The sequence below is a fragment of the Furipterus horrens genome, unplaced genomic scaffold (assembly GCF_987537825.1).
Source record: "Furipterus horrens unplaced genomic scaffold, mFurHor1.1.pri manual_scaffold_2, whole genome shotgun sequence".
NCBI classification, from domain to species: domain Eukaryota; kingdom Metazoa; phylum Chordata; class Mammalia; order Chiroptera; family Furipteridae; genus Furipterus; species Furipterus horrens.
Genome location: NW_028327172.1, coordinates 12,147,260 through 12,723,975, shown reverse-complemented (window position 1 = coordinate 12,723,975; position 576,716 = coordinate 12,147,260). Strand labels below are relative to the sequence as shown.

At 44.9% G+C, this 576,716-nt stretch overlaps 9 protein-coding genes, 1 long non-coding RNA gene and 3 pseudogenes across 38 annotated transcripts in view; 7 read left to right on the top strand and 6 right to left on the bottom strand.

Moving 5' to 3' along the window:
- Positions 1-1,244, bottom strand: part of FREY1 (Frey regulator of sperm-oocyte fusion 1) — a 3,703-nt gene extending 2,459 nt beyond the window's left edge. The window contains exons 1-3 of the mRNA XM_090262162.1: positions 517-1,244; positions 320-393; positions 1-152 (exon numbers count right to left, since the gene is read on the bottom strand). The exon at positions 1-152 is cut by the window's left edge and continues 2,459 nt beyond it. Of these exons, the coding sequence (XP_090118288.1) occupies positions 31-152; positions 320-393; positions 517-692 (372 nt within the window). The 5' untranslated portion in view covers positions 693-1,244 and the 3' untranslated portion in view covers positions 1-30. The remainder of the gene's footprint in view (positions 153-319; positions 394-516) is intronic.
- Positions 1,245-3,506: 2,262 nt separating this feature from the next.
- Positions 3,507-9,297, bottom strand: PEX16 (peroxisomal biogenesis factor 16). 2 transcript variants are annotated; one of them, XM_090262231.1, is made up of 11 exons: positions 8,984-9,297; positions 8,744-8,779; positions 8,024-8,100; positions 7,542-7,675; positions 7,305-7,427; positions 6,456-6,592; positions 6,175-6,321; positions 6,002-6,074; positions 5,757-5,876; positions 4,259-4,323; positions 3,507-3,662 (listed from the first exon to the last, which is right to left on the bottom strand). In XM_090262231.1, the coding sequence occupies exons 1-11, from the start codon at positions 9,093-9,095 to the stop codon at positions 3,604-3,606; spliced, it is 1,083 nt and encodes a 360-aa protein (XP_090118357.1). In that variant the 5' UTR covers positions 9,096-9,297; the 3' UTR covers positions 3,507-3,603. The 2 variants fall into 2 exon arrangements, with proteins under 2 accessions (XP_090118357.1, XP_090118364.1); XM_090262238.1 differs by having other exon boundaries at positions 6,456-6,536; positions 7,305-7,405; positions 8,984-9,283.
- A 4,250-nt stretch (positions 9,298-13,547) lies between these two features.
- LARGE2 (LARGE xylosyl- and glucuronyltransferase 2) lies at positions 13,548-18,810 on the top strand. Of its 4 annotated transcripts, none has more exons than XM_090262199.1 (13): positions 13,548-14,107; positions 14,451-14,533; positions 14,696-14,789; positions 15,064-15,235; positions 15,363-15,467; positions 15,886-15,998; positions 16,065-16,190; positions 16,282-16,437; positions 16,563-16,723; positions 17,104-17,382; positions 17,680-17,829; positions 17,932-18,127; positions 18,358-18,621. In XM_090262199.1, exons 1-13 carry the CDS (start codon positions 13,835-13,837, stop codon positions 18,553-18,555), a joined length of 2,106 nt encoding a protein of 701 aa, XP_090118325.1. In that variant the 5' UTR covers positions 13,548-13,834; the 3' UTR covers positions 18,556-18,621. The 4 variants fall into 4 exon arrangements, with proteins under 4 accessions (XP_090118325.1, XP_090118333.1, XP_090118312.1 ...); XM_090262207.1 differs by having other exon boundaries at positions 14,696-14,819; XM_090262186.1 differs by having other exon boundaries at positions 15,886-16,190.
- Positions 18,811-23,046: 4,236 nt separating this feature from the next.
- Positions 23,047-187,606, bottom strand: PHF21A (PHD finger protein 21A). Of its 10 annotated transcripts, none has more exons than XM_090262101.1 (19): positions 187,357-187,606; positions 161,162-161,202; positions 159,640-159,751; positions 153,741-153,884; positions 148,673-148,705; positions 146,436-146,501; positions 61,047-61,250; positions 54,270-54,521; positions 52,955-53,044; positions 49,362-49,655; positions 40,934-41,032; positions 37,981-38,032; positions 37,155-37,234; positions 36,628-36,688; positions 33,988-34,151; positions 27,655-27,810; positions 25,654-25,729; positions 25,169-25,272; positions 23,047-23,854 (listed from the first exon to the last, which is right to left on the bottom strand). In XM_090262101.1, exons 4-19 carry the CDS (start codon positions 153,792-153,794, stop codon positions 23,597-23,599), a joined length of 2,043 nt encoding a protein of 680 aa, XP_090118227.1. In that variant the 5' UTR covers positions 153,795-153,884; positions 159,640-159,751; positions 161,162-161,202; positions 187,357-187,606; the 3' UTR covers positions 23,047-23,596. The 10 variants fall into 10 exon arrangements, with proteins under 10 accessions (XP_090118227.1, XP_090118234.1, XP_090118258.1 ...); XM_090262108.1 differs by lacking the exon at positions 187,357-187,606 and adding an exon at positions 184,317-184,697; XM_090262153.1 differs by lacking the exon at positions 159,640-159,751 and adding an exon at positions 24,661-24,702 and having other exon boundaries at positions 23,793-23,854.
- On the top strand, positions 44,203-44,789 carry LOC150017909 (ATP synthase peripheral stalk subunit F6, mitochondrial pseudogene; annotated as a pseudogene).
- Positions 187,607-305,349: 117,743 nt separating the features above from the next.
- On the top strand, positions 305,350-340,591 carry CREB3L1 (cAMP responsive element binding protein 3 like 1). 2 transcript variants are annotated; one of them, XM_090262063.1, is made up of 13 exons: positions 305,350-305,928; positions 326,155-326,383; positions 328,416-328,499; positions 329,242-329,426; positions 331,825-331,903; positions 332,846-333,003; positions 333,699-333,848; positions 334,001-334,059; positions 334,245-334,313; positions 336,215-336,314; positions 337,242-337,368; positions 339,426-339,693; positions 339,845-340,591. In XM_090262063.1, the coding sequence occupies exons 1-13, from the start codon at positions 305,827-305,829 to the stop codon at positions 339,879-339,881; spliced, it is 1,647 nt and encodes a 548-aa protein (XP_090118189.1). In that variant the 5' UTR covers positions 305,350-305,826; the 3' UTR covers positions 339,882-340,591. The 2 variants fall into 2 exon arrangements, with proteins under 2 accessions (XP_090118189.1, XP_090118196.1); XM_090262070.1 differs by lacking the exon at positions 328,416-328,499.
- On the bottom strand, positions 316,213-319,824 carry LOC150017907 (uncharacterized). 2 transcript variants are annotated; one of them, XR_016509177.1, is made up of 3 exons: positions 319,681-319,824; positions 317,245-317,339; positions 316,213-316,888 (listed from the first exon to the last, which is right to left on the bottom strand). It is a non-coding gene; the product is annotated as an uncharacterized LOC150017907 (long non-coding RNA). The 2 variants fall into 2 exon arrangements; XR_016509176.1 differs by lacking the exon at positions 317,245-317,339.
- Positions 323,664-324,454, top strand: LOC150017906 (ADP-ribosylation factor-like protein 2 pseudogene; annotated as a pseudogene).
- A 7,333-nt stretch (positions 340,592-347,924) lies between the features above and the next one.
- On the top strand, positions 347,925-390,497 carry DGKZ (diacylglycerol kinase zeta). 8 transcript variants are annotated; one of them, XM_090261994.1, is made up of 32 exons: positions 347,925-348,484; positions 357,244-357,558; positions 378,123-378,231; positions 378,540-378,635; positions 378,944-379,021; positions 380,147-380,203; positions 380,608-380,676; positions 381,488-381,559; positions 381,662-381,778; positions 381,880-381,951; positions 382,254-382,349; positions 382,627-382,709; positions 382,810-382,870; positions 382,953-383,066; positions 383,163-383,303; positions 384,173-384,251; positions 384,444-384,499; positions 384,643-384,705; positions 384,809-384,882; positions 384,968-385,079; positions 385,405-385,604; positions 385,760-385,860; positions 385,944-386,023; positions 386,109-386,178; positions 386,324-386,364; positions 386,872-387,011; positions 387,745-387,776; positions 388,003-388,046; positions 388,531-388,651; positions 388,745-388,778; positions 389,018-389,117; positions 389,750-390,497. In XM_090261994.1, the coding sequence occupies exons 1-32, from the start codon at positions 348,273-348,275 to the stop codon at positions 389,864-389,866; spliced, it is 3,156 nt and encodes a 1,051-aa protein (XP_090118120.1). In that variant the 5' UTR covers positions 347,925-348,272; the 3' UTR covers positions 389,867-390,497. The 8 variants fall into 8 exon arrangements, with proteins under 8 accessions (XP_090118120.1, XP_090118132.1, XP_090118128.1 ...); XM_090261979.1 differs by lacking the exons at positions 347,925-348,484; positions 357,244-357,558 and adding exons at positions 372,478-372,601; positions 377,008-377,780; XM_090261972.1 differs by lacking the exons at positions 347,925-348,484; positions 357,244-357,558 and adding exons at positions 376,568-376,818; positions 377,008-377,780.
- Positions 390,498-391,621: 1,124 nt separating this feature from the next.
- On the top strand, positions 391,622-393,719 carry MDK (midkine). 2 transcript variants are annotated; one of them, XM_090262047.1, is made up of 5 exons: positions 391,622-391,728; positions 392,015-392,091; positions 392,254-392,421; positions 392,539-392,700; positions 393,384-393,719. In XM_090262047.1, the coding sequence occupies exons 2-5, from the start codon at positions 392,016-392,018 to the stop codon at positions 393,407-393,409; spliced, it is 432 nt and encodes a 143-aa protein (XP_090118173.1). In that variant the 5' UTR covers positions 391,622-391,728; position 392,015; the 3' UTR covers positions 393,410-393,719. The 2 variants fall into 2 exon arrangements, with proteins under 2 accessions (XP_090118173.1, XP_090118181.1); XM_090262055.1 differs by having other exon boundaries at positions 391,622-391,732.
- Positions 393,501-401,406, bottom strand: CHRM4 (cholinergic receptor muscarinic 4). The gene is made up of 2 exons (XM_090262035.1): positions 401,347-401,406; positions 393,501-396,433 (listed from the first exon to the last, which is right to left on the bottom strand). The coding sequence occupies exon 2, from the start codon at positions 396,402-396,404 to the stop codon at positions 394,968-394,970; it is 1,437 nt and encodes a 478-aa protein (XP_090118161.1). The 5' UTR covers positions 396,405-396,433; positions 401,347-401,406; the 3' UTR covers positions 393,501-394,967.
- Positions 401,407-405,021: 3,615 nt separating this feature from the next.
- AMBRA1 (autophagy and beclin 1 regulator 1) lies at positions 405,022-575,509 on the bottom strand. Of its 6 annotated transcripts, XM_090261929.1 has the most exons (19): positions 575,289-575,504; positions 543,157-543,410; positions 542,482-542,540; positions 541,784-541,967; positions 540,997-541,169; positions 539,969-540,035; positions 539,269-539,415; positions 537,962-538,998; positions 503,681-503,767; positions 499,380-499,559; positions 488,360-488,440; positions 487,819-487,919; positions 446,825-446,935; positions 432,811-432,999; positions 431,605-431,759; positions 419,161-419,300; positions 412,731-412,823; positions 411,527-411,720; positions 405,022-406,535 (listed from the first exon to the last, which is right to left on the bottom strand). In XM_090261929.1, exons 2-19 carry the CDS (start codon positions 543,289-543,291, stop codon positions 406,039-406,041), a joined length of 3,630 nt encoding a protein of 1,209 aa, XP_090118055.1. In that variant the 5' UTR covers positions 543,292-543,410; positions 575,289-575,504; the 3' UTR covers positions 405,022-406,038. The 6 variants fall into 6 exon arrangements, with proteins under 6 accessions (XP_090118055.1, XP_090118040.1, XP_090118065.1 ...); XM_090261914.1 differs by having other exon boundaries at positions 537,962-539,415; positions 575,289-575,505; XM_090261939.1 differs by lacking the exon at positions 503,681-503,767.
- On the top strand, positions 503,954-520,716 carry LOC150017901 (N-acylneuraminate-9-phosphatase pseudogene; annotated as a pseudogene).
- Positions 575,510-576,716: the final 1,207 nt, after the last annotated feature.

Sequence of the window (576,716 nt, the reverse complement as noted above, 5' to 3'; positions counted from 1 at the left end):
TGCACAGAATAGCTTTATAAGGGGTTCCCATCACAGGAGTGCGTCGTAGTAATACTCAGCCATGTTTGGGCCATCCCGCTTGCGCTGCTGGGCCCGGGAGAGGAGGGGTCGAGGCCCTCGCCGCCAGGGGTGCTTGGGTCGAACCCCATAGTCTAAAGAGAGGAGGGTACAGATGGGAGAACCTGGTTTTCAATCTGCTGAAGTCACCCTTGAACAGCTGCTGTGCAGGATAAGACCCTGAGGCTGAACTTGGGGGCCCCCCCTAGGCATGTCACCCCGGTTGGTCAGGGGAGGCAAGGGAAGGGGAGGGAGATATTACCGTCCACCAGGCCGGACAGTGGCTGGGAGAGTTCCAGTGGGGCTGAAAATTCCTCTGAAGCAGATCGCTGAGGCCTGTGGGAGACAGGATGCTCAGCGCTGGCCCCAAAGACCAGTCACCTCCCTTGGAGGCACAGGGTAATGGTCTCTTCTCCAGGGAGGGAGCAGCGTGGCCCAGCCCGTGCTCCTGGGAGCTACCTCAGCGGCCCTTCGTGGAGGAGTGCAGCTGCCAGGATGAGGCAGAGGAGGCTCAGCAAGGCCCTAGGGTGCAGGGCCATCTCCTCCTCAGGTCCCAGATCCCGCTTCTGCTGGCCCCTCCCCTGGCAGAGGATGGAACTCCCAGCCAACTCCCAGGGCCACCTCACAAAGGACATTAGTTCCAGGGCTCAGCGTCAGCACCAGTTCCTGATTAGGCCGGAAACCTCCACATTGAGGTTTGTTTTCTATGTGATTTCACTGCTGCTGTAGGTCAGCTGGTGCCAAACCACATCTTATTCTGGTGCCACTGCCCAGGGGTTAAGGGCACAGACCGTTGAGGCCAGTGCTGTTCACGTCCCGACCTTGCTTCTTACTCGGTACACATGTTAATCTCTGTGGGCCTCAGTTTTCTCGTGTGAGGTAAAGTACATACATACAACATGTCTCCAAGGTCTGGTGCACAGCAGGCCCTTGGGAGAGGTCACTGTCACTGGATCCTTATCACCAGAGTCCCACCTATTCCTACTCGGCCTCCTGCTACCACCACCACCATCACTGTCCCTCCAACAGCTCAGTAATCCCGGAGAGTCCTGCCAGCTGAAGAGCCCAGAGCGGGCACTCAGCCTTGACCAGCTCCGAGTTCCCCCTGGTGGGAGGGGTTGTGGGGACCACTCTGAGGGACTTCCCACTCAGCCCCCCGCAGTTTGGAACAGCCTGGCACGGCCTCCACAGACCCCGCCACCACCCCAGAGGCTGGACAGAGGGATTTCAAGTTTAGAGGCAAAGCCTGGGACCTGATCCCTGACCGTTGAGAGCGTAGGCTCCTGGAGGGCGGGAACTGCAGGTTCCCCAGCACGTGACCCCTGGTGGGCTCTCAATAAATACTTGAATGAATAAATGCAATGTAACAGCGTACTGGAGTCTCTTCACAGGCCTGAGGCAAAGTTGTGGGGCCCATTCTTCATCTGGTTCCTGCCCAGTCCCTTAATGCGGGGCTGACCTGGCTCACTGCAGAAGCCCTGAACCTGAACCCACGGCTTTAGTAACAAACCCCGGGCCCTGGCCAGAACTGTGGGGTCAGAGCCTGAGGGCCGAGCTGCGGAGTTGCACTTAGGAAACCCAGTTCCTGCTAAGACAGCTCATCTGTCAGCAGGTCCACCCTCCTCCTTCACCTGCTGAGGTGCCCCAGAGCCCAGAGGCATGTCCCTTGTTTCCAACCCTGGCTCCTGGTCCAGAGTAGTCCCCTGAGGCTGACCAGCTTCAAGTCTCCTTTAGTATACCAGCTTCCAGGCCTCGGAGCTCAGAGCCCACACACTTCTCACTAACCACCTGCCTCCCCTCTGTGTCCTGAACACGTCTCCTGCCTCTGTATTGGGTCCGCACCAAAGTTCATCCCTGCTGGGAACCATGAGTTCCAGATGCTCTAACTCCAAACTCCTTGTCCTGCACCCTCTGTCCCCCGCCCCCACCTCCAAGATGCCACCTCCTCCTCTATCCCCAGCCAGTTGAAGGCCTGCCTGGGTTACTCCTAAACCTCACTACCCCCTGCCATGGCCTTCATTCTGCCTCATCCATTGTTCTAGGTCCCCACCAGCAACGTCACCACCCCCATCCTCCATCTCTGCCCGCCAGTCAGTCCAACCTGCACCAGGCTGCTGCCCCACTGCCTCCCACAGGCAGACCTGTTTCCCACCTGGCATGGGATCACCTGCTGGATTTGGCCCTGACCTTCCCCTCCAGCCTCATCGCCTGTTCCCTCCCTCTACTCCCTTCTGCCCCAGCACTGGCTTCACACACCTGACACTATGCTATTCTCTGCACACGGGGCCTCTTCTCCCAGTCTGCCCATCAAAGAACAGACATCTGACCAGTTTAAAAGCCTGCTTGAACGGAGGCTTCCTGGACCAGTGAGCCTTCCCCAGTGTCAGCCTGAGGTGGACGCACCACTCATCCACCCTCCCCCCTACTCTCCCCCCAACCCCCCCACCCCCTGTCTATACATCGTTTTCCAGGCACGCATGCACACGCCTGTCTCCTGCACCTGACTGCTGGGGCAAGGACCGTGCCTGACTCATTCCTGAACGCACAACACGGGGCACCAAGCCCACTGCAGAGCAAGCGCCAGCAGTACTTGTTACACTCGGCACAAGGTTCAGTGCCTTCTTCCCCAGCCCAGGGCCTGGGGTTGGTGGCTTCTCAGACACCTATGGAAAGCATTAGCGAAAGGCTGGCCCCTCTGGGGGGCCCTCCACCCGGGGGTCTGGGAAGTGAAGTTCAGCAGATGGAAATGCAGACGAAGTTCTCTCAGAACCTAAGGGGCCACCGTCGGCCTAGAAACCCCAGCAGCGGTGTGCTCCGCTCACTGGGGAAAGGTTAGGAAAGGGAAAGACCAGGCAGAACCTGCACCCAGCTTTCTCCCCACGCGGCTCAGGCTGCCATTCCTTTCAGCCCAGCACTGACACCAGTGCTGGTGGGTGCCTGACTTTCTTTTCCCAAAAGAGAAAAATCTTTTTCTCTCAATTAGGAGGTCAAAGCTCGAGGTTAGACTACCCTGCCCTGAGCTGGGCCCACCATTCACCAGGACCCCCACAGAGGCTGGCAAGCAACAGGGTTCTGCGGGGGGAAGGAGCAGACAGAGGCTCTGACCCGAAGTCACACAAACAACTGTCATCAAGGCCTGAGTTCTGCCTTATTGTCAACAGGGGTGGCGAGAGAGAGGCATTTTACTCCCGCAGCTGCCTGGATAAGCAGCTTCCGGGGCTTGAGGTTAAATCCCAGCTTTCTGTGGCTGAGGCACTGGGTCCCAGTCCGAGCAGAGGCTTCTTGGTCCAGTGATGAGGTACAGCTGCAGTGGCTCCATCACCAGAGGGTGCAAAGTCAAGAGGGTGTTAGAAGGGCCCCGCTGGCACCCAGGGCTGTGTGCAGAGCCTGGCCAGGGCGGGAGTGCCAAGCGCCCTAGGCTGTGGGCACGGAGAGGCCACAGGCTTGGATTCCGCCAGAGTCAGTTTTATTTGGGCAGAGGGGCCCAGAGGACTGAAAGGCTGTGGCACCCCCTGCCCCTCCCTGTGCCCCACTTCCGGATGTCTGTCAGCCCCAACTGTAGAAATAAATCTTCTGCCAGGTGGGCAAGTAATCCATGAGTGGCCCTGCAATAAGCGCATGAGAGAGAGAGAGAGAGAGAGAGAGAGAAACACAGGTTCAGGACCGAGGGTCAGACTCCTGGCTCTGCCTACCCTGGGCCCCTGCCAGCCACTGCTGCTAAGATACAGCTGCTCACAGCTGCACAGCCAGGAGCCCGACTCTCCCCCCTCTTCACCCCTAGGGAGGCAGTATCAGCAGTGATCTTTGTCTCCACGCACATACAAGGATTCTCAAGCTCAGAGAAGCCACGTGGCTTTCCGGATGCAACTACAGACTCGACAGCCCAGCCCTGAGGCTCTGCTAAGGCAGAATCTCCAAACAGCCCCGTGGGCTTCCTCCCTGCCACAGAGTTGGTCTCCACCCACAGGGTCTCATATGACTCCAGGACACCTAGGCCTGATAAGGTCTAACCCTCCTCCTCCTCTCACCATGTGCCAGCCTAGCCCTCATCCCTGCCCCCCTGCCCCCCAGCCTGGCCTCTGGCTCCCTCTCCAGCTCTGCCAAGAATCAAATGACAAGGACACGAAGAGAAAAAAAGTCAGGGGCCCGCCATGCATGAGACCCACGACACGGTAATAATCACACTGAGCCCCATGCTTACTTGCGACCAGGCCAATGCCCGGGACGTGGTCTGCCAGCAACTGGAGCAGGAAGAGGATCCTGGCCCTGCGAGGAGCAAATAAAGAGGGAGCAGGCTGAGCAGGGGGGTCTGGGCCCCTGGAAATGAGGGAGCTAAACTGCCTTCACCAACCACCTGACGGCAGGCAGTGCGTCGCAAGACAGGAAGTGACTATAGATCAAAGACAGACCCAGGCACACAGCACGGGATCTCTGGGCACGGCGCTGGTCCTGCCCCCACTCCGCCACGGGCAGGCCTGGGATGCTCACGGCTGGAAGGCAGCCCAGCTCCCGAGAAGATATTGTCTCCACCAGAGTAAGAAAAAGGGAAGCAAGACTGCCTTCCCAGACTGCACCCTGCTCCTGTCCTCTAGGGAAACGAGGAATTTCTCTGACTGGTTCCTAGACCCTTCCAGTCTGGGTCACTGCTCTGAGGGTGCCAGGCTGGCCAGGTCAGCGGAGAGCGAGCCAAGCTGGAAGCCTGCAGCTTGGGAAGTCGCCTCTGCAACAACCATCTCAAAATTCCGCAGTTCAGTGAGATCCTGGGGCTGCGATGTCCCCTCTGGAAAGTGCAAGCAGTTTGCGGCGGATGTCAGGGGATTCGTGTGAGCCTCTAGAGTATGGAATAGAATTTGGCTTCTGTACCTTGTGAGCTTTCAAATTTATCTGAAAGCAGGAACTGCCAGATAAAGTTAGTTTTGCTGAGGTGGTATTAAACACGCCGTAAGCTTGTTTTCTATGGTCTCAGGCAAAAACAGAGAGGGCGTGGCCACAACATGAAGTATAATGCCCGTTAACATTCCAGTCTCTGAGCAGTGTACTTTTAAAAACCTACACAGGCAGTCCTGGGAGCCTCCAGTCTGTCTCACGGCCTCAGTTGCTATATGGGGACCCCTTCTCAGATCTCGATCTGACCTCAGGCGGTCATCCTGACATGCCCTTGGGAGACTTGGCCCAGAGCCACCTCCACATGCCCCCCGCTCCCAGCAGGCTGCTCTGTGTCTGGCTGGAGCCAGGAGATCTGGACCCTTACAGGAGACAGGATGGGGGCTGCGCAAGGCAAGGGACAGGCCAGGAGAGAACATGGATGTGGGGTCTGGCTCTGCCACTGGTTAGCGGGGTGGCTTTGTTTATGCTGCCTAACCTCTTTGAACCTCAAATACCTCCCGTAAGAAGTGCGGACAATCCAAACTACTTGACAGGAAAGTGTAGATTAGCTAGAGCGTGTGGAAAGCCCAAGCCCCCACCATCCCTGTAGCATGGCCCTGAGTGTGTCTCCTGCCAACAACTGCGTACGCTCCTGCACGCATGCACTGGTGGCCCCAAGAGCTGGGAGGGCAGGTCTAGGCTGGATCCAATAAACGGGTGAGTGACCACAGCCCAGGACGGCACATAGCAGGTGCTCAGTGACCCCAGGATAGGGGAAGGCGGGAGGAAGGAGGGGCTGGGACACCCCCCGCCCCTTGCTGTAGGGCCCTTACTCGGAGAAGCGGTCATAGAACGGGGAGCGCAGCAGGTAGTAGAGCAGCAGGATGGTCCGACGCCGCAGCTCCTGACGCTCCCTCCGGCTCAGGCCCTTCCTGTCGCTCAGGAGGCTCAGACTGCGGAGAGGAGGGAACACAGGTAGGGCCAGCAACAGAAAGGGCACCTGCCTGACAGGCAAGGCCAGGCCTGCAGCGCAAAGCTCAGCAGAGACAGGGAAGCCCCCAGACAGGCCCAGGCTCACCTGGTCACATCCACGACCCCAGAAAGGAACCAGGGTGTCCACGACCGCTGACCCCATATGCCCAGGCTGAGCACTGATGGCCGAGGTGTTAAGGATGTCTCTGGCACAGGGCTCGCCCTGCCCACTCCCGTCATCGCTGCCCCCAAGTGCCGGCAGCCCCACGCTAAGGATACAATGCAACAGGGGCCGGGCTATATACAAGGACTCTGCAATGGTCTCCTGCAGTCCCAGCGGAGTCGGGGGGACGCTCAGCTCCTCCTGCTGCTGCTGTCTTTCCTGCTGCTGGGGGGCTCCCCAGTGCCTCGAGTGCAGGGACGGAGCTAGAACACAAAGGCAGATAAGCATCAGGCCCAGACTGGGGTGGGGGGCGGGCAGGCGGTGAAGGGAACCAGGCCCTCAGGCCCACAACGACCTCAGAACTGAGATGCCCAGTTCAGCTACGTCCTACACTTACTGTTCTGGAGGGTTCGCACCACTCGGTTTGACCGCTTGCCCACATATGACTGCTCTTGGCTGCCACAGCTGTGTTCACCATCTAGCAGGGACAGAGAGGCCATCCATACTGTCAAAGGGACATGTTTCCAGCAGAGCCTGCACAGAGTGTGTAGTGAATGAATGCTCATGGGCCAAGGGGAGAATAGATGAGCTTGTACTCAGGCAACAGCTGAGCCGAGGACACTGCATCAGGGACTGTGGCTCCACCTGGTACATGCCTTGGTGGGCAGTGTTCTGTCACCCTCTCTGGCCTAAAAAGAGGTCAGCATTACCTGTGGCACATGAGCCAGCCAAGAACCCAGGCTTCCAAGGGACTGGAACAGGCACATAGACAGAAACGCAGCACCAGAGGGGCTGAATCTTCAGTCCTTGGCTTTCAACATGATCCTGATGAACTGCCCCCACTGAAGTGAGGACTGTGAGGTTCAGACCCCAACAGGTGATAGGCCCAGTGCTCTAAAGGGGTAGATTTGTTGGGTGTCCCGCCTCATGAACCTGGCATTCTTAATATGGAGCCAGGTCCAGAGATAAAGTTGTCATGAACTCTGTCTCCTGCTGATACTCTGTCCCCAATTTATGGAGCCCACAAAAAAGGATGAGACTCTGATGTCAGAAGTCCTGAGTTCAAATTCTGATTCTGCCCCAACCTAACCTTTTTTTTTCTTCTCTGTAAAATACAGAGTGATGAAAACAGATGAGTTGATGGGGACTGATGTGCGCCATAAAAAGGACAATATTCATTTGGTCAGCTCTAAATCCACAATTAGCCCCATGCTCAGTTTCACTCCAGAGCGGGGAAGCAGCTTACCCGAGGGCTGTGCCTGGGCCTCCCTGTCCAGCGGCATGATGGGGGGTGAGGTCTGGAGGCCAGCCTTGAACCAGACGAGCAGGAGCATTCGCAGTACCGCCCTGGATTGGGAGAATGGCAGGGCTGGGGGGAAGATGACTTGCCGGCATGTGTTCAGGGGTGTTCTGCTGAACCCCATTTGTACAACCGGCCTTGGTTACCCCCACCCAGGGCCTGCCCTCCACAGTCCCAACGTACTTGGCCAGCTGGATGAGGGCAATGACGAGCCAACGGCCCACTTCACCCCACACCTTGGCGGCCCCCATCTCCATGAACACCTCCACACATTCCAGCACGCTCAGCCATGTCAACAGCTTCTGCTGGGACAGCGACTGCAAGAACCCCAGGCCAAGAGGTCAAAGGGCACCCTCTCATCCCAGGCCCTCCCCCAGGGGACTTCTCTGACAAGAGAGTCGATTTTCCCCTTTCCAAATGTGTAGGTCTGAGTTCTCCACCTGGGACAGGCTACTCCATGATTCTGAAACTCAGTCTCGTCATTTGAGATAGAGACATTGACACCTTGACCCTTCATCTAATGAGATGACTTGTGGCTCAAATGGATATAGGCACGTCTCATATTCTGTGAGACCGTGACATGTGCTACACACACAGGCTGGTTGTTACCGTTTCCTTCCCGAGTCCCTATGCTTCCTGCCCTCAGTTCCTGGCAGAGTTCTCACCACAGGCAGCTTTTTCCGAAGCTCCTTCCGCAGGATCCCATCATTGAGCAACACAAGCAGGTTAGAGGCGGAGTACACTGAGGGGCAGAGTGAGGTCTTAAGAGGCTGGCTCTGCAGCCTCCACCCCTTGCCTGCTTCCCAGAGCTGCAGGGATCAGCCACCCACAGATTATGTGGAAACCAACCTGGCTCCCTGTCCACTTCTTCAGAGCTCCCCACTCCCCACTGTGAACTCATGGGGGTGAGTAGAACAAGATAGGATGGTTTGATCTCAGTGACAAGCCAGCCCAGAACTGCCCACTGTGCTTCAAATAGCCAGTGTGTGGCTTCACCTCACTGGGCAAACACTACTGAGCCAGTTACAGTCAGGGATCCTGGAATCTGGGAGATCTGGATTTGAATCTTGATTCTGGGATCATCAGTGGCTGTTCCCTTAACTGGACACTGAGGACAACAGCACCCACCTTATATGACTGTAGGGAGGATTAACTGGGCAAAGGTAGGGAAAGAACTTGGCCCAGCCCTCTGAACAGTCAAGGCCCGCAGACTTATTTCTCAACTATGGGCAAATAAGAGGGCCCAGGAGAGCGGACGCCAGACCTTTGTCCATTCCGTCACAGCACAGTGTAATCTAACGGGAAGCCTAAGACTGCGACCTGGAGTGCTCTGGGAAGTCCTCCTGAGCCCTCCCGCCCCCCACCCACCCCTGAGACCGGCTCACCCAGCTCTGACAGCTCGTGCGAATCGGCGAAACGACCTAGAGAGAAGGCACAGAAGGAGGCGTCTGTGAGTGTTCTCACCGTGCGTCTTTGGGTCCCTGGATGTCCCCTCCCTACACCCTACGGGAACCTGTAAGGAACTTCTCAAGTACAGCGATCACTCCCCTGACTCTGGAGGGAAGGGAACCGGTGGGGTCAGAGATCAGAGCCCCGAAGGGATGGGTCAAAGGTCGGAGTGGCACCTGCCAGCAGGTAACTGAGGCCCCGCACTGCCGTCTCCAGCTGGGCCGTGGCGGCCGGGTGACGGCTCACATACTCCTGGTAGCGCAGGCCCAGGAGCCGCAGCTTCTCCATCCTGCCTTAGGGACGGACAGACCCACTGACCGACTGTACGAGTGGTTGCAGCGCCCTCCTTCCTGCTTCCGGTGCTAGGCCCGCCTCTCCATTGCTTAACTTCCGCGGTCCCGAAGGACGGTGACGTGAAGGGCTATTGAACTCCCCCATCACCCCATTTCTTACACCGCCTCCCACCAGGGTAGCGCCTAGCAACTGCGGAGCTAATCCTGCCTTCCCTACTCCTTCAGATCATTGGTTAACACACTCTCCGCCTCCGACGCTCAAAGCTGTTGGGACCCGGCTTTTCCGCCTTCCGGGTTGGCTGCCCTTGCGCCTGCGCGGTTGCAGCTCCAGGAACGCTCCGGGGTTTTTGGAGCCTACGTTCGAGGGAAGGGTCCGGGAACCTAGAGTCTCCAATAGAACGCCGAGAGGTTCCAACGGGAGGACCGTAATTTAGAGGGTTGGGAGGTAGCGCGGGGAAAGGAGCCTTCATCAGATTTGAGGAGGAGCCCAGGGAGTCTAAAAACAGCCGGAGTGTCTCTCGGCAGGCACACGTGTGGCCAATTTCGTCGTCTCCCGTCCCTTACCAGTAGTGCTGGGGAAACTGAGGCAGCGAGGGGTCCAGCATCCCACGCAGGCTCGATCCCCCTGCCAGCACCGTTAGTGTCCCGGCTTCGGCCCCAGCTCCCGCAAGGACTTTGCCCTCCAAGAGCATGCACCTGCACTCGCACCCCCGTGGAGAAACCTCGCCCGGACGCCTGCTCTCGGCTTGGGAGTTTCCCTCCTCTGGGCCTTGGGTTTCCCCATCTGTAAAATGGTTTGAGAGCAGACTTGGTCCTTGAACTTGGGGTCAATCTCAAAGCGCTTTTCGGCTCTCGGATGCACCTCCCGGTCCTCAGCTGCCCCCAAAGAATGGGGGCAAGTCCTGGGGAATCCTTTCCCAAACAGGGAAGCCTCCTTGGAAGAGGCAGCAATGGGAGAAGAGAGGCCAGAGGCGGACGGAACAGAGACGCTCCTGTGGGCAGCCATTAGCGGTGGAGAAAGCGACGGGGCATGCGCCAGGCGGTGCAGATCCCGCCAGTGCTCGAGGAAAGGATCCATTTGATTTGAATTAAGTCAAGATTTGAATCCTGGCCTAGTCTGACCACAGAATCTAGGTGTTTTAAGCAACACACCTCACCAGGAAGCCCCAGTCCTGCCTTGCACTCCCTTCCCCGAGGCTTCTCCGTGGTCTAGTTTTCTTCTCTGTTCCGTGGGGAATCACAGCTGCACTACCTATTCAGGCCAAGGAATGAAGACCGAGGGAGATGTGTCCGGGGGCCCTCTGGAGAGGCAAAGATCCTGGAGATACAGGAGGGGGGCGTACACATCCCCAGCACCATTTCCCACCACCTCCTGGGTGCCAGCCTCACCTACCCTCTTCTTAGCAACCTCGCCATGTTGCTAGGAACTCCTTTCCACAGATGGAGAGTAGAAGGCCCAAGGAGGGGAAAGGACTTGTCCCTGGTCACCCGGTATGGCATTGACAAAAGGACCGCAATGCTGGTCTCTTGCGGCAGTGCTCTCTCTCCTACTGCCCACAGCCCAGTAAGAGCAGTGACATGTTGAGGCCATTTGGTCATGTGTCAAGTTGGCAACTCGGATTAAATTAAGACCAGGGCTCAGGGAATTCTGTGTGCGGGGCTCTTTCTCCCTTCCTCCCTGCACCTCACCATCTTAATGAACTTGTTCCCCAAACCTCACCAGTGGGTACTACTCTACCCCTCCGAGGCTGTGGAAACTCAGGAGGGAGAGTGTGCAGTGTCTTTGGCACGCCCAGGGCTGGTGGTCTTGTGCTGGGAAGGCAAGAGACATGGAGAATAGAGGAGCAGATTCCCTCAGATAGAATATGAGGGGTTGGTTCCTGGGCTTGAGCCTGTTTCTCTTGCCTCCTTCCAGGACTGGGAGAGGATTATGGGCCCAGCCAGGTTGACTACAGGAAGATGGCCGGTTCCTCTCCAGATTCTGGGCCTGATAAGGTCCCAGAGACAAAGAAAGGCCCTGTGCAGGAGGCGCCTAGGGCAGCTCCTCCCTGCTTGGTCCCTGCCTGGATTTGGTCACCTGGCTGGGCTGGAAGGGCCTCAGGACAGGTTGGGCCAGATGTCCCCTCCTTAACTCTGCCCTGAGCCACAGGGGAAGAGAGCTAGACCCGTCCAATAGGTACGGATGAAGGCACTGAAGCCCAGAGAGGGGGCCTGACTGGTTCAGGGTCACATAGCCAAGTCTTGGGCAGAGCTGAGCCAAGCCAGGTGTCAGAATATAGAGGTAGCCAGTACACAAACCTGGTCTGGACAACAAAAGGTTATGTTAATCAACCTGGTCAGAACACAAGATGCAAATGATCTACTGAATATGCTAATATGACCAACTCACCGTTGATGAAATGTGCGGTTGGCAAGTTTAAAAAGCACGCCTGCAGAAGTCCAGGTAGAACTCCTACGGGCCCTTGAGTCAGTCTGGGAGTTGCCTCTCCCCTCCACCCTCTCCCCCTTTGTTCCCTCAATAAACCCATTGCCTGATCCCACAGCAATCTCTGGGTGATTTCTCAGAGCAAGGCTGCTCTGACACCAGGTCTCAGGCCTAGAAGACCAGCACTGCTTATAGGCTCATATAAAGGTGAGTCTCCCTTTGCCCTCCCTACCCCAGGAGAACCTCCTGGAGGCCCAGCAGGCATCTTAACACCTTAATTTCCTCTGAATGGTAAGGTTGAGTAAGGGATGGGGACAGCACTGTGAGTGACCACAATCCCTCTGCAGACCCAGATGCTGACCCAGCTTCCCCCCACAAACTCCCTTCCAGGCCCTGGCTGTGTGCCCTACCTGCTCCCTCACATCTAACCCCCACAAACTGTCTCTGTTGAGGGTCTTGCAGAAGGATTAACCCACCCCCACCCCAGCTCCAGGCTAGAGATGAGGGTCAGGGGGACTGGAGGCTCAAAGCTCCAGATGCTTGGGTGGCCCTTGCATCCCCTCATCTCCTGTCAATTCCCAGATATACAAGGAGCTGCTATCAGTCTCCATGACAACCATTGCCCCTGGCTTCCAAAGGCCCAAAGCTCAACCTTGCAGACCTCCATCCGTCTCCCTGAGAAAGGCATCCTGAAGTCTCAGGAGGAGACTTGAGGGTCTCAGGCTGGGGTGCTTTGCCACAGATTTTTGGCAGCTTGGGGACCTCTCTGGCCTCACTTTTTATAGCTGGATGCTAGGCTAAGAGACCGAGCCTGAGCCCCTTTCCAGGACAGGGTGAGGCCCAGTGGGTTCCATCCACTTTCAGCACAAACTTACTGAGCACTTGGTAGGTGCCAGGCCCTGACTGGGTGCTGCGGACCCAGTCCCATGGGCGGCTACCTGCTAGGGGGGAGACAGGTTATCAACAAGGTCGAATTTCAAGAGAGCTAGGAAGAAAATAAACCTAGGGATGAGGAAGGAGGTGCAGGCCTTGTGAGAAGCTGGCAGAATCCAGGCAGAAGGAACACCAAGGGCAAGTCCTGGGGGAGGAAACCCTTAGGCAGGAGCGGCAGGAAATACCTTCAGGGTAGAGCCGGGGGAGGAAGCTCCAGAGGGTCCTAACAGGTCACCTCTACTCCCCCGGGGGAAGATAATGCCTGTGTCACAGGACTGATGAGAGGGTTAACTGCGATGAAGTTTGTGGAACCACACAGCACAGGGCCTGGCACGAGTAAATACGCTCAATCAACCGTGGCTGTCCTTCATGGTCCACAGCGCCCACCACCCTCTCCCGGGCGGAGGCCAGGCTGGTGCCTGCAGTGGGCTGCGGGGGCAGGGGCGCGGAGGAAGAGATCCAGGCTGGCGCCGGGAACAATCTACAGCGTCTATGCAAGGGTCGGGGATCCCAGGCCCTACGCAGGCGGCCCAGGTCACCCGCGTCCCTGAAGTCTTTCGCCAGTTCCTAAGCAAGAGGCAACCCTCACAAGGCCGTTTAGTCCTAGCCCTGCCGGGCCAGGCTGGACCTCCTGGACTGAGCAGGAGAGGCAGGTGTGGGGAGTGGGGGATGCAGTAGTTAGGAGCGCAAGGAGGAAAGCAGGGCTCAGGTGCTCCGAGACACCAGGGCAGGCCTCGGCCAACCCCGCCTCCCGTCCCCAGAGCAGGTGTCCCGCCTCCCGTCCTCAGGGCAGGTGTCCCTGACCCCTGGGGCTGGCATTCCAGCCCCCTTACTTCGGCAGTCCCTTTCATCCGGGACCGGGGAGTTAAGGGGAGGAGATGGGGCCCCAGAGCAACCTAGGGGGGATGAGCTCAGAGCAGGTAGCGGGAACTGGGCCTTTCCTGTGGGCGGCCCCGCGGCCTCCAGCCATCCCGGGGGTTTCTTGGGTTCCGCCCCCGCTGAGGAGGGACGTAGGATACCCGGGCAGGGGCGGAGCCAGGGCCCCGGGGGTCTCTCCGCCCCTTCGGGTTCAGTCTAGTGGAGGTGAAACCTGAACCCAGGTTGGGGGCGGGGCTGGCTCCTGCTCAGACAGGACTGGCCTACGCCTCCTTCCCTCTTTCCCCCTGCACCCTGGCTGGCTTCGGGAAGAGTAAGGTCCGAGTCCCCAAGCAGCTGGTGTAGGTGAGGTGGCGACTCAGCGCGGGAGCGGACCGGGTGGCCGTCGGGCCCCGCCGCCCCAAGGCTGACTCTCCTCTCTCCCTCCCGGGTCCATAGGGCCCGCGATGGAGTCCGCAGCCGGGGGGCGCGCCCCACCCTGAGAGCCCGCGCAGGTTGCCATGCTGCCCCGAGGGCGCCCCCGGGCGCTGGGGGCCGCCGCGCTGCTGCTGTTGCTGCTGCTTTTTGGATTCTTCCTGTTCCGCGGGGACCTGGAGTGTGAGCGCCGCGAGCGGGGAGCCCCGGGAGCCTTCCCCTGTGCGCTAACGCCACGTATTCCCGCAGACGGGCAGGCACGGGGGACTGCTGCCCTCGACGGAGACCCGCAGGTGGACCACCGGGGCCCCAACCGCTCGGATTGCGTCCCGCCACAGCCGCTGCCTCCCAAGTGCGAGGTAGGTGTCCACGGCCTCCGGTGACGGGAATCCTGGGGCGCCGCGCCTCCCAGCCCGGCCACCTGGGCACCTGTGGGAATCCTAACAGCTGGCGTTGGCTCTGGCGCTGACCAGCCAGCTAGGGGCGCCTCGGGTTCGCATCTTCCCTTACCGGTCTGTTTCCCCACTTGTGAAATGATGGAGGTGCACTACCGCTCCTCACCGCCCCTCCCGAGCTCTAATGCCTGGCGGGGGCGCTACACTGCCCCAGGCCAGGCCGGCCCAGCCCAGCCCAGCCCAGCCATGCGTCCTCACCATCTAGTGCAGACGGGTGCTGCTGCCAACCTCAGGGTCTCTCCCCCAGCTCTTGCACGTGGCAGTTGTGTGTGCAGGACATAAGAGCAGCCGTGATGTAGTCACCCTGGTGAAGTCCATGCTCTTCTACAGGTACAGCCAGGTGTGGGGGGTTGGGGGTCAGGAGTGGGGAACCAACGGCTTTGAGCAGGACCACAAAGTTGTTGTTTCCATTTGTGAGCCTCTTGGGGTGGGGCTTGTTCCATGTTGTTCCTTCCGGGTTCTACCAGCTTTCCTTCCCTGCCCCTCCCAAAGGAAAAACCCACTTCACCTCCACCTGGTGACTGATGCTGTGGCCAGGAACATTTTGGAGACACTCTTTCACACGTGGATGGTGCCTGCTGTCTGGGTCAGCTTCTATGATGCCGAGGAGCTCAAGGCAGGAGCCCTGGCCCTTGTGCACGCCTCCCCAGCCCACCCAGCCCTCTCCTTCCTCCCATGGCCAGGGGGCCCGGGAGGAGAGGTTAGAGTTGCCTGGAACCCCCAGTTCATCACACTGCTGAAGCTCAAATCCCTCACCCCTCCTGGCGCTCACTCGTATTTCCCCTGGGTCACCCTGACTGTGGTCTGGTGCTCACAGGCTCTTCTCTGCCAGGCTCATGCCCTGCCCTTCCCACCCACAGCCCCAGGTTTCCTGGATCCCCAACAAGCACTACTCTGGCCTCTACGGGCTAATGAAGCTAGTGCTGCCCGGTGCCCTGCCTCCTGACCTGGCCCGTGTTATTGTCCTAGACACTGATGTCACCTTTGCCTCCGACATTGCAGAGCTCTGGGCACTCTTTGCTCACTTTTCTGGTGAGAGGCCTGGGACCCAGTCCCAGCCAAGCCCCCTCCCTGGCCCGTCCATGCCCCCTTGTGGCCTAGCCCTAAGCTGAGGCCCTGTGGCAGCCTCAGGCAGCTCCCTCATGCCCTCCCCTCCCAGACAAGCAGGTGATCGGTCTCGTGGAGAACCAGAGCGACTGGTACCTGGGCAACCTCTGGAGGAACCACAAGCCCTGGCCTGCCTTGGGCCGGGGGTTTAACACAGGTGGGGACAGTGGTGGGGACGTGTTTCCAGGGACTGGGCCGGGAATGCTAGGAAGCCCCCGAGGAAGAATAGTGCTGTGGAAAGAACACTGGAGAAGAGCCAGGAAACAGTTCCATCCAAGCTTGGCTGTACATGCAGGACAACTTGGGCCAAGTCACTTGGTCTCTCTGTGCCTCAGTTTTCTCATCCATTAAATGGGGATTTTCCCAGCCCCAGGATTCCCGAGGGTGAGAAGATGGCTGTGGCCCTGCTCTGTAGGCTGAGGCTTGAGTGTTGACAGAGGTTGTCCATGCTCATGTCTGACAGAAAATGCCAATAAGTGAAAAAAAAAAGCAAACATTCAAAGACACCTTCACGACCCCTGGCCCTAGGAGCCGGGTTGTCCCCGGTGGGGATGACAACTTCTCCCCTTGGGCAGGCGTGATCCTCCTGCGGCTGGACCGGCTTCGGCAGGGCGGCTGGGAGCAGATGTGGAAGCAGACGGCTACCCAGGAGCTCCTCACCCTGCCCGCCACCTCGCTGGCTGACCAGGTCTGGGGGAGCCTTTCAGGGGGGTGTGGCAGGCTCAGGGCCAAGGTGACATGGCTGTCTGCCCAGGACATCTTCAATGCTGTAATCAAGGGGCACCCGGGGCTGGTGCAGCCCCTGCCCTGCGTCTGGAATGTGCAGCTGTCGGACCACACGCTGGCTGAGCGCTGCTACTTGGCGGCGGCTGACATCAAGGTGAGTGGGGGTGGGGAGCCGAGTGGTGGCTGTGGGTTAAGGATGGGGACTCCTGCTCCCATCCCCCCACTGACACCCTCTTGGGTCCCAGGTGATCCACTGGAACTCGCCAAAGAAGCTGCGCGTGGAGAACAAGCATGTGGAGTTCTTCCGCAACCTCTACCTGACCTTCCTGGGTTACGACGGGAACCTGCTGCGGAGAGAACTGTTTGGGTGCCCCAGCCCGCCCTCGCCGGAGGCCCAGCAGGTGAGGGGGAGCCGCCTCCCCTTGCGTTGAGCAGACTCTGTCCCTCTCTGCTCTGGTGGGACCCAGCCTGGCACGGGGACTGGTCCCCCTGCCCCAGCCCTGGTCCCTCTGCCCGCCACCCCCAGTTGCAGCAGGCCCTGGCACAACTCAGCGAGGAAGACGCCTGCTTTGAGTTCCGGCAGCAGCAGCTCACTGTGCACCGGGTGCACATCACTTTCCTGCCCCACGAGCCCCCGCCCCCGCGGCCCCACGACGTCACCCTCGTGGCCCAGCTCTCCATGGACCGGTGAGGGTGCTGAAGGCAGCCCCGGAGAGCGGGGCAGGGGCTGAGACAGGGCATTTTGAGGGACAGGTTCCATTTGGGAGAAGGAAGAACTGTCAGCGCCTAATGCTTGAGGAATTCCAGAAGCCGGAGTGGAGAAGAGCATAGGCTTTGGGGATCAGTCAGATGCCTGGACATTCCCCTCTGTAGCTCTGGGGCCGTGGGCAAGTCTTCATATCTCTGGCCCTCAGTTTTCTCAACTGTCGCACGAGAACGTACCCACCTTGTGGGGTAGTTGTGAAGATTAAATAAGACCAGCTCAGAAAGTGCTTGAGGGGGTGTCCACAGCAGCTAAGCAGGGAGGCATGCCAGCCCCCCTGGGCTGACCGCCGCCCTCACCCCAGGCTGCAGATGCTGGAAGCCCTGTGCCGGCACTGGCCGGGCCCCATGAGCCTGGCCTTGTATCTGACAGACGCAGAGGCCCAGCAGCTCCTGCGTTTCGTCGAGGCCTCCGCGGTGCTCTCTGCCCGGAAGGACGTGGCCTACCACGTGGTGTACCGGGAGGGGCTCCTCTACCCCATCAACCAGATTCGCAACGTGGCCTTGGCCCAGGCCCTCACGCCGTACGTCTTCCTCAGTGACATCGACTTCCTGCCTGCCTACTCCCTCTATGACTACCTCAGGTGGGCAAGATGGAGAGGGTGCTCAGGGTTGGGGCTGCCTGTAGGACCCCAGGCGAGTATGTCCTTGCTCCTTTCTGGGCCACAGTGTCCTCTGTAAAATGGGGCAAGGGGGCCACCCCCTAGGCTGCTGCAGGAGGCGGGGAGCTGCTCCCCACAGCAGCTCCCCACATGTCTGTCTGCTGCTGGGCATGCGGGTGAGCTAGCTTTGAAAGTCGGGGCCTATGGCTAACGAAAGCTAGAGAATCGCTGGGCCCAGTGCCCCCCTCCTCCCGTTCACAGTGCGCTGTCCCTCTGCAGGGCCTCCATTGAGCAGCTGCAGCTGGGCAGCGGGCGGAAGGCCGCTCTGGTGGTGCCCGCGTTCGAGACCCTGCGCTACCACTTCAGCTTCCCCCGCTCCAAGGCTGAACTGCTGGCCTTGCTGGACGCCGGCGCTCTCTACACCTTCAGGTAGGAGAGGCCGCCGCTCCGTCCCTGTTCCCCGCACCAGCCCCCACCACCCGTGAGCTCCTAGCCTCTGAGCCTGGCTCCCGGCCCTGTCCTGCTCCTCAGGTACCACGAGTGGCCCCAGGGCCACGCGCCCACAGACTATGCCCGCTGGCGGGAGGCTCAGGCCCCATACCACGTGCAGTGGGCAGCCAACTATGAGCCCTATGTGGTGGTGCCGCGTGACTGTCCCCGCTACGACCCCCGCTTTGTGGGCTTTGGCTGGAACAAGGTGGCCCACATCGTGGAGCTGGATGCACAGGTGAGGGGGATCCTTGCTGCCTCCGGCTTTGATTTGAATGCCTCCAGGCCCAGGGAGCTCTCCATGGCTCAGCGTGGCACATCGGACCATTAGGCAGCACTATGAGGAGTCCCATCCTTCTGCAGAACTAAAATCACCTGCCCTTTGGCCTGGCTTTGGCTCTCTGAGGCTATCAGATAAGCCTGTTCCCCAGCCTGGGCCCTGACCATTGGTCTGCCCTACCCCTGCAGGAATATGAGCTCCTGGTGCTGCCAGAGGCCTTTGTCATCCACCTGCCACACACCCCAAGCCTTGACATCTCCCGCTTCCGCTCCAGCAGTGCCTATCGGGACTGCTTGCAGGCCCTCAAGGACGAGTTCCACCAGGACTTGTCCCGCCACTACGGGGCTGCTGCCCTCAAGTACCTCACTGCCCTGCAGCAGCCCTGAGGCCCTCAACTCCCAAGGCGGGGCCTGCGGGGCTCAACCCTGCCCTTGGCCTTGGCTCACACACTCTCCGTTATTTAAATTATTTAAGGTCTCTGAGAAGGGCCGCAGTGGAGCATCTGGAGTGGGGCCTGGGAGCCCCCCTTTGCTGCTCTGTCCTGCTGGGGTCTAGTCTCCCTCTGCCCCAGCTGGTCTGGGGCTGGTTCCCCCATCCTCACCTCAACATCCTTTTTTCATAAATAAAGTTTTAAAAACCCAGTTTCATGTTTTTTGTTGTTGTTGTTAGGGGTATGAGGGTATCCAGGAGCCCAGGGAGGTGCCTTGGGGTCCTGAGTCTTTTGGAGTCACAGGAGGACCCAGCAGCCCCCCCCGCCCCCCAATCTTGCCCACTCCCCCCAACCCCAAACTCAACACCATGAGGCCAAGAGACTTTATTTGGCTTTATTTAGTAAAATGTTAAAATAAATAAATACAAATTGATCAGCTGCTCTGTATCCCCCCCACCCCCTCAAAACAAAAATCAAACAAACAAAAACAAAAACTTTGAAGCACAAAACTCCAAATACAAGTTCTACCAAGACTGAAATCACAAAGGGCGTGGACGAGAGACAGGTTGGGGGCTGGCTCTTTTCTGCTCAGAGCTTGCTGACCTCTGGCTGCCTGTCCTGTCCTGCCTAGCTGCAGCTTGCTCTGGGCCCAGGACCCAACGACGCTGGAAGGAGGGGCAGGGGTCAAAGGCTGCGGTAGGGGACAGTGGAGTCCTCTGGGTTCAACAAGGGCCTTGTGCCCAGGGGGAGCCAGTGGGATTTGTGAGCTCCGCTCTCCCTTTCCAAGGGCTTGTTCTGAAGAGTTCGACCCTGGCTCTCGGGGTAGCTCCAGGCTTCCTCCCCTTCACCTTTGTGGGAGGGTCCCAGTGATCTCAGGAGCCCACCTCCTCCCTTCTCGGCAAGGCGCTGACACTGAGGACAGCTCTGAGTCGGATGAGAATGGGCCTCTTGTGTCCTGCCAAGGGTGCCCAGCCGAGGGGTGGGGGTGAGGCCCACAGTCATTCACACAAGAGCAAGGCTACTCCCACCCAACAGAAGTCGTGGGACCTGGAAGATGGACGTGGGCCACCATCCGTCCAGCCACCCGAAGAGACTTTTGCCCCTGGAGGAAAAGTCTCCTATGAAGCCCTTTGGGTAAGAAAGACCACACCCTAGAAGGGAGTGAAGGGAGGAAACCACTTAGGGTGAGTTGTGTGATTGGGAGCGGGAGCCCAAGGAGGCTCTGCTGGCCCCGGGACAGGACATATGGGAAGTGGCAGAGAGGCAACTACGCGCAGAGACAGGTGAGCAGAAAACTCGGTCACCCTCGTGGGAAAGGTGTGAGGGAAGCAGCTGTACCTGTTCACGCCACCTGCCGAGCCTGAGCCAAGCAGCAGCAGGGACAGAGCGGCAGTCCCTGGAGGGAAACTGGGCGCTCAGGTGGTGCCAGCTGGAGGCTGCCATGGCCACACTGCAGGCCCCCCGCGTGGCTCTCTGCCAGGCACAACAAGAAGGTTTGCTCCAAAGGGCCTGAAGAGGAAGGAAGAAAGCAGAACTCCGGATGAGCTCAGCAGAGGTGAGACAAGACCCGGCAGGCTCCAGGAAAGGAAAAGGACCTGCAGGCCACACTGGCAAGAAAGTGAGCTGTGCGGGGAAGATGGGGGAGATGACAGCAATGTGACCTCACTGCCTCTAGGGCACGGCGCCCGGGCCACGGGACTGGCAATGGCCCCAATGAACAGCCAGGGGGGCAGTTTCCTGGTCCCAGACCAGCAGATCCTTGCCTCTGAAGTGTACAAAGCCAGCTGGTCTCAGATCTGCCTGTCAGCAGCTAAATTCGGGTGTGGGAAGAGGAGTGGAGGAGGGAGGAGGAGGCCGTTCGGGTGGGGCAGTCATGAGTGTGTGTCTCAGGTGGGCACAGGCACCACAGGGCTGGGGACAGAGAGAGGGGCTCCTCTTGGCAGGACAGGGTAGGAAAAGGAGAGGAGGCGACCACGGCCTTTTCTCTGCAGTAAGGGGGGTTCTGAGACTTGAGTCCAGAATGTTGCTTTGAGGCAGGGTTGCATCTTTGTACTCCATTCTAGCTGACTCCCCAAATGGCTCCTATCTGAACTTCAGGAAAAATCTACACCCCAGCCCTAGGCACAGAGTGGGACTGCTCACAGCAGCAGGCAAAACAGTGGTCAGTTCCTAGCTCTGCCCCTACCCGCCATCCTCGGGCAGCTCAGTTCTGAGCGAAGGCCTCTAGTGATGGCTTCCCAGCTTCCTTCCAGAAGGGAGGAGTTGTTGGCAACCCCAGCTGCTGGGCCCAGACAAGTCAAACGGGGCTCTTTGAGACGCGGCCTGCGGCCCTGCTGGGCTCTGCGCCTCTGCCAGTTGTTCCTGCCCAGCCCAAGCTCCCTGACTAGACGTAGCACCTTGGTTTCTGCATGAAGAAAGGGAGCTCCTCTCGGTCCCCTCAGGCAACCTCTCAGCCAGGGCCTGACTCTGAGGCCTGTGCAGCCACTCTGAATCCCCTCTTGTCACCTCCCTGGGGAGATGAATGAAAAGCGCTGGTAGAGGGGAGGCTCACTTCATCTAAGAAGTGCGTGTCTGTTGAATTTGCTTTTAGGATCCATCTTTGTCTCTCTGGGTCTAACTGAGTGAGGGAGAAACTAATGGGGTCTTTTCTGCCCCTCCTAGACTCTGGCCATTAGGAGGCATGGGGCGGGCTTGAGAGAGACACTCCGGGAGGGCTTGGGGTGCACAGCCTCTGCCTCTCTCCTGCGGGCCAGGCACCCAATGGGCGAAGGACTCCAGCGGGAGCGTACACCTGACAAAATTCATTTCCCACAAGGCAACGTGATAGAAATGGTCCGAGCCTTTCAGAACCCTGCTTTTTAAAAGGAGGAGACAGGCCAAGCCAAGCTAAGCACAGCGATTCTAACCCAAGGTCACCCAGAAAGCTTGTGGGTGGGCAAAGTGGAGTAAACTCTATCTCTGGTGCCTGGAGCCAGCAGGCAGAGAACGGGGCTGGAAATTCAGGCCTCTCTTCAAAGGCAAGACAGACACAAAGGCCACCCTGGGGCTCTCCGTCTCAGAAACGTCAGGTTACCTTAAGAAATCTCATTCCTTTGTCCTTCTAAGCACCAAGGGCCAATGCAGCCAGCGTGTTCCCTGCACCCTTCCAGGAGGCGGGGGTGCGTGGGCACCAATGAGCTTCACTGGCCTTTTCCTTCCAAGTCATCCCCCAGGCACTCAAAATGCTGGTGGCTGAAAGACCAAGGACAGCACCAAAGGAAGGGATCTTATTCAGGCACCAGCCTTTTGCTCTAGCAAAATCCGAGGGGACAGTGGGTAGGGCCCTGATACCATCCACACTCCACTGGGGCTTCAAAAGCAGAAACCCAGATCCCCGCACCAAGAAGAGAGGCAGGCTTTTCCAAGGGGGGTATGGCAGGAGAGCCCCACCCCTGCCTGGCAGGGCTGCAGCCTTCTGAGGTCAGAAATCACGGAGACAGGCCCACCAGTCTCGAGATACAAACACAGCAAAATGTCATCATGATCAGCAGGTTCTGTGCTAAAAAATTATAACTACACAGCATTTTCTCCAGTTCTGACACCTTTTTAATAGAAATCACTGTTTTTAGGAAACAAATAGCACTTTTGTAATTTTTTTTTTTTTTACAATGTTTCTTACCTTGATCTTAATTTAAGTAACACTAGGAAGACCTCAATATCTTTTATTTTTCTTTTTTTTTTTAATTTAAAAAAAAAAGTTGTTTTTTTTCCCCGGATACAAAGATTTTGCCCTTGCATAAAAAAAACAGTGCCTGGGACGATGGCACAAGGACGCACACAGACTCACTGGACCTCACTGACACTATGACTCCTAGTCTACCATGCAAGGTCTCGACTACCCTTGACTGACTGTCAGCCTGAAAAACAGCTTTTCTATTCCTTATTTTAGTTTTTGTTACCAAAAAAGTAAAATAAACAACAAAATAAAACTTTTTTTTAAAAAAGGGAAAAAAGAACAAAAACAAAAATAAAAAAAAGAAAGAAAGAAAGAAATGTGTCCATTCCATTCACACACACCTGGGTTGCGTGCTGCCTCGCTCAGGATCTTCTCTTCTTATAAATATAGAAAAGGGATGGAGCTTGTTTTCAAGTAAAATCACTGATCCACTTCTTTTCCTTCCTCAACACACACACCCTTCTTCCCTGCCCTGGGCAAGGGCCGCGGAGCCTGGCTCTGCTTGTTCTTGGAGAGGGAAGGAACCCATCCTCCGCAGATGCGCGCCAATTTGCCAAAGCAGGGGAGGAGCCCGGGGAGTGGCGGGCGCCCGCGGCCGGGCCAGGAGCGGAGCGCTCGGGAGGAGAACCGGCGGCTGCTCTTGGCGTCCGTCCCTCCACACGCTGGGGCCCCCCCACAGACAACAAGAAATACTGATCGTTTGATATACTTTTCCCACCCCGGCTCCCTCCCTTCCCCTCCCCACCCCTCCTCTGGGCACTGGGGTTGGTTAAATCGTGATTTTCTTTTTTTTGGTTTTATAGTAGTGAAAGTTTAGAAACAGGAAAAGCCCACACACTCTTTGGACTTGTCTTCTTTACCTAAACAAACGGCTCGGCGAATAAGGATCTGAAACCTGCTCTCCTCCCTCCGCCCGTCCCTGCTCCCCACCCAACAAAACGAAAACAAACCCATGGTGGCTGTGGAGGCTGCTGCAGGCACACACTGGTGTATAATAGAGAGAGTAAATATATTATTTCACTTGGCATGGTGCTGGCAAAAAACCTCCAGCTGGCACTATTTCATGTAACATGGTCCAATCTTTGCATGTACACACAGAATAAGAAGGATCAATTGGCAAACTCTGGTGCCACCTGGCACAAGCATCTTCTCTCTCTCTGGAACCAAAGAACCAAAAGAATTCCATACTTTCCAGAAGAAATCCGGCTTTGCTTTTCTAGAGTCTTCAGTGTTTTGCTCTCCTTGCCGCCAGGATCCCGTGGCTTCTCCTAGCAGGGCTCTGTTATTTAGTCTCTTCCCCCTGGTTACAGTTCGCTGTGCAGCTCTGAGAGGAGGGGGAGGGGGCCGGCGTGGAGGTGGTGGCACTGGCAGGGGGGGTGCAGTCCGGGCCGTTGGAGATGGCCCCCACAGTGGCCTCAGAGTCTACAGGTCTGGAGAGGTCGATGCCGTGGATGAGGCGGATCAGCTGTTTTACCTTCTCCAGGGAGCTGTGCATCTCCTTCTGCCGGGCCAGGATGCTGTTCTTCATTTCCATGCATTTCTGCAGCAAGGAGAGGGGCGGGGCGCTGAGCCTGCGGTTTGCGGACAGGCCTGCCAGCCTCTCCGGGACGGAGGACCCTCGCAGGCTGTGTGCAGGCCCTAGACCTGTTCTGCTCCCACTGAGTGGGCACTACTACCCCAGGAAGCGGCAGGCCCCAGAGGCAAGAGAGAAAGGGCAAGTGAGTGGTTTAAAAGCAAACTGTGTTTGGCACTAGGACTTAAAACCAAAAGTGAATTGCACTCTAATACTACGAAATACCAGTCGTTTGAATGGCCAGGTTCCCACAGGGGCGCTGAAGCTGGTTTGGGCAGTTACGTTTCCACCTGCTGATGTGTACTAACAGACTCAGGACCAGGCTGAGCTTTCCAGGGTAGGAACCAAGCTCGGGGTATCTGGATTCAACCAGAGGGCCTACTGAGGACCTCTGTCAGAAAGAACTAGGAGGCAGAGCCTGGGGCAGGGCAGCGATGTTTAGAATCAGACGTCGGCCAGCAGAGCCCCTTCTGCTCAGCCACCTGTAGCTTTTGCACTCAGCCTCTCCCACCTGTTGGCTTCTGTTCTAGGCAGGGAAAGAGATGGGAAACCTGCATGGTGGGGAGGGAAAGCGGGTAAGTGGGACAGCTCAGCTGTCACCAAGTCTCGGACACCACCTGGTGTTTGTGGGGGCTGATGCCACCTCACTGCAACAAGGGGCACCTACTCACTGGGAAAGAACTTGCTCCTGTTGGGAGGAGCCTCTGAACCCGTTACAAATAACTCTCTTTCCCACCTGGACAGGGAAGGCTGGGCAGTATTTACTTCCATACCTGTCTCTAGAAACCCCTCTTCCTCAGGCTGGTCAGGAAAACCTGGAAATGCAAACAGCATGGTGTGGAAGAAAGGGTGGAATGGAAGGGCCATGTGGATGGACCGACAAGCTCGGGTGACTAGGAGGACTCATGGGCCGGGACCTGGTCTGTATCTGCCCAGTGCCAGGCAAGGCGCCACACTCCCCAGACATGCTCAGGAATCCATGGTGTGGTGGCTACACCGCTGTAGCTGCTAACCTACCTCTTTAGCTGGAGACTGCAAGTCCTCCCTCTCAGACCAAAACCAAGAGGACATTCCAGAGCTTGGCTAAGGCACCAAAGATACCAATGGGCCACTTATACCTGAGGGCCAACTCTAACTAGAGGCAAACTGTGCGTCTGCCCAAGTTAATTGTGTTAATAAGCTAAAGGATGTGAACCAGCCCTTGGGAGCCACGAACACTGTTACTGACACGGGAAGTTCCGTATCTCTGTGCTCATCCCCGAAGGCGCGAGGTTTACTTACACTTATGGAATTGCTGAGCTGTTTCACCTTCTGCTCTAGTTGTTCTCGTTCTTGTTTTAAATCTGAACTCCATTTAAGTAACTTCTGTTTTTCTTCTTCTTTTGCTGAAAAAAAAAAAACACACCAAAAACAAAAAGAAAACTTTTTAACAATAAATTCTTTGAAAAGGCCACTGTGTTCAGAATAATTGCCAAAGAAGATCTTTTCCCCGAAGCCCCCGGAGCCCCGCAGCCAGTGCTCGGCGCCCGCCCACTTGACGGGCACAGGGGCGCTGGGGAAACCACCAGTGGCTTGGGCCTGGCTTTCCGTAAACCAGACCTACTTCCCGCCCCAAGAAAGCACTGCACAACTCTCCACTTCATTCACGAAAAGCTTTTCATTTTTAACTTTAAGTTTCCTTCTGAAAACAAAGCGATACTTGCTTCGAGTAATTTTTTTTTAAACAAGGGAAGAGGATACAAATGGGGGTGTGGGTCACGTTTTACCTGCTTTGTAGGCGATATAGGAATGAACAATTGCTAAAGTTCCAGGCCATGGAATTGCTTCTTCCTTCTTCAGCATCTGAAAGGATTTTCAGAATATTACCTTGAGCAAGAGGTATAAATGCACACCCACTGGGTGATTACAGGCAACGGGGCAGTAAGTTTTTGTAGCTACTGGCAGACAAAAACCCAGGAAGGATCACAGTGGCCGTGTGGCAAAACCCTGGTTGTAGGTTCTGGACCACAAAGTTCCAGATATCGGCCTGGGAGAACGAGGCACGAAGCAGGAAGAGCCAAGCTACCCGAGTCCGGGCTTAGAAAGAGGCTGGGGCTTGGCCGGCATTCCTACTTTTCCTCCGTGTCACATGAGCTCAACGACGCCCCACAGCCTAAACCAGCAGCATAAGCTGCCAGGCCGCACCAAGTCCGCAGCCACAGCAGTTTCGTCTGTGGCCTGGTATGGGCCACCTACCTCAGTTTCAGCTTTATATGTCCCCACAGACAGCCTGACCAAGGAAATCAAGTATCAGCTCTGAATACTGACGCATAATCTAGCCCCACGTGGGAAGGGATCAGAGGGTCGCAGAGCAGCAGCCGGGAGAGAACAGAGAGAACTGCTCTGCTTGCCGCCCCAGGGAGACAGCAGGGAGAGCACGAAGGTTAAAAGGGGGAAAACCGGAGTTCTCTCAAGTCAGGATTCCAAAGGACTGAGCAGGATCCTGATGTCTGCTGAGCTACTGAGCCTATTTATTTATTATTTATAACTTGCCTACTTCCAGAAAAGACCTGAGACCACTTATAATAAAAACATGAAGATACATGGATAGTCGAGAAAAAGAAATCAGAAAACTAAACAGAGAAGGAGGGAAGAGGCTGGGACAGTTAATGATACAGTCACGTGCTGCAGAACGTGGAGTCAGTGATGGACCACGTACACTACGCGGCCCCATAAGATTATAACGGAGCCACAAACTTCCTATCTCTTAGTGACGCTGTAGCTGTTGTGACACCGTGGACACAACCCCTCACGTGTTTGTGGTGCTGCTGGAGTAACCAACTTACTGTGCGTCCAGTCGTACAAAAGTAAAGCACACGCACTTATGTACAGGACCTCATACTTGAAAATAACAAACAACTATGTTAGTGTTTATGTATTTGCTATACTATTTATTATTATTTTAGAGTGTACAGTTATGTTTACTAAAAACAAGACGTTTGCTGTGAACAGTGTGCGTGTTACGCTGGCAGCAGCCTCACACATCTCGTGTCTGCCACATCCTTTGATCCCACTGTTTTCTCTTGTGCTTGATGGGATCGTGTGTTCTTTTGCACAGTAACGTGCTGTAGAGGCTTGTGGCCTAAGAGCACTGGTTATACCACACAGCCTGGGTGCACATGCGCCACCTGGATGTGTGTAGGCGCACTCTGTGATGTTCTCATGACAAAAATCACCTAATGACATCTCTCAGAACGTATCCCTTTCGTTAAGCAGCGCGTGACTCTATGTTTGCCCTTCAAGTCCATGAAATATTAAGATAGCACTTTACAGTGAGTTCTCTGATCCTGATAACAACACAGGTTAAAAGTGAAACTGTTGTTATTTGAATGAAACAATCAATTGAGCACTTTCATTTAAGAATTTTATTTTCAAAAGAGTTTCAAAACCATATACTGGGTTTGGACCATTCTTAAGAGAATGAAGCAGAAAGTCTCATGGACTTTTAGGGGTCAAGGTAATGAGAAGATAAGTCATTTCGAATAAAGGAAAGCAGTTAGCATCTCCCCACTTGTGCCCAGAGGCACAGCCTCACGGATGACAGGAACCTCCAAGGGGACGGATGCTGCGGGGTGAGGGTCTGGCCATGAAAAGGGCCGATGCAGCCTGGTGAGATACCAGGAGAGGGAGAGACGGCCGTTCCCCAGATCAGAGGGCAAAGGCAGTCCTCCTGACCACATCGCCTTTCTCCTCCTTGACCCCATACCCTGTCCGGCCCCCCACAGTACCTGGTCCTGACATCTGGGACAGATCCACATGCCCTTAGGGATCGTTTTCAGAGGCGGGTCTAAGCAGTCCAGATGATACACACGGGAACATGTGTCACACATCAGCAACTGACCGCTTTTTCTGCACACACTGCAAAAATCCTCATGAATGTCACCCTATAAAATTGAGAAGAAAGGTAAGAGAAAGGACAGAAAGGTGAAGTGTGAATGTTAACATGTACATTCTTGATACGTATAAATGCTTTGGGACAATTAGCTCTGCCCCCTCTAACATGTTACAAGAGTATTCAGGGAAAGTACCAATGGCACAAGCCCCTACCTGTCCCATACACCTGAGGTTCCCTGGGCAGGGACAGTCTTCTTAATTTTAAAGTAAGACTTTATACAAAAGCTCTGCCATCACCTAGGCCACAATTAACTTTACATGTGACAGTTCAGCATTTATTACATTTTGGTGGAATCCAACCCACAAATCAGAAAGTTTAAAGACATTGAAATCCATTCATCAAAGTGTTCTAAAAACAATTACACAAACAATTCTCATTACTTATCATTTTTGGAGGAAATTTAGAAGGACTGGGAAAGGCAACAGACAAAAAATGAAATTTTGCTAAACTCTTTGCTTGCGTAGGGAGAAAAAATACAGTGAAAGTTCAAAAGGGAAAAGATTAAGTCAGGAGCCAATTATATAAGCTTTCGAATATGAAGAACTTAAAAGCCAAAACAACAGCTGACAGTGTTCTCTCTTAAAACCAGTGTTTGGCATTTTCTGTTCAATGGGCCATTCTATTCTGGGAGGCTTCATTCCTCCCTGTAAATCACTTCCCCAGATGAGAAGAGAAGAGCACCTCCGTGCACCTGTCTGTCTCCCCCCACCCCACCCCCTATGGTGAGTTCAGGTACTCAGGTAAGTCTGCTAGAGCCATCTGAACAGAAGGCACCATGAGAAAGAAAGAAAAAAAGCAGATCTATTAAAAATTTGCAGAGGAGAACACTGAAAAAAAAAAAAAAAGAGGTATTAAAGAGGTATTTTTCAGCAAGCCAATCCCTGACCTATTTTCTGAACAGAATTAATGTTGCTGATAAAGACACAAGGGAAGGGAAGGCTGAAGGGACATGTCAGGGGTGAGCCAGCCAAGGAAGTGCCACAGCTGGGACCAGACTCTTGTTCACTTTAGATTCCTAGGCTACTCTGCCAAAAGGCCTCGCTCAGAAACCGCACAGGCAGCAACGCTACAGACAGCAACGCTCAGTTCTTCCCTCCCATGCTCGTCACTCCTCCACTGCCACCGCGGAAGGGGCCTGGCTTCCCAGATCTACAACTTCTCTCCAGGAAAGGAAACTTTCTCTCTTTCACTAGTGTATCCAGCAGCCTAGAAAACCAGCTGAAAAGTTATAGGATAATCAGAGTGCGGGTGGAATTTAACCTTTCCTAGAAAACCAGCTGAAAAGTTATAGGATAATCAGAGTGCGGGTGGAATTTAACCTTTCCTACCAAGAAAATGTTACCTCTGGGCAGTAAAAAAAGATACTCGGCACATGAGCAAAAATCTGCCCGAGGACGCAGCCTGACAGCTCAGCTTCCAGGGCCCGACAGAGTGCGGCCTCCTCCCGATGAGCCAGCCGCGGCTGCCTGCTTTGCCCCTCACACCCAGGCGGGGGCGCTCTTCCCGAGACAGCTAGCCTTTCCTGAGCCTTAGCCCCGGGCTGGAAGTCTGCATCTTTCTGAAGTTTACAAAAATTTTAGGGCTGCAGGGCGTTTTACGTGAACCACAGATAAAATCAGCCGTGATGAAGTAAATGGAACAAACTGGACGTTTTATTCAGAGGGATTTGTTGGGTGAAGAGTTCTGCTTGCTTTTCCTTTGCTCCTGAATAAGGAGAACATCACGAAGTGGAGGGAGGAGAGTACACAAAATAAAAATTAACTTTTTCCACGTTGCCTCCTGTCCTCTTCACACAGCCCAGAGCAGCCGTTCCGAATCTTTCTGGTGTCAGGATCCCCCTCACACCCTTAAAATGGCGACGGACCTCAAGAGCTTTGTTGGTGGGAGTTACATATATTCATATTGACTGTGTTAGAAGTTTTAAAACTTTTAGTTTTGAAATAAACATAGAGACTCACAGGGAGTTATAAAAAGTGTACTGAAAAAAATCTGAAGGCCCGGCACACACAGAGGCATGCTTCATTAGCCACCATCGGGTCTCGTGCCACCTGCAAAATTCCACTGTCCTCTCATGGGAGAATGAGAGTGAAGCTGGGGAAGAATGGTTGAGTATTATCATGAAAATAGTTCTGAAAGAGTCTCAGGGACCCCTAGGCCATACTTGAGAATTGCTGTCCAGAGAAATGAATATAAAATAAGATATGTATTTCATCGGCACAAAATTGGTTTTTTGCTTAAACAGAGCAGAGGAAGCCCCACAGAGGCTCAGGCTTTGGTGACTCACCAAATGGTAAGTTGAAAGATGGCTGACCCATGATTCTTTGCTAGGAGCTGAGGACATATGTTTTTTTACAAACACCCTGGTTGTATCAACTACAACTTCACCATTTGCTAAAAAAAACTGTATAACTATGTCAACATTGCTTCCCTTCTCGTAAAAATGATGATAGTGGCAACAAGGTACATCCTGAGGATCAGTGCCCAGCTGTGCCTTGTATTACCAAGTCCTCCTAGATGGTTATTGATCTCCAGGAAATGCCTGCCTCTCAACTGTTATTGTTTAATTAATGTTGTTGGGGCTTATGCTGCCCAGCAGCAAATATACAGAACCCTGTGTGTCGATTTTAATAACTGCCACTGTTGGAATACTGTAAAAGTAGAAGTCAATTATCTTAAAAAAAAAAAAAAAAAACCCATTCCACTAGCTTTAACCTAGGAAGTTATCAACATATTTAGTGGTTTTAGAAAAGCTTCCTTTTACCTTCAGATTTCTAAAAAGAACAGTGTTTGTATTTTAACACAAAACCTGACAGAAGCTTTTAGTTTGTGATTAGATCTGAGTGGACCCTTTCAAGAAAACCATTTTATAAACCCCCTCAGCTCAAAATCACAAAAAATAAAAACAACACTGTTTAAGAGAGAGATTCACATGCAGAACCACAGAATCATCTGTTCCCAGCACCGTGCGCCACCCTAGGGGAGAGTCCTACCAAGAAGCTATGAGCTGTCACTCCCTTGGCAATGCTTTAACCGAGAAAAAGCTAGGACAATCTTTAGTGCCACCAAACAAGGTTTCTTACAGGGACTCCCGGTGCTGGTTAACGGGACAGGCAAAGAAACCCTGAATCAATGACCAATGCCAAAAGCCAGGAAGGCTGGATGAAACGCTGAATCTTGAGAGCAGGGTGGGTCTACAGCCACCAGCTGTGTTCAAGGAAGGAAACCTGTCACAGAACAGAACTCTTATATGACCCTGATCCTCCAAAGATGGCACTTTCCCTGTTGCTTCTGGAATTTTAACTTAGGATGTGCATATGGTATTCTTTGGCTCTTCGGAGAGAGGTAGGCCTTTAGTAATACTAAGAACCTGCAAATTCAAGGGATATTTTACCTGAAGGTGATCCTAAAGACAAGCTCTGTAATTCACAAAAGAAATGGGACATGTCAAACCTGCTCCTCTCATCATCTCCAGTAAATGGCAGCTTCAGCCATTTCCTGTTCACCCTTGACTGTTCCTTTTCTCATACACTATTATCTAATCCTGCTGGCTTTTCAAAATAGATGCAGACTCAATCACTTTTCTCCATCTCTACTTCTCCCAGCCTATCAGGCCAGGCCAGCATCGGCTCTTGCTTGGACGACTGCAAAGCCTCCCACTGGTCCCCCTGCACCCGTCCTATCCTCTCCACAGTCTCTTCTCCATATGTCACACAGCGATCCTTTAAAAATCCAAATCACTCTTACAAACACCTTAAAATAACAAATGCAGGCAAGACTATCAAAGGATACCAAAACCACTGGGTAACTGTTTGCTGGGGAACTGGATATTTATACAGACTCAAAGCTGTCTCTGCCAGAGGAAACGGGCACCTTTACGAGTGGAGGAATTTAATGGAATTTATCTTAAGAGACGAAATGTTAACATCACCAACAACGGGACAGACTGACAACATGTGCCTCTGGCTGTGACGCACTGAGGACTCATCACCACTTCTTTAGAGTTCCTACAAAAATGCATACCTCATATCTATTCTTGAGGGAACATCCAAATGGAGGGACATTCTACATAGCAGCTGGCCTATCTTTTTAAAAATATCAATGTCACAAAAGACAAAGAAAGGCTGAGAGACTTTTCCAGAGTATGGAGACTCGTCGTCGGCAGCCGTCCGTCTCGAGAGACGATGGTGTAGCTTCTTAAGAGTCTATCTGCACCGCCGAGAATGGCTGTGCAGTCCGACTCGGGAGTGACATCGTATCTGTCTCCTCCCGTGTTGAATCGACATCTTGCGATGACGCTGAAGCTACAGAGCCTGGGCAGGGTGATATGGAGGGTCTGCTGTTGCCCATGCAGCAGACCCCCCCTCTCTTCGCAGCTGAAGGGTCCAAGGGAAAGACGGAGTCAATACAGCTTGGGTTCAGGTGCGCCGCAGGAGTTGCCGGTGTTGACTACAACGTCAAACCGCCTTAGGGACTCCGGCTCCGGATTTTCTGTCGGGGTTTACTCCCTTAGCCTTTCCCCTGAAGAGGTATGCCGCAAGGCAGCGGAGGTTTTTTGGAGTCAGAGTTTTCCTTCTCTGATGTGCCCTGACTGGAAGATCGAACCAGCGACACTTAGCTCGAGTGTCGAGCTGTATGGAGACTAAGGAGACAATAAATATCAAGTGTGATCATGGATTGGATCCCAGAGCAGAAAGAAAAGTGCCACTAAGGCAATAATTGAAATAGTTGAGCCAAATGGAGAAATCTGAATATGAACTGTATATTATATAATAATATTTTATCAATATTAAAGTTTCTTAATTTGATAATTGTATTGTGGCTATATCAGAGAATATCTTCATTCTTAGGAGATATAAACTGAAGTATTTTGGGTGAACACTCATGATGTCTGCAATTTTTTCTTAGCTAGTTAAAAAAAAGTGTGCATGTATGTGTGTGTATATGTGTTTATGTGGATATATGTGTATTACGTGTATGTGTGTGCATATGCTTGTGTGTGTGTGTGTATAGAAGCAGCTTATGTGGCAAAATAGTAATAACTGGTCAATCTAAGTGAAGGGTATACATTGGCTCCCTGTATTGTTACTGCTACTCTCTTGTAGGTTTGAAGATTCTCAAAGTAAAAAGTTAAAAAATTACATCTCACTTTTACTCAAAATCCTCTAGTGGTCTATTTCATTTATAGGAACAGCCCCAAGGCCCTGCACAAGGGGCCACCTCTGGGGCCTCATCTCCCACCACGGCCACCTGCCCACTGCTCCCATTGTCCTGGCTGCCCTTCTTCTGCACTGTGTGCATTTCTACCTCAGGGCTTCTGCGCTGCTGTGCCCTCTTCATGGCCTGCTCTTGCCCCATGGCCTTCCTGTCAGAGAGCCTCTCTCTTCATGAAAGAGCTACCTCTGGCCATAGCTCCTTATGCCCCGCTCTGTGCCACTTTTTCACAGCACTTACCACTCCCTGACATGTACGTTCACTTGCTCATCACCTGCCTCTGGCCACGAAATATGAGCCCTTGAGGGCAGGGAGTTGGCTTTGTTCTCTTTTGTTCCCAGCCCCAAGAATAGAGCTTGTTCAGGAGAGTAATGCTCAGTGAGTATCTGCTGAGTGAATTCACTGCTTTGTAAATGCTCATTTAAAAACTTAGGGTGCTAGTTGACATTCCTGAAGTTTCTGGGTGAAGGATTACTAAGTACCTGACACTTTCTGGAATCTGCTTCTAACCAACTGTGCTGAAGAGAGCTGCTTTAGAGAAGTTTCCCATCCATTCCTTGAATTCTACAAAAGCACAAGCCACAACCGCTAGGGGAATGCACAGCTTTTCGTTTCCCTGCCTCCAAACCGCGGACGATAGACACCCGCACACCTTCCGATGGCATGAGCTGACTGCCCGCCCCCGCCTGCTTCCTGAGAACTCATTCACAGCCACACGAAATTCAGACCCTGAAAACTGACTGAGCCTCCGAGTGTTGGGTGTCACATGGGTCTCAAGGACGCGGCAGGGTCTGGGCCCGGCAGTAGCTGCCTTCACTGGCACACAGTGTCCTGCCGGGATTCCTGCTGTTCCAGGGTTAGTCAAGGAGGTGCGGCTGGTAAGGAGACACACAGGATAACGGTTTCCCCGACGGAAGCTCTCAGAGAGACGGTGAGCTTTTCCCGAGTTACTTACGTCTGTGGAGGTGGGGCTGGGCAGGGACACAGGCTGGACAGGTGCAGGGAAAGTGAATGTGGTCTCTGTCTTTTCATTTTCGGGGGAGTCAGGATGACTGGATGGGGGGGATGTTGGGGTAAGGGCCCCAAACCCCAGCACTGCATTGTATTTTGGAGGACGACCTATATACCAAGAGAAGGGAACAAAAGGGAAAAAGGGGGAGGGAAAGAAAGGGGGAGACATGATCTTACATACCTTTGGCCAGTGTTCCTCATTGGCTAGCATGGAAAGGGAAGTGAGGTAGCAGAGAGAGGTTAATACAACAGTCCCAAAGAGAGGAAGAGAAGCAAAGGTTTAAATGTCATTAGAAACAACTGCATGAGTCTCAAAAGAAGGGAGGATAAGAGAGAACTTGGAGAATGACAGGAGGTGCTGGGTCATGGGAAAGGGCCTTGCCTTGGGCAGAGAGCAGTGACATTCCTGGACTATTATAATCTGAAATTTCTCATGCGAGAGCCAAGGCTACCTGGAAGCCAAGGCCGGGAATGAGAGTCTCCTGTATCTTCCACATACTGTCCTCTAATGTTTTTCTGCAGCCATCATTATTACAATAATAATGATTCTCAGTTCCCACAAATGAGTTTATTTAGGATTTCTGCTTTTCCTTTTCTCTCCTGCCTATATTTTGGTCATTTCACTGCTTATAAAGATGGAGAAAGGTGAAGCAAGGAGGAAAAAGTCAAGTTAACTATTCTTACCCCTTGCTGGTACAGCCCTTGAGAGAGATGTTCTAGGAATAACTGGATCCTAAGGGCTAAAAAGATGTCCTGAGCCTAAATATGAATTTAAGTACGTGTGGACTCAGATGTCCTCCCCAGTTGATCAAGAATTGTCTCCCTGCTTTCTGTTACATTCTGATGAACGACGTGTCCAAGAACTGGGGCTATTCCAAGTCTCAGGCAAGGCCATCATCAGCAACACTGCTGACTGAGAGACCTGATTTGAGCAAGAGTATTTTGAATCAAACTTCATGGCAATAGCGTATCAATAAATGAATCCTCATGGGTGTGGAAAGTCCAGGTCAACCACTCTTGCCTGATAGGGTCCTGTCTTTTAAGGCCAGGGTCATAGCTTGTAAGCTGTGAGTGAGAAAAAGTGTATGTTTGGAACCTCAGAAGGGGAAAAAAGGAGCCAGAGGAGTATACGACTGCCCACGAGCACACTGGTGGATGGTACATAGGATCGTGACTTTGCCAACAGTTATGAATTATACCAAAATTCTGCACAGGAGTCCTGATTCTGTCAGACATAACACAAACATGACCTATCTGTGTTGAACTGGGGATGTCTGCAGTACAAAGACAGATCGTACTGGTTTGCCCTTCCTGGGGAATCGAGTGCTGCAAGGAGAAACCGAAGATGAATGCTCTTTGTTTACCCAGAGAAGGCATATTCTAGGCATGGGGAATGCAGGTTTCCATCCTCTGACCTTGGCAAGAGATGCCAAGGTCCTTCTGGCTCATTTAACCCCTGTCCTGGGAGCAGATACAGCCTACCGGTGGACCAATAGACTGGCTTCTGGCTGGGCGTTTGTCTCTGAGAACTGTGTCAGAGGTCACTAAAAATCTCTTAAAACCAAACCAAACATCACAAAATAACCTATGACACTGATTGTTGTGGCCCAGGAATAGATATGAAGCAATGGCTTAGGGTTTCTCATCTAAATGTTTTCGATCATTTGAAGGACGGGGCTGATGCAACGTGAGAATGGGTCTCTAAGTGTGGGTATGCTCTCTCTTTGGGGCGGAGGTGGCAATGGCATAGCTGCAGCCCTCCCTGAGGCAGACAAAGGGTCGAGGTGACCTCCTAAGCTTCCGGTAGCTCTGAGATTGTGTGTGCATATGCAAAAATTAGTATGCTACTCCACTCCCTTTGCAACCTTTCCAGCTTGAAACTATAATTCAGGGACACATTATCATGTGGAGAAAGGGACCTTGGGATGTATTACTGACATCAAAGAACAATTTCAGAACCTTGTTTATGAGCTCCAATGCGGAGCTATTAAGACCTATTTAGACCCGCACAGTGAGAGCTGCCTCTGCTGCCGTCTCTGCCCTAGGAGTGAGGCGGAACACCTGCTCTGGGGAGGTCAATACGGGGATGGAGCTCTTTAGGAATCTCTGCCTGTTTTGACAGTGACCTCTTCTCCTCATAGATTCTAAGTTTTCGGTGTGCTACCTCGCTCCTTCCTGGAAAGTCTGCAGCTCATGGAAACTTACAAGTAATGATGCTCTGGTCTCTGGCAGCAGGACGACTCAGGCACCACTTAAGAGCACCTTGGCAACGGCAGTGCTATGTTCCGCTCAATGATGCTAAAATGCCTCCTTTCACACGGCGTCCTGTTCCCTGCGCTCTATCATGGAGGGCCTGGTGGACTCGGGGCAGAAATGCTGCATTAAGCCATTCCCCTGAGTCAGCTATGCTCCCAGGAAAGGCAGCTTGTGATTCAGGATCCAGAGCTCTAATAAGACCTCTCACTCTCTTTTCCCCCCATTCTCAGAGAATAACAACAACGAAACTGTTTTCAAGGGGAGAGGGGAGAAACACAACACAGAAAGCAAAGGCAACAGCAAGGGCAAGATATAAAGAGGTGCTCACCTCTCTTCCGGGTCCCAGGATGCATTGTACTGTTCAGGTATGTGACTGCACTCTTCTTACGCTTTGAGGATTGAAGAAGGAAATACGACTGGTTGAATAGCACGGCTACTACTAATACTGGCCAAAGCTAAAGACCAAGCACAGCACACCTGTCAACATGCCGACTAGTTAGTGCCAGTCACCCCAAGGTCTCAGTGCTAACGTATTTTATTATATATACTTGGCTCTGAGATAATATTCCAGAGAGGTCTGTCTCTGCTTCAGATGACAGTTGAGTTGAAGCCAGGATAAGTTAGATTTTAAAGGAAGGTTTGTATCTGTTCACACTTAGGAAGAAACCAAGGGGAAAGCAGTGAATAACAGAAATGATATAATGGAATCAGCCAGAGAAAAATCCATCATTTCAGAAGGCTGGGAAGGTACAATCAGGGTACTGCTTTTAAGCAGGGTTTCAAATGGGAGGCACAGAACAAGACATAAATAAAACTAGAACAGACAGCGAAGGGCCAAGGGCTGGCCAGGAGTACCTCTGGCTCAAAGACTGCTCCGCTGTACACTGGGTTTGCTGTTGTTCTTCTCTTTCGCTCTTGCCTCTTGCTTTGGATTTCTTGGAAAAGCAAAACGTTTGAATTAGAAAACAGGTATGGAGAACCTCAAAAACTTAACTTCACTGTTTTAACTATGGGTTTTCCCATGACAAACTAGAAATGGGGGACAATCTCTTTGTTTTGCTGCAGCCTCAATAGAGGCAAGCACACTGCTGGGAGCAAATACACAGGACTGTCTACTGTCACCTCTCGGAAAGTGGGACCACGCTGTCTATCCTACACTGAGGCTCTCTGTGATTGAGAGTTAATGGCAGACAACACTTGTAAACAAGCTGTCCTGATTTATTTTTAGATCACTGGAATGTAGGTGTAGATGAACTTTATCCACAGACCTAGACTTAATTAACCATAGTTCACCATTCTTTAATTTAAAAACCAAGACAGGTATAGCTTTGGAACTATTCATAAGATTCTGGTAAACAAGAGTGACTGAAAAAAATACACAATCAGAGGGGCGTTTGCTACTTCATGCCGTCAGGGAAAAAAATTCCCCTACGTGAACAGAAGTCACCTTAATCCAGGCAGCTGGGTGGTTTGTCCACAACAGTAGTGTGGATTCATAATGAGAGGAAGGAGAGGGGCTGAACGACAGCAATTTTTGCTCTAAAGGAAATAAAGTCCACAGTGCTTGAATGATACTCTATCTGTGTTTCAGTTTTCTATTCCAGCAATACAATTAAACACCATTTTCAAGAACACAGCTCTGGGGCAGAAGCAAGACAAGATCATGAATATCTTCTCTTACCTTCTAGATGGTCATGTGTTACCAACCCTAGAGACACCATGAAGGCAAGTTTCTGTGCCAGAGAAACAAAAGAATATACTTCAGTGCGGGTTCTCACAAAGCCAATCACCTGCCCTGTCAGACTGCTAGGGAAAGCCAGCCCAGCAGGCTGGAGGCTAACGGGGGCCACGTTCAGGTGAACAAGGAGCGGCCAGCCTCCACTCTTAACAGCTACGGAGCCACCCTGCAGCTTTCTTGTCTTACAGGGACGGAAAACAGGATGAGGGCCTGCCTCTACTTTCTCAATGACAGAAATCAGCATCTTGAGTGATCCAACTTTTTTTCCCCCCAGAAAAAAATCCTCTTAGAGAGAAGAGGATTTCATATTTGGAAAACATGCAGAGCCTCCCACACAACAAGCTCAAATTCTAAGTAGTTCCCTTGCCATGATAAGTCAGTGTTTCTTACATGTTTTGCTACCATTGACTGGACAATGTTAACTCAAAGCTAAATGAGGTTTAAGAATGAGAGCAGGTGGTTCTGCTTAATACTATGATTTTTCATTCAAATACAGCCCTAAAACTTATGGGGCCATTTTTCTCTGACTAGGCTGATTAACATACTGCACCCCAAAGCTGAACCATTAGATGATCCAAGTTGGAGACAGCAACGGATTGATGCCTGTTTTGCTCTTTGGTTGCATGTGGTCTGGAAGGTATGTCTTCATTTCCCTCTGTACCACTGCATGTGGTTCCTGTATGTGCCAAATAATGCACCACCAACTTCTTATGCCACTGAATAAAGAGTAGCATTAATTGCTAGGAGACTTACTCCTGCACAGTTATTTATACCACAGTTTGGCCTTAAAAAATCCTGACATTTCATTCTCAACATTAAATATCATGATATTTTGGCCTGACATGAGAGGTGCAGGCTATTCAAGATGAGAGTTTTGTGAAGATACAGTCCTTGAGTAAGCCACTGGAGAACACAGAAATGTCCTTTACTGATACCCTCAGCATCCTGAAGAAACGTTTTTATTTTCTTTCTGATTCCAGACTTATACCTCCCCGCTGATAGCCAGTTTTCTGGCAAGGAGAAGCAGTCTTGGACGCTGCGCATTTTCTGCTCTGTACATTGAAATGGCACACATTTTATGGCTGCCAAATAACTACATTCCTAATTTTTACTCTTTGTTCAAAACTTAAGATTAGAAGGCTGTCTACCAACTGTTCTCTGTTACTAAAGCAGTGTGAGGGCTGACACGGAGATGCACTTTCTTTTAATCGCGCGACAGCACCCTTCTTGGCCACTCACGTCCAGCTCAGCTTTGCCCGTCTAGGTCAGGAGCTCACACAGAACCATCAAATGAAAGAGGCCTCTCTTATGGAACAGATTTTCAGTGATAAACAAATACACAGTGTTCCCTCACTTATCGCGGGTATTACGTTCTATACCCCCCACGATAGGTGAAAATCCGTGAGGTAGGGACCTTACATTTATTTTAGTATTTATATATATTTCAAGGCTTTATAAACCCTTCCCACACACTTATAAACAGTTCCTAGTCCCTTATTAACCTTCCCCACTCCCTTATTAACCTTTTCCACACTTTTATAAACACTACTTAAGTTCTTAAACATATTCTACACTCTTAAACCTATGTAACTTCAACAACATACGTCTACAGTACCACAAAATCCTGCGATATAGTGAAAAAATCCATGATAATTAAATATAATATTTTTTTAAAATCCCGCGATACAGTGAGGCCATGATAAGTGAACCGCGATATAGAGACAGACTACTGTAAAAGCTTGTCAAGAACTTTCACCTCATCTGTGTATCACGTGTATGCCAAGAACTACCTTAGTCTCATTAAGGTGGTGATTCTGTCCAACTAGAAGATGAAATACCTGCTACTACACGTGACAGTGTGTGCCTGCTTGCCACCACGCCACTGACATGGGATATCCTTCTGTTTCTCCTAATAAGGAAATTTTGCTAATAGCTTGCTCTATGGTTTTTCTCCAAGCATAATACTTATTAATTTTATGGATGATTTTATAAGTTTCTCAGCAATTTGCACTATTTGCATGACTAGTATTTCTTTTTAGTCCCTCCTTTAAGATATGTACATTAAAAATTAATCCATTTCATATCAGAAAGAATTATAATTTGTACATGTTTTAGAAAAACCTTCACTGGTTTAAAATATCACTTTTGTTTTTTTAAAAATAACGTGAAGCTTTGATGGCTTTATGCCACTATATGACGGGGTTTCATGACAAAGAACGCACTGAGGATAGAAGGGAATGGATTACTGGTCTAATAAAATCCAATTATTGGATATTCATCACCATATTACCTGTCCAATTTTTCTTTTATAGCTGCTTGTGCAAAATTATCAAACTTAAGAATGCCCTTGTCTAAGGACATACGAATTCACATTCAACATCTGCACCAGAGTCTTGTTTGCTATTTAAGTCTATTATTCTACCCTAAGTTGTGGTACAGATGTTACTATTTTCATCCCTACTTTTATGCTTCAGTGAATTCCTTTTCAGCTACTGGTTCATCTGGGATTTGGGGATCTAATGCAATACAGCAGTAATAACAAAAAGCACATGTAACAACTGTAATCGATGACATAAATAGACCTTGTTGAGTGAACTGAACACCTTATATATGTTGGCTGAGACAAACAAAACATAATCACCACTAGAAACGCAATGAGATATCTAGGAAAAGAATCACTGATCTTACATTTCAAATTTGTACCGTGTATAAAATGCCCGTATGCCGCTTGTGGATACTCAAGGCCATACTCTTAGTCTGCCCTAGGCCTCTCTGACTTGGCAGTGGCATTACTGAATAGTGAGAAAACAAACGACAAGACAAATAAAGTGATTCAGGAGCACGTGTCCCTCCAAGCGTGTGAGAATAAGCCCCGCCTCTGGAGGGCTGGACCTACCTGAGGGTTCTCCTCCCGTTTTGGTTTGGGTGCAGCAGGTGGAGTGATGGTGCGGCTCTCTGTTTGCTTCTCATCTGCTTCTGTGTGAGATTTAATTGTCTAGGAGAGGAAAATTAAATGAAAATTCAGAATTCACTTTTCATTAAAAGAATACAAACAGTTTGATTGTAGCCAACAAGGAAGAAAAGAATATACTCAGAATGGAAACAGTGAATAAAGTAGCTAAGGCCCCGTAAAATGTAAGGCCCCAGTGGAAATGGTTAAATTGTATAACTGGAGTAAATATGAATCACAAATAAATAGTTTAAATTATACAGAAAGAAAAATGCATGGTTTAAAACCTACGTATAAAAATAAAGTAAAGGCCACTCTGATTTTAATGTATTTTAGAATATAGGGACGGTTTTCCAAAAGCAAGCCCGCTCTTGTTACATATGGGTCAAGCTCCAGTCCGCAGTGTGCTTAAGATCTGAATAATGTAAAAAAAAAAATCTTAAACACACTCTTCTATGTCAGTACATTTCTAATCATAATCATAATCTAAAAGAGGCTGCAGAACTACCCTCACTTGGGATGTTTAAAACCTGCCTGCATCATCCATTAGAGATGCAATAGCCAAGGGAAGGCCATCTTGCAAGAGGTTGACATCCTGATTACCTGCAACCTCGTCTTCCAGATGCATCCAGTCACACACACACACAAAAAACACCAGTAGCATTATCATCTTCAAACGCAAATGGCAGCTAGCAAATTGGTAGACAGGGCTTGTGTTACTATTCTTATCATGACCCAATGAATACTTCATTTATGAAGCCCTCGGTAAATAATGAAATGATGCTTGAACAGTGGATATAAAACCAAACAAGAATCTAATTTACTTTTTCAAAATTAAAAAAGCAGATGCCAATGGTCTCTTTGTGTGGCAACAACAAGTAATTAAGTAAGTGAGAATGAAACTGATTATTGATGAGCAGAAGCCAAATAAAAAGACCTTGGTCCTGCAGGCAAGACATCAGAAGTTCTCAAAAATCATTATGCTGTGAAATGTTATACTAGATCTGAAAAACGAACTCAGTCACAAAGATTTTTCACGTTCTTTCCTGCCTGCTTCCACATTTTCCTTGTTTATCACGTTACTTTAGGAAAGTGTAAATATCTGTTTTGGGGTACAAATGCTGCCTTGTTTTGTTTGTTTGTTTGTTTTTGCTTTTTTACCAGTGTCTTGTCCTGCTTCCTTGTCTATACTGTAAGCCGCCCGACAGCAGGGACTGTCTATGCCCTTCTGCCCCGCTGTGGGCCTAGTGTAGGGCCTCACGCAGAGCAGATATACTGTACACAGACTGTCGGGAGGGGCTGACCTTCTCAGTGAGGACACCACCTACCCAGGAGGATCATTCCTGTCTTCTCTCTCTCACACCACACACATTTTTGAACCAAAAAGGGCACATTTACTCCATGAAACAAACCACCAAACACATCCGCAGGGAACACATGGGAAGGTAGTTTATAATGACATTTTTAAGGTCCTGGGTGTCCAGAAAGCTTATTTCAATAGCTCTCTTCATGTGGAAGGGTAGGAGTCTGAGGGAGGAGGGAGACGAGAGGGTCGACGGTAGGGCTTGCTGCCCCACTCCAAGGCTGTATGAGGTTCCCTGAAGTCACGTCAATCTTTAAGGCTGAGTGAAGCAGACTGGTGACACCTCCAGGGAAGGACAAACCACTAAGGAATTATTAAGTGTTCAAATTTTCTCTTTCACTCAGAGGAATACAATGGTCTCAGGATTGGACAAAAAACAGCAAAAGCATTCAAAAAATAAAAATAAAACACGGGAGAGCTATTTTTCTCTCACAGGCCTCTCATTCTGGGGAGGCCAGCTGCCAAGTTGTGACCTGCACAGGGAGAGGCCCCTGTGGAGAGGAGCTGCACCCCTGCCTGCCGACAGCCAGTGGGAGTGAGGCCTCCCCACAACCACGTGACTGAGACTGGAAGTGGAGGCCCCGGTTCCAGCAGAGCCTGGGAGATGACTGTAGCCCTGGCCAACTAATTGGAATGCAAACTTTTGAGGGACCTTGAGCCAGAACGACCCAGCTAAGATGCAACCTGATTCCTGATCCCCAGAAACGGTGACATAAGGAATGTTTGTTGTCTTAAGCTGTTTAAAACAAACTAAAGCCATTATGGTTGGAGAGTGGCATCACAAAAATGGCAGGACAGGGGACTCTATGAACCAAGCCTTTACTGAAGCAACCATTAAGCTGGCAAAAACAGAATCAACTCTTTACAACTCTGGAATCTAATAAAAAACTTATTGCAACTAAGGGGCACTTAAGAAAGAGGCTGCTAAGTTTCATTGAGAAAATATTTTTCTTTAACTACCTACGAAGCCCCATTCCCTAGCTGCGCAGAGGCCGTGGGGACAGTCATCTGTGTTCCTGGAATGACCTGCTGGTGCCAGGGGGAGCAATATGGACCTTATTCTCAAAACTTGTGGTTGCGCATTTTGACCTGTTTGGTGATTCCCTGGTGCAGAGGCTGACCTTTGTTTTACCCACCTTAGGCTAGAGGGACTTGCCAGATGGCACCTGATGAAAGCATCTAAATGTGTACAGTAAGGCCTCACTTAATGTCATCAATAGGTTCTTGGAAACCACGACTTTAACCACTTTTACTGTCGGCTAATTGATATAAAAAAGTTCCTGTGGTATATTATATTAACTAGCTTATGGTAAAATTGGTTTCATTATATGTCATTTTGCTTAAAATCATTCACTTCAACATCGTTAATTTTATGTGATGTGAATTTCACCTCAACTTAAAAAAACTAAGTTGGGATACAAGCAAAAAAAATGGGTAAAGCTAAAAGTTTGGTCTCTTATCAGAGATTATAAATCCTTATCCATAAGTGAAGCTTCCCTGAAGATATTTTTGCCTCCATGGTGTTTAAACAATTACTAGTATTTTAAAAACTAGGTGATCTCTGAAAATAGCTCGATTTCTGGTTTTCTTAAAAGTTTTCTTATTATAAAAATTGGCTATTGTCAAGAAGTAGCTACTTCCTGGAGATGTAGTACATTACTTTGCAGTTTACCAGTCCCTTCCACTTTCTGCTTCTTGACACCAAGGTGACACGGTCAATTTTATCATGCTTATCTTACTATTTCAAAGAGGAATTAAGAATAAAAGTGGACTACTTCTTGTACTCATATTCCCATTAAAAATGGAAAAATAACAGCCTGTCTCCGAGATGCTTCCTGTCCAACAGAATCACATGATTCTTCAGAGGCTATTCAGGTTCTCCTCTGTCATTCTGTCTGCAATCTCAGCCCATCTGAAGAGGAATATGGGTGTTACAGCAGTGGTCTTTAATAAGGAACTTGTACAGAAACTCTTTGTGGACAAGATTAGAGAATAGAGTTAAGCAACAGTCATCTGGAGGACCTCTCGATACTGGCTCAGGCTATCAGCAAGAATTGGAGAGGGAGCTTTTTAAAAAAAATCTTTGTTGGAGACTAGCCTTTAACTTTTGTTTTTAATCCTCACCCAAGGATATTCTTTTTCTTTGCTTTTCAAGAGAGAGGAAGGGAGAGAGAAAAATGTCAATGTGAGAGAGAAGCATCAACCAGTTGCCTCCCAAACACACTCGGACTGGGGAATAGAACCGGCGACCTCTCAGCTACAGGACAGTGCTCCAGCCAGCTGAGCCACACCAGCCAGGACGAGAGGGAGCTTTCTACACTTAAACAAATGTATGGTAAAGCAGACATGAATGCATTTCCTGACTTCAAATTTGAAGATTCCAAACTTGAAGTCATCAATAAACCCCAGTCTGGAAGAAATGTAAAATTTATCTGCTAATTTGCACTAAATAAGTTGTACAACTGAACGTAAGTATCAGAATAAATATATATTTCAACAACAACAAAAAAGGAAAATAAAAATTCCAGCCTGCTTTACTCATTTATATTTCTTGCTTCATACCCATGGCTATTTAAATTTGTAAATCCTGTTCTTTCTGGTATTATGAAGACAGAAATCAAAAACTCTGGACAAGACTAGAACTAAGTTAATCATTTTATACCCTTAATTCCAAGTTCACCTTCTCAGACTTCGCTGCATGAATAATCAAATTGAGGAACTAGCAAATAAATAAATGTCCAATTAGTTTCATCAATTAAGGTTAAATAAATTTGAATTGAAGGCAAAGCAAAAATCCATTGTTTGGTCACTTGGCTATATTTTCCCTACAATAGTATTAAAATGGAAGGCAGAGTTACCAGCTCAAGTTTACTAAGAAGGCAAGACTGAAATTTAAGGATAACACATCAGATAGTATTTCTCATCTTCAATGTATTCCTTTTTTTAGAGGATACTCTGTAGGTTCCTATGCAAGACATACAAAGTCTGCCCAGAAAAAGTCCAGCCATTGTTAATATAATGAGAATGGTTTGCGTGACATCAATGTAACCTGGCAGCCAAGGAGAGTGGACTGGAATGCGCATGTGTGAACAATGACGACTTCACTGTATTAGTCAGTGGGGGTGGTAGACACCTTGAGTGAGCATGTGTACTGTGTGGCCATCCCATTCAAAATGACTGTGGGGGGCAGAGGGCAGGGGAGAGCAACAGGGGAAAATTGGGACAACTGTAAAAGAACAACAATAAAAATTTTACAAAAGGGAAAAAAAAAGGACTTCCAGCCAATATGGAGGCATAGGCAGACACGCTTCATCTCCTTCCACAATTATAAGAACTACATCAAACTCAAAACTAAAAATGACCAGAACTAACTGCATGAAAGTCCAACAAACAAAGATATAAAGAAGTAATACTCATCTAGACAAGTAGGAGGGGTGGAGCTGGGGTAGAGAGAACGTGGTGTGGCGGGGACAGTAAGGTTGTGGCTGTGGTTGGCTGGTGGAAAGCACAGTCACACATCATAGACCGGGGAGTGATCCCAGTCCCTGACCAGGCTGCACAGCTCACAATTCCAGCGCCAAGGAAAAGAAAGCTTCGTTGCTTCTGACTGTGAAAACCAGTGGGGGCTGGGCCAGAAGAAGAAACTGCCAGTCTCTCAGCAGAGTCTGCTTAAAGGGCCCCCATGGTCCTAGAATGTCCACAGACCCACCCACTCTGGGAACAACAGCCAGGGCAATAGCTAGAGAGGTGCCAGTCCCATACAGAAGTGGGAGAGGTGCCTGGAAAAGGGGCAAGTGCTGAGCAAGCGACATTGTTCCCTCTCAGACACTGCAAACCCCGCCCCGCACAGTGCCACAACGTGGTGAAATGGGTCGCCCTGTACTGACAAATACCTAAGGCTCTGCCCCTTAAATGTAACAGGTGCAACAGCTCTACCTAAGACACAGAGGCAAACAAACACAGGAGCCTGTCAAGATGAGGAGACAGAGAGGTATGGCCCAAAAGAGGGAACGGATCAAGGTTCCGTTGGGAGAACTAAGCATGAGGAGATAGCCAACCTAACAGCTGCAGAGTTCAAAACACTAGTGATAAAGGTGCTCAAAGGCTTAACAGATGTGCTTAAGTATTGCAAATACATAAGGGAAGAAGTGAAGACTATGCTAAATAAAATGAAGGAAAATCCACACAAAATCAATGGTGAAGAGAAGGAAACCGGGGTTCAAATCAATGATTTGGAATATAAGGAAGAAAAACACAGTCAACCCATACAGAATGAGAAAACAAGAATTGAAAAAAATGAGGAGAGGCTTAGGAACCTCTGAGACAACTTTAAATGCACCAACATTCGAATCATAGGAGTGACAGAAGGAGAAGAGGAAGAGCAAGAAATCGAAAGCTTATGTGAAAAAATAATGAAGGAAAACTTCCCAAATTTGGTGAAGGAAATAGACATACAAGTCCAGGAAGCACAGAGAGTCCCAAAGAAGCTAGACCCAAAGAGGACCACACCAAGACACATCATAATTAAAATGCCAAAGGTTAAAGATAAAGAGAGAATCTTAAAAGCAGCAAAAGTAGAGAGTTACCTACAAAGGGGTGCCTATAAGACTATCAGCTGATTTCTCAAAAGAAATTTTGCAGGCAAGGAAGGACTGGCAAGAAGTATTCAATGTGATGAAAAGCAAGGACCTACAACCAAGATTACTCTATCCAGCAAAGCTATAATTTAGAATGGAAGGGCAGATAAAGTGCTTCCCAGACTAGGTAAAACTAAAGGACTTCATCATCACTAAGCCATTATTATATGAAATGTTAAAGGGATTTATTTAAGAAAACACTATGAACATTAAAATGACAAGAAATTCACAACTTCAACAGCTAAATCTAAAAAATAAAAACAAAAACAAACTAAGCAAACAACCAGAATAGGAACAGAATCATAGGTGTGAGGATCATTTGCAGGGTTATCAGCTGGGAGGGGTAAAGGGGAGAAATGGGGAAATGGTGCAGGGACTAAGAAACATAATTGTTTGGTACAAAATAAACAGGGGGAAGTTAAGAATAATATAGGAAAGGGTGAAGCCAAAGAACTTATATTCACAACACATGGACATTAACTAAGGGGGAGGGGGGTGTGGGATTGCTGGAGGGAAGGGGGTACTGGGAAGAGGGGAGCAAAGGGAAAAGAAATTGGGACTACTGTAACAACATAATCAGTAAAATATACTTAAAATACTGTTAATAGCAACTTTGGTGTAGGTAAAATTAGGTGGGAATTTTACTCTTCATACTTGTAGATTATGGGGGGATGCACTGTCTACAATACATATTTCTGTAATGTTTGAATTTTTCTTTTACAATGAATATGTATTATCCTTGTAATCAGAAAAAAACAAGAAATGTAAAAATAAAACTGAAAAAATTCTTATCTCCTAAAAATAGCTTTATCATAAAAGAGATCAAAGAGAAATACTATTTAGCGATCTAAGATAGTATTTTGAAACCACATTCTTTATAATTCTAAGTGGCGTCAGCAGTACTTTGAGAGCCAGCCCAGAACACAAGAGCAGGTGACCTTCAAACATGCCTTTAGGCAGACTCCTAAGGTGGAGCATTTTTCATTCAGTATTTTAATATTGAAGTTCTGCCGATAGTAAGTTTGAAAACTTCTGACCTAAAATACGTGTAAGTAATTTATTTCTGAATGCTCCTCAAAGCATTTCTCGGGGTTTGAGTGGGCTCCCGAGGAACAGAGATGCGTTCCCTCTTGTGTTGTCTGAGCACAAGATTTTGGTACCCAGCTTCTTAGTGAAAGGTCTGCTCCATTTATGAGCTGCCTGGGGAGAAAGCCATGTGCTCTGTGCATAAGGTTCCTCTGTGCAGCGAGGCCAAGGCAGCAGAAAGCCTTCTCATTCCCCGCCATCTGCCCAGCCTCTCTGAATCACAGTCATCCATCCAGAAGCAGAAGATTCAGTATCACCAGACTATTTTCAGATGAATGAGAACTCAAGCCTGAGCAATTTGAAGTGGGTCAATGACTTTTTAAAGCAACTCTCTGAAAGAGGATGCTTTTCTTTGCAAAATTCTTCTTTTTCATCACTGGTTTTTCTTTAAATAGAATATATGGTGACTACCTATAAATCTTTTTTTATGTTTTTAGAAGTCTTTCTGTCATAGAACCCTTAAGTATTTGGGGAGATTACTTGTATTTTTCTAGCCTCATGTTTTTAAACGTTTTTTAAAAAGATTTTATTTACTTATTTATTGAGAGAGGACAAGAGAGGGACAGAAACATCAATGTGTGGTTGCCTCTCGTGCACCCCCACCAGGGACCTGGTCGCAACCCAGGAATGTGCCCTGACTGGAATCAAACCAGTGACCTCTTGGTTCACAGGCCAGAGCTCAATCCACCGAGCCACACCAGCTAGGGCTAGCCTCATGTTTTTAAAGAAACATCTGTTTTCAGAAATATAAACAAAAGGCTTCAATATTTGAGCTAAAATGTCTGTATCCTCTAGAGTTAAAAGAATGCTTTTTAGAAATTTTAATTGTTTTCATTTGGCTCTTCATTATTTGTAATAACCAGGGAAAATCTTTGAGGTGGAATCCCTTTCCTTCTTTTGTTTATTCTTCCTGATTTTCAGAGTTCTATCCTCATCTGGATTCTTATTGGCCCACAACTAACAGGGCATTTTCTGTTTACTACCTCATCTGTGCTTCCTGACTGGGGATAGCAGAACCCATCCGTGAATTTCTGCTTCAGAACCAGCAGGGGGAGCTCACTCACACGGGACTCTGAATCCATCAACTCATAAGGGGATAATGGAAAAAGCAACCCAACTTTCTTCAGTAAGAATGGCCCTTTTGCATTTTGAATACATTATCACCTATAAGCAACAGGTAACTGATAATGGTACTGAGATAAAGAGCCCTTGAGAAGATGTATTTAAAGATAGCCCAGCCACAATGGCAACGCTACTGCTGGAAGCAGGTGAGTACTCTTGCCTGTACCTGTTTTTCAAGGCTTGGCTTGCTAAGCTGTACAGTTTGAGGTCCAGCGAGTCTGGTCCCTGGAGTAGCTATCACAATGCTGGTGAGCTGGGCCATGGGGAACGTTTTGGCTATGGTTGCAGTCTGCCCATTGACGACACGGACGGGGTGGATGGAATTCTGGGAGGTAGGGAGGGTCGTGGGGGTAAACTTGGTCAGCATAACAGGCCTCTGGATAAGCTGAGGAGCTGCAAGCATGGGAGGAGGTGCTGGGGCAATAGGAATGTTATTCTGGGCCACAGGCTTGGGTCGAACCTATGGGGAAAGAGAGAACAATTATCGTATTACTTAAAGAAACTTCCTGCAAATCTAAGTTATTGTCATATCTCCCACACTATGTATGTGAAATGTTATTTAGTACAAATATTAACATTCACTCTGGTTTTATGATTTTTATAGATCTTAAGACATATAATTTTATAAAAGATTTATTAGCTCTTAGGAGGGTGCAAATGCTACCCTAGAACTCAGTTCTACTGATTCTAAACCTAGCTCCCTCTATTGTATCATGCCGCCTCTTTCAGGCTGACGTCAAATACCCAGTGCAGAGACTGGTCCCACCCAGAACGTGTGCCCAGAGTATGGTAATTATGCTGCCAAAGGCCTTACTTCACATTTTAAATTCTTCCTATCCACAGCCTCAGTTCACCCTCGTCTGTGGCCCTTTAACTCTCCACCGTGGCCTCGCCTTCTCTCAGTGTCCTGTGTGGGCTTTCTCTTCTTCTGTCCAATACTAAGTGTAAGCATGTCTCAGGATTCTGTCCTGGGACACCCTTTTCCTCCAGGCGTCCTCTGCTCTTCCTGGGAGCTCTCGCCCACCTTCCGGTTTCAGTTACCATCTGTGTACTGAAGGCTTCCATACTTGTATCTTAGGATCAGACATTTCATAAATTTCAGAATCACATTCAACTGCCTGGTAGCCATCTCTCCTTGGAAATTTCACAAGGTCAAAATCAACATGTCTAAAACTCATTTTTTTTCTTCTAAACTTCTTTTCCTCCTATAATCATCATCTCAGTAAATGGCCTTTCCTTTCCTAAATAAGCTTCAGAATAATTCTTGATGCTTCCTACTCCACCTCTACTTCCTAAATCCTTCTCACATATGTCCTACTTTGTGTCTGCACTGCCACTATTTTACCATGTTTGGCTTACTGAAACAGTGGCAGAAAATTGTGATTAAAAACATGGGGTCAGCCTGGCCTGAATTCAAATCCTGATTCTACCACCTACCAGCTGTATAACCTTAGGCAACATACCTGATTGGAGCCAGTTTTTCAAGCTTTCCAAACTGTGACCCTGCAGGCAAAATCCTTTCCCCTTATGCATTAAAGTTTGACCTTCAGTTAACTCTCTAGCTCTGTTCTCCTGGAAACCTGATAAAGGTAACAATGTCAACTATGTTACCAGGCAACATTGCTTATGGCAAAAATGACCCTTTACTGTGAATGGGGAGATTTATAAATACTTGATGGGACACCATACTGTGGGTTTCCTGAGGGGTGGGGGGCAAACTCCTAACTGGGCTTGTCCACTGCGGGGACCTTGAAAGCCTCGGCAGCCGGGCCCGAGTTGTTACAGGGTACACTGGGTTCTGTGAGGCCTGGGGCTTCTACGCCAGGCGGCTCCCCCACTGTCCTGATGTCCCTGCACCTGAGCCGCTGTAGAATCTGCTACCTGGGCTACTACAGGGACTCCCACTCAAGAAAAGCGTCTGATGCCGAGCAAAAGCTGGCAAGTTCTGGTTTCTGTCCTGTATCGTCCTAAGTGGACTAGTGCCAAGTGTTTGTCTGAATGTTTAGCTAAACTTAAGGTGGCCCCGTGCAGACACACAGGAGGAAATACATTTCACACTGTCACCAGTGCACACACATAGACATATATCTCTATCTCTATAAAATGAAGACTTCATGAAACAATACTTATATGCTATGTGCTCTAGTATTTTCCTACTATATTGTTCATTTTATTTAAAAACTCTGCTTATAATCCACTGAATTGATTTCACAGCTGACTAATGAGTCATGACCCACCATTTAAAAAAGAGCAATACCTACTTTCATAGGATTGTTGTGAGAATTAAAATAGATAACCCATGTAAAGTGCCTACAGAGCAAGTAGCATGTAGCAACAAGATTCTCTAAACAGTAGCTATTATTATTGTTGACAATATCTTAACTGTTCTTCCTCCCCACAGTCTTGACAACCTCTAATCTATTCTCCACGCAGTGGCAAGAAGGAATTTTCTAAAATAAAAATCTGATCATGCCAAGTACTTGTCTGAAACTGCTTTAATGGCTCCCTCCTGTTCCTGGGATAAGGCCCAAATTCCTACACAGCCCAGAATGTCTCACAGGCTCTGGCCCAGCAGGCTTCTCCAGCCCCATTTCCTACTCTAGCCACAAGGCCCACTGTGCTAGCCACACAAAATCTCGTTTGGTTCCTCAGGCTTACATGCATTTCTCCATTCCTGACTTAAGTATGTTTTGCCCTCTGCCTGGAGCATTTTTATTGTTCCCCCAAAACTTTGTCAGGCTAACTTGACTAGGATTTTAGGTGTCAGATAGAATGTCAACTCTTCAAGGAAATGTTCTGTAATCCTTTTAAGAATGAGTTGGGAATTCCTCCTCCGTGTTCTCAGACTGCCCTGTACTTCCCACAGTGGAGAATGTAAATGCCTGTACACGTGTCTGAATAAGTCTGAGGACAGGGAATGGTCTGTCTTGAAAACTGGCATATCCATAATGCTTAGCGCCTTTTTTGAAGCACAAAGTACTTATTAAGAATTAATCTGATCAATGATTAAAATCATATGGGCAGTTCAGAAATCACTTATGGCCACTGACCACAAAATTCCTCTCTCTTCTCTCTTTGCCTGAAACCCAAGGCCTCAGATAGGAATTACCAGCCTTTCTACCAGGCAAATCAACTCCCCTCAAGATCTAGACTGGGGTGGGCAATGCCGTCATTCTGCCAGGAGAATGGTGCATTCAGCCCAATTGCTGGAAGAATACTCTCAGTAGAATATGGGCAAGCTGCATTACTTGGGCCTCCACAGAAAATTCCCCGTGTAGACCCCTAGTCTAAATCTTCATAAGCAAGGCTTTGTGTTTAAGTATGATGCTCAATGCCATCATCTTCCAGAGGAGAACTGAATGATTTCTACTAGTTAGCATGGCTGTTGTTTCCTTCTCTGCTCTCTTTGGCATACAGGGGAAAAAGGTGGTATTTATATTCCTTCCCCACTGGCAGGCAGGTTTTGGCTTTTTCCGGTAAGTTAACATTATAAGGTTTAAAATGGTGTTATCTTAATTTTTTTTAATCTAGGAAATTTTCCTGTCCTTACATCCTCCTGCTACTGCCAATGGTCATTGTTAAGAAACCCTGATGATAAAATAGGCTTCTTCACGGTATAGAAATCAGCAGCTGCAATCTTTAGCCACGTGGGATCTGGATACAGCCGAGGTGACCAGAGCGTTCCAGGCTGCGCAGGAAGGGCCCATGAGGCTTTCTGCCCCACCTACCCCTCGCTGGGCTTCTCACTGGCTTACCCACCTGTGGAAGAAAGTTTGGACGCGGAGTGAGTCTTGGAGGAGGGATAAACTGCGGTACTTTGATGGGCTGAGGAGGTGTTGCCTGAACCTGCTAAAAAACGAGAAAGATAAAATAAACCAGAGAGGACAATAAACGTTCAATATCAAAGCCAGACATTCTTAAAGTATTTTCAGCATCACTGTTCTCTGGATCAGACAATATTCTCTACAATCTTTCACTATAGAATTAACCATCTGGATTAACACTGCCTTAAGAAACTGATTTACTCTCCCACCTGCACTGCTTTACCCCATAGAGCAAACCAACCACATTTGTTTCCTCACATACGTGCAGGCTCAGCAATCTTAGACAATTTCCTCTGACACTTAAGAACTCCTGCACTTATGAATTTTAAAAGTTAAGACTGGATCCAAAGTAAAATCAAACTTGCTGCCTGGCCAAATGGGCCCTTTCCTAACATTAGAGCTTAATCTAACAGTGAATGGCTTTATTCCTATAGAGCATTTTCTAATGTCAGCACCTGGCTGAGTTATCTGCTTGCGTCACTAAAGATTCCTAGGTTTATTTAAGCGGTGACACTTCACTTCATTGCTCTCAAGTTTTGCTCATCGCTGGTCATCATCCAGAAGCCACCAAGAACTCTTAGCTGCCATTATAGAAGCAAATTTTTAAACCGCTATTTGGATACCCTTCCCCAAGATTCTTAAAATATCAGTTTCTAAACGGTTTACCCTGAAAATCTCATGAACAATTCTGTTCAAGTACTTCTTCCTTCAAGGGATCTTTTCTTATGAAAGACCTTGGACATGGACACTGTTAATTTGTGAGTTTCTTGAATATTTTTAAAGTGCCCAACTAACTCCAGTACTTCCTGAGTACAGTCAATTTAAAGGGATAGTGAATGCAAGAAATTCAGCAGGGCATTTCCCCAAATCAGCAATATAGCACCAGAGTCTAAGTACTCAAGCTTCACAGGAAGGGCCATGGATAGGAGGGGGAGATACATGAAACAGTGTGTATGCCGCTGTGATGGACATTCCCGCCCCCACCCCAAGCCCCACCCCCGCAAGTCAAGTCAAACCCTGCCCTCAGGTAAGGCACTGAATAGGTTTTGGTCTTTGGTGTCAGGAATCCTCTCTAGCTACTCGAGTAGACAGTAGGGAAGCTACATGCCCTAGTCAGCCCCCAAGGGGAAGTCGGTGTGGTAGTGATGGAGGCTGAAAAGTCCAGCAGGAGCACACAATGGGTATACTCTACAAACGCATCTCCTGAACCCTCTCCTGTGGGCACACATGAGTAGCAGCTGCTGGCTTACCAGAGTGACTGTGTTTTTTGCCACAATTTGGACAGCCTCTGCCCCAGGCCCAGTGACCTTACTAGACGTCTGGAGGTTGACTGGTGTGTTCTGCACATCAGTGCTGAGCACAGCCTTCTGACTGTTGATGGCGGTCACCATAGCAATGGTAGGTCTCTGGCCCACAACAGAGGCAGGCATGGTCGCAGTTGCTGCTTTCAAGACGAGAGGTAGTGTCTTTGTGGTAATCATAGAAGCTGTAGTTACAGTCTTCTAGGAGACATGGAGAACAGATATTAGGACACCGAAGTGTGATCCCACTAAACAATACACTGCTAACACCCAGCAGAAAACAAAGCAGTTCTCATAATCAATGCAGTTTCTCACTGTAACATTTCTTTTGTGTACCTAGAGCACACGTCCTACTACAAAGACAATTTCTAGTTTGCCAGAGTTCTCAATTTAGCTGCAAGCTCCCAGGAAGAACTGTGACTAATATGGGGATAAGGTTTTCAACAATGAATGGGGTGGGGTTTTTAAAAAAATTATCACTTAAAAATTATATTTTATTTATTTATTTTTAGAGAGGGGAAGGGAGGGAGGAAGAGAGGGAGAGAAACATCAATGTGTGGTTGCCTCTTGTGCACCCTCCACTGGGGACCTGGCCCGCAACCCAGGCATGTGCCCTGACAGGGAATTGAACCAGCGACCCTTTGGTTCACAGGCAGGCACTCAATCCACTGAGCCACACCAGCCAGGGCTGGGCTTGGTTTATAGATACAGAATATGAATGTACCTATTTCTTCTGATTTTTCTAATTCTTAGCTTGCTTTCAATTAATTTCAACTTTGTAGAAGTTGCAAATCAATGAGGCACACACTATATATCCTTAACTGCTACAACCACATCAATAGGAAGAAAGCCATCATATAATTCTGATTATCTGCCTTCTGTGACACAAAGGTGGGGATAAAAGGACAGTATCTTTTCCTTCTTTTGAGTGCCACCCTGGAGAGGTAGAAGGGAACCTCATATGAGGATTAGTGTAACTGCCGCCTCAGAGGCAGTAAATCCCAAACAATGGATAACAAAACCAACTAGTATAGTAAATACCAAAGAAAAATATCGTGATACCAAAGGGATATGAGTCACTAGCTGTAATCTGGACTCTGGAGAACTGCGGCAGTAGTGATCAAAGATTCAGTGAAACGTGACAAGGGGGAAACAAACACCGAGTTTCAAAAAGCCTTACAGATCAGAGGATGAACTGAGGTGAGAGGACTTGACTGATGTTCCGTGAGAGCTGAGGCAGCTTTGAAGCTGTGTTTTTGTGAACTTTTCACTAGAGTAAATTAAAGGAGCCAGTTACACGGCTCACACCACTGTCTAGTGCTGCCAGTCAGCCACTCAAGATATAGACATGTCAGGAACATGAGAACATGAAGATTTATTGGGTCCAACTTGTTGATTCTGATTTTGATACTAACCCCACTTTTTCTTCTTAATTCACACTTGCACCATCCAGTTTGGTAGCTACTGGCCACATATAGCTGTTTAAATTAAATGTGTTAAAACAAAATCAAATTAAACATCAGTTATGTAGCCACATTTCCAGCATTGCACGGCCACACGTGGCTAGTGACTACCAGACTGGCCAGTGGAGATTTCTAACAGCACAGAAAGTCCCATTGGACACCGCCAGACCAGTGAAAAGGACCCTCCTCTCCGGGAAACCGATCTGGACAAATTCCTTTGTGAATTTCTATTTCAGTGTCCACAGAAGTACTTGTGCATTAAGTTGTTTGGTTATAGGCAATTCTTTATTTCCATTTTCTTCCTTAAAACACATATGCACATGCATGTATTAGCTGACCTTTTAACATACTGTTTTTTTCTTTTAGCCAAAACTTCAACGATTTGGCCTCATCTATCCCATCACAGCCTTATTAGCAATCCTGATCAATGCTTGTCTTCAAAATCACCCAAATCTTTGTTTCCTCTACTCTAAGTTGAAAACATAGCAGTGGCTGCTTCTCCTGCCGCTACCTCCTCAAATGTGAAATGGGAGTGGAAGAGGAATATTCATATTTATTTCAGGGGTTAGCTTAGCAGGCCACCTACTTTCTATCAGTGATGAAAACCAAATAGAAGCTAACTGTTATTTATCATTAGAAATATTACTGTAGTGTAGCAGCAAGGACTGACTTCACATTACCAGCTGGTTATCCGTAATAGTGTCTTTAACCCATAGTGATATTAGCTCCATCTTTCAATTTAAAATATAGTGTAAACCTTGGAAGTGGTGAGCAAGTCACACCAGATGGCATTCAAACCTGATACTACCACGGGTTACTGAAGTCAAGCTCTGATCAGCAGAACTCACTGACGTGGGTTTTAAAAACAGTTGTGCATGTTGTTACTGCTTTAAGAGGTTAATGTACTTTTGTTTGAAACATTCATATCTATGATTCTGTTCCTGTTCTGCAAGGATTAAGAAGCACAAACCGATAGGTACAAAATAGACAGGGGGATGTTAAGAATAGTATAGGAAATGGAGAAGCCAAAGAACTTATAGGCACGACCCATGGACATGAACTAAGAGGGGGTGGGATTGCTGGAGGGAAGGGGGTTACCAGGCAGAGGGGGACAAAGGGGGAAAAATTGGAACAACTGTAATAGCAAAGTCAATAAGCTATATTAAAAAAAGAAAAAAGAAAAAGAAACACCCTTGGTTCGAGTAAAGTTATTTTAAATAACCCTGAAGGGATTAAGTAAAACCTCAAACTCACCTCAATTATATACTTACCATTAACTGCAACACTTAAAAAACACAAGCCTAGCTTGTTCATATCTTAGGTTAGCATTTTTATTCTATTTTATAAACATTCAGTTGTGGCTAATCTTACTACATGTACTCTCGCAGCTATATATCTCTTTGTATACACAGGTATAAGACATGGTATTATATGCACCAAGGAAAACTTTTTGGAGAATATATTTACTATTTATTGACACCAGGTATTGACAAAGGTATTATCTGAATCTCTGCTCCTGGTCTCGTGCTTATTCTATTCTAAATATTAGGCACATAAATCAATCTTGGAGTGTTAAGAATTTAGATGATGAAGAGAATCTAGTATTTTGAGATCCAAACCTAATATAAACCTCTGGACTGTTCTGGCAGGAGGGAAAAAAGACACAGAGAGGAAAGGTATCCAACAACGAAGAAAACTGTGTCTTATGGAAGCTGTCCTTGGTTGGCCGATGCTGTCCATGTATGACTGCCTTCCAGAGAAGACAGCAGTTTTCCCACCATTTCAGGAAAGGGTTCTTTAATTTTGAAAAAACCCACACTGCATGAACAAGAAGTTAATACAGAAATATATGTCAAGAAGCACTAACTGCAAAATCCTTTTCACTGTTATTATTTTTGCTAAGTTATTTTTGTTGTATGCCTCCAAAGCATGAGGTGTTGATTGAAAACATACAGACTCCAATGTACATATCAGGACTTACAGGGATCATTACTATGGGTTCTAATTAACTTCCATGTCTATTTTAGACTATTTTCTTTGTTTAATTTTGAATGGAAGGTCACTGTTGTACACTCAAACAACTACAAATAGACCCCTTCCTTTTTGTCTACAAGGGTTCATTTTCTGTTTGGTTTTACTAACTGCATGCTTCTTTACATTTGTATTACATTTGTGAATATAAGTTGAAGGGTAAGCCTGCATTCAATTGTTCTATTTTTTCATTTTTGTCCTACAGATTGAAAAATTTCCAAAATATACATACGAGCATGAGTTGAAGTTAACTAAAGGAACGGGTTCCCCCTACTCCCCCATATCTTTCTAACCCCCCCATGCTACCCTGACTTAGAATAAAAACCTTTCTCCTCCCTGCCCATGCTGTGATTGCTACTTAACAGTTACTGCTTTCTGAACTTAGGTACTTGATGTATGCCATCTACGACTTCTCGTTTGCCCTTGACCTCATGAACCTTTAATGACTCCGTATGACATTCAAAATTCCCAAGTGCTGTCAAGCACTGGGCGACTTCCACGAGCCAGCCTCTTCCCACCTTGACGGTTTTATCTCCCTCTCCATCATTTCCTGAAATCTGCACTTCAGCCACATCAGCCTCCGCTCTATCTCCCAGGTGCGCACTAACTTTTTTGACTCCATACTTTTGTTCACACTGCTTTCTGCACCTGCGATGCTCTTTTTCCCTCTGCTCATCACTGAAATCTCACGTATCTGTCGAGGCCCTGCTCAAATGCCACCTCCTTTAGGAAGTACTCTCTGATCCCTCCACTCAATAGGAGTCTGTCCTTTGGCACTTTCACAGCTCTTTATTGGTACTTTCATTTTCTTCTTCTTTGTTAGCTATTTACATCTTCCTCTCTTTTTCTAAAGTTTTTAAATTCTTAAAGACAGACTTTCTGTCTTATATCTGAATCTATCCTCTACACTACCTAGCACAGTGCCTATTAACGGAATGAATGAAAATAATTATAGTATACCAGATTCTAGGCAGAGGCCATTATTACCTCTTTGTATACCAGCACCTAGCACATAGCATACCCAGTAAACACCGCTTGATTGTTTAACACTACAAAAACAAAACCCAAAAACCTAAAGGATCTTTTGGCTTTTAACATTAAGCATTTGCATTATATAAAACAAGCTTAACCAGATCAATCAAATATATCAGGTGGGCTCCGGACAGAGAGATGCCACACAACACTGTTTTGGGGACAGGTCTGGGGCCCTCACCATCACCACCCCAAAGCAGTACATAGGCCAGTTTATACCAGGAAGGAAATAGCTATTATAAGTATCACTTAAGTATTTTCTCTGATCAGTATGACATGTAGTTACTTGAACAGAAAGTTTCCAAGGGTTAAGAGAGAAAAATTCCTATGTACCAGAAAATAATAAAGTCTACCACACTCCTTCCATGTAAACACTTTATGATCAAACTGTACTTTGGAAAGAGAACAACCTAATCCAACTCTGTTTAAAAGTCCAACAAAGTAATCTGGTAAACAATCTTTCAGAAGAAGTACAAGTTTTGGTCAGGGGGTTTCAGAAGTCACTTTGAATACCTAATTTTCAAATAGCCCTGGGGCGAAGATTAGGGTAAACATGTTGTAGGCTGCTCTGATTCACAACAGGGATTCTTCAGTTTTCCTTCTCTGGCATTTTATATAATGTTGGCATTTCTTTTTTCTGGTACCATATAGCAGTATAGAAGAGCAGTGAATGAACAGATTTCTCAGCCAGAACATCTAGGTTCAAATCTTGGCTTTACTACATATGACCCATATGATTTAAAAGAAAGCGATAATAATAACAATAATAATAATGATGATAATAACGACACCACCACCACCTTCCTTATTAGGGCTGGGGTGAGGATTGTGTGCATTATACACGTAAAGTACTTAGGAGAGTACCTCTATAAAATGGTAACTATCTTTAGTGTTTTTATAAGGAACGCATTCTTCGCTTGCAAAATATTGTTTATGAACCAGCCCAATGTCCACAAACAGTGAGGAACCAAGTACAGTGATCCCTCACTTATCGTGGGTATTACGTTCTAGACGCCCCACAATAGGTGAAAATCCGCAAAGTAGTAAACTCACATTTATTTTAGTATTTACTGTACAGTACCACAAAATCCCACAATATAGCGAAAAATCTGCGATAAATAATTAAATATAATATTTTTAAAATCCTGCGATACAGTGAGGCCGTGATAAGTGAACTGCGATATAGAGAGGGACACAATAACCTTTTACTTTACCTGTAAAGATACAGTGAAGACTTGGTGTTGGTGGGTCAGAGATAGCCACACTTAGGTCTCAAAAGATATGTTTTTAAATCATGTGCAAAAATGAGTGTATTAACTGTGAATGGGTATTTTTCTAGGGAGGGGATCCAGAGCTTTCAAGAGGGTCTTACAGGGGTCTGTGACCTCCAAGGATCAAGAACTACTGCTCAATTTTCCCATTTTAAAATCTGTGCCCATATTACATCCAAGTGTGTGGAGATCAAGCTTGAATAATTTTCTTAACTGAAGGTCATTCCCGAATATGTCCTTTCTGTGTGCCTGGACCGCCTCACTATCCTTACATTATATGATAGTTTAAATGCCCTTTGCAGTAAAATCATTTGCACAGCTACACCAAGTTAGAATGTTATTAAGCTTCTACTCCTTAGCGCTAGTTTTGAGCTGCGGCTTCCACTTCAGGTTTCCTTCAGTGTATTAGAACAGATTCATATTCTAATGAATATGGACTCAGAAATGAATATTTTGTTTCTATGAATAATGGAAATATATCACTCTTCTAAATGCCTCTTTCTACCTGGTCCCGAGGGCACTGATCCTATAATATCTCCATGCTTAATTGCTAAGAATTCCAGGAAAACAATTCTAGAAGAGGCAAAGCTGCATAGACTTTTAGAACAAGCTCAAATAAATACTTCAAGAAATTTAAAATAAGACTTCTGTTCTTATACAGAGAAGCAATTTTTCTTTGTCACTGACTACCTTTCCCTCCTTTTTGAAGAGGTGGTAAATCATTTAATTTTTGCTCCTTAGTAATGTTATTTCCTTCTACAAATGAATTTCAAGGAATTCTTACCCTAGTTGCAATATAATATAAAAGAGTAACCAAAATAACTTTTGTTTAGAGCTAGTTGAGCTTAACACAGCCTGAAACGAGACCCAGTTCTGCACGACCAGTAACACAGGGACCTACAGCCCGCAGAGCCCGACCCACACGTCACCTGTGAAGCAGTCAGGCTGGGAGCGGGCGCCGCGGACGGGGCGTGGTGGTGGTGGTACTGCTGCTGTTGCTGTAGCTGCTGTAGTGGCTGCTGCTGTGCTGTTTGTAGTTTGTTTTCAGACTGTGGCAATGGCTGTATTTGGAACTTGTCTGGTTGTTCTTGCTTTACCATCAGGTTCTTCCGTAGCTGTTCAACCACTCGTTTCTACCGAATGAGAGCAAAAAGGAATAAAACCTATCAGAATATTGTCCCACCTGCCGTACAGAACTATGCAGCAGTTAAATGCCTCTGACAGCTTTAACCTAAAACTTGTTACACCTAAAATTTACAGATCCGACAAATGAGGAGAAACCCATGGCATATGAAACATTTCATATGGACAGGGAACCGGAGGCACGCACATGAGGAAAGTTAATGGAAGTCACATAGCAGAGCTCAGACTTCTTGACGATGGTTAAGGTTAGCGTGCTAGGCTGGGAGGGCAGTAGAGTATAGCGCAATAGTGAAGACACGACTCTGGAAATGTAGTGCTTAACTTCAAATTTCAGTTTTGCAACTTACAAATTATATGACGTTGGTCAAGTTACTTAACTTACCTATGGCTCAATTTCCTGTTCTGTAAAATGAGGCAACTAACAATATCCTTAGGGTTCTTGCAAGTATCAAACCAGCTGCTAAATGTGAAGTACTCAGAACTGTGATTGGCACACCATTGGTCAGTATCCTTTTTGCACCTGACAGCACAGATACCAGCCATACCAATTTTTTTTAATCAAACAAATATCTTGTATCTATCCCAGATTTAAACATTAAATAGACTTTTAAACAAAGAACATGTGATCTCATAAATATGCAATATAAATAACAGACATTCTATTCATTGATTTTTTTTAGGAGAAGGGAGAGAGCAAGGGAGGGAAAGAGAAAGAGAGAGATTGAGAGAGAGAGAGAGAGAGAGAGAGAGAGAGAGAGAGAGAGAGAGAGAGAGAGATGGATGTGTTGTTGTCCCCATTTATGCATATTCCCTGGTTGATTCTTGTATGTGCCTGACCGGGGATAGAACCCGCAATCTTGGTGTGTCGGGATGATGCTCTAACCAGCTGAGCTGCCCAGCCAGGGCCTAGGCATTCTCTATTACTGATGTATAACTCATGAACTGGACTTCTTTGCTGGGCTAGGATCTGTAGAAACGCATACATCTGTTTAGGCAGAGTAGGGATTTAGTTACATGGGATGAAAATTTTAAGGTTTGCTGAATTTTCTAGATCTTGTTCAAATCCAAGAAAATGTGTACTTGGATACCTTCATTACTATACATTTCAACAGAATGTAAGTTCCATGAGGGAAAGGACTTCTCCTCACAATTATATTTGTTGCTAAGTCGATGTCTTCATTCTCTTCACATGACATATAAAGTGACAGAACCAAAGACCAGCAAAAGGCTCAGAGAATATATAAAAACCATTTGGGCCCAGACCTGGGTTCAGCTCTCCTGCTCCCATGTCTGAAGGAAGGTGTAAGCAGCACCCCTCTCATACACTTTCAAGCAATAGACTGCTATTTTCAAATATAGATTATGAATAGAGAAAAAGGAGTAAATAGCGATCTTTAAATAAAGAGTTAAGTGAAATCAGAGAGCCAGGTTGATTTTCAAATTCCTGCTTATGATTCTCACTGACTTCATAGCATGCATTCCCTCAAGAATCCAAACCTGCAGGCTACTTGCTTAACATATTTGAATAATAAAATACAAAATGGGTTTTTAAAACTTTAAGTCAATGAATATACATTCTTGAGAGAAATTTTAATATTTTTATTATTGACTTTTTTTAGGCAATGAAAGTGTCAAATAAAGGCCAATTTGGGGGGGCAAAGTCTGCTATATTTTATACTTTGCTAGCACGTCTTTCAGTGGCTAAACATTAAGAAGAAAAAAAGGATGCAGAGTCCAATGTCTCTACAGAAACCATCTGCAGGATTAGAAAAATGCAAATTAATAAAAATATCAAATGCTTATAAAAATAAACTTTCACATCTTCAAAATCCTATTTCTCAAGCATAAATGGCGGAGTAATTGAACTGATGTGGTTTAGGAGAAGGGAAAGTAATAGTAGCGGTGCTATGGATTAATTCTGAGTATCGCAGACAGATTTTATTGCTTGGTGACTGCCAGGCATTTGACAATTAAATAATTATTTAGAGAGTCTTTCAGTCCCCCCAAAACATATTAATCAGTATTAATCAAACATAATAACAAACAAGCAAAAGTGTAACATAGTAGCGAGGGAAAGGGACTCCAAGAACCTTTATTTAAAAAAAAACTAGCAACCCAGCTCAAATCAGGAGAGAAACCAGGAAGAAAACATACAACACAAATGTGACAGCTGCCAAAAAAACACAAACTTTGAACAAAACAGCACAGGAAATTAAATAATGACAATACCAGGCACAAAAGGAAAGGGTGTTTTTCTCCTCTACAGCCATCCCTAGGACATACAGTGTTCTCTCCTGACTGCCTAACGGGAGTGAACCCCAAGCAGGAGACAAAGCCTGGAACCCACTCTCAGGGTTGTGTACAACAGACGGGAAGAGCAGGGTAAAGAACGAGAAAGGGGTGCAGACTAGAGTACTCTGCAGCCATATGGCTAGAGCAAGGTGACGACCAATCAGAACCAGGATTAGGAAAGTGGGAGTCCGTGAGTCACGTGGCATTCACAACTGTTCCTCTACCCACCCCCCCCCCGCCCTGAAACAAAGCCTGTGCACCTTGTGGGGGGTGGGGGAGAAGGGTTCAAAATGCTTGCACACTTACATTAGTCCTTGAGAGGAGGGGGAGAAAGGAAAGAAAGAAGAAAGAGAAGAAAAAGAGAGCTGTATAGATTGGACATGGGTCAAATCACATGAGCTGGGTCGTTTTCTTTGAAAGACGGATCTCGTATATTTCAGAGTGCTGCTCAGAAATGCATGGCCCCTGCACGCCTTGCTGTGTTTACCAAAGATTAAAAAAATATCAAGCGTGTAGTTGTGCATGTCTGTGAATTCTTTTTTTTAATCAAGATTCTGGGGAAGCACTGATACCTTCTGTAACTTAAATATGACCACCGCATTTTGAAAACCAACCACTGAAGTCTGGGGAGCTCTGCAGTGGAAGTGCTCCTCTGGCGCCCGGAGGCTCTGCTCACACACGGGGGCTGGCGACTGAAGGGGCACTGCTGAGCAAATCTGTGGGCCTTTCTAAGTCCCACATCCAGTCTTTCTCTAGTTCATTCTTGCAGATGCATAAAGTCACATTAACTCCAGCAGGACCCTAATCTGGATCGGTACCAGCTCTGGGTGGCAGCAAGAGGATAAAGCTATCATATTCTGTAAACCTTAGTTGCGTGATATCAAAGTTGTTAAGTATCCTTTCATCTCCACAGAAGGTGAGCCTATGCTTTCACTATTATGTGTTTTACACAATGAAATCAAGTTCTGCTGGTCATTAATGAAGGTTGAGCTGGCATAAACAATTTGATATTTTCATTGTTATTCGTATATAAAGGAGAACTTCAAGCTGAAGCTTTGTCGTTCATCATCCATAATAAGTTAATGAGAGTAAAAAGGGGGAGAAAATGAAAGAGGAAAAGCTGGAAAGAATAAAGGCGGAAGGGAGGGAGAAACGTTAATAACTTATCTTCTCTCCTTAATATATTTTCTATAAACAATGGGGAATGTGCAAGGCATCCAGAATGGCTCGTACCTCCCCCTTCCACCCATCTGTCAGGAACTGCTCCATAAACCCAGCGTGTAATTCCAAGCCTCGGATTCCCTTGACATTTGCATCACTGGGTTTCATCAGGGCTTGTTCAGGCAGAAGAGTTCACAGGGCCTCTGACACTTCAAGTCGCAGTTTCTGAGACAGGTAGTCACAGTGATCAATATTGTGACAGTCAGTGATACTATCAATGTGTTCACATGACAGCAAGACAGATCCCAAAGAAAAATACAGAAGTTATAGGTCCAATTCAACAGAGAATCAGGTCCTTTTTCTCTTCGGTCAGTCTTTCCAAGTTCCAGGGCCTTGGTCAGCACAGAAGAAAGGTGGAGAGATGGAGGGACGGCCCCCTCCCCTCCGGTCAAGCCACCACTTTCTTCCCGTCAAATTCACACAAGTTTTAGAGGGCTTCTCCTGAATGGAACTCCAGGCACAGACCTGCCCTCCTGGATGCTGGGGCTCTAAGTCTGTTTTTCTACAGTCAGTCAGTCAGTCAGTTAGTCACTAGTCACTGTACTTGCTTGGGTTCTAGTTGACACTATCCGTTTATATTCATTATGAGAGGGCCGCACCCACTCAGACATCTTCTTACATAGTATCGCCTTAAAAATTCATCTTTCTCCCCGCTCCATGAATCAACCATACAATCTAAAAATATAACCTTCACCCTCCACACCACAGGCTGATAGAGACTTGTAACTTTTTACCAATCCAGAAAGTCAAGGACAAATCTTACCCATCTTCATTCCTAAAATGCAGTGAAAAAATTTTCCATGTCTTCTGACTCACCAATTGCTCAAAGGTAACGAGGGAAACTAAAATTTTTGTATGCAGAAAAACGAACATGAGGAGATTTACATTTGGTGATCAAGTCAGAATTTATTCAAAGCAACAAAAACTTTCTATTGTCCGACTGAAATTCAATCACTGCATTTCTAAGTAACACCAAGCTTCATAAGCACTGAAGATGCAGAAAGGAGTCTTGATGAGCCTTCAGAATGCTGCATGTAATTATCATCCTCTAAAGGACAGGGTATGTGTTACTGGCGTGACAATGACAAAATTACAACCCAAAGTAAAAGGTATGTGCCCGTAAATGAAGTGAAGATTCCACCATTTTAAGAAGTGAAGCACAGGCAACAGCAATAAACTCACAGTAAGCTCCTTCTTAATGCAGGGAGTGAAATTCAATGAGAGAACACGCACTGAAGTTGCTGAGAGGAACGTTCCAATGGAGACACACAGGCCAGGATTCTGACAGAAGAGGAGGGACAATACTGGCGGCAGCAGCTATAAAAATATACTTAGCTCAAAATGATTGCGCTTTATTCACTTTGAAAGGCACTGCAAGGTTCTCCTCAAACTCTCTTAATATTCGGTTTCGGGGTGAGAATTAGCAAATAGCTTCTAGCCTTTTAAAACCTTTAAAAAAGAGATATGCCCTTTAAAAATGCCACCTGTATGAATGAAGCGGTATCTGCAATCTCATCTCATACAGCGAACTGCGAATGTTGTCTACTGAAGAGGATTTGTTTAGTCTTGGAGAGTCGGGAACATAATTATTTTATAGCTCTGCATGGTGTCACAGAATCTGTACAGTACAATATAAATGAATTAAGGAAGAGCAGCAGTTGGAATTATCAGAGTTTATTTCCGATAAAGTTCAAAATTCTCTACATGGATGCTTAACAGATGGTGGAGAATGCGTATGTCATGGTACTGATTAGACTCTGGCTTACTTTTTTAATTAAAAAATATTCTTTAGGGTTTACTCCTCAAAACACACACACATATACACACAGATATTTATATCAATAGGTTTCACATCCCATCTCCAAAGGAAAATAGACCTTTCATTCATATGAATGGGATTTCTATTCTATCTCCATAGGGGATTAGCCCCTTTATTTGATGGCCTGATTGAAATGCAGTTTACATTCTTCTTATTTAGTTCATTCACGCTCTAATAGGTAAACTCAACCCCAGCTTCCCCAACTCCTTCTGCGTGACTATAAAACACTGCTAGGACTGCTCACTGCAGAGACCCTTCTGAGAAACTGGGGACTGCCTTTAGCTTGCACCAAACCAGAAAGGGTACAGCTGTTGTACACCAGAGAGATGTGTAACATCCAATAGGTAACATACTCAGATGCTAGAGCAAAACAGGAAAAACACACAGATAGACTAAAAAAGAGCACTGCATGCTGGAATGGTAGTTGTAATTTATTTCTCTATAATAAAAGACCAAGGAAGCCAAAAGCAGAAACTAGTTGGCTTAATTTAAGTTCTCTACATCTCTTTGAAGAACTAACCTGCCAGCTTCAGAACAATTCTGAAGATCAAATGAATTAATGGTGAAGAAAACTTAGGACACTGTTGAGGACCATGTGAAAATAAGGGCTGATAACCAAGGAACGATACAATTTGTCTAGTGTGAATTTTTAACTCAGAGCAACAGCTAATTAAATGTGACTTATTTCTAATGCTGATTATATTTCCATCACTGGATTGTTAACGTCTAGTCAAACATTTTTATGGTAGTTCCAATTATTGTTTTTTAATGAGAATTGCCCAAGTACAGGATTAAGAAAGAGGTTGCTACCTGTTGCCATTTTAATCTCAGGAATCAAACACACTGGATTCCCCTACACCCCCTGCCCCCTCACTCACAGCCCAGATTTCTTACCTCTATCGTGGTTCAGGGCTGTTACTATAAAACAATGTCCAATTTAAATGTAACCTGACCTAGCCAAGATCCTAGATGCAGTAATGAGGACAGCAGAAAAAAAACATAAGAACAATTTCTAACGGCATAGTTTAGCTACTTGCTAATATAAAACAGTGCCTGAACCACTGTGCTTGGAGCACACAATGAGATGTGATGTGGAGGCTGTTAATTTGTAAATTCAGCTGCAGTTCAGCAAACTGCATGCCCCTCTGTAACTACCTGTTAGAGGCCTGCAGACCCCACCCCCTACCCCAGCTCCTCACTCTTCACTTCACGGCTCTGCCCCACAACTTACAGGGCGGCGCGGCCCTGTTAATGTCAGCCGTCCCATACACGACAGAAGTGCTCTCCCTGCTCTGCCCTGAAGCTGCTGGGGTTTTCCTCACAAAAGAATTATGGTAGGAAGTGGCTGCACAGTAGCTGTCTCTCACGGGCTGGATATGAAAACACGATTTAAGCACAGTAACAATCCTACAGCCGGGGATGAGGGGCGAGGAATAAAACTAAAACCCCCTATCATTTTATGGAACATTGCTCAGATAAAACAGATTGTTTTGCTCATTCTAAGCCCTGGGAACAGTGGGAGATAATGTAGGAAACCCTCTTTTCACAGAAACACAAGACGGAATCAGATGCTGAAAGAGGCAAATATAATAGATTATTTAATCAAGTGCTACACAGAATACATATACTAAGACATGGATCGATCATTTCCAAAGGTGAGGATACCTTTTACAAATCCTCAATTCTGCAGTTTTTCTTAAGAGCGAGAAAAGACACACAATGGTATTAGAACAACACTATATGTGTCAGGCTGGGCACATCAGGTAGAAAATATTCTGTGGTGAAATGTAAAATTTTCCTCACATTTAAACAAAAGCAAGTCTTATAAATCACTGACATTTTGAATTGGGAAGTATCTTAATAAAATCTTGAAAAACACACTTTTGATACTTAAAACATAATTTTTATCATCTACCATAAACACAGATTTTTAAAAAATACCAGAGCTACTGAATGAGCATCTCTTAATTTCACAAATAATTCACTATTTCAGGAGTATAATTTACCACAGAAGGACTTACTACAATCACTTGAGGAGAAAGGTGAAGTATTACAAGTTTATTTTCTGACAAGACTCCACATAAAACAACCTAGAGGGAGAGCAATTCTATCACCTACGTAGGCTGCCAAGATGAGGGCTGGTTAATTTCAAGGGACTGGATCTTCTGAGACATGTGACAAAGGATGACCTGCACAACTCTGTATTTAGCCTGGGTTTTCTGTATCAGAGATAGAAGAAACCTGCACTCATCTTTCAGAATTTCAGAGCGGGTTTGCTTTTTTGTTTTAACTTGTCAGTACTAGAAATTTTATTAAAGGGATATAGAGAATCAGCAAAATAGAAGAAAGCATGAATCATCTTTTAATGAATAAAAAAATTGGTTAAAAATTTTAGTATTTTATTAAATCTCAAGCATGAAAAAATTTTTTCTTCGCTATGAAAATCACTAAATAAAATCGACAAAGCTCTATACGTTCAAGTCTTCACATACACGCATGCGCATGTACACATATATTCCAAGTTTTAGAAAAAATGGAACGGCTGTAGTACAGAATGATTTGTTATTTTTATCTTCTTTTAGTTTACTTTTTAGTAGTGAAGTTGTAGCTCACTTTTTACTATACTGTTCTCCAGTTTCCACATGCAACAAAATTACTGAGGCGCAGATTCTTACGAAAAGACAGCACTGAACTGAACCTAAGATCGGTCCCTTGATTGTTTAAAAAAAATTCTTTTTTCAGAGCAGTTGTAAGTTCACAGTAAAATTGAGTAGAAAGTGCAAAGAATTCCCCTCTACCCCCTGCCCCCTCACTATCATATCAACACTCCCACCGAAGAGGTACGTTTGTTAAAACCGATGAACCTACACTGACAAATCACTATCACCCCAAATTCATAGTTTACATGAGGGTTCACTCTTAGTGTTATATATTCTTTGGGTTTTGACAAATGCATAATGACATATATACATCATTGTAGTGTTAAATGAAATAATTTCACCACCGCAGAAATTCTCTGTACCCTGCCTATTCATCCCTCTCTGCCTCCAGGCTGGGCAACCTCTTATCATTTTACCGTTTCCATGATTTTGCCTTTTCCTCAGGGTCATACAGTTAGAATCATACAGTAGGTAGCCTTTTCTGAGAGCCTTCTTTCACTTAGCGATAAGCATTTAAAGTTCCTCCATGTGTTTTCATGCCTTAATCGCTTGTTTCTTTTGTGGTGCTGAATAATAGTCCGTCGTCTAAATGTACCACAGTAGTTCTCTTGATTTTTAGATACAGTCTAATGTGGCAGCTGGTGAGTTCTATAATGGTTCCAGTAAAAACAATAGCAATAATATCAGACAGACATCACCCGCCACCTAGGACAATGAGGCTTTGAGCATCTAAGTGACTTGACCCACGTCTCAAGTCAGGGGTAGAGTCAGACTTAATTCTATTTTCTGATATCTAATTCCATACCCCACACCTATATACTCCCTAATATAGCAAACCACAAAAGAACCTAGGGGAAAACCCTCATCCCCATTCTGCTTTAGGAGAAATAAGTAGTGAGGTGGTATTATGCAGTAAAAATAATGCAAAGGGTCAAGAAATATGGTTTCTGGTCTCATCTATGTTATTAAACTAGGTTTGTGACCTTGAGTAAATTATTTACCTTATCTTGGTCTCAGCTTCTTCACTCAGTCTCCAACATTTTCTGCTTAAAATTCTATGAATCTCTGAATGTCAAGAATACACTCTCTTGATCTATCCCTTCTACCTTTATAAATAAGCACTGTACATAGAAAACTAATGCTCATAATGATGATCCTAACACACCATTAAAGAATGCTTGCATTCAGGGATGGAAAATTCACACGAACAGGGGTCAGGCAGGTAGTGTGAGTGAGGCTGGTGATGGGGACTAAGGTCAACTGGAGGGGGAGGGCCCTGTCTAAAGGCACTAATGTAAAAGTTGCTTTTAACAGTTGGAGTCAAATAAGATTAAGACCATGGGCTACCAGTTTTCAACTCCCAGACAGTAATTACATTCACTAAACTGTAGTTACTAGGAGAGGAATGAACCATTACTTAGAAAAATTTTTCAACCATAGGAGGTGAGTCAAAGGATTTCAGATAACCACAAAATTAAAATGGCTTTCTGGTTGATCAAAATTTTACCACCGTAAAAAGACTGGAATGTGACTTTCAGTGGGAAGAGGCACAGATATAAAAAGCAAGTATTCAGTGAGTACTGAGGAGAATGTGGTAAGGTAAGACATCTGAAGATACAAGGGAGACAGATAACTATATATGAAACATAAAGGTAAGAATGAAAACGTCAGTAATAGCATGTTCCATAATTGTGCTGACTTTATCAAAACAGCTCCAAGTACTTACAGATCATTTAAGCCCCTCCCCACGTGTAACCCTGACACAAGAATGAACTGGAATCGGTTTCTCTATCACTGAACCGCAGCTGTCTCCAGGGCTGAAGAAAGCAGCTGTTTAAACAGCCGCATTGTAGAGGTCAGAAAAATGAAAACTACCTTGTTGAAGCTGCCCGGGGAATTCTAGTAAGCAAAAATGTAATCATCAGATTTGGAATCCAACCAGAACACTAGCAACATCTCCTGCACTTAACCGGTTCTTGTTTCTGAGGATTCGGATTTTCAAAATCATTTACATAATTAAGAAGAAAGGAATTCATGGAGTAAACATATGGATTATTTAATAATTTCTCAAGAATCCTATTTTCTGAATGAACCCTAAAAGGAAACAAATTTTTTCCTAATGGTGTGATTTTTTTTTTTTTTAGCTCAAGTAATTATATCATTATATGCTCTTTACGATTATAAATTTTCACACCCTCTTCTCAAATAAGATTCACATAATTCACATAAGGCAACTGTCATATTGATTCAGACAGGGAAACGAAGGCATGTGGTGACCGCTGACCAATGAAAAGTTGCACAGTTACCTAACAGTGAAACGGGCATTAGAATATGGACTCCCTATACTCCAGAGAACTAGTTTGAATGAAGCTCTGTTCACTGAACAAAGGGCTGCAGCTCATTTGTCTGAGCCAGCTCTTCTGGGGCTGACAGGAGGCTGGGCGATCTCCAAGTGGACTGACTGACTATAGGGCACACGGGGGCGGGGAGCGATGCCCTTTGCTGGACATCAGCCTCTCGATACAATAAACAGCTCGGAATTAAAGACAGGCTGCTGAGAGCCAGGGAAGAAGGATAACTTGTGCAACAAAATGAAGGGGCCGAGCAAGAGAGGAGCCAGAGGACGCCGTCCAGACAGGAACCAGGACAGTCACAGATGAGGCGCGGACCGCTCAAGAGATGGGTCTGGAGCAAATGAGACCCATCGTGTGTATTCTGAGGCGAAGTTCCTATAAGCTGCTCTGAGTGCTTGGAGGTGCTGGGAACGTTCTTCAAGGGACTGCGCAGCGCTGGGAAACGTGCTTCAAAATGCCAGAGACTGTATTTCTGTCATCAAAGATCTTCTCTCTGGCAGCTGAGCAGGGACACACTCTGGAGCCAACCCAACAGAATGATATGCTTCCTCCTCTAGGAAGTATGATGGACAATTTTAAGATTCTGTTTTTAACCTTCCAGCCTCAAGCCAAAACTTCAATTCTGGAACAATGACTTTAATTTAGTAAATGGAAAAAACACTGGCAACATTTAAATTGGTAAAATGCTGGGTTCCAGTGGGTTTTTAAAGGGGTGAAATCACCGCAAGCTTTACTTACCGTCCACTAATGTAAAGCTAGGTTTAAAATTCTGATTCACTAAAGAGACTGACCCTACCGCCATAAAAACTATACAGCTGTTTTGCTGGTAAAATAGAGCACAGATGATCAAAACCCATATGCAAAGGCGCTGAGGAAATAACATAAACCACGCGGGGAGGTGTTAAAATCAGCCTCCCTGCTTTCAGAGCTGCTCCTAGGAATCTTGGCTGCCCCTCCCCCGCACGTCACCCGAGACCGGGACTCAGTCAGTCACTGACTGCCGTGCAAGTGACACAGCTATCCCACTTCTGCTTCGTCTCCACAGGCCTAGTGCATGTGATGCCGAATTCACTTATCCCGGTGGGCAGCACAGCCTCGCCAAGGGTGCTTATGCTTTAAACTCGGTAAGAACAAGATGTCAGGGGTGTTGCTGGTGGTGCATCGCTCTGCACACACTTCAGTTCAACTCTGTGTTGACCTGGCAAACGCACTAAATCAACCCAGCTCTGCAATCCGGCTCCGCTTACCCTTCGAGTGTTCCAGTGGCAGGACAACAGCTACATTCACTGGCCACGCGACACACCAGTAACACATCTGTCTCGTCACCACCCCTTTGAATGTCTCCTTGATCCTTCTCTGTCCTTGCGCCTCCCAGCTGCATTTTTCTTACTAAATATTTCCTGTGACATTTTCAGCCAAAGGACATAAAGATCTAACTCCACCTTGAGACCATTAGAAATGTAATCACTATGCTGCACGTAGGTCCCGAGAGGAAGACCTGTTAGTACCTGAGCTTCCTCCAGCCTGCTCTGCTTAGATGCTGATAATGAAAAGAGACGATTATTTCCATCCCTTTTCAAAGAACCCAGCGGACCTCAGGAGGGCTGTGAGGGCAAGTGTGATGGACCTGCTCGGAGAAAGCAAGGGTATTTGTCACCTGATAGATACAGGGGAACGGAACTACTCGTGTGCAGGCTGTCGGCCTTGCCACTAAATCAGAGGGGAGAAAGCATCTTTAGGAAAAGAAAATGGAACAAATTGAGTGGAAAAGAAGAAGTGACATGGAAGTACAATGTTTAACAAGAAGCTTTTCTTGGCGGTTGAAGGTGCTCCCTTCCTCACTGAGACTCCCTGTAACAGGAAGGAATCATTCCTACCCGGGCTGCATACCTATACTTCTCAGGGTGTTTGTTGGTGTGACAGGTAAACTGTCATAATTTTAGATGGTTAAACCTCTGCTCCAGGGTTTAGAAAAGATCAGAACACTTGTCACTTCTGGTGCAGGTAGAGTGAAATAGAGTGGTTGAGCAGTTCATTTTTCTTTATAATTACACTCCATTAACCTTCCACGTGAGAGCTCCCCCGCGCTTTCATACCCACGGCACCAACTGGCTGCATTTGATAAGGCCCTACAGAGTCTGCAGCACCAGCACATGCAACAAAAAGAACGCTCTCATACTGCAGACTTAAGCAGAAGCTGAGCGCAGCTCTGCCGCTCTCTCCTTATTGGCACACGTATTCAGCTCAATTATACGTGCGTAGACAAAAACAAATCAAACACGTAAAGCCGGAAACCAGCAAACAGATGACGGGAGCTTATTTAAACCAAAAGTGATTCGAGAATCTTCTGTAATCTTCACAATAGTAAAACCAAATGTATTGCTATTTTTCTAACCTTTGATAACGTAGTATCTCATAAGAAACGTATTAAACTTACTAAAGCTTACAGAGTGATCTATATTACAATTAGGTCATCTCGGTGTCTCTAAGCTGCATGTTGTGAAGGTAGTTTACCTGCTCCAATATTTCTCCTTATGGATCTTTCAGTAACTCATTTTTTTTTAAACTGGTTAAGAACTAGCACTAACTCTATCTCTATTCTTCTTGACAGTGGCCACATAAGTAATTCCTTCTTTTTGAGAGAGAGAGAGAGAGAGAAGAGAGACCTATTGTGTTAACAATGCATTCTCCTGGAGGTTTTAATGCAGTGCCCGGAATGCTACTTTCCATATGCACAGAGGCAGAGTAGTGCTTTCTCTACCCTGAGCAAAAGCTAGGTGTCACATGCTTGAGCAGACATAACAATGGCCAATTTGGGAAGTAGATGCTGGCACAATTAATCTTGAATAAGATCCCAATTATTGGGGAAACAAAAGGTGGCTATATTTATACCTTTGCCTTAACCAATGGCATTCACAGCCCTCCCAACATCTGCGGAGTAAGGTTGCCATGGTAGTTTGTGTTTCTGGGCACATCCTCAACCACAGTGACCTATGGAAGGTCAAGAGGTATCCTGACAATGCTGCTCACTATTAACTTGCTTTCTTTGGCAAATGTATGCACTGAGCATGATGACATATGGTAAGTGTAATCTGACAATCAGAGATCTAAAGTATAGGAACTCAAGGGGTACAGCGTTTCCATCATCAAGTGTTATATTTAAAACACTTTTCTAGAGATATGAAACTAGAGCAAATCTTGTTTTTGAAAATTAATGAGATGCTTAGTACCTCTAAAAGTGTTTGGCAGAGAAATGATTGTTTACATTTTGAAGATGGATGATTAAATTAGAGAAGTCTACTAAACTCTTCCTTTTTTTCTCTGCTTTATGTATGAAACTGAAGGATTTTTTCAGTAATATTTTTCTTTTTCTTAACACCAAACAAACTTAGGTTATTGTATGTCTTTATGATACCACCATGGCGTTCTTTTAAAAAATGTTTTTCTTAATGCAAATATCAGCTTTGTACTTGCAACCAAATAATTCATAATTCCTTAAAACCCAATGTCAAAGACATAATTTAGTATTTTCTTGCTGCACATCACCTGCTGAAGCATTCAGCATAATCATGTTGAATGATCGCACGCCAAAAGATAAAGCCAGCCATGCCTATAGGAAGCAGCTCCCGAAAATGTTGGTTTTTCAATGTCCAGATCCAGTGACAGTTAGATTTCTCTTCTGCCTAATAATGCATATTTTTCATTTCACAATGAATAGAATTTCCTTCACTAAGTACTTGTTTTTCAGTTTGAAAAGTGGCAGACATTAAAATTCTACTCTCTATAGCCATGTAAAGAATCAGGTAAGAGCCCATCTCCCTGCTCGGATCCGCTGCCCTGACCCCCTACGACAGGGCCATCTGTGTGTGTGCCGCTCGTCTCACGGTGCAGACCAGCCTGCTGCTGGGCAGGCCTGCCTCATGCTGCAAACTCATTCTGCAATTGCCACCTCTCTCACCAGTAATCGGTCCTCTTACCAGAATCTAAACCTACTGCTTCAATCAACAAGTCAGCCCTTATTCTACTACTCTTGTACAAAAAAATGATACACCACAGGTCCGTGCACAAACAGGTCATCTCTGACCACTGGGCTCAAGAGGAAGATGGCAGCGCAGTTGCGCTCCTATCAAAACATTTTAGTACTATCAGCAGCGATCAGCCTGCTCCCCAGGCATATACATGGACTGCTGTGGAGAGAGGCTAAAAATACTGAATCCCAGAGGACAACAGTATAAACTGCAAATACAAACCATTCTGGTCTTCACTGGTTTAAAGATTGGCAACTTATTCATAGATGGGTTTTCATCTATGTGATTAGCACATAAATTTAAAGCAGTATTAGAAAAGATTCTCAGAACATCCTTTGAAACCACCCGCAACTATTAATTGGCTTGCTGTTTTGCATGTATTTTGCTAATCATTCACCTGAGGCTTGAAAGGATATTAGGGGCATGAATAGGGTGGTGGGCAGCATAAGGTTTGAACACAATATTTTCTGAATATCCTTAGAGAGCACATAGTATTGCATTAGACGTTGGGGTATAAAATTAAAAAGTTAAATTCTCTAAGCAGTTCATATAGTTATTTCAGGAAATAGAATATATGTATGCAAAAGAATTATAACATTTCTTTTCGAGTATTAACAAGCAAAATTATTGGAAGATTAAAAATATGTAAACAGAGCAGAGAGCAGTAAATACAAAAAGTGGGCTCACAAAGAGAAGACAAGATTAAACCTGGAAGAGTGTACATTTTGAATAATGCTAAATCCAAGAAAAAATGTGTGAGAAAACAAACACGGGCTATCAAGTAATAATTAAAAATTATGACTTCGGAGAAATGGAGTAAGGCAAGTTTACAAGCTAGCGCTAGTGGCTGATAATAGGTCCCTTAACAGATAAACAAATATGTGCCCAAAGAAAGGCACGTATATACTTCCATTGTGCTCTCTTCTTTACATTTAAGAAGACTGTTCTTTGAGATTATATTAACAGACTGTAGAATTTTCCATCTTGTTTCTAACAAATGCACTTGAAAATACACATCTATTTTTAGAAAGTAAATTTAAAATGTATTTACAGAAGACCAAAAATGTATTGTTTAGAACGGGCTGAATAGTTACTAGATTGATGGTTAGAAGAACTATATCGATAACATGCAGAAATATACCGAAAAAAATATTTGAAAGACTCAAGCATTATGTCAATTTTTAGCAACGAATAACTAGTGATGACAAAGCACAAGGAAAAGAGGGAGTGAGACTCACATGAGAATTCCTGTATCTCAGTGTGTGAGAAATTCATCACATTTCATTTTGTTCAAGGCCCTACTGTCTCCAATGTCCACAACCTTCCTAACTTCTCTCATGTGGCTGAGTCACAGCAGCGGTGCGCAGAAACGCCTGTCCTACTCCTCTGTGCTGAGGCAAAGTCACAACCTTCGGCAAGGCTGGCAGCACTATGACATTTACTATAAACAACTAGCAACACCTCTAGTCTTCCTTTTTTTTAAAGATTTTACTCATTTATTTTTAGAAAGAGGGAAGGGGAAGGGAGAAATAGAGGGAGAGAAACGTTGATGTGAAAAACACAGCCTGCAACCCAGGCTTGTGCCCTGACCGGGAATCGAACCGGCGACCTTTGTCTTTGCAGGACGACACCCAACCAACTGAGCCACAGTGGTCGGGGCTCTAGTCTTTTTTTAAACAGATACTGAGAAATGCAATTAATGATCTAGGGAAGTTTTGAATTTTTAAATTTGACTCAATCATTAAATTTGACTGAAGAATTGAGGGTAGAATGTTAATTCTCTCAACTAAATACTTGAAAAAAAAACAAAAACGACGACTAGCACAAACCAAATTATAAGAGAAGGTAGCAAACTTTAATAAAGAAAACAACCCACTTAGCATGAAGAAACTGCTACATCATTTCCCACACTAGGTATGAAAATAAATCATTCACTCCTACACTATATGCCAAGGAATATAGTGCTATTTGGAAACTATTGTATATTCTCTTACAGCTAAACCCTACCTCTTACTTATACTCTCCTGGGAGTTGCAGAGTCTCTTTCATCAAGCAAGATATGATAATATTCATAACACTTCTGAATTCACTGCTAAAAATGACCATTAGCTGAGATGTGGGACTAAAGAAAGCACATAATTACCAGCAACTAGCTAACAGTCAAATTGTAGATGCTATTTAAAGACTTTAATGTTTTCCTTTGAAAAAATAATACTTAAAACTGACCAAGAATTTATCGAGTACAATTGTTTCATGATTTTCATCCAACCCTTTTGAAACATTGCTACTAGGATAGAAACATGTCAGTTTTTCTTTATTTGTTCCAGTCAGAGATCATTTTTAGTGTCATTTTCTAAATTCAAAACCTATGTCTAAGTAAGAATTTGACACTCTGAACTTTGAGTAATGCCACATCAATAGTTCAATAAATCCTAACCATCAAACCCAGACATTTTGCTAACACAACTGAAAGAACACACTGGGACTTATTGATATAGCTGGTTAAGAAATATCATGGAAGTCATGTACTGTCCTGGTAGAGAAGCCAAAGGGTATGTGGAAGTTGAAAAACCATCAAGTTAAAGTCAAGGCTTCTATGACTAGCAGCAGGGTGATAGAAATGGGGCTTTAAGACATTTTAGAATCAAGTCCAATGACGGGCCATGACAATTTCTACTCTAATAAATTACTGCAATGTATTATACTTAGCCAGTGGGTCTATAGGTTCTAATGAGATAAAACCACATTCGCCTGACCTGAGAAAGAAATAAGGAGACTAATAATGAAAGCCACAGTCGTAGTGACTTTGGTGTTTCTGCCACGTGTGCCACAGCTCCAACAGACCAGCTAATAACACAGGGGAGAAAACAAAAACATTGCTAGCTAACACTGCATTTTCATATAAGAAAAGCGTAGGAAGAGAATTAAATGTATTCTTTATTTTTCTCCCTCATGCATACATTTTAAAATTTCCATTAGTATCTTGCCAGGTTTGCAAGAGCAAAGCTGTGTGCATCAGAGTTAACTGGTACATAGGCCATGGGAGAATAAAACCAATAAGAAACCTTTCTGTTCTGCACTTCACAGGGCTGTCACTCGTACTAGTAAAACGTCACTTTGAAGCCCTGTTTGCATTCCATTTTTAACTAGATGGAAGAGGATGGAGGTCTTTGGTTTCTATGACAACCCAGATGGGCCATAATACAAGATACTTACAAATGTTCAATTGCAGGGATGCCAAATCAAATTAAGGCAGAGTTAGCACTACTTTATAAAAACTAGATGGAGGAGAAAACAAAATACTTATGGCAAAATGATGCCATTTCTAGAAGTGATTCTGAGAGATTTCATGAAGAAATATAAGGAAAAGAGTGACTATTTTTAGTAAAAACAAATAACAGTAAAACTAATATATAAAAATAAAGCTCCTGTTTACATGAGTAAATGTTTTCATTAAATTTGACTACTGGAAAATTACCACCTCACTTAATGTTTTAAAAAACCCTCTCAAATAACATGAATTTCATTAGTGAGTTTAATCATTACAATCTGGCACACTGGCTAGATTTTAATGGTGAGTTGAACTCCTTTGAGCGACTTTTTCCTTTGCTCCATCCTCAAGATTTGTTTTCATATTTGGCTTTCATAACTTGAGTACTTAGTCCTCAAAATCATTGTGGAATGGCTAATGTTTCAGAAAGGAACTAATCTGTAGCGTGTATTTGCAAAATTTATTAACTTTTTAACAGAATGCAAGCATAATCTCCGTTATCTCTTTCCATTTATAAATTATGATTTATTTGAGAATAATCTTCAACAAACACTTCTAGTTTTCAAAATCACTATTCTGAAAAAGCTATTCACATGTAGTCTTCTTCATCTGAGGGGAAGAGAAAATGTTTTATTCACAAACCTAACAAGGGAATTGATTTAGATCATGGATCTTGCTATTAGGGAGAGCAGGTATCACCCACCCCTTTAAGATCACAATGAAGACCTATGGACCCTATCTGCCCCCCAATGCCGTATGTGCATGAACATATACACACATATTCACACATATTCTGCACACATTTCAGGATGTTTAGATACTGCTCACCCCTTCGCCCAGCTAGGCACCTTTCACTGAGTATCTAGTTCACCCATTTATTCAGGGGCTTTCTTCCCAAAAGCCAAAGTTCCATATTAGGAATAAGGAAGTCACCAAAACAAAACAGAAGTATAACACTTTTAACATTAAGTAGACTAACGTACTTTCTTACTACTTAAAGTGCAGCTCAAATTAAATAAACTCAAATAAAATAAATCAGTTAATAAATATATATCTGCTGCAGAAATTTCACTAAAGCTTGAACATTATGCGTTCCAATTCTTTGGGAGTCCCATCATCAGTTTAAATTTGTTTCTGTAACTTTTCATTCTCCCCCAACTGGCATAAACCCATTAAAAATTATGAGACAGGAGAAGGTTATAAAAATAGGACTAATTTCATTAGTAGAACCTTTTTAAAAAATGCAGATGCCTCTTGTTTTAAAAAGAAAGTCTGCATATGTAGAGTGCCATTTAAACAAAAATAGCCAATAAAATGTTGTACCTGTACCCAAGGAAAGAGGTTGGGCCAAAGGCTAAAGCACTTTACAAATCAGGATGCTGATTTTCCTTGTACCCGTGATTCTGGTCATCATTCAGCCTCTCTCCAGTATTAGTTTCCTCTGTTACAAAACGAGGATAATTTCGGGCTGGCCAAAAAGTCCGTTTAGTTTTTTCCATAAAATAAAAGACACCTCTTTCATTTTCACCAATAACTTTATTGATTTGGATATTTTGAGTATGTTGGCTGTCTCCCGCTATTGGTTTCTAGTGGGTAGAGGCCAGGGGTGCTGGTAACCATCTTCCAATGCGTAAGACAGCCCCACAGCAAAGAGTTATTTGGCCAAAATATCAATAGTATCAAGAAACCCCACAAACCACTTTTGGCACATTTGATCAGTCACAGCACCTTTTCCACATACTGCACAAGTCTTTTCTTTGCGTTTCAGTTGTGTTTTTGTCTTTCTTGAAAAATAAAGCATAATATGCTGAAAATGTTGCATATTTTCTTCCATCTTCAATACTGAAATGCACATAAATTCACAAATTTTGGTTTTTTAAAAAATGCACGCTGATATGACAGCGGTCACAATGCAATCTAATAAAATTGTTTTTGAATGAAGTTAAAGACAACTAAGTGCTATTAGAGCTATCTTATGGAAAAAAACCAATAAACTTTTTGGCCAACCCAATACCCTTGTATATTTCACCCCTGCTCAAAAAAGAAAGAAATCTTTTTATAAAAGGGTTTTATAAAATTAAAATGATAAAATGTTCAGTATTCCTAGTACTAATAATGACACTAAATAATAAACTGATAGTCTAAAAATGCTGATGAGCTTGATTTTTAAGACACCATAAAGCTGCCCTGCTGCCCATTATTATGATGACATTTTCACAAAGAGCAGAGTGAGAAAAGGCTGCAATTCTCACTCGAATGATGACTCGTACTTATAGAAGAGTAAATGTGAGAATGATGTATTATGGAAAACAGAAGCAAAGATGGAGTTATAAGCATGGCTCAGCACACTATGGAGCATTCGATATTTAATTTGAAAGACACTGGTGAGGCCTTCACTCAGGCCCACATAAGCGCCTTTAAAAGCGTCATTAGACTCTGTTGATATTTGCCCTTCATCAATTGCCTCCTACGCCAAGATCTGGTCTTTGAGTGTTACGGCCTAATATTCCTCCCCCAGGCAACCGCAAGCCTGTTTTGGAAAGGTTCCCTGTGTCAGAAGCCTCCATGCTATTTCCATTTGGAAATACATCTTTATGAAAATATGTATCATCCCCCAAACTGAAATGCTTAGCTATATTAAGTTTCAGCTGTGAGTGGTATTTTTAGAAAAGTGGCAATTTCAGAATCCTGCTACAAAATTACAGAGTTGGCTTTTTTTAATTGAGTCACAAAGTAGAAAATTAAAAAGATATACCAATGATTAAAGTCCTTTCCTTACTTTTTCTTATCCCATTTTACTTAAATTTAAAAAGCTATTTTCCTTAAATTAAAAAAATCGCCAAACAATGCATAATGGTAAGAAATTTCATCAGATATTCATCTTTATAAAAACCATAATAACCCAATGCAAAAGAGCTCTTATCAACAGTCAACATTCTCAGAAATAATCTGACATCATGGATGAGAATCCATGATGAGAACCAATCTGAGATGCCTTGGACACAGCAAAAAAATTGTACTTTTGACCAAAGGAAAAGGATTTCACATTTAATTAAGAAATTAATTAAAATAAATAATTAATATAATGCTATTTACAGCTCAATAAAAAATACAAATATCAAATCATTATGTTGCACACCTGAAACTAATATAATGTTATATGTCAATTAAACCTCAATAAAAAGAAAAGAAGAAGAGACATTGGAGGGTGGGGGCAGAGCAGAAAAGGAAGTTCTTGTTTGAAGATTGTATTTAAAGCTACTTAAAACATGTAAGTGATAATATTTCATGAACTAAAACATTTGATCAGTGGCCACAATGGAGCATCCTATACTCATTTCTTCAACGTAACAGCTTTAAAGGGCTGTGGTCATCTGACCAACAGAAACTCATTTTCCTTCACACTGGTTTGCACAGCACCGAAGAGTTTATTTTGTTGTAGTACTTAAGTTTTACTGTGGATGAATGCCATATTCTGTCAGGACTGGATAGCATTCCATTAGTCTACTCAAGACAAAGGAACTTATCACCCAAAGATCTATTTGTATAATAGAGTTAATGCCTCCTGAAAAGATGATCTCTCCCTCTTTCATTCATTATACTCACGCACCTACATACATTCAAAATTATTCCTCTTCTTTCTTAGGTCTACTTCCAAGAAGAAACACGGGCAGGTAGATAAGCTCAAGTACTATGCAACAATGCTTACCTTTCTCCTTTACGACAGTACTTTTCTGTCATCAGAAATTCCTCTGAATATGGAAAATGAAATTATGTAGTTAAATTTTTTTTTAATCCTCACACAAGGACATTTTTTTTCATTGCTTTTTAGAGAGAGAGGAAGGGAGAGAGAGAAACACCGATGTGAGAGAGAAACACTGATAGCCTCCTGCACACGCCTAGCCCCAGGAGGGGAGCGGGGAACTGAACCTACAACCCAGGCACACACCCTAACCAGGAATCCAACCCCACGACCTTTCAATTTATGGGATGACGCTCCAACCAATCAAGCCACACTGGCCAGGGCTGCACTTAAATTATGATACATGCTTATATGACAATTATAAGTAAAATATATGTAATAAGGTGTATTAGAATGATGTGAACTAATTTTCATAAGTCACAAAAAAAGTCAGTCACAATAGTTATGCTTTGTATATACTAAATTACCTTAGGCAGTTGTTTGGATTTTTTGGGGTGGCGTGGGGGATGATTTAAGGCTTTCTAAGATCATAAGAAAAAGCAAAATCCTCATTTGAGATATGAATTTGATTAATGGGCATCAAGTACTTAGACCATCTTGTTCTGACTTATAAAACAGGCTATTTTGACTCTCAGCAAAAGCCCTTCATGTTTCTCAGCTTTTTATTGCAACCAGTGAATGAAACTATCAACAATCTTTTTATTAAGAAATCCGAAGTTCCTTACACTGCAATGGTTAAATAAACATTAGGGGGGCTGTCAGCCCAAACCACTTACTCCCCATGAACAATGGATAAAAGAATAAAGTTTGTAGTCCAATTAAGCCACTATGGCTCAAGATGGATCATCCCATCAATTTTGAAACAATTTTTCTAGCTGTATGAATCTGATCATAAAGAAAAAAAACACCTTTAATGAAATGTGGAATGACTGTTTTACATGTAAAGTATATTCACCATCATTTCTTTTTAAAAAATTCACTTCAGAACTCTTTACGAACAGAAAGAAAATAAAACGGAAGTAAAGTAGCTTATTTAGAGCCTACAAATAACTGAAAAAGCACAATTTTTAAACTTTGAAAATGGGCTGATCTGTGTTATAAGTCTCTGCAGATAATAAATAATTCAAATTCAGACAAGAGATAATTAAAGAATTGGGATGTTCATTTTATTTTACATTTGTAACTAAAGAACCAGAATAAGCTACAAATGTATCACTGTTGACCTAATTCCTACAAATGAGAGCCAAATGATTTTAAAATCAAATATGTTATAAACTATGTGCTTTAAGCAGTATCTGCTTCCCATTGTCAACTGTTTTCTAATGTTTCCAGAAGCCCAAACAAGAATTATGATAATAGGGCAATAAACGAAAAAAATAGTAAGTTCAGAATCTTTCAACTGGCTATATGCACAATTAGGGCAAAGGCTAAGTCAAAGCTAAAATTAATAAGCACCTAACAAAATACTGTAGCTTATTACAGTTTTTTAGTTTGAATAAACCAACCTCAGCATTTTGATCTCCCTAATATTCCCAAATAACGTCCACAAATTACTCTATATAAATAGCAAGAATCTAAGAATGTACTGCTACAGTCACCCTCTAAAGATACTCAACATCAGTTCAACCCCTTAGAATGAAGTTATCACTTAATGAATTAACGCCATCTAGTGGGATAAGTGAGATTTCAGCCGCAGTTTACTATAAGTTACTACAATCTATTCAATTGGTCAAATATCTTATTTTTAAAAATGTTTGTATTAATAAGTGAACCATCTTGAATGGCTATTATAAGAATGTGGTAAACTTGACTACAATAAAAATGGCACAATAATATTTTAAGATCAGCAATCCTTGCTTAGAAGGTAGTAACATTTCTATTCTTTCCCTCAAAGGAACAAAATATAAATCAATACATACTAACAATACGTATTTTCAAAGACCTCAGAAAAAGCAAAGCCACAACATTCTCTCAATAAAAAATTTAAACAGCAACAATAATAAATACTATTTATTAAGTACTAAGAATATACCAGGAACTTCACAAAGTTTTAATCTTTAAAGCTATCTTGCATTTGTAGTTCTACACAGACAATTCCATTACAAAAACACTTAAATCCAGAGTGACTAATCAAAAAAGTGATCTTTCTTCCCTCCATCTATAATGTGAATGTCCCATCTATCACCACTAGCTCACCGCGTATCTACCAAGTGCCCAGAAATGTGCCAAGTGATAATGAGTTTCTAAGAGATGAAGAAGCACCCTGGCTTTTCAAGAAGCTCGGGCACAGAGCTGAAGCCAGGAACCTTACAGGAGATCTTTACGATATTCTTTCATCATAGTTTTCTGTTAATTTTCTTCACATTAAAAATAAACTGCTAGCATGAATCTTGAATCCATCATGATTCTGATTTAGTTACATAATTTAAAGCAAGAATTGATGAGAAAGTGAGATGTGTACCCTTCATATAACCTAACAATGGAAATATTCTTTCCTTAACTTCTATGAACATGATTTATTTGCAAATCTTAGGATAACAGGCTTCTCCACTTTGCTCCTAGTGGGCTATCCAATTCTCACGTAAGGTTAGAGGATCTATCACAATAGTCAGTGTTGTTATGTTATTTATATTCCTAATAGCATTCTGCTTCTACTTCTCTTTGTACTTTTTCAGATTACCACGTTCCAGGTAAGACTAGAAAGGAACTTTAAGCAAAATGTGTTCATTGTTTTTCTGTCTGCTGGTAGGTGAGCATTAACACAGTGAAGTCCAGAAAAGTAACCTGCAAACTCTTCCATTTTCTATGTGGGAACGTTAACTTCAACATTTCAGCATATTCCTTTACACTGTGGATATATTTACACACGCACACCCATATACACCAGCATGTCAAATACTAGGCTAATATTATATACAGTAGTCCCTCTCTATATCGCGGTTCACTTATCGCGGCCTCACTGTATCGCGGGATTTTAAAAAATATTATATTTAATTATTTATCACGGATTTTTCACTATATCGTGGGATTTTGTGGTACTGTATACATATGTTGTTAAAGTTACATAGGTTTAAGAGTGTAGAATATGTTTAAGAACATATATAGTGTTTATAAAAGTGTGGAAAAGGTTAATAAGAGACTGGGAATGGATTATAAGTGTGCGGGAAGGGTTTATAAAGCCTTAAAATACATATAAATACTAAAATAAATGTAAGGTTCCTACCTCGCGGATTTTACCCTATTGCAGGGGAGTCAAGAACATAATACCCGCAACAAGTGAGGGAATACTGTAATGATGTTCAAATGGTAAGTCAGTTAAATTTAGCAACATTTGTGGGATTTTCAAGGGTATCAAAATTGTTCTGTGTGTGTGTGTATTTGTGTGTGTCCTTATTAAAGAAATAACAGAGCAGAGATCCATATTGTAAAGCATACCCAGGTCACTAGGAACATATATGATCTGGGTTCTGAAAAGATTAGCTATATTTAATTCAAATGCCTCCCTTTCTTTCCTAAAGGAGTCAGAAAATGGGTGGCATGCACCTCATATCAACCCAGATTTGCTTCTCTAGAGAAGCGCAAATGGCCTGAAAGCTACTCCATGAGTCAAATGGGAAATGAGCCTACCTTGACTGGCTGGGTTGACTATCAACCTACTTGTATATCTAGCAAAAAAAGAGAAACAGCAACATTTGATGGAATTGGGCTGGGTTTGTAGTATGAAAACCTGATGCTGCTGTATAAGTCACACATGAGTTTAATTTGTAAAATGAAAATAAAAATAACAACAATAATAATCATAATAGTATGTATTTGTCTTATATATCTGAATAACAGAGTTAGATTTAAGTGGATAAATGTGAATGCAAACTGCAAAATGCTATTTTCAGCCTAATAATCTTATCTACCCAATCTACTCTCATTCCGCCACTGATACGACCAATATTTACCCTCCCCTTAATCAGATCCTTCTGTAAGATTGTTCTCTTCCGTGTCCAGTGAACTTAACAAAGTGGCTCCCATTTTTAAGCTTTTGTTGATGATAGTCCCTTTCTTTGTCTCCTCCATTTGTTTGTCCATCTACCCTTAAGGGTTCTGAAAAATCCCACCTCCTCTATAAAACTTTTCTTGACTCTATCTGCCTAGAATGCTCTGTGAAACCCTATTACACACCAAATGTCTGATTCATAAAATTTAACATCTCATACAAAAATAATAGCAGCTGAAACATTTACATACTACATACTATATGACAGGCATAGTTTTAAGCACATTAACTATATAGTGTGTAATTTAGTCTTCGAAGCAATCCTATGAGATAGGTATCAATACTATTAGTACCCCATTTTACAGAGGGAGAACTGGTGCACAGAAAAGTTAAGTACCCTTCCAAGATCCCAAAGTTAATATGTAGCAGAGCCTTAACAGGATTCTAACTCAGTCTGGTTGGTTCCAGAACCCATACTGTTATCCACCATATGGTATGGATTCTGCCTGTTTTATGTGCCCCCTTTTGTTTTTTTGACCCAAAATGTGTCATCCCCAAGGATAAGGGCACTTCATCTTGTGTAACTCTTCCATCACCCTGCATTTTTTTCTGGGCTATACAACATACACAGGTGTTCGGTGCTTCCTTGTAAAGAGAGATAGACCATCAGTTACTCTATAATTTGAGAAAAGAAGTTCAACTTTACAATGAATCATTTCAGACCGGTGTTTTCATTACATGAATATCCTAATTTGTTCAGCTTCTAATACAAGATTATTCCTACTTCTAGCCCAGAATTTAAAAAACAAACAAACAAACTCAGGGATGTCTGAGGAACACTTTTAGTTACTTAACAATAAATTACTTTTTTAAATGGGGGGGTGCCTACTTTGAGACTCAGTTGCAGGAATATGAATAATCTTTTAAAGATAAAAATGAAAACTTTCTCCTGATTTATACCCATGTAGCAGTCTCTTAAGCATTTGTAAGGAAAATAAATAATGGAGATTTAATAATTCAATGATTAAGTTACCTGGGACCAGGTATAGTACCAGTCCAAGATATACAATTATAGTAAGTCCTCACTTAACCCTGTTGATAGGTTCTTGGAAACTGCCTTTAAGCAATGACATATAACAAAACCAATTTACCACAGGCTCATGGATATAAACAAGAGTTCCTGCAGCATATTTCTGGTCACAAAAACATCACCAAACTTCTAAATGAAGACCCAAAACACTTCTAATATTAAACACTGAAGTAAATGTGAGCTATACATACATTTAAGATTAATTTTTAAAAATCAAGTGAGATCGTTATTTTCCAATCCATTTATTATCCCAACAGCTCAGGGCACAGGAGCCCATTCCGGACAGGATGCCCTTACATCACAGCACACAGCACACACACCCCTGTTCACTGAGACTGGGACAACGTAGACACGCCCACTCAGCTCACGTGCGCATCTCTAGGATATGGGAAGAAACCCGAGTACCTGGAGAAAACCCACAAAGACATGGGGAGAACCTGGAAACTCCACACAGACAGTGACCCTCGCCAGGAATCGATTTTTTTTCATCAATGTTATAATGAAACAATGCTGAATGAAGTGACATTATCTGAGGACCTGCTGTATTTTTAATATGTTAGCATTCTGTAAATATAACTGGCATTACAGTTTACAAAGCCTTTTCTTTTGAATACATTGTTAGTTGTACCTTACAACAATCCTGTGAAGATGCTTATTTTAAAGAAGAATAAAGTGAAGCTCAAGGAGATTCAGTGATTTGTCCAAAATTATAGTTACGTGGCAGAACCAAGACTCAAATCTTTGTTTTCTGATTCCTTTCTGCTTTATAACACTGTTGGGAATAGTGGTGTGGATAATTCAAAATTAAATTATATTCGGCTTTGGCGTATGTTTTTTGGGTCTCATCTTTTGGTAATTCCTAATACTGCAAGTCAGTAATAGCCATAAAACAAAAATAAAACCAGTCTTGGCTCTGGAAGAAACAGCAGGTTTCCCAAGCCCGTGGCACAGCCTTGGCTTATACAGAGGTTAGAGAAGAACAGGTCAAAATATATGACTGTCCTCTCTTTTCCCTTTAATTTAGAAGTTTGCTGTCCCCTCTCCTCCTCTTAACTAACCCGTACCCCAACTCAGTAAACTGGGGGGAATAACGATCAGTGGCTTTGTGAGGCTGAGTTGCTGGGTGTACTGGGGACTGCAGCAATGAAAGTAACCAGTCAACATCCCCCTCCTACCAGCTCCTTCCCCTCCAACTATAAATAAGTGTCTTCAGGTCACCTCTGTCTCTGTCTCTCTGTTTCTCTCTCTCTCTCTCTCTCTCTCTCTCTCTCTCTCTCTCTCTCTCTCTGGCTGCTGTTTTTTCTCTGCCGCTTTCCTGAGAGATGAAAATGAAATGTGTATTAAGGAGAGTACCCAAAAGAAAATAACATGTATTTTACATTTGATTAATATCAGTCACTTAATTGTAAAACCATGTGGCCTGAGAATATCAATTAAAGTATGGATATTTTCATCCATTCAAGCAAAACTTTGAGCACCTTCACTAACTTCTTAATGGAGCTACTGGACTCCTTGGTCTTCCCGCTAGACTGTGAGCTCCTTGAAGGCAAGAATAACTGTTTTCATGGGTAAGTTCATTTTTTAGCCTGGCTAGTGGGAGGTGTTTAAGAAGTGTTCAATGAATCAGTTGTTGAAATAAGAAGATTGGTGGTCTCTAAGATACAGTCTGGCTTTTGAAGTGTAGGATTTCATGACATCTTCCTCTTGGTACTAAGCACTGCTTTTTATTTCTACATTCATGAAAGAGTTTTGGCTGAGATCCTTTTTTATTCTCTGACTTCTGCAGAACAGAGATGTTATTTCAGGCAATGTTTTTAGCTAACAAAATTTCCCAAAGCAAAAAATGTGGGATGCCCATGAGTTTGGCAGAGGGGAGTTTTAGAGCAGTTTTTATTTACTGACTGAATTAAGCAAAAGGAATTACTATTAATTCTTCCTTTTTAAAATTTTAAAACTGTATGTGTAACACACCAAAACAAAACAAACAAAAAAAGACCAAAAGTTTTTTTAGTATAACATTAATTTTAAAACTTGAGGCACAAAAATTAGAAGCAAACCAAACGCTTGAAGTTGTTTGCTCTGTCTAGGCTTCCAGACTATCAGCTAATCATGACTTCAGTACTTCCTACCTATTCCAGGATCCAGAGTAAACAACTTCCACTCTGCTCTCCCTCCCACTAGACCCCCTCTTCCTTTTGACCTTGACAGTGCCTATTCCTGAGCTGCTCATTACTACTGGAAAGAATCCTCTGATCAGGCCACAGGCTCTGCTGAAGTTCATATCATCTTTATTTACCCTCACCTTCTATCAATCGATAGACTATTATTCGTCTATCAATTTTCCCTCAAAAGCTATGCAATTCTTCTGTCTTTCTTGACCTCTCTGTGCAACTGCACTGTTGCCCGTGCTCTTCCTGGGACACCCTCACCTGTTGTTACCTTCTTAATTCTCTTTCCCACAGCCCTGGACGCTCCTCTAAGTTTAGATCCTCCTATATTCAGATGCCTTTCAGGTTTCTGTCCTGTGCCCTCTTCCTCCCTCTCTACACTCATTCCCTGGGAAACTGCATTGGGTCGCAGGGCTGCCATTATCTCCTTCATGAAACAATGGATGACCGCATACCTTAATTACCATTTTGGTCCTCATGACTAGCTGTTTGACGTCAGGCAATTAACTTCAACCACAGTTTCTCTCTCTTAAGTGGAAGTAACAGTATCTACCTCACAGCTCACAGGGCTTCTGTGAAGATTAAATGAAGTAACACGTAGAAAGTACCTAGCACAACGCCTGCAACACAGGAGGGCTGACCACGTTCCAGCCTTGGTCTCTCCTGGGACCCCATACCCACCCTTCTCGTTGCATGACAGGCAAACTTATCACCATCTTCCTCTCCTGCAGTTTCCCATCTTAATAACACCCTAATAGCTCAGGCTGGGAATCCTAGGTATGTTCACTCCATCACCCCCTCACTCTTTACATCTAATTAGTCCTTGCACTGTTTTGTACTTCTGTCCCACCGCTGTAATTCAGGCCTCTTACTAGGACAATTTATAACATCTTCCTGACTGTTACCTCTCCCACCCAGAGCAGACAGATTCCTTTGCTGATAAAACAGTCTTTCTCAAAAAGGGATCTCACCATGTCATTTCCCTGCTTAAAATTTCCTGTGTCTTCTCCCTAGTAACCCTGGAATAAAGCTGAAACTCCTCGGTGAGGCATTAGAGGCTCTTAACAATTGTACTTCATCTCCCACTGCATCCATTCCTTCAACTTCTCTGAATTATCTGCTATTTCCAGAACTCAGAATGCTTTCTGTTGCCTCTGCACCTTTGCTTAAATTATTCCCTCCCTCCCTCCCACCCAGCACCCCTCCTACCTGTCTAACCTCACTCATTCTTGAAGATCCAAAACAAACACTATTTTTTACACAAATCCTTCCCTAATCCCCAACTCAGAATTAATATCTCCCTCCTCTGTATTTGGAGAACATCCTGCTTATGTCTATACTGGCATGTACCATAACCTAGTCTATACTTCCATCTGTAGTTTAGACACTTTCCCCTCTGCTATGCTGTTAGTGCCTTGAGAACAAGGGAAACTAGGTCTTATTCATTTTTGCTATTCATTGCCTGGAACTTGGTAGCCCTCACAGACGACTGCTAAATTGAACACAATAATTATATGATTCTATTGTCTAGAATGCAGACCTATAGCATTTAAAAAACTAACTGAACAGACACATCCTCAACCAATGATCAAATTTAACATCACCAAAAATGGGGCAAATGGACGTGATGTGCCCTGCTGTGATGAAGGCACAATGTACTCTAAGTGGTATTCCTACCAAAAACGCTTAATGTGGACTTAATCGTAAGGAAACACTGGCCTGGATTCTTCAAAAATGTCAACAAGTCAAACACCCTCCACCTCCTGCCCCCCACCCCCCGGAATCAAGGCTACGAAACCATCGCAGATTAAAGATCGACGAGAAATGGCAACCAAATGCAATGTGGAATGCTTGGTTAAAAATAAAAAGCCTTCTAAAGAACATAATGGTCACCGACTAGGCAAATGTGAATATGAGATTAATGCTACCCAAAAGTATGGTCCGTGGATGCACGCAGTATGTAAACTGTTACTGATATGGTGAGACACGTACAAAAAACAAGAGTAAATATTTAGTAACTTTTATAGAAATGTAACAAAGTAATTTTATGTCTGTTAAATCTAATACTATATTTTATATATATGCTATTTATTTCATTTTTCTTGTAATTCATTTTATTATACGTTATAAGTGTCAACAATGGGCTGGAAATTTAAAAACAGATCATTTACCACAGACAGTTTGAAAAGAACTCTATCAGAAAACAACAGTGCATTAATCTTAAATTTCCTGAGCATGATATTGACACTGTGGTTATGTGGAGAGAAATGCTGAAGTCCTTAGGGTGAAATGTCATGATGCCTACAAAACTCAGGAAAAATAAAATTAAATGAACATGTATATGTAGGAAAAAAATTAGCTAGACTTTTAAATTCATAAAATGTGTACCTGTTAATCTGTAACAGAAACAACTGCTATCTTCTCATAGCTCTGTTACAGTGAAAATGAGATTTTTATTAGCACTCGGAATGCGTGGGCGTCAGAGGACACTGAAAGCTAACGAGACTGCAGAGCACTCCTTGCAGACGGCACGTGGGTATGCTCTCTTCTTGCCTGTTGGTACGGACTGAGTACATTCTGTCTGTCTGCAGTGGTGTGCTCCAAGAACCTATTTGGTAAGCTGAACATCCTGACCATGAAGAGCTCCAGACTTATTAACTAACACTTCAGGATTTGCTCTTTAAAAAAACAAAACAAACAAGCAAAAAACAGAAAGAGATTATCATCCTTATTCCCTATAATGTGTTCTTCCTAATTTGTACAAAATCAACAAAGATTACACAAATCAAAATGTAAATGGTTTTGTCCCTGAAAACTGTTAATTATAAATATACAGGCTGATAGAAGAAACTAATCTTTTCCTCAAAAATAAACCAGGGTTTAACAAAAAAGACTATCAAATAGCAAAGTTCAATGCAATCAGCTGCCCAAATTGCATGTTGGTATACTTTTCCGTTCCATCTCTAATCTCAATTGATGCAAAATATATACATATATATATATATATTTGCTATTTTAGTTAGTTAAAAAAATTATTCTAACTAGCTTTACAAAATATGTCCTATGCTTTAAAAGCTTCCTTATAAAAGCATCAAAAAGTACCTCCCCTGGATGCCCTAATGGCCTGTTAGTTGGGTGTCCTGAAACTCTGGGCTCAAATTCATCAGTGTGTTCAGAAAAATGCACACTATTACCATTTAACCGTTGCCAGTTGGGCAATCTATAGGGGAGAAATATCAGTCTCCCTAAAATCGAAAGAAAACTGTCTGAGGACTTCAACTCTTAATTCAGAATACACAGCTATCCTGAAATAGCTGTCTGCATAATTTAATTTCTGTGCCCATTCAAGTGCCTTTAAAAATCCTACTAACCTACTTGAGTCAATTTCTTATGGAAGGGATTCTGTACAATTACAAGTATCTATCACATGACTTGGCAAAAGACAATTTGGTAAATAGGAAGAAAATACTGAAATGGACACCAAATTAAAAAAACTGAGATAGCAGTTGATGTTTGCAGAAAAAATGATGATGCTGTGCTGAGAAGGACTGCAGGTAGGAGCAGATGGCAATAACTCGCTTAATGGCGCTGCTTACTGCATACCATGCCACACTCTCACAGATGCACATCACCAATTTCTAAAATAACATCTCAGAGTAATGCAACCTACTGCAAGACTTTTTATGACAAAATCAATGTATCATCACTGTAAGCAGCAAGAACACACAAATCATGTAGAAGGTAAAATGGTGTTTAAAGACAAACTCATTTGGTCAAAAATAAGGCAAGACAAAAAAGGAGAATAAAATAAGCCTTTTCCATTTTAGAAGCTTAGTCTACTTAAAAAGAAAAAGAATTTGGAGCCTTTGAAACTCACATACACCATTTTTGAACTTTTGGGGATGCTAATTTCTCAGTTACTGGTTTTTGCTTTATCTTCTCTGAAGAGGGGGAAAAAAAGGAACCGCTTTTTAATGCTTTCCAGAAGGTAGAAGAAAAGACTGTCAATTTCTTTCTTTTTTTTTTTTTTAAACTTGGCAGTAAAGGTACTTTTTGATAAGTTTGGGATCTAAATTTCAAATAAAGTCATATCCAAATTAAGCATCACAGCAAATCAACCTTAATTTTTTCCACTTGATGCCTAGATTAACCTAGAAGCTAACTTTTATTGGTAAGTATGCATGCCACACCAAAAAATAAGATGGCCCTTTATAAACTAAGTAGGAATAAACCAGGCCCACCCAGCACTTGGCTCTGGCTAATCCAGGCACAGTCTGCTGTAAGCAGAGATCAGAGCAATGCAGTTAGAGGACACTGCCACCCTCCTGAATAAGCTCTGGAGTTGGTATCACAGATTATCATGTTGGCACTGATGCTATAAACTACCCTCTATGAACTTGAAACAATTTTCTTCAAAACCTAAATGCTTTATTATGTATTAACTTAGGCAGACTACACTCCAATCTTAGCAATGAAATTGCATCCTATCAGTCTGTTTAGATTTGACTGGCTCCTTTGTTTTTGTTTTTGAATTTCTGCTTGAGAGTTAAACAGCAGCTCTGCTCTAGAAATGATAGCACAACACTGAAAGATAAAGGGAAATGAAATCTACTTACCCAAATACAGGGAGGAAAGGACCACACAACATTAAAAGCAAGAGAACCAGCATGTCTCTCAGGGTGCCTAATAATCTTAACTATCCTGTCATACAGAGCATCTCAAATCCTTTTCTTTCAAGGGCCTATCCCTGCTCTCTACATTTTAACTCCCTTTGGGGGGCGGGGGGCATCACTTTGAAGGGACTGCTTGATCTGAATGATAAGCACTTAGGCCAACTCTGAGAAGCAAAGATACTTAATTGGAAGCAGGTTTTCTGCTACTATTTCATTTAATTTTTCCTGGTAATTCATTCCCAGTATATGGGCAAGTCTGCTACTCAAAAATACTCTGGGAATACGATTACTTTTTCTTGGATTTGGTCCCTGTATTTTGGCATCAATGGTGCCAGTTCCCAGCGTCCCCTTTGTTCCCTGTTGACATTCTCAGACATGGCATTTCATTCACACATACTGCATCTGCAGAGTAAGATCCTGGTACATGTCTGGGGACAACACTAGAATTCCCTGAAGTGGCTGCTGATATCCTTCAGCAAACCAATTTTTCATTGGAACTGCCACCAGGAAACAGGCAAGCGGCAGTGACATTGCTGGTTGGTCTCCACGCAGCAGCAGGAGGGAAGTGCCTTGTACACATGCAGCGGTGAGAGGACTCACTAGGCATGTGTCTTACTGTTGCGTCTTTAAAGCAGGCTCTCTACACGACTGGCTTCCACTTCCACGTTTTCTGCAACACCATTTGATGAACTAGAATATAAAATATTATCCTCTTTGGTCCTATTTACCTCCAGAAGTTATAAAATTTCTCAAATATGAGCATGATTCCTGGCTGCCTATATTTTAAATCATCTCTTGGGACCAGCACCAAGTCTACGGACTCCAAATTCAGAAGTAACTTATTTTGAATGCTGATGTGTTAAATGACAGTTGTAATTGTAAAACATTATCTCCAAACTAAGCATTTCAAATACACAAAAGGGACCATTAGATAGATTTTTAAAAATACCTTCACCAAATTTTTGACTATTAGCCAGTACACGCCACCACCTCCATGAGCAGAGTGCATCTGTGAATGGTACTGGCATCATGCTGGGCTGAGCATCACAGAAAGTGCTGCATGTTACGAATTCCTGAGGAGGGGCAGAATAACTAACTTAGGAAGGAAAAAAGCACTATGAGAAGAGAAAATGTAGGCATCACACTAAGTGGGAACGGAAAAGACCCCTGTGTGTGTGCAGTGTGTCAGTGAAACACGTAACTGTGAAGTCAACGGCGTCATCTTTAAAGAGACACGATGCTGATGCGAGAAACAAATGAGAGCCTGACATGAAACAACTAAAAGGCCATCATATGCATATATAATTCTGTAATGTCCCTATTATATAACAAAACCATGTTTTACTAGTTTCTAGTATAGTGTATCTAGGCTGAGGACTCAGACCATAAATAATACGTGGACAATCAGGAGAAATAACAAAAACAGTATGAAAAAAGATTAGAAAATAAACAGAGGAAAAACTAAAGAAATGTGTACTATTCGGTCTCAGAAGGAAGAACAAGTGGCGTAGGAAAGGACGTAGTGTAAGTCCCTGATCGTTTCCCAGCCTTCTGCAAGGAAGGGCAGGCGCTGGCAGTGGGGGCTGATGGCAATGACTCAGCTCCCCCCCCCCCCACTTGAACAGTGTGTGTATCTGTCTTGCACGAGGCTATTTTGCAAAAGAGTAAGAAGACCAAAGTAGAAGGGATATAGGCAACATGTTGAAACTAGACTGACATTTGGGAAGTGCCAAAATCCATTTTCTGAAACAGGTGGGGAAATTAAGTAGGAAGACTACTCTCTTTCTAGAAAGGGTTAGGTCAGCATTTCCAAAATTGCATAATGAGAAATACTGGTTGTACCTTGAGCTATAAAAAGATGTCTTTCTGAAAAAAAAAAAAAAAAAAAGGTTGATAAGTTTGTCAAATACCAAGTTAAATACAGTTAAACACTTTCTTTATTATAGAATTCAATCTTTAATTGCTAATGTGCATTAAGTATCTGTGAGAGGCAGAGAGTATGTAGCATTTCTGAAAAATTTCTAATTATAGAATGCTTTTTTCTTTTTCTTTTTTAGGGAGAAGGGAAGGGAGGGAGAAGGAGAGGGAGAGAAACACTGATGTGAGAGAAAAACATCGACTGGTTGCCTCTCCTACTCACCCTGATCGAGGATCAAACCTGCAACACAGGTATGTGCCCTGACCAGGAATCGAACCCGTGACTTTTTGCTTCAGGGAATTATGCCCAACCAACTGAGTCATGCCGGCCAGGGCCCAAAATGCTCTTTTCGTGGGACAACCTGTTAACATGTTGACACAACTAACGTTCCAAGGAACAGTTTGGAAAATGCCGGTTTAGGTGCAACTGAATGTGAAAGCAAGAAAAAGACAAGGTGGTGTCTGTGGATGTCCCCCAACTTTATGGTTTTATGTATCAGGCCAATCGGGATGCTGATCTGCTTCCTTTCTCCTCCTCCTCATTTATGCCTTATCCAGGCATCAATCTACCTTCCATTAAATTATTATTTTCTCTGAGTTCCCTAATTCTCCCACTTACTTCCCTAGGCTATCACAACCTTCCCTCCTTCTCTCCCTACTTTCCTTTTTTCCCTTTTTCTTCTCCTTTTTATTGTGAGTAGTCCTCTTCTTCCATAAAAGTGCTTTCCTTTTCTTTCTACTTGTTAATAAGTAACATTACTTTTCTTCCATTAAAAAATGCTTGTCATTGCTTTTCACCTTTTAATATTAAGTTTCTCTCGATGTAGCCACCTAGTTCATGTTCGCTTCTGTTTTTTCCTCTATTCTTTCATTTACTTGTATGACACTTGGGGACTTCTCTAAGACTGAACCTACTATTCTGATGATTCTTTAATTTCCCCTTTTTCCAGCATAATGATTCCCTCTCTCTAAACGAGTCTATAAAGGCATCATGCCTTATTATTGAACATCCCTTCTGATAAGTAATTCCTCACGGGAAGCTGTTCAAGATGAGCAATATGCTGCGCTGTTCCACTCTTGCTTCTTAATCTTGTCATTATTAGATACTATTCATCAGCTATGCTGTGGTGGTCTATACACTATGAAAACAGGTATATGCTGCCTACCTACAAGGAATCCGAGTTAACACTGATGTGGGTATGTTAAAGGGGAAGAATTTTCTCCAAGGCACATGTATAAAGTTTTATTTTTTAAAATTTCGCCATCCCTCAATAGAGTACAATACTGTACCATCGATAAAAAAAGGGAGGGATCTTCTCATGGCTTATCCCCACCAAGTTTCTTCTTTGCCCAAACTTATTGTCTTGCCTTCACTCAGACATAGCCAGTAGGCAGGCGAACAATTCAGTTGGTTTTAGGTAAAAGTCAAACTCCTGCTGATGAAGTGGCCCTTCCACCCTGTTTTAGCATGGTCTAGACCTCCCATGATAACAGATGAAGTTAGCGGAGAAGTCATCCTCCTGATAAACGGTGATAAAACCCTGGTCATTTGTAGTTCTGGGCTACAAATACTCCTTCTACCCAAGGAGGGATTCTCTGATATCCTGAGAACATTCTGATTTGATTCATTTTATTTTTCTCATAATCTCAATTTTATTATTTTCTTTTAAATTTTCATTTTGACATATTTCCCAATTTACAGAAAAGTTGTAATGATGGCACAGAGTTCCCGTATCCTTTTTACCCAGATTCCCCAAATGTTCTCTCTGCCACGTTTTATTCTCATCTTTCTGCCCACAAGCTCCTGTAAACACACTATGTTTTCCCTAAACCATTTGAGAGTAGTTGAAGAACAATATGCCTTTACTACTATTTTGTGAATCAATCAATCAATCAATCAATCAATCAATTAGATAGGTTCAGGGAGAGATGTGTTGATAAAGCAAGTACAGGTGATGGGCATATGACTGGGTGTTTATTTAAAGTTTTCAATTTTTATTGTATGTTTGCAATTTTTTTCATAATAAAATATGAGGGGAAAAATCAGAAAGTCAACATTAATACTATTACCTGTAGACCTTATTCCAAAAGATTTCGGCAATGTCCCAATAATGCCCTTTAAAAGAAAATCCCTGATCATGCCTTGTCAATTATTTAATGTATTCTGTTTTCTCTTCTCTGATGGGGCAGTGGAGGAAGTCTACTTTCTGATTGTTCATGATTATGTGAGAGACCTGGGCTAAGGATAAACCAAAATACTGGAACATCCAAAACTCTGTTAAGTACGGCTTTTAAATGGTCAGTCCTTTGGGGGTTAGATATATCTATATAATTATGTTTTAATTGAGTTTTAACATCAAACTCCCAATAGAATATTCTGAAAACATTCAAGCTCGGTGGCACAGAAAGTGTTTTTGGGTAAAGTGCACCTCGGAGGAAACTGCCCTGGGTGGAAAATTCAGTTGCTGACGATCTCTGACGCAGACAGCACGCACAAGGTGCACGCAGGCTGACGATACTTGGACTCAAGAATGGCATCCCAACGCTTTACGACCCTTGGCAAAAAGAGGTGTTAAGGTTCTTTTTATTCATATACCTTTTTTTGGCCCTTTAAAATAAGCCTAAGAAAAATTATTGAGGAGGGTTTACTTTTCCCTTCTCAATATAAAAATGTAGAAAAGCTTTGTATACTCTGCTTGCCCCTCAAACAAGTTTATGTGGTAAACTGTCTCCATGCTGAATGGCTGACTGCCTTTTATAATCTGAATTAGAAAAAGCAAAAAAAAAAAAAAAATCCTTTAAAGTCAAACAGTGGAATTAACATACGAGCAGAGCTCCTGTGGGCATTTAAATCCGTAATTAAAAAACCTGAGACACGTAGGCTTGGCAATCGTTATTGTCTAACGTGCACAGATAGCCAAAAGGTACTGAAATGCGACATTCTGTCCCACATGACTCACTCATTCAGCAGAGGCAGGCTCACAAAGAATGCTGAGAAGGTCTCACATCTCTGAATGCCCCACCCACCCAAGGGCTTCCCCCAGCACTGATAACTGCCCAGAGGTCCTGGGGAGAGACTGTCGGCTGTCTAGGACCGGGAAATCTGCTTGGGCTAGCATACTCCATTTCTATGCAGGCAAAGGAATCCCTTTCTGAGAAATTAAAAGTCTGAGTAGTAACACACACGTATGCACGCAAGTCATCATTCCTATCTGATGTATGAGCGCGCAGCACGCAGCACGCAGCACAGCCATCCAGCTCCCAGCCTCCCTCCAGATTATAAATAGGCTGCCAATCCAAGCAGCAGCTGTCTCACGTCGCTCCTCTCTTTCTCCCAGATTTTATTATATTTCAAACATGATGCACAGATTTCTACAAGTTTCCTCTGTGCTAACGGGTACCACATGCACAGGCCAAGGACACTTGTTAAGATTATTCACATCAAACAATATTCCACGCTAATCTTCCACTGTTTACCTTATTTATACATGTATAAGGGGTTTAAACAAGTTCGCACTCCTGCATTTTCTGTTATAAATTAGGCCCTCAGTATTATAATTCTACACTCAATCGCAGTCAACCAAGAAATTGCCTTTATAAAGGCAACTGAGCACCCTGCCCTTTCTGGGCTTGGAAAACAGTGCTACCTACACCTGAGTGCAGACGCCTGCACAGGAAACACAAAAAATACAATGCAAGTTGATGAAGTCTTTAATGCATACAACTCTTTCGAGAATGAAGCAAACCAATCAACTAAATGCACCGCTTAAGATTTTTAAAATACCCAAGTGCTAAACACACAACCGATTCACCTTCCACCACAGGAGGACCAACAGCCAAAACTATAAGGAGACACCCTTTGTTCCCATATGGAAAAGCTACCTCCTCAGAAATCAGTATTCCCATCTTCCCTTTATCCTATTTTTAGCAGGTAATTCACATTGAGAAGACACTAGTTAAGCAAAGTGGCCAATATTTTATTCTTGTTTATTGTAAGCACATTAAGAATTCTTACTTGGCTATAGGGCATTTATTTCACTTTAGCTTAATAATACAACAGGATAACATTTATTTACTACAGTTGGAATTATTTAATAGGCTGGTACTTAATTTTCTAAATGATTGAGTTGGGAACCTTTGGGGAAAATTTTTTTGAAGGGTAAACTTTGGGGGATATAACAAAAAAGGATTTGAAAAACGTCCAAAAACGACACTTGTATTCTTAGTTATCCTGAAAACTTAAAACTTTATAATGTTTGTTTGGTGTCAGAATGCAAAATTATTTCAATTTTCAAGTACATGCACACACAGCTGTCTCTGAATTTTTAACTGGGAAGTCTTGGGCTTTTTTGGAACAATCTAACATTAATTTCTATGAAAGCAATAATACTATACATCAAAATATTAACACCTGAATGCTGAGCTTACCGGCAATTCTGCCTTGCTGAATCAGTTGTAGGTTTTACAATAAAATACATTATTTTCACAATTAGAATAATAATTACACTATCTACTATATTTTGGGGAAAAATATTTTGCTGTTGTTATACGTTAAGTCTTCCTAATTCAGTTGTAATGCTCACGTTAAAGACTATAGGTTAAAATACTTCTCTACACTATAAAAGCTTGACTTTTAAAGGTGTTTCTAATTTTTCATTTGCTATAAGAACGTACAGTAACACACCCCTGAAAGACACATGAAGACAGAATGACATCAGACTATTAGACACACTATCAATCCTTTTGGATCTCCAAAAGCCAAACTCCTAATGTTGACGTAATCATAATGTATTAATAGGAATTTTACCTTTTCAGAACAAAACGTAGCTACTAGAAGAGTGATTATCTGCCATCACGGACTAAACTTGGTGAGATTAAGGAGTTAACTCAGGAAGTAACTTCTTGTTCCATAATCTTTGGCAATTTTTTTGCACTCAATGTTCCGAGATGTTCTTTCACTGATTAATTCTACTTGATACTTATTTAGTTCCACAAAATCTAACAATTACTTGAGTTGAATTTTTCCTCATATAATAGATTCCCAAAACAATGTTCTATTCAATTCTAGAGGCCCAACTAAGTAATTGTTCTGAAAACAGAATGTTTTACCCTACAGTTCTTCAAGGTTCAAAAAAATTCTCCACTGTCTTCATTGTTAAAACTGTATTTCCTTAAATATATAACTTAAAAACATGGCAATAAATACCATGTCATTTCCAATAGTGCACCTGGAATAAAAACAGCAAATATCCACTAGAAAGCTTTCAGTTAAAAGTGTTTCAGCTTTACTCTACCTATCCTGCAGTTACACAGTAAAAATAACAACAAAGGCATAAAAGAAAATAAGAATGTGAATCCCTAAACTGGGAGAAGGAGGCAGAGAAAACATTCTTTATTTATGAAAGCATTTTAAAGACTTATTCTTTGGATGGTGTTTTATAACTTGATTTGATAATTATCCTTCTCACTGAAATTTATTCTTGAAACTGAAAGGTAATGCACTACCTCCTGCAAGAGTAAAGTCCTGACATACACAACTAATACAGTAGGTTGTTATTCATTACAGGTGCTGGACAAAGAATCAACGCTAAACAATAGAGCAAACTGCTGACTCTATCTGGAGAACATCTTGCTAATACATTAAAAGCTGCTGCAGGTTTAGAATCCTAGCCTTTGAAAAGTATCCGGGGAATATAACCAAGCTACATTTTTGGCTTCTATTCTCTGACTTAAGTGAGTGTCAAACAACCAAAAATTATTTTTTCTCTCCATAGACTCTCTTCCTCCAATCAAGAATACTTCTTTCATTACAAGAGGACACTAAACAATCTTTCATTCTAATCATATGATTTTCCCAGGTTTTTAACACTTGTCTAACATTATGATCATGAGATTCCTCTTTAAATCAGTGGGGCCTACAATCTGATTTCAATAATAGGTATTTAAAAAAATAATCTGAAAACAGACAATGGGGAGAGTATTCTTACTTTTGGCCCAAAATGTATAAGAAAGCTACTTTTCATTAGTCTATTTTTTTCTGAGTTACTAAAATTTAACTTTAAAACAACCTTGAACAAAAAATCCAAAAGGTCTTTTAACCCTAAAATATATGTTTTTAGATCTTTTAAAGAAACTTGTATCATAAACATAAAAATCAATTTTCACTAAATCTCAAATTTGTGGTCAAGTAATATTATATGCTTTCATTCAACTATTTTTACTTACTCCTTTTTTAATTTGCAATTTTCAGAAGTTGAACATCATTTTCCCTAAACCACAGTGTGTATGTATGTATACTCTACCAATTTCTCTATTTGGGGCAGGGCTGGGAGGACTGAACAGAAAAATATTTCAGAACAGTAACGTCTATCCATATTTGCTCACAAGTAAATAAACATTTCAAATAGTCAATAATGCAGAACCATAAGGAGCTAAAGACTCTATCAGTGAGTGAAGTTCTATAAGAAATTCATGTATGAGGGAGCACTTAGTAAAGAAGTGCTCTTATACCATAACATTTTTAACCTCCCAAGGTCAAAGTCTCAAAAACACCTCTCATTCTTTCTCCTGCCTTGTGGCTCAGCTTCAATCAATTCCTAATCCTGGTTATTATTGTTCTGCATCTGCAGTACTGTTCCGTCCAACCTCTCTTCCTCATACTTCTTGTCCCTTACCTGTTGGTCAGATACGATTTCCTTACCCCTCAACTGCAATAATATGATTCTAACTGTACTTCTGCACCCCATTTCTCCCTTGCCATACAGTGCTGCCAGATTAATTTCAAAAAAGCATAACTCAAATTGACTATGTCATTTCCTTGGCCAAAAAAAAAAAAAAAAAGAAAAACAGCAAAAAATCATAGCCCTGGTGGTCCCCAAAACTATCTGCTGAGAGAGAGGGGGAAGGGAAGGGAATGGAGCTGAAGCCTAGAAACAAGAACCCCAAGGCAGTGCACAAGACCCAATGAAGTAGGGATCTGGCAGGATTTACCCTAATTATTCATGCAGACTGCACAAATTTATTATCTTTCCAAAAAGTTCATAGTAAACATGCATAACAAGGCAGTATATGTTTTAAACTCTTTAGTTAGCAGATTCTTTTCTTTTTTGGATTTACAGGCATTCTGAGGCAGGTCAAATCAAAAGGGTTTGGCTGGAACTCTTCCTCTGGTTTTGTCTATAAGGCCTAACCGCGTCTGGCAAAGAATGCAAAAATCTTATTTTTTCCAGAGACTTTATTAGCATTGTACTCAAAAGCTGGAATTATCCTTAAGTATCCAGGAGTCCAGAGACTATGGAAATGGAGTGAGACATAAACGCTTGATTAAAGTTAGCAGAACCATTATAGGTACAAGGTGCTAGATTCAGTCACAAAGTTACCCAATTTTCCCCAATGCAAATCTTACCCTCCCTACTTCCACACCAAAATGAAAACCATAGTTCTATTAGCTGATAGCATAAGTCACAAAGTCCAAATCTTATTGAAATAAGATCTGCTTTATAAGGAAAATTGTCCTAACCTATAAATGTCTTAAAAGGAAAGGCACCACAGTTTGGCTTTTGTAAGTCTAGAGCAACAACCAGTGTCCGTAATATCCTGTTACACAAAATGATGCCAATCTCACTTTATAAGGGGAGAATCTCTTTATATTTTCTTGTGTATAAAAAATTTTTTTAATCCTCACCTGAGGATGTTTATTGACTTGAGAGAGGACGACAGAGAGAGAGAGAGAGAGAGAGAGAGAGAGAAGAAAGAGAGAGAGAGAGAGAAGAGAGAGAGAGATATCAGTTGCTTCCCATACACACCCTGACCAGGGATCAAACCCACAACCTAGGTAGGTGCCATGACCGAGAATCGAACCCACAAACTTTTATTGCACAAGATGACAACTCTCTAACCAACTGAGCCATCTGGCCAGGGCTCATTAAAAGTTTTTCTTTCAAAAATCAAAGTATCCCTCTGCCTCAGCAATAAGCACTGTTAATTGTTTGATTTATTATTTCTGATATTTTTCTAGTTTTATATAACAACACTGGGATGCAATATTGCACACTGTTCTGCCCTTATTTTGTTTACTTAACAAATACATATATCACCCACCACTTCTTTTTCTTAACAACTGCACTCACAAATACACCATACTTTAACCAATCTCCTACAATGAGTATCATTTTCAATTTTCCACTATTACAAAAAAAGCTTTAATAATACCCTTGTGAATATATCTTCATCCAGTACATGAATCTTTCCTGAGAATAAATTCTTAGAAGTTACATTGCTAGGTCAAAGAGAGGACCAATTTAAAACTCGGTTTCCTATTTCAAAACTGCTCTCCAGAGAGAGGCTGTGTGGGTAAACTGCCTGTTTGTCTACCCCTTACAAGTACGTGCACTTGACACCTTTAAAATTTTTTACTAGTTTGACAACCAAAAAATGTTTCATTGTTGTTCTAATTTATAATTCTTTGATTAGTGAAATTGAGTATCACTTCATATTTATTGGCCATTAATAAATTTTAATATGGCCAATGATTCATACAAGAATGAATATGTGTATATGTGTATGCATGAACATGTATGTATATATGTACATATATCTCTAATAAGTAGGCTATTATAATATCTGTGCATCTCTGTGAGCTCCTCCCCAAATGCATCCCTCTCCTCTGTCCATGAGGCAGTTATGATACTAAAATATTTTAAATCATTCCTTTTTTCCTTTATAACTTCACTACTTACATAACTTTCCATACACAATGTTTTATTAGTTTTTGTGTATTCTTCTGTGACTGATATTTCTTTCTTTTTTTGCCCAGTATTGTGAAATTCTCCATGTTGATGCATATACCTGTAGTTCCACATTTTAGAAAGTATAAAACAGTATTTCACTGTGGGAATTTACCATAATTTATCTATTCTGTCAGAAGACATCTAGATTGGTTCAACTTTTTCGCTATTTTTAAGAAGGCTGCAATGAATATCTTGTGTAAGAGTGTCTCTAGAGCTGCACTGTCCTATGCTGTATCCGCTAGTCACACACAGTGGCTAGCGAGAAGTGAGATGTGGCTATGAACTGGGATGTGCTGTAAGTATAAAATACAAACACCAGATTTCAAAGAAAGGTAGAGTATTTTATTGATAATTTTTAATATTGATGTTAGAAAAACATTTTAGATATTTTTATCTTAATAAAATGTAGTTAAATTAAATAAAATACATAATTAAAATGCTTATGATCGTACAGTTAATTGCATCTGTTTACTCTTTCTAACGCAGCGACTAGAAAATGTCAAACTACCTACGTGGCGTCTCCTCTGCGCCCACGGACAGCGCTACTCCGGACCGCACGTCTAGGAGTCGGAGTGCTGAGTTGGAACATACCCTCCAATTTGGCAGAACACACAGAAAATTTTCCGAAGCAATACAACCATTTTACATTCTATCCAGCAGTGTAGTTTCTTGCTGCTCTCCTCTCACCAATAGTTGTTGTTGTATGTTTTAATATACAACAAAGGCAAAGTGGTACCTCTTTGTGGTTTTAAATCTCATTTCCCTCATCACTAATAAGGTTGATCAACTTCCATGTAATTGTCCATTGATGTTTCCTTCTTTGTGACACAGACTAACATTTCTACTTCTTCTGTGAATTGCCTTTAATATCCATTGCCTACTTTTCCCTTGGGATGCTCGTTTTCTTAGAGATTCATACTCTATATATAAGACTCATGGTCCTTTGTCAGACATGCATTGAAAATATTTTTGAGGTTTTTATTGTTGCTCTTGCAATTTTGTTTTTATTGCTTTTGCCTTAAATGTTTTTTCTTCTGCTTTTCCCCCTTATGTTAGTAAGTCTTTCCCTGTATGCCTTCTGGTTTTATTATGCTAAGAAGGGTCTTCCACACTCCAAGATTAAAAAAAAAACAACTAACTGACAAAACTCTTCAAGCATTATTCTAGTTTTATACTGTATCTCTAATCCACCTTAAATCTACTTTTTAAGTATGATGCAAAATAGAGGCAAGAAGAGACAAAAATTAGGGTGACTCTCTAGCTCATCTCAAATCCCTCAGTGGCTATGGCTGTTACCCCCTTTCTTCTCACCACCACCCTCCTGCCAATGCTCACAGTTACACACACACACACACACACACACACACACACACACGCGCGCGCACGCGCGCACTGACCCACAGAAACCAAGCCGGCCCCAAGCCACACGAATCAGAGTACTTCCTCAGGAATTTTCAACACTGAGATATGGCTGGGGTGAGTTTTTCTTAAAAAGGTGATAAAGTTTTGAGCCTAGAAACTACTGGAGGCTACACTGAGTGGCAGAGAATGAAGCTGAGAACATAGATGTAAGAGAAAGAGAATTTTAGCACCCTTCCAGCCTGTGAGGACTGAAGAGGTTTGCTGCTTCTTGCATTCCCGAAGCTTATTCAGCTATTCCCTCCCTTCAATGATGGATACCTTAAAATCCTTCCAACAAATCCTCTCTTTTTGGCTTAAGCTAGTTTGAGTTGAGTTTGTAATTTGCAATCAGAATAGTCCTGACTAGTGTAGGAATCTCACTTGATATTTTTCCTCAAGTGAGTCGCCAGTTGTCCTAATACCATTCATTAAATAATCCATCATTCCCTACTTCTATAATATAGGAAATTCCAATTTATATCAAAGTTTTGTTTCTGAGTTTGTTTTGTTCTGATCTGTTTCTTCTTGCCAGCATCATACTATCACCTACTATAACTTTCTAGTATGTTTGATTCTGGCAATTAATTCATTCACTACTAATATTTATATTGAATACATTACATTGTGATAGGCACAGAAAATATGCCCTTGAATAGACAGATGACATCCTGACTCTTGTGGAGTTTAAAACCTAGAAGCCAGAAAAGATAAACAGTTGCAATAAAATATAATGAATGTTAGGTTAAAGGGAATAGGATGAACTAGGTGAGTGTCCATCAGTTGGACCCACCCTGATCTAGAGGTCAGGGAAGGCCTCCAGATGAAAGTGATTTTTACACTGAACTTGAAGATCCATACAAGTTCATCAAAGTAGGTAGGAAAACAGTGCCTCAGAAGGAAAAATGGTAAGTTCCAAGGCACAGAAGGATCAGGGTCCATTTAGTTAGTGAAAGAAGCCCCTAAATGGTGTTTGGGGGAGAAAGAGAGAAAGGGTGTAGGTGAGTATCACACAGGTTTTTAAGTCATTTTCGGACTTTGACTTGGTCAGAAGATCAAAGAGAAGACACTGAGGGTTCTAAAGCCATGATTCAGGTTTGCATGTCTGAAGACTCACTCTGGCTACAATAATCAGGAGGGAGGAAGACTAGAAGCAAGGAGATCCACTAAGAGGCTCTTTTAATAAGCCAGGCAAGAGATGATGACAGTATGGGCTAAACCAGTGGTTACAGAAAGACGATAAACTTAAGGGCTATTTTAGAGGAATACCGGTGGGACCTAATGACTAAATTTTGGAGGTGAGTGAAAGGGAACAGTCCAGGAGGCCTTTCGGGTTTCTGGCTTGGTAACAGCAGACAGTGGTAACATTCACAGCAATGAGAAACAGGCTGGAGAGAAGAGAACGAGTTCAGTCTGGGACACACTGAGTTGGAGGAGCCCGTGGGACAGTCAGGTGAAGCTGTTCAGTAGCAGCAGCTGGATTACAGGTCTGGGCTAGAAATGCAGCATTTCCCATTATTCTTTTCCAACGTTCCCTTGGCTACATTCAGGTGAACTGTAGGTAGAACAATCTGTCAAAAGTCCCCAAGATATCCATCGGAATTCTGAATGAAGTAATATTAAATTTATGGATTTCAGGAGAATTAACTTCTTTACGATGCTGAATCTTTCCATCCAGAATGAAAGTATAGATTTTCATTTATTCAAATCCTTTTATATCCCTAAGTAAAGGTAAAGGTGTTCTACAGTTCTCGTTAAGTTTATTTCTGCCTTTTAAAAGACTGCTTGCTTTTGCCCTGACCAGCGTGGCTCAGCTGGTTGGGCGTCATCACGCAAAGTGAAAGGTTTCTGGTTTGATTCCCGGTCAGGGCACATGCCTGGGTTACGGTTCGGTCCCTGGTCGGGATGCACACAGGAGGCAACCAATCCGTGTTTCTCTCTCACATCGATGTTTCTCTCCCTCTCTTTCTCCCTCCCTTCCCTTCTTTCTAAAAATAATCTAAATAAATAAGTAAAAGATTGCTTACTTTTGTAACTAGATAATTTTTTCCTATCATTATTTTCTTACAGGACACTCGTCGGCAGCCGTCCGTCTCGAGAGACGATGGTGTAGCTTCTTAAGAGTCTATCTGCACCGCCGAGAATGGCTGTGCAGTCCAACTCGGGAGTGACACGGTATCTGTCTCCTCCCGTGTTGAATCGACATCTTACGATGACGCTGGAGTGTTCTCTCCAGTGAAGCTGAAGCTACAGAGCCTGGGCAGGGTGATATGGAGGGTCTGCTGTTGCCCATGCAGCAGATCCCCCCTCTCTTCGCAGCTGAAGGGTCCAAGGGAAAGACGGAGTCAATACAGCTTGGCTTCAGGTGCGCCGCAGGAGTTGCCGGTGTTGACTACAACGTCAAACCGCCTTAGGGACTCCGGCTCCGGATTTTCTGTCGGGGTTTACTCCCCTAGCCTTTCCCCTGAAGAGGTATGCCGCAAGGCAGCGGAGGTTTTTTGGAGTCAGAGTTTTCCTTCTCTGCTTACAGGATACTACTGTTATAAATTCTTGGTTTTGATTTTACCTTGTATATGGCCACCTTACTGTTATTAATTATAATAAAGTTCATTCATTTTCCTGGCTTCTCTGACAGTCACATCATCTGCAAATCATGATAATCTACATCTATTGTTCTAATAGTGTTTTATTTTTTAATTTATCGGGGTGACACTGGTTAATAAAATTATGTAGGTTTCACGTGTACAATTCTATAACACGTCATCATATATTGTATGTTCCCCACCCCAAGTCATTTACCCTCTTCTGCCTGCTTTCCCTCTGGTAGTCACCACACTGTCTTCTGTCGGTGAGGTGTGTTTCTTTTTGGCTTGATGCTTTCATCTTTTCCGTCCAGCCTCCCTAGCCCCTCTCCCCTGACAGCTGTCATTTTATTCGCTGTATCGATAAGGCTGTTTCTATTCCGTTAGTTTATTTTGTTTTTCATTTCCTTTTCATATGTTATTTTACTGTCAAGAATATCTAAAATAATCTCCCCCACCCCTTGGTCAGTAAAGCTAATAATGGTTTGTTCATTTCGCTGATCCTTTCAAAGAATCAGCTTTTAGTCTTGTCTAACTTACTGGTTCTTTATCGATGACTAGTTTGGCTGGCGCACATCCAGTTGATACTTTTCACAAAGTCTATGTGAACAGTGTATTTCTGCGAGACTAAGACGCCTTCCTTCTACCCTCTAACCTTCCCTTCCCTAAGCATAAAGCTCTAGCATCACAATCCTGAAACCTCAGAATTCTGCAAAGGTTCACTGTCTTCTAGCACTGAGTTGTTGATTAAAAATGTAATGTGTTCTTATTCCTTTATAAGTAACTTTTTGGTTGTTGTTATTAACTATTGAGAAGTTTATGGGATTTTTCTCCGTATCTAAGAACTTAAAATTGTTAGCAATTATGATGAGTCTTTTTACACCAAATAATCTCTTTTGATGCTAAGAACTTTATCTCAAGATCTGAGGCTTTTTTGTTGTTGTTGTTCAGAAATGTTTTCTTCTGCAGTTTCTTTGATCACTGCTTTTCTTTTGAAACTCCTATTACGCAGATATTAAATCTCTTAGGTCTAGTCTCCATGTTTATTTTCTCACATTTTTCCATCTCTTTGACTCTTTCCTAAGTTAGAGAGTTTCTTAATTTCCTTCTGATTTACTAATTCATCTTTGTGCAGAGTCCATTTTTTTATTCATTCCCTCTATAAAGGACATTTTTGAATACTCCTGTTTATTTCATTCTTTCAACAACTGTTTATTGAGCACCTACCTTGTGTCATTCTAGGCTCTTCAAGGAGGTCAAGGAATTAGCTGCGTGATTATTAAGGGCTTCCCAGGCGGATAGAATGGCCATTACGAGGCCAGAAGGTGGGAACAGGCCACCTATGCAAGAACAGCGAGGAGCCCTGCACGGCTACAACAGGGTGAGTGGGCTGGAGAACAGCAGGTGATGCCCAGCCACGAGGCCTTTCGGGCCACTTTAAGGACCTGACTTCTGTTCTGAGGGTAGTAAAAATAGCTTGTTTTTGTTTTATTGATGAAATAATATCCTCTGAAACCTCACTGAGAATACTAATGAAATTTTATAAGTTATCTCCTATTTTCTTGCAGATGGGGTGGGGAGTTTGTTCTGATTGCTCAGCTTCATATCCCACTTTCAAGCTGCTGAGGCTCTTCACCTAACTGGTAATTTCTTCTTGCCTGCTTATAGTTATAAATAAAGGTTTAGCTAAATCAATGTATGTGTGGCCATAAAAATCCAGAAAAAGGCTTTGTCCCAGGCAAAGTGAGTATGTGGGGAAGTCTGGGATTGAACAAGGAAGCGGGGGGCCCATCTTGAGGAAGCAGTTTGCCACAGTTTTTATTATACTATTAATTCTCAGGAAGCATGAAAGGGTCAACATGGAGAGCTCTAACTTAAACCTGGAGACCTACACTCTAATAGTCACACTCTTCGTATGAGTCAATAATATCTTAAAAATCAGGATAAGTGTAGGCTCAATTGTAGATCTATAAAGACTGACTTCAGTTCTGTGTTTTACCCCATCCTGCTCAGGAGTAAAAACAAAAGGTCAGTATTATAAAGAGCAAACTAAAATTACAGATCACTATCAGGATCTCAGTCTAAACTGCACAATCTGCAGCTTTGTAGAGTCCTTGACTAAAGTCAGAGAAAATAATTTAAAATTTTCCTATGATTAAATATTATCTGCATTAATGAAAAATACTGAGGGCTTATCAATTTGTTTCTGTTTCCACATCTTCTGAAGACTTCCAAGCAATACAGCTATGAAAAAAACCCTCAAATAAGTTTACTATGATTTGATACCAGCAGCATTTTTTGGGAAAAGAGATTAAGTCCTTTATAAGCCTGAAGCACATGTAACTGGAAATGTTCCAGTAGGAGAATTTAACCTTCCAGGTCTTTTTGTGCTGGCTTCTCAGTATGAACTGTGCCAGATATAACAGGGTTACTAGATGTGGTTTCTTCTGAACAACCTCTGGCAGTCATCCCAAGGGACTTTCCACTCTACTCTTGTATTTGAGCGGGTAGGACGTAATACAAGTCACACAGGAAATGGAATTCAATTAAACAGAGTGGTCCCACCTCAGTGGAGAATGGAGGAAGGATGGAGGCAGGGTAGGGCCATGGTGGACGGAAATACCTATACTACACAGTGCTGATTCTGCTAGTCGTTATAAACAAAGAAAAATACTATGTTATGCAGACTCTAATAATGTTTCTTTGAGGATTCTTTAATTCTAAAATACTTTAGCAATCTAATTAGAAGTAGGAGGGACAATGTTTAACTAGTAATTTTCTAAAGGTAGGAGGGGTGAGGGCTTGGGGCTCTGTAGCCCTGCTACAATCTAAGATGATTTGAAGAGTAAAACAGTTAATTACTCATTGAGGTATATTAGAAAATCTGAGTCTAGCGTATGGAAAATAAGAGTATGTGCTGCAGGACTGACTGTATTAAGAGGTCCTGCTGGTAACAAACACTTGCTCACGGCTCAATCCTAAAGTATCTTATACAAAATTGCATCCTATGGTGGGGAGTGGAGGGTTCTGTATGTGTTCAAGTTTAAACACCACTGCAATTTTTTCTTATAGCTCTGATCCTCCCTTGTGAATTGATTACTTAAGTAGTAAAAACTCAGCAGTAGCTCCCCCTTTCCTCTTGGGTTACATATAAATCCATTCACCCTTAGAACTACAATGACAGAGCTCACAGTAGGATGCTGTACACACACATCCACATCCACACTCCCAGACACAAGATGAAGGTCTTTGATCTAGACAGAGTAAGAATTCTCTAGGCTAGTAGCATTCTTCACCAGTGTACTAGATTTCAACATGCTTGGACACAGTCAAGAGGTCATTGTCGCTGACTTTTCATGATGAAGATAATACAGTGAGCACCAGATGCACGTAGTTATCTCTCTTTCTCTTCTTTAAAACTTCTACAAAAAAATCCAACCTCCTTTTCTCTTTTTCCCGCCTTTCTCCCTCACCTCCTTCTCCACTGCCCTCCAACACAGTTTCAAACACAAGAACAGAACAGGTCATGGTTTTAAAAACAGAATTTTTCACAACACAAACACAAATGCTTTTTAGAATACACAGAAATCACTTAAAAAAGTGAAAAGCATCAGGAGGATAGAAAAGACAAGTCATTTACAAAATGAGACCTTAGAAAAATTTGGGACATACAGAAAAAGTACTATGTTGACAATGATGTGAGTGTTGTGATTATTTCTTTTAAGCAATAACTTTTTTTTTTTTTTTTTGCTGCACACTACTAAACACACTGAAAACTGACTATTTCTTAGTCATCTGGGTCAAATTTATCTTGGGAAGAAATATAAATCTATTCACCCTTAGAAGGTTTAATCTGAAAGTGAGAAGTTTCTTCTCCTTGGTTTCAGTCATAGGCAGGCCAAGATTACCTGCTTCTTTCTGGGGTAGCATGATCTACTCTGTGAGGTACAAATATCAGGATTCCAAAGGTACAGGTTCTGCCCATTTTGCTGCCTTATCATCACGCTCATGCCTAATACAGATTTAAAATAAATTAGGAAGCATTTCTGGGCTTTATTATTATGACTTTTTATTTTGTAAAGTTTCAAACATACAGAAAAGTTCCAAGAATGGTACAATGACCCCTTGGATAAACCAAATATCTATATATCCTTCTACTCTGCTCCAAATCATTATCTATCTGTTTTACCCCGTGAACCAGCTGAAAGTAAACAAGGCATTTAATCCTTAAATATTATACTCCAGTAGTAGGCATTTGTATTTCAGAATGAGTCTGTGCCGTATAGTAAATATATACCCCAGAATACCTTAAAACTCTTCACTATGAGGTCCCTGAGAACCGAATTCATCTAATTTATTTTTTAAAATCCTATGTCTGTTTAAAAATGGGAATTTCCTCCACTATATTTAATATACTCTCAGATTTACAGAATAATCTTCTGGAAAATAATTACTGTCTAAAGGAAGGTAAATAAATAATTCCTCAGAATTACCACTTCAATAATATTCTGGTTATTTTTCAAGATGTGAGGCAACTAAATGTAGTGCATATCATTTTTATAAAAGCCAACATGTCTCGGGCCTGTGGACATGAGCAACCATATTCCTCAAAAGGGCATATGCCAGATTTTTAGGGACACCTGAACCAAACTTCTGGATCACTAAACAAGTTCTCTTGGCCATTTTAAAGTGGGAGCTGGAATTTGACAATGACCAAGAAGATCCTAGGAGAAGCCATATTAGTCTGTGTGATCCATGCAGTTCTGGGAAAATCCACCAATTCTTGAGTTGGTCTAGTGTAAGGTACAAGACTGGACTGAAACCTTCGGCTCATTATTGAAAACCCTGGGTACCTGAAGGAAGAGACTGGTGAAATGTGCTACATTTCTCATGGACAATTTTTTTTTCCTGAAAGCTCTTAAATGAAATAGTTTATTATAATATTTAAATCATACACAAAAGTAGACTAGACTAACAAATCCCCAAACACATACATCACCCAGATTCGATATTTTTCAACATTTTGCTAAACTTGCTTTGCTCATCCTCTCTTTTTGTGGTTGCTGAAATATTTTAAAACAATTAGTAAACTCCTCATAGCATCTCATCCCTATTGTGTCTCTGAAAAATGTGCATTTTTAAAGTATATTTTATTGATTATGTTGTTACAGTTGGCCCAATTTTTCCCTTTGGCCCCCTCCACCAGGTACTCCCCTTCCTTCCAGCCATCCCCCCACCCACTTAGTTCATGTCCATGGGTCATGTAAGTTCTTTGGCTTCTCTCTTTCCTAAACTATTCTTAACTTCCCCCTGTCTATTCTGTTCCTATCAGTTATGCCTCTTAATCCCTGTACCATTTCCCCCCCTCACCCCTCCCAGCTGATAACCCTCCTAATGATTTCCATATCCACAATTCTGTTCCTGTTCTGGTTGTTTGCTTAGTTTATTTTTGTTTTTATTTTTTAGATTCAGTTGTTGATAGTTGTTTGTTGTAATTTTAATGTTCATAATTTTGATCTTTTTCTTTTTCTTAAATAAGTTCCTTTAACATTTCATGTAATAATGGCTTGGTGATAATGAACTCCTTTAGTTTTACCTTGTCTGGGAAGCACTTTATCTGCCCTTCCATTCTAAATTATAGCTTTGGTGAATGGAGTAATCTTGGTTGTAGGTCCTTGCTTTTCATTACATTGAATACTTCTTACCAGTCCCTTCTTGCCTTCAGTTTCTTTTGAGAAATCAGCTGAGACTCTTATAGGCACTCCTTTGTAGGTAGCTTTTCTCTTGCTGCTTTTAAGATTCTCTCTTTATCTTGAACCTTTGGCATTTTAATTATGATGTGTCCTGGTGTGGTCCTCTGGGTCCAACTTGTTTGGGACTTTCTGTGCTTCCTGGACTTGTATGTCTATTTTCTTTACCAAATTAGTAAAGTTTCATTATTTTTTCAAATAAGTTTTCAATTTTCTGCTCTTCCTCTTCTTCTGGCACCCCTATGATTTGAATGTTGGCACACTTAAAGTTGTCCCAGAGGTTCCTAAGCCTCTTCTCATTTTTTTTTTTTTTTGCATTATTGCTGCTTCTTTCTGTTCCAGTTGAATATTTATTTCCTCCTTATGTTCCAAATTGTTGATTTGAACCCTGGCTTCCTTCCCCTCACTGTTGGTTCCCTGTGTAATTTTCTTTATTTCACTTGGTGTAACCTTCATTTCTTCCTTTATTTTTTTTTACAGTATTCATTGAGTTCTCTGAGCATTCTTATTACCAATGTTTTGAACTCTGCATCTGATAGGTTGGCTATCTACATTTAGTTTCGTTCTTTTTCTGGGGATTTGTTCTGTACTTTTATTTGGGCCATATTTCTTTGCCTCCTCAATTTGTAAGCCTCCCTATGTTTGTTTCTGTGTGTTAGGTAGAGCTGCTTTTACTCCTGTTTTAGTAGCGTGGCCTGTGCAGCAAAGTCACCTGTAAATTGTGTGGGTTGGAGCCTTAGGGAATTGCCAGAGTGGGGCAACCCGCTTCACTGCTTTAAGGCTCAATTTGTACTGGTAGGCTCAGAGAGGGGACAGTGCTCTTGCAGGGCTACTGGAGATTTGCCCGGTACTCACTCCATTTCCAGTCACTTCACCCACTACCCATACGTGCCTGGTGCCCTTCCAGTTGCTGCCCTGGGGTTTGTGTATGTTCTAGGACCACGCGGGCCCTTTAAATGATGAAAATCTGGAAGTGTCTTCCACTGCCCCAACCCCCACTGGTTTTTATAGCCAGAGGCAATGGGGGTTTATCTTCTGGGTGCTGGAACCCTGGGCTATGCAGCTTCCAGGGTATTCCTCCCGATTTGTATCCACCACACGTAAATGTGGGATCATCCATCCACCTCTGCTGCCACTGCTTGGACAAGTAATTTGAACTCTCTCAATCTCACCCATGTCCTATGACTAAGGCATAGTCATCAGCATCTCCATAAGATGTCTTTCTAGTACCTCCTATTATCCTAACCCTCCCCTTCTCAATCCTACTGTCCTACCTCCCCTTCCATAAAAGATTTTAATTCTATGAGGATAAAAGGAAGACATTCACTTTTAAAATGCCATTGGGGTCCCTGAGATGTAAAAAACTCAATCACTATAAAGTATAGATTATATCACCCATTAAGTGTGAATAAATGATATAGGAGTAAGATTCACAACATAACAATGATCCTATTCTCTCCAAAGACCTCTTTCAAAAGTTATATTCAAGTAAAGAAATAAAATTAGTGTATGCAATTGTGGAATTTATCCAGAAATGCCATGCAGCAGAAGACAAAGGCTACTGCTGTTTACTTACATCACCACCTTTATCATTCACCTACCCATGAAAGGTTTTTCTCAAGTTAATCCTTTCTGGTTAACATACTACATTCTACATCCAGAAAAGTAAACAGAAAGGCAAGTCAGGCCATATCATAGTCTATTAGCTATTAACATCTGCAGCGTTCTCTCCTTCCACTGGCCTAGTGAAGCCCTGGCCCCCGAAGTGATAAAGATGAGCTCTGCCAAAATATTCCCCAGCTCTAAGGCAGTATTAACATGTTACAAAGTGCCAAAAGGGCCATTAAAAAAAAAAAACTGACCCACTTTTAGAAGTCAGCAGCTTTTCCCTTCTGGTGAAGTATGAATATTTAAATCAGGCAGACAAGTCAAGGAGCAAACATTCATCCTGAAAGCAATGTGTGCATCTCCGGCTCAGAGCTGAGAGCATCCTGCTGTCATATCCCAACATGGAAATGAATGCTCGCTTAGGCCTCCAGAAGGTCAGTTTTCTAATCATTTTGCTGCCTTTCACACTTGAAGTTCCACATTTGGATGTGAGGGCAAAAAACAGTACAAGATGGATCACAGCAACTGCTTTAAATTATATACTTAATGATTTATATCAGGCATAATATAATTTAATTTGTAGTAAATCAAGCAAACTGAAGAAAGGTTATGTTTGTGGTTAACAGCTGTAAATTTGTTTTTACCTTCATGATACAGTAACAATGCATTAGAGGAGTACTACATTTGAGAAGATGGTAAACTTATCATAATAAAATTGACTAGCATCAAGTTTCAATCTAAGCACTACAGTTTAAATGAGATAAATAATAGCAACTGTCAATATAACACAATATACAGGAAAAAGAACTGGAAAATAAATCAAACGACTATTCAAAAGCCTACCTACATTAGAGCCATAGGTTCCCCTTGACATTATTGAGAATACACTATTAAATGAAAATGGACCTTAAATAAGTGGAAAAATAAATATCAGAAAATTCATATCAAGATAATGTATGTAATTGGAAATTTTAGGACCACCTATTCCTCCTCAAATTTAGACTTTACAACAGAAACTCCCAATCTTTACCTTCCCAGGGCCCCACTGGAATTACTACCTCCCGGACACTCCCCACCACTGCCATTTGGATCTCATATTTTATCTTTCAAACAAACAGCATTTCTAAGTAACAGCATGTAACTTATCACAGGTAAATGTAGGATATTTCTCTTATTCCTTCAGGCAACTGCAGATCAGGAAGAAATGTTATAAGTCAATTTTGCTTCTACAACAGCCACCCCAACTCTTTTAAACATTAAACCTGTCCCCTCACTCACTTATAAGCAAACGGGACAAGATTTCACCATTAGGAAACCAAATCCCTTTGAAGGGGAAAAGCCCTGCTTCTTAAGGACAGAGGTGACTTCCTTCTACAAGATAGAAAATTGATTTAGTATCCTGAAAATACTGTTTCAGTAAAACGAACAAAGCAAAAGGACAAGGAAACCTTATTTCCTCCACACTCATTCCACCCTTCAAATGCTTAAGCATTCCATTCAAAAGGTAGGTACTGATCAAAGCTTTCTAAGCACGTCTATCTAGTTCTAGTCAGAGGACAGTGTGGCCAGTTAAAGCCTTCTAGTACCAGGCCCTATCACAGCTATTTCATCTTAATTTTGTTTGCTTCCCAATACTTTTTATGAAAAAATGTTCACATACAGTCAGTCAAGTTCTTATGTTTATTCTTAGATATCATGTTCATTGTTATATCCATGCCTTGGCTCACTTAATTGCTTTGACTTACAACACCTTCATTCTTTCCTGCCTTTCTGGATCCAAGTGCCACCCAGGTCCCCAAGCCCTCCCTGCCATCTCTTCTCATTATCGATACTACATACTAACTACTATGCGTGGACTGTTCTACTGTGTGTTTATTCATTTCTACTAAAGATCATAAACATCAGCATATGTACTAGATATTAATAAATGAAGGGGTGAATAAAACACTTCCTGGCTGATAATTTTACATAAAATTACATGACTGAAATTCACTGGGGGGAGCTGAGATAAGTGGAAAAAGGACAGAGCTTGCCTGCTTCAGCAACTGGTAAGTTTTTAAGACTTCACTGCTACCCCAACTTGAGTCTTCGCTATGTTTAATCCAAGTTAGCAGGCTTGGAATTAGAAAAAACTTGTCAGAGCTTCTTAAATAATCATTTTAGGTACCAGTAAATCGAATCACAGGAAGGATCCAAAGCACTACAAAATATTTCAAAAAGAATGGTTGGAAATCAAGACTCTCTGAACACTTAGTTAATGAGAAAGGGACAGGGGCCTAACTTCAAATGAGATCACCGTCCTCTAAACTGTGTAGGTGACTAGACTTAGAAAGCCCTACTCCCACATTCTGGGAGTCTCCTAACCCTTCCACACCGCAACAAGGACACAGCGGCCCCATGTCTTAGGAAGGCTCTGGTTAAGGTTTTCCTCCTTGGGATGTGGCCACCAGAGAAACAAGGAGAAACTCCTCTTTGGGTTGGACTCAGTGGCCTGTGAGTGCACCACTGGCTGTTTTCTTGCTCACAGAGATAAAGCACCAAATTAAAACTCAATATATTTGGGGAAGAAAAGATAAAAACATAAAAAGGGCCCATCTTATCTTCAAATATGCAATTCTCAGCTTTCTGAGCTCCGGCATTCAACTAGCCAGATTACTAAGCTTATTGAAAAGCTGAAGGCTTTCCTCCAACTCTACCTTTCGCTGTTTTCAGGGTTTGTTTCCGCAAGGGCGCTGAGCTGTGTACATGTGCTTCCCTCAGTTCACACACTATCGGTGAACAGTGGCAGCAGAAACCCGGGTCCACAGCAGGCGGTGTAATTAACTGCACACAGGTCAGCACCGGCAGCACTGGGCCATCTCCCACGAGGCAGCACACGACAAGGCTACTATGTAAGGAAATCCACTTCTGGGGGAAAATGTTGTCCCCGTCAAGTAAAACGAGAAATTATAAAGACGAAAGAGAACCACCCCGCCCCTGCCAAAAATTTTTTAAAAATCCCAAACCACCACAAAAACAAAAACACCCAAACCAAAAACCTTGCCAGGACAGCCTTGGCAACAAACCAGAGAAAAGCCAGAATTTAATATTTTCCAGTGGATGAGGGCTTCTCTGCTATTTAGAGCGTTATCAGAAGGCACTCTGAGGCAGCACCACACAGGCCGTCCTAATCGTTTTATACATCCCCCTCATACATTCTGTCGGAAGGGATGCTAATGGGATTAAACCGTAAGATAATATTAAGTGATGAAAGCCTTGCTGAAGACCTAGGTTGTAATCCGGATGGGAAATGAACTTTCTACATGTAAACACCCTGTAAAACCCAATGACTCAGGAGGAGGTCTGCCTTCACTCTATGAAGAGTGTCCGGACAAATGAGAGCAGTTTCCAAAGAAACTACTCATCAAGGATTTCTCCAGTCTACACAACAGGACACACACAGTGACGTTCAAGTCAAAGGTCTACATTCAGGAGTTTTGAACTGTTTTCTAGTCTAGATCAAGGATGACAGAGCCAGGTCAAAATAAATAACTTTACCCTCAATAAAGTTTAAGCTGATCTAAGTGATTCAGAGGGGGCTACTCAAGCACTGTTTCATATTTAACAAGTGACGAACTCATAGAGAGTAAGTGTAACTGACCAAATAAATATCACTAGGGCAAATAAGTGAGCAATTGGTATAGTATAGACCCAGCCTGAGATAAAGGCTTCAGGGAAGTTACTGCTCTGTGCTCTGGCTCAAAGATCCCAGTTCCCTATGTATCTCACAGGGATGTAGGGAGGATTAATTTGATGATGTCTGTAAAGTAAGTGCTTGGAGCTCCTTAGAGAAAAGTGATGTAAGTAGTTATTATTACATCCCACTGAGGTTTTGAGGTTGTACAACATAAAGGAGAGAAACAATATTCTTTGATATTTATTATAAAGAATGTTTATAGTCTGGCAAAATGTTTTGTAATTGTTTTTTATTAGTCCTTATTAGGCGCCCATTAGAAAGGGTTACAATCCTAGCTCCTTCTTCTATACAAAGAAACCAAGACAGGAAGGTAAGTGACTTTTCAAATAGAAAGTATTCTTATCTCCCTTTCCCAGATAAGACAGAGAAAGTTAGTGACTTTTCTAGTCATATTCAAGAGGTGAAAGGGATGAGCATAATTAAGAATCTCGAAAACATCAAGGGTCAACAACTACTTTCTTTGCAATGTTCTGATATTGTTCTGACACAAGACTGGAGTGACTAGGAAGAAATCAGAGCCCCTGAGATTAAGTACTTGCTGTATCATTTATTAGTTGCATAATTTTTTAAGTATATTTTATTGATTCTGTTGTTACAGTATCGCAATTTTTCCCCCTTTGCTCCCCTCTGCCCAGTGCCCCCCTTCCCTCCAGCAATCCCACCCCCCTCAGTTCATGTCCATGGGTCATGCATATAAATTATTTGGCTTCACCCTTTCCTATACTATTCATGACTTCCCTATGTCTATTTTGTACCAACCAATTATGCTTCTTAGTCCCTGCACCATTTCCCCACTTCTCCCCCTTCCCCCTCCCAGCTGATAACCCTCCAAATGATCCCCATACCTATGATTCTCTGCTTATTCTGGTTTGCTTGGATTTTGTTTTTATTTTTTAGATTCAGTTGTTGATAGTCATGAGTTTGTTGTCATTTTAAAGTTCATAATTTTGATCTTCTTTTTCTTAAGTAAGTCCTTATGACATTTCATATAATAATAGTTTGGTGTAGATAAGTTCCTTAAGCTTTACCTTGTCTGGAAAGCACTTTTAATGCCCTTCCATTCCAAATGATAGCCTTGCTGGATAGAGTAATCTTGGTTGTAAGTCCTTGCTTTTCATCACATTGGATACTTCTTGCCAGCCCCTTCTTGCCTACAAAGTTTCTTTTGAGAAATCAGCTGATAGTCTTATATGCACCCCTTGGTAGGTAACTCTATGCTTTCCTCTTGCTGCTTTTAAGATTCTTTATATTTAACTTTTGGCATTTTAATTATGATGTGTCTTGGTGTGGTCCTCTTTGGGTCTAGCTTGTTTGCAATGTGCTTCCTGGATTTGTATGTCTATTTCCTTTACCAAATTTGGGGAGCTTTCCTTCATTATTTTCTCACATAACTTTTCAATTTCCTGCTCTTCCTTTTCTCCTTCTGGCATCTCTATGGTTCAGATATTTACAGGTTTAAAGTTGTCCCAGAGGTTCCTAAGTCTCGCCTCACTTTTTTAAAATTCTTGTTTCTTCATTTTATATTGATTGACTGTGTTTTTCTTCCTTATGTTCCAAATCACTGATTTGAACCCCAATTTCCTTCCCTTCACCACTAGTTTTGTGTGGCTTTTCCTTTGTTTCATTTAGCATAGCTTTCACTTCTTCCCTTATGGGTTTGCCATACTTAAGGATATTTGTCAAGTATGTGAGCATCTTTATCACCAGTGTTTTGAACTCTGCATCTCTTAGGTTGGCTATCACCTCATTTGTTAAGTTGGCTATCTCCTCATCTGTGAGGTTGGCTATCTCCTCGTCGCTTAGTTTTCCCACTTGAACCTTGATCCGTTCCCCCTTTTGGGCCATACTTTTCTGTCTCCTCAACTTGACAGGTTCCTGTGTTTGTTTGCCTCTTGTGTTTTAGGTGGAGCTGTCGCACCTGTTACGTTGTGAGGGGCAGAGCCTTAAGTATTCGTCAGTACAGGCGACCCGTTTCACCACTTTGTGGCGCTGTATGTGGGGGAGGGGTCTGAGGGAACAATCCCGCCTGCTGAGCACTTGCCCTTTTCCAGGCCCCTCTCCCACTTCTGTATGGGACTGGCGCCTCTCTAGCTGTTGCCCTGGCTGTTGTTCCAAGAGTAGGTAGGTCTGCGGACATTCTAGGACCCTGAGGGCCCTTTAAACAAGCAGACTCTGCTGAGAGACTGGCAGTTTCTTCCTCTGCCCCAACCCCCACTGGTTTGCACAGTCAGAAGCAATGGGCTCTATTTTCCCTGGTGCTGGGACCGTGAGCTGTGCAGTCTGATCTGGTGCTGGAAGCACTCCCTAGGTATCCCTCCCGACTTTTTAAAATGTGTGACTGTGCTTTCCGCTGACTTGCTGCTGTCACTGCCACCACACCGCATCCTCTCCGCCCTGGCTCTGCCCCTCCTACCTGTCTGGATGAGTATTTCTTCTTTCTTCCTTTGTTTGCTGAACTTCCATACAGCTTGATTTTCTGGAACTTCTGGTTGTCTCTAGTTTTGCGGTAGTTGTGTTCCTTCTTAGTTGTAGAGGGAAATGCAGCTTGTCTGTCTAGGCCTCCATCTTGGCCGCAAGTCCCCTGGGCTCAAGCAGAGGGAGGGCAGAGAGGACTAGAGATGCCTTGGGGAGAATTTGGGGTGGTGGCTTTGAGGAGAGAACTGAGGCGGAGCAGCCGACTGGGTCCCAGTGCTGACTCATTCCCCATACTGCAGGCAGACCATTCCCCTCCAAGTGGCACCAGCCTGAGGGGAAGCAAAAGCCCCGCCTGCAGGAATTAATCTGCCGCAGTTGTATAATCTTAAAGTCACTTTTTCTCTGTGTGTTACTTTCAAAAATCTGCACACTAGAGTTCAATGGAGATCAAATTAAAGTATGTTAAAACTACAGGCAAACAATGACATAGTGAGCAAATAAATTATTACCTTTACTAGATCTGTATTCTTACTGAGAATACGGGTTTTCCTAGCCTCTACAACTTCAGTAAAGACAATTCAGTGCCCTCAGACAAAATGAAATAAGTAGTAATAACTTTTAAAATAGCTTTATTGAGATATAACTCACATACCATACAATCCAGTAGCTTTTAGCATATTCACAGACTTGTACAACCATCACCACATCAATTTTAGAACATTTCATCACCCTAAAAAGAAACTCCAAACACACTAGCAGTCACTCCCCCTCCACACCCCGACACTTCTCTCTGTCCTGGGCAGTCATTAATCTACTTTCTTTCTCTATAAATTTGCATATTCTAGACATTTAATATAAATGGAATCATACAGTACGTGGCCTTTTGTGATTGACTTCTTTCGCTTAGCATGTTTCAAGATTCATCCATATGGTAGCATGTATCGGTACTTCATTTTATTGCCAAATAGTATGTCACTGTATGGGTATACTACGTTTTATTTAACTATCTATCAGTTGATGGGCTAGCCCCACTTTTTTGGCTACCATAAACATGCTGCCATGAATATGTGTGTACAAGTTGGACACGTTTTCATTTCTTTTGGGTACGTACCTAAAATACAGTTGCTGAGTCACATGGTAACTCCATGTTTAACAGTCTGAGTAACTGCCAGCCTGGTTCCCAAAGGGACGGCACCGCTGTCCACTGCCACCAGCCATGCCTGAGGGGAAGGCAGCTGAGGGGAAGCCACAGAGGGAAGACAGTGCCCTGGGTGCCTGCTCTGCAGAACGGCAACTTGTGTCACTGACCACAGGGATGAAAATGCTTCATATCAAGTTTTAGGAAAACAGGGTCCTTTGCTTCCCCTCGCTGAGGCCCAGGCTATGGCTAAGGGAACATAAGCAGCTTCTTACACAGAGACTGATGTTGCTCCCATCTCTAAGAGAAAGTAATGCGGAAAACCTTGCAGAGACAGGCTTTAAGATGCTCCCTGTCACTTCCCAGATTCAGGTAGTAAGATATGCTGTCCTTTTCTGAGTCCCCAGAACCGGTATATAAAATGCATGAGCTTTTAGTCACCAGGCCCTCGCCACTGCCTTCAGCGCGTCAGGCTGAGCCCAGCCCAGATACATACGTTCAGCACAGGTCAAGCATATGCCAGCTCCCACACAGGGTACTCCTGCATAGTGGCATCTGCAAACCAGATAGAGGGGAACAGATGGCTTCTAAAAGGGGAAGAGAAGAAAAACAGAAGGTCAGGTAGGAAAGAGGGGGGTAAGAAGGGAGGAGAAAGAGAAAGGAGAGGCATATTTTCTGGCTTTGCTCTTCCCACCTGTCACAGCACTCTTCTTGCTGGCTGCCAGCATGCTCCCTTCAAACACCGCTGCAAGTGACAAAGAGTAGTCACTGTCTGGCTCAGGGGGTCCCTTCCATGTTCCATACTGCAAACAGTACTGAAATGCCAACTGCTTACAAGACAGGGAATTACACCCCCATTAAGAGCCACAGTAGCAAACTACCATCCATATCCAAAGATTAACGTTGAGACCCATAGGTTCCTCACACAGTAATATAAAAGACCGCCCAGAAAACAGTAAAAAGTAATGGAATCAAGAGATGGAAGTACTAAAAAGTGTGGCTTATTTTAATTTGGTAGATCTGTCAGACCCACGGATCACGAAATCAATACAAGACTGTCTTCTGTCCTGTGTTTCAGGTGGCCCACGTGTTCAATTCGCTGTGGGGCTCTGCTGTCTCACAATTAAAGGAAAATTAGTAAGTCTTTCCCCAGCGGAATTAGGGACGGCCACTAGGGGTTGCCAATGGAGGGAAATGCTTCACACCAAGTTTCAGAAAGGAAAGACACTGCTGTTGGGGCGTTCTCCGTTTTCTCCGCCCTTGCCGAGGCCTAAGCCAAAGCTGTGGCAGAGGAACGTAAGCGGCCTTTTACACAGACGGATGCTGCCGGCAGTGCGGCCCTGGCCTCGCTCACGGCAGGAGGCGACGTGGAGACGACCACCGCTGGGTCCTGTTGAGGAAAAGTGGCTGGCTTCCTTTGATCAGCTGAGTGGTGTGCTGATCAGTGTGATTTCCCTGTTCTGCTGACTCGGGAGCGTGTTGGGGAGAGCAGGAGAGCTGGCTTCTGAGAGGCCCACGCAGGGAAGCAAATTCCACAGCTGCCGGATCACAGGAAGCGAGGGCTGACCTGGGAGCAGACACCTTCACTCTGCCAGCACGTCATTACTGATATAAGGGATCTCTGGGAGGGGCCTGAAGTAGGTGCTCCCGCAACTAACTCATCGATTGTGGTGCTGTACATACTATTAACCACAGCGTTCAAGACCTGAATGCAAGCTCCTCAAACTACCCTTCAGAGAAGTTCAAATACTACAGCTTGATGGGGAAGAGGGGAAAAATGAGTGAGGATTTTTTAAATTAAAACTGAAAGAACAGGAACTCATCAGCATATGCGGCTCTTGGCATCGCTTCTGAGACAAAGGAAGCCCGTCCAGCACCTGAGCGCCGGGCTGAAGCGGCACTCCCCTCTCTTCTATCTGCCAGGGAGGCAGCTGCGGGATTAACAGTTCGTCTGCGTCCATGCTGTACAGGTTTTTTCCCTAGTAAATTGCAAATTTTACCTAAAGATAAATATAGCAGTTTCCTGGTTCTCTGTTCCATTCAGCTGCTTCTGAGGAACACTTCTGTTATCTCAAATTTCATCAGCAGACTGTACTCCTTCCTGGGGAACAACAGCAAAAAGTAGCTTTCTAAAAGCATAGTCTCTGAGGTAAAATACACCATATTTAAATGACTTCTTCCAAAAAGAATGACTTTCTACCTTTAAAGTTTTAATTCTTGGTACAGTATGTGATTTCTTACACTAGATCTAATCACTGCTGCTTTAAAGAGTAAACAGTCAATCGCAAATTGAGCAAATTACTTTGGCTATCCTAGTACCAGAAATGAAATGGATTAGGTCAGCAGGTGGCATGTCATTTCAGTGCTGCCTAGGGGCCCAAAATACAGTTAGGTCATTTTTATTCTGGTGACAGCAGGACTGAAAACCAGAGCATTTAACACTACCTTCTGCCTCCGTTCTCACAGCCATCTTGGGCACAAAAGGGCTTCCAGAAGCCCCTAAGCCTATTCTCCAGCGTTGCAGGCTGCTTCTAGGGCTTCCAGAGATAGCCAACTTCAAGCTACCCAAGGGAATCTGGGACAAAATATTCTGACTCCGATCTTCAGAGACACAAAGCTTCTTGTCCACACAGGAAAGTGAGTTTTTCTTAACCATTCTGAAGTATATCAACATGCAATTCCATTCTGTAGTAGTCCTTTCCTTGAAGGAAGAGCATGGCCATCATGTCCCTACTCAAGGGGGCGGGGAAACTGCCCAGCCTCTGCTCCCCGGGAGAGAGACATTGGAGGAAGAAATGGACTTAAGCCAGGGAAAAGAAAAGGAAAAGTGACGCGGGGAAGGGGAAGACAAGCAGGAAAAGACAGGGTGAGATGAGAGGAAAATCCTTCTGTCCAGAAATCAGGAGCCTTTTGCAATGCCGGTACAGTTAAACAATCCAACAACAGCTTTTCTGTCAAGCTTCCTTTCCCCCACATGTACTTCAAATGAGAACTGTAGTAGAGTCAAAAACTACAGCAGCCTCCCAAAGCTTCTTCCTATGATAATCGTCAAAATGAGATCAGATTATTTAATTGTGTCTAGACTCTGAGATATTTTGAGGTGATAATATTCAACTTGCCAGGAAGAAGGAAAATGGGTGTTGATATTAATTTACAAATTTTAGAATTGCATGTCCTAGCCTTAGACAACTACATTTTTGTACTTGTAGTCTCTTGTCATTTTTCATAGTACCTGTACAGTACGGCAGAAAACAACATCAGCTTTAGACTCAGAAGTCTAGGCTCAATAACTTACTGGGGACTTCCTTTTGTTTACCTAGTATCTTTTTAGAGAACCACCTTCAATACATGTAGTTCATCTAGAAATACAGTAGTCCCTCACTATATCGCGATTCACTTATCGCGGCCTCACTGTATCGCTGGATTTTTTAAAATATTATATTTAATTATTTATTGTGGATTTTTTGCTATATCGCGGGATTTTGTGGTACTGTATACGCATGTTGTTAAAGTTACTTAGGTTTAAGAGTGCAGAATAAATGTATGGTTCCTACTTCACAGGGAGGTCTGGAACGTAATGCCCGCGATAAGTGAGGGGTCACTGTAATCTCAATCCTGCGACAGAGGAGGCATGTGACCCAGGCCCGCTCAACAACAGCGCTCAGTTCCCTGGCCACAGTGAAGAATAAACCTGAAAATCACGTCTACATCTTATGCTGGTATTTTCAGAATTTAAAAAACAAAAACAAACAAGCAAAAAAACCTTTCTCTCTTCGCTGGGGTTGATAAAATGGCGATTTATAAATCAAGAGCTGCCAGAGGCAACCCTGCCAGTACAGGACAGCCTGTATCCAGATAAAGCCAAAAGGAGAGAGTACACAGCTTAAGCCCCTGAATCCAGCCATGCCTGAAACCAGCCACATCCCTGAATTTACCCGCTATATATGTCAATACAGTCTCTTTTTTGCTTCAACAACTTTGAATTGAGTTTTTACCACTTGAAACAGTCCTCACTAATATACCAGCCAAATAACCTTGGACAAGTCAGTCAATCCCATGCATATCAGTTTTCTGAACTCTAAGGATAGAAAAAAATCATGTTTGTTTACTTTACAGAATTGAAAACTGTTAAAAACTACACAGGAGGCATTGATATTTTAACTAAAACAGACTGTAGGGATAGAAGGAATAAGATATTCATGGGGCTAAATTGCTCCTAGCTGCTGGTGCTGATAAGATAACATTCTACTTCTATTAGTTTTCTCATCATTTGCCCTGGTGGGGCCTCTGAAATCTTTATCAAACCAGTTAATCAGCTAGTAAATCTTTAAGTATTTTCCCTTTTATTTTCAGCTGACAAGATTTTCCACCTTCCTGGACATCTCTGAACAAGCTACCTAAGTAGCATACCATGATGGATAAACAAAGGGATCACAGTAAGGAAAAATTAACAGTTCCCTGTTTAAGGTGTGTGGGTGTGTGTCCATGCATACACACATGTGCTGGGAGATGAAGTAAAGGAATAATTCTAGCATGAAGGCAACTCAGGGATGAAAAGAAGCTATTCCTATATAGATGAAAATCTAAATGCCTCAACTAGTGTACTAATGTGCCAAAGCATTAGTATTCTAAGAGCAGACTTGAACTATTAAGATTATACTTTCATTTCAAAATTCATAACTAAATGTTATGTGTGTTTTGGAATTTGTTGTAGTGTCCTGACAAATGCTTGGTTTAACAGATCCCATCTCTCATTGATACCAGCAGGATTAAAAAACTTTCTGTAACACGTACCTGATCTACAAGACATTAATATGAAAGGATTATTGGGGAAACAAATACCTAAAAGTAAAGGTACTCACTTCTAGTTCTCTTTTGAGTGTTAAAGTGTGAAAGTAAATAAACAAGAAAAGCAGTTATATTTTGCGAGAGCTAGGAAGAAAAATAAATGTACTACACATTCAACCTTCAAAATTTCTGGGCCTAAAGATTAAGTATGAAAGCATTCTTAAGAGATTTTATTTCAAGATGTTTTCAATACCTCTGACATCAATTAATTTTGTTCATTATACATAAAGTTATAACTACATGCTATGACTGGTAAAAAGAACCCCAAGGCTCAGCACTTCGCAACTTTAATCAGTGTTTCATATAACCTGAATGTTAATAAAGTAAAAGATGATGTTTTGCTAGAGGTTTCTGACTCAATAAAATGTTTACGAAAGCTAAAATACATTGGTAAAAGTTGCATACTTTCTTACTATAGAGAAAAGTCAAAGAAGAATTTCAATTGTTATCTTCCTTGAAAATTTTTTTCTAAAATGAAAAGCTGAAAATCAGAGTATTAATATGGTAGTCATTATTACAAATTACATTATGTAGTTTCTTCTCTAGCAAGACTCAAACAAATCCTTAGCTCTGACAAACCAATACCATATAAACTTGTTCCCAGATGATTCAAGAATAAAAATGCTATGACAAATTGGCCTGAGGTTATCGGATTTAGGGCAATATCAAACAACTTAGCTAAAACCAATTCTCCTTTTCCTAAACATCTTTTTAGGCTTGGGCCCCACCCCCATTCCCAGAGATTCTAGTTTAACTGGTCTAAGATGGAGCCCTAGGCGCAGCATATTTCAAATGCTCTCCAGGTTAGTCTAGGGTACAAGCTAGGGTTGAGAACCACTAGCATACAGGTAGATGTGGCTCTGGCCTTCAATACAAAGACTAGATTTTATTTTGACAATTATTTAATTTGACAAATTTCACAATTTTCAGTTATGAAAATCATTTCTATTTAAATCACTATACTTTCACTAAATCCCACTAGAAGGTAGTAAGCTCCTGAAGAGAAACCCTATCAGCCAAGTTCAGCTCTGAGGCCAAGTTCAGTGCCCAGTACATAATAAGTGCTCCATAAATATCTGTGAATGAATTAATTAAAAGCTGAAAAGTATACTTCAGTTTTAGTAAGCATGAAGCAACACAATAGATGCTTTCGTAAACCAATAATCATAGAACCAGTATTTAAAAAGATAACAAAAGTCATATAGATCAGTACATAAACCAAAAAATTTGTTACATATACCTAAGCATTTTAACTTAAATGAACATTCATTGATAATATAGGACCAGGCCCTTTGTTTGTATGGATCTACATGTTAAAGAGTATCAAAATATCTTCCTTTTCTTTCATAAATCACAACCATGGTGCATCCTCTACCAATTTCATTTCTGGTGAGAACTTAAGACACTGGAAGCAATCTGAAGTAGGATCTAGGACATTGATATTTTACTCCATTCTTTTACAGTTGTCTTACCCAAATGTATTAAAACTGGGCAGCAATTCTTTACTAACTCATCTTTATCCACTCTTTCCAAAGCATTTAACTTGGTTTTCAGAGGAAAAACTGGCTTTTCTTAGGACACTAGTTTATATCATAGCTGACTCACATAATTACAATAACAAGAACAAATACAACTCACTTCAGATAACCGTTCTACCACTGATGGGAGACGTATGTGAGGACCCTAGGCAGCAACCGTCTGGCCAGAAGCACGTAGAAGTGAGAAGTGATAGTTAAGCCAGTGAGTCAGTTGAGACTTTTTTCTCCGCAGAGCTTTTACTGTTATACAAATGCTAGCCACCGGTTTCTTCCCATTGACCTTTCCAATGCCGCAGAGCAGGCGATCCATCCCTTCACTAGCAGATCATCCGAGACCCAACAAAAACTATCACCAGGTCTTATATGTCATGTCATCAGGCATAGAGGCAGCAGGAGTCAAGGGATCACTTAATACAAAACACCCCAATGAGGTATACATCCAGACTCCCTAATTCACATGTAAGGCAGTTATAAGTTAACTATTGTGGGATTCATTTAAAATATAATAAAAGATGAGCCTAAAATCAGAATTTAAAAAGTGCTCAACTCGTTATTTTACATAGAATCTTTGTAGTAAAAGCCTTGAAAGGATACAGACAAGAATAGGTCTGTTTTGCTTATTTAGAATCAGCTCCCATTTGGCAGGTGTCTCAAAAGAGGACATTCTGGCAACAAAGAACTACTGCCACCAGGAGGCTCTGCAATGTACCTTTTATGAAAGTCTTGAAATTTAAAATATTCTTGCTTCCTTACAGCTAATGTGATATCTTTTCAAATATACATATTTTCCATGGAATGTTTTTTTCAATAAAGTTACAACATTCCTGCTCCTTACTCCCAGGTAATAAGACCTCAGATTTTGAATTTTATCTTGTAAGAAGGAAAGAAAACTATAAAAAACTTTTTAAAAATCAGGCATCGATTTTGTTTTTATTTAAACCTTTCCCAATAAAGCCGGTAATTCCAACCTTATTCCATGGGACATGTGGCAGAAAATTCTGAGAGCAAAATAGACTCTGTATTTTCAATATCTATAATAAATGAACTCAAATTATTTCTAGGTTAAATATGAAGGTGATGACCATGGCAAAATGACAATTTTCACTCTAAGGATCTGTAAACCTTGATTGTTTTCCAATTAATCTCAAATAGTATCACAGTCAAGATTTTTTTTTCTCTTCACTGAAGGACATACTTATTGATCAGAGAGAGAGGAGAAGGGGGGGGAGAAAGGGAAAAGAGAAACATCGATGTGAGAGAGAAACACTCATTGGTTGCTTCCTGTATTTGCCGACTGGGAACCAAACCTGTGACCCTTTTGGTTTATGGGATGATGCTCCAACCAGTTAAGCCAAACCGGCCAGGGCCACAGTCAAGATTTTAAAGAACAGGTCCCCGTTAATATACTTTAAAGGGGGCGGGGGGATTAAAAAAGAGAGAGTGGAGAAATTTGTTAACACCTGTTAATTTCTAGGAATCGAAACTTGTTCAGGATGGACATGTCATTTCTATTTTCCATGAAACCTTTTTTAACCTGTGTGTTTACTTCACCAATAATGGCTCTCCCAATCAATGAAGCAGGAGTTGGTTGCAAAAATATAATGTAGATTTCATAGATGCTCGTATTTAAAAGAACCTCAGGCAGGGAAACGTTAAGATCTGCTACAGCATCCTTGTGCTTTCCGTTAGTACACAAGCCATGTGCTGTCCTCCCCAAGGCTCAGTTCCATAAAACAGTTACATGATTTACAAGCACAAATAGTTTTTAGCCTTTTGCTGAGCTAATGGCCTATTCACTTGCCTATTTTAAAAACTAATCAAGTGCCACATCTTATAAAGATAACTGATTTTATTTGCTTTAAACAGTCAAAAAAAAAAAAAAATCAAGATAAAGTACTGGGAAAAACCCCAAAATGTTAGCACCAAAAAATAAATCAAAATTGGTATTAATTTGTTTTGATTTACAAGAAAACCGGAAATGAGCATTTCTTCCCCGCCAGGTTCATATTGTGCTTGATTAAAGGAAACAGAAGAATAGTTCTTTTCACTATATCACATCCAGTGGACTATTAACAAAAAGCTTGAGGTTTTTTGTTTCCTGTCTTAGAACGACACAAACAGTTACTATATCACTGCACACACTCACACAGCTACAATCTTTGGGTGTCTATGAGTCTTACAGGAAAGGGTTTCCTATCATTTTAGAATAGCCTTTCTCACCCAGGATTCTTCACTGGACCCACAGAACACAAAAACTTCTTATTTCAGTGATTATTTTCTCAATTATCACAAGGACAGTACATACGTAATACCATTCTAGATCCACAGGAATGTTATTTCAGTACATATAAAAGACGCCAAGAGTTTTAGGGCTTCAGTTCTCCCATGGAACCCAGGCTGGTTTGGAAACTGCAGAAGAGAAGAAAATTTCTTGAATTATATAGGAAAACTTACACTTTTTCTTCTCCGTGTTTTGCTTCCTGAATAGAGAAAAAAAGAGAGAATTGGTATTTCTTTAAAAATGTCACCTATTCTATGGCTCTAACTCCAGCAGCAGTGAAGGGTCTCACAGTGCACACAGGCAGCAGGTTGTCCTCGAGCTTGCCCCGGCTCACTTAGAGGAGTTTTGCCCCATCCCAACTGAGATCAGGTCTCAGGAGAGGGCACTACCCACTAACCCTGGCTTAAACGCAACATAGATTTTCCAGGTGAAAGCCAACTCGGGGCAGAAGAGTACAAAAATATGATTCTTGGGGGAATTTTCATCTAAAACTTGCACAGCACATTTTCAAGTGTCACAGGGTAGACTTAACTGTTAACCTGAGTGATAGGTACAAAGCACTATCTGGGAAAAAGTCTAATCTGTTTTTGATAGAAATTCAGGACACACCTCTTTTCCTACTTTGCTAAGGTTTTTCTGTCAGTTAATTTTCCGAACGGAGAAGAACTCTAGTCCTGTAATATCTTACCTGTGCAAAATAAGTCAAACTTCTAACACACACAACTAAGAGAAAGGGTATGACTTAAGTCTTCAGGAAAGACATGCTCTCAGCATCTAGAATCATACCTGACATACACAAGGTACTCAATAAATATCTGACAAATAAATAGATCATTAAAACTTTTCATTTACATTCAAGGAAGAATTCCACTAAGCATGTTAAATGGCTTATCTCTTGCAAAAATAACCCTAAAAATGGACACAATCTTTCAAGAGTGCGAGCAGGTAATACATAAAGTTTCAGAAACTTGGGGATATTGCCTAGCTCACAAATCCCTTTCTCTGAGAGGTGTGCTCCCTGAGCTAGCCACATCTGTACTGGTGATATGGTCCCCTGGCTAAAATGAACAAGCCAGCGAGTCTGGGCTGGCCTCTTGAATAGAGAAGATACAAAACTGAGAAAGTGTGCAGCAGCCAGAAGCTTTCTGCCTGCCATGCGTACAGAAAAACTGAGAAAGCCAGTGTGTAGAGAGGAGAAGTAAAGCAGATGCAGAGAAGGACAAAAAGAAGACAGAGACAGAGGCTCTCTAGTTCGTCCCAAAAGCTGCCCCTCGGTTCCTGAGATGCCCTAATATGGTTCCAATCAATTCTCCTTTTTGCTGATGCTTAAGCTAGTTTGAGTTAGATTCCTTTACACATAACAAACAAGTCTTCATGCTAAAAAAAAAAAAAAAAAAAAAAAAAAAAAAATTATTTACTCTGGATCCTGTCCTTTTTTTACAGGAAATTATCAACATTACTGTCCACATAATTTAGTTCCAAAGATGGACACTACAGAGCTAGGCATAAAACAATAAAAAACTGGAAATAATTCAAATGTCTAAAAAGAGTGAACTGACTTAATAAATTACATACCCCTATGATAGGATACTATCAAGCCACTAAAAACTAATATCCTTGGAGAACACTTAAAAATAGGAGGAAATACTCAAGATATAAAAAAAAGTATTTCAAAAATAATAAGTGTAATACCAATCTCAATTTTATTTGTAATACAAATGTATGGCATAGAAAAAAGAAAAAAAGGATCTAAAACAGGGACGTGAGATAACAGCTAAATTTGATTTTTCTCCTTGATGAATTTTTCACACGAACATGCATGGCGTTTAGAATTAGGGAAAAAAATGTTTAAAGAAATGATAGACAACAAGCCCCAATGCCAATACAGCAGACCCTCTCTATACTGCAGTTCATTTATCGCGGCCTCACTGTACCGCAGGATTCTTAAAAATATTATATTTAATTATTTATTGCGGATTTTTCACTATATCGCGGGATTTTGCGGTACTGTATACGTATGTTGTTAAAGTTACGTAGGTTTGAGAGTGTAGAATAAATGTACGGTTCCTACTTCACGGGGGGTCTGGAACATAATACCTGCGATAAGTGAGGGAATACTGTATACAGTTCAGTCCCTCAAACAGGTCTGAAAAAAAAAAAGAAAGGAAGGAAGGAAGGAAGGAAGGAAGGAAGGAAGGAAGGAAGGAAGGAAGGAAGGAAGGAAGGAAGGAAGGAAGGAAGGAGAAAGAAAGAAAGAAAGAAAGAAAGAAAGAAAGAAAGAAAGAAAGAAAGAAAGAAAGAAAGAAAGAGGGAAAGAAAAAGAAAGAAAGAAGAAAGAAAGAGAAGGAAAAAAGTTATATTGAATTAACAAATTTATTTATTTAAAAATCAACTCACTGACTTTAAACAAAAGAGACTATTTTTGAACAGGTGGATTTTAGGAGGAAGGAAAGACTACCTCCCAGCCATTACTTAAAACTTAGTACAAATTCAGAGGGCTAGAGCTTTAGCAATCACGCCGCTCTGAAACAAAAGCAGGAAGAGTAAACAGCAGTTAGGGAAATAAATGGGTATGTGAGGGCCCCTGGGATCCAGCTCTGTCCTACGCGTACACCTCCCGCGGCTCTCCCTGTCACCTGACAATCTAATAAGTTATTTCTCAACCAGTACAGTCCATCTACCCCTTTAAATAAATGTAAATATTACATTGTTCTTTGATGTTATTTTAATTTAAAACAGCCTGGAGCCACATGGCCTGGATGATTCATATCTGGTTCTACCACGTACCAGCTCTAAAACTTGGGGCGTGGGACTTAATCTCTCACTCATGAAATGGGGAGAGCAGTACCCAACTCCTAGGGTAACTGTAAGAATTAAATGAATTAGTATATTTAAAGCACACACAGAAGTGTCTGGCAAATAAGAAGTGCTATATAATCATAGCTAATCCTAATACTATATTTAGCATTAATACTAATTAAAACAATAGTACAAAAGGCTTTGTTTCCAAACCATACGCGCTGACCCTCTGACCCTCACCCGACAGAACCTCTGCCCTAGCAATCCTGAACTACTTGTTCGCTACACATGCCCCGCTGTCACCTATTACTGTGCCTTTGCACATGCTGGTGTTTTTTGCCTGTAAGGGCTTTGTCCATCTAGCAAATATCTACCCATGCTTCAACACTCAATTCAGATATCAGCTCAATGTGCCCCACTAAGAGAATGTCTCCTTTCTGTGTACCATGCATGTTCTGACTTCAAAGTTATGGTAAATGTTTACACGTCCATATCCCCTATAAGAGTCTGAGCTCAGTCAGAATAGGCTCTAAATATACATTTGATGGAACTTAAATAATTCAAGGAGTAGGCATTTACTCATTTACTGAGATCCCATACACGGATGAACAAAACAAGTAAAAATGTCCCCGGCCTCATGGAGTTCACACAGTCTCTGGGCTTTGAGTACGGTACTAGAAGGTATCAGTTTAAGTGCAGAAGGGACATTATATCCTGTGGGGCTAAAATCATGAGTAGTAACACGCTTCTATTATGTTTTACTGTTATTGTTATTAGAGCGTAAATTTATTCCCCACCCTAAAGAGAAGAGCAACCAACTAAAAAGGACACATCCACCTGTCCTGTAGACTCCTAAGGAATGTCTTCGCCAAAACTCAGAGTCACCGCGTGACTTGTACTAAGAAAAATGAAAAGGGAGAATGAGAGAGGCCCAGGCAGAGTCCCTAACACATCCTGGGATGATGGCAGGCCACAGACCTAGTCAGCAGGTGACCTGATTCAGGAATCCAGGGTAATTCCACAAAGACTCAACACCCTATCTAATAATAAGTCCAGACGTTCATTTTTTCTATTTAGTTTCCTATTTAGTTTTATTTCTATTTTTAATTGACTATATATACATAGCTTTTAAAATACTACCACACGGCTTATAATAAAAACAGAGGTCCCCTCCATGAACCCTCCCCAATTCTCTAGACCTGTGTGTCTTTCAGGAAACCCCTTTCAACTTTTTTAGAGGTTTCTTCAGGTGTTTATCTTCAATATATACTCATTGTGCTTTTTTCATTTTTCATTTTAAAAATTACCAGCTAAATTTCTATTGATACTACAGGCAACTGAAATTTAGTTCTTATATTACCTTCCCCCCCCCCCAGTGACCATTTACAGTCACACGCAACTTCCAGTTAAATCCATATTTAATAAGATTTGTATTATCAGAATAACATAAATAACATTAACTTGTGAGACAATTAGTATATTATGATTTATATTCTTATTCTTTTTATTATTTCTGGAACTAAAAATGCCTTTTTCCATCATTTACCTGTTTTTCTATATTCCTATCATTAATTCTTCCCCATATTTGCCAAATAATCTATAAAACATCTTTAAATAATGGTTCAAAACATATTATATAATCTACCAGTCCATTTTTTCCTTGGCTGTATCCTTTCTAGACATTTCCATCCTCCTATCCAAAGTAAAATGGTTGTTCTCTAAACCTATTATACAATAGTCATCTAGGTTTTCCCTTCATCAAACAAGGGATTGTCTTTATCTCTCTTTTGTACTGGATTCCCTGTTTTCTGGATCCATGGCTTCGTCTTCATTGGTTTATTTTCTTGTTTTGACAGAGAACATCCTCTAGTAGCTTCCTCAAAACGGGTGCATGGGTAGTAAGTTTCCTGACTTTGCACATCCACAGGCTGTTCTGCCCTCAGACTTCATTCAAAAATTGGGTTAGGTATAGAATTGTACATTGGAAATTGTTTTTCAGAATTTCAAAAGCATCATTCCACTTAATTCTAGCTTCCTGTATTGCTGCTGAAAGTCTGATGCTATCTGATTCCCAGTCGTTGTTCATAACTTTTTTTTTTCCTCTGAGGAAGCTTTTATTTAGGATCTTCTACTGCTGTTGTTCCGCAGTTTCATAATGCTGTGCCTTGGTATGTAGGTGTGGGTGTTCTTTCATTCATGGTTTTAAGTACTGAGTAAATTCCATTAACCTGGAATGTGTGTTCTTCAGGTCTGAGAAACTTGTATTATTTATTAGATAATTTTCTCCTCTCCATTTTCTGTTCTCTTATTTTAGAATTTCTACTTGTCAAGCATCAGATCTTCTGAACTGATCCTGTAAGTTTTTTCTCTTTCACTGTCCATCCACTTGTCTCTTCTATGAACTGAGAGACTGCTCAAATGTCACCTTCTAAAACGTTATCATTATCAAGAATTCTCTATAGAATTGTACACCTGAAACCTATGTGATTTTAGTAACCAATGACACCCCAATACATTCAATAAAAATAAAAAAGAAGTCTATTTTCTAATTGTTCCTTTATTCCTAGCATCCTACTCCTATTTCACAGATGCCGTATCTTCTCTCACTGATCTGAGGATCTAAAGTTATAGCTATTTTGAACTGTCCCTTCCAGTTCTCTGGGTGTGTTTTGCCTTTCATGTTAGTGGCTTCCCTTAAATATCTGAGATTCTTGGCTGTTATGCTCATGTTCAAGAATGAAGGGCTAAGGACGTGGAGTAACTAGAACTCTCAAGTAGCGCTGGTAGGAATGTAAAACGTGACAACCACTTTGGAAACATTTTGGCAGCTTCTTTAAAAAGTTAAAAATACACCTACCATTCCACCCAGCCACACCTAAGTGCTTACCTAAGAGAAATGAAAGCGTAGCTCCACAAAGATTTATATATGAACGTTCATAGTAGCTATATTTCTAATAGTTAAAAACTAGAACCAACCCGAAGAGCACATACAACCTAAGTCCACTTATTAAAATTCTAAAATATGTAAACTTAGTCTATAACGACAAAAAGCAGACCAATGTTTGCCTGTGACAGGACTGGGTGAGGGGGGAGGAAAAGAGAGAGATTACCAAGGGGCACAAAAATACTTTTAGAGGTGATAAGTACGTTCATTATTTTGACTATGGTGATGACTTGACCCCATCAAAAGTATACTCTTCTAAAAATATGTTTATTTTACATTAATTATGCCACAATAAAATAATGAGAGGAGGGCACAAGAGGGAAAGAGAGAGAGAATCCAAAGTAAAAGAGGCTTTTAAAAAAATGAGGCGCTAAAAGTGAATTGAAAACTGTGGGGCTGGCATGTATCTAAGAGGGCCTTCCCCTTACTCAGTATACAGGATCCTTGCATCACATGGGTTTAAACTGTGTAGGTTAAAAATTCACTGATGTGTGGGTTTTCTTCAATACGTATATACAATACTGTAAATGTATTTTCTCTTCCTTATGATTTTTTGCGCAGGATTTTATGGTTTTATTCACACAAACACAATGTGTATACAATCTGTCTATTCATTTTCTTCGCTGGTGACCCTAATGGGCAGCTGGGCTGCTCTTCCCACAATGGCTCTGCGGTTCCTTGAGGAGACGTTGTGAGCAATCTCAGCACAGTAAGATCTGTCGCACGTCAGCAGCACTTTAAGTTCCTTGACGCTGTGGACCAGGAATGTCCGAAAGCCACTGGGCAGCGTGTGCTTTGTTTTCTTGTTGCTCCCATAACCCATGCTGGGCATCAGGATCTGGCCCTTGAATCTTCTGCGCAGCCTACTGTCAGTACCTCCGGGTTTCCGCCAGGTTCACTTAATTCTGACTGACTGGTGCCAGCGGAACTTCTTGGTCCTCTTTTTGACAATCTTGGGTTTCACGAGGGGTCTGCAGGCAGCCCTGGTGCCAAGCAAGAGATGGCCACCGCCTCTGTAGGCAGCCCTTCCTTATGATTGTTAATAACATCTTTTCTCTAGCTCACTTTATTGTAAGATTTCAGTATATAATACATATAACATGCAAAATATGTGTTCATTGACTGTTTATATTGTCTGTAAAGCAATTGTAGGCTATTAGCAGTTAAATTTTTGAGTAGTCAAAAGTCATATGTAGATTTTTTTACTGCATAGGGGTTGGTGCCCCAACTCTCATTCTACTCAAGGGTTAACTGTATACCTTATTTTCAGTGTGGTACTCACTCCTGCCCCAAACGATCATACTGTGCCTAATATCTCTGAGTCAAGTGCCTCTCTGGTTACATTTCTCTAGAATGTAGAGCTGTCAAACTTTTTCTAGGTACAGGCAGGTCTTTGTCACAATTACTCAGTCCTGCTGTTGGTAGCACAGAAACAGCCACAGACAACATGTAAATGAAAAATGTGGTTGTGTTTCAATAACTTTACTTACAAAAACAGTCAGCAGGCCAGATCTGGTCCAGGTGCAGGCTACATTTTACTGATCCCTGCTCTAGAAAACCATACTAGTCTTTCCATGCTCAGAGAACTACTCAGTCTCTCTTCAGAAGTGATGGCTATAAAATGCTTTTAGGTAAATAAGATAATTAAGCAAGTAAAAAGGGGAAGGGAAGTCATAAAAAGGAATACTGGAAATGTTAAAAGTCACATATAATATTATCAGCTATTAGCAGCAGATGCGGCTCTGATAACTTGCAAACACTGTTTCATCTGATGAACTCACATCTAGGACAAACAAAAAATCAGAGTAAGAGAAGTGTGTGTCTTCAGAAGTTTTTATGACAGATATTCACAGCTTCAAATGGTTACTTTTGCCTACCTTGACTTTAGTTGAAGGCTTTAGGTATGAATAATAATGTAAGTGATTTCACTCTAGATTTTAAAAAAATGAAATAAACATTCCATGGAAATCAACTGGACCAAAGGTTTCACGTAAGTATTGCAGAGGAGAGGTGAACACTAGACTGAATGCCAGGGAACTCCTAAGCTTTGAATAAAGATGAGGTCAGGTTCCCTTCATAATTCAAAGATCTCTTAAGAAAATAAAACACTTTTAAATTCTAATGTGCTGTGCCAATCACACTAGTTTGGTTGTGAATGAGAGGGGGTAACATTCTATGGTTACTGGTGTCAGAGGCTAGAGATAATCATGTATCAGGTTACCATTATTAGACTATAAGAACTAATTTACTTACTTGACTCCAAGGCAATGAAGCCTAAAGGTAATGTAATTATTGTGCTTAATGTCCTATTTCAAAAATATTTCATAGATAAAGGTCCACAGAGTAATTTAAGAATTTACTAAAGAAAAATGAATGAAGAGTATAGTGATCTGGATTCTAGTTCTGAATATGACACTGATTAATTATATAATTATGGCTAAGTAACAAACAGGCCATGTCCCAGTTTATGTATAACAATGATGTCCTCATGACTGAGCTAAATATTACATGCTCTAAGCTTTTTAAAAAAGCAGTACTTCACATGTAAGATGAAGGTGTTACATATGAGTTGAAGTTAGCCACCATCACTAAAGCCAACACTGTCCATTTATAAATAGAACTTACCTCCAAAAATATTTAGTGCCCTCAACAGACACGTGTTCATTAACTTCTAAGAAGCATTACCCAAACATTCCACAAATAGGAAAAAAGACATATAAATTATTTAGTAACTCAAAATCTATCAACAAGTCTGTTCTAGAGTTAGGAACAGAATCAAACTCCCAGTGTCCCCCCACATACAGTCCTATGTTGTTCTGTGCATCAGATCCATTTTACTAAAGTATGTTCATATTTAAAATGAGAATGGTTCTACAGATGGCCACTATTTATTAAACCCAGAAAAGTAGTCCATCTTTTATTAGGTTACACGTTATATAAGGAGACTATAATTTTTAAACATTGAGTCAGAAAAACCAACCAGTAGCAAAGGCCAAAGACTATGAAGGGGTCTCCTCTCACAAAGGAGTAAGAAAATAAGAAGGGTGAAAGAAAAACAACACCTAAAACCAGAAGGTCATTCTGTGGAATACTATGGAATACTTTTAGCACGGACAAACGGCATGAAAGATATACCTCCAGAAAGCATCAGATACATATTAATCCATCTTCTAATTAGCAAAGTGCTCTTTCTCCGCTATAGGTAATCTCCTGAGAAAAACTAGGTACTCTCATATGTGCTCTTAATCTGATACAGCGTTTTCTGAAAATAATTAGTAAAAGTTTTTTTCAATACAGTAAAAGTTTTTTCATACCCTTTGACTAAGGCTGGTCAACAGACTATTACTCTCAATTCTTCATAATCCCTCTGCTATAAAATTATACATCTACACCCTCTGCCTTGCCCTAAGGCTTGGCCACAAGATTTGTTTGAGTTAATGAGACGTTAAAAGACTTGATGCCAGCAGAGGCGTGAACTGTGTTTTGGTAGTCCAGCCTGTTTCCTGCATTCGAGTGCTACCATGAAACGAGCACACCCCACGGAGCTGCGGCCCCTTCGTCGCTTCAGGCTGCGTCTCAGAATGGACACACGTGGAGCGGATCTAACCCAACCTGCAGCCTGGAGGCAGGGCCAGCCGACCCGCGAACTGACGTAAATGTGCCTGGCCAAGTCCAGCCTAAGAGAACTCCAGGTGATCTACAGACCCAGTGTGAAAATGAACACTTAGTGTTGTTATAAGCCCCTCAGTAGAATACTAGTTTGTTATACAGAACTGTTATGGCAACAGCTGACCAAAACACCCAGTAATCCGACACCAAAGAATTTATCCTAACGGAACCACAAAAAAACAGATTCACATACAAAGATGTTTATTATAGCAATATTTATATAGTGAAAAACTGGAAACATCCTATTATCAACTAAAGGAGGAATACTTAATAAATTACGATCTAGCCAGACCATTAAATATTTGAAGCTATTAAATATCATGTTTTTAAAGAACACTCAAAAATGCAAGAAGTTCATACTTTAAATTTAAAAAGCATAGAAAACAAGATGTCCTGTTTTTAAAAATTATCTACAAGCAGAGAAAAAAATCAGGTAGATTAAATCATTCATTTAAGAAATACAAATGCTCTTCTGTGCTAAATATTATACTAAGCACTATACCCAGAATAAAGTAAAACAAACATGTTCCCTGACTTTCTGAAAATCACAGTCTAGTGAGGAAGATAGATTTTTTTTAAATAATCACATACATGTAATTACAAATTGTAATAAGCTATTGTGGCAAAAATTACAAATTATCACCAGTATTTATCCCCCCTTCTTACTCAGTACCAGAGCCCCTGAGTTTTACCTGCTGGTGGCCACCTGGAATAGGCTACACTTCTGCCCTTCCTTGCCCCTAGTTGACTAAGTTCTGACCAATGGGATCTAATTGGAAGTGGTGCACACAACTTCCAGTAAACATCCTTAAAAATAAAGGGCTTCTCTTTGTTGCCTTCCCCACTTCTTACCAGATGGAGCAGCTATTTTGGACTATGCTGTGGAAGCTTCGTGCTGAGAATGGCAGGGCAACAGAATAGGAGGAGCCCGGGCTCCCTGACACTGTGGAACCATATCACGGGCCACAGTTCACCTAGTTTTCACATGAGAGAGAAATGAAATTCTACCTTGTTTAAGCCATTTTCACTTTGAATTTTTAGTCATTCACAGCTGAACTTAATCCTAAATGGCACAGCGACAAAGGAAACATGGAAGGTTCCATGAGAGATTATAATAGAAATAGCTGATTTTGATAGGAGGAGGGGGTTGCAGAGCTCGGTCCTCTGGGGAAGTAACATTTGAGCTGCTACCTGATGCCTGGCCAGGACAGCACCAGGTGAAGGAAGATGGGGTGGCAAACTGGTCAGGGCAGGGGAAATCAAAAATGCAACTATTATGGCTTAAGCCTGAATCACCACTGGGACAAGCAACGTACTTTGGGATGTTAGGATTGCTTCTACGACGAATGGGAATGAAAGCAGAGCACGGAAGCAACCAAGTGCTTTGTTCCAGTATCAGAACCTCTACTCTAACAGACAAAAGACCACATACGCATGGCAAAAATGAGGAAGCAAGGGTGCAGAATGAGAATAAACCATATTAAAGAAATTAATAATTGCTTCCACACTTCAGTATTACTAGTGTTTAAAATAGCTGGATTCTCTGAGTAGAGTGGTTCATATGCCATGAACAGACAAGAGTTTGGTGCTAAAATTTTTTCATGTTTCTTGTCTATTTCTGATTATAAAGGAAACATATTTATTGTGGGGAATTTAGCAAATATACATAAGAGTATAAATAAAAAGTAAACTACCTGTAAATTCATCACCTTCCAACAACACTTTATACCGACACTATTTTTATACATATTTACACACTTACACACATACATACCTATCACACACACACACACAAATGGGTTGTAACACATATAAAGTTGCATGTGCTTTTTCACTTATTTATCATGAGCACTTTCCTAAGTCATGAAAACATTTTTGAAACCATAATTTTTAGCAGCTATATAACAATTTCTTTAGCTGATCAAGTCTGGAGATTCCCAAGTTAAAAACTGTCAACCTGGCCCTATGGGTCAACAACTTGACTTCAAAATCTGCCATGGAAAGTTTCTATTCAGAAACCTCAAGTTATAGTTGGAAAGCACTGGAACTTTCTAACCAAGAATTCAACGAAATTGACTGAGTTTCGGCCATGAAAGATGCTCCCTCAAGACCATTATCTTCCCAAATATAGCCTTCAATTTCATAATGTCTTGAGAAAGAAACTGAATAAATATCAAAGACTGCAGTAGCAATAACAAATAAAAACTAATAAGTGCTTACTGTAAGAATGACTATCTGCAATATTTTGGGTTTTTAATAAAGCAAAGGAAGGGAATGCATGCATCTATTACTTTACAAATAAGTTTTCAAGTGGCTATAGAAAAAATGATTACAGAAGAAGAATGGACACAAATAATGACAAAGGGTTAATCACTGTTAGTTCTGGGATATGGCATTCTTTGAACTATTTTGTATTTAAAAATGTTCTCACAACCAAAAAATTAACGTGAAATTAAAATATTAGTCATGTAAGTAAGGTAATTCAGATTTTAGTTATTAAAGTTGAAGGAAAATGATTGTTTTCCCAGAAGCTAAGTGGATCTGGTGAGGAAAGAAAAACAAAAAACTGGGCATTCAGCATTAGGAGCTTGTTCTACAATTATAGTATTTTAAACTAAATATCAGTGTTCCATGTTGGAAATACATGTGAGGAAGGACCTACTTTTGAGCTGTACAGCTGTGTTTCCTTCAAGTACTATCTTACCTAGAAATGATACATTTTCTGTTATCAAAATTTGTTGTTTTAATAGTTAAGCAAATAGAATTGCAAGACTATATTTCAGCTTCTGACTCTAGTTCCCTTTCCTTTATTGATGCTAAACCCATTTTTTAAAATTCTAGTTTCTAAAATCCAAACTTAGTCCAGATGAGTTTGCCACTCGATACATATATGGTTGCAATTTTCTATTAAGCAAGGTCGCTTGTAGAAAAAAAATTAAGGAATAAAATGTTACAAAAATAAACCGAATCTTTCTATCAGTGCTCACAAACAAAAATTTTAAATAAATGTAAATTGTTTTCAGTTGCCCCATTTCCCTCAAATGTAGCGCTAAGCTGTCTTAACTTTGTGACAGCATCCCTCATCCCTTACTCTACTAATCGGTTCTCACCTTGTTTCTCTGCTGGAACACGTGAATTTTTCAGCAAAAGTGACTCACTCATTGGCATCTTGTCAAACTAACCCTGAAACTATAAGGAAGCTCATCGCTAACAGATTTCTGAAGCTAGAACACTTTCCCTAACACACATCATTTTGACTTCAGAGAACTGACTCACTATCAGAGCCAAGTTCATACTAATAAACTCTGTTTATATTTTTCCTTAAAAATTGTTCTCCATCATACGATTTCCTCCCAATTTTAGTTTGGCAATTCCCTAATCTAAAACTGGAGAAGACAAGATGGGGAAATGTAGTAGCTTAAAAACAAAAAAGGGATGAAAATAAACAGCTGTTTACTCAGCTTGGACAGTCTATTCTGAAACATTAACAACTCATATCTACTCCACATAGTTCTCTAAATTTATTTCTCCCCTTAGTTAAAAGAAAACACAATACAATACACAATAAATATGTCTCCAGAAATAAATTACTCTCACTGCTATTATTTCATTAAATAAAACCTTAGAAAACAACATAAAAATCAATTACTGAGAACTGTTCAGTCAAAAATCTTCAGTGAGATATCACTAGCATTAACTATCAATTGCAAATCAGCTAATCATTCTGGTTCACATGTTTACCTCCTGTAAGACAGAAAACCGCTCCTTTTAACCAGAGGAAAGATGGTGGGGAAGGAACAAGAAAACAATGATTTGTCAGCCTCCCATAGACAATTATGTACAGTTCTATCAATTGTCACACTCCACCTGGTGGCAAGAGCTGCCTGAATTGGTGGAGGTCATTATACAAGAAATACCAAAACATACTTTCCCGATGTCCTTGGAAAAAAGCAAGATGCTCTTCTCTTGCCCTATACAGAACAAATCTAACAAGTTTCAACCAAAGCGTTTGCACATTATAGTAGGTATTAGGTCAATACCTAATAAAGACTAACATAAAGGTATGACAATAATCACAAGGGGAGACCTATATTTAGAGCAATCTATTTACAACCATTCTCTCCAAGCTAGTTGTCATCTCAAGTCTTTAGGACAGGTAACAAGGCATAGCCAGCAGCTCCCACTCCCACTAACTTTCTTTACCCCTTTCCCCGATGGATAAAGTACAGAGTTTAGTTAACACAGTTAACAGCAGCTTGCCACATTGCTTTTAGATATTTGCCAATAACATATACCCATAGGATATTCTAGATAATGATTTCAAACAAAAATAAAAATAGATAAACAGAGCTCAAACAAAATTAAAACTGAGTCTGGCTGCCCACACTTATTTTCACACATGAGGAAAAACAGCAGTTCTCCTAGAAGCCTCAAGCAGACATATCTTTAGAACACAATGTTAAAAATATGCCCCCACCCTCCCCCTTTTCCCCTACCTGTTTCTCACTCAAAGCTGTGATTTTGGCTTGGAGCTCATGAAGCTGTTTCTTTAAATCAGCATTCTGATTGGAAAGAAAAAATATCTGTGAGAAAGATATTTCATTTGTTAACAGAATAGTAGCAAGAAGACTTTATGCATATTGCATTACAAATGATGAAGCAACCTTAAGCATTTAGCCAATCAAATTCATCATGCATTAAATTGTACTCGGATTATCACTACCTAATGCACAGATCCCCAACGTAGGCTCCTAACACCAGAACAGGGGCCGCTCCTTTGCAATCATTTTAAATTATAGGAAGTTTTATATTTTTGCATCTGTAAAACAGTACTCCTTTCTACTGAAAATATTGTTATTCTTTCCCGAAAGTATCAGCTGACAGAAAACCTAAAGCCCCACTAATCAGACAAAAGCAGGAAAATGGAAGTTGTAAGCATGCATACACTGCCTGCTTAACGGCATTATCAATAAAGATAAGAGGTTTTTCTCTACTTGCCCTCTCCCTTATTTAGTAGCGCACATTTGTTATTTTAGCCTAGATTTGAAAAGCTGTCAGCGCTGCAACTGCCTTGACACTACATCATTCAAATTAACACACTGACTACCAGGGCATTTTCTCAGTTTTCAAATTCTAGGATTTAAAAAAGAATACTATTTTAGATGAGATACACAGAATATGCTTGCCTTTTACTCAAGTGGGGGGAAAAAATCCAAGATTAAAAAAAGCAAGATTAAAGCTTAATGTAGCAGGACAGCCTTCCAGCAGACTGAGCACCACCTCCATGAGAGCCTGACTTTTCCTTCACCGTTCCACATGCAATTCTTTCAGTGAGCTCTGCCTGGGCTCCTGCCAGGTTAGGGCACACATCCTCCCTCTCATGTGTACTCCATGTAGTTTTTTTTTTTTCATAAATGTGTGTGTCTACAGATACAGATATAGATAGATAGATCACACACAAGACTGTACAACAATTTCAGATTTTTCACGTTAAGACTGCTGTTACGTGATCACCAGCTATATACAGAAAATGCTGAAGTTTTCTACTAATATTTCAGTTGCGGTAACATAGGTTACCATATTAAACATAAAAGAATCTATTAATCTAAGGTCCACTGCATCTTGGTTCCCTAAATCTAATTTAAATAATATATTTTAAAAATAAAGAAAAATGGAGAAGCTTCTCAAAGAAGTTCAAGTGTCAATCAGAAGTTACGTGTGAGCTATCAATGGATTGTGTTGAAACAGTTAAGTCACGGGGTGCTAAATTTTTTGAAATGACTATTATTCCTACTTCCAAAGTAGGAATAATACTCCTTTTACTTCCTAATACTTCCATTTCTCAAGCCAAGAATTTACTTGACTTAAATGTACAAGGAGGAACGTATAGTCTATTTAACAAGCTAAAGATACATACACATAAACCTGAGCGCCCATCAATGGGTCTAGTTGTTTTGTGAACAGATTATGAGTTAACAAACGCAAGGGAGAAATCCTAAGAGAGTCTGGTAAGTGCTCCCCATACTTATGATCCATTGTCTAATGGCTGCAAAAGAGACACTGCCTGAACAATAAATACAATCCTCAAAGATAGAATAACTTTTTAGGAAGAGTTCTCTTCAGGGATAGAGAATAAAATGTCTAAGTCAAAAACGCCTATGAGAATTTAAAGAATATGTAACATTTGCTAGGTTAAGGGCTCTTTGAAGAATGAAAATCAAATTTATTAAAGCCTTTTTAAAACTTATTCTAAAATTTTTACCCTGAACACAGTGTGATTAAGTATTTAAAAGTTCTGTACAATATCTCTACTATAAACTATGAGAAAATAAGAATGGTTCTGGGCCATATTCAATAATTTTGAGACTATAAAAAGCCTTACAAACTGATTTTGAATAAATGGGCTTATGAAAATGAAATTTAAGCTCTATGAAGAATATTACCATAAACCCCAGCCCCCGAAAAAGTACTCAAAGCAATTAACACAAAAGCAAATAACAGTAGCAAAGATGAAATGATAGCTACTGACAAATTATAACCAATGACTAGATTTTTCTAAGCCCTGATAACGTGAAGACCAATATGCTAATATAATTGCTGTGAGAGATGAGATAGTTTTTAATACTTAAATATTGGTATATATTTTAGTATTTTTATGGTTACTTTGTTTTAAATTATTTCAATTTAAAAATTAAATGAATTAAAATTAAATAGGTTAAAAGTAGTACTTTACCTGTGGATCCTGCTTCATTTGAGCAACCAGTTTCTGGTAATAAAGAGAGAAAAAGAACCGTCACTCTTACACATTAACTCACTATGGCTAATCAGGTTTGGCCCTCAAAATCTAGAATTTTAAGTCCACACTCAAAAAACGAGGAACACCACAATCAGAACCAAAAGCCTCTGTTAGCTATATAAAAGGTTATTAACAAGACACTCCTTTTAATATAGGGGGGGGAATCAAGCTACCACTTTATAATTGAAATGAAGTGATACTGCTTTTAACAAATCTGGAGACAGAATGGGGGTCAAGTGTGGGGTTTAAAAGGCTTAACAAGCTGGATGCTCCAAAAGCCAAATATCTCTTCAAAATGTTGTCACTGTCTATAGTTCCAACTTAGGCCTAGAAAGCTGCTGCTCCCACATATAACAGCCAAGTGCAGAAGGAGCCTGGTGTCAGACGTGACTTCACCACTGTCTTCTCTGTGAGGGGAGACAGGGGTGTACTTGGTGGAACAGTGACACTTGGCATTTGAGAGTAAGAACGTGAAGGAACGATAATGCAGAACTCTACCTACCTGGGTTCCTCTGGGAAGGAGAGTGCTACCAGAATACTGAATGAGTAAAACCTTTACCGAGGAAAACAGAAGTCCAAACAAAATGAAAACCAAAGAAAAGATGGATGTTGTCTGATCTTAACCCAACTTCTAAAAGCATCACTGCCCAAGACTCTGAAGGATAAAGGAGTATCAGAAAGATGACTCCTAAAAGTTATCTGGGAATAAGCTGTTCCCCAAGGGAACTTTTCATATAACTTAAAATCTGTCCCTCTCAGCCCTGGCTGCTGTGGCTCAGTGGATTGAGCATCAGCCTGCGAACCAAGTGTCGCTGGTTTGATTCCCAGGCAGGGTACATGACTAGGTTGCACGTCAGTTCCCCAGTTGTGGGGGGCTCGTGAGAGGCAACCACACAGTGATGTTTCTTTCCCTCTCTTTCTCCTTTCCCCTCTCTAAAAAGAAATAAATTAAATAAATAAATCAGTAAACTTAAAAAAAAAAAAAAAAAAAATCTGTCCCTCTCTTTGGGTGACAAGGCACTTTTAAATTTTTTAGTCATAAAATAAAAACTTTCTAAAATATATTATATGCTTATCTGCCTTCTTAAATATTGGGTTGGCCAAAAAGTTCGTTCAGCTTTTTCCATACGATGGCTCTAGCAGTGCTTAGTTGTCTTTAACTTCATTGGAAAAAATTTTGTTAGACTGTACTGTGACAGCTGTCATGTAGCCGTGCATTTTTTTAAAACACTTACCAAAATTCGTGAATTTTTGTGCAGCCATTTTAATATTGAAGGCAAAAGAAAATACACATTTTTGGCGTATTATGCTTTATTATTTCAAGAAAGATAAAAATGCAACTGAAACGCAAAAACAAGATTTGTGCAGTGTATGGAGAAGGTGCTATGACTGATTGAAAGTGCTGAAAGTGGTTTGCGAAGTTTCTTGGTATTGACATTTTGGCTAAATACTTCTTTGCTCTGTGGCTGTCTTATGCATTGGAAGATGTTTAGCAGCACCCTGGCCTCTACCCACCAGAAGCCAATAGCGGAAGATAGCCAACATACTCAAAATATCCAGATCAATAAAGTTATTGGTGAAAATGAAAAATGTGTCTTCCATTTTACAGAAAAAAACAAACAGACTTTTTGACCAACCCAATATTAAAAAGTCAGCTTTTATTGTATCATCTGTGGTAAATGACTTCTCACCTTTATTCTGGTTGGTCAAAAGTCTTATTTCAGGTGCTAAGCTACATTCTAGAAAGCTGAGGTTGCCAACCATGTGACCTCCAAATACACAAGGCATATAGGTTACTTACTACATACTCTACTTCACACATGACAGTAGTAACTCTTCTACATCCTGGTCTTAATTACAAAATAGTAATAACACATTCTAAGAGCTCAGTGAAATGAACAACAAGGTTTTATACATAAACATTTTTACTAACACAGCCTAAAGGCTAACCACACTCTTCACGAAGAAACCTTTGGTTTTCCTTTTTGATTTGGTTACCAGGCAGTTGGTTCCTATCCTAAGTTGCCTTTTTAAAGCTAAAAAGATTTTCTTCCATGACACTGGAATTTAAAAACTGATTGATAACCACACTAAATCTCCATCTTTGAGGAAATGAAATAAACTATACCATCTGTAAGCAGTGAAGCCACATTTTGCATCATCAGAGGCAGGACTGAACACCCTTAACTACAACTTAACTAGACCATCCAAATCTTAGTGATTTTAAACTGACGCTGTGTTAACAAACTTAAGTTACTTTCTATTGCAAGAATACAGCAAACTAGAGCCCACAGGCAAGTCTGGCCATCTACCCGTTTTTGTAAATAAAGTTTAATGGGACACAGCCACACCCATTCATTTATAAATTGTCTATGGCTGCTTGGTCTGCACAGCAGCAGAGCAGAGCAGTGTGACAGAGATCATAAATGACTTACAAAGTATAAAATATTTTAATTTACTATCTGGCCCTATACAGGAACTATTTGCTAACCTCTGCTTTATCTATTCCGTTCCAGGTAAATTCTCTGAAAGTTTAAATATGGCTTTCATCAAATCTGCATAAGAATCATCAAAAGGCAATTTCTCAAAAAAAGATGAGATGCCCATCACAGGCCATTATTATATAAACATTTATTCAACATCAATTCTGTGCACGTTGCTACTTTTTAAGCCATCTCCCTATCAATAAAGAACAAAACTACCCTTCTATGATGGCAATACCAGGTGGTTTCACAGCACACTTTCTATCCAGCAAGCTCAAGTTCAGCCCTAACTTCAGTCCATAACTGGAAATGCACAAAGGGGTGGCTTTTGCCTCAGCCTAACAGCCAGAGCATACTTTGATGTCATTCCTGGCATCCCTGAACTTGTCATAATTGGTGATCATGCAAGTTACCACATATCCAACCAGAATAACAATATCTATAAACTAGGCATGTCACTTGGATTTACTGTTAATATTTAAATTTTAAAAAATTAGAAAAATATTCTAAGTGTAACTGAAATAAAAATATATTAAGAGACTATATTTTAAAATACTATCAATAAACAAAAATGTTTATTATTGCAAAAACAAAATGTATAATACTAAAGGATGAATATATATGCTATTAATTTTATGCTAAATGCAAATAGTTAAATATGTAAGAAAATAGTTAATGTGAATACTAAGATAGTGTGTGGGATAACTTTATGAAGAATATTATATCCCTTTTGAGTCAACAAATATAATTTTAAACGTAAATTAGATTTTAAAACAGAATAAGCATTAAATTTTTTCATAATTACAATGTTCATAAAATTGGTATGCTTGAATTAATATATGAGACAAAAGAGTATTTTAAAACCCTACTTAATTTTTAGTAATTTAGTTCAATTTAGGTCATGAGTCTTTCAAGAAAATCTTATTGGGATTTGTTCATATTTTGTGAAGATGAACTAGAAGCAAAATGTCAACTCTGCCATCCCAAACTTTCTTGAGAGGAGGATTATCACCAACAATCACACCAACTTCATTAAATGATCTGACCCATGTAAATGTCCAATTGATTATTGTTCCTCAGAAATGTGTTCTATGATGATGTTGGCTTTGAATAAATTATGAACTTAACTGTCATCATTTGCCATTCAGCTATACCGGGAACTCAACACCCTCTAGGTTAAAAAGACAAGCTTGTTTTGTCAACAAGTTTTTATTCTCCTCAATTACTAACAGAAATAAGGCCAAATAAAATAAAATGTGCTTATTTCATCATATACTTAATTTAAATATATAAAACTTACTAATACTAAATTTCTTAAAGTTACCATAAAAACCAAACACACTTCACACAGAGAAGCCCACCTGTACACAGCAAACTATAACACTACTGTTGAGCAAGTTTAACAAGGTCCAAAGCAGCAGCAGGGGTTTTTGAACATACAAAGACTTCATGTAAAAAGTAAGTGTGTGTGTGTTTGTGTGTGTGTGTGTGTGTGTGTGTCTATATATATATATATACATGAAGCTTTGAAGCTTTCCTGTAAATTCTCATCCATTAATGCTGAGCAACTTGCAAATTCAGTAATTACCAAAAGCCCAATGTGTTCTTCTACCAATCTCAGAAATTAACCTTACCTTAGACTATTCAGATAAAACAAAGGAAACTATACCTAAGAACAAACACCTTGAAAAAAATATCTTTTCTCCTATTCCAACACCCCGAACATTCAAAAACTGTCAATTCATCATCATTTATCTCTTTTTATTAACTGAACATTACATATGTCTATGTGTCTTGAACCTAGAACCACATCCAGTTAATGTATGTAGAAAAAATATAAAACAGTGATATTCTGTTTATATAAAAAATGGTAATGATTTAGTTATTTAAGGATTGCTTTTTGTATTGGTTACAGTTAGAACAAGTAAAACATTATACATATTTAATTTTCAAAAATTCAATATACAAATGTATTTTATTAAAATAATTATTATATCAGGTAAATATAATCATTAATATATTTTTATTTCTATATTTTAAAGGTTTGTGCCTAAGTACCTGAGGTAAAATGTAAGAATTATGAAATCTGAAATTTAACATCTGTGAAGGCAATCACATTTCTTCACTAACAACTGGAATCAAGACATAAAACTGCATAAAAACTTCAGTATACATGGTAGTCAAGTCAAACATGTCTCATTTAAAATGTGCAAGCTAAGTCGTAAATCACACGAACAAAGGCCCTCAGATGAATTGGAAAAAAGTATTTTTTAACACCTTTGGTATACAAAAAGTATTTTCAGTTCATTTCTGTGAAAAGGAAATCAGGAATATTTTATTAAAGTTCTTAGAAGTATTATCAATGAGTTTATTGAGAAGTGATAAAATGTAAATGACATGACTGTTAAACAACTGTCTGAAAGATGATTAGCAATTGTACTAAAAATCAGAGACGGGCCTGTTTACTAATCTTAGCCATTACTCAATAACATGACGTAGGAGAAGCCAATAATGCAACATACCTGGTGAACCTGAATTTCCACTTTAAGAGCTTCCTGTAGAGTCTGCAACTCCATCCTCTACCTTCTCCACTTTCTCTTATGTCTGCTAATTCTGTAGTTTCTTCAGCCTCCGTTTAAAATTACAAACTCCTCTTCTCACTGCAGCTGTAGAGATCAATCAATGTTTTGGATCATTATGTTAGGTATAAAGGAAATATTAATGTTAAATACAATAAATTACAGTAGATGAAAACTATCTGACTCTCTAGCACAGGGCAAGAAATGTCCCAAACAGATTTCTTTCCAAAATCAATAGCTGTACAGAATTGGTACCAAAACTTTCTGGGTTTTATTCTTTGAGCATTCTTCTACAGAACACTTCAAATAAGTAAGAAATGAAAAAATGTTTTAATCTGGTCAGGAAAACACCTCTGCACCTACCATGTGCTCAGTACCACACTACATCCTACATTCTGAGGATACGGAGCGAACAAGACCACTTCTGCCCTAAATGCGCCGGAAAACTAGAGGGGGAGCCTATAACCATCCAGGACACGCTGCCCTTAGAAAGAGACACGTAACAACAGGTCATACATTTTTAAACATCACACAGAGTGAACTGGAAAGTCCAGGGTCTCTCAGAGCTTACAGAAGGCCAGGGTACTTCTTGTTATTTGGATGAACTCTTTAACTCTATTAAAAATTTTTTTAAACTAAAAACGGGAAAACTCTGGTTTAAGTTAAAGGCTTACATTTAACAAATTAATCATTAACACAAATACAAGGCAATGTAGCTATGTTTCCCACAAAGTTCTGAAAGGGTATTAAAAGCAAATCTCTTGTGCGCAACAGATCAGGTGGTCTGGCAATGGAACAGGCGCTTCCAGCTTCGCAGTGAACGCCATGTCCCTGTCAAGGTTGCCAGTGCGTCCCTGTGGCTGTGTGTGTAACTGCACATGGGGACAACATCAAAAGTCTGCATCTGTGAGTGTGAACTCTCCTGTCCTGCTCTACTCATCACTATTGCAATTTCAATCAATGCAATGGTTAATTTCTTTTTTCTTGTTATCAAAATACTCTAACCTAAAAGACAATAAATTTCAAAAGTGAAAAATTCCTTCAAACTCAAAGCAAAGTTTGCGTCTGTCTGCATACATTTAAACTTTACATTTTCGTACCTATAAAACTTGTAGTCAGAGTAACTTCTCAGCGTTCTTACAAATTGAGGAAGGGAACAGTCAGAAAGCGAAAAGAATCACTGCTCCTTAAAGCAATTCAATGAGATTCATACTCTACACTTTCCAATAATTCTCTACCTATGGACGAAGTCCATGGTCAACCTAAGTTTTCTTAACACTTCTTTAAAACCTGATTTGACAGTTATAATAAAATCACTAACTACAGAATATGTACTTGTCAATATTAGTTCTCATTTTATTTGCTTACCCTCACTAGGTTTAAAACATCGCTGCCGGCAGTATTTCCCCTAGGGTGTATATACCGTTTTGTAGTGTCAAAATATCTAACCTAAAATAAAAACTCCTCTCAAAAGTGTAAAATTCCTTGAAACTCACATTTGTGGAGGCTAGGAAAGGATTATTGTACAATGATATTATCAACCAAAAAATTTAATAAAGACAGTATGTTTAGGGGGTATAATTTGGAAAAGAAGACATATTTTGATGAACAAACCTGGGTTTTTCAGCTATTTATTACCTTAGAAAATCTCTGGAACTCTAATAAACGTGAGACTCGTTAAGATCCTGATTTAGACCAAGGCTTTTGTTGTCATGTAAGATTCCATTACATACAAACTCACATGTTAAAACTACAGTCACTTTAATTTGAATACTAAAATAATCTTTCTACTAAAATTCTTGACTTATGTACTAGTTCTTCCTGACAACAGTACTTGAATTATTTTTAATTTTGCAGAAAATGTGTCCAAAAATTATTTGTTATAATATTTACCAAATTAAGAATCATCTTGAAGTTAACAGGGTATTTTCAACACCAGAAAGGTCATATTTTATTTTACTGGTAGTAACATATTGTAGCTCAACTCAACTCATATAAACTACAGAAACAAACAGAAGTTAAAAACATGGAGAACTTAGAATATAAAAAAGTTAACATAATTTACAGTTAAGAGTGCTCACAAGTTTTTAAAACTATGAAAAAGCAATTCACTGAAGAAATAACCACCACCAAAAAACATGAATGAAAAACATAGCCACAGAAATGTAAATTTTAAGAAGACAAGTTTTGTCTATCAAACTGACAAAGATTTATAAAAATAACACCATGAGCTGTCTTGAGTTTGGGTCAGGTGGCACTTCCATAACTTGCCACAGGTTATCTCTGAGGGGCAGCACTAAGGGTCATTTACTTTCTTCTGTCCAGGGTATCGATATTTCAAAAATTTCAATAGAATATAGGCACTTATTTTTATTTTTAAATAATAAAAAATTAACTCCGGGTCGCCAGATAAAGCATCAGGAAATTTTAATACCGATGAGACAAACTGTTCAGTAAAAGTAAAACCAAGGTTGAACCTGCAGGCTCAAAACCTCACGGAGCGCCTGGCGGGCTAAAAAGCCTGCAACTCAGGTTAATGAGGGGCTGACAGCTTCTGCCTTCTTCATTCAGACTGCTGTCCACTTATTAGACACACAAAGACATACATTTTATTTGTCAAGAACTCTAAGTGCCAATTAGTCGTTTTATTTCAAAATAAAACTTTTAAAAGAGGGGTTAAAAAAGGCAGTGACTTGTTACAGAAAAACTTACGGAGAATTAGAAGATTCATTTGATATCGTTTTTCATAAATGTCTCTTTCTGGAAAGCAATTTTAGGAGACTGGACTCTCCCTAAAGGAACAAATTCTATACACATATTTATAGCTTCTAAAAATCCTTTTTAAAAATATTTGGGGGGGCTACAGACAACTCAGGCAGCCATCATGTGAAGACCATTTGGGTGCAGCTTACAATATCATAAAGAAGGCATGATTTGTTAATATCTGTAAAAACAATGATTTATCATATTTTGACTAACACTACTAAGTTATAAATTAATTGTTGCACGGTAAATATAAACAGATGCATAAAACAGTAATAGACACACTTTGCCGAGAGGCATTGCCTTTCACCACCCAACAGCTCTAAATCCTACCATCAGAAAGGACAATTGCCCAGGACAGAATACCAACGTTTGTTATCTTCAAAACTATACATGTCAAACCACCAGGACACCTAATGGTCTCTCACCAAACAAACAAACAAACAAACAAAAAACAAATAAAACCTCTACCAAGCAACCAAACAAAAACACTAATCAAATCCCACTAAGAAAGGCAGCAGTGATGTCTGGGAAGAACTTTTGCTGTCCCCCAAAATCAAAAGACCTGATTCCACTTACTCACTGTGTAATCACTCTCAGCCTCAGGGTTTTTAAAATTTGTATGTTTGCTTATTAAGTCGGGAAAATTGGAACAGTACCACCTACTTCATATAATTGTTATTAGGTTTAAATAAGGTAAATACCATACGAAAAGCCCTTTACATCTCAATACAGTATATTACTGAGAGGACTGTAGGCTTTCCTATTTTCGAATTCTCTAAGAAAGGAGTTTCTAACTATTTTTCTGGGTATAGTTCTACTTGGAGATATGTGACCTCTAGGTCTTTCATTATGATTCTAATAATTTAGTAATGCTAAACTTTGAATTCGCTGCTAAGAAATACTGCTCTGAGCTGTGGCTCAGTAGACTGAGCATTGGCCTACGAACCAAGTGTCGCTGGTTCAATTCCCAATCAGGGCACATGACTAGGTTGCACACCAGGTCCCCAGTTGGGGGCACATGAGAGGCAACTGCACATTGATGTTTCTCTCCCTCTTTTTCTCCTCTCCCCTCTCTCTAAAAACAGATAAATAAAAAAATAAAATAAAAAAAGTCACCTTGTTAAAAAATTAATTAATAAGAAATACTGCTCTGTTCTTGAACTACTATATACCTTTTCCAATCAACTCAACTCGTCAACCAAGTTTCCTTAACTAATAATAAATTCATAATACATTGTGCCCCGAGACTGAATTCCCTAAAAAGGGTGAACTGTGTGTTCACTATACCAGTTAGTTGGTGTAAGACTCCATTTTTGATCTATATTCTCAGAATAGTGTTTTGAGTAGATACAATTAATTTTTTTTAATATAAAAAAACTAGAAAGTCTGGACAGATCTATGTATCCTTACTTGTCACATGCCTAATATTAAAATATCAGTTTTCAATTTGTGCAAAATACTATGTATCTCGTCGGCAGCCGTCCGTCTCGAGAGACGATGGTGTAGCTTCTTAAGAGTCTATCTGCACCGCCGAGAATGGCTGTGCAGTCCGACTCGGGAGTGACATGGTATCTGTCTCCTCCCGTGTTGAATCGACATCTTGCGATGACGCTGGAGTGTCCTCTCCAGTGAAGCTGAAGCTACAGAGCCTGGGCAGGGTGATATGGAGGGTCTGCTGTTGCCCATGCAGCAGACTCCCCCTCTCTTCGCAGCTTAAGGGTCCAAGGGAAAGACGGAGTCAATACAGCTTGGCTTCAGGTGCGCCGCAGGAGTTGCCGATGTTGACTACAACGTCAAACCGCCTTAGGGACTCCGGCTCCAGATTTTCTGTCGGGGTTTACTCCCTTAGCCTTTCCCCTGAAGAGGTATGCCGCAAGGCAGCGGAGGTTTTTTGGAGTCAGAGTTTTCCTTCTCTGATGTGCCCTGACTGGAAGATCGAACCAGCGACACTTAGCTCGCAGGCCGACGCTCAATCCACTGAGCTAAACCAGCCAGGGACACTATGTATCTAATGCACTAAGAAATAAAACAGTATCTTCAACTTTTAACTAACAGTGCTAAAATTATCATGGATGTTAAAAATAATAAAATTCTTTTAATAGCACTTATTGAAAACTAACACTAACAGGAATCAATAAAAATAACATAAAAATATAATGTTTTTTTTCTTTTCATGGTGGTAGCTCTTTGGTGAACACTCCTCAGCGCCGACAGAAAAGACTATCGCACAAAGAGCTGGCCAATCATGGGTTCGAGGCTCCCGTTTGAACCTGGCAAGGTCACTGCGCTCAAGTCCTGGTGTTGTTAACTGCTGACAAAATCACTCCAGTGAGACTGATGTTTCCTAAACATTAAATTAAATTTCTACACACACACACCTAGATTTAGCATATCTGAATGTCTGAATGTGTTTGAATATAAAATACATGTATCATTTCTCTTTTATTTTGGGAGGAATCCTCATTTAAAAAAAAAAAGGAATGCCTACCTACCCAAGTCATATCATTCCAACTCAGGGCATGGTATTTGGGGTCAGGTCAGGTCAGGTCCCACAGCAGCCTGTCCTTCACCAGTCTGGGCACTGTCTTCACCTGTCCCTACGACCAGTGTTCATTCTAACATGCAGTTTCTACCTCAGCTTCCTGGGCCCAGGTCTAACTGGAACACACACATTCTTCTATTTCTCACCTTTCTGTACAGAAATCAAGCGTGTTTACTAAAATCATCCCAACCGTACCCGACAACCAGAACATTGAACTAAATTTAAAAACCCACAGACATTCAGAATGAAGGAGGCTGGAGAGTAGTGTGTAAGAGCAGTGACAATGAAGCTGACATTTTAGAACTGGTTGCCGCATTTACCAGAATACTATTTAATGATTAAAAAAAAAATAGTCCAGACAAGCATGGCCAGAAGCATATACATATTCACTACACAAAAGTTAACACAGAGGGGTGTGGTGGTCTTGGCAGAACCAGTAAGTATTTAATAGAAGTAGAAGTTATGGGATATAGATTTCAGATCAATTTAAGGAAGAGCTAAGGATTAGAACAGTACAAAAAAGGAATGGGTTACCTTATGAGGTAGTGGGCTGCCTGTCATTAGAAGTATTCAAGAAAGCTGCATATCATATCCCCCTCTTGGAGATTCACAATGCACATTAGCATATTAAAGGTTCTGAGAAGTCCTGCAGTAAAGAAACCTGTTTAACTTTAATGCAGCATCTCCCAAGTTATCTGACCGCAGAACATTTTTCCCACCCCTGCCCCACCTCAGTAATATTTACTCATTTCTGTGGACCTAGATTTCCTCAAAATACATTATAGAAAATAATAAGCTACATTTTTTTAAATGTAGTATTTAATATGTACCTGAATAACAATCTGTTAGGGATAAAGGAAAAAATTGCCACATCAGGTAAAAGGCTGGAAGAGAAGGCCCTTAAAGTCCCTTCTCTAAAATTCTGTGATTCTATCATATCTCAGAGTAAAAGGGAATTGATTATTTATTTTAAAAGGTTCCATGAGATGGAGAGCAACAGAGGAAAAACTGGGACAGCTGTAACAGGACAACAACAACAAAAAGAAATTTAAAAAAAAAAAAAAAGATTCCATGAGAGAAAGGCAAGTAGAATAAAAAGATAGTAAATGGAAGGTTAACTGGTTCAAATGTCTCCCTTTCATGTTCAAAGCCCGATCCCTACAAGAAAGACACCCCAAGTTATCAAAAAATAAGCCTTAACCAAGTGTCTATTCCACACATTAAGTTAATTACTATTTAAGAGAGAGAATTAAAAAACTAAAAAACAAAAAGGATAGCTTTGCATTAGGGGACTACCGTATCCCAGCTATCATGTTTGAATTTAATTTATCAAATTTTTTATCATAATACATGCTCTCCAAATAAGGTTAATATTTGTTTGATCCTTTCTTACTAGACTGCCTTGTGTAATCTGTGATCTTGAATTAGACATTCAAAGAAGTGATTAAGTGTGATGATTTCTAAGCTGTTAAAGTAGATTTTAAAGTAGACGTTAGAGAAAAATATGTTTGCCAATATGCCCCACACTGCTACATTTCTCTCTCTTCTTCTCTTTAAGAACTACACAAAACAACATACATTAAAAATGTAATATCAGACATTAAGCCAATTCAACATTAAATTTAAGAATATAAATGCTTAAAAGTCCAAAATTTCAAAGTCAAGGTTCCCACAGTTACATTAACCTAGCCATTTTGCACATATACTAAGGCGATCAAATTTAACAGCATATTAAGTAATACAAAACACAACGGGAACCTTAACTTTTAAATTTCCTGACTTTTGAATTTTCAGCTTTATCCACTGCATTAAGGACATTTTTGGCACAGGGGACCTTTATATTTTAACAGATTATCGAATGCAGGAACATGCAAGCCTAGCAGTATTATTAGAAACACAAATGCATTTCAGATATGGCTATGTGAAATTAGACAAAAATTCACTTTCACTTGATGCAAACAGCAAAGCCTCATTTCCAGGAAGAGAGCTTTTTTGCAAAAATTCACTGAAAAACTTAGCATCAGGCACATCATGCCTGCCTGGTAAAAGTACTTACCAATTTGGGGGAAACTGGCCCTCCTTCAGCACTCTCGCTCCCTACAACAGAAGAAGGGAAAATGGAATTAGACTACAAACAAAGATTTATGGCATGACATCACAAGCTGGAGACTGAAAGGTTTCTATCTGATCTTAAGAAGAAAAAAACAAACACAAAAATCTCCAAAGTGCTAAAACCCAAAAGAAAGAAAAGAAGAACAGGTAGTTTTTACAGCATGGAAAGAATGCAAGAGATGTTAAATCTCTGACTTTCCAGTTTTTTCACTTTTCCACGGTTTTTTCAAAACAAGGAAAAGTAAGTTTTGAAGATTTCCCTTTCCTGAGACACACAGAAATGAAATGCACCTCATCTAAACAACACACAAATCCATTCTCATCCCAAATGGCCTTCCCTGTTTGTTACTTTATATTAACAAATTGAGCTAACATCATTGGTCCTTAGTTTGGTCTACTTAAAAGCACTTTTTTCAATTAAGCTTGAAATGAATTTGTCTCATATAAGGCTTTAAAGTTCACAGCATTTTATATGTATAATCATAATTTTAATTAAACTTTTCATTCACATTCTTAAAGTCTCACCATTTTATACGTAAACCATGTAACATAAAAGTGACTTTCCCGCCCTGACTGGTGTGGCTCAGTTGGTTGGACGTCGTCCCGCAAAACGAAAGGTCACCAGTTTGATTCCTGGTCAGGGCACATGCCAGGGTTGTGGGTCAGGGCCCCCCGGTTGGGGGCGTGCGAAGAGGCAGCTGATCAATGTTGCCTCTCGCTCTAAACCTGTAAGTATCTTCCTTATGCTTTAAACATAATATGTTTGTTGACTGATGTTATTCCAATTTCCTCAAGGGATATTTCAAAAAATACTTATGTCATCCAGATTATAAATTTAATCATGTACAGTCATACCAAACATATAGTAAAATAATTTAAAGAACTCCAATTCATACAGTTAACATTCATTTCCAAAAATTTTTCAATTTGCTGTTTTATCCTGCCTTTTGTTAATAAGCAGCAGTACTTTTTAAAGTTCTCAAGTGCACATAAATGACAATTTCAATCACCAAGACTAGAATGACTCCCAACAACAAAAAAATCATGTACAAACCTATAGAATTATATGGTTATTAAGAAGTGGATTCTCACAAGGAAACAAAAAATTTGTAACTGTGTGGTGATGGACGTTAACTAAATTTACTGTGTTAATCACTTCACAATACACACATCTATCAAATAATTATTTGTATACCTAAAATTAATACAATGTTATATGTCAGTAATGTCTCAGTTTTAAAAAGTGGACTAGTAACATTATGGATAACTGTAGGACTCTGTGGCCCTCTAAATCAGTACCATGCACATAGCAAATGCTCAGTAGAGTCTGTCAAATGACTGAATTCACTGAGTGGACCCTTAATGCTCTGTCACAGGTTTATTCTCTTGAGAGCTTTTTCACACTGGGGATAATTTCTTATGCATCTATCTCCCACAGCATTGTTTTTCAAATGAGTAACTTTGGACAAAAATAGTTAAGAATTTAAATATTACCATTTAAAATATAATGAAAAGGAAAGGACTAATAATTTGAGCTAAATTAAAATTAAGAATTTCTTTTCATCAAAAAATATTGAGATTGAAAAAGCAAGCCACAGAATTCCAAATGATAACTGCAACGCATACAATGACAATGGTTTATACCCAGAATATATAAAACATGTTTACACTCAAAGTGATCAGATAGGGTTTGGATTTAAACTTTCACTTATATGGCATTTGAAAAAATACAGTCACATAATTCTTTCTGAAAGTCATATTCAGTAAAGAGGCACATGGATGAACGTCTTATCTCCAGGGCATTTCCCCAGAAAGCAATAGCAGAGTCAATCCCAAACTGATAAAGAATTTTACCATGGTATCATGGAACTGCTTGCAGGGACTGCAGAATCACATAGGAAATCAAAGCCTGAGAGGTTCAGTGACTTCCCCAAAAGTCACACAGCCAGTTGGTAGTGAAGGTGGAGCAAAGCTTACAAACCCTGAGATTTTTCTGACTGGGCTGGCCTTTCCACTAGACCTCACTTCCTCGTAACCAGCTCTAGCAGTTATTCTTCTAAGAAACAAACTACAGTAAATACTGGCCAAATATTTTTGGAAAAGTCTGCATACAATGTTTAAAGAAAAATCATATAAGTCAGCTATCTAGGGCAAGTTTTTAAAGCCTGACATCCTTTATGCCTGAGGGATCCCTGGGAATGTTTCAGAGGCATCTGCCAACTCGGTAATACTATATGCTAAAGTCTATATGTATGAAAATTCTGGCAAAAGGATCCACAGCTTTAATAAGATTTACAAAGAGGTTCAAAAGAGTAAATTATTTTTAGACGAGTGATTCTTAAACACTGCATCAGTAGTACCAAAGTGTTTCTTCTGAAGAATGATTATTAATTGACTATTTGGAAACAGATTTTAAAAAAGAAAAGCAAATACTTTATTTCTATAATTTAATAAGAATGAATTAGCAGCAAAAAAGATTTCTATGTAATTTTTTTACTTTTTGCACTATCCAGATCTGAAATGCCAGACTGATTTTCTCATGTTAAGCCGATTGAACGTCCACTTAATTTGTTTCTCACATACAACTCACACTTTCAGCACTTTAGCTAAAAGTTCAAAATTTTTACATTTGCTTAAATTTTTAAAATACAGATTTGTTCTTGAAAAATCATTTAAAATATATGAGTGAATGAAATTATTTTGCTTTAGAAATATTATCTTGCTAACATAACTTCACATGATTTTTTCGCAAGCTAAAGGTTGTTCACCTCTTCAGAGCCTCACAGATAGATGCTTTACTTCAAAATAGTAAAGAAATGAATCATTCAGATTTCTGATCTAACTGTAAAAGTTTAAAGTATCGCCAATAAATCAGATGATTAATAACTACTTCTTAATTACCTTTTATGTAATATCTATAACTTCTGTGCGTGAAGATTATATATTAAATTTTGCAGAGAAAATAAAATGTTCAACACTAGATCATGTTTGAAATCAGACTAAAATTCATCCCACTACAAATTTCAAACGATTAAGTTTATAGTGTATGCTCAATCATAAATTTTGATAAGGGACTAGAATAGCACAGATAATTGTCATTCAAAGGCACTTTAAAATGTCACCTTATACAGAAGATTCAATCTCTTCTCTTTTTCTACTACTATACCAAGCTGATACACTAATTTAATATACAATAAGTTTTACTGCTTTTTATCAACACTTCCTAACTTCTAAACAGAAATAAGTCTGAAAAAAATTTAAATGCAAATAAGTGCTCAGAAGAAAAAGCAGAATCCTGCCTAATGTGATTTAGTCCTTTAGGCCCCGATTATAATCATGCCTCTTAATCTTACCCTCTTCTGGACACTCCTTACACTTGCCCCCTTACTCTCCAGAAGCATCCACTTTTCCCTCATTACTAGATCATTTTGTTTCTTCTACCTTATAAGAAGCCTCCCTCCACTCCATATCCTTCTCTAGTTATTATCCACATCTATGCTCCCATTTATAGCAAAACTCCCGTAAGGGTTTTATATCAATTGTTGCCTCCTAGTTCCTCTCATTAGCTATCGAACCTTCTCAGATAGGGCTTTGCCTCCTTTCACTCTTGTTAAGATCACCGATGACCTTCCAGTTGCTAAATGCAACAGTCAAGCCTCAGCCCTCACTTCTCGTTCAATCAGTACTTATTTGACCCAGTTGGCAATTCCTTCTTGAAACCCCTTCTTCCTTGACTCCCAGGACACCACCCACTCTTGATTTTCCTCCTAATCTCTGTGGCCACTCTTGTGGGTTTATGTTGCTGTTTCCTCCTCATGTCTCAAAACCTCAAAATGGTGAACCTCCCCAGGGCTCAGTTCTTAGAACTCTTGCTATTGGGTAATCTCACCTAGTCTCGTGGCTATAAAAGGATCTGTATACTGGTGACTCTCAAGTTTTTATCTCCAGCCCTGACCTTTTCCTTGAATTCCAAACTCATATACCCAACTGCCCACTCAACTCTTGTCAAAACTAAACTCTTGGCTACTCATCCCTCAACCTCCCCCTCAGACCCATCCCTACCTCCATAAACGACAACTCCTTCCCTTCAGGCCAAAACCTTAAATTCACCATAGACCCCTCTTTCCCCACACCCTACATCCAATACAGTAGCTAACTAACTTGCCTCTGCCCTCAAAATACATGGACTTTGGACCCTACGACCACCTCCTTGGTCCAAGATACCATCACCTTTCACCTCGGTTATGCCAATAGCCTCCTAAGCGGCCTCCCCTCTTCCATCTTCGTCCCACTACAGTCTATTCCCTTGGCAGCCAGTGACCTTTTCACAATCCAAGCCAGATCTGGTCACTCCTTGGATCAAAACCCTCCAGTGCCTTCTCATCGCACTCAGAGAAAGCTGAAGTCTTGACAACAGCCCACGAGGCTCTAAGCGATGTGGCCCCCGCTGCTGCCGGACCTCGTCTCTTCCCTCTCCCCAGTGCTCACTGTGCTCCAGCTGCACTGGCCTCTGTTTGGTACTTCAGAGACTCTCTAAGCAGGTTTCCTTCTCAGGGGTCTTCCCCTTGGTTCTCCCTCTGGCTGAGACACTCTCCTCCATCAAATACCCTCACCGCTCACTCCCTTAAGATGTTTAGAAACTCGGCAGTTGTGTCATAAGGATAGAATCTTACCATTAAAAAAAAATAAAAAGATGTTTAGAAACTCTACAGCAGATGCAAGATGAGGATATAAAATAAGGACTAAAACTGTCATCAGAATTGCTTCCCTCCCCAAACTTTTACTTTGAGGATTCTCTTTCTTGTACCAAGAATACCCTTTTATCTTCTCTCAGCCTGTCCAACCTTACCCAGTCGTCAGGGTCCAATAAAGACTCACTGACTGATGGAGACCTTCCCTGACCATCCCACCTCCCAGTTCTCCCTTTCTTTCAACTCTCGGAAGAGTTATCATTTTTCTCATTTATCTTAGAATTTAACCATATACTTCTCACACTGTAACTTATATATCTTATCTCCCTAAAGAGACTACATGCGCGCGCGCACACACACACACACGTAGAGGAGAAATAATGCCTTGTATAAGTAATTCTCAAACCTAGATAAGGATAAAGCTAAAATTAAAAAAAAAAAAAATAGATTCATAGTCCTACCCTTAAAATTCTGAATTTTTTAATACCTGATTTGAAGCCCAGATATATGTTTTTTTTAAAGTTCCCCCAGAAAATTCTAATAGGTATTTAGGATGAGGAACCAGAGCCTTACAGTCCTCTGTCTCCTGTAGTGAGTGTCTAGGAAAGAAAGCCCTCAAACAGCCTAAAGCCAAACAGAACCACCAGAGAGTTCCAGATCCATATCGCCATTTCACAGGGGAAGAGCGTCCAAGAAGCCTAGGTGACTAGCCAAGAGCTACAAAGAGAGCAAAAGGCAAGGCCCTGCCTAAAACCCACAATTACTGCTCTCAATCGAGACTGTGAATAAGTGAAAGTAACAAAAATCCACAATTCACAGGTAAGAGTAGCAAACAGTGACTGTCTAATACTTGACCAGAGATTGCAATGTCCAAGCTCTAAGACAGTACACATTATTAGCTTCTACATGCTTGGAAAATGAAAGCAACATGAGCTGACAAAAGACTTAGAGGCCAGAGGAATTGTGGGAAGACTTACAAATAAAATAAAAAACTATAATTTTGACTAAGTCCTCTTACAATATATATAAAACTTGTAAAAATCATTTACTTTGTAGTTGAGAAGTATTAGGAGAAAACAAAAAATAAAAAAGAAATCTCGCTTTCATCATGCTATCAAGTGCAAAAATCCTTATTCATAAACATCCAGAGCCCACAAGGCTGTAAATGTTTTCTAATTATTGTAACGTGAACTTAAGTATAGATCAGACTTAGTAAATCACCCCACATCCCAAGACAACTCAAACTCTTATCTAATAATAAGTTAACCTCAGGACCAAAACTGTTGTCATCAACAAAAACAACTCAGGTACCCATAAGGCATGACAAAAGTTTGGGTCTGCCTCGGTGTACAGGGTTTAAGCAAGGGCCTCCTGTGAACGCTAAGGGGAGTTCTGGGTGTAAACCATAAGCACCAAGAAGGATGATCAAAGCCCAGCACTGCACCTGTGAAAACCCTTCCCATTGCACTAACTGCAACTACTGGGAGTTGTTCTCTCAGCAATGGGATAATACACCCAAATTCCTGAGTCTCTAAAGCACAAAGATAATTCAAATTAAAGTCACCAAGGAAGGTCACTGGTAAACACCTGATTTAAAAATATATAAGAAAAAGCTAAACTGAAAGATTAACACATTAAGGAAATTTTATAAAATAGCACTAACCCACACAGAAGAAACTAGTGAACTACTGGAGATAAAATACCTCACACAATAGGATTAAAACAACCAAATTTTTAAAATTAGAACATAGTAAAAACCCACTGCAGCCAGAAGCCTGTCCAAAGAAACAGATACACACAACAAAATAAAAACTCCTCCCCTGATGGAGCCTTAAGTACACTACAATCCCTGCTTTTAAAACAGAAGAAAACTCCTGCTGCACTGATAGCCAGGAATAATCACGGAGTACTTCCAGACAAATGGATAATGATCACAAGCTACCAACAATGACCAAAACTAACTAAATAAAAATTATGGCACCTTATTGTGTTCCATGCTGCCTCACTTCTCAATATAGCACTGCTGTACTCACCAGGCTGGAAAATGAGCAGGTGCCTTTCAGGCTATAGAAAAATTAGTGACACACACACACACACACACACACACACACACACACAGACACACACACACACACACACCCCCCAATGACAAACACAAACACAAAGGGAATGATGTTCTTTCACTTGAAAGGACTTAAGAAATGCAAGGCTTTGCTGTAGGCCTAGAAAACTAAGAGTAGGCCTTACCGAAGAAGTGAGGAAAAAGCCAAGGTTTATCCCAAATCCACAAAGACTTAAAAGAATTAACATTTATTTCAATTAAAAGGCTTTGGAAATAATCCATTTAAGAAAGAGGGAATTTAAATTTTTCATCGTTTCTATCACCAAAAGAAAATTAGAATCTTTTCTCTCTGAGTAACAGATTTGGCTCCACAACACAAATAAAAAGAATCCCGACTTAAGGCCTAAAAACTAAAAATGGTTCCATTAACATTCACATTAAAAATAATCTATGTAGTCCAACATATTGATTCTTCATCATCACTGCTATCATTAATGAACATTTAGCTTTTTATCTGTACTTTGAAATGTCAATGAGAAATTGAAACAGCTACAATATGCTGGGGATTTTAACTTTTGAAACAAAAACCACAAAGAAACAGGAGTCTGAAGCATAAAGCCTCAATCCTGCTGATAAATAAGCAGTCCTAAAACTTGAAAGTGAAAGCAATACAGACCAAAAAAGAAGTTTGCTTGATATTAATGCTAGCCTTTACGACCAAAAATATGTTCTGTTACAGAAGACTGAAATCAGGGCTTCCATTAACCTTGTTTAAAAAAAATCCCATGAGCATGGATTTTTTTCCTAAGTCTCTTCATCAGAGCAGCATGGGGTCCCATTAGGCACCCTATTTTACTTCCACCTTATAAATAACGTTGGCTGTTCGCTATTTCCATGGAAACCAAGAACAGAGAAACCCACTTAAACGAATACCGGTTAAAGGAATAAGTTTTACTTGAGAAAGGTTTGGCTGCTTTAGATGAACTCTACTGGGGAGTACTACAAAGTTGTCTTAAGTATAATTTTAAAAATATATCTTTGGTGTAGAGGGAGCTTATTAAGGGTCCTGTTAAATAAGTACACTCCTTGCACTAAACTAAATATGCCAAACAGCATCATAATGTTCAAGACACCTTTTCAATGTACTGCACAAGGGTTTAGATGCACAGTTCCCAAGGACTATGCTTCCCCGTGCATTAGGGTGGAATAATTAACCCTATGGGTCTAATTTAAACTAATAAAAGCAAGGGAATTCAGAACCAAGGCTACCATCACCTTGTAGTGACTAGTAATGAACAGGCCCCACAGCTGCAGGCACAAACATAACTTACTACCCGTCGGAAGAGAAGCAAACAAGAGAGCAAATAATTTAACTTCCTAATCACTGTTACTAGATTCCGCGATAGCAGGTAGTCAGATCTTCCTCCTTAACAAACTATATATGAGTTATAACTTGTATTCCTCAGTCAATCGATACATACACTTGGCTGAAATAGAAATAAAACATGCAGAATAAGAGTACAGAACAAGATTTAGTGATTTCCAACTTCAGGTTGACTTAAATATTGCCCTACATCCTCTAGAAATGACCATTATTGGTGGCCTATAGCTGCAGATAGGCAAGCATACATAAAATAAAATGCAACTCATAAAGTATAAGAAAACTAAAATCTTTACAGCAGATGCGGTTCTCCGTTTAGTGGTGGCTCAGACATCTTCAGTAAGTTAAAAGACAAATGAATGCAATGATATCCTAAAAGGTGACTAACCATATTAAATTTACAATGTATGGAAAGAGTTAACATTCTCACACACACCTTCTTTGAGTACACCAATTTATCTATTCATATTGCATGTTTTAAAAACAAAATTACTTCACTTGTATACACTTGACACACTGTTACCACTGGAAGAATGCTAATAATTGCTGAACTTGGGTAACAGGTATGTGGGGTTTGTTAATATTATTACTCTATTTCTGTTTATGCTTTTAATTTCCATAAATATAAGTTTTTATTTTCTTATACACTGATTGTGATTTAATCTTTTTAAGTATAATTTATTGATTATGCTATTACAACTGTCCCAATTTTTTTCCCTTTGTCCCCCTCTGCCAAGTACCCCCCTTCCCTTCAGCAATAGTTCATGTTCATGAGTCGTACTTTTAAGTCCTTTGGCTTCTCCATTTCCTTTACTGTTTCTTAACATCCCCCTGTCTATTTTGTACCTACCAATTCTTTAAAGTCCTATAGGTTAAATTAAGGCTCTTGTCTCTGTGTGTAATTAAATAATGAATGAAATGCCTAGTATAGATCTTAGAAGCTACTGAACTTAAATCCAACACAGCCATTAACTTAACATGTAACCACTGCTAATTTTCAAGTTTTACTTTTCTTACCCAAATAATTCAGTTAACAGTTCAAAACCACGAAGAACTCTGTTAAGGGTCTGCCATTTTGCAACTACCACCTAATGAAATGTAAACGATCAATACAGAGTAACAAGGCATCATAGGCATATTTTATATTTTACGAACTAAAAGAAATTCTACTAGCCCTCTCAATTACCAAATCAAAATAATTTCAGAATCAGCAACACCAACATTTCCAATTTCTTCTCCAAGAGTTCCACAGAACCTACAGAGGGCAATCTAATAAATTAACATTTCCTATTTCCCTTATCTTAGTTAAATAATAAGACGGACCATTCCCCCACTATGTCCCAACCTCACCCCCTACCAGAAAATACAGCAACAAACTGTTAAGCCTTAAGGTCTTAATAACAGCTCTCTGTTTAAAAAACTAATAATTACAATGGTGTTTGGTTTGGTTTTTAAGAGAAACAGAATAAGATGGTAGTAGCTTTGGAGGAAGCGATGAACAGCAGCAGGCTGGGTATAAGGCACACAGAGAAGAGTCGGCAAAGAGACAGTAAGAAAGGGGAGGAAAGGCAAGGGAGGGGGGGTGCACAGTGGATAGTGGCACCTCTAGGAAGTAGCTAACGTTCTGCTGAACCGGACGCTTCCGGCACAAGTGGTGCCAGAGTTCAGCCCTGTCACTTATAAATGAGGTGGGGGAAAAATGCTTTTCAAAATAGTATAATTATTTAAATCAATCCCAAAGACCCCAGAGAGTCTATTTCTAACTACTATATTTATTAAAATAAAATAACTTCTAAACTTTTTAGAATATTATTTACCTAAGAGAAGCAGTTTTTACAGGCCCTGCATACAAGCTGAAGTAAAGAAAACGATATTGTACATACGCTATGCTAATTCTAAAACTGCAAAGCTTTACTTAGTGACCCACTCCAGCTATTATAAAGTAACATTACAATTTTTTAACTAAAAGAAAACTGTTCAGCCTGCTATAAAATTGCTTAATTTTAAAAATATATGTTGAACACTTTATCTGAATAAATTTGTTGGAATTTCTGCTCAGAGAGCAGAAACTACGTTTTAGGCACAGAGACAAAATGAAATATAGTAAATACTTCTCTCCACCTATAAAACCTTTATGAAATGGTGCAGTTGGGTAAATGAGAACAAAAAGGTAATGGAAGCTATTACAATTCACCCTTGAACAACATGGGTTTGAACTGTGTAGGTCCACTTATACAGGGCCAAAAAAAACCTGTATATCAGTAGACCCATGCAGTTCCAACCTGTGTTGTTCAAGGGTCAACTGTATTCTATTTTAACTCAAATGCTCACCAGCAATAATACATAGCATATTCAGGATGTTTTGAGAAGCTATTACAAATACATCTGTTGAATCCCAGGGGAAGAAAAACCTATACAAAGATCAAACAAGTTTCAGATCCAAATTAGTAGTGAAAGAATAAAATTCATTGTATTTCATTAATTATCATTCCCCTTTCCTCAATTACTGATTTTACTTATCAGATAAATACATACATATACACACACCTATACATACAAACATACTAATGTATATATTAAAAACGCAAATTTCTTAGCAAAAAAAAAAAATCTTAATTCTGAGATCACTGTAGGTGAGACACTTGAAGAGTGGCTTTCATCACAATCAACTTGTTCCCGGGCCCAGTTTCTAGACTCAATATAGGTAATACCTGACAGTTAAATAGAAAAAGAAAACAACCATTACCACAAGAAAAGACCAGGCACCAAATAAAAGGAAATTTCACAAAGCCAAAATGCCCCAAATCAAAAGGCAAACAGTGTCCATCATTACCAGCAAGCATTTGTGTGCCACTTTTGTATCTCTGGGGTTCTACAATTGTTCCCATTGATACTATACCCAAACATATGCTCTCAAGGGTTACACACATACACACACACACACACACACACACACACACACAAAATCTGTCCTGAGCAGTAGACCCAATGGACTGACTAGCTACTTAATATTTTGGACTTTTGAGTTACAATGACTAGTCTACTACTTACTACCTTGACACTACTGACCTACTGTAAGCTGCATCAATATCTTGGTACCAAAAAAGCTTGTATCACTAAGGGTTTTAATAAAGTGCTGTGAAATACTCTTTAAAGTCTGTTAAATCTGACATATTCCTAGTTATTTTCTAGTTTTCTTGAGGTATTCACAAACAAAAACTCATTAGATACACTTTCCCATCCACACTTTTTCTCACCATGACATTTCAGGACAATATTCTCCGTTCCAGCTAAGCTGTTTCCATATTTATTCTTTTCCCATCAACTTTTAGTGGGACTGTAACTAATAATGATAATAGCAGTTATCACTTATCAAATGCTTTAAGACTTCCCCCATTTTATCTTCACATCCATCCAAGGAGGTTGATATGATTGTCCCTATATCATACCTAAAGAAACTGAAATCCAAGTAAACAGTACAGTGCTTGTTATATACCACATGTACTGGATGAAATCTTTTTTGAAGGGAGCATAAGTAATTAGTCCAAGGTCATACATTCAACTTTAAGTGGTTGTACTGAGATTTCAATCCAAAAGTCAGACCCCAAAGCTAAGGCTTTTTTCCCACTATGCAACATTTGCCTCAAGCCTTGAGAAGAGAAGGAAGGAGTCCAGAGTTAAATTTAAGAATAATAACTAATAATAGCTACCATTTATTTAGTACTAACTAGGTCTCAGGCACTTCTCACAGGTAACACATTAACTCATCTATTCCTCATAACAACCTCAGAAGATGGGTACAGTTATTCACATTCTGCAGATGAAGACACAGAGGCAGAGGCACAGAGGGTGAAGTGATCTGGCCGCAGTCACAGCGCTGACACGGGGCACAGGCAGGGTTGAAGTCCATGCAGACACCCTTGAACTACTGCGCTGTACTGCCGTGCCGAAAACTTCCCTTCACTTGAATTACGTGGAAACAGAACTTTAAACCTTTTCAAAAAATAACGAAATTGTAAGCCTCTGTACTTTGACTAATGGAGAGAAAACTGTAGTACTTTCTAAGCATGCGCACCAGACTTCTTTACAGGCACACAGGATATGGCCCTGGTGATTAGATCATTACACTGTTCAGGAAGTCGCACCCTGTAAATCTGGTTAAGAGCCCCCAAGCCCATCTCCCTCCACACTCAGACCCACGCTAACCATGCAGAGAAAGAAACTGGCAATTCAGTGATGTCCCAGTGCAATCTTCTATGAAACAAATGTCATTCTGGAAGTCTCCAAGTGTGTACAGTACCCTCCCATCACCCTTTCTTCTTCCCAAACACCATACAAAATACCACGAAAGGAATGAATGAATCTAAGCTACTTAAAAATCATAACAAATGTCCAATGGTAACTACAAATTTAAATGAGAAAAAATGCAAAACTTTCATAGTTCTGCAACTTGTCCAAATTCTACATTCAAAAACCACTAGGGCCTCTTTGAAAGACTCAATTCTTTGACTATCTTATTGTCATAAACATGCCTTGAAGGGTGCAGAGAAAAGTCCTTTTTTGCCTCAGATTCCGCACACCTTGATGTGCATACTTAAGACAAGAACCATTACTGTTGCATAACAAGTTATTGGACTTTTTACCCTAATGTCTGTAAGTATGATCATGTATTTAATTACCTACATAAAATATTAAGCATGGCCTTAATATCTGTGCAATAATATGTAATACATACAGGAAACAAATACACAGAACAGGGCTGGACCTGGAGGTACTGAGAACTTGACACAATGGGAACAGGAACTATTGTAGCTCCCCCCATTGACATCGTAAAGTTGCCACATTTTCTGGGCTCTCTTTTGAATTAATGTGGCATCTGTTCCAAGTACAGAATGCTAACATTTTCCTAAAAGATATTTTCATTCTACATTTGTATCTGGTTTGCTTATTATTTGAACTACTGTTTTATTTCAATGGTCATTATTTCTTTATACCAACTTGTCAATCTGGCATTCCTAATCTATCTCCCCTGAGCACAAAAAGGTTGGGGAGGAACCATGAGTTTAAAACCCTCTAACAGCAATAATTACAATATGCTTTGCATATAGATTAAATAAAGAAAATAAGCAGCACAGAGATTTTTGTAGGCTTTTTAGTATTGGGTTCTGATAAGTTAACAGCATCTGTTCCTTTCAGAAGAAGAATTCTGCTCTGAGGTACTGGAGGGGTGGGGGTGGGGGAGGAAGAAGCAAGTAAATAAATACTAAATAGAATTATTCAAGTTACAAAGTTTGGTCTCCATGAAATGATGATTTCAATAATTTTCACATATCCAACACCACTGGGTGGTAATTGCTTTTTAAGACATCCTCAAACATGCTGCAGCAAAAAGCCAAATACAAGCAGTTGTATTTAACATGCATGCTGCATACTCCACAATGTTACGTCACATCAGGCACAGAGAAGACGCTTACCAAGCTATCCTGCATTCTCTAAACTGCCTAACAACAGAAAAGGCACTGCCACCTCCACAGTGGGAGCAGGGGCGGGCAGGGCAGGCAGCCTTTTCCCTTTGGCCAACTCTAACGGAAACAAACAAGGCTAGGTATCTGTCTTTAAAGCTCACCTCTCTCAAGGCCTTTACTCTCAATCTTCCAGCATTTCTCAGAAAGAAAGACTGTTTCTTTGAAATTAAAAAGCTGCGAAAGGTCACGCAACTTAAAAGCCCCACACCTTGTTCCAACTGTCCTCAAGATGTCCCATGGCTTCCTCTTCTACAGAGGGATGGCCTATCTAGAGCATTAGTCTGTGAGCGTGGGCGCCCACCCTGGGGAAGGAAAGGGGTCAGGAGAAAAAATAATTACAACTCGCGTTTTTAAATCTCATCCTTTTTAAAATTTCACATTTCTAGTACATTTTATAACATACATAAAACACTAGATTCATAAAATTATATATAAATATACATTTTACTGGCAGCCATAATTTTTTAAAGTTTGGAGACTACAGGTTAAGAAGACTGAAACTAAAACAAGAGACAGGAAAATTAGGCTTGGACACTGTCTTACTCAAATGCTTGTCTCTGCCTCAGTCTCACCATCCACGACAGGAACTGAGCCCTTTATACACTTATAAGACTATTACGAGAAATAATAAAATATGACAGGGCATGGTCTGAGCCATATAAAATGAAAAGCACATATGAATGCTACCAATGAGAAATACTCCTTAACTTGGCTTGTTAAAACTATACTATAGTTTAGGATAGTACAGCAGCGTAGTTTGACTATACTATAATTTAAGTAAACTGCCACGCCCTATCAGACCCAATTCTTATAATTTTAAGGCCAAGCTTCAGCACGTCACGAAATTTGGGTCTAAAGAAGCATAAAGCAGTTTAGATACAACAAGTACATTCCTAGTATTAGAAAAACTTTTTTTTTTAATTTAAAAATTACAAAGGTGAATTATGACTTAATAACCTTAGTAACAAGTTAAAAGTCTCAAAGCCAGAATCAGATTATATTTAATATACATGATAAGGCCATCAGTGTATCTTTTTCTATATAATGCCAGAAAAAGCAAATTATTGGCATACCCAATAATTTACCTTCTTTTATTATTTTTTTATTTTGCTGCTTTAAAAACTTCTGGGTTACCAGTACAGCATTTGGTGATGGTTAAGTGAGTTAAGGATAGGGATGGGGTGGGGTCAGTCAACACTATCACACATTAAGGTGTGAGTACCAAGGCTAATTCCTATGCAGGGCATCTGTATGCTGACTGAGTAGTACTGGTTTGAGGTTCTATCAATTAAAACATTACAAGTATTTTCTTAGTTTTAAAACTCTATTTTACTTCGTAAATATTGAATGAATGCCTCGTAACAACCCAGAAGAAAGACTACTAGTTAAAAAAAATTATCTGAAACCACATCTTTTTATAAGTAATTATCAGAATAACTTAGCAGAATTTAATTCTGAAAATGATGCCTCCCAAATTATAATACTTGTGCAGGACAGAAAACAATGTGGTCATTTTAAATTGGTTAACATTTTTTAAAGTTTTAAAAATAATGAGGACTATCCCTAAGCCATTAGGCACAAATAAAAAGTACTTAAAATGTTTTTTGCCTATAGGTAATAATCATTCTAGGGCATTAGGTTTATAATCTTAAATGCATAAATCTTACCCACCTCTCTCCTTCCAACTCCACTCCCACTTCCCACCTGAGCCTTATTCAAAAATAGCAAGTTTTAAAAATAGTCACCTCAAAAAAGTAATTTCAAGAAAGTATGTTATAATTCTATTTTTTAAAAATATATGATACATTTTTAAATACACAGGAAAATTTTAAAACAGAATAAGAATGGGATAACTTTAATTTTCTACTTTATACATATCTCTGTTTCTTAAAAGGAATATTATAAATCCTCTAAAATACTGAGTTACACTGGATTAATTGAAATAATGAATATAAACTATGTATTTGCATCTACTAAGAAAATGTATAAAATAACCTACCATACTAAATTAACCAACCTCCAACATTTAAGAAATAGACAGTGGACCACACTCCCTATTAGGCAGGCACTGTGCTTAGTGATAGGTATATCCCATTTCATTACAATGTATACTATTTTCAAAATATTCAACCTAACCCAAACCAAAATATGAAACATTCTCAAAGTGATACTTCACCACTGTGGCCATTTCAGTAGACTGAAAACTTCTATAGTAATTCACTTTCTATGGGAATTACACAGTTTAGTACATCATTATGACTTAAGAGGAGAGGCTCTGGAATCAAACCGGGGCTTGAATTTAGACTGTATCATTTGCTACCTATGTGGTTCCAGGGAAATCTTTATTTCCTCATCTGTAAAATGGGGGTAGGGTACTAACAGTAAATCCTCAGAACATCACTGTGAAGATTAAATGAGATCCTACATATAAAGAGGCGTAGTACTATACATAGCAAATACTCAGTAAATGTTGTTATTGTTATTAATATTATAACAACAGAAAATCCTAAGGTATGAAAATTGTTCATAACTTGCCAAACATTTGAAGTCTTCTTTCAATGCCATTCCTATCAGAATATACACATTTGTGTAAGTTTATATATGAACACACAAGTTTTCAACATGCAAGTTCATAATTAAAACTTTTCATTACAACACACCAGTACACTGACGATATCTGTGTGTACACAAACACATATGGACACACATGAATGCGTCAGCATGTACTGTCAAGAATTACACTGTAAACATGTTAAGAACTTGTCTATTGGCTGTGGTAGAGGGGATCTAGATCACCAAGTATGATTATAACTTTTATATTTAATTATTTTTAAGGATTAACATTATTAGCATGACATGGACAAATATCTTAAAATCCAGCCATCTATTAAAAACTCAATTTATACAGACTATTGTAATCTATAAAGTACATTCATGAGTATTACCTCATCTACTCCTTTTAACAGAATAGTGAAAGCAGGCTTTTACCATTATGCCCATTTTACCACTGGGAAAACCAAATCCCAGCAAGGGTGAATACGCAGCTAGTGACAGGACTGATCTTAAAGCCAACTCTGCTGACATCATCGCAACTATTTGATTTATGCTGGCCTGGGAAATTTCATTTTTAAAAAGACAGAAAATTATGCTCAGTACTTTAGGTGTGTCAGGGGACTCTATAGGGAATTACACATGTCTGCCAATTGTACCCTCATTTCTTCTCTTTATTTCCAATGTTAGTATTTCAGGAATTTCACGACTACATATAACTATAAAGTGTAGATAAAGAGAATTCATCCAAACTTGTTATTTCCTGCACTGACCAATTAATACCAGAGACCACTTTCCCCTTATATCTAGCCCTTTGTATTTAACTTCTTTGTAATGATTGAATTTATTTTATTTTAATATTAGATCTTGAAAAGGCAAGTTAATATAAAATAAATCAAACTATTCATAATGTAGATGCATATTAGACCAGATTCCATAAATTCTGACACATCTAAAAAAGTCTATTTCATATCTAATATACAAATATTAACAAAGTTCAGTTCACATTTATGGGGGAGATGGTTAATATTATTACAGTGGTGTGATCTGTTGTGTCAACAAGTAGTTAGTAGGCAGAGATTTCTTAAGTGAATCCAGCAGCCCTCAACAGGAATATGTGAGGAACTCTGCACCAGAGAGAAAGCTGGAGTAGATAACTGGCCAAACAGGTAAGAAAGGTATTTCCTTGACTCTGCATACTCTCAAACTAAGGCACATACATTGCGACTTAACGCTTACTTTTTTTCAATATTCCCAGGTGCCCCTTTCTCTTCTCAAAAAGCTAAAAGGGAACAGCCATGCAGACAAAAAAATGTATGCTACAAGTTTAAGAGCCTAAAAGAAGTTAGAGCAGCCTAAAAGAAAAAATAATTTAAAGACATATGATTTTTTTGAACCTAGCATTTGAAGTATAACCCACAGACTTAAACCTACATTTTCTTTCTGGGGCTGCTTGCTCACTGGCCTCTATTATATCAATCCTGTAACATTGTGAATTGTGGTGATAGACTGGTTCATGCCTCTAAACACAACAGAATTTTTCCAAGGTTACACACATTGTGACGCAAAGAACATTTTCACAGCATCTTATTTTCACTAATCAGCTAGTCTGGATATTCTACAAGTGCAAACATTATGAACAAAGGAATTTTCATTATCTTCTAAACTCTCCAAAGTCAACCAAAGGCTATGGTATGTTGGCAAGGAATACTGACGAGGCAGAACTGAATCTGGTCAAAGTGCTGCTACCACTGGCCGGTTGTCTGCTCTGAGCATATATCACTTAGGAAGAAATTAAGGTGGGAAGACATTTTATTTACAGCAAAAGTTCTAATGTTTTGCCACAATATTACCATAGGTGAAAAATCTCAAGGTCTGGTTAGAATACCTGGGCTTCTTGATCAAATAATATTATGAAAAGAGAAGAAAAAATGTAAAGCATGGTATTTTTTAATCACAACAATCACTGCTGCTGCTAATTCTAAACATTTATTGAGCCTTTATTATGTGCCAGGCACTGTGCTAAACACTTTCACAGATTTTTAACATTTAATCCCTGCAACAACACTCCAATACTAGTTAATAAAGTATTAGAGTCCTCAGAAGAACAGAAATTTAAATTTTACAAATGATATACAAGCAAATTATTAAAGAAACCTTATCTTTTTCTCTACCTTTCAGACTATACCTTTAAGAATTAAATTTACACTAAAACCACATTTATTTTCAGGAATCTGTTTTCCATTTAAAGAATACTGTGATTCAAAATGGTGATAATTATTACAGAAGAATTAAAACAAAAAACAAAAAAACTCTGAACTTAAAATACTGGCACCATAAAAAAAAATTTTTTTTAAAGAACTTCCATCCAACTTTAAATACTATCTCCATTCAAAGAAAACAGCATATACATATCAGGCCCTACAATTATAGGCTTCTAATGTTCATACTAGCAATCAGTAATGCTGTAATTATAGAGACCTGTATCATCACAGACAAAAAAAATACAATTGCTAAATCAAGTTTTGGATATATACGCACAGACATACATATACATAGATATATATCTGTTATTTTACATATAAAGCTTACAGTAGCTGATTTAAAAAAACAATAAACTAATCTAAGAAACTAAAACACTAGGATGTTTCTGAAGACTAACTTTAGAATATCAGCAGCATAATAATCATGATATTAGCAACCAAACTTTACTTAGCAGAAAGTTCTTAGAGGCTTGGGAAGATGTGTATAAAATGGAGTAGACAAGAGGGAAGGGTTCCCTGTGCTGTTTAAATCAACTACAGGTCCCAGCATGCAACACTCTATTCTGGAGTTAACCCCCCCAAAAAAAACCACAGTGCATCCTGGGACTTGTAGTAAGTAAACCACTTCACTCTATACAGTTAAGTTTCAAAGTCTGAACTATCTAGCACAATTTGACTAAGTCTTATTATCAGGTTTATTCAAATTCAGATCTCATTCATTTGTTCTCTGCTCTGGCACAGTTTCTTTAGCACATAATAAAAAAAGTATCAATTTATATTTAGTTCAATATTTTCACATTAGAAAAACCATATACAGGATAAGCATATCAAAGAAATGCTTAAAAAGCAGAAAGTTTGATACAATTTTAAAATAATATTTAAAAACATAATTTTTGAAACAATGTCCTTAAAGTTTACTTGGCTCAGTTTCAAAGCTCTCTATCCTACTCCCAAAATAAAAGATTTTAATTATTTTACTGAGTTTTTTCTTAACAGTCTTTCAAGTTATATTTTATAAATGATTTTTCTTAAAGAAAATTCTCGTAAGAAAATATTTCCCACACTTCAATATTGCCCACTAGGAAATAGATTCCTACAGTATACATACCCAAAACACTATCACACACACCATAAAAATAGTAAGTTCCTCTCTTTTGTCAAGTCTTTTCTCAAAATTTATTCCCTCCACTTTCAACCTTCATTACACACACTTACACACATACATGAATACACACACACCTGTTTCTGGAAAGAACACTTAGGAAAAATATTCCAACTACAGGCCCACTAACATTTTCTAAAAACAAAAAGATTTTTAAAAGCTATCAATAACATGTCCTAACGCAAGAAGGTAATTGAAGCTGCCATCTACGTTTATGTGAATTCTACACTCACCCCTATTTTCTGTGAGACTGAAGGAGGAGTCTGGGAAAGAACCAAGTGCAATTTGCATCAGGAGGCCTATCACAGGTGGTGGGTTATTTTCAGGCAACAGCACCTTCACAAACATGCTGTGGGAGACAGTCCAAGAAATTCCTAACAAGAAAAGATAAGCTGGCAAACAAATTCAACACAATCCAGCTAAAAATCACCTGCAACACATGCTACTGCATTTCACCATAAAAGTGACAGGCTACAACAGGATCTGAAGCTTCATCAATACAACATACTGTCCATAAGGCCAGGGATAGCAGTTGCCATGGTTACTATCACCCACTTTTATCAGGAAATTATTGTCATTACTCTGAAGTTTTTAGTACTTATTTAAAATTTAAAAAAAAAAAAAACAGTTTAGGGTTCTGTTAATTGAGTGAAAAAATCAACTACTGTTTGATTTGTAAGTATGCTGCCTTAGATGCACATGGTTAACAATACTTGGATCTGCAGCAGAAAAAAATCAATTCCTTTCTGCTGCTCCTTCTCCTCAAGTACTGACAGTTTGTATTCTCAATGCAGCCAAAACAATAAAACAAAACCCATCTTTCTGGCTTCTGTGTTTAAGTTATTTTTCTCCCCCAGGCCCACAACCAGAGTCAAAATAAAATCTAGACCAACAACCTGTTAGGCCCCATCTCCTTCCCATCTCCACGTTACCAGTTCACTTTTTTGTCTACTTTTAAAAAAGCAGAAAAACACTTTCATAGATGATTCCAACATATAAGCAGAAAGTTTCCTTCAGCAAGAGCTACTCACTACCTTTTTATTTTTTAAGGCGGGGGGAGCATGCAGTGTATTGGAGGGGTATTTGAACTTCCAAACAAGTGTCTAGTTAAAGGAAGTTGCTTCAGGAAAGCCCAAAGGATGACTGAATCTCACGTATTAGCTCTAAAAGGTAAGAGTTTACAACCACTCCAGTTTAAGACTGAATTGATAGACAAGTACTATAAAAGTTATTCTTAAAAGTCTATTTCAACGTTCTTACAAAAGATAACTTCAAAAATTCAATATACAAGAATTCCATGAAAGTCTATAAAATAACATGGCCACATGTACACACAAACACACAAAGAAGAAAGCATATGCTATTTAAGAAATAATTTTCTATAATATATTTAAGGCAGTTTTAACAAATTACCTCTTTTAAAACAATCTCAAAGCAGCAAAAATACACTCCTGGTAAATTTAAAGTGATCAGAATATATTGCTATGCTCCCTAAGAATACCCAGAGCCTACAAAAAAGCCTATGTCCAAAAGTTCTTGAGAAGTTAACATAAATCATTAATATTTCCCAGCACAGATTAATATGAAGATTCAAACATGTTTCAAGATATCAGCTCTGAATATAGATACGAAGGAATTCTGTCAAAGGTTAGAGACCTAAAACTTTAATCTCTTACTTTGAATAGTAATTAAATACAAAAGCCTTCGGCAATACGACACTAAGGGTACAAAATTTAAAGCACATTAATATAACCTTAACTTCAGTATTTCCTCAAGAAAAGCTTTAGTATTCACTGTCTGTGGGATGGAAAAGTTACTATTACCCTGAGAGGTTTCATTTTTATCTAAACAGTTAAATGTTTCTGTCACTCTTCACAGAAGCAAGTTTGTATATTTAATTACTAATTGAGGCTATTTCATAAAGAACAGTCACTTCTAAAATTTAAGATATGCTCATATACACAGGGACTCCCAATTATCTATATTTTATTTTATTTTGGTCAAAATTTGTGAACAGTCTATTAAGAAAGCCACAGCTCAAGGCTCTGAGTGTGCAACTTTTGTGTTATTTTTACACAAAAATATTTCAGTGTACTCCTCTAGATCTGAGCTGTCATTTCCTCATGTATTCCTCTAAAACAGAAAAATAAAGATATACACATGTACCTAATACTAATGCATACAGGTATATATCTTTTTCACTTTGAAACAAGTCTGAAAGATTTAGTAAGAATTTTTTACAAAGTTAGCAGAATCAATCAAAACAATCAGAACCTTAACTGTGACATCTGTTACTCTGTGTGTTAATGAGAGTCTACAGAAGAACTGAGAATTTAAATATTCACTAAAATCAACTACTATCACATCAATGGAGAAATGAAGAAAAAACTAATAGGAAATACACATTTCACAAGATCTACAAAAGGAAAAATAATCTTTTTCTTGAATTGTGAGGAACTGCCTAGGCAGCATTTTTTAAACAAAGCTTCAAAACTGTAACAAAGAGCTTTTTGGTAACCACAGCAGTATTAAAAAAAAATCATAAGATGTTCGAGGTGCACTTTTAATGCACTCATTTCCCAAATTATATGGAGAAAGTTAACATTTTAAAGACAAAGCTTCTGTCCATATATTAATTAGTTATCTATCTCAACAACTTAATATCAGCATGGCTTCTGACAATTTACAAAGAACCTTCACCATGTATTATCTCACTTGATCTTACTGAGAAAAAGTACAGTATTATGTGTAGAAAACAGGCAAAATTCAAAGCACGTTTATCAAATTTTCTATACATTCCTAAGTTTTTAAACTTTAATATAAAACTTTACAAGCCACCAAATAGCATATTTCCAGTGATAAATCAATTCACCTAACACTAACAAGAGTTTCTAAAAACCATGTGCTATTTTAAATGCTATGAAACTTCTTTTAACTTTATGGAGTTATTGTTACTAATGGATATATCATTAGCAAAGCAATGATCTATGCCCACAAATATAACTTTACTTATATTTCAAGAAGTTCAGTCTTTGGGAGCCAATTCAAATACATCAACCATATGTATTTATAAAGCTGAGCACCAAAGAATTTATCTATTAAGATAACTGTCCTTAGATTTAAGAAAAAATAAACACACAAAAAAAGTATAAAATTTTCTTCATGCAATTATCTCCCTTTCCAAAATCTCACTCTAAACGCTATTTGTACTAACATTATAGGGATGATCACAAAATGTCCCAAGTCCTAACAACTACTTTTATTTATAGTCATTGCACATAATACAAGAATAACTCCAAAATAAAATAATTCTAACAGCATTTTGTAACTAGGCACAGCACCCTTAAGGTACCCACAATCACAAATCCACTTTGTGTAATATTATAAGCAGGTAAAAAGCCATCAAAGATTTCAGTTTTAAAAATCAAGTGTAATTTATTAATGGAATTTTTAAATGGACTTACTCAAAATCTTTCTGGAACTCTAGGGAGTTACTTCTGTTGATTAGTTGAAGCTAAGTAGAGTTGTCATAAGTAGCAAGACCCTCAAAATTCAGAGATTTGCTTTATCTTGCTGTAGCACCTCCTACTGGATAGCATTTAGAGTTCTTCATGTAAGCAGAAGAAGAATATTTCTGAGGCAGCTCCTTCCAGATGATTGAATAGGAAAAAAGATGAACCCTTCAAAGCTAAAAGAAATAGGGCCCCATCCATCACTTACACCTCTTAAAAATAAAATCTGGCATACGCAGGAGCCTTTTTAACCTATTACTATTATTCCAGTTCCATAAAAACATGCCTGAGTCCAAAGTGCAAAATGCTTAGAGAAAGCTTGTAAAATTATCTAAGAACTGTTAAAAAGCTGTCAAAAGCACTCAAGCAAAAGACTATGATGGCCGGCCAAACAACGCCAGTCATATTGCAAATACTATTATGTTAACAAAAGCAAAAGTCTGACATAGAGAAAAGCACCTGAAGTATTTTTAACATGTTAGCCAGAAGTTTGTGTTTTGAGAATTTTCTGCACTATTACTATGTTCTTCTTCATTTAATGATAGCTGTACATCTACAGAATTTTTAAGTACAGAAATTTTTTATAAACATAGTTGTACATCTCTGTAAGTTTTAAATGCAAAAAGTTTTAGAAACATGAGTACACACAAAAATGTCCTCTTCTCATCAAAAGGTATGTCCTGAGATTCTAAAATACATTCTTCAGATGTTTTAAATAGCACTTACAGCTCATTTTAAGCCCATAATGTAGATCCATATACAAGGGGGAGACAGAAAAAGAGAATAGGCAGGAACTTACCAAAATCAAAATGAATAATAGCATTTCCAGTAAAAATGGAGTAACAGTTTCCTACAATACCATGCAACCAAGTAAACTGTGAAACTTAAAAAGGGGGGAGGGGCTAGTCTTCAAAACCAAAAGAAAAGCTGATCTATTTATTACTACTACTCAAATAAACATGAGTAAACACCAAATGTAAACAAACAACATAAACACTGAAAAGTACACATAGATGCCATAGCCCCAATTTCAGTCTCTTTACCAGGCCCTCAATGAAGCTACAGATGTTGATGAGTATCCTCTATAAAAGGAGATATTCCAGCTCCCTGCCCTAAAGAACCCCTGTAAAGTATGCCTGTGGAGAGACATCCTTCCTAGAGTGCACACTGCTTAAAAAAGAAAAAAAAAACTTTCATCAGCCCAAATTAATCTGATTCTAATATTCAGCTATCAATTATTAATATATAAATGTTCCTCCTTCTCTAAAGTCCCCGGCTAAAGCATCTACATTCTTAACACTTACTATTAACAAAAATGAACAGCTCGCGCCTCAACTATAGGGCAAATCTTTGAAATCCACAACACAGCCACAAAGTTCACTGTCAAGGCCAGTGCTGAGGCCCACACAGGCCCGGACCTTAACTCCCATTTGATATTCTAGAAATTCATACATGCAGAAACATCATTTAAAAACAACACAATGTGGACGAGCAGAGTGAGATTCCCTACTTCAAGACCTAAACAAAGAATATTTCAACATATGACCGGAATATGATGACACCAGATTCACCAATGAAAACAAAACCTGCCTACCATTAGCAGTCATCTCAACAACTCAACTACTTAGAAATCACTCTCGGCACATCTGCACCCCACAACCGGCGTGTGGCCTTCTCCAGGGGTGCAAGCCACATACAAAGTTGAAAGAAGACATTCTTTCCCCGGTGCCCAAATCTAGATATAGCAACCCCTCCCCTAACAGTGCCACCTTGCTGCTACCCACCATAGCGAACGTGGTCAGGGGGAAAAAAAGAAATCCTAACAGCACCGCTCAGCAGAATAAAGAGACCAAAGACAGGATGACGAGAAGTGTTGGGAACTGCGTGCACGACGGGGCTGGACCAAACGGAAAGAGTCCCACTCCGCGCGCCCCTCCCCCCCCACCCCCGCGGGGGCGCGGGCGGGGGAGGGGCGGCCGCGGCCCCTCTCTCAGCGGCCTGCCAGCCCCGGCCCGCACGGGGTCCCGGGGGCGCCCTGCGGCCGCGGGCGGCGGGGGCGAGTGCGGGAGGGCCGGCCCGGGGGTGAGGGGTGCAGGCAGACTCTCCGGAATAACAAGTTGCAGAAGAAGAAGAATAAGCGGAATTTCCCCAACGCTTCTCCGGCTACCCAAGACAAATGCACCAACACACACACACACACACACACACACACACTCGGCCCGGCAGCGTCAGCAGCCGCAGCTTTTTTTTTTTTTAATAACCAAATCCCTCAGTCACCAAACAAGATGGTTTTCCAAAAAAATGGAATAAAATAAGTAATCATAATAAAAACTTCCCCCCGATAGCATCCCGGGGACGGGGGGGAGGGTGATGAAAGAGCCAAGGCGACCAACCCTGGGCGGAGGGACTGCCGAAGGGGGCGGACAAGGCTCCGCGTCCCCCACCCCCGCCAGTGGCCCCCTCCCCGGCCCCCGGCTGGGACAATGTGACGCCCCCTCCCCGCCACCCCCGGCGCGCCGCCTCTGTCACCCGCTTCGGCCCTGCACTCTGCGCCCAGGCTCCCGAGGCTGCTCATAAACTTACTTCCAATTTATCCTGGGGAGGGGTGGAGGGCAGAGAGGAGGAAGGGGGGGGAGACAAGGTTTTTCCATTGTCTTTTTTTTTTTTTTAGGGGGGGGAGGAATAGGAAGGGCACACAGGGGGGCGCCCCGAAGGGGAAGTTATTGCTCAAATCTCAAGTTGACTGCGGGGTCCTGGCGATAACACCCCCCTTTTCCTCCTCCCTCCCACACACCCCTCCCCTCCCCCCACAACAAACTCCAGGCAAGCAGCCCCTGTTCCTCCCAGAGACAAATACCAGAGACAAGACAGAGAGAGGGAGAAGGGAAGGAGGGGAGAGGGGGAGGGGGAGGGAGGGGAAAATAGAGCTACTCAAGAAAAAAAAAAGAGAAGAGTGAGGAGAAGAGAGAATGGAAAAGCTGGGATACTGCACCCTCCTGCTGGCTGGCAGTCCCCCCTGGCAGCTGGAGGCAGGAACTCTGAGCAGGAGAAGCAGGAGGAGGAGGAGGAGGGAACTCTTCTTCATGGGGAGGGAGGGAAGAAGCTGGAGCTGCTGCTGCTGCTTCTGCTGCTGCTCTGGGCCTCTCGCACTTTTTAGATATTAGTGTGTTAAGATGGTAGGTTGTTCCCTTCTCCCTCCTCCTCCTCCTCTCGCTCTCTCTCTCACTCACTCACTCACTCTCTCTCTCTCTCTCCCTCTCTCTCTCTCTCTCTGGGCTGTTTCTTTCCTCCTCTTCCCCAGGCAAGGGGGGGTGGGGAGGAGGGGTGGGGGGAGGAACTGGAGCCTCCTCCTCCTCCAGGAGGGACACACACAGGCCCCGGGCCGGAGCAGGAGGGGGGCAATCAGAGCAGCAGGAGAGAAACTGTGGGAGACAAACAAGCCCAACTCTTCATCCTCCTCCTCCTCCTCCTCTCAGCAGCAGCAGCAAGCACCACCAGCCCATTCACCACCCGGCCCCGGGCCGCAGCACCTCCGCTGCCTCAGCCCGGGGATCCCTCCGCCCAGGCCCAGACACTCTCGCCCGCGCGGGAGCCCGCCGCGCGGCCCCGCCAGCCCACCGCCGCCGCCGCCGTGCGCGCCCCCGCCGCTCCCGAGAGCCGGGCAAGAGGGACTAGGGCTGGGAAAGCGGGAACGAGGGGTGGGGGGGGCGGGGAGGAGGCACTAGGGTAGAGGAGCACGGCGGGGAGGGAGGGGGTAGCCGGGTGGAGTTGTAAGGGGGCCGGCCCGGTGCCCCCCACCCCCCCGCCTCTGCCTGCAGCTCCCTGGACGCCAGGGCCCCCCCAGGGGCGACGGGGCGGTGGCGGGGGCCCGCGGCGGCGCTCGGGCAGGCGGACTACTTGACGTGTCGGTGCGGCGAATTTATTTCACTTTGCCTAAGGAACGGGGTGTGCTGCGGCCCCCATTGCCTAGGGAAAAAACCCGGATGTAAAGTGAGTGAAACTAAACTAGAGTGAAGTAGGGCAGCAGCAGCCAAACTCCAGTGCAGTGGCGGCGGCGGCGGCGATGGGGCTGAGCTCGGAGCGGCGGCGGCCGAACTCCGGGGCCGCCGCAACGATGGGCCGGTGCAGCGCTGCAGCTCGGTTCCTGTGCAGCTGCAGCCCAGGCGAGGCCGGAGCCGGCTGCAGCTCCCCCAACTCCGCGGCCAGAGCCCAACTCCCCCTCCCGCGGGCAGGAGCTGCAAAGGGGCTCCGGAGCGGCCCCAACTCCCTCCAGTGCAACAGCAGTTTTACGGGTGGGAGAAAAAAGCCACGAGAGCCGGAGCGACAAGAAGCAACGGGGAAGCACTGCAATGGGGGAGCGTGGTCCAGGCAACAGGAGAAAGATGCAACCTCAAGTCGAATGCAACATGCAATCCCCGGCTGCCGCTCGCCTGCTCCCTCCCCCCTCTCCACCCCGCCCCCTTTCCAAATAACTACCCTTGAACCACTTTATTAGCCGTACTTAGTACCACATTCGCTTTGGGGAGGGGCGGGGGACGGGGTCCTTCGCTCACCTTTATTTATTGCAGCTTTCTCCCCCCTCTCCATGTTTTTTATTCCTAAGTTCTTTTGTTCTAAGGGGGATGATGGCATTTACTTTTCTGCTTTGTGTAGCAGGGCAATCGCTGGGAATCGGCCACGTATAATCCGGCGGTTTGTCATATTTTATTAGTGAAAGTATTTTATGCCTGCTCTACCTCCAAGGACTGTAACATGGAGAACTGCAGGAAGGAAAAAAAATCAGAAGAATTCTTGTTTTGAGGGGATTCTTGGCGGGGCGGGGAGGCCTTTTTTATTTTTTGGAGGGGGTTTATTTAGATTTTTTAATCGATAGTTTTCAACTTAAAACTTAATGTTTTTGTATAGATATGCTACTGTATTCTAAAATAATCCCAAACAACAATAAAGGGGATGGGGGGGACTCCAAAATCCTAGATGTAAAAAATATATCTCTCTACTGGACAGTGACATTATCTGTCCTGTGCAGCACGCTGGACTTCACATAGTGTTGGCCTGCGAATGTTAAATAACAATAAACCTCAACCTCAACTGAATACAAATGGGGGGTGGGGGTGGTTTTGTTTTTAAGGCTCAGCACTTTTGTAGCATCTGCCACTACGCATTTTCCAGGCATTGATTAGCCATGCAACTCCCATAGGCATGAAGTCCAGTTTTTGCAGATAAAGAGCAGCAGTGATAAGATGATTTGCCCAAAGTCAAACTGAGTCAGTTGGTAGAATTGAGATAGCTCAGACTCTATTTCTTACCTGTCTCATTTTCCATTAAAAAGTACTTCCTCCAAGAAGTAAGCAGTATTTAAAAATAAATAGACGTTCTTTACCAGAGGTGCTTTGAGATCATTGGCTAGGAAAGTATTTTCTAATGTGACCTGCAAAATTAAGTTTAGTTTCCCAAGAAAAAACAATATTTTTAAAGCAATATTTTAAAATTCTGATTTCTTAAAGCTAAAAACTAAAAACAAACAAAAAAAAGCATAGGCTTTATTTTACATGTGTAGGCCATATTGAACTTTGAGTTTTATGTTGAAAAAAATTCACAGCAGAGAAAGTGTGTGAGAGTTTGAGAGCGAAATGAAAATCCCTATAAATGATTCAAGAAGCCTAGATGAACTCATAATGTTGTAAAACTAAACCCATAACGCAGTCAAGATGAATAACGGAAGGACAGGTTGGGTAGTAAGGCCCAGCTTTACCATCTAGAGATAACTAATGTATTTAGATGCGTGAGGGAGGCAGACTTTCAGGTTGGACTGACCATGCACTGGAACCATAACCTAATGGTGTCATTTCAAATCAGCCCAGGCTGTCAAAATTTTTTCAGAGCAGGACTACAAAAAAAAAAAAAAAAAAAAGTTTAAAAATTTTTCAGAGTTAAGTAGGAAAAAAAAATGCAGAAGCCCAAATCATGCTTAAATGTGTAACTGGCATAGAACAGGGGTCAGCAAACTTCTCTAAAAGCCCAGATAGTACATATCCAACTTCGCAGACTGTCCAGTTGCTGTCACAACCTCTCAACTATACAGCACAAAAGCAGCCATAGAAAATATGTAAACAATTGAGCCTGGTTGTGTCCTCAAAAGCTTTTATTTATGGGCCTTGACATTTGAATTTTATGTACTTGTGTCACGAAATACTCGTTAATTTTTTCAACCATCATAAACAAAAAATTCTTAGCTTGTGAACCTCAGAAAACCAAGGAGTGGGCAGGTTTGGGTCCACGAGCTCTTGCTTACTGACCTAGCTTTAGAAGACTAAAGTAGATTGAGCCGCTGAACTTCTTGTGCCAGAGGTTGCTTGATTATTAAGATGTTCGTATAGCACTCAAAAATCAGTGTCATGCAAAACCATGTTTTAGGTATTTACACGTAATTGAAATATTTTAACAGAATAATTGTCTAACACTCCTATACCTACCAAGCTCTATAGCAAAGAATAGCTTGTGATTTATCGATAGACCACGTCTCCATGGACAAACTATCTACCTCATTCTAAGATGGTGAAGAAAGTGGGACTAAGCAGACCTAGATTCCAACACGTAGGAAGTATCACTCCTTTTTAATTAAGGAATCTTAACCAAGTTACTTAACCTCTCAGAGCCTCAGTTGCCCCATTTTGTAAAGTGCAGCTATTAATACCTGCTTGGTAATGCTGTTGAGAAGACTGAATGAAATAATTCGTGAAAAGAGCTTAGCACGGTGCCTGGCGCAAGTGACTGCATAAAACATCTTTCCCAGTGACCTCACATTCATTTGCTGAGTTAACATAACTATGGAGAAGGTGAACACGTGGAGTTCCAATATTTTGTCAGTGCAGGTGTGGCATTTGGGGTCCAAGGAGTATTGGGGTGATTCAAGTTTGTGGAGTTGTTATTATGATATATTTTGGTGGGTCTTTCTCAAGCTCTAGGCATACCTAAGTAGACACATACTTAGGCCTTCTGAACCCTGGTATTTCTCATACATAAAACAAAGATCATAGCTGGTGAGATTTTTGAAAAGGCTAAAGGACATATATGCTAAAGAAAAATAACAGTATAAGTTAGTGAAAATCCCAGAAATAAGCTGAAAATTGAGAACTTCAAGGTAAATCTTTCAACTTGTAGACATGAGTGACATAATAGCAGGTACACAATAACTTAGACTTTGCTCTGCTACTACCTAGTTATCCCCCAAAACCATTTAATATACACAAAACCCTGCAGAGCAAAGTTAAAACTCAAATTCTGAATGTTGCTAAACATTGAAGTGCAGTTCAAATTTTGACAAAAATTGTGAGATCTATCAGTGTTTTCCTATATATTTCTGCCTTCTACTCCATGCTTCAAGAGGTCATCCAAAGTCCAAGAGTAGAAAATTTTCTTCTTGTATTTTTATGGTTTCTATTTTTACATTTACCTTGTTGCCATATATATATATATATATATATATATATATACATACATACATACACACAGGAAGACAAGCTAGGAACTTCTGTTTGATAGAAAATATTTAATTTATATTGGAATTCTATTGGATAATGTAAAATGTCATTCAAATTATAAAACATCTAGCTCTCTTTAAGGACTGTCAGTCTAATGATGAGATACTGTAAATATAGGATAAATATAACAGGCATTATAGAACATCATAGTATTGTATAGAGACATTATGTATTACAGCAGAGAATAAAGAAGTTTCTTCTAGACTTCTTGTTTTACACTTTTGTAGTAGTATAGTACACACCATACCCATGGATATATGGTATTTTTGCACTTGTATTTGTATATGATTGTTTCTGATGTTCTGGAATTTGACAGTATTTCAAATAACGATGCCCCCACCCCCACCACCCATGAACAAATTGAACAGCTTTCTCATGCAGCTCCCCTGCCTGTGCTTCATTCAACCACTATCCTTGTTTTCTACTCCATGCTGAAAAGTAGCCCCATTATTTCTTAGAAGTTCAGCCTAAAGACGATTTGAACTCTATCTGGAAACCTGAGGATCCCACTTCTTCACTGAAGCAGGGAGGTAACTATTAGAGTTCATCAAATCTTCTTTTCTAATTCTTATTGGGCTGGAATAAATGAAAACCTGGCCTGTAACAACGAAGTGCTTAAAAAATAGAGAAGACATATCAGTGTGACTTTAAAAGAATTATGACAGAAAATCCCCAGTGATTAGCAGAAGTTGGATGTACACACGTTCTCTCTCCCCACTGTCTCAATAGTGTCTTATCTTTTAAAAAAAATTCACTTTAACTGGCCTGTGTGTACATTTATGGTAAGCCAAAAATCATAATTGGAAATGGGTCAGGTAACTTGTAAATAAATATTGGCAGATAAGCAGTCAACTCTCTGGAGAACACCTTCAAATTCATTATTTGGCCATAATCTCCAAGGTCAATTTATTACTAAACAACTTCAGGTGTGTGTGTGGGGGGGGTGCACGCGTGTGCGCAAATGCACGCATGCGTGCACTTGTATTCAATAGAATTAAATAGACCAGGGCTTCTCAACCTTGGTATTATTGACATTTGGGGTCAGCTAATTTTCTGTGTGTGTGTATGTGTGGCGGGGGCGAGGGGCAGCATTGTGGGATATTTAACAGCATCCTTGTCCTGTACCCACTAGATGCCAGTAGTACCTCCCCAGCAATTGTGGCAGCCAAAAATACCTCCAGACATTGCCAAATGTCCCCTGTCTCCTCTGTGTGCGTGTGTGTGTGTAGGGGATGGGGGTGGGGGTGGGTGGCAGAGAACCACTGAACTAGACCAAACACCATATAGGTAGATTTAAGTGTGTATTGTGAGTGTGTGACTCTGCCCTCCACAGAAGCAAATTCCAGTTTCTTTTCCAAAAGTAACTGATGCAGATCAGGGGGCCTAGGCTAGACCTGTTGTGTAAATCTGGAATGGTTGCAATTAGAGCTCTAGAAATGTCTGCCTTAAAAGCTGCCGAGCTGCTAAAAGAATCACAGGGAGAGCCTCCAAGACTGGCGATGTTAAAGGAATTTTATCATCTTGTTATTTGCACCTTTAGTTTATCTATTATCAACATAAATAAATTGTATTGTGGGCCTGAGCAATGACATTATCTAGTGGAAGGCATTCCCAGATTTGGAGTCTGAGAACCTGAGCTGGGGTCTGAGCTCTGCAAATGTCTAAATCACTTTATCTCTCTGGGCCTATTTTCTTTTCCAAAATGGGGAAAACAAAAATGCTTAATCCACTGCACTATTGTGAGAGGCCAACGGGGCTTATTCTTGAAGAATCAGGAACTTTGGAATCATACAGTCTTAGGCTAACCTTGGGCAAATAACGCACTATTATAAGCCACAGTTTCTTTATATGCAGATGCAGAAATAATCATATGACTTCATAGTGTTGTTATGGAAATTAAATGAAATAATATGTCATACATACTGTATAGATACTCTTATAGGTCTTTGGTAAATTGTATCACAGTGCACAAATACACATCATTATATTATTACTTCTTTTCTGTTACACTGAAACCTGGAAATCTGAAGAACAAGTTGATAGACCTATATGCATGAAACCCTGTTACAAAATATAACATCCCAAATTCCAACCAAGCAAAAGCAGCATTCAACTGTAGTGTGTAACCTTCTATCTTCCAAGTTAAACCAGGGCACGGGTTTGTTGCAACAACATAACGTTCTCCTCCCCTTATTGAAATAATGTTCTAATAAGTTTTTTACAACCTTTGTATCACATAAAACACATGGGGTCAGGCATAGCATGCCCAGCTAGCACAATGTATGCCCAGTTCTGAACATTTAAATCTGACCAGGTGCTATTACAAAATTCACTTTCCCCAAAAGCACTGGCAAATTGTATCTCAGTCCTAAAATAAGGTGCAGGGAGGTGTTTTCTAAGTTAAAATATAAATAAGAGGACCTGGGGGTATCTTTTATATAAAGTTTTTAATTAAGGTATAACTTTCATACAGAGAAGTGTACAAATCACAAGTTGTACATTTCATTAAATTTTCACAAAGCAAACACACCTATGTAATCATTATTTTTAAAGGCTAGAGAGTTCTGTAATAAACATTTTTTTTAATCATTAGGAGGGTAACAAAAGTTACAATGAATTTGAAAGAAAACAGTGAGGATTTCCAGACAAGAGAGTAACTGGCTTTGCTGTGCAAATGTGAATTTCTCAAATGAAAGTAATTGCAAAATGATAAATGGCCAAAAGTCCTATCACCATCTACTACTTGATATGTGATACTAGAAAATTAACTTCAAGTGCCTCAGTCTTCTCATCTGTTAAGTGGGGATAGTAATAGAATTGTTATTAGAATTAAATGAAATAACACTTGCAAAGATTTGGATTAGTTGTGGCACAAAAGCTCTCAATAAATGTAAATTATTACCCATTTAGGATGATGCCCCAAGGGACCATAAAAAGGAAGTTATGGATATCTCAAGAATTCTTTTAGGGAAAAAAAGGGGGAAATTCTGCACAGAAGGTGAGCTGGATCAGAATAGCTAAGGGATGCTATCACTGAACCCTGGGACCAGGAGGGAGAGTCCGACCTGTGATAAAGGCTAAAGAACGAAGCCTGAGGAAAAGCAGGCTACCTGGAGGTGTCAGGCAGGGTGATGAACCAAGAAGCTGTAAAAACAGTGCAGTTCTAAACAGAAAGCCACAGGGTATACCCAGCATTCAAACAGGACATGACCTGATTTTTCAGAGACCGGAGTAAGGTCTAGGAGTGATTGTTTGGTGTGGGCCTAGAGAGAGAAACAAGAGAAGCAGCAGCCACAGGAAACCTAATCCCAGGAATCAGAGCCTTGAAAGGGGCCTCATTTACGGCTATATTCAAGGCCAAGGGACTGGAGCATCTTAGAGCTTAAGAATGACCTCCGCTACATATCATTAGGGCTGGCATTCCTTCATACTGAAAAAAGACACACTTGAATCTACTTGGATCCTGAATAAGAGAAAGAAATAATTACTAAGGAAGAAAAGAATGAAAGCAGGCTGAATCTCAGAATCTAGTCATGGCAGAGAAATCTCTCCCTCTGGATGATGGCAACAGAAGTTACCCCAAATCCAGCCAGCAATCGGATATGTCACAGCTTCATTATCCCAATCTTGTAAATGACTTATCATTGCTCTAAGGGTCTTTGAAAGGAGGCAATTTGGTTTCTTTTTCCTTGATTGGCTGTAGGAGATGCATCAGTGTGTAAGATTCAGCAGGGCAATTTTGGTGAATAAATGCGACCCAGCGTTCTCACTTTCATGAAACATCTGTCACTGATGGATAAAGAGTATGAAATAACCAAGCCAGGGATGGCAAATCTGTGGTCTGTGGGTTTCTGAGAGCCTGAACTTGGCCTCAGAATCCTTCTCAACACAGTGCATTAGGCAGGCATTACCAACTGTTTGGAGCTTGCTCAAGACAGAAACCTATTTTGTCATACCTGTACTTACCCCTTATCCCTTGCTATAATTAGCATACTTGTCTATCCTACTCACTTCTCCCAAAGCCCAATGCAAAGGGTATCAGATATGATATCTGCCTGACTTCAAACCTACATATTTAAATTAAGCCCTGGATAGGTAACAATTGCCTCTCTATTTAGGGACCTATTCTCATATTTCTGAGTTTATAACTGATTTATGACCTATAAATAGTTACATCAACCTCATTGCTGAATAATTTACATACTGAGGTCACGCTCTCTGAATGAACCTGACACCCATTAATGTTAGACTAATCACCCATGTGCATCCAAGCTAGAACAAACACATGGAGAACCGTACCCCAAAGTGGCGGGAGTGGAGGAGCAGAAGGCCTAGGGTTTTTTGTTTTTGTTTTTAATTTTTTTAAATGTATTGATTTGAGAGAGACAAAGAGAGAAACATTGGTTTGTGGTTCCACTTTTTATGCATCCATTGGTTGATTCGTTTATGTGCCCTGACAGGGGATCGAACCCACAACCTTGGCATATTGGGATGATGCTCTAACCAACTGAGCTACCCAGCCAGGACAGAAAGCCTAGATTTTTATTCCCTCCTTTTAAGCCCATCTAGTCAGTCTTTCTCTTCAGCTTTATTTCCTTCATCTCTAAAGTAGGATATTATTTTCCGATCATTTGTGTTTTACACTTCGATACCTAAATAAGCCAAATCTCTTCCAAACTCTGTAGTTAATGAGCTGGGAGAGAGGTTGTTTACAGCTTTTGGGTACAGTCCATTATTGTGCCCATCCATAAAATGGGCACAATAATCTCCTTTTCCTCTCTCTGCCAGCAGAGAGCTAATAAGATAGAAGTTGCTAATAAATGCATGTACTGAAAACTGGTGCTGTAAGTGAAAGAAAGAGGACATAATTAATTAATTTTAATTTAAAATACACTAATTCTACCACCCCAGCAGCTGGGTGGTGACTGAAACCAGAGGTAGTCGCGGATTCGGGGCTGTGTGCTAAGAATTGCATTGGTAGATGTGGAGAAACATTATGTTCTCCTGACATTGAGAGCGAGAATTGAAAAACACAAAGCATTTTTCAAAAGCCACCTGGGGACTCCTGACTCCCCAAAGGTGCAAGGGTTATGAGTCTCCAAGCCACAAGCCCTTTATTATCATACTACTTCCTCAATTAGCATAAGCACAAACATTATTTTTCCAAGTATGTTGTGTTGTCACTGTTCATCTAATAGAAAAGAAAAACTCATCCCAGTTCCAACCTGGATGAATATTCCATTTCCTTTGATAAACGTCTCAGTGGGTTGATGGGAACAGACCCGCTCCGAGCCGAAATGCTGGGGCCTAAGCTTTGTGACTAACTGCGCCTGCAGACGGTTCATTTCATCCTGGAGAGTCCGCGCCTCAGCGGTCCGGGCACAACCAGAACGATCACAAAGCAAAACCAACTGAGAGTCTGACAACATTAACGCAGTGATGTTATGTTCATCTGTTATTGGAATCTGAGTCAATTTACAAAAATGTTGTTTTAAGGAGGAATATTCTGGCTGAGTAATTGTGAATAACCAGAAAAGGCAAGCAAGCAAACAAGCAAAAATAGGTGAGCTGGCAATGCCAGTGGGCCCTGCTTCTGATCCAAGTTTAGATCTAATTTTTAAAATTGAAGTTTCTCATTATTTCTTTTACCAAATTTACAATGTCAGACTGGCTGGTTTAGCTCAGTGGATTGAGCGTCGGCCTGCGAGCTAAGTGTCGCTGGTTCGATCTTCCAGTCAGGGTACATCAGAGAAGGAAAACTCTGACTCCAAAAAACCTCCGCTGCCTTGCGGCATACCTCTTCTGGGGAAAGGCTAAGGGAGTAAACCCCGACAAAAAATCCGGAGCCGGAGTCCCTAAGGCGGTTTGACGTTGTAGTCAACACCGGCAACTCCTGCGGCGCACCTGAAGCCAAGCTGTATCGACTCCGTCTTTCCCTTGGACCCTTCAGCTGCGAAGAGAGGGGGGGTCTGCTGCATGGGCAACAGCAGACCCTCCATATCACCCTGCCCAGGCTCTGTAGCTTCAGCTCCACTGGAGAGGACACTCCAGCGTCATCGCAAGATGTCGATTCAACACGGGAGGAGACAGATGCCGTGTCACTCCCGAGTCGGACTGCACAGCCATTCTCGGCGGTGCAGATAGACACTTAAGAAGCTACACCATCGTCTCTCGAGACGGACGGCTGCCGACGACGACGACGACGACGACAATGTCAGAGAAAATTTATTCTAACTTGACTTGGGAATCCAGGTTCCAGTTCTGCTACTCACTAGCTGTACACTTAAAAAGTCGCTGACCTAACAGTTTTCCATTTTTTTTCATCTGTAACACGAAAATACATGTATCTTAGCATACCAGGATAGTTGGGGGATTTAAAACAGGGATCCCTAAAATTTTCCTAATGACTCTTTCCCCATGAAGCATTACTATTAATCATTAACAGTAAAAAAATAACAGCTGCCATTTACTGAGCACTCTGGGCCAGATGTTTTGTACAGACTTAAACTTTTATAGATAAGAAAACTGAGCAGAGGTGCTAAGTAAAGTGCCTGAGGTCACATAAACAGAAACGGCGAATCTGGATTCCTGCCCATCGCTGCTCAGATTCAGGTTCTGTTTTCTAATGGGAGTTCCGTGAGCCAGAAGGAACATGCGGGGTACTGGCAGGCAAAGGGATAACCCAGCAAGGCTTTCAGAAGAATGAATGGATGCTGAGACAAGCGTCTTCAAGGAAGAGCAACTCACCTTTTCTCTAGCAAAAAAGAGAAGCAAGTCTCTATCCCACAGAGGAAGACACACAGTACGATGGAAGAAGTGGGATTTGGAGTCAGAACGGCCTGGGTAAGCATCTAGGCTAAGTTACTCCTTCGCTGAGGGCCTTGGACAGGTTATTCATCCACTCTTAGCCTTGTTTTTCTCATCTGTGAAATAGGGATAACAATATTGCAGAGTTGTTTTGGTGGTTAGAAATAATCCATGTCAAGGGTCTTGCACGTAGTAGGCATATGCTATGTGGCAGGAAAAATAGAACATCCTCTCCTGAGTGCCTTGGCAGCATTTCCCAAAATGTGCTGTTCATAAGCATTAGGTAATAAAAAGAAGAGGGATGGAAGACATTTGAAATGAGCAGACAGTTAGGCAGTCAAGTAAACCTGGGAGATGCTCTTAAGCCAAGTTCAAACTGTGTCTTTACTGCAGTACCTCTCAGAGCCTTTAAATTGCAAGGAGGCAATAGGACTCTCCAAGAAGAAGCATTTTCCCAATTTATTTGATTACACGGCCCCATTTTGTTATGGAGCATCTTACAGAACCGGTGTTCTTGGGAAGACCTGTTAGAAAGCACAAGTCTGGTGAAAGTTTTGGATGAAGCAGCTGGATTCCTCTGGTCTGGTCATCATGATGCATTTACTCTTTTGTGGTACCTCCAGAGCCATCTCCCGTCTGCATTCATTTCTCCCTGAAGCAGAACTTCTTTTTTACAAATGTCACAGAATGAAGCTCTCAAGAGTGGTTTCCAGCATCCATTCCAGTGAAAAGTTCAGCTCCCAGCAGGACCAGGCAACATTCGCAAAGCAAACCAAGCACAACCTGTGTCGTCGAGACGTTGCCGGGCCTCTCAGGATGGCAGGATGCTGCTCCTTCTTCCCTCCAGCCAGGGAAGCTTCAAAAGCACAGCTTACTCCCCAGACCCACCAGAAGGCTCGGGTGTGGGGGAGAAAAGAGACCCTGGCACCCAGAGAGTAAGAGGCCAGCCCAGCCCAAGTGACCCTGCTTAGGCTCCTGTCCATGCACTTGTCAAAGGCCAGCCCAGCCCAGGGAGGGGACAAGAATTAAACAGGATCAGCTTTTTATTTCCATGTAAAAAGCACTTGCCCTCGGGTTATAAATGCTATTGCAGTAGTGTAGCACTCTACCACTGCCCTCAGCGTGCAAGCATCACAGGATCCCAGTGGCGGTACTTTTACAACCCTTGATCAATAGCTTATTTCTATTGCCTTCAGTCCCAGCTGCCAATCCGTTCTGTATAATGTGGAAGGCAGACTTTGCGGCTCTCCAGCTGTACATGTTATGAATGTAAACTGTGAGAGTAACATATGTATGTGTGTGTGTGTGCACTGAGGAGGGGACATGGGAATTTTGAACAAGGAATGACAAAAATGGGCCCCTTGTTCTGGGAGATGACCACAAAACTGGGGGTTTTCTTCCTAGTGACTCGATCTCTCTCCAATGTCTCTCTCCCTCTCTCTTTCTCTTCTCCCCCCACACCCCATGCACCAACCCCCCCGCCCCCCAAAACAACATGCTTGGTAGTATTTGGTGGGTCAAAAGAAATGAGACAGAGTTCTCTTGTGTTTTCATTTCATGTATATTTGGCGGTGGTAGTGAAGGGCGGGATGGAAAAATGTAAGTTCCAATAAAGAAAGGGCCATGACTGTCATGTTCATCACCCTCGTATTCCCAGCACCCAGAGGGAACCAAGCACAAAGTAGATGCTCAGGAAATATTTGTGGGTCTGGTTAGCAGTAGGAGAGAAGGGAGAGAGTCCCGGAACATTCTCCTGGAGCTGTCTGAGCAAAGAGCAAAGAATGATGGCTTCACACTGCTGAGGCACTGGGGACCACACACAGCGCCATGTGTCTGCTTTTCTTAAGGCTCACTGCTAGGCACCAAGGGAATCAGATAAATTAGATGACCAGTGTAACCAACTTCTGCTGTTCTAGTTCTGCACAGAGCAGAGTCCACAAGGCAACCCCTTAGAGGGCAGATGCCTCCCTCGCCTTCTCCCCTCCACCTCTGAAGCCAGTTTTAGGACCAACCCACTCTAGGAAAGGGCTTGAAGCAGGACCCCAAGGCTCCCCAACATTCTCCAGTGCCAGGAAACTGACTCTGGCTTGCAGAAAGGCAGCCTGGCCTGCCCTTGTCTGGACCTGCCGTCCTTGAGACTCAGCCAAACCTCTCCGGGCTTGGCGGAGGGATGTTGAGGTGACATTCTTCTCCCTGCCACTCAGCATCTTTTAAACAGCCCTCCTCCACCTTGGGAGAATACGCATGAACTCACTGCAGACTAGGGCCACGGAAGCTGAAAATTCCCTTTCTCCCTGGGAGTGGAACTCATGGCCAGTGAAAAAACACACCTTCCATGAAGAAGCAGAATCTGGGATGTCTGCAAGTTCTTTCTGGTGAAGTTCTTTTGGTTGTCAGGGGTAGAAGTCCACGTCAGGTAGAGTTAGTAAAGGAGGGACTTTGCTGGGAGGATATCGGGGCCAGGTCAGTGGGCTTCTGAAAGACCTGGCCCAGAGCCCTGGATAGGGTAGGAGGGAGGATCAGCGACTCCCCACGTCTGCAGGCTCCAGCTGCACTAGTTTCCCCCGGCTCTGGGCTCAGCCCCGAGTTCACAGCCTCCGGGGCATGTGGCAGGAGGGGAGCAGGAGGTTGGCACCGGCCCTTCTGGCTCTGGACCACACCGCCTGTTGTGCACCATGAATTAATATTCTAATAAATCCTGTAATTATCTTGTGAACAGAACATTTTTGTGGCACTGTATTTTTTGGTGTTAAAAGCATTAATTTGTTCAATATAAACATTAAACACACACCATCGTTTTTGTAACCTTGTTTCTTTCTTAATGTACCAGGAGCCTCAGGAAGTACAAATGGGCTCTGAGGCCCCAATTAGGAGATGTGCTCTGCTCTATGTAGGACAACCCCCATCAGGTCCCCCAGCTTGGCCAGCCAGACGGCAGCCAGCTCTCAGGCCCAGTTCCGAATGTCTAGGAGACAGACCCTGCCCGGTTCTGCTTGGGCCAGAGGGTCACCTGGCACCGTCCACTGTGTATTGCAAGCCCCCTTTTGAAGGCAGAGGAAAAGGGGTTGTTATGGGCTGGAGAGACAGACACCCCACAATGTATCTACTATACTATCCTCTTCATGGGATCACCCTGAGCAGATGTCCAGATGCTGCAAGTTTCCAGGGGGGCAAGCACAGGACCCCGGGACTGTGGATTCGAGGGGGAGGGGGCAGGGATCACCTTGCAGCTCAACTTTCGTAAGTGCGTAAGACTCTGCTTTTCCCTGGTCTCACCTTTCTAGTACATTGTTATTTTTCTTGATCCTGATATTTTTTCTTTATCTATAATTTACTGTTTTATTATATCTTTTGAGCTAAAATCCTTTGTAACACAAAAGACAAAAAAATGAAATAATGTCAGGGTTCGTATTTAATGTCATCAAATCAACACCCTTCTTGTAGATTCTTAGGATCCTAGTTATCCTCCAAGAGGGCTTGGCCCAAGTTAGCATTGGTTTTTCCTTCCTGCCTGCCTGCCTGCCTTCCTTCCTTCCTTCTTTCTTTTGTTTCTTAATTGTAACATTTTTCCATAGAAGCAATATAAGTATCTTTTTAAAAATATTTTAAGCAGGGAAGTATGGCCAATAAAATAAAAATCATTCAAATTCCCATCACACACTCCCACACGCCACCGCAAGAAATAACTACTGTTAACATTTTGGTGTACAACTTTCCAGGTACTTTTCAGTAAAATTAGTCCCACTTTTAAAATACCCTACTATAACATTGACTTGTATTATATTTTTAAACTCAGCAATATATCGTATGGTTTTTTCACATCATTGCATATTACTCTGGAAACATTTTACTTCCAAAACTGGAATCAACTCTGTTATTTTGATGTATAAAATATTCAACCAATACAAAGAAATAAAGGTTCCCTCTCAATCTCACTTCCTAAAGATAATCATTATTATTAAAAAAGAAGCCCTTTAAATATATATATGCATATATTTACATAAGCAGAATCACAGCATATAATGTTTTGTAACCTATATTTTCCTACTTATCTCTAGATTATGAGAATCTTTCCATGTCAATACATATAATGCATCAGCCTTCTTTTTTATTTTTTAAATCCTCAACCGAGGACTTTTTTTTTTTTTTTTTTTTCATTGTTTTTAGAAAGAGAGGAAAGGAGAGGGGAAGAGAGAGAAATTTTAATCCGTTGCCTCCCATACACGCCCAGACTGGGGATTGAACCCATAACCTAGGTATGTGCCCTGACTAAGAATTGAACTTATAACCTTTCAGTTACAGACGATGTTCCAACCAAGCCACACCAACCAGGGCTAGTGCATCAGCCTTCCTAATAGCTACAAAGACTTCCATTCTATTGTATAAGTGTTCATAATTTATTTAACTAATCTACTGTTTGATTTATATCCATTTTTTACTTTTATAATGAATACCACACTGACCATCATTATGTACACATTTTGATCACATCTGATTATTCCCTTAGAAAAAGAAATTCTAAAAGGAAAATTGCTGAGAAATACAGGATGTGTCTTTTAAAATTTGATTCATATTAAGTGATTCTGTAGAAAATTGTACCAATTTACATTTTACCAGCATCTATGAGAAAAGATGATTCTGCACACCATCTCCAGCACTGGCCATTACCATTCTCTTATCTTTGCCAGTACAATGGCAAAAATAATATTTTCTTGTGGTTTCAATTTGTAAGTCTTTGAGTATTGGTGAGATTGAGCATGTTTTCATATCTTTACTTGTCAGTTGAATTTCATTTATGAATTATCTGTTTATGTTCTTTGCCCATTTGATTTTATTAAAGTATTCTCATATTTTCCTATTGGTTAATAAAAGTCATTTATATATTTAGGCTATTAGCCTTGACATCCATGTGGCAATTTTTTTTTTTTTCTCACTTAGTTCATTGAATCTTTTACCATAGAAAGTTTTTATCTTTATATATTTGTATCAGCCCTAGGAGAAGAAAGTCAGGTAGCGGGGCTTAAAGCATAAAATATTAATAATGTAATTAACCTGAACTCCAGAGGTAGGTGGTCTCAGAATTGGTTTGGTGGTTCAGAGATGTCATCGGTCCGATGTCTTTCGTATTTGCCCTCCACAATGTGTTGACGGCATCTCCCCTTGTTAAGATGAGATGGCTGCTACCCCTCCAAATATTACATCGTCATACTCCAACCTGGAAGAAAGAGGATGGGAACAATTTTTTTCTTCATCTCACAGGTCTGTTATCTCATCAGGAAGGAAAATCTTTCCCAGTAGTCCCCAGCAGATTTTTATTTACATCTCAATGGTAACCAGCAGTGTCTGCCAAAATAGTCAAACCTGTCAATCATTTCCTCCATGACCTGTGGCTTAGTACCACATTACCAAAGGCCCTCCCCATCCCCCAAATTATTTTAAAACGTATTCCAGTATTATCTTCATAATCTTTCAGGGGGCTTTTTGTTTGTTTTGTTAATTTCTAAATCTCTAAATTATCTGGAATTTATTTTGGGATGTGGTTTGAGGTAACTTTACAATTTTTTCCTGAGGATATTCAGTGATATCATTTTTATTATATATGTTCCCCCATATTGATGAAGCCATGTCCATTATCTGTTTTTTCCTGTACCAGTACCACAATGTTTTTAATCACTAAAGTTTTATAAGTCATTTTTATATCAGATAGAACAAGTTATTTTTTCTTCATGCTTTTCTTGGCTATTTTGCATTTTTTTATGCCTCTAGATAAAGTTTAGAGTTAGTTTAACTAGTCCCCTCCCACCTTGTAACGAAAGTTCTTTCTTGGCATTTTGATTGGGTGGGATTATATTAAAATTATGGATTAATTTTAGGAGACTTCACATCTCTACCAATATTTGGTCTTTACTTCCAGGATGATGACATGTGCTACCCCATTTTTCAAGTCTTTTTTACATCCTTTAGCAAGGTTTTATAGCCTTTTCATGAACATACATTTTGTTAAGTTAATTTGTATTTTATTTTTATGCCAATAGTGAATGGGATTTTTACATCTATAGGAAAGCAAAGGAAGGACCATTCTTTCATTCTTTAAATATATCATATTTGGTTATGATTATCTTTAGATATCATTTGATTCAATTTGTTAATATTTTATTTAGCATTTATTCCCAAGAGAGGTTGGACTATAATATTTTTTATCTTTTGAAGGATTTTTATAATACAGTTTGCAAAGTTTTTTAGAGAACTTGCAATCTTTATCTTACTTTAGAACCGCATTATCCAATACAGTAGCCACTAGCCATGTGCAGCAATTGAACATTTGAAATATGGTAACCGTAACTGAGGATCTAAATTTCTAATTTAACTTAATTTAAATTAACTTACATTTAAATTTAAAAACTGGTCCTTGATTAAATTACTGGAAAGTTTAAGCATATTTAGAACAATTTGGATATGTGAATCTACCTTTCAACTGTAAAAGTCATGAAAGCTAACTCTTCAGAGATCAATATTTCTGATAAAAATTTAGCATCTGAATTGAGATGTGCTGTAAGTGTAAAATACACATTGGAATCCAAAGACTTAGTGTGAACAAATAAAGTAAAATATCTCATTCATAATTTTTATATTGATTACATGTTGAAATAATAATATTTTAATATATTAGAGTCGTCGGCAGCCGTCCGTCTCGAGAGACAATGGTGTAGCTTCTTAAGAGTCTATCTGCACCGCCGAGAATGGTTGTGCAGTCCGACTCGGGAGTGACACAGTATCTGTCTCCTCCCGTGTTGAATCGACATCCTGCGATGAAGCTACAGAGCCTGGGCAGGGTGATATGGAGGGTCTGCTGTTGCCCATGCAGCAGACCCCCCCTCTCTTCGCAGCTGAAGGATCCAAGGGAAAGACGGAGTCAATACAGCTTGGCTTCAGGTGCGCCGCAGGAGCTGCCGGTGTTGACTACAACGTCAAACCGCCTTAGGGACTCCGGCTCCGGATTTTCTGTCGGGGTTTACTCCCTTAGCCTTTCCCCTGAAGAGGTATGCCGCAAGGCAGCGGAGGTTTTTTGGAGTCAGAGTTTTCCTTCTCTGATGTGCCCTGACTGGAAGATCGAACCAGCGACACTTAGCTCGCAGGCCGACGCTCAATCCACTGAGCCAAACCAGCCAGGGTAATATATTAGAGTAAATAAAGTATATTACTAAAGTTCATTTCACCTGTTTCTTCTTACTTTTTTATATAGTTGCTAAAAATTTTAAATTATATATGAGGCTCACATTATATTCTTGACATCACTGCTCTAAATTTTTAAATAATAACAATTATCTGATCTTTAATATTTGCTAAAACTACACTTGTTTTTATAAATACATATCCCATCAAATGGATGAACTAAATGTGTTTAATTAATCTGTTATTGTTAAATATTTAACTTATTCCTTTTTTTCTTCATTTCTTTTAACAATTATGAACAATTTGTGTTTAACAAATCTGTGGCTTTTCCTCTGTGAAGGGAAATGACATGGTCAGGTTTGCTTTATGAAAATCCCATTGACTGTGTTGTAGAGAACAGGTTGACCAAAGCCAAGCATGGATTGAGTCAGTTGGGAAGCCACTGCAAAAGTTCTGGGGAGATGAGGCTGGTGGAGATGGAAAGAAATGGACACTTTCCAGAGATTCTTAGCACATAGAGTCAATAAGACTTGAAGTGAAGTGGATACAGGAGTCATGGCAAGGAAACCATCAAGGATGGCTTCTAAGGTTCTTGTTAGGCAGCTCAAGGTTGGTGAGACAGTCCATGAGTTGGAATTCCTAGAGAAGGACTAGTCTAGAGGAATAAGCTCTTGAGTTCAGCTTTGGAATGGTGAGTTTAATATGCTCCTGAGACAGGTCAAGATAGAGCAAGAGGAAAGGGATAGGAGAGAGATAAAATTTGGGAGTTGTTGGTGTATAGACAATATTTGAAGCTTGAATGGGATTGTCTGGGGAAAGACTGTAAATTGAGAGCTGCTGGGGGAGGGGGAGGGGGAGAGAGGTGAAGACCAAGCTTTGAGTTGACACCACTGTTTATAGCCAGGTGGAGAAAGAGAAGTCGGGAGTGGAGACTGAGAGTGGCCAGAGGTGCAGAACCAAAGCCAGGATAAGGTCATATGGATTGTCATAGAAGCAAAGGAAAAGGAGCATTTTAAGGAGAGAGTAGCAACTATTGTTGAGAGATTGAGAGCAAAAACAAAACAGAACAAAACAAAAAAGCCTGTTGCTCAATCTCACTAGTAATCAGAAATACAAACTAAAACAAGATATCACTGTTCAACAACAAGATGGTTAAAGTTTTCAAGATTAATACTCATAATATCCAGTGTGGGCAAAGATAGGGGGAAGGGAACTTCCAGCCAAGATGGAGGCCTAGACAGACACATTGCATCTCCCTCCACAACTAAGAAGGACTACAACTACATCAAAACTAGAGACAACCAGAAGTTGCAGAAAATCGAGCTGCATGGAAGTCCAACAAACAACGATATAAAGAAGAAATACTCATCCAGACAGGTAGGAGGAGCGGAAAGGATGTGGTGTGGTGGCGGCAGAATCAGTGGCAGTGGCAGGCCAGTGGAAAGTGCAGCCACACATTTTAAAAAGTAGGGAGGGACACCTGGGGAGGGCTCCCGGCACCATACCAGACTGCACAGCTCACAGTTCCAGCACCAGGGAAAATAAAGCCTCATTGCTTCTGACTGAGCAAACCAGTGGGGGTTGGGGCAGAGGAAGAAACTGCCACTCTCTCAGCAGTGTCTGCTTGTTTAAAGGGCTACCACAGTCCTAGAACATCTGCAGATCCACCCACTCTGGGAACCACATCCAGGTGAATAGCTAGAAAGGCACCACTCCCATATAGAAGTGGGAGAAGTGCCTGGAAAAGGGGCGAGTGCTGAGCAAGCAGCATTGTTCCCTCTCAGGCCACTCCCCCACACAGCGCCACAAAGTGGTGAAACGGGTCACCTGTACTGAAAAATACCTAAGGCTCTGCCCCTCACAACGTAACAGGTGCAACAGCTCTACCTAAGACACAGAGGCAAACAAGCACAGGAGTCTATCACGATGAGGAGACAGAGAAGTATGGCCCAAAAGAGGGAACAGATCAAGGTTCCAGTGGGAGAACTAAGTAACGAGGAGATAGCCAACCTAGCAGATGAGGAGATAGCCAATCTAACAGATGCAGAATTCAGAACACTGGTGATAAAGATGCTCACAGGCTTGACAGATTGCTTTAGTATGGCAAATGTATAAGAGAAGAAGTGAAGGCTATGCTAAATGAAACGAAAAAAATCTACATAAAATCAATGGTGAAGGGAAGGACACTGGGGTTCAAATCAATAATTTGGAACATAAGGAAGAAAAAAACAGTCAACCAGTACAGAATGAGGAAACAAGAATTTTAAAAAAGTGAGGAGAGGCTTAGGAACCTCTGGGACAAATTTAAACATGCCAACATCCGAATCATGGGGGTGCCAGAAGGAGAAGAGGAAGAGCAAGAAATTGAAAGCTTATGTGAAAAAATAATGAAGGAAAATATCCCTAATTTGGTGAAGGAAATAGACATACCAGTCCAGGAAGCACAGAGAGTCCCAAACAAGCTAGACTCAAAGAGGACCACACCAAGACACATCATAATTAAAATGCCAAAGGTCCAAGATAAAGAGAGAACCTTAAAAGCAGAAAAGAAAAAAAGAGAGTTACCTACAAAGGAGTTCCCATAAGACTATCAGCTGATTTCTCAAAAGAAACTTTACAGGCAAGAAGGGACTGGCAAGAAGTATTCAATGTGATGAAAAGCAAGGACCTACAACCAAGATTACTCTATCCAACAAAGCTATCATTTAGAATGGAAAGGCAGATATAGTGCTTCCCAGACAAGGTCAAGCTAAAGGAGCTCATCATCACTAAGCCATTATTCTATAAAATGTTAAAGGGACTTATTTAACAAAAAGAAGATCAAAACTATGAACATTAAAATGACAACAAACTCACAATTATCAACAACTGAATCTAAAAAATAAAAATAAAATGCAACTAAGCAAACCGGAATAGGAACAGAATCATAGGGATGAGGATTATTTGGAGGCTAATCAGCTGGGAGCGGGGAGGGGGAGAAATGGGGATATGCTGCAGGGATTAAAAGCATAATTGGTTGGTACAAAATAGACAGGGGGAAGTTAAGAATAATATAGGAAAGGGTTAAGTCAAAGAACTTATATGCACGACCCATGGACATGAACTAAGGGGGGTAGGATTGATGGAGGTTTGGTGGGTACTGGGAAGAGGGAAGCAAAGGGCAAAAAAAAATCGGGACTACTATAAAAACATAATCAATAAAATACACTTAAAAAAAAAAGATAGGGGGAAGGGTTAGTCCTACATCATTGGTAGAAGTGTAATGGCACTAACTTTTTGGGTTGTCCACACTTTGACCCAACAATACTTCTAGGTATCTATCCTGGGGAAATATTCATGTACAAGAGGTTGCTATTTTAATACCATTTACTGCAGCACTGTTTGTAAAACTAAAAAACTCCTAATGACATAAATGTCCTTGATAGCAAGAAATAAAATGACATGTACCGTTGAATACTGGGCAGTTTGAAAAAGGCAGAGACTGTCCCTCCACCTCCTATTTCAGGAATATGGCCACTTTCTCTCTCTTTCCACCTTTTACCATTGTCTTACTATCTACTGGTTCTATCCAGTCTTTGCTAAGGCTTAGCCTGCCTATTACTGAAGAAGGAAAAGCCTTCAAAATCCCCCAAAATGAATCTTTAATGACAAATTTAGAGCACAGTGAAAGGTTGTACAGGAATTGAAATTATTTGGGGCCCAGAGTTATAACCCTTAACTTTAAAAGTCACACCTTAAAGGTAGCATCCTCTTTGCTCCTTCCAAAGTCAAAAGGACACCCAAGCAATCTCAGCGACTCCTCGGACAGCATTCTCCCAGGCTTGACTAGCGCCACAGCCTGTCTAGGTCACAGGGCAAGCCTGCCCTGTACAAGGGTGAGCTCAGATGGATGTCACCTTCCGGACCGCTGGCTTCTCACTACATCTCTCTCAAACTCCTATCTCTTCCCTACAGACACTTCACAAGCAAGACCGCCTTTGGGACATGAAAGGGCTTGTGTGCATGTTTAATAATGACAGCAGTGATGGCAGCCTTTGTGGGGGCCTCCTGGGATGCGGGACCCAGCACCTGTGCAAGGACTTGAACTAGGTCCTCCCCACACGCTGTCCTCTCAATGATTCCTTAATCTTAACACTGACTTTCCCAGAAGGCTGTCCTTTCATTTTGTCTGTATTGTTAAAATTTTTTTTAATGATTACATATCATTATAAAAATAGTGTATGTAACTATTAAAAACAGAGCGCTGGATGCAAAACCAGAGCCCCGAGGAGAGCGGAGTAGGCAGGAAGGATGCACTCACCCCAGGCAGGGCTCTCAGGGAAGGAGGTAGGGCCTCTTCTGACTCTCTCACCCACCCTTTGCCAATCAGAGAGTCTGATTCTGATTCTGAGATGTGCCCCTCCCCACTCCTCACGGCTGGGGGAGAGAAGGGAATCCCTCAGGCTGAACCTGCCCAGCCTGGGCCTGGAGAGAATGCAGAAACAAAGAATGGACCCGCCATACCCAGTCGCCCTGAGACCGGTGGTGCCTTGTGACATGTCTCCTTTTGGGGTGCAGGAAAAGAGCTGTAACATGCTGGGACCCAGGCAACTGTGCTGCAGAACATTTGCAGACAGAACTCGGCAAAAGTGGGGGTGCCTCACTCCCTGTGCAAATGGGCAGCTGTTTCCACCAAGGCCACCTAGGGTTGGCTGCTGGCCCGAAATGGCCCCACCAAGGGGTGAGCCCCACGTCTCGGCATAACCAGCAGCAGCATGATGGCTCAAAGTGGGGGCGGCATTTGGGGCCACGGGGACAGCAGGTGTAAGCAACACAGCAGAAGCAGCTCCTTGGAGGCTGTCAGGGAGACCAGGTTTGTGGACTCTGGTCTCAAGGAACATGCCTAAGTGTCCCCCTCCCCCTGCTGGCAGTCATGGTGAGTGATGACCAGGACCAATTTATGGGAACTGAAGGGGAGCCTGAGCAGCGTGGGAGAGTGGGACATCTGTAAAAGACTAGATTTGTTGCCAGTCAAGCAGAGCTTTGAGACTTGAGGCGTTTATGTAACATAAGCTCATTCATTCCTTCATGAACCTTTGTTGAAGGCCTTCAATGAGTCAGATTCTGCTTTAGTCACTCAAGATAAAGCAGAGTCAAGACAGTCCCTGCTATTATGGGACTCAACTTCCGTGACAGTTAGATCCTGTCATTTCACCTGGAGGTGAATGCTTTGAAAAAAGACAAGGAGGAGGGAAGGGAGTGGGGATCAGAGCTCCTCTGAGCAGGTAACACTTGAATCCAGTCCTTTGTACCCAGGGGTTGGAGAAGCTTGGAGCATACTGGTTACTGGGTAAATTCCTACTAGAGCAATTTCTAGGTCAAAGAGCATAAATATGTTAAGGCTTTTGATAAATACTACTAAATGATTCTCCAGAAAGTTTCCCAGGTTGCCTTGTTAAAGAAGGGAGAAATGCTATGTGTTTTAGGGGTGCTTCAGCGAGTTTAAAGTGTGTGTGTGTGTGTGTGTGTGTGTGTGTGTGTGTGACATTTTCCACATGTCACCTCCAAAGGAAAAGTTCAAGCCCTTTTCCCACTCATGTCAGACCTAAGATTTTGGGAGCTAACCATCCTAGTAGTTGAAACACCAGGCAGAAAGAGCCTGTATTTATATCCCAGCTCTACCACTCATTAGTTCTCATACTTTGGACAACTAAGCCTCAGTTTTCTCATCTGTAAAATGGGCCTTCTAATACTGCTTAGCTCAGAGGGTTAGGTGAGAGTCAGACAAGACAGGGTTGGGCAAAAGTAGATTTGAATTTGAGCACCTCAGGAGGCAATGGGGCTAACCCAAGCAGGTCACTGAAATTCAGGTTTGTTTACTGATTTTCAAAGACTACAAGAATGTATAAATAATCGTCGTCGGCAGCCGTCCGTCTCGAGAGACGATGGTGTAGCTTCTTAAGAGTCTATCTGCACCGCCGAGAATGGCTGTGCAGTCCGACTCGGGAGTGACACGGTATCTGTCTCCTCCCATGTTGAATCGACATCTTGCGATGACGCTGGAGTGTCCTCTCCAGTGAAGCTGAAGCTACAGAGCCTGGGCAGGGTGATATGGAGGGTCTGCTGTTGCCCATGCAGCAGACCCCCCCTCTCTTCGCAGCTGAAGGGTCCAAGGGAAAGACGGAGTCGATACAGCTTGGGTTCAGGTGCGCCGCAGGAGTTGCCGGTGTTGACTACAACGTCAAACCGCCTTAGGGACTCCGGCTCCGGATTTTCTGTCGGGGTTTACTCCCTTAGCCTTTCCCCTGAAGAGGTATGCCGCAAGGCAGCGGAGGTTTTTTGGAGTCAGAGTTTTCCTTCTCTGATGTGCCCTGACTGGAAGATCGAACCAGCGACACTTAGCTCGCAGGCCGACGCTCAATCCACTGAGCCAAACCAGCCAGGTGTATAAATAATGAAGTCCGGCAATTTGAGCACTCACAAGATTATACCTAAATGCATTGTGCCATCATGACATTCTTTTGTGTTAATAAAGCTACTGTAATAATCATAACCTGCATGTCTTTGTCCATACAAACAACTATAAATCAACTTTTGCACACCCCTGTATACCTGAGGCACTTCACAGAGTACCCAGCGCATAGGAAGAGGCTATGATCTTTGTCTGCAGAGTCAGCAGTACTTGGAGCTCAGGAGCAGCCCCTTAGCACAGGGACAAACGTGCTCCCATGTGAAGGCAGAGATGGCTCAGGCCTGCCCTTGCCAGACATCGGATCAGTCATCACAGCTCAGTTGCAGTCTGCTAAGATTTCCTATCTGACCGAAGTTCCCTTCCCAGGTATGAGTTACCCTAATTTTAGAAGACCCCAAATGATGTGTGCATCTGTGTGCATGTACGATGTCTTTCTCCTGGAGAGAAACAGGATTTTTCCACACACCCCCCTAAGCAAAACCAGCTGAGCAGAGTTAGCTCAGACTTCTCAAAAATAATTCACCTCTGCACTTAGACCAGAGATATGGAATGTTTCCACCCTAAAGTATACTCATGGGAGCGCGTGTTGGAAAACCACAAGTGATTCGGAACAGGGTCAGAGTGAAATCACGAGGAGCTCTGACACCCTTCAGCTAAGAACGTGGCAAGTTTTGATTGTTTGCTTGTGCCTTTTTAAAAAACGCAAATACAGCCATTATTTTACCTGGAGCTCAGACATGAAAGGTTCTGCCTCTGCCCACTCCACAGGTTTTATCCCGTGCCCATCAACCTATCACACTTGCTCTCCTCTCGCTCATCATGCCAAGGTCCCCAGACTCAGTGATCACACCTCAGCAGTTCTCCAAATGCAACGCAGAATATGTGCTGCTCACTCACCCCCCTGCCAACCCCTCCCCACCTTGGGGCAAGATGTCTATGGCAAGGAACAGGAACGCCAATCTGAAAAGCCCTTCTGAGTTATTGCCGATCTGTGAACCACGTTTTCTCCCACCTACAATACAGAAGGTTTTCATAAAGCTCAGTGTATTCCATTTTTAACTCTTAAATGATGTCCTTTTTATTTATTTTTTTTGTTGTTGACAAGTATTCTTTTATGGAAACAGTGAAAATACATGGTAGCTAGTTGTTATTTGTTTATACCGTTCTTACTCGGCAAAATTAAAAATGGGCAAAATAAAAAGTTGGCAACTTAAGCATATCAAAATATATCTTGAGACTTTCCTGGTCTACAAATTCCAAAATCTGAGGATCACCAAAAAAAGAAGCCAAGGGCATAAACTGAAGGAAATTTATGTGAGCTGGGTGTACGCTGGACTCAAAGGTATCATTTCATCTCATCCTTACAACACGCCGTATGGAGGGCAATAGTGTTTCCACTGAAGGGTCAGGGAAACAGGGCTTTCAGAGGTTGACTTGCCCAAGGTCATGCAGCTGGGAAAGGAGAGATGGAAGGCTGGGATTTGAACCCAGGCTGTCTGAAACTAGATCCAGAGTCTTCTCTGCCACCTCACAAGGTCGATTCCTGAATTCCCACACAAAACAGGCAATTCAGAAAAGCATCTAGAATTGAAGCAGGTGTAGAGCCCTCTTAGAATCCACCGTGAATAAAAACATTCATAGATCAAGATCAGTGAGAGGAAGAGAAGGAGAGAGGGAGAGGGAGAAGGAGAGGGGGAGAGAGAGAGAGAGAGAGAGAGAGAGAGAGAGAGAGAGAGAGAGAGAGAGAGAGAGAGAGAGAGAGAGAGAGCTATCGATAAACACAATGGCTGAAATTATCAAAGTGTTAAGTGCCAAACAGTCGGAGACAAGCTGATTCATAATGCGAAGGGGCAGGGGCGGGTCCTGAGCACATCAACTGCCCTCTTCAGACTCTGAGTCCCCAGAACAGAAACTGGACACAGCAGTGGCTGCCTCGTTACCAGATAAATGCAGAGAAAGTGACAGTTTAGGGAAAAACAAGAGTGATTAAGGGATGGAAGAATCCATGAGTAAAAATGAAGAAATAATTACGCACAGCTTGGCTAACTCATAAATCAAGGACGATCATTCCATCTACAAACACCAGCAAGATGACAAGACTCAAAGAGAAAGATGGGCTATTTAATGTGCATTTAAAAGTGAAACAAGGGCTGGAATTAAGAGAGTGCTAAAAGCTGAAAGTCAGGGACAAGCAGACTTACTGTGAAAAATCACCTCCCAGGGGGAAGTGGCCAGACCTCAGAGGGGTTGAGACACCAAGGCAATTGGACAAAACGTCAGAAAAGGCCCAGTAGGGAGCAGCCGGCTCTGGGCCCATGGGAGAGCGAGAGGTGACCCAAGTCTTTTCCTGCCTTCCTCTTACTGCTTCCACGCATCCGTCTCCCTCCTCCCCTTCACTCAGGAAGAGGATGGCAATTTGAGGAGGAAAACAGCATCAACAAATATCACAAGGTGTTATAACATCAGCCTGGCTGGGTTTGATTTGGGGACCTGGCAGAAGACCGCTAATTATCCCCAAGAAAACAATCCCACTGGCAAAACCATCCTGTGGATAGAGCAGCCCCTCACGGCCTCTCCCTTGGAGCCCGGCAGGGATCCAGTGACCCAGGCTTATTTATCCAAAACCAGCTGTCACAGGATTAGCAGCAGTCACTGCACGCAGAGGGAGGTGACGTTTGGGCAGAGTTTCAGCCTCTTCAGCTATTGGAATCCTCTTCTGCCTGTGTGTGGTTTTGTAGGAGCCCCTGAAAACGCCTTAGGAGTGCCCGGGCCCTGTGGCCCAGAAAGGATAAAGGGTCAGGGTTTTTGTCTGCTTTCCACTGGCACCAAACCATGTGGTCCAACCTGTGAAGAACGGGTTTGTGTCTTGAAATGCCTCCCTGAGGAAAAGGGGTCGGATGAGAGAAGAGGCCAAAGGTTCGCAGTGTGGGCTTTGGGATGAGTCTAGGAGTCAGGAAGAGATTTGAAAGGAACAGCTAAAGGGCGGCTCCTTCCTGTGAATGCACTGAATACCAAGGGAAAAACAGAAACAAAGCAGAGGTGCAAAAACATAAGACTGCTACTCAAACTCGTCTTATAAGCCCTCTGGGACCCCATTTCAAGTGTCCTACAGTGCGGTGCGTGTTATTGGTGCCCCACAAAGGTTTATCATCGACAGCACAATTAAATAAACAGAAGAGCAATGCGAGGATCAGAAAGGCTCCATAAAAAATGGGACGCGAGGGCAGGCTAGCAGCTAAATACAGCACATGGCATGAATTATAAGCTTGTTGAGGGCAAGGAATCTGTCTACAATTCTGTAGACTTTTCTCCCCGTGGTGCTCCAGGCATTTAAGGGGTAAATAGCTCCAGTTACAAAGTCAAACATCTTAAAATCGTGATGACCCCCATGAGGTGTGTTTCAGTCCTTTTTCAATTTCTCTCCTTGGTCTCCTAGAGATTTTTTTTTTCCCCTCATAAAACGGGCAGTCCAAGTGTTTAGTCTGACATGCTTCTCAGAATGGCGTGTTGGCTTTAAATAAGCTAAAAGGAGGGAATAGCATACCCCTGGTTGGAACCATTGCATTCAGCCTGATTGAAGAGCGGTTGGACCCTGGGCTCTTCATCTCAGGGGCCACCTTTTCACACTTGCATTCATTCACCAACCCAGTGGTCATCAAGCCGACTGTGGGCAAGGCACAGTGCTGACCTTCAGGGGAACGACAAGAATACACAGGATACTAGAAATGGAGGCCCCTGAGGACAGGGTAAGTGTTATATTCATTTTTTCTGTCTCCTAGTATCTGCCCCTGGGGAGAGGGACACTCCAAGCCAGCGTGAGTCATTTACTACCTTGTACAAATGAAGGCTCAGAAATGAAGTTAGTGTAAAGGTTTAGAGAGAGAAAGAAGGCATGGGCCCACCTAATGAGAGAGGACAGGGTCCAGGGTGAGCAGAGGAGGGCCATCTGGGAAGACCAGAGGAACTGAAGACAAGCCATATACCTTCATTAATTACAAACATACACACAAACAACAAAAGTTACTTGCAAAGCACCTTACTGGAATCAAGGAGCAAAGATATAAGCCCAGACTCTCGGGGTTATTGTTTACATATGAGCACACAGGAGGCAGAGAAATGGGAACAAATATCTACAAAACAGTGTGACAGTTATTATGATAAAGTTAAAGAAAGGGATAATGAGTGAAATTTAGAGATGAACTATGGATTAGAAAATGCGTTTGGACCCATGTTAAATATCCTGATTTTGACGAGTGCGCTGTAGCTCTGTAAGAGAACGTCTGGTTTTAGGAAATATACACTGAAGTAGTTCAGGGTTAAAAAAAAGAGTTGTCGATCTTCTTTTTTAAAGCATGTGTACAACACCTGAAGCGCACAGAGGAAGAAAAACTGACTCTAAGGGGTGAGGAAGGGAAGGAGGAGAGTAGAGAGGCTTCACCGAGGATTTGAGTACAACGTGAAAAACAGAGAAGGAGCTCACAAGAAGAAAGGGCCTGCTAGGAAAAGGTACCAGCGTGTTCAAAGGTATGTCATAAAAGGACAAAGGCACATGGCCCCCCTGTAACCTGAAAAAGTGAGGCCTATCTAGAGCTTCCAATGCGTGAGGTGGAATATGGAAGAGAACACTGTTGGGACAAGACTCTGATGAGACTTTGGGCTAGTGCAGGGTAGGTTCTAAAATTGCAAAGTCAAAACAAATTCTTGCACAGACATAATTCTTATCTGCAAAACAACCACTGTCTGTCTTATAAGACAGAGCATATGCATGTAATGTACACAATAAGATGCTCAAGGCCATTTTAAAGAATCGGTTTTAAAAATCAGGGTCAACTGAGCCAAAAAGAGCTCACAGTTGGGTTGGGTAAACTCAGTTTCACAAATGTCTATGAGCAGCTACTCTGTGCAGGTGGTATGCTGGACCCTGGGAATAGAGAGACAAAAAAGGTGTGGTCTGTACCCTCAAAGCAGATCATAGGCTGGTCATCAAGAAGCGCTTCTTAGGCAAAGTGAGTTTTCAGTGGGAGAAAGTGGGTGTGAATGGAAAACCAGCCAGGCCTCCATGGGCTGGGCTTCTTCAGGCCTATGATTGCCCTCAAGGGAACTCTCCTATGGTTGGTACTCAGGCATTAGTGCATTGGTGTTAGTTAGAAGGGAAGGCCGGAATAGAATTCAGACCTATCTCTAAATTGTAGATAATTCACCTGTGCTTAACCACAGGGACAAATCTTTTGGAGGGCTATAAAGAAATTAAATTGGTCAAGAAAGTTAGAGGCTAATCTCATTCATTCACCTAGATGTGAAAAATCCTAAAAACTGAATTGATTGGTGTAGAAAAAGGACACTGCATTGTTGATCCTAGGAATGCAAGAATGATTTAACATCAGAAAAGCTGTTAATGTAATTCACCACATTAATGGATAAAGGAGAAAAACCATGATTACTAAATTATTGTAGAAAAAAAGAATTTGCTAAAATTTCCTACCAATTCATAATGAAATTGCTTACCTGATAAAGAGTTTTTACCAAATAATTAGAGCAAACATCATTCTTCAAGGTGAAATGTTTGAAGCATCCTTTTTAAAATCAGGACCAAGACAAAAATGTCCACATCAACTCTTCTCTCCAGCATTGTACTTTGAGGTCCTATCCAATGCAATATGAAAAGAAAATATATATATATAAATTTTGAAAAGAAAGAAACAAGATTGACATCTTTATAAAAGTTGTTTACTTATAAAACACAAAATACTGCATTTTTCGCACTATAAGATGCACCTGACCATAAGACGCACCTAGGTTTAGAGGAGGAGAACAAGAAAAAGAAAATTCTGAACCAAATGGTATACTAAAATGTTTAATAAAATATAACAGAATAATATTTCAACCATGTAAAGTGAACAGCAGCCAACAGCAGTATTAAGAACCATTATCACTATCATTAACAAATGAGGAGAGACTTTAAAGTTCAAGCACTCCTGTAGTTTTTTGGGAACCCCAAGAACTCATCATCACTAGTGTCAAAATCTATGGGGGCCTTTAATAACAGGCATTGAGGGAGTTAAGAGGTATCACTAGTTGTAACGGTCACTGAGAATATCACTATCCTAGTAACAGGTTCTGGCGGACTACCCCCAGTGCCTGTTACCGCTAGTGATACCCCTTAATCCCCTCAGGGCCTGTGTTACTACTAGAACAGTGATCCCACCATAACGCCCTTTATATACTACAAACTTCAGCATTTATGGCAGCTCACCCAGTTACTGCTGGCCTCCTCTCACAGAAATCTGGTGTGCAATGGAAACAGAATGGAGGTAGAAGAGACAGCTGTAGCATCTAACGGAGCCAGTAGCCAGCTGACAACATGTTACTTCAGCTCCACCCATCTGCCTCATGATTGGCAGAGCTTAAGACACAGTGATTGGTGATTGGAGGCGGTTCTACTGACACAGACCCCACCCAGGGTCAAAGACAATTAGCAATTGGCACTGTGCCTCATACCTGTTATTAGCCTCAGCTGATTTGACAGGTCAGCGGTTGTAGCTGGGAGTGTCAGGCAGCTCCCTGCACTCTCCCAGGTCCTGGGTGATGGGCAGAGGTGGACAGTAACTGACTGCATGCCCTGAGATTCAGCAGTAAAGTGGGACATTTAAGCATCCCCAGGAGTTTCACATGGGCCCACCACTTCCTCTTCTAACAGCTGTTGCCACCGCTGACAGGTCAGGTAATACACATCACAGTCTGTGATGCAATATTCACTCTATAAGATGCATAGACATTTCCCCCCGCTTATGGGGGGGGGGGTGCATCTTATGGAGCAAAAAATACAGTGCTTTATAGATAAATTGTTGGAATAATTTTTTTTTTTTACTTTAACAAGGTGGGTGGACAATATAAATCATTTTCATCTCTATACTCCACTGGTAAACAGATAGAAAGCATAATTTAAAAAGACTCCAATTATAATACCAACCAAAATTATGGTTCTTAGGAAAAAAACACTTGCTCCCAAAGTATCCCTCCTGATTTTTATCCACCACAGGAGAATGTGGGACTACCCATTCTGCTGCTGCCTCTGTGCACCACACTGGATCTCCTTACCTCTCTGCCTGTCTCTGCATCTCCATCCTTCCTACCTGTCTGGATAAATGTGGCTTCTTTAAATCCTTGGTTGTTGGACTTCCATACAGTTTGATTTTCTGACAGTTCTGGGTGTTATTTGAGTTGAGGTTTAGTTGTAATTCTTTCTGTGGTGCGAGGAGGTGAAGTGTGTCTACCTACGCTTCCATCTTGAACGGAAGTCCTCAAATGTCATGTTTTTAATAAAATCTTTCCTTGCCACTGTTTAAAATTTATAAGCTCACCACCACTCCCTGCCCAGCCTATAGCCCTTTCCTGCCTTATTTGTAGCCATAACATTTATCATAACCATACATGCTATAGATGTAACTAAATGATTTGACTGCCTGTCTCCCCCCATAGACTATAAACTCTGAAGTGAAACCAGGAAATTGGTCTATTTTATTTACTGCTGTGTTCCCAGCATGTAGAACAGTGCCTGGCACATAACAAGTGCTCAATAGATATTTGTTGAATACACAAATTCCCATCAATTAATAATAAAAATATCAACAACCTAATAGAAAAATGAGCAAAATACTTAAGGCATTTCAAAAAGAAAAAAAAAACTCATTAATAAACATATAAAAAGAGGACTTCCAGCCAACATGGAGATCTAGACAGATATGCTGCATCTCCCTCCACAATTAAGAAGGAATACAACTACCTCAAAGCTAGAGACAACCAGAAGTTCCAGAAAATTGAGCTGAATGGAAGTCCAACAAAGATATAAAGAAGAAACACTCATCCATACAGGTAAGAGGGGCGGAGCCAGGGCAGAGAGGACCTGGTGTGGTGGTGGCAGCAGCTGTGGCAGTGGCAGGCCAGCAGAAAGTGCAATCACATGTTTTAAAAAGTCAGAAGGGACACCAGGGGAGCACTCCCAGCACCAGACTAGACCTCGAAGTTCATGGTTCCAGTGCCAGGGAAAATAAAGCCTCATTGTTTCTGACTGTGCAGACCAGTGGGGGTTGGGGCAGGGGAGAAACTGCCAGTCTCTCAATAGAGTTTGCATGCTTAAAGGGCCCTCATGGTCCTAGAACATCCGCAGACCCACCTACTCTGGGAACGACAGCCAGGGCAATAGCTACGAAGGTGCCAGTCCTATACAGAAGTGGGAAAAGTGCCTAGAAAAGGGGCAAGTGCTGAGCAAGTGGAATCGTTCCCCCTCAAGCCCACCCCCCAACATATAGCACCACAACATGGTGAAAAGGGTTGCTCTCTACTGACAAATACCTAAGGCTCCACCCCTTACAATGTAACAAGTACAACAGCTCTACCTAAGACACAGAGGCAAACAAACACAGGAGCCTGTCAAGATGAGGAGACAGAGAAGTATGGGCCCAAAGGGGAATGGATCAAGGTTCCAGTGGGAGAACTAAGCAACGAGGAGATAGTCAATCTAACAGATGTAAAGTTCAGAACACTGGTGATAAAGATGCTCACAGGCTTGACAGTTATGCTTAACTATGGCAAATGCATAAGGGAAGAAGTGAAGGCTATAGTAAATGAAATGAAGGAAAATACACACAAAACCAATGGTGAAGAAAAGGAAACCCGGGTTCAACCAATAATTTGGAATATAAGGAAAAAAAAAATAGTCAACCAGTACAGAATGAGGAAACAAGAATTGAAAAAAATGAGGAGAGTCTCAGGAACCTCTGGGACAGCTTTAAACATGCCAATATCCAAATCATAAGAGTGCCAGAAGGAGAAGTGGAAGAGCAAGAAATCGAAAGCTTATGTGAAAAAATAATGAAGGAAAACTTCCCAAATTTGGTGAAGGAAATAGACATACAAGTCCAGGAAGCACAGAAAGTTTCAAACAAGTTGGACCCAAAGGGGACCACACCAAGACACATCATAATTAAAATGCCAAAGGTCCAAGATAAAGAGAGAATCTTAAAAGCAGCCAAGAGAAGAGAAGAGAGTTACTTACAAAGGAGTTCCCATAAGACTATCAGCTGATTTCTCAAAAGAAACTTTATAGGCGAGAAGGGACTGGCAAGAAGTATTCAATGTAATGAAAAGCAAGGACCTACAATCAAGATTACTCTATCCAGCAAAGCTATCATTTAGAATATAAGGGCAGATAAAGTGCTTCCCAGACAAGGTCAAGCTAAAGGAGTTCATCATCACCAAGCCATTATTATATGAAATGTTAAAGAAATTTATTTAACAAAAGGAAGATCAACACTATGAACATTAAAATGACAACAAACTCACAGCTATCAACAACTGAATCTAAAAAATAAAAACAAAATCCAACTAAGCAAACCAGAATAAAAACAGAATCATAGGTATGGGGATCATTTGGAAGGTTATCAGCTGGGAGGGGGAAGGGAGAGAAATGGGGAAATGGTTCAGGGATTAAGAAATGTAATTTGTTGGTACAAAATAGACAGAGGGAAGTTAAGAATAATATAGGAAAGGGTTAAGTCAAAGAACTTATATGCATGACCCATGGACATGAACTAAGGGGGGTGGGATTCCTGGAGAGAATGGGAGTACTGGGAAGAGGGGAGCAAAGGCAAAAAAACGGGACTACTATAACAACATAATCAATAAAATATACTTAAAAATTTAAAAAGATATATAAAAAGATGTTCAAATATGTTAATAATCAGGGAAATGCAAATGAAGACCAAAATGAGATACTATTTTACACCCATCAGATTGGCAAACATTAAGAATTCTGACAATACTAAGTATCAGCAAAGATAAGGAGCACAGAAAACTCAATACACCTGCTGGTAGGAGTGTAAATTATTTCCCTTTTTAGAAAACAACTAGGTGTTATCTTGTAAAGGTGTATATGTGCCTAGGCTATAGGTCAGTTTACCTATTCTTAGGACTAAACCCTGGCACAATGCTGCTACACCAAGTGTGGTCCACAGTCTGGTACCAATATGTAAGTGATCTGTTACAAGCCATCATAAGACAAGTACAAAAACTGAAAGTAAGCATTTAGAAAATTTTATAGAAGCTGACACTGCTTCTATATATTTATTTTTACTTTGGGGGGCTTTTAAAAAGTCATGGTAACTTCCAGTCAAGATGGAGGCATAGGTAGACACACTTAGCCTCTTTACACAACCACAAGAAGAATCACAACTAACCTCAAAACAAAAAACACCCAGAAGTGTCAGAAAATCGAACAGTATGATAGTCCAACAACCAAGGACTTAATGAAGCCAAATTCATACAGACGGGCAGGAGGGACAGAGATGGGGAGTCAGGGCAGAGAGGATAAGGTGTGGCATGATGGTGGCGGTGGTGGCAGCGGCAGTGTTAGCAGCGGTGGAGGCTGAATGGGGGCATTGCACATCCATGTGTGGTGGATAAAAATCAGGAAGGATACCTTGGGAACGAGCAACCCAGCCCCAGGCCAGACCATGCATCCAGGGTTCCAGCTGTGGGAAGATAAAGCCTCACAACTTCTGACTGTTAACATCAGTGGGTGCTGGGGCTGTGGAAGAAACTTCCAGTTTCTCAGAAGAGTTCATTTAAAGGGCCTGCATGGTCTTAGAAAGTATGCAAACCCACCCGCTCTGGGAATCACCACCAGGGCAACAGCCAGAAGGGTGCCAGTCACATACAGGAAGTGGATAAAGTGACTAGAAGCAAGGCAAGTGACAGGCAAGCCTCCAGTCCCCTTTCTAACCACTCCCCCCCACACACACAGAGCCACAAAGCAGTGAAGCAGGTCGCCCCACCCTGGCAATTACCTAAGGCTCCACCCCATACAACTTAACAGGTATGCTGAGACAGGGAGTCAAAGCAGCTCTACCTAATACACAGAAACAAACACAGGGAGGTTGCCAAATGGAGGAGACAAAGAAACATGGCCCAGATGAAAGAACAGAACAGAATCCCAGAAAAAGAACTAAACAAAATGGAGATAGTCAACCTATCAGATGAAAAGTTCAAAACACTGGTGACCAGGATATTCAGAGAACTCATTGAGTACAGCAAAAACATAAGGGAATAGCCCTGGCTGGTATGACCAAGTGGGTTGAGCGCCAGCCTGTGAAGCAGAGGATCACTGGTTCAATTCCCAGTGAGGGCACATGCCTGGGTTGTGGACCAGGACCCCAGTTGGGGACGTACAAGAGGCAACCAACCGTGCATTGATGTTTCTCTCCCTCTCTTTCTCCCTCCCTTCCCCTCTCTCTAAAAACAAGTAAATAAAATCTTTTTAAAAAAACATAAGGGAATAAATGAAAGCTAGACTAAGTGAAACAAAGAAAAATCCACACGGAGCCAACAGTGAAGGGAAAAGCTGGGATTCAGATAAATGATTTGTAACATGAGGAAGAACTAAACATTCAACCAGAACAGAATGAAGAAACAAGAATTCAAAAAACCAAGGAGAGTATAAGAAGATTCTGGCACATCTCCAAAAGTGCCAATATCCAAATCATAGGGGTGCCAGGAGAAGAGGAAGAGCAAGAAATCAAAAACTTATTTGAAAAACTAATGAAAGAAAACTTCCCTAATTTGGTGAAGAAAATAGACATAAAAGTCCAGGAAGCACAGAGAGTCCCAAACAAGTTGGACCCAAAGAGGACCACACCAAGACACATCATAATTAAAATGCCAAAGGTCCAAGATAAAGAGAGAATCTTAAAAGCAGCAAGAGAAAAGAAGAGGGTTACCTACAAAGGAGTTCCCATAAGACTATCAGATGATTTCTCAAAAGAAACTCTGCAGGCAAGAAGAGACTGGCAAGAAGTAGTCAATGTGATGAAAAGCAAGGACCTACAACCAAGATTACTCTACCCAGCAAAGCTATCATTCAGAATGGAAGGGCAGATGAAGTGCTTCCCAGACAAGGTCAAGCTAAAGGAGTTCATCATCACCAAGCCATTACTACATGAAATGTTAAAGGGACTCATTTACGAAAAAGAGAATCAAAACTATGAACATTAAAATGGCAACAAGCTCACAACCGTTGACAACTGAATCTAAAAAATAAAAACAAAACAAACTAAGCAAACAACCAGAACAGGAACAGAATCACAGGTATGGGGATTGTTTGGAGGGTTATCAGCTGGGAGGGGGAAGGGGAGAAATAGGGAAATGGTGCAGGGACTAAGCAGCATAATTGGTTGGTACAAAATAGACAGTGGGAAGTTAAGAATAATATAGGAACGGGTTAAGTCAAAGAACTTATATGCACGACCCATGGACATGAACTAAGTGGGGTGGGGATTGCTGGAGGGAAGGGGGGACAACAGGGGAAATTTTGGGACAACTGTAATAGAACAAAAATACAATTTTTAAAATAAAATAAAATATACTTTAAAAACCCACATTTATTTACCTAATAAAGGTTCATTCCAATCCAAAAAGGATCATGGTAAAAATCTACATAACATAAATATTGACCATTTTAAGTGTATAGTTCACTGGCATTATATACATTCACATTATCATCCCACCTTCACCCCATCCATTCAGCCTTCTTCCCAAACTAAAATTTCAAAGCAATTAAACAAGAACTTCACATTTCCCCTGCCCCCCAGCTTCTGGCAATGATCCTACTTTCTGCCTCTATGAATTTGACTATTCTAGGTACCTCATATGAGTAGAATCATAAAGTGTTTGACCTTTTGTGACTTGATTATTTCACTCAGCATGATGTCTTCAAGGTTCATCCATGTGGTAGCACACGTCAGAATTCCCTTCCTTTTTAACGTAAATAATATTCCATTGAATATATATACCACGTGTTCTTTATCGATTCATCCATCAATGGACCCATGGGTTGCTTCCACCTTTTGTCTATTGCGAATAACTATATTTACCGAAATATAATTTGTCTGTTGAATGTAATAATTAAAATTGAAGTTTATATTTTATATGTCTTTAGACTTTAAAAATTTTCATTTTCCAAGTAATCCATTTTTATAGTATTTTACAAAGTATCAGTCGGTGACAGATTAGAAATTTATATTCAATTCCTCTACGGGTAGTTCAAGAAGCACCACCCTAGAGCAAGGGCTTCCAAACTTTTCCAAGAACCATGGCAAGAAAAACTCTTCATATCACGTGAATATAACTGAAACAAAAGTTGTGTGAAGTAATACTTAACTATTTTTGTATGAAATGCACTAAGGAAGTACTGCAGTTTTACTTATTTTTAATCCTGGTTGAATATGTTAAATTGTTTTCACAGCCCATTAAAGATCATTAATCCCAGTTGGAAAGCCAGCGCTCTTGAGAAATTCTTGCACATGTGTGTCAGAAGACATAGAAAAAGAATATTCCAAGGAGCACATTTATAAAAGTGAAGGAAGAAAGGAAGGAAGGAAAGAAGGAAGGAGGGAGGAAGGGAGGGAGGGAGGGAGGGAGGGAGGAAGGAAGGAAGGAAGGAAGGAAGGAAGGAAGGAAGGAAGGAAGGAAGGAAGGAACTCAAACATCCATTAATAGGAAACTAAGCAAATAAATTGTGTTATAACTGCCTGATAGAATATTACAGGGGCCCAATCAATGTTTATTGAATGAATTCATAAACAGCTGTGAAAATGAAGTACAGCTACAAAGAGCAATTTGGATGAATCTTAGAAATACAACTGTGGAGTGGACAAAGGAAGACACAGTCAACTCTATACTCAACAAAACCATTTTTAAAAACTAACAAAGCAAGCAAAACTAAACATTGCATTGTTTAGGAACATATGCATGTGATAAAAACTATCCTAAAAAGCAAGGGAATGATAAACACAAAATGCAAAACACTAGTTACTTCTGAGGGGTAGACAGGGGGTTGGAATGGGGAAGAATTCACAGGTAGCTAACAGAATTGGAAATATGAAGTTGGGCGGTTACAAATGTTTATTATTATGCTTTGTACTTAGACATACATTGTATTTTTATTATCTGTCAAACATTTTAAAGCTAGAAATGAAGTTAATAAAACTGGAGGACAGAGAATTTCTACCCACACTGAGCAAGCCACCTCAGTCTTTCATTGATATATCAAAATATCAATAAAATAGGATGCCCTGAGCTTCGGCCAACACTGTGAGAAAATAGCTGATAAGCATTTGAGGGTCAGGTTGAAAAGAAGGGTATCGAGACAAGGTATTAAACTGGCAATCATCATTTGCCCTTACGGAGTAACTGCACTAGTCTCCTCCTTACACTCAACCAGTGACCCCCACCTGTAGCTGCTTCCAGCAGCCACAGAATGTCGGCGCCCCTAACTGTTGGTTGCTTTTATAGTTCTAGGTTGGGGATCTCTAGGAGGCAATAGAAGACTACAGGCCCCTCAAGGGAGGGGCAAAGCCTTCTTCATTTCTTTAATTCCTGATCTGCAGCCCGGTGCCTGTGCGGAGTATGTGTGGGTGGTTGTTTCCTGTATGAATGAATGAAAGAGTAAGTAAATGACATTGCAGTTATGCTAAAGCTACTATACCGTTCCTGTCATTGCCGATGGGTGAGATTATTTCAGGCTGTTCTGACTCATGATCTAACCTGAGACATAGTAATGAGCACAGCTTCCCAAACAGTATTTGTGAATTAAAGATCTGAAGAAGTTAAGATGAGGTCACAAAATAAAAGTAGGGAAGCAGTTGGCTTTAAAATAAAAACAAGAAACCTTGGAAGTTTTTAAGTCCAACTGAGCATATCAGTAAGTGGGTGATTCTGTTTTTTATCCTCACTTTAATGTGTATCATGACTCATCACAAAGTGTCACAAGCACAGGACAGTGGCGGACAGCATGCAATATGGAGGCACCGACTGGATCTGAATCCTGGTTCCTCCGCTTACTGGGTAAGCTTGGGCAAATTACTTAACCTCTCTGGACCTCGGTTGTCTCGTCTGTAAAATGGAGATGGTGCTAGCCCCTCCCTCATAGGGTTGTACTGACAAGTGATTGAGTTGATATTCACGAAGAGAACAGTGCCCGGTACAGAGCAAGTACCATCAATGTTGTTACATAAAATCCTTACCTAGACTGACAAATACACATTCTTACACCCACATGCCTCCTGTGGTCTTGGTGTTAGTTATCATGTGGGTACTCAGACTTCACTGTGGGAAAGCATATTTGTGGCCTTTTAAAAGGAAAGCCCTTGAGAGGTTTTATCTTCATGGAGCTTTGCTACAGGACCTTTTGCTTAGCCCACATCAAGTCCTACTGTCCTTGTTGATATCTTCTAAGATAATCGTCTTTAGTACCTGCAGATTCCTGGCATTCTTCCTTCATAACGCCTTCCCCACAGTTCTTCCTTTCCCATGCTCACTGTTTCTGCTTCCTCTACCCTCCTGGATTGTTGCAACAGCCTCCAGAGTTCATCCTCGGCCCTGGAGATGCATTAAATCTTCAACCCTTTGCACATCGTTCTCACCCACCCAGCTCTGTCCAGAATCCTCCACTCCCTTGCCACCATGTACACAGTAATGTTCACATTCCTTAGAGTGACTATCAAGACCTCTAGAGTTGACCTTAGCCTCGTTCTCCCACTTTCTTTCTCTGCTTGCCTTTAAAAGATTTGGGGGGCGGGGGGGGGGCAGCCAAATTAGTCTATTCATTGCCTGAATACTGGTCATGCCTATGCCCACCCAGACAGCGCCATTTCCTTCACTCCCAAGCCTGGAATGCTCTCCCCATGCCTTCAAGATCTAAGAAAGAGACTCTATGACGGGAGAGAAAATGGAGATTGGGGAATATCAAAAACAGACTTTGCATTTCTAATTTGTTCCTGGACTTGGCCATGATCCCAGAAATGGGAGAGGGATTCTCTCCCTCCTCCTCCTTCTAGAAGGCATCAGAGCATGGTGGTTAAGAGCACGCACTATGGCCCTCTTTCTTCCTGGCTGGGCAAGTAACTCACCTTCTCTGTGCCTCAGTTTTACACATCTGTAAAAGGGGTAGCAACAGTACCATCTGGAACATATGTGGTGATGTGCCACACAGACCTCCCATCAAGACTGAGGCACTTATTCTCTCAGCTGCTGGAGCGTTGGCCGATGATTGTTCACATTAAGTCCCTTCCAGGAACTGCCCTTAACCAGAGGATGCTGTACTGCCCAAGAGTATGCCTGGCCTGGGGGCGGCCTGCCTCCAGTGACAGGCCATAGCGCCTCGACTACACAATACTCAAGGGCCATCCCAGCTTTTGATCTGGCCATAAAATCTACCGGGGCCCCTGTTGTGACGGCATCAGAGCCCCGCTTCTCTCTCTGCCCAACCCTGCGCCCTTTCCTTTCCCTCACAGGTGGTGTTCCCAAAGCTACTCCTCAATAAATTGCCTGCATGCAAATCTCTGCCTCAGAGTCTGTTTCCCAGGAAACCTGACCTACAACGTTTGGTCTAAGAAAGCAGCCTCAAAAATGGGATTAGGAGCTGTATCACTCGCTAGCCGACTGGCACGGAGGACCCCATTACTAATGGGAGGCGGAACACTGAGAGCCCCTGGCATGTGGTTAGAACGTTGCTAAAACTTTTGCCAGTGGTGAGCCGGGATGAGACACAGATGGACATTAATGCACCGCGGGTGCAGCATGCCGAGCGTTTCAGAGGCTCTGGTAAGTACTATTTGTAAAGACTGTAGAGTGAGAGGGCTGTTGCTGGGGGTGGCAGCGGATTGATTCATTGGAGAAAAACAGGGAAAGGCCCAGAGTGATTAATCATCAATATAAGGCAAAGTGTAAAAGCTTGGGGGGGCGGTGACTTTGGCAGCATATGAAGAGCCTCTCATCTCCTGTACTGGAGGGCAGAGAAAAACTAAGGATCAGACCCAGCACTTAATTATAAGAGGAACAGGACTCCAGTGAAGATTGAATTCTCAACTCTAGCAGGGCTGCTATCCCAAGGTCAGGGATCTGACTGGAAAGAATGGGACCCTGAGACTCATGAGGCTGAAGTCAAGATATTGGTCAGGACCGCAGCCATCTCAAAGACTGGAGCATCTGCTTCCAAGCACACACTCACAGCTGCTTTTGCAAACCTTAAAAGATCCTCTTCCAAGCTCATTCCTGCAATTGCCTGTAGGCCTTTGTACCTTTCCATGCATCCTGATTATCCTCTCAACCTAGCAGCTGGTGACGGAAGAACGAGACAAGGAGAGAGAGAGTGAGAACACCGGAGAGTCTCCTAAGACAGAGCCACAATCTTGTGTACTCTGATCTTGGAAGGGTCATCCCATACCATCTGCCACTTTCTATTCATTAGAAGCAAATGACTAGGTCCAGCCCACACCCAACAAGAAGAGAATACCTGAGGGAGGGAGTCCTAGGAGGCAGAGATCATTTCGGGATCATTTGGGGACCACCTTAGAGGCTGTCTACCACAACCTGGCAGATCTTGTCAGGTTCCACACTTGAAGATATTGTTCCAACCCATTTAGTTAGTGACAGGGAAGACCTCAGCGTTTAGTGGGGCCTAGAGCAAGAAAGAGCTCTGCAGCAGGTGCAGGCTGTGGTGGAGGTGACCCTGGGATGGTAGAGACATCTATGGTGGGAAAAAAATCCTATATGGAGTTTGTAGTAAGCCCCATGAGAAATCACAACACAGACGCCTTCAATTCTGGGGCAAGGCCATGCAGTCTATGACAGAGGATTGTGTATTGCATTCAAAAAAACAGCAACCTGTGTTTCTACTGAGCCCTGGTAGGCACAGAGCAACTGATTATGGGACACTAAGTGACTTTGCATCGGAGCTGTCCATCGCAAGCTGGGTTCTACCGGAATCACCAAGTCACAAAGGACTCAGAGCTCCTCTCCACCACGAGACGGAAGTAGTATATCCAGCACCAAGCATGGGAGCACAAGTAGGCTGCATGAGTGGGTGGCTCAAACTCCCCTAGCACCCACCACTTTCGCAGCAGTACCTTTCCCTCATTTCACCTCTATGGCCACATGGGGAATCCTTTATGGTGAGCTGATGAAGAAGGAAAAAGGCTGAGCTTGGGTCACAGATGAGTCAGCTCTGTAGGTGGGTGCAAACTGAAAATGGGCTGCTGCTGCACTATAGCCCCACTCCGTGAAGGGGAGGCGGGAGGTTGTGGTCCTGAAAGGTAACAAGGAAGGGAAATCCTTCACTGTGCAGAGCTATAAGTGGTATAGCTGGTCAACCACTTTGTGTGCAAAGAAAAATGGCCCTGAGATTAGAACATATTATATATATAGACGCATGGGCAGGGGTGATTGATTTGCTGGTCAAGGGTCTGGAAGGAGAAAATTGGAAGATTAGAGACAAGGTGGTAGGTGGATAAACCTATGGGACTGTGCATCAGGGGTGAAGATCTTGCTGCACGTTAATACACATCAAAGGTCACCCACCAGGGAAGAGACACTAAACAATCAAGTAGACAGAATTTTGCAGGAAGTTGATATCAGCTGTTGGGCCTATACACATCTTCTGTCCCCATTACCATAGTACTGGCACAATGTCTCATGAAGAGGGTAGCCACAGTGGCAGGGACAGAAGCTGTGCATGGGCCCAACAGCATGAGCTTTCTGTCAGAAGGCTGATGTAGCTACTGCTACTGCCAATATCAATCTACCAGCAACAGACACCCACACTAAGCACCTTATATGGCACGATCCTTCCAGGAGAGCAACCAGAACTCGAGGGCAATTGATTATATTGTGACCCTTCTACTCTGAAATTAATACATAGTCCATGCATAAATTTGTCTTTCCTAATGACAAGATGTCAACTAGCACCACTATCTTCCAGCTTACAGAGTGTTTGATACACTCAGACAGAATTTCACATAATGTTGTATCAGGCCAAGGAACCCATAAAGGAGGTGAGGCTGTGAATATCCATGATATTCTCCAACACCGAGAAGCTGCTGGCTTCACACAGTGATGGAATGGTTTTTTGAAAGTACCACCCTCCCCTCCACACCCCCACTCTTATTAGGGATTTCTGGACCCAAGGGTAGGTAGGACGACGACCATGTCCAGCTTGAAGCAGCTAGAGGAGCTTGAGACCTTCGCCCATTGTCCTTTACAAGATTACAAAGGGTCTTAATATCTGAGAGGGAGGGATAGTTATTTTTTACGAACCATGGGTATGGACTTGGGGGGGGATGCTGGGGGAGGGAGATACTGGGTGGAGGGGAGTAAAGGGGAAAAAATTGGAACTACTGTAACAGCATAATCAATAAAATATATTTAAAAAAAAAAAAAAAAAAAAGAAAGAAAGTACAGCAGACTTGCCAGCTTGGAGGTAACGCCCTGTGAAGATGGAATGCCATCCTTTAGGACACCGTATAGACCCTAAGTCATTGACCATGATATGGTTCTGTGTCCCAAGTAGGTAGAATACATGGGTCTGGGGACTAAGGAGTAGAAGCTGGAGTGACTCTGCTTAGCATTACTCCCAGTGACCTCAGCTCCAGGAGCCTAGAGGTCTTGGTTCCTAGACAGATCCCTCTATGAAGAATACAATGATCCAATTAGACTGTAAGCTGCCTGATCACTTTAAGTTTCTTGTGCCAGGAGACCAACAGACAAGGAATGGAATCATCATCCTGGCAGGGACAATTGACCTTGATCATCAGGAGGAGATAGGACTGCTGTTGTAAACTGGCAGCAAAGAAGATATTTGACACCAGACAATCCACTGAGGCATCTCTTCAAACTCTGTCGACTATTGACAGTAAATGAAAAGATGCAGCAATCACAGCCTGCGGCCAAGCAAGCTTTCTAAACCAGCAGCGGTGCTCACCAAGAGTCAGGAGAATCTAGAATGCAGAGAGCAGGTAGCAGTAAGTCCAAGGGCAGTTGTTTGTCCTACCTTTCTCTTCTTTGTTTCCCAGGAAAAAGAATCCTGAAGACGCTTCCAGATGAGGCAAACTTAAGCCGGTGGATCTGAGCACAAGGGATGGACTGTAGTGGACCCTGCGGTATCCTGCACACGGGCCCTTCTCTCCCTCCCAGAGCTGAGGCTCTCATTCCTCCAGCTTCTGGAAGTGCTGTCTGCTAACCACTAACAGTTCAGTTCCTCTCCAGTTATTGCCCTCCTCAAAAGAAGCTGCTTTGCCCAAGTCTATGCCCTCTCCCTACAGGCAGCCTGCGTCCAATGACTTGCTAAGGAGGAGGTAAAATAATTCAGTCCCCTTGCTTGAATTGGGACAACTCTGAAGGACCACTCAGCTCCAGAGCTCACCACGGAATCTGCTGGGACCTCTGCATTCCTGCTGTACCTGCTCAGCAGGCCAACTTCCTCTGCTTAATCTGGTGTCCCTCACCCTTCCCTGGTTCCGTTCCTGAGAGTACTACCACTTCCTGCGTATGAATCTCTGCCTCAATATTTGTTTAACAGGGAGTCATTATAAGAATTAAATGAATTAGTATCTGGAAAGGGTTTGGAATAGTGCCTGACACATAGCAGGTACTGTGTGTTTATTGTTATTAGCCTCTCTAAGGCTGTGTAGTGTCCTGCCCACGTTCCTTAAACCTCAATTAGTTCTATTACTTCCATAGATCAGAGTCTTCCTTTGTGGGGCCCATGTTACCATGGGCGATAGTCAAAGTAAGTTTAGGTATTTTAGGTAGTATACTAACAAACATCTTTTATTTTAATTGTTCTGAGCCAATTAATTGTATTTTTATTTCTTATTCTGAAATAATTTTAGATTCACGGGAGGCTGCAAAGAACGGGACAAGGAAGCCCCATGCACCCTACTCTGAATCTTTTCTGAAGTTAGCATCTTACACAACAACAGTAGCATATAAAAACCAAGGAATTGCTATTGGTACAATCCATAGAGCTTATTCAGATTTCATGTTTTATATGCACTCATTTGTGTGTGTGTTTATGTGTAGTTCTATGTAATTTTATCAATATTATAGCCCTGTATAACTACCAACACAATCAAGATACTTAACTGTACCATCACCTCAAGAACCCCTTACATAATCCCTTTCTAGCCATAAACAGGCTTTCTCCTCCATCCTTAAACTCTGTTCTTCACTTCTAAAATTTTGTCAATGAAATCATACAGTTTGTAATCTTTTGGAATTGGCTTTTTTCATTCAGCATAATTTCCTTCAGGTTCATCTAAGATGTTATGTATATCAGTTCTTTCCTTTTTACTCCACAGTAGCATTGCGTGGTGCGGATGCACTACAATTACTTTAGCCATTCACCTATAGAAGGACATGTGGGTAGTTTCCAGGGTTTTTTCGGGCTATTATAAATAAAGCTGCTATGAAAATTCATGTACAAATTGCTGCATGAAAATAAATCTTTTTTTCTGGAGTAAATGCTCAAGAGTGTAATTGCTGGGCTATAAGTCCATTTTTAGTTTTGAAAGGAAATGGCTCTACCGTTTTATTTTCATACCAACAATGTATGAGTGATTCAGTTTCTCTGCATCCTCACTAGCATTTGGCGTTATCATCATTTTTCATTTCAGCTGAGTTTACTTTTATTTATACTATTCTTATATTGTATTTATAGCAAATGATACTGATTTTGCTTTCAGATCAGTGACATAAATTGTATTTAAAAATAAAATGAAGTCATAAAAATATGTGGAACCAGAAGAAAATCTTAAATAACAGTTTCAGGATACAGGGTACCTCGGTACTTGTTAATTTGTTCTGAAACTCATGATGAGTGCCAATGCTGACGAGTACTGAATGATGAAGCATTTTCTCCTGTAGGGGTGGGTCGTGATTTATACAAGTTCCAGCAAGCATGACGAGTCCCGAGCAAGCACCGAGTGCTGAAACATTTTTTTTCTCATCAAAATGCAACAAGTACAGAATTTGACAAGTTCTGAAGCCGACAAATACCAACGTGTGACCATATATGCTAATGGCAAAAATCATGAACTTGATGCAGAAATGTGTGACATTTATCTATATTATGGGTTAAATAGATTTTTGTGGCCCAGCCATTTTTTTATGTAAAAAAAAAAAAAAAAAATTACAGTTGATTCACAGTAAAATTTTGGAACATAACAACTATAGGTTGGAATCCACTCCCACTAAGTTGTATTCCTTCATTCTATCAGAGCATTTTCTATATTATCTTACTGAACTAGAAACTCCACAAAGACAGGGCCCTGTCTTATACTTGTTATAATAACCCAGCACCTAACCCATCCATAAGTGCTTCAGGATCACATAAATTATGGTAGGAATTCCTGAAACTATTTAAAATTCTTTATTATGACAGACTGTTATGTTACACTGGCAGCCCCCAATGAACCATGTCTCCTGGTATTCAAGCCCTTGGGTAACACTTCCACTGTAATACTACATTGACACTGAACTTATCCAGAGCCTTGGACATTAGCAAGTGTGATTCAGGCGGAGGCTTGATGAGTGCACATCAGGGCCTCTCCTCCTGCAATGTCCCTCCTGGAACCCAGCTGCCGCATGGGAAGAAAGTCCAGACTATCCTGCTGGAGAGAGACCACAAAGAGATGCATAAGGCCACGTGTGGAGAACCGAAGTGCCCCAGTCATGAGAAATAAATCACTTATATTTTAAGCCATTGAGTTTTGGCGTGGTTGGTTACATTAGCAATAGATAATGGATACGCTTATGCTGCCTAGGCCAGAAGTTAGGAGATCCTTTCGATTTTGGATCAATGAATCCATGATGATGGAGTTTGGACAGTTGAAGAAATCCGAAAGGAAAAACAGAAAGAGGACAGGAAGGAATACAGTCAGGATGGGCTTATTCATTAAAAGTTCGGGATGTTTAAATCAAAGAATCATAACATTTGACAACCTAAATTCCTCATGATCACTTAGGCCAAGGATGGCTGACAAGTGACCTTAAGGCCAACTCTTCTCAATTCCGGGCCCATGACAGACATTACCAAGTGACTGCAGAACTCTTTCCTAGTGAACTTAGCATAACCTCTGAATCTTCCTCAGCACAGCCTTTCTGACAGCCGCTAACTAACCAGATTGGCTCAGGATGGGAAACCCAGTTTCACCTCTAACTTCTACCATAATTATTTTACTGATACAGGAATGCAGGACCTAAGAGATTTATTTGCATAGCTAATCATAGAGCTGGAAAGTAGAAAAGTTAAGACTAAACCCCAGGCCTCTTAAAGTGCTTTGGAATTAGACATATCTGGGTTCAAAGCCGGACTCTGCAACTTATTAGTTATGTGGTCTAGCTTAAACAAGTTATTAAACCTCTCAGCAGTTTCATTTCCTCAGTGGTAAACAGGGATAATGTTGGTACCTCAAAGTTGCTTTGAAAATTAAATAAGTTCATACTCTCTCCGTGAAAATGCTGACTGCCATGGCTGGCACATAGCGAGTGGGCTCTCAGATTCCCCAATGAATAGCAAGGAGGATTTAGACCTGACCCATGGGAATGAGCCAAAGGAAACTCAGACTACTTTGCGCACAGCAGACAAGGTGTGTGGTGGGCATCAGAACCAGCGGGAAGGACCAGACAGTGAAGAACTGACAGGTGGAGGGCGGGGGGGCATCTCTGTTTTCTATGTGTTGGAGGTGGCAGCAGCGACCCAGCCTTCAATCTACCAGCGCCACTTCTCATTCCGTCATAGCTATTTAATAATTTTGCCATTTACCTAAGATATGAGAACTGGTGCCTGAAGTGACCTGAAGTTCTGGTGTTCACAAAACTTTCTCAGCCAAGCAAAAGTAGTTTCCAAGTTTGAGTCTCATCCTTCCTTCCCAGACCACTCCTGCAGCAACTTTAAGACACCCTGAGCCTGCTAGTTCTTTCCTCTCCAAGACCTTGAGGAGCACCTCAAACCCCTATTCCACTCACACCCTCCTCAGCCAGATCCTTCATTAGCTTAAGGCCCTGACCAGGTCCCACATCCATGCCAGGCCGTGAGGTCCCAGGTGAGAAGCCAGCAGGCTGGCACACAGTGACCCGCTGACGTAGGAGACCAGCACAGCACACTCACTCACCTCCGTTCATCTTGAAGGAGAGGGTCCTACTTTACTGAAGCAGGTCAGCCTTCCCATAATTCTTCCCTACTCCAGGCAGGATTCTTTGGCTGCAAGCAACGGAAACAAACCTTGGTTAACTTAAACAAGGGATATATTGGGAGGAGGGGGCCAGCTCACAGCGTCAAGCGGCTGCTGAGAATGAGGCGGAAGAGTTGGGAGCAACGACAGCCAAGACATCCTGGAGTAGGAGTTAGTCAACCATCTTGTTAGGACACTGCTTCTTGCACAGCCTTCTTTTCTCCTTCTGCCACTCTGGTTACTACCCCAAGTCCGTGAATCTGATTGGCTTGGCTTGAGTGAAATACCCTCTTCTTTGCCACGTTGACTGACAGCCTGACTAAGACCGCAACCAATGCGGCAGAGGTAATTGTCCAAAACTGAAACTGGGGCTGCTAACAAAGAAGGGAATGGATGAGGGGCAGCCAAAGACTACACGTGTCCAGAACATCCCCAGTCTCTCCCCACTTACACAATTCATTTTAAGCACCAGGATTCCGGGTGCTTTGTATAAATTAAATTTGGCAGAACTGTAAACTGAAGCTGGTGATGAGCAATACTGAAATCAGCTGAAGGAAGCTAAGCTTGAAAAGAATTGGGCTTTGGAGGTCAGAAGACCTGAGTCCTAGTACCAGCACTGCTATAATTGTGGCCTCTGTTTCTTCATCTCAGCAACAGGGTAAGCAACATTCTAACCCCCAGGTCATTTATAAGCACCCAAATAGGTAAGATACTTAAAGACACTTCAAAGGCCGTAAAATATGCAAACTTGTGGGACTATTATTGGTTTGTTTGGGTTTTTATGATTTATTTTACAGATCGCATCATATCAACTCCTTAACCTGAGGTTGTGTTTGGCCAGAAGCAATGTGGCTCTGACCTCGGCTGGCAGACAGGCTGCAGTGAAGCACGATGGAGGGAGAGCCCTGCAAGTAATGCAGTGGGCAGTCTTATTTCAGCCTATTTTGCAATGCAATGATCTTGAGGAAATATTAGGATGCAGTTCATAGAGAGTTCTTACTAACTCAGAAAAATCAACTCCAGTGAGAGCCAAGAAATAGAAAACTGCCAGGGTGTAGGAAATGGCCATTAGGAAGAACACATCAGATATTCAATATTCAACACAGAATTGAGTGGCAACGTAGCATGGATGTTCAGAACATGAGCTTTGAGTCATGGAGACCTGAGTTTGAACTCTAGCCGCTTCCTTGCCTCATCCACGTAAGTGTGATAATAATCCACTCAACAAATAGTTGTTGAGGACTTATTATATACCAGATATTATTTCAGGGACTGATGATACAATAATGAACAACATAGATTTTAAAACCCTGCCCTCATGGGCTTTCCATTCTAGTGGGAGAAGAAAGGAAACAAACCAACAAAGTAAGATATATGGTGTGTCAGATAGTGATAAATGCCGCGGAGAAAACAAAGCAGGGAAGGAAGCCAGTGAGTTACTATAATGCATAACGTGTTTAGGGGGAGTCTCACTGTGGTGATGACATTTGAACCAGGTTGAAAGAAGGGAAGGACTGGGCTACGCAGAGGTCTGGAGGGAGACTCTTCCAGGCAGAGGGAACAGCAAGTGCAACAGCTGGGTGTTGAGAGCATGCCTGGAAAGTTCAAGGAGCAACAAGGCACCCAGGATGGCTGGAAGTGGGTCTTACAGTCAGAGAGAAGACCGAGATCAGGGCAGAGTATTGGAGAGGGGGCAGGTCATAGGACCTGGTAGGCCCAGTGCTTCGGCTTTTACTCTGAATGAGATGGGGAGCCACGGGAGGGTTTTGAGTAGGACAGTAACAATCTACCTTACATATTCAAGGTTCATTGGAGCTGCCGTGTTGTGCACAGGGGCAGAAGAGGGGAACCAGTGAGGGGGCTATAGCAAACACCCAGGTGGGATTTTTGGGTCCAGCATGTAAAGAGCTTGGAAGTTGCTGCTTTGTCCTTACAACAAGTAAGAGCTGAAAGAACAAATTGAGAAAGCAACAACCCTTCTTGGATCCAACAGACAATTGCAGTCTCAGGGCAAACCACTGTTGCCAAAATTTGGAGAGACAGGTAGGCAAATACATAGAATCACCACTTACTAGGGCAGAGATCACCAGCAGAAAGCTCCGTGGGAGCCGTGCTGGGGTAGGAAAACCTAACCTGTGGGTAATGAACTGCTGGAGGCTTAGTGCAGACAAGTCTGAGAGTTAAAAATTTCCAGGGGCCCCCGTTATTAACAGGCACCCACAGTTTTGTGAGTTTTATCTCTTAGAACTCAACCAAGTTCTCATAGTGAATATTGGAGAAAAATATTCTCCTGTTTGCAGCATGGATAAAGGAATAGGAACCATTGCAATCTGTTCTTCTTAACAAGGCTCAAGAGAAACAAGTTTACCAGAGTCTAACTATTGGAGATTTTCCAGAGGAAGAAAAATACCCAACTCTAGCCCTTTCTAGCAATCCTGACCCACCTCAGTGAGGCTGGGGGATGAAAGGCACTTGTGAAATTCACAATCCAGAGGTACAGGCTCATTAAAAGACTGAGACCTAATCATCGGACTACAGAACACGTCCCTCTTCCCACACCTTACTCTACATTCCTAAAAGCCTATTTACTGCGGCTCCTTTTACTCAGTGTATGACATTCAGCTATCAAGAAAAAACTACAAGGCACACTAAAAGGCGAAAGAAATACAAACAAAAAACAGAAAACCCTGCAGCTTAAAAGGACAGAACATGCATTAGAACCAGACTCAGAGATGTCAGGAATGCTGGAATTATCAGACTGGGAATTTAGAACTATGATCAATATGCTCAGGGCTCTAATAGATGACATAGACAGCATGTAAGAACAGATGGGCAATGTAAGCAGAGAGACGGGAGTTCTAAGAATGAATCAAAAGACATGCTAGAGATCAAAAACACTGTACCAGAAATGAAGAAGGCCATTGATGAGCTCATTAGTAGAGTGAATACAACTAAGGAAAGAGCCTGAGGGTCCCTTAATTAAGAACTTCCAAAATTGAAAATTGAAGGAAAAAAGAATGGAATACCCAAGAACTGTGAGACAACCACAAAAGATATAACATACATGTAATCGGGATACTGGAAGATGAAAAAAAGAGAGAAGGGAACAAAAGGTATATTGGAAGCAATAATGACTGAGAATTTCCCCCATATTAATGTCAGACACCAAACCACAGATCCAGAAAGCTCAGAGGACACTAAGCAAAGTAAATGCCAAAAGAACTAAACCTAATCCTATGATATTCAAAATTCAGGAAATCAAAGATAATTTTTAAATCTTTTTTAAAGCAAGAGGAAAAATACCTTACCTCTAGAAGAGCAAAGATAAAGAAATACATCCACCTTCTCCTAAAAATCATAGAAGCAAGAAGAGAGCAAAGTGAAATATTTAAAGTGCTGAGAGAGGGGAAAAAACACACCAACCTAGCATCCTGTGAAATTATCCTTCAAAGGAAAAAAGAAATAGTTTCTCAGAGAAACAAAATATGAGTTTGTTGCTAGTAGACTTGCCTTATAAGAATATTAAAAGGAGTTCTTTAGAGAGAGAAGAAAAATGATATAAGTAAAAAGTTTACATTTACGTAGAGAAAGGAAGAACATCAGAGAATAAACAAGTGAAGTTAAAGATACAAGGAATAGGATATAAGAGAGAAGATACAAATAACTAATATCAGAAGCGATAGAGAAAACATCACTACAGAGTTCATGGACATTAAGAGGGTATTCAAGGAATATTATGAACAACACTGTGTCCATAAATTTGATAATCTAGATGAAATGGACCAATTATTTGAAAGACAACAATCTGCCAAAAGTCAACACAAGGAGAAACAGACAATCTGAATAGGCCTTTGTGTATTTAAGAAATCAAGTCAATAATTAATAACCCTCCAAAACTGAAGCACTGGGCCCACATGGGTTCACTGGTGAACTCTACCAAACATTTAAGGAAGAGAGTGTAACAATTCTGTACAATCTCTTTCAGACAATAGAAGCAGCGAGAATACTTCCTAACTCATTCTATGAAGCTAGTACTACTCTAATACCAAAGCCAAAGACATTACAATGAAATGACAGGCCAGTATCTCTCATGAACACAGATGCAAAAATCCTCAACAACATTTTAACAAATCTAATTCAACAATGTATAAAAATAATTATTCATCATAATCAAGTGGAATTTATCCCAGATATGCAAGGCTGGTTCAACATTTGAAAAACGATTAATGTAATCCATCACAGGCCTGGCCAGGTCGCTCAGTTGGTTAAAGCATCATGTCAGTACTCCAAGGTTGGGGCCAATCCGCAATTAGGACACATACAAGAAGCAACCAATAAATCCATAAATAAGTGGAACAACAAATCAAAGTTTAAAAATGTAATTTATTACATCAATAGGCTAAAAAAGAAAACCCACATGGTTATATAAATAGAAGAAGAAAAAGTATTTGATAAAATCAAACACTCATTCTTGATTTTAAAAAACCCTCAGTAAACTAGGAATAAGGAAAATTTCTTCAATTTGATGAAGCATCTTCAAAAAAATCTATAGTTAATATCACACTTAACGATATAAAACTGGTAGCTTTCCTACTAAGATCAGGAACATGAAAAGATGTTACCTCTTGCCATTCCTTTTCAGTATTGTACTGAAAGTCCTAGATAATGCAATAAGACAAGAAAAGAAAATTAAATGTATATAGATTAGAAACAAAGAAATAAAACTCTTTGTTCACATATGACATGATTGTAAAAAATCTTAAAGACTCAATAACAACAACAAAAACTAGAACTATAATAGCAAGTTTACAGGATATAAGATTAATATACAAAAGCCAATTACTTTCTTATATACTACTAATAAACAAGTAGAATTTGAAGTAAAAAACACAATATCATTTATATCAGCACCCCCCAAAAATGAAATACTTAGATATAAATCTAATAAAATGTGTACAGGATTTATATGAGGAATAAAATAGAGTCAAGAAATAGACCCACATAAATATAGTCAACTGATCTTTGACAAAGGAGCAAAGGCAATACAATGGAGAAAAGACAGTCTTTCCAACAAATGGTGCTGGAACAAACTGGACATCCACATGCAAAAAAAAATAAAATAAATCTAGGCACTAACCTTACACTCACACACAATTTAACTCAAAATTAATCATAAAGTAGCTGAAGACCCATGGAAAAAATAGATCATAGACCTAAATGTAAAATAAAAGTAGTAAATTTCTAGAAGATAACATAGGAGAAAAATCTAGATAATCTTGGGCTTAGTGATGACCTTTTAAGTACACCAAAATCATACTCCATGAAAGAAATAATTGGTAAGCTGGACTTCGTTAAAATGAAAAACTTCTGCTCTGTGAAAGTCACTGAGAAGAGAATGAGAAGAGAAGCCATGGAATGGGAGCAGATATTTGCAAAACATGTATCTGATGAAGACTGTTATTTGAAATGTATGAAGAGCTTCTAAAATTCAAAAATAGGAAAAAAACGAACATCCTAATTTAGGAATGGACCAAAGACTTTAATAGAAATCTCCCCAAAGAAAATAGACAGATAGCAACAAGCACATGAAAAGATACTCTGCATCGTATGTCCTGAGGCAAACGCAAATTTAAACAATGAGATACCACTGCACATCTATTAGAACGGCCAAAATCCAGAGCACTGACAACGCCAAATGCTGCCAAGGACAAGGAGAAACAGGAACTCTCATTCAGGGCGGGTGGGGATGCAGAATGGTACAGCCACTTTAGAAGACGGTTTGGCAGTTTCTTACAAAACTAAACATACTCTTACCATATGATCCAGCAATCACGCTCCTTGGTATTTACCCAAAGGAGTTGAAAATTTATGTCCACATAAAACCCTGCACACAGATGTTTGGAGCAGCTTTATTTATAACTGCCAGAACTTGGACACAACAAAGATGTTTTTCAGTAGGTGAGAGGATAAATAAACGGATACACCCAGACAATGAAATATTATTATTTAGCACTAAAAAGAAATTACTATCATGCTGTGAAAAGACATGGAGGAAATGTAAATGCATATTACTAAGTGAAAGTAGCCAATTTGAAAAAGCTGCATGCTATATGACTCCAACTATATGACATTCTGGAAAAGCAAAACTATGGAGACGGTAAAGTGATCAGTGGTTGCCAAGGGTTGTGGGGAGGAGGAAAGGAATGGGCAGAGCACAGAGGATTTTAAGGCAGTGAAACTACTCTGTATGGCGCTGTAATGGGATACACGTCATTATACCTTTTTCAAAACCCATAGAATGTACACCACCAAGAGTAAATCCTAATGTACATGACGGGTTTGGGGTGATAGTAATGTGTCAATGAGGGATGTTGATAGTGGGAGAGGCTAAAGGGGAGGCAGGAGGTATATGGGAATTCTGTGTACTTCCCACTCAGTTTTGCTATAAACCAAAAACTGCTCTAAAAAAATAAAGTCTATTCTCTAAAAAATCCAGTTAGAGATGATGCGGGCTTGGACAGGGTGGTGACTGTGGAGGTGGAGAAAAGGGGTTGGATCCTGGATGTATTTTGTAAGAACCAACAGAATTGCCAGTGAATTAGATGCAGAGCATGAGAGCTAGAGAAGATTCAGTCTACAGGCTAGACAAGATGCCGTGTAACAAAGACTTCACACTACGCCAAGTATGTACTAGATATTCAGCAAACACCCCTGGCTGGTTTGGCTCAGTGGATTGAGCGTCGGCCTGCGAGCTAAGTGTCGCTGGTTCGATCTTCCAGTCAGGGCACATCAGAGAAGGAAAACTCTGATTCCAAAAAACCTCCGCTGCCTTGCGGCATACCTCTTCAGGGGAAAGGCTAAGGGAGTAAACCCCGACAGAAAATCCGGAGCCGGAGTCCCTAAGGCGGTTTGACGTTGTAGTCAATACCGGCAACTCCTGCGGCGCACCTGAAGCCAAGCTGTATTGACTCCGTCTTTCCCTTGGACCCTTCAGCTGCGAAGAGAGGGGGGGGGTCTGCTGCATGGGCAACAGCAGACCCTCCATATCACCCTGCCCAGGCTCTGTAGCTTCAGCTTCACTGGAGAGGACACTCCAGCGTCATCGCAAGATGTCGATTCAACACGGGAGGAGACAGATACCGTGTCACTCCCGAGTCGGACTGCACAGCCATTCTCGGCGGTGCAGATAGACTCTTAAGAAGCTACACCATCGTCTCTCGAGACGGACGGCTGACGACGATTCAGCAAACACTTATATGAACTAGTATCATCTCCTTTTTACAGATGAGGAAATTAAGACCTAACAAGTTATGACACTCACTGCATATTCCTCAACTGGTAAGCCGAGACCAAGGCAGTCAGTGTGGTTGCAGGATCCATATTCATTTTCTTTTTTAAATAAAAAGGTTTTTAAAAACTATAATAGTAATATATGGTAACAATTTTAGAAAATGCAATAAAGAAAAAAGTCACCTGTAGTCCTATCATTCTGAGATAATCATGATTATCATTTTGGTGGATAACTTTTTAATCTTTTTCCTACACATACACACACCTGCACACATCCGCATACACATTTTTTACAAAAATGTGATTGTATTTTTCTTGCTTTTAACCTGTCCTTCACTCTCTCACTTAATAATATGTTGTCAACATCTTTCTGATTTAAATATTGTCTGTGATGGTAACTGTTGACTCTCTTGGATCACATACCTCTTTGAGAATCCATAAAAATCTTGCTTCCCGTCCAAATGTGCGCGCGCACACACACACACACACACACACACACAATTTTGCATATAACTTCAGACATTCCCTGAAGCACGGACCCTAACTGAGAGCCCTAGTGACAACATAACTTCTAATGTCTGAGTAATATTCCATTATAGAAGGATGCGCTCTAAGTTTTTGGACCAACCAACCTAAATCAAATCCCTATCATTGGACATTTAGATTATTTCCAATTTTCCACTATGATAAACAATGTCACAATGACTATTCCTATGAATAAGTCTTTGAGGATAGCCCCGTTTATCTTCTTGGGATCAAGTCCAAGAACACAATGATTTTTAAGGCTTTTGATAGTATTTCCAAATTGTCCTCCAAAAAGCTTGTATCTATTTACGTTTCCATCAGCAGTGTCTAAGAGGGCCCATTTCCCCACATCACTGCTCACATCCGGTCTTATAAAGCACTATATTTTATACCTTTTTAACCCTGGCTCAGAACTTTCCTCTCTCTTCTTTGCTGTCTGAAAGGCAGCAAGTTCTGGCTCAGGGAACTGGAAACAGCAGTCTTTGGGGAAGACTCCAGATTGGGAATTGCTGCCTTTTCCCGCTTCAAGAAAGCCCCAAAGGCTGTGGTTTCCTAGACGTAGCAGAAGACCCTTCTTGCAAATCTCTTTGCCCTTGTCTTTGGTAAGAAAAGCATCACTGGGTAGGAAGAAACAAACAAGCTAACCTTTTTAAAAATCTTAGTTGATTTTTAAACAGTTATATTATGAAATGTTTGTCCCCAAAGGAACTGGGAGGGTTCCTTTTAGCAGATCTAAAAATTCATAGACAAGTAATTCCATAACGTGACTACTCCTTCTCTCCCACTGTTAGGTAGCCCAATCTGGCTCTTCGTTTATGAAACGGACTGAAAAAAAAAAAGAAGCTTAAGCTTGACTTGAGGGCTCCACAGGAGTGGTTATAAGGACACATTTCTTGCATCTAGTAGGCACTCAATCCATGTTTGTTGGCCCGCACTGGAAGACTTGGGCACGCACCCTGGAGGAATGGGAGATTCCGCGTTCGTGTTTAACTACGAACGCTTTCATTAACTGTGGCAGTGTTAAATACAGTCGGGACTAATGAGGGGGCGTGGTGACCTGAATACACCAAAACACAGGGAAATCCCAGATCAACTCTATGGCATCTTGAAATGCAGTTCGTGGTTTTTTTTCCCCTGTAACAGATGTACCTTTCCAATTCCGCCCGGCTTAGGCGAATATCACAATGAGCTTATCCTCCATGAGCCCACAGAGAGGGCTGCTGTGCAAGGCAGCTGTCGGGTTAGATTCAAAGTCACCGAAGAAATTTGAATTTGGGCAGAGGAAGAAACATAAAGGAATTACTGTTCATTGACTTCATTGTGATATGGATATTATTTTAGTTATGTAGGGATATGCTCTTTTTTGAAGATATACCCTGGAATTAACAAATAAGTAAAAGTTACCACGGACCATCTGCAAAAGGGATCATGAAGATTTGACTGTGTTATACCAATAACTACTGTTTACTGGGAGACTTGTGTGCCACCCAGTTTGGATATATTAAGTTAAATCCTTACAACAAACCTCAGCAGGGCAGGTATCATCATTGCCATTTTACAGATGAATAAACTGAGGCGCAGAGGTAGTAGTGACTATCCAATGTTTCTGCCCTGCCTCTACATCAGAAAACCCCCCTCCCTCATTGGATATTGTTGTGACAAAACCAACAGTCAAAGCGCCTCATCCGCCTGCTCAGAGGGCGGCCTCTCTTATAGTCCTCAGATCAGTCATGGTGGACGCTCTGCAGAGCTCATCTGTCAGCGGAGCCTGAGGTTGAGACCTGCAGCTTTCCTGCCCATTCTGTGAGCTGCCCCTGCCCAAGGCAGCCATAGTTGGTTTTTACTTCAGGCAACCAAAGAGTGCTAACCACCAGAGAAGTGTTAGCTGACTGCCCCGCTAGCAAATGACAGAGGGAGGACTCAAACCCAGCACTGTCTGATGCTCAAGCCCCGTGCCACTTCTCCAAGGACACGCTGCCTCCCATATCTCTACCACAGGGGTGTACCAATCCCTCACTGCACGAGTATAACTACACCCCCACATGGAGTAGCCCAGGATTTAATTCAGCAATTGCTCTCATATGTACAACACTAGACTAGCAAGCTATTACTGCTACTCACACCACCTCTTTGCGAATAGAATGACACGGAAGGGGAGATGTGAGCAGGTTGTCTGGTTCAGCCTCCTGCCTCAAAGAAATGCTGCCCTGAAATCAATAGAATCCAGTCATGTGACAGGAGTCACTTTTGCCATCACTGTTGTCACAAGTGTGCTGATTACTGTCATCCTTATGAAGTGCCATGTGCTAGTCTAAAATCAAAATGTGTCAGCCCTAACAAGACAGATTGGAAGAGAGAGGCAGAGGCCCTGAGGATGGTGGGAAGACCACAGGCTCTGCCGTCAGAGGGACGCATCTCATGCCAGGTGTGTGACCTTGGGCGATCATTCACCTTCCCTGAGCCTCAGTTATCTCATCTATAAAATGGGGGTGACAGTCACGGCGCCAACCTCACAGGTTGCCGAGACGCGAGTACCAGATGACAAAGGAAACGTGCCTGATACGCTTTAAGAGCCAGCAAACCAGTGTTTCCCTTCCTGAGGAATTTAGGACAGCTGATCTCTTATTCCTATTTTTAAAGCTCTCCGAGGAAGGAGAAACCATGGCATCCCTCAGTAGCTAGTGCCTGTGTTTCACAGCCCACTTAGATGATGTGTGAATATAGCACAGAGGCCCACATCCACGGAGGCTGGCGGAGGCTGGGAGGCCTGCCAAGCAGCTTGCTGGACCGCTACCCATCCTGTCCCTTCCCCGCCACTGCCTCCTAAATATATATATTAGCTCAGCCATCCTTCACAGGCCAACCTCCTCTTGGAAACCCTCTCTGATAATCCCCTGGTTCAAAACGTTTTCAGTTTTCTAACCACTCTTAACACCTGTCGGCTGTAACAGTCTTGAGGCATTTATCAAAACGGGCTGGTACTATCACTATTTAATTACCTAATTGGTTAACTCAATAAGTACCTATCACCTTCTCATTGCCAGACAGCATCCTAGGCACTGGGTATACCGCAATAAGTAAAACAGATGTGATCCCTGCCCTCATGAAGCTCACATTCTAGAAGAGGGAAGGGGGACAGATAATAAGTATACAGTTGTGAGTATGTGAAACGCAGAGTTTATTCTTGTTTTATTACTTATTATTAACTGTTGTATTATTTATTTGTATTACAACTGTAAACCTATGTTTGCCTACCCTTGTATATTATGTCAGTTGATCAAAAGTGTGCAATGGAAGAAATTAGAAGAGGACGGGGCAGGTGGCTGTCCTGTGTAGGAGGAATGGCGGGGTCTGGCTGCTGGCCACCTGCACTGGCTCCCTCCCGTTCCCTGTACCCTCAAGCAGGCTTTCCCTCAGTGTGTTGAATTCACCACACTCCTTTCAGCCCCAGGACCTTTGCACACTCCTTGTGTTTGGGACACTTGTCCCTTCTTAACCCCTCTCCCTTTTTGATATTGTGACATTTGAGTATAAACTGGAAGGAAGTGAGGGGACTATTTATATGTGCTTGGCTTCCCTGGGAAACTATAAGCTCCTGGAGGGTAAGAAGAGGTAGTGGGGAGCTGTGGTTAGAGATGCAAGCTCTGTAGTACAGATGACCTGGTGCAAATCCCTGCCCTACCACACCCTGGTTGTATGACAAGTTCCTAATTTCTCCCAAGTCTCAGTCCCTTGTTCTGGAAAATAGAAAAAGAACAGTATTTATCTCATAGGAATTTTATGAAGATTCAATGAAATCATGAATGTACAGCATTAGGTACCAAAGGTGGATTTACCCTGAAGCTAATGAAACTTCAGAAATCACACACACACACACTTGCATGAGCCCCTTCCAATGCCCTGAGAGAGGACCTAGAAATGAGTTTCCATGGTCATGGTTTTCTGTAAAATATGTTAACAGGAATCAGTTGTGACTATTCTTTCTTCCCATTTGACTTCCTTCCTGTCATGCTCTTCCTCATGTCAAATGGCACTGGTGAGGACGTGGGCCTTTTATATTTATTCTGTCATCTTTGTGTGAGAAACGCTCACAATAAAAACCAGGACACAGGACTTGAGCAGCAAAGCGAGGTGTTTATTCACGAGTCTGCAGAGCCGGGCACACCCTCAGCCAGGAGAATGTGCGCACAAAGTAGACAAAGAAAGCTGGTTTTAAAGTGTCCCACCCTAAAGTGAAATTGATTAGCTCCCTCACCCCTTTCCTTCTTCCCCATCTCTCCATTACTGGTTACTCCAGAGTTACAATCTAATGTGATCATCTAAATGCCCCTATTGTGATTTGTAAATATGCTAACGCTGTCAACTCCCTTCTCAGAGATCCTCTAATTACATTTGCCCTTGAGACCCTTTAATTACATTTGCCCTTTGTTACTAATGACTTTCTACTGGTTTGGGAGTCACTATGTCCTTGTTTCTTATATTTGTAAAGAGGGTCCCTCCAAATAGTATAAGCTTCAGGCCCCCAAAACTTGAACCCACTCCTTCCTGGTACATGGTGACAGCCACTGTGGTAACTGGGAATCTTTGCCTCTCTCCGCGTCCAGTCGAGTGACCAGCACAGAGCAGGTGTTCCATGGTGACAGTATGATTAAAGGAATGCTGGAGACCTACAGCCTCAGGAAGCAAGGGGTCTTAAAATGACAGCCACCCTCCCTTACCCCAAAACTACTGCAGGACTGTCAGGACAACTAAGAGATTTCTAGAAGTAACCACATCAGTAGAAAGGGAGCAGAGTGAGCACTTTCCAGGAGGACCGGTCTCCTGTCCTCTTGGGACAGAGTGGTTGATTGAGTTCATTATCTGAGGATCTCTCCAGGGTGCTGAGGGCTGAGGGTAGGTGCTGGGGTAGCCCCACCTGCTGCTGACCCCACACCCCGAAGAGGAGGCTCTGGGGAGCAGGACAACACACCTTTCAAGGAATCTCCAACTCCAAAACCTTGTACTCAACCTCAGTACATTGGGCCTTCCTGAGTCATAACCGAGAGCCACCCCAGGGTCTGGCAGTTCTTACATTTCTGCTGAAAAGATCATGAAGTCTCCATTCAGCATGAAAATGAGCTGTTTCTGTCTCTTAAACACTGAAAACAGCTCATGCCCATCGTCCAAAGGGAAACCTTCTCCCTACTTGAAAGCAGTTATAAAATCACATCTCAGCCTTTTATTTCCCAGCCAAATGATGCCATTACTAATACCAAAGGGAAGGAACGTGACTCATTGATGTTCCCAGTTCTGACGGCTGATTGCCATAAATTCCCCAGTCCCTGGAGTTCGTTCCGCCTTCTCCGTTCTGACAGGGCACCATAGTCATCACCCAGAAAGTCGCCCTCTCTTCTTGCTTTTCTCTCGGAGACTTCTAGAAGGACTGGCCAAGGCCCCAGTCCATTTTCAAGGTCACTCCAAGTTCCTTTTTGTTCACCTCCCAGCTGGACTCAGAAAAGAACATGATTGTAATGTCCTCGTGCATATTTGTGTGTCTACAAGCATGTGCATTTCTAGTATCTATTAAACAGAGAGTCTTCGTTCATCCTGGTTCTACCCACTGTGCTCTTCTGCCTTCCCCAGGCCTGTGTCTCTCACTCAGAAACCCAGTGGAGTTTCTTGCTCTTTTGTCATCATTCAAAACACAAAACAGCGACAGGCAGAAGCGTATCAGCCTGGGATAGCTCACTGAAGGGACGTCCTGCTCAGAACTGGCCCATGAGCCCTCGGCTTCAGCCTACTCTCTACCTCCCTGTACACATCCCTCCCCTCCGAAAAAGAATAAGACCCTGGATTCACAGAAGTGCTTGCCCTTTTTTGAGACAAGCAAGGAGAATAACTTTGGATAGCTTTTAAATCATTGTCATCGTATATCAACCTTAAGCCCAGCAGTTAGGGCACATGTCACTCTTAAAAGCGTGTCTGTATCTTGGTGAAGGGGGGTGGCTACCTTCCTGTAATAGTTTCCCCAACTTTCTGGAAGACTCACAATGGCTGGGCACTTTTTAAGGTGAGGTGGTTTGTTAAATGTGTAATTAAATGTGATTGAAATGTATAGCTTTGTACATACTTTTTCATTTTTAAAAGAAAAAGAAAAAAATCCTTTGTCAGACCACATGCTCTGATTTGGGATTCAGAAAACATGATCCCTGTAACGGGAGAACACTGTATCCTCGAATCCGGCAGCCTTTGCTGATGGTTTCAAGAAGCTGAGACTGGGGTGGAGGAGGTGAAAATACTTTGAAAAGACCTTTCACTAGACAGATGCAAGCATTTATCATCATCATATCATTATTATTAGCAATAATAAGTGGATGGGGGATCTTTTCAAATGCAAATCTGGTCACATTGTGCCTTTCCCACTGCTCTTAGGACAGAAGCCAGAGCTGTACCACAGTCCTCCAGAGGCTGCGTGGCCTGGCCCCTCCTGCCTCTCATGGCGCTCTCTCATTTTCTGTGCCCCCCTCAGGCCTTCTCGCAACTTGTCCAATTTCTCACACTCCTTCCAGCCCCAGGACCTTTGCATACTCCATTTGTCTGTAACACTTGTCTCTCCCTTTTTGTTCAAATATCAGTGTGATCACACTTCCTCAAAGAAGCTCTCTCCACCTTTCCTAACTGGGTGAATCCTCTCCTTCTACATTCTCATAGAATCAGGTACAACTCTTCATCCAGTCATTAATTTATCGCTGAGTCTATGTGTCACATAGTATCCTGGGGGATGGGCATATAAGAGTGAAGAAAAGAAGCCCCAGGAAGCCTCCATTCTGAGAGAAGAAGAGACAATAATCAAATAAAAACATATGGAAATAAAGATGCTAAAGGAGTAGTGTGGTGGCAGGGACTAGGGGTGACCATTTCAGGTAAGGGCAGCAGAGAAAGCCTTTCTGAGCAAGTAATATGAAACAGAGACCACAGTGAAATGAGGGCAAAAACTATGCAAGGTGTGTGGAAAGATAACTGCAGACTGAAGGAACAGCAAGGGCAAAGGCCCTGGGGCAGGAATGAACTTGATAAATCCAAAGACCAGCAGCAGGCTAGTGTGGCTAGAGTTGAAAGAGCTACTTGGGAAAGCACTAAATGAGACTGGAGGACATGCAGACAACTCTTCTGAGGAATTTTGCTACAACAAGGAACAGGGAAATCTGGCAGGCGCTAGGGGAGCAAATGAGCTCTATGAAGGGTGTTTCTGCTCTTTTTTTTTTTTTTTTAAGGTGGGAAGTCTTGCAGCACATTTGTATGCTGAAGGGAATGCTCTAGTAGAGAGGGACACGCTGGTGATTCATGACGAAGGAGATCATTGCAGTCCAAGTCCTTGAGCCAGCGAGGGAGAACGAGACCCAGAGCCCATGCAGAGGGCTGGGCATTGCACAGGGACAGTTTGTAATTTGCAACAGGAAGGAGGGCAGAGCCTACATGTATTGATGCTGGAGGCTGGCAAGTTTCGTGGTGGGTAATGAGCGTTCTGATGGCCTCTATTTTCACAGTGAATAGGAAGATGAGATCATCAGCTGAGAACCAGGCAGGTTCAGAAGGTCACTGGAGAAAGAGAAGGTACAAATAGCTATCTTGGAGAGGGGCAGCGCTGAGAAGTCCACTTCTTTATGGACTTACATGTGAAATAAGGCCTGTCTGGACAGTTGTGGGAGTTTTCTCCAGCCATGCCCCTGTGCCCAGACACAGAGGCAAAGCAGGTACTCCGGTGAGTTCAACCAGCGCTGGGGTTTCGGCAGGTGGAAGCAAGGGCATTAGGGAGCAGCTGCAATACCAAGCCATGGATCCAGCTTGGAGAAATATAATACCGAGCCATGGAATCCAGTACGGAGAAAGTGAAGGGCCTGTGTCAGGGATGCTGAAGGACACTGGAAAAAAGTGGTAGATTAAAGATCGCAATAGGGTCAGAGAATTTTTAAAATGGAAGTCCTAGGATAACTGAGCTGGGAAGCTACATGGTGATTAATGGTCCTATTGAGATAGTTAGAGTGGAAACTCAGAGGTGCTGTAGCTATGACAAGGTCTGTGTGTGACTATGGCTGTGGCGAAGAGGAGGAAGGGGACCACAGCACTGAGACATCAAGAGGGAGAGGCAGGGTTGATCTTTAAATCACCAAGAACAATGGCAGGAGTAGAGGTACAGAGAAAGTGCATGAGCCCAGTGGCCAAATTATCAATAAACATGTGAGCAGTGGGTACTAGAGGGCACAATAGATGGTTTGCATGCTCAAATGTTCATGCGTATATAATCATTTGGTTACTGTCAACTTTACACACTACACTGCACATATGTATAAGGGTAGGGGCCATGTCTGTCTGTGTTTGTTGCATTGTGCTCAGCTTCTAGGCCAGTGCCTAGCACAGAATAGGAACTTAATAAAAACTTCTTAAGCAAATGAAAGAGTGAATAAATACTCTTCGCTGGAGCTGAGGAAAAAGAGACAGTGGGAGGCATCATTCCGATAATTTTGCCTAATTTCCAGAAATGTCAGTCAGTGTTCATCAACAAACGTTCACGTAACACCTGTTAAGTGCCAGGTGCTGCGACAGGAAGAAATTAGCCAAAGAACATACATTCGTGGCCCGTGGACAGAGGCAACACAACAATGTGGCGAAGGCCAGGGCGGGGCTGGGGGCTGGGGGCTGGGTAGGGGCAAATGGGAGACATTTGTAAGTGTGTCAACCACAAAAATAATTAATTAATTTTTTGAAAAGAGGATTAAGACCTGGTTGTGGCTCTTGGAGATTTCAGTATATTCACTCATAAATAAATAACTTTAATATAATATGAATAGAGCAGTGACAGATAGAGGTATGAGCAAGATGCTCCAAGAGCACTGACTCTGACTGCCTAGGAGAGAGGGGGAGGCTGTGGGTACAGACAACGTGTGGAGAACGAGGATGGCCAGCTACCAGGGCAAGTGGAAGTCAGGCACAGGGGCAGCCTGTGCAAAGGTATCAAAGTGGGAAAAGCTTAGCAAACGGAGAAGTCTGATGAGACTAAACATTAAGCTAAGAAATGTCATCTTGCCCTTACATGTATGGTCAATTGGTGTGCTAAAATGCAATGGTAAAAAAGTAGTCTTTTGAACAAACGGTGCTGGGACAACTAGATATCTACACGGAAAATAGTGAAGTGGGACTCCTACCTTACACCAAACACATACACACCAAAAAGTCCAAAATGAATCAAAGACCTAAATATAAGTGTCAAAACTACAAAACTCTTACAAGAAAAACAGAGGTGTAAATCTTCATGACCTTGGATTAGGCAATAATTTATTAGCTATGACACCAAAAGCACAAACGACAACAACAAAAAAAAAAAAAATAGATAAATTGAACTTCATCGAATTGAGACTTCTGTGCTTCAAATGAGACCATCAAGGAAATAAAAAACTCACAGTACGGGAGGAAATATTTGCAAATTATATATCTGATAAGGGACTAGTGTTCAGAAAATACAAAGAACACTACAGCTCAACAATGAAAAGACAAATAACCTAATTTTAAAATGGGTAAATGACTTAAATAGATAATTTTCCAAAGAAGATATACTAATGGCCCATAAGCACAGGAAAAGATGCCAACATATATAAACAAGTGTTGGCGAGAATGTGGACAAATTGGAATCCCCAGTGCATTGCTGGTAGGAATGTAAAATAGTGTAGTAAAAATTAAATGGGTGAATTTTGGTATGTGATTTACAGCTCAATTTTTTTAAATGTCATTTGGGGTCCCTGCGGCATGTAGGCCATGCTAAGGGATGCGATAGGTCCTGAGGGCAATGGAGAGTTTCTTAGTTGTGTGTGTGTGTGTGGGTGTGCATGTGTGCATGTGCTCTTCAGGAAGGTGAAATCAAGAAAATACCTCTGTGGTATGGTAACTTAAAGGCAATCATATAAAGAGTTTGTTTTACTTCCTTACACTCTTGCTTGTGTTTGTACTGAAATAATATTTATGTACAATTTGGTGTGCTGCTATGTTTTTCAGTTACCATAATTTTACGCTAGCTTTATTTTAAAATAAATTTGTTATCTAATTATAATAGGAACTTTGGAAAATATAGGAAATTATAAAGAAGAAAATTAAAATCATCCATATTCCCACCAGAAGTAATCATTACTGACATTTTAGTGTATTTTATTTTGTCTTTTTTTCTATTAGTACGTATCATTTTTAATGGCTGTATAATAGGTCATCTAGTATCATAGATTACTTCTACTGTAATATAGTTTATTTCCAATTTTTCTCTATGTAAATAATGCTGTAATAAATATCTTTGTGCATAAAGCTTTTTAATGTATTATTTCCTCAGCTTCTCAGAAATGGAATAACTGGGTCAAAGATAGAACATATTTAAGCTCTTATGATGTATCCTTAAACTGCATTCTAAAGTGGTTCTATCAGCAGAAAATGAGTGCCTGTTTCACAGCATGCTCATCAGCACCGAGGACTACACTTTTAAAAAATTCTCCTTGTTGTTTTTCTTTTCATTCTGATAGAGGTTTCATAAGAAAGAGGGTAGCATGCTCGAGTTTATTTTTTTTAGATGCTAGAGAGGCTGAGCTGAAGAGAAACGAGAGGGTGCTGGTATGGAAACCAATTAGGAAAACGTTGCACTAGTACGGGAAAGAAATGACACAGCCAGGCAGTGAGGATTTAAGGTGAGAGAGACATGTCTAAGAAAGGATGGGCTGGATTTTATGAGTGATCTGAAACTGGCAGGAAAGAAGTGAGAGGTGTCAGGTTTGACTCCAAAGTGTCCAGATTGGAGGTAAAATGGAAGGTGATGGCATTAGCCCAGACAAGGTAAGGAGGAGGAGGAGCAGGTTTAGAAGGAAAACAAAACTTTCTGGGGTTTTTTTTTAATAGGAGAAAAATCAACAGAAGTCTAATAACATATGTGCCTCCTGTATATATGGCAGGGGGGTGGGGGGGCGGACCCGGAAAACTGAGTAACTCCAGTTTCCTGTTTGCCGCATGTTACTGTGAGTACCTTCCAGAGTTGCAGGTGGAGATGCCAGCATATCCGTTAACAGCGTGAGGATGGCGCTGGGGATAAAGGTTTGGAAATTGTCTCTATGTAAATGGTAATGAATGAGATCGTGGGGGATGAGAAATAACTTCTAGGGAAAACCAACGTTTGTAAGGCAGAATAGGAATGAGTGAAGGAGAAAGTTGCTCAGGAAGCAGGAGGGGACCCAACAGACACTGGTGCCAAACGTCAAGGGATCTGGAGGTTCAGGGGGTGAGAACGGTCAACAGTGTCAAAGCTCCGGATGCTTACAGGAGCGATGGAGGACAGAGACGGAGAGTTCTCAGGACAGGAGTGCCCGGGAGAGGGTGAGGGGGAAGGAGAAAGAGAACAGGGAATCAGTTACCTTATGGGCAGGCTGGGGGTGTCGGGAAAGTGTCGGAAAGGGCACTCACCCCAATGGGAACTCATTTTCCTCAAGTCTTTCTATCCTTTTGCTGTGGCAAGAACTAGTCAGTGACCCGACTGTGTGCCACTCACCTGAGCAGAGCTGGCCGGTGACCCCACTGTGTGCTGCTCACCTGAGCAGAGCTGGCCGGTGACCCCACTGTGTGCCGCTCACCTGAGCAGAGCTGGCCGGTGATCCCACTGTGTACCAGTCACACAGGTAGTGTGACAGACAGCTGAGGAAGAGGGTGGAGGCCTGGCTCTGTAGCCTGGCTCTGCTGTGCTCTCAGACATCTGATTTCAGCTCCACCTTTGATCACTTTACCTGTAACATGAAGGAGTTGGCAAGTAATCAGGGGTCTGAAGCTGGCCTTGGTTCAGTATCGGTCCACACTCAAGGTTTCACATGACTGCAGTAAAATGAGAAAAATAAAGCCAAAATTGTGCATTTTTTCATGAATGAGATACCTTTATACAATAAAAAGAACTGCCCCTTATTCTGAGATTATGTCTTTTTTGATGATAAAGCATCCTTTCTTTTGTGAAATGATGGTAGGAGGGAGCTGGGGTCCCCCCCCCCCCACTCCTCCGATGTTTCTTTTTCACGTCTTCATTTAGCTAATAAGAAGTTGGTACCTCTCTGCTGGCCTACCAAATCAGTCTGGGAACATTACTGATTTATGAATTGCTAAAATGTAGGAATAAGTGGCCTAGATCATTTTTAGGGCTCTCACCTCCCAAACCCTAAAATCCCAGCTCCCTGAAGATAGTTCAAAGAAAGAAACTATACAGTACAGCTCAGCCAGTGGGGGTGGGTCAGGAACCACTGCTTCACTCCCAACGCCCACCCCTGTGCAAGGGCTTTGAGTTTGGGCCTTTGCGCCACGATGCTGCATCCTGGCCTCTCTCTCTCTCTTTTTTTTTTAAAATCCTTAGCTGAGGATATGCTTCACTAATTTTAGAGAGCGAGGAAGGCAGAGAGAGAGAGAAACATTGATGTGAGAGAAACATCTATTGGTTGCCTCTCGTAAGTGCCACAACTGAGATCAAACCCACAACTTAAGTATGTGCCCTGGTCAGGAAATTGAACCCTCAATTTTTCAGTGTACTAGATGGCATTCCAACTGACCGAGCTGCCCGGCCAGGGCCCAACCTCTCTTTATCCCTCAGTTTACCATGTGCCCTGCGCGTCTAGCCACCCAGAGCCCAAGCCTGTCTTCTGCTCCTGCCCAGCAGTCAGGCTCAGTGCCAGGCTCGCGGCATTATAATGAGGACATTAACTTGTCACCCTCCTTAAACTCCTCGAAGACAGGGATGGGAATCCCCAATGTCTAACAACAGTTCTGCGGGTACTCAGGGCATATCAGAGATTTGTTACTTTCCTAACACCACTCGGTTAATGTGCAGCAGAAACTAAATGTGAACCCAAATTCTCTCACTCCGGTCCCTTACTCTCTCCCCACTGGCACCACAGAATGAGTACGACCGTGGTCAGTAGGGGTGAGATCTGCAAACAGGACCAGCTTTCCAGGCTTCCTCAAATCAGACTCCAGGAGTGGCGCCCGCAGGATCCAGGTCTGACCTCCAACAGCGACCTTATTCTGATTCACACTGGCTGATGATGAAGAGATAAATGTGAACTCCTCAGATGTGAGATACAGACTCTATAAACTTCCTCACTATTCTTCTCAAAGTACAGATTGCTCTTAGTTTAAGAAGTTGAAATGGAATAAATACACTTCTAATGAAAACCAGCTCCTCTTCGCCTCAGAGGCATCCGATCACTCTTTCGTCCATTTTTTCTGGTACGTATACCTCCACCTGTCCAAAGAACAGGCTTAGATGTCATGTCTCCTTTTGCGGAGTTTCTCCGTCATCTCTCGGGCAGCCTGATGAATGAGGAATCCCCTGATGAATGAGGAATCTGCTGTTCTAAAGCACGGCCTGACCTCTTCTCTGTGTTGTTACAACTCCTGCTTAAGTTAACACTTCGTGTTTACTTTATTATGATAATACGCTTTTTATTCACTCGACCTAGTGTTCGAAGATAATGCTTCTCCTCTTGGACAGCTTTCTGTTTACCCTTAAGTTAATAATTAGCTCTTTTCTTTTTTCATTTGCTTGTATTCTGGATAACTAACAATAACTTTTCTTAGACCTTCTAACAGCCTTTTAATAGTTCCACACACCCAGCAATGGGAATAATCTAGCCATTTCACTGTTCCCGGGAACCCTGCCTCTGGGCTAGGTCCTTCCATCTTCCACCATCCGGGAAGCGTCCTTCACCACGGTCACATTTGGACCCCTGAATCCCATGTCATCCTCTTTCTTGGTTTATTCCAAGAAAAAGAAATCTTTATGTCTAAAAATGTCTTTGTTTCCCTTCAACACTTAATTGATAATTGAACCGAATATGGAACTACAGGTTGGAATCATTTTCCCTCGGGATTTTGATACCTGGCTCTATTTTCTTCTAGCTCCTGATGTTTTTCTGAGTGGTCTGAGGCTATGTTGATTGCTGATCCTTTGTAAAAGCCTAGTTTGTTTGCGAAGCAGGAAGCTTGTAGGATCTTTTCTTATCACCGGGGTATTGGAATTTCACAATGACAGGCCTCCATAGGGTCTCTTGGCACCCAGTGGACCCTGTCAAGCCAGAAACTCATATCCTTTAGCTATGGAAAAAGTTTTCATTTTACTTATTTTAATAATTTTCTCTCCACTGTTTCTCTACCCTTTCTTTCTGAAATCGGGCAGAGTGAGGGGGTAGAGAGTAATGAAAGATCCTGCTTTAGGCAGGGTGGCCGGGAGAAGTCTCTCTGGTAACATGGTATTTGAGCAGAAATGTGATTCAGTATCTTTTCATCTTCTCAGAGGAAAATTGTGTCTCTTGTGTGTCAGTTTCTTTTGTCTGATTTTTTTTCTGGGGGTGGGGGGACTACCTCTCCTGTTGGGAAGCTTTGCTCACCGGTCTGGTGATCTTTGGCCGAAGTTCATACTGAGATACAGACACTAAAAGCTCCGTCTGTGTGACTGGGGCTTGTCAACTAGTGGAGCTCACTGTTAGGTGATCAGGTGGCACCTTGGCCTTTTCACTGGGAAGCTCCTTCCTCTGGGGTTGCTTAGTTTTTCCAGAAGAATCTTCCAATCACCTGCCTGAAGGTGGTGAGAGAAAGTCTGGCAGGAGTAAGGGACATCACCATTCCTTCATCCATTCATGATGAATTTAAATTAAATTAAATCTCACTTCTCCTCGCTCCACTTTCAGTGATTCCCTAAAACTCCTGGGCCTTTCTGGGATTCTGCAGGGCAAGCTTTTTGGCTTCTCCTCGGCCTCTCCCTCGGCAGCCCCTTTGCAATTTCTGCTCCTTCCACCTATCTCATGCCCACTGATATCCCTTTGCTTATTCTCTCGATCTTTATCATTTAGATGGGATTTTAAGAGAGCAAGCAGGTAAACATGTGCTCAACCTACTGTGTTTAACCAGAACATAAGACACTATGGGAAACAAATTGTAGCAAACAGATCAGGCTAAGATAAAATTGTTAAGAAAAAGAAAACCCTTGCAGGGTATCCCTCCTGTTGTGAGATCACTGTCCTTGACAATCACAGAATTTTATGGGTGAAGTGACCTCAGACAGTACCTACTCTCCCTACCTCATTTTACCGTGGTGAAAATAAAACCCAGACAGCGCAAGCCTTGACCAAATTCACAGCAGAGAAATGGAAGGAGTCCTTGTATTTTCTACCAGCAATCCTGTGCCTTTCCTGCCACCATTCTGGGCTCCCCAGAAAAGCCCCGCAGGCAGTAGAAAGATTTTCCTCTTGCAGGGGCTTCCAAAGCAAATGCCTTTTTGCCCTCTGGGCCAGTGTGACCCTGATCAGTCCCATCTGGAGAAGAACCATGACAATGAACTAGACATTGTTTTTCAGCAAGACCAGGAGAGTTCATGACATATTAAACAGAGATCATTTCTTAAAAGACAGAGTCAAGATAATAAATCCACCTTAAAATAAACTGCAAGCGAGATTACCAATTAACACCTAAATGTATTTAAGCAGAAATAAGTTTAATTGTCTAATTAATTTTTCACCAATTAAGTCCATTTTTACATGTCGCATTTTACACTGCCTTGACAATGAAAGTAATTGAATCCCTTTATGAGCATTTTCTACTTTCTGATTTGCTAAGTCCTTCAACGCCATTGTTTACAGAAAATATAAATCCCCCCAAATCGGTCATGTTACAACTTTATAAAAGTTCATAAAGTAGTTCTATTGAGGGGTAGGGGTAGGGGCAAAGATGAAAACAAGATAAGATATAATCAAGTAGAAAGGATGCCTAAGGTAGGCAGCTCTTACATGGTCCCCAGTGATCCCTCTGGGCATTCACACCTCTGTGAAGTCCACTCCCCTAGCAGGCTGGCTGACCTGACCTAGTGACTCACTTCTAAAGAGTAGAATGTGGCAGAATTGATGGGGATGTCACTTCTAAGATTAGATTATAAGAAGACGTCCATCTTTCTCCCACTCCCTCTTTCTCTCTTTTTATCTTTCGAATCACTCAGTCTGAATAAAGTTCTGCCATGAACATCCCTATAGATTGGCCTCCTGCCAAAAGCCACATGAGTGAGCTTGGAAATGGCAGCTCCGGCGCTGGTCAAGCCTTCGGAGACCGCAGTCCCCTCCAACAGCTTGAGAGCAACCTCATGAGAGAGGCTGAGTCAGACCCCCCAGCGAAGCCACTCCCAGATTCCTGACCTTCATCGATTGTGTAAGAGAATAAATAGTTACTGTTTTAAGCTGCTAAATTGGGGGATAATTTATTTTCCAACAATAGTGGGGAGACCTAGGTATGCATTCTGACTTTTCTCCTTCCTTGCAAAAGCATCTGGTATGTGTCCCTTAACCTCTCTTAATTTTGCTGGTTTTCTCGTCTATTAAATGGGGATAAAGACCTTACCTACCCCACAGAGCTGCTGTTGGGTTCCAGGAGAAGGAAACTAATTTTAAATGATGATGAGGCTTTAGGCATTTTATCTACACTATCTCATTTAATTTCCTTCAAATGGAAACAAGACATATGTGAAACATATCCAGTAAATTGGAAAACTATACTAGTATTATTAGAGCCAACTCATCTCATGATTTATTAAAACATTGTTTAATCAAATATCAATCTTGGATCAACCTTAAATAAACCATATGCCTTTTAGAACTGAAAGGTTTTAATTAGTTTTTTAATTAGCATGTGAGAAGTTTGTAAACCTGTTGTTTTGCTATCAAAATCAGAAGAACCAGCTTTATAAGATTCTCACAAAAGGAGCTCTTCAGGGTTCCTCAAGGTAATATGCACCAACCACAGGACTGTTCCACAGCCCCGTTCTCACATCGGGGCCCCACTAATGACACCTCCCTCTTCCTGCTCAACCTGGAAACCAAGTCACTACCCTTCCACTCCTCACCCCACATCTTGTCACCAAATCCTGCAATTCTAATTCAAAATATGTCTTCCCATCCACCCCCATGCTGCTGTTCTAGTTCAGATTCATCTCTTCCACATTTAATTGTTACTATTATTATAATATTATCTATCATCATCATCATATACATTAAATATAATATTATATATAATTATATTATTATAATAATGAATACTAATAGATGATATTTATTGACAGTAACTTATGTTTCAGAAGTTGAGCTCTGCACTACTGATCAGACTTACAAGTCTTTATTCAGCTTCACAAGAGTTAAACTCGATTAATAGTTAAGAGTAGACTGCTTGGGTCTAAATCTCAGCTTTGCACTTACTATGTATCCTTGAATAAGTTACTTAACCTCTCTGTGCTTAGTTTTTTTCACCTGGAAAACAGGACAATAAGAGCACCTACACTATGAGGATTAAAAGAGTTAAAATAGTTTAAATGTTTAGAATAGTGTCTGGCAATCAAAAAATGTTAACTATTATGCCCTGGTTGGTGTGGCTCAGTGGATTGAGTGCCGGCCTGTGAACTGAGAGGTCACAGGTTCAATCCCCTGTCAGGGCACATGCCTGGGTTGCAGACCAAGTCCCCATTTGGGAGTGTGTGAGAGGCAAATGATGTTTCTCTCGTACACTGATGTTTCTCTCCTTCTCTTTCTTCCTCCCTTCTCCTCTTTATGGAAATAAGTAAATAAAATCTTTAAAAAACAAACAAGCAAAAAATGTTAACTATTATTATTTTTTATCCATATCATGTTTTCTCCAAACCACCCTTTCCAAAGCAGTCTGACTCTTCTTCCGAAGGAACCCTCAGGCTTGTCATTGCCCTAGCAAGCATCAGTAGTAGTGTGTGCCTGGGCATGGCCAACCTTTCCCCTACTTGGCCTCCACTTGTCCCCATCCTGTCCCCCCTGCTCCAGCTCCACCAAATGGCTCACCGTTCCTAAAACACATCACTCTGAGCCTAACTCAGTGTCTTCGTGACAAGACAAATGAATTTTAGTGGAAAGAGTATAGGCTTGTTCAAGTGGGGGCAAAAGGCAGCACCCAAGATGGCAGCCGGAGGATCCCACCTCTCCTTCAAGCTCTGTAAGGAAGAGACCATAGGGGGCTGGGATTTACGTCTTTGTGGCAGTGGGTAGCACAGGCCTTTAAATGGCTTGGGCAGTTGACTATCAAGAAAAACCAGATGAAAAGGAAGGGAATTGGACTTTTTCTTATGTTCCCCTATGAGCATAGAACAGCCTCTGCTAGCATCAGCAGAGAGAGAAGAAAGGAAGGAAGCAAGAAAGAGAGCTTGGGCTTCAGAGCAAGAGAAACCTACGTCCAAATCCTGGCCCTACCTCTAACTAAACAGGAATGTACCCTCAGTTTCTTTGACTAGAACATTGGAATAATAATTGTTCCTTTGCAGAGTCAGCATGGGGAGTTCATGAGGAAACATGTGTGAAGGCACCCAGGATTCAATGCCACCTTCCCATTCCCTCCTGTCCGGTCCTCTGTGCCCATGAAGGGCTCCCTGCTTGCCCCACCCTGACTTCGGGTTGAGCTCCTACTCAATCTTCAAGTCTCAGCTCAGTGTCTCCCTCCCAGAGAAGCCTTCCCTGGCTTCCACAGGCAAAGTTCTGGTCCTGCCACTGGCCTGGGAATTCCTCCAGAGCAGGACCTTTGGGTCCTCAGAGCCCGGCACTATTCAAAAGTAACTGTCTATTGGGTTGTGGTCAACGATTTTCTTGTGAAAATGAAGGGTTCTTGGGTGCTTTAAAACATTTTCATTGCAGTACTATTTGTAATAGAGAAAACCGAAAAGCAATATATATGTCTAATAGTTAAGAGTTAAGTAAATCATGGTTCATCCTCAAAATGTGGTGAGTGCGCTGCCATTAAAATCATCTTGTGGAAATGTGCAGTTGACATTTAAAAAAAAAATTCTCAATACACGTTGTAAGGGAAAGAAGCAGGTTTCAAAACAGTACTATGTACAGAGTGATCCCATTTTGTGATAAAAATATAAATGTTTATGTATGCATAAAAAAAGGTCTGGAAGGACCCAGTGGTTGTCTCTGGGTGGGTGGAATTTGCATGTTTCTTTTCCTCCCTTATGCTTATATGTATTTTGTGATTTTTTCTTTAATTATAATGAGCATAAATTACTTTTGTAGTAAGAAAAAAAATTTTTTTTAACGACCAAAAATTGTTTTTCTGATTGTAATACATTTTCATTGTAGAAAATTTGGAACGTCTGTAAACTATAAAAAAGAAAGGATAATTATGCATTTGGTCTACTGAGAGTCTATTAACATTCTAGTATATTTCTTTCTAGTCATTTTTTTCAAAATCATGTATGAATTTTTAAAACTACTTGAGATCAAGCTGATATATAGTTTAATACCCTGCAATTTTTATTACATTGTGAATATTTTCAAAAGTTAGTATAAATTTTAAATATTAGATATCTTACAAATGGCTAGAAAAATCAGCTATCCTAGAGAGAGAAAAGAGAACTAAAAATAGGGTTAATGGCCTCCTAAGTACTGCATAGGCATTTTAAAGACTTTCCTAGGCCCTAGAGAGGCCTTATATTGTTTAAAATACTTTAAAATATTTTATGTTAACAATTTTAACTGTAAAATTTCTGAAAGGGCTTTTTATACTTTGCTATTGAATTTGCCTAAACATACCCATTTAATTTACAACTGGTGAACAACTCAATTTACAATTGCCTATAATTTCTCAGTAACTATAGTGTATATTTGAGAACTCTTGCAAACCAAAAAAAAAAAAAAAAAAAAATCCAACCTACAAATTGTTTTCAAATATAAAGAAACACCAAATTTTAACAATTAATAAGTTAACACAATGTTACAGTTTATAGATTTTTAATTAAATGTTTCTTGACTTTACCGTTTCCTTTCCATATTTTGGTGCCAATGTTTTTCAGATGTCAAACTTTTTCCAGGCCTCGGGCTCTGGGTGTCCCCTGCTTCACAGAGGAAAACACCCTACCTGAGCCCCTGCAGCTGCTGGGCAGCTGTGGCAGACAGAATTCAGAACCTTCCAGCCAGGGTGGCAGCAATGGGAGAGGCCAGTTTACTCAGCAGAGCTGTTCTCTCTGTGCCAACTTCCAAATACAAAGTGAGGAGGTTTAGACAGGGGTTCCTGCACCTATAGGTTATTGCTTCTCAAGTACAGCAAGTCAATTGGAGAGACGGAGGAAGGAAATGAGGGGGAAAAAAGAGAAGGAAGAACGGGAAGGAGGAGAAGGAGAAGAAAGGAAGGAAGGAAGGAAGGAAGGAAGGAAGGAAGGAAGGAAGGAAGGAAGGAAGGCTTCCATTCATTAGAGGCTTATTATTACCCTGTACTGAGCTGAGCGCTGCACATACTGCATTTCATTCAATACTCACAACGGTTCTATGAGATGGGACTATTGTCACTCATTTTACAGAGAAGGCCCCTGCAGCTCAGAGAGATTAAGTCACTGGCCTAAGGTCACACAGCTAGAAAATAACAGCTGGCCCAAGACTGTCCAACTCTATATGTTAACCCTTATACCATACGGCCTCCCAAATACACCTACCCTACCTGGCCCTCCTCCTAGTTCCAGATGGACAGAATTTAAAGCTGGAAGAACTCTGTGAGATTGGCTCACTCTTCTTATCTATCTTTATCATAGCACCGCTAGGAAGGAGAGTCTGGTTCCCTGTTGGGATGGGCCATTCCCATACACTAGAGACACCATGCCTGGTCCAAAAAATGTGCTCAGTACATGTTGCCTGAATTAATAAATTACATAAATCTCTCATTTTGCTAAGGAAGAATACCAGAGAAGGAACTGTGGGAACCACACATGGGGGTAACTTGCCCAGGGTCACCCAGCAAGGTAGTGATGACAGACTCTGGATTAGACCCTGGCCAGTGCTTCTTGCATTGTTTTACCTGAATTTTATGGGGCTTTACACTTTATATCACCCCCATTTCATTCTCACAACAACCATATGATTATTATCATGTCATCAAAACTAAGGCCATCAGCCCTGGATAGTGTGCCTCAGTGGTTTGAGTACCGGCCTGAAAACCAAAGGGTCGCTGGTTCAATTCCCAGTCAGGGCACATGCCTGGGTTGTAGGCCAGGTCCTCAGTTGAGGGTGTGCAAGAGGCAATCACACATCGACGTTCCTCTCCCTCTCTTTCTTCCTCCCTTCCCCTCTCTCTAAAAACAAATGAATAAAATCTTTTTTTTAAAAATCTAAGACCATCAGTAGAACACACCACTTTTATGTAACAATAAGAAAATTAAAAAAACCAAAATCCTGCCAAGTATCCTTGGGAGACATAATCGTCTATAAGATGCATCCATATCATATGAAAAATGTGTGATGTTACTCACATTTTATACATGTGGAAATGAGGCTCAGAGGCATGAAGTGGCAAGTCCTGGCCATGTAGCTATTAAGAGTCCAACATATGAGTCAAACCAGTCCCAGGTTCTCTCTACGATTGTACCTCAAGACACCATGATTTGATAGTTAGGTTTGGGGGGGTTTCCTCCTATTTAAAGACAGTCTTTTTAAAAAGATTTTATTTATTTATTTTTAGAGAGCAGGAAAGGGAGGGAGAAAGAGAAGGAAACACCAATGTGTGAGAGACACATTGATTGGTTGCCTATTGCACATTCCCAGCTGGGGACCTGGCCTGCAACCCAGCCAGGTGCCCTGACCGGGAATCGAACTGGCAAACTTTTGGTTCGCAGGCCAGCACTCAATCCACTGAGCCACACCAGCCAGGGCTAAAGAGAATCTTAATTTAGCTGGTGACACAGTTCCTTCCCCACTAAATTATAAATGTTATGTCTGAGAGCCATCATCCTAGCACCTGTCACTGTGGCTGGCCCACATCAAGCCCTCAAAAGATATTTAAGAGCCCTGGCCAGCATGGCTCAGTAGGCTGGGGGCATCATCCCACAAAGCAAAAAGTTACTGGTTCGATGCCTGGTCAGTGCACATGCCTAGGTTGCAGGCACGGTCCCCAGTTGGGGTGTGTCCAAGAGGCAACAACTGATTGATGTTTCTCTCCCTTTTTCCCTTTCCCTCTCTCTAAAAAATAAATAAATAAATATTTTAAAAAATGTATCTAAGAGATAGAGGTGGTGGGGGCACACTATGAAGCACCTCAGAAGTCAAGGGAACACAAGCCTGAGTTACAAGTTCATCAACAGTGGGGTGGGGGTAGGGAAGCTGGTGGGAGGCCCCGTACTTAGGGTAGGTCCTGAGGCAAACAGACCTGCTGGGAGACACAGCTTTGCCAGCCTCTGGCTGTGAGACCTTGGACGAGTTAGAAATCTCTCTGAGTCTCTGTTCCCTCGTTGGTAAAATGGGAATAATGCAATATTACCTGTCTTGTGGGACAGTGCGAGAATTAAATGAGAAAGTGAAAGTAAAGAGCTTAGCCTAGTGCAGCACCTGGCAAACACTCAGTCCATCACAGCTGAAACCAGGTACAGAAAGAAATGTCTGTTCTCTGTCATCTCGAATAAAACCAAACTGGCTGGACATTGGGGGTTTCACAATGGGAACCCTCAGCCTCAGACTGGCCATATAAACGGGCTATAAATAGCAGGGAACCTCCCACCAGCTTTTTAAAGATCAAACACACAGAATAAGAAATAAGAGCTGGAAAATCACCCAGTCACTGAGCTAATTAATAGAATCATAAACATTGACTTTGGTCAACCTAAGCCAAAAATGTTGAAAACCCTAGGTAGAATAGATATATTTCTAGAACAATGAAAGATAATACAACTAATTCCAATTTTTTTTTTTTTTAATCTCAGAACCCCCAAACATACTAAATATTGTAGAATAAATTGACAATGTTTTCAAAGAGCTATACCCAAAAAAAGTGTCAGGTCCAGATGGTTTCATGGGTGAATTCTACCTGCTATTTAAATTGTTCCAGAGCAGAGAGAAAGCAGGAAAACTTCCAAGTTCTTTTTATGAAGCCAGCATAACACTGTACGAGACCTGACAGAGAGACAATAAAAGAAAGATTCAGAAAGAGATGCTGGAAGCTGTCTCTCTGCAAAGTCTATAAACACTGCAAGCATTTCCCGTAGAATCAGGAGCAAAATAAAGATTTTCACTAACACCGTCATTATTTAACATTGTTCTAGAAGTGCAGGCCTATGTAATTATACAACAGGGAAAAAAAACAAGAAGTATGCGAAAGGAAAGAAGAAAGCAAAATTATCATTATTTTTAGAAGAAATGACTGTAAACCCAGATAACTCACTCAGGAATTAGCAATCAAATTATTCATTATCAATAAAATGACTGGTTATATGACTGATATACAAAAGTCAGTAGCTTCTTTATATGCAATCAGCAACCTGTTAGAAAATATAAGAAATGATTCCATTCAGATGAGCAACAACGTGAAACACAACTATTACAAATGTGCCTAATCTAAAAGAAGAAAGCTTTAGAATGCTACTGAGGGACTTAATAGTCTGAATAAATGTAAACACATAGCCCGTTTTTTAATAGGAAGATGTACTACTGTAAAGATGTCATTTCTCACAGATCATTATATTTACAGTGACTCCGGTTGTTTTTTAAGATTTTATTTATTTATTTTTAGAGCGAGGCAAAAGGAGAGAGAACAAGAGGGAGAGAAACATGATGTGTGAGAGAAACAGCGATCGGTTGCCCCTCACATGCCCACATCTGGGGACCTGGCCCACAACCCAGGCATGTGCCCTGACTGGGAATTGAAACGGTGACCCTTTGGTTCCCAGGCCGGCGCTCAATCCACTGAGCCACATCAGCCAGGCCTCCAATTTTTAAAACATACTAAAATAATTGCTTTCGGAGTCCTGGCCAGGTAGTTCAGTTGGTTAGAGCATCCTCCTAACACACTAAGGTTATGGGTTCGATCTCCGGTCAGGGTACATACAAAAAGCAAGCAATGAACGCATAAGCAAGTGGAACAAGTAAGTCAATGTTTCTCTCTCTCTTTCTCTCTCTCTCCCTCCATCCATCTCTCTCCTCTTTCCTCTCTCTCTCTAAACAACTGGATACCACTTTTCATCTATCAGATCAGCCAAAACGAAAAAGTATGCTAAAATACTGCATGTTCAAAGGTGTGAAAACCTGGTACAGCTGAAAACTTAATGTCCACACAGAAACATGCACACAGATGTTCATAGCAACTTTATTCATAATTGCCAAATCTTAGAAGCACCCAATATGTCTTTCAATAGGTGAGTGGATAAACAATCTGTAATACATACATACAATGGAATATTATTTAGCAGTAAAAAGAAATGATCTATCCAGACACACACGCACATCCACATACCCCCCCCCCACACACACACACACAATGAGGGGATCTCAAATGCCTTTTGCTAGATGAGGATAGCCAATCTGAAAAAGCTATGTGCTATATAAGTCCCATACAATGACATCTGGAAAAGGCAAAACTATGGAGACAGTAAAGATGTCAGTACTTGCTGGGGGTTCAGGGTTGGGGAGAGGGAGGGAATTGCAGAACATAAAGGATTTTTAAGGCTCTGAAACTATCCTGTATGACACTATAATGGTGGATAGGAGTCATTATACATTTGTGAAAAACCATAGAGTGTACAGCACCGAGAAGGAACCCTAACGTAAACTGTTGACTTTAGTTAATAATAATGGATCAACATTGATTCATCAGTTATAACAAATATATCACATTAACACAACATGAAAATAATAGGAGAAAGTATGGAGGGGCAAGGAGGTCTGTGGGAACCCTGTACATTTCAATAACTTTTTTTGTAAACCTAAAATTGCTGTTAAAAAATTAAGACTGCTAATTTTTTTAAATTTGCACTAATACATTGGTGGTAGGTGTGTAAATTGGTACAATTCCTTTGGAGCAAAATTTGATAATACCTTCCAAAAATGTTAAAACACACGCCCTTTTACACAGACAGTCCACTTGTCGGGTTTTATCTTACATATATTACAGGAAATAACATTTATAAATTCTGTTTGTAATAGCAAAATACAGGAACGATCCTCATGGTAGAATAATGGCCCCCCAAAATGTTCACATCCTAATCCCCAGAGCCTGTGGCTATGAATAGCAAGGGGGAATTAAAGTTGCCGATGGAATTAAGATCCCTAAACAGCAGACTTTAAAACAGGGAGATTATCCTAGATTATCCCAGTTGGCTCAACGTAATCACAAAGGTCCTTAAAAGTGAAAGGAGAATCAGGGTGACATGATTTGAGAAAAACTTGACCTACAGTGGCTGGCTTTGAAGATGAAGGAAAGGAACACAAGCCAAGGAATGCAGGTGGTCTCTGGAAGCTAGAAAGGCCAGGAAATATATTCTCCCCTAGAGTCTCCAAAGGAACGCAACCCTGCCAACACCTTGCTTTTAGCTCACCCAGACCCCACTGCAGACTTCTGAACTGTAAAGTAATAGATTTGTGTTATTTTAAGTCACTAAATTTATAGTAATTTGTTACAGCAGCTATAGAAAACTACCCAAACCTAAATGTCTATCCATAGAGGACTGGCTAAATAAATGCAGTGTAATAATATACAGCCTTAAAAGGAATGAGGCACCTCTATTCATTGATAGAGAATTAGTTTTAAGATACATTGTTTAGTGGAGAAAAAAATGCAAAGTATAATTAGAGTATATAGCTGAGAGCGACTCTGGGTCCCTCGGAGTGGATGAAGAAACTACTCAGACACTCTCCATCTGAGGAAGGAAGGGAGGGGGTTTTCTCTAGTGGAAAATCGCCCCTGTTTTTTTATTAGCCGGGGGTTTTTATCCACTTTCCACATGCGGAAGTACTTAAGGAAAATATGCAGCACTTCCCCAAATGGTAGGGAGTGAAAGGGAAATGCAGATCAATACAGGGTTGAAACATCCAGGTATTTTACACAAGGTCAAAAGCACTTCCTCTTACTTAATCATTCTGTTCTTCACATTTTACTGACAAGGATTTGAGGCTTTACAGAGAAAAACAGAGCAGGTTCCCTTTTCCTTAAAAGACACTTTGTATTTCTATTCTATCTTTAAAATCCCCCAGAGGTTGGGATTCAGAGCAGGCCTGGGAGACAACCTGCCGGCTAAGGGCCCAGCTGGGGGCGGCTCCGCACAGCGGTCAGAGTCTTTTAAACCAAGACTGTCTGCTTCCCACATCTCCCCATGTCTGTCTGTCCCCCACATATAGCAAGTTATGTGTAAAAAGAAGGCACAATTTAAAATCCACAGAGATCTTAACACATGCATAGAATATCTCTGAAAGATACACCAGAACCTGGGAATGTTTGTTGCCACCAGGTAAAAGGAAATGGGTGACACTAGATTCCGATAACAGAGATGTTCATTTCCCCCTGTATCCTCTTTCATGCTGTTATGTTTGTTCATTTGTTCGTATCATGTTATTACTTTAAAAATAAAGAGAAAGGAAATTGCTTTCAAAAGTGAATGGGGCCCTGGCTGGTGTGGCTCAGTGGACTGAGCGCCAGCCTGCAAACCAAGGGTCTCCAGTTTGATTCCCAGTCAGGGCACATGCCTGGGTTGAGGGCCAGGTCCCCGGTTGGGGGCGCACAAGAGGCAACCAACACATTGATGTTTCCCTCCTTCTCTTTCTCCCTCCCTTCCCCTCTCTCTACAAATAAATAAATAAATAATCTTTAAAAATAAAAAATTTTAAAAAGTAAATGGGATTGAGTTCTGCTAAGTCTTAAATAAATGTTGCGTGTTTTAATCTTTTCGATGAGTATTGACTGAACCCCTTCCACGAGTGGCACCCTGTCACATGCCTTTTCTTGTTTAATCTTCCCAACAACCCTGACAGGTTGGCATTATTATCACCCCCACCCACAGTTGAGGCACTGAGGCTCAGAGAAGTTTAGTGACCAAATTGCACAGCTGGTGTGTTTTGCCATTGGATTTTAAAGCCTGGTTGTCTGGCTCCAGGGTTCTCTCCTCCAACGTGTTATTGCTGGGTCCCACTTTGCTCTTGGATGCTGCTGCATGGACCTGTCACACAGCAGTCTCAGCCCTCTCTGTCCCATTTGGTTCCTTCGTACCCAGATTTCTGAGTTGAGAACGTCAGCCTCCAGAGAGGCCCGCTCATGCTGCTTTCTGGTTCAGCCTACCTTCTCCTGTTACCTCTCCCAGCAAAGTTCCTTTGGGGCCTTCTGGGGAGAGGCAGCTGCCAGGAGTCACCATGGCTCTCTCATTGTTCTTTCTAGGGGGGCTCACCCTGCAGTGGGCACAGAGCAGCCGCCCGCTTTCCTCAGGCGGAGGTGAAACCCTAGAGATGAGGGGCCTCTGTGTAGTGATACATCTTGATGAAATGAGGCTGCCCTGAGATTTCTCATCCCTGCAAGCCTGAAGCTAGGGATGAAGGGGGTTCTCCCCAGCTGATGGCAACTTAAAATTCCGGGTGGATAAATCCACCTTCCTGGCCTCACTTTATGGTAAAATGGAGATCAGATTCCTGTGTTATATGAACAGGTGTTGCTGGGCCATTTACCTATCAGGAGGGTTGTTTCAATAAGGCCAAACTGCCTTTCATGTTGAGAATTTTTAAGCATTTAAAAATGTGTAACTAATGAAGTTCAACCACCAGAAAAAGAAAAATAAAACAGCAAGAATTATTATCTTCATTTTATAAATAGATCAAAGGTCACACAATCAACGGCATGTAGGGAACAGATAAAAGAATTACGCTTTTGTCCCTGGCTTTAGCCACTAGCTCCCACCCAGGTGTCACTGACAGACCTCCTTTCTGCTCTCTGACTTCTGGCCAAAGACGTGGAACTGGCCTTTATATGCTTCCACTTAAAGGTTTGATTCTATGTATGGTTCATGTGCCTTTGATATGTCTGGAATTCATAAAAGAAAAAGAGAAGAATGATATTTGATGCTTTTCAGAGATTGTGTTGGGACTGAGCCTTATGTAGTGGGTCAAATGCCAATAAAGGAAAAAAAGGGGGGGAAGGAACACTCACCAGATCTTCAGGAAATTCACTTTTATTCTCTGCCTGAAAGAACTCTGTCTGTTAAAATTAAACAGAGTATATCTTTAGACACCAGAGTGATTGCTGTGAGAATAACAAAAGTCACCACTTATTGAGCGCCAACTGTGTGCTAAGCTCTGCTCTACTTACTCACATGCATTATATTGTGTGATTGTCCCAAATAGCTGAGAAGGTTTTTATTATTCATTCATTTTATAGATAATATAACTGGGCTTAGAGGTATGCTACGGGTAGAGAAGAAAGGAAAGAAAGAGAAAGCTCAAAGGAAATTAATTAAAAATAACTGGATATATACTCTGTGCCAGACATGTTGTGTTGATGGATAGAGATACAAAAATAAATAAATGGAAAGCTGGAGACACAAAAATGAATAAAGAGCTTCAGATTCCTGGTCTCAGAGGTGAGGTCTGAGGAAGCGAGCATATAAGAAGACAGATAATGTCAGTACAGTTCAGTCTGGAAGTATTTATGGAGTTCCAGGTGTGTGTTAGATACTGTATTGGTTGCTGAAGATGGTCCCACTTCTCATGGAGCTTATAGTTGAGTGGGAAAGTCAGACATTAATCAAGTAATCACACAGATTTAAAATTGCAGTTGAGAGCCCTGGCCAGCTAGCTCAGTGGGTTAGAACATTGTCCTTATACACCAAGGTGGCCAGAGCAATTCTCGGTCAGGGCACGTGTAAGAATCAACCAATGAATGCATAAACAAAGGGAACAACAAGTAGATGTCTGTCTGTCTCTCTCTCTCTCTTTCTCAAAAAGAAGAAGAAGAAGAAGAAGAAGAGGAAGAGGAAGAAGAAGGCACCTGAAAAAAAAGAACAGTATCCAGAATATATAAAGAACTCCTACACTTAATAAGAGATAATCCAATAGAAGCACTGTCAAATAAACCAATGGCAACTTAAAAAAGGCAGAAACTGAATGGCCAATAAACAAATGAAAGTATGTTCAGTCTCCCCTTGTAAACAGGAAATCACAAATTAAAACTTTGAAATTACCATCGCACGTCCATCAGCTAGGCAAACATTTTAAAGCCTGACATTACTGATTGTTGCTGAGGATGCCAAGCATGGAATCTCATGTATTGCTAGCTTGGTACAACCACTTTGAAAAACTGTTCAGCCATGCCAAGTGAAGCTGCCATTTTGAGTTACCTGAACCCAGCAGTTCCACACCCAGGTATCTACCCAGATGGCTCATTTTCACACAAGGGGGTGGGTATAAAAAACAGTAATTGTAGCATTGTTTCTAAGAACAAAATAATTTGAAAATAAGGTGAATGTCCTCCAGAACAAGATGGGTAAGTAAAGTGTGGTGAACTCATACAATGGGACCCTAATCAGCTGTGAAAATACATGATCTAGAACTGCACCTATCACTGTGAGTACATTTCGAAATCATAATGCTGAGTAAAAAAAGCAAGCTGTACAATGATATAGTCAGTACAATGCCACTCCTTCCAAGTTTACAAACATGCCGAACAACTCTATGAAGTGTTTATAGGCACAAATATATGAAGTAAAAACTCAAAAACGTGTATGGGAATGATAAACACCAAATGCAGGAGAGCGGTTACCTTAGGGGAGGGACAGAAATGGGGTCAGAGGACTCCACCTAGACTTGTAAAGTTTTATGTCCTTAAAAAAAGATTTCAAGAAAATGTGGTAAATATTAAGCTTTGGCAAGGATGGGTGGTAGGACAGGAGCAGAGAATAAACAGGTGTTGTTATTATTCTCTGTAGATTTTTATATGCTTTGATCTATCAAAGGAGGATTTGATTGAATTGAGGGAGGGGTCAGGGAAGGTGTCCTGAAGAAATGGTGCTTCCCTAGGACTACAGCCAAAAATTGTGTAGGTGAGGAAGGGCAGAAAGGTGTGCCAGGGAGAGAACAGGCTGTGCAAAGACCCTGGGGTGGGAGGGTGGGAACTGAGACCCTCAGTGTGGTCAGAGCAGAGGACAGAAGGGGCTGGACCTAGGGGTAGCAGGGAGGGATGATGCACTGACCATGCAGGGTTTCACAGGCCATCTTGAAGGGTCAGGTCTTTATCCTCAATAGGAGGAAAGCAGCAGCAGAGGTGGAAGGCTTTACATTCCACTCATCCAGATAGCAGAGTAAGAAAGGCATTCTTAAAGAGGTGACTCACCTCTTGAGTTTTGGAGAATGAGTAAGAAGAAGCCAATTAGAGGAGAAGGGGGAAGGAGCTGCAAATTCCCTGGGTAGGGCCCAACAGCAATAAAGATATTAACGACCTTTAAAATCATGGCCCCAACTCTAAAGGTGTTAGATTTGGGGGGCGGGGGGGTGGGGTAGGAAAATGGCAGACCAGCGTGTCCAAGACAGAGAGGGCTGGGGTCAGGGCAGCCTTAAGCTAAGAGAGGCATAGTCAGACACCGGTTGTAGGTGGCTTGCTCAAGCAGTGAGTGGTGGGTGGATGTGAGGGAGGTGGGAGTGCAGACAAGGAGATCTTTGAGGAGAATGTTAATAGCCTAAACCAGGCTGGAATTAAGCTGAAGAATGGAGAGAGTGCCTGGAGACGTATTTAGGAGGGAAGGAGAGGGGGAGTCTGGGATGATGGGGTGGGTAGTAGCGCCATCTCTGAGATGGACAGAAATACGGGCAAGACACGGCGAGTTAAGAGGTTCGTGCAGGGCAAGCCAAGTGGAACTGTCCCACCAGCCACGGGATGGGTGCGCGGAGGGAGAGCTGGGTGTGGGAGGCGCCTCCTGTGTGTGGTTATTAACCCCTCACAGCAAAGGAGTTGGTCCAGGAGGACAGAGGAAGAAGCTGAGCGTGTCTCTGCGGGAAGATAAGGAGGGGGGTTGGGGCAGGTAGGGGAAGAGAAGAACAGGAGGGGAAGGACTACGCAGACGCCGAGCAGCTCCCGGGAGATCAGCCCCCCGTCCGTCCGGCTGCAGGGGCCCCGGGGCACGATGGCAAGTGTTGGCCTCACTGGCCTCCCCTCCGGGTTGCAGGCGGAGCCCGAGCGTGCGGCCCAGGCCTGCGCGGCGAGCCAGCCCAGGAAGGGGCCTCCCCGCAGCTCCTCAGGCTGCCCTGGCTGCAGCCGCCGGGGACAGCAGGGCCACCCCGATCATCCTCGCCACCCGAGACTGCCTGTCCAGGCCGCGCCTCCCCACCTCTCGCGGACCTGGCGACGTCACTGCGGCTCTGACGCGCGCTAATGGAGGCAGGGGCGGAGGCGGCGCAGCGCGGGCGTCCTCCGAGGAGGCCCCGGTCCTTGCAGCACGCGGCCGCGTCCTTGGCCCTCCTCCAGGGGAACCTCGATTTTCCAAACTCGGGAAGGCTGGCTGTCCTTCGGCAACTGATAAGGACGCGAGCGCATGGTAAAAGATTTTTAACAATGCCAGGAAAGAAATAGCAGGACCCAAGAAAGAGACAAATAATAGCCGCCAGCTAGTGCTGCTCTTGTGCTCAGCGGACTTAAGAACAATAATAACGACAACCACCATAATAGCCACCATTTATTGAGCGCTTCCTCTGTGCCAGGCACTGTGTTAAGCGCTTGGCAGGCAACAACCCTCAGAGGTAAGTACCGCTATTACCCTAATTTTGCAGGAAACGGGAGCACAGAGAGGTTAAGTAAGTTGCCCCAAGCACACAGCTAGCTGATGTCAATGCCAGAATTCCACCCCAGGCTGTCTGATCCCATGTACTCCTTAAGTCAATCCATTATGGTTGGGATCATTCTCTTCATCTTAAAGATGAGGAAACTAAGGCACACGGAAATTTAAGTACCTTGCCCAAGGTCACCTAGCTGGAAAATAGATGAGGCAGAAAGCGAACCCAGGGCTCCTCTCTGTCGGCAGAACCCGCGGTCTTGGCCATAGGCGATGCCGCTTCCAAACCGCCTCCGACAGCCCAGCTGGCTTTGGCCCCGAGTACTAAGAGGCGCAGCCTCTGCGGGGTTTGGGTAGGTTCCCTCGGCCTCCGATCCCCAGGTGAATCGAATGTTTCTGAGCATCGTCTCTGCTCAGCCTGCAGGCGTCAGATAGGGACGCGTCTCCCGAAATCTGGTCGGGGACCGGATAGCTAGGTCTTCGCCAGGGTTGGAGCAGAGGCGGAGGCGGAGGCAGCGGGAGGGATCCCGAGTCCCACCTGCAGGGCGGCGGGGCCCGCGCGGAGCTGATGACTTGCCCAGCGCGGCCAGCAGAGGGCGCTGCCGCACGCGCCTTGGGTCCCACGGTCACCAGGCCCCTGGGCTGGCGGACCTCGGCCCACAGACTTGAAACTCAGAACCCCAAAGCGATTTTTCCTGGTGGCTGGCGCCCCTCTGGCCTCTCATCTCACCTCTGGGCCTTCTTTCCCGACCAGCCTTCTCCATCTTCTCTGCTCCGGCCACCCCACCATTGGCCTTCGACGTTCCCCCATTCCCTGCGCTGCTGGTTTAGTCACCTCTTGCTGAGAGGCAAAGAACACTGATCCCATCCAGTGAAAAGGCCCAGGTGTTTGCAAATCAAACAGCCTCCTCTCCCCTTCTCACAGGGTCCTTTGGTGATGTAAAATGGGGGTAAATCACCCACTTGGAATAGATAACTATAATAATTTTCTTTCTTTTTTCAAAATAGCAGGAGGGGGTGGGTAAGAAAGGAGCAAATAGATGAAAGGATCTATTTTCACAATAGTTACAGTGTATTAAGTACTTGTTTTGTGCTGAGCCCTTTCTGTGTTTTGACTCCTTAATCCTCACTACAGCCTTAAGAGGTGTGCATCATTATTCTCATTTGACAGATGAGGTCACAAGACTGGTAAGTGGCAATGCTGGGAATCCACCAGGGGGATCTGACTTTAAAGTCATGTCCCCATCACCCAGAATGTACAAGATGATACAATGAACAGAAGAGGTAAGATACAAACCATGCAAAAGCAACCCCAAATATACTCTGAAAGCTTAAACATATCACATGTGAATTACGGGCTTCAATGGTTTTCTAAGCCCCCATTTGGGACTCGGTTGTCTAAAAAGAAAAACAAAACCTAAAGGCACAATGAGAAGAGAACATGCATGAGGCTTTAGCTCTCTCTTGGAAAAGCATCCAGAGAGGCCCACTCACTTTCTATGTCTGGGCACTGAGGAAATAAAGGTGGTTCTAGGAAAATCTGAAAAGTATGAGAGGGGAAAAAAAAATCCCTTCTGTGGTTTTTACTTTAACCAAGCCTCATTCTGCTATTTGTGTTTTATTTTAAAACTAATGTGGCTCTCTCCACCCTTTAAATTGGCACGTAAATAGTAAAAACAGAAGGAAGGCCAGCTACAAACTTCAAATGTGGTGGGTTTCTCAGGAAGGAGGTACATGACTTGAAGTGGAAATGCGGATTAAATGAGGTGCCTTAAACATTTCAGAGACAGACTTTCCACAAGGAATTTAGATCATAAGCTCTTAGAACGGGAGCTTTGTCTGGGTTTGGGCTCGGTATAGTGTCTAGAATCTGTGATTGCCCAATAAATGTGGAAAACGAATCACTTTTAGTCTGTGTCTGCATCATCTAACCATCTGGGCACCACTTTGCTTATAGTTTTAAAGTGTGGCTTCTAAGGGGATTTTCCTGTCCTCTGGATCTTAGTCATATACCCTCCCTCCGACCCCTCGCTTTTTCAGAAGTTTGCTCTGGGAACCCAGCTAAGGTGAGGCAATAGCTGATGATGTCATTAGGCCTGGATAACCAGAGTGACTACACATACTCTGGAATCACCAACCAGAGGTCCTTCCACGCAGGGAAACCAAGGCAGAAGGGACCTCATGAGACTTGTCACGTAACAGTTTTCAATCCATTGTCCTGTGTTTTGAACTATAAGGCTTCTTCTCTTACCCAATACCAAGAGAGCCCTGGACATCCCAGGCTGCCTCTTATAAAATCCTTGGACTTCTTTGACCTTTTCTCTCTCCCTGTTCCTTCCCTCATTTTTCCAATGCATTTATCTACAAATGTGCATTGAGAGCCCACTATCTGTAGATGCTGAGGGTACAACAGAGAATCTAACATGAGCTTATGAGCTCACTTTCTCCCATTCCCACTTGGCTCCTGACCTCGTGGCTCTAACTTTTCATGCCTGGTGAGGCCCCACAATAGGAAACGACGACTTGCTTTCCCAGGTGAGAACTATTGCTTGCCCATCTGAGATTCTGTCAGCTCCTGGCAGCTCCCTGAGACCATGCCCCCTAACCCTACCTTGGTGGCATGCATTTGGCAGAGGTTCTGGGCGCTGATATGCCCTCAGAAACAGGACTTGGAAATACTCCAACTCTAGCACTTGCCCACATTCCTTTCCATCTTTTTCTAGTCACTCCGTCAATTCACAAGATCATGGTTGATGATCAGAATAGTCTGGGCCATATTTATGAAGTATCTATTACAATGAAAAATCCCATAGTGCCATTATACCCCACTGGTCAAAGGCAAATGTTGTCTTAAACAGTGGCTGTTTGACAAAGGGATGTGTGTCAGATAATGCTTACAAGTTTGGGGGCCATTTTTGAATAGAGCCTTGGGATTGAGTGATTCACAATAATGAGGGGAAGGAAGAACACTAGGCCTGTTTTAGCTTTCAAAATTATTCAAATGGAGGATATTTCTACCATCAACACCCTAGAAAAGACGGAAGGCTTAATGTAAATTGCCAGTTTTGTCTTTTTGGAAAATCTGTTAACACTGAATTATCTTGGTCTTGACCCATTCCTAAATAAATAAATCAATAAAGACAGGATTGAACTGTAGGATTCAGACTATATCCCTGGAAACCCCTTTAGAAGTAGATTCCAAATCAGTACTCTTATTCTTCTTGAATATCCCACCCCCAAGACTGCCCCATTCCTTTCAGATCCAGCACTATTTTCTCTCCTCTTGAGGAAGGCAGTGGCTCACAGAGCTGAATGATGGAGAATGGGAAGGACAACTTTTCCTTACCTGAGTTGCGGAACCATCTGAATCTAGAGAACTCATTACATGTGTGCTGTCTGCATACGTTTCTGGTTGTGCATTCTCTGGCTCATGTCCAAAGTCTCCATAACTTGGGGGCCTGAACTATGCCAGAAATAAGTTCTTGGTGGTCAGTGTCTGCGTGTCCCGCTGCTGGGGTGAAGAGATTTGGAAACCACTGAACATTCCTGCTGGGATCTTTCCAAGCCCTTTTGGGAACCGGCAACAGCACTTGTCTGGGGAAATTAGTTTTGCACTTTCACAGAGTGAGAAATTCCTCAGGGGCATTCTTGTACTTGGGAAGAGAAATCAAACCCAGCTCATTCCTTCAGGGCCCATTCTATTAATAAAGCCGACTGAATTCAGTTCCGTTGGTCCAGCCTGGAGCCCTGGGGTGGGGCTGGAGCAGAGGAGTTCAGCGACTTTCACCTGTGGCTAAGGCCCTCCCGGACTGGAGCAAGCTTGAGATTTCAAGGGATCGTGTTACCAGAGTGTAAACACCGTGAGTGACGGCCAGCACTCCCAAGAGACCACAGTGGATCTCAAACCCTTCCTATCTTCCTAGAAACCCTGGCGGCCCGGCCGGCTGCGTGCTGTCTGATGCAACAGTTTGCAACGCCGTTCTGGGAGCCCAGCCTGCCGCGGGGCGCCGGGCGTCCTGCTGCCGCGCATGCGCGGGCCGCGGTCCTGCAGGGCTGGGCTGGGGAGAGGCTTCGCACGGCTGTGCTGGGAGCGGGGCGGGTAGGGAGACCTTTGGCAGCCCGCGCTGGCGATCTGAGCTTAATTAAACTTCTCCTGAGGCATTGGCTGACTGATTGACCCAGTGATCCAAAAAAAATCAGAGAGGCCCGAATCGCCCTAAAAGCGACGGGAGAGTGAAATCGGGGAGTTGGCTTTTGGTTTCCAGAGCCGGTCCTTCCAATTTAGCTTTCCTCTCCTGAGCGCTCCCAATCCACAGTGCCAACGGGGCTCAAAAGCTCATTAGGGCCTCAGGTCTAGCTTGCCTGGGCCCTCCTACGGATTTCTCTCTCTCTCTCTCACACACACACACACACACACACACACACCTTCTAAAGCACATGGGTGGAGAAGGCAAGCTGAGAATATACGAATCAAGACGCTATCAAAACTTTGCCTCTTTTCCCCTCTGTAACCACTGTTCTTCATTGTGTGTGTGTGCGTGTGTGTGTGTGTGTGTGTGTGTGTGTGTTTTAAGAAGGGAACATGGCATTATAGATTATTTTCAAAATTATTCAGGTATTGCCTGCATGATTTTCTTTCATACAGCCCACCTATATTATATATATATATATATTTAACTGACTTTTGTTTTACTTTACTAACTTCCCTTATTCTTTAAATTTAATTGATTCCCTTTTCTACATAGCTTTGCCCTAGCAAAACCGCAGCTTTGATGTGCTAGTCACATTTTAATATACTTTAAAATAAATTTATAACTATCCAAATAAAAAAAAATGTATATATTAGCTAAAAGTCTCTTGCTGCTACGTTTGGAGAAAACCTCCAGAGGTAATAATAATAATAGCTAACATATGTTGAGTGATTGCCAATGTCCCAGGCACTGTTCTAAGCACTTTAACTATTCCAAGTCTTTATGACACCTTAGAAGGTGGGTGTTATTTACAGTTTACAGAGGAGAAAAGTGAGGCACAGAGAGGTTAAGTAACTTGCCTAAGATCAGTAAGTCAGGGTGCAAACTCTGTGAGCCTCACTTTAGAGCCTATACTGCTGACCTATCTAAGAGGCTAAGTTACTGCTGGAGATCACCCAGCTGGTTAGTCAGTCTGCATTTGAACCCAAGTCTGGCTGACTCCAGAACTGAGCTCTAACTCCTCCTTGCCCGTTTTCCCAAATCTCACCTCATACAGCTTTTTTTTATCTCTGCCTCCTTGGAATCCAAAAGATGCTTCCAGGTATTTCTCTCCTCGACCCCTATATCTCTCCTCCTCCTTCCCCTTAGGTGGGACAGAGGTTTTCATTTCTAGGGTTTCATTCTCTTCTCTGAACTAAAATAACCCGTACATCTCTGATTTCCATGAGAATCCCTACTTTGAAGGTCCTACTCTCCTCCATTAGCCATGGAACTGCTTAAAAATTCCAGCTCTTAGCATCACCAAACTACATTTCCCAGGCTGCCATTCTCCCTTGGAAAGAGAACAAAAATCCTATGTCAAACCATGTGGCTCCTATTTTGGGGTTGGAAAATCTGGTCACTAGCTTGGATTAAGATTGGTATGCCCATAGACTAATTCTCCTGGCCCAAAGCAGATGTGTATTTCCCAGGCTTCAATGATTCGGGGGCGGGGGGGGGGGGTGTTATTTCAGCAAACAAAACCTTCAATTAGAGACATAAATGAAGACTTGGCCTAAGACTTCTAAAAGATAGCTGACCCCTGCCCATAGATATATTTTCTTTATGCAACAGCCCCTATCATCACCACCCCTTCCCTCTCTTCACTTCCTTTTCCTTCCCTTTCTTCCAGATTCTTCTCTTAATTGTACCACTGTGCCACTCCCTTGCCCCCCCTCAACCCCCATGCCCACACCCTCTCTTTAACTGTTTAGTATAAAATCCAGCCCACCAGACTGAGGTTTTCTTCGATCCAAATGTTATTTTCAGAAGGAGCCATTGAGGTTGGGGTGTAATTGCAGCGTTGGGCCTCTGCAAGCCAAGCTGAAAATAATCAGCGAGGCAGATGGGGTGGGAAGAGTGTGGTGGCGGCCACTTCCACCAAAGAACGAGAAGAACCCGGTGGAGTGAGTCAGAGGGGAGCAAGGGCCAGGCTGGGCCTGCTGGGCTTATAGCCTGGAGTTCAGTTAAGGGGAAACTGCCCAAGGTGTTGGGGCCTTTGACTGAGGCCCAATCCAAGGTGGTTCCTGGCTGCACATCATAAGTCCCTATTTCCTGTGACAGCCACTGAGCTTCTCTTGCTCTTACTTGGTTGGGCCATAGCAGCCAGTAGGCCAAACGGAAACTTAGCCATCCAATTGGCTCATCCATCTCTAGAGTAGGATTTCTCAACCTTGGCGCTATTGGCATGTTGGGCTGGGTAATTCTTGGTTGTGTGGGCTGTCTTGTACATTGTAGGATGTCTAGGGATATCCTTGGCCTCTTCCCTGTAGATGCCAGTAGATGCACATGAGTGCACAAACACGCAGTCATGGCTAACAAAAATGTCAGACGTGCCAAATGTCCTTGGGAGGCAAAATTGCCCCTGGTTGAGAACCAGTGGTCTAGAGTGATCTAGACTTCTAAAAGGGTCACATCACCTGACCCCATGGTGGCCTCACTGCCTTGCCTCACATCTGAATTTGCCCTGATAAAAACTATTGGCTAACTCCCATTTCCAATGACAGCTGTTAAATACCTCAGACCCAGCATGAGGACATACTGTGTGCCAGGCACTAGACAAGGCCTTGAGAATGAAGCAGCAAACAAGGCAGATGTGTCCCTGTCCTTATGGAAATGACAGGCTGAGTGGGGGAAGACAGATATTAAACAACCCTGAGTTGAGAGGTATGTAAAAAGAAGTGGGGTATTGTAAGAAAATCAAAGAGGGGGTGTCTCCCCTCAGTTACAGGGTCAAGAAAGGCTGTTGGAGGAAGTGAGAAATTAGCCAGTTGGAGATCTGAGGGTGAGGCAGTGTTCCATGCAGCAGGAACAGAGTGTTCAGAAACCCTGAGTGAAGAGTGAATGTCGTACATTCAAGGAACCCAAAGAAGTCTGTCACGAACCAGGCTTAGGACAGTGGGAAGTCATTTTCTCCTCTTACCCCAAAGCTTGCTTTTCCTCTACTCCTTCTCTGGGGGTCTAGCCCAAGTGTATAAATTTAGAATCATATAACCATATTTAAAACCCCACTTGTCCTTGCCCAACCCCCCTTAGTCACCCAGTTGCCAAGCTTTGTCAGTCTCTCTGCAAACGATCTGCTTGTCTCCATTCCCAACACCGCAGCCCCAGTGCAGGCTCTCTCTTCATTACTCAGCTGGATTTGTGAAATAGCTTCCTAACGAGTCAGCCAGTCTCCTCTTCAAAAAAGGACACAGATCTGACCACGACTCTGCCGGCTTAGAAAGCCCGGATGGCTTCAGAGGGCCTGTTGGACAGGCTGCTGCCTCCCATGGCTTTTATTCCTTAACTGCTCCCAGCTACCTCCCCACCTCCCCACTCTCTGGCCACACCTTGGGCGCCTTCACCCTGCTGTCATTTTGGTTTTCTCTTTGTCTGAACTGCCCTTCCCCATCCAAAATCATCTGGGGAATTCCCATATATCCTTTAAGACCCAGACACAATGAACTCATGATTCTCTTCTATCTCTTCTTAGACTTCTCGTAATTCTTTTCTCTGTCCTTATTGGGACTTGTCCATTGCTGCTGGTTTACCATTCGTCACGTTGACCCTTAGTTATCTGCTCAAACAGAGTGGAAGGGCCTCAAAGGCAGATAATGTAGTGGGCACTGCTGGCTGATTACCGAACACCCATTGTTCCTGCTTCCTGCTTCCTAAGAGAAGCCAAAGAACTGCAAGGCACAGTGTCCTATTCAGTGTACAAGCTAAGCTGTTATAACATACAAACCTAAAGTACGGAGGCTTAAGCAAGCTCATGTGCCTCAGTGGAAGCTGAACCCTTGCCTAGCTCCAGGGTTGGGCCCCACACCCTTCTCAACAATTGGTTCATGAACCTGAGCCTGAATTATCAGTGTGCAGTGGAGACTTCTCTGGTTCCCACTCTTCCCTTCTTCAATAACAACAGAACTCCTTACTTTTGGCCAAGCAGATGGCTACCTCATGAAACTACATTTCCCAGTCTCCCTTGCAGCTTGATCTGGTGTTAGTCTAAGTTCTCAACAACCCATTGTGAGCAGAAATGATTGTATCACTTCTAGACTGTGCCCTCAAGAGGACTGTGCATGGCTGCCCTGACCCTTCTCCAGCTCTTCCCTGGACATGGAGAAGGAAGCCACATCCAGAGGGTGATGAAGCCCTCCTCGCCGTCTTTGAAGGCTTTTTTTTTTTTTTTTCCTGAACTCTTATATCATATGAAAGAGATACAAATTTCTATTTTGCTTATATTTCTGTATTTGGAGTCTCTTGGTTACAGCAACTTTCCCAAACTCTATACAGTATGCAGCACCTGACTTCCCCAGGACTCGGACTAGTTCGGGACTGAGCCTGCAGTCTAGTGAGGGCCAATGAGTTACCCGGCGAGGTTTGGTGGGGATTGCTGGGAAGGAGCTCCATGGTTTCTAAGAGAGAGCATCGTGGGACGACCTTCTTGTTTTCTCTTCCTCAGGACATCATCGTGCCTGGAACTATGGCGGTCCTCTTGCCACCAGCCTAAGAATGGGGCCATGCCTAAGGAGTCCAGAGCTGAGAAAATCGCAGAGAAATAGAGTCAGAGCTTCTGGACTGAACTCCGAAACTCCCTGTTTTAATCTGCTTGGGCTGCCACAGACCTAGTTGCTTAAACAACAGAAATGTATTTTCTCACAATCCTGAAGGGCCAGAAGTCCAAGATCAAGGAGCCTTCAGGGTTGGTTTCTGGTGAGGCCTCTGTCCCTGGCTTGTAGACAGCCACCTTCTCACTATGATGTCACATGGGCTCTTCTGTGTGTACAAACTCTGGGTCTTTTCTTCTAAAGGCACCAGTCCTGTTGAATTAAGGATCCACCTTTATGTCTTCATTTAGCCTTAATTACCTCCTTAAAGACCCTATCTCCAAATGCAGCCATATTCAGAGTTAAGGCTTCAACATATGAATTGCGGGGGAAAAGGGGTGTGTAATTCAGTCCATAACACTCACCCTGCCTCTGGGCTTGCATTTATGGGATCCAATAAATATTCTTTCCTTTAAGCTAGCCTGAGTTGGTTTTCTGTCACATCTGACCATCTGGTGTTTCAGTCCTCTATGTATCCCTGCTGGGCCTGGCACGGAAGGGGTCAATAAATATTTGTAGAATAAACCCCCAATTGCTATTTTTCTTCCTTTACCTGCAATGACTACCTCACAGATAAACCTTAAGCACTTCTCCTTCTCTCTGCACCGGCCTCAACACCTAAAGTAGTCACATGGACCTCATTTCCAGAAAGCTCTTCTCAGAACCCTCCCCCACCCCCACCCCCCACACACATTGGCTGCTTATACAGAGAGTTTGGGATTCAGCTATAAAATCAGAGAGTTGGATTAGATGCACTGTAGCACAACTTCCAGCAGAAGCCTTCCCCGAGTCCCTTCCAGCTCTGATGTCCCAGGGCGCTGCCTGAGGCTCTCTCTGAAGGAATCATTCTGTGTTCCGGCAGAAGGCCTGTCTAGTGCTAACAATTTACAGTCTATTGAGGGGTCCCTCTGGGCTCTTGCCCCAACTTCCTGTGCTTCCAAAGGAAGCTTCTTCCAGCACCAACTGTCTGGGGTTCTGTTTCAAGTCTTTTCAAGCTCTATAGTCCCAAGATTCTGTAATACGTGCTAAATAGACCCCCTTCCCCAAGCACAGAAGAGAAAGCTCTGGGGAGGGCCTGGGCCGTCACAGCGCTGTTATTCCAAATGAGACCAGAGGTTGGTTCTGCTGAGAAACAGGCAAGCAGAGGGCTTGCAATGCTCAGACATTCAGCACAACCTGCAGCAAGGACCCTCAGGTTCCTTGTGCCATTGCTGAACCATCCAGATTGCCATTAGTGGGGCCAAAAATCGGTGGGCTGGCGGGAGGCATACAGTTCCAGGCAAAACATCTCCTGCTTCCAACCTTGAGAACTTCGCTCATGTAGACCGAGGAGAGGGCTGCCTCATTCCTCAGCCAACTGGAATGTGGGAGAATTAAATCTCAAGCGAAATGACCAGTGAATGAACCCTGATGAGGGTCCAGAGGTGCTTCCTCCCAAGTCTGTAGTGACTCCAGGTTTTCCTTCCCGTGCTTTTGAGGCGATCATTACTGTGTGCTGAGCACTGTGCTTAACACTCTACCTATGTTAGCTTATGTTGTCTTTACAACAACCCTGCAGGTACATATCATCATTAGTCCCATTTTATAGATAAGCAAACCGAGGCTTACCGAGGTGAAATTACTTGCTTGGAGTTTATAAGAGACAGAGCTGGATTTGATCTCACGTTCTTAACCAGATGCTTGGTGGGAGACTTTTAGAATTTGGCAGCATCTTTCTCTGGTCTTATAACTTGGGCAGGCATAGGGAAAGGCCATGGTGAGGCCCGGGCCTGTGAGTTGGTGCTGATGGAGAGGAAGTTAAGGCCAGAGAGAAACACAGTGGCTACAGTGAAGAACAAAGTAGGCAAAGACCAACAGATAGTCCCAGTCAAGTACAAGAGGGGGACTGGGGGGGCTAGGTCTATCAGTAAGGGTCTACTGAACGCAGCCAGGAGTCTTCATACGTGTGGTCATCAGCATCAGGGGTCTGTCCACGCCTTACTCAGCAAGAGCCCTACTGCAGGTGGGGGATGGCCGGGGGAGCAGGAGGCCACTTGGAGAGGCCTGTGTCCTGGTCATTTGTTTCGTTTTGTTTGTTGTCACATCTGTTCCTTACCTTTCTCTCTCCTGCTCAATATATTTGAGGGCAAATGGCACACCCTAGCCTCCCCTGACAGCTGGCTTCTGACTAGGTTTCCCAAAGAAAGATACCAAAGGAAGATGGGAGGGAGGAGACAGTCTGGGTATTTCTTCCGACCTTCCATCCCCACACACATACACACATACAGTGCCACCCAGCTTCCGGGGCCATTTCTGGCCATGGTTCTCTCCCCTCTGTGGCTCCAGCTCCCAGTAGGCAGCTCCAGCCCCTGGGCTACCACCCACTCCTCCCTTTGTTTTTCCAGCCTCATGCGTAGTGGGGTTACCTGCTGCTGCTAATTCTTTTGCCACCCCACTCTCCAGTGAGCTCTTGCCACACACTTCCAACCATTTCCTCTAGTGAGCGTGGCTTCTGTTCTGACCAGACCTCGTTGCATCTGACTAGAAGGAGACGGTGAGGGTCCCTGCCTCCTACCCAAGCTATGGATGAGGGCAGGGTCTTCTCAGTCAGAGTGGCAGTGTCTTCCATCATTCTGGTTGCTGTAACAAAATACCAAAGACTGGGTAGCTGATAAACAAGAGGCCAAGCAGCACTAATCCCATTCATAGGGCTCCACCCTCACAATCTAAGCACCTCCCAAAGGCTCCACCTCCTAACACCATCCCCTTGGGCACTAAGATTTCAACTTATGAATTTGGCTTGGAGGGAGGGGGACACAAAAATTCAGATCATAGCAGGCAGGAAGCTCCTGAGCAGGAAGGTCGGTGGAAGCCCCACCAGGGTACCAGGTTAGGTGACCCTGTGCAGATGTGAGCAGCCCCCAACAGAACCCATGAATCCCAGGCCTGTTCCATCTTCCGTATGAGTGCCAGATGTTGGAGGCAAGGAGCAGTCCTGAAAAATACAGTCCACCTGGAGGTTGCCACCTGCCCATCCTCACCCACACATGTGTGTGTGCACGTCTGTGTGAATGTACCCACATGCACACAGGCCCATGTGGACACACTGGCTTGCCCCGCCCCTGCCCACCTTGACCCAGGAGAGGTTAGTGAAGGGCTATGTCTTTGGCAGTTGAGGTGGGAAGGGCTGAATGGCTCCACTTTCGTCTCCCTCCCAGTTCCTGGGGGACGCTCTGATATTTGCCTGGAGAGCTGGTTGTGGGCTCAGAGGCCCTTGCCTTCCACAATATCAAGAAGAAAGGAGCCCTGGCTGGCATGGCTCAGTTGGTTGGGCATTGCCCCACAAAGCAAAAGGTTGGAAGGGCGCTGGTTTGATTCCTGGCCTGGGCTGCAGACCAGGTCCCCTGTTGAGGGGGAGTGTGAGAGTCAACCCACTGATACTTCTCTCTCACATCCGTGTTTCTCTCAAGAAGAAGAAGAAGAAATATTGGGAAACTCTTTTCCAAAATCAGTTCAAATGGAGGTCATTACTACCCAAGCTCTTATAAATGTGAGTGCTTCCACCTCTTCCCTCTTTTCCTTCCTCCTCTGGATCTCCTTAACCTCCACTGACCGCCTTACCACCTAGCTTCGGGGCCCTCGTTTCCCAGAATCCTCCCAGCTGTGGCCCGGCCTCTGAGCCTGGCAGGAGACAGTGGTTTTGCCACCATTTGCTTGTGGCCTGCTGTGGGCCATCTCCCCTGAGAGCAGAGGCCTCAGAACCAGGCAACTGGGGCTCCACCCTCTTTGTAAACACCAGTTGGGCACCAACTGACCTCAGGAGGAAAGTGCTCTACTGGGACCCTCCTCTTGCAGCCCTGTCTGCCACTGGATGTTCCAGGGCAAGCGCCAGGCAAATCTGGCACCCTGGTGCCGAGGCCGCCTCCGTCCTGGAAATAGTCACTTCCAGCCAAACCTTTGGCTGAAGGTGGAAGGAAGGTAAAAGTCCCCAAGTGCTCCTTTCCTGCCCTCCCACAGAACCACCCTGGGCTGTCCTAGACAGGGCAAGTTCTCTCTGTTTTAATCTTTTTAATGATTGTGATAGACATTCATAAAGAGGACTTTCCTATTAATCATTTTAATTCTAGGCTGTGGGAGTGTGTGTTTTATTGTTCTCTGTAACATCCTTTTCTATCTCTAAATAAAAACATTTTTAAAAAATGAGATGTCGTCGTCGGCAGCCGTCCGTCTCGAGAGACGATGGTGTAGCTTCTTAAGAGTCTATCTGCACCGCCGAGAATGGCTGTGCAGTCCGACTTGGGAATGACATGGTATCTGTCTCCTCCCGTGTTGAATTGACATCTTGCGATGACGCTGAAGCTACAGAGCCTGGGCAGGGTAATATGGAGGGTCTGCTGTTGCCCATGCAGCAGACCCCCCCTCTCTTCGCAGCTGAAGGGTCCAAGGGAAAGACGGAGTCGATACAGCTTGGGTTCAGGTGCGCCGCAGGAGTTGCCGGTGTTGACTACAACATCAAACCGCCTTAGGGACTCCGGCTCCGGATTTTCTGTCAGGGTTTACTCCCTTAGCCTTTCCCCTGAAGAGGTATACCGCAAGGCAGCGGAGGTTTTTTTTTTTTTGGAGTCAGAGTTTTCCTTCTCTGATGTACCCTGACTGGAAGATCGAACCAGCGACACTTAGCTCGCAGGCCGACGCTCAATCCACTGAGCTAAACCAGCCAGGGCTTAAAAAATGAGATGAAGACAGGCTTATTGGGAACATATTTTTTTAAATACCAAAAAGTTTAAAGAGAGAAAAACCACCAGGATCTGTCTTTTGGACCATTTATGTATTGGATTATCTCCTTCTGGTCTTTATCCTAGCAAATATTTCTGGCATTTTATTCTCTTATTTTTTAATTGAGATATAATTGACATATAACATTGTATTAGCTTTAGGTTCATTTTATTCTTTTTACAAAAAAAGGAGTCATATTGTTAATAATCTTTTTTTCCTTAGTATATTTTGAGTAGTTTCCCAGGCCCTTAAATGCTAATATTTACTTAAGTAAATTTTTTAAGTCTTTTTTCCAGATAATAATGAATACGTATATTTTTAATGATTGGGATCCATATGGATCCCATTAAGAGCACACCATTTATACCTTTCATTATTTTTTCTTATTTAAAATGTAGAAAATTTAGAAAATACAGATAAGCAGACAAAAGACCATATAAAATCCTTGTAGCCTCCCCACTCTGAAATAACCTCTGCTAACATTTAGTTTTAAATCTTCCTGTCCATTTTTCTAGGTACAGAGGTAAATAAATAAATACACATTTTGAAATAAAATTGGAATCATACAGTTCTTACTTATTTTTAAAGTTTGATTAAAGCTGTCTATTTTTCCCCATTTGTATTTACTTTAGATGCTAGCCTTGTGGAAGGTACTAATTTTTTAAAATTTATTTTTCAATTGTAGTTGACATACAGTATTATATTAGTTTTAGGTGTACAACATAGTGATTAGACATTTATATACCTTACGAAGTGATCACCCAATAAGTCTGGCACCCATCAGACACCATACCTGATTGGTCATACTATTTTTAACTTGCTTTTTTTGTTGTTTGTTTATTTAACAATATATAACTTACATTGATTAGGATTGTTTCAGCTACAAGTGACAGAAAACCCAAAGTAACAGTGGCTTAAACATGTTCATTTCTTTCTCTAGTAAATGCCACCAGAGGTAAGCAGCCCCTGTTGGTATGGCAGCTCCCTGACCATCAAAGACCCAGGCTCCTTCTAACTGGGACTCTCTGTCCTTAGCTCGTGCCTTCACTCATAACCCAGGGCAGCTGCTCTAGAAGGCAGAAGTGAAGAAGAGAGCCACTTCTCTCAAAGGACACTTGCTGGACTTCAGGTGCTTCATTACTGCTTATACCCCACCAGCCAGAACTAAATCCCACCGCCCCCCTGGGAAGGAGCGTATTACCTGAGCAGGGGTCCTATGACCAGGGCAAAAGGGGAGAACAGATACTGGGGAAAACTGACTTCTCTGCCACATCTCACAAACATCCTTCCAGGTGTATAGTTCTGTGTCCTCTTTTTCTCTTTTTGATGAACATTTTACAACATCATTAAATATTCTTCAAAAGTCTTCATTTTTAAGGGCTGCTTAATATTCCAGTGCCTTATTACTTGATGTTTGGGTGTTTTGCTCGGATAAATAAACTCTTCTATGAGTAAAATGTGAGAGGAAGAGATCCCAAGCTTTCCTCTGTACTTTGTGGCTACTCACATCAGATATTTTGCTGGGGAGTCAGGTTAGTATCTGCCTTGGGAACTGGCTTACGGGACTGAGTTGGTTTCTACTAATAAATGGAGCTTTTTAGTAACAAGCACAGCCTGCTGCTCCCATTGTTGGGGAAGAGTCATGAAAGTGGGCAGAGCCTGGTGGGCAGTTCTGCCCAGGGTCAAGGGGTGGAGTGGGTGTGAAGGTGTGGGTGGGGGGAAGTAGGGAGCAAATAGGGGAGAGCCCAGCCCCGGAAAGTCTTCCGGGACTCAATGGGGCCCAATTCATTCTTCATTCAGGTTCAACAAATGCTTTCTGAGCCCCTACTCAGGGCCACGTCTGTACCAGGCCCTGAGAATGTCTCAGAAAAGACATGGTACCTGCTCTCCAGAGCTCAGCCAACTTTAAATTCTCAAATGTTAGAGTTCAACCCGGAGAGTTGTCTAAAATGCAGAGTCCTAGGGCCCAGGGCCCACACCCAAAAGTATGATACAATAGATGTTGGCGGACCTAGAATCTGCGTTTCTTTCATGCTCAACAGGTGACCCTGGTGAGGGTGATCAGGAACCATTTTTTTAGAAAGGAAAAAAATCATTCAAGGTTCTTGGAGGAAGTCTCCTAAACCATGCAAACCTTGGACTATGACAAAATAATGAGGACACCTGTCAGACATACCTGAACCCAAATCTGCATTTCAGGCTTTGGTAGCTAAGTGAGTGACCGCAGGCAACTTAGTTAACTTCAACAAGCCTCAGTGTTTTGGTAAAATGGGAATAACTGTCATGTTTCCCATGTGAAAATAAACATTAGTGCTAAGTAGAGTGTCTGGCACTCAATCAATGCTAGATACTATTATTAAATTAATTAAAATGTATTTATTTATTAAAATTGCCCCTAGGTAAGTAATTACAGCAAGGGGCTGGAGACAAGGTAGGTAAAGCCTCTCATACACTGCCTGACTCATGGTGGAAGGCATTCATTAAATGGTTATTATTATTGTGAGCATCCTCACGTACATTTTAATTCTAGACTTCGTCATCTCTGCAGCTGTACGCACCACACAATTTTAGCCGCCCAAGAGAAATCACGGATTGCGGGACTCCAAAATAGGGACTAAACATCTACCCTAGTGCCTGCCTCCACGGGCTCCTTCAGAAGGATGCGCAAGCGGCGGGCAGGTAAGATGAGTGTGAGCGGGAACCTCAGGTTCCTACTTTCAAGTCCCTGCTTTTGCAGGAGCCGGGGTCCAGCCCTGGGCCATTCACCCAGCCCTGAGGGCCAGGGAGCTGGGAGCTGTGGAGGCTGAGGCCAGAAGTGCTATGAGGTGAGAAGAGGCAGGGTCCCTGTTGATAATTACATTCTAAAATGCTCATGGTTGGCCACGTTGCCATGGTGATGCTGACGGCTCTGAGCAAGCTGTGGCCTCTTGAGTTGTGAGTCAGGTTCAGTTGTATTTATTAAAAAAAGAAAACCAGCATCCTGACCTGTGAAGGACAATGCGAAGCTCCGGGCGGAGGCCATGGCGTTCGCTGCTGGGGGTTGAATCAGCAGCGCTGCCCACAGTCCAGCAGTCTCCTGACGTCAGCAGGCCCAGCTGGCTCTGGGACCTGAACAGTCCACAGAGGTAAGTGGGGAGCCAGCCTCTCAAACTGTGGCTCGGGAGACAAAGCGCAAACAGAATCCACGCTGCTGGCTGGAAACCACTGAATAGGAAGCAGATTTCATTTTCTAAGCCCTGGCCCGAGGGCCAGACTCCTTCAGAAGACTGCTCCACTCTGGTATGGGGGTACACTGGGCCCCAGGAGATGGGTATCCCAGCCCCTGCTCCACACTCAGGCAAGTGAAGGCCCTGAGGTGACCAGAGCTAGCTGACCCACCCACCAGTGTGCACCCAACAGCAATGTCCTCTGTGAGGGGTTGGGTCCCAGAAAGACGGGAGAAACTGCAAAAATGTTCTCTCGGGACCAGCACTCCTACAGAAAAAGAGGTAAAGGCCGTGACGACTTCAGCAGAGACCTCTGAAGGAGCCTGGCCTCGTGTCCACACCCCATGGGGAGGCCCACAGTCACAGAAGCAGTGGCTTACTGGAATCTTCTTCCTGAGCTTAGATGCACTCCCAGAATCCGAGACCTATCACTGGAGGAGCCCCTAAACCTGCTATTTGTTTGGGTTCACTGTTGATGCCACTGACCGATGTCCTGGTAGGCCCTTCTCCTAACCAGCTCTGGGCTCCAAGCCCCTGTCCCCACCCACTGCCTTCACCAGTTAGCAGAATATTGAATGCTGAAGTCAGGGTGGGTGGATAGACGTCCTCCTTCTGCCACTGCTAGTCTGTGACCGAGTCTCCATTCTCCCATCTGTACTACAGGGGTGACGATCATAATAGCATCTACTCACAGGGGAGCTATAAGAATGAAGTGTGGTATTTGCCCACGTTTCACCTAGAGCTTGGCTGGCACATAGTGTGGGCTGGATAACCGTGAGCCATTGTTAACTTTGTGCAGGACCTCATCAAAACCTGCCTAGGTGACAGCAGCAGCCTCATAGCCTCACCTGCTGAGTCCAGCCTGCTTGCCTCCAACCTATTGGCCGCAATAGGAAAACGCAATTGGAAAACGCAATCGTGATCATGCTAACTTTCCTCCAGAAAATCTGCCAGCAGCTCCCATTTACATTTGAAATTGCTCTTAGAGTTCCTTAGAGGGGCCCCCAAGGCTCTGTACTCTCTAGCCCTTGGCTGTCCTCTCCAGCTCTACACCTCCCCACGCCCTCCCCACCTTGATAACGCTCAGCCATACCCACCTGGCAGAGGTGTTCCCAAGGTGCCAGGCTGTGCCATGCCTCCAGGATATTTACCATGCTGTTTCCTTTGCCTGAAATACCTTTTTCTCTTTTTGTTTGCTTAGCAAACCCCTGCTCATCCTCTAAGATTCACACAAAACCCTGTTATACTGTGAAATCTTTCCTTCCCCCACTCAAATACAGAGCAATCCACACCCTCCTCTAAGCCACTGTGGTGCCCTCTGTAAAGACATTATCACTTTACATTGCAATCATTGTGATCCATGCCTGTGACACCCTTCAGCTTCTCGAGGACAGCACTGATTCTAATTAATGTCACTATCCCCAGAACATACCGCAGTGCCGTAACGTTCACAAGCGATGACTGTGATTGAATGAATAACTGAATGGAGATGAAAGCTCTGTCTATAGAAGAGGAAACTGAGGCCCAGGTCAGAGCGGTGGCTTGGCTTAAGTTAAGTCCGGAAGCCCTATAACTCTAGGCCCCTCTGATTCCAGGGCCTACGGACCACCCATTCATCCAACCGTCTCTTACTAAGCACCAACCATGCACCAGATGCTCTGCTGCTCCCTGGAATGTAAAGAAGAAGGAATATTCCCAGCCCGAAGGAGCCCACAGGCAGGTGAGATGAAAACGACAGGATGCAGACAATCCCCACACCTTTCACTAGGAGCTAGGACAGAAGATATGGAAGGAGCTATGGGAATCCCAGGGGCCCCAGAACGGATGAGAGTGGAGGAAAGCCACTGTTCTATGTCTTCCACTTCCTCTCCTCTAGCTCTGGAGGTAAGTTCCCACAGACCATCAGGCCAAGGCAGCTGCTCTCCCGGTGCTGTCAGCCCAGGTGAACAGACATATACAGGTACACACATACCCAAGACAGGGGAAATCGACATGCCTTGTCCCATGAGGCAGACAAACAGCCACAAGGACACATTTATGCCCTTAAGCAGTTGTGTCAAGAGCCAACATGGGAGCCAGGACAGATGAAGCCAGACGGCAGAGCATTTCCCCACACCGCACACTGCACAGAGTCCTTTCGCTCGCCAGGTCTCACTGGATCCTCACCAGGTGCAGCTATAGTTTCTCCCCATTTCCAGATGGACAAACTGATGTAAAAAACTGGCCCAGCCCCACTGCCTGGTCTGTGGAAGCGCAGGAACTGATCCATCACTCCCCAAGCGTTCCCTGCGCATTCTGTGCCACGCTCTCTGCTTCCTAACACTGTCCCGCTGACCTCCTGGCTGTGCCTGGAGCAAAACAAGTACCTCCGACCTCTGACCCTTGCTCCTTCTCTTCCGTCTCTGGGACACCCTCCAGATAGTCGCAGGGCTAACTCCCTTCCTTGGCTTGCGTCTGTCTCTTCACAAAGGAAGACACCACTGAGTCCAAAACAATGTCCCTGTCACTCTGGATGATACTTTTCTTCAAGGCACCATCTTTGTATCATATGACATGACACTATGCATATTGTACCATTTGTTTATGACCTGTGTCCCCAACTAGCACAGAAGGGTAGGAAGGTACCCATTGTGTTAATGACTACATCCTCAGTGCCTAGAACAATGCCTGGCACAGAGTAGGAACTCAGTAAATTTTTAGGAACATGAATGAATAACCCTTACTTTCCTCCCCTTTAAAATGATACCTATAGCACATAGTTATAAGGGTGAAGTGATGTTATAAGTGGAAGATGCTTAGCCTGGGGCCTGGTCTTTAGCTGGCACAGTGATGCTGTTGTCACTGTTGCCATTGTCATGTTCACAGTCTCCATGGGGGTGACAGGTTTACAAATACATCACACAATGTGATAACAAAGTTCTTACTTCTGGGTTCAGGCAGCAGCCCCTCCATTTGTCTGAAGTGCATGGCCCTATCTGCAGAGGTCACTCTTGGGGCCTCGCCCTGATGGCTGGGAGACCTCTGGGCCCACCCGGGCTGGGGGCCGTGGGCAGAGTCCAGCCCAGGCCTCAGAAACCCTTGATTTCCCCCCTGAGAGCAGGCCCCACATCAAAGCCAGACTCAGAGGGGCGAGGCCTAGAGATAAATGGAAGATTAAAGAAGGCAAGGTCTCCACAGGCCACAGGGAGAGGCAGCCGGCAGGCGACCACAGAGGAGGCCCTGACGCAGCCCTTATAGCAGCCATCTTGGGGGGCAAGAGATGAGAAGGGCACCCAGGTCTGGGCAAGTGGAACCAGTTATGGGGGGTGGGTTCCTTAGCTGGGGCCTGGTCCCCCATCATTACACTTTGGCCTGTCACTCCAGTCTACACTTAACCCTTTCCCTGCCAAGCAGCAGCAGGGAGGCCCATCAGAGGAACTCCTGGGTCTCTCTTCAAGGGAGTTGGTTTGGTCATTGGGTTTGGTCATTGGGGTTTGCTCCCTTCGGTGAGGGAGCCTGTAATGAGGACCTCCTGGCCCCAGCCTCCCTCCCCAGGGAAGGTCTGTAATTAGTGCAGGAGGCGAGGCTGAGGAAGCTCAGACAATGTCATTTAAACCAGGATGAGACAGGGCTCAATTGCTAGTCTGCACATTTTTTTTTTTTTTCTGCTGCCATTTCATATACAAAACTCTGGCAAGTTTAACCCTTTCCCGGCTGGGCCCTCATGCTGGGGTTTCAGCCTAGCGCAAAATCCATTCCCATGCCTAATAGGTGACTTTCTTGCCTCCCCACAGCCCCCCACCAATTCAGATGAGCCACAGTTTCCAACTTCTCTAACATCCAACAAGCCATCCAACGTCAATCACCCAACAAGCCTTTACGGAGTGTCACCATATGCTAACCACCAAGGGAAGGGAACCCAGAGGAAAATTTCTCATCTTGCCATCCAGGAGACTTCAATCCGCTGAGCAGTGGGTAGAATCAGACAGTGGGGACCAGCACAGGGCAGGAAATGAGCCATGTGAAGGCAGAATAAACAAGATGGGCACCTGGACTGGCATGTGGGAAGCACTCTGTAAATATGCATTGAGGGAGCCATCTTCCTGGTTCACAGCAGGTCTGCAGTCAGAGTGTAAGGGCTGAACCCGCAGAGAGAGGGGAGGCAGGCGGGCAGAGCCTTGGCAGCTCTGGGCCAGCCCCGGACAGAGACAGATGTCAGAGTCCATTGGGACAGGCAGAGGCTATGGCTTCCTCCCCTCTGCTACTGAACCACTCATTCTGAAGCCCTGAACGACAGTTTATTTCACACTCAGACTGCAACCTGTCTGATTACAGATCTGGTACCCCACCAGACTTTAAGCAACCTGAGGGCTCTGTCTACTCTTTTGTGGTCTCAGGTACCAAAGCTCTGAGCCTGGCACTCAAGAAGTACTCACAAGTCCTCCCTGAATAGATGACTAGGCGTGAGAAGGTAGAGGTGTGGGGAAGAATCTGCCTCTCTAGCCTTTCCCAGAGGGGATGCCAATTGTGGCCCCACTGCCCCTGCAAATTATATCACAATCTCCCTACTATATAAAAAAGTTCTAGAAATCAATAAGACAAGACCAACCACCAATTTATCAAAGGTCAAAGGAAATGAACAGAGTCTACAGAAAGGGAAACATTAATTACTCTAAGACATCTAAAAAGACTCTCAACCTCAATAATAATAAGAGAAATGCAAACCAGAAACCATTCAAAAGTTTGACAGTATCCTCTGTTGGAGAGACTGCAGAGAATCCAGCAATGTCATATATTGCTGGCAGGGGTGTAAAATGTTATTAAATATTTGACTATATCTATCAATATTACAAATGCACGTGCTCTTTGACCCAGCACTCCCACTTCTGAGAATTTATCCTATAGATATACAGTGCTTGAACAAGGTTATCATTACAGCTTTATTATATTGCTTGTTCTAATAAAAATTGGAAACAATCCAATATCCATCAGTTGGGGACAGGTAAATAAATTATAATACAGTCATATAATGGGTAGCTATGCACCAATAAAAGAGGAAGGTCTCTATGTACTAATATGAGAAGGTCTCCAAGACAGATTAAGGAGGGGGGGATACAAAACAGCATATCTAATATGCTCCTTTTCAGTTAAAAAAAGAGAACGAGAGAAATATATGCACACACACAATCGCATACACACACACAAACGCATACACACACACATACCATAGAAGGATGCCCAAGAAAGTAATAAAATTGATTACATGTTGGTCAAAGGGTGGGAACTTACTTAGTGGTTAGGATATATAGAGATGGGAGTTACTTTTTGTTGTATTCCAGTTTTATTTTTTTGAGTCATGTAATGCCTTATCCATTCAACAAATTAAAAAAGACAAAGCCAAAACCCCTCTACCTAGATATTGGGGGTTCATTCTGGGTTTCTTCCCAAATTTCTGGATAGAGAAGATTCAACCTGGCTGGCTGCCCCTCCCTCATTTTTCCTCCCTAGTCCCTGCCAGGTTTTCTAAGGCCTTGGGTTCCAGTAAATGATGGTTGTCATCCGAACTCCTACCTTACGAATGTGGACCATGAAGTCAAATCAAGTCACTGTGTGACCTTGGGCAAGTGACTTCACTGCTCTGAGCCTCAGGAAAACAGGGGAATCATGGTATCTGCCTCCAAAAGTTGCGGTGAGATTTATATGAAAATATGCATAGGAGGTGCTTAGCGTGGATCCCGGGACATGATCAATGTTATTGTATAAATGTACCAAACTCACACTTCATATTCTTTGCCGCTATTTTTATTGCATTTTTGGTCTTTGTCTTGTGAATTTTAGGAGCTCTTTATAGATTTCAGAGATGGAGATCGGCACTAAAAATTGGCAGCACTGAAGGGCAACAGGGCCCCACAAAATGGCAGTTTGTAAAAATCATTATTTCTATGATTATTTCTCCTCCAGGCCTTGCATGCTGGTGCCTGAAGGCATCCCACACTGGAGAACTCAGGGCTCTGCGTGACTGTGCCTCTCTGCCAGTGCCCCTGGGTTAGCAGAGACTGTCATTCTCCACTGCAGCTCTGAGAACAACACCCCCTTCCACTGTAGATTAGACTCACCCTTTGAGCCTTCCCCAGGGGTCCCCAGGTTTGTAGAGCGCATGTGTGGTGCCAGCTCCTATAAAGAATGAATTGACTAGTGGGTAGGTGTAGGCCTACATTGGGAACCTCTAAGTCTTCATCCAGAGACTCCCCAGGGAAGACAGACTCCAGGTGGGGAGGTTTGAGGGGTACAGCAAGAGATTGGGGCATAAATAAGGGACCATTGGGGTCCCTTACCCTGATCTTTGAATCCTTGCTTGCCATAGAGCTGAGAGAAATGTGGCTCCCCTGGGCCCACATCTGTCCCTTTTCTCCAGGGAATTGGTCCACCCTTCAGTTCTGGAAGCTCCAGAGACGTTCCTCGGAGCATCTGGAATATATATTTGCTTTAACTGGTGATTGCCAAGGACAGCTTTGCTGCTTTTCTGTTTGCTCAGCTTAGCCCTGGGGGCTGGGGTTGCTTCTTGAGGTTGGGTGTGGGGAGTGACGCCCAGGGCCCCCAGAGTCCTCTCTTTGTGCATGACATGGGATGGGCACCCCCACCTAAGTCTGCTCCTCAAGGCAGAGAGCCTGGATGAGGGCGGGTAAGAGTTAAAGGATGAGTCTTCAAAGGCCCCAGGCTCCTCCTTACTCACCAGAAAGCCTCCTGATTACTGTGCAACTTGTCCAGTCCTAGAGTCTGGTGCAGTGGAAAGATTAGGTCAAACAGATCTGAGATCAAATTCTCAACTGTCTTGCTTAATAGCTGGGTGACCTTGGACAAATAACATAACCTCTTGGAGCCCTATATACAGTAAAAATATTTTTATAGCTATTCTTTGTCTCACTTCTGGGGTGTATTAAAGGTATTTGAGAAAACCTATGATGAAATTAGATGGCTTTTAAGAAAGGAAGAAGAATATGGAGAAATAGGGCTAAAAAAAAGAAAAAAAAAAGATGAAGCCAGGGATGCAGTTAGTTTGTAAAACGCATCCTCATGAGATCTTGTTGTGAGGGGAGGGCCCCCAACAAATTCATCTCTGAGCTTCCTGGTGGCTCAGGTAAAGAAGGAACTCAGTGAGCAACAAAATCCAAAGTACTCCTCAGATTAAAAGTAGACCCACAGCTCAGAAGCGGCCAGCTTTCCTGGGCTCTGAAGTCAAGGAAAAGTTTCTCCCCTAGACCTTCCAAGAGGGGCAAGTTGGGGAGGGGGAAATGTGTGTGCAGGGAGGGTGATACTATCTCCTAGGGTCTCTGTGTCTTTGAGATAAAAAAGAAAATGTCTGACAGTGACTCTCAGTGGCCAGCGCATGGCAGGTGCTTATTAGGTGCCTGCTACCTTCCTTCCTCCTACTTGGTCCTCCACCTCCTCCCAGGTAAAAAGTATTTCTGAGATCTGTCATGCAGGCAGGCAGGCAGTTACTCAATCATTCAGCACTTATTGAGCACCAACTGTGTGCCAGGCCCTGGATGAGGCCAATGTGGGAATCACCCTAAACCTAGCTAGTATCTCACCTGCCATCTCTAGACCCTCAGCCTCAGAAGCTCTCCCCCTCCCCCTGACACCCACCCTTTGGGTCTCAGGGCTCTGCCCCTCCCCAGCATGCCTATAAACTCCAGGGAACCTCACTCCTGTGCTGTGGCTTCCCCCTCATTTCCCACATAGCTTCAGGCTGCTCCCCCAGACCACCACATTCATGGAGCTCAGCCACATGCAACAGCATAGTTAATATTCGCTCAGTCTCCCCCAGCCCTGCTGCCTATTGGAAGAAGATGGAAACCAGATTTGCGGCCGCACGCGCTGGCATGGGTGTACATGGAGGGGTGGGCCTGCTTCTAGAAGAGAGCTGGTGCCTTCGCCTCCAGAGGCTCGCACACATACTCAAATGGTAGAAGCCCCACATGTGGGTCCACACCTCCAGACACAAGAATTACCCACCCAAGCCGTGTGTGCACGTACAGTCAGGTGCACCGCAGCCGAGGCTCCTCACACACAAGTCCCGCATTTGTTTTCTGGGCAGAGCAAGACAGAATCATAGCAGTTCAGAGCTGGTAGGGTGGAATTTGAGAGAACATACTATCTAAAACCCTCACTTTCCAGCGAAGAATCTGAGACCTTGGCTTAACCTGGACTGTTATCAGTGCCCACTGAACGGAACTGTGCCTGGTTGCATTGTAGCAAAAGCCTTTGATTTAAATGTCTGAGGCTGCCTTTCCACTTCCTGGCGAGGAGCCACTTCAGCCTCATGAGCCTTGGAAGGTGAGGAAACTGAGGCGTAGGAAAGGGGGCCTGGGGAGGGACTTGGCAAGTCAGGAGATCTGACTTCCCACGCTCCTGCCCTTCCTCTTAGGCGCATCGCTCTAGCTCTGCCAGCCTCAGTAGGGCAGGATTGGCAGCGGAGTGTCCCTGGCAAGGGGAGGACTCTTGAGGCAAGCGGAAAGACTGGTTTTCTTGATTCTTCTCCTTTGACTTTACCGTAGATGGCAAGAGGGATGGAGGCAGTATATGCCTGAGTGCATAACTCCGGGCTCAGAGCCAGCAGCCTGGGTTACAGAGGCTTCTAGAAACAGTGCTGTGCAGGTAGTTTGAGGTAGAAGGAAAGGGTGAGAGTTTAGAGCAGGACCGAGGGCAAAGCAGGATGCGGGTGGGGCCGTTCCAGGCGTCAGGCAGACAGAGCCAAGGGGCGGACCAGCCTCCAGTCCAAAGATGGGATAGTAGAACAGAAATTCAGGGAAAGAGAAGCTAAAATAATTACCAGGAAAGGGAGCTGGAAAGGAGGCAAATGTTTTCTTAGTCTTTAAGGAAATTCAGTCTTCAGAGAATTTGCAGAGGGGGAAAAAAAATCTATCTTTAAGGCCCTTCTCCAAGGCAAGGTGGCTGGTGATTCACTAGCTGCCGAGGAAGGCCCTGGAATGCCCTCCGCTCTGGTCCTGCCTCTCCCTAGTGAGAAAACGCAGTTCATCTGGGGTGAGTGGAAGGGCCCTGGGTGAGGAGCCTGGAGGCCCAGATTTCAGTGTTATCTGTGCTCCATCAAAGCTGGGCAACCTAAGTCAAGCCTCCTATGGCCCTAGGCCTTGGTTTCCTGTGAAATAAAGGAGGGGTATATCCTACACTGAGCCTCATTTTTATCATCTGCTGATTAGGGAGGCTAATAGTATTATGTTTCCTTGAATCTAAGATGTTGTCAATTATATGAAAATATATATTTTATATTTTATGTACATTAAGAAGGAAAGAACACTGTTGATTCAACTATAACATACCATTGATTATAAGACATATTCTGATTTCAGAGTCGTTAAAATGTGCATCTCAGAATCAGTGAATACAATACTTATCTCAAAAGCTTGTCCCAAGAATTAAATAAGATAATATAAGTATTTACTGCCTGGCACAGAACAACTATTTTTATGGTTCAGGGTGGAGGCGGGGAAGGAACCATAGGCCAAGGGATGGAGAAGTATGAGAGCCAGCGTCCAAAGCCCACCTCCACCCTCCTGGCAAGGTGCCACCCCAGGGACTCCTGTGTTTAGCCCAAGTGGGGGTGGGGGGAGCAATTTTAGGGAGCCACAAGAGAACAAAGGGCCCCATCTGTGCCCCGGAAGTCAGCCTAATCTCCAGGATGAATATGTTTTCATTTCTCAGAAGTTCCTGTTAGAGTACGCCAAAGCCTTTTTCCCTTTACAAGCCAGGCAAATAAGGCAGGTTTACTTTGGGTGACCTTCTCACCGCCACCCGGGGCCTGCCTGCCGAGTGTCAACACCCACCCTTGCACCCTTGTGGAGGCTCCAGATAGGAGCCTGGAAAATGGGAGTGCCAGGCCTCCAAAGGAGGCAGGTCCTTCTCCCCCACCCCCCAACTCCCTGCCAGGGACTGTCCTGGTAAGGGTGCATTTAGAAGGTCCTTGGCAAGGACAGGAACCTAGGGTCATTAACATCTCTCCTACTTTATAGGTGTAAAAATTGAGATACAGAGAAGGGTAGTGACTCTCCAAGGGTATCACAATGAGGCAGTCCCAGCTAAGTCCTCTCTCTGTCTCTGTCTGTCTGTCTCTCTCTCTCTCTTTCACACACACACACACACACACACACACACACACACACACACACACACGCCACCATCTCTGTTCACAGCTTAGCCTGGCAGGAACCTTTCTCTCCACCCTGACCTTCGGTGTCTGGGACAAGCAGGAAGCTTATCTCTGTCCTTTCTCTCCTGTGCGTCACTGCCTGGGTTGGGATGTCTTTGAATCTCGCTTCACAGCTGGAGCAGCTGCTGGAGAGTAACAACCAGATGTTCCTGAGCCCATAACAGGAGGGGCCACAGTCTATGCTTGTCTTGACCTGGAGTGTTCGGGGGTATTTGTGGAATGAACCTTGATCTCCTTCCCCTGCCCTTCAGAGGTAGAGAAGTGGCCTGAAGGGAGCTGGGTTGTGGGACCAGGCTCAGGACTGGCAGAGAGGGAGCAGACGCTCCCTCTTAAGTCAGAACTCAGACTTGAGACCTAATTTCAGCTACCTAATTTCCCCTCCTGGGAAACATTTAAGAGACAATATAGAAGGGATGTGCTGCTACAGAAGGCTTCAGGTGAGCCCTCTAATCTGAACTGACAATTCTTTTCAGTACTTAAATACCTCCCTGTCCTTATCACTAGTTGAAATCATCATTTTAAAGTCCCCCTCGCCCAGGCTTTCTTCATTCACTCTGGAACATACCTTCCTAATCACCATTGTGTCTCCAGTGTCTGGTCTAAGGACTCATCATAGGGTTTCAATACTTGTAGAGCATGTGAATAACTCCTCTGCAATTCTCATTTTTGCAGGACTTTGCCATCCTAGAAAAAAATAATTATCATTATGTGCCAGACTCTTCACTGCCTGTCCCCTCTCCCTCCCCACTCTTTCACCCCCAGGATTTTTCTTAAAGATCCTGTCTCTCAGACTCCACAGGAGGTGCTGGAACCAGAATGTCTCCCCAGGATTATATTCAATGGTTCCTGGGGTGTTAACCTGCGTAAGAATCAGGAAAGAGAGGGCACTCTAATCCTATTTATCTAAAACTATATAATCTTCCTCAATCACTTAAATGGTGCCTGTGTCTCTAATTACAGAGCAAGCTAAGAGGAACACAGGCACAATTTCTAGCCACCCCCAGGCAGAGGGGCACCTTTGTTCCTCCTGGGGGCTCGCAGGGACTCCAGCTCAGGAGCCAGGAATCCAGACACCTGCTGGCACAAGCTCACCCACCAGACTGGCTTGTTCACCGAGCCAGAGACCACTCTCTGTTCTCCTGCCAAAAAAGGATCAGCAACATTGTCAGTGTCTTTATGTTCCCCTGTAGACCAGATGTGACACATTTGGGAGAAAAAAAACCCATAGTCTCAGCACCCGAATTCTGTCTGCCATTGATTTGAGAGTTAACTGATTTCTTTTGGGCTCAGCCTAACTTCTCAGAAAGAGTTGCACTGATGGCGAAGTGGTCTGCAGAGCATGGACTCTATTCCCAGCTTCTCAGGAACAAACTCTCCAGGAGGCCTGAGAGCTAACAGTCATATGTCAGCCTGGAGGGTCACAACTTCATTCTCCAGAACTGTCAACTGGGTCATGAGATGGGGGAAAAGTCACATGCCTGTGTGCCTGCCCAAGCAAACAGTGGCTATCTCAGCCTCAGTGTGTACCCTTTCCACACCCAGACTCTGAGAGAGCCATTTCCGTGACATCCCTGGCTTAGCTACAATGACATCTCTGCTTCTTAAAGACCTTTTGGTGTCTGAGCTAATTAAAAGCCCCAGACAGCAAGGACATACTTAATCCTACTGACCAGGAACGGGTGTGCCCAGCCCTCTGAGGGAGTGTTTTTCTGAACCACCTCCATTTGTTCAGGTGCCTGGTGATTGTTTATCCGCCCTTTCAAGAGATTAAGCTGTACTCTGGAGCAGGCCACTTAGGTAATGGATCCAGGAGGCCTGGAGTGTCCAGTGATCACAGACCACACAGCCAGCCAGCATCTTGGTTCATGCAGACTCCAAGGCCTTCTTTCTCCAAAGTCTTGCTCTTCGGAACCACTAAGGGAACTTGATGACTGATGAGAAGAGGGGTCCTTGCCTCATCTCTTCTGTTAAACTAGTCTGTTCCACACAGGAATGGTAGATACAGTCCTTGCCCTGAGGGATCGCAGCGTCCAGTTAGGGTCATAGACACAAGAACAAACAGTGACAATAGCACATTAGACTCACCCCAAAGGAGATGAGCACACAATGTCCTGTGAGTGTATAATGATGATAAATACTTTCAGCCTTGGGGGGGGGGGGGTCAAAGAAGGCTTCCTGGAGGAGGAAACATGTGAAAAGTCTCCCCATTAAGAGACCTGTTAAGGGGCCTATGAGGTGGAATTTGGCTTGAACATGACTTGGATTTCGTTCAGATTCTAGCACAAGGCTAGAAGAAAGGAAATACAGTAATTCAGGTTCCTCATCAGCTTATGGGAGGGTGGTTGGCAAAGTCTTACAAGATGCCAAGGTTCCAGGAACTCAGTTATTTATTGGCCCCAGGACGATTTTGCTTTAGGCCTCTGTTTTGAGAGGCATCAGGAAACAGATTGGCAAAAACTAGTTTGTCTCTTTAAAAGAAGAGGGGCCACTCCTCAGGCCACTCCCCCGTCTCATTAATATGAAATTATAGTGAATATTGATGTGGGGGCGTGGCACATCGGCCAGCTGGGCTTACCAGACAGGGGTTCCCGGTTTCACAGAGAGGAAAGTGACAGAAGCCAAGCAGAGAGAGACGCAGAGAGAGGGAAGCACCCGTCAGCCACCCAGTCTCGGGGGAGCGCTGAGCTCCCCCGTCCCCGGCTCCCACTCTGTCCGGGGGGCTCCTCAAGCCCTCAGCCCCGCTCCCGGGCTCCCCATGGAAGCCAGCTCTGCACCCGGAGGAGCAGGAGGAAGAGGAGTCGGCTAAATGCCCGCGGTGCGCCTGGGGCCCCTGAGCCCAATCCGTTCCGCGCCACTACCCTAAGGCCCCCGCGCCCCCTGCGCCCCCTACCCGGGGCCGTGCGTCCTCCGCCCGCCCCTCCCCCGGGGCTAAGCCCCGGACTTGCCCCCGCCCGCTTGCCAGCGCTCAAGCAGGAGCTCTGCGCCCGGCGCGTCGCCGTCCTGGAGTGAGGGAAGCCCAGTTGAAGAGGGTCTCCGGAGCCGACCGCGATGGACGCGGTATTGGAGCCTTTCCCTGCTGACAGACTGTTCCCCGGATCCAGCTTCCTGGACTTGGGGGACCTGAACGAGTCGGATTTCCTCAACAATGCGGTAAGATTAAGGGTCTGCGTGCCCTTCCACCACTTCGCACCCCTTTTCGCCACTCGCCTGACCCTGCCCCAACGACGGGGTTTTCACATCCCTGGGCAGAAGCAGAGTAGGGGACTCGTTGCGGGGGCCTCCAGAGGGACACGTGCTTAGAGCTCTGTGATTTGGTGACTATGTCCCTCAACACCTCCCTAGTCCTCAAGCCTGGACCGGAGCCTCTGAGCTTGCGCCAGTGCGCGCCCCTCCTCGGGGCTCCGTACGTGGATACATTGGCCTCCGCCATCTGAGCTTCCGATATGAGCTCAAAAGACACCAATCCAACCCCCGCCCGAGGTTCCAGGGTCAGGTTGGGCGCTAAGTGGACCCGCAGCTGGCTCTCCGCTGGGAGGCGCACAGGGGAGAGAGTTCGATGGGCCAGAGACCCGACGCCCCTTGGGGGAACCAGAGCCAGACACGGGTTTGAGCCAGACCCGAGAATTTAGGGTGCTGCCTCGGCCGCCCCAGAGTCAGGAACGAGATGCCTCCACCCCCCGTCCCCGGGAGGGACCTGACGTTCAACTGGTCAGAGCACCACAGGGCGATCGCTCAGAGGGTGGGAGATCTTTCTCCCCATCTCTGCGTCTCTAGGTCTGTTTCTCTGTCCCTTACGTCTCGCTAACGTTCTCCCTGTGATGGTCTCTGTCTCTGGGCTTGTCCTTCTCCCCTCTCTCTCCTCCCCTCCCACCCCAAGGAAACGTGGCTTCTCTCTCTTCTTCCCTCCCTCCCTCCTTCTCTCAGGCTCAGCCCCAAAGGCCCTGCCGTGGGGGAGGGGCATGGGCTCAATAACAGGAAAAAATATGTGGGTTCAGAGGAGCCTTCCCAGTTAAAATGTGGGAAGCTTGGAGATTCAGGTAGGATGCCTCCCTTGCAGTGAACCTCCAGTCTCGCGTGCGCGTGCACGCGCAGTGCACACACACACAAATCCAAAGATCATATCAGGGGTCTGTACTTTCTGGCCTCTACCTGCCGGGACTAAGATAAACTTGGCCAGATAAGAGCCAAATACGGAGAGATTCAAAGGGTTGGGCATCTTGGACTTCCACCTAAACTTTCCTGGCCTCTAGACTGCTGGTGGGGAAACCAGCCAAGGAGCAGGAACCTGCGTCTGGGAGGCATGGGGCGTGAGGTCTCCCACACCTCCATTAGGCAGCGGAGGCTTTGCTCTCTGAGGAAGGCTCCTGGTCCCAGTCAGAGGGAGCACACTTGAGCAGAGAAGCCAAGTGGAGGAGGGGAGAGGGCTTGAACTGGCAGTGGGGAGACCTAGGTTCTAGTCCTGCCTCTGCTTCTGCCTCCCTCTGTGAGCCTGGACCATGCCACCAGCTCTCCTCCCTGGGCCTCTGTTTCTTTGTCTATAAAATGGGCAAAGGTTGGAGCAAGTCTTGATCTAAGGATAGCATGGCATAGATCCTAGGAATAAAGGGGCAGGGATCTGGGGTTCTACGCATCCCTCCTAGAGTTGCTGGTCAGAGGGAGGGGTTTGTTGGCGTTAGTATTCCTCCAGACAAGGGGAGTGGTAGACTATCCCCCCTCCCTCCCCGAGGTTCCCTTAGCTCTCAGCAGCTCTGAATTGGGCTTTCTTCTGAATGAACTCTGCCGCCTACAGCCTCTTCCTGTGGCTCCATTCAGCCTTGCAACTCCAGCTGCTCATCTGGGCCTTGGTCCAGCGCAGGAACGGAGGCACGATCGGACAGTGGTATCCAGCCCTGGGACTGGAGAGGGAAAGCCCTGCTGGAAAAGCTCTTGACCTCAGTCCTAGGCCAGGCCAGACCAGTAAAGGCAGGAAAAGGAAAGGATATCTTAAGAGGAGAGAGAAAGAACTCCTGGGCTGGGAATTAGGAAATGTGGTTCTAGCTGTGCTTCTGCCACCAGCCAGCTGGGCAGTTCAGACAAGTGACTTTTCATCCTCTGGTTTCCTCATCTGAAAAGGGAGCTATAGAACCTTTCCCATAGTGTTACTGCAGGATTTAGTGAGAAAATTAGTTAAAGATTAAGGTAGGACAATGCATAGCAGTGTCGTTTCCATAGTTAACATGCTCCAGAGACTAGACAGGATGGCAGTAAGAACCACTCAGGTTGGAGTTGTTCTGTGACCTTGAGCAAGTCACTTCCTTCTCTGGTGCCTCCATTTAGTGTCTAAAGTCCCTTACAGCTGAAACCCCATACCACCCCCACCCCCAATTCCCTCTTTATTCTGCATGAAGATAGGAAAATGATTCCAGGGTTAAGGATGGGAATGGATGGAGTCTGCATGCCTCTCAGTCCAGAAGATGGAGAGCCAGGTATTCACTATCCTCCTTTAAAATCCAGATTAAGGGCATAAAGTCACATGGAAAGCATGTGCTCTGTTGCTCTGTTGCTCTGTGCAAAAAGCAAACATCAAAGCCCTAGCTGGGTAGCTCAGTTGGTTTGAGCGTCGTCCCTATACGCCAAGGTTTCAGGTTCAATCCCAGGTCAGGGCACATACAAGAAACAACCAATGAATGCATCAATGAGTGGAAAAATAAATAAATGTTTCTCTCTCTCTCTCTCTCTCCCTCTCTCTCTAAAAAGAAAAAAGGCAAACATCAGAAAGTATGCTCACTCTGAACACTACTATATAAGAAGCACACTTTCACTTGGACAGAGACAGGAGAATTACACAAAGTCAAGTCAAGTGTGCTTGGAGGTGGCCAGGTGCCTTATTTTTTCTTTTGTGAAGATGCCTTCATGCTGTTGCAGTCTTGCCTATGTGATTCTGAGAGACACCCCTCAGAAGGGGTCACCCCTCAGAAGGGGTCACCCTTCCTGCCAGATCTGGGGGTTTTTCTTCCCCACATCTTCCACAGTTCCTAATGCGGTGGCCCTAGAGCCCTCTTCCCTGTACCCTGTGATTCTTCAACCCCTGGGCAGGCAAGAGAGGGTCTAGTGCTCAGCAAACTGGGATCAAGGACAGGAGAAAGAATAGGTCATATCTCCAGATAGAGACACTGGTTCTGTGTGCTTCTTGCCTCATTTCTCTGGTGAAGGGGAAGGGTTGACTCTGATTTCTCTAGAGGAAAATGGCTTTGGGTCTCAGAGAAGCCCCAGCTGGGTGAGTGTGGGGAGGAGGAGGAGGAGAAGGAAGAGTTCTGTTGTCTCAGAGGGGAGCAGCAGGAAGCTTTGAGGATATTTGCCCAGCACACTCATTTACCTCCCAGCAGCTGGGGAGGCCAGGTCGGGGAGGGACCAGCCCAGGAGACGAGGGGTGTGGGGCTAAGCCTGATCGCTGCTCCCCAGGCCCCCAGCCTGGCTTCTCCTGAGCTAAATGGGAAAGCAGAAAACCACCACCACCACCCCAGGCATTGGGGGATTTAGGGAGATGAGAGAAGTATGTGTGTTTGGGTGTTCCTATGTCTGTGTGTGGGCCTTTAATAGCCCTTAAAGGGGACGGGTGTATGTGTGCCAGCATGTGTGCCTACTTGTGTGTTTCTCTTTAAATTCTCAATAAGAAAGAGGACCCAAGGGCCAAAGCACTCTGGTCTCAGAGTTGAATCCACTAGAAAAGAATTAATGGAGAAACATTAATGGAGGAGCCCAAGTCTCAGGGCCAATATTCAGGTAGGAAGCTCTCCCTGAATACTGACTCCTGCAAAACACTGAGTTTGTTTTGGGCCGGGTTTTTTTGTTTCTTTGTTTGTTTGTTTGTTTGTGCTGCCCCTACTGAGAAATGAACTCACCGAGGGCAAGGGTCTATCTGTCTTGTTCACTGTTGCTTCCCCAGTGTCGCGTATAATGCTTAGCACAGAGTAGGCCTCAACCAACCATTGCTGAATGAATAAAGGGAGGCCCAGGCCAGACCCCACATTTTTTTAGGGAGAAGGAAAACAGGTGCTTAAGCTCATATCCTCCCAGTCATCAGAGTCCTGCAGCCTGCACTGTCTCTGAGATGTAGGAAGGCTCTCCATGCTTTCCAATGAGTTGTCATTGCCTTGAGCCATCCCCATGCTGTGTATGGCACAAACACCCACAGCTCCTGGTATAGGACAGCCTAGAGCTGACTGAGCCATAGCAGATCCAACTTGTGGTTTAGGCTTCAGCCTTGAGCACTGGTTCTAAGGCTTCCATCTTCCCCACTTTCTTCTTATTCAGGTTGCTCTGGAACTCCTGGATCCACAACCACCAACTGAAAACAAAACCTTTTCTAGCCGTACCTCAGGACCTTTGCACATGCTGAATCTGACATCTAGAATGCTTTCCCTTCAATTCTCTCCATTGCATCTTCTCAGTTCAAATGTCACCTCTTTAGAAAAAGTTCCCCAACCACCTCAAGTGGGACCCACTGTTATTTTCCCTTTCAGTCCTTTGATTTCTTCATAGCCCTTGTCTCCATCTGCAGTTATTTCATTGGTTTATTGTCCATTTCCTCGGTGAAAAAGCAAGTTCCATGAGAACAGAGACCATGTCGGTTTTGTCCATTGCCATAAACCTAGCACGGTACCATGGCAGACAATAGGTGCTTAGTAGAGTAAAATTCCACTGTAAAACAATAAGCTGAGTCCAAAATTTTCAGTCATGTAAAATGTGGAGTTATGGTATTATAGGATCCATGAAAAACAAAAAGCACAAAAGTAAAGATTGTGAAACTTACTGCATGATGAAGACCAAATTGAGGAAGTTCCAAAGGAGCTGTCTCTTCTTTATCAACCCTTCAGATAAGAGTTTTGCTGGCCTTTATTTGAGATAGGCCCCAAGCATAGGACAGAAGCTAAGGTCTGGCCACATTGTAGTGGACTTTGCTCCATTTCAAGGATTTACTGCACTTCGGACTGGGGCAATCCAGTAAGGCAAGGGGGAGGATATTTTTTTTTTAAAGACAGGCCTCTGTGTTCAAGAAGTATACTGATAATTCCTGAAGGGACCCTACGGTTCCCAGGGTCCTGGCCTGGCCAGCCCTGAGGGTGATGGGGATGCTGGATCCCAGGAAGATGCTATCTGTACCCTGGTCTGCTGTGAGGTCCCTCTGGCTTCCCTGGACCAGCTGGAGATTTGCTTGGCCATTCTTCAATAGACATATCCTGCCCTTTAACAACTGGGCACCTGAAGGAGTGAAGGAGTACCTGTGCTGGTCACTATGCATAGTGATGTCCAGCCACTCAGAGCTAGAGAGAGACAGAGAGGGAAAGAGACAGTAACAGCACTGTGAGGTGCCATGATGGAGCACAGCATGATGAGAGCCTGAGCAGGCGCATCCAGATGAGCTAGAGGTCATGGAAAGTTTTTCAGAGGAGGTAACCTCTACACTCTTCCTCCTCAGTGTCCCCATTCCTATTAGCAAAGGAATTACTGGAAGGCACTTGAGCAGGGCAGACTGGGGCTGTGTCCCTTTCACTGAGCAGGTATAGGCATCATTGTTCCTGTGCAGATGAAAAACTGAGAATTAGAGAGGAGGGGACATCATAACTCTGTTCTTGAAGCTGAAATCCCATGGAGTCAAGGAGGGGAGAGAACCATCTTCTCTCCTGCTCTTGTATTGGTTTGAACTTTGCTCTCTAGAGCAAGGAAAGTTTGGGATATCAGCTATCAGATATCAGAGAGCCCCACCTTTGTCCTCACCTACTCCCATCCTTTGGGCAGCGGAGCGGTGGGGGCAGTGGGGGAGCCGGGGAGCAGGGCAGCACATGAATGCTTAGAGCGTTAGTTAGCGGCAGAGCCAGCAGGTTGTCTGGCCTATAGGGAAGAGGCCCCATGTCCCATCCTGTGCTCTGTCCTCATACTCACTCTGGGATGCTGCTCCGCAGCCGCCTGGGAACTCAGACCTCTGCTCTCTGCAGCTCCCAGGACTCCCTGGGAGGGCCTGTCTATGTCTGGTCTGGCCTGGTTACTGTGCCAGGAGAGGGGAGGATAAAGGACACCCCCAAACTGTCTTCCTTCCCCATCCTGTGTGCCTCCTGCAAGTCTTGGTACTGAGGCCTCCCAGAGCATCCCTCTCTGGGACCTGGCTTGTCCCTGAACCTCCCTCAAGAAACCAGCTCCAGATGCGGGAGAACAGGCTGTTCTTCTGGAAGTCTCAGCGCTCCAGGGGGCAGGATGGAGGAGGAAGATTTGGGTGGAGTTAAGTCAAGACCATGAGCATTGCTCTGACTGGAACACTGTGTAACCTCCTTGGGCAGCAAGGGGAAGCCAGATAAAGTGGCAGGACCCTTGACCAGGAATGGGAAGAAGGTAGGGGTAACAGTATCTGGTTCAGGGGAAGCTGGGAGAGGCAAGATATGGCCCAGAACTCTGATCATCAGAGAATATATGTCAACACTATTGATTTATTTGAACTGTCAAAGATCCTCATTCCCACAACCTGAACACACCATATCGTTACTTAGGCCAGCTTGACAGGGCAATAACAGGCTTCCCTGCTACTGGGTTCATTGTACCTCCTCTCCCAACTCTCCTGGGACAGAGCCCTCATTGCAGCGTCCCTGGCCCTTGGCTCTTGACCCAGGAGCCACCTCACCCCTCACAGAGAGGCTAAGACATCTGGGCTGGGTTCCGTGGTCCAACATAACAGCTGGACAGCAGCAGCTATCAGCCACATCCCCTTCCAAAAGAATAACAAAAATGAAAGCAGCAGTGGAGCAAGGCAGGCTCTTCGGGCCCTTGAGGAGAGCCGGGAGGCAGCTTTAAAGCAGCAATTAAGGGGACTTGCTTGGAGGCAGATAGGCTCAAGCCTTCGCCCATGTGTTCCCCTCTGCATGGAATGTCCTCACCTCTCCTCCCCTCGTTTCCCTGATTTGCTGTGTGACCTGGGCCCTGGCTTCCTCATTGCTGAACTAGATTGAGAGTTCTTTGAGGGCAGGGAGTGTCAAGTAGTTATTTTTATCTATTGCCTAGTTATAGCTACAGTGACTGGGTGCTCAGGAAACGTTTATTTTCTGGATGAATGGATGGGTGAATGAGAATGGAAGGAAGGAAAGAAGGGCAGGAGTAATGGATGGATGATGGGTGGGTGGATGGATAATGGAAGGACACTTCCACACTTCCAACTTTGATGGTACTTTTTAAAAAAAATGGATGTTATTTATTTATTCCAGGAATAAATCTTAACCTAAATCCCACAACTACCTTTCACTTTACCATGATGGCCCTTTCTATTCTGAAATAGATAGTGTGTGTGTGTGTGTGTGTGTATATATATATATATGAATTATAAAGTATAATAAAATGGATACTTGGGTCAAAACTACCCAGCTGAAGAAATAGACTCAGCTCTGAATATCTTGGTCTCTCAAACCGCATGAATCTGGGGAAGAGGTGAGCTGTAGACTCTGAATCCACTCCACTTTGGGCAGATTCTGATCAGGAATATCCTGAGATTCTGAGACCCAGAGCCTACTCCCAGCCCTGACCAGTATAACTCAGTTGGTTGGGCATCATCCCACAAAGAGAAAGGTTGCTGGTTCGATTCTTGGTCAGGCCACATGCCTGGGTTATGGGTTTGGTCCCTGGTCGGGGCACGTAGGAGAGGCAACCAATCAATGTTTATCTCTCACATTGATTTTTCTCTCCCTCTCTTTCTCCCTCCCTTCCCCTCTTTAAAAATAAGTAAGTAAAATCTTTTTTAAAAAGTAAAAATAATAAAATCCATATGATCAGGGCTCAGCATAGGGATGGAGAAGGTGGAACATTCCTGCATGGGTTGTCCAGTATCAGGGACCTTCCTTTCAGGCAGTAACAGCAATAATCAGAAAAGCAGAAGCAACAACCATTGTTTACAGAGGATTTAGTTCATGCCAGGCACTGTGCTAGGCTTTCTACAAGACTTATCTAATTAAACCCGCAAAAGAAACCTGGGTTCTACGGTCATCCCTACTTTATGGATGAGGAAAATAAGCTGGCAGAGGTGTAGGCACCTGTCAAGCTCACACAGATGACAAATGGTGAGAGCAAGAATTTGCTCCCAGGGCTGAGCAGCTAAAGGTGACCATTAATGGCCACACCACCCTGCCTCAGGTACAGTTTGGCTCCCCAGTGCTTGTTATCTGCCATATGACCTGTGGACTAGCTATCACTATCATTACTATTAGGTATACTGTATGATAGACCCTGATAGACCAGAATGTTTAAAGATGAACTCCATCCAAAATTCTACCCTCAAGGAGATTAAAGTTTAGAAAGAGAAATGGGTCACAGTGTGCATAATTAAAGTTCAAGGCATGATATTAGCCAGTGACCTAAGAGCCTGTAAATGCTATGATGGTACAAAAGTGATAGGACTTCTCCAGTTGGGTGATCAAGGAAGGCTTCCTGGAGGAAGCAGCATTTGACTTGGGCTTTAAAGGATGATAGGAGTTAAAAAGAGGAGATAAAAGGCAAAGTCATTCCAGGCAAATGGATGGTACAAGCAAAGTGTCTGCTCAATGAAGCTCATAGCAGCTTTGAGGAGCTAGGAGTCGTCATCCAGTTAGGCTGGAGGGAAGACAAAGATGAGTAGCTCCAGCTATAGTGTTAAGTAGAATGCAGTGCTTAGGGGCTGGGAGTTTTATCTGCAGGTACAAGGAAGCCAGTGATAGTTCTGAGCTGGACACAGTGGTGGTTCCAGCAACTCTGAACTGTCTCAATGCTGGGAGATCTGGAGTCCATTGGGGGGATGTCAACTGTCAGCCTGTCTGGATGATGCAGGTCCCTCCTCCAAAGGAGACAGAACTGTGGGCCCTTCCTGAACCCAGAGCAACTCAAGGCAGCAGCTGACCCCAGGTCCCTTCTCTGCTCTTCCATCCACCTTCTGCCCTAATGTGACTCTCACACTGGGCCAGGTGTACCAGTTCCCTTCTGGCTCTTCCATCCCCAGCACTCCGGCCAGGAGGACCTCGGGAGGTCCAAGGCAACTCCAGCCTTGCAGGACAGGTTGTTCCATTTCATGCTTAGAGACCTAGCCTAAACCATGGTCTTCCTCCTAGCCTAATCCTGGAACACTAATGGGGTTCCCTCGCCCTTCCTATAGTTCAGGATCCTCCATTATCAGGCAAAGCATGTTCCTATTGGTCCCAGGGGAATAGAAGGATCTGAGCCCTCCTGAGCCCAGCCCAGCCTGGCACCTCACCTCCCTGGCCCTCCCACCCATCAGCTGGGACAAGATGCCCAGAGTCCCTCTCATCATCCTCCCAGAGAGGAAGCCCAGCCCTGTCCTCTGCCACCCGCAAGCCTTCACCTCTTTCTCTCCCAGGGCTGCATGCAAATCAGTTCCACATTTGGGATCTGGCATATACTATCTGCTCAGAACTTACCCCTCCCAGTTAGCTCAGGCTCTCTTCTCCCTCCACCCCACATGGTCAGCCCATGGGGTCTACAGGAAGAGAAGGGATCTTGCCTTCAGTGACCCCCTCAGCAGTTTGAGAGGAAGCTGGGCTGCAGACCTGAGGCCCTCCCAGGGAGAGATCAAAGAGGAAGGATAGAAAGGGAAGGGGGTGAGGCAAAGGCAGAGCTTGAGCAGCACATGAGGGGATGAGGGGCTGGGGGTGGTGAGGGAAGGAGCGAGGTAGTTCCCAGCTCAGCACATTCCTGAGACATCTGGACGGGCTGGAAGGGCCCCAGTTGGCCTGCATGGCTGTGGCTCCAGCCTCTCTGCTCCGTGATGTCAGGACCCGGCCTTCCCCGCTCCTCTCTGAGTCCCACTGGCCTGGAGTCCACCTTGCAGCTGAGTGCTGGGGTCTCCTCTCAAGACCCCTCACCCTCAGTGAGCAAAAAAGAGGTCGCTGGGGCAGTGGAAGAAACGCCTTCCCCAGAGGAGGGTCTGGACTGGTGGTAGGAGGCAGACCCAGGAGATCCAAGGGTTTGCCCATGCAACTGACTCAAGGAGATTCCTCCTTCAGGCTGATGCTAGTCTCCTCCCTTCTCCATTGAAGAGAGATGGAGACAAAGGAAAGATTCTGGAAATGGCTGCTTACCTTGAGCTCTGTGATCCTGAGCACGTCCCCTCCCTTCCTCGGCTCTCAGTTTCCCTCTATAATAATAGCAGCTATGTTTAATGAGAGCCTCCTACGTGGCCTGCATTGTATAAAGCTCTTTACAAATGTTATTTCATCCTCACAGCAACTTGGTGAGATAGATAGAATTACCCCTATTTTATAGCTGAGATTGAGGCTCAGAGAGTTTAAGTAACTTGCCCCAGGCTATAGAGTAAATTGCAGAGCGAGGATTAGGACCAGATCTGTCTGCTTCCCTTGCTCATAACCACTGAACTACGTTGCCTCTGCAAATAAGAGGTGGAACTAATGATGCCAGGCTTTCTTTCAGCTCTAAATTTGTAATGATTTATTTTGGCTGTAGTGGGGCTCTTCAAGAAGGACAGGGGAGGCATTAGTCACACAGTGGGTGGGGGAATGAGGGCATCTGGCTGTGAAGCATCCCTTGGAGCCCCAGAGAGGTCCAGACCCCAGGAGCTGAAGCCGCAACCTGATACCCAGCCTGATCCCCAGCCGAGCCCAGGGGTCCCACACCTTTCCTGAAGGAAGGGAGTAAATAAGGAGAGAGAATGCAGCTTCTTCCAAAAATAAAACCCGAGGACAAGTCAGACAGGCCAGGACGCTGAGGAAGCCAAAGGCTGAATGCTGAACGCACTGAGGAGAGGGAAGAGGCCAAGGGAATTCCAGCCAGAGCTGGGTGGCAGGTTCCAGCTAAGGAGGGCCTTCCAGCTGGCCAGAGGCTGGGAGAGCATCTCAGCCGGTTGGCGACTGGGCTGTTTGTACTGCTTGGCCTTGCCTAAGCCTGGGGCAGCTCCTCCAGTGCTGAGTAGGGGGCTGTGGTCCCCAGATACCTGGTCTGGCTGGAGCTTAAGAACAAAAAGGCCTTGAAGAGGAACAATCCAATAGGGAGGAGTTGAGGGAAGAAGCCCAGGCGCATGGAAACTCTGCCTGGAGCAAGGAGTAAGCTGGCATCAGAGCGGAATTCAAGGCAGTCATTCCTGGAGGCTCAGCTGCAAAAAAACAAAAAAACAAAAAACTTCAGTCCCTCAGCTCACTGGCACATTCCTTCATTCACCCACTGATTCAGTAGTCACTCAGCAAACATCTAAGCATCTACCATGTGCTGGGCCCAATGCTAGGTTTTGGAGGTATGAATGAGCTTTGGACACAGCAAGACATAGAGGCAACCTGGCTGGATCATTTCAAGCTACATTAAGAAACTGGAAAACTATCCTAAGGGCAGAAGGGACTCATCAATGGATACTGAGCAGGGGAATCCCACAGTCATATTTATGTTGAAGGACCCTCTTGACTGCAAGGTGGAGAATGCTCTTGAGACAGATCAGAGTTCAGACTTTAGACCTACCTTCACAAATGGGATAGTCGCACCACTAGTTAGAAAGCCTTTTGTGGTCATCTCTATATCCACAGGGTTGGGCACTCAGTAGTACTCAGTAAGTACTGAACAAATGCATAAGTGATAAGCTAACAGATGTTATTAGATGCCCTTATTCTTTAGCAGCCCCCAGTGCCAGCCCTGGCACCTAGCTCCAGTGTCCTGAGCTGTCCCGCAGGGATCCCCTGGCCCCTGCCTATGGACCAACATCTCCAGCAGCCAGACCATGGGCTGCTGGGCCCTTAGTGGTGCCAGTCACAGCTAATCCCAGCCCTGGGCGGCGGCATTCACTGCCATCGCTTCCTCCTGCCCAGACAGTACCTGGCACCCACCCCAGGGTTGGGCCACAGCACATGGGCTGCCTGGGCAGAAGATGTCAGGGTCTGGCCAGGAACCTGCAGGCCAGATCTCCTCTTTCCTGAGGGATCCATGTCCTGGCCAAAGAAGGGTTACCAATGGCAGGAGGGGAAACTGGAGGGACAGACACAGACCTGGGGGCTAGAGAGAATGCATACCCTCCTCAGGCCCCTGCTCTGCACAGAAGCAGCCTCTGGGGAGTGCCAGCTTGCCCTTTCCTTTGTCCCCTCCTTTCTCCAGTACACATGCAAAGGAAGCCTCACCCCATATTGCCCCCTTCTCCAGCCCCAGCCCTCAATTTCCCAGCCCCAGGCGAGCCTGGGACTCCTAAATCTCCCTTGTGGGGGTCACATGACTCAGTCAGCTCAGGCGCGTGGCTTGGCGCAGTCAGCATTTAGTTCTGTGGTCGTGTGAGATTTTGCATGTGTTCATGTGAGGGTGTGCATGACTACATCTGTGACTTTGGGGTGGCTGCCCATGTATGCACATATGGGAGTCTGTCTGATCACATCTGAGGATTGTGTCCTAGTTAGGTCTGTTCGTGTCAGCCTATGTGAGCCCACGAGTCTATGCGCAATAACCCTGTGCCAGGCTGTACATTGAACTGTCTAAATGGGCCCATGGGTGTAGATCTTCCGCTGGGTAGTTCCTGTGTAAACGGGAACCTCACAGCGCATGTCTCTATAGCATGTATACAGGAGTGCATGTGTGCACAAGCACACACACCAGGATTTCTGCTCAGTTGGACTTGGGCTCTGTGGCAACTAGTCCAGCAAGGGGAAAATATGAAACCTCAGCAGCTGCCTGCCCTGGGCCTGCGGGGAATGGGGGAATGAGTGAGGCTGGAGGTTGGAACAATGCACCCCCCGTAACGCGCCCCCCACCACCACACCCTGCCAGGAAGACTCAGGGAGGGGCTGGTTCCTGGGACCTGGAGAACTGGCTCCATCCCTTCCTCGTCCCCAGAGGCGCCAGGACAGAGAAAAAGAGCCCGCTTTCTGAGGGTTATCTGCCACCCCACGTCCCCGCCACCTCTGCCTCAATAGGAGCACAGATTTTCACGGACGGGAAACGGTGGCCTGGAGAGAAGACACAACCTGCCCTCTAGGGTTCCTGCGTCCAAGTCCAGGGCCCTTTCCCCTTCACGGGACAGCCTTCAAGGCCGGCTCTGCAAAGGCGACCCCAATGCCTGGATGGTGATGCCTAAGGACAGGGAGAGCCTGTGTGACAACTGGGTACCCAGGGGCCCGCGCCCCTTTGCTAAGCCCCTCTTTGCTCTCTCTCTGGGCACAGCAGTGACTCATTCTGGTGGCCCTTCAACTTGAAATGGGGACAATTTTCTAGTGACCACGAGGCACGTAACTGCCCAGGAATGTATGGGTCAGTGTGCGTATGGGGGGTGGGGAGGGGGGCCCAGCCTGCGGGGAAGGGAAAGCTGTCAGACGTTCCTCCCATCTCTCCCCAGCGCTCACTCTGTCAGAAGGAATGTCCGGGCTCGGGATCCCCACCCCCCCACCCCCTGCTCCTCATCCCACAGCTCAGCCTGGACCCACTCCGGTCTCCGCCCTCTTTTTCCCCCACGCACAGACTGAATCATCCTGGGTCAGGGAGGGGGCATCGACCAGAAATGGGGTGCATGCTTCGAGGGGCATGAGAGGAAGGGGGCGCTCCCAGGCCCTCAGGCGGAGGCCCTTCTCCCACGCCCCCTCCGTTTTTCCCTCCCTCTGCATTGACCCAACGGAGGAATGAGGGGAGGGAGCTGAGAGCGGCTTCAGACGGTCCTACAGCCGGCCCGGGAATGTCCCCCTCCTCCTATCAGGGGCCGCGACGCGGCTGCCCAGTCCCTGCGCCCATGGTAGGATTATTCCAGGAGGGGCGGAAGGAACTGAGCTGGAAAAGCTGCGAAGGGACTTAAAAATTGGGGCCTGGCCTCCGCCTCACGCTGGGAATGTCTGAGGAGACTCCCTCTCCACTTCCCCTGCCCGCGGGGCAGGGTGGAGACCCCGCTACTCAGACGAGTCTTAGACGCAGTGCAACCGCCAGGCCCACCTGGAGGCTCGCGGGGGTCGTTGCTGCCTCCGCCCCGGGTGCAGAAAAGGACTCCAGGCGCGCGACCCAGTACACCGGGCCCTTCGCTCACACCCGCCGAGCCCAGGACCCTCCTCCGCGCAAGCCCTGCCCGCCTCCTGCCCCTAGCCGCCGCCGCTACTGCCGCTGCGGCCTTCTCGCAGCTTCTTCCCATTGGCCAGGAGCTCCACGGATTCCACCAATGAGCAGGCTGGGTTCCCGCGCGGGGCGGCCCCAACCACGTGGTGTTAACCTCCAGCTGGCAGGCGCGCAGGGCTGGTAGGATCCCCGCCCTTCTGTAAATTTAAAGGGCCAGCTTGAGGTGGGAGGGAGGCTGCCACCAAGGGGAGGGGTGCGCGCAGGAGAGCCCGGGACCGTTCCTCCAAAGGAGAGGAACCGGCGCTGGTTGCGCCTGGCAGCCGGGAAAGAGCTTTTGTTGGCACGACTGTAGGAAAAAGTCTTTAACGAGGAGGGAAACGAGTCCTAATACAGTATTTCCTTCTCTGGCTTCCCACCTCCCGTTGCCTGGAAAGGCTCCTCTATAGAACGCTCATCCCCGGGTAGAACCCTATGCCTCTAAGGACGACGACCCACGACCCCCTGCTGTTTATAGATTCCTTCCCTCTACCCTCAATTATTTCCATCGGATAGTCTGAAGCCTAAACTTTATGTGTGTAAACTGGAAGGAGAGCTGGAGGTAGGGGGTTGCCGGACAAGAGGCGCTGCTGGAGCTCAGGAATCTCCAGAGTGAGCTTGCAGCGTTGGGGGGGAGGGTAGGGACACAGGAAGACGTGAGGGGACAACAAGAAGGTGCCCCACATCCTGTCATCCCCAGAACTACGAAGAAGCCCTCCTCCAACATCACCATTTCTCTGTGGGGCCCTGGGTAGGTGGCTTTCCCTCTCTGAATCTCTAGTTTCCTCGTTCGCAAATGGGGAAGGAGGGCGTGAACCATGAGCTTCCTCAGGTCCCTTCTGCCTCCAACTTAATGATATAAACCAACCGTAACTGAGCTCCAGGCACCAGATAGAAGTGCGGTTACACAGTTCTCTAAAGGGGGTCGCTCTGACATGATCCCATGAGCAGGAGGTGGGCCTGGGGCTGATGGGACATGCCCATTGTTGCCACCCAGGGTGGGTCCAGCACACAAGGAAGCCCTGGGCTACGCCTGGATTTTTCTGAGTGTCCTCCACCCCCACCCTGCCTGCCCCTTGGCCGCCCTCCCCTTCTACTGGGCTCACACTTTTTGGAAGCTGCATCCCGCTGGGCCTTGGCTGCTGTTTCCAGCAGGTGAGGTGGGGGCTGCTCACAAAAGGGGACCAACTGAGCTCCCTCAGCAGGTTGCAATGGGCAGGCACCCCAGAAAGGGTCTCCGTGAAGGACCCAACTCATCTGCCTGGAGCCAAGGCCTTCAGGATGGGACCCCAGCCTGGACTAGAGGAAGCATGTTCCTCTCCTGGACCTCACGGACAGGCTTGGCAAACCCTTATCGCCTGAGAAACAGCTGCTGGAGAAATACCTTAGCCACTGACTCACTGCGCTGTCCTGTCTTCATAACCCCTTCCCATTGGCTCCCTGACAGAGAGAGACAGAGAGAAGGAGAATGAGAATGAGCAAAGCGACCCCAGCTGGTCTGACCCAGACTCTACAGAGCATGTGGCTAGCACAGCCCCGCCTGTCCCTGGCTGGATGGTTGGGACCTGTTAATGGCCTTCATCTGAGATCACAGGTATTTTGAGAGGCTTATTCAGCTGAGGCCTCTGACCGCCTGGTACTGCCTCCCCCAGGCATCGATGGACAATGGACATACTGATGGCATTGCACTCTGGGGTTCAAAGGCCTTGTCCCTCCAGCAGGTGAACAAGAGAAGGACCCTGCCTCAGGGAGTTTACAGTCTGGCAAACAGGCAGTTCTGAAATAGGGGACTGTGCAGCCATTGGGGAAGGGCTGGACAAGGAGGAGTTGTGCACAGTTCCCAGTTCCACTTGACTCCCCAGGCCTCAGTTTCCCTGTCTGTCCAATGCAGATATGCAACTTCCTTATCTCATTTGGTGATTGTGACAATTGAGTAAAATGATGCATATGAAGGCACAACAAAATGTAGGATAATGATGATAAGTTCTGGCAAACTGGGAAGAGGAGAGAATACCGGAATCAGTAGGGTTTCTGATCTCATTTTGTCCTGGATTCTCTGATCACACTTTGTTTGGGGGGAAAACCCAAACCACCTTCCCCATGGGCTCCAAGCTCAGTTCACTTCAGGTTTAGAGTTAGCCTTTTCATAATAATAATGGCTAACAATTATCGAGCACTCACTATATGCTCAGCACTGTTCTAAGTGTTACACGTGTTTACTGTGTATATGTATATGTATGTTATGTGTATACATATGTTATATGCATTTACTCATTTTATCCTCATAATCCTTTGAGGTGAGTATTAAGCATCTAACAAATGAGGTAGGAACTATTATTCCCCCTGACAGATGAGGAAACGGGAAGCACAGAGAAGTGAATTCACTTAGTGAGCACTGGAGCTAAGAGTCAAAGAGAAGTCTATCTGACGGCATAGCTTTTGCTCGTCCCCTGCTCCCTACAGACAGGTACTCGTGTGGCTTTGAACCTTATCCTCAGATAGGGCTTTTCTGTTCATTTCTCTGGGTTGGGACAGGCTCTGTGTAGTCCTAGCTAGAAAGAGCTGACAACTCCAGACCTCAGACTAATCCCCAAGAAGCCATTTCTTAACCACTCACTTGGTGGGACCCCAGACCCAGAAGCAAAGCCCTCACCATCTCTACCAACCCACCAGCAAATTCATTGAGTCACTAAATAATGAATAAACAACAATAACATTTCCTTACATATTTGTAATTCTTTAGAGAGAAAAAAATAAGCCTACCATGTACCAGGTAGCATTTGTTGAGCAGTTACCATGTGCCAGGGCTGCTCTAAGTTCTTTACATGTGAAGTTGACCCTTGAGCAATGCAGGCATTAGGAGAGCCACCCCTATGCAGTTGAAAAATCTGCATATGCCCTAGCTGGGTGGCCCAGTTGGTAGAGCATTGTCCTGTGCATGAGAAGGTTGTAGGTTTATTTCCTAGTCAGGGCACATACACAGGTTGTGGGTTCATCCCTGGTTTCTCTCTCACATTGATGTTTCTTTCTTGCTCCCTTTCTCTCTCTCTCTAAAATCAATAAAACAGTCAGAGAAAGACAAATACCATATGGTGTCACTCATATGTGGAATCTAATGAACAAACTGAACTAACAAGGAAAATGGGGACAGACTCATAAGTGGAGAGCAGATGATAGCTTGTGGGTGAGGAGGAGAGGGGGTGGAAGGACTGAGCAAAAAGGAAAAAGGACTCATGGATATGGGCAACAATGTGGTGATTGCTGGGGGAAGAGGGTGTAAGGGGACTAAGTGCTAATGGGAAAAAATACAATAAAGATTAAATCAAAACTGTGGTACATTTACATAATGGAATACTATGCAGCAGAAAGAAAGAAGGAACTCCTGCCATTTGCGACAACATGGATGGAACTAGAGAGAATTATGCTTAGAGAAATAAGCCAGACAATGAAGGAAAAATACCATATGATATCACCTGATACAGGAGACTAATGAACAACACAAACAAATGAACAAAACTGAACAAGGAACAGAATAACAGTTATCGGGGGGAGGGGGAGGGAGAGAAGTGGGGTAAGTAGGGAAAGGGTTTAGTAAAAGAACTAGTATAAATAACCCATAGACACGGACAATGGGGTGGGGACAATGGTGAGGGAGAAGTGGTGGGCTGGGGGGGAACAATAGGGGGAAAATGGAACAACTATAATAGAAAAACAATTTAAAAATTTAAATTTAAATTTTAAAAAAGATTAAATAAAAACATAAATAAATAAGACATATCTTCAAGTGAGAATTGGAGGAAAAAAAAAAAAGAGCCTGGGATTAGGAAGAAATGGCAGCTGGTAGGGGCCTATGGGAACCATGGGGCCTTCTGACCACGCTGAAGAAGATGAAGCAGAAGGAACGGAGCTGCGACTGCTCATGCTCAGCCTAGACAATGCTGGCAAAGCAACTATCCTCAAGACGTTCCATGGGGAAGTCATCGACATCATCTCCCTGATGCTGGGCTTCAACATCAAGACCCTGGAGCACCGGGGATTCCAGCTGAACGTCTGGGATGTTGGCGGCCACAAGTCGCTGTGGTCCCCCCGGCGGAACTACTCTGAGAGCACCGAGGGCCTCCTCAGGGTGGGGGACAGCGCAGACCGCCTGCACTTGCAGGACTGCCAGTGGGAGCTCCAGAGCCTGTTGGAACCACCGTACTCATCTTTGCTAACAGGCGGGACCTGCCTGGAGCACTGTCTTCTAGCGCCACTCGCAAGGCCCCTGGAGCTGGACTCCATCGGCAGCCACCACCGGTGCATCCAGGGCTGCAGCGCCGGCACCTGGGACAACCTGGGGCATCGACTGGCTCCGGGATGACATTCCAGCAGCATCTTCACAGCTGACCGAGCAGCTTCAGATGCCCTCACCTCTCATTTTGGTCCCCCTCCCAGGCTATCACCAAGCACCACCCATGGGGGCATGGGAATCAGCCAGCGCAACCAACACTCCTCGTCCCCCTCCGTAATCTGCTGCGGCTGCCCACTGCTGCTCCATGGCCAGCCTGGCTCCCGTGGCAGGCGGAGGGCTGCCCTGGGTGTCACCCAGGCTCCTGACCCGGCCCACCTGCAGCTGCCATAGCAAGAGGGGAGGGCTGGGGATGGGAGCGGGCTGTCTCTGCCACTATGGAGGCTGTGGGCCTCATCCTTTGCTCAGCTGTGAGAATAAACTGTTTCTGTCCTGAAAAAATAAATAAAGAGAGAAAAAGAAGAGAAAATCCACATATAACTTTTGATTTCCCCAACACTTAACTACTAATAGCCTAGTGTTGACCAGAAACCTTACTGGTAATATAAACAGTCAATTAACACATATTTTGTAGGTTATATGTATTGTATACTGTATTCTTACAATAAAATAAGCTAGAGAAAAGAAAATGTTATTAAGAAGAGAAAATATATTTACAGTATGATTATTAATACCATAAGTTTGCATCTTCTGTTCACAAGATGAAAAAAATCTATATATGGTGCACCCGTGCAGTCGGAACCCATGTTGTTCAAGGGTCAATTGTATTAACTTGTTTAATCCTAGCAGAGAAGAACTATTATCATCCCCACTGTACAAAGGAAGAAATGAAACAGAGAGAGGTTAATCAACTCTCCCAGGATCATAGAGACCAATATTTTTCAGGCTTTTTTGTTTCTAAGAAATATATTTTACATCATTGTCAAGGACAAACACATATACATAACTGAGATAAAAATTTACGCTAGGTATTTAACTTTTCTATGTCCTGTGCACTCCAATATTTTCTACTCTAGTTCATTTGATATATATATTCTTGTCATGACCTATTAAATTGATTTTACAACTCATTAACGAGTCAACACCCACAGCTTGAACAGTACTGAGTCGTAGCTAGAAGTCTCAAAGCCAAGACTCGAACCCAAGTAATATGGCTCCAGAGACTAATCTCTTGGAATAAAGAATGGCTTAGAAGAGGGAGACAGCAAAGGAGTTAGAGAATCATGTACTTTACAGAGTGGTCCCCCTCAACTGTTTCAAGTACCCACCTGGCTGCATACATATTCATCACAATATCATTAACTATATGTATTCCCTACATCTCTGTGGCTAATCTGCAACTACCAATTTGTGCTGCTTAATTCCTTCACCTTTTTCACCCAGACGCCTCAACCCTCCACCCCTCAGAAAGCTGTCAGTTTGTTCTTTGTGTCTGTGGGTCTGTTTCTATTTTGTTTGTTTGATTTTGTTCATTAGGTTCCACCTATAACTGAAATCATATGGTATTTGTCTTTCTCTGACTGGCTTATTTCACTTAGCATAATACCCTCTAGGTTCATCCATGCTGTCACAAAGACATAGTTGTTCTTTTAATTAGTCCTCCCACAAAGGAAGTAGAGTGGACTGAGGGAGAGAGAGAGACTCAGGCCATCTAAGTGATGCGACCAAAGTCACGGAGCCAGAACTGAAGCCCTGTGTTCATCCTGTCTCCCGGTCCAGGGAGCCTTCCACACCATCCACAGCTTACCCTTGGGGTTAATGACATGAAGCTGGAGATATCAGTGAAGGTGGTGGTGGTCCCGTGATGACCGTGCTGCTGGTATTAATAGAAATGATACTAGTAGGTACAGGCGATGTGGATACTGGGAGGTTCGTGGTGCTGCTGGAGGTATCCACGGTGGCGGGAAGAGTGACAGGGAGGTTCCAGGGACAGTGGTGGGTGGTGGTGACAGGGCTGGAGACACTACCACAGTAGCATCTTCACCCCCTTCCCAAGCTAAGCTTCCCGCCCCCCTCACCTCCTCTTTCCCTAGCACTTCCCTGAGCACCTGGACCACTTTGCGGAGAACATGGAGGACTTCTCCAACGACCTATTCAGCAGTTTCTTTGATGACCCGGTGCTGGATGAGAAGAGCCCTCTACTGGACATGGAACTGGACTCCCCCACACCAGGCATCCAGGCTGAGCACAGCTACTCCCTGAGTGGTGACTCAGCGCCTCAGAGTCCCCTGGTACCCATCAAGATGGAGGACACCACCCAAGGTAAGGAAGGGTGAAAGGGCCCAGGGACGGCACAGGCCCAGAAGGCCCAGGAGCACGGGAAACTACTGAGGGATGGGAGCAGGGGCACCGGAGGCTGAGACTTCCAGAGGCCCCCAGAGGAGCCACCCGCAGACACCTGTCAGCAACGCTGCTTCCTGCCTTTTTGTTCTGACCCATGTGGGCACTTCTCAAGAGTCTGTTGCTCACTTTGGTCAGTGGTGTGCAAAGGGTGGTCCCCAGACCAGCAGCCTCCCCTGGGAACTTGTGAGAAATGCAAATTCTCAGGTGCCACCCAGACCTGCTAGATCAGAAACCCCATGGGTAGAGCTCAGGCTGCCAGGTGGTTCTGAAGCACCCTTGGGTCTCAGAACCACGGACTTAGAGGAAACAGTGAGGGGGATTAAACGATAGATGTGGACAACTTACCAAGACACCTCCTCCTACTGTGATGTCCTCTGAGATGCCACCTGGGAGACACCCCTGCACCTACTTTTATGACTGAAGGCAGGGTTCTCTAAAGCTCCCCTCTCCCCCGAACTGCCTTGATTACAAGCAAAGGGCCCTCTGAGTCTTTTCTCTCAGGTCATCAACAGTGCAGAACTCGAGACTCTGCCCCACCTAGAAATGGTCCCTGTGGGCATTTCCTCAGACAGGCGACCCGGCCCCGTCGAACTTGGCTGGGTGGTCATGGACACGTCTCCTAGCCTCTGTGAGCCTCTGTTCCTTCACCTACACGTGGGCACAGCAATAAACATTCCTATAGCACTCTCTAGTTTACAAAGTGCTTCCCAGCTCACTGCCTCATTTGCTTCTCACAACTCATAGGTGACATAGGAATCCCTTTTATCATAATCCCCATTTGACTGATGAGGAAAATGAGACGTTAGAAAAGCTGAGTTGTTTAGGTCACACACACAGTAAGATAACAGTAGGGACTTGGAAGCAAGCAAAGCCCCTTTTTCTGAACCTCACACGGGTGCCGCCGCCGCCTTCACCGTCCTCAAGGGGGCAGCAGGGGGCGCTGGGTTTGGAACCACACAGGCTTTGGTGTGTGTCCTGATGCACACACCAGCTTCTGGGTGATCTTGGTCAAGTTTCTTATCCTCCCCAGGCTTCTGTTTCCTCGGTTATAAAATGAAGATAACATGTGGCTTGAGAATTCCGGACAGGGTTAAAGATGCATAAAGTATCCTGCTCAGCGCTCAGCATGTAATATCAATAATTAGTGGCTATTTTCATAGTGCCTATAAAAGTCCTATTAATACTGTAGTGGTTCTTATTCCTCTTTCTCCTCAGAGGACAATGGCATTCAGTGAGTTTCTTAATATTCTCATCCATTAAATGGGGGAAAAAGCAGTGCCTGCCCCATAGGATTTTTGGAAGGAATAAGCGAGTTCACACGCGTGTCAAGGGCTTAGAGCTGTGCTCAGTGCACAAAGTGAGAGCTGCTTCGAGAGTCTTAGAGATTCCCCAGGCCTTTGCACCCCACTCCCAAACCCTACCCCTCAGGGCAGGGGCACCTCTTGGGGTTTTAAATGGCCTCAGGGCTTGTGGTTGCTGAGGTCTCAGCTTCCGTTCCTGCCTTGGCCTCAGCGAAGAGCTGAGGTCGCCTCAATGCAGCCTCAGGCACAACTGGGGGAAGGGCAGGGTGTGGGGTGGCCTCCCTCTCCCCCGTGGGTTCTCCGTCCATCCCCACATTTCCAGCCCAGCAACTCCTTGGACACCCCCAATCTATTTTTAGAGTAATTTGTTTGTGGGCCCTTTGCAGGGGGCAGCTTCCCGGAGGCCAGCAGGCTGGCCCTGTAATTTGGGAAGATTGTGGGTGTTCCTGGAGCCCAAGGGCAGCCTGTGGCCCAGAGCTGGGGCACTCAGGCTCCCAACAGGGTGGGGCCTGGCCTCAGAGGTGGGATAGGCAGCCATTGACCCCTTTCCTCGCCCACAGTGGGTCCCGAAGGCCAGAGTCCCCTACAGCTCTTCCCTTACAAGCTGGCTCCCCAGACCCCTGCCTTACCAGTGCTTCTCTGGCTTTCAGGTGCTGGGGCCACGATGAGCTGGGGTGGAGGACTGTGGGCACCCAGCAGGAAAAGGGGTGATGTCTGCCAGCCCCGTGGCCCAGGTGAGGCCAGGAGGTGGATGCTAGATAGGGAGAACTGAGCATCACCCATCGCCCCCACCCCCCATCCCCATGCCCCAGTACCCAGGTCCTGTGGCTTCTTCCTCCTGTCTCCAGTGTGCTCCATCCTCTCCATCCCCACGCCCCTGCCTGTGCTCAGGCCTAGTCTTCTCTCTCTAGCTGGACGACTTCAACAGTTCTCCTGCCTCTATCTCTCCTGCCTGCTCCAGTCTAGTCCCCACACAGGGGCAGAGTGATGGTTTTTAACGTTACAAATCTGAGCACACTGAGAACTCTTCAGTGCCACCTCATTACCTTTAGGACAAAGTCACAGCTCAGCACGCAGGCTGTGCCACACCTGCTGGCCTCTCCGACCCTATTTCCTTCCCATGCCAACTGCACTAAAATGATTATGACTCTCACTAGGTGCCCAACACCTAGCACAGTGCTCAGCAAATGTTTACTGAATAACAATAATTATATTGAACAATTGCTACTGTTTATTGAAGATTTACTTCTTAACAAGTACTTTTATGGATGAGACGCTAAGGCTCAGAGAGGTTAAACAGCTTGTGTAAGGTCACACAGCCCATCAGAAGGCACCCAGGTCTGTTGTCCAAGCCCGGTCTATAAGCTGCTGAGTGAAGAAGATGCCCCCACTTCTTCTGGCTCCCAGGAGATAGGAGTGGGGCTGAGCCCTGTACTCCATAAGTCCCCTGAACCTGGGTCCTGCCTCCTCCCCCAGATGTGGAACATGGAGCCTGGGTGCTGGGACACAAACTGTGCTCCGTCATGGTGAAGCGGGAGCAGAGCCCGGAGCTTCCTGTGGACCCTCTGGCCGCCTCCTCAGCCATGGCTGCCGCTGCCGCCATGGCCACCACCCCACTGCTGGGCCTCAGCCCCCTCTCCAGGCTGCCTGTCCCCCACCAGGTGAGCCTGGGGATTGTTTTATGAGGGCTAAGGGTGGGGGGTAGGGGTGTTGGGTCTCTGTGAGAAGAAGTGTCCAAAGCCCTGTGCGGCTTGGGGCTCCTTAAACAGAGAGGAATGTGACCCTGAGGACTGAGGGTTGGAGCTCCCAGTCTGGGCTCCTGCCTCCCCTTGGGCTGCCCCTGCACCACCTAGAATGTGCACAAACCACAGAGCCCTCACAGCAAGCTGGCGCCCTCACTGTACGTGGAAAGGGCTTACAGGGACACAGGCAGAGCTGGGCATCAGGGGCCACGTCCAGAGTCCCAGAGATGGAGATTGCCCAGGCCACTTAACTTTCTCAAAACGTCAGCATTTTTTAAAAATGAAAAAGACCAAAATGGAAATATAAAATATTTCAGTTGTTTGCATTTATGAGATTAATATTTTTAACCCACACTCTCATGCCACCTCCACATGAGATAAATATAACAGTATTCAGCCCTGGATGGTGTGGCTCAGTGGATTGAGTGTCGGCCCTACAAATCAAAAGGTCACCGGTTCGATTCCCAGTCAGGGCATATGCCTGGGTTGCGGGTCAGGTCCCTGACTGGGGTTGTATGAGAGGCAACTGATCAATGTATCTATCCTCTTGTACATTGATGTTTCTCTCCCTCTTTTTCTCCCTCCTTTCCCTTCCCTCTAAAAATAAATTTTTATAAAAGAACAGCATTCAGCTATAGATCCAAGTCAATGTCTAAAGACCCTCCTGAGAATGTGAGGCCCAGAGCACAGGCCCCTAGGAGACGCCCTGCCAGGCTCTCAAGTGAGCTCTGGGCACAAGGCAGCCACTCCCTCTTGCTCAGCCTCCTTCTCTATGAAATGGGAGCATGAGCTACATCTACGGAGCTTCTGTGCCTGAGTCTACAATACAAGGATTATCCTAAATCCCTACTCTGGATTGGGCTGGCCCTGCCCCCTGCTGGCCATATGGCTCACCTGATTACAGTGTGGCTGCAGGCAGGTACACCTGTCAGTGGGCCCCTCCCAACCCCTCCCAACCCCTCCCAATCCTACCACTGTCCCCAAGGATCAAGGTTGGCTGCAGATGAGACCAGACCCAAAACAGGCCCGGCAATGCCTCAGGCCTTGCCAAAGCAGGAAGGAAAGTCAGGACGGCAGCAGCAGCCAGGGTTTTCCAGGTTGAATACATGCCTCAGAGAGGAAACTGAGGCTCAAGGTGTTAAGCAGTTTGCCCCAAATCATATAGTCAGAAACAATGGAGCTGTCCCCGAGGCTCAGCCACCAGGCTCCAAAGCCCACACCTCACTCCATGGAGGCTGCCACACCCCAGTGGGGGCACAGGAGCCGGGAGTTGGTGTGGTCGGTCAGTCGTGAGCTGTATGACCCCCATGCATGCCATCGCCCTTCTGCATCGCAGTCCCCTCATGTCATTTGAGCGCTGAGCTGGGATATAGACCAGGGAACCTCCAGGTCCCTGCCAACTTAAACTGTCTGATTCTTACTTATCCGCCTCAATTTGGACTTCCTTGTCCCACCCGCAATGTCATGACCTCTCTCTACTGGCCGCAGACCCCAAGGGGAGAGACGGCTCTGAAACCCACCACCCAACACAGTGTCTTCCTCAAAGAGATCACTTATATGCATGTTGGCAGGAAGCCACACATGTTCCTGAAGTCCTTTCTGGAACAGCAAGTTGGAATATAAAGAAATAGAAATGCATGTTTGTTTAAAGTGTAAATCGAATTCTGTCAGTCCCTTGCTTAAAACCCATTAGGGGCTCCTCACTGCTCCAAACACCTTTGCCTGGATTTCCCTCCCACCCAATCCTCCAGTCTTGTTTCCTAAACTTCCATCCCAACACCATCCCTACATTCTGGACACCCTGAATCCTTGCAGTTTCCAGGTCCAGCCATGCTGTCTGGCCTCTGTGCCTGTGCAGATGCTTTTCCCTCTGCTTGAAATGCCTTTCCTCTCACCCACCACCTGCCCTGCCTTTTATCTGTGATACTCCTGTGTATCTCTCAGGACTTATTTCAAACTTCTACTGCTCAGAGAGCGTTCTCAGCCACCAGCCAGTTAATGCTTCCTTCATCTGTGCTATTGTTACCATTCACTGAACAGCTACCATGTGCCAGACATTGCCTCTCGTTCTCATGGCAACCCACATGCCAATGCCGACGTGCCCTCCACAGTCGGTGCAGGGTCAGTGTCTACCAAGAAGAGGGCACTGGCCTCTGAGCTACACCATTCTCTTCTCTTAGGTCTGACAAGGCTTCTCCAAGCACAGGAACTTGCCTCTGCTTCCTCTGGGGCAGCCTCAGGGAAGGAGACGGGGTGGACTCAGTGGTGGGGACAGCTGCAGGGGCAGCTGATGGAGCTGGACCTGTCTCTTCCTCAGGCCCCGGGCGAGATGACTCAGCTGCCAGTGATCAAAGCAGAGCCCCAGGAGATGAACCAGTTCCTCAAAGTGACACCAGGTGAGTGTGTCCAGAGGAGGACTCTTTTCCTCTGCAGTCTTAGGCAGACAGCATCCCTATTGCCTTGGTCCAGCACACCCAACTCCCTTGACAACCCCGCCTTGACCCAGAACATCCTCTCCTCCCTGCCTTGCCCACCCTTCCCGCCTCCAGTCCCCTTCTTATCTGATCTGTCATCACTGTTATCAACACCTGCTCACCCTCTTTGCTAATCCCCCATCATTCACTAACTGAAGTTCACTCTGTTGCCATTCACTCATCTACCCATCTGTCCATCTGTCCATACATCTATCCAACCATCCATAAGTCTGAGCATTCTGTGCTGCCCTGGGGGCCCTCCCTGCAGCTAAGTCCTGCCCAGGCTTCCTTCTGACCGCCTGCAGAGTGTCAGATTTCCTGGTCCTGTGGCCGCAAAGTGGCACCACAGGGGTGGGGCTGGTCTGCTGAAAGCCCGGTGCCTGACATCAGAAATGGAAGCGCTGGGGTAGTTACGGCTAAATATTTTGGGGTGGAGGGAAGGAAGGGACAGAGAATGCTGCTTACCCAGCCTGATCCCCAGGGGTCTGGGTGTGGGCAGGCTCCAGGCACCTCCTGGGGTTGCCCAGATGGAGGCTCAAAGACCCTGGACCCTGTTGAAGTCAGGGATGGAGGAAGGCCTCCAAGAATCCACTCTCCATGGTATCTACCCACACCAAGGGTCAGGCTGAAAAGAGCTAACCCTCTGGTGTCAGAGATGAGGTGGCACCCAGGAAGCAGCTTCTGGGATGTCAGCTCCCATCTTCCTGACACCACAGAGGAGCTTTTGATGCCACAGCTACTCAAGGCCCCAACCATCTTGACCACAACATCAGGGCTGGCATAGGCCCATGCTCTGCTGAACTCAAAGGTCCCAGCCGAGCTGGAATGCGACGCTGCTAACCTGGCTTCCCCTACTCTCCCCAGAGGACCTGGTGCAGATGCCTCCGACACCCCCCAGCAGCCATGGAAGTGACAGCGATGGCTCCCAGAGTCCCCGCTCTCTGCCTCCCTCCAGCCCTGTCCGGCCCATGGCCCGCTCCTCCACGGCCATCTCCACCTCTCCCCTCCTCACAGCCCCTCATGTAAGCATCTGGGGATGGGTCTGGGGAAAATAACTGAGTAAATCCACTCGAGCACACAATCAGTGGGGAAGGATCTGGGGAGCCCCAGGCCTGATTCCCATCCCCATCAGCATTCAGACAGGTGCCTGCCTGGCAGATGGCAGTGAGAATCTTTTAATCCTGCATCGCGTTGAACAGAAGATAGGTAGAGAGTGCCCAAGAGGCCTGCCAAACCCACACTGTTGCAGAGCCAGGACTAGAACTTGACCTTCCTGGTCTCCCGGGGCGGTGGTCAAGCTGCCTCCCAGGAGCACTGCTTGGGGAGCAGTGCCCAGGAGGTCCAGAGTCCCCAGGAAACTGGAGGTAGGCCCTGTGCCCTGGGATGGGTGTGGACCTTCCCGGTCAAGACTGTAGGGATATGAGGGGTGCCATTTAGGGGCCCTGAATAAGGGGGTTTTGAGGCTATGAATTTCAGGGTGAGATCTAGGAAGCCCCCAACAATGTACCAAGTGCCTAATATGCTGGGCTCCCAGCACCATCCTAAGTACTTGCTACATGCTATTGGATTTAATTCAGATCTACCCCTTTTTCAGATGAGGAAACTGAGGCTCGGAGAGTTGAGTGCTTTGCCCAGGTCACACAGAGGATAAATGGCAGAGTTTGAATTTGAACCCAAGGCTGTCTGGTTCCTAACCATCATGTCCTGTTTCACACAGAAATTACAAGGGACTTCAGGGCCACTGCTCCTGACGGAGGAGGAGAAGCGCACCCTGATTGCTGAGGGCTACCCCATCCCCACGAAACTCCCCCTTACCAAAGCTGAGGAGAAGGCCTTGAAGAGAGTTCGCAGGAAAATAAAGAACAAGGTAAAGCAAGAGCTAGATCCCAGCCTTGCCCTGGGGCTGCCTTGGTGGGTGGGGGCCTTTGATCCCCTAGTGATGCCAGTCCTGAAACTGGGGGACCCCAGAAGTGGATCTATGGCCATGGTAACCCCTGTTTGGTGGGCTTCCCCCTCTAGATCTCGGCCCAGGAGAGCCGCCGTAAGAAGAAGGAATACGTGGAGTGTCTAGAAAAAAAGTAAGGGTCCTGCATGGGGTGGGTGGCCTAGACCCTACTCCCCAGTCTGTCCTGCTCTCCCCAGTCCTCTCTCTCTGGATCCCAGGGGCAGGGGACACAGGGGTGGGATGCCGGTGGGCAGGACTGAGGGGGCAGCAGCAAATCTGGGGGCTGCCCCTGAGCCTGTGCCTCCTTGGCCCCCACAGGGTGGAGACATTTACATCAGAGAACAATGAACTGTGGAAGAAGGTAGAGACCTTGGAGAACGCCAACAGGTGGGTGCTGCCCCCTGCCCTCTGCAGCAGGTGCCTGGCTCTGGCATGGCTCTGGGAGGCAGGAGAGAGGTGGGGAACTGAGTTCAGAATGAACCCAGAAACAAGAACCCTGCAGCCCAGGACTCCCCTTCTTTCTCCATACATAGCTCTGTACAGAGCTGGTACAGAGCAGTGGTTCTCAAAGTATGGTCCTGAGACCACAGCAGCAGCCTCCCCTGGGAGCTTGTTAGAAATGATTATTTCCAGGCCTCTCGCCAGGGATACTGAGGCAGGAACTCCTGCTTTAATTAGCCCTCCAGGTTATTCTGATGCAGCCTAGAGCTAGAACCACCAGTATAGATGCTTGCCACTCAAAGCGAGCTTCTCAGACAAACAACATCAGTACCACTAGGGGCTTCTAAGAAATCTCAGGACTCTCCCCAGACTTAACTGAATCACAATCTGCATTTCAACAAGATCCTTGGGTGAGTCACATGCACAAGTAAGTTTGAGAGACAATAGTGTAGGCACCATGTTGGCATGAAGTAGCTACATAAAATCACAGCTCTTTATTTGTGTCCCGCTCTGCCATTTTAGTGACTGGGCCCAGCTTCTTTGTCTAAATGGAGACCATAGGATTCTTGTCAAGATTTGATGAGACAGTGCAACTAATGGGCCCAGCACTGTGCTTGGCATTTAAAAATGCTCAATTCGTGTTAGTTTTTCTTTTTTCGTTGTTGTTATTCTGATTTTTTTAAAGTGAAGACTAGCATCTATTTTTATTTTTTATTTATTTTGAGAGAGAGAGGAAGTGGGGAGAGAAACATCGATGTGTCATTGCCTCTTGCACACCCACAACTAGGAACCTGGCCAGCAACCCAGGCATGTGCCCTGACTGGGAATTGAACCGGCAACCTTTAGGTTTGCAAGCCGGTGCTCAGTCCACTGAGCCACACCAACCAGGGCTTATTCTGAATTCTTGATACTGCCCAGCCATGAGTCCACAGTAGGTTTTTAATGATCATTTGCTAGGATTAATTAAAATAAATAGACAACAGCTGGTATGTAGCAGGTGCCCAAGAGAAGGCTTTTTCCTTCTCTCCTGCCTTCTCCCTCACCTTCTCCAGTGGGATCCAGCTACTCCCCTGGTTGACCTGGGGAATGTACCCGTCTCAGAGAAGGGGAGCTGGGAACTCTCACTCCTCACCCCTCTACCTCTGGCCCAGATGCCTCTCTAGCCCCAAATCCGGCCAAGCCCTTGGAGCTATTTCGCCACCTGCTGTGCATTGTGGGAACTGCAGCCCCCTCCGCCAGGGTGGGCGGAGGAAAGAGATGATTAAACGTTTCTTCAGGCATGGGCTGAGTACCTCCTGAGTGTACCTGGAGGAGTCCACGCCCGGTGGGACCCAGTCCTTACTCAGGGATCCCACAGTTAGCTGAGGAGACTGATAAGGAAAGCCATAAACAAATGAAGTGCTACAGGTGCTGTGATAAATGCAAAAACAGCAATAAAATTAGCAAAAATTCTAGCTGCGATTCACTATGTACCAGACAGCTGCCAGATATGTCTTTCTCTGCTCAGGCTGCTGTGGATGCAAAAGAGGAAGGTCAATTTAGCTGTGGCTGATGTGGGGTAAGAAAAAGGTGACCACAGCCCAACCTCCAATTCGGCCAGGAGCATCACAGAGCATGCCTGAGCTCCCATAGAGTGACCCCCCCATCCACCATGAGGCAGGCCCAGGGTTCAGAGCTATACACCACAGAGGAGCCGAGAGGGAGGTGACTTTATCTGTCTTGATTCAAATGGGCACCTGGTGTGGAAGCCAAGTCTGGAGCCAGCCCAGAGGCTTCCCCAGAGAGCTCCAGGAGGCAAAGATGCCTGCTGGGTCAGAGCCTGCCAATGACCACTGTGCCCTCCTCAGGACCCTGCTCCAGCAGCTGCAGAAACTCCAGACTCTGGTCACCAACAAGATCTCCAGACCTTATAAGATGGCCGCCACCCAGACTGGGACCTGCCTCATGGTAGGTGATGCTCCCTCATTCAGCGCTGCAGGAGGACACATCTTTCCCAGGCTGGCTTTCTGGGGCGGTGGGCAGACCTTTGAAGGATTGGCAATGTTTTGGGCAATGCCTCTGAGGTACCCCATCCTAGTGCCTAGTGGTCTGGCTCCAGCAGACCCGGGCCTCTTTAACCAAGGTCATGGAACCTTCTAGAACATGGCCTTCCCTGACCAGTTCTCACACAGTGTGCTGTGTAGGGACTCACATGAATCCAGCTAGAGGATGGCAGGGCAAGTCTTTTGAGGAGGCAGCTTCTGCATTTTGTGGAGTGAAGGGCTCGGGGAGACACAGGGAAGAATGGACTTGGTTCTTTCTGGAATGAATGGTGGAAAGAAGGCCGAGCAAATCTGTGAAAAGACAAAAGAATGCACAGGGTGTGGCTCAGGCCTCTGCTAGCCCCTCTTCCACCGTCTCCTGGAAATGTCCAGCCTGTGCTGCCTGGTGGCAGAGCCGCGTGTGGGCAGGGGTTAACTAGGGCCTTGGGACTCTTACTTAGCTCCTCTTGCGGAGAGAGAATCTCATGTGGTGCTGTGTCCCCGCCCCCCGGCTTGCCCCAGCCCCAATCCCCACCTCCACCGACCCCTTTCTCCCTTACCTGATGCCTCCCCCCTGTAGCTGAGAACCTGCATTGGCCACTTCTTTCTTTTTCCCAGCACTGCCTGCAGTGGCCCCCTGCAGTGGGTTGAGATGGTGTGAGCAGCCTCCTCCGCCTTCTCCAGAGAGGGCCGGATGCCCCACATCTAGTGGGTGGTTGGCTCTGGGAGCTGCTTTCTTACAAAAATACTGAGCCTTTTGCACCCATCAGTTCCGAGGGAAAAGGCTTGGAGAAGGCCAGGGTCGCAGCCCCTCCCTGCCCGGCTCTGATCACCAGTCTCTCTCCGCTACCAGGTGGCAGCCTTGTGCTTCGTGCTGGTGCTGGGCTCCCTCGTGCCCTGCCTCCCTGAGTTCTCCTCTGGCTCCCAGACTGTGAAGGAAGACCCCGTGGCCACTGACAGCGTCTATGCAGCCAGTCAGAGTGAGTACCCTGAGCCCGGCTGCCCGCCCCCAGCCCCAAGTTCTGGGCAGAAGCCAGACACAAGGGAGGAGCCAGGTTTTGGGGTGACATCATCTCATTCTACCTCCTCGTCTTGCAGTGGGGAAACTGAGGCTTAGAAAGGGTGTATGATTTGTCCCGTTTTAGTTGTGAAATTGGGACTACAGAGCAGACTCCCTGATTTCCAGCCTGCCCAGAAGTGACCGGGGAGGTCAGTTCAGGGGATAACAGGCGCGTTCCTACCTTAGCCCCCAGGTGTTATGGTGCCAGTGGTCATGGGGTTCTGCTAGGCACCATCTGTATTTCACAACTGGGATAGCAAACGAGTTTCAGCTCAAGGGTCAGTTCCAACAGGCTGCCTGCAGCACTGTGCTGGGAAGGACTCTGAGGCACCCTCGGGGTGAACAGGACGGAGGGCCAGGGTCCACTGGTGATGTCTGCCATGGGCAGCAGAGAGGCAGTGGTGGTGTGGGCTCAGATATTTCCCCTCCCACGGGGGATTGGGAGGTACAGTGGTTAAGAGCATGCACTTCAGAGTCCGTCATACCTGCCTCTGCCGCTTGCTAACTGCGCGGCCTTGGGCATGTGCCTTAAGCTCTTTGAGCTTTCATCTCTCTGTCTGGACATGAGAGGTACAGTTCCACGCTTACTGAGCACGGTTACTGTAAGGATTAAATGACGTGGTGTACATAGTTCAACACGTGGGTGGCAAGGGGAGACCTAGTCTAGGGCGCAGCAAGAATACGTAGTACGGTTTTGCAGAGGCAGAAGATACTGCAGGTGGACCTACAGAGGAACTTCCCAACGATGCTTCATTGTCTGGCAGGGCAGGAGGAAGAAGAAACAGATAGATGGGCAGAGAGCTAGGAGATGGGGAGCATGAGTTTCCAGGAGGAGAGCTATTGCAGGGAGGATGAGCTAGGCCTGCAGGGCCTTGAGGGGTGGAAGCGGTTGGCCGGTTGGTCAGCTGGCCGAGGGGATTGTTAGGGGAAGAGGAAGTGGTGGCAGGGAGTGAGAACCACTCCCTGGACACATGCAGCCGGGGCCCGACAAGAGAACAGGACAGTGACTAAGGGGATGCAAGGTCTTGAGAACCATGCGTGGTTTTCCCAAGGCCAGGGAGGCCCGTGTGTATTTGGCGTGGAGGAAGACTGAGCAGAGGAAGAAATAGAAGTTGGGGGCAGAGGTGTCAGTGTTGATAAATGAAGCCAGAGTCCGAGGAGGCCAGAGGAGGAGCGAGCCCCTCCGGTGAACGCAGTGGTTGTAGACCTAGTGTCTGGACAACTGGGGTAGGAGGTGCTTCTGGAGCAGGCTGGCCTCCAGAGCTGGTGCGGGCAGGGTTCCAGGGGGCGCCCTTCACACAGGCCAGGGTTGTGAGAGCCTGAAGGGTGGGGATGGGTCTTGGGGGGTTCGCCTCTCACCTTCAGCCTGAATGAGTGTGACGCAACATTCTTGATAGCCTGGGACCGCAGTGACCTGTTCTGTGAAACAGGGCTAAAATTATCTGGTTCCTGAGTTTCTGGGAGATGTCAATTTCGATATAGGCCAAAGGGCTTTGCACAATGCCTGGGTTTTCTTTCCCTTCATTGCCCTGAAGGGCACTCTAGGGCCTAGAATGGAGAAGAGATTTATCCAAGGTCTCACAGAAATTAAGTGGTAGGAGTAGGATTCAAACCCAGCTCTCAGATGCCCCAGCCCAGTAGGTATCCTCTGCTTAGAAAGATATACTTTCTCTGGGTGCTCACTAAGCACAGTTTCAATCACTTCCTCTATATTATCTCATTTAAACCTCAGATCTACATGAAGTTGGTCCTAGTATCCCTGTTTTACAGGTGAACCAACTGAAGCTCAGAAATGTTAAAGCAAAGGCATGACCCCTCCCCCCCCGAAGCCACACAGCTCAGCATTGTTAGAGCTGGAATTGAAATCCAGGCATTTAATAATCCAGGGCTCATGTCTGGAACTACTAGGGCATGAATGTGGCTGGGACGGGGAGGGAGCCTCTTGGCACCCAGGCTTACCCCAAACTCCCTCTCCAGTGCCCTCCCGAAGCCTCCTGTTCTACGATGAGGGGATAGGCTCTTGGGAGGATGGCCACAGTGCCCTGCTGCCTGTGGAGCCCCCAGATGGCTGGGAAATCAAGCCCGGGGGGCCAGCGGAGCAGCGACCCCAAGACCACCTACAGCATGACCACCTGGACAGCACCCATGAGACCACCAAGTACCTGAGCGAAGCCTGGCCAAAGGACATCAGTGGAAACGGAACCGGCCCCAACTTCTCCCACCCCAAAGGGTGGCTCCACGAGAGGTGGGTGCGTGGGCCCTCCCTTCCTGCGGTCCCAGGTTCTACCTGCCCTCTGCCCACCCCTGGTCCCATGTCAGCCACACCTTCCCTCCCATGTCCAGGTAAGAAGGTCCTCATTGGATAGAGTCACCTCTGATTTTTCTTCTCTCTGCAGGGATCTGGGCCCAAACACCACCATCAAGCTCTCCTAGGCCATGCTGAGACCCAGGACACAGGACGTACCCCCTGGCACCCCTGAAGAGGGATTGTGTTACTCACTAACCCGGATCCGGCTTGTGCCCCTGCCCCCTGGAGTCCCATCCCAGGAGAAAGGGTTCCACTTCTCCCCAGCCCTTCTTTGCCCCAGATCTTGACCAGGGCCTCTCCTCTCCCCCCTCATTTGGACTATTCCCTTAGGCCAACCACTCCAATCTCACCCTCCTTCCCACAACCATCTGTCCTTCTCAGATAAACCACTCACTGGGCTACCCTCCTCCTTTCTCATATCGACCAACACGACCACTGCCCTCCCTGCCCCCTGCTCCCCATACACACACACAAACATACATGTCAACAGGCCGACACACACAGACACTCCCCTCACCCCCCACTGTACAGAGACCAAGAACAGAAATTGTTTGTAAATAATGAACCTTATTTTTTATTATTGCCAATCCCCTAAGATATTGTATTTTACAAGTCTCCTTCCTACCTTTGCCCCTCCCTCATTTTATATTTTATGAAGTTAGTGCGGGCTTTGCTCTTCCCTGGCCAGGGAAAGTGGGTCCCACCACCTGGCCTCCCCCTGCCACTGCCCAAGCCGCTGGGCCTTTTCAATTGCCAAATTGCTTCATCCATCCGCTCAGCATATGCTTGAAGAAGGCAAAAGTTAAAAAAAAAAAAAAAAAAGATTCAGCATCAATTCCTGACTTTGTGTCTTTCCTCATGGCGGGGAGGGGTAGGTGGGACTGAGGAATGCAGGGTTGAGAAGGTAAGTTTATTTTAGATTCTGATGAGGTTGACTAGGGTGTGGGGTGTTGGGAAGGTGTTTCTACTGGGTTCCCTCTTCCAGCCTGATGCAGAATGCAAGGCAGGTGGTTCAAGGATTCTGTGGCAATTGCCCCACCCCCAATGGCCAGCTACCTCCTGCTGCTGAGTACAGAAGCAGAGAGGCATACCAGCCACCGAGCTGGCCTTTAGGGATGGAAGTTACAAGTATGGAGTGCCTACTGGGGGGCCAGGCCCTGTGCTATACACTCTACGTGCAGTTCCCCGGGGCCGGGGGGCAGGGGCTCCCCTAAAACCTGCCAGGTTCTTCATTCTTGTATCCTTTGCCTCAGCAGGATTAAAGGCGCAGACTTCCAAGTAAGAAAAGCTGCATTTGCTTCCTGGAGCCTGCTCACTGTGTGTGTTAGGCACAGTTCTAATGAGGCCTCCAAGATTCCTGCCCCTGGCATACACCCTTTTTAATCCCCTCCCCTAGAGTATGGAGGGGACCTGTGACTGCAAGGAATGTCCTTCCCATGATTAGATGATCTCTTATGGCAAAAGTAAAGAGATTTTGTAGATTAAGATCCCAAATCACCTGGTTTTAAGTTCATCTAAAGGGAGGTCCTTCTGGGTGGGCCTGACTCAATCAGATGAAAGCCATTAAAAGAATGACTGGGCTGTTGTAGAAGAGTCTCCTGCTGGCCCCATGCTATGGGCTCTGTGAAGACAGGCCACCTCTGGGACCTGGGGTCCTCAGTGCTACAGTGACAAGGCCCTGAATTCTGCCAACACCTGAACAAGTCTGCAAGAGGACCCCAGGTGCAGATGAGAACCCAGCCCAGCCAACAGCCGGACTACAGCCTTGTGAGAGCCTGGGCCCAGCACCCAGCACCCAGACTCTGACCCAGGGCACCTGAGATCATACGTGTGTCATTTTTAGCTGTCACATGTGTGGTAACTTGTTATGCAGCCTAGGAAACTAAGACACTATGTAACTGAAACTCTCTGAGCCCCCATTTCTCCATTTGTAAAATGAGGATATAACCTAACACCCAACCAATGAGGCTGTTATGGGTATTCAATGAGGTAAATTATATAAGGTGCTTAGAACAGGGCCCCGCACGTAGTGACGCTGAGAAAGGTCAGCAGTGCATTTAGAAGCAATATTGACACAGTGTGCTAAGGGCCAGGCAAGGGTGCTGTCATAGCACAGAGGAGAATGCCTCATCCAGACTTGAGCAGAAGGGGCTTCCTAGAGGAGGTGACATGGAAGGCTGCTGGGAGTAGGCAGGAAAGAGGAAAGGGGTATTCCTGCAGGAGGGAACAGCCTGGGCAAAGGCCCCCACTATGGGAGAAAGCAAGAAAACTTCCAGAACATTCTAATAGTTCAGAACTGCCTGAAGGTAAGAGGGCAAGGATGCTGCGAGCTGGGCCTGGATGGTGACTAGGGTTCAAATCTGGAGGGGCCCCAGCTGCCTGGCTAAGGCATTTGGACTTGAACATGCGAGTGTGATACTTTCAAATTCAGAGCCAGGGGCACGGTGTTGGGGTGGTGCCCGTGCCAGCTGTCCACCAGAGGGAATGCTGGACAAGACCAGACTGAATTAGGGAACCCCGGCACTGGCTATCAGGCCTCTCCTCTATCCTCCTTCTTCCCACAGCCTTGTCTTGCCCACTTGGTGGAGACCTCATTGCCTGTGGCTGGACATCAGTTTTAACTGCTAGAACATGCAGGCCTTTACAACAAGACCATTAAAGGCTGGGCTCCGGGCCCAAGCTGTTGTTGTTATTATGTTTATTATTATTATTATCAGTAAGTTTTCACACACACCCTTTCCAATTGATTCATCCATTCCATTAGTCATTCAACACCCTGTTCTGAGAGGCCCCAGGCTGGTGGTGGAGGCTGCAGAGTAAACCAGTCATCAGGGCCAGTGGATGGAGGGGTATACAGGGTGTGAAGGGGACACAGAAGAATGTCATGTAAATCAGATTTGGTGGGTCAGGGAAGGCAACTCAAAGGAGGTGGCCCTTGAACTGTCTTAAGGGGTGGGTAGGACCTGGTAAGGTAGAGAGATAGAAGAGTGTTTGGGGTGGAGAGAATGTCATGTGCAAAAGCATAGAGCCGCGAGAGGCAGCGCCAGGACTGCGGTGGGGGCGAGGGGGTGCTGAGGGTGTGAAAGGGGAGGAAGCACTTGCACAACCTGAGAAGGAGCACCTCCTTAAGTCGTGCACCCTAGACTCCCAGTCTGCTTCACCTTGTCCTGATGAAAAGTATGGCCTTTCTAAAGAAAGGACACTTTATCCCCAAAGCGACAGGGAACCACGGAATGTTCTTAAGCCAGAGGATGAAATCATCAGATCTGCCCGTGCTGGAGCTCTGCAGGGGGTACAGTAAGAGTGAGACAGATCCTGGAGAGAATTAGAAGGGATTCAATAGGTTTTGACATCAAATTTGTTGTGGGGTACAAGAGAGGGGGTGGAGCCTGGGATGACATGTAGGTGTCTGACTTGAAGACCTGGGTAGATGCTGAGTCCATTCACCAAGATGGGGAGAGCAGGAGGAAGAGCAGGTTTGGAGAGAAGAATTCACTTGAGCACATCTTGCATCTGAGCTGCCTGTGGAATGTTCACATTACCGAGTGAGTCCAGGGCTTGGGGAAAGGCGGTCCCGGGCGGAAGTCAGGAAACGGTCAGCATCCAGGCAGTAAGTTAAAGTCTTGGGTCTGCAGGCAGGGAAGGGAGATGGAAGAGAAGTGCAGGGGGGAACGGACATGGAGAGACCCTGGAGGAAGAGGCGTGAACAGAAAGGCTGAGAAGGAATGGTGGGAGAGGAGAGAAAAACCAGGAGAGGTGAGTGTCCGGAAACGGATGGAGGAGAGCCTCCAGGAGCTGGCCTCAGAGAAGTTGGATGCCACCTGAGAGGCTGGGAAAGATGAGAAGAAGACAGAGTGTACTTTCTCTTTGACGACTAGATGGTCAGCAGTGACCTTGGTTGGAGCCCTGCTGGGGAGGGCAAGCTGGGGCAGAAGCAAGAAGTGAGAACAGGAGAACTGACATGAAAATGGGAAGGATGTGGGGGGGGGGTAGGTGAACTCTCTCAGGTGCTTGGCTGTGAAGGAACAGGGTGATGACCAGACGGATGTAGGTGCTATTGCTGCAGCTGGGAAAGAGTTGACCACAGTTATTTCTAGATGATAAAGAGCCAAGAGAGAGGCGATATGATGGGTGAGGGATATGGAGAAGGGAACCAGGAAGTGGGTGGAGAGGCCACCTGGGACCTGAGAAGCCTGGAGAGAAAGGAAAGGTATTCTGTGAGTAAAGGATGTGGGGAGACAGGAAACTGAGGGAACCCCCTCCCCATGGCTGTGAAGTTTGAGGATGGGGCATTGGGGAGGGTTGGCATGGGAGTTGAATTGGGGGTAAAGAGAACAGTTTAAAATAGTTACTCAAAGGAATGGGAAACGAAGCTGACTTCTTGTGTGACTACTCACCACTCATTCATTCATTCATTCATTTAACAAATATTTAAGGGGTGTCCCTTATGTGCATGATACATTGCTAACATTAGAGCACAAACAAGACCTGGCTCCTGATATGAAAGGGCTTGAAATCTATCCCCTTATTCTCCCATTCTCCCTTTATCGACTAATTCCCATGTGCCAGGCACTGTCCCAATAAGGAGTGGGTATTTTTACAGATGAAGAAAAAGAGGGTTCAGAGAGGTGAAATGACTTGCCCAAGGTCATGCAGCAAATAAGTGGCAAAGTTGGTACTTGAATACACGTCTGTTTGACTTCAGAGCTCATGCTGTGCCTCCAGCTCTCCGTCTCTCATCCCAGCACCCCTTCCTCTCTCCTCCAGATGCCCTTCTCCGCAGCCCAGATTTTTATTCTTGCACATGATCTAAGAACATACGGGCTTCCTAGAGCAACTACTGCAGAGATCCCAGGATTCGGTGAACTGGTCAAAATGTGGTCATCTGCAATCTGTACCTTATGCCTGTCCACCTAAGGCAGTCTTCCTCGTCTATGTTAGGTAGGATGCAAGGTTGATCCACTCACACAAATCACCTGTTGACACTCCACTTCCTCAGGGCCATGTGTCACTGCCCTTGAAGGGGTGGGTCCCCAATGCACCCTCAGTAATAGAGCTATAGCCTCCACACTCTATTACCAGCCCCAGCAGCCGGCTTTGTCACACATGTGATAGCTTTCACAGTGACAGTCATTCTGCTCAGATTGCCACAATGAATCCTTTGTTACACCTGGAAACCAGAAGCTCAGGAAGCAGGGAGAGCAGCTGTGATCAACTGGGATGGGCCAGGACAAGGTTCTAATTCCAGAGGTCAAATGGCCTATCTGATGTTGGGAAGAGGTTCCCCTTGGGTCACGGGGAGGTGGGGAGACAGGCTGAGTACTCACCTCCAAAGGAGTCTGAATTGCTTTGTCACCAGAGTGTCAGTTAAGGGCATGAGCCCTGATATCTGTGCTACACTTTAGTGTGTGACCTTGGCAAGTTACCTGACCTCGTGAAGCCTCAGCGTCCTCATCTGGAAAATAGTCCCCACCCTCATAAAATTGCTATGAGCGGTAATGGAAAGCTTGCACATAAAGCTCTTAGCACAAGGTCAGTTTTGCAGCAAACACTCAAAAGGCATTAGCTGTTATTTTCTGAGCACAGAGACAATGGGCCGGGGAGGCTCTGAGGAGCAAGCTGCAGCTGGGAGAGGCTGCAGAAGGTGGTCAGGCTGGTCAGGGGAGGGGGTCTTCATTTCTCCCTTGGATTCTTGGGAAGAGGGCAGAGCCATAGCTAAAAAATAGCTTAAAAATAACTCAGTTAGCAGCTGGTCCCAAATGGGGGAGGACAGAGGGAAGAAGTTTCACTTTTTAAAAAAATTCCTTCTGTTCTGTGGGCTGTCTTTCTACTTTTTTTTAAAAAAAGTTTAATTATTTATCTTTAGCGAGAGGGGAAGGGAGAGAGAAAGAGAGGGAGAGAAACATCAATGTGTGGTTGCTTTTGGAGCACCCCCAACTGGAGACCTGGCCTGCAACCGAGGCATGTGACCTGACTGGGAATCGATCCTGTGACCCTTTGGTTCGCAGGCCTGTGCTTAAGCCACTGAACCACACCAGCCAGGGAGGAAGCTTCACTTTCAAAGGGACTGAGTGGGGAGGGCTCAGCAGGGAGAGCTGAACAAAACGCCAACCTGGAAACCCAGTAGCTAGGCAGCTGATGAGGGAATGTCAAACTCAGCCAGCACTGCCATAATTCAAGGTGTAGGAGGGTGCCCTGGGCCAGGCTGATCGGAAATTAGCAATTCCAAGGGCAACAACTAGAAGGCAGGGCACCTGCGTGCCCTGCCCCCCCTTCTTTAGAACTTGGCTTTAGGGAAGAAGCTCCCCCCGTGGCCAAGAAGTTTAATGCAATTCCACTTATTCCATTCATCCACAATGAATGAGATTGCTGGTACCGGAGAGGGGTGAGAGGCAGAGCTGAAGCAGACCCCTTCCTGCCCTTTGGAAGCTTCAGATGAGGGAAACAGGCAAGTTCAAGGCTGCTACTGTGTGTCAGCCAGCACAGGGAAGTGGAAACGGGCATGAGTTCTGGGCCAAAAGATCTGGCTTTAAATCCTGGCTCCACTATTCACTGCCTGAGCCACCTTGAGCAAATAAATCACTTGAATGACATCCCAGTGTCCTCATCTGTAACATGGAGGAGGAGACAATATCTACCACCAGAGAAGTGGTGAGAATCAAATGAGATGTTAGTTATTGTTAAAGTGTGAAGGGGGTGCCCAGAGAGTAGCCCAGGAAACAGTCACAGGGCTGAGGGAGAGAGACATCATCTGCAGTGGAGTATCACAGAGGGGTCTTGGGGGATGTGGCACTTGAGATGGGCCTTGATGATAGACAGAATATCCATGGGCGGTACAGAGAGGGGCACAGACTCCAGCAATGGTGCAGAGCAGGACAGCCACTGTAGAGGTGGTGAGAGTTGAGAAGACCTGAATAGCACAGCTGTCCCCCTTTGTAGCCCTTCTCTACCTCTGTGAGTCTGGTCCCTCCCACCTACCCGGGCTCACAGTCAATGAGGAAAGAGAAGATACAGGCTAGAGAGACATTCGGTGCAGAGGGCAATGGGGACTGGGAGGAAGGAGAGAGCCTTTCAGCTACAGCCATCCAGGGAGACTTCCTGGAAGAGAAGAAGGTATTTGATCAGAACCTCAGCATTTGGGATGTATCAACAGGAAGAAGTTTCAGATGGAGGGCACAGCCTGAACCATGCTGTACAGGCCTGATGACAGTTCCCAGAATGAGGAGCACAGATAAGTAGAAGGAAATGGATGGAAGCAGAGGACAGGCTGTGGGAAGATCAAGGCAGGCCTTGAATGCAGGGCTAAAGGATAGGCAAGGGGGAGCCATTAAATACTGCAGGGGGAGAGTAGATGCTGCAGTCAAAGGTCAACTTCAGAAAGATGCGTCTGGGCCGGTGAAGGAGGCCTTAGTCTGAGAAGTTAACCAGAACACCCAAGGACAAGAGGAGGAATCATGGGGTTTGGAGGTGCAAGGAAAGCATGGCGTCCAGGACAGACTCCCATCAGCTTCTCCTAACCCAGGAGGTTGATTCAACCTTCTGAGAGACCCTGGCCCAGAAGTCTCAGGGGGGCAGGTCATAGGAGGCAGCCAGGCCTTGAGAAGGAATACGGGCTCCAGGGTCTGGAAGTTCACCATCGCACCCCCACCCCGAGCTGAGTCCCTCTCCCGGCAGGGTCCAGAAGAACTCTAGGCCTAAAGACAGGGTACTGGTAATCAAGCCCATCTCCAAATTCAAGGCATCCCCGAGTAAGTTCGCCTTCCTTTGCCCCTTCCCCAAATCTAGTTGGGCCTCTAAATTCCGGTGGCGCAGACGGGGTTAAAGTCCTCTCCTGTCACCGCCCCCGCGCCCCTCCACCTGCCCGCCTCGGCGGGGGAATGCTGAGGCCCGAAGGCGCGGGACGAGGGTGGGGGTGGGCATCACAGGCGCTGAGTGACGAGCGGGAGGTGATTGGCAGCTGCCGAGCAGCAGAATACCGGGAAGGGGGACTCCCCGCACCCCAGCCTCGCGCCCGGGGCAGCGTTCGTACCCGCCGGCGGGGCCGGGCTCGCTCATTCTTAGCCCGGAGCCCGGCTGGCTGGGCGGGGCGGCGCCCTCCCTCCCCGCCCCCGGACCCCGCGGGCCTGCGGGTGTCTCTAAGGTGACACTCCGGTGCTTGGGAGAGGCGGCGGCTGCAGGAACGATCTCGCCGCCCCGGCTCCCTCTCCGCTTGGGCTCCGGCCCCAGCCGTCCGGGGGGCGCCCCAGAGCGCGCCACGCAGCACCCCGACACCCACCGAGGACCCCCGCCTCGGGCGCGAGAGGGTCCCAGCCACCTTTCCCAGGAGCAGCGACCAGCATCTCGCTGCTCCGGGCGTCGGAGCCCGGGCGTCGCTGCCCCGGCGTCCGGAGGGACGTGAGCGACCCGGCGCTCCCCTCCCTCCGCGCCCGTGTCCCTGGGCCCAGGAGAAGGGGAGACTGAACTTTAGCAGGGACCCCGAAAGGCCGCAGGAGCCGCGGAAAGAGGGCCGACGCAGGATGGCCGAGGGGCCCGGCGGCGGAGGGCAGCGCAGGGACTGGGCTGGCGGCGGCCGGGCCGCCGAGGAGGAGGTGGTGCGGCGGCGCTGCCGGCTGGGGGAGGAAGCGGCGGTCTCGCAGCCGTGGCCCGAGCTACCCCTGGGCGCCGCCACCGGGCCCGCGGTGGAGGAGCAGTTCAGCCAGATGCACCTACGAAAGCAGGTGTCTTACCGGTAAGAAGGGGACAGCGGGGAGCGCGGCGCCTAGCACCACCCTGCCCCCTCCCCCGTTTCAGTCGACATTCATTGAGCGCCAGCTGCTTGCCTGATGCTGAGGACTAAGAAATGACTAGGAAAGGGTCTCTGCCCTCCGTGTGCAGGGGGGAGGGGGAGCTTCTGGACCCCCTTCTCTGTGAACCGTGAAAGCCCCATTCATTCAACATGGAATTACTGATGCCAACTGCGTGCCAGGCACTGGACAAGGCAGTGAGGAGAGACTAACCAAGACATGATCCTTACAAACCTTCGTCTGCTGGGGAGAGCTGGGATACACTCACTGGCCCTTCTTCTGGGGGGAAGAGGGACCCCTTATTCATTCAGCAGGCCTTACCTGAGCTTTCCTGTGGGCCGACCCTGTGCTAGGCACTGGCTTTTGGAAGTGACCAAGATGCTCCCTGCCACTGCGGCTAAGACCCTGCTTCCTAGGGGTGGAAAGGGAATCCCCTCCTGGACCCCTTTCCCCAGCAGGCCACCATTGGCACCCTCGGCAGCAGACTAAATGTAGCACCCCCACCTTAAGACATCATCTTAATTAAATGGTCTTCTGCCTGTGAGAGATTCCCAGCCTCCCTGGTCCTGCCACCTCCGCCCAGAGGTTCCCTGAAGGAATCAGCTGGGATGGGCCCCAGAAACCACTTTTATGACCTGGGATGGGCTGAGGGAGGGCTACCCCTCAAACGAGGGTGGCATAGGTTCCATAGACGAGCATCTATAGAGGGGGTGGAGGCAGGGCAGAGGCAGCCCTTACCTTCCTCCTCCTCTCTCAGACCACAGCCTCAACTTGCACTTGCTGCCCCTGTAAAGCTCCTTGTCCAGAGTGACCTCCTTTGGAGGGTCCAGCAGGGACATTGAGGCACCTGCAGCCCTTGACACCATCAGCCTGGTTAGAGAGGACAATTTTCCTGTCTGTTTACAACCACAAGGACTTGAGATGTGTCTGAGGCTGCCCTGCTCCTCCCTGGAACTTCTGGGAAGATGTTTCATAAAACCAGCCCAGCCCTGAGAGCTTGAAGGGCCTCTATATTCTTAATGGCTCTGAAGTCATCAGGCCTCCATCACTTGGGAGAGGACTGAAGAGAAGGGGAGGGAGCTTCACTATCATGAAGTGAGATGCTCAGAACTCAGAATAAATGGGAAATTGGTTAGTTTCCCATGGGCCCTACCTTCACTTTCGGGGGTACATAAGGAATCAGAGGTCCATTGAGGTCCATTACCAAGTTCTCCCAGAGCACCATGCAGAGAGGAGAGCATTATCTGTTCCATGCCTTCTGGCTGCAGATAGAAGAGCCCCTGAAAGTCCCCTTGCGGGGGAGAGAGTACACAGGTGACTGACTGATGGGAAGTGGGGCATAGAATGTAGAATCCTGGAAGAAATATTAGTCTGGGGATCAGGAGACCTGCCTTGAATTCTAATTTCTGCCAGTGACTTACTATGTGTCCCCTGAGCTAGACGATATCTCTCTGGACCCCAGTTCTTCACCTGTAACGTATGGGGGGACCTCAGGTTTTTTCCTTGGCTGTGGGTCAGGGACAAATGGCATCTGAAGCTGGAAAGGAGGCCAGAGTGGGGTAGAGCCTTGGAGGATAGGGGGCAAAGAAAATTAAAAAGCCAAAGTGGAAGAGGCTACACACACACACACACACACACACACACACACACGAAGCAGCTGCAAGGACTGGGATTCTCCCAGGGTGAATCCTGAGTGGAGGCCCCTCTACAGCCCAAATTTGAGCCTCTAGTCACTAAGAATAGAGGGTGACCAAGCTGTGGCTCCTCTCTCGCTGTGAAGGTATCCAGAGACCTCTGAGTCACCTGTGTGAGGTCTGCAGAAGATAGCACCAGGACAGGCCCCAGCCGTCACCTCGGGGCCGGTCAGGCAAGGCACTGCCTCACACCAGGGTCAGGCCACAGGCCCAGGCTTAAGACCGGAGCCAGCAAGGAAGCAAGGCAAGGAGAGGCCTGTGGGGAGAGAGCAGAGGACGCCCTGTGATGGAGGCTGCAGCCCTGGGCCCTCAAAAACCCTTGCAGGCCTAGGAAACAAGCTGTGCTTCCTGGCTGAGCCCTCCCATGAGGCTGCGGCTCTCGGTGGGCTGATGACCGCTGCAAGCTCTCCTAGTCCCGACCGCCCAGGGCTGGCAAGGGCTTAGGCCCCTAGTGACCCTCTTCACATCCTCGGCTTCCCACAGTTCCAAGCAGCTCTGGCTCCCAGCTGAACCTCCCACCCCGCTGTGAGTTGCTAAGTAAAGCAGCTGAAAGCCCTTCACAGAGAGAAAAGGCTCGGACAGAAATGCAAAGTGCGGGGGCAAAAAAATCTAAGGGAGAGGGCTGGAAGCGGAAGCAGGATTGAGGCCTGGCTGCCTCTGACGTAGGTGAGGACGTGGGAGGTGGGGGGCGTTTTCAGCAGAACAGTAGATGCTTTTAGGGATGTGGGGGTTTCTGGAAAATAAGTTCCCTTCACCACCCCCCACCCCCAGCCCTGGCAGCTGCTTTATGTGAATAGAGAGATGGCAGGTTCCCACCAGTAGAAACTTTTGGAGGGGAAGGGAATGCGGGGAGGGCAGGAGCATGTTACATCTGCGTCTGGGTGTGATGAAATGTATCTCCCATACATTCAAGGAAGTTTTAAAGTATCAGGGTTAAGTTTAAGAGACCATTGCAGAGTGGTGTCCAGCCTGGAAAAAGCCAGAAGGGTTCAAGGGACACTGGGTTTGGTCTGAAAGGATCAGTCAGAGATGCAGAGCTTGGACCTCTTGGAGCTAAGTCCAATAGTTCCCAAACCAGACCACCTGGGGGATTTCTTTTCAAATAATTTCTAAAGTCCCATCCCTGCAGATCCTAATATAGGTAGTCTAGGGTTGGGCCTGGGCATATCAACTTTAACAACCTCTCCCAGGTAATTTTGATAATCAGCTAGATTTGGAAACTACTGGTTTCCCCCATGAAGAAGCTGAACAACTGGGGCGTGGCTGGCAGGGGGCTTCCCTGTGCTGGATATTACTGTGGCCCCAACAGGGCCTTAGAGGAAGACTGGCACCTGTGTCTGGAGCTCTGACCCTGGGCCAGGCACTGTACGGCATGGAAGTATGGGGCACAGTCCCTTCCTTTCACAAAAGTATGATTCGATACAGGGCCAGACAGTAAATAAGTTTAGGCTTGACAGGTGACACGCTCTCTGTCACTCTGCTCTGCCATTTAGCACAAAAGCAGTCATGGGCAATATGTAAATGAAGGAGCATGGCTGGGTTCCAGCAAAACTTTATTTATAGATACTGAACTTTAAATTTCATATCATTGCCACTGTCACAAATATTATTCTTTTGCTTTTTTTTCCAACCGTTTAAAATTGTAAAAACCATTCTTAGCTCACAGCCCTACAAAAACAGGCAGCAGACCGGATACAGCCCAGGGGCAGAGTTAGCCAACCCCTGATCCAGGAGATGGGCAGGATAAGCCCACAGGCAAGACAGCTGATATTTGGCATTGGGAGTCAGCCTGGGCATTGAGCAAAGGGCACATACATTTTACCTAGAGAGGCAGAGCCATACACATGCTTGCAGGCTTCAAGGTCAGAGAGACCTGGGTTCAAATTCCAGTCTGCCCCTCCCTAGCTGGATAAGCCACTTTTACCTCTGACCCTGTTTCCTCATATGGAAAATGGGGACACTAATACCTGCACAAAAGGGTGGCTGGGGAGATCAGGAAGATAAGTGATGTAAAATTCCTGACTCATAGCAGGGCTGAGACACAAGGTAGAAGACCTTTTGCCTCCAGCCCCCATTGTGAACCTCCTTGTGGGCTTGGGGGACCCAGGAAGGCCCCTGAAGGAGACTGGCCCTGAACGATGGATGGTGGGGAGACCTGGGGGTAGCAGAGCTTAGTGGAGACTTAGAGCAGAGACTGAGCCTGTGTGCATGCCCCAGCCTGCAGCCCACCCCCCTGCCCCGTCCACCCCCACAGAGGAGCTGGGGGAAGCAACTGGGGGCGACACCTGGCAGGGGAGAGTGCCCCCTGCTGCAGGCACTTGGCAGCCAGCACAACACTCCTCCAGGGAGGGGCACCTGATCCAACTCTCCCTGCTGCTATTTACCAGGAGCTAAAAATAACCCAAGAATGACAGGGAGATGGGCCGATTTGTAATTTAAATAGCAACAGGATAAAGCAAGGAGCTGCAAGAGATCACATTCTGTCCTGAATTAAAAATGCAAAAACCGGGGGCAGAGAGCTGAGGTGGAGAGGAGGAGGGGGCCCCAAGGCCAGAGGAAGCCGGAAGCTGGGGGTCTATCCATTTTCCTTTCTTTGGGAAGGGCGGGGCCCAGGCCCAGCCTGGAAATCCTTCTTCCCGGCAGGGACCTGAGGTTCTTGCTGACAAGTGAGTCAAAGGCCAGGCAGGGCAGTGCCCGGAAGTGGGGCCAGGCTCGTCCTGAAGGAAGCAGTGCAGGCAGTAGGATCCCAGAGAGAGGATCTTATCTTATCCTATTTTGACACAGGGTGCTTGGGACATGCTCCCCGCCACCCACACAAGGGCAGGCACAAGCCGTTTGGGCATTGTGAGGGCAGCTGGGAGGACTAAAGGCATTTGAACAGTTCAAGCAAAAGCATTTAAACAGGTTCTCTGGGGTGCTGCTGAGAACACAGCCCTTGGGCCAGGCACTAGGGAGCCTGAGTTGGATTCTTGTTTTTGCCTCAGGTGGTGCGATTTCAGAGCAAAGCGTTCAGAGAAGCCCCTCAGGGATCCAGGTCCCAAGGACAAGAGTTAGCACAGGCTGGGGAAGATCTCTCTTCAAAAACACTCAAAGAGGGGTGGGAAGTCATTGGGACTAAATATGGCTTCTGCTGGGCTCCACTGTGCTTGACCTACAGTTGCTCTTGAGCTACAAATGTTTGGGGAAGGAAAACTAAGCAGGGTGCATAGAGTAGGTGGGGACTTGAGGGCCCTTGGGCGGCATCTTACAGATGAGAAACTGAGCCTCAGAGAAGTTAAGCAGTTTGCTAAGGTCACACAGCCGCTAACTGGTAGAGCCAGGATCCCGACTCAGGTGGGTTTCCTTCCAAAGTCCTTTTTACTTCCAAAAGTCTGGACTTTCATCCTCAGGATCTTTTCTTTTGGTTCTGTACTGTGTGCACATATTCCTGGGAGGGATAATAGGACAGGGAGCGTGGCAGGTGAAAGGTGGCTCTGCTTGCTGTCAGGGTTTAGAAGCTGCGGGTGGGAGGTTTGGAGGGCGGAAGGCCTGGGGGCTCGGTGCTACAGACCAGGATGGGTCAGAGAGACGCTCTTTAGGGCACAGCCAGCTGACCCAGCGTGAGAGGAGAGCCCCTCAGACTCCTCTCACCTCGAACCTGGGGACCTGGGAGGTGCCAAAGGACAGTTTCCAAGAAAGATCATGGTGATTTGAGGGTCCACCTTTGACTGCTAAGCTCTCTTGCCCCTGAAGGAGAGGGTCTCAAGCCCCTCCTCCAGATTTCCTCCTGCTCAGACTTTAATGAGGCTACACAGAAGGAGCCTAATCAAATTTCCATCTGTCTCTAGCCCAGAGGCCCAGCACCTGGGCAGGGCTGGCAATCAACCGGTGCTCTTGGGCTCAGGATTGCTTCCAAGGGCTTCAGCAGGTACCTGGATCATAGGCTTAGCTGCTGGGAAAGCACTTAGACTCAATAACATCCCCATATCTCACTGTAGCCACTCAGGGAAACAGGAAGCCTGTTCCCCTCCCTCTGCTCAGCCTATATTCAGCTCATTTCAATTTCCAGGGAAGTTACTAAGCATATATTTGCCCCCAGTACAGAGCTAGGAGCAACATAAGGTTCAAGAATCCTGTAAGGAGACAAGATTAATGTGCACAAAAGTTCGTATGACGTAGGAATATTATTGGGAACAAACGTGAGTGTAAGAGATAAATCAGTGGTTGGGGGAGCAGTATTTGACTCTTAGTAGGTATTTATAACATACTGTCAAACAAATGAATGAGTGAAAACCTACAGATCAAGGAAGCTGATTCAAATAAAACTGTCAGAGCTAAACGAGGCCTTAAAAATCATCTGGTTCATCATCCAGCCCAGAGATGTTAAGTGACTTTCCCAGTCACACAGAAAGGGCTGGATTTTGAACCATGGACCCTGGTCTGGGCCTCTCTTCACCCTCCCCCTTTTGCTTCTTGGCCTGGGGTTTTGAAGGATGGAGATTTTGACTACTCAAACATTGTGAACGGTCAGGGCAAGAATGGAACAGCAGGGGTGAGGGCGGCATGTTAAAGGAGGTGGGAAAAAAGAGGGAAGAGAGGTTCACTGAGCACCTGCTGTGAGGTAGGCACCAGCATGGTGTGATTGGAGAGAAAATCTCTTTCCGCAGGGAAAGCCTGAAGAAAGAGGCAAGAAAGAAAGGAACCAGAACATAAGGAGCCTTGAAGGTCAGGCCAAGGAGGCCAGCTTGGCTGGTTTTGAGAGCAGAGGCTGTCCAGATCGTGGTTTGAGTGTTTGGTGTCCTGGTACATTTCTTGTCCCCAGTTCCCACTTAATCATCCAGGCCACAGAAAGTAGAACAGCTCACCCTCTGGGGCCTCAACAAAGCCCAGAATAATTTTGTTACCTAGATTCCTCTTCCTGTGTGTATCTGGATTAGATTCTGAGGGGTCCCCAGATCCCCAGTGCTGGCACATGTTATCCTAGGAACTGCCAAGGGCACCCTCCCCAGCCCTGTGCACCTGTCCCTTCCAGCCTTGTTTTCCCCACCCCACCTGGAAAGTATTGACAGCTTCGAGGAGGACCCTGGTCCCATAGTCAGGACTGCCATGCCTCGCAGAACTTCCAGCCTGCCCACTTCCCCTCCAGGAGCAGCATTTCCTGCTCTCTGCTGCTCACTCCAGAGCTGCCAGAAGCTGCAGCTGGAAAACAAGCCCAGCCCCATTTCCTCTGTTTAACTGTTCAGGCTACTTGCAGAATCCCTGGGAGAGGAGCATAGGGCCCTGCAACAGTCTTCTTCTAGAACAGTCCTTGCTTGGCTGGCACAATTTCTGGTGGGCCACAGCATACAGGACCCTCCCCGAGGGAAAGCTGTTGGAAAAGGGGGTGCCAAGACTCAGGGGCATCACTTGGCCATGTCCCCAACCCTAGACGGACAATCAAATGTGTCATTGAAGGGCACAGATTCTTCTACCAGTTACCATTAATTGGGTGACCTTGAAAAAAATGAGTTTAGCAATCTGTACCTCAGTTTCCCCAGATGTAAAAGGAAAATAACAGGACCTACCTCATAGGGTCATTACAAGGATCCAAAGGTTTCAGATACAGAGTGACCGAGAAACATTAGCTATTGTTTTATCATTACTGAGTAGTAATTATTCATGGCATCACCTAATTTATGAAACAATTATTTATTGAGAAATATTATGTTCCAGTCATGAGGGACACAGAGGCGATTACAGCACCAGATGGAGGTTTCCAAGGGCTGGGATGGCACCATGTGCATTCCTGTGTCTGCAGGTGCTGAGCGCATTGTGTGTTGAACTGAATTGATGTTTCTGTCCTCGAGAAATTTACAGTTTTCCTGGGGTAACCAAAACATACAGGGCTACAAAACAACAACAACAAACTAATTATAGAGCAGTGTGATTAAAGAGTACTGGAAGAAGGTACGATTTCCATTCCAGAAACAACCCTAATAATAAACCCTGGTCAGTATGCTTCATCATGGTCTCAAAGTCCAGCACAGTGAGACCTTTTTGCTCTTCATCAAACACATCAAGTGCATTCCTTCCTCAGCACCTCGTACGCTGTCCTCCTGGACAGATGTGTCATTTGCTCTTGATTCATGCAGGTCTGTTATCAAGGTCACCTCCTCAGAGAGGCTTTCCCAGTCCCCCTACCTAAGTGGCTCTCTGTCTCCACCCACCACCACCAGTCTCTTCCACCTTCATTTTGGCCTCATTTTTCTCTATAGCCCATTCTATTACCTGACATTATTTTATATATTGATTATTTGTTTCCTAGATGTCTTCCCCACTAGAATCTAAGCTCTATAGTTAGAGCCCTGCTTCTTTGCGCACTGCTGAGTAGTCTGACACAGTGCCTGATGCGGAGAAGGCACTCAATAAATCGTTATAGAATGAATAAATTTATAAACCTTTCACCTCTTATTTAATCCTCATAAAATTCCGTGAGTTCAGTTATTACTCTTGCCCTCCTTCCATTTTACAGATGTGAAAACAGGCTCAGGAAAACTCTCTGACACATATATCCATCAATTTATCTGCTTACTCCCCACCTTATTCCACAAAGGTTTAAGGTGGACTCAGGAGGTAACCTCTCTCATCTGATCCAGGTCACACAGCTGGTAAGTGGCAGAAACATGGCACAAGCCCCGTCTTCTAGCTCCACTCCAGCTCCTCTTTCTGCTCTGCCACTGGCCCGTGAGCCTGACCCTTGTTAGACGGTGTGATGCTCACAGAGGTGTGAAGGAGAAAAGAGGTGTGTGTGGGCTGAGCACCCCCCCCCCACCCCCTGCAACATACAGGTAGATGGATGAAGTGGGACACCTCAGCAGGACCAAGAGGTGAAGATCTGAGCGGTGACGTGGAGAGGAAGGCCAGGATGAGGCTGAGGTTCCAATTCCAGCCTGGGCAGGCCTGGTGGATGCCTCGCAGCCTCTGAGTCTCGGGGCTGCCTCCTGGCTGCTGCGCTGGACTTGTCCTCACCTGCCTCTTGCTCTCCCATGCAGCTCCTCTTCCAGCCAGACTCCTGCCCCAGCCAGCGGAAGGCGCCTAAGAGGTCTCTGGTCCTCTGCTGGGGCAGTCAGCTGGCCTCTCGCGGGGGCCCCGGTCAGGAAGTGCCGAAAGAGGAAGAGAGTCGCCGGCAGGATGAGCGTACTGGGGGCCGGCCACAGTACCCGGGGAGGCTGCGATGAGGCCACAGCTCTGGGCCCGGCGGAGGCGCTGGGGACAGAAGAAGGGGAGCGGCCGGGGGCATTGAGGCAGATGTGGCGCTACCGCTCCTGGGACGTGCCACAGATCCCAGCCGAGACCCCCCAGACACAGTAGGTACTCAGGGTGGCCTGGGAACGGGCATCTCCAGCCCTCTATGAGTCTTTTATCTGGGGTGGGGGCCTGTGGCAGAAGTGGGGTTACCCACCCCACCCATAGTCCAGCAGCTCTGCAGAGGCTCAAAATAAAGCAAGAGGGTTCTCGGCAGGAGGAAGAGAATTCTGATGTTTAAATTGCCGGGGGGCAGTGTGGCGGAGGCTGAGTTCACAGGAGGCTGTGTTGGAGGCAGCAGGGGGATTTGGGAAAAGAAGCTGCCACAGGAATGGGGCATCGGATGCTGTAAAGCCGCACAAACGCAGTGGGGTCTCCAGCTGTTTCTGGTGTCCTCCCTCAGAACTTGGTGTCAGAACCTTTGAAAAAGTTTTCCAAAGGGGCCCATGCATCCCAGGAGAACAGCATGAGGCTCACTTGGGGATTTCACTGCCCTCTTGGCGATCCTGGCACCTGAGGCTGGCCTGAGGGCTGGTGCCCCACATCCCTGTTCAGAACTTTAGGCCCACAAGAAACTTTAAGGAAGCTGGAAGAAGGTTTTAAGCTTCTGGGTGCTGGCTATTTCTCAAAACCGCAGGCTTTTCCACAGGTCACAGCCCCCAGCATTGGTGATATGTGGCTGCTGAGGGCTGGAAAATGGGCAGCCCGTACCCAGAGGAGAGAGTAAAAGTGAAGGTGACACAGGATGTGGCTTTGCAGAGAGGAGCTGGAACAGAAACAGCAGGCAGCTGATGGGGGCATCAGGGCGGCAGGGTTTGGGAGGAAGACCACGCTCTCCAACTCCCTGGCCTCCGTTTGTCACCCTGCAGAGGCCACCAGAGCTGCCCGAGCTGCTGATTCCCACGCGTGCATGCTGGCTGTGCCATCACAGGCTACTGCTCTGGTCCAATGGCTTTCCTCATCTTTGTTTATTTATCTTATTTTTTAACATGAATTTTAAAGCAAGAGAGAGAAACACCAATATGTTCCACTTGCGTTTTTTTTTTTTTTTACAGCACCAGAGAGAAATATTAATTTGCTGTTCCACTTATTCATGCATTCACTGGTTGATTCTTGTATGTGCCCCCGACACAGGATAGAGCCCGCAACCTTGGTGCATTGGGACAGTTCTCTAACCAACTGAGCTACCCGACCAGGGCTTCCTCATCTTTAGGAGGGACAACCTCTGCTGTCCTTGGGATGAGTTCATGTGTGTGTGTGTGTGTGTGTGTGTGTGTGTGTCTGAGAGTCCTATTTCCAGTGGGTGATGTGTGTGTAAGAGGACTGTGGCAACATGTAACCGTTGTCCTGGGGGGTGTTTGAGCATAGGAGAAATGTGTGCATGTTCTCTGTGGGTGTGTATGTTGTTGAATAAGAGTGTGGTGCTTATGTGTATGTATTTATGAGTGTGTAAGAGAGAGGTGTGCAGGTGATTCCTATAGTCTAAGAGACCTACAGGTTTTGTTGGATATTGTGTTGGGAAAATGCTACTTGTTAGGAGTGTGCAAAAGGGCTGGAAACAACTGTGAATAGCTGTGGAAAGAGGAATTTGTATGATAAAAGTGTATGTTCTTTGTTAGTGTGTGTGAGGGTCACTTAGGTGTAACTTTGGTCCTGTTATACATTTCTTAGTGTAAGAGGCTGGGGTTGTGTTAGTTTGAGTAGTGAGTGAACATAATTGTGTGAGAGGCGTGTTTGTTCTGTGTGTGACTTTTGTTCCCTTGGGTATGATTCGAGAGAACCAACGGATTAAGGATGGAGATTGAGTGGCTGTGAACGGACACTGGGTGTTCGAGAGAGGGATCTATTCCTTGTGGCTGTGGGAGGGGAGGTGGTGGCAGCTGTCCTCATGTGTGTTCACTAGTGACCATATAGGTTGTTTGCTGGGGGAGCAGGGTTAAGGGGAGGAAAATGTATGTATCTGGGTGGGCGCAGTGCGGCTGTGTCAGGGAGGAGATGCGGTGGGATCCAGGTGGATCAGCCTAAAGTTTGGGGGCGGGGCCTCGATTGTACCGCCCCTTAGGCCCCGCCCCCTCAGAGAGGCCTTGGAGGGTTGCTGAGCGGCTGGCGGCCGGCAGAGGGCGCCACGGGTGGGTGTCGCCGCGCAACCGAGGGGGCGTGTTCGGCGGCGGGCAGGCAACAGCCCGGCCAACTATGCGGGGTCCTGCAGCCACGACTGGCGGCACTTCCTGGAGCGGCGGCGGCCGCTTCCCGGGCACCTGGGCGTGGGGCGCGGGGGCGCGCGGTGCGGGGCGGGCTGAGCGAGCGCGCGCCATGCCCGCGGCGGGCGGCGCCGAGCCGGCGTGTTGAGCCCCGGCCGCCGGGCCGGCATGGACGTCTTCCGCGGGCCCGCTGCCGGCCGGGGCTAGGGCCGGATGGAGCCGCGGGACGGCAGCCCCGAGGCCCGGAGCAGCGACTCCGAGTCGGCCTCCGCCTCGTCCAGCGGCTCCGAGCGCGACGCCTGTCCCGAGCCGGACAAGACGCCGCGGCGCCACAGCAAGCGGCGCTTCCCAGGGCTGCGGCTCTTCGGACATAGGTGAGCGGGGCGGCGGCGGGGTGGGCATCTCGGGACCGGGCGGATGCTGCGCCTGACACCGGGAGACATTCCTCGGTCACTTCGTACTGACACGGAGTGGAGGTCTACCCTGGGCACCGGCGGTACGGGCTGTCTTGGCGTGGGCTCCGCGTGGGGGTCATCCCCCAGCGTCTTGGCACTGGAACCGAGTGAGGATCGTTCCCTGGCACCGGCAGCTTAGCGCGCCTCCTTCGTGGTACCAAGTCAGGGTCAGCTTCTAACTCTCCAGCAGGGAGGCAGAATCACCTCAACCCCCTGGCACCAGCAGGTGCCCCAGGACTGGCGCTCACCTCTTCTTGGCACCGATAGAACAGAGCCCCCTCTGAACCTCCTGGCCCCGGGGAGGGAGGGAATCTGGCCGCCCTCCGGACCGCGGTCGGGCTCGGTTGCCTACCACCGCCTCATGACATCTGCAGAACGTGGCCTCGCTGATACCATTAGGACACATACCTGTCCTGGAGTACTGGTCACTGATTTAATCACTCAGCATTTTAAACCTCTCCTTGGGGTTGGGGGTGCCTGGCCGCCTGTTCTACTTAATTAACAGGGAGACCCCCAACCTCTATCTCTGCTAGGCAGATGGCACCTTTCCCCCTACCTTTCAGTATTTCCCTTTCTGGGAAAGGGATGAGGTGGGCTGCAGGCTGGAATCTGTGCTGACTGTTCAAGCTCCATCTTGCCCCCGCCCCCAGCACACCAAATGTCACCATCTTGTGCCTGCAACAGGGCTTTGACCAAGACCCTGGTGAGGCACTGGGGGAGGCTATGGAAAGATTGAGTGCAGGCAGTTCATGTCGTGTGTGCGGAATTGGCTGGGAGCCGCTTCCTGCTGGTGCAGCCCTCGTGTAAGGTGAGGGAAGGTGGAGCCCCACGAGCACCCCACCTGGCTCCCTGGACTTTCTCCTGACTGCTGCTTCCCCCCAGTGGCTGAGGAGCTTGCAGCCAATCAGCTAAGGACCCCAAAGCCAACTCATGCTGGACTCTGACCACTTGGAGTCTGCCCAAGGCCTCGGTCTCACTTTTCTTCAGTTGCCTGGCCATTGTGGCATTTGGCCTCCCCTGATCTTTACTCTGTGCCTTCCCAGGGTAGACTTTACCGCCACTAACATGGGCACTTTTCTCCTGCTGTGCTGGTTGGCACCCCTGCCGTGCTGACCTCTGCCCCTCTGCCCGCCTCACCCTGGCCGGGGCCCTGCTCTTTGCACCTGCGCTGTGTTGCAAGCACACCCACAGGTCTGGAGCCGCGCACTGGCAGATGGAGCTCCGTGTGCTCTTGTGAGGCCACGGGGGCTTCATTGTCATAGAAAACGGGGACGGGAGCAAAGCCTCCAGTACCTGTTTTGTCACCCACAGCCCTGTAAGATGGAGCGAGCAGTTTACACCCAGCTCTGCAGGATGTAGCCTCCAGTGCTCACAGGCTTCAGAGGGGGAGGGAGGGGCTCCGCCAGAGGCTTCCTGTCTCTGCCCACAGGGCACCAGGCACTGGGCTTTTCTGGGCCATGGCTGTGCCCCTTCTGAAGGGCACAGGTTTGTGGATGTAGGGATGAACCTCAGGCACATTCAGGAGGAAGAACGAGAGGCAAGAAAACCAAATACCTTTACATAGTTCTCTAAAATAAGCAGGATAGGTGTTATTTCTCCATTTTTATAGGTGAGAAAAATGGGCTAAAAAAAAGAAAACAAGTAGTTCGCCCAGGGTCACATAGCAAGTGAGAGGCAGAGATAGAGTTTGAACTCTAGTCTGATTCCAAAACCCACATCCTTTTCTCTATATCAGGTTCCCAAAAAGAATGTCACAATGACCTAGGGAGCTATAGGAATAACAGATTCCTAGATCTTACCCTTGGTATGTGTGACTGCAGGTGGGACATGGACGTTTTTTTACAGCTTCCCAAGTGTTTTTGATGTGCTCCCAAGTTTGTGAACCACAGTATTACATCACTCTGGGGATGCTAAGTGATCCAATAGGCTGTTAAGTGAGAAGAAAGTCAGAAGCACCTCCAGAAGCATGTAAGGAGCATCTCCTGTGTAGCAGCCCCATGCTGGGGCAGCGGGGCATTCAGAAATGAATATATTTGGGAGACCCAGTAGAATCAGGGAGGGGGCAATGGAGGAAAAGTTTTCCCTGCCAGGCCTGGGAGCTCAGAGGATCAGATGCCCACTGGGGCTGACCTCCTCCCCTCGCTTTGATTTGCGCTGGGGGAGCAAGGGCAGACATTGGGAACAGTGCACCTGCCCTGGGCACTGCCCCTTGAATGCTGTTTGTTTAGCCCTGCCACCTTGACTGGTTGCCAGTCTCAGGTAGAAGTCACCAGCGCCCCAGCTGAAACCAGCCCTTCATCTTTTCCCCAGGCTCCCTGCTCATTCTTCACCTGCTCTTGCTTCGCGTTGGGTGTCCCCGTCTGCGTTCCCCCCGTCCCGATCCCCTCCCCTCCTGTACGCACCTCAAACCCTGGGGCTGAGGGGTGATAAGTGAGTAGACAGTGGCTCGAAGGAAGCCTCAAGGATAACGTGCACTGGCGCAGGCCGCTGGATCCGGGTTGAGAAGTCTGCATTTGGGTCTTGGCCCGGTGGTAAAGGTCTGGACTTCATCAGTAGCACTCTCTGCTGTGGGCTCCGGAGCGGTAGTGGCACCTGGGCGGTGCGGCCTGTTTGCTTCCCTGGTTCGGTCAGTGGAACAGCCTCTGAACGGCAGCCCCTTTGGCATCTTTCTTAAGAGGCCTTTCCTTAAAGCCCGCCTCAGCCCCTCACAACTGGCTTCCCCTTCTTAAAATCTAGGGGGCAACTTGCCCTCTCCCTTTGCGTAGCCCAGGAAGACACAAAGCTGAGTCATGGCTCCCCCCAGCTCCATTCCACCTCAGCTGTCCTTGCTGGGAACCATCAGCCCCCTCCCGGAAGAGGAGGTTTGGGCCCTGCCCTGCTCCAGAGCATCTGGCTTTTCCTCTGTGCTCACCAGTCACATTCTGTCGGCCTAAGGGGTGGTCAGTCAGAAGGGGAGGGACGATGGCTCTGTCCCCTACTTGTCCTCCAGAGCCCGCCTGGAGGGAAGACGTGCAGATCCTTTGGCCTGGGCCTGGCGGCCTGATCCTGAGCAGGTCCCACAACTTGTGGCTTAGCTGGCTCTGCACCCCAGGGCATCAGAACTTCCCTGGCCCTTGAAACATCTAGACACAAGGTGCCTCAGCCTGCAAAGTCCCTGGGAGCCTGCTCACTGGCTCTGCTGCCCCTGCCCTTCATTAGTGCTCAGAGTCATTAGTTCCCAGAGGGCAGGAAGTGCACCTGTGGGACAAGTTTGAAACAATAGGTCCCATTTAGAGGTGACGCCACATGGCCCCAAGGGAGCATGGTCTCAGAGTCCAGGTAGGCAGAGGGTGCCCGCTGGGCAGCCTGAGCAGAGGCAGTCCCAGTTTGGGTCGGTTTTGCAATGACTGGGAGGGACGGGCTGAGGGATGCCTCACCCTCAGAGATGAGGCTCTCTGTCCGTGGCGCCGGGATGTCTGGAGCAGAAGGAGCCTCTTTGAGTGGCTGGTCTTTGCTACGGCTTATACCGGGGGCAGCCAGGTGGTCAGGGGAGGCAGGTGCAAGACAGAGTGCCTGGGTTCTCACCGGTGTGGGGGGAGAAAGGGGCCGCGGTGGCTGCGCTGTGCGTCAGTTCCCCCACGCAGCCTGCCCCCCACGCAATGTCGTGTGCCAGTGCAGAGCTGGCCAGGGCCAGGAACTAGGTAGCTTAGGACGGTCACAATCTTCCCTCTGCTGCCACACACCTGCCAGAGCCTTGGGCTTACAGGTCCAGGAGATGGGCAACTCTTGCCATTTTCGCTCCCTACCATGCTCCATCTAGAAAGGTCAACTCCCAGGATGCAGAGCTGCCCAGGACTCTCAAATTGGTGAAATAGAGCGCAAGAGTGGGTACCTTCCCCTGCAAGGACGGGGAAGGACCGAGTGACCCTAGTCAGAGAATGCCTAGGCCCTGGGCAGCTGGAGGTGGGGGGGGGGGTGAGAAAAAGCAGCCTGCCCTCCGAGGCTTCCTGGAGTGCTCTCCAGGACGCACCATCACCACCCAAGTGGAAGAGCAGGTGAGCGGGCCGCCTGCGCAGGGCTGGGCTTGTGCTGGTGGTCTCTAGCAGAAGCAGCAGTTGGATCCCTATACCCTCCTCAAAAAGGCAAGCGAGTTTCAAGGTCCAGAAGCGGATGGGGGAACTCGCCGTGCAGTGTCCCAGAGCGACACAAGGGGGCGACAGCCACCATTGTGGGGAGGGCAGGGAAGGAGAGATTCTCCTTCCTGCCATTGTCTTGCATCAAAGACTTGCTGTGCGTGGGCCTACAGACACCTCCTACCTGTGAGTTACCTGATACTTGGGCTGCCAGGGTGGAGCCAGTCAGAATGCAGAAGGCAGATTGAGCCTGAGCTTCCTTATCACCTGGCCCAGCCCCTCCTCCCTGAAGATTGAGTCCCATAGAGGTGGCCTTGACTGGGCCAAGTCTCACAGCTAGCTAAGGGTTACCTGGGACTCCAGTGTCAGTCCGCTAACTCCAGGATCTTGTCAATTTGTACCACATCATAGGACCCCAAAGCCTTCCCTCCTTTCTGAGAAATCCTCATCCAGCACATTTCAACCTGCCCTCGGCCTCTCCTCCTGGAGGCTGCTACTGCCACCTGAGCAGTTCTCTAAGTCAACTTGGGAAGGGACAGTGTAAGTAAGAAGGGGGAACTGCTACACCTGCATCCAGGCTCACCGGCTCCCCTTGTTCCTGGGTGGGATTAGTGGGGTGCACCCCCGAGTGGTACCAGGCACTCATTTTTTGCTCCCCTGGATTGCTTCCTCTGTGTTTTATGTGTGGAGCCCCTGACATCGTGAGGGTATCAGCTCCACATACAGCCTGCAGCGTGGTTCCCCACTCCCCATGGATCTCAGCACAGGGCCTGGATGGCAGTTTCCGGTGGGGAAGGGTAGGCCAGAGCAGTGACCAAATGTCCTGGAGGGGCTCTCCTTCTGCCGTTCCTTTTTGCCTCCTTCCTCACTTCCACACCAGAGACAAGATCAGGTGATGCAGAGCAGGTTTGAGTGAGACCACAGGCCCTGTGGCCCTGGGAGAGGAGGAGGAGGAGGCCGGATGGGCACTCCCACCTTCCCTACACGCCCCTGCATCCAGGTGAGTGATGTGCCAGCTCACCTTTGGCAAATAACAGTTGCCAGAGCTTTTAAATCCATTGGTTTTGTGTAACCCTCACAACAACCTTATAGTTGTTTTTATCCCCATTTTACAGATGAGAAACCAAGGCTTAGAGAGGTCAGGGATGTGGCCCGGGGTCGCACAGCTCTCACTGGAGCCCAGACCCAAGGATCTTTTCACAGTGCCAGCCTGCCCTACTTATTAGCACTCTTTTCTTCCTTTTTTTTTCATTTTCCCATCCCAAGGGAGTAGAGCCTGAAAAAGGGTTTGAGGGCCCATGAGATTGAGAGAATTTTGTCTCATATGGGAGTGGAGTAAGACCCATGAAGTGATCTTTTGTGGACCCTGAGGGAGAACTGCCTCCAGGATCCTAACTTCAGGAGGAGCAAGGCTGGGCTGGGGGAGACCCTGGAGTAGGGAGACTAGTTGTCATGTGGCTCCCAGTCTGGATCTGGAGTGGAGGGGTGAATCTGACCTTTTTTCTTGCTTTCTAAGTTCAGGGAGTGGAAGACTCAAGGGACGTGTTTCAAGGAGCCCCTGATATCACTCTGGGGTCCGTGGGTGGCCTGCGGCCTAGGGAGAGGTGCTTGGGAGGAGAACACAGTGCCCAGGCCTCACCTGTACTCAGTACCTCGTGGTGAGAGGTCTGAAAAGAGAGTGAGGGCCCGGAGCCTCCTCCCCCTCGGTCCTGGCAGAGCGCCAGCTCAGAGCTCCCACTTAGAGGCCCTTCCCCTGCCCGGGCTGAGCCCAGTCACAGCACATGCTGAAATATCTGTCTGGGAGCCCGGGCCTGCTCCGCCCACGCCCCAGCATCTCCTGGGTTAACAGCTTGTCTGTCTCTCCGCCCCCTTCCCCAGCTTGCTGACATTCTACTGAGGTGGGGGTGGTTGTGAAAGGGGGCAAGCTGGCTCCTGCTCTGCAGCCCACACAGACACCCCACTGATACAACTTGCCACCCACTCACCCCCCTCTGGAAGGCATCCTTTACGGGGAGACCTTCTTTTCTGTCCCACAGACATGGGGTTTCTACTAATAGACAGTATGAGGAACATACTCAGGGTTCCATGCCATCCATGAAAGACCCAAGGCAACTGTTCTTCCTCTGGGGATCTTTTAAAAATTATTTTAAAATATGTTTTAAAGCATTAAGTATTTGCAGTTAGAGAAGTATACAGAATAACCCCGTCTGGTGTGGCTCAGTGGGTTGGGCATCATCCCATGGACCAAAAGTCACTGCTTCGATTCCTGGCCAAGGCATATGCCTGGGTTGCAGGTCCCCAGCTGGGGGCGTGTGAGAGGCAACCAATCGATGTATCTCTTGCACATGTCGATGTTTCTCTCCTTCTCCTTCTCCCTCCCTTCCCCTCTCTCAAAGTAAATAAATAAAGTAGTTTTTTTCAAAAAATATACAGATTGAGCGTCGGCCTGCGAACCAAGTGTCGCTGGTTCGATTCCCAGTCAGGGAACATAACTAGGTTGCACGTCAGGTCCCCAGTTGGGGGCGCAAGTGAGAGGCAACCACACAGTGATGTTTCTCTCCCTCTCCTTCTCTTTTCCCCTCTCTCTAAAAATAAAATAAACAAATAAATAAATTTAAATACACACTCACACACACACACACACAGAGTAATGTAACACCACCAGTTAGCTTGGTCAGATCTTATGCCCTCCTTGCCTTAGACAGAGCTTGGGGCCTCTCTGTCTCCCTCCCTCGTGGAAACCACAGTCCTGATTCTTGCATTTGTGTTTGTATTCCCATGCCTGTTATAAAATTTTTCCCTACATAGGTATGTACTGTATCTATAGCAGCATACAGTACTTTTTGTATGGTTTTGCACTGGATTTATCTGCACTTGTACCGTACATATTCTGAGTTTAGGTTTTTCCCATTGTTTTGGACCTTTAACCGGACCTTTAACCATCTTGATATATGAGCTCTAGTAAACCCATTTTACTCATTCATTTATTTTATTTTATTTTAAAATAATTTATTTATTTATTTTGTTTTGTTTATTTATTTATTTTTAGAGAGAGGGGAAAGGAGAAAGAGAGGGAGAGAAACATCACTGTGTGGTTGCCTCTCACTCACGCCCCCAACTGGGGACCTGATATGCAACCTAGTCATGTGCCCTGACTGGGAATCGAACCAGCGACACTTGGCTCTCAGGCCGACGCTCAATCCACTGAGCCACAGCAGCCAGCGCTACTCGTTCATTTATTTGTTAAAAATTTTATTTATTTATTTATTTTTAGATAGCGGGGAAGAGAGGGAGGAAGAGAGGGAGAAAAGCATCATGCGCCCCCAACTGGGGACCTGGACTGCAACCCAGGCATGTGCCCTGACTGGGAACCGCACCAGCGACCCTTTGGTTCACAGGCTGGCGCTCAATCCACTGAGCCACACCAGCCAGGGCTGAACCAATTTAACTGCCATATACTATTCCTTTTGTAACTGCACAGCAGCTTATTTGCCCAGTATCCTGTCAGTGGGCATTTAAGGTTGTTGGCAGTTCTGTTGCCCTTGCAAGCAGCCCTCCAGAACGCGTTCTGGTACACATCTCCTCTTGCGGTCTCCCCACCAGTCCTTGCTTACAGGATGGTGTATCTTCAGCTTAGATAGTTGTTGCCAAATTGCGCTCCAAAGTGGTGATCCTAATTTTTAGGCCATTGGAGTTTCTTTCTTTCTTTAAAATTTTGGTAAACTGAGGAATTGGTTACCATGAACACTTTCGCTTTCAAGCTTGCAGCAGTCCCATGAGGAAGACATGACAGATATTTCCCCCGTTTATCGGTGAGGAAATTGAGGCTCAGATAGGGTAAGAGACTTGGCTTGAGGTCGTACAGCTAATCAGAGGCAGAACCCCTCTGGACATTGGGGTCCAAATCCTCAGAAGAGACCCCTCAGATTTTAGGCACACTCTGCCTCAAAGCCAGGGGGGAAAGCTCCTATGTGGGGTACATGGAAACCTAGAAACAGGGTCGGTCCCCAGGGGCTGACAGCTGATTGTGAGAAGATCTTCTAGAGAAGGAAGGAGGGAGCAATGTGATCAGAAGGTTCTGAAGGGTGGTTAAATTTTGAATGAAGGATGGGGCGGGGGGATGCTGCTCCTGGCAGATGGGGAATGGGAGTTTGAGGCAGACAGAGGAGACGGCAACAAGAGAGACTGGTCCCCAGAGAAGAGGGACGAGGGCGCCAGCAAAGGGCTTGTGACACTCCCAGCTAGGGGCTCGGATACTCGGAAGGAGACCCCACAGGGGTCAGTTTCAGTGTGTGGCTCTGAGACACAAGAGCTCAGCCCAAACCAGCAACTTGCCTACCCGGTGCTGGCAGGAGGCCCCGGGAGCTGGCCAGCTGCTGGGTCCCTGTGCTGGCCTTCATGAAGCCCTTTGCTCTCAGCTTGGTCTACGAGGCTGAGCCTGGACCATTCACTTTTCCCTCTATTCACTCTTCAAACCAATGTCGGCACTTCTAGACTCTGGAGATGCAATGACAAGCAACACAGGCTCCAGGGGCTCCCAGTCCGGTGGGGGGTGCAGACTTGTAAGCCAGTACTGATGGCCTAGAAAAACCAACAGCGCGCCTGAGCGTGGGAGCAGCTGACGCTTGGGAAAGGGGGCTGGGGAGGACATCCCGGCAGAGCCCATGTCAGAGCCCGCGCTGCAAAGATGGGAGGAAGGCGATGAAGACGAGCTCGCTCAACAGAAGTGGGGAACTGTATTCCCGGGGAGAGGCTCCCGGGTGCCCTGTGTGCGGGCACAAAGACAGCTGTGGTGCTTTGTCTGACGGAAGCATCGAGAGGAGGAGGGTGAGGGGGGAGCGCAGACCTGGGCAGATTCCTAGGTTGGGATTCCAGCTCTGCCACTTACTAGCCATGTGACCGCAGGCAAATTATTTTACTACTTTATGCCTCAGTTTCCTCATCCGTAAAACAGGGGTAATAATATTTTTCTGGAATTAGGTGAGTTAACATTTGTAAAACTCTTAGAACAGTGTCTGGCACAGGGTGAATTATATATTTTCTTGTCAAATAAAATACAAAAACTTATGAAAGGAAGAGGGGGCAGCGGAGAAGGCTAGTGACTGTGGTGCCCAGGGCTTTGCATTTTGTTCAGCCAACGGTAGAGACCCAATCAAGGGCAAGTTGGTGCTTTAGAATGAATTCTGGTAGCAGTGGGAGGATGGCATGGAGGGGAGGCTCTAAAGGGATGAGTCAGTTATTGGCTCCATAAACATTTCTCCAGGACCTACCAGGAGCCTGACCCTGAGACAGGCTCAGGACCTGAAGGAGAGACGGGCTGTTCCAGCAGGGAGCTCAGAGCTGAGGGTCCTCACCCAGCCCCCAAGCATCTGAGGCAACCCCTACTTCCCCCTCCTTGCCCACCACCCTTGCCAAATCCTGCTCTCTAGGTTTCATAAGGAAAGCCACAGAGAACATGGAGTGGCAGTGGCATTCAGCCCAGAAAGGGGCCTCACCTGTCACTCTACAGATCCTTTGGAGAGGAGAGGAAGGTGGCTGTTAAGACAAAAGCTGTTGCCATCCCCTTGTGCCCAACAAAGAGAAGTGGTCTGGTCCAGCCTGGGTCTTGTGGTCAGTCCTTGGGTGCGGTACCCAGGTTGGAGGAAGTCCTTCTCTTCCCTTATGGCTTTGGCCCCTCCTTAACAGAATTCCCTGTTCCTTCCTCCTGAGCTGGTGGGTGGTCAGAACTGGACTCACTGCCAGGCTCTGTGCTGGGCATACCCAGCCGCACTAGATCTTGCCCCTGGCTCCCCAGGAGCTTGTGGGCTGGTGGTGGGTGGGAAGCTCGAGGTATATGGGTGTGAAAGAATCAGGACTTCCAGGGGTCCAGTGGGAGAGGAGCAAACTGGTAGTGTGAAGTTATCGGTGGGAGGGGTGCATTCTTGGCCGGGGCAGCTGTGAGCAGGTGGGGTTTGGATATGAGATGGGGAAGGAGGCCAGTATCCCAGACAGAAGGGGGGCCAGGTGCAGGGTCGCAGCAGTGAGCTCAGGCACAGCCAGATGGGGTGCAGAGAACAGGTTGGCCTGGTCAGAACCGGAGGTTTGTGTCAAGGCACAGGAGGCTGAGTGAGTGCCCCACCGCCGAAGCCACGTTGCCGGACTGGAGGATTTGGAACTTAGGCTGGATCGGTGGTTCCGAGTATGGTTGGGGGGCCCGGGGAGAGGGAACTGATGAGGTCAAACCATTTTCATAATAACACATTTAGAGCCGCCAGGGTTGGTGCCCTTTTCACTGTGTTAATATCTGTACTGATGGTGCGAGAGCAGCGGGGTATAACTTCTGGAACCTTGGCATGGATCAGGGCCGTGGCCCCAGCGTAAACTGGGAGCCGCTGTGCTCCTCACGCCACACTCGCAGCAACGACTCCAACAGAAATGCAGTGAAAGTATTGATTTTGTGAAGCCTAGACCACTGAGTATGTGACTTCTTAAATATTCTGTGTGAACAAATGTGAAGTATATATAAGGCACTCCGAACTGTAATGGTTGTCTGGAAATGCACTTTTGCAAGCTGTATTAGTCCCATTTTAACTTGAAAGAACACCTGACAGACAAAAGTCTTCCAAGTTGGGTATTTGGCAGACATGTTCTCAAAATGAATGAAGTGAGCTTGTCACTTCAAAAACAGTATCAGTATTTGTTGATATTGAGTGAAAATTAGGTTTTGGAAACCTTGTATCCACTATCTAGAGGCTGACAGCTAGCTTCCCAAGACTTAAAGAGTCATCTAATGAGATCAGTAGTGATTGTTAGCAGGTGTGATTTTTTTTTTTTATATTGTATAATGAAATGTATCAACATTTGGAAGATCTTCATAACTCAGTAAAGCAATATTTTCCAGTGACGGTGGTTGATGTTACACAACTCAAAATGCAAGGTAGAGCGGTGAGAAGTTCGTTGATATGGTTTCAGATTCCACACAGCCACTAACCTTTAAGAAACTACCACTTGTCATATTTATATGTAGTAGCAAAGAAAAATATCCGTAATTGCTTAAAAAGGCTATTAAAGTAACCCTTCCTTTTCTAACTGCAGTCAGTGTGAGGCCGAGCGTTCTTCATACACACCAGCCCCAGCAGCGTATTGTAACATTAGTGACACAGGCAGATGTGAGTATCCAGCTGCTTTCTGTTGAGGCAGACATTAAAGAGACTCTCAAAACCTAAAAGATGCCACCCTTCCACGAATGTTTTTGTTTTAGAAAATATAGTTTATGTTTCACAGAAGTATGTCGTTTATATTAACGTGTAATGGGCTTACTGTCTTTAAGCAAATTAATAAATACTTTAAACATTCCTCAGTTTTAATTTCTCGTATGGTAAATATTAATGGCTATAACCCGGATAAACAAAACCTTTTGGGGATCTTCAGTCATTTCTAAGAGTGTTAAGGGAGTCCTGGGACCAGCAAGTTTGAGAGCTGCCACTCTGTACCCTGGGGAGCCAGGAATTAAGGGGGTAGGATAGTGGCATTCTGGGGGATGGGTGTGACATGGGCTGGCCTCCCCTGGACGCGAGCCAGCACAGCTCTGACGGGCCCTCTCAGCAGGGCTTGCGGACCCAGGATCGGGAGTCCCAGCCCAGCCACCAGCCTCTGGTGCCCTGTCAGGTTAGCTGGGACCATCCTACCGCCCTCGCAGGAGAATTAGGAGCCTCCCGTCTGATAGTGCTTGTAAAAAAGGGCTTGTAAGTTGTGAAATTCTCAACATAATTTATTTTGTGGGGTTTGTTTGTTTGTTTTCTGGAGCCAGTGCTTAACTCTCTCAGACACTTTTCTCCGACCCCAAAAATTCTGTCCAGTGGGTGCGATAAGGCGGTAGATGGCCGGAAGAGGGGGCTGCCCGACCCCCCCTTCTCGCTCCCCAGACCTTCCCCCGACTCCACCGCCTGCGCTGAGGCAGGGGCTGCACTGTAACTGGTGGAGGGGAGTCTGTCACTCTGCCCTGCTCTGGGGTCTTTGGGAAGAGAAGCCAGTAGGCAAGGCCTGTGTGTGTGTCCCTCCGTCTGCCCACCCGCCGCCTGCTCGCTGCAGAGCCTGGAGCCGCCGCTGGGAGAGGAAGTGCAGTCGGTTACCAATCGGGTTATTTTCATAACGGCTGGCTGTCTCAGGCTGGGGGAGGGGGGTGGCGAGGGGGAGGGTGCAGAGGAGCAGCCACAGCGGCTCACTCTCCAAACTAGGAGTTGCTCAGCCAGAGGCTGGCAGCCGGGAGCTGGAGGCAGAGCCGGCCTCGCCTGCCCACAGGGACCCCAGCCCTACCTGCTTACCCACCTCCTGCCTGCGGCCCTGCCTTCAGATCAGGTCAAAGGGGGCTCCCCCAACCCTTCCCTGCCTTCTGCTTCCTCCCTCCTGCATCTGTCTGGGTGGGCCTGGGGAGGGGTGGGTCAGTGTGGGCCCAGGCACCACCATCCCTAGAAAGGTTCCTGAAGCCGATGGAAAGGGAAAGGGAAAGGTGGGGGTGGGGTGGGGGGAATGCCCGACCCCAGGCAGGGCAGACACAGCGGCCATCCGCAGCATTCCTGGCCTGGTTGCCTCTACCTTGCAGGCCCACCTGCTCCCCACTGTGCACTTTTGTTCTGTTTTGTTTTTGGCAGGACCCCCTTAGTGAGTAGAGGTGGGAAGTTGGGACCCTATACCTCACAAGCCCACACACAGGCCTCCCTTCTAGTTCTTCCCACCTGGGAGCAGAGCAGCCAGAGGGGGCTGCTGGGAGTGGACACCCCGGCTGAATCCCACTGGGGGTTTTGTGCAAGCACCTCTGGGGGCAGAGGCGTCCCTGGGGGCCAGGCCTGGTTCCTGGGGCAGCAGACATTCCTCAAAGTATGAGCAGACACCCAGGTGGCTCTGGCTGCCAGGCTCTGTTCCTCATGTGGTGGGTGGTGGCCACCCTAGGTACTCCTGCTTCCCTTTCTGGGTTTGCACCCCCGCATGGGCAGAGACAAACACCAGGCAGTGGCATGATCCACGTGCCCGGTGTCTGCTGCAGGTTTAGGCTCTGCCATGCCGCTGCTCTCTGCCAGCTATGGTAGCATCAGGTGCTTTATGCCAGCTTCTCATCAGAACATCCCTGATACCAGCCTTCTGAACTCGGTGGTATCCCATTTTGCAGGCGAGAACATTGAGACTCAGAAGGTTAGTTGATCATCCCAGGAAAGCAATGGGAGACACAGGATTTCAAAGCCTTCGGGCTTTTCCACTTGAAACTAACCTAGAGGGTGAGATAGTCTGGGCTGGGCCCTGAGGCCTGTCCACTCACTCCCTGCTGGCTGTCGAGGCAGCACTCAGATGCATGGCCAGACACCGCCATGCATGTCTGTGCCGCCGCGTCTTTGTCCTTCTCAGGCCCTGGCAGCCAGCTGGAGGTTGATGGGGCCCGTGAATCTTTTCCTGTCTTCTCTGGGTGTGACAGGCTTCCCCCAGGTCCCCCGTGGGGAGGCTGAGGAGCAGCCGGTTGCTCTGCTGCTGGTGTCAGAACCCTGTGGGGCCTCCTTCAGTGTGTGGAAGTGACAGCTGAGGTGAGAAGCCTCAGCTCCGCGCTGAGCTGTGGGAAGAGGCTCCCGGTCCAGGCCGGGGAGAAGCTGGGACGGGCCTGAGGCCAGGCTGGACTTCTTCTGACCAGACCCAAGAGGAGCTTCAGCAGAGCTAGGAAGCCAGGACTCAGGCAATTGCTGACCAGAGGACAGAGGTTTCTGTGGAGATCAGAGGAACAGGAAGCATGGCCCCGGGGGCCGCGTTGGGAGCATAGAGGCTCAGGTACCTGGCAGGAGAGCTTGTCAAAAAATGCCAAGTCAACCAGTCTAACGGCCTCTGGAAACAAACAAGGAAACTGAGGCCTGTGAAGGGATCGCTTTGCACATGGTCACACAACACTGGCCTGGCCTGCCTTGCTCCCCACTTGCAGTGACTACACCATTGAATAGCTGAGGAGACCCCTGGACAGGTGTGGACTTGGGACTGCCCAGCAGCACGTGGGCCAGAGCTCTGTGGGAGCTGCCCCCATGTTGTGAGCTGGGCTCTGCTGTGACCTTTTCCTCCCAGCCCCCCTCGTCAGTGTGGGTCTGGGGCAGCAGGCAGGGCCCAGCCCTCACCGCTGCCCACAGAGTGCCTGCAGCACCTCCCCCCACCCCCACTGACTGTGGCCTTTTGTTTTCTGGGTGACACTAGCATCAGGCGGTGTGTCGTGTCCGGGTGACTAATCTCCAGGCCAGGCAGCTGTCACAGGGCAGCCTGACCAGACGAGTAAGGAAAGCTGACACCCTGGGGGAGTGCTGGCAAGCCGGTGCCCTGGCAGCACCGAGTCGCTGGGCCTTCAGGCTTCTCTTCCCCAGCTCAGAGCAGACCTTGAGTCAGGCAGGCTGTGGTTCGGGTCCCAGTTCGGCCACTGACCAGCTGTGTGACCCTACGCAAGCCTTGGTTTCGTCACCTTTATAACGGAGCCATTGATCCTGCCTGCCTCACAGGCTGTGGTGGGGATCAGATGAGATGGGAAATGCAAGTGCCTGTCACATAGGAGGTGTTCAGTAAGTGGGGCCATTATGGTTCTTATGGTCCCTTCCCTGTCCCATTCCACCTCAGTCCCAGCCTCATGGCCCAGGAGGAAAGACCCTGCTCCCACTTGGTCTGGGTGCAGGCTTTACCATCACACTGACTAGCTGTGGACCTCGGGCAAGTTACTTCTTTGAACCTGTTTCTCCTCAGGAAGCTGTCATGAAACGGTACCTATTCTGTAGGGCTGCTGTGGTTTATAAAATGATATATGTGCGTATCAGGTGCGCAGCACAGTGCCTGACACATGTGGGTACTCAGTAAACGTTAGCGGGATGATACTGATTTTCAGAGGCAGCCAAGAGCTCTCTCCCCACAGAGCTCACCTCCTGCCCTTTTCCTTGTCACCTGCGTGGGCTGGCCCTGGAACAGGCAGGGACGCCACTTCCCCAGGCATGGCTGCCTGCACTGCTCACTGCTCACGAGAGCTCAGGTGCTTCAGCCCCAGTCTGCCTCCCCCTGGTGCCCCTGTACCCACCCGTGTCAGGACACTGCCTGTCCTGACAGAGTAGCAAATCAAGGAGTGGGTGGGGTGGGGGAGCAGATGCCAGCTGTGTAGCCAGGCCTGACTCTCCAGCCCGTCATTTCCCACCATGTGTCCGGGGCTCTCACCCACTGCGTCTGACTGGCTTTTGTTGGTCCCAGGCAGCTGTCTCATGGCTGTTACTCAGGGCCCAGGAGAGTGCCTGATGGAGGGGCACAAACATCCCTGAGCACTCTGGAGGCCTCGCCCCCCAAAGCAATGCCACGCCTTGTGCCGTTCCCCCGCTGTTAGGGAGAGACCAGTGGCTTGTGAAGAAGGGGTGGTGGGAATAGGTCAGTTGGCCAAGGAAGCAGAGCGCATGTTCAGGATAGGTTCAGAGAGGACAGTCAGGACAGGTTCGGGGAGGACAGTCAGGACAGGTTCAGGGAGGACGGGGAGGATGGTCAGGAGAGGTTCGGGGAGGACAGTCAGGACAGGTTTGGGGAGGACGGTCAGAATAGGTTCAGGGAGGACGGTCAGGACAGGTTCAGGGAGGATGGTCAAGACAGGTTCGGGGAGGACGGTCAGGGCAGGTTCAGGGAGGACAGTTGGGACAGGTTCAGGGAGGACAGTCAGGACAGGTTCAGGGAGGACAGTCGGGACAGGTTCAGGGAGGATGGTTTGAGCAAGGATGGTCGCCAAGGGCCCTGCCTTGGTGGAGGTGGCTCAGGGCAGCTCAGTGTTCGGAATTGTGAGCTGGGGCTTCTAGCATGGGTCCCTAGGATAAGGTACAGTTCACACGCACCCTCAGCAGCTGAGCTGGAAGGATTTTCAGGCGTCACCCAGTGCTTTCAGACAGGGGTGTCTGTACTGTGCCTCCAAGAGAGAGCAGTCAGAGAGGTTCTTACCGTCAGCCCCTCAAAGATAGACATGCACGCAAACCCAGGGTCCAGACAGCTTTTCTCTTGGCCTCCTTGTACGAAGCCCCCCTGGCTGAAGACTGGGGTGCTTCTCCCCCTGCAGCTGCCTCTCCAGCTCTCTGAGGGTGTCATTTCCCCAAGGTCCTGGGATCTCCGAGGCAGATGTCAGACCCTCCACTTATAAGTGCCACTCATCCAGACACCAGGATTGGGGCTGAGAGAGCCAGGCATCATATCAGGACCAAGTTCCTTTTCAAAGAGCCTTGTTTTATTGTCGTGCTTGGTTTGTGCCATGTCCTGGGGTGGGGGTGGGGGCCCTTGAACCTAGCTTGCCCCTTGTTTGTAGCAAAGCAAAGACCTGGCGAGGGGAAAGCCTGCCTTCTGACCCCTGCCCCTCAGACTGTCTAGGCCAACTCTGAGCTGGAGCCCAGAACTCCAGACTTCCAGTTTTCTTTTCTTGTCTGTCAGCTTCAAGCAAGAGTCGAAGTCCTCTAGGCCGGGACTTTGTGGATTATGGTGCCTGGAGCAGGGATGCCACGTTGGGTAGCTGGAAGCCCCCTCCTACCTAGTACTCCTGGGGCACCCTAGAGGTATAACTGCAGGGAGCACAATGCTCCCAATAGTGGGAAATGTGGCTCCCCTGAGAATTCTCTGGTACCCCCCACCCCAAGTGTCTCCTCTCAGCCCAAAGGGCAGAGGCTATGTAACAAGGCTCCTGGGCACGGGACGGGCCATGGCCCAGCCCAGCTCCTGATGCTCCTGGTCTCTGTGCCCTACAGGCACGCACCTGCTCCTGCATGGAGACCTTTTTTAGGAGACACTTCCAGCGGAATGCGCCAGGCCCTGGAGAGGGGCAGCGGAGGCCCTGCGGCGTGGGGCTGCCTACGGGCAAGGCCCGGCGCCGGTCCCCGGCTGGGCAGGCCTCCTCCTCCCTGGCACAGCGGCGCCGCTCCAGCGCACAGCTCCAGGGCTGCCTCCTGGGCTGTGGGATGTGGGCTCGGGGCACTGGCCCCCGCCGCCGCTCCAGCACCGTACCCCCCGCCCACAACCCGCGCTTCATTGTGGATGAGCTGTCCACCCCTCAGCCTGCCACTGTCGGGGCTCAGCTTCTGGGTGCACCCCTGCTGTTGGCTGGGCTTGTGGGCATGAGTGAGGAGGAGGAGGAGGACGAGGAGGGGGTCAAGGAAGAGGAGGTGACTGTTGCAGCACTGAGTACCACCCAGCAAGGCACCAAGACACTGGGGCTGCCCCAGCACCGGGGTGCCCGGGCCCTGCTGCCTGTGCCCCGTTGCCTGCGCGGGCGCAGAGCCTCCTCCCGCCTGCTCCCTGCTGACGTGGTATACGACTGTGCCCTCTGGGGCCTGCATGGTTACTACCGTCGCCTCAGCCAGCGGCAACCCTCGGGCCAGCACCCTGGCCCTGGGGGCCGAAGAGCCTCAGCTGCCACAGCTAGCCCCGCGATGCCCGCCCGCGTGTGCCCACTCTCCCGCAGGCGCCAGGTGGCCCTGCGGCGCAAGTCGGCCGGACCCCAGGCCTGGAGCGCCCTGCTCGCGTAGGTATAGCTGTGGCTAGCAGGGCAAGTGGCGCGGCCCCCGAGGGGGCTGGCGTGGAGCAAGGGCCTCCAGGCTCTGCCTGGCCTGAGGGCAAGCTGCGTTGGAACAGTGCACCCCAGAAATGCTGTGAGGAAGGCTGAGTCTTCTGGAGGAATCCAAGAATCCTCTCAGGGTCTTGGGCTGCTTGGGGGTCGGGGAGTGGGGAGTGTCCTCTACTCTCCCTGTTGGCCACTGTCTTGGCCTTGGGTTGAAGTCACAGTGAGGGCAGAGGTCCCAGGTGGGGGAGGGAACGAAGCAGAGGCCAAGTGCTCAGCTGGCCTCAGCTGTCCCCTTTTCTATAGGAAAGCCGTCACCAAGTCGGGCCTCCAGCACCTGGCACCTCCTCCTCCTGCTCACGGAGCCCCGTGCAGCGAGCCAGAGCGGCAGATCCGGAGCACTGTGGACTGGAGCGTGAGTGGCTGAGTGCCGGGAGGGGCAGATGGGTGCCAGTCCCCACAGGGCTCTGGGCCACAAGAGCAGCTGGGAGTAGAGGTACTGAGGGCAGCTGCAAGAGGAGCCCATGGGCCTGTGGGCTCACAGCAGACCTGGGCGGTCACGTTAGGAACCAGCATAGGGACAGTAGGAAAACCAGGGCAGAACACAGTAGATCAAGGTGGCTGGAGCAGTTTCTCTTGGGAAAGGGTTGGGGGGCCAGGACAGGGGCTGACTGGTGAGCTGGGTGGCAGGCGTGCCCTGAGCATGCTCATCCCTCGGTCTAGGAATCAGCGACATATGGGGAGCACATCTGGTTCGAGACCAACGTTTCCGGGGACTTCTGCTATGTTGGGGAGCAGTACTGTGTAGCTAAGATGCTGGTGAGTCAGCTGGGTGCTGCACGCTGCCCCCTGGTGGTGGAGCCGGATCTAAAAGCCTGTAGGCCGACCCCTGCTGGCCGACAGCTGCAGCCCTTCCTGGGGAAGGTGGGAACAGGGCTCCCACCTGAGCGCCCTTGCTGTGGGCTGAGGATGATGAGAGGAGTGGGATCTGTGTCCCGATGCCAGGAGGCAGCGGTGGGGGTTCCTGGTGCGCACAGAGGGCAGATGCGAGGATTTCTCTGCCTGCCCTTGGAGCGGCGTCCTGGATGGACTTACCCGGTGCCTCAGGGGCCCTCTCTTTCCTACAGCAGAAATCAGTGCCCCGGAGAAAGTGTGCAGCCTGCAAGATTGTGGTGCACACCCCTTGCATCGAACAGTTGGAGAAAGTGAGTGTGGTTGCTCAGCCTTTCCCGCCCCCCCGCCCCCCAGTACTAAAGCCCTGTCAGAGCACACATGTGTCTGCATGCAACATATAAGTAGTGCCTGCCAGGGGTGCCCCTGTGTGTGTTGCGGTGAAGAGCTCAGCACCACTGAGCCACAATGCCCACATTTGAATCCTGGCTTCCCCGCTTGAGCAGCTGCTACATCCCCACTGCCCAGAGTAAGGCACAGTGACTGCTACTCAGCAGCATGAATTAATAAACAGTGGCCATGACACCACTTCATCCTTATCCGACCCAGCACTTAGAAGGGGCCATTGCCTTGCTGAAGCTGCATAACTCAGCTGTCGGGGGGCTCAGTTCCAAAACCTGGCTCGGTCCCCTACACACTGCTGCTGTAGAGACCTTTTCCCATAGTCCATTGTCCACAGCGTCTGGAGCTGGGTGCATGGCTGGACCCCACGCTTCTGCAGGGAGGCGGCCGGCATGCTGGGCGGGAGGATCCAGGCCGAGGGTGGGAGGGCTGCCATAGCCAATCAGGGCTCCCCTGGCAGCGGAAACCCAGACCAGCACACGGGAGAACCTGGAGGACTAGGAATGTCATGCACAAGGGGGACAGGGTGTGCATCCCCAGCCCCGGACCCAGAGAATGGAGCTTTCCTACGACCTGGCTAAGGGCGATGCAGGACAGTTAAGAAAAGAGAAGCAAAGGCAGCCCCAGGCATCACAGGCCCTTCTTCACCCCTGAAAGCGAGAGTCAAACCAGGGTTCCACAGACTAGCTAAAAGTCTCCGGGGACCAGTCAGCACAGGTCTGCAGGCAAGGACTGGGGGGCCTGCAGGTGGGGAATGCTGGAGGTCAAGGGAGAATGTGGGAGGGAGCCCTGGTGCCGTTCTAGTGGGGCAGATGGGGAGCAAACTCCCCGTCTGTCCCCAGTCCCAAGGCGGGCAGAGAAAGGAAGGATTCCCTGGCCAGTGGAGAGGCGGAGGAGGCAGGAGGGCTTCTGAGAGGCGTCTCACGTTCTGAGGGCTCCCTGCACCCCTTGGAGCTCTTCCCACCTTGTGAGGATAACTGAGTGACCCTTTCAGGCAGGAGGTTCTGACGTTTGGTGGTCACTGTCATCTTTCACAGATCAATTTTCGCTGTAAGCCGTCCTTCCGTGAATCAGGGTCCAGGAATGTCCGTGAGGTAAGTGCCCAAGGTAGTTGAGGGGCAAGGAGACCCCACGTTTCCTGAGTGGACATCTCTGCAGTGTCTCCCGAGCGCCACCAGAGGGCTCGGCTCTTTCTAGGCTGCCCTGGGACCCAGGGTTGTGCCCGGGATGACACTCTGGGAGGGTCTCAAAGGGGAGGGTGTGGCTGGCCCTGCCCACAGAGGGGGTGAGGTACCGCCTGCTTCCATGTTCTTCTGTCCCTCCTCTGAGCCTGAACCCCGCCCCGGGCCACAGAGAGAAGTTTCCAGCCCCTTGGTCTCGCACTGGAGCTGCCTGCAGCCCCCCTTCCTCATCGTTAACATATTGAGGGGTGCAGGCCGTGCTCCGGGCTTGTTCCCGCCACTTCTCACTCCAGTGATACTCTCTGCTCCTCCACCAGCCAACCTTCGTGCGGCACCACTGGGTACACAGGCGACGGCAGGACGGCAAGTGCCGGCACTGTGGGAAGGTGAGCGGCCCTGCCTGCCGCCCCCTGGGTCTGAGCTCTGCGGCCCCCGGGCCCCATGCTGTGTACCCAGTGGGGACTGTCCATCCCTGTGTCCCTAGAGTGCAGAGTCCCAAGCTCACTCTCAGCCAGGTTGCAGGGCACAGTCAGCTCCAAAATGCCCGCTGTCCGGGCTGAGCGGGGAGGAAGAGCTGCCTCTAGTGCAGAGTGCCTGGGCCGCTCGGGGGCCTGTAGGCTGCGTCTTTGCTTCAGCAGATGTTCCTGCGTGCCTTTTGTGTGAGGGGCACTGAGCTGGGCGGTGGGTTTTTGCCCTCCGAGAGGAGGGGCGCCCTGAAGACAGACTGCAGGTGGTCTTCCCCAGCGCTGTCCGCAGTGACTTTGTTCCTTACTCGCTGTTTACTTCTTGTCTGCCTCCCTCGGGAAATGCAGGTCCTCTGTGGTCTGGGACACTGGTCCCCCTTTTCTCCGTTGCCTCGGTGCCCAGCACAGTGTCTGGCATGGAGTAGGCCCCTCAGTAAATGTTGTGGCGTGCCCGAGGGGATGACTAGGGGGGAGCCTGGCTGGGACTGGGGTCAGGAAGGAGGGGCTGAGTCAGGCAGGAGTTAGCTTGTGGCCCCTCCCGCAGGACTCAAGGGCACAGCCCTCACTCTGCGGTTCCCTAGACAGGCACAGGCCCCTGGCTAAGCCTCCCTGCTTTAAGGGCTTATGTTATAGTTTTCTTGATTTTTAAAAATGTGCTCCCAATGGAGAGAGATTGACAACAGCAGAGGGGCTGTGTCTGCCCCTCGTGCGCCAACCACCCTGTCCATCTCAGGGCTTCCAGCAGAAGTTCACCTTCCACAGCAAGGAGATTGTGGCCATCAGCTGCTCCTGGTGCAAGCAAGCAGTGAGTGGTGCTTGCCCTGCCCTGTGGGCCATCCCCGGGCGCTGGGCTGGGGTCTTAGGGCTCAGCTCGGTGCAGCTCAGCCACGTACCCCCCGCCCCCTAGTACCACAGCAAGGTGTCCTGCTTCATGCTGCAGCAGATCGAGGAGCCATGTTCCCTGGGGGTCCATGCAGCTGTCGTCATCCCGCCCACCTGGATCCTCCGTGCCCGCAGGCCCCAGGTGGGTCCTGCCTGCACCCTGGACATCCCCCACCCGGCTTGGGGTCTGCCAGCCACCCCAGCCCACCCATTTTGTCACCAATGCCCCTGCTTCTCTTGCAGAACACCCTCAAGGCAAGCAAGAAGAAAAAGAGAGCATCCTTCAAGAGGAAATCCAGCAAGAAAGGTCCCGAGGTTAGACCTGGGGCCAGGCGGGCAGCTCAAGGGGACAGGAGAGAGAGGAGCCTGTTTCTTGGACAAGCCCCTGGGCTGATGCCACTGGCTCAGCCTTTGGTGGATCGGTTTGGGCTCTGGGGCCCTGGAGAGGGTGGGAGGTCAGATCTGAATTGCCTCCCTATGACCTGGCCCAGCATAAGGTCTGGCCCAGAGGTGGCACATGAGGGGCCCCCAGAAGGGGTATTGCTGAGCGTGGGGCAGGGGTGGGGTGGGAGGCTCCAGGACTGGAAGGAGCCTCACAGGCTCTCTCTGTCTCCAAGGAGGGCCGCTGGAGACCCTTCATCATCAGGCCCACCCCATCCCCCCTCATGAAGCCCCTGCTGGTGTTTGTGAACCCCAAGAGTGGGGGCAACCAGGTACACATAGCCTCCCTGCTTCACAGAGAGCTTGCGGGGAGGCGTGGGGTCGTTTCTTGCCCCTCTTTGCCCCAGAACCCACAGCTGTTCCAGGTTCCGTTTCAGGCTTCTGCCCCATCTCTTTCCCAGGGATCCTGAGAAAAATCTAATCCTGTGTCCATCCCTTACCCCTAATTGGGCCTGGTTTCCACAGCCTTCTCCCTGTGCTTCTCCCTGCCTCAGCCCGCCACCCCTGACTGCCTCCTCCCTGTCCCTCTTGGCTCCTGGTTCCCCGCAGGGTGCAAAAATCATCCAGTCCTTCCTCTGGTACCTCAATCCCCGACAAGTCTTTGACCTCAGCCAGGGAGGGCCCAAGGAAGCGTAAGTGCTGGCAAAGGGTCTGCGGGGACAGTGGCGGGGGCTTGCCTGGTGCCCGGGGCCCTGTCCACATACCCTGACCGTTGCTGTCCCCTGACTGCAGGCTGGAGATGTACCGCAAAGTGCACAACCTGCGGATCCTGGCGTGCGGGGGTGACGGCACGGTGAGTCCTCCCGCTTCTCCTGGGCGGGCCTGGCCCTGGGCCCAGCCGGCCTGACCCGGCCCCTTCTGCTCTGCCCCTCCAGGTTGGCTGGATCCTCTCCACCCTAGACCAGCTGCGCTTAAAACCACCACCGCCTGTTGCCATCCTGCCCCTGGGCACTGGCAACGACCTGGCCCGCACCCTCAACTGGGGCGGGGTGAGCACCTGTGGGAGGTGGGGCCACCAGGGGGCTCTGTGTGGTGGGGGAGGCCCGGCCCCCAGGAAGGGCTCAGCTTCTGCTTCCACCCACCAGGGCTACACAGACGAGCCCGTGTCCAAGATCCTGTCCCACGTGGAGGAGGGGAACGTGGTGCAGCTGGACCGCTGGGACCTCCGCGCAGAGCCCAACCCTGAGGCAGGGCCTGAGGAACGTGACGAGGGCGCCACTGACCGGGTAGGTCGGCCAGGGCCGGGTGGTGGGTGCCAGGGGCCTCTCCACACCCCCGTGTCTGGAATTCCCAGGAGACTCAGTCTGGGCCCCACTTTCCCACTTGCTTGTCCTGAGGCCTTGAATGAGTTTCTCCATTTCTCCAAACTTGGATTTCTTAATCTGTACAATGAGAATAACGGTACTCACGTCACAAGACTGTTGTTACTCAGCCGCTTGGCCAGTGATTACTAAGTACCTGCCACCTGCCAGGCACTGTGCTAAGCGTGAGCAAGACAAAGCCCTGCTTGTGGAGCCCCTACAGAATACACACATTGGGGGAGAGGATGCCCGGGGGCTGGGGCTGCTCTTCTGCACGGGGCAGTGAGGGCGGCCGAGGGGGCGGAGCCTGAGGTGGGCAGGTGGGCTGGGAAGGGCTTCCTGATAGATCTTGCGAACTGTAGGAAAGGCCTCTGAAAACGTGGGCTGAGTGAGCAGCGAGCATGGGGCTGGGCCTGGGGCTGGGGCTGGGGCTGGGGCTGGGCCTGGGGCTGGGGCTGGGGCTGGGCCTGGGCCTGGGCCTGGGCCTGGGGCTGGGCCTGGGGCTGGGGCTGGGGCTGGGGCTGGGGCTGGGGCTGGGCCTGGGGCTGGGCCTGGGCCTGGGGCTGGGGCTGGGGCTGGGGCTGGGGCTGGGCCTGGGGCTGGGCCTGGGGCTGGGGCTGGGGCTGGGCCTGGGGCTGGGGCTGGGGCTGGGGCTGGGCCTGGGGCTGGGCTGGGGCTGGGGCTGGGGCTGGGCCTGGGGCTGGGGCTGGGGCTGGGCCTGGGGCTGGGGCTGCTGGAGCAGGGAGGCACGTCTGAGGCCTGACCCTTATGCCGGTCCCTTGACCTTGTTCCAGCTGCCTCTGGACGTCTTCAACAACTACTTCAGCCTGGGCTTTGATGCCCACGTCACCCTGGAGTTTCATGAGTCTCGAGGTTGGCAGTCTCTTGCTGAGGAGGCCCTGGGAGGCTGGGGAGGCAGGGACATAGGAGTGTCCCTCAGAGGGTCAGACCTTATCCCCACCAGTAAAAGGCATCCATTCCCAGCCCTCCCCGCCCACCCCAGCCTGGGAAGCCCCAGCAGACCCAGAATGACCAACTGCCCCCCTATTTTTTGTCGCCACCCAGAGGCCAACCCAGAGAAATTCAACAGCCGCTTTCGAAACAAGATGTTCTATGCAGGGGTGAGTCTGGAATCTGCCAGCCCAGCAACACCCCTCTTCCCTTGCCCCCTGTCCACCTGTGTTTACCAGGCCACAGGACCCCTGCCAGGCAGGGGTGAGGGATGGTCCCTGTCACCAGGTAATGATGCCTCTGTCTCCCACAGACAGCCTTCTCTGACTTCCTGATGGGCAGCTCCAGGGACTTGGCCAAACACATCCGAGTGGTGGTGAGCGGGCCCAGCTGCAGACAGAGCGGGCTGGCCCGGCTGGGAGGGAGGCTGCCTCCCACCATGCATGTTCCCCCAACACCCTCCCTGTTCCTGCCTCCAGTGTGATGGGACTGACCTGACCCCCAAGATCCAGGACCTGAAACCCCAGTGCATTGTTTTCCTGAACATCCCCAGGTGAGGAGGGAGGGCTCTGTGGGCCCTGCTGTCCCCACCCCACAGGACTGTCCTCTGAAGCCTGCCGTGTTCCCCCCGCCCCCAGGTACTGTGCAGGCACCATGCCCTGGGGCCACCCTGGGGAGCACCACGACTTCGAACCCCAGCGGCACGATGATGGCTACCTTGAGGTCATTGGCTTCACCATGACGTCCCTGGTGAGTGGGCCCGCATGGGGCCTGCCTAGAGGCCCAGCTCTGCTTCGTACCTGGCCCTGGCGCTATGGTGCCCAGGAGCGCAGCTCCGAGATGGAAAGGGGGCGTCAGCAAGCTTCGCTTCCCTGGATGGGGGCTCACTGTCTCCTCTCTCTGACTTAGGAGAATCTTTCAACCTCTATGTCTGTGGGGACGCTTTCATCAACCCCCTCTGACTGGGGTCTCACCCTCCCTCCCCTCTCCATTGGGGCCACTCCCTGTTTTCTGGCCAGAGCTCAGGGCCCCCCACATCACCCTGGCCCCTGACCTGCGCCCTCTGTGCCCACAGGCAGCGCTGCAGGTGGGCGGCCATGGCGAGCGGCTGACACAGTGCCGTGAGGTGGTGCTCACCACGTCCAAGGCCATCCCCGTGCAGGTAGATGGCGAGCCCTGCAAGCTGGCCGCCTCGCGCATCCGCATCGCCCTGCGCAACCAGGCCACCATGGTGCAGAAGGCCAAGCGGCGCAGCGCCGCCCCCCTGCACAGCGAGTACGCCTCCTTCCCGGCCCCTCTCTGAGCCTAGGTTTCCCCAGCTGGAAAGGGGCTAGCAGCCCCCACTGCCGCGGGGCATCTGGGAGAGGGCACTTGGGCAGGCGCCCGGGCAGGGCCCACGCCGAACCCCCGCCTGTTGCCCCCGCCCTCAGCCAGCAGCCGGTGCCCGAGCAGCTGCGGATCCAGGTGAGCAGGGTGAGCATGCACGACTACGAGGCCCTGCACTACGACAAGGAGCAGCTCAAGGAGGCCTGTGAGTGGCGGGCAGGGCTTCGGGGTGGGCGCGGGGCGCACAGGGGCCACGGCCAGCTGCTGACAGCCTGCTCTGTCCTCCAGCCGTGCCACTGGGCACTGTGGTGGTACCCGGAGACAGTGACCTAGAGCTCTGCCGTGCCCACATCGAGAAGCTCCAGCAGGTAAGCAGTAGAGGTGGGGGCCCGCTGTTCCTTCCTGATCCAGGTTCTGGTCTCCCCCAATCGTGACCTTTGATTCTCTCAACAGGAGCCTGAAGGTGCTGGAGCAAAGTCCCCAACCTGCCAGAAACTGTCCCCCAAGTGGTGCTTCCTGGACGGTGAGTGGCCCTCAAGGGCAAGCTCCTGGCAGCCCTAAGCCATGTCCTGCCTCCTCCCTGGGGAGTCCTGGGTTGGGGCAGCAGGAGACCTGGGCCTGGACAAGGGCCTCCTGTATCCTCAGCCAACTCAGTGTCTCCCCTACAGCCACCACTGCCAGTCGCTTCTACAGGATTGACCGGGCCCAGGTGAGCTCTCTCCGTCCTGCTCCATCCACAGCTGCTCCCAGGACACCCCGCCTCTCCTCTCCGTTAGCCCGCCCCTCCACAGGCAGCTCACCCCATCCTCGTGTTCCGTAGCGCGTTCACATCACCTGTCCTTGGACGGCACGGCCCTCCCTTGGACTAGTGCGCAGGGGCGGTGCCAGCAGGGGAAGGGAGCTGTGTGCCAGGAAAGCTTGCTGCTGGAGGGGTGAGAGGGCCTCGCAGTGCAGGGCTGCCCAGGAAGACAGAGGAGAAGCACCTCTGGCCAGGGCCCGGGCTCCTTGGTGAACGTGTATACGTGGGAAGGGGCTGGCAAGCTGGTGGGCCCAGTACACAGAGGGCTTGTGTGGCGAGCAGGGCTGGCAGGGTCACTTGCCTGGCTTCCTCTTGCCAGTGTTCACAGCAGAGGCTTCTCCAAGTCTGCTAGTGTTGAGGCCCCTTCACCCCCTCATCGGCTGCCCTGACACTTGGCCCTGGCCTCCCTACCCACAGGAACACCTCAACTACGTGACTGAGATCGCCCAGGACGAGATTTACATCCTGGACCCAGAGCTGCTGGGGGCATCAGCCCGTCCTGACCTCCCAACCCCCACTTCTCCTCTCCCTACCTCCCCGTGCTCACCCACACCCCGGTGAGTCCCAGGGCTCCTCCAGGGCCCTGGCTGTGCGTCCCACCTACAAACCAGCACCCAGCCTAGCACTCCAGCGGCCGGCCTTGGTGGTCCCCACCAGCTCCCCCTCCCAGATCCAGCCCTTCAGCAGGTCCTGTCCCTCCCCCCAGCGCCTGACCGCACCACCCCTACAGGCTGCGGATGCTGCTGCCCAGCCCAGGGCCTCTGCCAGTGCCCTGCGGTCGCATCAGGCCACTTCATCGCACAGCCTGAGCCTGCCCCTCCCCTCCGTCCCCACAGCCCAGCCGTGCCCGCCTCTCGGCTCTCGGAGGCTCCGGGCGCGCCTGCTCTGCTTTCGCCCTCGCGGCCTCGTTCCTCACACGCCCCGCGCCTCGCAGAGCCGCCCCCTCATTGCCACCCTCTGGGGGAGTCTCCTGGGGAACCCGGTCTGGCCCGAGGTCGCCGTTGAGTTACACTTCCCCATCTTGTATTCTTCATAGCACTTCCTGCTCTCAAAAGACTTTATTTATTCGTTTACTTGGTCGTGTTCCTGGCTAGAGTGTGAGCTCCCTGAGAGCCAGTTCTCCGTCACTGTGGTCGCTGCTGCATCCCCAGTGCCTAGAATAGCACCTGGTCTGCAGCAGGCACTCAATAAACCATTGAAAGAATGAAGGGCGCCCCTCTCTGGGGCTGGGAGGGTGACCAGCTGGCCTGTGCGGCGGCCACGTCACATCTCATCCCGCTCTATTTTTAGGTCACTGCCAGGGGATGCAGTGCCCCCTAAAGGTGAGGTCTGTCCCAGGTCATAGGGGTGAGGCTGGTGGGGAGGGGGGCCCGCACACCGCCTCATGCGGCCATAACTATCACGATGCACACGGTCGCGGCCCCTATGAGCCCAGCCCCCAGCACACAGGCCCGGCCACCCCCTTGTCTGCACGTCACCCGTATGTTCACGCACCAACACAAGCCCGGGCCTCCAGCCCTGGAGGGTAACGGGCAGCTGTTCTGGCAGGTGAAGAGCTGGTTGAGGCTGCCAAGAGGAACGACTTCTGTAAGGTACCAGCGCCCTGGCTCCAGCTTCTCTCCCTTGGCACCCCACCCCCCACCCCCGTGGGCAGCGGTGCATCCGGTGAGCCCAGAGCTGCCCATTCAGGTTCAGTCATCTGCTGTCCTCTTGCCCTCAGTAGGGTTTCCTTGGCGATTGTCCCATTCCGCCTTGCCCCATCCAGCCCACGATCCATGCCCCTGTATGGGGCTTCCTAGCTCAGTGCGCCCAGCTCTGGTGCTCAGGAAGGAGTGAGTCTTAGAGGAACCGCAGGCCCCAGGGCGGCGGCGTCAGTGCTCCTATGGGCCTGTGCGCACTTAGGCTGAGATGAGCCCATTGTCGCTCCCCTGACACCCCAGAAAGCCCACAGCAGCCCCTAGGGAGTGACGTGTGCAGGCATGCTGGTGTCAGGCCTGTGGCCCACGTGTGATTTGGGGGATACTTCTGGGGCTGGGAAGGGTGGCCAGAGGAGCCCAGCCCTGCTCCTGCCCTCAGCTCCAGGAGCTGCACCGAGCCGGGGGTGACCTCATGCACCGGGACCATCAGAGCCGCACGCTTCTGCACCATGCGGTCAGCACTGGCAGCAAGGAAGTGGTCCGCTACCTGCTGGACCACGGTAAGCTGCACCCCTGGGGCCCCTGGGCTGGGCCAAGGTGCAAGGAGGAGAGGCTGCCAGGCCTCGCTCACCTGCCCCTCCCCTGTCCTCCAGCTCCTCAAGAGATCCTGGATGCTGTAGAGGAAAAGTGAGTGTCTGGCAGTGCAGGACCCTGGTTACCCTCGGAGCCGCCCAGTGTCTATCCAGCCCCTCTCATTTTGTCGGGTGGGAGCCCATGAACCCTTCCTGGCCACATCTGTTATCCTCTGTGCCACCCCCCCATGCCCCAGGGCCCCAAACTTCCTGCCCTTCCTGATGGCCCTTGGGAGATGGCTGGGAGGGCCCAGAGGACTGGATGGGGTCCACAGCCAGCCCCTGTTCCCCCAGCGGGGAGACGTGTCTGCACCAGGCAGCTGCCCTGGGCCAGCGCACCATCTGCCACTACATCGTGGAGGCAGGGGCCTCGCTCATGAAGACGGACCCACAGGTGAGCAGGCTGACAGGTGGGCAGGGAGGCCACACAGGCACGTCCGATGCTCTCTCTCCCAGGCCTGAGCCCTCGTGAGAGGGGAGCCTCCGGAGACGGCCACCTCTGGGGAATTGAAGCTCTTCCTCAACCTTACGGAACCTGAGCCAGTGTGCTTTCCTTCCCGGGAGCACCTTTCCCTTCCCCGGAGCACCATTTCCTTCCCCCTATTCTTCCCCTGCAGGTGTGCGTCTCCTAAACTCTAAGGGACCTCACGAGACTTGCAACCAGGGGAGCAGCAGGCAGCGGCAGCTCGTCCCGGGCTAAGCCCCTGAACCTGCTCCAAGGCCCCCTTTTCCCCGACTTTCCAGTGAGCTGACAGCAGCCCCTCCTTGGCTCGCTTCTTCCCTATAGCATTCCTGGAGAGCCAGAGCAGCCCCGCCCAGGCTCTCTCCCGTTGCTGCTGCTACCCTAAGCCCTTCCTGTTTCACTGTCCCAGCTTTAATACGTGTGCTCTCAAAACAAGAAAGAAAAGAAACCCGAGCCAGCAGGGCTGGGGCTGGCTCAGCCGCCGCATGCCTTCCCTCCCCCACCCACAGCCGGAGGGAAGAGGCCTGCCCTCTCCTAAGCCTGATCACGGCTCCTCCCTCCAGGGCGACACTCCCCGGCAGCGGGCAGAGAAGGCTCAGGACACGGAGCTGGCCGCCTACCTGGAGAACCGACAGCACTACCAGATGATCCAGCGGGAGGACCAGGAGACAGCTGTGTAGCTGAGGCCGACGCGGAGGAGGGGCAGGACCCGCTCAGAGCAGGAGCCCCGTCCTCGCCCACCTCACTGCCACATTCCAGTAGGACAGCCACGGGGTGACCCATGCTCCAGGGAAGGAGCCCCGTGCTGTCCCCTGAGGAGCCGCCCGAACCCGGGGCTGGACTCTGAGGAGCTGGGGCATCTCACCTGTCCCCCCCCCGAGCCCCGGCCTGACCTGGAGGCCCACAGGGGAGCAGGAACTGGACTGGACTGGGCAGGCCTTTGGCGGCCGGGGCTGCACCACTGCAGGGCGGCCCTCACTCTAAGTGGGTGCCCTCCAAGAGTTTAGGAGCCAGAGGCGGGTGGCAGAGGGGCTGGAAGCCCTATCAGGAGCCCTTCCTATGTCACCCGGTCCTTCCAGGCTGCTGCCGCGGCTCCTGGGAGTTGATTCCTCACTGCTGCCCTGATCCCACCCTGCCCAGGGCTTCCTCCCAGAAACCTGCTGCATTTGCCTGCCTGCTGCCCTGCTTGGCACCTACCCACCGACCCTCCCCGGTCATTTCATCGAGGACTGTGTGGTCTGGGGGTTGAGGTGGGATTCTCACAGTGACTTGTTTACAGCTGCGTGATTCAGTAAAGTGGATTTTTTTTTCCTTTCTGCGTTTCTTTTTTTGAGGGAGAGGTCTTAACAGAAACAGCTGGGTCTGCTGGGTTATCTTCAGAGTGGTGGGACTGGACACCGTGGACCCAGACACTTTTCTGGGGGGGTCCTGGTTCTCATTCGGGGCTGGGGTCCCAGGGCCTGCCCTCGGCCAGGCTGCCGAGCTGGGGTGGGGGTGGGGGGCGCAGAGTTCCTCCCGATTCCTGATTCCCGCAGGGACGTTAACAATGAAAGCGAAAGAGAAGTGGGGCGGGGTGGAGGGGCTGGACTCACGGGCCGTTTGCCCTGTGGCCTTGGGCAAGCCCCTCCCCCAGGCCTCAGTGCTTCCGCTGTGGAGGTGGATGAGTGAAGTGCTCCCCAGCCTCCTGGGGTCAAAAGGGTGAGTGTGTGCTGAGGCCGGGTCTGGAACTTCTCAGACGGCTCTTGTCAGCTCCACGTCTTACTAAATGCAGGCCTGCGGGTTCCTTCTCCAGCTCCCCCACCCCTGCAAACCTGCGCTCCAGCAAAGGCGCAGCACCCCCACCCCCGGTCCCACATGCTTTCTCTGGGGTTCCTGTCCCAGGCTCCCAACCGAGCAAAGCACGTCCCTGCACACTTTGCGAAGCTGTATGACGAGGGAGAACGCCTTTCCAGCAGCAAGGGGGGCCCTGGGGGTCCTGGGAGGGCACCGGGGGCTCGGGGGACGGAGCCGCACGCAGGCTGAAACGCGAGGCCCGCATCGGGCCCAGTGACACACCGGGACTCCGTGCTCCCTCCTGGTCTCCATCGAAGCCTTTGCCGCCGAGAAGGGAGACTCGCGTCCTTTGGGAGTGGGGACGGCCCCTGGGAGGGGACCGAGGGCGAGGGTGGAAAGCTGGAGCCGGGGACGGGGGGATCAGGGCAGGACGGAGGCCGAGGGCTGGGAGACCCTGGGCGCAGAGGATGGGGGGCCAGGAGAGCCAGGCGTCTGAGAGCTGAGGACACCGGCGAGGTACGGGGACAGGCGGCGGGAAGCAGGGGTGGAGGCGCCAGGAACGCAAGGCGGGAGTGGAGGCGGGGACGCCGGGGTCGGGGGGCGGCGCGGGTTTAAGGGGAGGGGGCGGGGCGGGCCCTTCCTCAGTGGTGGGGGGGCGGGGGCCCATGTGACCGGCTCAGACCGGTTCTGGAGACAAAAGGGGCCGCAGCGGCCGGAGCGGGACAGGACGGGGCCGGCGCGGGAGGGAGCGAAGCAGCCCTGGCAGCAAGTGAGTGAGTGCGCGGGGCTGGAGGGGCCGCTGTGCACCTAGGGGCTGGAGGCAGGGTGGGGGTCTGAGCCGCGTCCCGGGCTCCGAGCATCCCCCGGGGGGCCGCCTCCCGGCCGTGCGCCCCGGCCAGCGGCCAGGAGTCGGCCCCTCAAGTTTACCCGTGCCGCGTGAGCAGCCCGAGCCTTTGGGCCTGGAAAACGGGAAAGCTGGGGAGAGCTGCGTGCACGCGGCTGCCCCGGTCGGGAAGGGGACGGGCGGGGAACCCTGACCCTTGCTCTCTCCCCAGGATGCAGCACCGAGCCTTCCTCCTCCTCGCCCTCCTTACCCTGCTGGCACTCACCTCCGCGGCGGCCAAAAAGAAAGGTAATGTGAGGTTTCGGGGATTGAAGGAGGGCTGGAGACGGGCGAGTGAGGCCGGCAGCCCGGGGTCAACCGCCTGGGTTCCGAGGCCAGGACCCCAGGGAGGGGCCCCCGTGCGAGTCTCTAGGGGTCCCCGGTCCGAGCTCTGTTCCCCATGCGTTTTAGACAAAGTGAAAAAGGGCGGCCCGGGGAGCGAGTGCGCAGAGTGGACCTGGGGGCCCTGCACCCCCAGCAACAAGGACTGTGGCGCGGGTTTCCGTGAAGGTACCTGCGGGGCCCAGACTCAGCGCATCCGGTGCAGGGTGCCATGCAACTGGAAGAAGGAGTTTGGAGGTGAGGTGGGGCACAGGTGGAGAACAGGGAAGGGGGTATCGCCTCACTGAAACCAGGGCAGACCAGTGGAGGGAGGCGCGGGCCGCCCAGTTCTGACCCCGGCCTCTCTCCCGCCAGCCGACTGCAAGTACAAGTTTGAGAGCTGGGGCTCCTGTGATGGGGGCTCTGGCACCAAAACCCGCCAAGGCACCCTGAAGAAGGCGCGGTACAATGCCCAGTGCCAGGAGACCATCCGCGTCACCAAACCCTGCACCCCCAAGACCAAAGCCAAGGCCAAAGGTCAGCCATGGGAGAGGGGCAGGGTCGTGGCAGGGGTTGCCCCCACCCGTGAGCGGGATGGTTAAGCCTGCGGTTTGGGGCCCTGGTGAGTGGTTTCTTGACATTCTCTGCACTGTTTACCTGTCTGCAGAGACGACTTAGGGGGGCACGGACCCACAGAAGGTGCTCAGGAGACAGTAAACCCTCTGGCCCCTGTAAGGACATTCACCCTGCTCTTTTGGAGCATTTGGCTTAGGGTCCTGGGAGAGTCCTGGGAGGGGTTGGCTTTGTCACCTGTCCAGCCCGCTGGAGCGTTTGGTCAGCTCTGCCCTTTGCAGTATGGAAGGACTACACTGTTCCTACTTCCTCTATCCCTTACCTTATTCCTGACTCCCCGCAGCCCAGAGGCCAGCAGGGCAAAGGTGAATCCGCCCACCGTTAGATGAGGAGGCGGGCGCCGTTGTCCGAGGTTGTCGGGACCAGGACTGGGACCCGACACTGGAAGATGATCTACTCCCCAGTGCTAGTTTCAGTTGCGGGAGAGTGAAAGGGCCCGCCGCATAATGGCTGCCCCATCCCTCCCGCTTTCTGGTCCGCTGGTTGGCAACCACTAGGGGGCAGAAGTTCTTCCCCTGATGTGTAGAGGGATCTTGACTGGGTCACCTGAATGAACTCTCCTGACGGTGTTTCTTTTTGTTTTACAGCCAAGAAAGGGAAAGGAAAGGACTAAGCGGCCAGGCCTGAATGCCAAAGAGCCCCTGGCCCACATCCTTGCTCTCCCACAGGCCCAAGATATAACCCACCAGTGCCTTTTGTACTTCAGCTTTATCAGCTTTATCAATCGTGCCCTGCCTGTTCCCCTTGCCTTCCCACCCCAACCCCAAGTGCCCCAAGTGGGGAGGGACGAGGGGTGCTGGGCAGCTTGAGTGTCCCCCAAGGGATTTCATTCCCGTGCCCCTTTTGTCCTTACCCACAATGATGCCATTGCTAAGAAACAAATAAATTCATTTTCTCCCAATAAAAGGTTTTTTCTTTCTTCCTTTTAATATATAAAAGCTCCTTCCTGGGGAGTTTGCTGTGGTAATTTGTTGGGAGTGGGAGATGGTGGAGGGAAGAGAAGGCTGGAGGAAAAGATGGCTTTCTTGGGGGCTTGGTGCCCCCCAGGAAAAGCAGCAGTTATGAAAGTTTCTTTCAAAGCCCTCTACTGTCCCATGAAAGGATGCCCCACCAAGTCCCCTGAGCCTTTCAGTCCTTGTTTCTGGGGGCGACACTATGGCTGGGGACTCACAAGACTCACTAGAGCTGACACTCCAGGCAAAGGTCCTTTGGTCCAGCCCACTGCCAATCAGGAAGGCTCTATCCATGGGGAGGAAAGACTGGGTGCTTGCCAGCTTTAACAACCCCTCCCCCCACTGGCACGGAAGTCTGTGTGGGTCAAGTTCACCCCTATTCTGTCTGGTGACTCAGGCCTCCCGCACACTGCAGAGGCCACTGCCCATCACAGCCCCACCTTCACTATGCAAGACCCCACACAAGCCCTCCTTGGGGAGGGGAGGGCTCTTCAGAACCAGGCAGATGCTCTCCGCTCAGGCTGGGGCCACCGGAAGCCGGACCTCAGTTCCTGAGTGAGACGCCCTCCCACCAGCCTATCATGACCGTTACCAGGGCTGTGCTGCGGAAGGAGGGGGTGCCCCGAAGCCCAGCCCACCCACCCATCCAACAGGTGCCTGGCTAAGTAGTTGCAGCAAGGAGAGATTTCTACCCCTGGTGTGGTATTTGAGAGGAGGGGGCTGAGCTTACATGCAGGGTGCAGGGGGGGCAGAAAGCACCAATTACAACAGAATGGGGGACCCTACTCTTCCCTCCCTGAGCCTCCTTTCCCAAGCATTGACCTCTGCTCACCCCAAGGAGGTCCTGGGCTTCTGCCCTCCTCCAGATGTCCATTCTTTCAGCCATGCTGGTTGGCCGTAGTGGGGCAGGGGCCCACATAGGTCAGTGCCCCCCACCCCAGCTCCCTGCGGCAGGGCAGTAGAGATGGGCCAAGCAGGCCTGATTCAGACACTTCCTGTGGCTGACCCTCCTCAGCCTGAGTAGAGAGCCAGTCTTTCCTCTGAATCCAGCCAGAGCCTCTTCTGGAGCCTCACAGGCTGTCGGGACCTCAGTTCTCCCTGTCAGCGATCATGAACACTGAGAGGCGCCTTCAAATCTTGGCCCTACAGCAACTGAGCCATGTGGTCCCCCAGCACACACACGCAACCACCAGCACCTCCTATGGCACCCCTGCCTGCCTACCTGGCAGTGCCGATGTTCCGATACTGGCACAGCAGCAGGTGCTTGAAGGTCTTTTTAAAGGTGGCATTGCAGAGGGCATAGCAGGCAGGGTTGATGGTGCTGTTGACGTAGCAGAGCCAGTAGCCAATGGACCACACTGTTTCAGGGATGCAGTTCTGGCAGAAGGTGTTCACCAGGACCATGACGTTGTATGGCGTCCAGGTGAGGATGAAGGCCAACAGAATGGCAAAGATGGTCCTTGTCACCTTGCGCTCCCGGGCTGCCATCTGCCGCTTCTTGCGCACCTGGTTGCGGGCAATGCTGGCAAATTTGCGGGCCACGTTGGCTGCCGGACGCATGCCAGCTGGCGTGGCAGGCACAATCTCGATGGCTGTCACACACTCGTTGCCTGTGTGCTTCGTCACGATCTGGATCTTGGACCATTTGGAGGCTGGGTTGAGAGCCCGAGGCTGCAGGCGATGGGCGGGTGTGGCGGGTGTGGTGGTCTCTGTGGTTGACAGCTCTGTGGGTGGGCGTTCCTTGGTGTTCTGGGTGGCGCTGCCTGAGCTGGACTCATTGGAAGTGTCCTTGTCCGCCACTGGGCGGGGCGGGGGCGGCAGGACCGGGGGCGGGGCCTCCTCCAGCTGCCCGTTGCGCAGCTGCTGTTGCGCAGCTTCTCCCGGTGGGGCCTTCTTGATGCTCTGCTTCATCAGGGGGCTCTTGAGGAAGGCCAGCGTCTTGGCCTTCTTCTCCTTCGGGCCTTCGGGCCGGTGCTTGTGAACTCGGCTGCGGCTGGCCAGGGAAATGTGAATGTAGAGCACAGTCATGATGACCACGGGCAGGTAGAAGGCAGCGATGGCAGTGCCAAAGGTCACCGCCGGGTTGGACAGAAACTGGATGAAGCACTGGTTGTCTGGCACTGTTCGCTCGCCCACCACAAACTGCCAGAACAAGATGGCAGGTGCCCAGAGCACAAAGGACAGGACCCAGGCAGCAGCGATCATGAGGCCCGCCATCTTGGTGGTGCGCCGGGCCGGGTAGGTGAGGGGCTTGGTGACGCAGAAGTAGCGGTCAAAGCTGATAATGAGCAGATTCATGACAGAGGCGTTGCTCACCACATAGTCCAGGGCCAGCCACAGATCACAGACCACGGCGCCCAGAGGCCAGTAGCCCTTGATGATGTACACGGTGTAGAGGTTCATGGAGAAAGCGCCAATGATGAGGTCCGCACACGCCAGGCTGAAGAGGAAGTAGTTGTTGACTGTCTGCAGCTGCCTGTTGACCTTGATGGACAGCATCACCAGGATGTTGCCCACCACAGTCACCAGGCTCAGCGAGCCTGTCACCGTGGCGATGAATACCATCTCCACTGTCTCGTAGCGGTTATGGGTTGATGTGACCAGACGCACAGACTGGTTGCCCGCACTGCCATTAATCGGTGTGAAGTTTGCCATTTTGGTTAGCAGTGCTGGGCGGGCAGTGTCTGGAGAAGGAGAGGGAGAGAGAAGAGGTGAACTGCTGGAGGGGATTAGAGGGGTAATGTTGGGTAAACTGGAGTCAAGGGGGCAGAGGAACCCCACCCTCAGACCACTCCGTCCCATCTCCTCCTCGTTTGTTCGTGCATCATTTATCAAGTGAGCTCTGGGGGCTGTGGTTACAGGAGTGGGTGCAACACACACAACCCCCCCACTCCACACACACAGAGTTTACGATCCAATCAGGGGAGACATACAAACGAAGGAGCAACAACAGAAAAGCGCTAGAGAGGAAACAAGGCAGGGTGATGGTGATGGGCAGAGTGAATCAGAGGACAGGCAGCAGTGGCCCCTGCTGCTTGACAAGTGAAGGCCTCTCCGAGGAGGCGAGCTGGATGGTGACACAGGGAGCCCCATGAAGAGCTTCAGCAGGTGGCCTAATCAAGGGCAATGGCAGGAGCAAAGGCCCTGAGGCATGTGTGAGGCAAGGACAGAGGGCCAGTGTGGGTGGGACCCAGAAAAGGGAGTGGGGAGGGGACAAGTGTCCCCAGATGTCAGCATGGGACTCTGGTCAGCGCTGTTCATTCAGCCCTTGTCATTTCTCTCTCTTTTGTTTTTCTTTCAAGATTTTATTTATTTATTTTTAGAGGGAGGGGAAGGGAGGGAGAAAGAGAAGGAGAGAAACATCAATGTGTGGTTGCCTCTTGTGTGCCCCCAACTAGGGACCTGACCTTCAACCCAGGCATGTGCCCTGACTGGGAATCGAACTGAAGACCCTTTGGTTCTCAGGCCGGTGCTCAATCCACTGAGCCACACCAGCCAGGGCTGGTCATTTCTTAAGCAAACATTACCAGGGACCTGCTCTCCAATCCCTATAGCAAGCACTGGGGACAAAAAAAGAGTATATATTAGCAGCTAACATTCATCCCACCAAGTGCCAGACACTTTCAACACTTTTTGTAAGTATTAACTCATTTTATCCACACAACAAACCTATGAAGTAGGCACCGTTGTTTTTCACTGCTTATAGACAAGGAAATGGAGACACAGAGGTGTTAACCGGACCAAGATCCCACAGCTCCTTGATGTCATGTTGTCCCAGAGCTAAGAGTTCTGGCAGATGGAGGACCAAAGAGTCCCAGGAGCCAGTGAGCCTACCCGGGGAGAAGGCCTCCCAGGGCCAGAGGCGGTGGCGTGGAGCTGTGAGCCTTGAGGGGGAGGGGAGTGCTATGCAGAGAGGCTTAGGGAGGTACACTGCCTCTCCTAGAGCCCTCAGCCCCGCCGCAGGGCATGGGGTGAGGTGCAGGGCTCCTGGGGTCTGTCAGCACCCAGGGGCTGAGACTCAGGAGCCATCAGAAGCCCACAGGGCTCTTCAACTGAGGAAAGACACCCCAGGTCCAGCCCCAAAGGGCGACAGTATCCCAGAGGGAAGAAAGGGGCTGCTGCAGGAGAGCCTGCCCCTGAGGGCACCCCTGGCTTCCGTTCCACATGCTCCTCCTCACCTCCCCTCCTCCTCTTCCTCTCCCAAACATGTGAGGGAGGCCCACGCCCAGTGCACTGTGCCTGGACACCCGCCAACACAGGCACCATTACACACACACAAGGGCCCCATCACAGCCCCGCCAGCCACTGTCGTACCCCCAGTTCCGTGCGTCTGTGTGAGAGAGAAACGGAGAGGGAGAGGCAACAGGGAGGGAAGAGCCCTCACCCTGGAGCTGGGCTCCAAGGCCAGCAGGGATCTGGCTGCATAGCCTTGGACAAGCCACCTCACCTTCCAGAACCTCTCTCATTAGCAAGATAGAGAGGACTCTTCCTGGAACAACCTCCCTCCCGAGCAGCGAGAGCAGCTATGGGGATCAGCAACTGAACTCTACTGGAGGCTGGAGCCAAGTCTCCGGGTGACCCTCCAAGCCTGGCCTCAGCCCCCCCCCCCCCCGCCACCCCCATCACAGACACAGACCCAGCCTCCTGGCCTGGTAGGTTGAAGTCATCTGCCCAAATTCTCCGTTCACTATAAGCTCAGAGATGGGTGGTGTCACCCCCCAAGGTCACAAGTGAGTCAAGAACAAAGGCCAGATAATGCCCCTTGCCCAGGTGCCCTTCACCTGTGAGAGCCTCTGAAATAAGACCTCAGCTGTCACCCTCTGAGCTGGGAGGGCGGATGCACCAGGTTGGAGAGGCTGCCCTCCCCAGACACATGCAGACAGGTGCAAGGTGGGCAGGAGAAGCAGTCTGTCAGCCAGCCCCAAGGAGACCCTCCCAGCAGCCTCTCAGGGCCTGGGCCCAGCCAGCGAGATCAGAAGGGGGTTGGAGGTGCCAAAGAGGAAAAACATAATCACTCTTGTTTATTGAGTGTTAACAATGAGTCAGGAATCCCTCTGAGCTTTTTGTATAGATTCTCCGGTTTAATCCTTAAGGCAGCCTGAAAAGGCAGGTAATATTAGTATCCTCATCTTAAAGGTCGATCTTCTTACAGATGATGTCAGTTAGTTAACCTGCCCAAAGGCACTCAGTGTGTAAGTAGGGACAGGGTGGATGGGGGTCGGGGGGTGGGTTGGATGGCATTAGAACCCAGGAGCCACCTTCTCAACCCCGAGGTGCTTCTGCCTCACAGCTGATTTCCTGCCTCTGCTCTCCCCAGCTTAACCACATAAGAAGCGATGGATCGGGGGAGTCTTGGGTAGGGTCCCCACCCATGCTCCGCCCCCTCCCTCACTTAACTTTCCCATAACAGATCTCTAGTCTCCATTGGGGACATCTTGTCTCCAGTGAGGTGGCCGGTGCTTTAGTCTCGCTCTGGGCTCGCTTGGGGAAGCTGCCAGCTGTAGGCAGGGCGTGATGAAGTGACTGCCGGCCCTCCACCGCAGCTGCCTTTCTGGACCCCTCAGAGTCTTCCGCAGACACCTTGGCCGTAACTCTCCTTGGCGCTTTTCTTTGGGATCCAGGTGGCCTGGGATCTGGTGAAGCGAGCAGCCCCGCCCAGGACTGTATGCACCGCTAGATGGCAATGTCGGTCCCTGGGTGCCTGCTCGGGACCTAGAGCTGGCCCCCAATCTTGGCCACCGCCCCCAACTCCAACAAGACCGCGAACACAGAGGAGGCCCCAGGCAGGAATCCCCTCTCTCGGTCCCGCCCGGGAGCTGCCCTCGGCGCCGCGCAGGGTTCAGTGGTAGGAAAATAAGGACACCCAGATTCCACCCGGCACCTGGCGAGGAACGCGTGGACGGGAAGGCGAGTGCGTGTTTGTGTGTGATTACTGGGGAGCGCGAGTAGAAGCTAGTAGCTGTCTGCATGTGCGTGTGTGTGCGCGCGCTCAGCCACGCCTGGATACCAGAGCGCCCCGTGTGTGCGTGAGCATGCCCGTTCCCTGTGGACACGTGCGTGTGCATGCGTGTGCGTGCCTGGAGTGCTGTGGCCTGGGGGCTGCACACGGCTCGGGTGTGCCTGTGCCTGTGGGCTTGCGTACACGAACAAACGCAGGGCCGACAGTAAGTGACCCGCCACATTCCAAAAGCTCTGCGGGGAGATTCAACCCAGATCTTGGCTGTCTGAGCGCCGATCAAGTCGGGCCAAGAGCCGGCGTCTGGATTGCGCCCTGCCCGTGGGGTGGGAAAGAGTCCGGGGCAAGAGGAAAGGCCAGACTACACTGAAGTGTGCGACGGCCCCCTGAACTTGCGGCATCGTGTTAGCTGAGTGCGCGGTGGTGTAGTGCCCCCAATGCTGCGGTGGAGAGTCGCAGCCTTGAACTGACTTCTGTCGAGGGGCTGCTGCTGGAGTCCCCTAGTCGGTCTTGCGGAGCACCAGGCTCGGCTCACAGTGCCCGCTGCGTGTTATCGCCAAAGGGCGCCGGTGAGAGAGTGCGGGCAGCACCCTCATAACCAGGAGGCTCAGAAGATGGACAGTGAAGATTCTTCTCCCACACTCCTAGCCCTGTCCCCCGCTGGGGAAGCACCGTGTGGCCCCAGCGTCTAGAAGGGGACACCCGGTTTCTCAAGCCCAGGGATTGGTTGGGCCTCTAGGGTCCGGTTGGGACTTATTACTGGGCCCATCTGGAGGCTCCTCCACGTTGTCCCGGTGGTCCATGGGGCCCTGTCTCTCCAGTGCCCCACCCTCACCCAAGCCCTGAGCTTGCAGTTCCTGCAGCCTCTGGGCGTGGGCAACGGTTTTTTTTTTTTGTGTGTGTGTGGTTTTTTTTCTGCCGGGTCCTCGAGATCCCCCATCCCCCTTTCCAGGATCAAACAAGAGCGCGTGCTCTGGACACAGTGAGGGGTGGGGGGTTCTCAGGCTTTTACTCTAGGGCTTCGGGAACGCTGTGGCCCTTGGAGTGGGAGAGAAGACTCAGGAATTCAGGGGATAGGAGGGCACGGGGGATTTGGCGCAGACACTGTTCCTGACACTCCAGCCACGGGCGTCCGGGTTTAAAGCTGGATCTCCGATTCTGCACCTGGGCAACAGCGGGGAGGGGGAGTCTTGGAATGGGGGAGGGGCGCCAAGAAAGGGCAGGGGTGCTTTCCGTCGGGGTCCAAGGTCGCCAGCTGGAGGACTCCGGGGCCAGGAGTGGGCTGGCAGGGACGGGGGACGGGGAGATAGGCGGGGAAGGCTCTTTGGGGCTCCAGCGCCCGGCGCCCGGCAGAGCCGCCAGTGGGAGGGCTGGAGTGCGGGGTCCCGCCCCCGACGGCTGCCCCCGGCCTCCTTGCGGGCTGAGAGCGGCACACCCTACCGACTTCCAGAGGCGCACCTGGAGGAACCTTCCTTCCAGCGGTCCTCTCTGCGGCTCCCAGCACTGCGCTCGCCCCGAAGCAGCCTGGGGCTCCGTCTCAGTCGGACCAGCCTCCGAGGAGCCTCAGAGGGTCCGGGAGCCCCGCATCCTTCTCCCCCAACCGAGTACCCCCGCCCCCGCGCCGCCGCGGAAGTCACTTACCACACACCTCCGCCCCACTCCACTCGCACCTGACAGACGGCGGGCTAGGAGGGCGGCCCCGCGGGCCAGCGGGCGGGGCGGGCAGCCGGGCCGCGGGCCGGGGGCGGGGACGCGGTGCTGAGGGGCGGCCCCTGCTCCGCCCGCAGCTCCCTGCGCTGTGGCTCCGACTTGCGCTCACGCTCGCACTTTTCCCCAAGCCGCGTGATGTCACGGGGTAGCAGCCAATCCTGGTGGGGCCGCACCGCCCGCCCGGGGCCGGCCACCCAACGAGGACGCGCGGGGGGCACCACCAGGGCGTCGGGGACCCCAGCTACGCGCGCCCCTCACTGGAGCCGGCCGGCAGCTCCCCGCTAGGGCACTGTGGGGGTACCACCCACGGTTGAAAGAGCTGCTTAGCTTGGGGCTCGGACCTCCGGGAGGCTGGGGGTGGGGTGGGGTGGCGCGTTGTCATGGGGACGCGGCGCCCCCTCGCGGGCTTGGTGGGGGGGGTTTGAGAGCTGGCAGCCCTGTCTGGCTGCTCTTCCCGCCTCCGCTCTGACCAGGCACCGGGGACTAGGAGATTGTCTTGCGCCCAGCCTGGATCTCACTCCCTACGTGGCCCCGTGCGCACTTGGACCTCATAGGCACGAGCGTTTGACCCCAACAGGTTATGAATGGGTGCGATGGGCTCCGCCGCCACGGCTCCGTCGGGGCCGAGGGCCGGCAGTTTCCAACCCCGGGGCTGCGTGTGGGCCCCTGCGAAGCTAGAGAGGAGGGGCGCCGTCGGGGCTTGGCTGGGAGCTGGGGCGAGAAGAGCAGCGAAGGTCCGCCTGGGAGGCAGGAGCCCGCCCATCGCACACAACCCCCGCCCGCCGCCACCCCCCACCCCGCCCGGCTCCCTGCTCCCGCGCTCCAGGCTGGGGAAGGGGTGCGCACCCTTTCTCCAGGCCCGGGAAGGGATACGCAGCCCATCCAGCTGAGCCCTTAAGGGCGAGTTCACCGATTTCTTTGAGGGCAAGCTCAAGGTCACCTGGGCGGAGCCCCGAACAAGACCCCAGAGGGCGAGCCACTGGTCTCTTGGGGTCTCCTGGAACCGCACTGGTCGGAGCCTGGGGACTTGCAGCCTTGCCTGAGAGGAGCTGGAGGGCCCGGGCGCCCGCGGGACCAAGATCCGGGTGGCTTCAGCACCTCGGAGAGCTCCGCCTCAGCCCTGACCTTGTGTGCTCCGCTTCGCGAGACCAGGAACCAGCGCTTTCTGCCTCCCTCTGAGACGGATGTTCCTGGGGCCGGCCAGGGTCGGTTCGCTCCCCACGCCCGGGGCCCCGAGGCCTGTCACCCAAACACCTGGTTAACCTTAAGATTCATGGTTCCTTCTTTTGGAATAACAACTCAAGTCCCACCTTTCCTTCGCCCTCACCTAAGGGACGGGTGGAGGGCTGTGCGTGGGGTGGGAGGTGGTGGAGGCGGGTACGAAGTGGAGGGGACGCGGCAGGAGCTGCCAGAGAAGGGGCTGGAACGCGGGCAAGAGCCAGCGCTGCGGGGCTCTTGGTGTGGAGGTCGGTCCCCAGTGCTCAGGAGGGCGAGGGCTGGAGAAGCCATTACCCTTTACATGAGAGAAGTACTACTGTTCTTGCGCCGACTTCACAGATGAAGAACAAGGTTTAGTTGGTTCATATGACAATTTGATGTCAGTCCTGCCGGGTGTGTGTGTGCAGGGGCAGAATGTGGGGAGGTCTGATGCAAGTCAGATGGGGAGACAAGCAAGGCCAAGAACTGGAGGCCGCAGAAACCGGAAATGTCTCCAACTACGGCTTGAATTCTTCCACTGTCAGGCAAGGTTGCTCCAGTTTCTCTGAAATCCATTATCTGGCGCGGCCGCTGGCCTCCCCTACCCCAGAACCCACAGTGGAAACGTGTAGAGCTGACCTGGAGACCAGACTTGGTTTAGGCTTTGCTCTCTCTGCCTTTGGTCCAATTGGGTCCACAACTTGGGCCCATAGAACTTCTCTGGATCTAGCTCATCTCCAAATGGGCTTGCCAAGCTCTGTCCTGCTGAGCCCTTGTTACGATATACAAGGGGCCCCAAGAAGGCTTTATGACCTCTGGGGAGGCTCTATCCACCGCGCAAGGGCTTTCTAAGCAAAGAGGTTGGTGGTGTGACAGGAAGGTGTTGATGGGGCCTCCAACAGGTACGGCTGGGCTCATCCTTGGCCAGGAAGTGCAGAGGTGGGGCCAGGCAGGCCCAAATTTGTATCGCCTCAACCACAAGTCTGAATATCCCTTTTTCCAAAATAACAGTGCAAGTCAGAGTCCACCTGGATTCAAACCATGGCTCCACTAGTAATACCAGTGCCTACCTCACAGGGTTTCCATGATGAGGACTGAGAAATTACTCTTTGGAGTCCTGGGCACATGGTTCACAATACATTTATAGTCCCCACTGTCAGACCAAGAAATGCTTCCTTGATTACAGTGGGGCCCCTCCTCCTTCCACTTGTCAATACATAGCTCAAATCCTACCTCTTCAAGGACACCTCCCCTAACCGGCGCTCTGTGAGCGCAGATGACTGGAATTATAGAGCTGGAAGTAACAGAGGTTGCATAGGACCGGCCCAGCATCCTATTGCAAGGGAGGGAAGTGAAGCAGAGAAAAGGCAAGTGGCTTGCCCCAGGTCACACAGCTAGCTGATGTCTTTTAGCCCAGAGTCCACTATTATATGTAACTTTTTAGAAAATTCTAGTGTTCTTAACTATGTAACTCTTCAAACTGTTTTGTATTACTTGCCCACTTCATCTTTGTTTTGTCTCTGTTGGGGTAGAACCTAGAACGATGCATGACCCATGGTGCCTGGGACAGAGCTGGGCACACAAGATACTCATGAAGCACTTGTTGCTGGCAAAAGCCCTGGGGTGGCTCTGAGTTACCTGTATACCTCTAAGGTTTGGGACAGACACCCTTCTGCCACTTTTTTCTTTTAAGGTTTTACTTATTTTTAGGGGGGGTGGCGAGGGAAGGACAGAGAGAGGGAGAGAAACATCTATGTGAGAGAGAAACCACCATTGGCTTCCTCCCACACACCTTCAACTGGGGACCTGGCCCGAAACCCAGGCATATGCCCTGACCGGGGTCGAACCAGTGACCTTTTGGTTTGTAAGGACAACACCCAACCCACTGAGCCACACCAGTCAGGGCACCCTTCTGCCACTTTCTAACTGTCTTGAAACTTGAAGTGGCCAAGGCCCACGAATAGAGCAAGTTCTTCACTCACTGTACTGAGGACACCAAGTAGAGACCCGAAGGGTCAGCAAATGGCATCTTTGAGGGAGGCCTACAGGTAAGACCAAGCTCCCTGCCTGGCCCGCCTGACACCCATTGTGTGTGGTTTCCTAGAACTGGATAGGAAGCAAATCGAGTGACCTTCTGTCATTCTCACCTCCCCACCTGTCACTGTTCAAGGTACCCCGATCCTTAGCAGGCTCACAGGAAGCAGAGGCGGTGAAACATGGAAGTGGGCTATAAAGCAGGGGTAAGCGCAGCCCTTACCTGATTGTCTTCTGCTGAGGCATCAGACACTTAGGACCGAGGCACCAAGAACGGTGCCTGGGAGAACCTGGCCCAGCCCAGTTCAAAGACGCCCTTTTGCCTCCCCTTCATCACCCTCTTTAAGATCCTCCACAAAAACAAGAGGAGCCTGGTGAGGGGCATGTCATCATTTTAATGATGTAGATCTTTGGTGTTTCCCTCATTAGCAGTCAGACTATCCCCTCTCCTCCCACCACAATGTTTCTATGATGAGTTACAAACAAAAAATCACATTTTCATACTAAAAACAAAATAATCAGAGCCTTGATTTTTCCACTAGAAACTACACGTACAGTTCAAGATTCCACATGCAACACCTTAAATCACAGACCAAGACCTCACATTCTGACCTGGAGTCTCGTCCCCTCCCCCAGCCGTGGGCTGGCTCTGGCCTAGGCTCAGGTAATACTGACACCCACAGGTGCTGCTCTGAGGGCCTTGGGGGGTGGGGAGGGAGGAGCCTGGTGAACAAGCGCTGGGGGCTGGCCTGCCTACACCCCCCACTCCTGAGTGAGGGCCTGCCCACCATCCCTTGACCCCATCCTCTACTAGGCAAGCAAGCTTCCCCCTTCACTCCACGGCTGTCCCCAGTAGCAAGTGCAGGAAGTCCCTGTCCTCAGGAATGTGGGAGCCTGGCCTGACCCCTGACAGTGGTCTCGGCAGGAGGATGAAAGAGAGGCTGAAGCTTGGAAGGCTCCGAGTGAGAGATGGTTTCGGGGGGTCGGGCTGCTTCTCTTGCTCTGTGGGTCGAGGTGGCTTGACCCACAAAACAGGTGGACACTGTCCAAGACTGGCCCAGATCTGAAAGACTGCTCACCTTTCTGGGGCTCTCTGCCCAGGGCTGAGTCCCTTGAGCCCTGTTTCTAGAAGAAAGCGGGGTTCATAGCAGGAATACCCACTTCCTCCACCATTTACACCCAGCACAGCAGTGTGGCTCCCTGGCTCCAGATCCTGGAAGGTTCTAGTCCCGAGGCCTCACACCCACTGACTCTGACTTCCTCTTGACCCCCACCCTCTCGCTCCTGTCCCGATGCAGCCCGCAGCTCTTCTGCGTGTACAGCCCCCAGGCAGCTGTGAGGTCCGACTTCTGCTCAGCGGTCTGAGGGAGGCACCAGTGCGCACGTGTGTCTCTACCTGTTCCGTGGCTCCCCGCTGGGGGGTGCGGCATCCCCCCTGCCGCCGCCACCACTGTCAGGAAGGTGGTTGCTATTGGTCAGGTCGCAGTGCAGGGCTGGTCCCTCAGTGCCAGGAAGGGGGCCGGGAGGAGGGGCAGGGGAGGAAGAGAGCAGGGCAGGCTGGGGGGACTCCCGCCCGGGGGTCCCAGGCTGGTCCCAGGAGGCTGTCCGCGGGCTCAGGCCTCGCTCTGCCAGCTGCCCGGGTTCCAGGAGCAGGCCCCGAGAGGTGGAGGGCTGGGGCGAGGAGGGGCGGGCGGCGCCGGGCTCGGCGCCCGTCTGGGAGCCGCGGTGGATGCGGTGGCTGACGATGATGTTGTTGCCGAAGCCGCCCATGGAGGCCATGGTGGTGCTCTGCTCCCGCTGCACCACGGCTGTCATGCCCCCCTCGGCCATCAGCCGCTGGATCCTGCTGAGGGCATCTTCCCCGCCTGCCCCGTACTCCGAGCCCTCACCTGGAAGCACAAAGCAGGAGATGCAGGGAATGCGTTGCTGGCCTGGTCCTCTGAGCCAGGCAGGTGACTGGAGCAACTGGGGGAGCTCTAGGCTAAAAGCCGAAACAGGAGGCCCGCCCCCTCATTCTTTGCGTCCTCCCTCCCCAGGCCCTTCTCGCTGCTGGGTAGAGCTGGCCCTCCGGGCAGCCAGGGTCACAGCTGTGGGATGGGGCCGTCCCCTCCCTGGCAGCACAGCCGTTCTCCCTCAGGCTTGCGCTCGGCCCAGCCTGCTGCTCCCCAGAGCTCCTGGTTAACTCCGCCCGCCTACCTCCCAGCCCCCAGGGCAGCTGCCTGTCCACACTGCCCCTCGGGCGGCTCAGCGCCAACTCCCACGGCAGGGGGACCGAGAACCCGCAGGGCTCAGGGTCAACTCGGAGCCTCAGCACCAGCACAGCTTCACCCCGTGCGCCGAAAGGGCTGCCTGGGGAGGACCAGGGGCCGCCCTACTGCTTCCCAAGAACTCGGCTGCGCCGAGGGCCTCCCCGCCTGGCCTGAGGCCTGAGGCCTGCTGGCCCTGGAGCGCACTGCTGGGCTCCGTGCCGGGGGCACCATCGGCTCCTTCCATGGAGCTCGCCCCCAGGGGCAGGACAGGGCCCTACGGGAGCTGCCACAGCCAGGTGCTCAGAGGCTCCCAGACCCGGGCCTCCTGTCCTCTCCCACGCTGTCTGTGGCCCCGGCCCTGGCCACCTCTCACCATGGCTGTATTTCCTGCCTGGGCTTCTTGCTTTGTATATCGTCCCTTTCCGCCTGCCTCCGTGCTGCTGCTATTACTATTCCATTAAGCTCCGATTCACTGAGTTCTGGTTAAATCCATACTTGTCCAAACCAAGCAGTTCCAAGAGCCTCCAAGTAGTCAAGACTCCTTAGCTTGAGATTTAAGGGCCCTCTAGTCAGGTCCCTGCCATAGCCCGACCAGGAAGGACCTCTTCCTGCACCCCAGGACCTCACTAGAGCCGACTGAGCGCCACTGTGTGCCTGCCTGCCCGTCTGCCTGTAGGGGGACGCTCTGTGGAGGCTCCGCCTGCTCTGCGCTTGCCCACTGCCTCACATCTAAGGTCCACTTATCTTTAAGGGCCAAGTCAAGTACCACCTCTCCCCCAGACTGCCGTTGTCCCCCAGCTGGCAGTGGCCACTCCTCCCGAGCCCTTGCAGTGCCCACGCCTCTCCATGTAGGACTTATCCGTGGCTGTGAGTTCCAGAAGGCCTCACACTAAGTTTCATGCGTCTTTGGGCCCCGTGTCTGATGAGTGGTCCCGAACGTGGTGTGTGTCAGGTGAGTGAGCAGGTGAGTCAGGGCTCCCAGATGCTCCAGACCTCAGGTGGCTTCTGAACACTGACCACACGTCCCCTCTGCTGGACAGACTTGTGCCTGCTCCCTTTCTGGACTTCTTTGAGGGAAGAAACATGGCTTCATTTCTGAATCTGATTTCCTCTGCACTACCTTTGAATTCATGGTCCCTCATACAATACCAGACATACATTAAGTGCTCAAAAAAGACTGGATGAAGAATTAAAAATGTACACACCAAGGACTTCCTGAGGGCTGGGTGCAGACCGCTTTAGCCCCAAGAGCTGTGGGCTGTGCTTTTCTCTTGGGAACACTAAGCCAAAGCTAAGGGCCGCTGAAGGCAGCCATGGCCAAGGAGTCCAGCTATTAGCTCCAGGAGCAGCGGCGGCCACAAGGGTCAAGCCTACTGTCTCCTTCCCTGTAGCAAAAGCATTTTTTTTTGTCTTTGAAAAATGGGAAATTGATTTAGTGTTGACATGAGATACTTTCCTTGGCAAGTTCTAAGGTGCATTCTGGATGCAGAGGCCAGGGTGGACCAGCAACTTCCCATAACACACTATGACCTCATTTAATTCTGGGAGTTGCACTGCCCAGAAGAGGAAAGGGAGGTTGAATCGAAGTTCTAAGAAGCTGTGCTCCCTGCCCTCAGCGGGCATGCTGGCCTTCCAGCCCCTCCCTGGTCCAGAAGGCTACCATGGCCAGTCTAACCATTGTCTCCTCCCAATAGGAGAGAGGCCCAGACAACCTTTTCCCAGCTGCATGAGGCAGAACCGTGGGCTCCCTGAATAGTGTGGCCAAGCTCAGCGCAGGGCCTTGCCTCCACTCGGTTCCTTCCTTCCTCACACTTCCTCTGTGCCTACTGTGCGCCAGTGCTGGGAACGAACAGGGACACCCGCGAACACTCCCTCCCTTTCTGAGTGACAGGGTAGGGAGCTTTCAAGTTGGATGAGCTAAAAACCTGACACCTGCAAATTCCCTCTGTGGAAGGCCTCTTCTGGAAGTCCTAGAAAGAGCTGAATGGACTTTAATCAAACTTTTATGGAACAAGAAAATGAAGAGTAGCCTGGGAGCCGTGTGGTGCCCACTGATGGGAATGGGCTGAGAGTGGCAGGCCACTGAACAGTAGTTACTGCAAGCAGAGCTGGTTTCCCACACTCATCAATCTGGGTCCCTGTCTTCCAGCTACGCCCAGAAGGTTAGCCAGCCTGATGGGTTTCCTCTACGTGTTCACACAGATGTGGCCACCAGTTTGCCTCCATGGAGAGAGATGGCAGAGGCTGGGCATGGAGTGGTGTGCAGAGCAGCTGCACCTGCCTGCTGGATGGGGAAGGTGGGCCAGAGACAGAATCTGTGCCCAAGAGGCCTGATTCCTGCCCCCCAGCCCCCACCCCCGCCTCCCGACCAGAGCAGCAGGAGTGGTCAGTGGTCAATGAGATCAGCCCCTCAGAACAAGGCTCCTGGCCCCTGGAGAGAGGACGCTGGCCAGTGACGTCTGTCAATTCCCACATCCCTCCCCCCAGCCCACACCTCCCCTCCTCCCCTTAGTTCTTTCTAAGCATGTCTCTTTCTGAAAGGGTCTGAGAAGAACTGGAGGTCCTGAGCTCTAGGCCAAGTTTACAAGGCCACAGACAGATGCCGCGAGCTGAAAGCCTACTGAGGCCAGGTGCTAGCTCCTGACGGCTACGCCTGCTGAGGAGCACCTCTGGCCTCTAAAGGGCTCACCCTCCACCACCTGCTCCCCTTTGTATTGAGATGGGGAGGAAATGAGGTTCTGGCCTCTTGAAACTGGGACAGGAGCCTCCTTTCTCTTGACAGCCCTCCAGCTGAGCCCCAAACAGGAAGAAGGGAAACTGATCATTGGATGAAGGGCAGAAACGGGCTGACGCGAATCAAGAAAAAGTAGAGGCAGCATTTTATAAGTTATGTAAATGCCTAACTGCTATGCTGTACATCTGAAACTAATATAATATTGAATGTCAACTGTAATTGAAAAAATTTTTAAAAGTTATAAAGAAAAAAGCAGAGGATTCTCTGGGAGGTTAAAGATAGGAGGATGCGCTTCTTTTCAAGATGGTGGTTCTTTGCCCCCAGAGGCCCTGCTGCACTTGACCTCTAAGATCTGCCCTCCCTACTCATCCAGCCTCAATTCTCAGCACGCACTGGACAGGCCACCAACATGCCAGTGGTCCTCTGTGCAGAGTGCAGTGTTTTTGAACTTGGCGCCTTTGCAGGTGCTGTCCTCTCCGCCAGAAATGCCTCTCCCCACCCTCCCTGATACCACGTGGCTAGACGAAGTCCTCCTCATCCTTGCGGGCACAGCTCAGAGCCACCTCCTGCCGCAGTCTTCCCCGAGCGCCACAGGCTGGGCATGGCCTCTCCGCGGAGTTTCCGAGCTCTTTATCATAGTAAGTAATTACCTGCCTTGCTCTCCAGACTTCGAGTTCAGTGGGCAAGGACGAAGGCCCATCTGTCTTTGTAGCCCAAGTGCTGATACACGGGAGACCATCAGTAAACGGCCATAAGATCAAACCCGAGGGGGCTGCCTAAGACTGTCTTTAGTGTGGGGACGGATGGAGGAGCCTTCAGGTCTCTCCTCGCTGAGGCCCGAAGCTCCAGCCAGTACTGCCAGCTGCGCAGGGGTTTCCACCCAACAACGAGTCATGGGCCTCGGATGTAGACGGTGGCCTGGGCCACAGATCAAAAAGGAACCTAATTTAAAAATTTTCAGGTCATGGTAGCGAGAGGGCAGTGCCTTGTCGGGGGACTGAGTATAGAAAGCTGTTCCCAGGGTTGGGAAGCGGTGACACAGGCAAACTGGCTACCCTTGGCCTAACACACACGACATCTTCTCCTCCTATGGTCTCTCTTCAGCAAATGGCTGAACACAGTCCTGGAAAATGCATGTCTTTCTGAAGGCTGGCTTGTCTGGAGCCGGGACCAGTAAGGGGGCTGGGGTATGGGGTAAGGGGGGTGACTGAGTGAGAACAGGCTGTTTAACACAGCTGCCAACAGACTCCAAGGTGGCTTGAGCTCTCCCACTGGGAAGTGCTAATTGGTTCTTGGAGGTTCGAGGCCAGTACAGCCAGCGGGGGCTCAGGTTGGCTGAGCCACACCTGAAATAGGTGAGAGGAAGGGGCCGGCGGTGTGCCAGGCAGCAGCGGACGTGGCAATGATCCACGGGTGTAATCAGAGCACGAGAGGGCTCACCTGTGGCGCTCCCAAACCTGCCACTTGCAGGGAGAAGACAAGCTACCCTGAGGGTTGGCCCTGGAAGCCCGGGGCCTGGGGCGCATGTCTCTGGAAGGGGAGCCGGCAGCAGTAAGATTTTTGTAGCTTTTTCCATCTAGGCTCTCCCTCTAGAAGAACAGCCTCTGTCCCCCAAGTCTTAAGAGGAAAGGGCACTTGGGGGAAAGCTGTACGAGCAGCTCAGCTTGCTGGAATCAGTGACAGATCAGGAGACTGATGTTCCTGCCCAAGGAGACTGTTAATGCCACCTGGAGGGCGCTACCTAAACAGGTGAGAGGTGCTCATCCTGGCTGGAGAGTGGCATTCTCTCAGTGCCACCTGTCTACGTGGAGGGGCCAGGAGCCTTCAGGAGGGCTGACGATGGTCCCCACGGCCCACCCCCAGTCCTATGTCCCCTTTGGCATTACATGGCTCTTACCTTCCCCGGGACCAGAGGCTGCTGTCCCTGGCTCCTGTATCTCCCTCTCCGTCTGTGTTTCAGCATTCTGTAGCTGAAGGGCCAGAGTCTGGGTGCCCTGAGACGTCACTGAGGTGGTGGGGTTCCGGGGCTGTAGCCCAATTGCATTCATCAGACCCATGTCTCTGTCTGTCCTCCATGTGGCTCTGCTGGTTCTGGGGGGGCGAGGCAGACTGAAGTCAGGCAGGGCTCAGGACAACATCCCTCACAGCCCCTCGCAGCGCTCTGCTAGCTCCGTGCCAAGCCTCAGGGCACAGCCTTGACCTGGGCTGCATGCTCACAGGAAGCCTGGGCTCCTGTGGCTCCCCCACAATGGCAGACGACAGTCAACCATCCATGCCCACTCTCCCTCCCATCAGCCCTTGCCCCAGGACAATGAAAAGTGCTGCAGAACCACCCTGTTTTGGAAACCCAGCTGGTTTAGTCACTCCCTTAAACAAAGGGGGCCTTTCTGGTGAAGTAGAGATGGCTGAACTTAAGACTCTGATTTAGATACAGGAAGTCACTGAGATCTGCGGGACAAATAGTGAGCAGAAGGTCTTTCTCTCTTTAGCTTTTCCTTCTAGTTCTGTGCTGACAGATTCCGGTTTCAATTCTGGCATTTCCCCTGGATCTCCACTGTGGAGGAAAAGCACTGGGACGCTCACGAAGCTGTTCCGGGGTGCGCCGGGGCCTTCTGAAAAGCCGCCCGGTGAGTAAGCCCCAGGCCCCAGGCCAGCACCCCTTTGCTCGGGCATTCCCAGGCACTGACCCTTGGGAAAGCCAGAGCTGGCCACACAGGGAGCCCAGGACTTTCGAAAGGGTCACTGGCCACTCGTATTTCTAGCTGTTTCTGGGGACTATTCCTCTAGCTGGGTCCTCTAGGAACCACTGACTGCCTTTGTTTTCTCAGAACGTTCCAGTCTTCACTAATAAACTCAGTGGTAAGAGGATCAGTACCAGGTTCTGACTCTCTAAATGGCCCCTGGACTGCAGCTCTGGACAGCTCAGTCCCGGGGGCCCTCATCACCTGGGAGATCATCCATGACTCTCCCTGGGACACAAGCAAACTCCCTAGGAACAGGACCCCTATCCAGTGCCTGGCTTCCCCCCTCACGCCAGTGTGCTCAGACACCATGGCCAGGATGGGAGAGGACCAGAGAGTGTCCTCCTCCTACACACTCACCCGGGCCTTTCACTGCTCCTGCTGCTCGAGTGGACAGTGAAGACAGTCTCATTCAGCTGGTCCCAGTAGTACTCAATGCCCGAGTTTGAGGCCCTGAAAATCAGTTGAGATGACGGAGAAGAAAAGGTGAAAGGTGTCAGAGTGGGTGCGGCCAGAACTCTCCCCAGTCACAAGGCTCTGCAGACTACAGCCTGGTGGCCCTCCTTCCTCACTCCGCGGCTGGGCTGAGACCAGGACCACAGACGCGAGTCAGGACGCTCCAGGTGGGAGCACCAGCCAAATGCCCGCAGGGAGGTCTCAGCCTCTTCCCTCTCTCAGCCAGAGCCTGGCTGGCTCCTCCCTGGGGCTGAGAGAGAGCTAAGACACCGCCACGCCAGATGCAGACACTGGGTTCTGACTATTCTTCAGAGAGAGAAAGGAGCTCAGACGGCACACGAGGCTGGAGGCGCTGGAAAGACAGGGTGCCACGGATGGCCCTGCCCAACGGCGTGCTCAGTGCGGAGGCAGGCTCCCCCGGCAGGAAGCGTGCGGGCTCCTGCTGCCGCCGGCCGGTGGAAGGAACACAGGGCGCCTCAACCTTCTCCACTTGCCTGGAGCTCAGAAGTCCAAGCTGAGAAAAGCCCCCACGGGGCTGGAAGAGCCCCCATCTCTGTGCTGTGGACCTAGAGCCTCCTGCGCCAGGGTAGGCTGGACAATCGGGGAAGGTGCTCGCAGAGCTGAAGGAGACCCCGGGTATGCTCCCAAACTTCTCACGGGAAGGAAGCGAGAGCCTCGAGGGGCGACGGGCTGATGGCAGAGGAGGGGGTTTCTATCTGTGGAGTTCTCCAGGCTGCCAGCCTTCCCTTGCCCCCCCCCCCCCCCCCCGCAGTGTATTGTCAAGTAGTTCCTTCCAAGCTCACGCGGGCACAGCTGCCAGAAGGGACGTGGCGGCCTCTCATGCCTCTCTATGCTTTGCTTTCAGAGATCCCTCCCTGGAAGGTGTTCCCGAGACCGGACTGAGGCGCTGATGCTGGTGGGGAAGGCCAGGGGATGGACGTTGAAAAAGAGGTATCTTTGAGCCCCCAGATGAGAACTCCGGCACCTGTGCAGAGATCCTAAGAGACACACGAAGCAGCCAGCTCTGCCCCTAAGTGGGACAGGACAGGCACGTGTGCTTGAAGGGCTCTGCTGCCCCCAGTGTGACTATGTCTGGAGACAGGGTCTTTAGGAAGTCACGAAGGTTAAATCAGGCCTTAAGAGCGGGACCCTAATCCACCAGGACGGTGGCCTTCTCCGTGTGCAGCAACAGTGGGAAGACGGCCACCTGCAAGGCAGGAAGGAGGCCCTCCCCAGAGCCGGGCCGCGCTGGCACCCGGTCTCAGACTTGCAGCCCCCAGAGCCACAAGAAGAGCGCTTCTGCCGATCCAGCCGTCCTGTCTATGCTCTTCTGTTGGGCAGTCTGAGCGGACTAAACAAATTCTGACGAAAGCCAGCCTTTTAAGCTAAGGGCCTTGGTTACCTTCCTTTAATGACAGAGCTTCTTCAATGAAGAGGCAACAAACCAAGTCAGCAGGATCTGAGGGTCAGCCAGGAAGCAAGGTGTGAAGGGTGACCTAAGTTGCTTCCCTCCTGAACAGAGGACCAGACAGGTCCCTGACGCGGGGCTGGACAGCGCTTGTATGATGAGGGACCGTATGTCGAGAGCTGGTGCTACCGCTGTGAAAGGAAACAGGCCTAGGCCCTGAGCCCTCACAGGGTCACTAAGATTGGGGGAGGGAGGCAGGGGGGGCGGGGGGGCAGAGGTCACCTGAGGGCGCACTAGTGTCTGGAGGGAAAGGGCCGCAGCCAAATGAAAGTGCTCTTCCTTCCCCTGCTCTACACCAAGCTTCCCGGTAACTCTCGGAGGGCCTGCGGGGCTGTGAACTTGATGTGATCTCCAAACCACCCCTTTATAAAGCACTATCTCCTCGTTCTTCCAGCCACTCAGCTGTTTCTGTGGGGGCCGTCTGGGAACCACAGGGGCATGGGGGAGTGCAGGTGAGAGGAGCGGACCTGGCTAGGGAGGAGGCAAACGGCCGGAAGGCAACAGCAGAGGCCTCCAAAAACAAAGCCCTCACTGCCAGCTGCCAGGGAGCCTCTGATTTACAAACTTGTCAAGATTTATTGACAGGTGGCAATACCATGTGGGTCCCTGCCAAACCCTTCCTCTGTAGTTCTTGCTAGCCAGGGCTGATCATTGCAACAAACTGTTCACAGCAAACCTGCACCAAACCACGTAATACCAGAAACCTTGCTTCCTACCTCAGGAAAGAGGCCACTGAAGGCCCAGTCTCGGAGCTAGGACCGTCCGTGTGAGGCTGATGGTCAAAGGGCCCCCTTAAACTCTTTCCGTCTGGCAGCATGTGTCACCAGCTCAGAGCTGTGGACTCTGGCCGTTTATACAGAACAGGGGTGATGGAGCCTGTACCAGATGTACTGCTGCCCTCTCCTCCACCCCCCCAACCCTCTCTGCCCCCCACCAATAGGTCTAATTCTAACCCTGGCATGTGCTACTCTCTGTGTTCAGAGTAGCGCAATGACGACAACCTCATGGATTTGAAAATTTGGTCCAAATTCCAGGTGCCAAGGAACAGAGTTGAAGACACCCTTCTGGCTATGAAAACTCTTAGCCTTTAATACCGGATGTCACTAATTTCCATCTCTGAACTGAAGAACTGTCCCAACCATCTCCCGCCTCCTTGGGTCCTAAGGAGGGTGAATGAGTCACTGTTTGCTCCAGGTTCTTCCTGGAGGCTGGGCCAACACACAAAGGGACAAAGAAGAATGGGAAGGCCACTCAGGGTCAGTCTTTTCAGATGGACTTCCATCTCACACCGGGCTTCCTTCTTTCTTCCTTACCCGAACACTGCTCAGCCTTCCCTGCCTGTCTGTAGGCTGTGCTTCTGGGCTCAGCTCGCTGACGCCCTCCCGGTGGGACCACCAGGGCTCCCTGAACAGGCTGAGTGCCAGCCTGGCCTCCTCAGTGGTGACAAGGCTCTCTCAGAGAACTCTGGGCCCGTACATCCCGGTCTCTAGAGGACGTTCCCTTTGAGGACATTCTTCTTTCATCTGGCTGTTACATAGCTGTCTCGTTGGAAAAAAGGCGGTTTTCAGAAGACCGGCATTTATCCCTGCGAGCTCTGTGATGTAGGGAAGAGCTGGCCCCTGGTTCTTGTGGGACAGCCTGAAGGATGCAGTCTCTGTGGTTTCCCCTTTGACTCAGGGGCCTGCCTTCCCCTCCCTGATTGTACTCACCGTCTACAGTGGCAGTTTTCTCTTAGGGGACAGAGCTGGGACCTTGTCAGGCCCCTCAGCCACGGGGCCAGATTCCCCCTAGTCCCAGACTACTTTTTTCTGTGGATTCTGTCTTCTGAGCTGGCTCTGAGAAGTGGTCTTCCCAGCAACACCTCCCTCCCATTTGTAGGGCTGATCTATGAAGCCGGAAGTGAGCACGCACCCCCTCACATCAATCTGGTACTTCACACCCACTGTGGTTATTGCTAGGGGTGTTGGCTGGGCTGGCGGTCAGCCAGAGGAGTGGTGGGTGGGGGAACAAAGCAAAGGAGAAAGGAGCACCTCATTGCCTGGGAAGGGTGGGGTGACCTGGCTAATGGCTTTGTACAGGGGCTGAAGGGCCAGTTGTCTGTCTCCTCGCCTGTCCCTGGACAGAGAGTGTTTCCTTGGGTCTTTTTCTACTGTCAGAGGGGCTTCAGTGCCACCAAGAGATGCCTAAGGAGCTTGTCGCCTCCTCCTTGTGCTTGGAGAGTGCTGGGGCTAAGACAATGGGGGAGAAATCAAGAGCAGACCGCAGAGCACAAAACGAGGTGCAGCTGCGCGTGCCTGGGACAAAGGCAGACAGCCACCTGTTCTGGAGGGAGGGCTGTAATCGTGGCTCAGCTGGCTGGCTGGGTCCTGTGCCCTTGGGAACGGGTGTGCCAGGGAGCCGTGTCACATGGGGATAGGCAGCAAGCCTTAAGCAGCTGCCTCCTAAAGAGACAACCACCCTGAGCTCCTCCTTTCCTATTTACGTTTGCTCTCCTCACTGTAGGCCAGGGACCAGCCATTATAACACAGGGAGACCCACTTCTCTGCATCCATCACCTGACATGCTTATCAAAACCACCTAGTGCTGCATTCTTTACCTGAGGTCTTAAGAGAATTACAAAGTTATAGGAGTGTTGTTTTGGTATGTTTTTCTGCAGAAGAGAGTGCATTGGTATCATCGGAATTTTAAAGGGGTTTCTGATTTTAAAAAGGTTAAGAATTAGCTACAGAGAAAGAACTCTGGATTGGAAAGTTAGGAAGCCTAATTCCCTGCCTGAAGCAAAACAATCGTACAGATATGAAGGTGACTGAGAACTGGAGAGGCTTTGGACAACTTAGAATGGAATGTGTCTGTCTTAATTTATATGGTACCATTAAATGTCTGGCCCTAAGGTTTGGGGCATTAGCCAACACGACCCAGGAAATCAGGGGATACAGAAACACTGAGGTCCGCCAGCTAAAGCAGCTCTCTTGGTCCAATGCAGCCTGATCTGCGATGGGATGCTGTTTCCTGTCTCTGACGCCGGTGCCACCTTGCTCATAAATGAGGCTCGAGTTGCTGGTGTGTAAGGAAGCTCCCCAGGCAGTCCAAGGCGGCTGTGACCTGCGGAGGCTGCGTGCTGAAGACGGCCCACGGCGAGAAAAGACAGGCCACGGCCAGCTCCATGTTGGGCTGCGGTGCCCAGGACCCCACCGAGTGCACAGGCTGGCGTTTCAGACGCTGAAGTCCTCGTGGGGCCACAGCTAACTGGAGGTAGAGATTCTGACTGTGTGGGAGCAGGTCACTTTTGCAAGGGAGGGGTGGTGGCGCTGGGACGCTGGCTAGGCAAGGCTAGTGGCTGGATCTGCAGATAAGATGACAATGCTGAGGGAGGAAGGGTGGCTTTGAGAAACAGGGAGAGAAGGGCCTGTAATTACTGTGTTGGTTAAGAGGGAAACTATGGTCCAGAATTCTGGGTCAGTTGGAAAACATGCCTAGTAGATTCCTCTTATGAATTCCAAAGAATAGAGAAAGATATACGATAGTCTCATGTACTTTGGGGAAAAGAAACATTTCAGGGCAGGCTGATTCTGGGACTAGGGACAGGCCAAGGGTGGGAGCAGAAAGGGACAGACCTAGTGCCTTGGGCTAACAGTGGCACAGCCATGAAAGAGGCTGGATGTGTTCTGGAAAGGCACAGGGAGCTAGTGAAAGGGGCTCTGTGGACACCGAGCCCAAGGAAAGCACAGCCGGCAGACCCAGGAAAGTGCCCAGCTCCAAGAGCAGCTTGGCTAGGTCAGGTGCAGACAGCAGCCTCTCTTTGGGAGCGGCCCTGAAAGTTGCACACGGAATGAGCTGGGCCAGCGACCGAGCTCAACTAAGGGCCCCATCACCAGTCACCTATCAGGCCGCAAGAACTGACCCAAGTACACCCTCTAGGGAAAACCACCAAGGGCCCTATCAAAAGGCAATGCGGACACTCCCAACAGCCAGAGACCCCACCAGATCAGTCCCACTGCGCTCTGTGACCTGCAGAACACCCTTGGAGGGCACGCTGCATGAGCGGAGACAGCACAGGATGGTGTGGAGGCGGGAGTGGCGCTTAGTCGCAAGAGCCCTGCAGCGGCCCACACAGCCACCAGCAGGGTCTGCACTTGACGCACAGAGCTTCACGCTCCCCACCTGGCTGGGTGTGGAGATTGAGGTCAGACCCAGCTGACTCCCAGGTTCTTGCCTGAATAGACCTCTATCATCCAAAAGCCAGCGGAAGGGGAAGGGGGAGGGGTCTCAGCAGGACTCAAGAAAGAAATGCCTTTGGCTCCCTGTCTCCTCCTGCTCCCTACTTCAAGATAATAATCATTTTGGTTTTTAAATTGAGCTTTTTAACCTGCCTTTTCTATTATGAGCAAGAGCCCCAAGCAGAAAGGAAAACACAGTCAGGACACAGAGCCAGATGGTTAGAGATCAATGGCTTGATAAATTAGGGCTTTAACAATATGCTATTTCCAATTTTATTTCTTAAGTTAATGTCAAATCCAGGATCACCTGTTGAATTTTTCAAAAAGAGTTTAGGACAGAATCTTTGCTATCTATGCTTTTGCCTGCAGAGCAACATTTATTATCACCAGAAAACAAGGGGAAACAAACAAAAAATACTGCCTTAGACTTCAGAGACAAATAACTAAACCAGTCTTCTGAAGAGTTCTGGTATGGAAAGCTAACACTGCCCTCCGCTACGTGAAAAGGACACTGTAAGGCGTGACAGTGAGAATGAGGTGGGCTGACCCCACCTCACCAGCCAGACCCAAAGGCGAAATGCTGATTTCTCTAGCCCTCAGCCCAGGTGACCCTTCCATACCCACCCGGCCGGCCCCTGGAGCCACTCACTCTGGTCGGCAGATCACCAGGTCTCCTTTGTTGGTACCGTAGGCCAGGCCGAGCCCGGGCTCGGGCAGCCAACGGGCAGAGTTGATGCTGACATGTCTCCGCTGGTCAGCAGGCATGGGGTAAAGGACGTTGAAAACTCTCTGGGTTGGGGAGAAATAGGGAAGAAAAGAGAATGGGAGGAGAAACAATTTGTTACCAAGAATAACAAGATCCGGGGAGAAACAAGGTCCCTTCCAGGGCTGGAAGCAAGTTAAAGAGAGGGAGGAAAGGAGACGGCTGGGCTGGGAATGGAGTGAGCCCACCACAAACGTGAGGGCCTGGGGTAGCAGAGGGGAGGTGGAGCCAAGACGCTCTCAAGAAGTGCCAGGGGCACACTCGGGTTTCCTGCATGAGGCCTCCCGTGCCTTCCTCACAGCCTTTTAGCGCTTCTCACATCACTGCCCCAAGGGAACCCCCCGGGGAAAGCCCCAGCTCACCCACTCCACCCCTAACTGTCCTCTGACCAGGTAAACCAGGGAGAGCCCAGCTCAGCGGGCAGTCCTGCTACCACGGAAGTCACAGCGATCTTACAGCAACGGGGAACTGGAGGTAATGGGGAGAGGGGTGGGTAACACTGGAGAACATTCCTAATTCATCTAATTAAAAGCAATGTTAAAAATGCTATTTTTAAGAGAAACTAAAAGGTGCAATAAGGTACAGAAAGCAGGGCAGAGGGGAACCTTGAACGCACAGGCACAGGATTTCTTTCTACCTTATGGAAATAACCATTAAATAGTTCACTTCCATTTCTCAAAGGGAGAGTCTCCTTTCAGCAGTCCACAGCTACAATTTTTCTTGGGGGCAGCTTAGCTATAGGCCAGGATTTGGCTGAAGGTGAGAGGAAGCCTCCCAGTTTCTTTGGCCACTGACTTACATAACGTTCCAGAAACAACTTTAGTCAGAGACAGGGGCAGGGCAGTGGAAGAATGAAGGACATGGACTTCAGAGTTTGAAAGACCTGGGTTTGAGTCCCGACATCACTGCACAACTTCTTTAGCTCTCAGTTTAAAGAGAGACAGCACCAACATTCAAGGAATTGGGGAAATTAAAAGAAATGATGTTTATAAAACACCTGGCATGATGCTAGCTCATAAATCTGCATCTGGGGCTTCGAAGAAGATAGTTAGGGCCTATGAAAAGGACAGGAAGCTGAGAATCAGTAAACTGGAGTTTTACTTTTTAAAAAAGATTTTATTTATTTATTTTTAGAGAGAGGGGAAGGGAGGGAGAGAAATATTGATTGGTTGCCTCTCGCACACCTCCAACCAGGGACCTGGCCCACAACCTAGGCATGTGCCCTGACTGGGAATCGAACCAGCGAACTTTCAGTTTGTGGGTTAATGCCCAACCCACTGAGCCACACCAGTCAGGGCTCTGCAAATTGGAGTTTTAGTCCATATGATGTTTCTCCCCTTAAGCCTCCTCAGGTTTTAAGCAACAGAATAGGGACAAACTTTATCTGCCTTTACCTGTTTGTAAGGATTGATGGAAAAAAAATAAGAGACCCAGTGAAGAGTGTGATTTAGAAAGTAATATCCAAAAATAAATTTAGGATGGTGCAATAATTCTGTTTCTGATTATCCTGATGGGAGATTTTAAAAAAAGGATGAAAAAGAAGTAAATATTGAACTAGGGGTTCACTGCACATACACAGATCACGTCAGAAGAAGTCCTGGATTTGGGACTGCTTGTCCATGTGCCTTGGGTGTTTATCTGAAAGGCCCTTGCCAGGACATACTGTAGACTAGCATGTGTTCTCAATGTACTGACACACATACAGAGTCCTGCTATGAATAATTTTCCAGGTTTTGTAGTGCTGAAAAATGTGCCACAAGGACCCTGCTGTGGTCCTGAGGTCTCTGATAGGTAGGGAATTGGCTCTGGTTTGAGGTACAAGACTGCCCCTCGGCTATGGCATTAAGAACCTTGCTGTCTGACTTAACTCCAAATGTACAGCTTAGCCTGGGCTCCTTAAATCTCTGTTCTAACTGAGACTACTGAGAACTAGCCCAGTGGAGTACGTGAGTTCTAGACTGCTCACCTAGAACGTGGTTGCTTGACCTTTGGGTAATCTCTTCCTTGCACACACACGCCCGGCAGGAGCCTTGAACAAACCCATGGCCTCTACTCTCCCCCGGCCTCACTGCTGACTGTCCGTGGGGATGGCAACACCAGTCTTTCCCCTTTGCACCCAATCAACCCCTTTCCCTCCAGTCAGGGGATGGAGCATGTGCCTTCACCTCACCTCACAGAGGCTTGCTCCTTTCCAGAAGACAGCCAGTGGTTTCAGTCCCACCCGTAGGTGACACGGTTACATGACTTGGTATACACATGAGAAGGACAGTGGTTATAATCAGACAACTGTGGCTGGAATCACTTATAATCTGTTTATTTTTTCCTTCTCCCAAAGGCCAAATGGTGTGAGTGGTACACCCCTGGCACTAAGGAGGAATGAGTGTTAATTCCGGTGGGTGGGTTGAGGGGAGCCTCACAATAGTTTCTCCCTTAGAATCATGATGGTTCATAATTGCAGGGGATGGGGCAGAAGGGCCAGAGGAAGGGCCCTTGCAAGGAGAGGGTGATGAGGTTAGTAAATCAGGTGCTTGCAGGTTGTGCTTTGCAGGTTGTGCTAAGTTTTTGAATGGGGGTCTCAAAGAAAAATATAAGCGACCAGTTTTCTAAAAATGTTCCAGACCAGGAAAGAAGCAAATAAGCCTCTCATATGTCACGAATTTACCTCTTATTGTCTATTGCTACAGAGGGATTAACAAATACTACCAATTTGCTTCTAAGTACAGGACCTTGCTTCGGGGACAAGACCTCCAGAGCAGGTATGACAAATGACCCAGCTTAGGTGAGACAAGGTCAGCGGGAGGAAAGAAGAAATTAGCAGTTGAGGCCCCCAGACCCTGTTACACAGACATGACAACCTCCCTGGCTCTGGGAGTCCCAGGACATCGATCTGTCCTCTGGCCAGGGCAGCCCTCCCTCACCCCCACTCGCGCCCCTGAGTCCTTAAACAGTGCTGAAAAATCGGCTCCCAAGTGCCCATCCCCTCCAAGGTTTGGGTATTAAGCTAAATCCTGCTCTGTGGCAGGAAGCCAGAAAATGCCACATGAAGATCAGCAGCCTCCAGGACTCCTGATAAGCTCCTGCTTGCCTATCACGCTCCAATGTGGGGGTGGGAAGGAGGGGAATGGGGGCAAAAAGTATGGGGGTGAAGAACTGGAGCGAAGGATGAGTAGAGATCACGGATTTATAGGTCCTGGGAGGTCATTCTATTATTTCACACATGCCTGGAACTAAAAAGAATCTAGAGGAATGAGAATCTGGTCCTCTGTGAAAACCACTCAGAGATGTAGTTTCCACTCATTTCTCTGGCCGGAGCTGCACATCTCTCAAGGCCCCTCGCTGAGGGAAATACTCCGCACAATCAGTCAGCCCTAGAGACAAGAGAATATCTGGGAAGCAAGCCCCCCCCGCCCCCTAACGCTGACAAATGATTAGGCAGCACTGGCTGCTCCCTAGTCATTATGGTGTGGCCACCAGTGACTGGGCAACTGTGAGTCTCCTGGCAGATTTCAGCGGGGACCGGCTCCGGCTCTGTGAACGCAAAGTTCATCAGCACTGACAAGAAGTAAGGCCTGAGATAGTGTGAAGGACAGCTCTGGCCTTCACTTAAAGGCGCCCCAAATATAGCTCAAGTAAAGGTTTTCTTAACACCAGTCAGGTGCCCTGAAGCTCCCCATGGGATGTTAAGGACAAAGCTGGTGGCCTGCCCCAAATCTCTTTCTTTCTCTGACAAAAGGGACACCCCATGAAGCTACAACACCAAATCCCATTACATTGGAGGTGGATTATCAGGACCTGGGGACCTTTTGTGGGGCTGGAGACAAGCCCAGCGGCTGATTTGTGTTGGCAGAGTCCCGGTCTCACCTGTCTCAGCGGCAGCTGTTCCCTAGTATATGACAAATGCTGACAGAAACCCCCCACCCCAACAGGCTGTTTTCATTTCTGTCTAACATCTAGGAAGGGAACGGGATTCAATATGTTAGAGGGAACACATTTTTCAGAGTCACGGCCATCAGCACGTCTATAGAGAATGCGTCAGGTCGCCAAGATCTTTATGGTTCTAAGGGTGTAGGAGAAGATGACAATTCTTCCACTTCTGGGGTCCAAGACAATCTCCTACACCGCTGCCCCTCCATACCCTCAAATTCTGACTAATATGGAGTAGGAGCAAAAGAAAGCCGTTCCTAGATCAAAACTAAAGTGGTCTTATTTCTTGTTCAAAAATACAGGAAGCGAATAAGAGGCAGTCAGAGGAGGTCAGTGAGAAATCTTCCTCTCCATCCTTTTAAAATTTAGAGGGAAAATGCCCTCACCCAGAGGCTTTCTCTTCTACTGCATGTCAATAAAGCTCATCAGACCATCAGACCAAGCAGCAAACTGCACCACTCAGATCAGCCCAGATAAAAAGCCCAAAGAAAAAAACTTTGTGGTTATCTTGTTTACATGTGGGAATCTCGTCATCTGTAAAGCTGGAACCTTGCCATGGTGGCAAGAGGTTGAGTGCAGCTGGCAGATCTCCCTCTTTTTAACTAAGATAATGGAAGCTGGTTGGAGGGAGGGGACAACGGAGGAAACAGGTTGGAAGGGCCACGGGAGCAGGTACAAGCCAAGGGGGCTTTGAGGAAGAAAAAACCATGAGGAAGAGAAATGCCTTCTGGGCAGTGATGGGAATCAAGGGCGGTGCTAAGCTTTTAGAGAGGGTTACTAGGTGAATTAACTCTGTGAAGGGGGAAAAATCAATGGAAAGCAGATGCTAAGAGACAGGTGAACTTTCCTGTGGAAATGGGTGACTACACACCTTGTCACAGGCTGAGAAATGCTCACATCCCAGAGCAGGCAGTGGGACAGACACTATGGTCCTTTCCTTCCTTTTGAGCTGTTGGTTTGCTTAGATTCATGAATTACTGGAGTTTTTCATTCCCTAAGAAAATCTGATTGTTTTCCCAAAACTTTTAATTTCTTTTACTGGCTCCAAACCTTCTTTATATTCTACTTTGGTGTTTAGAATTCACAGAATGTTGATTTTAGAGTGCTTACTTTGAAACAAGAACCTGAATACCGAGTCACCTAACTCTCCCCTCCATTCAGTTGAAGCAGGAGCAAATCTGCCGAGGTGAGCCTTGTCCAAACTAAAGCAAAAACCTCCTTTTCTTTCTTAACTCTTTGGAATTTGTGGCCCTCTGTTCCTATTGATAGTCATTTGTAGCTCACCTCCTGTGACTTTCTGAGATCTGTAAATTTTGTTTTATTTTTCTCTAAGAGATCCCAAGGACAGTCAGAGGACAAGAGTTTTATTTTCCAATCAGCCTGATGGCCAAAGGCCATCTTTGCCCATTAGGATCAAACCACAGAGATTAGTTCAGCTGAGGAACCGACTTCTGTGCTAAATGAAATACTGAGACACTCACTGCTCCTGGAACTCCCAGAAATTAAAATAATTACTTCTTCTTATTCCCACTCTGAGCACTGCACAAGTTCTTAAACTTCCTTGGCTTTCTAAATCTCAAAGGAAAAGGCCAAATGAATAGCTGTTCTTGCTATTCACAGTGAATAAGAGTCTTTCAATATATTTCAATACATTAAATATTGTCTGATCCATATTTTTTTTGAAAAATTATAGGACAAGGGCTATATTAATATACTTCCAGGTAGGCTCTCCTATCAATTCTTGAAAAAAATAAAACATATTTTGCCTTTCACTTTTGAACCGATCATCCAGCGCTGGGACTAGAACCCTGAGAAACTCACTGACACTGGGCAGAACTGGGGAAATGAGTAAGACACTCCCTATTTTCATAAGGATGATCTCATTAATACTTTGGTGCAATCACTGATTCCTGAGTCCCATGCTTGGGAAACTGATGGTGGTGGTGGGTAGAAATGCACATTCATGTGTGCACAAGAAATACACGGCACACAAGATTTCAAAGGGATACATGTGAACAAATGTGAGTGCCTCCTGTGTGCCACGCACAAGTGAAGGCCGGGAACACAGCAGTGACAAGACCAGTTAAGAAGCCAGGCGTCTAACACGGACGCACAAGAGGAGCAGGGACCAGGCCCATTCTCTTCCGTCTTCCCAGCCTAGCAAAGTGCCTGGCCTGTGGTAGGGGTTCCCTAAAATGTTGAGCAAAAAGAATAAAATGCAGTATACACTGAACGCTACTAAGAGACCACGTAGGAAAGAAATCGTCAGAGTTGGAGGAATCTGTCATGGAAAAATCTGCCTAAACTAATGACTCTAATTGCAGCTCTACTGTTATTTTTAATTTTTTATCTTTCCCCTCCCTTCTCTGACAAACTGCATCAGAGACACCCCTGACTTCTCCCATACTCCCTCTTTCCTACAATGTGCCGAAGAAAGGAACTTTCTGAGGATAGATGCTTTGTACCACATCTCCGAAGTCAACTTTAAGATAATTGCAGCGGAAGCAGCTTTTAATCAACTGACAGGCAGCTTTAAGAAAATTGATGAGGACAAAAATCTTAGGAAGGAGTAAATCACTTCTGACAACAGAGCTGTCTCTCTTTTATCCCAATCTCCCCTTGAAGAAATAGTACCCTTCCAGGACTCAAAAATAAAATATCTTTATTTCAGATTTTTGCTACTCCCAAAACCAGTCAAGATTACGAGGCTCAGCTCCCTTAGATTTCTGGGAATACTCTGGATTGAACTAGAGTTCTAGGTCACTTTTGAAAATCAAACTTTTATAATATAGGGAAGTACAGATGATTGGATTATATCACAGGCTCAATTCGGGGCAAGGAGGGAGACCTAGTGAAGACTGCATATTAAAGAATGGAACTAGGAGAGGCCAAACCAGCCTACACACGTTAGTTACATAAATGCTGGTCACTGCTGACCATGCTGGACACCCATCCTGACCCAGGATCTAAGCCTTAATTTAGTTACGACTAATTTGAACATTTTGGATACCAAGCCTTTTTTTATGACCCATTTTAATGAACTTGTAATAATAACAGTTGTCACTAGGCTCTGTGAAGACGGCTATGAAATGGTATAAAAGCAAGCCAGCCAGAGTGACACTAAGATGCCCATTAGTGGACATCATAGTGATGTCCCTCATCCAAGAATAACAGTGAGTTGAACACTGGAAAAAGGAATTCAAGAAATACTCCTTCAGATGGGAAGTGCCTGGAGAGGAAGAAAGACACTGCTTCTCACTTTTTAAGCCAGAGCATCCCTGTGTTCTATGACCTCTAGGCAAACAGGGATAAGCTCACAGTTAAGAGCCTGAGTAAAGTCAGCCAGAATTTTAATCAGAATTGGGAGAGGCCTCAGGGCATTAGCCCTTAAAGTACCACCACCAGGATGCTAGCATGATGCAAAATGCCTGAAACCTCCAGTGCAGGAGGTACTCATAAATCTCTCCACTTTCTGGAAGGATCTGAAGCATCTGGTTAATAGGAACCATAGAAGCAAACCAGATGAGGTTCCAGAGACATGGTAAGAGACAGGGTGAGCGCAAAAGGGAAAAGGACAAAGCTACACGGACAGCTGGCGAGGTCTAACTGGAGCACCCGTGCAATTTGTCCTCAGTCCTGACGTCCTGTGCAGTTGTCTGGAGCCCTTAGTAAAACAAGGATGGCTGGGCCCGACCCCCAGAGCTTCTGATTCAGCAGGTCGGGGGGGTGGGGGGGAGAGACAGAAAAATCTGCATTTCTATCAGGTTCCTAGGTGATGCTGATGTGGTCCCAGAAAAATACACAATGAGAACTACAGCCCAGTTAGATACAAGCAGGCTGTAGGTATGTAAAAAATGCTAACAGATCTGCTTCCCATCCCTGCTGCCTAAGACCCGTTGAGGATGAGGGGGGTGCAGAGCTCTAGAGCTAGAGCCCCACAGGAAGACGGCATACCCGGGACCGTCAGCCACTGAAGGGCAGAGTGGAGGCAGGGAGAGTGCCTAGGAAGAGAGGGGCAGAAGGTGGGGAGAAAGAGGGGCGAGAGGAGGATGAGGGAGAGGAAGGGAGGGAAGGGCAGACTCTTTCCAACATCCACCCCAAGCTAATGATCTGTGTGGGTAACAGTCGCTCAACACTTGAATACGGTTTTACCGCGGAGCCACAAAGCAAAAGCTTTAAACCAAATTGAACTTTTAAGTATTTGAGGCTTTGCCTTCAAGAGCACAACGCTGTTCCACAGAGAAAGGAGAGCTAAGCCGCTTTCCGTCCCCGAGCTTCTGCTCCCACTCAAGTCAGAGGAGGTGTCCTGGTCACCACTGTCAATAAGACGACCAGACAGAAAAGCAAGTCAGCACTGGTGAGGTTCTAGCAACCAGGGACTGTGCACTGAGGGTCCTTTTCAGTTCTTGTTAAACCACTTAAATGCCTATAACCTTCACCTGCTGGGGGAATCCTCTGTACACCTGGGAGAGAGTGCACGCCGCCTGTTAACTCCTGTGGTGAAAGCACTAATCCTGATTTTTGTTTTCAGCTCCAAAGGCCCTAGCTCCCTCCCACCCCCCCACAAACCCAGGTGCTGACTTTGCCTCTGCTCCTAGGTAAACTACTGATAGAAGCTGGAAGAACAGTTTGATATATGACTATTTCTGGTTTCATCATCAATTTATATTTTTGTTATTATGCTTTCATCTGGTTACAACCAAAATTATTATAATGTGCAAGTTGCCACTAATGTGGAAAATTAATTGCAGTTGTCTTACTATATTGTGCCTTGTTCCAATTAGAAAATAAAAGCAGAGAGGGAACACAGGCAGTTTGGTGTTTTGAGAATTTAGCAAAACTTCAGCTCAGCAATCTCTAAATGCTTAACTTAAAAACAAAACAGAAATTAACAAAAAGCCCTCCCTGGCTCAACTGTAAGTGAGTCAGACAGCAGATAAGAGCCTGAGTCATCGAGTAGCCGGGCCAGTCCGAAGGAGGCTCGCCGGGACGGCGGGTGGGGGACAAAGTACGAGCTTCATTTCAGTTTTCCTCACTTGCCAATCACACTAAAATTGGGAGGGCTGACCCCAGTAAGCAGAGAAGGGACATATCAAAAGGACCCTAGATCCTAGAAACAAGAATGAAAATTAAAATGACTCAATATGGGGACGAAAACAACCCAGCACAGAGATGTCCAGGGAGAACCCTGGAAAGCAGCGACAGCAGAGAAAACATGGGAGGTGAAGCACAACCAGCCAAAAAGCTAAGAGTTTGTTAGGAAATGGAAGATAAATGCCACTGTGCCTGCAATAAAACTAGCAAAGGTGGCATCAAAGCACCACGCATAAAACCACAGAAGTAAACCTGAGACTGCTCCTCTGCCTTGCTGAAGAGGCGGAGGGCAGAAACCTAAAATGAAGACAGGAGTCATTAAGAACAGCAGTTCTCAATTCAAGTGAATATCAGAATCATCTGGAAATCTTGTTTTACAAATACAAATACCTGGGCCCCTCCTGCCCCTTCCTTAACTCTGATTTTAAGTCTGAAGTGGTGTCTGTATTTTAACAAGGACCCCATGTACTCTGATGTAGGTTGTCCAAGTAGCACGGTTTACAAGCACTGATCCCGGGGTCTGAAGTACTGCTTAGAATAAACGTGCCAAGGCTAACAGCAATTAGCAATTCATTTTCAAAGAGTTTTCATATGGGATTGTGTAACAGATCATCTCTTGGGGGAGAGATGTCACTTAGTGGGAATTAAAATAAGTCAATGCTCTGGTGGATATCCTCCTGGGAACGTCTGTTGGTTCAACAAGCTCACCTCTCTGAACAATTATCACAGTGAATTCCAAGAGGCAACACCAGAAGAGAAGGGGAATTCTGGGTAAAGAAGCTCTTGGACAGGCCCATTACCCACAAAAGCATTCCTTCAAGGACAGAGCTTGACATTACAGATGGGGACACCCACCTATACTTACCTGTGCAAAGAGGGAGATGCTCTACTGTCCCATTTAAACCCTTGCTCCCTGTTCTCAGACAAAAATGCACTTCTTGCCTTACACGGTGGTACAGCACAGCTATCCAAAAAGCTGGTGTCTTCCCTTCCACCAGTGACTGAATTCGGGGACATTTGCTGAGTGCTTTGGTGCCTTTGGACGTAAGGGGCAACCAAGACCTGGAAAACCAGAAACCTTTCTGTAGCACGGGGGTTTAGAAGTCAGACTGGTTGGACGTGGTGAGCAAAACCTTGTTGAGAAGCCTGGATCCTGTCTCTTGGGTGAGAGGAACACTTCCCAAAATGGGATCTTTCTAGTTACTTCAGCTCCCTCTCCTAAGCAGCAGATGGTGCCTATTGAGAATCAAGAAAGCCTCACTGGGAGGCCTGAAAAATAGCTCTTGTCACGAGGCACGCAGCAGCTGGCTCGTTGCCTTGAGCCCCTTCGAAGGACAGCAATGAATTACCACATCCCTCGGCCGACTTCTCCAAATGCGTTCCCTGAGCTGCCAGACCCATATGTGACAACATCTTGGCCCCCACCCTGTAGTTGTTTGCCCTCAGCCAGGAGTCGGGTAGCAGCCCTGGCTTCCGGAAGAGACGGGAGATGTCCATCAGTGTTGACGAAATCAGATCCTGTCTCTTAATGATTATAAACAATTATTCCCTAATTAGGCAGGGTTAGAAGAACAGCTGTTGGGACCAGAATTCTAGGTGGTAAAAAGCAGACACCAGGTACTTTTACCATCCAAATATGCTTAACATAAGCAAATTTAGACTATTTAAAATAAAATTCAACTTCCATCCTCAAATATCTAGATAATAGGACTGATGAATTTCCCACAAAATCCTCTCGATCACTCAATGTCAAATACTATATTTCTAGTTATATGGCCTCCAAGAATCAGAACTTCCCTGTCATTACGATTTTAAGAGTAGAGAATGCCTTGTTTCTACCCCTTCAGAAGCCTGGTGGGAGATCTCTGGTTTTGCTAGTTACCACCTAGAAAGGATGAGGAGGACATTTTTCTTGAGAATCTCCTTTCATGCATTTAGTTTCTATTCAATGTCAGTTTCCCTATTCGGTATGCAGACTCCATAAAGATGAAACAGACAAGGTCTCTGCTCTCAAGGAGTTCACGGTTCAAGAGAAGAGAGAGACATGGAAACAAATAATTGCAGTATGGCGTGGTGAGGGTTAAAAGGAGTGCATCTACCAGGTACAGTGGTGGCCCGGGGTGATCAATTCTGTTTAGGAAGGTTCCAGAGAAGGGGAAGAGCTTGTGGGCAGTTGGGGTTGCGGAGAGGAGAGCATTCCAGGTAAAGGCACACTAGCAGGAAGGAGCCTTATTAAATTTAGGGTGCTTGAAAAGTGGCTCACTGGAGTTGAATAGACAGTCCCTGTAGGAGACGGGAGGGAGAAGAGGAAAAGGCCAAGAGGGGGATCAGGACAGAGGCCACCACATCATCTACTGGGTCCAATCTCTAGTTGTTTCTTTAAAACAAATGCTTCCTGTTCCAGGCATTCATAAGCATCTACATGCATAGCACTAAGTGGGGGTCCTGAGGGATATGCCCCTCAGGAGCTTAAAGGAAACCTAATTGGGTGGATTAAACATACACATCACACAGCTAAAGGAAACACAAAATAACACACAAGTGCATAGAACTACGAATGGCAGAGCACAAGGCGCTAAGGGAATTCACAGGTTCTTAGCTTGAGACAGAGCTTAAATACCATTTAATTAGAGAACCGCTCAAATGCTTGACTTCCCTTGACAAAACCCTGGTCAAATGAGCCCCTGTGGGATGTGGGAAGCTCAGTCAGAAAACAGTCTAGTTGAGTCCAGAAGCCACTAACGCCACGATGCCCAGAAGGCATTTAGGGGGAAAAAAGGAGATCCACCTCAGACAAGCAAGGGTCCTGAACAGGAGCTTTCTCAGTTGGTGAGATGGACGGGGGTGGAGGAGGGGGGTGAAGAGCACAGCAGCTGCCCGAAGTCCTCATCTTCCTTCATAGTTACGACCCACAGAGAAGAACATTTCATAGTATACTATTTTTATAGCTTTCTTTCTCAAAAAAAAGAAAAAAAAAGGTTTTAAACAGTCATAAATATATCGTTGGGATCTTTACGTATCTCTACACTAAAGAGCTAAGAAGTACTCAGTTTGGTCTTTATCCAAAGATTCTTTCAGGCCTCTGGGGAGCCCAGCCCGTGATCTAGGGTGTGAGAAAGCCCCTGCCCTTGCACATTCCAGAGCTTCCAAAGTAAAGCCTGCTGGTCATGGATGGGCTGGACTGGAGTCTTCCCTTATGCCTTATGAGCATGCTCTCTCTGGTCCTGGCCGGGAGATCGCCCCTCGGTCCTCATTACCCTGCCACACCGAGGAGAGCCGCCATACGCTGAAGGCACACCCAGTGACACTCACCCTCATGGAGGTCTCGCCACCATGGGCCTGTTGCAGCCGGAAGACCTGGGCTACCATGTGCTCTGTGGAGGGGTGCAGCAGGATCCTTCGTGAGGCCAAGCCCACCATTACATATCGGCCCATCGGGGACAGGCTCACCGAAATGGCATTGGGACCTGAGGGCCAAGAGAAGAGAGACATTTCCCAGCGTTCTTGCTATTATAAGGAAATAATTCTTCCTCTTAATCTTTTCTTTTTTTCTCCAATCTACATCTTCATTTGGCCGTCGTGGGGTTATCCCAAGGACTGTGGGGAGGAGTGTAATGAAAACACAGCAAGTACTGAGTACAGTAAGTACCCAGAAGGTACTTAGTAGATGTTAACCATTGCTATAGAATCCATAGTAGAGTCACATTTTTAAAAAAATTGGCATCATACTGTAAACACTATTATGAAATCTACTATCTTCACATATTAGGAACATTTTCCATTATTAAACATTATAAAGGCCAAATGGTACTCTACCTATCAATACACCATCACTTATTTAAGCAACCCTTCACAATTTGACATTTTTCTTTATGATAAGTAATAGTACTGTGTATAAATTTTTATAGTTTTCTTCTTTAAAAAAATATTTTATATACTTATTTTTAGAGAGAGGGGAAGGGAGGGAAACCGAGAAGGGGAGAAACATTGATCGGTTGCCTCTTGCACGTCCTCGGCCAGGGTCCTGGCCCACAACCCAGGCATGTGCCCTGACTGGGAACTGAACCAGTGACCTTTTGGTTCATGAGACAACACCTAACCCACTGAGCCACACCACTCAGGGCTGTATTGTTTTCTTATTATTTCCTTAGAAGTGAGAATACTGGATCAAAGAAAAAATACATTTTGGGGGCTTTTAATACACAATGCCAAACTGCCTTACAGTTTACGAGGGTGCCCACTTCCCCAAGCCATGACCAGAGTCCCTCCTTTATGCCTGGCCATCACAATAACGAGCATATCACTGATGCTACCGTGGTAGGGAGGACTTTTATCCTAAGATTCTTTGGCAATGCTATGAGGCAGGACTCCTGCAAAGCAATCTTCCTCTGGTCAGTGCCCCCGTGAGGCAGGGGCAGCATGTGACCGTTAGTCCCCCCTAAATCACGCCTCCCCAGGAATGCCCATGGCACAGTACCAGCATCCCTCTGTCACGAGAGCGGGCTTCCTATCCCTTACCAAATCGCTTGGTGTAGAGCATTTCCCCCAAGTTGTGGGGGGCCAGGGAGTACACTGCCAGGATGCCTTCATCAGGAAAGCCCCTCTGGCTGCTGGGGATGAAAGCTGCCAGGAGCTGGCCATCTGCAGAAATGTCACAGCTGGCATCATTGTAGATCTTGCAGTTCTGCACCAGCACATTCACGGAGGCTGCATCAAAGAAAGAAAAGAGGGTAAGAACGTTTGAAGTTGATGGTGTGAAAAATTCTGGACCAAGAAATTTGGGGGCTTTCTTGTGGGCCTGAACCCTCTCTAAAAATGCTAAAGGCTGCTTAGTCAAACTAAAATGTCATGTAATAAGGAACACGAGAGAGAGTAAAAATATGTCTCCTCCACCACTTTAACAGGAAACTAGAGGTAGTCAATACAACCACAACCACCTGCTGAATCTTAGTTCACACTTAGGAAACATCACTTGAGAGGTTAGATAAGAAAAAAGTTATTTCTATAAATTGTTCCTGGAGAGCTACTCAGCAGCTGTTATAGTCCAAAAGATGAAAACCAGGATGAATGAAAGCGCAAACCCACTGATTCCAAGAAAAAGGTGATGATACAGGTAAAGTTTCCTTGGGGCATAGCTCCTATTCTACAACTACTTTGTGACCTTGAAGAAGGAACTCATTTCACAAGTTTGTCTTCCTTTCTAGTTTTAAGAGAAATGGAACATTTACAGACATCAATCTCCTGGAAAGCTCCTTGCTAACACTAATCCCTAACTCTACAAGAGAGGATAAAGAGCCCTGGCTGGTGTGGCTCAGTGGCTTGAGCACTGGCCTGTGAATCAAAAGGCTGCTGGTTCGACTCCCAGTCAGGGCACATGCCTGGGTTGCAGGACAGGTCCCTGGTTGGGGGCATGTGCGAGAGGCAGGCAACTGATGTTTCTCTCCCTCTCTTTCTCCCTCCCTTCCCCACTCTCTGAAAATAAATAAATAAAATCTTCAAAAAGAGAGAGAGAGGATAAAGAGAAACAAAGGAGACTCTTCATTTCTCACTATGCTCTATGCCTTATCCATACCATAAGCCAATCTCCACGGGCAGCCCCAGTCTGCACTTGGCCCCAGTCTGCACTTGGCAGTTTCTGAGAACTAAGCACGGGGTCAGCCAGGCAGCAGACTCAGCACGAGGGTGTGGGGGGCTGGGTGGGTGGAAGAACGTCTGCAGGTGTAGAGAATCTGCTCCACACGAAGTGGGACTGGGACGGTGCCTGTAGGCTTTTTGTTTCGGTTTTCATCTGAATCCTTCTCCAAGGCCCACTGTACAATTCCCTGCCAGGAAGAAGTGGCTTACCCTTGATGTGAGCCTGGAACCAGAGTGCCAACATTATGGTATATGCAGAACAGCACAACACATCCAAAGGGACCAAGCTACTTTGGGCTTTGTCTCATTTAGGTCCACTTTACATGCACATACAGAGAGACTTTACTCCTCTTATTCAGAGACTACCTGGATGTCTGCTATCAGAAGAAGCATTACGGTTAAAGGAAAAAAAAAAAAAAAAAAAAAAAGCCAAGCTCAGCTGCCCTCAGCAGATCCCAGGCATGACCTGGGAGATCAAGGGCAAGTTTCCCCAGGAAATTACCTTAAGGAAAACAAAACAGCCCTGGTTGGGTAGCTCAGCTGGTTGAAGTGTCATCCCCATATGCCAAGGTTGTGGGTTTGATCCCTGGTCAGGGCACATACAAGACTCAACCAATCAATGCATAAATAAGTGGAACAACAAATTGATGTTTCTCTTCTCCGCCCCAATATCAATAAATAAAAATAAAGCAAAATAAAATAAAGGAAACAAAACAGAACAAATACTTTTCAGGGGCCCTGAAGCCTATGGGATCAGCGACTCAGGGTGATTTCTAAAACTCTGCATTCATCCCCTTTTCCCTGTGTGTTGCTATCAAAACCATAGAGACGAGAGAGCTGATAAAAAAAAGACACGAGAACACACTGATCAGGCTATTGTGCCAAGTCTAGGGGGCTGACACCAACAGCACCATTACGCATAAAACTGAGGAGGGACCACAAGGATGGTTCTGTTTGCTAACTAATAAAATAATAACATCCAAATACTCACTGCTATCACCATTAGGACTCTGTACTGCTCATCTTCCAACCCACCATCTGCTCTAGCCTGCATGGCTGGATTTATCTAGTTAGCACTGAGACTGTCTGCTCCTTATTCAGGGTCCCAAGCCTGTTGCCAAGAAGATGACAATCTCCTCCTCCTCCCTGGATTGACACATGATTCCATTTGGGGAAACAGAACCAAAGGAACCGTGGGCAGCCTCAGGAGCGTGTCCATCTTGGTTTTCTAACCTTGATGTTGGCATGACTCTTAGAAAGATAATAAAATGACAATTCAGATGATAACCATCAAAGGCAGGGAGAGAAGCAAAGTAAAGAAGTCATAAATATTAGGTAGGACATGAAAATAAATAGGGAAGGAGCTGGGACACTGTGGACTTTGAGACAGCTTTGCAGTTACTATTTTACCCACATTTAATGTCTAAAAAAATGCATGGTGGAGGGGAACAAGGGGGAGAAAATTGGAACTGTTGTAACAATATAATCAATAAAAAACATTAAAAAAATAATAATAAAAAATAAAAAATGCATGGTGGGTATTTTATGAAAGTAGGCTTTTCTATCTTGCTATTTCAAAGATCTAGCTCATGTGTGTTAACAGGCAATTCAGTAGAACATATAGAGCCTATGATGACCCTCAAAAGGCACTACCAACATAAAAAAAAAAAAGCACTGTATTGCTTACTGTCATGTTAATTTCTAAGAGGGGCAGGGGGAGGGGAAGAGAGTACAAGTAAGGTTTACCTTTTTCTGAAAACCTTGGCCTTAAGCCCCTGAAAAACTAGGCACATAAAACAAAAAGCATTTGTCAGCCTGGAATCCAGCACAGATGTGTTTGTACTGTATTATGATGATTCTGAGTCAACAGCCATCTCGCAAAGTTTGTCCCCTCCCCGCAACTCCATCCAGTTTCACAACTGCTCCCCCTTGTAGCAGTGAGCGCACAGATCTGCATGTAACAAATGAAAAGAGAATGCTGAAATTTAAAACAGAGCCTCTCCAGCAGCAGGTTCTGTGTCAGAAACTGTGCGGCCCGTGTTCTCGGCTTGCAATTCTACCCGACTGAAGGGGATGGGGTGGGCGCGCAATGATTTGGTAGTTTCATTTCGATGAGCACTGGGTGGTGTGTTTACAATTTCATTTTTATTTCAATGCTCCAATTAGCAACTTAACATTTGCTGCTTGCTGTCTGTTAATTTTCCACGTGGAAATGGAAATGTTCAGTTACAATGGTGCGTGGTCAGTGCTGCAGTTCACTTGTGCAGCTTCTTCTCAGAAGGAGGAAATTGTGACGAGTTACCAGTAATTTAAACAAGGAGAGATTTCTTAAATCTTTGTTACTACTTTTTTTGGACCATAGGAAGAAACGCACTAATGACAAGGACAACTTATCCTTTTTGGACTCAACAGTAAGGTAAGCAGGTAGGGAAAAAGGTGACGTGAAATGTAGCCTAAGGTGCTGGCAACCACTCACCACCAGAAATCTGATTCTCCTCCTGCCTTGCTTTATTACTACTGGTTCTCCAGCGTTAGCCTGCATCAGAATCACCTGGAGGGCTTATTAAAAACAAGGCCAGCATAAGGCTTGAGAATTTGCATTTCTAACGAGTTTCCAGGTGTCTGAAGCTGCCGGGCTGGGGCCATACTTGAAAACAGCTGCCTTACCAACAGTCCAGATACCTAATCTGTAGACCGAGCAACCTGCCCTGCCCTTAAAGGTAAAACACGTGAGGAATGATGATGAGGCAGTTAGCTATGCAGCAGAGAATGGAAATGAAGGCTAGGAAAGAAAGGATTTTTCAAATCAAAACTGCTTAAGAGCTTCAGGGAGGCAGCTCCAGGGGAGAAAAAAAAAAAAAAGATACAGAAGACAGCAGGAAGCCCTGTTCCAGACTCTGCAATGTAATCTCCTTCTAATTATAAATGATTTCCAAGTGAAAATGCCCTAGCAGGGAATGGGAGGGGTTAGAAATACTGATGCCTGGAGGAGCAGATGGCTCTGCCTTCCTATCAGTTCCATACATTATAAACACCTTGTTCAAAGATTTATAGCCTGTTGCTGGCCGGCTAGGGAGGCCAAGGGAGTGATTAGCAGTTGTGGTGCTTTTGCAAATGCAAAAACCCAAAGGGGCTGAAATCAGCAGGAAAATGTCCTCTTGGCTGTCTCTGAGCCCCTTCTGTTTCAGAGTAAGACCTCCTGCCCCCCAGAGCTCCAGGTGAGAGCTTGGCTTTGAGCCCCAAAGGCACCAGGTGCTCTATCCCTGGGCTCTGATCTGCCCCCTACCACTGAAGGCACCCTAGTAACCCTGAGCTACTTACCCAACAAGAGGTGACTTTTAAAAGGTATAATTCAGTGAATCTAATGAGTTCCTTTTTTCATGAAAAGAGTTTCAAAGTTATGCATTTGAGGCCTTAGTCACAAACTTCTAAACTCTTTCCAGATAGTATCCCAACTGAAATAGGCAACAGGAATCTTTAGCATAACTCCAGAAGTTATCAAAACCATAACCAGACTTTATTCAGACCAACCAGGAAATAAAAGCAGTTAAGAGCTAAGGACAGGAACCTCAAGTAAAAGTGACCATCATTCTAGGGCAGTGGTTCTCAACCTTCCTAATGCCGCGACCCTTTAATACAGTTCCTTAGGTTGTGGTGACCCCCAACCATAAAATTATTTTTGTTGCTACTTCATACCTGTAATTTTGCTACTGTTATGAATCATAATGTAAATATCTGATATGCGGGATGTATTTTCATTGTTACAAATTGAACATAATTAAAGCATAGTGATTAATCACAAAAACAATATGTGTTTTCCGATGGTCTTAGGCCACCCCTGTGAAAGGGTCGTTCGATCCCCAAAGGGGTTGCGACCCACAGGTTGAGAACCGCTGGTCTAGAGGGTAACGCCAGGAAAGGGAACACTGGCTGTCACCAGACACAGGTGTCCTAAACTCCCACAGTGCAGGTTTTCCCCAAGGCCAAAACTCTAAGTGAAAGAGGGCACTTTTAAAAGCAGAATTCTACCACGATTTAAATGAGGGAGACCGGTGAGCCAAACCAAATCAGACAACCTGGTTGCACATGATGTTCTCTGATCAGCTGAGGTTTTACAAGAGCCATGATCAAAAGATGTAAGAAGGAACACAGAACGAGAATGACAGGAAGCTGTCGTTGGAACGAGCTAAGAGGCTTGTACAAAAAAATGTATGTTAAAGGCATCCCAAAAGCCCTGTGAGCTATGCTACCAGCATATTCAATGCCTTTGTTCTTCTGAGTATTTTGCTTTTCTCTCAAGGAAAATGATGTCCAACTGAGTAGAAGCAGCATGCTTAATAAGGATCAGAAGCCCATTACAGATGAGGCAACAAGTTAAGGAATCAACTGTCTTGTTTACATGAACATCACTCTCTAGAGATGAAAAACAATGTTTTCTCAGAGTACTGAAAACAGAGACAGGTGTGACTTTAGAATTATTGGCCATTCTCTCAAAGAATCACAGTGCAATTTGCAAGAAAAAGGCACGATAAAAATAGCTAACACTTAACCATTTACTATAGTAAATGACAGGTACTGTTGGAAGTGCCTGACATGTATTAACTTATTTAATCCTCATAACAATCCTATGAGGTTTGCACTATTGTAATCCTCATTTGTAGACAAGGAAACCACATGTGGAGAGACTAAGTAACCAAGGTCACACTGCTAGAAGGTAGCTGAGCAGGGATTTGAACCTGGACAGTGTAACTCAAGAGGTCATGTGTTTAACCATCATAGGACAGTTGACAAGAAAAGTTATCAAAGAACTAACTCTCCCCATGCTTATGTAAAAAAAAAAAAAGAAAAAGAGAGAGAGAAGGAAAAAAAGCATCAGGTCCAGACCTTTGTTTAAAAAGTATAAGTAATTCCATGCCCTAGCCAGGTGGCTCAGTTGGTTGGCGCGTCGTCCTGTACACCAAAAAGGTTGTAGGTTCGATTCCCAGTCAGGGCACATATCTAGGTTGTGGATTCGTCCCCAGTCAGGTCATGAATAGGAGGTAACCAGTCTGTTCTCTCTCTCTCTCTCTCTCTCTCTCTCTCTCTCTCTCTCTCTCTCTCTCTCTCTCTCTCTCTCTCCCTCCCTCCCTCCCCCTTCCTTCCTCTTTCTCTACAATCAATAAATATATCCTCAAGTGAGGGTAAAAAAAAAAAAAAAGTATAAGCAATTCCAATACTATTTAAACTGTTTCAGTCCAAGAAGAAAAACCTCCAAATTATAACACAAGCATAATACCAATACCAAAACCTACAGATTTTAGAAACAAGGACAGATTCATCCCACAAACATCAATGAAATAAACTCTAATTATTAGCAAGCTACATGAAGGGGACTTAACATTAAAGAATGTATCATGAACCGGGTGTGTGTGTGTGTGTGTGTGTGTGTGTGTGTGTGTGTGTGTGTGTGTGTGTGTGTGTGTGTGTGTTCAAGGAATGGAAGGATGGGTTCAACAGTACAGGATCTATTAACTTAATGATCATATCATTAGTTCAAAGGAGAGAAAACATATGATCATCTCCATAGATGCAGAAAAGGCAGGACGAAATTCAATATCCATTCTTGATAAAAACTCTCAGTAAAATAGGACTAGATGACTTTCTTAAAATGATAAATGATTTCTCTCTAGTTCAACCCAAAAGCCAGCAATATGCTTTCTGAGTAAAAGTTGGATGTTTTCCTGTTCAAGTCAGGAACAACATGACTGCTATTATTTAGCATTGTTCTGAGGATAGCAGCCAATGCATTTAGACAGAGAAAGAAATCACAGGTGTAAAACTTGGAATGGAGGAGGTAAAATTGCTACTATTTATAGGTAACACGCTTAGAAAACCCATGAGATTTAGATGATAACAACTAGTAAACAAATTCAGTAAGATAGGATTTAAGAAATAAACTTATAACAATGTATTTAAGAAATGTATAGGAGCAAATGAAGAAAACTTTTAACATTCCTAAGAATACAAGAGAAACTTAAAGAAACTTAAAATCATACCATGTTCTTACATTGGAAGATAGAAAGATATTAAATCTCCTTAAGTTAATTTACAAAGTTACTGCAATTCCAATACTTATGCTAAGAGGATTTTTTTTCGGGGGGGGGGGGCGCGAAACAAGGTAGTTTTAAAGTCCATGCATGAAAACAAAAGTGCCTGAGCAGGCAGGAAAATTTGGATTAAACAAATAACAAGAGGAAACTAGTCCTACCAGATTCTAAACTTAAAGCCTCAAAACATAAACCCATGTGATACTCTCACAAGAATAATCAGACAGATCACTGGAACAAAACAGCCTAGAAAAGACATCTAAATACACACAGGTAGTTATCAATAGGATGAAAGGGACAACCCAAGTCAATGGAGGCAAATGGATTTATTCTATAAATTGTCTGGGACAAATGAGTAGTCATATAAAGGGAAAAGTTGGATTATACTTTGCTTCTTTGGAACTAGGTTAAATTTCCTGGTGAATCAAAGATTTAAAGGTAAAAAATAAATTTACAAAATTACTACTTGATCTTCCTAATGAGGACACAAAATCTAGGAACCATAAAAAGAAAGTTGCATAATTCTGACTACTTAAGTAAGTTCTATGAGAAAAACCACCTTCAGCAAAGTCAAAATACAAATGACAACTAGTAAGTTCCTGTAAGTTACTTTTCGCATTTATAAAGCAGTCCTGTGAAACTGATGAGGAAAAGACCAGCAACACAACAGAAACCCAGGGAAAGAAAGCACGTGGACACGTCAAGAAGAGGCTACACGCAAGGCTCAGTGTATGAAGAAGCACACAACCCAGTTTGTAATATAAGAAATACAAATTCAAAACACCTACATACTATTTTTTTACCTATTAGATGTTCAGATATCAAAATATATGATAACACAGGGGAACAATTTTTAACATAATTCCTGTTGAGTTCAATCTTTCAGCTGTTTTAGACTTAAATGGGCATGCTGATTTCAAAACTGCACTTAAGTTTTCTTCTATCACGTCAATTTTTTCTCTACAGCTTATCTTAATGCAACCACTCTAGGCTGGATTGAGCCTGGATGGAGGGAAGCACTAGCACTCTCCTATTGGCTGAGAGCAAACCTTCCTCAAGCGCGGGGAGGGTTGGGGGATGACCTTGGAGGCCAGTGACAGGTTCATACTTGTCTAGGCTATTCAGTTACACATGAGACAGTGTGGTGAGAGGTTGTATGCCGCTCTATATAGTGAATCATATTCCGAAGTGTAGTCCAAGTCTTGTCTGTATACAAGGAGTTAGCAGAATTTATTATTTTATTTACATACATTCTTATTTTCTTTCCTTCGGATCATGTCTGCCTCTGTTATTTCTCGTCCTAAGCGCCTAAAGAACCCTGATGCGTTTTGTTATATCCGTGGCAGTTGCACCATTCCCAGTCAGAGTACAAACATCAGCTCATTTGTCAGGCAAGCCTATTTTGCATATTTCAAAGTAAAACTTGGCGATCAAGATAAGTCTTGGACCCCTCACGAGGTGTGCAAGCAGTGTGTCAAGAGATTACAGATGTGGACGAAGGGAACATGTGACAAATTGCCATTTGGTATAACTATGGTTTGGCGAGAGCCCAGAGATCATTCCAGCGACTGTTACTTTTGTAGAGTGAAAATGTCAGGTATAACAAGAAAAAAAAATGTAAAATAGAGTATCCTAGTCTACCATCAGCTATACGCCCAGTGCCTCATTCAGCTGAAATCCCAGTGCCAGTTTTCACTGAACTCCCCTCTTTCGAAAAACAGGAGTATGGTGGAGAACTAAGTGACAGCAACGATGAAGATTTTGAAATTGAAGATGACTCAGTTCATAAGGGATTTGATCAGCATGAGTTGAAAGATTTGGCACGAGATTTGGGACCATCCAGAAAGACTTCAGAACTCCTAACATCAAGACTGCATGAGAAAAACTTGCTTGAAAAAGGAGTGAAGGCATCCTACTTTTCATCAAGAGAAAGTGCATTTCTGCAGTACTTTTGAAGTGACGGTGGCTTTGTGTATTGCTATAACATACACGGTTTAATGGAGGAATTGGGAATTCCAACCTATAACACAACTGAATGGCGACTGTTCATCGAAAGCTCAAAGCAGAGCTTGAAGTGTATTCTCCTCCACAATGGCAATTTATTTGGTGTGGTCCCAGTTGGCCATTCAGTTTGTTTTCATGAAGAACATGAAGACATAAAGAGAGTCATTGATCTGTTGCAATATCACAAGCACAATTGGATCATCTGTGTTGACCTTCAAATGGTCTGCTTCCTTCTTGGTCAGCAACACGGATACACCAAGTATCCCTGTTTTCTGTGTATGTGGGACAGCAGAGCTCGTGAGAAGCATTAGGTGGAGTCAAATTGGCCTCCTCTGACCTCAAACCTGGTGATCCAAACATTCCACATGAGCCACTTGTTGACAGAAAGAACATTATATTCCCACCTCTGCACATAAAACTGGGTCTTGTGAAGCAATTTGTGAAAGCTTTGCCAACTGAAGGAGACTGTTTCAAGTATCTCATTTTGGCATTTCCTAGCCTGTTGTTTGAAAAGAGAAAATACCTTAATATGTATGTTTGGTAGCAGAACTTTACTATTTGTACACAATTTGACTTACAGTAACAATATATAGCCTTGATATGAATAAAATAACTCTAAGTAAACAGTATATTCAGGTAATTTTTTTCTTTATTTTCCTTTGTATGTACATTTTGTATGATTTTGGGGACAAAGGGAAGGTATCCTGTACCTTAAAAACATTGATGTGTTAGAGAAAAACTGGGGTCATTTTTGGATTCAGACGCCAAAAGTTAGTCAAAAACAAGTCAGATCTAACTCAACAAAAACTGTGTTCCCCAGTGTAATACATTTTACAATCAAGAGGTTGGAAACAGAGCTCTCATAAACTTAGATGGGAGTATAAATTGGCATTACCAGCACAGAGAGTGATTTAGCAACATCTACTAAAATCACAAATACATACAATTCCATTTCTAGGAACATATCCCATAGACATACCTGCACAAGAGCAAATGACAAACGGCATTGTGGTTTGTACAGCAAAAGACTGAAAACAACTTAAAAGTCCCTCATCAAAAAAGACTGGTTAAGAATGACAGTAGTTTTGGACAATGGAATACTAGGCAGTTAATTAAAAAGAACAAATAAACTCTTTATACACTGATATGACAAGATCAAAATATGTTGTAAAGAAAGTGAAGCGCAGAAAGAAGCATGTATATAACATGCTGCCATTTGCATTAAACAGAAGGTGGAAAAACATTCATTTGTATTTGCTTGTACATACATAGAATATTCTTCAAAAGACACACAAGAAACTGCTAATTATGGTTGCCGATGGGGAGGAGTGGTGGGTAGCTGGAAGCAGGGCTGGTAAACTTCACTGTATATCCTTTTCTAGTTTTAAAATTTTTGAATGGTGAGTGTATTTCAAATTATTGTATTTCAATTATCATAAAGTAAACAAAATAGAGCAATAACATAACTGAAAATAAATTATGATGAACAAGATCTGGGCCCGAAATATAGAGATGAACAAGCAAACTTGGTATCCCCGGCAGAATGGAAGGACAGATTATTGAACGTGTGGGTTAGAAGTACTTAGAAAGAAATGATTGCTACTGAGGTTTCACTAAGACCAGGACATGAAAAAATAACCTCACTTTCACTGTCTGATAAGGATACCATGAGTGGCATATCAGAAAATGTCACCGAGAATTATCTTGGTGATTTTAAGGCATCTGACGAAATCTTACAATACCTTGTAGATGAGACAGAAAAACGTGGGCTTCAGATGTGAACACCGAGCCCAGGTTGCTAATTCATGAACCAGAATCTACATAGAGGAGATCCACAGTAACATACTACATGGCTTGATGCAATGTTCTAACTGATTCACCATTTTGCTAGTAACCTGAAGGAAGACAGAGAAAGCAAGTTCATCAAGCTATTGGACAATGTTAGATTGAGAGAGAAAAAATGAGTCAAAGTTCAAATGGAAGTTTGAGAGGCAAGAACTAGAAATGGCAACTGACACTATTAAGATAAAAAAACAAACCTGCTTTGGTTTTTAAAAGATTCAAATTGCACAAGTAACTACAGGATGGTAGTACTGTGGTTTATTAATAATTATCAAAGAATTTTAAGTTACTGCAAACTCAGTAGTGGCTTCAGAAAAAACCGCTGAAATCTTAGGCTGAATTAACGCAGTCTAAAGCGCCACGGTACTATGCACTGGACAGCTCTCACCTAGAGATTTCTACTCAGTTCTGGACCCCAAAACTAAAAGGGAACATGAGCAGAATTTCTCAAGGACTTGAACACCGGACCAGTAAAAGTCTAGCCTGAAAAGAAAGATTTAAAGGGAAATCACAGTTTATCTTCAAATAGCTTGGAGGTCTGTCACTAAGAAGAGGCATCATTAGCCCCGGCTGGGTGGCCTAGTTGGTTAGAGTGTTGTCCTGTACACCACAAGGTTGCAAGTTTGATCCCCAGGAGGCAACTAATTGATGTTTCTCTCTCATGTCGATTTCTTTTTTATTTTAATTGTATTTTTACTGTTTATGCTATTATAGTTATCCTGATTTTTACCCTCTTTGCCCACCTCTAACCAGCACCCCTTCTCTCAGGCAATCCCCATACCATTGTCCGTGTCCTTGGGTCATGCATATATGTTCTTTGGCTAATCCCTTCACCTTCTTTCATCCAGTACTGTCCTCCCCTCGGACAATTGTCAGTATGTTTCATGTATCCATGGTTCTGTTTCTATTTTGTTCGTTATTTTGTTCATTACATTTCACATATAAGCGAGATCATATGGTATTTGCCTTTCCCTGACTGGCTTGTTTCACTTAGCATAATATCCTCCAGGTCTATCCATGCTGCATAGTATCCCATTGTGTAAACGTACCACAGCTGCCCTGGCGGGTGTGACTCAGTGGATTGAGTGCCGGCCTGTGAACCAAAAGGTTGCCAGTTTAATTCCCAGTTGGGGCATGTGCCTGGGTTGCGGGCTAGGTGGGCCAGGTTCTCCAGTTGGGGGTGTGTGGGAGGGTTAGGGTTGGGGTTACAAAATAGTCACTTGGATGTAAAGTACAACATAGGGAATATAGTCAATAATACAGTAGTCCCTCACTATAATCGCGGTTCACTTACCGCGGCCTCACTGTATCGCGGGATTTTTAAAAATATTATATTTCATTATTTATCGCGGATTTTTCGCTATATTGCGGGCTTTTGCGGTACTGTATACGTATGTTGTTAAAGTTACGTAGGTTTAAGAGTGTAGAATGAATGTAAGGTTCCTACTTTGCAGGGGGTCTGGAACACAATATCCGTGATAAGTGAGGGAACACTGTATTGTAATGACTATGTATGGTGCCAGGTGGCACTGGAAGTATCAGGGGGACCAATTTATAAAGTATATGACTGTCTAAGCACTATGCCATACGCCTGAAACTAACACAAAGTAATACTGAATGTAAAAAAAAAAAGAAAAGAAAGAAAAATATTCAACAAACAACAAGTGCTGGCGAGGATGTAGAGAAACGGGAACCCTAGTTCACTATTGGTGGGAATGCAGACTGGTGCAGCCACTGTGGAAAACAGTATGGAATTTCCTCAGAAAACTAAAAATGGAACTGTCTTTTGAACCAGCGATTCCACTGCTAGGATTTTACCTGAAGAGTCCTGAAACCCTAATTCAAAAGAACTTATGCACCCCTATGTTCATAGCAGCGCTGTTTACAATAGCCAAGTACTGGAAACAGCCTAAGTGCCCGTCTGTAAGATGAGTGGATCAAAAAACCGTGGTACATTTACACAATGGAATACTATGTAGCAGAAAGAAAGAAGAAACTCCTGCCATTTGCGACAACATGGATGGAACTAGAGAGAATTATGCTTAGCAAAATAAGCCAGGCAAAGAAAGAAAAATACCATATGATATCACCTAATACAGGAAACTAAAGAACAACACAAACAAAAGAACAAAATTGAACAAGGAACAGAATAACAGTTACTAGGGGGATGGGGGGAGAGAAGGGGGATAAGTAGGGGAAGGGTTTAGTCAAGGAACGTGTATACATGACTCATGGACATGGACAACGGGGGGGATGACTATGGGAGAAGGGGTGGGCTGGGTGGGGGGGAACAGCGAGGGAAAAAATGGGACAACTGTAATTGAAAAACAATAAAAAATTAAATAAAATGAAATAAAGAAATATTCAAGTAGAGGCTGAACTGCCACTTCTCAGGAATGTGTAAGAGTCCTGCATTACACAGAAAGTGAAATGAGATGTCGCCTGAAATGCTATGGTCCAATTAAAGACCTGGGACACGGGACTGCAGACTTCCCTAGAGGCTGGGAAACCAGACCGTGAGACAGACAAATTTGTAAACGTATACATATATCAGTTATGATCCTCAAATCCATTCCATTCAGACCTGGATTAATAAATGAGTTTAACACACTGTAGTCTTTCCTCAAGGATCACAAGCTCAGCTCTCAGTCTACACTCCCTTCTCTTTCTCTCAGTTCCACCAAACTTTTAGGCTTAGAACAATGAACTACTCACAGTCAGCTTCTCAGGGCACAGACATCTTCATTTCTGGGTCCACTTTAGCACTGTTCCTAGTACTGTACCTACCATTGTTCACTGCCCTATACATGTCTGCTGAAGCGCTTAAATGAAAGTTGCAGAAATGGGACATGGCAACCTGCTTCTCAACAAGATGATGAGAAGTCCAGTGTACGTGGGCTTCTTGTTCTGGCTCACCAGTCGGAGATACCCCATCCACCAGTACCCCAAGTTCCACCTTGGCTTACCATTACTGATTTCCGGGAGGTCAAATTTAGTGAAGTCCCACCACTGGAGCCGGTAGGTAGTATTGGCAATGTTACTGGCCACAGCAGACTGTCCATCACCAATCACTGCCCCTGGTGGGGAGAAGATAAAGAGAGCACATTACAGTATTTATCTGCTTCTTTCCACTGAGAACGTAAGTCAATCCAGTACTGGGATTAACAGGAGAGAAGGAAGAAGAACCATATTAAGGGTGAAGAAGGCTGGCAAGTCCCATCTGTCACGTCCCCGTCTCAAAGAGAAACCAGACATGTTTCTAAAGAACAATTCTGCATGGAAATATGGTCCCATTCATCAGCCCTTCCCATTATTAACATCTACTTATGCCAACAGTGTCGCAGACACTGTATATATCCTATCTAGTAAGCTCACAATTTAAGAGAGACAGATGAATCTTCATAAAAACGGGAGAAACAAAAAGTGAAAAAAATGAGAGGACACCATTAACACAGAAAAGCATTTTAGTCCCTGGATGTCTTTGTGGTAAGCAGCACTCTTTGGGAGAAAGCATCTCCTCCTTAATATATGACCATCTTCCTAATAAAACACGTCAAAAGGAGGCTTCCTCCAGGGAAGAGGCAGCCACCATACAGTTGATTGGATAGACAGACAGTAAGAAACAAATGTAGTAACTGTTAATTTCTTCTGTACCCCTGTCATGTAACACAGCAGAAATTTTTAAGCCTAGTTTTCCAGCATCAAAATATTTTTATTAAGACAATATTTTATAACCCCAAACCCCCTACAGCACAAGAAAATCCTTGAATCCAGATTCACTTGTAACATCTCACAGCTTAACTTGCCCTGAGAAACACACTTCTGTATGACACTTTTTCCTTGGTACCCAATTAAATAAAAAAATGGATTTTTTTTTTAACAGGATGACACTTTAATTTGCAGTTGTATTTCATTTACATGAACATGTCATTTCCTCCTCCTCCTTCCAAGGTGCGTTTCATACACAACCACCCTTCTGATCAGACAGAGCCAAACCCACTTGGGAGAACATCCTTGTATGCTCATGATCGACAACCTAAATGGTATTCTCTGCTGCAAAGCAATCCCTACTTCTGAGAAACTAAACTTGCTAGAGCGTACTCGTCTCGGGACAGTGGACAATTTTATACCCACATTCTTCAGTATCACCGTATTCCTCCTCTGCATATCACCGCAAAGTGTCTCGTCATCTGTTTCTTCTTCTTCTTCTTTTTACTTTTAGAAAACTGCATTTATTGCTCTGTTAATCCTGGGTTTTTTCCAATTCTTTCCTCTCAAATGGTCAAGAGATTGTTCAGAGAGAAAACGTCTTCTATACAAGCCATGAAGTATCAGAAAAGTACTCTTCTCTAGTTCCTGCAGGCCAATGCAGGAGAAGACTTTCCAACATTAGTTTACTAATAGTGTCCTGTTTCAATTTGTAAAGAAAGGTACAAGAACTGTAACAGCTCATTTCCGAGATGATAATACTTCTAGGTTATATATTCTCAATATGGGCATTACTGCCCTCCTGAGGATGAAAACTAGCTCATGGGGGAAAAAATTCTTAGTACGATTTCTAGTTCCCTTCCCAAGTATTGCAGTATATAAACAGGTATACAGCATAACTATGATATTAAAATTTCATGGGTGTAGAGAAGATTAGGAAAAAATGTCTAAAAAGGCTCCTCAGGAAGATAATAATGAAATAGAGGTTGAGAAATACTGTTCTAGAGAAAACAATACCCCCAAAGCAGCATATTCTTTAATAGCTTACAGAGTCGAAGACAGACCCAAGTGCTCATGATTTCCCTAAGGCCTGAGGAAGACAGCACCTGGGGGTGCTGTCAATGAGTCCACTGACTTCAAACACCTATCAAGGGTCCTGTGGCACAGCACCCAAATGAGGTAACTACATGCCCTTCTATAATAATTACATCTGATTGGAAACTTCGGCTAAACTTCTGGGTCGAGAGGAGGTTAAGAGTCCTACAGGACTTCCTTAATAAGCACTTTCTTGATTTTTACAGGTCTGCTTGATAATGAAAACCATTTTTTAGTTCTAAGGTCTTCCCCAGGACTATGCCTTCACCTTACTGGCCACAGGCCTACTAAATGGTTAGGTTTTTTTTTAACAGGGTGGTACTTTTCCTTCCTGATGTTCTGAGAGACAGGCTTGGTTGGCCTGCGCTTCCCAGGACAGAATTATTCCATTTCACTTTGACCCAGGCTCAGTTCCACTGAGCTTGTGAACTGTTCCCCTGGCTTGCTTATCTAGATGGTTGACATCTCCCTCTGACCACCAGTGTCTCTCAAATTACTTCAGTTCCTTATCATTTTCTTCTGCTTCTCATAGAAAAGCATGTAACCTAAAATGGAAGAAGGTAAGTCGATCCTCTCAGTATACGATGAAAGAAATGCTACTTACTGAAAGAAGGAAGAAAATAAATGAAGGAAAAAAAAAAAAACACAAATTCTAGGAGCTAAAATACGGGAGAGAAGATGAAAGCTATGAACGGAAAGTCAATTAAGGAAAACACCAGATGCTTTATGAGTTGTGGACCTGCGACCGATAACAGTAACGACTCAGAAGACTCCAACCCACAGCTCCAGGAGCGTCCTGTGCAGGCCTCAAGGAACGTCTCCTGGAGAATAGCTGTGCAACAAAATAAACGTGCGTAGAAGTGACTGGGGAGGTGTTCTCTGCCAATAGTGCCAGAGTGCTGAGAAGAAAAGAAGCCTGGCACCAGAGAGGATCCGTTTTCAGTGCCATGTAAATATAGATTAGGGAGCTAAAGATGCCAGCAACAGATTAGAGCAGTGTCACCAGATTCTCTTTGCAAGAACCAGGCCTGCCTCTCGGAACATCAGAAAGAAAAAGTATCACCCAACCACTTAGTAGGACGCTGGCCACTAAGGTGAAGGTACAGGTAACGAGCCGGAATGAGGAAATGGACTGCTACAAAGTATTTACATAGGAGGCACTTAGCCTCAGAAACCAAACCCTGAGAGACTGCTGAGGGATTTCTGAGGCCACAGGGTTTTCTCCATAACAAGGAACAAGCTAGCCTCAGGTTTCTCAACCCCCAGTGTTGATATTTTGGGCCAGATGACTCTTGGTTTAGGGGGTGGGATGGGTCTTGGGCATCGTAGGATGTTTAGCAGCATCCCTGCCCTCCCCTTATAATAACAGTAATAATACCTACAACATATAGGGCTGTTGGGAGAACTTACTGAAACAATTAATGTAATGTGATGGCAAATAATAAGTGTCTAATAAATTACCACCATTAAAATTAATTTGGATCATTTACACCAATCACTATGCTTTTCCTCTATGGGTACAGCTCTGTAATCAACAGCACACAGAGGTCCTTTTGTAAGAGACTGGCCCAAATAATGTCGTAGCACCAAGAGGAAGAATCACTTAATTTTAGAATTAAGGTCAATTGTCTAAGCCCTGGACTCTTTACAAAGTATGCTGTCAGATCACAAGAGAATTAAAATAGAAATCAGTAATAAAAAGATAACTGGAATATCCTAAAATACTTGGAAATTAAGCAACACCTTAAGTAATACATGGCTCAAAGAAAATATCTCAAGAGAAATTTTAAAATATTTTGAGCCTTGACTCATGTGGCTCAGGGCTGGGCATTGTCCGCAGACCAAGAGGTCACTGGTTTGATTCCCGGTCAAGGCACATGTCTGGGTTGTGGGCTAGGTCCCCAATAGGATGAGTGTGAGAGGCAACTGAGTGATGCTTCTCTCCCTTTCTTTATCCGTCCGATCTCCTCTCTCTAAAAATAAATAAATAAAATCTTTAAAAATTTATTATTAAAAATATTTTGTACTAAATGAAAATACAACTTATTAAAATCTTGGGGTACAGCAAAAGCAGTGCCAAAAGGGAAATTTACCGCAAAGAATGCCTATATTAGAAAAGAAGAAATATCTATTGTAAAATCAATAACTTAAGCTTCTACCTTAGGAAACAAAATGAAGGGCAAATTAAATCCAAAGTAAGCAGAAGAAAATATATAAAAATTAGACAGAAATCAATGAAACTACAAAGAAGACATCAATAGAGAAAAAATATCAATGAAAACAAAAGCTGGTTCTTGGAAAAGATTAATAAAATCAATAAACCTCTAGCCAGGGTAACTAGGAATAGAAGAGACACAACACAAATTATTAACATCAGAAACAAAAGGGGGGACATGACTAATGATCCTATGGACACTAAAAAAATAATGAAGGACTATGATAAACAACTCGACACCTGCAGATCTGATAACCTAGATGAAACATGCCAATTCCTTGAAAGATACAGTCTACCATAATTTACACAATTTAATAGATTGATTCAATCATTAAATCTATTAAATTGATTCAATCATTAATAACGTCCCAAAACAGAAAGCACCTAGGCCCAGGTAGGTTCATTGGTAAGTTCTACCAAACATCTAAGGAAGAAATTCTATCAAATCTTTATAATCTTTTTCCAGAAAACAGAAGTAGGAATACTTCCTGACTCATTCTATGAGGCCAGCATTACCTCAATACCAAAACCAGATAAAGACATTGAATAAAAATTAAAAACCACAGCCCTGGCTGGTGTGGCTCAGTGGATTGAGCACTGGCCTGTGAACCACAGGGTTGCTGGTTTGATTCCCAGTCAGGGCACATGCCTGGGCTGCAGGCCAGGTCCTCAGTTGGGGTGCATGAGAGGCAACCTTAACATTGATGTTTCTCTCCTTCTCTTCCCCTCTCTCTAAAAATAAATAAAATCTTTAAAACAAAAAGGGACAGCCATTAAAAAAAAAAACCCTACAGATTAATATCTTTCATGAATATACATACATACAAGCAAAAATCCTGAACAATGTATTAGCAAATCAATTCCAAAAAAAATGTATTAAAAAATGTTTATATTATAAATGCAAGTGGGACTTACCTCAGGTATGCAAGACTGATTTCACATTTGAAAATCAAATATAATCCACTACCTCAACAGGATAAAGAAAATCTTATGATCATATGAACTGATGCAGGAAAAGCATTTGACAAAATCTGAGATCTATTCATGATGAAAATTATCATCAAACCAGGAAGAGAGGACTTCCTCAATTTTATAAAAGTCTACAGCTAAAATCATACAAGTGTATGGGGGGCAAAGGATTATTTGACGTTGGGTGGTGGGCACACAATACAGTGTACAGATCGTGTATCATAGAAATATACATTTGAAATCTATATAATCTTATTAACCAATGTCACCCAAATAAATTAATTAAAAAAAAAAAAAAACTAACACTCAGCTCTTGCTATAGCAACTGCTACATGCCATTTTTCAGAACAGTAGAAAATAACATCCTTTTGCTTTCTTGAGTCATTAAATCTGCGATGCTGATAAAAAATAATAAAATAATAATAAAATAAAATCATAGTTACTGTGAAAAACTATATGCTTTTCTCCTTGCTGGGAACAAACAAGGATATTTCCTCTAACCACTCCTCTTCAATATTGTACCAGAAGTCCTAGCTAGTGCAATAAGACAAGAAAAGTAAATAAGAGGTAAGAGATTAGAGAGGAAAAAATAAAGTTGCCTTTATTTACAGATTATATGATTGCCTATGTAGAAAATCCCAAATAACAAAGAAGTTAACTCTTGGAACAATTAAGCCATTATATCAAGGTTGCAGCATACAAGGCTAATATACAAAAAGTCAACTGCTTTCCTCTACACCAGCAATGAGCAAATGGAAAATTAGAATTTGAAATTAAAAATACAATATCATTTATATTAGACCAAAAAAAGAAATACTTAGGTATAAATCTAAAAATATTATGTGTAAGATGTATATGATGAAAACTACAAAACCCTGATAAATCATAAAAGATCAAAAAAGGTTTTCAATAAATATTAGGAAGACTCAATAATGTTAAGATGTCAATTTTCCCGAACTGGATCTACAGTATCCCCTCAGTTATCGCAGGTATTACGTCCTAAACCCCCCTGCGATAGGTGAAAATCCGTGAAGTAGAAACCTTACATTTATTTTAGTATTTATATATATATTTTAGGCTTTATAAACCCTTCCCACACACTTATAAACCGTTCCCAGTCCCTTATTAACCTTTTCCACACTTTTATAAACACTACTTATGTTCTTGAACATATTCTACACTCTTAAACCTACATAACTTTAACAATATACGTATACAGTACCGCAAAATACCGCGATATAGCAAAAATCCGCGATAAATAATATAACATTTTAAAAAATCCTGCAATACAGTGAGGCCACAATAAGTGAACCGCGACATAGAGAGGGACTACTGTATACAGTCAATGTAATCCCAATCAAAATCCCAGAACACTACTTTATAAATTCTGACAAACTGATTCTAAAGTTTATCTGGAAAGGCAAAAAGGTCTGGAATAGCTAACACAATATGTGAGGAAGAACAAAGTTGGAGGACTGACACTATCTGACTTCAAGACTTACCATAAAGCTACAGTAATCAAGATAGTGAGGACTAGGCAAAATAACAGATAGATAAGATAAATGGAACAGAATAAAAAGCCAGAAATAACCCCACACAAATACAGTAAACAGGTCTGTGACAAAGGTACGAGGGCAATTCAAGCAAGAAAGAATAGTCTTTTCCGAAAATGGTGTTGAAAAAACTGAATATCCACATCCCAAAAAACATGAATCTAGACACAAACCTTACACTTTTCACAAAAATTAACTGAAATGGAATCATAAAACTAGGCATAAAACACAAAACTATAACATTCCTAGGAAAAAATATTATGTGATCTTGGATTGGGCAAAGACTTTTAAGATCACGCCATCAAAAGTACAATCCATGCAAGAAAAAGTTGACAAATTGGACTTCGTTAAAATGTAGAACCTCTGCTCTGTAAAAGCTCAATTTTTCTGTAAAACTAAGACTGTTCTAAAAAAAAGACACTATTAAAAGAGAATGAAAAGACAAGTGATAGACTGGGGTAAAAAAATCTTTGCAAAATACTTATCTAATAAAGAACTGGCATCCAAAATATACAAATAACTTTTAAAACTCAACCATTAAAAAAAAAAAAAAAAAAAAAAAGAACCTGACTTTAAAAACGGGCAAAGTATCTGAACAGACACCTCACCAAAGAAGATATACAGATAGTAAATAAGCATATGAAAAGAGGTTCAACATCATTCCCCATTAGGCAATTGCAAATTAAAACAACAATAAGAAACTACTACACACTTATCAGAATAACTAAAATCCAAAACACTGATAACACCAAATGCTGAAGAGGATGTGAAATAACAGGAACTCTCATTCACTGCTGGTGGGAATGCAAAATGTCTTCCACTTTGGAAGAGTTTGGCAGTTTCTTGGAAAACTAAACATACTCTCACCAGATGATCCAGAAATCATGCTCCTTAGTATTTATTCAAATGAATTGAAAGCATATATCCACACATGGATATTTAAAGCAGTTTTATTTATTCATAAGTTCCAAAACTTAGAAGCAACCAAGATTTAACAGAATTGATAAACTGTGGCACATCTATACAATGGAATATTTTTCTCACCTCTAAAAATAAATGAGGCATCAAGCCATGAAAATAAAGCAGGTTAATAATAAGGTAGGAAAATTCCTTGGCAAGTGGAATGGGAAAACTGAGACAGGCAGGTAAATGGTGGAGCAATTTACAGCCAGATAATAAATCACCAGGTCTTGTCTTCCCTAACCAAGTACACTTAGGAGCAAATGGTTTACACATTCTAGACGTTGCTGGGGGCAGGCTAGCCTTGATCCTAGTACCTCTTCGATGACATTCTTTGAAGGTGAAACTGCCCAGAGAATGACCCTTCTATAAGCTCATTTTGATGCACTAGCATATCAAAGGACACACATGGAAAGCCGATGAATATTCTGATTGAGACCTCACTTAAAATTCCTCACCTTTAGAAAACAGATATAACTCTTAAGACAAAGGACCTAATACGTGCTTTCCCTTAAGTACATGTGAGTCCTCCCTTCTTTTTTCAGGCATGTATCTTTGCTTTCTTTCTCCTAAGCTCTAAAGGTTCCCAGGAGACTTGCAACCAGGGGAGCAGCACGCAGCGGCAGCTCATCCCAGGCTAACCCCATGACCCTGTCTCCGAGGGCCTTCTTCTGCCTCTGTAACTTGTTTCCAGAGTCTGCGTAGCCCAGCTGGATCACTTCTCCTGTCTTTGTGGCTGTCTTTCTAAAGGGCTAAGGCAGTCTCTCCTAGATTCAACTCTTCCTCACGTTCCCAAAGAGCCAAGGCAGCTCTGCCTAGGCTCATGCCTGTTGCTGTGATCTTGCCTCTTCTATTTCTTTATTTCACTGACCCCAGCTTTAATAAACAGACCATCAAAATCACCAGGACTCGTGTGATGAAATCTTTCCTCCATGAAGTCAAGAACCCACACATTCCAGACCATGCGAGGGCAGACCTATATCAGTCCCAGACCCTTTCTGGTGACAAAAAGATATGCAATAAATTTAAATACATATTGCTAAGTGAAAGAAGCAAAAAGCTATATACTGTATAATTATAACTATGTGTCATTCTGGAAAAGTCAAAACTATGGACACAGTAAAAAGATCAGTGGTAGCCAGGGGTTTGGGGGCGGGGAGGGATGTACAGCTCGAGCACAAGGAGAGTTTGGGGGCAGTAATTTATTTTGTATAAGACTATAATGGTGAATAAATGTCATTATACATTTGATAAAACCCACAGAACTTACATTAAGAGTGAACTCTAATGTAATCTATGGACTTTGGGTAATAATGACATGTCAATGTCCATGAATTATAACAAATGTACCACTCTAATGCAGGATGTGGATGGTGGGAGAGACTATGCGTGTGTGCTGGGGGAGAAGGTACAGGCATTCTCTGTACTTTCCACTCAATTTTTCTGTAAACCTACACTGCTCTTTAAAGGTCTATTAATGAGGGAGGGGGTGGGGGGGGGAGAGAGAGAGAGAGAGAGAGAAAGAGAGAGACACTAAGACTGTCATTCGTGTTCTAGGAAACAGCAGCTGTCCTTAAGGGTACTATTAGTCAGCCACAGAGTTCTTTTCCTGGAGCTTCAGAGTGAAAGAGTAAATAAGGATTATTCTGACCCCCGACAAAACAAGGGGGGAAGGTAAGGAAACTTAAGTCCAGTGATCCCGGCCTACTATCAGAGAGCAACAATGGCATAATCCAAGCTGCCAAGTGTCATTCTCTGAGTTAGATCTTCAACTTGTAGGACAGAAGCCTCGGGATTGAGTTTGGACTAAAATCTTAATAGTCATGAGAGTCACACGGTAGGCGAACTCTCCCAAGCCTGAGACCAAGCCTGAGAGCCTGCATGCATCTCTCTCCCACTGCTTCGCTCAGACTCCTCTCTTCTGTTGCTTGGAAAGGAGAATTAGAAGCCTTTTTATCAAAACAGATTTTTTTTTCCACCTCTCTCCAAGATCTGTTCTAGGAGCAGGGAGATGAAGACAATGATTCAACAGTGCAGTGAAAATATGGAACAAAGGGAATCATTAGCAAATCTATCATAAAAGCTAATTTGGGAGGGTAAGAAAGGGCAAGTTACAAAGAAGGAAACAAAATATATTTCGGTCCTATGAAATTGTTCAATTTGAGGCTCCTCATTCAGAACGGGCACCTCTGTGCTGCTGCTGGGAAGACAGAACAAGAATGGGGCTCGGGTGCAAACACTCATCAGCCGGGAAACGCTAACTGTTGCCTTTCTGCTTGGTTGTCCTATAAAGCCAAGAACCAGCTTGCTAATTGGTCAGTAGAACTGAGACTCGAAACCCCAGGGTATGTGCAACTGAACAACTTAACTTTTCAAAATTCTTCTTAGAAAGCTAAGCACAAAAGACCACATATTGTATGATTCCATTTAAGTGAAATATCTAGAACAGGCAAAGCTACAGAGACAAAAAGTGGCTCAGAGGCTGCCTAGGGCTGGAGAGTGCAGGGGAAGTGATGGGGGAAGTTAATGCTAACGGGCATGGGGATTTTAGCAGGTGATAAAAATGATCTGAAATATATAGATAGGGGCAATGGTCGCACAATTCTAGTGGAAACACTAAAAACCACTGAACTGTATACTTTAAATAGGTGAACTATATAGTACGTAAATTAATTTCAGTAAGGATATTACTAATAAATACTATTCAGTATAAATTTGGGTCAGTTTGTGAAGTAAAAAATCAGCAATCCCATTTTGGGTATCTCTTTGCAATTCTTTAATAATTTATTAGAGTATTGGTGAGCATCTTTTTATTTGTTTATTGGCTCACTATTTCTTTTAGTGTGCACTGCCTACCCACATCTTATGTGCATTTGTATGTTTGGCTATTTTAAGTCTTTTCTTATAGGTTGTTTGAGTTCTTTATAATATATCGGCTTCTGTCTAAAAAAAAAGTCTTCTTAGAGCAATACGACACAGTATCATTTAGATCTGAAAAGCATTCTTCTCCTCTTAAGTATATACTGAATGGCATCCTAGGAAGAACACTTCTTTCCAGAAAGTTTCATTCAAATTAGTCTTTATATTTGTTCTAAGAACGGGGTATAACTAAACACTTGTCACACTTACTTTATCACCTTACCACCATTTTATAAGTCTCATCAAAGAGTACAGTCCATTTTTCTACAGCCTGGGAACCTAGAAAGAGTCCCTGATGGCAGACAACAAGATTTCTTCCAACGACAGAAGTTTCTGTCAGTTCCCATTTATGGTTTTGACATTGAGGAAAATGACCAATCTATAGTTTGTTTAAATATAACAGCTTTATTTATGCATAATTCACACAACATACAATTCACTTACTTAACATATACAATGGAAGGGTTTTTAGTATACTCACATAGTTGTGCAACCATTATCAAAATCAACTGCCCAACAGCCATTACTACCATTTAATTTCAAGATATTTTCATCCCCCTCTTCCCCCTATATCTTACCCATAAACAGTCATTCTCCTCTCCTCTGCCCCATTCCCTCCCTAAACATAGGCAACCGCTAATATATTTTCTGTGTCTACAGTTTTGCCTCTTCTAGACATTTCATATAAATGCAATCACACAACAGGTGGCTGTTTGTGTTGGCTTCTTTTATTTAGCTGAGTGTTTTCAAAGTTCATCTATGTTATAGCATGTATTAGTACTTTCTTCCTTTTTATAGCTGAATAATGTCCCATTATATGTTTATAACTGAACCACAGGTTCACATGAGAATAAGAATGTTTTTTTAATTATAGAAAATACACTTCACTAACCCTAGCAATCATAAAAGAGTCTGAGGGGAACAGAATTATTTCCTTTTGAAGGAAAAAGCAGGTTTTCAAAGGTCAATTTTGAGTATATTACTTATAGTTAAAACCAAGTCATTTTTTCCTGAGGCTAAAATAAAAGTATTAAGGGACATCATTTTCTGTAAAAACACAAAAATAAAATTCCCAACAGGTATCATGTGCATGTTTATAATTCTGACACAGGAAATGTTCTCAGTAAAAAGTGTGTGGTCTGATGAGATTCAGCCTGTTTAATAACTGTTCTAACTGGTCACTTAAACTAGTGTCAATCGTTAGACAACATTCGTTTGAAATATATTTAACATAAATTAAAGGATAAATATCTTGTAGATATAGATGTCAATGACATTCTCTTAGTAGGAACTGGGCCCCTAAATCAACATAATTTGACTGACCAACAAACTCCTAAAGGCTCCAAAGCTCCTGCTCCTAAGAACACCGGTAGCATTAGTCCACACACAAATCACGAACTTTAGGGGCAGACCTAAGAACTACATTGTTGAGGTCAAAGGCATTGGATGAGGCCAATGAAAACAACAAATGATAGTCCGAGAACTCAACAAGGAAATCGGTTAAGGCCTCAAATACAGATAGTGTGCAGGTAAGGAAAAAACAGCCATGAAATATTTTTAGGTATTACTCTCATTGAAAACATTCTCTCCCTGGCCAGGTGGCTCAGTTGGTTGGAGCATAGTTCCCTACACCGAAAGGTTGTGGGTTTGATCCCCGGTTGGGACGCATACGAGAGGCAACTGATTGATGCTTCTCTCACATCGATGTCTGTCTGTCTGTTTGTCTGTCTGTCTCTCTCTGCCTCTCCCTTCTCTAAAATTAAGAAACATATCCTTGGCTGAGGATTTTTTTTTCCTTTTAAATATCAAAACAATATTTCAAACCAGGTTTATGTAGCCATAGCAGAATAGCTTTAAAACAGGCCAAGAGAGTTCTGACCAGTGTGGCTCAAGTTGATTGGGTGATGTCCTGCAAAGAGAAAGGCTACTGGTTCGATTCCCAATCAGGGCAAATGCCCGGGTTGTGGATTCAGTCTCTATATGAGAGGCAACTAATCAATGTTTCTCTCCCTCTTTCTCCCTCCCTTCCCCTCTCTAAAAATAAATAAAGGAAATTAAAGAATAAAACAGGCCAAGAGAAGGAAGAGAAATTAATCTGATGTTCATTAGGACCAGAGCAGTAGGTACAGATACAGCCTTCCTATGCAGAGTAAGCAATACAACCAGTGTCTACGGCCCTACCACCCTGAATGCACCCAATCTCCTCTGATCTCAGAGTAAGCAGTATAAAGAATCTGGTATTAACTTTTAAAAATTGTGGTTAAAAAAAACACATAACATAAATTTACCATCCTAACCATTTTAAGTTACAGTTCAGTAATGTTACTCTCATATAGTCACAATGTTGTGAAACAGAGCCCCAGAATTTTTTCACCTTGCAAATCTTAAACTCTATACCTATTAAACAACAATCCCCCTGCCCCCAGTCCCTGGAAACCACAATTCTACTTCCTGTTTCTATTAATTGGACTGTTTTAGATACCTCACATAAGTAGAAGCATGCAGTATTTATATTCGTTTTTAACATGCCCTGAAATCAAGAGGAGATGCACAGCTAGACAGCATGCACACAAAGTCATTCACAGCATGGTGTGAAATCAGAGTCATATCGAACTCTACAGGGAGGTAGTTAGGTCTGATGGGAGAATGTAACCTCTAGGGCTGGCATGGCCATTTTCCCTTAATAAGCCATTCAAAGAGGTCAAACAGAGCATAAGGCTCATGCCATTAGACCTAAGTGAGCCTCAGAAAGTCCGAAGGTGGTAGGGCTGCCGCAAGACTACTCTGCTTCCTAACTCAAGGACTGCCAATGATTCAGTCCCATTGCCTTGAAGGTAACAGTGTCATCTGGAGTTCAGCAATATATTATTACCACTCTACATGTAGCAAAGGAAGCAAGCTGCTCGTCACTGGGTCCTCACTCCTTCCTCCCACCACAATAAAACCCAGGATTAATCCTGACTGTTGACCGGGCAGCTGGTACCTCCTAGCTCTCTGAAGTCAAGCTAAGACGCTCCTGTGTGGTAAGATGACAAAGCTGAGGCCCATTTTCTTCACCATTCTGTAGACCTGCCCCTTCTTCAATACATACAATCTAATGAAGCAATTATCTACACTTACACTAATGATGTAATTGGAATGAGTAATTATGAAAGCAGAACATGCATTTTCAAAGAAATGAACATCATTACCGTTCTTCCACCCCTAAACATTATTTAAGACAAAAACAAATAAGCTCACAAGAACACACGGTACTAGAAAATTTTTAGGACCAGCATTCTAAAACCCACAGCCTTCAGGAGAAACAGAGAAAAAAAATCCAACAACCCCAAAACAAAAAACCTAGCATTCACTCCCACCAGGAAGGGGTTTCCTTAAAACCTCGACCTCTGACAGAAGACACGCAGGTGGATACGAGAGTATTAAGAATCACTCTACCTCCACTTCCACATCCCTCCAAACCTGGCATTTCCTATATTTAGGTTCCAGCAACCCTGTTGCTGGTAGGACACTGGCTTAGGCAGGAGGTCCCCGAGTGAAGCCAGGAAAGCTATTACCCTCTCACTGTTGCACAATGAAGCTGCTTAAGGGGGTGCCTCAGCAGCATAAGGATGGGCAGGGAGACGGGGGAGGCGGGAGAAAGGATTCAGGGAGAAAGAGGTGAGAGAGAGAGAGAGAGAGCGACTGACTGACTCAAACACTGAACAGCTCTCACCAATCACTTGGCTCAAGTTGCTGAGACTCCCGCAGCTTTTATTGTTTGGTAGAGAGCAAGTGAGTGGAATTGGACCAGAGGGTCTTGGGCTTGTCAGTGGGAGAAAAACAACCTTTACTGTTGCAAAGAAGATGCAGATTTCAAAAGCCTAAAATCTGCAAAGAAGGGAAATGGAAATGTGCTGAACGTGGGTTTGACTGGCAGCTTTCCTCACCCGTCGATCACAGGGTAATAAACACGGGGAGATGGCAGAGATGAAGATAAATGCTTTCGGCAGCGCCATTCCCCACCCTCCTCTCCTCTGCCGCCCCCAGTCAGCACATGACAAGAGAGTTAAAGCAAGAAAATAAATCAGCTTCTTAACCAACTCTTTTGTTAAAACTTTCCTTACAGGCCACCTACACGTGAATTACTGCTCTATGAGCCTGCATTCTCATTAGGAGGCCCAGATCGTAAAGGGTGAAAAGCTCCTGTCAAATCACACCTGTACATTTCGGGGTGCAGCATTACTGGGCTGAGTCAGTCAAGGCCAACATCTAAGAAAGAGACGTCCTACTAGAGGGGATGGCCCAGAACCAAACCCCACAGCCTGGCTTGGTTCGGGGAGACTTTGGAGCTCCGAGGACAGCATGGTGTCACTTCCTGTGATCACTGCCACATTACTATCTACCCAGAGGGAGAAAGGCTAAGCTCTACAGTCTAACAAAGAAACCCCTTGGGCTTGGAGGTCAAGGGTGAAGTCAGGTCACAGAGTGGACTAAAGAATACTTGATCTTGACTACCAACTTCACATTCCCTCAGGAATGATGGGAACATTTGTAAGATCAACGATCTGGCAGGTTTTCCACAAGTAGGTCTAAGGGAAATGTTATACATTTTGGGATCTGTAATCACAACACCGAGATAAAACATCCAGCTGACTTGGTTTTTGTAAAGGGACTGTGGTTTTCTGAGTTAGGTCAAAACATTAGCAATTCCTAATGCATGTATTGGCAGCTGCTTATAAAAAGGCGGTTGGGAATTATGTAAAAACTACATCCTGATACTGCTAAAAATCTTAGCAACAAGATCCTTTCAGGCATTCCGCCCTATTTGCCTGTCTGTTCCTCTAGATCAGTGGTTCTCAACCTTCCTAATGCCATGACCCTTTAATACAGTTCCTCATGTTGTGGTGACCCCCAACCATAAAATTATTTTTGTTGCTACTTCATAACTGTAATTTTGCTACTGTTATGAATCGCAATGTAAATATCTGATATGCGGGATGTATTTTCATTGTTACAAATAGAACATAATTAAAGCATAGTGATGAGTCACAAAAATAATATGTAATTATATATGTGTTTTCCGATGGTCTTAGGCGACCTCTGTGAAAGGGTCGTTTGACCCACAAAGGGGTCGCAACCCACAGGTTGAGAACCGCTGCTCTAGATCCTGATGTGGGAAAAGATTCCACACATTTGTTCTTAAGTATAGGCACCAACTAGTGGTAAGTATGGAGCAAAAATAAGTGGCAAAAAGCATAGCAAGTGGGTCTGTTTCAAAACACAAACTGCTCAGAAATTTGAGTAGTCCCCAGAGTCATGCAGATGCTGTGTGGTTCTAGGAGAACAACAGCTAATTTGAAATAGTTTCTAATTAAAACCCACTGTTCAGATATTAATACTAGCACAAAGTGTGAAAGCATTACGAACAAGCCCTGTATTGAGACATTGCTAAAAGGATGCAACTGGAAGCTAGACTAGCCTTTCTAGTCTTTAAACCTAAATAAAATCCCACCTCTTCCTGGAAGCTTTTCTGAATTAGAAATCCCTGCCCACACAACATTAGCTATTTTCATAACACAAAACATTGGTCATCTTTTAGGTTACCTGGCTGTAAGCAGAAGAGGTTTGCTCTGAGTGCACGTGTCTATTTCTCTGTGTGCACTTAGCCATCGATTTTCAGTTGGTCCTACATGGTCTCTTTCCTTCTATTTCAAGAGAAGGCGTCGGCTTTTCACTTCCATTTTAGAAAAAGTTTTCCTCTTATTTTTTTGGTATTTTTTCCCATTACCAGTTAGTCCCCTTAGACCTCCCGCAACCACCACACTGCTGTCCATGTCCATGAGTCCTTTTTCTTTTTTGCTCGATCCCTCCACTGCCCTCCCCTCATCCTTAGCTGTCATCCTGCTCTATCTGTTTAGTCTGTCTCTATTTTCCTTGTTGGTTTAGTTTGTTCATTACAGTCCACATATGAGTGAAATCACATGGTATGTGTCTTTCTATCGTACTTCAGGGATGCCTCCAAGCATCACTAGCATGCTACACATGCCTTTTAAAGACTAACCCTACTGCTGGTCATCATAAAGAATGCATGACAGCCAGCATGAATTGATCTTGCAATTAACACTGAGCCCTTCTCCCTTAAGAAGTCACCTATCTTCCTCTCTCCTCGCCCCTCTCCAATCCATCTTTCAATGCCAGATCAATTTATTTTTAAAAGCAGAGTTTTGATTGTGTCACTGATCTACTCAAAAAGCTTTAATGGCCCCTCATTGCCTACACTGAGATGGATCCCTTGGTCTGCTATTTAAGGCCCTCAACAATCTCTGTAATCTGTCTTGCTGTGCTTATCTCCCATTGCTCGTTATTCACATAGTTTTGTAAATGTTTTAAATATATCCCTATTTTTATACTTTTGCTCATACTGTTTCTACTATTAGATTCCTTCTTCTCTCCTTTAATATGCTAAAATCTTCCTGTCCCCTATTCCCCATTCAAGGACTTTATCAACCCCCTTTCCCTAAAAGGTCTTTTCTGCTCTCCCTAACCTGATATGATCTTCTCTTTGGAAGCCCCATGCATTTTGTTTCTCTCTCTTATTCTGCCACATTCCTTCTGCTCTATCTCCTGCCATCCTGTTGAGGCAGCACTCCCTACCATTATTCACTCCACTTGAGGACAGGTATAAAATTCAGTCCGCCAGAGGTCCAACTCAAAACCTACAAGCCAGGTATGCTTGTTCCATTCCCACTCAACCCTTTCCCCGAACTTGAATCCTCACGGTACATTATAAATAGATTCTTGACAAGAAGGACACACAATTTTCTTATCTTTACACAAAATATCTTGATGCTCTGCCACACAGAGTATGCAGTAAATCCGTATTAAATACAGAAACAAAGGGTCACTTGAGTGTGATTCTTACTATTAAGATTGTTAGCCCCTTAAGTGGAAGGACTATCTTAAACCCCTCTGAGAGACTTAAGTGCCTCTCATTCCTTGTGCCCTGAAGAGCACCTTGCACAAAGCACATGGCTGCAACTCAATTTGCTGACTTGAAGCCAAAGGATCTTTGGCTTTGAGAAATAACCACTCAACCAGCAGAAGGACTCTTCCAGAATTCCTAAAACCCTTTCTGTTTTGATTTCTGAAACTCTAGGAAGGTCCCCGGCCTCTGGAAATCTACCCAGGACAGTACTCAGGGCACTAAGACATTGAGATGGTTATGTGCAGGAAACACACACCAAGAGAGTTTCCTTCCTTTCTAAGTGCAGTCAGAACAAAGCAGGGGTGTGTAAGTTTCTGACTGCAAGTTGTTATCATGTTAAAAAGCTTCTCCCTCTGGCCTCTGGAAGATCCAAGCTGGGAGTAGGCCTTCCCCTTTGTCTGCCTCTGCAAGACTCTTGCCTATAGGACAACAGGATTAGCACAGCCATTTCATGCTCTGAAAAGTCAGAAAAGGCAAGATGGGGAGCTTTTTTACTCGAGAAAATGCCTAGAAGTCAGAGAGGGTTCTGTTTCTGTTCAATAGATAAGTAGGGATGCTGAGGTTAAAAACCAAAAATTTCCAACAATGTTTAATGAAAGGTTTGGAGACAATGTACAGAATTAGGCAATGGGATAAACTCCAAGAAGAGAGGAGCAGGTGCCAGAGCAAATATGCAGCAGAGACTCAGCACCAGACATTTTAATGCATTCAAAAATTTCCACGTATTTAAAATGTCATCAGGACGCCCTGTGAGGACAGATTTGATGCAGCAATTAGGGAATGCAGGCTTATCCTGCTTGGGACAAAACACCCACAAATAAGCTCTTAGTATAAAAGTTAAAAGAAATAAAAGCTTTACCATAAAAAAACTGAGCCATTGCTACATTCTCTTGTCTTAACGGATAATTAACTAGAGATCTTCCGAGGGAGAGGTAAACAAAATCCATACACTGTATTCGGAGGCACAGAGCTCCCAGGGCCCAAGTTGGGTTTTAAACTTTGGGTTCATAGACGGGCTTCAGGAGGTCCAAGAAACCACTGAAACTGCAGATATACTTGTGTGCCTGCATGTTATTGTATTGTGCTTTTTGTTTTCTATAATATCTTATAGTGCTTTGACATCTTGGGGGCCTGGTGGACTGAGGGACTGCCCTTTCGGGATTAGCTAATTCCTAGCAATAGCGAACATGCAAACCAACCAATCCAGAGTCCATACCCCCAACCACTTTGTCAAACTCACTCATCAAGACAACATTTCCTCTGCCCTGAAGCACCCAGGGCCAGGAACACACAGTTAGGGACCATCCTATAGTCCAGAACCTGACAGAATTATTCAAAACTATCTCATCCTAAACTAACTCACTGTACCTACCCGGTACCTATCCATTTCTTCCCCAGAAATCCCAACAAGGGTTCTGGCGAACTCATCTTTCCCCTCGCCTCATTCTGTGCCCTGAGCAACCCTGACACTTCCCTATGCAGCCCTGTGCGGTGTCCCCCTTCTCTTGGGAACTGTAAGTAACAAATTATCTTTTCAATGGCAATCGCCTCCTCATCTGTTGGCCTTACTGTACCTGAAATCCTCGGTACACTTTAATACAGCTATGTGTACAGATTTTTTTTCTGAGGGGAGGATCCAGGTTTTAATACATGTTCTCACAGCATTCATTGTCCTCTAAAAGATTAAGAACTAATGACAACACTTCTCCAAGGAGGACATACAGAGGATCCATAGGCACATGAAAAAATGCTCAACATCACTAGCCATCAGAGAGATGCAAATAAAAACCACAATGAGATACCACTTTACACCTGTCAGAATGGCCATCATCAACAAATCAACAAACAACAAGTGCTGGCGAGGATGCGGAGAAACGGGAACCCTACTGCACTGTTGGTGGGAATGCAGACTGGTGCAGCCACTGTGGAAAACAGTATGGAATTTCCTCAAAAAACTAAAAATGGAACTGTCTTTTGAACCAGCGATTCCGCTGCTAGAATTATACCCGAAGAATCCTGAAACATCAATAAAAAGAACCTATGCACCCCTATGTTCATTGCAGCGCTGTTTACAACAGCCAAGTGCTAGAAAGAACCTAAGTGCCCATCTGTAGATGAGTGGATCAAAAAACTGTGGCACATTTACACAATGGAGTACTATGCAGCAGAAAGAAAGGAGGAACTCCTGCCATTTGTGACAGCATGGATGGAACTAGAGAGAATTATGCTTAGTGAAATAAGCCAGGCAATGAAGGAAAAATACCATATGATATCACCTGATACAGAAGACTAATGAACAACACAGACAAATGAACAAAATTGAAGAAGGAACAGAGTAACAGTTATCAGGGGGGAGGGGGAAGGGAGAGAGAGGGGGTAGGGGAAGGGTTTAGTAAAGGAACGTGTATAAATAACCCAAGGACATGGACGACGGGGTGGGGATTGACTGTGGGAGAAGGGGCGGCTGGGTGGGGGGTAGCAAAGAAGAAAAAAGTGGGACAATTGCAATAGAAAAACAATAAAAATAAAATTTAAAAACAAAACAAAACAAAACCAAAAACTCATGACCTAAATGTTTCAGGTCACACTGGGGCGCTAGCTCAGTGGGCGAGAATATGTCACTGATGAAGCCTCTCTAGGGCACATGCAAAGCCAGGGGGTTCTTACCACAGAGTGCAAAGACCAACAGTGGAAATTGCAGAGGGCTTTATTTATTTTTTGTTTTTGTACAGGGACCATAAGGCAAGGAGTATAAAGGGAGAAAGCTCAAAAATTCCCCAAAATGGCGATGATAATAATAAGTGAACATTTCTCTCAGATAATACAAAAATTTTGAATGCTTAAAAACATCCACAGGGTTTGGGAGATCAGGGATTGACTGTCTATGTTATGTTTTGTAAAAACAATGCCAACCAAGGATAGTATCATCAGCAGAGATAAAGTCTTGGCCTTCAACCTCAGTAAGGCTGACAGAAATAGAGATTTTCAGACCAAAGTACAGAGTCTTGAGACATGCCTAGAATAAAGAGTAGTGATCTCAAAACAGAAAGCTTTTTGACAGCTGAGTGAGGACCTAATATTAAACAGATATCTTATCAAACATAACGCTGTGAAAGATGTATATAAAATGGTAATAATATGTCCTTCTTGCTTGGTTGGAGCCTATAATCCAGTTGGGGAGTTAAGACATCAAAAACATTACAAATTGGGACATCTGCAATAGTGTCAACAATAAAAATAAAGAGAAACAAACATCAGAAACAAGAAAAGGCCGTGTAAGTGTCTAATGAATGGTGCAGACAACTAGAGCCACAGCTCTTTAGGAGGGGTCCCTGAGCTTGGGAAGGGGAGACCAGGAAAGCTTAGGGAAGAAATAGGGGCTACTAGGCCTGAGAGGAAGAGCAACAGGATTCTCTGAAAGGAGGAGAGGTGGGAAACGGTTCGGGATTGGAAGGGGGTTCTGCTAAAGGCAACTCAGGGTTCAAGGGCTGGTAGCCGTTCAGTGGGAAGCAAAGGCTCATACAGACAAGAATATAAAAATTAGGCTGAAAAAAAGACAAAGAATTTGTCATCTGTGTGGCAGGAAATAGAAATCCTTTGAACTTTTTGAGTAAGGGGAATTACAGAGGGGATAACTTTTAAAATTTAATTTTAATCAAAGGACTACATATACATAATTTTTAAAGTTAGACTATTACATGGCTAATAAAGTTAAATAGCAGCCTCATGCCCCATTTTCTCTCTTGATTTCTGCTCTCCAGAAGCAGTTATCTTTCAAATCTTTTAGCTGTTTTTCTTCTGATAATTAACTTTCACATTTTTACTTTTATGTACTAATTTTCCTATTTTGGCTATTATCTACTGGCTTTTTTAAATGGGAGATGGTTTTTCCTACCTTCTTTCCTCCCCTCTCTTCCAAAACAGTTATATCACATTTTTAAGTTAAAGAATGTTAATTATTTACAGTTTTATGACTATATAAATATTCACAGCATAAATTTATATTTCCTTTCACAGACAATTTTGTTTCTTCCTTAGGAGAAATGCTCTTTTCATCATTTGCTAGTCCTCACCCTCTCTTTCTCATCCCCTTTTTACAATGAGCATATGCTTTTTTCTGACTCCTTTGTTGTCATTTTAAAGGGGACCTGGGAGAAGATGGAGATAAACAGACATGATCATTTTGTTGTGTTTACCAGAAGTCTCTGGTCACATTTTATGAAGAGTAATCTGGCAAGTACTTCAGAAGTGAACAGAGTGTAAGCAGGGAGGCACCAGTTAAAACCTGCTACAATAAATACGCATTGTGTTATAACGATGTAAAAGTAGAGGAACTTATCCAAAATGCAAAATTTTATAACCTAAATTGGATCAATTAATTAGGGAGCAGAAATCTGATCCCCAGCTGGAACATTCAGTTTACTTAGAATAACATGATCGTGGTATCACCAGGGCAAAGATGGTGGAAAGTACACAGAAAGTTCTTAAGACATTTGTCGAATGAAGGAATGTTGACCGAACAAGTGTTACCTTGAGTGGTCCTTTCCACTGTAAGAGCAATGGGTGATACAGTTGAGAAGAATGTTTAATAAGCAGTATGTGGTTAGTTATTAAAAAAAAAAGGGGGGCCAATGCATCATTCTTAAAGGGTGATTGTAATCAAATGTCAGATTTAGCTGGGTGAGGGTTTACACTTACATACATACATATATGTATTCTCAGTGAAAGTGCCCCTGGTAGAAGATGTATGTTGGGCTCTCTAGTTCCTAACCGTCCCTCCCTAAAATGAAACTGTGCTTCTCCAAATTAAGTAATTAATTAATTACTTTATTTTAGAGAGCAGGGGAGGGAGGGAGAAAGAGAGGGAACCATCGATGGGAGAGAGAAGCATCAGTTGGTTGCCTTGTCCATGTGCCCGGACATGGGATGGAACCCACCACCCAGGCATGTGCTCAGACCAGGAATCAAACCGGTGACCTTTTGGTTTGTGGGACGACACGTAACCAACTGAGCCGCATTGGCCAGGGCAAAACCATTATTTTTATAACAGAATTTTTTATTACCCTGAGTGTCTTAGGAATATAACCTGTGCATTACAGAAAAATAAGCTAAACAGAAGCACTGGGGACTAGAAATATGATAAAAGACAAGTTTCCTGACTTGAGGGAACTAAAAATCTAGTACAGAAAAAATATATATAAATATAAGAATATAAGGAAAAATTTTACAAATATTATACATTCTAGGTACAATTTGAATATGTTATCTTGAGTAAAATAAATCTAAGAATAAGACATGACAAAATATATTTCGTTTTTAAGTTCTGATCATCTAATATCTATACCTTGCAATCTGATATAACTGAGCTCTAACTTACATTAATTTTTCAAAACTCTGTAGCAAAATAGTTTATATACTAATCAGTTACATAAATTAGACCTCCATTATCTTCCTTAGAGCCACGGAAAATTTCATAATTAGTACCACTTTCTAAATGCTTAGTATGTGCCAAGGGCGACAATAAGATCCCATTCAATAAAAGTTCTCAATCTTCACAACTACTCTAAAGGACAAATATTTATTGAGTGCCTACTACTTGCCTGACAATAAACAAAACAGATAAAAATTCCTGCGATCGTGAAAATTATATTTTGGGGGGAAAAGGAGAAACAAAACAAAGAAATGAATTCACCACACGGCATGTTAAATTATGTTAAGTACTAAGAAGAAATACAAAACAGGGAAGAAAAATAGAAAATGCAAGGTGTGATGCACTGGCAGTTTTAAATAGGGTAGTCACCGAACGGCTTTACTGCATCCCTATTTTACAGACGAGAAAACTGGGGCTCGGGTTAAATTAAACAACTTTCCTGTGGTCAGCCAGCTAGTAAGGGGAAATTCAATTTCAACTGCCCTTACTATTAAGCTACATGGCCTCTCCCCAAGTCAGTTATAAATTCAGTTATCAAAGTTTTCTTTACCAGATATTTCTTTAAAATTACATTGGCACTTTTAATCTCCCAAAGGGGTTTAGGAATAACTTTCTATTTCAGTACTTGATGTCTCACTTCACATCCACTTTAACTTCTACAAAGGAGTAGTGATGGTGTAACATCTTTGGTTAACAGCATATTCTTTAAAAAGCTGAGAAGAGATCAGAAAAAGAATTAGCCAGGGATAGTTGAAGACACTTCATGAACTACGTTCAGCCTGTGAGAAGACAATGCACAAACAGTGGGCAAGTTCTACTTCCTCTTCATTGCTGCTGTGAGCACCCCAGTTCATCAAGAAGTATTTCTTTTATGTCCCGAGAGTGCCTAGCACAACTCAGATCTTAAGCTGAGAATGCATCCTTTTCAGCCATCTGAGCCTGTCTCTTAGCACTGAGGTATTCCTGTCATGGGGACATCTAAAGTTGGCAGTCTCAGCTTGTCTCAGAGTTTGTGCAGGACCTGCAAAGAACCTGGGAGCAAAGGCATATATCTACTTTTATTCCTTCTGACATCAGGTAATATCCTTTTCAAAGGAAGTGAGAGGGCTTTGCCATTTTTCCTACTTAATCCCTGGAAGGAACATGAAGGTAAGCGCCACATCCTCACCTGTCAAGTGGGCAAAGAGACAAAAGGACTCACTCAAATTACACAGTGAATTACTGAAGGAGCCAGAAGGACAACAGCCTGGTTGTCAACTTTTAGTTCAGCTTCCAACACACAAGATCAGGAGATCTCAACCCTTCTGCATTCGTAACATACATTTGGCTACTAGGTTTAAAAATACGTATATTTGAAGGGATTAAAAGACTCAGAACCTAACAGTCAAGTCAGCAACAATAGAAATGCAGGCACTTGTATAGAACAGTTTCTCAGATGGTCTCTCTGGTGGCCTTTGGTCCTGTGCCAACAAGCAGAAATGTTCTCCCTGGCTAACTGTTCACTCACCTACCTACTCACTAGGCTAACTTCTCAACTGCTTAGGAAACACAAGTCTTCTTTGGCCCCAGCCTCTTACCTCTTACTCCTATCAACTTGTATCCTACTCCAGAACACAGTGTGTGACTTCCTCAGCCCGCAAGTCAAGCTGAAATTGTAATAACAATTTTAGCAAAAGTGCATTTTACGCACTGATCAAAACTTGGTGGCATACCAGCGTGCTAAGTTATGCAAGAAAAGTCAGCCTGCCTTCAGGAAAACAAAGCTGCTTTCTCAACTAAGAGGTCAACTCAAATTTAGCAGTGAATTAATATTTTACTGCAACATAACCGGGAAATAAGCAATTGACAAGCAGTGCCAAAGGCGTTCATTAAGAGCCTACATCCTCCTGTATCACATCAGAACGACAGCCGCTGTGAGAGCCAGGAAAACTGAGCTCATCTCAGGAAGCCAATGTGGGAAAGACACTGTACTTCTCCAAAAAACCTTGTTGAGGAAAAGCAGCCTGTTTAAATCTAATCTGAGTGGTAGAAACTTTGGGTGAGGTTAAAAGACACAAGAAAAACTAGAGGAGTGATAACTTGCAATTTTAAAACACATTTCTCTGAATAGGATAAGTATTCTATTGACATCTTTGGGTAAAGCCTTGTGAAAGAACAAAGTTAATTATTTTCCTGTACTTGTGGGAGAAACTGTGACAGTGATGTAGTGATCAGGGATAAGGAATTGGATTAAGTCTAGAACTTTTGGATACAGAATAACAACAGTAATTCAAATAACTGAAAAGGTAGGAAAATATTAATTGAACTCAGAAGGATACCGAGGGCCTCTTAATTTTTTCTGCTAAAAATTTCCAGTACTTTGTGCAGAACCTAGCACATAGTAGCACTCAAAAAGTACATTCCACCGAATTGATTACATATGAACTTGAAAATAGGACTAATATCCAACTGAGTCACAATGAGTGCCACAGTAATATCAGTCAGGGTTGAGATTTTTCCTGGTTAATTTCATAATGAAGTTAGTAAATACTAGAACCACAGAAGGAAATAGCTTCCAATGAATGGGGAGTAAAAGAACAAATAAGTGATGTCAGTAGTAAGACCTATATGAACAGAACGCATTCACGTACTTCTCAAATACAAGAAGAAATCCTAAATTTTACCTTTGTTCTAATGTAGCTATGCTTTCTGTTGGACTGAGGGGGAACCTACAAAGGACTAGTACTCGCTCCAGATTTTTCCCATGGCTAGCAGATAGGGTTAGGGTCAAGGAGAAACAGTACTGGTTTAGGGAAGACATTTGATCCTTACCTACCTTCTCCTAAGGAGATGTTGGACATGGACTGTAAAGTCAGAAAGATGGAAAAAAAAACAAACAAAAAAACCCCACCAAGTCAAGAAAGTTGGAAGACAGACAGCACAGCATATACTTGAGGAATGGAAAATTTCAAGCTCAGCTTAAGAAGGTGCACAGACACCTACAGCACAAGGAGGAGGGCTACACTGTGTTCCCTTAGGGTCAACCCGAGTGCCTGGAGGGGAGGGGAGAGTAGGAAATAAGTGGGATGGACTGAACGCATTAAACAAAAGATTTTATTTATTTACTTTTAGAGCGAGGGTAAGGGAGTGAGAAAGAGAGGGAGAGAAACATGTGAGAGATACATGGATCAGCTGCCTCTCCCATGTCCCCACTTGGGAAGCTGGCCTGCACCCCAGGCATGTGTCCTGACTGGGAACCAAACCAGCGACCCTTCTATTCACAGGCCAGTGCCCAATCCACTCAGCCACACCGGCCAGGGCTGAACCCATTTTTAAATTGAAAAAAAAGTCTTACCAACAGCAAAGCATTAAATTAACTAAGTAAATAAAAATGAAAGTATTGTAGCTCCTTCTAAAAGTGGAATAGTAGCCCACCTAATTTTAAATCCTGGTCAACCTACTGGGCAGGCAGCCTTCAGGGCCCAACCTTAGGTATAATTTGGAATACAAAGGATTAATCATGATTAAAAGAAGAATTCAAAAACCTTTGGTTTCTTACAAGCAAGCAGCTGTGGGTGACTCTTTGATCTTTCCTAATGTTTAGCATTTAAGATCATCAAAGCCAAAGGAGAACATAAGCTAAATATTCAACAGTTTAATGTGTGGGTACTGGGTTGAAAAAGAAAGAGAGGGAAGCATTTCTTTAGGAAGTAGACTGGAGCTTAATCTCACCTGTATTAGTTTGCAATAATCTTTGGCTGAGTCTCTATACACATCTAAAAAATTCCCTGCCACCACAGACTGCTCGAAGAAGAAAGGAAAAAGGGAAACTATAAGGAGCTCTGAGGAAAATTCAATTTGTCAAAATTAGAATATCTAAGGACTCAAGAGTCCAACATTTTCCCTTAGAGATAGGGCCCCTGAGGCCGTTCCCAGTTTGATGGATTCAGTTATACACCCCACAGAAGTCATGAGTCATGTTTAATAGTAAAATGTAAAACTGTCAAACTGTAACTGACATTGCTTAGCTCTTGATATAAAAATATAATAATTTCTTGCATTTACTTTTCGCTCTTACTTTAAGGTCTCAGATTTGGAGAGAGGTAGAAACCCGTGGCACTCAAAAGAAAGAAGGCAATAAAGCAGGCATATTTAAATTAAGGATATCCCAAAACACCAAGGCTAAGATGATTTTTTTCAGGCTTTCTACACTCTGTCATCTTTCTGCAGGTATCAGAAAAGAGCCCTGCTGCCCGGCCCGGCTGGCCCAGCTGGCTGAGCATCGTCCTGTGCACCCAAAGGGCTGCGAGTCTGATCCCTGGTCAGGGCGTGTCCCGGGGGCAACTGACTGATGTTTCTCTGTCACATCAAGGTTTCTCTCGCTCTCTCAAGTCAGTAATAAAAAACATCCTCGGGTGAGAATTTAAAAAAAAAGAAAGAAAGGAAAGAAAAGCGCACTCTTTCCATAGCTTCATGAGCCTTTTAGACAAAAGTCTCTCCCACCTAGGACAGACACTAATGACAAAGAAAAAGGTAGGCAACTCCATTTGGTACCTGAAAACAAAGACTAATAAATCCGTACTAACAGAAACTAAAACAAACACAGAGTATCTGGTAATAATGGTAGAAAGGGACAAAAAATATATACTTGAATTTGAGGGAAATAAATACGGAGTCAGCCTTTTCTTCTATAATCTCCAAATTCTATGGCCAATGCCTCTGTTACTTCCACCCAGGCGCAGCTTGAGAAATTCTATAAATGAGCCTTAGGGTTGGCAGTTTAATGGGTGGGTGTGGGGACAGGTTCGGTCTTGAAGCTGTCAGCAGAGTAAGTTCACTGTTTCCACTTAGGTGGTTTATTTTTAGTGATGGCTTGGGTTGGATAATAGTGGCAGAACGGTACCTAACGATTCTTATGCTAACCACTGGTTGGTGCTGGCTTCTTCTATCCCACTGGACCCTCATATTCTTCTGAGGTAAGACAAAGATTAGAATAGCTGAAAACTTCTTCAGGGCAGGTGTTCCTGAGCTGTCCCTGTAGTCTCTTCACCTAGAGCATGGGAGTGGAGAAACTGGGCGTTCGGGAACAACTTATTTCAGCTTTGCACTGGTATTTTCAGTTTTCGTTAGTTTACCTAATAAGCAATCTAGCATTTTACCATTTTCCCTCAGTCACCTCTCTTCAGCAGAATCAATGAAAATTATTTAGACAAAGAAGCACTCTGTTGCTTTCATAAACTCTCAGTTCACTCTTAGGTTAGCTGTATTCATTTTGCCCTAAAATCAAGTTCAAATTTGGTGACTTGTGATAGATAAAGGTAAATGGAGGATGGGAAGGGAAGTCAAGGAGCAAAGGCAGAAGAAAGAAAGGATGTTGGCTGAATCTCATCACCACACACTTTAACCTCTTATCAGGTAATAAAAGATAAGCTCTAGTTTTATTTGTGGATATCCTCTGCCTCTTGAGATTAAACAGTCTGTACATTTCCATTCTCGGCTCCATTCTTCCCTCCCAAGGCACACCACTGCTCAAGCTCCTCTTGGGAGTGGAATACACATTTCCTCCACCCCAGACTCGACTGAGCAGTTCCCTTCTCTTCACTTCCCAGTGGCAAACATGGCCACACACATATTACAAGCTGTGGCAGCAGCTCCCTTTCTGCCTCATGGTCATTTCATGAATCTTGGCTAAGCTTCAAGGCAGGGCAAAGAAATGTTTCATAAGCATACTAACCCACTGGGTACCAGGTTGAGTTGGATGATAAGGTTCTCATCGAAGCCGGCTTTTATCTCCAATGATAAGTATACATCTTTCTTATACACAGGCTATCACATTTTGAATACAACTACCCACTGCAATATCCCAGACTCAACAGTAGAGGTTGCATCCCACCAGTCACTGAGATGGCTGTGAAAGAACATCAAGGTAGTCCTAAAAGAATAACTGGTAAATATTAAATTTGTCTCTATGTGCCCTGAGGTCCAATTCATGCATTCACACGTGAAGCTCATAAAATAGTTTAAAAAAATTTTTTTTTTAATGTATTGACTTTAGAGAGAGGGTAGTAGGAAGGAAGGGAGGGAGGGAGGGAGGCAGGAGGGAGGAAGGGAGACAGAGAGAAATCAATTTGTTGTTTCATTTATTATGCATTCATTGGTTGATTCTCCACCCGCACACCAATTGGTTGATTCTTGTATGTGCCCTGACTGGGGATCAAACCTGCAATCATGGCGTATTGGGATGACGCTCTAACCAACTGAGCTAGCTGGCCAGGGCCCACAGAATAGTTTTTAACCAATATCATCAACAAGGCCAAGCAAAATCAAAGTCTTATGCTTAAGAAGAACTGAATTCTAGCTTCTCCCAACCATTGGTATAAGAAATCATAAAGTGCCACAAAGATCTTAATGAGTTAATTTTCAAGAAATTTTCTTCCAAGTTGCTTCTGTTAAAGGAGCTATGGATTTTAAATGATGCCACGGGTACAGGTTCACTTACAGCCAGTTTATTAAGTGCTCGCACAGTTAATTCTGTCAGTCTTACGCCTACACAGAAATACATGTGGCCCCAGGGGGCCCACCCACCCACAGGGCTCTTTTGCACATCTTTTTACCCTCCAGCACACAGACATAGAGGGCTACATCCTAGAAAACACTCACAGAAAGAGAAAAGGCAGTTTCTACGAAATACTGCGTGTGAAAATGAGGACCCTGCTTCCTGTTTGGATATAATTTCTAAATGCATGTCTCTCGAATAATACAAATAATGATCTAAGCTATTCCTCCAAAGTTCCAAATCTATACATCTATATCCCTTGGTGTGCTGAAACTTTCCTTTCGTGTATATGTAAGGGCACTTTAAAAAGCAATTCGTTTAGCGTGAGCTACCAGGCTACCCCAGATCTCAAAAATCTGCTTAGTTATGACATATGCAGAGATTTGAAAAGTTCTTGTACACTGGGGTCTGGCCTCTCTTGTTTCTCTTTGGAACCGTAAGATACTATGTGAAGAAGCACAAGTGAGCTTACTGACTAGAAAAGACAAGTCATCCTGCGTGCAGCCAACCAGCCTGCCAATATGTGCATGAAGCCATCTGTACTAGTTTCCTCTGGCTATCATAACAAGTTACCACAAACTAGTGGATGAACATAAATTTACAAGCATTTAGTTCCTCAGGTCAGAAGTCCGACACGGATCTCAAGGGGTCAAAAACAAGATGGTGGCAGAGCTGTGTTCCTTTTTGGAGGCTCTAGAGGAGAATATGCTTCCTTGCTCATTTAGGTTGCTGGCAGAATTCAGTTCCTTACAGTTGTAGGATTGAGGTCCTCAATTCCTTGTCGGCTATTAGCTGAGGGCCATTCCCATATTTTATCACTGCATCCCTTTAAATGATCCTTTTGCCTTTCTCTTCCACTTAAAAAACAAACAAACAAAAAACCTCACCTGATGATGTTTTTTTCCTTATTTGATTTAAGAGAGACAGACATTGATGTGAGAGAGAAACATCAACTGGCTGCGTCCTGGATGCACCCTGACCTGGGATCAAACCTGGAACATAGGTATGTGCCCTTACTGGTAATCGAACCTGTAACCTTTTGGTGTACGGGACAATGTTCCAACCCAGTGAGTCTCCCAGCCAGGGCTCTCATCCACTTTTAAGGTTTCATGTGAGTAGACTGGTAAGAGTTCACTCAGATAATTCAGGATGATCTCCCAATCTCAAAATCTATAACCTTAATCCCACCTGCAAAATTCCTTTTGCCACATAAAGTAACATATTCATATGCTCCAGAGAGCAGTATGTGGAGATTTTTGGCAGGTTATTTTTCTGCCTATTATTCCAGCCAAGCCATCAACTGACCACAGAGCATAGCCAAGTTGGCCCAGACCAGATTTTCTGTATACTGGATGCACAGAATTGTGAGGAACGATAAATACTATCATAAGCCAGTAAACTTGTGAGGCAGCAAAAGCTAACTGATACAATGGCCAAGGCTACACCACTTCCAAGGGGTGTGTGCAACCCTCAACCTGATAACGTGGATATTTCGCCATTCTCTGCTCTAGTTCAATGAGGCTACGGGCAGTTTTCTGCTCTCTGAGTCAGAAAACAAAAACAAGTAAGTTTTATTTCTTCTTCCAGTCCAGATCTAGAGGTTACTGTTCAAATTTCAAAAGTCATTCTTATTATTTCAATAGAACCATACAGGGACTTTTTGATCCACAACTGGAAGCTACATACATGAAAAAGATATATGTGCTAGAAGTCTTAGGGAAAGATCTGAAGGGGAAGGGCCACCTTTTGATAGATCAAAACCTGCCGATGGAAAAAAGAAATACACTGCTGGCCAACTATTTCTCCTCTATGCTTAAAGACCAACGAAGGCTTTGGGGGACAGCCTATTAGCAAGGGTCTCTAACCCTTCATTAGCGAAATACAGTTTCTCAAATGGGCTCTCCCCTCCAATCTGTTGATACGTAAAAAGGTCTGGAAAACTTCAGGAGGAAAATGCCAGTAGCAAGTTAATGTCCTGTTGGCACTTTTGGCTGACTTCCCTGTGCCTGGGTCTTGCCTATTAATTCAATGCTATTCAGATTCCATCTCAAAAAACAAATAAGGATGGAGACCAGAGGCCTGCCTTCCCCAGGCTGATCAGAACAGCACAGTACAATTATACCAGAACAGCTTTGTTTGGAATGTAATCACCGCCTCAGCCGTCTTCCCAATGGGATGGCAACAGTGTAATTATATCTTCAGGATTCAATGTTTGGGAATGCAATTTCTTCTACAGGGTCCTCTTTCCAGGGGAAAGAAGCTGCAATAAGAATATAAGAGACTTTGTGGCCCCCTCCCCAGTAGCAATCTTGTGAACAGAAGAAATTATTTTTGCTTTTCTTAAAGTAAAGCCAGAGTTCAAATTTCAGCCTCTTCTACCAGTAAGGAATCCCCCATACCCCATGATGGCTCTGTTTGAAAAGTATCAATTTAAAGCTAGACTGACTGAGTTCCAATTCCTACCCTGTCAAGTTCTAGCTGGCCTTGGGAAATTACTTCATCTCTCTATGCCTGTTTCCTCATTTGTAAAAAGGAGTAACAACAGGACATCACTGAAATGTTGTGAAGATTAAGTGAATAATAATGGGAGACATGTTCAGAACAGTCCTTGGCATACAGAAAGTGCTCTTGGGTTTATGAGGGCTTTTTGTTTGTTTGTTTGAGTACATTAGAAACACCATCTTCCATAGCCACTGCACTTTGCAAATGTGATCTAACAGTAGTTCACGGTCAAATCTAAGCTTGAGTTACCTAGATCTTTCCTTCCACAACCCCTTTTACCAGCTCAGCACGAGGGGCAATGTTCTGGATAATTTTCAGTGCTGCTATAGAACTGTCATCATCTCTGAGCTATGTGCTTAGGTAAAATTTCACGTCAACAGGCAGGAGTGACTGGGGATATTTTCATGTCAGTCTTTTCACTTGTGTTCCTAGTCTAAGGGAAACGGTAACAAAGAGATTTGTGAAATCTTGCTGTTAGGAAAATCAGCACGTATTACCAAAAGTAACCATTGGCAATACGGCAGGATTCTGAAGAGAATTCATCTTTCTAGCCAGATTTATGTATGAAAATAAATTATGTATTTTCTTCACATAGGAATGGAGCACAGGACAGCCCCCCTCCCTGCTCCCACCGGGAACATCGACCTTTTACTTCCTACCCAGCTTTTCTTCTATTCCTTTGTAGCCTAGACCAGTTTAATTCTCTGCTTAGATAGAAATTTTTGTTTGGGGGGAGCGGGGGGGGGGGGGACTCATGTTTTGCCAGCCATGAGACACAAGAGTGAAAATCGTGAGTCTGTTTGCTAGGCAGCCCCAAAGAACAGAGCTCCACAGCTCAGGACAGCGGGAATGACGCTGGGCCACTTCTGCATGGCACACAGCTCATCTCAGAAGCCCTATAATATGGTTACAGGACATCTAGCTCTGCAATGACACTCAACTCCTGGCCACAAGAAACACCCTATAGAATCTCAACACTCGAAGAGGTCCCTGGTCACCCCACTGCAGGTGCCTCTTTCCACATCATGGGTTATACTAAGATAGCCATCCTTGCTCTCGGCTTTCAGCTGAGTGGCACAATGACCTTGGGAAGAGTTGGCCTTGTGGATCAGCAGGTGTTAAAGAAAGAAAATTAACACCCACAGGTTGGCTCTGCTTTGGTGGAGAGGGTGAGAGGTGCTGTCTGCCAGGTCCCATGGCATTTCCAGCCTGTTTAGAATAAACGAGGCTGCTTGAGGACATGAACAGGGAAAGGGAAAGAAAAGTTAATGTGAGCTCAGAATCTAAAAAAGAAGGAGGTAGAGGGTTAGCTTCATATTGATCACTTAGATAAAAACTGATAAGAGTAGATAAGGCAGCAAGGAGGACTATTCCGAGTCTTTCCAGAGTTTGTAGAAGATTTCTAATTTAAAGAAAGTAGAGATTGGCTGCTGTCTCCACTAGAAAAAAGAGGGGTTTTGACCTCACACGTGGCTTTTTCTTTCTTTACATTTCCCCTGGAGATTTCAATATTGTTGTAGCATTTGTTCTGAGAGTTGTAAAACATGTCAAAGCTCAGACTAAGCATAAACTAAGTAGGGACAAGTGTAAGGGTTCTGGCATTGCAGTGACTACTTATAGATTAGAGGGCATCGTCAGCTGGCACCTTCAAAATGATTAGTACCTCTAAGGAGCACAAAACCACCGGACTTAATAAGCTTTGAGATCACTCTAGGTCTAGGGAAGCCCTGGAGTACAGAAAACAAAGTACAAGGGATCTCAATACAGATGTGTTGATGTTAACTTTTCTTCTTCAGGAAGAAAAGGAACACATGCGAAACTGGCTAAGAAGTCAGAAGAAAGGTTTTAAGTCAATTTCTCCTTGGAATGAAAATCCCAGCAGAGCTGACAAGAATGTGTTTACCTAGCACCAAAGCTTAATGGCCTTCTATTTTCCGCTGCAGAAATAGTGTAGGATTGAGCGCTCACAGCCAGCTTTGTGTTTATACTTCTGCTTTACCATTTGGCACAATACCCATTGTCCTATAACTGCTTATAAGCATAATGGTTTTGTTCAGTAGATGGTAAGCTTATGGGGAGCAGAGGTCACGTCTTATTCATCTGGGTACTATTATATACCTAACAATAAACCATGTAAACAGCAGGAGTTCAGTAAATGCTTCTTGAACCAAAATGGCTGACATGCCAACTAAAACCTCTGTAGGTGATTACAGATTCACTCATTTTCCCATTACCAATAACTCCAGATCATGGAGAGTTATACACCGGGAGCGTACCAGCACGAACACATTGTGGATTGCTGGTATGTATAACCCCTTAATGTGTCACTAAGTCAGCTCCTCCCATCCCTCTGCCTCTGTTCCTAGCTTAATGAGTTCATCTAGACCAGTGGTTCCCAAATTTTAAGTGTACCAGGCCTCTTTAAAACACAGATTCCTGGGCCCCACAATCAGAGTTCCTGAGTCAGTGGGGCTGGGGTAGGAGGCACAATCTGCATTTGTAACAAGTTCCCAAATGATGCTGATGATATTGGTCTACGAACTACACTTTGAGAATCCCATGTTGCCATGGTTACATAGTTGCACTTGTTCTTCTAAGTAGATGCTTATTTCATCAGCATAGGTTCTGATGGGGGACAGAAAATGGTTTTTCTTTATTTTTTTGAGTGTTACGTTCTCATTTTATTAAATTTTATTTATTTATTTTTAGAGAGAGGGGAAGGGAGGGAGAAAGAGAGAAACATCATGTGTGGTTGCCTCTCGTGCACCCCCAACTGGGGACCTGACCCACAACCCAGGCATGTGCCCTGACTGGGAATCGAACCACTAGACCCTTTGGTTCGCAGGCCGGCACTCAATACACTGAGTCACTCCAGCCAGGGTGAAAATGGGTTTTTCAAATGCAAACTCTTGTGACTCCTCTACTCTTCCCACCTGAAGTGACACGGAGGCAACGGTGGACACGTCAGCTGGTCAAACTATCAAACACAAGGACCTTCAGGTTACCATCTGCTGGTGTCATAGAACACAAGCTCTCAGTTTTGTCAACTCACTGACCATAGTAAAGGGGAGAAAGCCCTGCCTGGGACCCTGGGGAGCAAGGCAGAACAGTGAGAAATCAGTGATGTTATAATCGGTTAGGAGACTGGCACAGCTCTTACTCATACTGGTTCCCCAAAGTTATAACAACAACCATAATAACAATAACAGCTAACATCAACTGAACACTTGTGTGCCAAAAAAATACTATGCTAAGTGTTTCACATATATTAGCTAATTTATACCTCTAAATAATCCTCTGAGCTAGAAACTGTTTTCATTCCCATTTTACAGATGGAAAAAACTGAGTCTCAGAAAAGGTAAAATAAATGAACCAAAATTATATTGCTAGGAAGTTACCAGAATGATTATTTGAACTAGGCAGTCTGGCTCCAGAGCACAAACTCCTTGCTACACTGCCTCTCAAGCTGACTATACTGCAAGGGCAGCTGTCCTCCTGGCGCTCTACTCCCTCGTGCTCACAGAGCCGCCTGAAAGATGAACAGGGACACATTCGGAGTTTCTTCAAACTGTACCAAAAGACAGAGATCCTTGGTCCATGCCCAGGTTTGAGCTGCAACCCCTTAGCTAATCTATCAGAATTGACAGTTAAAGTATCTAGGGAATTATTTAGTGACAGGGCCAAAACAAAACCCAGAGAGCAGGCCACTCCCTGGCTGGACTCTAAACTCCCTAGGGCAGAACCATTTAATTCTTTTATAAGACCCAAGAGCCCTGGAAAATGCTAAGCCGTTAGAAAGTGCTACATCCATTTCAAAGCGGCAGTACAGGAAGGCTGCAGGTGTACAGCTTCCTGGGGAAGGATCAAGAGGAAATTTCTGGGGGGTGGGGGGCAATGACAAGGGCACAGAAAAACTTAATCCCATAATATAAAAGGAACAGAAATACAAGAGGCCCAATATTTTCCTCTAGAAAAGCCAAAGAAGCACAGGCAATTCAGCTTAGAAACGGGGCCCCAGGTTCTCAAAAAACACGCCTCTCACTAGTGGTTTGTGGTACATGGTATATGCAGACATAGTAGAGGGTGCGGGCAGAGAACGTGGATGCTCCAGTGACTGGCAGTCACCAAGTAAGCAAAAAGCCCTGAGTGCTCTAAGGCATCTGGGAAGGCTGAGTTCTCTGTGAGAAGTGCTACATTTACTTCTCTGTCTCCCAGGCAACCAAGCCAGCCCCCTTATCACCTTCACTTTCATCACTGGAGCAGAATGAAAGGTAATTGGGTTAATTATTAGAGCAGCACTCGCTAGTACCACCATCACTAATTGTCCATTTATCTGGGGTTTATAAACAGCCATCTTAATTGATGTTGAGTTGGAATGTGCCACTCACTTTATTTGCCTACCAACTGGATAACAGAGAGGTACAGAACATGCAGATAAAGGGTCCAACACCAGAATTATTCGTTTTAGTTCATACTCATTTAAGTATACCATGATGCCCTTTAACAGTATTAACTACTATTCATCTTTCCCAGGTTTGCCAAATTCAAGTGAAGATCTGGTATACAGTAATTAAGTAATTTGTTGTATTAGAGACATATGATATCAGGTTAAAAAATCAGGCTAATGCCTCAAAGTTAGCAAGTCCCAAGGCCCCAGATGCCCACCCAGTTGGCCAAATTAGACTAGGCAGAGCTCCTGGAGGTAATTTCCTAATGTACCAGAGAAGTGGGGAACATCTATAGAGGACTGGTTTGTTTGTTTAAAAGATTTTATTTATTTCAGAGAGAGGAGAAGGGAGGGACAACGAGAGGGAGAGAAATATTGATGTGTGAGAGAAACATCAATCAGTTGCCTCTTACCCACCCCAACTGGGACCTGGCCTGCAACCCAGGTATGTGCCCTCGCAGAGAATCGAACGGGTGGCCTCACAGGCCAGCACTCAAGCCACTGAGCCACATCGGCCAGGGAGAGCACTCGTGTTTTTAAGAGATGAATAATGCAAAATATTACCTAAAAATAAAGTAAAAAAAAGTAAATTCTTGCAAAAGAGGTAGCTCTGTCTTACCCGCACAGGCAACAAACAGAAGGATGCCTGGACAATGGAAATACATAAGAAATCAATAACAGAAGGAAATTTGAGAAATTCACAAGTATGTGAAAACTGAAGAATATACTCCTAAACACTCTTAAAATATACTTGGTAGAGTTGCAGTAGCTTTAAATGTATTTATGCCTTTTTAAGTACAGGTTCAGAATTTGTGTTGCCCACTGGATCAAAAAAGATATCTTAAGAGAAGTTAGAATGGTTGGGTACAAAGCCATCGCTAGCCCAGGACACTTGACCAGGCCTCAACCTGTGGCTAAGAGCAAGAAAATCCTGACACTTCCCATTGCTTTTAATCAAACTATTAAATTAAGTACATCAGGCCCACCATCTGCTGGGAGCAGATGCTCATTAGGATGAAAGTCAAAAAGATTAGGCAGGCCAGATAACTAATACCCTCCATTACCCAGGCCCCAATCCCTCAGAAGTTTTTTGTTCTTCCAGTAATTACCAGGAAGATGTCAAGTGCCAGGGCTTCTCATTTCCCTTTTATGAGCCTCAAACATGCAGAAAAATATCATAAGCTTAAGAACATTTTTGCAGATACTCCTAACATGAACTCAGGTACTGAAGACAGAATAGAGCTATTTATTATGAGTCAGGCAGACAGACCTGGGTTAAAGTTCTAGGTCTACTACCTCTCCTGTGTTACGGTGGGCAAGTGACAACTTCTCTGAACCTCGGTTTTCATCCGTGCAGATTGGAAATGCATCATCTACTTCCCAGGGTTGTCACAATGATTAAAGGAGATAATAATGTATGGGAAAGTGCCTGGCTCATAGTAGGCAGTCTTTAACTTTATTTCAGTTGCTGCTATGACAGAGCTAGGGCTGTGTGCTAATAAGTCAGCAGGGGGAGCTCCTCAGACCTTTGTGTGTTTTGCAAAAAATATACCTGGTAGAGTTGAAGTAGCTTTAAATGTATTTGTACCTCTTTAAGTACAGGTTCAGAGTCTGTGTTAAGAAGGAGCATGATGTGAGCTGATGAGTACTGGAGGCCACCAGGAACCTACAGAATTGTGGGGAATGGCTCAATAGAAGGTGGAAGAAGTGAGTATTAACAAACTATCAAAACACTTCTCTGTAGTATCGTTTTTCTATTATCACTCTCAGGCTCTTGGAGGAGGAAGTGGGCAGAATAGATCTTCATTTCCTGCAAACCCATTTTTGTTGATGCTAAATGGCTTTGGCGAAGGGCCACTGGAGACTCATTTGCCCCCATGGTACTGGTCATGTCTCCTAAAACTACAGGTGTGTCTATGCTTTGTCCTGCAGGTCTGCCAGACTTCCATGCTTCATCCTTGCAAAAAGCCACTCACCACACCAAGTTCTGCTTTATGTTTGGAGCTCAGGAGTAAACAGCAAGATTTAGGTATAGCCGGCCACCTGGGCTTTGGGCTACGCGAGGGCAGGGATCATGTCTGTTTCATTCACTCCAGCGGCTTAGAACAGTACTTGGCACGTGGCTGTTGAATGTAATTATTCTGAGACCATCACGACCCCATCCAACCATACAAGAGAAAATTAAGAATGTTTACTGCTAAAAGGCCAATTTGTCTTTTGTTTCAAAAGCCATTATTATGTCAGCAATATTACATGATCATAAGTAAGTTTAATAAAAAGCAAAACATCTGTGTCCCGGAGGGCACAAGGGCTCGGGGAAAGAGCGGCTACATAATAAGATTTTCCTTGGCAAGCATCATTGGATCATGAAAAGCTATATCTAGAAGCCACTTAAAATACAGGCATATTTTGTTTTATTGTGCTTAGCTTTACTTTGCCTCACAGATGTTGCTTTTTTTTTAAACAAATTGAAGGCAAGACCCTCTACCCCCAAAAGGTTACAACTCACTTTATTAAGCTGGTCTGAAAACAAACCACAATATCTCTGAGGTATGTATGCCTGCAGAGGAATTACAACGAGTAAGAAAAACCCTGAAGATCAGTCAAGTTCCCTGGGAGCTCTTTCTCTCTTCCAGATTAAGATCCTGAAAGAAGAAAGCTATTTTGATGCTTTGTCCTTTAAAATAACTGTGGGGAGGCAGACTGGGAAGCTTTGGAGTCCACGGCATGGTTCAGTTCTGGCTCCTCTAAACTTCTAGAGGCATTACTCTGGCCAAGTTAACCTTCTAGGCTTTAGTTTCCTTCGCTCTTACGTAACAACACCCACCTCATAGGATTATTGTCAGAAAGAAATGCAGTATGACTGGGAAAAGCACTTAAAACACTCCCTAGTATATAGCAAGTGCTCAATAAATGTGAGGCTTTCTTTGGTTGCTACTGCTATTATTGGACTTCTCTCAACAGAAGTAAAAAGTAAGACAATTGTCAGTAGAATCTGGAGGGACATCCAAGTATCTACAAATAATGAAGTCTTCAAAGAAGAGGCCAATCGGCACTCTGTAACATGTATCTTGAGAAAATGGGAGACACTAGTTTAATTATGAATGGAAGCCATTTGCTAATCTAACTCAAGAGTGAGAGTCTTACGAGTCTAGATTTCCTCCCCCGTGGCACTTTGAACCCTTGCTAGAGAATGTCTCCGTATCAGTAAATGACTGTCTCCTGGAACACCACCCCGATATCCAAAGGTATCCGTAAGTGAAAGTGGGCCATTTGGAGTCAGAACTCTGGGCATAAAATAGGGAACAGGAAATGGAGGGAGGGTTATTAAATCAAAGGAAAAAAAAAACAACAACAACATCCAGCTGTTCCAAGAAAGCTAAGTGCCAAGAAACAGATTTTCCCCCAGCAGTAGAGAAGCAGGATGTGCTGTGTAGGGTGGTGGGGGCAGACGTCTGGAACAGAGAAGGGTGGAGAAGAGCTCTGTCGTGCAGCCTGGCAGCAAGTGATTACCTGCCGGGGAGGGGCTTCCACGTGCTCTCAGCCAAGCCACACAGGAGCGCCACGCAAGGAGAAGCACGGGGCCGCGGGTCCATGTTCCAACTCGGGCCAGAAACCTCCTCAGACGAAGCTGTCGGGAGACCACAGCCTGGTCTGCCCCGTGGCCCAGCCTGGGCCTGTGAAGGCCTGCTGTCTGACAGAGAAAGCGCGGAGGTTTCTGGGAATTCTAGGCCTTGACCGTGGGTCAAGGATACTACTTCTCAGGAGAGGCCAGGCCCCGTGCTCACCAGCTGTCACAGTAGTTTAATCACATTCCCCCACCTGACAGTGTCACTGCCTCACACAGATCCGTACCTTTAACCCCAGATTTTCTAAAACATGATTTCATTAAAATCTTTTTAACAAAGATGCTTATTAAAGATATGCTTAAAAAAATAAAGATGTACTTAAATGTGACTTGATTTGTATACTTTTCATGCCTTCACATACATAAATGTACAAGTTGGCAGTGGAAGTGGGGGGAAGGGAGGAAGAGAGTGTGACGGAGAAATAACCTTTGACAGAAAAAAACAGGATTCCTGCTTTGCTTCCTTCCTTAGGGGCTGCCCCGAGGCGGCAGCGCACCTGTGTCTCAGAGCCGGGTGGCATCATGCACCTTTGTCCAAAAACACTGGTCACTAAGCTACTGGGCCACCACTGGGCTTGTCCAGCCCGTCCCTGCTCTGTGGAGGTCTCTGAGCCAGCTCCACAGGGCTCTTCTCCTTCCTGGGAAGATTCCACAGTGCCTGGAAACCCACGTGCTACCGGGAGCAAAGGGTAGGAGAGGTGTGCATTAAGGTCCTAATTAAATCACAAGACCCCTTTATCATCCAACAGCCAGAATCTAATCGCTGAGTTAAGAAACAAATGGTTTCAACAACGGCAAGAAAAAAAATTTTTTAAGATGTCTCAAGGAAGTAGGATTTGGCAAGAGAAACAGTTTTCTTCAATCTTGCAGCTTCCTGCTTTGAAGTAAGAAACTGAGTACAAGACCTCAAAAACAGAGTTTTCAGCCAGATGGCAAGATGCCGTCACATCAACGTAAGTAAAGGGAGGAGGAAGCTTTATCTGGCTCCCTGCACCTTCAAATTTTCATAGTGCAAAGAAACATTTCCTTACCTGCCAGGACCCTGTTAACAGAAGAGTGAGTAGCCAAGCCAGGCTGTCCACGTTCATGAAAAATCCCAGCGTAAGGCAAGTACTCAGGCAGCAGGAAACGCCTATAAGAAGGAATCACGTGTGAAAATCCCACTAAAGACGACCATAAAACAAGGGAGATAGATATACTATGCACCTACCCTCGAGAATCAAGGATAAGGGATCCAACTAGGCCTAGGAATCCACAGAAGCCCAGAGCGGAGTAAAAATTCCTAGGATTTGTACATTCACAGATTTGTACTTCTTGATCTTTCTTCTAAAGTTTCCCAGGGCTTCTATTCTTGAACAGGAAGCTCCCAAAACCACCATTCTATCTCCTTTTACTGTGGTCAGTCACCTCCTGTCAGTCTTTAGGTGGCAGGGCTGGATCATAGGCTCGCTAGGAAATAATTCCAGATATGGACAATCCAAAGACCAAAAAGCAGGTTTAAAAACTAAATCCCAGGCTTCCATAGAGACCCCCTCATAAGTCTCTCATAAAGGCTGAATGCCCAGTTCTTACCTTGGGACAAAGCGTCCAAGCGAAGGTGCAGACATCCGGGCATTGCGCGGAGCTCGGTGCCTAGACCTGTCACCGTTGTCCCTGGAGAAAACAAAAAGACCGCACATAGAAGAGTCACTAAAGCAGAATCAGCCACCAACCCTGAAGACAAACATCCTCCAAACTAAATTCCTACACCTAGGCGAAGACCCCAGAGAAATCAGTGATCTGTTTGCTTACTAATTTGGGTGGCACATTCCTGTACAGTGTTTCTGGAGTACCTCAACTAAAAGATTCAGAGCATTGACTAAACAGTTCAGTAAGAAGGAGGAAGATTGTTCTTGAGTTAATGTGGTCTCTGAACTCTGCAACTTCTGAAATTGAAGCCAGGTTTAGATCTTCTAAGGGATCTGGGATGGGTACTTTTTTCTAAATTGAATGATACAGAGAAACTTTGGCTTTTGGAGATCTTGAAGGAAGAATTCCCTCATCAATTTCATCCAGCAAATGGTTATCTTTCAATGAATCTGCTTAGGACCTTATGTGGAAAAATCTATGATAAATGGAAGAACAACACTAAGCAGTCCCTTCTTTTAGAGACTGAAAAATTGACAATGACGAAGACTATTAGACAACATAAACCTAAGTCAGGTCAGTTCAGCAAAAACAAAAAAATCTACGTGTTTTCTTTAAGGTCTGTAATAATCACCATTTATTAAATATCTACTAAGTTCTAGTCCAAAGATTATTACTATGTTATCCCATTTAATACTTCTAGCTATCCCATGAAGTATTATTAGCTCTGTTTTACAGACAAGGAACTTAAGCACCAGAGAGGCAAATGCCCAAGATCACACATCTAGTAAGTGGCTGAGGCAGAATTCAAGGAAGATATATTTGACCCTGAAGCCCTTCCTACACTTCACTGCCTCCTACAACAAAAGAGGGCAGAGACTTCAGGTGGCTGAAGTTTCCAATGTATCAAAGGAACAATAAGCCAAAGGGCACTGGCTGGACCGAGAAGTTAATTAGTTGCTTAAACAACTCCACAAAATAAATGAACTTCTGAGAGCATGATTTTGAGCTATTTTCTTAATTCTCCTTTTGGATTATCTTCAGTTTAGTAACATAATCTTCAAACTGGCCCTGGAACCAAAATTAAGACAACACTCTGGGAGCTTTACAAGCCAGAAACAAAAGACTAGGAAGGTTTGTCTTGGTGGAATTAGATGCTGAGCATTTAAAGAAAAATCAATACCAGGGATATTGGAAGCTGAACTATTAAAAGTCAGTACTTTGTTTTTATTTTCCAAAAAGAGAAACATTCTATAGTTCTCCCTAACATATATTCCTTTGACTTGAAACTCTACAGATGAATGAACAGGGAAGGAGAGAGGAGAGAGGGAGAGAGAGAGAGAGAGAGAGAGAGAGAGAGAGGGGGGGAGAGAGGAGTGGGTGTGTAATGATTTAAAAGGGGACTAAAAAGAATGAGATCAGAAGTTCCCGACCAGTACATTGAGGCTTTGGGAAGCCCACAAATTATTATAAGGTCTTGCTAGCCACATGTACACAAATAATAGCTGAATATCAAACAAATAAGATAGCTCTCAAATTACATATATTATTTTTCAAATATATGTAGAGTCAGGTTATGATCAAAGTACCAATTCATTTAGAAGTACAAATGAGCCCTGGCTGGTGTGGCTCAGTGGATTGAGCACCGGCCTGTGAGCCAAAGGATTGCCAGTTCGATTCCCAGTCAGGGCACATGCCTGGGTTGTGGGGCAGGTCCCTGTTTGGGGGCGAACGAGAGGCAACCATACATTGGTATTTCTCTCCCTTTCTCCCTCCCTTCTCCTCTCTCTAAAAATAAACAAAATCTTTTTTAAAAAAGTACAAAAATACATGTTTTCATAATAGTATAATTTACTTACCAATGGGCACTAAAAGTACAACTAATTATCATGCGAGGAGTTAGAAAATATTTCGAAGTAGAGAAAGATCCTAAGCCTTATTAAGGTTGAAAACTATATTATAGAAAGAAGTACCATGGGACAAATCCATTACTTTATTCTATAGCTATGAGGGAGAGCTGGCCCTCACATTGTGGAGCTGACAATTCACTTCTGCAAGGTCCAGAGTCCTCTCTCTCTGGGCAACAAAGAGTACTCTCTCTGGTGTTAGGATAGACGAAGGGCAGAGAAGGAGAAGCCAGTGCCCGTCATAACATAGAGGTTGATGAAAGGACACTAGAAGACAAAGAAAAATGGACAAACACCAGAGCTGGGGGAAAATCTGGGCTCCCACGACACATTTCACAAGTCTCTTTTTATTGTTATTAAAAACTAAAAACAACCAATTCCTTTCTGGTTCAGTATCTTCCTCCATTACAAAAAGGGGGAGGAGGGACGCAAAACATGGCCAGAAGTAATGGCTTTACAGTATTTAGAGATTACTGGAGAGGGGGGGTGGTGTGGTATGGTGTGTGTGTGTGTGTGTGTGTGTGAGAGAGAGAGAGAGAGAGAGAGAGAGAGAGTAAGAATGCGATCAGCTGGCTCAGTTACAAGCAATGTCCTAGACTGATGGTTACATTAGGCATCATAAAAGAGGTAATATATTAAGTGAGTGGAGGTGTATTTGTTGATCTTCAGCTTAACATCTTAACTAATGATGGAAGAGGACCTAAACAGCATCTCAATAAAATATAGTAATGCTTTCAAAGGGACAGTGTTGAGAATTCTAGCAAAAAAAGAGAAATAACAGAATGGGACCCAAAATGGTTAGAAAAACGTGAAATATGGTGAACACACAAATGAGATGCTGTCTATAGGAGAAAAACAAAGACATCTAGGAGAAAATAGCCCCTAACAAAAACAGCTCAAACATGTACTGACCAGGACAAACCTTGAAAACAGGAATGGGTAAGGTGGCAAAGGTCAGAATACCCAACTAAAGAACAAACTAGGCCAGAAGAGGGAAAAGGTCCTGGATTTTAATGCTGGCACACAAAACTCTCTGACTTGAAGGCACAGCTCCTAATAACCTAAAGGTAAAAAGAGCAACTAATGATTTTAGGTTCTGTAGTCTAGAAAGAAGGGAGGGTTCAGAAATAACGAGGAGGTGAGATGGGGAAACAAACTTCAACACATATTTTACTTGCAAGGAAGGGTGTGGCTTAGAGGGAGGGGAAAGGAAGAGTGGTAAGAGTTCTGAGAAAACAGTACTTAATATAATGTGGTTTTCAGAAAATTACACTGCCACTCACTTCAGAGCTGCTACAAGATCAACATGAAGCATGGCTCCATGAGATGGAGGCAAAATTATAGGGACGAGTGAGTAAATTGGAAGATGTTTTACAAATGGACAGTGGGAAAGAGGAAAAGACCCACAGAGGGTCTATCCTAGGGACAGTGGAAGGTGCTGAGTACTGAGGCCTAACGTAGCTCACACCCTTTTCAAGACGGGCTTAAAAACAAAAACAAAAACAAAAACAAAAACGGTGAAGGCCACAGAATACAGATATGTTGGCACTGCTCCTCCATTGCAGAACTCTTTCTCACCAGAATAGTTTGCAGGGAAACACCAGAGAAATCCTCTTCAATTTCATCAGCCAGAAGCTAGAAAATGCCTTTAAAAGCCAGCAGGATGGATGCTGGCTAAGTTATTAATGGCTTTCCCAGTTGTCGAACTCTATGCATCTCTAATTATCTCTCAGAGGGGTATTTGGGGAAGAGAGGGGAAAAAAAATAAGACTTTCTTGTAGAAGATTTTATAAGTTAAAAACACCTTTCAAACAATCAAGCAAGTGCCGAATACAAGAAAATACGTCTCTGGAACAAGGGAGAAGCACAGCAGCAACTCTTGCTAAATGTCTGAGAGAGGCTATAATTTAAAGGAATGAAAAACACACCTACAGACTGCTGTCTGAGTCCTGACCAGATAGTCAGGTTGTTGTTACTCCTCAGTGACAAATGGTTCTGACTCGGGCCTTTATAAATAAAGTTCTTGCAGCAAAGAGCTCAAAAGGCCATTGTCCTCTTGACAATACTATATAGATGACTTTGCTGAAAATTAGCCTATCAACAAAAATACTTGTTTCCCTGTGTTTTTCTGGTCCTCCTCAAATCTCCAGACAACAGGAGGCCTAGCGGGTATTCCTGTCCCTGGACAGCACAGTGATCTTGGTGAAGTCTTTATTTGGGTGCTGTCAGGAACTGAGGCCCCCGTATCTTCTGCCAAACTGTGCGTACACATGAGGGCTTAGATTTCAGAGGGCAAGGCACAGGCCCCGCTGGTAACATTCACAGAGAATATCTAATAGCATAGGTCTCTTGGAACTGCAAAGCCTTAATTTTTTCCAAGGAATAGTGATATAACAGATAATTACCATTTACAAATTCCTCTCCTTGCTTATTCTACCTTTAATTTCATCTGCATACATTATGAAAATCCATATTTCTATTGTTCATTTTATGTTAAAAAAATAAATGTATCTCTAAGTGGTTATTTTCTCTTTTCTCCCTCTGCTATCCTGAGTGGTTAATATTTTCCTTCCATATTTTCCCATTCTAAGCCAAGCACAATCCAGACATTGTCCATTTCATTTCTCTTCTGCATTCCTCACAATAAATATTCATATATGTATATATTTACTTGTGCAAAAGGTATACTAATTCTAAAGTTGCTGAGCAATATTATATTTAGGAGGCTCAAAATCCGGAGTAAAGAGCTAGAGTTCAGGTAGGTATGTATTATATATATATTTTGGGGCTCTATAGGTACCAGATATCCTATTTCTAAGCCTCATGAAGTCTCCCTCACTTTTCTGAGACTTTTATTATTCTACTTCTGCTGAGTACAAGGGAAATTCTTCCAAGGCAGTTAACTCCCACAAAGATCCAAGAATTTTAGTGCTAAAAGAAAATTCAGAAATAAAAACCTCACTTTACAGATCAGACATTGAGGCCTAGGGTGGGCAAGGGACCTGCCCAAGGACAAATGACAAATCACAAGCTCAGCCAAAACCAGAACCCAGAGCTATTCCTTAGAGAGTAGTTGCCAGGCTGTGGGGGCCAGCGGGCACTGACAGTGATCCCCATTCCAAAGACAGCTGTACGAGGGTCACTTGTTATTTTATAAACTTAGTTCAAAACTGATTCCAGTTAAGAGTTAGAAAAGACGTGGGGCATTTTATCTGGAAAAAAAGGAAGTGAGATGGCTGAGCTCTGCGGCAGCTCACTGCCACTGGAACACTCACAGACACCATGGCCTCCTACAATACTGACCATTCAGACCCCGTGTTCTCACCCGCACTTTGCCCACAGCTTTCAAATTGGTTTTCCTGCATCCATACACTTGTCACTTTAGGTCACCCCAGCCGGTGCTGCCAGTGAGCCTAACATACATATTGAATAATGGCTGTCCCCAAACGAAAATGAAGTAAAAGCTTCTCTGCCAGGTATCCCAGGCCCTCCACAGTTTAGGCTTTTCTGGTCTTCTCTCTCCTACTGTAAACAGTCCATAGCTCTAACTACAGATCTATTCGGGGTCCCCAAATAAATGCTGTAAATCTACTGTCACTGGGCTTTTGTTTAGTTTAAGCTCCCCGCTTTGTCTAGAATCTCCTTCCTTACCCCTCCTCCACATCAATTCATCAAAGCCCTATGCAGTCTTCACAACCAGCTGAAATCCATGAAGCTTCCTCACATCTCACATCTCCCCAAATATTCCCCCTTCATACCATGCTTTCCTGTACTTCAGTGGTGTCTTATTTCAGTCTATGTTGTGAGACATTTATGTAAAACTTCGATCATGTTTTCCCATAGCTTAAAACTCTTCAATGACTCCCTCTCACTTATGGAATAAAGTTCACCTCCCTTGCAAGGCACAAAGAGTCTCTAAGATCTGGTGCCATGTTAACTCTTGGGGCTCATCTGCCACATATCTTCAACTTTGTAGTCTAGCCATGCTTATCAACAAAGGAATTTCTGAACTGCTCCATGCTGTTTCATGTTTCTATGACTGTGCATTTATTTGCCTTTCTCCTGAGTAAACCCAGAGGAAGGTCTTATTTTAAGACTTAAACCTTTCTCTTTTAAGTCTGTGTAAAAATAATAAGTTACCACAAAAAAATCAAGTAAATGGAATTATTAAAAACTCTTATCTCATCCCACTTTAAGAACTACTTCTGTACAACAGCACCACTCAATGAGTAGTTGGTTGCCCGATTCTTGATCGTTTTAACAGGTTCTAGTGGGTAAAGCGAATAGTAACTTTACAGTGTGTTTCCTTAAAGTTTCTCTTGTACTTCTAATATTAAAGAGTTTATGGTTTGTAAGCCACAGGAAGAGACAAAGACAACTTCATTTCAAAATAAAGTAGACTACATCTCCCTCTGAAGATTTACTCTTCCATTTCTTGGCTATAAGTTATGTATTTGCTATGAGCAGTCACTGACTCCCATGGGGGTCCTGGACATCCTGGGTACAGAAGAAAGAGCAGGAGCAAGTACTACCAAGGACAGACACATGGCTCTATTGGAATTTCTAGCCACGAGATCTTGAAACATGAGTCTCACACAGATGTCAGATTTTGTTGACAGAGGATAAAAGAATAGTATGACCTGATTTCTAGCATATTTTCTTTGCCATGGTTCAACTAAATTTCAGTTATGTCAAAAGGGCAAATGGAGGCCTGACAAGTGTGGGTCAGTTGGTTGGGTGTCATCCCGTAAATCAAAAGGTTGCTGGTTCGGTTCCCAGTCAGGGCACGTACAAGAGGCAACCGATCGATGTTTCTGTCCCTCTCTTTTGCCCTCCCCTCTGCTCTCTCTGAAAATAAATAAAAATTTTTTTTAAAAAGAGGGCAGATGGAGCGTATTAAATTCTGAACTAAAAGCACCCAATCAAATGGTAGAGCTGAGTGACAGCCTTCAGAACTCAACTACATCATATACTAAGACCTTTTAATGACTTCTTTGCCAGAAAGTGTCTACAAGGGGACCGTAAGAGGAGACACTCTGGTTGCATGATGCTCCTTTGTACATGTGTATGTGGTACTGCAGCATGCCAAACTGAGCAACAGGAACCCATTTCAGGCACTCAAAAATGGCTATCATACTCAAGAGAACTGTTTTTGCACATTAAAGCACAATATGGATTTCCGGGTAAAGGGAGTCAAATACGAGCAGATAAATTAGAAGAATTAAGAAAATACATGTAATAGACCTAAAGAGACTTCATCACGAGGCTGAAATTCTCACTGAGAGGTTTTTCAAGAGTACAGCCTAGTGTCACAACTGTGAATGAAGGACTCGTTCTCTTTTGTGCTAGCAACAAATTTTAAGAAGTTGAGAATGTCAACTGTAAATTAAAAAAAATTTTTTAGGAATTTGAATATAATTACCTAGTAGCTGGTTCGTGTGGTGGAAATATTTGTGACTGATCTAACCTTAAGCTTCTGTGGTTCTTATTGTCACAAGTTAGAGTATCCCCTTTGCGTTGGAAGGCAAGGGTTACAAAACGTCAGGAAGAGCAGCAGCGTGAGCTAGGAATGATTCTGGGATCATAAGCACACTCAGAATAACAGACAAAATGTGGAAGGGGGTGACGGCAGCTGGACCGATAGTCATAAAGTCACATACACCACTTCTTTTGCAAGCTTTAGCAACTACTGGGACATAGCCTTGGGCTTCATAAAAGCCTCCCTTCCCGCTTTCCAAAGGGGCAGTAAAAATGAAAACAGGAATTTTCTTTATGCTTAGTTGTTGTCTACATTCTAGCAGGCAGACAGCAATGTCACAGGGGACACCCCTTCACCCTGCTTGTGAAGACCTTGATGCAAAGGTGGATGCTGGGGGCGGAGGAGAGACCTGCTGACAGGCCTGCATTCTGACAAACACAGGGACCTTGCAGTCTCAATCCCTATGGCAGACAGAGATAAACGGCAGGAGACGCCTGCCTGAGAAGATGGTCACTAATCCAGCCACAAAAGAACAGAAAATTTAACCTGACGCTGACCAACCTTTAAAGCTATCTTCCCTACAGATAAATCTAGACAGTCTTATTCCACAGCAAGCTCATGGGCAAGGGCTCAAATGTGGCTGTATATCCCTTTTAAAGGTTTTTAAATCTGCAGGATAATAATGGTCAAGATACTAAACATGCCTGCTCCTGCCCTCTAATACAGGCATACCTGATTTTGGTGAAGTCTCAGTGTCCTCATTAAGAATAACACAATGAAGTAAACATCTCATTGTGTTATTATAAGGATTAAACAAGATTTTTAAAAGTATATATTATATATTAACATATGAACTACAAATGTTTTGTATGTTATAAATTAGTATACATATAAAAATTATAGCTGATACTTTTCATTCAACAGACGATGGATGAGAATCAAAATGATGGGTCTGGGTAAGGGCTCCCCCTGCTTCATTTTACGGGGACTCTATTCACCTGGATGGGAGGAGCTAGAGAGAGCAAAATGATCTAAGCCTGAGCAGATGGAAGCAAACTGAAGAAGTCAAAAGTGGGTGGCATAGTCAGAAGCATGATTCGTTGTGAAGGTGAGGAAACCCAAAAGAACAGTTTCTTTTAATGGTACCCTAAGTGTGTTAGCAAGATTTCAGGCCATGTCTAACGCACCTGAAAGAACCATAAATTATGACTATAAGTGCCTCTAACTTTCCTTCTAGCTATTAAAGCTAAGGACAAGGACTGGGGCAGAGAAATTAAAGTGGGCTAGCACATTCCCAAATTTCTCACTCTCTCCCTCCTACAGCACTTATATATTAAGAGAAGAGGAGCAACCACAAGCAGCACTCAGTCTGCAACTGGGGTGGTGGGGGTAAGAGGGCATGGAAGGATGCAGAGATAAAATGACTGGGCGGTAAATGAGCATCGGCCAGCCAGCGACGTCCTCCACCAGAAGATCTGGGCCACCGATACTGAGGCGACCAATCCACAGCTGCTGTTAAAAACAAGCTCACAGTCTGCATCAACCCAAAAAGAAAGGCAAACACCCAAGAGAGAGGCTTTCAGAGGGGCATTAGGGAAACCTGCCCATTGTTACTAACCAGGGGACAATCAAGACCCCGAAAACAACCACGGTAAGGCAGTCAGCGCACGGAAGGTGAAGAAGGCAATGGAAATTCAGGTCGTGCGGAAGCCGAGGGCAGGTGAGAGCACGGGTGGGCTGTGGGGAGCACGAGGAGGAGGCAGTCTGACATGGAAAATCGAGGGGGAAGGAAGGGGAAAGGGAGGAGGTGGTAGCAGAAGAAAGCGAAGGTAAGATGAGAACAGAACATTTTAAACTAACCCAGAACTCCATTGTGACGGACAAGTCACGAGGCAAGATACAGCTCAAAGACATGAGCCCCTCGTCCCCCCACCGCGAAGAGGTACACGGAGCCTTCCAAGCGTGCGCGGAGGGGGCCGGCAACCTGCGCCGGCTCCCAGGGCTCCGCAGGGTCGCTGAGGCTTGCGCGCAGCGCTGAGTCCCGGCAGCCTCGGCTGTGCACCGGAGCTGCCGCGCCGAATAGACAGACCCCGGTGAGGAAAAATAATCACACCTACAGGGGAACGTGTCTCTCTACTGGTGTCTGCCTGGCTAAGGGACTGAAGACACTTTCCCTTGCTGCCAGTATATGCACCCACCTTCCCCCAGAGTGGACGGCCGGGAGAATGCCGCGTGCCGAGTCAGAGCGCAGCTGAGCTCTTCTCTCGCGGTTGATGACAGAGGGCCACCATGCCTGTGTCATTTGCCACGCCACCGTGCTTCAGAGCATCCCTGAGTTTCTTTCACATTTACATCTTCCTCAGACTAATGAGCCTCCCATTCAGTCTGCCTTCTGCTTCCAAGTACTCAATTGCTAGTGTAGTGTGCTTTTATGGATCGCATCAGGAAGGTAAACTGACAGAAAGGGTGTTCCCACCCTTTTTAGTTCTTTCTGGCAAAGAGATTTCTCAAACACGTTCTAAAGCTCTGTTGCAAGATGGTGCCTGGGTAACTAACTCTCCATTCACCTCACGGGAAAGGAAGATTGAGAGGAGGCGAGAACTCTCAAGATCCCAGACCTGACCAGCCTACATCAAGATGGAGAGGAAGAAAGGAAAATGACTGACAGGCTGTCCTATTCCAATACTGCCAGTAAAGAGGAGAAAAAAAAAACACTTCTCTCTCTTGTTTTACATGTTTGAGAATATCAAAATACAGGAATCAAAACAAATGCCAAATGTCCAATCTGATACAAGCCAGAAAAGCTCAGTTTCAGAATGTAAAGAAACACAATGAATGGCTAGAAAAGGTCAGGAGTAGCAGGCTGGAAAAGGCAAAACCCAGAGTCAGACTGGGAAGCTTCAGTTCTGGAGCCTGGGGCTGACCCTGCTCCTTTAGCTCACCCCATCCCCCAACCAACAACTAAAAAGTCCAGAAGAGAAAGGAATCACCTTTCAACCCACCACATTAATCTAACAGGCAACTTTCAAAGGATCCTTACTGGGGGGGCGGAGGGAGGGTGGCACGTGGAGGGGACGTGGAGGGAGAATGAGAACCTTTAGGCAGTGGAGTAAAACCTCAAAGTATCGGTGTGATCAAGGAATTCTAAGAGAACTTAACTTTTAGGAAAATCCAGGTATTTTCTTTTTAACCTCTCAATACCTACTCTGCTTAAGAGAAAAAAAAAACCAAGCCTCCTGCTTTCTTGTTGTGAAGACAGTCCGGGAGATGCATTTCCACAGTCACTATTCAGGCAAAGGGGAAATAAACATGTTGCCTGAAGAGCAGCAGCCCTCTCCTCCCAGTCTGGCCTGGGGCCCAGTGGGCTGTCTCTTCCCACCACTCCAGTGATTCAGCAATGCAACTGCCAGAGGTGAGAGTGCCCTGGGCATCTTAACTCTCAACCCTCACCCCATCCCTCTCACTCATCAATAGTAACTTTGGGATTTGAAGCAAGAATGCTGCTCAGGCAGCGGCCAGTTTGTAAGCACTCACAGCCTGGGAGCAGAGGGAGGAAAGCAAGCTGAGTGTGTGTACTTACTCAAAGTCCTCAAACTCCAAGTCGGTTCCCTCTACTGATGGACCCTGGTTGTCTGAGGAAGAGGAGGAGGTGGAAGAACGCAGCCGGTTCTGTTGGTAGCGCATGGAGCGCTGGCGAATACTGTCTCTCCGTGAGAGATACTGGATCATCCTCTGAGCGTAGTATGCAGCAGGAGATAATCTGAGAGAGACAGAGATGGACAAACACAAACTAGCACTAATGTGGGGAAAACTGAAAGGCAGTGAGTTCAGTTCTCCCGTGGCATCTCCCTGCTGAGGGCGAACTCCAGGACATGAAAAATAAAGGGCATTTAACTCACCAGGAGGTTTGTACTGTACGACTTGCTTATCAGATTACCACCAGTGTTTCTGTTCTGAGATAAGGCGAAGGGACTGTTCAATCAGTTCTCATCTGATCAACGGCTGCCCCCTCCCAAGCAAGTAACACTGGGCTTTTTAGTTTCTTAAGGGACCTCATCTAGCGTCTCAGGGTGCCCTTTACAGACTCATAGCTTTTCCTCAATTGTCCATATTCAAAATATAAGAAAGGAAGGGCCCAAAGCAATCATCTACAAGTCATCTCTTCTTTTGTTTTCTAGATGAGAAAACAGGCCAGGAGGCAGTAAACCTAAAGAAGGCACCTGAAGGCATCATCTTCACCAGGCTTCCTTTCTCTCCAACAAACAGATATCCTCCAGATTTGTTTTAGTTCCTTAAAACTACCTCTTTGAGCCTCTTCTCTCTCCTTTACAAATTATTCATAGATATTGGTAACAGAGAAGATATTCAGGATAGAGACAGTAAAATATACTTGGGAAAACAGAAAAACCTAAAAGGAAAAAAACATAATTTTTCTATTTCTTACAACAGAGCATCAGAGGCTACATGGGGACTGAGCAATAACAGAAGGCAACTTACTAGGACTTTCTCAGTAAATCATCTAGACCTGTATTCTTTCTAACTGCTTAGTGTCATCATGCCCCATGAAAAGATCTAGGCTCTGATACAACTTGCCACATCCCCTTCTTTCTCAGGTTTTCCCTCCACCTTTCACAACACTGTTATATAATTTGAGGCTGTTAACTGAGACTGTGAGAGATAAACAGTAACAGAAGAATGTTCTATATGATAATATTAAGTGGATTACTAAGAAATTTCCAGACTTAAAACCTGCCTGAAGCACACACTTTGACTCAACAATTTCACTAGAAATCTTATCCTACAGAAACACACAAGAATACAGATATATATATGTATATACAGATAAAGATACAGAATTAGATAGAATTAGTGAAAAACTGGGAAATGCCCCAAATGCCTGCCCATCAGCAGGTTAAATAAACTATATCAATACAAAGAAATACCATGTAGTTATTAAAAAGAATAAATTATCCCTATACACACACAAGGAAAGCTCTCTAATATTTTAAGGGGGGGGGATTAAATAATAGTGTGTACATACTAATGTGTATATAAACATATATTTCTGTAATCAGAACAAAAAACTACAGGAAACACAGCAATCTAAGGATTCCTGGGGACCTTAACTTCTATAATGTTTAAACAAAAAAAAGAAAAAAAGCATGTATTTTTAAAAAAATGAAAACCTAATAAACTGATTGAGAATGGAAATAAAAACTATTTCCAAATGGTAGGAAAAATATTCACAAACGTATTGCTGCCTGATCTTTCATTACCCCTGGCAAAGTGCCTGGGCAAGTACTCAGTAAATTGAGGACTCCAGCCAAAGGTGATCCTGCAGGCAACTGCTATAGGAACTAAGGCTGCCTCTTAAATACCTGTCACTGGAGGTAGTGTTCTTCTAGCCAGCCATCAAATGAAATTCCCAAGCAGGCCAGCTGACACTCTGAAACTCAAAAGTCTATGTTATGAAACACTGTGCTGCATTTGGCACACCTGAGGCCAAATCATCTTCATATAGCTATCTTTATACAGCGATGGATGCACAGATGCATTGGCCAGCATCATGAGAGCCCAAGACCTATTTCTTAAAAGTCTCAACTTACAGAACTTTCATTACCCACTTGAGCCCCTGTTCCCATGCATTTTGCAAGGATGAATCAAGAATCCTCTATTTCCAACATACAGAAGTTAATACTCAAGTTGTTTCTCTATCTACTAAATACAAAAGCAAAACAAAACAAAACCTTCCAGCAGAAATCAACCATTATTGGTTAAATTCTCAAGTCAATCAAACTAGAAAAGAATGTTAAAAAAGTTTCAAGAGGAAAATGAAATTTTTTTTTAGAACTGATTCTGAAAAGTAACCATAAATATACTCAATCCTCAGTTCATAAACTACCCTAACTAATGGGAAAAATTACAATATTATTGGTGATAGAAACAGAAATAATGTTGACGCTGATGATAAATAAAGATTTTTCATGTAGGGGCACAATTTCAGCACTAGGTAATGCCAACTGTTAAATTTCAGTATAGGATAGGAATTCTCTAAATTATCAAACTATGCATCATTGATTTTTAAAAAATTCCTAAAGAAAGGTTTTGGTCTAGATAAGGATCAGAAATACACAAGACACGTGCCACAACAACAACCACAGCAACAAAATTCCTGGCACAATTATTAGCTACAAATACACCCTCAGCCATGTCTTTTGGGGGGTATCCAGAGGAAAGCTAAGGATCTGAATGCCGAGATGTCCCACAGAGGCTCTGCCCTATACATACTGTGTGGAGGGTGAACTCTTAAGAGAAAAAAGAAATGGAACTACCAGTAATGAGGTAACAATCATCCTCCTACTGAAGAGCTGGATAATCATCAAACTCTTAAGTGTTCCAAGTAAAAATATTAAATGTTTAAATAAATCCTCCAGTTTTCTTCAAGGAAGAATACTTTCCCCTCCAAAAAACCTATTTTGTATTCAAAGGGAAAGTGTGAAAATACCAACAAACAAAGTATGACACTTTCTGCAATAAAGAGATCCGAGTAGGAATAAATAACATGAAAGGAGGACAAATAATGGTCTTTGAGAATCACCAGTAAACTTGGTCAGGTTAAACATGCTGGGGCTGAGATTCCCACTGCTGTCCTAAAAGAAACTGCAAGAAGTTCTCTATCCCCGTATTTCAGAGTATTTGACTCAGGCGAAAATTTTCCTTCTCTTATCTAGGGCTTACTAACGTTCAAATATGATTATAGACTAACATAAATTTTCTTCCTTCAGTCATCTAAACTGTCTACCTGTTTTAAAGTCATTGATCCCCATGTCCCCCAATCCTTGGATTTGCCATTACTGGGGTATGAAAAAGGAAGTGGATAATGGGGAACCTTTTCACTACTATCTCAGAAAGAATGTTTAGTATTATCACATAACTGTGGCAACAACAAAATCATTCAATATACCTGGAATCAACTTGGTCTAAAGTTTTTTCCAGACTTGAAATTCTTAATCTAGAGCAAAGCTCATTTAGCTTTATCTGACCTTTAGTTACTTGCCAATCCCACCATTATAAATTACCATTTCTTTTGGCAAAGCCTCACAGTGTGCTCTGGCATTGTGTAAATGTGCAGGTTATTCCCTTTTTAAATCATTAACAGTAAGTCCGGCTGTGACAACCTCAAAGGGCTCCTCACTATAAATGTTGTATCAATTCAACATCCCAAACTTGGTCCTCAGTTAACAGTATCAGGTAAAGGCAGGCTTTCAACTCATTTGAATTTGTTTTACCTCTTCAAGAATTTTTCAAATGTCTTCTAATCAGTCTAAGTCAAGCACTTTAATAAAATTCCAACTTAATTTTATTCCATTCCATGTCAGTCATCTCTTCTTTCAGACAGTCTCAAAAAATTCAACGACTGAGTGAGCCTGATTTTTCTTCTTTTTGATATTCTAAATTCTCTCTCAAATGAGTGCAAGTAGGATTCTTTGTTTGAATTTATGGGTAATTTCCCTATTAATAAAAAAACTTTTATCTCCCTTTTGGCTGTCCAGCTGAATGGCAATAGCCACTCTGATCAAAGAAAAGGAACAGATTATACCCTGTGACTCTGCCAGTGGCCTCCTCAGGCCCCTCCTCCAGTGCCACATTTACAGAAATGAGCCCCACAGGACAAGAGCTCAGTCATAACTGTCTGTCACCAGAGGTTCTGTTCACTTACCTGCAATACTTCCCAATCACCTGAACCACCTGTCTCAAAACTGTAACTGAAGAATAAAAGAGCACCAGGACCAGAGAGGCACAAAATGGGGCTTCCAACAGTTGGCAACCCCAAGGGCAGCCCCTCCCCCCACCTAGTGCCATTTCTCACTTCGGCCTTACCTCGCTGGGTCTGGGTAAATTGGGTGCTCTCTGGATCCTGCTCCATCATAACGGGATAATGAAATGAGGGAAGACTCCAGCAGCCTCCTAGCAGAGATTAAAAAAATGGCAATAATCCCTGTCAATTACCAACTCAGAGGTCATTCATAAGGAAAAAAGGGGGAAAGATAAATAACATCCCCCTTTGCCGCCGGCTAACACCTGTTATCTGGGATCACACCCTTCCTACAAGCTAAGCACTCAGACATAAATGAAGAGCTCCAGAGCTCCACAATGGCTATGGCCACCGTGTTACGGAGAACACTGCTCTTCAGTGAGAAATGAACAAGGGATTCAGAGACATGATCTTATTTCTATTTGCAGTCCCTCAGACAAAGAGGAAGTTAGGGTCTAGGCATACCAGAGATTATTGCGCAGTGCCAACATTTATCTTGGAGTTCAGTTCCTCCCTGACATCCTAATCCACATCCCCTCATCTTCTGCTCATATACTCTGCTCACACCCTTTTTCCTGAGAGAGAGAATTCCTGGGACTCTCCTAACAACAGACAAAAATTGTTAGTTATATAATCTAGCCCAATTATAAATTCAACTGATCACATATGATACACACATCTTATTGAGCACTCTTTTCGATGCCAGGCAAATACTAAGCACTTTGCATGTATTTATTTATTTAAACCTCACCACAACCTGAAAAAGTAGACATTACTATATATACATGAGAACACAAGGCTGCGTGGCACACAGCTATGAAGTGACGGTGCCAGGACTCCAGTGACAGTCTGTCAACTCCAAAGTGCTTCCCACTACTATGCTGTACTGCAGGTCCTTCCAGGCTCTGGGCAGGTAGAAAGTGTGTACGTACCCACTGTGAGCCCAAGCTAGAATGTGGGCGCAGTACTGCTGGGTCTGACTATGTTTTAAGAGTAGCCAGAAATCTGGACTTATGCATGAAATCTTCTGTTATATTTTAGTTAAAACATTGTTTTGCCCTTTTATGTACAAGGGCCAATTAAAAACACATCTGATATACATGGCCCAGGGGCCTCCCCAGTTTGCCATGTCTGCCACACTGTTTCCCAACTCAAATGTGCCCTGGCAATCCATCAAGCTCCTGCCATGGAACACGGTTCTAAAGAAATGGTCTCAGAAAGAAATGCATATTGTTCCTTTCAAGCAGCATCTTGTTTGGTTCTCCCAGGAACAGGTCTCCGGCTCCCTGCCAGACTCTTCTTTAAAGCAGATCTGCAGAATAAGGACAGCAGCTACCGATCTTTCACAATTGAATTAATTCAGTGCACTGTTATTAAAACCAGCTGGCTGTAGGTATAGCAATGTGCAGTCACTTTATCCCGGCTACTGGTTCGTGAAAGCATTTCCCCTAACAGCCTGGAGAAGAGATACAGCAGAGGCCCAGTCAGCCTGGCTTGCTACTTTTCCCACCCATGACAACCAACTGTTAAATGGTGTTTCCTACCTAGAGAAGACCTATAATCCTCACACTTAAAGACACTTTGATGTATAAAATACATCTCTCTGTTTGAAAACCTGAATCTTCAATGATATCACTGTTTAGAGCAGCAGAAATGCTGTTTTTCAATCGATTCTAAGACATACTTCCCAACATTTAATGTATCTGAAATTGAAATGCACAGTTTAATTGGGAGGGTTTTTTCCTTTCTTAGGGGCACATAAAATAATGGCATGTCTCTGCGTCCTGAAATACAGAATGTTTGTGAGAAGAAGGAGTAGCGAGAGGTACATACAGGAGAAAAAAAAAAACAAATGAAATTATGAGAAGAGTATTCAGGATATTTATGCCATCTTATATAATACTTATTCATTATTAATAAGTTAGTTCTATAGGGGTTGGGTGGGAGTTGCAGAATGGAAGCAAGATCTGGGAGCAGCTGACTGCCCCAGACACCCAGAAGCTCCTTCCATCCCAAGGGGATCTGGAATGAGACCTGAACATCACTGAGCCCTGTTGTGTGGTCCTACAAATGGCTACTTAGCAAGCAGGGGCCCTTCGGCAAGAAGCATCCTTCAGAGAGACTAACATCTGTCCTTGAATATTTCTACCTGGAAGATGATCAGAGGGTCAGCAGGGTCCTTTACACGCCAAGGCAGTGACAGTATTAAGAGATGAGATGACTTTTTAGGATTCCTGCAAAGGGGATTCCTGAACTAGAAGAGGTGAGTCAGATAAGTTCAATTTTAATGATTTTATTTTATTATCCTGCAAAGTCTACTCCCCACCCTAACTTCCTATCTTAGCTGGAAGACTTCTTTAAATCAGAGTAAAACCAAAATGTTAAGCTTTGTCTCTGGGGAGTCCCTGATGAGCTTCTCTCGGAAAGTGCATCCCCTGTGCCTACTTCCTACAGATCTGTTGGCACCACTTGCTCCCCAGGCAATAGAGCAGAGACTGGAAGTCATATCTATATGGCATTTTCACTGCTTATACACAAAACCAGGAGAGCCAGTACTATGACTAGCACACCTTCCCTCCCCCACGTATCACCGATGAGTTCTCTAAAGCTATACCACAAGCACTATCTGGAGGGTTAAAAAAAATACTTCTTCAGCTGGTGTGGAATAAGGCAAGAACTAGAGTTATTAGACGAGTAACTATCAACACCAATCTTAGGCACACCAGAGAGAAGTTTTCTCTTGTCTAGTTAGCTTCTGGGAAAGAGCATTCCGTGGAAAATGACAGAAGCAAATAGGATGGGATGGCTGTGCCTTCTGCTCTGGCGGTCACAAGTCTGCCATGACTTAATGACCTACCATCCAATTTGTCATATGGAGTCAGACAGGACCCAGGGAGAGCGCAGATAAGTTTGTTCAAGTTTGAAGCTTCCACTTCATTTTGACCTATAATCTCAATTTAGAAATGTTTTTAAAAGTCACAGAGGCTCTAACAGGAAAAACAAAAACAAAAACAAAACTTTTCTTTAGGAGTTTGCCTGGTTCATTCTCTCCAGCAGTGGTTTTCAATTGAGATACACCAGGGGTTGTGCTATTTTGATCCACTAGAAGACAGGAAGACTAGAACTTTTGATTTATAATGTACAACCATAATGTATAACACACACATGAATTGCTCAAAATGCTTTTACTAACAAAGATTTTTTTCTTAAGTCTGGAGTCCACTGCTCTATCAAACTACGCACTACTTTAAGAAAATTCAATATTTAAGAAAATATAACAACTACAAATATATAAAATATAAAAACCATAAACATATAGAAGCGTAACCATAGTCACATATAAACAAAGCAAAAGAGAGAGTGATACAGCAAATGTGGCAAAATGTTAATATTTAGGAAACATGGATAAAGAGTACATGGGAATTCTTTGCACTATTTTTGCAACTTTTCTGCAAGTCTAAAATTATTTTAAAAGTAAAAACATCTAAATATCAAAATCTAAAAACAAACAGAAAACTAAAGAGAAAACTATTCATTTTTAAAATAATTACTCACTTCTTAAAAAGGACTTACTCATATAGTAAGCTGCCCTAATGCTCTAACAGGTTTGGTAAACTATAGGCCCTTGACCAGCTGCCTGGTTTTATAAACAAACTTTTTCGAAAGATAGCCACATTCATTCATTTACTGCTGCTCACTTACTGCTGCTTTGGGGCTAACAAGGCAATCGCTGAGCAATACTACGGAGACAGGCCAAAAGTATTTACTGCCTGGCCCTTCACAGAAAAGTAAGTTGCCCATCCTTGCACTAAAATATTTGCTTACAGACTTCTGGCCAAGATGGAGGCGTAGGTAACCACAGCTTGCCTTCTCACACAGCCACCACAAAAATTACAACTAAACTGTGGAACAACTATCACCCACAACTATCAGAAAATCGACCTGTATGGAAGTATGACAACCAAGGAATTTAAAAAGTCACATTCTTTCCGATGGGTATGAGGAGAGACACAGAATGGGTGGTCCCAAACCCACGTGTGGTTGATAAAAATTGAGAGGGATATCTTGGCAGTGAGGGATGCCAGGCCCACACCAGGTCCCCCATGCCAGGGTCCCAGTGCCAGGAAGATAAGTCCCTATAACTTCTGGCTGTAAAAACCAGTGGGGGTTGGAGTGGCAGAAGAAATGGCGGGATTCTCAGGCATCTCCTCTTAAAGGGCCCGCAACAAACTTAGGACTGACGACTTATGCAGACTCCCTCCCTCTGGGCTTCAGCACCAGGGCAGCAGCTTAAAGGGCACCCGTGGCATACGGGGAGAAAGTGAAATATCTGGCATCAGTGTGAGAGTTGGGGGACAGCTTCCTCTCGGACAAAACTCGAGAGGCCAGGCAGTGGCCACTGCCCCTTTCCTGAGCCCTCCCCAACACAGAGCCACAGAGTGGTGACACCATATCTGAGACTCCATCAACCTGGTTCACATGGGTTGCCCCACTGGGTGATTACCTAAGGCTCCGCCCCATTCCACTTATGAATGCGCTTTTCTACAATAGGCTGCACTACACTAAGACGGAGTCAAAGCAGCTCTACCTAAAACACAGAAACAAACACAGGGAGGCTGCCAACATGAGGGGACAAAGAAACATGGCCCAAATGAAAGAACAGAGCAAAGCTCCAGAAAAAGAACTAAACAAAATGGAGATAAGCAATCTATCAGATTGAGAGTTCAAAACACTGGTTATAAGAATGCTCAAGGAACTTACTGGGTACTTCAACAGCATTTTAAAAAGGTAAAAATGTTACACTAAGTGAAATAAAGAAAAAATAACAGGGAATCGACAGTGCAGGGGATGAAGCCAAGAATCAAATCAATGATTTGGAACACAAGGAAGAAGAAAATTTTAATTAGAACAGCAAGAAGAAAAATGAAGCCAAAAAACAAAAAAACAAAAACAAGGATAGGGTAAGGAGCCTCAAAGACAACTTCAAATGTACCAACATTTGAATCATAGGGGTGCCAGAAGGAAATAAAAAAGAGCAAGAAATTGAAAACTTATTTGAAAAAAATGAAAGAAAATGTCCCTAATTTAGTGAAAGAAATAGATATATAAGTCCAGGAAGCACAGAGAGTCCCAAACAAGATGGACCCAAAGAGGACCACACCAAGACACATCATAATTAAAACGCCAAAGGTTGAAGATAAAAGAGAGAATCTTAAAAGCAGCAAGAGAAAAGCAGTGAGTTACCTACGAAGGAGTTCCCATAAGACTATCAGCTGATTTCTCAAAAGGAACTTTGCAGGCTAGAAGGGGCTGGAAAGAAGTATTCAAAGTGATGAAAAGCAAGCACCTATAACTAAGATCACTCTATCCGGCAAATGGAATGGCTAATAAATTGCTTCCCAGACAAGGTAAAGCTAAAGGAGTTCATCATCACCACGACATTATTATATGAAATGTTAAAGGGATTTATTTAAGAAAAAGAAGAAAATCAAAACTATGAACATTAAATGGCAATAAATTCACAACTATCGATAATTGAATCTAAAAGACAAACTGAGCAAATAAGCAGAACAGAAACAGAATCATAGATATGGAGATCATATGGAGGGATATCAGTTGTGAGGGGGAAGGGGAAAAGTTGGGGGAAAGGTTCAGGGATTAAGAAATACAAACTGGTAGGTATAGAACAGGCAGGGGGGTATTAAGAACAGTATAGGAAATGGAGTAGCCGAAGAACTTATATGCATGACCCATGGACATGAACTAAGGGGGGTACTGCCAGAGGAATGGGGGTTACTGGGTGGAGGAGGCCAAATGGGGAAAAACTGGGACAACCGTAACAGCATAATCAATAAAATATATTAAAAACAAAATAACTGCTTACATAATCCTTTAAAATATAAGTCACTAAGGAATGAAAACAAAACAAAACAAAAAAACTCTTAAAATAAAAAAATTACACACTAGAGTGAGTTATCAATAATTATTAAACCCTGCTAAAGTTCTGGCTGGTGTGGCTCAGTGGACTGAGTGCCAGCCTGTGAACCAAAGGGTCGCCGGTTCGATTCCCAATTGGGGCACATGCCTGGGTTGTGGGCTCGGTACCCAGTTAGGGGCACACGAGAGGCAACCACACATTGATGTTTCTCTCCCTCGCTCTCTACCCTCCTTTCCCCTTCCTCTAAAAATAAATAAAAATCTAAAAAAAAATCCCACCCTGCTAAAAATCATAAGTCAAGCTGTAAAATTTCTAAAATTTTAAATAAGTACCATTATTTATTTTTTCCCTGATTACTACTTTGAATATGTGTAAGGGGGTTCCCTAAATCAGCTGTATCCTTTTATGTCTAGGAAAACAGTAAAAAAAGAAAATGGAAGAAAGCTCTGGACAAGAACAGCGTTGTGGGGGCAGATGACAGGTCATCCAAAAGAAAAGAATCTTTGTTCCAAATTCAACGACTACCAGGGTTGAGGAACAGAAAGTTTGGGTACTAGCCTAGAAAGAATAAACAAGCCAGTGACAATTCTTCCTTACTAAACAATAATATCCTGAAGACATTCTTTTAACTAGGAGACCAGTAAATACTTAAGAGAATAAATCAGATCATAGAGAAAATCAGTATCTTAAAGCCAATGAATGTTCGGATCTTTTGCAATCATTGGAAACAAATGACTGCCTGAACTCTGTGACCTATCCTAATATGGAAAGCCTGCTCCTAGAAGCTAAGATGCCACTGGTGCCCCATGATAGAGTCATTTCCCAGGCTGGCTTTGATGTCTGGGTGACATCTGCTACTTCAGTTCTGAGGAGCCAAACCCAAATTAATAGCACTCTTCTGCATAGGAAATAAAATCCAAATTCCTCGGCTTGGCTTCCAAAGCTGCGCAGCCAGATTTCTCATTCCTTCTGGATATACTATATTCTCTAGCCCAGGGGTTTTCAAACGGTTTGGTCTCAGAACTCCTTTAACTCTTAAAAATTACTGAGGACACCTCCCCTCCACACCCCCACTATTATTAGGGTTTTCTGGACCCAAGGGTAGGTAGGACGACGACCATGTCTAGTTTGAAGCAGCTAGAGGAGCTTGAGACCTTTGCCCATTGTCCTTTACAAGATTACAAAGGGTCTTAATATCTGAGAGGGAGGGATAGTTATTTTTCACGAACCATGGGTATGGACTTGGGGGGGGGGGGATTACTGGGGGAGGGAGATGCTGGGGGGAGGGGAGTAAAGGGGAGAAAATTGGAACTATTGTAACAATATAATCAATAAAATACAAAAAAAAATTACTGAGGATGTCAAAGTGCTTTTGTTTATAGGGTTTTATCTATTAATATTGAATATATTTGAAGTTAGACACTTTTAATACATAAGCACACAGTTCACGAACTATCACACTAATAACTTCAGTACATGTCATGTAGCCTCTAGAAAACTCCACTGACCACGCATGAAAGGAGGAGAATGAAAAACACAAAGAACAACAGCATTTTAGTTTTGACTTCAGATATCCCAGGCTACACCCTGGGAACCACTGCTCTTGCTAAACTAAATGTCCTAACTATCTATGTTTTTTTGGTTGGCCATTTCTTCTTTCTGGAAAGTTCTTCCCCATCTCTACCTGTAAAAGATCCTTCACAACTCCAATACCTGACTGCCAGCCAGAAGTTCAGCCTTTCTTTCCCAATACCCCGTAATATTTTGAAACCTATCTTAAAAGGCCTTCTCCCAAGTCACCTTGTACTACAGTTACTTGTGTCTTATCTCTGCTACTGGACTAGAAGCTACATGAAAGCATATACTGGGTCCAAGTCATCTTTTTATCCCCATTAAAATTCACACCTAATTAATACCTAATAGGAGACCAGTAAATATCTAAGAGAATAAATCAGCAGGTCTAAGTAGATCTAGAAGAATAAGTAGACATATCTGATTGCCCTTCATTGACCCTGTGACTTTCAAAGGTTGCTAGATGTCCAAAAATTCACCCTAAAGTTCCTGAAGGAACAAGGTTTTAAGAAACTGCTTACATGACCCATCTTTCCTTTGGTCACTTAAGCTAATCAGGTTGAAGTGCTGACATAGTTGTCCTTGGTCCCTGGGAGGCTTATTAAATCATCAAGTCAGGGGCTGGCTACTTGCCTAGGAAGCTACCACTGATGCTCCTGGGCTGCCAAGAGACCTCACAGGATAAAGAGGGCAATGTTTTCAGGGGGACAAAGGGGCAGGAGGCCGAAGAAACCAGGATATAGTATCACCCTCTTCATTTCTGAATCACGCTCTGCAAGCTCCAGATCTTTGCCTTGGCGCATGCCTGGGCTGGGAGATGACAAGCCCTTATTCTTTGTAAAAAATAATTGTGTGTTCTGAAATGACACCTCTATTATGATTTCCAAATTGACATCTCTGCTTTAAAGCAGAGGCATCAGAGCCTCCCCATTTCACACACTGGCAATTATCGTTTAAGTTATCCAACAACAGGCACGCATCTGATCACTGCAGGGCCCCCCAGTTTCTAGGGGTGCACTTGTAGCACATGATGCAGTTGCCAGCAGAGCCTGGCAGGCAATTTCTGCCCCTGCTGTGGGGTAGATCAAGGCAAGGTGGCTCTCCTAAAAGGCTACCTTTTAGGAAAAGAACAGACACACTGTGGGAAGAACTCACAGCTCAGGGTGAGTGGATCAGCCTTATTTCACTATCATCAAGCAAAAACAATTCATGGGGTTCAAAACAATGCCTTACACCAGAAAAGCTTTAAAAATCTTTACAAAACATTAATGTATCCCTGGTGAAGTCAGAGCCACAACAAAAGGAAAGAAGCCGGAAACAGTAACAGAATGCACATGTGGTGTACAACTGTGTGTAGCTATACAATAGTCTTGTCTGAAAAGTCAGCCGGATCCCTCCAGGAACGTCTGACCCTCTGCTGTTTGGCAGGTGATTCTTTTTAATACAACTGTAAAATGATTGATTGGTAATATGCTTAGCTTTTATATATCCTCAATACATTGCACTATAGTTATGAAATGTCAATCTATATTAAAAACTCACTTTTGTCAGCATCTGAACCCAAAGGCCCAAGGTAATCTATATGGACATGTTTACTCTGCTTCCAAACCCATTTTCTCTGGGAGAATTGGGTGGTCTGCTTACAGACCACAGACTTCTTTTGTTTCAACTAGGAATTCAGGTCAGAGGCTTTTTCACCCAAGGTTGAGTAAGAGCATATCAATGAAAAGTTCCCCAGCCAGTTCTGATACTCACACGCACACATGCTGCTACAACAGCAGCTGTGATATGCAGGTTTAGACTTTAATTAAGAGGTAGTATGTCTTGACTGACTGGGTCCCTCCTTCCAAAATCAAGAAGGGATTTACAGAATTCATTAATCCTGAATTCTCAGCTAATTTCATTCAGAACAGACAATTCCAAAAAAAGTCTATCTCTAGACACATTCATTCTACAAAGAATATATTGGCAGAATCATTTATCGTTCAAGAACAGCAAACCTATAGATTTTTTCTTAGATTATTTTTCACATTCATGTTTCTGATCTAAAATTTTAAAAACCCTTGACCAAGGACATTTGCTATTAAGTGACAGGTTCCTGTCCCTGGTATATTGCAAGCACTACACTCTATTATATGAAGCAAAGTCTTAGAGCCAACGTCAGGAGGGCAAAGAGTCAGTAACTGAAGCCTTACAAGAATGAGGAAAAAGGAATGCACGGTGGGCTGGAGCATTTATTAACCAGAGGCAAAGAAGCAGCCTTCCTGACTCATGTCTGTTCAAGTAATGAGGTTTCTGGAGTCTACAGAAATAGAGAAGAGGGCAGAGACTCTACCTGGGACCCCACACAATCCACTCTTACCCCCTGAGCTAACACAAAGCTCAGAGTACACTCATTTTCCTTATACTCTGGCTTCATTCTGAACTGCTACTTCTCTTAGTGACATTTGATTTTCACCGATTCACCTCTGGGGGTATACTACTTGCCCTTTCACCTTGATCCTGACTTCAGCAACCTTCTTGACTCCTTTTGGACTCGACATTTGACTCCAATGGGATAATTTCTCCCCTCATTTCCCTGTGTCTAGACAACATGAAATTGTCATAAATGACACCCAAAGTACAATTAATAGAGAAAGTGCAATTTCCATTCCCCTGCTCCATTCCCCAAAAGAACCGCTCCCCAAAAGACTCGCAAATTAACATCCTCCGGCATGTCAATCAATACTACCCTAAAGATTAACTCTGTGGAGCCTGGAAGCCATTGTATTTCCAGCTTGCTAAATATTTATGCATTTCCCCCTCTACTATAATTAGAAAGTAAACTGCCTTTTTTCACTAGCACTAATGGTTATAATCTCAGAGATCTGAATGCCTGCTGAATTGATACCTGGGGTCCTTACAAACACTACTTTGTGCAGCTGTATTTGATTAGGGGAATCACAGACAAAAGCAAAAAGACAAGGCAAAGAGGAGCGAGGCAACGGGAGAAAGGCGTGACTCAAGACCATCAGAACCAGGCAGTACTATTATAACTATTATAAGAACAAGATGGCTTGAAGCCAGTGTCAGTTCCTTGTGAGATGTAATATCAAAGGACAGCAAATCATGAAATAACTTACTGGTGGTTTTCAATGGGAGGAGCTTCCCCCAGGATACATATAGCCACATCTGGAAACATTTCTGGTTATTGCAACAAGGTGGGGGGAGTGCACTGGCATCTAACGGATAAAGACCAGGGATGCTGCTAAACTTCCTACAATGTACAGGACAGCCTCTCACAATAAAGAATTATCCAGCCCTAAATGTTCAAATAACTGCTACTGAGAAACCCTCTGATAATATCTTAATGGTCTGTGCCTAACCAAGAGAAACCCTGAATAATTAATACATGAGGCATACTCTGATTTCTCTTCAGATCGTATAAATCTTTCCCCTTTTACTAACATATGAGACAAGTCAATGCTTTAACTTTAGAATTAGAATGCAATTTATATTCATCACCCGTGTCACCAGCTGTGTGACCCTGGACAAGTTTATGATCCTCAGTGCCCAATTTTAAGAAGAAATCCCTATTTCACAAGGTTATAATGATTAAGTAAGAACACATGTAAAGTATAGCAGCCGGCACACAGTCCAATAAGTAGTGATTATTTTTTCCTTCCTTGGGTTACAACTCCCAAAGTGTCTACAGGGAACATGATGCACTCTGACCACCCAAGTCACTAGGCCTTAAAAAAGTGGTTTCTAAGAAAGAGAGACATGTGTAGAAGGGTGAGTACTGTAAAGGAATAAGCATGGTTATCTGAGCCCTAAGAATCACATGACCCTCACTCGAATAAACCAATAAGAACAGTCAGTCATCCATCCATCAATCTGTTGGTCTATCCAACCACTGATTCAAGCCACAAATATTTATTGAGTGCCTACTTTTGGGTATATATTAGTATATGAAATAAGTATGATACCTGTATTAACTAGTTTCCAAAGATAGACCCCCAAAGAACCATGCTTCTTCATTTTCTTGCCCATGTGTGGTTCCCTCCCAAACTAAATCTAGGCCAGTCTGTTCTTTGCTTTAACCAAGAGGATGTGGCAAGCTGTGCCAGTTCTGGGCTCATCTATTTCTTCCCTCTTGGAAATGTCAATTTTAGAAGCTGTAAGCTGCTATGTAAAAAGTCTGATGGAGAGGCCACATGAGAGGAGTCCCTGAGACTACAACAAGAAAAAGAAAGGCTAGCTGTTCCACTGAACCTCCAAATGACTCGAGAGAGACCCCAAGCAAGATCAGCAGAGGAACTTCCCAACTGAGCCCAGAAAGGACAGTGAAAGATAACAAAATGGTTATTTTAAGTCACCAAGTTTTGTTATGTGGTTTGTAATACATCAGTAGATGAAGAAAATAGTCCCTGATCTTGGAGAACTTTTGAGCTGGTCACAACAGCAGCAGTAGAACTAAGTCCATGAAGTTAGTTCACAAGCCTAAAGTAATCATCATCTGTACTCAAAGGAACCTTGGTCACTAAAGCAAAATATCAAACAAGACATTTGGAAACAGACCCTTAACAATAAAACTCAGTGCAAACTTGCTCTGAGTCCCAAAGCATGAGATCTTGGAATTGGTCAGAAGGCCATTGTGAATTTAGAAAGACCTGCTACTCCTCCCTCTCTGTACCAATCAGGCTCTCCATCTTTCTGAAACACTTCTGTCCTGAATGGCTCCCTCTCAATGCAGAGGCAGCCCTAGAATTCGGGAAATTAAAAGCTAATTTGTACTCCCTCCCGTATCAAGATGCAGTATCAGTGTTTTGTTTGTTTGTTTGTTTTTATTTTTGCACAAATCAATACAAGAGAGTACAGGAAAAATGAAGATAATATCCTAATTCCCTTGTTTTGTACCAAAAACTACTTTTTATATTATTGAACTTTCTAAAATAGAATCTCATTGTGTCTGCTGTAAGTAACTAATGGAAGTAACTTACCAGCCCTACCTCAATAGCCATATTATCCTCCCTTTCCAAGGCACCTCACATTTTTATGTATTTGGTTTACTCCAATTTTACATGGTGAGATTTCACAGATACTTCAGGAATACTGATGTCCAAAAAATGATACTAACAGACAAAAAAGAAAATAACCTGGCAAAAGGAGGGTAATTTTTTTCTTTTCTTTTCGAGCAGAGCAATAACGGAAAAAGAGAAAAGAGTAGGCATTTCTTGAGCACCTAAACTTGTAAAAGGAACTGATGTTTAACTTATTTAACCCTCGCATACAATTTTACAATTGAGGGAACTGAGGTTTAGAGACTACTTAACTTGCCCAAGGATACACAATAGAGGCAGATTTTGAGGCTAGTGTTGCTCAACTCCAAATCATTCTGTCAGGACAGATTACAAGAGAGAAGAAAGGGAGGAGACCACGAGAGTTAAAGCAACATTACATCACATGGGACAGGAGCAAAATAAACAAACAAACAAACAAACAAATAAATAAATAAAGTGACGGATGGGGGTTGATGTCCGAAATTACTAAAGAACTCAACTCAACATAAAAACAAACAATACAATTAAAAAATGGGCAGAGGGCCTGAATAGACACTTCTCCAAAGATGACATGCAGATGGCCAATAGACATATGAAAAGATGCTCAATGTCACCTTAATCATCAGAGAAATGCAAATTAAAATGACAATGGGATATCACCTCACACCTGTGAGAATGGCTACCATCAATAAATCAACAAACACGTGTTGGCCAGGATGTGGAGAAGAGGGAACCCTAGCACTGTTGGTGCACATGCAGGTTGTTGCAGCCAACATGAAAAACAGTATGAAGGTTCTTATGACCTAACAATTTCACTTCCGGGTATATTGCCAAAGAAACACTAAGTACTAATTCAAAAAGAGATATGTAACCCTATGTTTATTGCAGCATTATTTACAATCACCAAGTTATGAGAGTAACCCACCCACATACAAAACCTTACTCTTTAGTCAGGGCACTGACCTCTTTCCCCTTAAGATTGTCAAATTAAAAAATGACGACAGCCAACCATCAGCCAGAGACCTCACAATAAATACATTATTCCGATACATCTGCTTTTTCTCTTTGACCTTGTCATACCCAAAAGATACCATCTAACAGAGCTACCAAATTTATTGGCTCTATAGGGGACTAAAAATTCAGGAGCTCTGTTAGGATGAATATTACAGCAATGGTCCCTTTACTTCAAAGAGCTAACAGAAAATTTCCTGCCCAATTTCTGCATCAACACTTTCTGAGAATTCTTAAAAGACAAGTATAAAAAAGTAATCAGAGAAGGATGCAAAGAAGAAAGTGTGCTGAGCTTCTAGGAAAACACTAGACTGAAAAAGAAAAAAAGTTCCTTCTTGTTTTAATTTTAAAAAGGTTGTCTCTGCCAAAAAGGAAATTAAGAAAACTACCCTATTTACAATAGCATCAAAAGGGAGATAAAATACTTAGAAGTAAACTTTACCAAAGAGGTGAAAGACATACACTGAAAACTACAAAACATTACTAACATAAATTACAGAAGACACAAATAAATGGAAAGACATCCAATGTTCATGGACAGGAAGACTATATTGTTAATGTCCATAATACCCAAAGCAATCTACAGATTAAATGCCATCGTTATCAAAATCCCGAGGGCATGTTTTGCAGGAAGAGAAAAACATACGAAATCTCAAAGGACCCCAAATAGCCAAAATATTGAGGATAAAAAGAACAAAGCTGAAGGCCTGACACTTCCTGATTTCAAAACATACATATTACAAAGCTATAATAATTGAAACAGTATGATATTGGCATGTAGACCAATAGAACAGAACAGAGACTCCAGATACAAACCCTTGTGTATATGGTCAAATATCTTTGACAAGGATGTAAAGACTACACAGTGGGGTAAGGACAGACTCTCAAACAAATGGTACTGGGGAAACTGGCTACCCATATACAAAAGAATAGCAATGGGCCCTTATCTTATGCCATATAAAAAACAACAGACTCAAAATGAATTAAAGACCTAAATGTAAGATCTGAAACTATAAAAGTGGAAGAAAACATAGGGGAAAAGCTTTATGACATCAAAATGGGCAAAAATTTCTTAAATATGACACCAAAAGATATGACAACAAAAGCAAAAACAGACAAAAGAGACTGCATCAAATTTTAAAAACTTACGTACAGCAAAGGAAAAATCAACAGACAAAAAAAGACACTACAGAACAAGAGAAAATATTTGCAACCTATTTATCAAATGAGTTAATATCCAGAATATATAAAGAACTCCTACAATTTAACAACAACAACAACAAAACAATTTTTTTAAATGGGTAGCCCTGGCTGGGTGGCTCAGTTGGCTGGAACAATGTCCCATATACAAAAAGGTTGTGGGTTCAATTCCCAGTCAGGGATTATAAAAAAGGAAACCAACGGATCAATGTTTCTCTTACATTGATGTCCCTCTCTCTCTCTCTCTCTCTCTCTCAAATCAATGAACATCTCTTTGGGTGAGAATTTGGGCAAACAAACCTATAAAAGAGATGCTCAACACCACTATAATTCCGGAAATGCAAATCACAATGAGATATCCCCTCATGCCTATTAGGATGGTCACTTGTCAAAAAACAAAGAAAGAAAACCAGAAAATAACAATGTTGGCAAGGATATAGAGAAATTGGAATCCTTGTCCAATGTTGGTAGGATTGTAAAATGGTGTAGCCACTATGAAAAAAAAAAGAGGCTCCTCAAAAAATTTAAAATGGAACTATCATATGATCCAGTAATCTTACTTCTGAATATACATCCAAAAAAATTGAAATATTTGTACACTGATGTTCACTGTAAAAATTATTCACAATAGCCAAAATGTAGAAGGAACCTAAATGTCCATCAGCAGATGAGTGGATAAAGAAAATGTGGTATAGACATACAATGGAATATTACTCTGCCTTCAAAAAGATGAAAATCCTGTCGCATGATGCAACATGGATGAACCTTAAGGACATTATACTAAATGAAATAAGCCAATCACAAAAAGACATAGATATGGTTTCACTTATATAAAGTATCTAAAGTAATCAAACTCAAAGAAAAAGAAAACAGAATGGTGGTTACCAGGAGATGGGGGCAGGAAAATTAAGGAGTATTCAAGTATAGCATTTTACTAATGCAAAAAGCAGAAGTTCTAGAGATCTATTGTATAACTACATGCATATCCTTAACAATACTGTACACTTAAACATTGTTAAAAGGTTTGCCCTGGCTGGGTGGCTCAGTTGGTTGGAGCATCCTCTCATACATCAAAAGGTTGTGGGTTTAGCCCTGGCTGCTGTGGCTCAATGGATTGAGCGTCGGCCTGCGAGCCAAGTGTCGCTGGTTCGATTCCCAGTCAGGGCACATGACTAGGTTGCACGTCAGGTCCCCAGTTGGGGGCGCAAGTGAGAGGCAACCACACAGTGATGTTTCTCTCCCCCTCTTTCTCCTTTCCCCTCTCTCTAAAAATAAAATAAATAAACAAATAAATAAATTATTTAAAAAATAATGGTGGTGGGTTTGATTCCTGGTCAGAGCACACACCTAGGTTGCAGCTTTGATCCCTGGTAAGGGCACCTATGGGAGACAACCAATATTTCTCTTACACATCGTTTCTCTCTCCCTTCCCCTCTCTCTAAAATCAAGAAACAGATGCGTGGGTGAGGATAAAAAATAAATAAATGATAAAATAAAATAAAAACCATTAAGAGGGTAAATTTATGTGGACTTTTTTATCATAGTAAGAAAAAATGTGGGCCGTGAGCCTGCCTTATGCTTGTACAGCTGTGACCTGGAGTTGGAGTGTCATGCCTGCCCTTGGCTAAACGTGCAGGCTGTTTCCTTTGACCTGGACAACATGCTCATCAACACAGTCGGGGGTGAATAGAAAAGGTAATAAAACTTTTGCAATCAAAATAACATTTCAAAGAGGCTGAAGTCATTTCTGACAAAGTTCAAGTTAAACTCAGCAAGGAATGTTTTCATCCTTCCAATCCATGCATTACTGATCTACTGACTTCACACTGGGAAGAAACAATTCAGGAAATAAAGGGTGGTGCAGCCAATGTGAAACTGGCTGAAGAATGTTATTTTCTGTGGAAATCTACACATTCTCAGCATATGACACTAGCAGAAGATGTCAAAGCCATGCTCACTGAACTTCGAAAGGAGGTCTGGCTACTTTTATTAACAAAAGGAGATATACAGACCCAGAGGGAGAAGATCGAGGCCTGTGCCTGTCAGACCTATTTTGATGCTATTGTGGTAGGTGAAGAACTGGGAGAAGAGAAGCCAGCACCTTCCATATTTTATTACCGCTGTGATCTGCTCAGGGTTGAGCCCGGGGACTGTATGACAGTTAGTGACACACTAGAAAGCAATATACAAGGAGGCCCCAATGCAGGGCTGAAAGCAAGTCTGGATAAGTAAAAATGGAATATGCCACTGAAGTCATCACCCATGCCACATTATATAGTTTCTTCTGTGCTAGTTACCCGCTCTGTCACAAAGTATAGACTGCAAAGTCAGTATGTAAGCTTAAAGTAAATAAAAGGGCACAGCTATGTATGTTACAGAGTCTCAACTAAGTTAAGGCATTCCTTATACTATGACCCAGTTCTAAGAATAATTTTACTTATGATTTAAGAGCCAACCAACCACTGACTGGTATCTATCTAGACTAAATTAACACAAGTTACTTTTAGTAGTGTGATTGAGACAACTTGAAAAAATGTATTATTTGTATGTCTGTGACTTGAGGTTTTAAAAAATTTATTAAATCTCTTAGCACCACACCAGAAGATAGCTTATACATGGGTGCACAAATACAGGTTTTATGTACTGGTTTAAAAACAGATATTTTAAAAATTTAATAATAACTTTTATTTATTGATTTTAGAGAGAGGAAGACAAAGAAACATTGATTTTGTTGTTCCACTTATTCATTGGCTGCTTCTTTATTTAATTATATTTTATTGATTATGCGATTACAGTTGTCCTGATTTTTCCCCCTTTGCCTCCCCCCACCAAGCACCCCCCACTCCCTCAGGCAATCCCCCCACCATTGTTCATGTCCAGGGGTCATGCGTATAAGTTCTCTGGCTACTCCATTTCCTGTCCTGTACTTTACACCCCCATGACTATTCTGTAACTACCTATTGGTACTTCTTAATCCCCTCACCTCTTCACCTATCTCCCCATACCCTCTCTCATATGGCAACCAGCAAAACAATCACCATATTCATGATTCTCTCTCTGTTCTTCTTGTTTGTTTGGTTTGTTTTTTTAGATTCAGTTGCTGATAGATATGTATTTTTTTGCCATTTTATTGTTCATAGTTTTGATCTTTTTCTTAAATAAGTCCCTTTAACATTTCATATAATTGTGCCTTGGTGATGATGAACTCCTTTAGTTTTTTCTTGTCTGGGAAGCTCTTTATCTGCCCTTTGATTCTAAATGATAACTTTGCTGGGCAGAGCAATCTTGGCTGTAGGTCCTTGCTTTTCCTGACTTTGACTATTTCTTGCCAACCCCTTCTAGCCTGCAAAGTTTCTTTTGAGAAATCAGCTGACAGTCTTATGGGAACTCCTCTGTGAGTAACTAACTGTTCTTCCCTTGCTGCTTTTAAGATTGTCTCTTAATTTTTAACCTTTGGCATTTTAATTATTATGTTTCTTGGAGTGGATCTCTTTGCATCCATCTTGTTTGGGACTCCGTGCTTCCTGGACTTGCAAGTTTATTCAGTTCACAAAATTAAGGAAGTTTTCTTTCATTATTTTTTCAACTAGATTTCCAGTTTCTTGCTTTCCCTTCTGCTTCCGGTACCCCTATGATGCAAATGTTGGAATGCTTGAAGTTGTTTCAGAGGCTGCTTACACTATCCTTGTTATTTTGCATTCATTTTTCTTCTTGTTGTTCCAGCTAGTATTTTCCTTCCTTATGTTACAAATCAGATTTGATTCTCGGTTTCTACCACTCTCCTGTTGTTTCCTGTAAATTGTTCTTTAATTGGTGTATCCTTCATTTCTGACTGGATCTTTTTTATGGTGCTGAGGTCCTAAGTTCCTTGAGCATCCTTATAACCAGTGTTTTGAACTCTACATCTGATAGATTGCTTTTCTCCATTTTGTTTAATTCTTTTTCTGCAGTTTTGATCTGTTCCTTTATTTGGGCTGTGCTTCTCTGTCTCCTCATTTTGGCAGCCTCCCTGCGTTTGTTTCTATGTATTAGGTTGAGCTGCTATGACTCCTTGTCTTGGTAGCATGGCCTAATGTAATAGGTGTCCTTCATGGCCCAGTGGCACAGACAGCCTCCCCTACCACCCAAGCTGGGTACTTGAGATGTGCCATCTGTGTGGGCTGAGTACACCCTCCTCTTGTAGTTGAGCCTTGATTGCTGTTGGCAGGTCAATGGGAGGGACTTACCCAGGCCAGTCAGCTACAGGACTGGCTGTGACCACTGACCACGAACCTCCATCCTCCATGGAGGATCAACTGTGTAGGGGCAGGGTGGTGGTGCTCCAACATGGTTAGTAGCTATCCACTGGGTGCACAGGCTTGGGGGTTTCCTGGGTGGTGCAGGCCAAGGTCAGTCCCATCCTGTGCTCTGACCGGGACCACCTGCATAAGCTATAAAGCAATCTGGGGTGGCTACTACTTGGACTGGGCTTGGAGATTCCCAGGCAAATCAAGCTGTGAATCTAGGCTGGCTGCTGCTACTACCACACCTGGGGCCACTTAGCAAGAGGTACGGGAAGTGGTAGCTTACTGAGGCCAGTCTTGATTGTTTGATAGGATTTAGGAAGTTGTGAAGCATAATCCAAGACCAGCAGTTCATATGGGAAAGTCATGGTCAACAGCTTTGGTGGGCCCATAAGTTGGGTGGGATAAAGTCTGAGGTAATCTTCAGGGTAGGGCAAGCAGTTTGTCACATTGATGGAGTCTCCAAGATGGCACCTGCCTGCTGGCTCTGTGGCTCTGTGACTGGAGGGCTCAGATAAGGGACAATGGCCTCTACCCACCTTTCTGTCTGGAAGAAAGCTATGTCCCAGCTCCCACCTTGATGCCAAACACTTCAGTTCTTCCCTGTATGCCACCTGTGCCTTTCAGGCTGCTACCTGGGTGCTGGAGCAGAGAGGGAGTCTGAGTAAGTCTGCATGTGCGTTCTTTAAGGGGAACTGTTTGGGACTTCCACAGTTTTTTCCACTGACTCAACCCCCACTGGTTTTGCAAACATTAAATTATGGGAACTTATCTTCCTGGCACTGGAACCCTGGGCTGGGAGGCCCTGGTGTGAGGCTGGGACTCCTTGCTCCCAATATCCCTCCCAAGTTTTTATGCACCACACGTGGATTGTGGAACCAGCCCATTCTGCATCTCCTCCCCTCCTACCAATCTGCATGGATGTGGTTTCTTTGATTCCGTAGTTGTCACACTTCCATTTAACTCGATTTCTGATGATTCTGAGTGATGGTTGTTCTATATTTTAGTTGTAATTTTGATATGGTTATGTGAGGAGGCAAGCTGTGTTTACCTATGCCACCATCTTGGCCACACTGGTTGCTTCTTGTATGTGCCCTGACTTGGGGGATTGAACTCATAACCTTGGCATATCAGGGCAACGCTCTAACCAACTTAACTGCCTGGCCAGGGCAAAAATAGATATTTTTTTAAAAAAGACATTCTAAAACATGTAATAGAGGTTTACCAGAGCACTGGGTCTGGTTAATATGAAATAAGAACTAAGTCACATCCAAATCAAGGCACTTCACAGTGAGACTTTGTACATTTCTGAAAATATATATACTGTATACCATTTTTTCCCCCTACTTTAAATGTATACTTTCTTTTACAAATCTAATTTTTTGGGGTGCCTCCAATTTTCCTATGGTGTAAACATGACAAATAGATTCTTCCAGTAAAAAAACCTGTTAAAATCAGCATGTGGTGCTCCTTTTTCAAGACGTTATCACATCTTTCCAGAGTGAGCTTGTAGTTAGTTTCTGTTCATCTTTATCTCTTATGGAAATATTTTTACTCTTTTCCCAGGCATACAGTGGAGTTGAGGAGACTAGGCTAAAGGTAAGTACAAGCCACAAGAAGTCATTTTCCTTTTGTGGATATATCAGAAGGAAACTATCTTGGTACAGCCTAACCAGGCACCCCCCACTCCCACCCTCATGTAGTGTCTGACTAAATTAGTTTCACTCATATGATGAAAATTAAGAATATTATGTTTTGCACCCAGCGGTTGGTTAGAGCACTGTCCCAATATACCTAAAGGTTGCAGGTCTGATCCCTAGTCAAGGCATATACAAGAACCAATCAATGATTCAACCAAAAAGTTCGTTTTTTTTTACTTTTCTGTAAGATGGCTCTAGTAGCACTTGTCTTTAACTTTATCTGAAACAATTTTGTTAGATTGTACTGTGACAGCTGTCATGTCAGCATGCATTTTTAAAAACTTATCAAAATTAGTGAATTTTTGTGTAGCCATTTTAATGTTGAAGATAGAGAAAATAGGCAATCTTTTTGGCATACTACACTTCATTATTAAGAAAGGTAAAAATGTAACTAAAACACAAAAAAAGATCTGTGCAGTGTATGAAGAAGGTGCTATGACTGATCAAATGTGTCAAAAGTGGTTTGTGAAGTTTCGTGCTGAAGATTCCTCACTGGACGATGCTCCACAGTCAGGTAGACCAGTTGAAGTTGATAGCAATAAAATGAAGACATTAACTGAAAACAATCAACATTATACCATGTGGGAGACAGCCGACATACTCAAAATATCCAAATCAATAAAGTTATTGGTGAAAATGAAAAATATGTCTTGTATTTTACAGAAAAAAGTAAATGACTAAATGGGCTTTTTGGTCAACCCCAAAATTCGGTTTTGCGCCCTGGCAGGGTAGCTTAGTTGGTTAGGGCCTTGTCCTAATAGGCCAAGGTTGCGGGTTCAATCCCTGGTCAGGGCACATACAAAATTCACCTAATAAATGCATGAATGAGTGGAACAACAAGTTGATGTTTCTCTCCCCCACCTTCCCTTCTCTCTAAAAATCAATAAATTTAAAAAATTAGTTTTTGGTATGCACCATCTTCAGGGCACCATTTTAATATCTGACTGGCTCTTCTTGGTGTTTTCATCTGCCTGAAGCCTCCTGTTTTCAAATTCTGGTAATTATGTTACTGTTTCACAGATTTTTTAATATCCAATTTAGGCTTCACTTTGAGTTTACTAATCAATTACTGCATTGCAAAGCATCCTACAGCTAGAAAAATTTTCCTAGTCTCATGATTTCACCAACTTAAGAGTAAAATGGTTAATTTTTTAAAAATAATTTTATTTATTTATTAATAATTTATTTATTTTATTTTTAGAGAGAGGGGAAAGGAGAAAGAGAGGGAGAGAAACATCACTGTGTGGTTGCCTCTTACTCGCGTCCCCAGCTGGGGACCTGACGTGCAACCTAGTCATGTGCCCTGACTGGGAATCGAACCAGTGACACTTGGCTTGCAGGCCAACGTTCAATACACTGAGCCACAGCAGCCAGGGCTATAAAATGGTTAATTAAGGAATCAAAAAAATAATGACTTGGGTTGTTTTGGGCAGTTTTTTTTTAACTTCTGCATAAAAAACTACTAACATGAAATATTAAGGCTCTGTTAGGATTTGTATGACTTTTTCAAGTATCCTATGATTCTGTTACTTAGCGTCTAGATTATGCCTCTCTATGAACCTATTTCTTTAGCCAATTATTTCCTGTCTACTACCAAGAAAAGAATTTTCTGCCATTGTGGTCGTGTTTACTTCTCTTGATTTTTAAAAATGCGACTATGCCAGTGACTTTCCCAGGGTGCTGTTGCTATAAAGCTGTGTGTACTTCCAGGTATGGTGCCCATGTGACCCCAATTGTATTTTAGCTATGTAAAGACTGTTAAGTTGGAAGGTCTTGACAGAAAAATAATTATGTGCACAATTTCTCTAATAGGTGATGTGTGATATTGAGGGTTTGTCCTTGTAGCTACCTCACAGGCAGATGTAGGCAGTATCACATTAACTACGCTAACTGGAAAAGGTTCGTCGCCAGTAGATCACAGGGATCTCAGTAAGAGAGCTCCTCAGATGAGCAGTTCAACAAAAGTTTCCTTGTCTTCACAGTTTGTATTCTGTATAGTGCATTGGTGCAATATTACTTTCCACTTACACCCATCCTTAGGGAAGGAGTTTGTGGTTTTCTACCTTCTGAGGGGAATGTCACAGAAGATAATAAGAAATCTTGGAATAGACCCATGCTTTTATTAATGTTTTTGTTTTAGAATATTCCTTAAAATTAAAAATAAAAAATGAAAAGAAAAATGCAAAACAGGTTATATTTGCCATCAGAACAAAGAAAGGAAAGGAAAAAATAAAACCTTGCTTAAGTGAAGCGGTCTAAGCAGACAGCAGGGAAAGAGAGGAAAACTGAAAAATGAACGAGAACACATGCGGGGCGGCGGGGGGGCGGCGGGGTGGGGGGCGGGGAATAAAAGAGACAAAAAGACTGACACTCATACCCGCTGGTGCAGCAAAGGAAAAGGGCACGATGTTAACGAGCTGCAGTTCTCTTTCTATGACAAGGCCATACTTTCAGGCTTTGGTTCCTTTATTATTACAATTTTCTGCTTCTATGCTAACTTAATTTTTAATTTTTTGGCAGGTAACACCCAAGTCAAGCAGCTTTTTCAGTGGAACCCACGCCTCTGTCCAAGGCACTCTGCTCACAGGGAGAGGTGCGAGCATTCTCCGCCGACATTTTGTTTTAACAAAGTCCACCACTGGAGAACGGCTGCTTTCACACTGCATAACCTGACATACCAGAGGTCTACCAGCCAGCGAAAGGCTGGGTACCACCACTCTCCCTCTTTGGAACCAGAGAAGGAGTGTATAATTGTTGCTATTAAAATTTCAGGCAGCTTCTCAGGTGAGGGTGCTGTCAGCGCGTCAGCCTCCAGCAGCAGGGGAGCCCCTTGTGGATGAATCAGGCAGGACGCTTGGGGTACAGGGTACTGCAATGTCCAGTGCCTCCCCCTGGTGGAGCTGAACGGTAGGGCACTTAGAAGATACTTGCCTACACAAAACCACCAACGCATTTTGCTTTAACTAACGGAATGGTAACCAACACAAAACTGGAAATAAGTAGGAAACATAAATTTGTGAAGTCAGCCCAGTGCAGACTAGGCACAAAGAAAGTCCATGTCTTGAATAAAGGGGTAACAACTACCCAGCTCCCACTGATTGTTATTAAATGGAAGTGCTGACCAGACCCTTCAAATTTTTTCAATAGGATCCAGAAATCTGTATTTATGTGGGAAAAGGAAATGTTTAGAAACATTATGAGGGCCAAACACACCTGAAGGTTATTTTGCAATCTCTGGGTTAATGTAACAGGCCTACACACTAAAGCCAAACTTGCGCACATGAGCATGTTTTCAGGAGTGTTCCCAGGAAGGATGTACTGGATTCTCCCTCTACCGTAAATATATAAGGAATACAAGAGGATGAAGGGAAGCTATCTGTACAGCTCTAATGGGCTGAGACCAGTCACAATAAGTAAAATATACTGTACAAACAAAACCCCATACACCTGGTGTTACTGTCTTAGTAAAACCTCCAATGGACCCTTCAGAGCACTACTCTGAATAAATACAGTAGAAAAGGCGATCTGAAGGGGCAAGAAATCGCTCCCCATGGATTCGCAGCACACACATATAGATCCCACTGTAGTCCCTGTAGCACTCCAATACTCTGAGCTGACAGAAGCGATTACATCTTTTCCAGTTCTCAGTGTGTACACAAAGCACACCGCCTGCTCTACACTATTCAGCCTCAGAGAGAGGGATGAGGGGGGATAATTTAGATCAGCCTAACAGGCACTAATTTGACCTGCAGCGGGGGAGGGGCTGCTTGTCAAGCATACTGCCTCAAGAACCTGGAGGCGCACATCCTCCCCAGCTTGCAAATAATTTCCAAGACAACATACATAGGGCAAGGCTGGCAAACCTTTGCCTCAGGGCAGATAGCATGGAAAACAAGAAACTCTTTATGCACTTATGCCTGCTCTTAACCATCAAAGTAATCTTACAAGAGCCAATACTTAGGACATCTAGTCCAAAGTAGAGGGAGAGAAGCCCCCTACCTAGCTCTTCCAGGCCCTCATTATCATAATGTCATCTATTACAATAGCACCTGACTCTCTTCCAAATCACGTTCACATAAAGCAGGGACTGGAAAACCACTGCCTGCCAGCCAAATCTGGCCTGCCGCCTGTTTATGTACAGCTCACAAGCTAAGAAGAGTTTTTATATTTTTTAATAGCTAAAAAACATCAAAAGTAGACTCTTACATGACACGTGAAAATTATATGAAAATCGCATGTGTCCATAAATAAAGTGTTACTGGAACACAGCCACACTCATTCACTTACATATTGTCCATGGCTGCTTTCATGCTACAACGGCAAAGTTCAGTACTGTAGTTGCAACAGACACTGCATAGCCTACAAAACGCAAAACATTTACTATCTAGTCCTGCACAGATAAACTTTGCCAATCCTTGATAGAGTGAATATAACTAGGGGTTATACAGAATTCAAAAATGTTCAGATTAGGCAGGTGAGCAGTAAAGGTGCAAAAGATTAACCACAATGGAAACTCTCTCTTCCACCTTCTCCTCACCTTCACACTGCCAAAGAGAGAAATGGGTTTTCTAACTACCCCTAAAGACAAATAACTCAAATATCTAAATGTTACTGCCTTATGATGGGGCAAGAGATACCTGTACTCTCAAATGGTTTAACAATACCTAGGCTATGTGGCTCAGTCAGCAAGCCGTTAATGTCACAGAGAGAACCAAGGTTAAGTCCCCTTCATACAGGCTGTTGAGAAGAAAAGTACACGAACACCTCCAGGTGGCAGATATTCAGAATTAATAAAATGGAAGGCCTCTCAATCTTGAAGAGCACGTTCCTGAAAAACCCAGGGCTAGTAGAATTTATTGAGAACCTTAAGATTTTATGGGAGAAGAAAAATAAAAACAGCGTTAGGAGTCCCAACCTATGAAATTATGAGTATCTATAAAATTATGTTCACTGAAATAAATAGGAAATAGCTCTGACTGGTGTGGCTCAGTTGGTTGGGTGTCATCCTGTAAAGCAAAAGGTCGGTGGTTCAATTACCAGTCAGGGCACATGCCTGCGTTGTGGGCTGATCCCCGGTTGGGTTATGTACAAGAGACAACCAACAGATGTATTTCTTGCACACTGATGTTTCTCTCCCTCTCTTTCTCCTTCCCTTCCCCTCTCTCTATAAATAAATAAATAAATAAATAAATAAATAAATAAATAAATAAATAAATAAATCCTTTAAAAAAAGGAAATAGAAAATGTCACTTTACACATCTTAAATTAGTAATAATGAATATACAATTAATTTTCATTTTTCGTGAACAATGCTCATACTCTTTGGCCCCAGCAATTGTACCTCTAAAAATTCATCCTCCCTAGAAACACCTGCACGGTACACAAAAGATGCTGCAGCAGTGTTTGTGAAAGCAAAAAAGAGAATCCAAATTCTACCAAGAGGGAACATGTTAAATTAATTATGGTGCATCCCATTATTGGAATACTGTACCTTTATTTTTAAAATGTAACATCTATACAGGTTAACATGGGGAAATGTCCAGATATATTAAGCAAAATGTGTAAATAAATAATGGACAGAAGATTTACAAATAAAGGTAAAAAAGGCCCAGGCTGGTGTGGCTCAGTGGACTGAGGGCTGGCCTGTGAACCGAAAGGTCGCCAGTTCGATGCATATCAGGGCACATGCCTGGGTTGTAGGCCAGGTACCCAGGTGGGGGTGTGTGAGAGGCAATTGATCAATGTATCTTTCACATATCGATGTTTTTCTTTTTACTCCCTCTCTTTCTCCCTCCCTTCCCCTCTCTCTAAAAATAAATAAAATCTTTTAAAATATAAATAAAGAAAAAAATGTGTTTTCATTTACAAAGAAAAAATTCTGGAGTTAACACAAATTCTTAATAGTGGTTAACACTGCGGAGGACATTCACTTTATATATCACACATTTCTGTAATGTTGGGATTCTTGAATTTTCTTTTAAAGATTTTATTTATTTATTTTTAAGAGAGGGGAAGGAGAAAGAAAGGGAGAAAAACATTGATGTGTGAGAGGTACTTTGATCGGTTGCCTCTCACATGCCCCCAACGGGGGACCTGACCTGCATCCCAGGCGTGTGCCCTCTCCAGGAATCGGTTTGCAGGACCATGCCCAGGCACACTGAGCCACACCAGTCAGGGCTGGATTCTTGGATTTCTATTAGTTTTGTAAGCAGAAAAAAATCAGGCATCTTAAAATTTCCATTTATGATCCTTTGCTCACTATAAATTTTTCAGCCTCTTCTTTCTTCAGTTTCAATAACATGCCATCATGACTGAGGAAGGGCAGGGGTGGCAGGGCTTTATAGCAGATAACGTGCCAATGAGCAGCTTTCTTTCTTTTTCTGTTTCTTTTTTTATATACCAACTCTTCATCTAAACATTTAAAGAACCCTTAAAACTAATTTCTTGTGGCCCTGGCTGGTGTGGCTGGGAGGATTGAGTGCTGGTCTACAAACAGAAGCATCACCAGTTTGATTCCCCATCAGGGCACATGTCTGGGTTGCCAGCCGGGTCCCCAGTTGGGGGAGTGTAAGAGGCAGCTTATAGATGTTTCTCTCCCCCTCTTTCTCCCTCCCCTTCCCTCTCTCTAAAAATAAATAAAATAATATAAGTTGATTAAATTCCACCATCAGCTTTGTCTTCTTTTTGATTTCTCAATACCTTGTTCTCTCTTTTCCCAACAGGAACAAGTCATGCTTTTCCCATTCCGCAAAGGATCCTCCCCTATTCTTCCTTGTTCTTTGTTCTCCAATGCTAAAGTTCTGAGAACTCAAAAGTTAGGAAGGGTTTACTGTAACTTGAATACCAAAGATTATAATTCCAATTTTTTTAGGGGCATAATTAGAGGTAAAGCAAAACTCTCTCTTAATACAAGAATTCTGCCCCACAGGATAAAAAGGAAGCTAAAATAGTCTCAGAACTAAAAAAGATTTATTCTAATGATGCATGCCCCCCTCCCAAAAAAAGATGAACACTTACTTTCTCAAACCCAAAACACCCTACTTCTAAGCAAATTCAGTGAAAGTCTTGCACAGAAACTGTAAGAAACGTAAAGCACCAATGGGAAACAAAGCCTGTATATTTAACTTTAGTGTAGTCACATCTAACGTGGACTTAATCGAGACCAGGTATACCACCACTGAGACTGCAGAGCTTTAAGGAGAAAAGCAAAACAGAGACTGAAAGGTCAAGCCAAAGACCAGCAAAACGGTCTCAGGAGGAAGCTATATATGATGCCCATGTGCTCAAGAAACATGCAGGTCTGAGTCGTCAGTGGGAGCCAATACGAAGGACAGCTGACCGAGTGCATAAGACTTATTACAGACTTCAGGACAACCGATACACAAGTGAGACAGAGGAACATACTCTCAGTCCCTTGAGGTCAAGTTATAGACGGTATCTGCCATGCACTCTAGGTAATGCCAATTCATTTATTCAGCGAGTGCCTATTGAGCCAACAACTCTCTATAAGACTAAAGAATATCGTAAAGGGCCTTTCTTTTTTACTGGAAAACAAAAAACAAAAACAAAAGACAAAAAGAATTTACACTGCATACTGGATCATAGGAGATGTAATTTCAATCCCATTTGTTTAATTCAACTACCATTTACAGAGCACCTCAGGTACTATTCTAGATACAACAGGGATATAGACACAATCACTGCCTTCAGAGAGCTCACTGGCAGGAAGGGAAACAGATATTTTTCTGTCATGGGTGCAATATTACAAGGAACTATCTATATCTAGTACACAAGCAGCAAAGAAGAGGAAATGATTTCTTTTTTTTTTTTTTTTTTGAGCAGTCAGGGAAGAATTCCCAAAGGACAAGGTGACAGCAGTGCTAGATTTGGAATAATCAATTGCGCATACTCCCCATCCAAAGAAACTGGGAGAGATTTTTAGATATATAAACCCTTTAGATCCAGTTAGGTCAGGGGCACAGAAACTACTCAAGTTGGAGTCCTCTCCATATTACAATCTGAGAAAACTGGTACCTTCCTAACTCCTAGGTCGTCTTCTCCCTCTGTGAATCTACAACTAGCCCTGCAGACAAATCCATTTATTTCTATCAGTGATGTTTCTGCTAAAAGCTCCCTGGAGAACCCCCATATGATGAGAGCTGAAGGATCAAACAAATCAGTTGACCTATGAAGTCTCAAGAGGCTTTAAATCGCTCCCAACTCCAAAGCAATTCCCTCACAAGTCTAAAAAAAAACTTAGAAATCTAAGGAGGGCTTCCAACTCTAACCTTCAATGTTCTAGACCAAATTTTATGCATCCGTATCCTCCCCAATCTTCATCTACCATAAGGGAAAAGGAAAGGGAAAGACCAAAAGATGCCAGTCCTCAGAACACACTCAATCTTACTCCATACTTCAGACCTGAGGCCTTGTTACCGATCTACAGGAGGAGTGAAGATGCAATTGACTTGGGGAAGGGTTAGCCCAATTTTGATCTCCCACTTGTTTGGATTTTAACAGTGAACTTCCCTAATTGGGATCACATTAGAAGGACTAATCATGCAGCTCTGTGGGCACAGAACTAAAAGTGTTTCTCCTGTGTTCCTAGAGATAATTAATTGTGTTGGTGACATTTCTACCCAGAGACAATAATTACGAATGATCTGTGAGACCTCCAATTTCTTACAATGAGACCTGACTGAAGAACCACTCAGTTGATCATCTACAAGAACTGAAGTTTTTCAAATGTCTTCAATTTGTATTTTCTTTCTTTTAAAAAAAATTTTTATTGATTGATTTTGGGGGGAGAAAGAGAGAGAGAGAAACATCAATTTGTTGTCTCACTTATTTACGCACCTTTTGTTTGATTCCTGTATGTGCCCTGACTGAGAATCAAACCCACAACCTTGGCATATCAACTGAACCACCTGGCCAAGGGAAGAGCAGCTGCAATTTTGATGGCAAAACTGGCTGTATGAAAGCCCTGATTTCAAATGAAGTGGAGGGAAGAGTGGCCTCTTTTGGATAAAGGGATCCGAATCCCACCTTTGCTACAAGCACCTCTTTAAAGTCATTTCCTGTCTCTGCATCTAAGTTTTCTCATCTAGGAAAAAAAAAAAAAAAGAGGTTGCATTTCAAGCTCTAGGCCTTTCTCTGGTTTTAAGATGCCATTTAAACAGTTTTCTCTTTTTCCTAATAGCAGCCTTTCAAGGCCACAGGGGCTCCTGCTTCAAGAAGCCATAATACCTTGATCTTCTCCTACTAGATCCTGGGGCTCTCTGACCCCCACCCCCCAAAAAAGTTTCCCACGGTGAAGCAAAGGCCCTGCCATCCAAGTTATAAGTCATAAGTGGGAGTCAGACTACACAGAAAGCTCTCCCTGCACTGCTCACAGGCAAAAGAAGACAAATTGTTATTACCACCCAGCAACATAGACATACACTAAAATACACACTAATGCTTAATGCTCACCATTTGCAACACTATTAATTCTATCAGAAACACCACGGATCAACACGTGCCTCTTTAGTCTCTCCCCCAGTACAAAGCCAAAGAAGAAATCATTTCCCTTCAAGTAGACAGCACACTTACAGTAAGAACACCTTTTCTTCCCTACCTTTCTGGACTAGTGGCAGCAGCAGCAGCCCAACACTGACACCTGCTGGGAAAATCCAAGCAATGGCTTGTACTGGATTCTGATCATCAGTTAGAGAAGGAAGGCCCTTTTAGTAGAAGATGCCAATTAGCACCTGTTTATATTAAGTGATATACACTAGAATGTAAGCCACTCAATTTATGAGGAAGTGGTGGCCCTTTTTTGAAGAGTGTACACTTATAATATTTTAAAATATACCTCATTTTTTAGTAGAATGTCAGCACTCAGGGTATACCTCACACTAGCTTCTAAAAGGGACTTCATAAATAACGTGATTACTGTATTAATATACAATTTTACAATCATAACCATGTATTATTTGTATTATTAAAATATTTTAAACATATACATAAAATTGTTTACAAGATGACAAGGGAATTCCTTTTCTACAACATACATTTTTAAATGCTGGACCTTTATTTAAACCACAAATACAGTATTTTTTTTCTCTCCAAAAATTTTTGTAGAGCCTTAACAGTTTCTGGATTTTAAATGGCCTATTTAACTAAAAGCTCAGTTGGTTAGAGCGCTGTCTCAATATGGCAAAATTGGGGATTTAATCCCCAGTCAGGGCATATACAAGAATCAACCAATGAATACATAAATAAGTAGAACAACAAATCAATGTTTCTCTCTCTAAAATCAATCAATAATTAAATTTAAAAAGGGGTGACTGTTAATATTTTAGTCACATGTGGCTATTGACTTTTTTTTTTAATTTATTTATTTTTAGAGAGAGGAAAAGGGAGGGAGAAAGAGAGGGAAACATTAATGTGTGGTTGCCTCTCATGCACCCCCAAAGAGGGATCTGGCCTGCAACCCAGGCATATGCCCTGACCGGAAATAGAAATGCGACCCTTTGGTTCGCAGACTGGTGCTCAATCCACTGAGCCACACCAGCCAGGGCGTGGTTATTTATATTTAAATTTAAATTCCTCAAATGATAGCTGCATTTCAAATGCTCACTAGCCACATATGGCTAGTGGCTACCATCCTGGACAGCACAGATATAGAACATTTCTTCATTGTAAAAAGTTTTATTGGACAGCATTTCTCTAGAGAAACATATTGGGAGTATTTTCAGACAAAATTATATAACATCTAGGTGGGGGGACTGAATAGGGATAAAAACAAATAAGTCTGGCCAAGTATTGGTTAAGTTTTGAAATCATGAGATAGGTGTATGAAAGTTTGTTTACTATGTTTTTCTCATTTTTATATGTTTGATGATTTACACAATAAAATGTTAAAAGAAAAGAAAAATAAAAATGTTTCACCTAGAAATGAGGTTATCCCAATTAGGAATATGAGGTCTGTTCGGAAAAAGTCCAGCCATTGTTAATATAATGAGAACAGTTTGCACAACATCAATGTAACCTGGCAGCCAAGGAGAGTGGACTGGAATGTGTATGTGTGAACAATGACGACTTCACTGTACTAGTCAGTTGAGGTGGTAGACGCTGCTGAGTGAGCATGTGTACTGTGTGGCCATCACATTCAAAATGACCGAGTAAGTAGAGCAATGGATCTACACCGGATTTTGCATTAGGCTTGAACGTTACTCTGCAGAAACTATTTGGATGATTCATAAGGCCACAGCTATGGGCAACTGGTGATTGGCAGCTTCATCACGACAATGTGCCCGCTCGGGTATCACATCTCGTGCAGTTTTTCGGCAAAATATCAAATCACCCAGGTAACTCAGCTACCCGACAGCCCAGATTTGGCGCCCTGTGACTTCTCTGATTTTTCCCAAAACTAAAATCACCTTTGAAAGGGAAGAGATTTCAGACCGTCGATGAGATTTAGGAAAATACGACAGGGCAGCTGATAGTGATTAAAAGAATTGTGTGAGGTCCCAAGGTGCCTACCTAGAAGAGGACTGAGGCACTATTGTATCTTGTATCTTCTTCAATAAATTCCTCTATTTTTCATATTGTGTGGCTGAATACTTTCTGGATAGCCAATTACTTTAGAGTTTACTTTAAACTTCTCAGGTACTTCTTTTTTTAAAAAATTTATTTATTTATTTATTTTTAGAGAGAGGGGAAGAGAGGGAGAAAGAGAGGGAAACATCGATTTGCTAGAGATACATCAACTGGTTGCCTCTCACACACCCCCAACCAGGGACCTGACCTGCAACCCAGGTATGTGCCCTGACTGGGAATCAAACTGATGACCTTTTGGTTTGCAGGCCGGCAGTCAGTCCACTGAGCCACACCAGCCAGGGCTCAGGTATTTCTCAGAACTACAATGAAGAGGTCCTGCTGGAACAGGATGGACAAAGGCTGAGCAGAAGCCCACTGGTACCAGGGAAAAAGGAAATGGTAGGCTTTTAGAGCAGTAAATGAAGCCAGTCCCATTATGGCTACCTTTAAAAAACTTTTTGAATGCCTATTATATGTCAGGCACTGTGCTTGCTACATTCTTGCCTTTCCTGACAAAGAAGAAACACAGAGTTCTAGGCTCCAGATATAAGGCAAAATATTCCAAAGCCAGGAATTTAGGAGATGTTACTCCAGAACTGGCCCCAACCAAATGGGCATAGTAACAACCTCTATTACTTTATCTTTTCCATCCACCCATCATTCCCTCTGCTCCCCTTAGTAACCACCTACCACTGTCTTGCATGCACAACATGCCCTTTCCTCCCTTAACATACGCTGTTCCCATAAAATAAAGTTCTTTCTCTCTCTAAATCCTACCCATCTTTCAAGACTTGATTCTGATACTTCTCTTTATCTGAATTTATATAATATTTAACCTCAGTAACATACAATGAAGCATTTGGTCATCTACATTTTTTACATTATTTCAGGTCAGTAAGTCTTGCCTCTACAATAACACTGTATACCCCCAGTGGGCAAAGATTAGGTATTTGCTTCTTTTGTGTTCCTCACAGTGCCTAACACAGTTCTGGAACAATGGTAACCATTAAACAACTACTTATTAACTGGGTACTCTCTAACGCATCCTCCCAAAATAACAAGTAGATCATGTGCACAATCCATACTCCCTCCCTTGCTGGAAGCTTATGTCAGAGAAATTCAGTTGCTTCAGCAGAGGGTACAATGCAGAGCAATATGCTGTTTGGATCCAAGAGGAATATTCTGGGAGTTTGTGATTACACTAGATCTGACCTTTACAGAATCACAGAAAGAAGTCCCTAATAAATTAAGATAGATGCGCACACAGCCATACATAGAACATGTGGTGGGCGATCGACTACACCCACTCTGCTTCTTCCAGGAAAGAGCTGCCTCCAATGCTGATCTGAATATGGAGAGGCCTTCCTTCTATGAATTATTCTTTCACACCCCAAGGTGAATGTCCATCTGGAAGATTTACTCAAAAAATCCTAACTAAGCAACTTAACTTGCTATCCAAAACACATATATCTCAAAAAATATGAACTCTCCTTGACGTATGATGTATTATTCTCTTTCCTCTGTCCAGATGTATTGCTCCAAAAGATAAGGTTTAAGAGATAAACACAAAGTGACATAAGAAGAGCCCATACAGTTATCTGTCCCAAGCAGGGTTCTCTTTTACTACTAATTTCTAGCACACTGGGACATTTTCTTATTTCACAGTAACTAGCCCTGAGCATAAAATCCTTCGAGAAGGTCAGAAGGCCGCCAGCGCTTCTATCTCCTGATCTCCTCATGCCTCTCTAACCTAATGTATACTCTCCATTAAGGCTAGAGGTCACACGAGCTTAACCAGAAAAGGAGCCAGCGGAGCCAGCTGACTCGGACTGCTAGGCCCTATCTTCTCTCTGCCACCAGAGCAAGATTTTCCAAGAAGATGCAACGGAAGCCAGGGAGGGCCGAACCCACGCGTGGGCCGCAGACTCTCCAGATCCAGCCACAATGTCTGCACGACTGACAGAAGAGATGCAAGGAGAAAAGCAAGGGACGTAGAGGACAGAAAGCACCTGCTTACCTCCTGAGTGAATCTTCCTCAGCGCTTTCCTCAGGCATATCCTGATGTAAGGCCTCCTGTGATACAGTTCCAGTTCTGCTGGACTGCGTGTAAATTCTTTCCCAGTGGCCCGTCTCCTGGTTGAAGGCCACCCCCACAGTCCTCTCCTCCTGCGGACTAGCAGAGCTGCTCAGCTCCAGCCTGCTGGAGCCAGGTGTTTGGCCCTCAGTCCGCTCAAGAGGTGGCAGCTGGCTGCCACTCGACGGCATGCCCTCGAAGGTGCTGGAGACCTGCCAGGAGGAGCTGGCCTCGCCGGAGGAGTAGTTCGGTGTGGTTCTTTCCCAGCGCAGGGTATCGTTGTTGAAGGTCAGGAGGTTGTGGCAAGCGCGGCAGTGATTCAGGTGGCCGCGGGACAGGTTAGAGTTGTTCTCACTGCTGTGTGGGGCAGGCTGGTGGGAAGGGCCTGGCCTCTCAGATTCAATGTTATTGTTGAGCATTTCCTGGGCCTGCTGGGTCTGGGGGGCTTCCCCATTCAGGCTCTGGTCCAGCTCCTGCAGCCGGTCATACTCCAAAAAGAAGCGTCTCAGGTCACACGGAAGCTCGTGGCGAATGCTGCCCGAGCTGTTCTGGCTGGAGCCGTTCCCTCCGTCTGACTCAGCTGCCAGCCCTGCAGCTGGAAAACCCCTCCCTTCTGTGGCTGAAGTGTACACAGACGCTTGAGAGCCACCTTCCTGCTGCCTCAGCACAGACAGCAAACTCACCGAAGAGGCACTGGTCCTGGGCGGCGGCATGGACTCCGCCTCAGAGCGGGAGTTCAGACTGAGCACTGTCCGGGTCCACTCGGACCCTGTCAGCCCGGGAGCTATTTCTCGGTGATACCTAGACGGGTGGCTGGACAAAGGGCCTCCCAAAGAGCGACGGGTGGGACCCAGACTGAGGTTGCGGAGCGTGTTGCCGGCAGTGCTGCTCTGGACTGTGCTGAAGGCAGACGGCCGGTTCAGGAGGCCCTGGTCCTGCTGCGCTGATGAGGCCTGCTCCGGGGGATGGAAGGGCTCGGTCTGCACAAAAGAAAAGGAAGGGATAGTAGCCCTGGCAGAAGCAGGGGGGACACTGTCCTGGTGTGGCAAGAGGGAAGGAACTCGAGTGCCAGAGCAGCGGCTGCAAAGGCACAGGATCCCGAGGTGCTGGCAGCACTCAGCTGTGGGGTAACTGACCCGCTGTCGGAGCCTGATGTAAGCGGAAGTCCTGGGGCGCTCCGTGGAGGGCGGAGGGGGAGGCGGTGGGGGTGAGGGGGTAGCAGGATCTTGCACTGTGCTTTGCTCTCCCACCTGGATGCCAGAGGAGCGAGAGGACAGCATGTGCAGGAAATTGTGGAGGAGAGGCGTCCGGCGAACTGGCTGTGATTGCAGAAGGGCACGCTGACGGTAGTGGGATAATTCTGTTCCATCTATGGGGATCTCTGGTTCGTCGTCACCCTGCAACGTGGACCAAGGTAGGGTGGAGGCAGAGCGAAGCAGTTAGGTAGAACTTCCAGGTAAATTAAGAAAAGCTACTGATAACCATCCAAGGAAAACCTCACTCACAGACAACAACTCTACCTCTGAAGCACGGAGAGCTGGCTTCATTCAGATTCAGAATCATCATATGATATTAAGTTATTCCCTTCCAACTGGCAACATTTCTGAATGAGTACAGCTGACAAACCAATTCTCTTACAAGAGGCATATCCATAACACAGAGGCAGCGAGGAGAAGCAAAGTGTTAACCAACCAGAGGCACATGAATGACCATCTAGCCAACACTGCCTGGTTACTTCTAGCGAAGCGGTCCCTCAGGGGTTGCGGAATTGACTCCCCTGCCATGATTATGGCTGTAACTTTGAACACACAATCTGAAGCTGGTTTTGAATCTTGAGTGGAGAGAAACATTTGGGCATTGAAAATTAAAGTCCAATATAATCAGAATTGGAGCACTAGTTTAGAAAATAACCCACAGTTTAGATGGAGGTGGAACTGCTGACGGACTTACCTGCTGATTGGATGGGTTAACAATTGCCGTGAGTAAGTAGTGTCCAAGAGGATCAAATCTCACCAGACTGAAAAAAGAAGAAAAAAGAGACAGACATGCATAGAGAGATTATGTTAACTGAGAAGAGAACATGTGTTCAAATTTATAGAGATCATTACCGGTAATGTCGAATTACTCAAGATATTCACTTCACTCTAGAGATTTTCAAAACTTTCAAAGAGATTAAAATAAGGCTTGATATTTCTTAACTCCTCACACTTACCAGAATAAGGGAATTTGTATCACAAAAATAATTTCATGAAACACCTAGGCTTCCACCCCAGGAAGGAGCTACATTAAGCACACATTTGCTCCTATCTAAGACCTCATCACAATAGCGAAGCATAGAATGCTCCCATACTCTGCCACAAGTTCAGGTCTTCCTTCATATGGCAGCTACACTGGCAAGAGGCATGAGTTCTGGTGACGACGAACAGTCTCGGCATCAAGTAACATAGCTGAATCTATAAGCTAGACTAGAGTAGCTTATGTCCAACTCTAATACCAAAAGGACCAAAGGAAAACAATGCATCGACTTTAATTCAGGCAATATGTGTTTTGATCTTGAAGGCTAAGTAAATATCAGCTGTCATATTTGATGAGTACTTACATCTCCCTCTTCCAGTTTGATAAACACAAACAACTAGCGATGAGCAATTATCCATTAAGCTACCCATCACCTGAACACCTTTCTCAAATCTGAACAGGTTTCTCAAAAAAAGGGCTCCCTTCCAAACCCAGATAGCTTTGAACCTAAAAAAGATTCTAGCGACCCCAATCTTCAGACACCAGAAGATGGGGCCAATAATGAACAGCTAAAATGAACAAAATGAATTGATTTCCAGCTGATTGGCCAACCACTTAAAAAGTAGGAGGAGCTGTAGGGATAAGAACCTGCCCTGAGCAGGGATAACAATCTGTCTCCTGTGTGTAAATGTTCTCTGCCATGCTAATACTATGCAGGCATCACTGGTGGGCAGAGGACTCACCGGACCCGTTCCATCTCGCTAGCTGTCTTCACCACAGCAAAGGGCTCCCGTCGACTCCAGTCCCAGAAGTGGATCTCATTGGCAGTGGCAATCAGAAGGAGCTGAGCCGTGGGGTGGAAAGCCAGAGAGGCAATGGCATTGTTGCTATCTGTGAACCAGCTTTCACTGCCACCCTATGAATGAACCAATCCCAAATATTCTCAGGTTACAAGCTGCCAGTAAAATAGCATGTCAATCTCAAGAAAAAAGGCTTATTTCAGGTAAAATAACTACATCAGGGACTACTTTAAATATCCTCCGCAAAACAATGTAGAAAATCAGTGATCAAGCAGTATCACCAATTTATCAGAAAATATTACTGTCAGCTCAGTTCTCCAAGTCTTCTACAAGCCACAGCAATGAGCATCAGCACAGTTCATGTCTCTGAAGCCTGGGAAAACTCAAGCTTGGTGCATGACATGGTGCACAACAACCTACTAGCCATTCACTAGGACAAGGAGCATACTGCTTTGATGATCAGGATCAGAGCACAGTACAGTCCTTGCTATAAGACAACAAAAACCCATCCTCAGCATATCTTAGAGGACGGGTGGGTGGGAGAACAGTTAACACGGCGTTTGTCGTAGAGTGAAGGCCTGTGGGCCGGGTGTGCTGTCAGGTAGGTGGGCAACGACTACCACTTACTGGGATGCAGTTCTAAGAACCTGGCTAATTTCTCCTTCAGAGTTAAAAACCCAACGGTAAACAAATCTCGGCATTCAGAACACCAAATAAAGGGAATACTTACATGTAAATCCCAAATCCTAACCTCCCCATCTAGGCAGCCAGAAGCAATAAGGCCTGAGATGGTAGGATGGAAAGTGACACACCATGGAGTGCGACGGTGTCCAATCAAAGAGTGAACACATTTGCCAGTCTTCACCTCCGTGATATAGATATTGTGGTTCACATGAGTGGAGGCCAAGAGAGTCCTAGGGAAGCCAAGAGTACAAAATCAATGTGAAGCCCGGGGGAGGATAACAAACTTTAAGCTTTGGACGACACAGAAAACTGGTACTATTCCCCACCTCCGCGTGAAAAAAAACTACACTGTGGGCATTACAAACAACAGAAATATTCTACTCTTTAAAAGCTTTTGGATTCTCTACATTATCCCCAAATGACATATATCACCTTCAGAGACTATTTTTCCTAGCTGGAAAACTATCACACCAGTGCCTATAACACACAGGCAAAGGATGGTTAATGAAAAACTTTCCAAATTTTGACCCTCGATGTTCATAGTTTACTTCGATCATTCCCATTATTTTTTACGGTTGAACTGTTTTTCATCTACATTCTTCCCATTTCTGATACACTTTCAAAACTCTGTTCATACAGTGCTTTCAAGAGCCTTTAGGGATTTGACTTGGAAGATCAATTAAGGCCAAATATACAGAAAGCAATGCTATCATACGTCTTAAGTTATAGATAAGTACTAGTTACCTGTCTGGGCTAAAGGCCAGTAAGAAGGTCGACCGTGGACTATCTGGCAGTTCTACTCTCTGGGAAACAAACAAACAAAAGTTATAATACATTATTTATAAACCACAGCCCACTCCATCTCAAAAGTACATGAACCTGTCTAGATTAGTATTCACAGTATAAGTTTAAAAACTGGCCTTGTATTGTGTGGCTCGATGGATTGGGCACCGGCCTGTGAACCAAAGGATCACTAGTTCGATTCCCAGTCGAGGCACATGAATGGGTTGTGGGCCAGGTCCCTGGTTGCAGTGTGTGAGACGTAACGGAATAGATGTGTCTCTCACACCTCGATGTTTCTCTCCCTCTTTGATGTTTCTCTCCCTCTCTTTCTCCCTCTCTTCCCAGCTCTCTAAAACTACATAAAATCTTAAATACACAAACTGGACATAATGATCAGGCTACAAATTGACAAAGATAAATCTCAATTACCTTTATGGAAAACGCCTAACTCTAAAAGATATTTCTAGCCTGTGAATTCTTCCACATTTGTTTTATCAAAAACCTCCCTAAGTTAGATAGCATTTCTATTCTCCTACACAAAAATGAATGACACCCCAACTCTATGTCATCAACCCCAAGGCCCCATTCTACTGTCACCCCTAGAAACCCTACAGCCAAAATGACCGTTTTTCTTACCTTGCCCTCCCATTTCATCCACCGGGTTTTATCCTCCACCAGCTCCTGCAGAAGCCGCTGAGCTCCGAAGGCCCGAGTGCCCCGTTCCCGCCCCCAGAGTATGCGGACAGCATTCTTCTCCGGAACAACCTTCATAGTGCTCAGTAGCCACTGTCACACCGGGCACAGGCAGAGAAGGAGCAAACAATAGCTCCGCACGCTGAAGCAGCTAAAATGAGGCCATTCAGGTCCTTGTAAGTTGTCTTCATGGAAATCTAAGGTAAGAACGTTAAAGTCAAAGAACATGTATTCTGCAACCGAAGAAGCTTCCCATTGCAAATACAATTCTAACTCAAAGAGGAAAGTATTATTTTCATATTTAGTAACGCTTTCTCAAAAGACCCTTTTCCAAGATATTTTCTTCCAAAAAGATTTCTGCCTTAAATTCCTCCCATATCCTCCGTAGCTTAGCCTTTTATGTAAAGAACAGACCATTCTCTAAAGCATTTATTCTGTTATTATTCTATCAGGCAGGAAGAATTTTTGCTACTAAAATATAGGTCTAAAAACCTGTCAAAAATAAAACACAACAGGAGCCCTGCCCTTCTGTGCTGCACTGCTGGCACCCTCCTCATCACTTGGGCAGCCTCCAAACTAAAGGACAAGAAACAGATTTTAAAAGGCTATTACTTGAGGTATGTGTGGTTCTTGTGTAGCAGCTTCTATTCTATCTCCTACCTAAAAGCAAGTGCATAAGGACTACTTTGAAGTTCTTTCTCCCTTTCTTTTTCTCTTCTCCACTAAAGTTCCACAGTAGAGAATCAAGGAGGAAAGAGAAAAAAAATTTCAGTTCCTTTTCCTCATTCACAACCCCTAATAGCATAAAATTGTCACAAAATAAACAAAAACTCGAGTAAAATGTCAACTAGCTGCAAAATATATATATGTGCCAAAATTAAATTGTGACTCTTCTATGCAAGGGAATATGCAGCCCAATAAAATGGCATTTCAAAAGAATATACATGTTATTCATTGCAGCAGTTTCTTCAACTTATGTGACCACTTGGTTGAATTTGCAGCAACCAGAGAAAGCTCTCTTTATAAAGGTGTATTTCTCTCTTTACAATTAGTAATCTGTGGCTAACATTTGGCAACATGTGAATATCCTGTTCCTCCTTAATCTTTTGCTTAATGGTTTAGCAGTCACCAATGCTTCTTTCTTAAACTGTTTCATTTGGGGGCAGAAAAATGTTAGATTTCCTAATGTCATTATTGTTCCTACATTTATTAGCTTGCATTCTGGAAAGCATGATCCTTTAATAACTGAAGCGGAGTAAATAGTTAATTTTTTCCCCTTAATTACTACTACTGTCTTATCGTTTGCAATGGCAAAAACTGGGGACAACTCAAATATCCATTTAAAAACACTAATCTACATAAGGAAGATTCTCTGGGTACTGACAAGAGATTCCCCAAAGTACATTGTTTAGAGGAGGGAAAGCAAGGTACAGAACAATATATATAGTAATGCTACCTTTAAAAAAAAATTGTAAACTTACTTTTTAAATTGTATTTATTTTTAGAGATAGGGGAAGGAAGGGAGAAAGGATAGGGAAAGAATTGAACCCACAACCTAAGCACGTGCCCTGACAGGGAATCGAACCAGCGACCTTTCACTCTGTGGGACAATGCCCAACCACGCCACACCAGTCAGAGCAATAGTGCTACCTTTTGAACAAGAGGAGAAATTAACAGTCACTTATTAGTGACCGAAGGAACAAAGTGAATGGAGAGAGAGATGGAAGAAAGACTTTCATCGTGCTCGTTTATGTCATTTTTTTATTTTTGAAATGTATATTATCTATTAAAAATCTATTTTTGAAATATTTAATGATGTGAAAAAAATACATGTTAAGTGAAAAATACCAGAATACAAAATTATATACACAATATGATCCCAATTTTATTTTAAGAAAAAGATCTTGGAGCTCTGGCTGGTGTGGCTCTGTGGATGGAGTGCTGGCCTGCAAACCAGAGGATCGCCGGTTCGATTCTTGGTCAGGGCACAAGCCTGGGTTGCAGGTCAGGTCTCCTCTTGGGGGCGTGTGAGAGGCAACCAACCAATGTTTCTCTCCCTTTCCTTCTCCTTCCCTTCCCCTCTCTCTAAAAATAAATGAATAAATAAAATCTTTTTAAAAACAGAAAAGATCTTGGAGAATAATGATACAAAAGAAATATAAACAAAGACTAACCATGGTTATCTTTGGATTGGTGGGACTACAGGTGATTTAATAACTAGAAAAGGCAGTGTTCCTTTTACTTTTTAAACTTAAGAAGTAATAAATGCTTATTGTAGACAGTCAAACAACAAACTGGTTCTTTACGTTTCATGAAAGGCTGTGATCTCAAAAGTACACAACTAGATGCATCCAAATACAGACAGAAGGAAAAATGTTAACAGGCTGTGCTGAAAGGAGTTTCTCCCTGAAATAGAAAGATTCTATGGAAAGACAACTCCAAGTTCCTAGTCACATAGAGCACAGGGCTCCCTAAAGAGTGGCCAAGAAACAAAGTAGCCTGTATCCTCATGACACAGCTCTCATCCCTGATTAGTGTATGGCATGAATATGTACACACTGAAAATGTCAACATGCTGTAATAAACCAAGGATGAACCAACTGGAAGGAAAGAATCTCCTTGATGAACCTGGCAATTCACGGTTTAAAACCAAATGTCTAGGCTCACAGCTGAATAATTACTAACCAGAAAGGTGCAGAAATACAGTTCCCCTTAACACTTTACAGAGTCTGAAATTCTTTTTGAGCCTATAATTCTTTAACCTAATATAGAGAATTTCAGAAGAAATTATCTGTAGGGCTTTTTTAAAAAAGATTTTTAAAATTTATTTTTAGAGCGAGAGGAAGGGAGGAAGAAGGAGAGAAACAATCAATCAGTTGCCTCTCACACACCCCCAACTGGGGACTGGCTGACCACCCAGGCATGTGCCCTGACAGGGAATCAAACAGACAACCTTTCAGTTTGCTGGCAGGCCAGTATTCAATCTCCCAGCCACACCAGCCAGGGCCAGAAGAAATTTGTTTTAAGGGTCCCTTGCCTATTAGTGCAACATGAAAGTACTTTCAAAGAACTACATTTAAACCATTTATAATCTTAAGACATGTGAAAAAAGCAACAGTCTAATTCCTGAAAAAGGAGAAAAATCTGACCTCTGGCCTCATGTAATTCAAGAGGAAGAAGAAAATATAGGTCACAAACACCACATGATTCAGAACTGTGATGCAACCTGGAGTTCCTACAGATTTCAGAAGGAAAAAGAAAGAGTGCTATAAATACCAGTTATCAAGAAAATTAAACAACTAAAGCTCAGGATTACCAAAGAGCTTGTTTATAAATTCCCAGGGACCTAAACACAGTGAGAGTTCAAACAAGAGCAAGCCTGACTGATGGCAGGAGGTCAAAGGGACTAAAACAATTGCACAGTTTTTCTTTTGTCAGAAGAAAAACATTTGCTTGTGTTTCTCTAAAAGGATACGAGACTTCTGCCCTCATATACTCCTTACAGCCACATGAGAAGAGTGTTTACTTAGTTCTCTATAAAGAACAAAAGGAGCAAAATCAAACTGAAGTCAGACTAGCTGTAGCTAAGAAGGAAGTGCCAGTCAAGTGCTTTTCATTCTTCTTTTTGAAAAGGAGAAAGAAACTAAGTTTCCCGGTGTGTCCCTTAAACCAGACTGAAACAAAGGGTACCAAGAAGAGTCTCTGCAAAGCCATTACACAGCCCCCAGAATCAATTCTCAGCCACCAAAGGCCTCATGCAAGTAGAACCAAAAGGACGCAACTGGCATCTACCGGGTGGGGCAAAAGTAGGTTTACAGCTGTTTGTATGGAAAATAATACAATAAATAATAATACAAGAATAAACTATGTGTTCTGTGTACTCACAACTGTAAACCTACTTTTGCACTATCCTATACACATAACGCAAATGCCATGCCAAGATTCTACCCCATTTCCACCCCACCTCCCAGATCATGACTGATCAATTTATAAAGCTAGGAAGATAAACCACCTTTAAGATTTTCCCTGTTTAATTCTAGGACATAATTATATTGGGTTGGGCAAAAAGTTCCATATGGTTTTTCCTTAAAATAAAAGATAAATTTTTCATTTTCACCAATAACTGTATTGATTTGGAATATTTTGAGTATGTCGGCTATCTCCTTCATGGTTTAACATTGATGGTTCTCAATTAATGTCTCTATTTGATTGCTATCAACTTCAACTGGTCTACCCAACCGTGGAGCATCACCCAGTGAGAAATCTCCAGCACGAAACTTCACAAACCACTTTTGACACATTCAATCAGTCTCGGCACCTTCTCCACACTCTGCACAAATCTTTTTTGTGTGTTTCAGTTGCGTTTTTACTTTTCTTGAAATAATAAAGGGAAATATGCTAAAAATACTGTATTTTCTTTGATATTAAAATGGCTATACAAAAATTCACCAGTTTTGATGGGATTTTTTAAAATGCACACTGATATGACAGCTGTCACAATACAATCTAACAAAATCATCTTCAATGAAGTTAAAGAAAACTAAGTGCTAAAAGAGCCATCTTACAGGAGAGAAAAAATGAATAAACTTTTTGGCCAACCCAATATTTACAACTACTAATAGTTGTAGTTCAGTTCCCAGGTGGGAACTAAAAGTTGGATTTCCAGTTTTCCCTTGCAATTTGATCATCTTACGCCAGCAGCTTTGCTCCACCTTCCAGCTATATGACTTCAAGCAAGTGACTTAACTTCTCTGAGACTTAAGTTTCCTCCTGCATAAAACAGGGATCGCAATATCTGCTTTATCAGATTGTTGTAAGGCTCCAGTGAAAGGAGGGGTGGAGCCGTTAACACCCCTGCTGTTACTGTTGGCATCAGTATTCAGGCTTCCTCGGGTCTCACTGTGGTTCCCCACCAAACAATGAAACCCCAGACCCCCAATGTGCCACAGATTCCTAATGGGAGCAGATTTTGAAGAAACATTTCAAAGGCTGTTCCCAGACAGCAAAGTAAAATGTACTCAACAAAATAATTTATGTGACAAAATAATCACATGAGATTTGGACAACCTGCACGTAAGTCAAGTGAAACTAGGCCGTGACCGGCTTGCTCCGTTGGTTACAGTGCCGTCCCAATATGCCAAGGTTGCGGGTTCAATATCCAGCCAGGGAACATACAAGAAGCAACCAATGAATGTAAGTGGACCAACAAATCAATATTACCTCCTTCCTCTCTCTCTAAAATAAAATAAAATAAAATAAAGAAGCAAAATAAAGAACTTGGAGCTGTATCTGTAACCTGGCTAATACTTCAGACCTCTAGTCTTTCCCTCCAGTAGCATTCCAGGGTGTGAATCAGGAAACTTTCAGACCTGGAAGGGAGTTCATGAAGCGCTATCACCTCGTTTATCAGAGTGACTGCATCTGTCCCTACGTCCCTATGCCCGTGTAGGCGAAGTCTAAGAACAGAATCAGCTATGTGATACCGACATATACTCCATAACATACTGGACTCAACTCAAGATTAACTCTTTAAAACAAACAAACAAACAAAAAATCCTTTATATACAAAATCTTGGATCACCTGTGTAAGTAAAATTCTCCCACAACTGGATAATTAACTACAAAATGTCAGGCCTTTCATCGGAGGCCTAAAAGTGACCTAGAACTCTTTGGAAACTGCAAGTGGATGGAAACACACACGGTTTTCTACAATTATCAGCTTTGTTTTCATTAATAGGACTTCCTATACAGCATTTCAGGCACTTGAAATGACAGCCTACAGGACCCAAGACCAAAATGTGAGCACCCAGCCAGCAACCATGCATGCCTCTATACAGATCCCGCCTGACTCCTAGACTAGACTGAACTTAAGGAGGGACAGGGTATTTTGGGCAAAGCATCACAAATCTAGAACTGTAAACAGGTAACACATTCTGAAGCCAAATACACCTGGAAGCAGAGTAACTCCAACTAGTACCTGAACTGTGTCTCTACTGTGAGCACACTACTCGGGAATATCGTAGCATATGCCAAAGTGCTAACTTTGGTTAAATATAGGGAGAGAAATTTTAAGTAATGTTTACTTTTTTATCCATGATTTGTAAATATAAGAGATAGTATAAGTGGTGATATGGCCCCTGAAATCTGACTGGCTTGATTAAATGCCAACTGTCATCTTTTTTACTTTTAGAGAGAGGGGAAGGGAGGGAGCAAGAGAGAGGGACATACCCGTCAACGTGAGAGGGAAACACCACCTCTCGCACGCCCCCAACCAGGGACCTGGCCCGTACCCCAGGCATCAAACCGGTGACCTTTCAGTTTGCAGGATGACACCCAACCGAGACACACAGGCCAGGACAGTTAGTTAACCTCTCGTACTTCCCTTCTCTCATCTAAAAAACGTTAACCACAGTAGATTCCCCTTTTCCACAAGGAATATATCCCAACCTCCCACCCCCAGCGGATGACCAAAACCACAGATAATACCAAACCCTGTATGTTTTTTCTTATACCTTTGATAAAGTTTTTCCTATGATAGTTTAATTTATAAATTAGGCACAGTAAGAGATTAACAATAACTAATATAAAATAGAACAATTATAACAATATACTGTGATAAAAGTTATGTGAATATGGTCTCTCTCAAAACTAGTTTATTGAACTGCACTCACCCTTCTTGTGATGATGTGAGATACAATGTCCACTCTACCTGATGAGATGATACAATGTTTAAGTGATAACATGAAATGAAGTGGGATTTTCCATTTAATATTTTTGGGCTGCGTTTCACCATGGGTAACTGAAACCTCAGAAAGCAAAAGTGTGGTTTAAGGGGGGACCACTGTACAGATAGTATGTATATAATAGGGCTCCAACAAGGATTAAAAGATCACTATTTGTTAATTACAACGTTTGTACTAGAATGACTTTATGCTGTAATGAAGAATTAAAATGGCAATAAGAAAAACAAAAAAACTTAGGGCTCAAAGTCCTGTAAACAATCAGACAAATTCTTCTAGGCAAATCGAGACTGTCCACCACAGAGGTCTCCAAACCACTTCATAGAGAAGATCTTACCACTGTCACTTAAAAAAAGAAAAAGAAACCGCGAGCCAATGGTTAAGATAATAACTAACAGGTTCATAGTGCTTTTCATGGCCCAGGCACTGTTCTTAGCACTTGTTTACAATGCTCAGTCTCCCCATAAGACACAGGAGACCCTAAGAGAACAAGTCACACTGTCAGGGTGGATTCAGGATTCAAACCCAGGTAGGCACTCTGGCTCAAGAGTCTAGATTCTTAGTCACTACAGAAAACTCCCCAATGCCTAAAACAAAACCTTCTATACAGTCTCTCTCCTATTTCATGTACTAGGCCCACAATCAATGTTTCATCATCTTACAATATCAATTGGAAATCTGCTTCCTTTATATTTTTAATGTTCATTCCTCAAAACTGAAAAACATTAAATGATACTGAGAAAAAAATGGGAAAAAAAAACCTCACTCTTTCCTTTATAGAAATTCATTTACATATTTTATGAAAGAAAAGGGGACTTCAAACCCTTTGACCAAAATCACTCTAAATTTGATAAAGTACCAACTGAAACTAGATAATAAATTCATCTGCTATTTATTTATCCTACAAAACTACCAACTCATCAAAGTAAGAAAAATTATCAGGAAATAGACAGATGCCACAGTAAATTTACCTTTCTCTGGCAACTAGGGTAGAATATAAATCTTAAAAAATACAATTAACAGAGAATGTGATTGTGCATACTATGTCAAACCTGTGCATACCCTTTTGTCAGACATGAAATATGATCCAAACATACCTGTCGACATAAAAAAGAAATGTCCAAATAAAGAACTTTTATTAGTTTATTGGAGCCAAACTGATAACAATAGCCGGGAAGCAAATGAACTGAGAAAATGCACCCAAGGAAGGCAGTTCTGCAGCTTATTTTATACACTAGAATAAAAGGAGGAGACATAAGAGAGTGGTTATGTGAAATTTATCAGCGGTAGATTAAGGGGGGGAGCAAAGCTGGGAAATCTGACTAGATAAATGACTGAAACGGACAGACACATACTCCTTTTACAGTGGTGGATATAGGATAGTTAACATTTACAGCACAAAGAGATGGTATCTAGGGACCAAGATACAATGATGGGTTCTGTCTCCTGCTCAATTTGGTGGGTGTGCCCTGAGGGGTCTGGAAAAGGGAATTACTCTGACCTTAAAAAGTTATGCTATCTCAGATGCAAAAAAGACAAAAGACAGGCTCATTAATGGTAAAAAGACTGACTTCTGCCAAGGAATTTACAGGCCTAGAATGTGATTATACACCATGATCTGTTTCTAGTTATGAATTTTTATGTTCAGACCATCCTGGAGTTTGTAGGGCTTGACAAGCTGGCCTCCTCTGAGCGTAGCAGGGTCACTATGTGGCCCCTTTTTTACCCACACACCTGAGGGAGAAAAAGGAGTCCCCATGTACAGTCTCTGGGAAGGGGCAGGGGGTGGGAGAAGGCCTACAGATAAAGCTCTGTAAAAACTCTTGAACAAGATTTGATGAGTTTCCAGGTTGGTGAACACACTCTAATGCCAGGAGAGTGATGCACCCCAGTTCCGTGGGGACAGAAACGCCTACACTTGGGACCCTTCTGGGCCTTGCCCTAGGTACCTCTTCATCTGGCAGTGCATCATCACTATAATAAACTTAAGGAAAACTTTACAGTTACTTAAAAGGAAAACCTAAGTAAATGTTTTGAGTTCTGTGAGCTGCTCCATCAAATTAATGAAACCCTCACAACTATCACCAGTCAATCAGAAGCACAGGCGACAACTTGAACTTTCAAATGGCATGGGGAGAGGGGGGTGTTTGTAGCTTTGTGGGACTGAGGCCTTAAACCTCTGGGATCACACGCCATCTCCAGGTATATATTGTATCAGAACTGAGTTAAACTGTAGAACACCCAGTCATGGTGTGCCAAGAGTTAAAGAAATGCTTGGTGGTACTGAAAAAAAAACAGACATTACAGGCAGCCTTTGCACAGTGATAAGATAACTAAAATACTACTACCTATCTAATAGCCGGTGTAATTTCTTCTTAGGCCTCTTCTGTCCTCACTAGACTGTAAGCTCTGTGAGGGCAACAGCCACGTCTGTCAGAGTGCCGGGCACAGAACAGGTGAATAAACAGAATGAATATGCAGCTCAGATCCAAGACAGCAGCTGGGTAAGTGGAAGCTAAACTCACCTCCTCCCAGCCAAACTGGAATGACAACTCAAATACAGAGCAACCGACCTGAATAACCAACTGAAGCCTGGCTGAAGAGAGCCTTATCACCAAGGATATACAGGAGAAGCCACACTGAGGCTGGGAGGAAGGGCGGCAACACTAGAAGAGTGGGCCCCGCTCCCACGTGCTGCAGCAGAGGTGCCGAAGGGAAATCTCAGCCGCCAAGGTTGCCCCTAGAAGAGTGGGGTCTCAGCCTCAAACCAGGTTCCCAGACCAGAGGGCCAGAGCCAGGAGGAGATGTCCTCAAAATATCTTGGCTGTGAAAATTGGGGAGGATTTTGTCTGCCAGGGAAAGACGGGAATTGGCTAGACACACAGGTGTCCTCTCAAAGGGTCAACGCACAAAATCTCGTTCACAGCGACTCACCCTGGGCTCCAGGGGAAGGGGGGCAGCGTACCCTAGTCACGTGAGGAGACACTGGGTTTTGCGGCTCTGGGGAGAGAGATAAAGGGACCGCCACCAGGACCCCTGGGCTGAGTCACTCCCACACCGCAGGCGCCATCTTTCTTGGGCAGAGCACCCCCCTCCACACTGCAACAGCCTGGGGAACTGCAATATCCCCACCCTCTGCACTCCCCGTCCCCCGACCCTGTGGAGGGTGCACCCTGCTGACGGCTCAGCTGCCTGGGCCGAGTGTAGAGGTCTGGGCACCCTCGGGGGGTATTCAGTGACTGAGTGGTGTGGTGCTGGGGAGGGGGCCATGCCACCACTTTCCCATGAACCTGACTGGAGCCTCCCACTCACAGGAAATTTTCTAGCCCCACCCTCTGCGCTCCTTGCAGCCCTACCCTGCCAACTCCTGGTGGCTCCACCCTGCCGTGGTGCGGGCAGAATGTGGGACAGACTGAGCTGCATGGCTCTAAGGCAGGGGCCACCCCACCACCTTCGTACAAGCCTTACCTCCCCATCACGGGAGATCTCCTAGCCCCATCCACCTGACTCCCGGCCGCCCTGCCCTGCTGTGACAGGGCCCCTGGCAGAACCTTGGACAGACTGAGCTGTGCGGCTCTAGGATGGGGTCCATTTCTCCCTAGCACACCCAATCAGTGCAGAGCCCTCCCTTCACACAGGCAAGTCTTGACTGTTTGGGCCGGATAAACTTTGCAGGCCTCACCCTGATGACTCCCTGAGACCCTGCCCCGCCACAACAGTGCATGAGCATGGAGCAGGTGACAACTAGACTTGGTATACTCTGGGACATCTGCAGAGTGGCTTCACACCCAACACTGGCACTGAATTTGAACCTGTATCAAGCTGGTGAACACCACCCGCCCCAACCTGGTAACTCACTGAGAACCTACCTCAGGCAACTTGAGCACTGCCAGAGGCTCATTCCGTGACTGAGCCTTACAGGCAGCCAGCAGCTGAAGGCAGGCGGAGGCGGGTCTCGGGGTGCCTTGGGACTTTAGCTGATCTGCCCTTGGGCCTGATGCAGGTAAAAGCCAGAACTGATGCACGGCTTGGTCCTTCCCATGCACACCCAGGCCCAGCAGAGGCAGCCACAAATTGTGGATTGTTTTGTAGCTCCAAACAGGTTGCCCAGGGCCAGTCACAGGCAGCAATTCACATTGGGCTACACCAGAGTCCCTCTCAAGAGGTCCCAGAACCAATACACCCAGTGGTGAGCTTCCCACAACGTCAGAGCAGGATCCAATGACCTTCACAATTAGTATATCCAAAGAAAGATCTCAGCAGGCACCAGACCCTGATGACGTGAATTCCACTTCATGCGGTAAGCACCTGCACAGCAGCTCATACACTGTTAGGGCGGATCCTCACAGTCACCAAGCTTGAAGGTCAACGCCATGAATGAACAGGCCAACAGCAATCAATTACATGTGTGTGGAGAGGTAGAAGGGAGACAAATTGTAATGGAAAAAAGTACAATACAAAATAAACTTAGCCCTGGATGATGTGGCTCAGTGGACTGAGTGCTGGCCTGGATTCGAGTCCCAGTCGCGGCATGTGCCTGGGCTGCGGGGCAGGTGCCCAGTCGGGGGCGTGCGAGAGGCAACTGCTCAATGTATTTCTTGCACATCAATATTTTTTTCCCTCCCTTCCCCTCTCTCTAATAAATAAATTAATTAATTAAAAATAAATAAATTTAAAATAAAAGACTCAATTACAAAAGGAGGGCCTATATAACCCACACAAGGGACATTCCTGGAGCACCTTGCTCAGGTGATCAAGGAGACAGCACCACTGGGTCCCAGAGGACACCTACAACATATGCTCACCCCACTAAGGCTGGGAGTCATAACAGATCTAACTAATACATATAAACAAACTCAAAGAGGCAGCCAAAGAAGACAAGGAAACATGCCCCAAATCAAAGAACAGGTGAAATCTCCGGAAAAAGAGCTAAATGAAATGGAGGAAATCAATTTATCAGAAGTTCAAAAAAGTGATTATAAAGATGCTCAAGGAACTTAGAACTACAACAAAATAAAAAAGAACATAGAAACCATTAAAAAGAATAGAATTAAAGTATACAATATCTGACGTGAAGAATAGACTAGAAGGAATAAACAGCAGGTTGGATGAAGCAGAAGATCGAATCAGTGAGTTAGAAAACAAAGTAGCAGAAAAACACCCAATCAGAGCAGCAAAAAGAAAAGAGAATTTTAAAAAATGAGGATAGTTTAAGGGACCTTTGGGACAACATGAAGCGTAACAACATGTGCATCACAGGGGCACCAGAAGAACAGAGAAAGCAAGGGATCAAGAACCTATTTGAAGAAACAATGACTGGAAACTTCCCTAACCTGGTGAAGGAAAATGACACACAAGTCCAGGAAGTACAGAGTCCCCAAGAAAATCGGTTAATCTTATTAACCAGTGTCACCCCAATACATTCAATTTTTTAAAAATCAATGAAAAAGAAAAATGAGGAAAAAGAAGAATGACTATGTATATGTATTTATATCCAGTTATGAGAAAAACCCAAAACAAACCCCAAACTCTTATAAATATCTAGATTTTTCTTTAAATGTGGTCAGTTATGGGGTACTGTTAACGAGTTCAAGGTTATAAATTCAATTTCTACAAGTCAAATATCTCTAAAAAGAAAAGACATACCTCAGCCCTGATCGGTGGCTCAGCTGGCTAGAGCGCCATCCCATACAACAAAAGGTCATGGGTTTGATTCCCGGTCCGGGCACATACCTAGGTTGCGGGTCTGATCCCTGGTATGAGCATGTACAGGACGCAAGTGACCCATGTTTCTCTTTCACATTGATGTTTCTCTCTTTCTCTCTCTCTAATATCAATTTTTAAGAAAACTCCTCTAGTGAGGATTAAAAAACAATACATATCTCAGAAATGGCACCAATACTTTTTCTACCCTCATATTTGAAACACAGCATGTTTACAACAAAGTACAGAGGAAGTGATAGTCTGAGAGTAGGGATGGGGATAGGGGAGGTTACAGTTTAGAATACCAGATTTAAGGGTAAAGATAAGACTAAGAAGAAGCTCTAATAACTGATTTTTTACCAGAGTTGCTACATATTCTTAGACAAATCCTCTTGCTGAATTTCAAGTTTTCCTCCATGGATGAACTGAAAAGTAATAACACCTTTCTAACCTAAAGGAAAAATGTCCTTTGAGTATCTTAGAAGAAACAAAGCTCAAAAAATTCAAGGCAGGGTTACTATGGCACTTTTTAAAGTAAAAACCAAGTTAGAAACCAACACCCAGAGCACACGGTAAGTGGGAGTGCGCACAAAGATGGGCCACCTGCCGTCACTTCTGAGAGAGGGGCTGCGGAGCAGAACCAGGGTGCCTTACCAACTGTTCGCAAACAGCTGGATAGACTCAAAACCAACACAAACCAATATTATACACAGTCCCCTTATAAAAAGCCAAAACCCAGAAATAAAATGCTTATATACAGAACCTGCATCCTCTGCTGCATTTACATTCAGAATTACAAATACTCTAAAACACAAGTGGTCTGTCCATCCAGGAAGTCAGGCTAAGAGGTAATAATGAATCCAATACCTGATACAAAGATCGTCAGCCTGAATTTACCAAGAGATAAATAAGTAAGTCATGTAATCTCTTTTTTGTACTCACATCCACTACCACCCACAACGTTTTTAATATACAAACTCAAAATAAGGAAGAGCTCTACACAGTACATCACAAATAGGCTAATAACTTTACAAAATGCTTTGAGAACACAAAACTAAATAAATTCTAATTACTATTATTATAATAAAGGGGAGGAAAAAGCACCGACTTTTCTGCTACAGATTTTGCTTACTAGGGCTTTCTGAAATAACTTACAATGATGTAACATAATGTCCAAAACACAGGAAAGTTTGTGCTCAAAAACAAAGAGTGATCAAAACTAGAAATAGAGAGCCATACAGCCCAAATTTGAAGCTGACAATCTCCTTACTCCCACTTACCTCAGAAGAATGAAGAAAAAAGAAATGACGTTTGAAGGAAACAGTGTGCTGAGAACACAAGAACCCCAGAAAACTCAAGGAAGAACAAGGAGGAAAGCACTGAACCCAAAGAAAAATGAAGCTCAAGTTTTGAGTCCCAAGCTATCATACAAAATCAAGACCAGGAAGGCGACCCTTCAGTGCACAAAACTGGCAAGAGATTTTCTATTAACAAGCAAAGAAAAAAAGGCAGTTTTTGAAGAAAAATTTATTTGAAAAAAAGGTAGCTTTTGATGAAAGACATTTCAGAGGCAAAAAACTGTTTAACCCCAGAAATGGGAACGGACCCCAGTCGCCTCAGGCAAACGGGCCGAATGACTTTCGCAACAATATACTTTTCATCCACCAACAGTACTGAGGCTGAAGGGGAGCCAGATCACACAGGGTCGCAGCTTTCTGTTTTCTACCGTCTTGAGGAGAAAAAGAGAAGTCCAACTCTCCTCCCTGGAGCACCACATGGCTCCCAAAGGTTCTTGGAAACCCCCAGGGCCACAGCGACAGTACTGCAAAGAGCTTTGAGAACATTAACCCAGGAACCCTCACAAGCCCCAGGACAGATGAGATTACTCACCAGGCAAATAAAGACAAAACCTGGAAAAGGCTAAGAAATTCATCTAGGTTCATAAGATGGGTCAGTCGCCAAAGCAGGATTTGAATCCAGGCTTTTCCTTCAGATACTATCAGGGCTTGACTCCCAGTTCTTGGCTCAGCAGATACTGTGTTCAGTGTTCTCCAACGGGGGAGTCAGCCCAGGTCAGGTTCTTGGCTGACTAGAATAGGGAAAGGAAAAATTCCCCTGAAGGCTTCGGGAAAAGAAGTCAAATTATTAAATGCAGAGCTCTTATGCTAAAAGGTCCAGGTGCCCCTCCACCTCACCAATCACATTTCTCAGCCAATCAAAACAAGACACCGGATTTAAGATCCTAGTTACTCATTAGAAGCTGGATTCCATTTCCCCAACTTTCCAACTAAAAGACACTTAAGGGCAGGGGAAAGGATGCAAAACCAATGATAGTTTATTGAACATCTACTATGTGCTCAGCACTATTCTAGGCACTGAGGATACCACAGTAAACAAGAACATCCCTGCCCTCAAGAAGCTTATGATTATTTATGTAATTAAAAACTGATGATACTTCCAAGTACTGATAAATACTAGGAAGAAAACATGGAAAGTAATGCTTCAGGGAGAGCAGATTAAAGAGAGAAAACCAATAGTTTAGAATCACTTCCTATTTTTTATGAATATGAGTCTGAGGAAATATGAGTAATGCAGGAGAAAGTGTAAAATATTTTCATACAAATTAATACAATAAATATAATCCAACATTACTATTTTAAAATAATCACATATAAGATTAAATTTGAAACAGCATTCAAAGTATCCTTATCTTAAAAATAACAATAATCTTAAAAGTTCTATAAGTACATGACAGAAAAATCCCAATATTTATCCAATTATCCAACTGATAAAGTGGCAGAAAATAACACATTTTTAAATACTTGTAACATTCATTGAACATTTGCTACTCACTTGCAGTGCTAAGCACTTTCCACACAATGTCTCATTTATTTCTCACAATGACATATGAAGATAGGTACTATCATTATCTTTGTTTCACATAACACAAGACTGAGGCTTGGAGAACTGAAATGATTTGCCCACATGGAAGAGAGTTTAAAAATCAAATCAGCTGCCTGAGTGCACACTCTTAACCACCTCACTTTAAATCTCAGGTATGTGCAACTTGGATGAGTCTCTAGGGAATTTTGCTGAGTAAAAAACGGCCAATCCAAAAAGTTACATACTATATGATTCTATTTACATAATATTCTTGAAATAACAAAGGGACACAGATCACTGATCCCCAGGGATAACAGGCAGGACTGGGGTAGGAGGAGATAAGTCACCTTCCCCAGTGGGTTTTTTTCCTTGATTCTTTGCACAACACTTTACTACAACTTTATCCTCTGCACTGTAAGACCTTTGTGATTTGGGGGTGGGAGTGGCTACAAAAAGGCACCAGGAGAGTACAGTAGTCCCTCTCTATATCGCGGCTCACTTATCACGGTCTCATTGTATCACAGTATTTTTTAAAATATTATATTTAATTATTTATCACATATTTTTCACTATATCGCGGGATTTTGCAGTACTGTATACATATGTTGTTAAAGTTACGTAGGTTTAAGAGTGTAGAATATGTTTTAAGAACATAAGCAGTTGTTTATAAAAGTGTGGAAAAGGTTAACAAGGGAGTGGGAAAGGTTAATAAGGGACTGGGAACAGTTTATAAGTGTGTGGGAAGGGTTTATAAAGCCTTAAAATATATATAAATACTAAAATAAATATAAGGTTCCTACTTCGCGTATTTTCACCTATCGCGGGGGGTCTAGTACATAATACCCGCAACAAGTGAGGGAATACTGTAGTCTGTGGTGATGTTCTGTTTCTAGACTTGCATCTTGACTGTATCTATGGCAATACCCTAGTTTGATAGTATACTACGGATTTATAAAATGTTACCATTAAGGGAAACTGGGTAAAGGGCACACAGGATCTCTTTTTCTCTCTATTTCTTCTCAGCAACTGTACAATGACCTCAATTAAATGTACAATTATCTCAACTAAATTTACAATTAACTCAAAGTCAAAACTTTCATTTTTAAAAAATAGGTAACACATGCTCCTAACAACAGGTAAAACAACAGTCTGTGGTCAGTCTCCCTCGCAACCCCTCCTATTTCACCCTCTTGAGATAAACATGCAACTCACTGCTCATACAAAAATGCATGCATGTAATAGTTTTTGTTTCCTGTATCAAAATGGAACATATATACTACATATTACCCTGTAGCCTACTTTCGTCACTTACTATCACTATATCATAGACAGCTAGACAAAAATCGTTGAGCATCAAGCAGGATGGGAAGCATAGAATATTTTCTGACTGGGGCAAATGTGACAAATGTTTACCATGCTAATATACAATAGCTGAGTCAGCAGCATTCGGTCTGCATAAAAGAGAGACTGTGTAATATAAGTAACACTCTAAAGAGATCTGCAAAAAACTAAAAACAAGGTCTTTAGCAGCTATTCTAGGAACCCAACTCCCTCTACAAATCCTCCATGAAACTATCCTGTGGGCCCACAAAGGAAGAAATGCTAAATGGCTCTTTTCCAGTAGAAAAGTGCAAGAGGAGATAATACTACCACGAACTCAAGCCACAGCAAACTAACTTCTGTGAAAATATATTCCTCATTCAAGCAAAATGTATTACTGATCATTTTTAAAATATCCATTTGTAATAACAGCTACTACCACTATTAAGTGCTAATGTTTTATATACTCTCTCTAAAGCCCCCTCCTACCCTCCTCCCATTTAACAAACCTGGCCCAATGTGAAATTACTGCCCATGATCTAACAGCCAGTAAGAGGTAAAGTTGGAGTTCAAAGCTATAAAACTAGTGGTAGAAGCAATCTGAAAATATGTCTGCTGACTTTGATTCATTTTTTTCCATTTAGCATAATTGGGGGGGCAGGTACTATACTCTGAGCCAAACCCTATTGGTAGGTGACAAGGACAAAGAGATGAAAAAAGAAAGAAACAAAACAAGCAAAATTTAACCAAATACAAAAGGCCTCCAACCTCAAAGAAATTTCAGTCTAGTAGGGATACAATCAATACACTGTAATTTTAACTACCATACTGAAATGTGGCAAGTGCTATCCTCAAGGAAGTACAAAAATACTATGGGTTTAAAGAGTCCAACTATCCTCGCAAAAGCAAACGATAACCTCTCAAATTAGCTCCCTTACAACTGTTCTTAGTTTTGATTCTGCTGATATTCTTTTTAATTTTTTTAATCCTCAACCAAGGTTATGTTTATTGATTTTAGAGAGGGGAAGGGAGGAAGGGAGGAAGGGAGGGAGAGAGAGAGAGAGAGAGAACATCAATGTGAAAAGAAACATCAATCAGTTGCCTCCTGTACTCACCCCAATCAGGGGACTGAACCTAGGTATGTGCCTGGACCAAGAATCGAACCCAAAACCTTTTGGTGTAAGGGACAATGCTCCAACCAACTGAGCCACCTGGCCAGGGCAATATTTTTTTATTTATTGATTGATTTGAGAGAGAGAGAAAGAGAAGATATCAATTTGTTACTCTATCTATTCACAAATTCTTTGGTTGATTCTTCTATGTGCCCTGACCAGGGATCGAACCTGCACCCTTGGTGCATTAGGACGATGCTCTAACCAACTAAACTACCCAGCAGGGCTCTGCTCTGATAGTCTACAAGTCACACATTTCCCTTCTTGATCTCTAGGCAAAAGATCTACAACGGCCTTCTAAACAAAACACTGCCCTGGACATGCTCAGTAAGTATGAACCAGAGCTTGCCAGCTCAAAACAGGATAAGGCTCCTTCTCCAAAAATAATACTGTAACTTTTCTTTTTAATTTTGGCAATGAAATTAAAGTTTTGTTAACTTTTTGGTCAAAATCATGATGCAAAGAATTAAAAGTGACTTAGACCTATCATTTTGAACATAAGACCTTAAAAAAGTTAAATCTACCTGTCCATCATTGTAAGACTCACTAAGGGCAGCTCTGAGACAAAAGACCAGGTCTCTCAACTCATTGTATGGGGTTCCTTTCCACAACTGCTTCTTTCAAAGTCCAATGAAATCCAAGTTTTCTCATTTCATCAAAGATAAAGGCATCCATAAATAAATAATCATGAACAATTTAAAGATCAACTTTAAAGTGCAGTTTTTAAAGAGTAACTTTATAAAAAACAAGCATGCTAAGCTCCTATCAAGGGTACAAAGAGAGGTAAAGGGCTGCCTATCCCTGATATGGCAGAATCTCTTCAGGCAGTTGGGAGCTATTCTAGGATCCCTCCCTATCTAGGAAGGGAAATGACGATACTACACTAAAAAAAATGGCCATCAACATCATCATCTTAGCAATAGCTAGTATTTTTTGGGGGGGGTGGGGGGTGGGAATCTACTATGAGCCAGACACTTTACATGTTATTTCTGATCCTTATCATTCTTCAAAGATAAGTGTTAACACCACACTGTACATTTGTGCACACCAGGTTTAAAGAAGTATCCCCAAATGCCACAGCTACCCAAGGGCGGGGCTAAAAATCCAACTCTCAAGTCCATGCTCGTTTCCCACTACCCTACTTTCCCTAAGGACAGAATAACTGCATTTGCACATGTGGCTGTGACATCAAGTCACTTCAAACTCTGACACAATTTCTTGATTAACAGTTATATAATTTAGCCATCTTTTCAATATTCAGGTTAATTTTCTTTCACTGTTCCTCAGTGGTCTCTTCCAGGTTTTCTTTTCTTCTTTCCTTTTCCTCTCTCTCTCTCTCTCTCTCTCCCTCTCTCTCCCTCTCTCTCTCTCTCTCTCTCTCTCTCTCTCTCTCTCTCTCTCTCTCTCCCTCTCTCTCTCTCTCTCTTTTTCTCTTTCGCTCTTTCTCCCTCTCTCTTTCTCTCTTTCTTTCTTTTTCTTTTCTCTCTTTAAGAAGCAAAACCCTTTTTCCAAATGAAATCTTATGTGAAAACACTAAAATATAAAATAGATCAGAGCTGAGTTGCTCTGATTTAAGCAGAGCGGTAAGACAAAACTTCTTCCTTATTCTCACAGCCATCCTTTAGTATCTCCAGAGAACACAATTTGAAAAAACACTATGCTTGAAACAGAAGACTACCTTTCCCATCTCAGATTTGCCATTAACCATTTATATAACCTTTGGCAAGAAGAGGTTTTAATTTTTCTGGTCCTTTACAAAAAAACACCATCATCCATTTTATAGGTTTGTAATGAATATGACATGGAGGAACAAATATAAAATTTCCAGCACACTGTAAATGTTTAAAAGTTGGCTCCCTTCTCTTCTAGCCTGCAGAGATTAACAGCTGTTGCCAATTCAAGAAAGCTCAATACAGTCCCTAGAGGGGTAGGTCAGTTGGTTAGGGTGTTTTCCTGATATACCAAAGTTGCAGGTTCAATCCCTGGTTAGGGCACATATAAGAAGCAACCACATAAATGCATAAGTAAGTGGAACAACAAATCAATGTTTGTTTCTCTCTCTTCTTCCTCTCTCTCTAAAATCAATAAATACAATAAATATGCTGGGAACTTAACATTGCATTTAATGAATACTTTTATGTTCATATTCTACGATAGAATCTACTGTTCACTTGCCCATCTTCTGGGTTTCTATTTCTCCAGACACCACAAACCCAAAATACATTTATGTCATGTGCAGCTTCATCTAAGTAATTTTAACCTAGCACTTCCTAAACTAGTAATAAAGAATTTATTACTGTAATCTGTTATTGATAATGTGTTCCTATTTCTACATGTATAACAGGAGCCCAAATTAATTTTTACAGGAGAGTCTCAGTCTGAATCTAAACCGAGCCAACAACTCTCAAATCACATACTTTACAGAAGCCAAAGATGCTGCCTTGATCCCCATGTTTTAGAAAGAAAATCATAACAAAAATACATCATATAAAAAATAAAATATGGCTCAGTGGATTGAGTGCCAGCCTGTGAACCAAAGGTCGCTGGCTCAATTCCCAGTCAGGGCACATGCCTGGGTTGCAGGCCAGGTCCCCAGGTGGGGACGCGCCAGAGGCAACCACACAGTGATGTTTCTCTCCCTCTCATTCTCGTTCCCCTCCCATCTCTCTAAAAGTAAATAAAACCTCTTTTAAAATAATAAAATAAGTAAAATAAAATAAACATCATGCAGCCATGAAAACTCATTTATGATAAAGAACACATTCCTCAGTGTAAAATTCAGAACGTGAATCTTCTATTTTACCAGAAGACCTTGAGCAATTCACCTACTCATTATTGGTTATTTCTTCATAAGGAAAATGAAAATATACTTATTAAAATGCCAGAAATACTGATTTGATTAACTATCAAACAACTACATTTTGGGGTTATCAGGAACCTCAACAAGTCATCTTTGTTATCCCCCTCATTTCTCGACAAGCCCAAACCTAAATCATCCTAGAAACATAGTTACTAAATCTTTGGGGGAAGATAATCTCACAACCCCCCTTGGTAACATTCCAGCATCTTGCAGTCAGGAAGTTCCTTTCTAATTTGTAATCTATATCCCTTTTTTTGCAATTTAAACATATTCCCTCTTGTCTTGTCCTCTATGGAAAGAGAACATCTGCTTACCAGCACCTGAACAATATCTCTTCAGGAAGAGATACAGGAAGCCCATTTCAAACAACTTCATGTAAATGCAACATGTCTTTAAATGGGTCACCTTACACAAAGAACGTGATTAAGTCTTAAACTCCCAGCTCCATCACTGACTTGCTCTGAAGATGATGCAGATGTTGTGCCTCAATTATACCATCAGTAAAATGCAAATAATAAAGCCAGTATGTTAAGAGAACACATCCCTCAACAAATTAAACATACAGGAAAGAGATTCTCAAGCCTAATCTAAACCCAGCCAAGAACTCAAATCACACTCACTCTACTGCCCTGCACTTCCACGCATAAGTATAGACCCAGAACAACCGAAAACAAGTACATGTACACACATCTTTACAGGAGCACGAATGACAATGCCCGGAAGGTAAAAACAGTCCAAGTGTTCAACGGCTGAGTGGATAAACAAATTACAGTATACACACTCACAAATGGTTACACGTATATTGTATGATTCCATTATATGAAGTATCCAAAACAGACCAATCCATAAAAGCAGAATGCAGATTGCTGGTTTCCAGGGGCTAGTGGAAAGGAGGAAAGAAAAGAAATTGCTTAATTGGAAAAGAGCTTTTACTTTGGAGTGATGGAAATGTTTTGAAGCTAGACAGAAACGGCAGTTACACAACATTGTGTATGTATTAAATCCCACTGAATCATTCACTTCAAAATGGCTAATTTTGTGTTACATCAATATTTTTTTTAAAGAATGCTAGAACAAGGACAATATGCATAAAATACCTAGCCCTTCCCCAGAAAAGTCATGATATAAAATTCTAGGTGGAATAGTAAGAAATTGAAAACTTATGTGAAAAAATAAGGAAAGATAATTTGACAAAAGCAACAGACATACGATACACGTCCAGGAAGCACAGAGTCCCAAACAAGTTGGACCCAAAGAGGGCAATACCAAGGCACATCAAAATTAAAATGCCAAAGGTTAAAGATAAAGAGAGAATCTTAAAAGCAGCAAGAGAAAAGAAGAGAGTTAACCACAAAGGAGTTCCCATAAGACTATCAGCTGATTTCTCAAAAGAAACTGCAGGCAAGAAGGGACTGGCAAGAAGTATTCAATGCAATGAAAAGCAAGGACCTACAACCAAGGCTACTCTATCCAGCAAAGCTATCATTTGGAATGGAAGGGCAGATAAAGTGCTTCCCAGACAAGGTAAAGTTAAAGGAGTTCATCATCACCAAGCCATTATTATATGAAATGTTAAAGGGACTTATTTAAGAAAAAGAAGATCAAAACTATGAACATTAAAATGACAACAAACTCACAACTATCAACAACTGAATCTAAAAAACAAAACAAAAAAACAAAAAACTAAGCAAACAAGCAGAACAGGAACAGAATCATAGATAATGGAGATCATTTGGAGAGTTATCAGTTGGGAGGGGGAAGGGAGAGAATGGGGGAAAGGTGCAGAGATTAAGAAGTACAAACTGGTAGGTACAGAATGGGAAGGGGGATGTTAAGAACAGTATAGGAAATGGAGATGCCAAAGAACTTACCCTCGAGAACCCACAGACATGAACTAAGGGGGTGGGGTATTGCTGGAGGAAGAGGGATACTAGGTGGAGGCAGGGCAAAGGGGGAAAATTTGGGACAACTATAACAGCATAACCAATAAACTATACTTTTTAAAAAAGCTTAGAAAAGAAGAGTCAAAATATTTAATGTTAGTTCAATATAGCCAACTAGACTCTGAGCAAAGAATATGTAAATGGGAAACAAAATAGAAACCAAAATCAAGTCTAGAGTCACAATTATACAGTATCCTGTATGGAAATAAAAGCCAATAGATAAGTAAATGAATAAAAAGATAAAGTAAATAACCAAGCATATCAGCTAATTAACTATAGCAACAACAACACAGGAAAACAGTAAGAAAAAGGTAAGGAACTAACTTAAAAAGCTAACAGCAAAATACAAAGACCCATTAGGTAGGAAGGATGCAAAAAGAAAGATTAGTAAGAGCAAAACTGAGAAGTACATAAGCCCTTAAACTCCTAGGCCACAAATAAAAACCATGAGAATCATTACTCTCCCCATTTTGCAAGTATCCTCATTCCCTCACGCCTTTCTCCTTTAATACACCCTCCTGGCACCCCACCACAGCTAAGCAGTGAAGAACACAAAAATGAAAAGATGTTGGTCCTGTCTTCATGGACCTTACTATATTACCTCTTCTTAAAGTATTGCTCCTTTTGGGGAGACAGACACTAACTAATCAAAATATACAAACCACTTCCACCACCTCCCTTCCCACTTCTTAAACTCACTTCAATCTGGCTTCTGGCCCTCCATTCCTCCAACACTGTTCTTGCTATGATCATCAAGGATCTCTATGTTGCTAAAATAACAAGACAGGTGAATCACTTCCTTCTTGACACATGCTCCTCCTCTCTCCATTTCTGAGATTCTTCTCTTAAATTCCTTAGAGATAAGTCCTCAGCACTCTTCTCTTCCTAATCTATACATACCTTTCCTCTAGGTAATCCCCTCCGTTTCTCCTGGCTGTAGCTATGACCTATATACCAAAAGCATCCAGATTTATTTCCAGCCCTTCGGAGCATGAGCTCAGACTGCTGGTTTGACGTCCTGGCTTGTGTGTTTTCACACAGCTCACATTTAGGATGACTAAAATTGAGGTCTTCATTCCACTTCCCAACTCTAGCCAAAATCTTCTCCTCCTCCAGTGTTTCCATCTCAGAAATGGCAACTTTATCCACCCAGATGCTCATACCAGAAATCTGGAAATCACACCTGACACCTCCCTCTTCCCGCATATCCAATCCATTAGGTCTTGCTGTCCTATTTCTAAAATATCTACAGGGCCTTTCTGCTTTCCTCCATCGCCACTGCCTACAGCCTAATCCAAACCACCACCCCAACTAGCATACTTCCCCCTCTTCTCTTTCCAAATTTCCCACAATTTCTAATTTTCTTATCCAAAAATGTCCACAATGTAGCCAGAATAATCTTTTAAAATCATATGCGAGGGTTATCAGCTGGGAGAGGGAAGAGGAAGAAATGTGGAAATGGTGCCAGGATTAAGAAGCATAACTGGTAGGTACTAAATAGACAGGGGAGAGTTAAGAACGGTACAGGAAATGGAGAAGTCAAGGAACATACCGGCACAACCCACGGACATGAACTAATAAGGTGGGTGGGAATGCTGGAGGGAAGGGGGGTACTGGACAGAGGGGAGCAAAGGGGGAAAAATTGGGACAATTGTAACAGCATAATCAATAAAGTATATTTTAAAAAAATAGACTTCCAGCCAAGATGGAGACCTAGACAGACACGCTGCATCTCCCTCCACAACTAAGAAGGAATACAACTAGAGACAACCAGAAGTTCCAGAAAATCGAGCTGCATTAAGTCCAACAAAGATAAAAAGAAGAAATACTCGTCCAGACAGCATTCTTCTGACAAATGTGGAATTCCACACACAGAGGAGGAGACTAAAAGGATTTTCATTCAATAGAAAATTAATATGTGACTACATCAACTGACTATCTCATTAAGAATATGAAAATGCATTTAATGGAACTACCATAGAATGAAAACTCGACCTTTATGCAGATACAGTTCGATATCTGAACCAGTTATTTGAATATATAAAATATTCTAATGAGAATTTCATTGTTTTAAAGATAAACTTGTTTTATATCTGAAAAAAAATAAGCATGACCTTCGGTGAAAATTTTTAAATATTGAAAATAAAATAAAATAATAAATAGATGGTAAAATTCAAGTGCTAATATATTCTACCTGTTCTGCAAAGAAATGTTCTTCTGCTCCTAAAATGGCTCTAGCCTGTTTTGCTACATATATTACAAAATCCTCAAATTTTTGCCATCTATCTTATATTTGGAACTCTTTCAGACACTGTTGCTTTCTAGGTTTTTTTCCAGTAAGGACTCTACCTCTTACTTTAGCCTGAAGGGCATTCAGGGGAAGGAGGTGCATATATGCTGCTTCAACTTCCTATTCCCTATTCAAGTTTTCTCAAAACATGTTTAACTTCAATCTAAATATCACCATTATTTGTTCTCGTTTTGAAGGATATATAAGATGAGGTCTGTCCAGAAAAAGTCCAGTCATTGTTAATGTAACAAGAACGGTTTTTGTGCCATGGATGTAACCTGGCAGCCAACGAGAGTGGACTGGAATGCACATGCATGAACAATGATGACTTCACTGTACTAGTCAGTGGGGGTGGTAGATGCCACTGGGTGAACATGTGTACTGTGTGGCCCTCACATTCAAAATGACTGAGCAAGTAAAGCAACCAATCTCCATCCAATCTTGCATTAAGCTTGAACATTCCTCCATAAAAACTATCTGGATGCTTCAGAAGGCTACAGCTATGGGAACTGGTGACTGGCAGCTTCATCACAACAAGGCGCCTCCTCATGCATCACGACTCCTCTCATGCAGTGTTTTTAGGCGAAACATCAAAATCACCCAGGTGTCTCAGGCCCCGATAGCCCAGATTTGGTGCCCTGAGACTTCTGGCTTTTCCGAAAACTAAAATCACCTTTGATAAAGGGAAGAGATTTCAAACCATTGATGAGATTCAGGAAAGTAAGACAGGGCAGCTGATGGCGATTACAACATAGGATTTTGTAGAATGTTTTGAACAGTGGAAGAGATGCTGGGAGAACTGTGTGAGGTCCCAAGGTGCCTACTTTGAAGGGAACTGAGGTGTCTTTGTCCTATGTACAATGTTTCTTGTATCTTGCATCTCCAATAAATTCCTCTATTTTTCACATTGTGTGCCTGGATACTTTCTGGACAGCCTCTGTAGTCTTTATCTTGTTATAATAACAACATTGAAAATGACACCGGCACATACAGTGCTACGTGCTGTTCTTTACATATATCAACTCATTTAATTCTTACAATTATATGATATTCTATAGATGAGGAGAGGCACAGAGAGGTTAAGCAACTTGCTCAATTCGCACAGCTAGGAAGTAAGTAGAGGCACTGAGATTTTGCATGCAGACTGCTTGGCTCTAGAGTCAATGCCACTATAGTGTTATTCAAGACTTCGGGAAGACATTTTTCTGCCCTGTTTTCACCTGTCAGGTAGACTGAAATATTCCCCAAATCAAACATGCATATTAATCCTCTTCAACTCAGCAAAATTTTGGATGTTTCATTATATGATTGGCATATATGCCTAAAACAAAGTAACTCTGGTTGATGGAATAATATATGTCTTATCCTGGGAAGCTGAAACAAACAAATGATGAAATGTGAAATCTATCTCAGTTAATTCTACAGAAAAAAGTATGATTCCACTCTGCAGTGCTGGTTCCCACTTCCTCACTTCACGTTTACTTCTCAGACTGATCCAGTTTTGCCTTCCCTCAAGATCACTTATGGAGATTACTGATGATCTTCTTTCCAAAGCCAACTGCTAATTCTATATTCTTACCTATGTTGACCGCTTAGCAGAAATACAAACAAGTAATGAGTTTCCTTATTTTTTAATTTTTTTTAATGTATTGATTTTAGGGGAAGGGGAGAGGGAACGAGGGAGAGACAGAGAGATGGACACATCAATTTGTTGTTCTACTTATTCATACATTCATTGGTTGCTTCCTGTATGTGCCCTGACCTGAAACCGAACTCACAACCTTGTTATGTCAGGACAAAGCTCTAACCAAGAAACCTATCCAACCAGGGCCCAAGCTTCTTTACTTTTAAAACATTCCTTCCCCACCCCAGCTTCCCTCAATGTCTCACTGTTGGGATTTTCCTGTTCCCTCACTGGGTCTCCTTTTCAAAATCCTTGATTTCTCCCCTTTGACTCAATCTTTAAATGCTGCTATGTTCCAAAGCTCAGTTCTTACCCTCATCTTTTCTCTAAAAAAAAAGGAAGGCCCTGGCCAGGTAGCTCTGTCGTCCTAAGACACCAATGTTGCAGGTTAGCTCCCTGGTCAGGGCACATACAAGAATCAACCAATGAATGCATGAATAAGTGGAACAACAAATCAATCACTATCTCTATCTCTCTTCCCCCCTTCCTCTCTCTCTCTTAAGAAAAATCAATACTTTTTTTTAAAAACGAAAGGAAAAAAGATATTCCAATAGGTAGTACTAAAAAGAATGTTTGAAAGATACTTTTAATTCTTGGTCCCTGGTCAGGTAGCTCAGTTGCTTGGAACATTATCTGGATATGCCAAGGTTGTGGGTTCAATCCCTGGTCAGGGCACATACAGGAGTCAACCAATGGACACATGAATGACTGGAGCAATGGGTCAGTGTCGATGTCTGTCTGTCTATCTCTCTCTCTCTCTCCACCCCTTCCTCTCTCTCTCTAAAATCAATCAATAGATTTTTAAAAGGTACTTTTTATTATTAGAAGAAAGGCACCAAAGAAGATTACAGATATTATTATATAAACACTTAGCAGATGCCTACATTTTTCTCTCAAATTCAGGACAATTCTCCTAAATCTGTCATCTTAAATAAAGCACTTCAGCTTATTCCCTGCTACAAATACACCTGAAGGCATGGCATGTATCTAGTGTTCAAATTCACTGAATTCAACTTCCAAGGAATAGTTATTTGGGGGGAAAAAATGAGAACTAATTAAATTTAGGTCACATTAGAATTAAAATACTAAACTCATTAGTCAAGCCTGCTGGATATTTATAAGCCACAGCAAACCCAGTGTCATCACACTTTAAGTAACAGACAAACATTACATGTAGCAATCTTAAATGAAGACTTCTATTGTGTGGTGGCAGCAGCGGGCAACCATAATTTACTGAATGGTATGTTGTAACCATAACTTTGTAGGGGGATTAAGGGTGTCATGACTGACAACCCCAATCCCTGTGAATACACAGTGCCCGCCTCACTCCTGCATCTCTCCCTGTCAGCCCTGGGTTGTTTCCTTCAGAGCACAGCCTAAATGTCAGTATTTATCAGATACCTGGTCAACTCTGCTTCCCACCGGAATAAACTCCGTAAGAGCAAGAATCCGCATGTCTAGCTCTGTATTCTGGCATCTAATGCACATTCAGTAAATATTTGCTGGAGGAACAGAAGTCTGAAAAGGTAAGGGTTGAAATATAGAGTCACGATAAAGAAAGAGTTCCAAAGGTCCGACAGGCGTATGTCATACCTCAGGAATAAACACAGTACAAGAAAACACTCAATGAAGAAGGGGAAAAGTTTAGATGGAGAAGTGGAAATAACCCTAAGAGCAAAGGAAGAGACAGAGAACAAGCTGGAAAAGGTACTACACTAACCTACAGACACACAGCCGGGACTGAGTGGAAGAGATGGGGTAAAGATGCTTGGTCTCACTCCACCTAAACATGCAGCACCTAAAACTCATCTTTCACTAGCACTTCCGCACACTTCCTCCTTTCTACATCATGTTAGTAAGCTCCTTCAATGACGGTATAATGTTTATCCTCTCTATCCTCCTTAACAGTCAAGCATAATGGTGCCTTGAAAGAAACAAGTAGTCCAAGAACCTAGATGACATCTGTTCATTGTTGCTGTAAGATAGCACAGAAGTTAACGTTTGAAGAGCACTTTACCTTGGCTATGGCCGTACCGCCCTGGACGCGCCCAATCTCATCTGAAGAGCACTTTATCTTTTCAAAGAAGCTTCCTGTACTTTTTCAACAGAAGTATTATGATAGAAATGTTATCTTTCCCACTCTTTAAATATAGACTCATAAAAGCATTCAAAGCCTTGAAGTTGAAGCCCAGCTCTGCTATACACTTTCTGTGTGATCTTGGTCAAAGTATTTACTTTCTGAGTTCAGTATCCATAGGGAAAATAGAATCTACCTTGAAGGACGATTATGAGTATTAAATAAGATTGATTAAGCACACGTAAAGGTCAGTCACCTTCGCTACAGCCTCCTTAAATAATTTGTACAAGAGTTTTCAGCTAATTAAGCTGGTAAACCTAGGACTTAAACCCTCATCTCCTGATTCCTTAATCTGTTTTTTTTTTTTTTTTTTTCTTACCTCATCACTTGGGCAGACTGCCACATACTACTGGGCACATAAATATTATACATTCTGACAAAAACTGATCACAAAATTTTTTTATCTATCAGTAACTAATTTTAGTTTTGGGAAAGGGGGAAAAACAGGTCTAATTAACTTGAGGGAGAGAAGGGACTTTAAAATGTAAAATATAAATTACCCTCAAACCACAGAACAGGTTGTACCATAGTACTTCTGTTTAAACAAATTATGACAAGAAACAGAAACTTCTCTTTGGGTTTATGAGGAACAATTGGAGAAGAAACAAGAATGACTATGATTAAAGGAACTTAAGGTTTTGGCGTGTTTTTGGTTGTTGTTTTTCTGGTGGTGGTTGTTTTTTTATAAACCAAACCACTAGGCAAAAAGACTTACGTCCCATTCCAAATTAACTCTATCAGCACTGACTGGTGTGGTTCAGTGGGTCAGGCATCATCCTGCGAACCAAAAGGTCGCCGGTTCAACTCCCAGCCAGGGCACGTGCCTGGGTTGTAGGCAAGGTCCCCGATTGGGGGGGTGCGAGAGGCAGCTGATGGATGTTTCTCTCCCTTTCTTCCTCCCTTCCCTTTTCTCTAAAGATAAATAAATAAAATCTTCCAAGAAAAGAAGAAAACTCTATTAAGGCATAGCTTTATAAAAGAGACCAAAGTGTGGTAACAACAAAAACCTTTTCTCCCAATTCCTTTAAGAGTGAAAAACTGTCAGCATAAATTGCCAACATTCATGAAGCTCCCTGAAGACCAGGAATGCATGGATTCAGTATTAATAAGCAGCTTAAAGGAGCATGATCAAAAATATAGAAGTGTCACTCGTAGCATCACGCTTTACTGCTGAAAACATATATATAAAAGTTTTATAAGCTTCTTAACACATGTTGAAAACATACAGTATAAAGCTAAGTTATTACTTTGCTAATGAAAGTAACTACTTTTTTTCAAGTGATATACATAACTCCTTCCAGGTCAAGTTTGAGAAGACATTTCAAAGAAGGTGACATCTTTACTAATCCCCTGGAACTTTCTTACTGAAAGAGAAGATAGAATTATTCAGTCTCATTCTGAGCCTGTAAATTTCTGAAAGGAAAGGACAGCAAAGAGCATGATCTGACATTGACAGAATATCACAAGACTTAACCAGAAAAAATAAAAGCTGACTGAGTTTCTATCACAAAGCAGGGGAGAAGCTGGTAAGAAGCTGTATCTGTAAAATTTCCATGCCATAACCACCACATTTCTTTTCCTCCTCAATTCACCTTAATCCTCTGCTAATTATTTCTTACAAAAACATAACAAAATGTTCCTAACATTTCTTTTTGACACTCACAGCAAACTGCGTTTAGTACTTAGTATTCATTAGGAGCCACTGAGATACTTCATTACCTCTAAATTCTGGGCAGAACCTATCAATCCCTGGGGGACAGTGTCCCGTCTCTAAATTCTTTCCTCTGATATTAATTCTCTTCTGCCATAAAAGCTTTTTCAGAGAACACATATTCTGAGCGTAATTTCCCGCTCTAGACTCCCCATAAAGATTGCCTGGTGGCTCTTCCTTTAATCCCTTCCTAGGAGCACTGAAGTCCTGGTAGCTAGGAAATCACTCATAATCAAGGGCCTTCACTTAATTCTTGCTGACCTCACCAAAAATAAAAATAAACTAGAGGAACAATAATCTTTCCAAAACTCACGTGATTCTAAAATTGTTAAAGGAACATTAAGACTTGTATAGTGTCTATCCAAAGATAGACAGTGTTCTATCTTAAAAACTATTCTCCTACTTATTTTACGTACTATGGAAATAGTTATTCAACCTAGAATGACCTCTCCGCTAATTATTTTTTTCAACAAAGGAGTTACACAAATTAGCATCATGACACTGAATCCAATGAAAATAAAATGAGTAAGAACACTTAGTCCCCAAAGCTTCCAAGTTGGGAGACAGAAGGAAAACATAAGGGAGTTCCCAGAATGTTAACTTTCAATTAAAACATCTCAATATTTGAATGAGCGTTACACTCAGCCCTTTTAACTCTAGTACATGCAGTGACTAAACCACTACTCCAAAATAAAGCAACTGTTCTGAAAAAAAAAAAGAATCCTGGGTTTTCCTTTGATTCTTCTTAGAAAGCAAACTCTCTCAGGACAAATATCTGACTTCAAAATCTTAACCACCGTGTTAGACATTAACCTCTTAACACCATTAACTGAAGGATTTTCACGAGAAACAAGCTGAAGGGAAAGAGAAATAAGTATCAGCTAGAAAGCAAACTAAACAACAAGCGTAATTTTCTTTCAAGAAACACAATGAAATTGTCACTGCTAGTCTTGCGAAAATAATGCCGACTTTGAAAAGCAAAACTGACAAAAGATAGCACGGTTCCTTCACTTCTTAAGTCTCCAGTGACAAATCTATACTCCTAGGAAGGGGGAACCACAGACAATCAAACGACAAATCGCATTTAAAGATCTGTTGGGGGTATGAGGAAAGTCACATCCCAGACCTCAGCCTCAGTTTCCCTTCCCCCCAAAAGATGAGAACATCACACTTCGTTCAGAGGAGCCAGAGGACCTGGTTCCAGGTACCTAGCACCTACTCGAGAGTCCCTTCAAAGGCAGAGCTCATTGGGGGTCCCCAGTGCAACTGAGTCCAGACAAGAGAGCTTGGGGGCCCGGGAGAAGAAAGGCAGGGTCAAAGTGCACACTGCTCTGTCGGTTCCTGGGAAGCGATTTCCCCCCACACTGGGGGTGCCGACACCCGCCCCAGACCCAACATCCCCTCCCTACCGAACCACACGGAGCAGCCCCAACGACTCGCCCTCCTTCCGGCTTCTCCCTCAGTTCCCCACCGCCTCGCCGACCGCGCCCCCGAACGCAGCCGGGTAGCTCCTCCTCTGGCCGCGTCTCCGCAGCCGACCCGCCCGCCCGCCCACCCGCCGGCGCCAAGGTCTTCTCAACCAGACCGAGGAAGGATGCCGGGCCGGGCCTCCCAGGCTCCTCCCGGGCCTACCTGGAAGGCGAACGGGGGCTCGGTGTGCAGCCCAGCGAGTGGACGGAGCCGCAATGAGGAAGAAGAGGCGGAAAGGAAGCAAGGGTCCGCTCTACCGACCAGCGGGAGAAAGCAGCCTGAGCGCGGGGCCTCGCGGATAAGTCAGCCTTCGACCCGGCGCCGCCGCCGCTCAGGAGACATCAAGCTAGAAGACGGCGCAAAAGATCACCGAATACACTAACGTCCCAGGCATCAAAGGAGGAGCGCCTGCGCAATCGTTCAAGGAACCGCAGTCGAGCGCCGAAAAACATCTCCGTTCAACTCAAGGTCCGGCTCCTGTCCAAGGCATAAATAAACAAACCCCGATCGATCACAAGCCATGGAGTAAAGAAACCTGTGTTTCTGCCATTTTCTGTGTCGGCTGACGGCTAAATTGTTTAGAGAACTGGAGTTTTTCTTGAGAGTGTTGAAGCTCAAGTCATAGCACAGTTAACACTTGTCTTAACTATAGTTTACCTACTACCTTATGGACTCCCAACACTATCCCAATTGAGCACATTTGATACTTAGTTTCCTCCCGGACTAGTGAGGTAAATAAAAGATTTTAGATAGATCGCTTCTCGGTCTTTTGGCTAAGATCAAGTGTAGATTTTAGATAGATAAATAGACATATGTGTATGTGTACACACACATGTGTCAAAGGCACAGAGAGAATCCAGACTGAGGAACGAAGTGAAAAGTCTATTTAAGCTCCATTCGAGCTCCCATAAGCATAGCAAAGAGAAGCTGGGAAAATTCAGGGTTTTGTAGTCTATCCTTAAGGCAGAAAAAATACAATTACACCGGGACTGCCTTTCTCTTTTATTTTCTTCCAATGGCCTACAACCACAGGTAAGCTGCTTACAAAATGACCAAGTCTCTGGGTTCAGAACCTGACAAAGTGTGTTGACATTTTCATCCTCACAACAATAACTTCTTTCTGGTCTCTTAAAAAAACAAATATATTCACAAATATGGATTAATATGTACATACTAGGTACAATTCAAATAAATCACATAGGTCAGTACAAATATGGATTACCAAGTATTAGCAATAATACCGTTTACCTGACGTCCCCCTAAGAAGGAAGGAGACTTGGAAAGTAAAGTTATACAATGAAAACAAGATAATCCCAGCCTTTAAGAGATTATAATCCAATCAAAATGAAAGACATTACAACATAAGCTTTATAATTTATTCGTCGTTTTTTTTTTTTTTCAAATTATAAGAGAAAGTTTATTTAGAAAGTTGCAGAGGTGGTAGAACTGAGCCAGCTAGGCTACCTAGGCCCAGGAAACAAGTTACAGAAACAAAAGAAAGGCCCTTGGAGTTTAGGAGAGGGAAAGGCCAAGCTAACACACCTGGGTGGAAGAAAAAAGGGAAGGGAAAGACAGGCATGTTCCCAGAGG

Excerpts from the sequence above, each read along its gene's own strand:
- PEX16 (XM_090262231.1), bottom strand. The coding sequence starts at position 9,095 with ATGGAGAAGCTGCGGCTCCTGGGCCTGCGCTACCAGGAGTATGTGAGC. Across the intron at positions 7,428-7,541 it reads GCCCTCATCCAGCTGGCCAA|CCCTGCCATTCTCCCAATCC; the intron begins GTACGTTGGGAC and ends TCTTCCCCCCAG. Across the intron at positions 5,877-6,001 it reads GGGGTCGTGGATGTGACCAG|TCTGAGCCTCCTGAGCGACA; the intron begins GTGAGCCTGGGC and ends TCCTCTCCGCAG.
- LARGE2 (XM_090262186.1), top strand. The coding sequence starts at position 13,835 with ATGCTGCCCCGAGGGCGCCCCCGGGCGCTGGGGGCCGCCGCGCTGCTG. Across the intron at positions 14,790-15,063 it reads GGATGGTGCCTGCTGTCTGG|CCCCAGGTTTCCTGGATCCC; the intron begins GTCAGCTTCTAT and ends TCCCACCCACAG. Across the intron at positions 16,191-16,281 it reads TGGCGGCGGCTGACATCAAG|GTGATCCACTGGAACTCGCC; the intron begins GTGAGTGGGGGT and ends CTTGGGTCCCAG.
- PHF21A (XM_090262101.1), bottom strand. The coding sequence starts at position 153,794 with ATGGAGTTGCAGACTCTACAGGAAGCTCTTAAAGTGGAAATTCAGGTT. Across the intron at positions 61,251-146,435 it reads CAGCTTTGAGTGAGAAACAG|AAACGAGTGGTTGAACAGCT; the intron begins GTAGGGGAAAAG and ends CTCATTCGGTAG. Across the intron at positions 25,273-25,653 it reads CTATATCGCCTACAAAGCAG|CAAAAGAAGAAGAAAAACAG; the intron begins GTAAAACGTGAC and ends TTTTTTTTTCAG.
- CREB3L1 (XM_090262063.1), top strand. The coding sequence starts at position 305,827 with ATGGACGCGGTATTGGAGCCTTTCCCTGCTGACAGACTGTTCCCCGGA. Across the intron at positions 333,849-334,000 it reads GCAGGAAAATAAAGAACAAG|ATCTCGGCCCAGGAGAGCCG; the intron begins GTAAAGCAAGAG and ends TTCCCCCTCTAG. Across the intron at positions 339,694-339,844 it reads AAAGGGTGGCTCCACGAGAG|GGATCTGGGCCCAAACACCA; the intron begins GTGGGTGCGTGG and ends TTCTCTCTGCAG.
- DGKZ (XM_090261979.1), top strand. The coding sequence starts at position 377,026 with ATGGAGACCTTTTTTAGGAGACACTTCCAGCGGAATGCGCCAGGCCCT. Across the intron at positions 384,252-384,443 it reads GGAGTTTCATGAGTCTCGAG|AGGCCAACCCAGAGAAATTC; the intron begins GTTGGCAGTCTC and ends GTCGCCACCCAG. Across the intron at positions 385,080-385,404 it reads GCTTCACCATGACGTCCCTG|GCAGCGCTGCAGGTGGGCGG; the intron begins GTGAGTGGGCCC and ends CTGTGCCCACAG.
- MDK (XM_090262047.1), top strand. The coding sequence starts at position 392,016 with ATGCAGCACCGAGCCTTCCTCCTCCTCGCCCTCCTTACCCTGCTGGCA. Across the intron at positions 392,422-392,538 it reads CTGGAAGAAGGAGTTTGGAG|CCGACTGCAAGTACAAGTTT; the intron begins GTGAGGTGGGGC and ends CTCTCCCGCCAG. Across the intron at positions 392,701-393,383 it reads GACCAAAGCCAAGGCCAAAG|CCAAGAAAGGGAAAGGAAAG; the intron begins GTCAGCCATGGG and ends TTTGTTTTACAG.
- CHRM4 (XM_090262035.1), bottom strand. The coding sequence starts at position 396,404 with ATGGCAAACTTCACACCGATTAATGGCAGTGCGGGCAACCAGTCTGTG.
- AMBRA1 (XM_090261914.1), bottom strand. The coding sequence starts at position 543,291 with ATGAAGGTTGTTCCGGAGAAGAATGCTGTCCGCATACTCTGGGGGCGG. Across the intron at positions 540,036-540,996 it reads AGCGAGATGGAACGGGTCCG|TCTGGTGAGATTTGATCCTC; the intron begins GTGAGTCCTCTG and ends TTCTTTTTTCAG. Across the intron at positions 433,000-446,824 it reads CCTCCCGGAAATCAGTAATG|CCTCCGTGAATGTGCTGGTG; the intron begins GTAAGCCAAGGT and ends TCTTTGATGCAG.